The following is a 576,716-nucleotide window of genomic DNA, read 5'->3' as shown; positions in this document are numbered from 1 at the left end:
AAAGGAGGCAATTGCAGGGCTTTTTCTTGGTTTAAATAGTGACCCTGGCACCTCTTGTCCTTAACACATATAAATCTTGTATTTTCTATTTATTCAACCAATATTTACAGAGTGGTTGATATACATAAGGATTGTGCTAAACACTGCACAACACAAAGGTGAGTTAGACACAGATCTCTCCTCTGAAAAGAGGAGGTAACTTGCACAACTAATCAAACAAGGGAGAGTGCTCATTGAAAAATAATATTTCTGAGTAGATAAGAGAATTATTTCATTTTCTCTTCTTGCCTCATGAAACCTATGGGATCCCATGAGGCTATTTGTCAGTTACATCTAATTATACCTTTGGTTGAAGCTCTCATCATGTATCACCTGGATCCTTCATCTACACTCTCCCCTCAGGCCAGTTAGTCACCAAGCCAACTAGATGGACCACCTTGTGTGGCTTCTTACAGCCATCAGGATAAAATACAAAGTACTTATTTGGCTTAAAAAAAAATTCTGTTTTGCCTTGGCTCTGCCTACTTTTCCAGACTCATCTACAGGTTGCAAACACTGTGAGTTATGTGGGTGGTATCCCAAACTGCCACATTCTTTCACCTGGGTGTGTTCAGGGTGCCCATTTTCTAGAAATGCCCTTCCTCCTGCCTCTCCATAGCCTTCCCAGTTCAGCAAAGCATCACCTCCTCTATGACATGCTCCTGTCCACTGGGCTCTTCCCCATCCTCTGTGCTATTATAGCTCCTTGTCCGTGGCTCTGTCCCATTTATTATTTCCTGGAATGTGCACCCTTCCTTCATATATTCTTACTCAGTAGTCTTCCTCCCCTTAGTCAGAGTTAATCATCCCCTCCTCTGGTGAGTCATTAAGATTTTGTTTATCCCCCATCATAGTACCGAGTCCTCTCTGTCCTGTGTGTTAGTTGCTGGCATGTTTTGTCTGGATTTTTCACCTGCTTGCAAATCATTTCAAAAGAGGCAGCTTATCTTCATCATTTATTCGAGCACAATGTCTGGCAAAACACCTGTTGATTAAGACAATTACCCTTTCTGTGGTTCCTTGGGCCTCTAGGCAACCAAACATCTCAAGGCAGGTGAGAGGCTGCTCCATTTGGCCCCATTTCCGGACATTCTAACAGGCAGGTCAAGCCAGTCTGAATATGACTTAGGGAGCGTCACACAACCAGGAGTTGAACTTGAGAGCCTGTTTATTTCTTCTCTCTAGATACCTGTTCTGCATTCATAGCCAAGCATAAAGAATACATCTGGAACAGAATTCGAAATGTAAAAAGGCAACTTGTCAACCACATCATTGTTTTCTGCTGGAGCTAGCAGGGCAGCCTCGGCTGCACATTCCTGGGACGTGAATAATATCAGTTGTGATTACACTTCAGTATCTCATCCATCACCAGCCCTCTGCACACTGAATATAACCTAATTAGGAAATGTGAAGGGCCCTTTGCTGGGAATGAGTGCTGGGGGAGCACAGTTCTCTCTGATACCGGTGGGGCTTGCTAAGGGTCCTCACATAAGCACCTTGAAGGGCAGACCTCATCAGCCAAGTCCACATTCCTCTCATAAGCACCAGGAAGCCAGAGCACAGCACCTTGGATTCCACCCTATAGTACTCTGCTTTGGTGCATTGTGAAGGAGGTATGCCAGGATTGATGAGTCAGTCCATTTCAAATATGTATTTATGTATTAAAGTATTAATGAAGTCATTAACTCTCCTGCCTAAAACAGTTGTTGAATACTGATTTTGACAGGCCTGGAAGAGGAATCCTGGGTTTATGTTGATGACCGGTTTCTTGTCTTTCATTGAGTTCTTTTCAGCTTGTTTTTCTTTTTCGTACAGGGTATTTAACTGGCACTCAGAGAGTTGCCTTCTGGCTTTCAAAGTTCAGAGAGTGAGGACTAAGAGGATCTGCTGGCTAAATTGCAAAGGATGAGACACTGCCCTTTATGTTCCATGACTTCTCTTTGCACACAAAGGAACACTTGTTCAATCTCTCCATCCATTCATCCAACCCTTGTTGAGCACCTGCTATGTTGACAATTCATCCCATGACCCTGGTGCCCTGGCATCCAGGATTTACAGAGCAACTGGTAGGAGCAAAGAAGAGGCCCATGGCCACGAGGCAGTGAAACAATCACCTGTTGTAGGAGTTGAGCGCCCAGTCAAGCAAGAGTCCTAATCAACTGGGTTAACTGATGGGCCCACCTCAAGTACTTCAGAATTTTTTTCCCCCAAAACCATCCTCTGCTGACTCTACGTTCAGTCCTGTAATCGGTATCTTATTCTAACAATGTGTGAGTGTCAATGTCATGGCCCAAGTTTCTTTTACTACTAAGACACAGATCTCAGGAATGATTACTAGAATCCTTTGTCTTGAATTACAGTTTAACTAACCTATTGCATCCCTGACATTTGCCATCTAAGTTTCCAAGTGTCCTCTGTCCCCCTCATTTCACAGAACTGGTCTTCCTTTGACTTTCCATTCTGGGTATCTAGTCTATTTCCTTGCAATTTTTACTGCTCTTCCCAAGGTATAAAGCCTGGGTGGAGGTCCTGGCATGGACCTCCATGAAATACTGGGATTCCAGATAGCACTCACTCGATTTTGTTAACCATCCCTGACCACGAGTGAGGCCATCCTGCTACTTCTGTCCTCTAACCTTGCTCAGTGACCTTGGTGCCATGCCTGACTTCCTTGTCTGAACTTCTGTTGTCACTTTGGACTGTCCTATTTCAGCAGCTCCACCCTGACTCCCAGTGTGTCTTGTGCCTTACTGAAAAGTCTTAAAATCCGATAGGGTGGATAGTGCTGTTGCTGTTACTATATTGTCTTCCTGTTAGGAAAGCTAAGGCTCAGAGATATTGAGTGGCTGGGCCAAGTACATATCTAATAACAGCAGAGCCAGACCTCAAGCTTGGACTCCTGTCTCTAAGTGGTTTGATCTTTGCCCAAATGCTATATATGCTATTTTGCTCTAAAAATCTTAAGGATGGGTTTTAAGATTTAAATGTGATTAAAAAAACTGTAAATGTTCAGGACATAAATGTCTTGTTGTGATTATCAACAGTCAATGGGCTTCCTCCAGTTTGTAGTAATGTGTTTCTTCTGGATGTGTCCAGGGTCTTTGAAACAGAAAAGCTGCTACTCCCTGAAGCCTGCACATGGGTGGGAACTTATAGCAATGTCTACAGATGCCAGGTGTGAACAAGTCACATTCCAAAAGTTCATTTGTGGTCATGTAGAATGGAGGCCTCATTTTCCCAAACAGATAGTTCTATAAATGGTGGTTAGATTCTTGGGCTGGCCTACAACAGCTGTTTAACTGATGATGCAGCTGGAGCACATTTCTTATTCACCGAGTACTGAAGTAATGTATTTATTATGCTCTTGCAACATAATAATCAAGTTCCTGATCAAATAAGAATGTTTGTTTTCAGTCTTGGTCTCTGTGGAGATGTGTCCTGATAGCAATAGTGATTGGGTCATTAGTGTCTGGAACAGGGGTTGTTAAAAAATTTCCCTGAGTTTTCATAGTTAAAGGGGCTGGTTTGCCAAGTAAGAAGTGAGAAGCTAGTCTAGAAAGAGGTCAGGTGTCTGGAAAAAATAAAAAGTGCAGGTGTGAAATAAAGAAAGGACAGGAGAAGAGGACATTGGAAAATAAAATGCTGTGAAGTGGAGGAAGAAATGAGAGATTAAAAAACTCATTGGAATCAAAATGAGCTGAGGATGAGAAGCAATTGTGAACAATAAAGGGACAATCTGACAAGAATTGTGAACCAATAAAGGGACCTAGACAACGTGGAGTTAGACAGTGAGGGGTTTTGTCAACTTCTCATCGCTTTGATCAAAAGACACAACAGGAACAGCTTTAAAAGAGGAAAATTTTATTTTGACTCACAGTTTCAGAGGATCAGTCCATGGACTCCATTACTCTGGCCTATGGGGAGGCAGAACTTCATGGCTTAAGGTAATGGTAGAGGAAAGGAGTCCAGAACATGGCGACCAGGAAACAGAGAGAGGGAGAGAGCTTATCACCACAGACCAAATATAAACCTCAGTGGCCTACATCTTCCTGCCACACCCTACAGTCTAAGGTTACTGCCCACTTAATCCCTATCAGTGGATTAATCCATTAATTAGATAATAGTTCTCATAATCTAATCATTTCACCTCTGAAAATTATTGTATTGCCTCATACGTGAGATAGATGAGGGATCCCTCATCTCTATACTATAACAGGTTTACAATGTGAGAGACACAATTTTGCCAGATGAGTCTGAATGGCTTTGAACAGAGATGTTTTAAAGAAGAAGTTCTACTAGTAGTGTTCCTGTAACTTAATTCTAGGTGTAGCCAATGGGCTGTCAGATTAGCCACGAAAAAAGGCAACTTAACAGAGAAGAAACAGATAGCTCTGGTGAAGTACACATCTTTATTTTGGTGTTTGCCCTCTTACTAAGACATCTTAGAGAGACAGAGAGAGAGAGAGAGAGAGAGAGAGAGAGAGACAGACAGACAGACAGACAGACAGACAGACAGAAATATGGCTGAAGGTCCCAGATTGAAGAACTCAGTAGTCTCTGGGGGAGGTAGTATTGTGAGCTCTCATGCCTCAGGATTGGTTTATCAAGGAATGAGAGATTATATTTTAGGACATGACCAACACCCTTAAATAGGGAGATAATTGTCCTAAAGGAAGGTAGAGATTTACAACATGAAGGATTTAAGAATGTTCTTTATCTCTAAGGTGGGACCAGGGAGCAAGACTATGACCTGGGAGACCCAAGTGTGTCTATATGATGGATTTAACTTGCTCTTTAACTTTTTTTTTTCCATAGATTTTGGAAACAGGATGTTCAGTGTTATTTTTAATATTAAAAGTTTTAATTTCCAAATCCTTAGTCAAGTCCCACAACCTCGTTATAGATGGACTGGATGAATGAAGGAATGTGGCAGTAGAGGGAAATGTCACCTTCTGTCGAGGTCATAGACTGCAGCAGAGTTCTAGGGAGAGGAAAATACCCTGAAGATCTGAGCAGTGAACCAACAGTGAGGAGCCAGAGGCCCAAGGTGGAGCTGGGAGACTTCAAGAGCAGACAGGAATGGGAGTGACCTTCCATGGGGGAAGTGTCCCTTGGGATTACACAAATTAAAGAATGGAGACTTTTCTATCTGACCTTCCATTAAGATGTTGGGAAGGACAGATTTCTCAGAATCCCACATAACTGAGTACATATGTGGCTGGGCTGTCTCAGGAATGCAAAGCAGTTGGAAGACTGTTCCAGAAGGATTGAAGATACATGGAGGTGAGAGCCAGGAGGGACCCATCAGAAGACCCTTGACAGAAGCCAGAGGGGAAGCCAAGCCAGAAAGACTTTCTACCTCGTTAATCATTTTAGTGAGGCAGGGGGAAAAATGCATATATACCGATGTAGGAGTTAGGCAGGACTAGGAATTGTGTTTGCCTTTTTCTGATCCTATTTATTGTGTTGCTTCCCATTAATTAAACTTCTATTAAGATAATCTCATAATGAGAGTATGGCAAGAGAAATACCTGTTCTTTATGTCAGATACTCTTAGGCAAGTTGGGGCTGTTGGCAGAATATTCCAGCCAAAGCAATATTTTGTGAAACTAATTATCTAGTAAGCTTTTGGAAGAGTTTCCTATAGTAAATGTGAGATTTAGGAGAAGAAAATTTTCAGAAACTGTGGAGGTCTCAAAGGATTTATTTTTTAGTTGATATAGCCGGAGCAGTAGAAGTCAACGGTTTCTGATGGAAGCAGACCCTGAGATAGTATTGTTCGTGCAAAATTAAAACAAGCCTTTGGCATTACTTCCAACCACATCATATAATTAGGTAGGAGGCTTGGTGAGGAAAAAGGCTTGGAATTTGGCTTTAATTGTATTGCAATTTTGCTAATTCTTTTTTTGTATAACATCCTAAAGTTTTATCACATTCAGGTGTTTCTTACCCCTAATAAGACTTTAACAAAAGTCTAGATAATTTTTATGCTTCTGTCTCAGCGTTATGTGCTATATCCTATAGTTAGCAGCTAGCCAAATTGCCTTCAAATATGGTTTTCCAGTTTCATTCATATACCCCATTTCTGGCTTCAGTTCATGTATTCATTTCAGTTTTTTCCCAATATGATTGCTTACCTACACTATGCCTGTATAGCCACTTGGAAATTAAAAAATACAGTATTTCTTGTGTTGATAGAATGTTCATCAACACATTCTGTGATTCACATTAGTTTATATATGACTAGTAAGTAGAAAAATAATAAGAGTAGTATAAACTTATGTGTGTCCCTTATGATAACCCTAAATAATAGTGTTTAACATTTGGAACACAAAGGACACCACCACAACTCACAACAAGCCAGTGCAATTCACGATGCCCAATCCCTGCATGCTTTTGCTCTTTCCTCAGTTTGGCTACATGCTATGTCTTGGAAGGGTTTGTTATTGGAAGAGTTCCTAATTTTTGTGCATGTGCTTTTTTTTTTTTTTTTTGGAAAAAAGTGTTTTTAATTTTGAGTTAATTGTAGACTCACATGCAGCCCTATGAAACAGTACAAAGAGGACATGTACAAACATTTACCCAGTTTCCCCCAGTGATAACATCTGGCAAAATTATAATATAATACCCACGTTAAGATGTTGATGTTGATATAAAGAAGATGCAGAACTTTTTCTTCACCGTAGGATCCCTCCTGTTTGCTTTCCCCACCTACATCCCTGATTTGTTCTCTAATCCTATAGTGGTGTCATTGTAGAATCCAAACCTATTACGTGGAATCATATATACACGGAAGCATATATACACAACCTTGGGAATTGCTCTTTTTTTCCACTTAGCTTAATTCTGTGGAGATTCCAGTTGTGTGTGTGTGTGTGTGTGTGTGTGTGTGTGTGTGTGTCTAGTTCATTCCTTTTACTGCTGTATTCCATGGTATTTAACCTTTTACCCCCTGAAGACAGCTGTTTCCAGTTTGAGGTAATTATGAATAGAATTTTTATAAAAATTTGTGTTCAGGGCTGGGGATGTGGCTCAAGCGGTAGTGCGCTCGCCTGGCATGCATGCGGCCCGGGTTCGATCCTCAGCACCACATACCAACAAAGATGTTGTGTCTGCCGAGAACTAAAAAATAAATATTAAAAATTCTCTCTCTCTCCCTCTCTCTCCTCTCTCACTCTCTCTTTAAAAAAAAAATTGTGTTCAGGCTTTTGTGTGATCAAAAATCTTCATGTTTTTCTAGGATGAATGTCCAGGAGTACAATTGCCAGGTTACATGAGAGCAACACGTTGTTTTGTAAAAACGGCCAAATCGTTTTCCAGTGTGGTTCTGCTATTTTACATTTCAACCAGCAATGTGTGAGCTACCCAGCTTTCCTGCATGCCTCCTGATATTTGCTGTTGTCTCTATTTTTTTTTCATTTTAGTTATTCAGATGGGTGTGAAGTGATATTGTAGTTTTAGAGCACATTTCCCCTATGTTTGATGACGTTGAACAATTTTTCATGTGTTTAATTGCCAGTGGTATGTCTTCTACAGTGAAATGGCTTTTCGTGTCTTTTGTCCATTTTCTAATGATAACTGATTAATTTTGAAAGCCCTTTGTATATTCTAGATTCTAGTACTTTGTCATAGATGTGGTTTGCAAATATATATTTTTTTCCATTCTGTACTTTGCTTTTGGATCCTCTCCACTGAGCAAACATCTTTAATTCATTTAATCTTCTTTCTTATAGATAGTGCTTTTGGAATCAAGTCTAACTTTGTTCCCGGCCATGAATCCTATAGAATTTCTATTTTTAAAATAAAAGTTTTACATTTGACATTTAAGTTTGTGATTAATTTTGGGTTAATTGTTGTATTGCATGTGAGTTTATGTCAAGGTTTTTTTTCTTGTTTTGTCTGTGGATGTCCAATTGTTCTAGCATCATTATTTGAAAAAGCCATCATTTCCTCCATTGAATTGTTTTTGGACCTTTGTCAAAAAGCAATTGGATATAGTAGTGTGAGATTATTTCCAAGTTCTCTACTCCGTTCCACTGATGGATGTTTCTATCCCTTTGTTAATACCACACCATCTTGATTATATAGATTGCATTTGGGTAGATGGATTTCTCCCAATTTATTCTCCTTTGTCAAGGTAATTTTTAGCTATTTCAATTACTTTTCTATATAAATTTTCTTGTCTATCTGCAAAAAAATCATTAAGATATTGATAGAAATTGTGTTAAACTGTATTTCACTTTCACTCAACTATGTTGGGCCTTCCAATCCATGAACATGTTTTGTCTCTCCTTTTGTTTAGATCTTCTGTGATTCCTTTCATTTGAACTTTGTAGTTTTCAGTGTACAAGTGCTTTATATGTTTTGTTATATCTACACCAAAGTATTTCCTTTTTGAGCTGTTTTAAATGGTACTGTACTTTTAATATCTGTCTTTCTAGGCTTTCCCTTTTCTGATCCTTTGACTAAAAAAGCAAGATTTTGTTTGGGGCCTTTTTGTCTGTGCCTAGTGGTGTTTCTGGGATTGTTGGCTTCTTCAGCTCCAGGTCTAGCATATAGGAGGTAGAAAGAAAACCTGGGAAACTCACTACTGTGTTATTCCTTAAGTTACAAGGTCTCTAGCTAGTTTAGTAATCTCTTTTACGTTTTTTTAAATGATTTTTTAGATCTCAGGGTTTCACATATACATATATTGTATTTTAGTACAGATGCATAAATATTAAATTGGAATCCTTCCCTTCAAGAACTTATTGTTTAGAGTGCTCCAAATTTCTCTCCACATCTAACCTAACCCTACACAGTAAATTAACAGAAGCAAAGGCAAAATTTTTTAGTTGCTAAATAGGTCCTCTAGTTATCTGTAGTTATACTTAAAAATTCACTATTTGCACTGCATTCTAGTAGAATTTGTTCCTTTTACCAATAGAATATAATTACTACCATGTCTCAGGAGGGTTCAAACAACCTCTCCCTCTAGGAAAAGGGAGGAAAGAGTAGATTTGGCAATTCTTTACTACACTTGGCCCCAATGACTAATTCTAAATTCCTAGATTTGTTTTGTGCAGGTCCTACATGCTAGCCACTTCTTCTCTTTCCCTAGCTCAGATCCTGTAGTTCAGTCAAGAAAATGGCCTTGTTATTTTTCTCAATTGTGCTTTTATCTTTCTTTTGAACATTACTCTTTTAACCTGAAATGTATTTCCCTTCTTTAAACCATTCATGTTTACTGAGTGTTTGCATTGAAGACAACCCTGACCTTCTGCAGCTGGTTCTGATTAAATTCACCTAGTACTGACCATTTCATTTTTCCTTTCTGAGTTCTCCAGTCATTTAGAGACTATAGTGTGTGTCCCATTAATTTACATTTGCTGAAAAGTCTTTAAGAAACTAGGTATTGCCAAACACTGCATATGTATATAGTCAATTCAGCTTGTAAATCCCATTAGTATGGGGCTGTCCTAATCTTGTCTCTTCTCAGATCACCAATGTCAGTTATTTTACGTAAGCCAAATGCTACAGTTCACATGAGCCGGTGCTTCTGAGTGAAACTGACAACCATTTGAAGAAATCACAGCATATTGAAACAGCAGAGAGGTCAAGAACACCAGGTAAATAGGACCTAAATATTTAGTAGGTGTTCTATTGCTGAATGAGTAAGAAATGAAACGAATGCCTGCATGCATAAGGACCGCTCGGGCTCAGCAAATCCATTTCCAGTGGAAATTATTTTGGTGCATCAAATATTTATTAAGCACCTAATAAGTTCCTGTCATTTTGCGAGGTGCACAGATAGGAATGTAACAATTGTAAAAAATTCAGTTTACCACTTCAGGAAAAACAGACAGTGAAGAAAGACACGTATGCACATGGTTAATACAATCCAAGAAAAGCACGCTGATCGCCCAGGGAGAGCTGCAAAACTTGGCATGATTATTCAGGAAATGATTCTGAGATAAAATGAGACCCATCAAAGCTTAGCATGGAAGAGACCACCAGGCAAAGAAGGGGTGGAAGGGGAAGGGTACTTCAGGGAAAGGGAACTGCATGGGGCAAGGCCTGGGAGCATTTTAGCATGACTAGTCTAGTGAATGGTATTATTAGAGGTAAGAATAGAGAAGTATGTAGGCATGGACCATGAAGGACCTGTTCTTCCTGAGAGAGAAAGAGTTTATCCAGGTTTGGGGGTGTCCCTAGACCATGGCAGGCAAAAGAGTAACAGAGTTAACTCTATTAGAGCCATTCCTCTGGCTGGAGGATGAAGTTTTTGAGTGAATTAAAAGCAGGAAAATAGTGTGATAATCTAGGCAGGAAATGACAGAATCCTTGAACTGGGCTATCATCATAGAAATGAGGGAGAAGGAATGTATTAGAGAACTAGTTAGCATGAAAAACTGTCAGGAAGTGGTGATGATAGAATATGGAAGATGAAAGAGAAAGAAGACTCTAGGCAGATCTCAGAACCCTACTTTGGGTCATTGTGTCTCTTATTGTGTCACAGAAGAAAGGGAAGAGAATGGATAATGGAGATGAGAAAACAAGTTTGATTTTGAGTCTGAGATAACCCTGGGAATATTCAAATGAATATAGGATCATCTTCAACTGGAGAAGGCTTCCCAGGAGAGCCATGTCCTCAAGGGAGAGATGAGTTTCAGTTAAGGTCAGGAATTGAAGGAGCCTCTACCAAGAAGTTGAAGTGTAGGATGCTTGGATTGCCATAAAAATAAAATTCCAGAGGACAGCTTTGAGGCTGCGGTAGAGGTGGGCTTAGACACAGACAGGAGTTACAGTCTTATGAGATGACTGTGTGGGAAGGTCAGGGGATCATCCCTGGCATTCTTCTGGTGACCAAGGATAACATAGCTTACAGGCTTAATATGGTCAGCCAGCTTTGAGTATTCCATTTGGAATTTAGGATTTAGTCAAGGAAAGGTCTGAGTTTGGCCTTGAACAACTCCAGTCAAGGGTGAGTGAGTGATGGTTTTAGTTTCCTGTGACAATAGAGAATGTGATGATGATCTGCCATGAATCTATAAGCCCTGGAGTGAGTGGAAGTCAGACTGGCAAAAATTGGCCCCGACATACCTGTCTATGATTTTTTCCCAAAGTATACACCAAACAGAAAGTTAACCAGAAGATGCATATTTGGCTAATTGGATTATTTCAATTTTTTTTTCTGCATTGGTAGTGGAGACAAGGTAGGAAAAAAACAGATGGAGGAAACAAACAAATGCCAAGACACAAAAATTAAATGGTTCCCCAAATGATTTTGAAGTCATTTGTAGGAGTAAAATGAGTTTTTAGAAGAGGTGCTTTTTTCTCAGCCATCTAACTTTTTTAAAGACTTCTGACTTTTTTTTTTTTTTTTTTTCTGAGTGCTACTAGTATGGAGATTACAGCTGGACATCGGATCAATTATAAGGCTCAACACAGGTTCACACTCTAAAATGGAAAGCAATTTCAGCTGTGCCCAGAGCAGCAGGCATTCAGGAGGTGAACCTCAAATAGGAAAAGGAAATCATAGAAGTGAGAGTGATTTGAAAAATGTGAAAGCTATATGTGTTTAAAAGGTCGTTCTAATATGATTATGTTTTTGCTGTATCATCTCTCCTTTAGTGTCAGGAATTCCTGTTCCTAAAACTCAGGTTCCTTAATACCTGGTGTCAGATTTCTCGAACTCCCAATTGCCTTCTTCAGTACTGCTTATGACCAGTATCACCCCTTACTGAATATTTACCTTCCACCTCCAAGTGATGTTCCTTTATGTTCAGCACACCCTGAAATTCAGGACTCTATCTCCAACCTCCCCCTTCTTGTGTTTCTAGACTTAAAGAAGCAGTGATTTCCACTGGCATCTCCGGGCCTGGCTCATTCTGTCATCTTCTATGTATTGGAACCATTCTCTTCCATCCAATAGACTTCATTGTGAGGATACCGATGACCTTGGTCTGATAGAGAAACAGTCATCTCACCCAAATCTAGAATACTGTCATCAAGTCCTGTACAAAAGTAAATGTGCAGGAAGAAGTAGAGTTCATTTAGTAAGCCAGAAAAAGGTATTCAGGTGAGTGAAGAGAAACAAGACAGATACTGAGATATGGAGTTTAGAGATTGGATTCAGATGGCCTAGTGGGCCAGGATGAGGAATGAAAGAGTCCACCACCTGGAATAGGCATTGTTGGTTGGCTGGCTTCTGCGTGTTCTCCTACATGGTGCTTGGGTGTGTGCTGGCTGCATTTAAAGGCCAGGGAGTCAGCAGGTACCCTGGTTTGAGAGTTAACTCTTTTCTACTCAACAAACCTTCCATGAATTCCATAGAAGTCCACAGCAAAAGTCCACACTCCTCACCTGGTGTAACCACGGGGTTCAGTTCTTACTGGCTTGGGGATTAAGATGGTCACATTTCCTTTCATGACCAATTCTGATGATACACAAATGGCAAACAGTCCAGAATGCTTCCAGGTTCTCTGCCCTTTGAAGCCAAGGAGTTTCTGTCCCCAATCTCAGGCCCATTCTTTAAATCCTCACTTTCTTCCTGTTTCTCTTTTTAGGGTGTGACTGACAGGGGCAATGGTCCCAAGAGGGGATTATTGCAAGGATGTTTGCTTTTCCTCAAACAGAAATAATGGCATGGGCAATGAGCATAAGGGATGGTCAGGGACATGCTGAGTGGGCAGAGGTAGGAGAGTGCAGAAAGAGAATGCTTCATGTTTTAGTTATCTGCTGCTGTGTGATATGCTATCTCAAAACTCAGTAGCTTAAATCAACAATCATTTAATATTTTCCATTATCCCACAGATTTACTGGGCCCAGTCGGGTTTGGGGCTCATGGTATTCTCTACATATGACGCCAGTTGGAGTCACTCACGAGACTGCACTCAGTTGGGGGTTTCATCCATGATGGCCTCTCATCCTCCAGAGCCTCTGTGGTGTAGACCCAGATCACTCAGTGCTCTCCTCTGGGTTTCTCAAATAGTGCTAGGAAGCAAGAGGGTAGCGGCAGAACTCTCAGCTTTCCTGAGATATAGGACTGGGACTGGTAAGGTATCATTTCTGTCACATTGCACTCACCAAAACAAGCCATGTAGCCAGGCAAGCTCAAAGGGGTGGGGCGGAGACAGACTCCAACTCTTGGTGGAAACAGTAACAGGCCTGTACAGGAACAGGGGTTGCGGGGGTGGGGGCAGGCTTTGCCTCAGCCATATTTGCAGACAAACTACCATGAAGGAAGAGAAAGGTTGTACACAGTGCCTTGATTGACTGTGGTCCAATAGGTGTATTTAATGCAGACAGCGAGGCCAGTGTCTATTCTTAAGAGAAATGTAACTGTCCAAGACTATTAAGAGTAAATATGTTTTTATCACTTATATCTCTAAATCAAAAATTGCCTTATCCTGAACACTATTGTCTGCACCCAACAGGGCTTTCCAAGATAGCTCAGGGTAAATAAAATAAAGATATTCAGCTATGACAACTTTTCTTTAGAGAGTGCTAGGGCTTTAAATGAAAGCAGTAAATTTTCCTCCTCTGCAATAACGAGAAACCCTCAAACCATTTATGTAGCATAATTCAGAAATTACAGCATAGTTTACAATAAAGCAATTTTTTGAGCAGTTGAGTGTAGCAGTGAAAAGATTTTTTTCTTCGCAGCCACACTGAGCAAAAGACGACAAGGAAAGGAGTCGGTAGGGGAAAGAATTGAAGCCCTGGGTTCCTCTGTAACTCTGTTGTGCTCTAGCCCCCTGGACAGGGCTGGTCACCAGCTGCTCCTGGCTCTGTTTCTTCATGTTTCAAGGAGGGATAACAAAGTAGGAGCTGCCTTGCCTTGACCCTCCCCACTTCAGAGGGTTGTTGGGGGGCTGCTCTATGATAGGTGAAAGCATTGCCAACACCCCAAAATGCTCTGAATGTTGTTATGGTTATTACTATGTTATTTCAGTAAATATACACTCGCCAGTTAAATATCTGCCGATATCAAAGGTGAATGTGTTGATTTCTTTGTCAAGGCTTCTTTGTGGTATGTATGTATGTATTTGTTTGTTTATTTATTTATTTTATTTATTTATTTTGCAGTGCTGGGGAGAGAACCCAAGGCCTCACACATGCAAGGCAAGCATTCTACCCCTGAGCTACATCCCCAGCCCATGTAGTATTTATTTTTAGTTATGAAGTTCATACATGAGTGAAAGCTAATTGTAAAAAGATCAGGCATATTTATAGAAAAATAATAATAAAGCCTCCTCTAGGTCCTAATGCTCTCCCATCTCACTCTCTTCTTAGAGGTAACCAGCATTGAGCTTGTGTGTTCTTCCAGGTCAGTTCAATATTTTTAAAAATTCATACAAAGATAGATACATACAGTTTTTACATAAATTATATCTGTGAGTATGAATGTTCGCAAAATGTATAGATAGTTATTTCAGAAGTCAGTAAACATATTTTTTATACTTGCCAAATTCAAGTACAGACTGACAGTAGATACTTCTTGCAGATTGCATATATATAAATTGTCTTCCTCGTAGCCATTACTTATTGTGAATATATTCTATTTTACCATATTGAATATATTTTTGAAAAAGCTCTTTAAAACATTTCAGAACAAGTTTTGAAATATGTCAGAAAATTCATAATAAAATCATTGCCTTTTGAATCATGTGCAGTGGCGCATGCCTGTAATCCCAGCAGCTCAGGAGGCTGAGACAGGAGGATCATGAGTGCAAAGCCAGCCTCTGCAAAAGCGAGACACTAAGCAACTCAGTGAGACCTTTCTAAATTAAATACAAAATAGGGCTGGGGATGTGGCTCAGTGATCTAGTGCCCCTGAGTTCAATCCCCAGTTACTCAGCGCCTCCCCGGCAAATCTTTGCATTTTGGTCACTTCTGCCTCTCCTTCCTTTCCCTTGATTGTTTTGCCTTTTCCAAACCCTTAAGCTGACAATAGCAAGCAACTCCTCCCCTTCCCCTGCCTTCAATATTTTGGGGGGTCATTCACAGTTCATAGATTCATTCACATATCATCGAGTGACTTTTATCTCAGATAACCCATTTTTCATACCCAAATCCAGGACTGCCTTTGACTTCCTCTAACATTCTTGATACCACCTCAGGGAACTCTTTGCTCTTCAGCCCCTCTCCCATTCACTCACCTGCCTATGAAACACAGCCCCTCTTTGACTTATGCTTTTGATTAATCTGTATGAATGAAAAAGTCTGTTGGTTAATTTTTCATGCCACAGATACTTCTAGAGTGACTATTGAGTGAGTGTCACCATGGACAAGCATGCATCAGGAGGCCTGGTCCATGCTGGGTCATGGAAGGTTTATTGAAAGAAATGTGAATTTGAACTGGGATCTGAGAGAGAAGATAACTAAGTTAAGTGTGTGTGTGTGTGTGTGTGTGTGTGTGTGTGTTCACATAGGGAATACCTGTTCCAGGCAGAGACTGACCACTCCAGAGGTCCTGTGGTGGGGCAAAACCTAGCACTTTCATGGACTCAAAAGAACATTGTGATCAGACCATAGAAAAGAAGGGATAAAGATGAGAATTTAGGTTGGGTCATGCGTCTTAGATCATGTAATGTAGATCAGTTGAAGATATTGAGGACATTGAGGATATTAGCCTTCAACTCTAAGGGAATAAATAGGCACTGAAAGGTTCTGAACAGGAGTCCGTGTGTGTGTTTGTGTGTTTATGTGCAAGTGTGTATGCTTTGGTGTATGCTTGTATGCATACCAGAGACAGTGCTGATCAGGTTTGCATTTTGAAACAATACTTTCTGACTGTGGTATGGATAACAGTTTGGAGGGGAGCAAACATGGAGCAAGGAAATCAATTTTAAAAGGTTCCAATAAACCTAGAAGAAATATTAATTGGAATTAACAGCCTTTGATATTCCTTAAAATCTTCAAAAATGTCCATTTACCACCTCATACTCTGATAGTTCAATCCATTACAAATATTTAAATATAATTTACAATAAAACTCTGAAGAGACTATTGCTCAAGTATGATTATCTGTATTAAAACAAGAAAATTTTCTACTATTGACACTATAAAGCTATGGCAGTTCTGCTACCCGAGGCCCTTCCAGGGAAGGGAGAGAGCAAGAAGGTCCCACTGAGCCTGGGATGGAGGGCTTCAGGGAGAGGGGTCATTGTCTGACAGCCAGGAGGCACTCAAGGTGGTCTTCCATGAATTTATGGTGGTCTAGGTCATGGTCCCTGGAAACTTGATTTGTTACCTTCATGTACCTACAGTCCTAGTTTTTCCCCATTCAATTCATGTACTCATGATCCAGACTTTACTATGGCCATATTTATCAATAAATACTTATGAGCCATTTGTTATACAAAAAAAGCCATTTGTTGAGAAGGTAGTAATAAAAACATTCTATGCATTATGACCCAGAATTCCCAAAGCACATGATTTGGCAGTGACAGAGGCTTATAAAACTCAGGAACATATTTCATTGCTGTCTTCAGTGAGAGGCTTAAAAGGGCAATATTGACTAAAATGGAGATGAACAGACTCTCACAAACAAGAATCAACAGCAAATGCCATTTAAGGCTTTTCTCTGAAAGGGATATTCTGTCTTCTAAAATTTAATTATTCTGATTTAATCCACACATTAAAATATTTAAAAATAAAACCCGCTGAAGAAAACGGAGAAGGGTGCTATCCAGATAACATTGTTAAAGTGAATCTTCGCTTGCTTTTGTTTCATGGGATACTGATTTCCAAGTGTTTGTTTTAAAGCTATGATTTGATGTATTTATGTTTTTTAGTCCCCAGATTCTTTTCCTTTTCTGCAATATTTCTGGTCTGGGCTTCCCTTTCCAATGTTTAAATAATTTGCAATGGATCATATGAAGAAATGGATTTTTGAAATGAGGAACAGTTTTTAGGACGGTAAATGGTTCTGCCTGGGAACACCCCCCCCATGAGGTGGGGGAAGGTGAGGAAAAGTGAGAACATGGAGGAAAGCAAAGCAAAAAAAGAAGCAAGGTTTTACGGATAAGCAATAAACAAGTTTGTTTACTGGGGAAAGGGGATCATTCTGTGTGCCTTCTACAAGTGTGGCCAGCTGAGAATAACCCGTTCTTCCACTCCACATATGGGGCCTTCTCCAGACTTACCTTGGAGGAAAGAAATTAGGTTGGAGATGTTACATGCAAGCATTTATAGTCTGGATTTCTCACTAAAACATGGAACGGAAATGGGAGACAAAGATGTCAAGAGCATTTGCTTTGAAGTCATCCAAACCTGCTTTGACTAACATTTGTAAAAAATGTTTTATTTTTGTTTTTTGAATTCCATAGGCTTTTGTTTCCTCCTTTATAAAATGGAATTATTTTCAAGTCTGTGGTGAAAAAAATATATGGTGTGTGTGTGTGTGTGTGTGTGTGTGTGTGTGTAAGTAATCTATGGATTTAAATTTATAGATATATACCTATATAGATTACCTCTTCATATCTATATATTTATATTTATGTCGCTATTTCTATTTATAACCACATGGTAAGCACTCAGTACTAGATGATCTTGCTATTATAGTTTGGAGCTAAGATTGGCTTAGACTTCTTGTGGTAGGATGAAGGGCCCCGCCAAAGATATCTGGATCCTAAACCTTGGAACCTATGTTACTTTATGTAGCAAAATAGGCTTTGCAGATATGATCAAGGTAAGGCTCTTGAGACAGGAGATTATTCTAGATTATCTGACTGGGTTCAGTGCAAACCCAGGGGTCCTTATAAGAGAGAAGGAGTGAGAGTCAGACAGAAGGTGGTATGGTGACAGAGCAGAACAGAGAGGAAGAGATTTGAAGATGCTGGCTGCAGTGGTGGAGGGGGAGTCAAAAGATATGGACTGCTTTTGAAAGCTGGAAAGGGAAAGGAAATCGATTCTTTTCTGAAGCCTCCCAAAGGAACAACACCCTACAGATCCATTTTGGATATTTTTATCTCTAGAACTTAGGATAATATATTTGTGATGTTTTAAGCCACTAAATCTCTGGCAACTTGTTACAGCAGCCGTACGAAACTGATACAGTTGTGCCTAGAAAGGTCCTGTCAGAGCATCCCCTGCAGCTACCTCTCTCTCCATTTGCTGAGAGTCACAGGCAGTCCTCAGGAGCTGGAACTTGGAAGGGACACCCTGAAGACACTGGGAGAGAGGCTCCCAGGGCTGTCTTGGAGACTTGCAGTCCGGTGCCTCATCTTCTGCTTTGTCAGCAAGCAAACTGTACCTGGCCTTTCACTATCTTTTGAACAGATCTGGGATTTGGGGAAAGCTCAAGAGAACAAACAAACAAACAAACAACAAACAAAAATGGAAAAGCAGGAAAAGCAGGAACGCACCCACACACATTGCAAGCCGTGGCTAGCTGCACTGTGGTGGTGTTTTCCCCAGAAGGCTCTTAAATGGCTTTAAACAGAACAGTTTCTGTTGTTGTTGTTGTTGGGGCCCTACATTCTTTGCCAGGGTTGTCATGGACCCAAGGGGTGTGACCTGCAAGCCACATCCTCTGGGGTGTTCTGTGGGCAACTCTGCAGCATGGTGTAGGGACTTTGACTTGAGAGCCCTGCTTCCCTCTAACCCTATTGCTCATCAAGTATTTGACCTTTTAATGCTTATTCTTGAGATTAAAAGATCTCCCTAGTCTCCCTCTGTGAAAAAAATACTTTGTCCTAAAGTTATGGGGAACTATTACTTCAACCCCTCATACCTGCTAGAATGTCACCCTTTGTCCCAAACAGAAAAAAACAAAAAATTTCTACCCTCTCCCCAAGCAATGGTCACACAAGGGACCATTATCTCATTCTGGAACATTGTACTCACTCCCTGCTCTGTAGCTGGATTAAAGCACTTGTTCCAACATGTTGGAATCCTTTGTGCGCCCCCCACCCGCCCCGCCCAAGAATCAGTGTGTTCTTCAGTGCTAGAATCAGGTCTGGTGGAGCTTAGTATTCCCAGAGATTAGCAGGGTGCTTGGTACATAAAAAGTTATTGATAAGTGTTTGTTGAATAAATGAACTTTAGCTTACGTAGTTAGTTATATAGCTGTATTCACCATATGTATTTGTTTTTTTAAATTGATATATAATTTGCATAAGTCCACTAGAAAGCCTTTACATAGTTAAATTATTATACCTTCACTTATTTTTGGAAATATTGAAATTGCTGGGTTGAAAGATAGAGACATAATGATTAAAAGTCTGGCAAACTATTTTCTTAAGTGGCTATACCATTTCCATTTCTACCAGCAATGTTTAAGGTACAGTTTCTTCACATACCCTTCAACTTTTGGTATTGTCATTGTTATAGTTCAGATATTAGGTGTACCCCAAAAACTCATGTGTGAGACAATGAAAGAAGGTTTAGAGGTAAAATGATTGCATTATGAAAGTCTTAACCCAATCAGTGAATTAATCCCCTAATAGGGTTTAACCAAGTGGTAACTGTAGACTGGTAAGGTGTGGCTGGAGGAGGTGGATCATTGCGGGTGTGCCTTTGGGGTATACACTTGAAGAGTTGAGCTTAATCTCTTTCTCTGCTTCCTAGTGATGTCCTGAGCCACTTTTCTCCACCACACTCTTCCTCCATGATATTCTACCTCATCTTGGGCCTAGAGCTATGGAGTCAGCCAACTCATAGACTGCACCTCTGAAACCAAGAGTCAAAATAAACTTTTCTTTCTTTAAGTTGTTCTTGTTAGAACAGTGGTATTTTAAGTTTTCTAACTTGGTTCTTTTTCAAGATTTTTTTTTCCAAATCAGTTTTAGTATTAGTTTATAAATTTCTCTTTTAAAGAGCTGCTGGAATTTTGATAAAGATTTTATTAAATCTGCAAATCGGCCTGGGGAGAATGGACACTGACTCTTAATTCATGAGCATGGTATGTCTTCCCATTTTACCTACCTTAGTTTCTCACAGTAATGTTTTATAGTTTTTTTATTATATTTTATAGCTTTTTATTATATCTTTTAAAGACTTTTCCTAAGTATTTGACATTTTTGATACTATTGCAAATGGTGTTTTAAAATTTTGTTTTCTAATTGTCTGTTGCTGTGATATAGGAATAGAATTGATTTTTTTTTTTTGCATGTTGACCTTGGTAAATTTACTAATTAATTCTCATAGTTGTGCACCCACAGATTTTTCTATACATGCAATCTTGTCATCTTTCAAGAATCCCAATGCCTGACCCACCTCTGAAATGGGAGGAATGCATCTCACTCTGCTGGAGTAACCACCAGGTCACACTGTCCACGCGCTGCAGTCTTCCTCAGTAGCTTCCTAAGTTTTTCTAATGTTTCTGTCCCACTGTTGGTCCTCCACTGTGACGGATTTTTCTCAATCTACTGAAATGCTTTAGCTCCATGTTTTCTTCATATTTTTGCTCCAAGATCTTACAGCCCATAGTTCATAAGACAAAACAATTACCAGAAACCCCCTATGCATCTATGGCCAGGAGGAATTTCTGCTCATGTGACGGGGCAGTGTACTGCTGTTCTTGTTTCTGTCCTGTGGGGAAGCCTTCCTCAGTTTCGACATCATCAAAAAGACCTAACTCAGAGAAGCGTTTTGAAGGACACATGGGCAACAGTCCTCACCAGTGTGACTGAGCATACTCTGAACTTGACCAAGCTCAAACTTCCAGCTCACAAGGTGGGATTAGCATGTTTTACCAATTTTAACAAAAGCCTTGATGCACAGGGATAAATTTGGTATGAGAAAAGAAATCTGGGATTTGGAAAAGGAACAGTGGGACTTGGGTATCCAAAGAAGAGGCCAAAATAGAGCTATTTCTTTTTATCTCACTGATTCTTAGCAGTGGGAAATTGGGAGTCTATATGAGGAGTGCACTCATGATTTATAGTTTGCTTTAGAAAAATCATGCTTAGCTTTAACCAAATAAGACATATATTCTCTTCCACAGTTGAATGAAAACCAGGAAGAGGTTGAGACATTTCTATTATTCCTTTCTGTTGCAGGAGCCTTATAGGTATTTGGGCTTGGGGTGCTGGGATGTGACTCTTGCAGGAAATAGTGCTTTGTCTAGAAGACAAAGGAGCAGTTGGCAGCTTACAGGAGCAGTTGATGGCTTACAAGAAACCGCTGTACCAGGGCTTCTCCTGTCAGGGTGTGGTGCGCCTTGCAAGTTTACACCCCTCCTGCCTGAATGCTCCTTCATTTCCTGTTACAAAGAAGTGCGACTTCCTCTATGGTAGTAGATGCTTCAGTCATAGAGTTGCCTCCATCAGAGAGGATCGTGACCCATTCCACAACCACAGATGCCACAGAGAAGTCCTCAGCAGAGGAGTGTGTCACTTTAGAGCTGTGGATATGTCCCTCTCCCCTCAGGTTGAAGGACCTTCTCCCAGGTAAGAGTGGCTCACAGACGACACACTGACACCAAGCTGCCGAGGTGGCAATGTAATGGTGGGTATGGTCCTCTATACCCACTAACAGGGAAGGCACTGATCATTTTGCCTTTTGTCCTTCAAACCAAGAACCAAAGTCTGCAAAAAGTGACAGGTATTAAACCCCAGAGTTGGTGATCTCTTGTAGCAGGGTAATGGTTAAAAAGAAAAAGATAAACGGCAGTGTTGACCTTGATGTCTCTGGGTGCTCGTAACTGAGAAACAGAACTGTGAGCTACAGGAATTATAGATTACAGGTATTTTCCTTTCTGGTCTACTTATTTTTCTCTCTTTCTCTCTAGCTTTTCTGCCTCTTTTTTCTCCACTGCCCTCTTTGTCCACGAGTGATGATTAGTTCAGAGAGAGAGAGAGTAATGTGTAGGAACCCATATGTGATTTTTTCCCTACTTTCTTTCATGCTAATCCATTCCTTTCTCATACCTGACAGTGTGACCCATCAGCCAGGAAAGTAGAAGGCTCCCTTCCTGGGATGCTGCATGCGACCCTCATGTTTGCTAGAGGATCATCTGATGGATGTAACTTTATCGGCTACCCCAGAAAGGCTACAGCGCCTTGACCATTGTAGGCATTCAAGAAATATTCATTGAAATAGATTATAAATTAAACAGTTTTACAATGCTTTGAAGGAATAATGTAATGTTATTTGAGCAACTGTCAGTCCATTCTATTTTTCTAAGGCACCTCTAAAGAGATAGTTTCCAAAAGAAAAGAATGCTTATATCACCTACACTTTGTGTTTCCATGCTGGGAAGTTCCTAGTAGAGGAACAATCCGGCTCTTCCTGGTATCTGGGGCACAGAAGAATTGGGACACATGGGACACTGCTGTTTCTGCAGAGTATACATTCTGTTTGTCTCTTGGCCATAGAGGTAACAGAGCACGCCATCTCTGGCCCTGGTATGGAGTGGCAGTTGTCCAGAGTGGCCTGTGACCCAGTGAGCATGTCTTCCTAATTCAGGGGGCTTGATGCACTTCTCAAGTTCACATTTTGTTCCGAGATCACATTCTTGAAACAGAATTATCACTGGGAACACTGGTATTTTGGTATTTCTAATCTGAATCCCATATCTATTTCTGAATTGGTTCTGAGATCAGGAAGGGGTAACATGATGTTAAATATTGACTCACACTTTTAATAATAAAGTTCCTTTCAGCTGAAGTTGAGGAAGGTCATGGGAATAATGCTGATTGGATTTGGGCCTATTTCTTGACAAAAATCACACGGGGATGGAACTCTTGCCCCTCTGCTCCCAACAACTCTCTAGCACAACAGTGTTTCCTAAAGATGGCAAACCTGGGCCACTGCTGCACAGAGGGCAATCAGATTAACCTGTCTGGGTCTGTGTCCTTGGGATACTTGCTTAACTGGAATATTTTCGATTTAATGAGTTCTTTGGTATTAATTCTCCTACTTTGTTGTTGTTAGCATAAAGAAAACAGATCAGGACAGGTACTGGTTGGTGAGTGTCTTAGGCCATTTGTGCTGCTGTAACAAAACATCCTGGGCTAAAATTTATTGTTCAGAATAAATTTATTGCTCACAGGCTGGGAAGTCCAAGATCAAGGTGCCAGCAGCTTCTGTGTCTGGTAAGGCCTTGGTCTCTGCTTCCAAGATCAAACCTTGAATGCTGTGTTCTCTGGAGGAGATGAGTGCTGGGTCCTCACATGGCAGAAGAATAGAAGATAAAAAACAGTCTCGTTATTTTCTCAAGACTTTTTATAAGGGAATTAATGCCTGAAGACAGAGCCTTTATGATCTCTTAAAAACCTCAACTGTTAGTAATAGTGGGATGAAGTTTCAATATGAATTTGGGAGGGAACACAAAAACACTCAAACCAAGACAGTGAGTATTCTATCAGTGAATTGTGATACTTTTTATGATTTACGTCTTTACATCAGGTAAAAAACACAGAATTTCCGTAATATATTTTTCATTCAATAGATATTTATGCTATGTCAAGTAATTTTCTAGAACAAGGGCTACTCGAATAAGGAAAACCAGATGTAAACTCTGGCTTCTGCAACTTTTACCCAGCAAAAAGAGACTGGCCTGTAGTTTTCATCTGATAAGGGTAGGTTACCAACACACCGGTAGAGTTTCAGTGACTCCAAAAGCTTTTGGAAGAGCAGTCACCATCATTCCCATCTCAGTAAATCCTCCTAGCATATTGGTGAGATATATGGCCAGGATCTACTATCCACTGATCTTCTACTTCGGGAACTCCAGGAATCCTTAAGGTAGACATGCGTCCATGATGGATGAAATGATGTATCCACTGCAAACTGAGCATGCAGCTTTCTTGTCTAAAATAATATCACGTTTGAAAAGTTGTGAATTTTATGTTTTTTCTGATCATGGTGTCACTTCCAATGCACTAGGAACAACTCACTAAAGGCTTAGCACACCTCTTGATGTTTTTGAGCTATATGTGCTTTGCAAATACAATGATTACAACCTGAGGCTCTCATATTACTCACTGTTGTCTATTAAAATACAATGGATAGCAGAATGTAAGATTTCAACATGTTTGTACTCTTTTTACCTGGTGTGGCAGTAGAAACAAGGAAGGATTCACAATTTTAGTTTTGATATTCGGGGAAAGGTGAGGATTCAGCAAATAATGTCTCAGCCAAATTGACTTAATTGCTTTTTTTTTTCAGATGCAGTGATATTCACAGTGAAGAAATTAAATGTCTTATAAGGAAATCAATATTAACAAGATTTTTATTTTATTCAAAAGTGGGCTGGGGCCTTATATCCACTGCAATAGAAGAGTCTAATATGAATCTCAAAGATCCCAGATTGAGATCCTGGAGTTTGCAGTCAGATTAGCATGAGTTTGAATACCACCTCTCCTGTTTGCTTGGGACTAAGAAAAGTTGTTTCACCTCTTCTGCAAAATGGAGATGATAATGTCTAGCTTGTAGTGTTGTTTGAGTTGTTCCTGAGGTGCAAATATATTAGTTTGTGAGCATAGTACCTGGCCTGACATATGTTCTCATGGAATGGGACTAATTAAAGGTAGCTCAAACATACATCATGGGATCGATAATCCCCTAAGAATAGAGGCCCAGTTTTCCCCGTTAGCACAGAACAGACTCTGAAATCATCTGCCATGGGAAACTTAGGATAGAGAAACAAATGGGAGAGGTAGAGTAGAGAGGAAAAGAACAGGTAACATAGACATTCTCTGAGTTCCCTGGCTTAGCCTGAGAGGCCTTTTCCCATAACGTTGGTATAAGAAACCCTGGCCAATTAGACCTTCAGTACCCACAGAAGGGTCTGTGCTACATCACAGTTCTCATTTACAAGCTCACAGTCACCAATCCCTGCTTAAGATGTCAGTGTTGTTAAGTGGGTGTTCTGTGAAGAAACTCTCAAGCAAATGATGCTTTTAGGAGAAGCAAAAAGTTCCTTGAATAATCGGCCACTGTAATAAGGAGGTGAGGGGGTGATGCAAGTTGCTTGCAAAGTGACAATAAATACAAACTTTCCAAACCACTCATCTGTTTTGCATGTGTAAAATTGGCACTTGAGCATGCCATTTGGCACAAAATTGCATGACATTCAAGTTTTTATATGGATCATGAACATACATTTAAAAAAAAAACTAATTGCAACATGGGAAATCAGTGTTGGCTTTGGCCAGCAGACTGTAAATCATTCATTACAGGAGTAACGGCTGCTGAAAATGATGCTTCCTTTGCTTTTATTTTCCATTCACTAAGAAGGGATCCTCACCATGCATTTCTTTTCTCAGAGAAGCAGGATTCTGACCATATGAATTCTTTAAAGTTACAAAACTAGGCATGCCCTTGACTCACCTTGTTCTTGAGGACCACAACTGGGTCATTGAAATCTGTGATTCAGTGTACTTTTTTCAGGTGAGAGCCTAGAGCTGAGAATGCAATCAGACACACAAAAATAAGTCAACCATGTGCCTCCTCTGGGCATCTGATTTGGCCTGTGAGTACGGGCTCAAAAATAACTAGATGCTTAATTACATTTCTAAACTTAGTTCATGAATTTGCATGTGCAAGTAATCAGAGAAGTATTTGCTTAGAAATGTGTTCCATTTCCTGTTTTCTGTAAATCAAATTACTGAGCAGCAGATAGGATTCTGAAATATTTAAAAAAAAAAACTGTATTCTAGAGCCCCACCACTTTAGCCAGGGGCATTGCGGAATCTTGTGACCCAACCAGGTTAGACATAATACCTCTTTGGAGAGGCTGTCACTGGCAATCCAGGACATGGGCCAAAGTAGGTCAAGTGACTTACAAATGCAAGTCTTCCTCATTCTTCACCCTAGCAGAATCAGGTCTTCTCAATATTGGGTTTTTGTGCTCTCATTTTGGTAACCATTGTTAGACTATTCAGTGGACACATAGGAAAGGCATTATGAAAGACGAGGGACAGACCCTGTATGGTACTCCTGTCTTCAATTCATTCATTCATTCATTCATTCATTCAGTTACTCATTCCATTCAAATGTTTTCAAGTGCATATTATAAATTATATTAAAAAGCAAAGATGAAAAAACAAAACTCCAGATTTTAAGAAGGTATCAGTTATACATCAGTTAACAAATAAATTAGAATTTTAAAAAATTAAAAAGAAGGTAACTGTCTAGAGGGAAACTTTCTACAGACAATGACAATACATTATAATAGGTGCTGCTAATATAGGTGGGGAGCTGAATTATTGATCTCAACTCCTCACTTCTGCAATAATAGACAACTATTCTCCCCATGGCCTTGTAGTGATAGAATGTACTTCCGCTCTCTTGGTTCTAGAATTGGCCATGTAGTCTGCCTTGACCAATGAGATATAAGCAGAGGTTTGAAATGGGTTTGACAGATTGAGTATCAGTCCTTGAACTTAAGCATCACCATGAGTGGAGCAAGGGCAGTTCCAATCAACATGCGGATGGATAGGGTGAGAAGTTAATGCTTGTTGTTTTATTTCACTGGACTTTCATGGCTATATATTTGAATAGCTTGAGCTGCCTGATACCCTGGGACTAGTGCAAGCAAAACTAAGAGGGCTTCCACACCCAGACTTAAAGATTCTGAAGAGGCTTCTGAGCAACGGTAATGACTGAGCTGAGACTGGGAGGATAAGTGGTCCATGTGCACTTGTGTGTGCACGTGTGTGTATGGTGGGAGGTTTGGTGGTGAAGGCAAAAAGAAGGGCAGATAAAAGCAAGAGAGGTAAGAGAGCATCCCTTCTTCTCTTGAGGTGCAAGTAGCACAGGTTGGCTGAAGCAGGCGGAAGAGCCAACCCATTGCATAGTACCACCACCTTGAAGAGGGGGGAAGGCTGAATTCAGCAGCACATCTGGGGCTGCTCTCACTGGACAGTGGACACTGAGCCCTGCTATGGTGTCACTGAGGATTTCCTTGTCAGGAGTTTCTTACAGAGAAAAGCTACTCAAAGGAAAGCTTCAAGTCTTCTTGACTTGTGCTTATTTCCCATTATCCGTGTTGACAAGGATCCAGTGAAAGACGACAATGCAGAATGTATAATACATACAGTCCTGGTATATGGAGTACATGAGATGATTCTGCCACATATAGTATTCTAACTGTGTTTTGGAGATAATACCTTTCTGTTATTTTGTTTTCAGGATAAGTGTTCTAGAATCATATTATTTCTTTTCTTCTCTTCCACTATGCTGGCTGTTATTTGGAAATTCCATTCTTGCCACGGAATTGGAGCCATGATGGAGTCAGCTGATGTGCCCATCTCTTACAGAAGGGCACCATCCATGTAACATCCAGCTAAGCATGCACATATACCACACCACCACTAACAATCCCGTTTCTTTTCTATATTTCCCACTGACCGCTAGTACTCTAAATATCATTAATATGTTTCTCTTATTTTCTTTGGTAAAAGGGTCTTAAATAGAATAACTCATATTGATTTGAAAGCAATCAAATTGGGTCCAAATAACCTAATCTACTTCTTTAAAAGAAGAATAATGCATTTGGCTGTTCAGGATTTGTTATTTTCTTTGAATAATGCAATATTAGAGAACCACTATAGACTTAGCAGGATTAGATCACTCACCTCGAATGTGTGCTTCTGAACTATATCTGAATCTTATATCATATTAGATGGTAATAATAAGAACCATTTCCACCTATCCTTCATTCCAACATTAACTTGGTCCATGACTCGAGCATACCATTAAAACATAATAAGTATATATGTTCTTTCTTTCTTCCTTTTTAGTTAAGAATAATTTTAACTTCATGTGGCATTACTCTTCTGAAATTTGACCAGCATCTTGATTACCCACTCCTTTAATGAGATCTACAAACTCAAAATTCAGAAGAGTCCCTTTATTCTGACATGTACAACAATTATCAAGATTATCTTAACAACAATCTGATATACAGTGGAGTCAGTAATTAAACAGAAAAGCCATTTAATTATTTGCCAAGAGTTTACCTGTTAAAGTGTCCCAGAGTTAGAGACTGTCTAGATCATATAACCAGGAAGTTAAAATTAACGACCAGAAAAACAATTGGCTTTGCCTGTAACATTTCTCTAGGATGAAAATTGGCTTTGGGGTAGTTTGTAATCTGGGCTGTATTCCCTGATCTGCCACAATTAGACATGTGGCCCTGGGGGCAAATCACATAAGCCTCTGCGGTCTTCAGACTCCTCATTCATCAAATTAGAGGGCTGCACCAAGTAAGTTTGAAATTTCTGTTTCTTTCTATGTCTAGCACTTGAAATTATTCTTCAGAGTGGTTGGTGAGCATTTTTTTTTTCCAAATCCACTTAGATGAGAACCAGCATAGAAGAAGCTGAGACTGCAGCGAGTAGCACACAGGTTGAATTTAAAGAACTTTACCACAAAAAGAAATGTGAACCATGGGACTGGATTACGCCATCACTCTGCTCTTAGAGGCCCTTAGAAATAAATTGATAATGTAAAGCCTGCTTGGTTTACATATAGATCCCCCTGAGACTTGCATGAATTTAAAATGGGGACACACTTTAGAGAAACGGGGGCCAACTTTACCATAGGCAACTATTTTATTTATCTTCGTTAGGTCTCCAAAGTTGTTTGTTCACTGATTCAAGTGAGTTTCTTGATTTTCCTTCAAGTGGGGTACCAGGGATTAAATTCAAGGACATTCAACCACTGAGCCACATCCTCAGCCCTTTTGGTGTTTTATTTAGAGACAGGGTCTCACTGAGTTGCTTAGCAGCTCGCTTTTGCTGAAGCTGGCTTTGAACTCATGATCCTCTTGCCCCAGCCTCCAGAGCTGCTGGGATGACAAGCGTACACCACTGTGCCCCACTCAAGTGAATTTTTTTTAATTGGTTGATCGATCTTTATTTTATTTATTTATATGTGGTGCTGAGAATCGAACCCAGTGCCTCAAACATGCCAGACGAGTACACCACCGCTGAGCCACAGCCCCAGCACCCTCAAGTGAGTTTTGAATAGCATATTTTGTTTTACGAATAGGATGTCTCATGGAACCCAAGAACAGAAATGAGCTGGACCTCCAAAGAGGTCTGTATCCAGGAAGAGAAAAGTTGCCAGGAGCCTCATTAGGGACTCTATTTGTTTGCTGCTACTTTTTTCTGCTTATTGCTTATATTCTTTTCTTTCTGCAGAATATGCAGCCCCATATTCTCCAGAATATGTAGCGTATGCAGTCATATGTTCTAGACTGGGCCATTAGCAGGGATTCTGCAGTGCACAACTCCAGGGGCCACTATTCATATTTTGGTGTGTGTGCACGATGCCTAATGGAGATGTGCAATGGGAGATCCTACTGTAGCTTAGAGATGTTCTCAGATAAGGGGGACCATTGTCAGCCGTTGCCAAAAGGCATTTAGCATACCCAGCTAATTATACTTGCTACAAAACCAATCCCCTCCCCCCAATACAACTCTGTTTCACTAATCAGACCTTAGTAGACATATTTCTTCTACTGAGGCCAGAAATTCTACCAACCTATCAGATCTATAACACATGCTCATTCTTTGTGGTTCTGTATCTTTGTGCCTGAGATGAGATTCTAATGATAGAAAAGCTAGTGGATCTCCTGTGTTTCACTGCTTAAAAGTCACTCTGATTTCACGATGGCTCTCAGACCTATCTAATAAGAGACTACTTCCTTCCTCAACCTCATTTAGAGGCAAGAACTCCAAGTAGATCCTGTGGGAATGTCTTCTAGAATTCCAGAGTTTTCTTGGTTCACTTCCACAAGCAGCTCCAAACTCAACCTGCTTTGTAAGATGGTTTTCATAGCAACAATGATCCACATGTTTCTTCTCCAAAGCACACAGATCCACTGGACATGAACCAGTATTACACATTTCTAATTTATTTTCTTTGATTCAAAATGTCTCCATGCATTTTCATGAACACTAGATGTGCAGATCAATTTAGCCCTAATTTGCCTTATTTAACTTGGCCATGCAGGGAACTAAATCTTTACTCAAGTGGCTACAGTTAAGATATCAAATCTTGGAGAAGCTAAGCTGCTTTTGTTTGGTGCTTGGCATCTGATGCATGTAAAATGGCCTGGATCGGATATTTCCTTTCCCTCTAAGTAAGAACACATCTCTTGAAAGGTTTGGTACAGTCTTGCCAAAGAAGGAAGCAGGGAACTCAAGCCAGCCTGAAGTTTTGTGAGCTATGGAAAACTGGCTAAATTCACCATGAAAATAATTTGGAAACAAGAAGTGAGCACAGAGCGGCCTCTTCTTATTGCCAGTTCTTCATTCCAGTATCTGGAATACTATGCATTAACTTATATTTACTGAAATATGACAATTATGACTAAATTTTATTCATTTCTGTGACCATAGTTTACAATTGTGATCATCTGAACAAATAACATGAAGTTTACCTTTGGTCTACCTTTTAAAAATAATGCTTGCCATGGAATTAATAACAACAACAAGTTATAGATACTCAGTTTACCTGAGAGGCTAAATTCTTAGGTGATTAACAATTGAACGATTTAATTTGCACATGATAATGTGTGCATTTTAAATGACCCTGTATTTTTATAAACTAAGTCTAAAAAGTGTTAGTCTGAATTAGTGAGGCTCAATTGTACTTTAATTAAAGGGAAAAAGTGAGTCTCATTCTCCAAAACCAGTTTACTATGGTACTTACAAGTTCCTGAAGTTTCCCAAACGTGCACCAGACCTTGCAGAACTCAGAACCATTAGAGTAGATTCAGTTACTCAGCTAGGGCTGTTCCTTCCCTTTCACCATGACTACTTTTTTCCCTTTTCAAAAGTTCTCTTATTTTTCTAGTAATCATAGTGGGGTTTAAAATTTTATTTCATTGTATTTTTTTTAGCTTGTTTGATTATCTTTTTTTGTGTGAGTGTGTGTGGTGCTAAAGATGGAACCCAGGGCCTTACACATGCTAGGCAAGCTCTCTACCACTGAGTTGCACCCCAGCCTTGATGACCTTTTTTTAATGGTTGAATTTAGAAGGTCCCATACACAGGTATTAATAAAAGGGATGGAGAAAAGATTTGTCTATCACAATATGGGAATATTAAATTAACTTGAGAAGGACCACCACGTGTCAAGAAAGCCATGCCCAATACCAGTGATAGGAAGGTTAGTAAGACATGGCCCCAGGAGGAAAGACAACATTGCCATGCAGGGTAGAGATTACAATGAGAAAAAGCAGGAGTGTGAGACAGGGAGGCATGAGGATTGGAATAATTAGAGAAGTTGTAGAAGGTACACTGAAGAAGTGGGTGGGCTGTGTCTTCAGGGTTGGGTAGGGGTTACTCAGGACAGGAGGATCATAAAGGTAGTCCCAATGGTGCAAACCCTGATGGATCCGAGGCCTGTCAAGAAGCTCTGAGAGTTTGAAGCAGACATTAGAAGAAGAAATGGCAGGAGATGAAGCTCCTGGCTAGGATGGGGCTGTCCATGAAGGGCTCTGTATGCCATGATAAAGGAATTAAGGTTTTAGCTTGTAGTAGGTGGTTGTAGAGACATTTTTTTTTAAAAAACCAACATGCTTCCATTTCAATGAAATCTTTCACCCAAGCTCCAAAATGTAAAAGAGATGGATGAGGAAGTGCTCCTTTGAAGCAGATGCAGGGAGATCTGGGTTTACACAGGAAGCTGCCTGACAGCCCAGCTGGACAACCATGAGGAGACACTATAAGCACAGAAGTGAGCCAATGCTGCTGGCCTTTCTGAAGACCATGAATGAAGAGCCATCAGGAAGTAGGGAGACCCATTGGAGGCCTATAGTCACACAAGTGAGGGTAGGGCCTGGAGAAAGCCTCTCTCCCTGGCAATAGACAAGAGATATGTCTAAGGTTGGTTGACTGAATGTGGGGGAGGAGAAAGGCCATTGAGGGTGAAATAGAAATTTCCTTCTAGCTGCAGCAAGGCAGGCAGTGATGGGGGCGTTGAAATTTTTTTGACACGAATGTTCCTATTAGATTCTGAGTAGTTTCATTCTAATAGAAGACTCCGCAACCATGTTTGGAATGTGCCAAATTCTCATGGAGACAGGAAATGCTGTAATGAGAGGACAGACTTTTAAGATCTTTCCTGGTTTTGGATTTGGGAAGATTTCTCAGAGGCAAGTTTGAAACAGAATAGGACCTCTCCGTAGTTTTAACTGTCTCTTGGGTCTCCTCTGGCTTCTCTTGTCTGATCAGTAGTGAGCAGGAGACAAAATTCCTGACACTGTCAGCCAAATTCAAACCACTTCTTTCTGCTGCAAGTGTTTCTCGAAAAGCACAGAGAAAGTATAAATTACCATTAAAAAAAAAATTGAAAATCTTCACACTACAGCTTATTCTGTGGAAGATATGTTGGCAGTTTGAGTTTTGCAGCCTCCAAAATAAAGTTCTTTGATGGAACACATGTCCTTCATTTTTGCCAGTAAACTTCTCAAACTCAAATTCACAAGGAAGTGAGACCATTTCATTTCCAGAATCAAGGTTGTGCCTGGTCTCCTTGCCCATTTCCCCTGAAGCATGTCCTTAGAGTTAGACCAAAGAAAGGGTAGCATAAAGCACCTTTGTTTTTTTTTTTTTTCCCTTAGAGGAAGCAATTTTGAAACTATGAAGAGTATATTCTGGCACTAAGGAATTAACGACTTTCTGTTAGCTCTTTGCGAGTTGACCAGAATGAATGCCAACAGTGGGTCTCCTAGGGTGAAGAAGAAAGCATTTTGGTCGATTATGAAGAACTGTGGAATGCAGATTTTTGTACCATTTTATCACATCCACCAGCAACCGCAAAACAAATGTGATTTCAGAATGAGAACTACGGATGTAGAAATACAAAGCCAAATACAGAGACATTTTTATAGTTTAATGAGTATGCTCACTATCAAAACTATTTTTTTTAAAAAAATAAATGCTTATTCATATTTTCAGGTGTTTGCAAAGTTTGATGAAGGCCAGGTCTAGAGACAGGGCTGAAGAATTTCACTGCTTTTCTCTCCAAACCACCATGGGAGGGAGAGGACAGAACCTTCCATTATGCCAATACCAACATCTTTTCAAAGGCAAAATAAGGATCTTGTTTACCCAGTAGTCACCTAGAGAATTCCATGATTTCAGGGTAATTAGATTCCTTCCTAAGAGCTGAATGAAGGTTTCACTTTCCTCTGGAGAAATGGGGCCATTTTAAAGGAAACAATTAACATGCTTTTAACTGCAGCAACAGAATCTCCAGAGAGGGAGGGGCTTCACAAAGTGGCCCAAGGGCCAGGTGACACCTCTGACCCAGGACAGCCTGTGTGTGTACATATACTTAATCTTTGGTCTTTCTCCGGATTTGAAGTAGAAAATTTGAGTCAAGCATCTCTAGGGTACTCTCCATTCAGGAAATTAAATGCTTGTTAAGATTCTATGACTTACCCTGAACTTTACTTCTATTTCACAAAAACATTAGTTTTAATGAACGAACAACTTTGCTGTACTTACAGCAAACAGATGGAAATGCTTTAATGGCAGAGCCTATTGGACTAAATTCCCCCAGTCCTGCTATATATCTACCTTCTATTGACATACTGTCTGAAAAAATTTCATGATTAGAGATTCATTCCTTTTGGTTAAATATTGTCCTTCCTCTTTTCACTTTAGATCAATTTGGGAGCAAAAGCATATTAAATCCTAGTTTGAAAATAAAAACTCACCAAGAGTTGGTGAGGAGGTATCAAAGGAGTAACTTCTATACAGAGTGATCCGGAATGTAGATTGATATTATTACTTTTCAAAACTATTTACAAAATTCTATTTTTGGCCAAGAAGAAGTAATAAGGACTGCTTGAGATAACTTTAAAAATCTGACAAATTAGATGCAATCCTATTTTTCAAGTCATAGAACATCAGATAACTAACAGCAGTGACCCCTGAGAGATGGAACAATTCAGGTGAGATTTACTATGGTCCCAGGAAGTACTTTGAGAGCGTTTCCAAGTGACCTTTCCAGAGAAGATATTGTGATGTGTGTTGCTGTGGCAGGATTCTTGGGAATCTGTTGTATTTTAATTATGATTGTTATGACTCTGCTTTGACGGTTCTAACTCCAGCTTTCTCCTACAGCAAGGTGTGACTGAGCCAAGTGACTGGCTGACAGTCGCCCTTGACAACTTGTCTGACTGATAATCACACTGACAACTATGTGTCAATAAGCAAATGTGATTGTTGGTATCTAGGACTTTTTTTCCCCAAAATTGTCACCTAGGACTATAAATATCTGTTCCTTCAGACTGTCATTTGATTATACATAATAGAGGGGTTTATTCTGATACATTCATAAATACATGTGACATTATTTACTCTATTTCAACCCCCAGTACTTACTCTTTCCCTCCCCTCCTGCCTTCCCAGGTCCCCTTCCTCTACTCTGTTGATCTTTCTTCCATCTATTTGTTTTTTAATTGGTGCATTATAGCTATGTACAGAATTGGTAGACCGCCATTCGGGATACGCCTCCCTGTGACTCCACTTTGTTCACTAAGAAAAGTCATCAGCCACCATCAACTCTGTCCAAGTGAGCAGTCCTTTGACTTCATCGTTGGCATTGGTAGGTTGCTGGACCCATTCAAGTGCCACTTGAAGGTTCCTTTCTCCTGGACTATTTGACAATTCCTTCTGTGGATACACGGTGCTTGTTAGTAGCAACTGTGCTCAGGTAATTTTCTTTTACCTTTTTTGGGCCTATATTTTCAGATATTCCTTTTGTTCATTATACTTTCTTGTGCATTGCAATAAACTTGATTTATTCAGAAACTCTTTGCCTCACTTGGTTTATCATTTGCTGAAAGGATAGAAGGACTCCTTCTGTCCCTTCTTAGTGGAAACACAATACTTGAGTTAAATTGTCATCAGGTATTAAAGGACTGGATCACCTGATGATCCAGTGTGATACAGAGGGCCCAGGAAGAGCCCCGTGGAACTCCCCCTCCCAAGTTGAGAAGATAGAGCTGGAAGTCTGGAAAAGGCTCACGTTCAAAGGGCAGAATAATGAAGAGGAAAGAGCTACTGCGCGCGCGCGAGAGAGAGAGAGACAGAGAGAGAGAGAGAGAGAGAGAGAGAGATATTGAGATCTATAGAGTCCCTGTATTGGTCAGTACAGTGTCCAAGGAGGCTACTCAAAACTAGTTGGGTAAGAACTATTTGGATGGACTAGAAGGAACAGTACCCACACCCACACCCACACCAGATAGGACAGTGATTGTTTCTACCAGCCAGAATGGAAAACTTCATAATTCACAGGGTAACAGGTAGATTATTCAGATGGATCTTGGGAGTAATTCTTTCTAGACTACATGTGATTCTGATGCTGGTAGCAAACCTTTAAAGAAATACCTACCTGAAAGGATCAAACAGTTTTTAAACAGCGCAACTATAGACCCAGAACAGAGTCCAAGAATATTTATAGGAATACAAAAATATCCAGCACTGAACTAGATTAAATTCACAATATCTGGCATCCAATCAAAGTTTATCAGTCATGCAAAGAAGCCGGAGAACTTAAGGGGAGGTGATGTATACCCCATCTCTTGATGTGAGAAATGTCAAAGTATTTGAGTGCATGTTTTAAAACCACCACAATTCCATCAGGGACAATACTGTTAGGGAGAGGTGTGGTCCTAGGGAAAAGAGGGAAATGGCTGACACCACGCAGTGGCTGTAAGAACTTGTTCATTCAACAGAGACATTTTGGACACACAGAATTCTTTCCGAGGAACCTGAGATGGCACAAAGTTCCCCCAGAGCAGGTGGTGGTAAAACCCAAGCAGCCCTGTTCCATGACTGTCACCTTACACTTTCATCTAAGGTGGAACAGCCCTGGCAGACGAAGGACTCCCCTGATTCTCAAATGAGGGTCCATGGATGTATTCCTGAGGCTTTCTGTGTTGTGCTGACATATATATTTGGAGGGTTATTATTTTGATGATAGTCTTTAAAAAATCAAATCTCTACTTAATTATCTGGATGAGCACATCATATACTGCTACGTACTTTCAGTGCTTGCATTTATAATTTTATTTTCTGTTCATACTGACATCAACAGAAGATAATAACATGGTATATTGTTTGAATGAAATCTTTTTTTTTTTTTGCAGCGGGGAAAACTTTAAAGAAGAGATGGGGGAATTCAGCTAGCACATGCCCACCATGATGGAGGCATGCAGAACCTGCGCTGAGCTGAGTCATGCATCATGCGGGAGTGCGCTCTGATATTTCCCAGATTGCCTCTTTGTTCATACCAGCTTGCCGTAAGTGAGGAGGAAATGCATAACGGAAAATGTTCTGTTTCTGATTCACACCATTGTAAGTTGAATTACATTCCCATGAAACGCAGGTTTCAAAAATCCCACCAATGAGACTTCATCTTTACATACATAAGGCAGCTTTCTGTGGTTATCAACTGGGTATATCATCACAATCGTGATGTTGGCTCACTGGCAGGACTTTTTTTTTCTTTTCCATGAAATTTGAGGTCTGCTTATTTTAAACTAGGAAATAAAGCCTTGGAATTTTGCTATTGTTTATAGTAGGCTTGTCCTAAGAAATACTCACTACATTACTCTCTGGGGTCAAAATTCTGGAACAGAATTCAATGTGAAACTGGAACTATGCCCATTACTTTCTACTCTGAAATCCCATTTTGATCATTTAGTTGTACCAAACAGCATCATTGGTTATGTTAAGTTGCTATTGTTAATTAGAGTGCTTTTATAATTTTGTTTGCATTAACTTGGAAATGCTTTGGCTTATGGTATAAGAACTGTAAGGATAAGTAAGGACTTCTTCCCACGATCTATATTTTATATACTTCAGAAGTATTTTTACAACATATAACACTGAGAATCCATAGAATTTTCTTTCTCTAAAAAAAAAAAAGGTATGTTTGTTTCTTAAGTCTGAGAAGCGTTTGATTATAAAATGATCACACCTTCTACTACATATGGAGCTGGTTCTTCCGTTATTGTATTATTTCAGCACAACTGACATTCATCCCCAGACTTTTAAACCAATGATTTAATGCCAAAGCCCAAGCCTCTTTCTCAAATGCGATATACTTCCTCTTGCTGGGCACTCTCAAAGTCATATTGACACATCCTTTTCATTGTCCTTGGCCCTTCCTCCCAGCCACATGTTTTTCCAAAGCACTGGTGGCCAAATCTGGTGTCTATTGTGAGCATTAGCCTGTTTTTCAATGTCCCAGCGCAGTTAAGACCAGGTCCTAGACTTAAACTGAAAGTACAGGAATAACCCAATAACAAGGGAGAGTATCAGAGTTAATATCTCAAAAGTTGCTCTTTGGATTCACTGGTCAACTCCTGACCTTTAAATTCCCACTTAGCCAGCTCAGATCTTTGCCTTGTCCCTAGAAGTCTGACCCTCTTCTCCAAGCCTCTCTCCTCATTGTCCTGATCTGCTCCCTTCCTGGCACCAAATGACCCAGAGATGTCTATTTCCTTCTAGGGAAAATTCCCACTCCCTCTGGGGCAATGAGCTCAGTCCTTAAAATGCTGGGTCATCTGTTCTCAAATAGCATTTCATGTGACATTTCAACCAAGCATCTCCCATCCATATCAAGGGACATAAAAGTTTCCCTAATTCTGTAGGGATACCGTCATCCTAAACATACATTCCATTTATATTACAAAACAGAACTTAATAAGACAGGCTTTGGTATCTACATCCGAGTTTATGATAACTTTACTTCTCTCCAAGAAACACAAGAGCACGTGTTTTATATTTGTGTAATTCAAGAGCCTTCTCTGGTTCTTCTCCCCTGACATAGAAACTTTGTCAATAAGATTGATAAACGTTATATCTAAAACTGCTGAAATAATGGCAATAATAATATGGAAAAATAGAGTCTCAGCTGTATGGGTATTGTAGTAAGTAAGGAAACATTTTTTTTTAAAAAAAAAATGAAGCAGAAAAAAAAGATTCAGATACTCAAAATTTATTTGTATTTTATGAGAGACGATGTCATATAGCAGTGCAATCTATGAGCTCTAGAGTCAGAATATCTGAGATTTAGGATCATGACTCCACTATTTTCTATCTAGGCAAAAACCTGAACTCATTGTTTCACTTTCTTCATCTGTGTAATGGAGGTGACAGTACCTCCCTCGTGGACTTTTATGAGGATTCATATTTAAAAGTGCTTAAAATATTATCTGGCCTGTCATAAGTCCTCAGTAAGCATGGACAGTGTTGGTGAAGATGGTGATGATGTCGATGACGGAGGTGAGAGTGGTGGTGGTGTGGTAGGGGTTGGCATTTGGGTATTCTGCAGGAGGTAAATCAACAACAAAAAGTCAGAAGAGATCCCAATTCATGCTTTAGTCGTTTTCACTGGTAATGAACACTTAAGAGTGGACAGTTTCTCCTCTTCCTCTTTGAGTTTCCTCCATACTTTGTAAAGCACCACAAGAGACTCAGAAGAGGCTGTTGTTGAGCCATTTAACTTTTCCTGACCTTCTCTCTCCTTGGTGGTAAACAGGTGGTAATCTCAGTTCTCCAAATGGGTTTCCAGGAATGTGGCTCTTTGTGCTTCTTTGTGCAGGATTTAGCAGGGCAGAGCAGTGTCATCTTTGGAGCCCGGAGGAAAGTCACCAAACTGGGAAACTCCAAGAGGCAGTGTGCAAAAGGGACGGTGAGGTGAGGGTGTCAAGGAGGAATGGTCTTCAGTCCGTAAGGTGAGCAGCTAAGCATTTCCCCCTGCGCAGGCGCAGAAGCTCACACCTACAATTCCAGCTACTGGGCCTGCAGGGACCTGAGGATCGCAAATTCCAGGCCAGCTTGGGCAACTACACAAAACTCTGTCTCAAAAATAAAAAAGGACTGGGGATGTAGTGCAGTATGAAAAGCCCTGGGTTTAATCCCAGTACTGCAAACAAACAAACAACAACAACAACAAACACTTTCCTCCTGTGTATGGCTCCCCAAACTCTCTGTCTGGGGTGGGCTGACGGTCTAGCCTCTTAAGGTCTGACCTTGGCTTCTTCTTCAGTGGGCTGTGAAGCTGCCAACCCTCCTATCCATCTCTTTGGATATCCCTGTTGGGAGGTGGAAATGAGATTTTTGCCTCTTGATCTCAGTCCCCTCTGCTGCTATTTCTCACCATTAAATTTAAGGATCTTTGCTGTCAGGTCTCATAAACAGAAAGTGCACTTCCAAATCAGAACCTCTCCATGGGCTCCCAGCATGTCATGGTAGACAAAAAGATATTCATGACAAGGATATTTGTTAACATGGGTGTTTGTTCAATCAACAATATTTAATTAAAGAAGTAACAAGTGATAAAGATCATAGGAGTCCCCCAAAGAGCAATCCTAACTAATCCTAAACTATGTCACTATATTAATTTATAATTATGAAAATAAACTATTATGGCCAAGAAGGCTTTGGGGTTTTGAAATAGAATGTTACCTGAACATTTTTGACTGCTTGCAAATGTAGACTTTATTTATGTTAAAGAAATATGGATTAACTATAAATGGTAGTTTTATGACAGTAGAGCAGATGGATATAGTTTAGAACTAAATTTATTATATTATTCATTTAAAATTTGCATGCCAGTTGACATAGTTTTAAACCAACAAATTATTTAGAATAAATATATTAGGAAGTTTATATTTACTTTGTGCTTTATCAACAGGTGGACCCTCGTGGGTTTTTTGACTATCAAACCACTTCTAGGTAATTGCTGTCAAACATGACTTGACAAGATTAACTTCTCAGCTCACAACCTCTTGAAAGGGGATCACAAAATAGACAGCTGTCATTTCCCTATCATTTTCCTCCTCATGGTTCTCCCAGGATGCCTCTCTTACTTTCCAGATGTGCCCACGAAGTGGAAGCAGTTACCCACTCTGGCCAATAGTGAAGGTTTCCCCAGGACTCAGGTTCAAATTCATCTCACTAAAACCTTTATTCACATACAGTATTATGATTTATTGAAAAAAAGGAGAATATGGGATTGGCCTTCCCCTGGACTTTCCTTCTATTCTCCCTTTCCCACCTTTTGGTGATGCTACTTGAGTGATCTACCTGAGTGATGCTTTGTGTAATTCTGCAGCTATTTTTATGCAAGAATATTTTTCCCCCTTTGTGATGCGAGGGATTGAGTCCACAGCCTTGTACATGCTAGGCAAGCGCTCCACCACAGAGCTACAACCTGCCCCCCCCGAATCTATTTTTATAAGAAAAATATTGAAATCCTACAGAACATCAACTAACAACCCAAGAAAACCTGGAAGCAGCTATTCAATTTTTTTTTTTCTTTTTCTAGTTTCTGGAACCAGGGACTGACTCTTTTAAGATGCATGCTCTAGTTGTAGCCAACAGATGAAGGAGCCAATTCTTATTTCAGGAAGCTGCCTTCAAGCTCAATTAGAAATCTTGAGACAGAGCTTGAAATTCCCATTTTTCATATAACATAATATAAAAAATATTGTGTTTTTTAAAAAAATGGATTCATGCAAGATTATTCAATCAATTCAACTTACGGGCTTTCTTTCTTCTTCCTTTTTCTAATTTCAAATCAAAGGTGTTTTAATCCATAGAAAAGTACTAAACAGATAATGATAACTAACATCAGTGATGCGATCGCCCTTTTACAGATAAATGCCTCCTTGTGCTTTCCTCGTTTGTCCCATGATAGATAATGAAGGTATCTGGGACTTGGACTCCCATCCCCTTTTGTCATCTGAGGACACTGACCATGGTGCCCAGGATCACATGGCTAGGAAGTGATGTGTCTTGGCTAGAGCGCATCTCACCATCATTCTTACTGTGAAGTAATAGTGGCAGTCATTGAGGACCTGCTTCACAGACACACAAAGTTAGACACGTCCCAGACATATGAATGAAGCAGCAGGAACCTACTTTCTGACATGGGTGGAAATGGGTTCAGTCTCTGCAAAGAGGTGACCCTTGTCAACTTCCAGACCAACATGCTCCTGCCCTGAAGATGTTCCTCACCCTCTCCTATTGGAATGTCCTGTGGAATGGCTGACTCAGTCTTTCAGTTTTTAGCTCTTTTAGTTTTCTTGTCTTCACGTGACAACCTCAGGGAATAACAGATGCTGCAGGTCCGACTGGTTTAGGCTCTTTGCCACACAAACAATAGTGACAAACAACTTTGGGGAAAAAAAAAAAAGTGTCTGTTGAACTTTCTTTCTTTTTTTTTTTTTTTGAGCTGAACTCTGTTCTTTCTTTTTTATTTATTTTTTTATTTTTTTATTTTATTTTATTTTTTTTGTTGGTCGTTCAAAACATCACACAGTTCTTGTCAGTGATGTCATGGTAAGAATGCAGACCCTAGGGGCAGGCAGCATCGGCTTGCATCCTGTCCCTGTGGGTATCTGCAGTGTGATGTCAGGCAACTCAGTTTGTTTTTGACAGTCTTGGTTTCTTTACCTGTAAAATGGGGATGTAAATCTCTTCTCAGTTGAATTTAGGAAACTGTCAAATGAGATTCTATGAAAAGTAGTACTGATAAGGAGTGGTGCTTAATCAATGCAGGTTCCCCTCTTCTGCACTTCACAGATCTGGCTCTTGAATACCTTTAAATACCTAGGAAAGATAAGGACACAGCTGGCTTCCTGCAGGAGTGTTGGGGCGGCTTTGTTCTGAGGACACACTCACTCTTTCCTCATCCAGATTCCCAGCAGTGCTCACTGGCGCTAATGCCATCTGCACAGGGGCACTGGGAAGCCATCTCCTCCTCTCTCCACATGCACACAGCTGGGGTTTAGCAGACATCCAAAGACAGTTATGGAACAAGTGAACTGGCTCTGAGTATTAATTCATGACCCCAGACTCTCTCAAGAGAGCTCTGTAACATGACATGGCATCACTTATCATCTGGTTAACTGCTCTGAAGCAAACAAAACCCATGAATGTCATTTAAGCCTTTTTGGACTTAAAAGTTGCCATTTCCCAAACATTCTCAGCTGCAGGAGGAGAGGCCACAATCATGTGGCAGCAGAAGAGCAGTTTCTTCCTGAGCCTTGGAATAGTGCTAAAGAAGGAAATAGAGGCAGTAAGTTTAACTTCACAAAACTTCAGGAATTGCCTCTGTGAGGCGGGAAACAATGACCCTGTTCAGAGCAACGCTGGGCTACATTTTGAACTTTCCTTACTACTTACCTACTTATCGCAGTATTTCAAAGTGTGTTGGGTTCTGAGGCTGCCAACGCTGGGTCAATTTTTCATCCAATTGACTAGTCGCCGATTCAACAAATAATTATCGAGCACTTCTTGTGTACCAGCTCTGTGCTGATTATTGGTGTCCTAACTATTCAATCTGTTCTTGAGCAGCTTCATTAATTCACTTTTCAGTCTCCAAAACATGAATGATGAGCCATGACATATCTCTGGCAAAGACATCACTTTGGTGAAGAAGAGGCAATACACTCTCTCTCTCTCCCTGGTTGCTTGGCCCTAGTTTCACAGCCTGGGGGCCATAAGAACAAGTTTCATTTCTCTGCCATCCTTTCAAAACCAGAGAACAGCTTCTGCTCCACCCTGAGGCTTTGTTTCTTAAAGTCAGCGGGCCCACATCCTTCTGCAGGACCACATGGGACTCGGTCCCCACCCTCCTCACAGCCTTCCTTATCCCTGAAAACAGACAAGGAGGAAGGGAAGGGCACCTGCTCTGCAAAGCAATCATGGATGACATTCTGGAATTTCAGGCCACTCCATGAGGGGAATGGATACTTCCAGCATCTGACGATACCTCGCAAATATTGAATGAAGGATTCAGAGCAAATGCATTAGCCGGATATGAACTGCAAAGTGAGGGAATACAAATAAGAGCCTTTAGACAAACCTTCAGGAAAACTTCCCAACCACAAACCAGTCCCCAAGCATTTGGAAAATAGCTTGAGGTGTTCAGCAGATCGCAGACGGGAGCCTCTGGTGGTGGTTTGTATTGTCTCGATTGTTCTTCTTTTCACCAGGGTAAACTTCACAGGGCACTCAATGGCTGGAATTCTTCCAGAGGAACAGTGGTTTGTGATTCAACACACAAAACAGCCTCTCCCTTCCTTTTCTTTTCTCTTCTTCCCCTTTCAGTGTTGGCCCAAGATCTTCTCAGGAGACCACAGATTCCCCTCCAAGAAGACTGTTTTTATTATCAGGTATGATGAGTGTACCGGGGAAGTTGATTTACATTCAGTTCGAAGTTTTCTTTAGGACAAAAAAAAAATAATAATATAATAAAGTGAACATCCTTTCTCCTAAACAAAGTATTTAGCACTTAGGATGCACATTTATTAAATGTTTCCAGATTGATTCCACCAGAGCCTGGTCAATATGCTGACAAGGATACTGGGCTGGTGTTTCGATGGGCCTCTGCTTTATGCCAGGGAAGAGAAGGCTCAGGTATGAGGTGCCCTGTAATGCACAGAGGCTAATGCTTCAGCATTCCAAGGAGGTTGGCTGATGTTCCTGGGTCCCCTGGACGGCCCTGGAGTCTAAAACGAGGAGCCTGACCTAATGTAGCACTTGCCTTCCAAGAATCATAGGGCCGTATGTAAGATAAAAGGAGCAATATTCAATTCAGCCATGCTATCCCCTCGGGACATTTGGTGTGAGCACACTAATGGCTCATCACCAAGCCCAATGGCCATCCTTCCACATGACTCCATTGCTCTGGTGCTGAGGGATGCTCCTAGGAGAAAGCCAGGAGGTCAAAGATAGAAGACTAGTCTTTTTTATTTTTCTTTCTTTTTTTTTTTTTTTTTTTAGAAGACTGGTCTTTTTACAAAGCAAAGATTCTTATCTGATAGGGGACTCGTCCAGAATTGCCAGCACTCGTGCATTTTATTTACTTCTAAAGAATTGAGACTCAAGTGAATTAAAAACAATGTTGTTCTTCAGCCTCCTCAGATGCACAAGCTAACTCAAGCAGAAGGTGGGCTACCAGATGCTGCTTGTTATCCACCATTATCCATTCTTGCATCATCCTGATAATGGAACTCTGATTTTGTTAAGGGGTTAACTGACTCAATTGTATCAATTTCCATTCTACTCCTTATAACAAGGAGAAGACTTGGGGCACAGTTTTAACCAAGGTGGTATAAGAGGAAGTCTATAAGGATTTCTGGGAAAGTTTTCTTTTTTTCTATTTTCATCTTCCTGTTTTCAGCTTGGATGTAAGGCTGGAAGTGCAGCAGCCATTTTGTGACCATGAGATGATGACCATATGCTAAGACAGCAGATCAGACATCAAGTCTCAGGCTCCTTTCGTTTTTCTGCTCTGCTGTCTTAGCATATGGTCATCATTGCATCAAATTGACGCCTGGTATGTGGCTGGGTTCTCTAACGGGGTCTCTCCACAAATGCTTTCCTCCTTCAGTCGTCTCCACACAGCAGCAGAAATGCTTTCTCAAAATGGATCGTGTCACTTGTCACCCCCCCATGTAAACACCTCTATGGCTTTCCATTGCTTTCAGGAACTCACAATGGCCCCCACATGATCCAGGGCCCAGGCCACCCCTCATCTCTTCTCTTACTGCTCTTCCCTCTGAATCCAAGGGCTCAGAATCACTGATTCCTCACTCCAGGATCTTGCCTTCAGTTCAGCTCCATCTCCTCCTTCAAACTGTGGCTTAAGTGTAACAAAGCTTTCCCCATCTCCATATCTAGAGGAGTTCACCGGCCACAGTTGCTCATCCTGGCTCACTGGCTTCTCAGCAGCCTCACAACTTACCAGGATCCCATTGATTTGTTACTTTATTGATACTGATTTTAGTCTTGGACTATAAACTCTACACATACAGAACCCATGTATTTCTTGTCATCTTTTTTATCACTAGTGCCTAGTCTACTGCTTGGAACACAGTTAAAGCTTAGTAAATACTTGTGGAGTAAATGAATGAATGGGAAAGTGAATTTGATTTGGATATGATATGGTGCAATGCATGTAACTTTTTATTTGATATAAGTATAATGATATATGTATTTCTATGACGATCTTCATTTTAAGCTATTGTTTATATATGTATATACTTTATTTATTTTTTATTTTTTATTTATATATGATAGCAGAATGCATTACAATTCTTATTACACATATGAAGCGCAATTTTCCATATCTCTGGTTGTATACATGTATATTCACACCAATTCATGTCTTCATACCTGTACTTTGGATAATAATAATCATCACCTTCCACCATCATTAATAACCTATTTTTAGTTTCCCATTTTCATTTGGGTTTTTTTTTAATATAGGAAAACATGGCCTGAATCACAAATGCATATTAAATGTAAATTGATATTTAACATCTAATGATGTCAAAGTGTTTTCCTTGCCAGTTTAGAATATTTTTTCATATTATTACTATAAAATAATTCCTATGAATTTTTTTTTTTGTATTTTGGTTTTAAATGGAAAGATTAGAGAGACATTTTAAGACTGGGATTTGCAAATACTTCTTTACAAATGACACATGGATATTATTAATATCAATGTTACCAGCATGGACAGTTAGACAATTTGTATTCAAATCTGACTTTTGATAATTTACTGTGTGACACTGAGCAAACTGTGTGTGTCTCATTTATACCTTTTCTTTCTCAGTTTACTATCAGGAGACAGTAGTCACACATCTTAGAGAGTTGTTAGAAAGTTTCATTGAGAAAACTCATTGCAAACATGTGTCAAAATGTCCAGAATACAGTGAACACTGCCTAATTTTAGATATTGGCACAGGTTTGCTAGGGCTACCATAACGAAGTCTCATCAACTGGGTCCTTAAACAGCAGAGCTTTACTTTCCCAGTTCTGCAGGTTGGATCCCTGAGACCAAGGTGTCAGCAGATTGGTCTCTTCTGAGGCCTCTCTCCAGGGTTTGCACATCTCCACCTTCTCTTGTGCCTTCAGGTGGCCTTCCCTCTGTGCCTATGTCCTATCTTCTCTGCTCATAAGGATGCCAGTCGTGTTGGATGCCAGACCATCCTAGTATCTCATTTTCTCTTAATTACCTCTCTATGACGCTTTCTCCAAATACAGTCCCATTGCAAGGCTTAGGACTTGAACGCAGAAATTTGGGAGGGACACAATTCTTCCCATAATACTACTAATCTTATCCCCCGAGACAAGCCAAACTGAATATTGTGTAGTTTCTTTTTTCAGCACTGGGATTTGAAGTACTGCGGACTTCTTAATGAGAATTTTGAAAAGATGAAGACAATTACACTTGGTAATTCACATCAGGAGGCCAGTTTATAGAATGACTATGACTTTTATGCTCTTTATTAACTTGTGTGCAATGTGAGTGTCCTTTATGCTTCAGATCTTTAATCAATAATTAATTACAGAATACTTAAATCATGTGAGACTAAGAATAAGCACCACCATGAACTGCATGTGATGGTCAATGACACCCTGGAAGTGGCCTGAGTGCTGAGCTGGGCATGGCTGGAAGACTCAGTCATGAGTACCTTCCCTGACTCCCCCCAGCTGTTCAATAGGGCTGCTCAACACCTGCATGGACACTCGGACCAATCCAGTAAAAAGAGAAAATACTTTCAAAGTTATCTCTCTCTCTCTCTCTCTTTTTTTTTTTTTTAAGTAACAATGGAGAGAAAGGCACACCAAAGCATCAACACCAACTTCCAAAGTTTCACAATGTACTACTGAGAACTTCTGATTTAGGCTAAAACTTCTTCAAGCAACAGGGGAACTCTTTGAAACACAGCCTTGAAAGTGGAGCCTGGACAGGGGGTATCAGAATTCCTGGGTTTGGATGCTGTCATCTATTAGTCATTTGATGGTAAGCACATCCTTTGACTTCTCTGAGTTTCAATTTTCCATGCTGGAAAACAGAGGAAATAGTATTTCTCTCCCACCTCACAGAACTCAAGGGAGAAGAAGGATATCATGAATCACTTCGATAACTATAGTTGATCAACAAATCAATACTACAATATCAATACTGATAGTAAACACTAAATGACCCTTACTCTGCGGTGAGCTGTTCTAAGACTTCTCTGTGCACTGGTTCATTTAATCCTCACAACAATCCCACGAGGCTAGTGTTGTTATTAGCCATCCTGGTTTTAGGTGGCTTACCAGGTCCCAGAGCTAGTAAGTAGCAGAGATACGATCTTAACTCCAGAACTCTCTCCTGCCCCATACCTGCATGATATATAATAATTTAGCTGATTTTGAAAATGAAAAGAAGATACTGGTGGTCATCCTGGCTCAACAAACAAAACTGGGCCTTGAATTAGGCAAATAAGAGAACACCATTGCTCTCAGAGGAGTCGTTACTGTGTGAGGCTGGCAGGAAGGTTGCTAGTGTGGGGAGGATTTTTCTGGAGGCCCCAGGTGTTCCCAACACAGTGTACCAAGGGGTGGGAATTCCAGGATGTCAGGGCTTGTTCTTGCTCAGATGGACTGCCCGCACTTTGGATAACAGGTCATTTTGTGCCGTTCTATCTTATGAAGCAGAGGAGGTCTCCTGTGAGTCTGTGGGGAGAGAGGGACTTGGAAACTAAATAAAGACTATGTTCAAATCCTCACTGGGAAGTCTTTCTTACTCTACCTCTCCCAGTATCTTCTGATGGTTTCCACAGTTCATTTTATACGCTTTTAAAAAAACTTATCTTTTAGCACAGAGCACAGAATTTCACATTGACAAAGCACAAAGTACTTACCAATGATAAGAACTGGGGCAAATATTTTATCTTCATTTTTCTATCTGACAAAAATATATGCTCTCAGGGAATTAGCTGTCTGATTCCAAGCGGCTGTTGAACTAAATGCATAAATTTTACCTTGGCGTTGAAAGTCCTGTGTACTTGGGTTTCTTGAACTTCAAGTTGAAATGCAGTCTTTTTCAGTAGGTCTAGGATAGGAAGAATCTGCATTTCTTTTTTTTTTTTAAGAGAGAGAGAGAATTTTTTAATATTTATTTTTTAGTTTTCAGCAGACACAACATTTTTGTTTGTATGTGGTGCTGAGGATCGAACCCGGGGGCGCACGCATGCCAGGCGAGCGTGCTACCGCTTGAGCCACATCCCCAAGCCCCAAGAATCTGCATTTCTAACAAGTTCCCAAATTAACAGATTTAAAAGTAAGTTATTAAAAATGTTTTTCTTTTACACACACACACACACACACACACACACACACACATACACACACACACACACACAAAGCAAGTGTTTCAAATGTGCTAGTTCTGTGACAGAGCCTGGATCCTATCTAACTTCTCAAACACTCCCTCCCACCTGCTTTTTCCTTATTCCTATCATGTATCTCATGGCCCACCAAATGCCACATGCTTTCCCAGCTCATGCCTTTGTCTGGGCTGCTTTTCCTCACCAGAGCAACTGCTCCTCCATCACTGCCATAGACATCCTACTTTGAATCAGGAGTAGTTCAGATGCCTCCCTACATTAATCTTTATAGCTATCCCTAGAAAATGTCTTTCTTCTTAGAACAGCACAGATTATAAAGTCCAAAGTTACCTTTGCATTTTGTCCTGTATCTGCCAGGTGGATCTAGTGAGGTCAAGAGCAAATGGTCAAAGTCACTTGGGCCAGGAACTGAAAGATGGTAGGAGCAAGTTGTGGACATATTTTAAGTTATGTACATTCAGTTCGCCCACATTTCCCTTTCCTACTAAGATTCTAGATCACCCGAGGCAAGTCTCTACCATCTGCACATCTTTTATTCTACAGTACTTTGTTTGCAACTTGATCTTGGTGGCCATTTAAAATCAAGATCTGGAAGAGATATCAGCACTCCTGTAGTTGCTATCACAATATCCACAGTAGTCAAGATGTAGAAACAATAGAAATGTTCATCAACAGAAGAAATGTGGTACATGCCTACAAGGGAAAGCCATTCAGGGCCTTGTGCATGTGAGGCAAGCACTCTACCAACTGAGCTATATTCCCAGTCCCCCATTCAGCTTTGAAAAGAGGTAAATCTGTGATATGCAACCATATGAGTGAACCTTGAGGACATTGTGCTTAGTACAATAAGTCAGTTACAGGAAGACAAATACTGAAAGATGTTACTTATGCACACTATCTAAAATAGTCAAATTTATAGAATCAATGAGTGAGAAAGGGGAGTTCCAGAGGGAGGGAATGGGAAGTTGGTAGTTACTTACTAATCAACAAGCATAAAGTTTCTGTCAAGCGAGATGAACAAATCTCTAGATAGTGCATGCTTGTAATCCCAGTGGCTTAGGGGGCTGAGGCAGGAGGTTCACAAGTTCAAAACCAGCTTCAGAGACTTATCAAGGCCCTAAGTAAATCAGCGAGAACCTGTCTCACAATAAAATGTAAAAAAGAAATATAAAGAAAAAAGATGAGGGAAAAGGGAGGAAGGCAATATGGTGTTCTTAGAAAGACATCTTGGACTCACCCAAGGGTAGAAGGAGAAAGAAGTGACTTCTGTTGATAGGCCAGACTTTATACATCAATACCAAGAAATGCTACTCTCTCATTTTGAAAGCTATTGTCAGGCCCAGGGCATTGGTGGGCATCTGTAATTCCAGCTACTTACCAGGTTGGGGAAGGAGGATCCAAATTCAAGGCCAGCCTCAGAAATTGGTGAGATCTCAAAATTAAAAAATTGTAAAAAGGCTGGGATGTATCTTAGAGAACCCCTTGATTCAATCCCCAGGACTGAAGAAAAAAAAAAAAAACTGTTGTAAACGAATATGCATTGACATGGAAAGCTATCCAAAATAAACTGAGCTAAAAAGGAGTATGCCATAAGCCGTTACAGACTGCCTAATTCTAATGCTGCTAATAGAGAGAGAAAGGAGTGAATGAATGAATGAATATCTGTGGACATCTGTTTTCAGTTCTCTTGGACATACATCTAGGAATGGAATTGCTAGGTCTTATAACAAAGCTATGCTTAGCATTATGAGGAAGTGCCAAGCTGTTTCCCAAAGCAGACACACCATTGTTCATGCTTCCTGCCAGTGTCTAAGGGTTCCAATTCCTCCACATCCTTGCCAATACTTGCTATTTTCTGGTTTTGATTGTAGCCACTCTAATTGGGTTTGGAGTGGTTTTAACTTGCATTTCCTTGATGAGTAATGTTGAGCGCCTTTTCATGTGTTCATTCACCATATGTATATATTCCTTGGAGAAATATTTTGCCCGTTTTTATACAGGCTATTTGTCTTGACATTGTTGAGTTGTAAAAGTCTTTTACATATTCTGGATACATATCTTGCTTCTTGTCAGATACATTTTTTTTGAAGTATTTTCTCTCACTTTGTAGATGTTTTTAAAATTTCTTGATGGTATTCTTTGGAGCACAAAGTTTTTACTTTACAGAAGATTCTTTTGTTGCTTGTACTTTTGGTGTCATATCTAATCAACAGTTCCCTAATCCAAGGTCACAATTCACTCTCTAATTTTCTAAGAATGTTCTAGTTTTGGCTCATACACTTAGATCTATGTTTCATTTTGAATTAAATTTTTCATGCAGTGTGAGGTTGCATATTTTTATATATATATATATTTTTTTGCATATGACTATCTGGTTTCTCCAGCACCATTTGTTGAAAAAATATCCTTTCCCTATTGAATGGTCTTGGCATCCTTGTTACAGCTAAATTTTACATGGCCACTTGGCTTGGCTTTAGGGCCCAGTCATTTGATCAAACAAGTCAGATGTTGCTGTGAAGGTATTTTGTAGATGTGATTATCATCTACAGTGAGTCATTTGACTCTAAGTAAAAGAGTCTCCTCAATAACATGGATGCTCCTCATCCGGTCAGCTGAAGGCCTTATGTACTAAAATGGGAATGTCCAGGAGAAGAAGAAATTCTTCCTCAAGACGGTCATGCAGCCTTGAGGAAGGCCGTTTTACCTGCTGGCCTGCCCTGTTTCAGACTCAAGACTAAGATATCAACTCTTGCTTAAGCTGAATGTCTTTTGTTTCTTTTTCTTGACCAATTTCCCTGACCAGAATTTCCTGAAAAAATGTTATAGAAGGGGCAAGAGTGTGAAACCAGTATGCTTAAGAGACAGCTAGACTCCCGTGTTCATTGCAGCCTGATTCACAATTGCTAAGACATGGAATCAACCTAGGTGTTTATCAGTGGGTGAATGTATAAAATTAAAAAAAAAAAAGTCACTCCCCCCAAACAGATATCATTCAGCCATAAAAAGGGGAAAAAAATCCTCTCATTTGCAGCAATATGGATGAGTCTGGAGGACATATCAAGTGAAATAAGCCAGGCACATAAAACAAATACTCCATGTTCTCAGTCATGTGTGGAAGTTAAAAAAAGCTAATCTTGATCTCATAGAAGCAGAGAGTAGAATAAATGGTCACTAGAGACTGGGAAGGGGAGATGGAGAAGAGTTGGCAAATGGGTACAAGATACAGCTGGAGAGGAAGAATAAGATCTAGTGTTCCATAGCACAATAGGGTGACTATAGTTAACAATAATTGTTTGTGTATTTCAAAGTAGCTAGAAGGGAAGATCTCAAATGTTTCCAACACAAAAAATGATAACTCTTGGAGGTGATACATGTACTAATTACACTGATTCGATTGCTGTACATTGTATACATGTGTCAAAATATTTTACCATGAATATGTACAATTATTATGTGTCAATTAAAATAATAAAAAGTATTAGATATTGTCGTCTTGTTCCTTATCTTAGAAAGAAAGCTTTCAATTTTTCAACAATTACAAATAACTTAGCTGTGGGATTTTTTTTTAAATGTAGATTCCTTTATCAAGAATAGAATTTCCATTCTATTTATAATTTGTTGAGGGATTTTGTCAATTGTTCTTTCTGCCCCTATTGAGAGACCATGTGGGTTTTGATTTAGGGTCTAACATAGATTGATTTTTGTACGTTGAACTACCTTGAATTCTTGGATAAATAACTCCTAGTCATGGTTCATGATTTTTCTTCATATATTACTAGACACACACACACACACAATATATATATACCATTGTATGGAAAACATTCAGCACTAAAACACAATAAATAGAACATTCTACCAAATTAAAAATAAATAAATAAAATAAAAACTCTCAGATAACTTTGTTAGTTGAAGATGCTTATACAGTGTATTGGAATTAACCAAAACCCCCCCCAAATGACTAAATCATTCTTATTAATCAAACTTCATTAAACTTGCAGAATTCAATATGGTTTATAGAATGACTCTGAATTCCTGCCATTATTTAAAATATCACATCCTTTTCTTCCTTGTTGTTTGTACTTCCATTTGCTGCCTCCAGATTGCTGGAGGGTGGGGGCAGTTGGTGAAGGTGCAGGGCAGGTGGGCAAGGCATATGCTCTGGATTAGTCTCTCAAACACAGAGTTTTAGAGAAGGAAAGCCCAGCAGTTGAGACAGGATGACTAGTCATCATGTGTGTCTGGTTAATTCCGCTGTTAATCATGGGCTTGAAGACTACGGGGTCAGTGATCCCCTTAAATCACTCAATTCCCTGCTCTTAAGCCAAGCTACAGTCGCACAGGAATAGATGCTCATTTTCACTTTGGATTAACCATTGTTAATTAGTTTTCACAATTGTCACAGATGTGCATTTGTATATTTGTAGCTCTTAGGTGAGAAGCTCCCTTTATTTACAGTTGAGGAGCTATAACCTTGGTGAAGTTCAAAGGACTCCAAAGTGCATGTAAAATATTATCTTTTGCTCTTTAAACATGTATCAGAGGAGATGGCTTCTCAGCACTTCCTAATCATCCCTATGGGCACTGGTAGAAGAAGTCTTCCTTAGCATTGATCACCCTTTTCCTCTTGTTTTCTCAAGAGTGGAAATGAAAAACAGTTGCTCTATTTTATGGTCTCAGTTAAATTAATTTATATCTGCTGTAAATATGATTGCTCCAAACTTCTTCATAGAACTTTCAGTTGGGCATATAGAAAGGACCTTCCCTCTTGCCCCAGTCGTTTCCAGTAGATATATTTTATTGCTTTAATTTATGTTTTTATTTCTTTTGTTGCTTTTTTTTAAAAAAAAAAAGTGGTATTTTATTTTTATGATGAATTCTTCCTAGCAACTCTCTAGACATGTGGCATTCCAAAATCTGACTATTTTAATGGCCCTTTCCACAGGCAGATGATCTTGATAAGACAATGAAGAAGGTTTAAGGAGTACTGCACAGTCTCAAACTTGGCAAGGACTCAGACCGGCATTGTCAACGTGGCTCCTCAGAGGTGCTGTGGATGGACACAGATGAAGGATCTTTGGCTCACTGCATGTGTACATCGCTGTGGATATTTTACACTCATGAGAAATACTTAAGAGGGAGAGCCTAGCATGGAATGAAGTGACTACATCCAACTAAGAGACTTTCAACTTTCACCGAATGTCGGAAAGAGGTCTTTTGCAAGGGCTGACTAGTATCTTCTACCCACTGTTTGGCTCTGACCTATGGCCTGGAGGCCAAGCATGAAGAATTTACAAATTAGGCATATGATTCCTCCAGAGGAAGTTGCATAAGGTTGAAGCCACATGGCTAAACTTTCTCTTGCCCTGTGGATTTATGGCCTCACATGTGGATAGAAGAATGCAAAATCTGATCTTCACGGAGTGAACCAGCTTGCCTCTGCTCTAGAGCAGAGTTTCTCACCTTTGCAACTAATGCAAGTTAGCTTACTTCCTTACTCAGTTAAGTTTCCATTCTAGCCTATTGCCTAGTCCTTGTGGTGGAGAGACATTCCTTTGCTTCTCGAGACAAACCCAAAGCTAACTAGGATTGTCTTCAGGGGTTTTATAAATAGGGAGGAGAGCTTAGATGTCAAAGCAGGTGTTTCAGTTTCCATTGTTAATTCAACTTCCTTTCTCTCTGAAGTAGTGAATCAATTCCATTTTTTAAAAAAGCAATTGAGAAGGATTTCTGTTTTTCATTAGCACTGGAAAACATGAATTCTGCTATTTCACATATTTCACAAAGGATCTCTCCAAAACTGTCCTACCTCAGTAGCAGATCTGCACTATTGTCAATAGCTACCCCCTTTTATGAGTTTCACTGTCTGGGTTCCAATTTGGGCTCCATCACTCCTACCTATGTAACTTTGGGTAAGTTAAAGTACACATGACTCTCTTAGAACAGTGTCCAGCAGGTGGTAAATGCTCAGACTAACACTGGCCATCATGATGATGATGGAGATGAAGTGCCAGGTTCTTCTATAGGCTCTTTGGATATATTCAAATCCTCACAAGCCCCCCTTTTTTCATACAAGAGACAAAGCTTCAGAAAGAGTGAAATATTAGCCAATGCAACAAAGTTTCGATGTCTCAGGGAACAGACTCAACCAGTTCTTTCTTTTTCTTTTTGTAGTTGTAGATGGACAGAATGCCTTTATTTTATTGGTTTATTTTTATGTGGTGCTGAGGATCGAAACCACCAGTGTCTCACTCATGCTAGACAAGCGCTCTGCTGCTGAGCCCCAACTCCAGCCTCTCAACCATTTCTTTCTAATCCAACTCCAGAGTCCTTTCCTTTATTGCACCACCAGGTTCCTGGTACAGATATCAGCAATCTGCATGAGGAAACTTCTTTACAGTTGATAAACGTTTTCACAAATATTGCTTGTTACCACTTAACATTTACACAAACGTATATGTGTGGCTTAACTGCTGGGTGATTAACAGATGAGAAATGGGTTCTGACAGGATGAAACTGACCTGAATGTATACAGCTCATGTGTGTGGACAGAAACCAGTTTCTGGCTCAGCCCCTCTTTTTCACCTATGTCACTGCTATGGCTTGGTTGAGTGTCCCCAAAGGCCCAATTGTTGAAGGCTTGGTCCTCATAGTGGCTCTATTTATTGGAGGCAGTGGAACTTTTAAGAAGTGGAGCTTAGGAGGATGTCCCTAGGTCACTGGAGGCATGTCCTCAAAGGGGATCATGGGACCCCATCCCTTTCTTTTCTCTTTGCTTCCTGGTCATGAGGCAAGTGGTTTGACCCCACCACACATGCCCACTATGATATGCTCCCTTGCCACAGGTTCAAAGCAATGGAGCCAAGTGATCACGGACTGAGACCTCAAAACTAAAAGTCCAAATAAACCCTTTCTCTTTATAAGTTAGTTTTCTTAGGTTTTTTGTTAGAGTGAGAGAAAGCTGACCAAGCCAGTCACTCCAACTGAGAAACATCTCTTTTCTGAAGTCCACTATGGCTTTTTCAGTTATCAGTCTGAATTCCTTTCCATGGCCATATGCTCCCTCAATTCAAGCTTTGATTTTCCTTTAAAACTCTGGTGAAGAGTCCCTTCTTCCAGGGAGTGTTCTCTGATTTAAGTTTAGCAAGACTAAATTTAGTCTTTAATTTAGCAGGCCTAAAAAGCCCATCAGGTGGTCTATACAGACCCTTTGCTTTTGCTATACTGCTCTGCATATGGGATTGGCAGCTTCATAACTGCCCTATAAGGAAAGTACTTTGATTGCGAAGGTGGAAGATCCGAGACTCCGTGCAATGTGGAGCCAGAGACCCTTCTCTTAAGCACTTCCTTACACTGCTCTGTGCTCAGATTTGCTATCTCCTTAGCTCTGCATTGTGAACCCAGTTCTGATGCTCTGAGCTCACCTGTAGGGGAAAATGCCACTTCTGAGATGGACAGTATTTGGTTAAAGTAGTGGAAAGTATTAGCCAAATATCTCTGAAGTACTCTCCAAATTAAACTAAGAAGTAGATGCAGGTATTTGTGAGAACAGGTATACTGCACAATTGGCTCAGTTTTGAAGAAAAGAGGTGGTCTTCATGGCTGTCTTAGAAACGAATGGGCTGGGTTACAGTTGATCAGTTGGGAATTATAAATCCAAGAGTCTATGGCCTACATTACAGAAGGCAGCCAAGGAATATTGAGCATATTTATCAGATCTTTATTGAGCACCATCCAAATGCTAAACTCAGTACTGGGCACCATAGGTACAGTGGTGAATAAGAAAGTCCCTGTCCTCATGAAGCTGACATCCTTTTGGAGGAACTAGACTAACAGATAAGCATGTGATATACCTGATGGTGATAAATGCTGTTCTCCAGAAAAATAAAGCTTGGTGAGGTGATGGAGGTTGGATGTGAAGGGAGGTTTTTTGGTGACTGCTTTTGATAAGCAGAGAGGGAAAGCTAGACAGAGGATATGATTTGCATAGAGTTCTATAGGATAAGGAGCTGACAATGCACATAGCTAGGGGCAAAACATTCTGGATTCAGTAGATGGAAATACCCTGAGCAGAAAGGAACTCAGGCCATGTTTGCTAAATAGCATGGAGACATTTCATATGTTGAGGCCTAAAGCAAGTTGTTGGCTTTCTGAGTCTCCTTTTCCTTATCTACATAAAGCCCAGATGTCAACTGTGGCCTCTCTCTGAAGACAGAGGAAACAGTAACTTAATGCATCCCTCTGTCTCCTGCTCCCACCACAATGCCTTAGCCAATACAATTCCAAGGCCCTTGCCATCTGGAATTTTCCAGTTCCTCAGAGGTTCTAGCCTCATATCCTTTCTGTATCCCAAGCCCCTGACCCATATAGTTTGCCTTTTGAAACGAATTGAAATGGGAAAACTTGGTCCTTTTATAAAACCACAGTAAACTCTCTTCTGTGTGCATCAGCTGAATTGAAGAGATGGGGTTGGAGACAGACCCAACGAAGGACAACAGCGTGTACAGGAGTGACAGAGCTGATACTTTGAATGGAGCAGCCCTAGGACATTTGTTGGCTCTTTGTCAGGTCTGACCTCTGCGCTCTCTCTCTCTCTCTCTCTCTCTCTCTCTCTCTCTCTCTCTATATATATATATATATATATATATATATATATATATATATATAGTGGTGGCTCCCTCTCCTCTCCATTCATTACTCTCAACATTTCTTTTCAGTAGCAAAACCACAAAACTTCCTCCTTCTTCTCCTGCCCCCCATCTCCTCTTCTGATATCCCAAAAGCTCAACGGCCCCATGACTCTTTCGAACAGACACAGTGGTATCTCTAAACTTAATTCTAGAGCCAGTTTAAGAAAATATTTTTTCACATTTAAATTGAATCTTACATTTAAATTGCCTGTAATTCTATTGATTCTGTTGGGTTACTGGAGACCTAATGGACAGGCAAGCTTTGGCGGCATTACTGCCATAAAATAAATGTTCACTACACAGAGGTGATGATGAGTGTCATTCCTATGATGGTGACATTCAGCTCACTGCTCGTTTGAGGCCCTGCAAGTTGGGGGCTTAATGGAGAGGTGTTAAAGAGATGAAGGGGTAGGAAAGTTCTTGCCACAAGTAGGGAAAGAATATTGAGGCTGCAGGAGACAGCAACAAGAACAAACAACAAACTATCCTCCAGGCACTGGGGATAAGGCAAAGGGAATGGAGAAGAAAGTGGTGGATGAAAAGTTGTATGGCAAAAATTTAAAGAAACTATAAAAATTCAGATCTAAGTCCTAAACCTGGTGGGTGCATGACACTTCTCTACATTTCATAACACAATTGGCCTAATGCAATTGAAGGACCATGAAATGAATTCTGTTGAAGGATCATGGTGTATCAACATCAATTCCCCCATCCCTTTCTTCAAAAATCTAAAAATACCCAAACAAACAAAAATATTTTAGTTGCCAATGAAATAAGGATATGACTATAATCTTAAGCCACAAACCATGTAGCAAACCGGCCAAATTGTTGTGCAATCTGGTTCAAAACTGAGGAAGAACACAAAGAACTAACAACATATCCTCAGACCTTGGGTAAGATGAACATTTTCCCCAAAGCAAGTGAGACTACCCTGAAAGGTCATCCAATGATTCTTTATGTGACATAAGACCTAGGAGTACAGAGGGCCATAGCAGAAGAGAACCCTCCCCATAGGAACCCGGTGTGGCAACTCAGGGTATCATGGGTAGAAAAAAAGAGGAACCAGGGTTACATGTGATTTTTATGCACTATGAGTCCCCTAATGATAAAGATGTCCAAAAGTAAAGTAAAATGAAGAAGCGGAAGAAAACATTTTCCAAATTATCAACCTCTTTAATACCAAAAATTGAGTGGGGATATACATTTCCAGGCTAAGGAAAATCACAGATTTGGTGAGGGTCTGTAGCAGGAAATATATTCTGAATATATATATATTTTTTTGGGGGGGGTACTAGGGATTGAACCCAGGGGTGCTTAACCATGGAGCCACATTCTCAGCCTTTTTTGAGTCAAGGTCTCACTAAGTTGTTTAGAGCTTCACTTAGTGGCTGAGGCTGGCCTTGAACTTGGGATCCTCCTGCCTCCACCTCCTGATTAATCACTGGGTTTACAGGTGTGCACCATCACAACCAGCTCTTTTATATGTGTGTGTGTGTGTGTGTGTGTGTGTGTGTGTGTGTGTCCCCAGTACTCCCTTTCCTTCTTTGCTATGGTATGAATATGTCCTTCAAAGCCCATGTGTTAGAAATTCAATCCCTAATGCAACAGGGTTAGGATGTTAGGATGTGGGGCCTAATAAGAGGCAGAGCTCTCATTAATAGTCATTGCTGTTATTGTGGAGTGGGGGAGTTATATCCCAAGTGTGTATTTCATAAAGGTAAGCTCTGCCCCCTTTTGCTCTTCCCATCTCTTGCCCTTCACCTTTCTACCATGGCATGATGTAGCATGAAGACCTTCAGCAGATGCTGGTGTCTCACTCTTGAACTTTCCAGCCTCCAGAACCATCAGCCAAATACATTTCTGTACATTATAAATTATCTAGTCTCAGGTATTCTGTTATTGTTGCAGAAAATGGACTAAGACATCCATCTTTTTCAACAAGAATATGAGAGGAAAACCAGAAAGAACCATCCTATAAACCTACTTTGATGAGAGCAAAAATAACAACAACAACAAAAAAAATACAAAAGAAATCATCCAAAGAAGCAGGGTGAGTTCAACAAGTTCTCTATAATATTTTTTAAATGAAGATAAATGTAAATTTAAAATATTGCAGAGAAGAAAACCATATTATAAGCAACCAAAATAAAAATAACCCTAGCTTAGACAGAACTTTAATTCATTGATTCATTCAATGAGAAACAACCGAATATCCCCTGCATGCTTAGAGTGCTTTTAAATGCTGAGGACTTAGCAGCATCTAAGTTGGCCAACAACTCTTCCCTCAAGAAATTTACAATCTAGGGGAAGAAGGGTGGAGAAAATAGAATGCAGTACAGATTTTGGTAATCTTACAAGAAAATAAATGTCTGAAGAGATACTGAGTGACCAGTAAAGTTCTCTCTGACCACATTTTATCTAAAGTACATATAACATGAATGATTCAGGCCTGCAAATATCTGGGGAGACATTCTAAGCACACACAGAAATCTTATACTTAAGATTGTTTGAATTGTGATTTCTTTTTTTTTTTTTTTTGAATTGTGATTTCTTATTTTATGATGGTGCAAAGGCCATATAGATTCAGGGGGGACTCTACTTTGATCTTTTCCTGAGCTAGTGCTATGCTGTGTGATACTTTCTCATCTTATAAGAAGGGACAGTCAACTGCAGCTCCCATTAAGCCCCATGATCACAACCTGTACTCTATTCATAATTGGTGTTTGTGAAAAAGAAATGAACAAAAGAAAAAAATATATTTTTAAAATAGGAAAAAAATGCTTAATCTGTAGATCAAAAAAGTAATGCTCTCATGACAACTTGATATTTGAAAGATCATCACTAGAATATAAAAAAAATATATGTAACCAGTCCTGAATTGAAGCTGGTCTTGTGGGTTGCTTTGAGCAATCGCCTGTGGTGAAAGAGATGTTGTGTCAGCTCTGAGCTTAGGCTGAGGATGTCTTGCATAGTTCCACTGTCACTCTTGCAATCCCTGTGAACAACCCTCAGCAGTCCTGCAGGCCCAGGGGACGTTGCACAGCCAGGTCACTCCCACTGTCACTTCTAAGAGATAACCAACTACCAGACATGCAAGGGAGATGAGTGTAGGCCAGCCAGTTGACTCAGGTCCTGACTGGGTTCACCCACGATCAGCCAAGCCTGATCAGCAGAACCATCCCACAGATATGTGGACTTGTCAGCAGTGACAAGTGGTGTTTGTGTTTGGCCACTGTGTTTTGGAGGGTTAGTTTAGGCAACAAAAGCTAACTGATGAGTATATAAGTGTTTTTCAAAATCTCTGCTCACTTTTAAAGAGCTAACTTACAAAATAATATGTCCTTTGTAATAGCATGTTGATCTGAAATTCATCACATCAATTATCATTATCCCCAGTATCCACAGGGGTTAGGTTCCAGGACCACCAGTGGAGACCAACACCTACCTATGGTGTTCAAGTCCCTTAAAAAAAGTGGTACAGTATTTGCATATAACATGTGCAATACTCCTGTATACTTTAATCATCTCTAGATTACTTCTGATGCCTAATACTTTGTAAATTACATGTAGATCATTTTTGTACTATATTATCTAGGCAACAGCAACAAGGAAAAAATGTCTATTTATGTTCAGTACAAACACTTTTTAAAAAAATGTTTGATCCATGGATAGTTGAGTCCACAGAAGACACAGAAGGCTGATTGTATGTTTTAGTTTCTTTTTCTTCTGTTAAAGTGGAATTACATTTATACTTTTTTTTTTAAAAAAAGCACAGAATGCTTTTTATTAATACTTACATTGTAAAAACTGATACCATTTTACCCAAATTCTACCAATTTATCTATCTTCTTGACTGTATATATTTGTGAACAGATGTCAGGAACAATTTTCACCAAATGTTAGTAAATGTTCTTTCTCAGTGGCAACATTTAGTGTCATTTTTGAATTGTTCTTTCTCTATATTGCTTGGGTTTCTTGTGATGAGTATGTAACAGTGTTATAAAAACCAGTTGATCATTCTTTCAAAAAGAGCTGATATGCAATTAGGAAGAGCTCAAAAAAGAATGGGGGCATGTTCAAAGAACATGAAGCAATGTGGGAACCTGGACTGGCTCATCAACTCAAAAGTGAACGTTCATGGAAAAACTGCTGAAATTTGAATAAGGCTTTTGGAGTCATTTAGATTGGATCAATGTTAATTAACCAATTTGATCATTGTGATTATGTAAGATGCCAACAACAAGGGATGTTGGATGAAGGACAAAAGGGAACGTTAGGTACCATTTTGCAACTATGCCTAGAACTATTTCAAAATAGAAAAGATCATGAAGTTATATCAAATTGTGTAAATAAAAAGTTGGAATTTGCTCTATTATTTTTGAATAATAAACCTATTATTCTTTGTGAAACAGATTTGGGGAACAGATTAAAAGTGACCAATAACCAATGCATATAGCAAATAAAAATTGCAATTATGTATATGCTCAAGTACTTATTTATTTTTTGCAGTACTGGGGATCAAATCCAGCACCTCAAGCATGCTAGGTGAGCACTTTGCTGAAATACTTTCCAGTTCCTGATTTCAATTTATAATTTTAGAGTGCCAGAATATTCTGGGAAATAAGTTTGTTGATGTACAAGTTTAGTGTTGGCAGTATCCTCTCAAGTTTTTTATTAATATTTTGGTAATGTTTGCTTCTCAAGGAATAGATCAATTCCTTATTCTGTACAAGCAGAAGTTTATATACTCCTTACTATTTTAGGTAATCATTAGTATATTTATAGCTTGATTGTAGGATTTTGTTAGCTTTTATCAAAGGAATAATAAAGCAATTTGAATACTGTGTCACATCTCTAAGTTATTGAAAAGGTGACACATATATAATATAAATAAGAGAGTCTTGCAAGTCTGGGGTTTCTGATGCATTAGAGAAAGACTGGTCCAGGTTGAAGTGATGCTCTCCTTGGAGGAGCAGTACTCTGGTTTTTATCAATTATACTATTCTTTACATCCATTTTGGTGCCATGACTGAATGACACCCATAACACACACCACATGCCAAAATACCCTCTAAATGTATAAATAAACAACTACGATGCATTCCAATTGTTTCATAAAGGAGCTATTTTTGGAAAGAGCAGAATAACTTCATCCCAGCTTCATCACGGAGAAATTCCTAGATGGATTCTGACACAAATAGAAAGAAAACGAGAAAAACCTTAGAGACTTGGAACTACACAAAATAAACCACACTTTCCTTAGTTTGGAGAGAGTACTGATTTATTTCTTACAAGAGAGCAATAATTCACACCAAGAATATTAAATTTGTTTACAAAAGTTGGGGCTGAGACTTCTAAAATACTACTGTCCAGTCAGATGTCAAGAATGTTAATTAGCAGAAGGAAGGGGAGGAGTGGATGGGAGGCAGGCCCTCAGCACCAGCTCCCTCTGTAAACAGCTGTCTCAAATTCCACTGCAAATACATGCAGGCGTTCTTTGAAGCCAGGAGATAATAAATGATAAAGTACCTAGCAAAGAAAAATGTGAAAAATTGCTATTCTAAAGACTGTAATTGAACAAATACACTCTATTTATAAAGTGCCAAAATTTGGGCTTTGGTTGGTCCAGCTAACCAATGTGTATTTACTGTTTGAATGTTCTTTCTGATGATTTCTATCAAGTAGAGTACAAAATGCAGAGACAGTTTTAAAGTCCATTGATGCTCTACTGTTTAACCATCAATTTATTAGCCCAGGAACAAAACAGGGAAGAAAAATACACTCACATTAAAACCAACAGGCTTGCCAAATGAAGTGGTACATGACTGTAATCCCAGCTACTTGGGAGGCTGAGGCAGGAGGGTTGCAAATTTAAGGCGAGCCTCAGCAAGTTAGCAAGACCCTGTCTCAAAATAAAAAATTAAAAAGGACTGTATATGTAGCTCAGCAGTAGAGCTCCCCTGGGTTCAATCTCCAGTACTGAAAAACAATAAAAAACACCAACAGGCTTTTACATTCTCAATGCTCTTATATCTTAACCTTTTTAGATATAATTGTTTACACAAGTGAATATAGATAAGTTTGATAATTCATTTGTTGCTTTACTTTTTTTTTTTAGTTCTAGAGTTGAACCAAAATAATCTCTCTTCTTTTTGTGCAATGTTACCCCAAATTCAAGAGAGTAGGTATTGGCAGTCAATTCTCATGATATATCCTCCATCTCCTCCATCTGTCTCTTGTTCATCAATGTCACCGTGAGCTTAGAAATTGAAGAGTCATTTTTCACTATTCAATCCATTTAAAATCAACCTCAGCTAAAATTAAAATGCTATACGAATCAAGCAGAGCTGCACATACACAAATACACACACACATACACACACACATACATACACACATACACACACATTTTTAGTTATAGATGGACACAATATATTATTTATTTATTTTTATGTGGTACTGAGGATTGAACCCAGTGCCTCACAAGTGCTAGGCAAGCGCTCTACCACTGAGCTACAACCCCAACCCTAGGCAGAGTTTTTTTTAAATATTAATTTTTATATGTACACCATAAGAGTTCTAAGTCAGCTTTGCCTAAGGAGTAAAAGGAAACACAGCAAGATATTATATTTTCAGAAAATGTGCCTGGACATGAGCGCTTATGCTACTAAGAAGTTTTATTAAAGATAAACAAAACTCTAGAATAATAATAATAATAATAATAATTATTATTATTATTATTATTATTATTATTATTATTAAGAGTGGACAAAAAAATCTCCCCTACCAATGAAATTATTCACATATTCATTAGGCCCAAATTTAGTGAAAGCCTTGAGCCCAGAATCTAAGATATAGCCATGAATCAATCCCCTTGCTCCTCTCCCCCGTCTTCAAAATTTCTCCCATGACCATGTACTGACCAGAACTGTGCCTGGCTTAATGAATCGGGCAAGCAGTCAGGTCAAAGCCAACTCTGATAAATTTTTGACATTTGCTGATAGAGATGCATTGGGTGGTGGTGTTTTTCTTTCAACCTAGGAATGTTCCACCCATTCTGGTGAAGAAGGAACGCTGGGCTCAGAGAGGCCTGCCTCAGAGAGCAGGGTCACTGCTCAGGCGCAGATGTTGGTGGAGAGGAGGAATTGAGCAAAGTGGACTTCAGTCAGCTTTGCCTTCTATTCCAAAGCCAAACATTAGACTTTCACGGCCAAATTTTTGTTGTTGTTATTGTTTTTTGTTTTTTAAAATCTCATTTGCAGTCTGCAGCCAGGAGTACAAAGCTCAGGACCTGCCTCAAGGGATGATCAGCGCTTTGGCATCTGAGACAACTGTGCCACCGGGCCCTCTTCCGAGAGCCGAGCCCACCACCAGGCCAGCTGAAGAACCAGTTATTTGTGCACAGAGTTTAAAATGGGGATCTGAAGTGGTTCATTTGGTGAGAGGCAGGATGACTGTGTGATCTACCCTCCAAACTGAACACTTTCCAAAGAGGGCACCATGAATAATCGTGCCAGGTTTAGCAGACAGAAGTGGAGCTTACCCCTGGGCAAACTGGGACACGGGGCCATGCTAGTGGGAGGAGACCTGTTCAGGATGTCTGCATTTTCTCTTCAGTAAGTTTGCAATTACGGCACACTGGAAACATTTATAGCTTCCCTCAGGCTCCACCTCCAGGGTTACACTGCCTGGAAATGATTTTGAGGGTGTATTTTGGGGCCAAACAGACTTGTTCACGAAAATGTCCTTATAAATGTGTAGTGAGGACTGCAGAAGTCACACTCCCACTTGCCTTTCCCGTGTAGTTAGAGGAGATTCTAGAATTAGAAAAGAACCCCCCCCCCCCCAAATGAAAGACCAGCTTGGCTCTCAAGGCTTCATTTTGAAAACAAACACACAAAGTGGCTGGTGGGATCTTGAAAAGTGTTCCCCATCAACCTTCCACCTCGTGTTCAGTCTGGATGGGATGCTATCTCATTTCACTTTTTGAAAAGTTATTTTAATCTCCAGCTTAGAAACTGATAATAGTCAATATGAAGGAAGTCCAGCAAGTGGGAATCTCACATTATCTTTGCCAGAGCATGGTTCACTCTCCGGCAGCCATTATTTTATACTTCTTGTCTTTCTTTATTCGAAATACCTTTGATGTGTCCTCTCAAAAAATGTAGTCTTTGCAGAGCCCCGGGGAAGGATGCCTGAGCTGTGGCGGGAAGAGATGGGGCTGGAGCTGGGGAGCTGGGTAGGGGGCGGAGGGGTGTAAATAAAATAAAGGCCTGGGCAGAGCTACAAGAATATTTAGCATTCCTGGCTTCCCACAAAGGGTAGGTCAAGGAGAGGGAACGAGTGGTTGGGAAGCAGTGCACACCACAGCTATTCTTTTTCAGGCCTAACCCAGTCCACTGTATCACATAAATGTCCCCAGTGGGAAGACCTTGAGTCTATTCCACTGTGTGGCTAATGCTCAGTAATCACACACGATGCCTGTCCATCTGCAGGATGGGGTCAAACTGTGGCAAAGACACAGCTGCTGACTTTGGCTGTGTGTTAAATCCACTTTTGCTAGTAATTGTCAAAGCCATATTCAGAACACTCTGTTTAAGGGATGGAGCCCTAGAAATCCGGTTCCCCGGGGCCCCAGTCAAAACAAAGTCCACTTCTTTAGGGTGAGCCACAGGCAGTCTGTCTCGGGAACCCTGATGTCAGCTTTTTGGATGGGGATTTTGGAAGAGGAGCCATGCTCACTGTTACTTGCGTGGGTAGTGAATTGAAGATGGGCCTCTCTTCTCCAAAACTCAGCAAGAGAACGCACTTCATTGTTAGTAACAGAATCAACCACACACTCCTGGAGACTTAAAACAGTCATTCAGCCTTCAGTTTAAAAGACACTTGGTCTGACAGGCTTATTCTGGTCTTTGGGGGTTAAATCAGTCTCTGCTACAGCACCTATAAAATGCTATATTGAGACTATTTCACTAGGTTTCCAGCAGTGGGAATTTCCAGCTACTGGAAATACCCCACGCCTGTGTAAGCTCATTTGTTTTTCTTAATTTGAGTCTCTGGTTATAGAACAAATAGCACAATTTACTTGTTGCTGAATGCTAATTCCTTCAAGTGTTTGGCCAGAAGTATTCATGCAAAATGGAACACTATGATGGGCAGATGTCACACAAACATCCTTTGAGCCATGTGGATGAGCGAGTTTGGGGTGATAAAACTGAAAAAGTGCCTCGGTGACAGGATCCTAGTACCAAGAAGATCTATAGTTTCCCTTGATAGGTGTCTCCATAGCTCAAATGAAAGTTAGAGATTTGGTCACCGTGTTAGGTTCAATCCTTAGCAAAAACCACCTTAGTGTTTTTTTTTTTAATTTATTTTATTCAAATAAACAGACTCAATACAGTGACCATACCTCTTGGATTTCCTGAGGTAGCCCTAATTTCAAATATTTAATTGATTATCACTATAAGTACTCTAGAACCACGTTCCCTCCATTTTGGATTCAGAACACACAGTGGCAGAAATCTTGGAACATCCGTGTATTTTGAAGGAAGGACAGGGGAGTGGGAGAGAAGGGAGGAGTGGACGTTGAGCACCTACTTTGGGACAGGCAACGTGCCAGGAATGTGCAAGGTTAATATGCTTAGTTCACACCATGGTCGGCATTCTCGCCCTAATTTTATAAATGAGAAAACTGCCACTCAGAGAGCTTTGGCAACCTGCCCAAGGTGCCAGCCTTAGTTAGTGGGCTACAGAAACCAATAGGAGATGATAACTAGGTAGGTACCTAGATGGATTTACTATAAAGAATTGGCTCACAATGTTGTGGCGGCTGGGAAGCCCCAGATCCGTAGGCCAAGTTTGCAACCTGGAAAGACGATGGCAGAGTCATAGTCCAGAGGCCCGCAGGCTTGAGACCCAGGAAAAATGTAGGTGTTCCCGTTAAACATCAAAGATAGGGGAAAGCTGGTGTTTTTGTGGGAAGACCACTGGGAAGGAATAGTCTTTGTACTTGAGCAAAGGCCAGCCAGCTTGTTCTCTTGAGCCTTCATCTAATTGGATGGGGTCCCCCTGTATGATGGAAGGCAATCTGCTTTACTCAGTCACCCATTTCAATGTTAAGTCTCACCCCCAAAATATCCACAATAATGTTTGACCGATTACCTGTGACGCAGTCAAGTTGACACATAAAGTTAACCATTACAGTGCCTGGCCATGAAGTCATTTAATCAAGTTTCAAATCCAGGTCTGTCTCACCCCCAAGTCTGTGTTCCTTACACTGCTGTATAAGTTACTGATTCCACCCCACCCCCCATCCCAGGAAACAATCCTTCTTAAGAATATAAGATTTATAAACATAAAAACTTTATATAATGAAGATGAGAAGTAATGTGTAACATGACAAATGATCAGTCATATTAAACAGATAATTTCCCCATCTGTTGCAAAATGTGGACCACGTGTACACCCAAGTTTTGCTCCCAGTGGAATCAATTTCCTTTTTGTATTCTGTCTTGAAGGGGATTCCAAATGCAATGCAGACAGGAGTGTCTTTCAACCCCACATGGAGGCCATAATTCAAAGGAGTCAAGACCCTCCAGTCAAGACCCTGGCTCTGCTCAGGAGGCCTAGCCATCTGTCAATGCCTGGTGACAGCAGAGATGAAGAGGGTGCTGAGGATTGCCCATCGACAGCTAGCAAGGGCCATGAGGCTTTCCAATTACTGCCGGCCCCACGTTAACTTCCATTCCATAAACATTTATTGGGTACCTGCTATATGCAAAGCCCAATGTTGAAACAAGCTTGGGCTAACAGAAAACAAAGACACACTCACTCTGCTCCCCATGCTTATAACAGAAGGGAATAAGAAACACAACTATATAAGAAAAATGCCTGATGATGGATGCAAGCACCATACTCCAGCAGCTCCCAAGGGGAGCCATATCACTGGGCCTAACAGGGTGAACAGTGGAGGTGGTATTTGACATAGGCCTTGAAGTATGTGTAGGAGTCCATCAGACACGGGTAGGAAGGGTAAAACAGGAGCAAATGCACAGAGGAGGGAAGGATGTGTCTAAATAATAGTGAGTCATTAAATTTGTCTGGATTGCAGAATATGTGAGAGGGAGTAGTAGGAATAAGACTTATTTCCTTGGCTTGCACTTCACCCTGAACTTTAGTCACATGTTAGATTCATCACTTTTGGCTTGTCCTCCTGAGCAGGACCAGACTCCCCCAGTCAATGGACAGCACTTGCCTGAAGGTCAGGCAGACAGCCGAGCCGCCCTCCTGTGTGTGTTCTTACTCAGAAACTCGGCCTGGGTTGTGAGAACGAGCCTGCTGGCCTGGGGTGTCGGTCCAACCCTCTTCCTGACCTCTTGCTTTCTCTGCCCTCCTCTACGGTCTGGCCCATCTGGTCTGAGCCTGCAGACCTCCAGAGTCTGAGCCAGCTCTACATGCAGCTAGAGGACACAGAGGAAGCCACCTCTTATAGGCCCCTGGCCCTTTTAGGTCCCCAACACTCCTAAGGTGGACAGCTAGCATTTCTTTCCATCTGGTTCCAGGCAATGGCTAAGGCTGGTGGGGACCTGTCAATTACCTAAGCTGTAGGATGTTTGCCTTTGGAATGTGGTTTGAGTGTCAGTCTGAGGTTTAAATCCAGACAGAACAAAACAAGACAAAATCTGTTTTGTTGCCACTTGAATTTGTTGATTTCTAGTGAAACATCTCCTAAAAACACGTTAGGCACAGTTACCCATAGGCCAAAGCCTATGAATAGAAATGAGAATGTGAAAAACCTGCTTTGGATCATCCCTCACTTCACTCTCATGGAAGCACCTGGTTCTAAACTCTAAGGTGCTGCAGGACTTCTCAGGTGCTGCAGGACCCCTGGAGGGTTGTTAGAAATGCAGATGCTGGGCCTTGCCTCTGACCAGGTAAATCACAATCCCCAAGCTGTGGGGTTTTAATCTCCTTAGGCAATTATTATGCACAGCTAGAATGGAAAAGTACTTCCTGGGGTAAAAGCTTTATGGTATTTTTTTTTTCATCATGTTCTCTATCCATTGCATCCTGGAATTTCAAGAGGTAAGAGGGATCTTGGAAATCAACCAGTCTAGCACTTTCCAAACTCATGGTAGGGAAGCTGGGTTAGGAGCTGGGGGTAGAGCGGGAGGCTTTCCCCTAGAGTACATGAGGAGCCATCTGCTCTTGGAGTGTAAGTTAGCATCTTGTGGCCTGAGAAACACAATATGGAAAACACTGACTTAGTGCAACCTTGCCCAAGAACACATGGCCCTGGCCTTTGAGCCCCACTGTTCCTCCTGCCTGCCTGCTCAGCTTCTCAAGGACCCCTACCACCCCAGCCTGCGATAAAGATGACGTGTGCTAACAGATGAGACCCTCCTGGGAAATCATGCTCTAGAGGTGTGGGAGGTGATATATGCAGTGGGCCACGTGCTTGGCCTTTACTAGATCCTAGAGCATCTCAGAACAATTGAATATTCGCAAGCTTCTCCCCATTCCCTGTAAGAAATTCCAAATCATAGGAACTGGAAACAAAGAGTCCTCTCTTCCTACACTGGCTTGGAGCACCAGAATCCTGATGGATTCTGAGGAACCAATGCCAGGGACTGTCCAGGCTGAGTTCCTGCCAATGCTCAACCAAGAGCAGACACTCTTTGTAGAGTGGAGAATGTACAGCAGAGCATGGAGCAGAAGAGTGGGGAGCAAGAAGCTGGGCAGGTGAGTGGACAGCATGAGGTTGCTTGGCCCAGAGCTCTGACTGCACTTGACCTACCTGGCACCTGACACTCACGGCATCAATAAGTGGACACTTCTTCTAATAATGTGAAGACTGCAGTGGTCAGCTTTACATCCTCGGGGGCTCTAGCCTGGTGCCCTGTTTGTATGAATTGATCAATTATTATAAATAGTGGACTAAAAGTGAAACATAGAAGGTTCTCTACATCTTTAGAGAAAGCTACTCTCACCCTCACTCTCCTGGGTAAACCCCACTCTCTTCTAGAAGCAAAGCTCTCTGGCTATTTGGTGTGTGACCCCAGTGTACCCCAGCTCATCAGTGGGGGACAGAACTGTTCCATGAACACCCCTCCTCAACACACAATCCCTTTACTTTCAGATCCTTGCCCAGAAATGACCAGGCCCTGGGTCCCTAGGTCCTAAATTGTTGTGGCAAGAAAATCCCTGCTAACCTGAAATGTTAAATAGCAAATAAAGTGATCCAAGCTCCCAAGGAGCCAGGCAAGGCCACCCCACGTAGAGCTGTGACTATCACAATAGGTGATTGTTTAAAGTGTTTTAATGAGTCTCAAAACTTCCTACATAAGATCAGCCTCCACTTCAGTCCTCTTGACAGGCTCCAGTAAATAACACAAGTTGACAGGAATAAAACAGCTTGCTCAGGAGCAATTGAGTGGAATTAGAATGAACAGACAAGAAAGAAAAATTGGCGCTTGGGTCACAAGGAACTTTTTGTTAGGAACGCTCTGGGGGATTTGGTGGGATGTGGTCCCGCTGACTAATCACCAGTATAGAAAGTTTACAGTCTCTCCACCATGCCAACGTCTTTAATAACTTGAAAAGCACAAGAGGTGGCTGTTAATTTCAAAGACAGTTATATGAAGCTTTTATTGAGTGTGGTGCAGAGTATATAGTTAGCAGCCTGCAAGATAATGAACTCTTTAAATAGGGCTTTCAGAAAACAGTTTTATTTTTGCTTGAGCCAAAAGAACAGGATTTTTTTCCCACTCTCTGTTATTTCAAGGCATAAAACTGTGTATGAAGTAGGATCTTTTCATTTCACACAAGATGGGCCATTTCCTTCACTGAGGGCATCTGCTAGGCTATGGAGCCATAACTGCTTAGGGACTGGGCTTTGATATTATCTTGATGTGCCTTTCCCAGAAAGAGAGCAGATGGGCAAGGAAGGTGTTGACCTGTGGTGTGGGCCATACCAGCGCCTGCGGGGACACTGGCTCTGGGGCCTTCTCTGCCCAGCCTGGGCTGGTAACACTAAGAAGGGGTGGAGCTCCTCAGGCCCAGTCATGTGACAATGCACAAGAAACAGAGACCACACCAGTGGGTTCTTCAAGTTAGAGAGAGAAATGATCTACAGAGAGAGCAGAATTTCACTTGCTCCCTAGGAGAGGGTCTGGGGTCAGAGGCCACTTGGAAGGAACAAAATAGCTACAGCTTGCCTGCCTTGTCTAGAACTACACCATGGCCTGGGATGACACATACCTGCTCTTACCTCTGGATGCGACATGTTGGCAGTTGATAGGCCTGAAAGCTCAGAGCCACAGTGACAGGGAGGTGGACCTCCTCTCCCTTAGGCAGCCATCTGTGACTGTGACCACCAAGTACACACTACTGGGCTTCTGTCCTCCTCCTCCTTCTCCCTCCCGGATCTGCCCTGTCAATATGTGCCGAGGGACCGAAATATAGAAAATTGCCTGGCTCACCTTGTAGACCATGGGTCACTTATTCTATCATGGTTGTATTAGTATTCATTAAGCACTGTGCAAAGAGCTGGGGATGTAAATGTGAGCAAGTCAGACAACGCCCCCACCCAACCAAAACATACAGCAGGTGGGCAGGTGCATCCCTGCTGCGGGCCACTGGTCACCCTTCACTCCTGAGCAAGTTTGCTACGACTTGGCAACAGTGACTTCTGCCAGGGAACCCCAGGAGCTGAGCCTCAGTGGGACCTAATGCTATTGGCCAAGGTGTGAATGCACAAAACACCGTGTATCAGAAAATAGTCCTCCTCCAGCCAGCCCTTGGGAGGAGAAAGGGAGGAGAATAATGTAAACAAAGACTTTAGTTAAAGGAAAATGGATTATTTTCTGCCTCAGCTCTGGCAACAGTCTTGCTCCTTACTTTATTCAGTCTTGTTGGCAACATGTATTCACTCTCTGAGATTTTTTTTTTTTTGAAGACAGATTTCTGCCTTCACACACAATGGGGAGTTGAGCAGTTCCCTAGGATTAACCCTGCAATGTGGGTGGAGCATTTCCTTTCTCTAGGTGGAAGAGCTGGACTGCCCAAGAAAACTCCTTTCAGAAGGTTTTGAGATCTGAGTTCTGGGCAAAATCTGACAGCCTCACCCATCTCTAGCAGCTGGGAACTTGCTGGAAGCTGAGTCTGATCTGTAGGAGTCTGGAATGCCTACGAAGGCAATTTGCAGAAGACACCCTCAGCTTCATGCTGGCCTGGGGTACACAAAAAAACCCAGAGAGTAACAGTGTTCCAACAAAAGAGGGGATGGAATTCTTTTAAGGATATCAGAAAGCAAAATGATCTCTGGGTGTTTAATTTACTCTTTCAAGGTCTTAACAAAGAAAGAGATTTTTTAATGCATTTTGAAGTTTTTATACTTTAATTTGTAGTGATTCCCAGTCCTAGTGGTGCTTGAGAAATGCTGGGGGGAATGTGTTTAAATAGTTCCCCACTCCCCATTCTCCATCCCGGTGAGAGTCATTTCTCAGCAGTGTTAATAGAAATGAATGACGGTGGTGCTGTCATTTAGGGGCTGCCTAGAGGATAGTGACATCAGAAGGACCTAAGCCGGGGACGTTCTGGACAAACACTTGTCTTTCTTAGGAAAGGTAACCTTGGGGTTTGACATAGCAGGGAGCAGGCATGCAGATCTGGGAAGCTCCAAGTTAGAACCAAACACCCCTTTCTCAAGACACCAGCAAGCTGACACATCCTCAGCTTGGTCAGTGTGCTTCCAGGATCCCCCACACTAGGGACACAGTCAGTGGAGGGAGAAGTATAGGAAATACCATCTTTGGAGAATGGCTACTGAGTTCCCTGCAGATTCTCTACAGGTCAAGCTGAGCAGCTGGGGTGAAGGTCAGGTGTTTCTGAATTCACCTTGAGTCCCTCCAAATCTGCATCATTTTGCCTTCACTTCAGACCCACCTCACCTCTCCCTATGGCCCTTCTCAGCTGTCTTAGTCTATTTTCTGTGACTATAACAGAATACCCAATGCTGGGTAATTTATGAAGGAAAGAGGGTTATTTTGGCTCACCATTTTAGATGTCCAGGAGCACGGCTCCAGAATCTGCTTGGCTTATGATGGGGGCATTGCTTTGCTCATTGTGTGGTAGAAAACAGGAGTGTGCACGAATGTGCAGAATGGAGGGGGTAAGAGAAGAGACAAGAGGGTGAGCAGGCAAGTGTGGAGGAGAGAAACGTGCAAGAGAGGAAGTGAGAGAAAGCTGAAGAGGCCCGATATGCTGCATACCAATCTGCTCTGGAGGTAACTGACCCTGTCCCATGAGGGAAAAGCTCCCTCCCACAGAAAGGCATTAATCCTTCCTAATGAAATCACCTCTTAAAGGACCCATCACCTTTCAACATTATGACATTGGGGAACAAATTTCAACAGGAGTTTTGGAGGGAACAAGCACATTCAAACCATAGCCACCAGCTGTGTGCGTGCTTGCTGCCCAAGGCTCCTGGTGTCACTCCCACGCCCACACAAACGTGTGTGAGGAAGCCTGCACAGAGCCAGCCTCTGGGTTGGAATGAACCCCTCCCGCAAGGGAGGCAACCCTTCTCTGCCCATTTCTGGAGCTTCTGCAACATCATCTCCCTTAGAGCCTTTGACTGCAGAAACTTCGGGCAAAGAAAATTTGCTTCCCTGTGCAGAGCCCACGTGTGTCCAGGGAAAGAAAGAGCATCTGAGCTGGTGCCAGGGAGTTGCTATTTTTAATAACAAAACAAAGCCCAGTGACCACTCAGTGCTGCTCTCTTGGCCAGCACAGGCTACGGGTTTGTGGAATGGAAAGGCTGCCACCTACTCCTCACCACCTGGGTGGCTCAGGCTGAGGCGTGGAATCTACCTTGAACTTGGGGAGATGGCTTTGTGCAGTTAGGTATTCAGGCAGCTGGGACAATGTTGGGTGGGTTTACCAACAACTACTCACTGAGCCTCAGCCCTTGCCAGGCACCCTTCTAGACTTTTTTGTCTTGCAAATTAACCTTAAAAATAGCCAGGGATAGATGAGCTATACCTTGCCCTGGGACTAACGGAGAAAGCATTCTCTTACCATCTCTGGGGTTTATTGAATGTGACACAGTGAGTCTGGTTATAGAATTTTCTGGGGGATTCCACAGATGGGGGATTCCTGGTTTGACATACCTCCCTGTCACCCCCACTTTCTGTGAAGTTCTGTTTCTAAGGTGGGCCGCCCAGGATGGCTTATTAGGAAGGAGGCTGTAACACCTTTGGCCTTATTTTAAATGTTGTGGGTACAACAAGTTTTAATCCTGGCTGATGCAGTCTGGCTACGTGACAGCCCCTTTCCTTCTGAACCTAAGCAATCCTTGCAGGGAAGCTTGAGCCAGAGGGATCCTCTGACCCCTGATAATGCAGGAGCCAGAGAGTCAGGGCGTCTCATTGATCATGTTCTTTATGTTCTCAACATGTCCACGCAGAGGAAAGGCTTTGAATAGAGAAACCTGAGTTTGCTTGCACTTAGCCAAGACTGGGGAGGAAACATATTTTCTTCCCTCCTACTCACAAGGGGGCCTTGCCCATTCCCTGTGTGCAACGGTATCAGTCAGAGAAACATTCTGAGCAGGGGCCTCTCTTGCTCCTTTGCTTCTGATCTCTCCTCCCAAAGCTTCAGACTGGAGTTGGGGATAGGGGCAGGGCTCAAACCACCCTAGAACCTGCCTCCACCTCCCCGAGTCTGAGTCAGGGCTCCCAATCCTCCTCAGGGAAACACAGCTGGAATTTTACACTTCATTTCTTTCTTTTTTTGGTGGTGCTTGGGGTTAAACCCAGGGCCTGTGCCTGTAAGGCAAGCACTCTACCAACTGAGCTATATCCCCATCCTCATTTCTTTCTTTTCATTCATTCATCTACAAATATTTATTGAGCTGCTGCTGTGTACCAAGAACCCAGCTGGTGATATTCCAATAAGGATACTGAATGCTCACTATGGAGAAAGGACTGTCTAGATGAGGCCAAGCAGGTTCAGTCAGGCTCTGGAGCCATCAGATGGCAGGGCAAAGGCGAGGGAAGACTTCCTCTGTGTAGGAATCTAGCCACATCCGGGAAACCCATGGGGGGCAGTGGGGTATGGGGAGAAACAACGCAGGGCTCACAGGGTCTGTGGCCATAGCACCCCGAAGGCTGGTCTGCAGCCCTCTTGAGAGCTCCCCATGTGCCCAGCCTGCCCAAGGGTCCAATTCTTTAGCACTTGAAGAGCTGGTACCTGACTCAAAACAGACATTTTTTCCTGGCCAGGGCAACATAGGAGATCTGAATGCTTAGAATGTTGGAGTTTACTCTTTGAGGTTAGTAGGGAGATCACAGGAACCCTAACATTAGGACCTTGCCTTAGATGTTATTTTGTCTGTGGACATACTGTGGGTATTCTTCCCATAAATACAAGGGTGAGCCCAGGGACAAGAGGAGGGGTGCCCCACGGCAAGGTTATTGTGTTCCTAGATGCAGTAAGCATCTGCGTCCTCATCCAGAACAAGACCCTCCCACCCCTGAGATGGGACTTCCCATTATAGCGCGCTTGCCTCTTCCTAGGCTAAAGGAAAGCAACAGTAAAGGAGGCCTTTGGGTGTCCTAAATATCCCCCTTCCTGTTTCACAGACACTCAAAGAGAAGATTTTTCTCATAGAAAAGACTCAAAAAGAAAGAGTGTTTATTAGGTCGATTAGGCATAAACTCACACCGTTAAACCATCCAACACTCGACAGTCTGACACCAAAGAGCTGAAGCAGAAAAGGGCTTGACCCGATTATGACATTCAGGTGATAAATCACTCTGATCAGGAAAGGATGTAAGAGGAGCAGCTGAAAGTCTGTCTCCACAGCCACGTGGCTTGGATCTCTGGAAAAGTGGATATTGGTTCAGACAGCAATTTGTAGGCCCTGATTAGTCCACTCAATAGTGACTGAGATTTCCCAGTAGACACTGCACCATAAAGTCAATAAATATTGAACTGATTTAAAAAAAAAATAAAAAAGATCTTTTCAGAGAAAAGATGCATAAGGGAAGATTGGTATGCTGGCTTGAAGATAAATGTCTACAAAGACTACACTCTCAAGTCCAGGGAGGAACCTTGTTCACAGCATCACAGGAAGCAAATTACTCCAGTCTTAAATAAGATCCCTTTGACAGGCAGCAGCAAATCAGTACAAATTAAGGCAAATGCATTCGTGACTGAGAGGGTTTTCTTTTTCTGCCTGAAAAACACCACTAGCCAGGCTTCTGGTAGCTGTCTTCTAGATCGGGGCCTCTGGTTTACACGGTGGTTGAGTCAATTTGGTGGAAGTTCAAACCCTTCAGCCAATTCCTTCATTTAAGTCCCTGGGTGCTCTTGTCTTATGTTTCTAGGCAGGCAATTGAAATTTGGATACGGTTTTTCTTTTGCACTTTTTGCGCAGCAGATGTAAATGCAGTATCGTTGAAGCATTGTGACCGCAGAGCGTGTGGCGGGAGGGCTAGCGGAGCCTGATGTGATGGGGAGCAAGAGTGGCTGCAGATCCCAGTTGTCCTGGGACAGTCCTGGTTTATGCCTGGTGCTCTCAAGTCCCAACTAGCTTTCATCTGCACTTTCCAGAGTTTCTCAGTTTGGATGCTGAATGGCAGGCACTCTAAGAACATTTCCCAGCCTCTGGCATCATTTGAAGAAAAGGATGTACATAGGAACTTTTGTTTTGGATAAAGAGAGAATCTATGATTTGGCAGGTGGGGTTGAGCCTAGAGAAAGAGGAAAGGGGCCTGAGCTGGATTTTCCTTCTGCAGGGGGCCAAAGACTGAGCCCTAGAATGAGAGACTCTAAGGTTGCAGGGACTCCATTGACAAGGGCCACTGTGAGGTCTGGGGGAGAAGGGCACTTCTTGCTTCAGAGCTGAACATCAGATGGAGACCAAAGGGGCCCAGGGGCTCAGTAGCTGGGAGGAAGTTTCCTTCACAGGGCTTTAACTACTTTGCTTTTAGAGCTCAAGGAGAGGATGTGCCCATTTGTTCCTGAGCACACACAAGACAGTCCCAGAGAACTCCCAGAATACCTGGGTGGGGCTCTGACAGCACTGCCAGGTACCTACAGCTCTGCAGAGGCCAAGAACAATTAAAATGTGTGTGCTAGCAAGCCTCATCCACAGCACTAAATCCCTGAAATCTGAGAACGCTGAGCTTAGACATGAACTGGGAATGTTAGCAAGACCTGGCTCCAATACGGTGGTCATCTTCAGGACTAGAGTCTACCTACTTCCGCACATGCGCATCTTGCACTCTGTGATATGCCCTCTCTGCATAAAGCCTCCCTTGGGGCATTCTTTCCCCTACCAGATTGAAGCTCCTCTTGGGCAGGCACTTTTTGCTTCCCTCACATGATATAACCTTGTTTGGTTTAGGGGGTGCTCAGGCAAGTTTGGTTGGATGAATGAACGAATGATAATGAGATATGGTGCATCTAATTCGCCAGCTTGTCGGCAGCTAGCTAAACTTTGTCAGGAGGCTGCAGAACCACTGACTTTTCAAGGAAATGGGCTAATTCATAAAATACTCCAGCATTTTAGGTCCCTCTCTAGTCCAGGAAATGCTGTTGCTCTCAATAACATTTAGGCTGTGTTGCTAATAACTGGCGTCTAAAAGTCCCTTAAAAGCTTATTTTAATTGACGCATAATAATTGTGCATATTTATGGGGCACAGTGTGATATTTCAACACATATATACAATGAGATCAAAGATACAATGAGATCGAATATATAATGTGATCAAATCAGGACAATGAACCTGTCCACCACTTCAAATGTTTATCATTTCTTTGTGTTGAGAGTATTCAAAATTCTTTCCTTTACCCATTTTGAAATATACATTAAATCATTGCTAACTATAGTAACTCTACTATGCTATAGAACACTAGAACCAGCAGGCACTAAGGCATAAACCTGCAATCCCAGCTACTCAGGAGGCTAAGGGAGGCGGATCTCAAGTTGAGGTCAGCCTCAGCAACTTAGTGAAATCTGTATCAAAATAAAAAATAAAAAGGGCTAGGGATGTGGCTCAGTAGTAAAGCAACCCTGGGTTCAATCCTCAGTACAAAAAAGAAAAAAGAAAAAAAAAACCCACCAGAACTTTTTCTTCTATCCAACTGTATTTTTGAACCCCCAAACCAACTTCTCTCTACCCTCCTAGCCTTTCCCTTTCCCAGCCTCTGATAACCACCATTTACCATTTAGTATCTACATCTGTGGGATCAATTTATAGCTCCCACATATGAGGTATTTGTCTTTCTGTGCTAGCCTTATTTTACTTAACATAGTGTTAAGGTTCCTCAAATAATTAATCATAAAACTACTATATGATCCAACAATTCCATTACTGGGTAAGTATCCAAAGGAAAGGAAATCAGTAGATTGAAGAGATCTGTGTTCTCATGTTTATTGCAACAGTATCCACAATACCCAAAATATTGTTCATCAGTAGATAATTGGACAAGAAAATGTGACACATATACACAGGGATATTGACTGAATATTATTCAACCATTAAAAAGAATGAAACCTTGTCATTGTGGGAAGTCTCCTTTGAATTATAACTTTTTTCTCAGGTATAATCCCTTTATCATGCAGTGAAGGTGTGAGATGGTAAAATGCCCGAGAGAGTGTTTAACTTATTGGGAAAGCTTTAGACTTCTGCTGAATGGCTGGCTTGGAGACCTGTGTTTACATTATTCTATAGGGGATCCCTTGACCAGAAAGTAAGGGCTACTGGTCCTCAGTCACCAACCATGTTGGTCTACATGGTTTCCAAAGGAGCTGGACTTGTATCTCCCTAATTTAACGACATGTTCCCAGCATCGATGGTGTTTATCTGCAGGAAATAACCGATGCTTCTCATCAGCATACCTTTCTACATTAAATATCCATAATGATTTCAAACCCACCCGGCTTCAGTGTGGACTGAATGGTGTTAAAACGATCTCTGTCCCCTTCCTAGGAACTGTGAAGATTTGGGAATTTAATCACAAGGTCCACTTTTCTACAAACTCAGACTTTATAGAACTTCCCTGTTTAACTTCTGAGTTTAAAGCCTGACTCCTCCACTTAAGTAGCTATGTGGTCCTAAGATACTTATGGTCTTTGAACCTGAATTTTATTACTTATCAAATGAGAACAATATTATCAAACTGATGGAATTGCTGGAAAGACTAAATGAGGTAGAGGTATTGAAAAAATTTGAATTATTCTGTATTACATAAGTGACTAAAACAACATTTGAAATGTTAAAAATTATCAATCCAGTGGATATGATAAGGCTTAGTTTTTACTGACTGTCCCTGCATTTCAGGAACAGTGAAGTTCTTGAGCACATACCACCTTGTAGTTAAGTGAAGGAAATGAGGTACAAACCTAGGCCCTGGTACTCAAGATCATGCTCTTGATTTCTGCCTGCATTCCCATTTCTGTACCTGTAATAATTAACACTCAACTGTGTTGGAAAAAAAGGCCAACTTCTTTAACCACATCTCCCTTTACTCTAATGTAACCTAGGTTCCTAAAGTTTTGCAACCTACCCAGTTAAACAGGGAAAATATTTCTATGACAATAATTGAAACAAACTGGAATTTTGGTTTTTGCATCAATGTCATTGATTGGAATCACATACTCAGCATCTGTTATCTTTTATTCTGAGCAGAGAATCCAATAGGCTTATGCCTCAAGAATAACTTTGTTGAGAGCAACATTATTGTCCTGCCACTGTTTTTCTGGCTGGTAAAAATTGGAACACATGATAACTTAACTCTACCCATTGGACAAGCAGTGATACACCCTCTTTTGTTCCTGGAAAGGGCTTTACTTTTCTTGAGCAAAGAGATTCCCTGGATTCTGACTGCCACTGATGACTCTGGAATAATTTTCTGTCACTATAAAAGAGTACACACACATTTGGTCAAAGCTGTGATAGATTCTATGTGGTTGCTTCAAAAGACAGCAGTCCTCACCTTTGTCCTAAGAATCAAAGATAAGAAGTATTATTTATCATGAGGCTTCTATGGCCTAGGGACTATGCTAAAGGTTTCCCAGATTGTTATAGTCAGGGCAGGCTAGATTATGGTGTGGCAGCAAACAACCCTCAAATCTTAGTAACTAATGGTAAGTTCACTTCTTAATCTCATCAAAGATCATTGCAGGTTGGCTGGGTCTCCCCTCTACCTCTTCTCACACTGGGAGCTTCCACCATCAAATGTATTGCTGGCTGCTATGGCAAAAAGTAGGGATCATGTCTTCCACTAGTTAGAAAATGCTTCTGCTCAGAGTAACACTCTCAATGAAATGCTCTCACCTCACTGGACAAAGGAACCCACATGGCTAAGTCTAATATCAAGGGGCTAGGGAAACGCAACCTTTCCATGGGCCCCAAAGGAAGAGCGTGAGAGTTTTTGGTGAGATGCACAAATGACCACCACACTTGTACCATCTTAAACCTCACAACAGCTCCATGAGGTAGATCGGTTGTCTTCCCTATTTTATAAATGGGGAAACTAAGGAAGATTTAGTAACTTGCCCAAGGTCTTAAAACTCGTAATTTGAACACAGAGAATGTCTATGGCTCAGGAATGACCTTTTCCAGGGCATAGAGGAACATAGAGGGCAGTGACCTCGTGGGATTTGTTCTTCTCTACCACTCTAAGCTTTCCTGCTTCTTGGGTTCTTCTGTATTATCTTACTCCCAAGCCTCGTCGTTTATAATTCCCAGACATCTTTGTCCCATCTGAGTTTCTATGACCTGCTCTGGCTTCACAAGTCCTTGCTCTCAAATCAGCTGTGGTGAGACAGGCTTATGAATGGTGAACAAGATCAGCAGATCCCTGTGCAGGAAGAAAGGAGGTCATTTCGAGCTACCTTATTTTATAGATTAGAAAGGTCTTGCCAGCTTCCAAAATCCATGTCCCAATTTGTAATCCAGAATGCTGTGATTGGCGGAACCTTGCCAAGATTACTTCTAGGCAAGATGTCATATTTAAAAGAGAAGAAAAAGACAGTGGAGGATCTCCCTGGTGGGTAGGACATGATGCCCTTGAACTTGAATGCATCTGTAAAGAGGAATTAAGCCCGAGTAGAAGATTTAGTTCATATGCCCAGAATCTAAAATTTCACAGTTCCACCTCAGGAATTCTTGCATCCATTCTCGAAAAGTCTCCCTGAACTTTCTTAGCTTTGCCATCTTGAGCTCTTAAAGAAAACACTAATTGTATGTTTTGAAATCCACAAAAGGAAAGGGGTGAGGGACATGGAGACCAATCGCTTCAGCCTGGCTTAAGCCTTCCCTGGCATTAGCCCCAGGGGTGAGCTTGCCTCTGTGGATTCCCAGCCGGGAAGCACCACCCGGGTTTATTTTCAGAGGTGGAAACTCAAGCAACAATTATCTCCTGTCACAGCAAATTAAAAGCCCAGGCTCACCCATCCCAAGAGCAGGGCGAGTGCAGGACCATAATGACAGGCCCAGGCTGGTGCATTTCCTTTAAAGGCAGGGGCCACTCACAAAACGCACAAAATAAACAGAGACATAAAAGTCCATGGAAAAGGCCCACAAGTGAGAACAAGAGTCTGTGCCAAGATCACAGAGTGCATTTTGATTCCACAGGGGATTGAGGATTGTGGCAACAGAAAGTGCTCAGATAAGTTTTTTTTTTTTTCTCCTGTATTTAAGATAATTTGGAAGCTATTGTGCATGACACTTCAGAGGGTGAGGATGGGTGGCCTTATCTATTTCTCTCTCTCTCTCTCTCTCTCTCTCTCTCTCTCTCTCTCTCTCTCTCTCACACACACACACACACACACACACACACACAACAAACACACACATACTTCTATGACTTTAAGAGCATCGTCCACTTCTACTAACTCCTGTCAGAATCTCCATTCCTTCCTGGACACCTGCCTCCTTCTAGACAGGAACTGTGGCCTTACTGGCCAGGGCTTTGGCTTGAAGTGCCTCTCCCCTCTTATATTTGGTGCCAGGATCATTTGGCAAGAACTTAGGCAAAACTTGTCTCTTTCAGGAAGTCTTCCAGGACTGGCACTTCTGGACCCTAGCACCCACTGCTTACAGCTTCTCTTATTAGTTGTCTCTGCTACTTTGTGTCAGTAAAGAGGTGGGAAGTTTTATTTTTCCTTTTATTTATGCCATTGCATGTTTAACTTCCAAAAAGTGTTTCCACATCCACTATATGATTTAATCTTCATTGTCACCTGGTGGGGTAGGTGGGTGGGGAAAATCATTCCACCTAACAGTTGGGAACTTGCAAAATGGAGGTGGCAAAGGGCACAGGCTTTGGCTTGGGGGGGGGGTGTTTTCTAATCTCCCTAAGCCCCAGGTCTCTCATCTGTAAAACGGGGATGAAAATAGTTCCCGCGCCCATAGGTTATTTAAAGGATTAAATGAGATCACACAGGTAATGTTTTACCTCACACAGAATCGGAGCCCAGTGTCATTATTTTCATGATGATGAAATTCAGGCTCAGAGTGAGGAGTGTGGCAGGGAAAGCCAAGGGCTTAGAGGCAGCAGATTCTAGTTCTCTGTGCTCCGTAACTTTGGGAAAGTCACTTTACCTCTCTGGGCCTCAGTTTTTTCATCTAATAGAAATAATGACATCATATTTCACATACCCTGGGGGAGTTGAAAGGATTAATTCAAAAGTACCTTTGAAAGCAAATTCTAAATCATGACATGCCTCAAAAAATGTTAATTTAATTAACCTGTCTAAATTCCTACCACACAATGAGTGCCAGAACCAGGTTTCTCACTCCTGATGTTCATTTCAGCAGGTCATGTTTTCCGCCTGCCTCCCACTGAAGTCCCATAAATGCTGCCGACTGGCTGGTGGGGTGGTTAGGTGGGCTGGGTGCCACAGCTCCAAGCACCAGGATTGCACAACTGTGGCCCCAGCTGCTGGCCTCTCCCTGTTTCTTCCCCACACTCATGAGAGTAGAATTATGCAGAGAAAGCAGAGCTCAGAAACCAGAACCATTCTTGCCATCCCTAACTCTCCTGTTTCATCTCTGCTATTGGCCAATAGAACAAAGAACGGTCAGGGAGGGAGAAGACTTAATGAAAATGGATCCCAGTGCATTTGGGACTGTGGCACCAGGACTGGGTGTGAGAAGGTGGGAGCAATCCTAAGATCCACACAGCGACAAGGATATGTGTTTTCACCAGCATTTCCCCACTGGCTCGTGGGTCAGTCCTCTAGTTAGTCTTCTTTGGAGCTTGCAGGGAGAAAGTGCCTTGGTCTCCACTGCCTCTTTCTCTTCTGTCTCTGGGAAAGCCCAGAGCAGAAACTAGCAGGTCCCTTGAGAATAACATCATGAGCATCTCTGCTCAGAGAAGAGCAATCTGCCTTGGACATCTTGCCTTGGTTGCTGTGATAACCTCGCTTTTCATAGCTGCAACCGAAACACCTGTCAAGAACAACTTGGAGGAGGAAACACTTATTACTGCTTTAGTGATGCAGTCCATTTGTTGGCCAATTCCATTGCTCTAGGTCCAAGATGAGGCAGCACATCATGGCAGAAGGGTGTGACAGAGGGCAGCTGCCCTGGGTCATGGCAGGCGGGAAGCAGAGAGAAAGGAAGAGGAAGGAATCATAGGAAAGATGAACCCTGCCAGGGCATGCTTCCCAGTGACCTACCTCCTCCAGCCATGCCCACCTGCCTACAGTTACCACCCAGTCCCTTCAAACTAGGATGGACCGATTAGGTTATAGCTCTCACCATCCAATCATTTTACTTCTGAACATTCTTGCATGAACCCAGGAGCTTTGGAGGGACATCTCACGTCCAATCCATAACAGTTGTGAAGGACTTCAGGGAGTGTCTGAGTCTCTTCTGACCATTCCCTTGAGATGTTCCAGTTGGCCCAGGTAGGGTCAACTTTGATGTCCTCAGGTCAGCCTATCCTGAGCTATCTTGCTTCCGTCCTCCCTGCTTCCAAGTATCCTTTTCTAAGCACCAGTTGCTTCAGGATAGCTTGGGGTTCTGAGTTGCTGTTCAGATGATAATGAGCACATGGACAAAGGGATCAGTGGGGTCAAGGACTAAGAGGTTTGATCTCAAGCTTAACTGTGAACTCCCAGCATGACGTTGGTCAGATACACATGGTCTGACCCGATGTTGGTCACAGGGATGAGGTAGAAATTAATGAGACCCTGGACTTGGAGTTCATTGAATGTAAGATTTTACCCCATTTATTTATCCTAAGAGTTACGTGTACTAGAGGAGGAGACTACAAATTCAAGTTCATAGGTCTATATTGAGTCAAAATGACCACCAAATGGTGTGGAATCAACATAATTTAAAGGAGAGAGAAGGCACCATGAGTTCTCTTCATACCCCCTTTCAGTATCCATACAGTATTATCATCCAAACATATTCCTACTATCTCACCTTAGTCACATTTCAGTTTTCGGGTTCTATTCAAAAATGGACTCCAAATAACAGTGGCCAAAAATAACAATCATGTGCCTGATTCTAGTTCCATAATTTGGAACATATCCTCTGCTGTCCTCATCTGGGGTCTTATAGGCCACAATCAGTTGGCAGATGAACAGGTAGGGAATAGGATAGAGATTGGCAGGGCCCAGCTGGCCCACTGGGGCCTCGGTGGGGATGACTGGCATTACTGGGATGACCGGGACATTCTCTCCATGTGGTCACTGGTCCTCAGGAGATCAGCCTGGACAGGCTTCCTTACATGGGAGTCACAGGACATCAAGAAGTTGAGAGCAAAACCACAAGGCCCACCCTTACTTCTGCCATATTCTGTTGATCAAAGCAAGTCACAGAGCCAGCCAGGATTCCAGGAGAGGAAACACTCTACCTTGATTTTATATTGCAAGGAAGCGTGCATCCAGGCATGGAAGAAATTACTGGAGCCATCGTTATAACTGATTGCAGTCACTGATGCTGCATACTTACAAATTATTCCTTTCACACTTGGGAATGGCCTTTTCCTCAGTGACAAAGGCAAGTGGAGACTCCCACTGGACTGTTATTTAGGTGACGATATTCATGTATATGACATCATCAAGCACCACACACACAATCATATTTCAAAACAACTTCATTATTGTTATTCATTATTCCTATTTTGTTTACCAGGAAAGCTGATGTTCAGGGAGGGTTAATGACCTAATGTCACTCAATTATAAGGGGAGGAGCTAGGAGTTTCTGCATCTTTGAAATAGGAATCGTAAAACTTCACCACCTGCACAGGAGGATGGAATGAGGCACTCTATGTGCAAGTGGCTGGTAAACCCCAGAGCTCTGCACAAATATTAGCTGTTTTCACCAGGCCAAATAGACTCTGTGGGGAGAGGGGGCCGCGCTGGAAGGCGCCAGAGCCATCTGAGCCAGACGCCAACTGTTGTATGTCTCTCAGCTGCTATTTGCTTTGGCTTCAGACCAAATCCTTCACCCAGTGCCTTTGGTGATTATGGACAAGAAAGAGCCCCATGGGCCAGGTTGGCGGGCCAAGTTGGCAAGCCAGGGCATGCTACTGGTGAGGACAGGCCTGCCACAGGCTTGCGTCCACCGCAAGAAGGGAGAGGCTCCAGCCAGGCTCCACCTGCCTGGCCGTTGTCTCTAATAGCCACAGTGGTCAGTTAGCATAGGTGGAGCTACATTTTTTTTTAATTATTATTCAATATCACATACACATCCTTGAGTTGCTCCAAGTTTACTTTTCCCCAATTCTTCTCTAACTTTCAAACCAATCCTTTCTATTTTGCCTTGTTTAAAATCCCCTTCCTTTATAATTATTTCTCCCACATCTTTATTCTGTATACCCAAAGTTTCCTCCACCTCATTATCTTATCTGTTACCTGGCTTCTTTATGTTCCAGTTCTTCAGCAGACCTCATTCTCTCAGAAGCCAGAAGGCAGGATCAGTCTTCTCCAATCTTCTATTTGTACATATACCTTCTACCCACAGGTAAAATCTTGTTCTCCTTTGAGGTGCATTCTACCTTGTTGCTATCATCCGCCAACTTCCCATCTGTCACTACCATCCTTCTTTGAGAATTATGGTTTCTCACTCACAGCTTAGATCACCAAGGATGCCTTCAGTATTCATTCAATGTTTTGGACTCATATTTCCTTAAGTTTTAAAACCCTATTGCCCTTTGTCCACATCCCATGATAGCATAATACACATTGTTAAAGGCTTTACATTTATGTTAGGGTCTGTAAACAAGTCAGGATGGCGCCTGGCATTTTGCCAGAGGGAGTGGTTTGTGAAGTAACACCAGCGAGCCATTAAGTGTGGAGATTCCTTATTGGTTGACTGCTGTATCTAGTTTATGTTAATTAAGATAAGCTGTGTGGAATGTATATATACCCCTCCTGTCCTACAATAAACGGCTCCCACTCCTGCTGTATCAATGTACACAAGTTGCTCGTCACCCCCCGGTTATTTTGCTGCAGCCGGACTGCGGCAGATTTACACGATATAGCTGATGGTGACAGAAACAGAACCTGTGAAATGTTAAAGGGGACAGTTTTCAGCTATCAATCAGGAGTTATCTACTGGTGTGGAGGCTGCCTTGCAGTTAATTATGTCTAGCTACAGGAGTATTCACACACAAAAAGACGGATGCAGGTGGCAAAACAAGTCAGATTAGGAGTCAGGAAATCTGGTTTTTGAAGGTTATCTCAACTCCTTCTCAACTAATGGAAATTGGACAGTTTTCAACTTCTCTAAACTTCAGTTTTCTCATACTTAAAAATGAAGAATGATAATTCTTATCACACTCTATCACAGGAAACCAAATGCAATCAAGAATGAGAAAATAATTGTAGGATATGCAATAAATATAACTAAAATTTCTGGTAAGACAATATATAGACCTTATATAAATCTAATTTTATGTTAAGTTAAAAATGAAGAGAGAAGACAACTAAATACTGAATTCTGGTTCAGAGGGTGGATAGATGCTTGCATTTATTTCCAACCTCCCTCCACTTCCTCAAACTCCTGGATATTTTAAAGGTATAAACCAACAAGTGTGAGAGGACTGACAAAAGGGACAGTAACAGCAATATGTTGGAGGTATGAGGAAAATGACAACAAACCTAAGAAAATGGGATGCTCAGATAGTCAAGGGGAGTCTGGTTAATAGTACAAAACTTCTAGATCAATCAGCCTCCAAAACACTAGGACCCAGGATGCATCTTCTACGCAGAAGATTGATACATCTTGTCTGGAAACATGTTGATGCTGGGTTCCAGCCACATCACCCTGCAGAAACACACATATTCATCAAGGGTTACCCATAGTTTGAAGCTTTCAATCAGCTTTTCAGTATCTTAAATGTGAAGAAACCAAAGAGCATCAGCCAGATGATGAGCACCTCTACTAAGAAAGACAGGAATGCTACTGACTTTTGTATGGCCATTTTCTGTCTTATAACTTAACTGAATTCATTAATTCTTTCTAACAGTGTTTTGATGGGGTCTTTAGGGTTTTCCATAAACAAGATCATGTCACCTGTAAACTGAGACTATTTGACTTCTGATTTGGGTGACTTTTTCTTGCCTCACTGCTGGCTGGTACTACCATATTAAACGAAAATGGTGAGGGTGGGCTTCCTTGCCTGGTTCCTAATCTTAGAGGAAAAGCTTTCAACTTGTCACCAGGGAGTACGGTGTTAGCTGGGGCTTGTCCTGCGCAGCCTTTCTTGTGTTTTTGTACGTAGATTCTTTCTGTACCTAACTTGTTGGGAGTGTTGATCATGAAAGCTGTTTAATTTTTGTCAAAAGCTTTTTCTGTATTTATCCCACATGATCAGATGGTTTTTGTCTTTCATTCTGTTAACATGTATTGATTTGCATTTCTTTAGATGTTTGGTAGAATTCAGCCTTGAAGCCATTAGGTCTTGAGTTTTACTTTAATGGGGGATTTTTAATTACTGATTCAGTCTCTTTGGCTATTGATTTGTTCAAATTGTCTGTTCCTTCATGATTCAGACTTGGTAGACTGGTGGTAGCTTGTATTTCTGGGTTATCCAATTTTTTGCTGTCTAATTGTTTAGAGCAGTGTCGCGATTCTTTATATTTTTTAAAAAATTTTTATTAGTTATTGATGGACTTTTATTCATTTATTTGATTATATATGGTGCTGAGAATTGAACCCAGTGCCTCACACATGCTAGGCAGGCGCTCTACTACTAAGCCACAACCCCAGTCCTGTGATCCTTTTGTATCAGTTATATCTTCTCTTTTACTTCTGATTTTGTTTATGTGAGTCTTTCTTTTTTTCTTGGTTAGACTACTAAAGGTTTGTTGATTTTGTTTATACTTTTAAAGCTCAACTCAGCTTTGTTGATTTTTTTCCATCTTTGTTTATTCCTTTCACTTATTTTTGCTCTAATCTTTGTTATTTCTTCCTTTCTAATAACTTTGGGCTTACTCTGTACTCCTTTTTCTTGTGCCTTGTGGTATGATAGATTGTTTGAGATTTTTCTTCTTTTTAAATGTAGGCATTTATTACTATAAACTGTCTTAGAATTGTTTGTGATGTGTCCCCTTAAGTTTGGGTATATTGTATTTTCATCATTAGTCTCAAGGCATTTTAAAATTTCCTTTCAATTTCTTCTTTGATCTATTGATTGTTCAGAAGTAAGTTGTTTAATTTCCACATATTTGTGTATTTCCAAAATTCCTCCTGTTATTGATTTCTAGTTTCATAATATTGTGGTTAGAAAAAAACAATTGATGTGATTTCAACATTCTTATGTTTTTTAAAGTCACGTTTCGAGATTTGATTTCCGTTAGCTTTTTGTTGCTGTGACAAAAATACCTGCAAGAACAACGTAGAGGAAGAGGAGTTTACCTGGGGCTCATAGTTTCAGAGGTCTCAGTTCATACATAGCCAACTCCACTGCTCTGGGCCCAAGGTGAGGCAGCACATCATGAAAGAAGAAAACTGCTCAGCTCATGTCAGGGTCAGGAAGCAGAAAGAGACAAAGGAGGAAAGGGGCTACAGGGGAGATGAACATTTCCAGGGCACTTCCCCAGTAACCCACCTTTTCCCAAGGTTCTCACTGCCTATGATTGCCACCCAGTCCACTGGAACTAGGATGAACTGACTAGGTTACCACTGTCACAATCTGATCACTTCACCTCTGAACATTCCTGCATTAATACAAGAGTTTTAGAGGGACACCTCATATCCAAACCATCATAGTGACCCTAATGTGAACTATCCTGAAGATGTTCCATGTGCACTTGAGAAGAATATGTATTTTGAAAACAAACAAACAAAAAATAAATTAATTAAACAATTTAGAAGAAGTGAATATTTTTCAAGGAAGAAGAAAAAAAATATATGTATGATATGGCTATCTTAGGGAGCTAAGACATGCAACCATGTAACAAAATTGAGATGTTTTATTAAAAAGAAACATTCATAGTGGGGAAAAAGTGTCCATGGAAATAAAAAATATGATAGCAAAATTGAAAACTGAAGCAGAAGGGTTGAAACATAAAGTTGAAGAAATCTTCCAGCAAGAGCAAAAAAATTAAGAGATGGAAAATAGGAGAGAAAAGTTAAGGAAAGTAGATTACTCTGAAAAATCCAATATGGAAACAATAGATGAGCTCTCCCAAAATGGACAAAATGAAGAAGGGATAGACTGACAAAGAAATAATTCAAGATGACTTTTCAAAATTGATAAACAAGAGTTTTCCAATTGAAATAACGAATTAATGCCCATTCTGATCAATAAAAATAGATTAACAAAAATATTAGTGCAAATAATTATGAGATTTTTAGAATTAAGATCCTATGGACTTTCAGAGGAAAAATAATAGTTACAAAGAACAGGAATCAGGATGGCATCATTCTTTTCATTTGCAATGTTGAATGTTAGGATAATGGAATAACACTTTCAAAATTCTGAATGGAAATTATCTACATCCTAAAATTCTACACTCAAATCAAAATATGAGTGTAGAATAAAGACATTGTCAGACATGTAAAATTCAAAAAAATCTACTTCCTATCTGCCCTTTCTCAGGAAATTTTCACAAAATATACTCCACCCAAATGAGAGATTAAGCCAAAGAAGGAAAGACAGGACATGGGAAAGAGGAAATTCAACACGGAAGAAAGGTCAAAGATACTTCCAGAATGAAATGGAAATTTTCTTGTCAGCTTTTTGTCTCTATGACCAAAAGATCTGACAAGAACAACATATAAAAGAAAAAGTTAGTTTTGGTTCACAGTTTAAGAGGCTCAATCCACAGTTGGCCGACTCCAAAACTCTAGGCCTAAGGCAAGGTAGAACATTATGGTGGAAAGGCCTGGAAAAGGAAAGCTCAGGACAATCAGGAAGCAAAGAGAGCTCTGCTTACTAGAGACAAAATATAAACACAAAGTCATGCCCGCAGGGACCCACGTCCTCCAACTACCTTCCCAGTCACCCCCCTCAGTTAATCCATATCAGTGGATTAATCCATCAACTCAGTTATAATTCTCACAATCAACTATTTCACCTCTGAACATTCCTACATTGTTTTATACATGAGCTTTTGGGGCACCTCATATCTAAACCATAACAAGAAACATGAGCTAGGACTACAGTGGTAATATGGCTATAAGGGGCTATCAGATCATTTAGGAACAAATAAGAAGGCTCCAGGGGATTTATCCAACATGAAATTGATTGACCAAAAGTAGTTCTGAATATACTGGCAGGAGATTTAGGCAATTGGTAGATATTTTGATGTTGCCTTAATTTAAGTGCATAAAAAAGTGACCCAAAGTACATTATTTAACTCTAGGGAAAGTTAAAAGTTATTGGGGGAAAAATAAGTCTACTACATGGCTCAGCTGTGCACATTGCTTACATAGTCATGAAAAAACACCAAATATTGTCCTAACCAAAATTAAGATAGAGCTGCAATGATTGTGGGAAAACAGGAAGGTTTTGTGGTGGTGGAGGGTGGTGGTGGGTAGAGGGGAATGAAAGGCAATGAAATGCTCTATCTCCAATGGTAGAAAGTCAATAGATAATTTCTCAAAATGAAAAACCAGCAAGTAGTAGTATAAGTTTGTATGGAGGATCAGTCATTTATTCAAAAACATTGCCTCTGGGGAAGGGAAATTGAGTGGGGAAACTGATGTTTTTTGCGACACACCTAGTAATATAGCTTAACAAGACCTGTACATAAATTTTATTAAAATGCAAGTGAAAAATTGTCAAATAATGTGGATGATTATTCTTGCTGTTCTACTTAGAAGGCTGTTAAAACCCAGGAGGTTAATACCTAGTGAGACCAGGTTCATGAGTCTGCTCACCTTCCTTGCCCCATCACCTCACATCATGAAAGTATCCCACATGAAAATAGCTCACCTCGCCATTTTCAAAGGTAATGTTGACAACACTTGATTACTCCCTGCATACTAGCTTTGGAACTTGATGCCTGGTTAGGATATACCCACTCTATATATGAGAAGGGCCACCTTCAGTCAGAGGTTACTCCAACGACTTCTCCAATTTCCTCCCACTCCAAGACAGGGGATAAAACTATACAAAACTCAGTGGAGTCACACAGATACATGCCTAGGGGCCTTTGGGGTTGATGAATGGCAGGAGCCAAAATAGAGTCAGGGAAGACTCCTGGAAGAGGCTGTCATCTGCGCTTACATCTTAGGTTCTGCTCCTTAAAACTGTGCACTAGTCATCTTTTTGCTACATTGAATTAAAGCACGACTAAGTAGTGCATTTTAATGTTTTCCTTTCTTTTACATTGTTCGTTGAGCACACAAAGTCATAATTGAAGAAACTGATACTTCCAACACCTAGTATCATGGCATCATATAGCAGAAGCAGTGTGTGTCTGCTGTCTAGCTGATGTTCTGCGTAATAAGGAGAGGAGTTCCAACTGTCAGCAAGAATGCCAAATTGCAAGGAGCAAGTGGATAAGTATTAGAACTCAGGTTGTTTGTTTGATTGACTCTGTCTTTCACTCATCTTCCACCAGTCTCACCATCAGTTACCAGGGAGGGTACAAGGAACCACAGGAGAGCAGAATCCCTGGCAAGGCAGAAGCAAACAAGAGATAAGGGGAACATAAGATTTGCAGTGGTAGTTGGTTCTTTGGCAAAAAAAAACAGCTTGTGATAACCTCATTCCAAGCTTTAACGTATCTTGTGCCAAAAATGCAAAATGCCAAGTGGAAGAAAAGCACTAGACTTCTCAAGGGCCCCATCCAAAAGGCCTCATAAACCCCATTCAAACACAGTTGCTCTCATTATTGCCTCTGAACTTGTTCAGTGTCCCTCCCCACCCCTAGAAGAGTGCTCAGGTTTCCTTCAGGCTGTGATCCAACTTGCAAAGACGTGCCAAAGAGCTAGTGTGTGGGGTGCTGAATTTAAATGCCCCATTCTCTACTTTAGCCACCCCCATGAGATGGCATTTTTGCATGAACAACATGAAGAACCAAAACATGATTTGAGATAGACTTTATTGCCATGATAAATGGCTTTCTCTGAGGGGCATTTCCACAGGCTTCAGTTGTGGTAGGAGACACTATGCATTCAAGTTAAGTTCTCTTTCTTGTGTCTCAGGGAAGAAAAAATACTTGATGAGGTATTATGTAGATGTGTTAGTCTGGTTCCCCTGGGGAGCAGACTCTGAGATGGGAGATAGGCAGATGAGAGATTTATTGGGAGATAAAATCTATGAAACAAGAGGCAATAAGAAGCAGCATTGGGCAGACGAAGTCCTCAGACTGAGATGAATATCTGATACTTGAAATGAAAAAGGAGAGGAAGAAAAATGGGGCAAGGAAAAGCTCAACCCAACCCAATAGAAATTCCAGAACAAAACCAACGATTGCCCAGTAGAGAAGCCCCACATTACACAGAAATGGCCACACTGCAGGGTCTCCACCATGCTCAGTCATGCAGCAGAATATTAAATCAGCCCAATGCTGGGGCTGGAACTCCAGGGCACTGCAGATGGAGGCTGTCTACTAATTGCACTTTATATAGCTGAACATCAAATTCTTTTCTTGAAGGAAGTTGTGAAGAGCATGCCTGTCATAGTAGGGATGACAATAAGATAATAAAATACCAAGATGCCATGCCTTGAGCCAAGATTTAACAGATGTGGAAAGAGTATTGCAAAACACTGTCAATCAAGATAAGAATACGGCCAGGCACGATGACACATGCCTATAATCCCAGCAACTTGGGAGGCTGAGGCAGGATCACAAGTTCAAAGCCAACCTCAGCAACTTGAAGAGGCTGTAAGAACTTGTTGAGACCCTATCTCAAAATAAAAATTATTTTAAAATGGGCTGAGGGGTGTGACTCAGTGGTTAAGTACCCCTGGGGTCAATCCCTGGTACCAACAATAACAACCAAGAAGAGAACATACTGAACTGATAGAAATTTGAAACTTGAATGGTTTGGTTTTCTATCCAGTTTTGCAGTACAAACTGTTTCATTCATTATTTTAAATTTAATCATTGGCAACTGCTTGTTGATATTCTGTGTATCATACACTATTCTTGGCCTCCACTCACAAAGAGACCTTAATAAAAGAATTAAATAATTAAAACAATGCATAATAAGCCCTAATGGAAATGCCTGTGAGTTATTGCAGAAGCTCAGAGGAAGGAAGGACAAAAACATGAAATAATTTAGGCTTTTGTTTCACCCTTGGATAGGAGCCCTGACAATCTACTTCATAGAGCACCAAGTCTAGTATGTGTATTGTAAATGAGCTATCCAAATGGTTCGGAATAGCTAGGCAGCTGATTATTTCAGCAATAATCCCTGGAACAGACAGTTCTCTGTTGAAAAGAAAATCAGTCTCATAATGAAATTTAGACCACATTGGAATCCACACAATCCCCACCCTAACCAAACTGGATTTTGACTCCAGGTGTAGAAAGGTAGGCAGATTTTAGCTCACAGGTTCATGGGCAATTTTGCCACCTCCGAAGGTCAGGGCATCACTGTTCCCTATTTGGATTCATTTTGGTCACATAGACCTGATACCCAGGAATATGAATGTTGATCAGGAGTTCACATGATGTGTACCGCTCTGGGATGAGAATCTGTGGTAGGCATTGAGGAATATAATGATGTATACAACATAGCACCTACTCTTAAGGGGCAAACAGTACCAGGTCTTGAAAAGTTCACTAGTTCCCATAGAGCTCTTCTTGGGTCTATGACTGTCTTTGGGCCCCTCTGAGAACTCTGATAGACTACCTCAGACTCTCAGACTGTCTGAGCCTGCATCTTCCATTGACCTTGACTTCTACACTGAGACCTACACCTCCAGACCATGGAATTGCTTAAGTTTATGGTGTTGCTACTGCCGTTACTCCTACTGACCTTAAACTGTATGACCCTAACACAGTCGGAAGTCATTACACCCACCTGTGCTCAGGGCAGGAGCCACCATTATCCTGACAGGCATAGGCTAGGATCAAAACTAATCTTTGTAGCACACATTACTGTCCAACTATCTGCAGTGGCTCAGAAACTGGCGTTATTCTCTGTCATGCATGTCTTGAAATGTTTTTATAACAACAGGGGAAAATAGATCTACCCTACGTGAATTAACACAAAACCAGCTTCCAAGTACAAAATGACTTGCATCTTAATGCAGAAAAAATATACCAAAGTGTGCTATGTATTTTATCCCCAAAGCCCACCCTTTGTTTCTGTGTTCTAAAGTAGGGTAAGAGGAATTCTGTTATGTGATCTCTATTCTTTTTCTTTTTTTAGCCTGTGGTCTTTATATTTTAGCTACAAACCACCTCATTGGTAAGGGAGTCTTTATCAGGAATCACATGCTTCATCAAAAGTAAACCTCACATTCCTCTTCTAATTGTTGCCTTCTGACAGGTCGGGGAAAATAGTTTTGTTTTCACAGTGAAGTCACAGACATAAATCTCCTAGGATTAAAGCCCTCGCAGCAATCCAGCATGCTCACATCATCCACGAGGACTTCTTTCTGTGTGTGAGAGAGAGAAAGAGAGAGAGAGGGAATCCCTTTCAGTAAACTCAGATTCTGGAGGAGAACAGCAAATTCACCAGCCCCCTCCTCAAGTGTTGGCCAGTCCATTGGGGCTTATAAACTCCAGGTTCAAACCCAAGTTTATATATAAAACAGGAAAACCTCTTGGATTTTTAATTTCCCTTATAATCTCATCATAGTACTTCTTCCTCACTCTCCTTGGCTTCTCTGCTTCATTTGTCTGCTTGCTTGTTTGTTTCATTGTTTATTTTAACCTACAAGCCACAGCAATAGGAGAGAAAGAGCCCTGGATTTGGAATTAGAAAGAACCATGTTCAAATCCCTCTTCTTCTGCTTTCTAGCTATTTGACCTCCTGTGCTCTCCCTTAGTCTGTTTCCACAGCTGTTATAAAGGAATAATAATTTCACGAGGTTATTGAGGGAACCAAATGACCTAACATATATAAAAGTGTCTGGCACAGAAGCCTTTAATAAAATCCTCCAGTTTCACTCTCCTGATTAAATGCTCCTCTGAAACAGATCTCACAGTGAGCAGTCCACTCAGCAGGGATCACCTCCATGAAGCTGGGACACTGCTGCAGAGCCAGAAGTCAGCTGCTGTGACCAGCTGGGAAGGTCCAAGCTTAGGAGCAAACACGGTGATCGCAATCCTGGCTGCCATACTTCCCCAGGGAAACCAAGCCATGGTGTCTAGAGCAGTGAAATCAGTCCATTGCCCTCCCCTTTCTCCTCTCCCTATATTTGAAGGCCTATCTTTGTCCAAGGAAAATCAAATTAGAAAAACCAGTTTACAGGAGTGATTAAGTTTGTAAAAATATTTTCCTTTAATTTTGCAAATATTGTCTACTGAACAACGATGCTCTTTTAACTACCTTTCCCCCAATCCTCTCCCAACTATCTCTTCTCTCTCATGCCTCCTCAGTTTCAGCCAAAATCTTTGTTGCAAAAAAAAAAAAAAATCACTCTTAAAACGTCCAAAGGATTGTTAAATAGGATAACTGGTTACATCACTCAAACCAAGAATAGTATATCTAAGAACTCCCTCTCCCCTGATGAACCACATGGAAACTTCTCAGCCTGAGTGCCCATTTGGCCCCATCTCTCTTTCCAACTTCAGCTCTTGCTAGAGTTCAAGCATAAACCTTGGTTCCCAAGCAGGTTAGTGTCCCCAGCTTTCCATTTATGTCCATATTCCTCTGTTTCAACCCCGGTTTGAATCTCTCTCCTCCCTTCCCTATCAAGATCTCACTCATCCTTCAGTGGCTATCACAAGCCCTTGCCCATGCACTGACTTCCCACAGCAGGCAGCAATAGAAGTTTTGGACTCAGATGGGTTTAGGTTAATTCTCTCTCAGCTACCCATTAGTTATGAAACTTGGGGCAAGTCACACTCTTTGGTTTCGGATTCCACATCTGTGATACGGGGATAACAAACAACATCTTACCATGTTGGAAGAATTAAATAATTTGAACTGTAGAGGGCTGTGGGTGGTACGTAGTAACCAGTGAACAAACGATGGCCATTATTATCAGTATTATTATCCTCCTATAATTATCAGCACACCTCAGCAATAGCAGTGTTGCACAATTGGACCATTGTTCTATTTTGTTCCTTTCCAATGGTGGAGATTTTGGGAAAACGTCTATGGTGTAAGAATTTCCAGCTGAGGAATATGTGACCTTATGAGAAGAAAACAATTAGAGAAGCTAAGGTAACACGTCAATCTATAAAATTTGGGGCAAGTAGGGTTATATTTGTTAAAATAGTTCTCTAAAGGCAAAACATCAAACCAAGAGTCTCATGATATTTTATGCACATCATTTTAGAGAGAATTGGTTTCCGTTTACCATGTCTGGCACATGGGAAATTTTGCTGGGACACCTTGGTCATTTCAAGTTAAAACGATGTGTATGTAGTCAGTGTGCTCTGTAATAGTCAATGCCAAAGGCATCCTGCCTGCCTGCTCCTCCACCCAAACGTCTCGTGTATTTTTAATGTGGTGACTTGGAGCTACGCCTTGGCTTCCCTGGATCTTCACTGCAGCCTGTCTTGAATCATCCCAACACCCTCAAGAAACTGACCCTGGCCTACAGACCAGGGGGGGACTGGAGTTATTCTCCTCCCTTCCTTCTTTCTTCCCCTTGCTTCCAAATCAAAAGCACCCTGGATCTGTACGGAGAGTGGCCAGTTTCCACTCAAAGCCACACTCACCCAGGGAGAGGAGGAAATCAAGCATCGTGGATCAGGCCAAACTCCTCCTTCCTCACCTGGCACAGAAGGGGTTCTCTGTCCAGTGTTTCCAAGGGTGTCCTACGGGGACGTGCCCTCTCTTTTAACTCACCCTTCTTTCTCTTCCCCTCCTTTGGGATTTTTATTCTCTGCCCTTTTAGTGCTTCTCCTCCCCCCCCCATCTTCTCCAGGGAGCCTCTTCCTTCCTTTAAGAATACTTTGGCATCAGGCCCCCAGACTCTTCTAGTGATGGGCAGTTTGGCAATGTCAAGCATTCCCAGGATGCCGCTGGCATCCTCCTCAGTGACGGCCAACTCTCAGGGAGGAGGGAGGAGGGAGGAGGGAGGAGGGAGGAGGGAGGAGGGAGGAGGGAGGAGGGAGTTTTAGTTTTTTCAATGGGGGAAAGATGAAGGGGGTTCTGTGCTGTATTAAATCTGTTCTCCCAGATTTCTGAAATTCAAAACATCTCACTTTGGGTATCTGTTTCACTGCATAGACTCCTAACTAGGTTCCGATTTATAGTACTTCTGGTAATATAATATGGCTCTCTATTTCATAAAATCTAGAGCCCTAAACATACCATGCTATTATCAGTGCTTCTTATAATAGGTTAATATTCAAGGTGCCATGTTTAAATTGTTTTTTCTCTGAGCTCCAGGTTTTCCCCACAACTTGCAGAGGTAAGGAAGAGTAGAGAGGGAGAAAGAACCTCAGTTTACCCCGCTGTGCTCATAGACTAAGTAAATCTAACTACTACATCTACTGGGAGCTAAACCTCAGACCTGCCCATACCAGAATTTCTCAGTAGGAAGAGGAAAGGATATTGTTAGTATAATATTTGCTAATTTTGTTTGTCCAACAAAGAATGCTTTATTATACTGGGATACAAGGCTATCAAATATAAAGCTGTCCTATTGTTGATGGCTCCATATATTTTTTCTTTTGATTTTTTACATAATAAAATCCTTATGGGCAGGGACTGTGTATCTTCATGGGTCATTTTTCCTCAAGAAGCCTTTGTTGAGAGCTGGATACACACCAGTGGATTGAGTGGGGGAGGACTTTGAACTCTGTGTGACTGCCAATCCACAGCCATCTTGTGCTCAGCAACACACCTGTAGGTTGCCAATTTTAGTAACACACAACTTTGTTGCCCTGACCACAGCTGTATGAACCAGAGGATCAGCACTCAACCCAAAGACATCCATCTATAGGTTAGCAAGCATCACAGAATCTGGTTAAGTGAGACAACTTTGCCCCAAGGAGAATCCCACATTGGGTAGGATGCAAAAGACTAGCTTCTTTCTTTAAGGCAACTGAAATAACAGATACAGTATCTTTTGATGGCATCAGGGGAAAGAGAAGCTGAGTCACTAAAATGGACTTCCATGTCTGAGGGAATGCTCACTAATAATGCTATTGTTAGGGCATCATTGACCTTGATGTTCAATGACCAAAACTAACACTATTAGCTAAGGGATGTTCTAGTAACCACAAGACTTAGCAGGACATGTGCTGGGACAGTTTTGCCAACTCTTTTCTTTCCCTTGTGTCATTATGATGAATATCCTTTATTGGAGTTAATTGGAATGTGTCTCTATTACTTGCATCCTTAGAGAACTAATTAACAATGTGCCAGTGTGCCCAGTGTTGGGAACATCATGATGAGTTTGTGAGCTCTATTCAAAGAGGTGAACTTGTAAGTGGAAATGTCAGTAAGTGGAGTGTTTTCGTTTCCTAGGGCTGCTGTGGCAAAATGCCATAAACTTGGTAACTTAAACGAACACAATTTTATTCTCTGAAAATTCTGGAAGCCAGAAAACTCCCATCAGTTTTACTGGAATAAAGTCGAGATGTCAGGAGGGCTAGCTTGTTCTGGGAGCTCTAGGGGAGAATTCATTTTCTTGCGTTTTCTAGACTCAACTTACCGCATGGCAAAAGTCTTGAGAATAATATAAACATAGAGGTCTACAAAAGAGGCAGCCAGTCCAGGGTAGGGGAAGCCATCATGTAGGGAAATTACCTTTTCCCGATCCTCTCTGACTTGTCCATCATCTCAGGATTCCAGGAGAGAGATGAGCATAAAGACCCTGCCAATGTGTCACTCGGGGCATCATTGACCTTGATGATGCAACTGCACAACTGTCTGTCCCATCTCAATAAAAGTCATTGAACTTACTCCTTTCTCAAAATAGAACTTGGGAAATGCCCTCACTATCCCACTTCTCCCAAATAAGAGTGCAAAGATATAGGCCAAGAGTCATAAATGGGAATGAATGCCGCAGTCTGGCTGGGCACAAAATAACCAAGCCACCACACAACCTTCTAGGTTCAAACAGCAACTCTTTATTCCTGAACTCTCACCGGCACTCTACACACACTTCCCGGGAACACACTCCCTCCACCAGGCTCCAAGCGCCAATTCTCCCAGAACCCTGCGAGAACTCAATAGGAACTCTAAAGTAGGAGCAGGGTCACCTTTCAACCATTCCCTCTAGCAAAATGCCAGGCATCATTCCGACTAAACTGTGGCTCTCAACACAGGGGTTTGGAATGGGCAGAAACATAAGTGATGTTTCCTAAGAAAACACCCAGATATGAGGGGTTTTTTGTTTTGTTTTGTTTTACTGTGGATGAGGATTGTGATTTGAGTTAGAGATGTGATTTGAGTTGGAGGACAATTGTGTGGTATTTATCACTTAGATTTAGGGGAAGGATTTTGAGGGAAATAACTGGCTAGTCATTAGAAATTATTTCAGACACCAATAAAATTGATGTGGAGGTTGCATTAGGAAAGGAGGCTTCATTTACTAGAGGATAGGAAAGTTAATTAAGCAGCAAGTGTGTTTATAAGTAAGATGCTCAGACGAGTTGGTAATGTTGTCCTTGCCATTATAGGTTTTCCTGGTACAAAAATACTCTGTTGGCAGTTATGGGAAAAGTTAATTTTCATTAGGCATTCACTTATCCATTGCAAAATGAAAATGTGTGTGTTAGTCAACTTTGCATTATTGTCCCAAAATTCCTGAGATAAACAATCTCTAGGAAGAAAATTTTCATTTTTGTTCATGGTTTCAGAAAGATAGTTCATAGTTGCCTGATCCTGTTGCTTTGGGCCTGAGGCAGCACAGTAGGTAATGACAGCAGAAATATGTGATGGAAGAGGCTTGTTTACCTCATGTAGGCTGGGAAGCAAAGAGAGAGACAGGAGAGGGCCTGGGTTCTATATCCCCTTAATGAGTTAACTTTCTTCCACTAGGCGCCCCCCCACCTACCGTTCTACCACCTTCTAGTAGCACCACAGGTTGGCAACGAAACCTTAAGCACATTGCTTTTTAGAGAACATTTGAAATATAAACCATAACTCTCTGTGTTTGTGTGTGTGTGTATGAGTGTGTGTGTTCTCAACCAAAAGTCAGGTACAAAGACTATATTATGAGGTATACAAGGATTCAAAGCTTGGAGGATGGATGAATGGATGGATATGTGTATGGACTGATGAGTGGGTGGGTACATGGATGTAAGCAGGGATGTCTTGTCATGATTGGAAACTCTAGCTCTAAGATCTCTGACTCTGAATCCAGACAGAGAAAGTAGGGAAGTATCATTTAAAACTTGTGTAAGAAGCATTTGCAGCTTCTCCTGAAGTTCATTGGGGTTGGACCATCTGTGACTTATGTTTGGGGTGGCTGAAAGTGGCTTTTCCTTCCCTTTACACAGTGACTATCATGATGCCCTTTTGCTTTCTTCTCTATGTCAACTTTATCTGGATACTCATTGCAAATGCTCATGTGGGCCAATTCCATTACATTGTTCCACTCAAAACTTGCTGGATACCATTATCTAGAATAATTGAGCTGATTTCAATATAAATCAGAAAAGCCAGTCTCTAAATAAACGTTTGGTGATTTAAATTGATGGCCCTGTATACCTTAAGGGTCTGTGGTAATATAGCCTGGCCAATTTCTCTTTTGCCCCTGGCTCTGTTGGGTCTCATCCTACCTACCCAGGCTGACCTTTTGCCCTGCCCTGCACTGCAGCCAAATCAAACCACTCACAACTGCCCTTGTGCTCCTGGCTGTTTCAAGCATCCTGTGACTTGGTTCATAGCGTTCACTCAGCCTGAAGCATCTTTCCTCTCTCTCCATTTCTCTCCACTTTTCCTTCCTCGCTTTTACCAGTCCCCGAATACTCAAAATCCACAGTATTGTACTCAAAGTAGCTTTCATTGACCTTTCTCTCCCATTTCCACCCATTATCAAGTACTCTCTCCTGTACATACTTCTTTAGAGCAATGATAAGCCCTCAAATAAACTTATAGCAAGAAAAAAAAAACCATACAAAACACCACAAGCAAATTAGTCAATATAAAAGTGACCAGACTCTAAGGAAGGTCCACAGTGGAGTTGAGAAGCAAGAGGCCCAGGAATACAAATGGGCCAGATGGGGATTAAGGGATCCTACTGTAAAAAGGCCAAATAAACAACCAGAGCAGGCTCTGTTGTTTCTATGTTAAACATTTTTATTTCTCAGTTGAATCTATTTCTTAGAAATAAACACATCCCAGGACTGAGAAAGACTGTATCTCTGAGAAGACGATCCCCTTCTACCCTCGACAGATCTTCAGGTTGCACTCTGAGCTCTGGTCAAGGCAAGGGACACTCATGGAAGCCGCCACATTCATCCTGGACGTTAAAGGGATGACATCCGTCACAGCCAGTTCACCCTTGTTCCCCAAGATTCCAGAGGACATTGGAATTATGGCAAAAACAGCCCCACCAGTGCTCCCACTGGGCACGTCAAGGTGATTTAGGATAAGGCTGCGGGAGGAACACTTCAGCCTAATCCATAGAGACCGTGGGATGTCATTTCCTGGCTTGTTCTTTATTTCTCAGCTGAGGATGGTACTAATTTCCTGTAATAAACTTTAATCGTTTGGGCACTTCCTCGTTATTTTTTATTCTTTTGGCAACAGATTTATTAAGATGTAATTCATATACCCTACAATTCACCCATTTAAAGTGTACAATATCATGGCTTTCAGTATATTCGAATAATTTTGCAGCCATTACCGCAGGCAAGAGCAGGACGTTTTCATTACCCCAATAAGAAACCTCTGAACCATTAGCCATCATCTCCCCAAATCCCCATCATCCTCCCGCCCAGCCAACCATTAAGCTATTTATTTTCTCTCTATATATATATTGGCCTATTACTGACTGTTGAAGGCTGAAGTATGTCCCCCTGAAATTCATAGGTTGCAGTCCTACCTCCTAGTGCCTCAGAATGTGACTCTATTGGAAGACAGTCTTTAAGGAGTTAAGTGAACGTGAGATCAAAAGGATGGGCTGTAATCAAATGTGAGTAGTAACATTGAAGAAGAAATTTGGGCACAGTTATTGAAGGAAGCCCATGTGAAGACACAGAGCCGATGGCCATCTCAGAAGAAACTATCCCTGCTAACACCTTGATCTCACGTTTCCAGCCTCCACAACTGTGAGAAAATAAATTTATATTGCTTAAGCCACCTACTTACCCAGTCTGTGGTAGTATTATGGCAACCCTAGCAAACTCATACCTGGACATTTCCTATACATAAAATCATACAATATTTAGTTCCTTGTAACTGACTTCTTTCCCCTGACATAATATTTTCAAGGTTTATCCAGATCATAGCATGTATTAGGACTTCATTCCTTTTTATGACCAGATAATATTCCACCATACGGATGCACACATTTTGTTTATCCATTCATTAATTATTGATGAACTCTTGGGTTATTTCTACTTTTTGACTACTTTGAATAATGGTTTTCTAAACCTTCATATGAAAGATTTTGTGTGAAGTCATGGTTCAGTTTTCTTGGGTAAATATCTAAGAATGGAATTTCCTGGAGACAGGTAACTCTATGCTTAACCTTTTGCAGAACTGCCCATTGGTTTTTCCAAAGGGCCTGTACCATGTCACATTTCTAACAGCAACTTATAAGGGTTGCATTTTTTTTTCCACATCCTCACCAGCACTTGCTATTATTTTTGTTTTTGATTACAGCCATTTTAATGGGTACCTCATGGCATCTCAATGTGGTTTTGATTTCCATTTTTCTTATGGCTAATGATGCTCGTTGGCCATTTGTATTCTTACATAATGTCTATTCTGATCCTGTGTCCATTTTTAATTCACTTATCTGTCTTTTCATTGCTGAGTTGTAAGATTTCTTTACCCAGAAAAAAAATACAAGTCTCTTATCATCTTTATGATTTATGAAGTTTTTCTTCCATTTTATGGGTTGTCTTTTCACTTTCTTGTTGGTGTTTTTTGAAGCACAAATACTTTTAATTTTTATGATATCTCACCTTTAGACGATATTCCAAATTATAAGCTGCATCATTCCAGGGTAGGGCTACATAGAAATCTTGCATACCTGGAGTTCCTTTTAGATAGGGTAACCTCGATTCCACAAATTAAATTGACACATAAGACTCTTGGATTTGGAAATGAGCAGCCTGAGGAATTGGCTGCATGAGAAGGAACTGGTGTGATGGTAGAGGCATCTAGATCTTTGAGATCAGCACTTCCAGAGCTCCTTATTCCATCTTAAGTTTCCTCCCAGATGCAAAGCAATGGTGGCAAAGACAATTTTGCCCAAGAATCTCCAGTGGTATGGCCAGGCATTGCTCCCAGATGTCTCAGGGCTTACTCTCTGGCCCTCCTTGATTTCCCATGATCTACCTGATGTTCTTCAATAAACCCCTTTCCTGCTTAAACGAACCAGAATGGATTCTGTTCAAAACTCAGAACCCTGACCAATAAATAGCCATTTGAATTAGAATAAAGGAATTCTGGGATTTCAGAAACTACAGAACGTGTTACTTCCACAAAAGTAAATTTATTTCTGTCTTTTTTTTTTTTTCAAAGTGACCTCTTAGAGCTTATCAGTTTGGCCCTGTTTTCTTACAATTCTTTAAACAAAACCCACGCAATTCTTAATACAAATTCAAGATAGCCTGGTGAAGACTTTCAAGCAGCATAATTTTCCCTGTTTGGAAGTTTACAGAAAAGTGCAGTGAATGTGCTCAGTTTATCCACAGACTTAACTCATCTAATGATCAATGGACTGAAGCGCAGGGGGCAATTGTGAACCCAGGAGGTGGAACGGAACACAGATGTTGGCCTCATGGAAATTAGCCCGGAGCACTGGTCTTACTGGTTTGAGCTTAAGATGCTGCACAATAACCAGGAAATGAGACCTTCCTTCCTCTGAAGAAGAACGAATAGCAGTCTTGGAAAAAGGAAATATTACAATTGTTCCTTGTGAATTGTTAGACCAACACCAACTAGAATTAAGGAAGAGACTATCAGTCTTTCCTTGGTTCTGGTCCCCATTTGGATTCCTAAGCCAGTTCTACATGTAGAGCTTTGAGACTTCTCAAATATTTATTGAAGCCTCCTTGGACTGTTCCAAATTCACCAGACATTTTCCCAATACTCTTTTGACTTGATTAATAATTGGATCTTATATAAGGGGAACCACATTAATGAGAGAAGTCATGTTCAAAAAAAAAGCAAGACATGATGGAGATCAAGAATGCTTTTTTGTAAACTCAGGGCCACCAATGCCTATTCCAAACTTTAAATCTTCAGAGATCAAAAGTCCTGCTAGAGGATAAAGCATACCAAAGCCATAGAGAAACGTTAGTTTTGGCAAGATGAGCAAAGAGAAGTGGGAAGAAAGTAAGCAAACAAAATATAGAGAGGAAATTCTACCTTGACTCTCTTCACAGAAGTTTCATTGAAAAACAACAAACAATCAGCCAGCAGTCTTTTTATATCATTGAACAAATAATTTAAAGAAAAATATTCAAAATGAGCGACCTCTGCAGGCTCTGCCCTTTGCAACACGTGAAACTCTGAGGCTAGAAAATTTTATGGAATTTAATTTCTTTGGTAATTAAGAGAAGGCCAAACGTCATGCTAACAGCCTCAGGTGGAATGGCATTTCCCTTCTAGGTGAAAAATAGACTCACTCTGAAGCCCGTACTGGCAGGGACCATTTCTATGGTTTATTGTTAGAGATTTTTCTCTGAACATATAGGGCACCAGAAGCCACAGAAATGAGGTGTAGAGTTCTCTCCTGAGTGTGAAGTCCGTCTTCAGTGAGGGTTTCATTGCAATTGTCATTGCCAATGGTGACAGTTTTTCTTTTCCTTATTTTTTCAAGTGGAGAAAATTCAGTCTGAGTGCTTGTGTTTAAAAAATAAAGCAAAATAAGGAGAGAGAGAGAGAGAGAGAGAGAGAGAGAGAGAGAGAGAGAGAGAGAGAGATATAAAGGGGAAGGGGAAGAAATGAAAGAAAAGAAATATACTTACTCTTCTTCAGTGTGGATATTCCATTGGGTCAAAATCCATCCCTGAAACAACAATTCAATGGCCTTTAATAAATATATCAAGTCCGGTAATCCACCAAAGAGAGATAAGAAGTCATTCAGCCATTTTCCCAATGGAAACAGCAGAAATGCCATTCAAATCTCCCACCACAGTTGCCAATTTCCATTGATTTTTAAAAAATAAAACCTTATTGGTTTAGAGAACAATAATGCCATTTGCAAAGTTGACTATAGAATGATAACATTTCTTCTTTCCTTAGCACATATGCCTCCAAAAATGATAAACACAAGCAAAGAGCAGAAAAGATCTTTCATTTGAAATTTACTGAGCTCAGAATTAGGATTCCAGGTAGCTGAGTGATATACAGTCTATAGTGTTAGTTCTTTTGCAAGCAGAACTCATGTCAATAGAATAGGGTAAATAAGGTGAATTAGGTTTCATAGTGAAAGCTCTAGAAATCTGCCCTGTACAGTCTGGCAGTTTAAGCCCAACTGCAGCAGTTGGCCTCTGCCCAAAGAAAGAAGTCCAACTGCATCCTCTACCTGGTGCACCTGAATTTATGCCTCATTTCTTTGCTTGCTCCATGCTCTGTGAAACTGATCTGAGTATATTTCATTTTCATTGAGAGAAACCCAACTCCAGGTCACAAAAATCAATAAGAGCCCTGTATTCAGTTTGGCTGCAAAGTTAGAGAACAAGGTGAGAAATGGTCCCTACGTTAATAAAAGGAAATAGAACACACACATATATGCTTGCCCACATTCAGGTGTCTGAACTCACTTCCATATGGGCTGCCAGACAAAACTAATTGTAAACCAAGCTCGTGGACAGTAGAGAGAGTGATTAGTTGTCATGCACATAATAAGAATGTCTCCTCTCTCCTCCCAAAGGTAAGGAAAGATAAAAAAAAGTAATGTGAATTGAGATCTGAGGGTATTACCAAGGGCAATAATTCCTATCTTTTTTTAAACATCAGTATGGTTTCTTTTCTTCTTATTTATTTTTTTAACTTTATTTATATTTTATGTGGTGCTGAGGTTTGAACCCAGTGCCTTACACATATTAGGCAAGCCCTCTACCACTGAGTCACAGCCCTAGTCCCAGTAATGCCCATCTTTTGCTGAGATTTAAGTCACTTGATATATCATTTGAAAAATGTAGACATAAATATACCTATAGCACACGAAGGGAGGGTGAGGGAAATTTTTAAAAATTTTAACCTGTTATAAGGTGAAGAGAGCATTCCTGTCCTAAGGTCTCAGACCAAGGTCCTTTCTTTGGAAAATATCTCAAAATTTTTATAGCAATTTTAGGTAACACATGTAATCACCCATGCATGGTGCAGGGTAGGTGGATGTTTAATTGAAATATCCCAGGGAGTTAAGGCTGCAGTTGAGGAAATTGACTTTGGAGAGCAAGTGCAAAGAAACCCTCACTTGCTGTCAGATTTGCCTGTGAATTCTCAGATTTGCCTGGAGTAATCTCACAGGCTGGAAAGACTTTGCTCTGGATACAGTATCAACAATCTCCCAGATTCTGGGATAAAAGTCCCAGAAGCTCAGACTGTTCCCTCATATCTGTCTCCACAGATTCAAGAGAACAAGCCTTTATCCACATGTCAAAATCTCACTGAAACATTCCTGAGCAGAGATGTCTTCTGGTGCCCTTCTCCTCTGGGAAAAATAGGAAACTCATTTGGACCTTCTGGTCTCCTCTGAAAAATTCTGGGAGTGACTTTTTTGTCTGAGGTGTTAAGGCAAGAGAATGTCCCTACTAGAGCAAGAGCAGAGCTGACCCCATCACAATGCTAAATAATTTCTGTATTAACTACATGTAATCTTCACAGCAAACCTTGAAGAAGAGTCAATGATTTTCCTTATTGTGCATATGAGAAAACTAAGACACATGGAGGCCAGTGACTTGTCCAATGCTGTGTAGCTCAGGCATTTGCTGTTGAGCCTCTGAAGTGTGTGTGTGTGTGTGTGTGTGTGTGTGTTTTGTGTGTGTGTGTGTGTGTGTGTGTATGTGTGTGGTTTATGAACAGCCAGTTCTTTGCGGCTCTTGAACTAGGTAACTAAAGCCACTAGGAAAGCCTACTTCCATGCAAACATCCAAAGAGTATGGCCTAACTTGCTTGGGCCTGGCAAGGCCCTTCCTGATGCTCCTAACATGTCTGTCCCCAACACATGTTCCTGACACATATATTGTAGATTCATGGGGTGTTTGTTTGTTTGTTTGTTTGTTTGTTTGTTTGTTTTTTCACTTCTGACTATAGCAGAACTCTTTCTCCTTTCTAGCTGAACATCCGCCTCCCAAAGGTCATTTTAGGAACATTTCTTTCTACCCATGCTATATGGTAGTAAGAAAACAGACATTCAAGACAGTTTTGAGCATGAATCCTGGGCCACTGACATAGGACGTCAAGTTCAAAATGTAATCAGACATTACTAGCTAACCCAGCACAGAGATGTAGTGCAGAGAAGGTACAGTTCTGGGTCACAGTATTAACTCATCCTGAGGTAGGACTGTGATAAATTGAAAACCCAAGCTGATCACATGGGTCAGGCCATCGAGGGTACAAAGTCCTCTAAGAGGAACTAATGGAGGGCCACTGTCACTTGGGAATTGTCATCAGCATCTGTGAGAACTTCCAGAGAAGAGGCCTTTTCTACCATGCTCTGGGGCAATGGTTCCAAAATAGAGCTTGTGTCCCATGGCCGTCATCTTCTTTTGTCCTTGTCTCTCCATTTCTCTTGCCTGGGAGATGGCTGACTCCAGAACTTCTTCCTCCAGCTTTATGCCCTATGCAGGGAGCTGAGAAAGGGAATCAGAAGAGCTTTCATGATAAGAGCCCTGACCAGCCAGGCCGGGGACCAGTTTCGCTGCATGTTACATTGGCAGTGATCCACACTGGTCCTGAAGAATCCCAGCTGCTGAGTCAAGATGGTGCCCACACGTCTAGAGCTTCTAGGAAACAGGGAACTGGAATGTGGTCCTGCTTCAGTGTGCCAGACCAAGTTTGCAGTAAGCATTGTGTACTCAGCTCTCAGCATCTCTACCGAGAGAAGTGCTCTGAGATGGGACGGGGCTGGACAGTTGAAAGCTTTTGAATATAGGCACTGTGAATGGAAACAGGTTGATCTCTTGAAGAGGACTGAACTTAACATCTGCCTCTTTCCGAAAAGTAGGTTTTCTGGAATTCCACTCTAGGGACTGAAGGAAATAAACTCAGTTATAAAAACTATCTCGGTTATAAAAACTCCCTTACAATGTGCTCTAAAACTGGAAATGATTCAAATGACCATCAGTAGGTGGCTGGATAATGAAATCGTGGTGAATCTATACAATGGAATATTTACTCAGCAATAAAAAGGAATGCATTACATTATTATGTTTGAGAGCATGGATGAATCTCAAAATAATTGTGCAGAGTGAAGAAGTCAGATGAAAGAGAGGCCTTATGGTACAATTCCATTTATATAAAGTTTTAAAAAAATACAAATGAATCTCTACTGACAGAAAGTACGTGAGTGGTTGTCTGAGGATAAGGATGTGGGCCAGGGAGAAGCAGGAGGGAGGGGCAGCGGGGAACTTTCAGGGATGATGGATTATTCATAATGGATTATTCATGGTCATTTCATAGACATATACATATATCAAAACTTTTCAAAGTATACATATCCGTGCTGGTTGGCTTTTTATCACTTGACAAAGGACGTGAGATAAACAAAGGAGGAAAGATTGATTTTGGCTCACAGTTTCAGAGGTTTCAATGCCTGGTCACTCGTCTCCATTGTGACTGGGCCTGTGGTGAGGCAGGACATCATGGCAGGAGGGCAATCGAGAGGAAAGCTATTTTTACCTTGTGGTGAGCAGAAAGCAGAGAAAGAGAGATGAAGGATCCAGGGTCTCCATAGACCATTCAACATCACACCTTCAGTGACCTACTTCCTCCAACTAGGCCACCCCTAAAGTTTCCCCCACCTCCCAATGATTCCAACAACGAGGGACCAAGCCTTTGACACATGAGCCCTTGGGGGGCATTTTAGATCCAAACTATAACGGTATGGAATATGGGTAGTACATTGCACATCAACAGCACTTCAAGAAAGCTGTACAAAGAGAGGCAGAATATATACAAGGTGCTTCATACTGCGCCTGGCATCTGGTCTGTGCTTGATCAATTAGAGCTACATTATCATTTTCACCCAGCTGAGTTCAGCAGGAATGTTCTCCCATACAAGGAACATCTATTCTCCTCCAGAAACATTTGAAACCTCAGAACCTCACCTGGCCATCCTGCCCCTGCTCATTTGTAAAAATAAGAAAGGTTTCCTGGGGTGAGTTTGAGAGGTTCCAGAGAGACCACTTGGACATGACCAAATTCCCACTGTACCCCTAAACCTTGATCCATTAGTGATTCCTTTCTCAATTAAATGTTTTTTTAAAAAAATACACATCTAAATATGACTTGACCGGAATAAATAGTTTTCAATTTCTTTTTCTTCTAGAAAGAAAGAAAGGGAACGGCCAGACAGTATTGGATCAGAGGGTGAAATACCGACAAGGAGAAATTTTTTTTCTCAAAGATGGATCTCAGTAACTTTGCTATTTGGGGGTCATTATCTCGTAAAGGTATTGGTAGCCTCTGTATTTGTGTCAGTGAAATATGGGGAGAGTGTTTCAATCTGCTCTGAGGATCAGCATCTGGCACTTCTCAAATCCATACAGAAGGTTCTGGACAAAAAAGGGAAATTTGGGCTGCTATTTTAATTAAGTGAAAGTCAATCTGATACTTCACTAATTTTTAACTTCCTAATTTTCTAGGCCCCTAAATTCAGTCTCTTGGTTACAGCACAAGCAAGCTGTTTTTGCTCACTTATTTTACTATTTTTCTCTGAAGCTTTTTCTGTCTTCTCATAACCCAAGAGCTGGGATGCTCGATTTAGTTTCAAAGAGAAGAATTATAAAATAAATCAGAGAAGATCTACTATTAAACACTGAAACCCAAAGCATCCAGAGGCCTGTGCCTGGACTCGACCACCTCAGGCCAGCTCTGGCAGGTTCTCTGGCCCCTGATGGCATTGTTGATTGTTCCACCTGATCAGGTGCCTGACTCGGGAACTCCACCCACCTACACCTGCATGTGAGTCAGTGCCCATTCAGACCCCCGGACGTCTTAGATGATGAAGGACTGACCTGCCTGTAGGAGGGGCCACCCCCTCATACACACACATCCCTGGTGGACTTAGGAAGCTGTGGCAGGGCTGACATGGCCCACAGATGCAGAGGTTTGCACCCACCTCAGAAATATCACAAGGAAGAAGACAAAGGTCATGGAAGGAAGTGTACACAGAAGTGTCCCCAAATCCTGAGTTAGTCAGCTGATTCATAGCTGACCCTAAGTAAAAGGGCAAAGTCTGCAAAGCACAGTTTTTATTCTACAAATGTTCACTGAACAACTACTGGCACAACAAGCCCTTTGATAAATGTGGAGAAACACAGGTGAATAAGAAACAGGATCCCACAGTGTGACTGGAGCTACAGACTTAACCAACTCAAATAGCAGGCTCTGAGGAGGTGGTCCGCCCCCCAGGGGACCCCTTCTCCCCCCTGCCAGGTCCCAGCTGCACTTCCATTCTTGGATGATATTATTATCTGTATTCCTCTCAAATCCACTTCTCTCTCATTTGCCCATTCCTCTTGCACTTAATACCTACTTTCTGGGGAAATCTACTGACTGATAACTCATGGATTCTGTTACCTTTTTTCAAAGATGTTTTTTTAAGAAGGTGTCCAGGGTGGGAGGTTGTTCCAGCAGAACAAAACTTTATCCCAAAGAACTGTACCTCTGATAGCAAAATTTCTGTCATGGCAGAATGGCTCAAAAATAGACTTTTTAATAGTGACATGATTTTAATATTCTTCTCTCTGGCTATAACCTCCCTTAGCTTGAAAACAATAATATGAAGTAGTTAATGACATTGTAAGGATATAAGACTCAGAAAGTTCTCGTGTCTGATACGAGATCACATTGCCAACAATAAAACAAGACACGCATGAAGTTCTCTGATTGCAAGGCAGGATCTTTCCCGTGTAACACATGCACTTCCCTCACTCGACCCTTTGTAGAAGTCTTCAGGCCATCAGCTGGCTCGAGTTAGGATGGACATGGACTTCAATGGGATAGCCATTTTTATGAGTCTTTCCATAACTCAAACAAGCACCTGGGGTATTGCTTTTCGTTTTCCTAAGTGGTCTGCAAAAGTCACTCCTCTTACCTTTTCCTCTGAACCTTGCTAACCTAAGCTCCCATCTCAAACTTTGACATGTTGAAGAAGGATAGTGGCTTATGGCAACATGCCAATGTCCCCTGAGTCCTTGGGTACTGCTTATGGATTAGCCTGTCCTCCCACCTTCCATGAATAGAGGGCTCAGCCTCAGTTGCAGAGAACTTCTCTTAATGGTCCATCAGGGAAAAATACCTCCCCTCTGGTGGCCTTGGCCTAGCCCTGGTCATAAAAAGGGATTTCATACCATTAGTGACTTCCCCTTCACAGTTCGTTAGCATGAAATGTCTTGGCAGCTGAAATGACAAAGGGGACTCCCTCCTCACCAGTGATTTCATGGCGAGAGACAGAAAATACCCTATTCTAAAAGCAGCCATGGAGCAGCTGTATTTGCAGCTTTAATTTGTGGCTCTGACTCAACAGCAAGTCGAGATGCTGGAAAATGCTTGTAGCACCGGTCATCTGGCCACCAGATGGCAAGTTGGATTTAACTTTACACGGTAGGTCTTGTGCATAAACTGGCTGGGTCTGGACACCCGCTTTGTTCACTTTACTAGAAGACTGTGCTACCAAGGCTGAGCTGGAAGTGGTATAAGTTGAAGAGCCTCATATGGTTCCAATAAAAAGTGGTGTGTATGTGTGTGTTTATACACATATGTAGATACAGACGTACACATATACTCATATATATTCTTCATATGTATAAAATATGAATAAATACATGTGTTATTTTTACTCAATATTTTTTATCTATCTTCCAAAGAGGGTTGAAGTTAGGGATGTATTTGTATTTGAGGTCAGGATGTGAAGATAAAGTATCTTTTCTAGGAAACCTGAGTTTTTGTTCCACTGTTGGGGCCATCAAAGACAGGAATTGAAAACAATAAATCCCAAAGTCTTGTGAAACTCATTTAAAATACAAGAAGAGTAAATGATTCTGTTGACTAATTGTCTTCATTGATAACTAAAATGACTCCCATAGCTGCCTCTGTAAGTGTCACAACTCAGGCATTGACCTACCATTCAAATTTCTTCTGCTTTGGACCTATTGGTTTAACTACTGTAAATAGAGTAGTTAAACTACCAGCTCCACTTCCTCACCAAGCAGAAATGGTCAAATAGAAATGGATGTGGTTTGGTATGGAATATTATCTCTGCTGTTAACCTAGGGTACAGTACCCTCTAAGTACTCTCTAAGATAGCCCAAAAGTGAAGTTAGAAGTGATTTGACTCACTTCTAACAAATATGGAGAAGTGACTGAATATCAGTTCCAAGATGAGATCATATGAAGATTGTGGCTTCCATCTTGAAGGTACAGTCTTTTGCTCTCTTTCCCTTGTTCTCTCTTCCTTCCTCTTCCTCTTACTCCTTCATTCCTGTTCTCTCTGAATACTCCTTCTGTGAAAAGTCTGCTACCATGGTATGAGTTAGCTCAGTGGAGAAGGATACAGACCTCCAATAATGATAGAAGTGAGCCTGGAAATGGGTGCCCTCTTCCATTCTCCCCCTCTCTGGCCTTCTAGGAGACCACATCCCTAAACAACAGTTTACCTGCAACCTCAAGACAGACTTTGACCCAGCAGCATTTAGTTAAGCCTGTGCCCAGATTTTTGAGCCATAGAAACTAGGCTGGAGCCTTCTATGTGAAGCCACCAAGATCTAGTGAACCAGTCAGTAAGCAGCAACAAACAACCAATACAATCAGCAATGGGAGACAAGGTGGTCCCCCATTAACCATTGCAAGGTTAAACCATGGGGCTACAGGACTCAGTATCTAGAACACTCAAGTTATAAACAAATCCTGATTCTGGGGAAGAGTTATTTTAACCTCAAACACCGGACTCACCATGTATAACTCATTATGCTTGGAGGGACCTCATCGGACACACTTCTGTTACTAAGTCCCTTTGCTTGTTCAAAGATGGTCCTGCCCAGAGTACTTTTGAAAATACAGAGGCCAAGGGCTGGGGCTGTAGTTCAATGGCATAGTGCTTGCCTAGCACTTGTGAGGCACTGGGTTTGATCCTCAGCACCACAGAAAAATAAACTCATGTTGTCAATCTACAAAGAAAAAATAGAGGCCAGGGCCCTATTCTGGGCTTACTAAAATAGAACCTCTTGTATTGGAACTTGAATCTGAATTTCTAGAAGATCATCCTGGTGATTTTGCCATTTAGTTCAGTTTTAAAAACTGCTTGGTTGGGGGAACAACAACAACAAAAAAAATCTTTTCAAGTCATCTTCTATATTGGTTCTTTCTTCTTGATGGCTCTCTTTATGTTAAGGAGGGTTTTGCAGAGATTAGATATTTTGGAAACTGAGTCCCAGCAGTGAATTTAGCATACCTGAGTGTCCTAAATGTGGGCGTCAGCAATTTGCAGGGATGGGAAAACTGAGCAATACTCCAAAGCTTACTTGTAGCCTTGAATCTATCAAAATAGTCATGGGCTCTACCATAAATCCATGAATGGTTTGTTTTCTAAAAATTTAAACAAGCAATGATGTGTTGCTCAAACCAAATATTTTCAGAGACACCATGGTATGGGGAAGGAGACATTGGGATTAGTGTCAGAAGAACAGGGTTTAGGTGGTGGCTCCTCTACTGACAGCTGTGTGACCTTGAGAAAGTTAACTAAGTTTCGTTTTCTTCTGGTTTAATTTAAATGGTTTATATATACTTTTGTTATAAAACCGGGACCATAATATTATATAAGTCCCTTTGCTTGCTTTTTTTGCTCAACATTATATTCTTAAAATCTTTTCATGTCATTAAAAGTACTTCAAAAACATTTTCAAGGGCTCCATAATATTCCATTTTGTAGATCTATTAGAGCTATTTTCCTGTGGTTAACCCTTTAGGCCATTTCCTAGGTTGCACCATTAGAAAGAACATTGTGAGAAACATCTCTGGATATAACATTTGTCCACACTTCTTATTACTTCCTTAGAAGGAAATCTCAGAAATAAAATTACTGTTTCCAAAGGTCTGAATACTTTTAAAGGCCTAATACACATTGCAAATTGTTCTTTGGAAAGGTTCAATGTGTACTTCTACCAGAAGAAAGAGAATTTCTATCTCAGTGCAACCTTGCTAACATAAGATATGACCTATTTTTTAATATCTTACTAGCTAGGTGGCATACATATTTTCACTAATTTGATGGTTAAAACTTGCTTTCTTGGTACTTTTAAATATATATATTTTTTTTACCATGCCAGTAAGATCAAATACTTTTCCTACATTAATGAGATATTCTTCACTGGTAAAATGAGAAAATATTCCCTACTCATTGAGATATTGGAAACATTTAGGGAAGGATAATTGTGAATACTTTTAAGAAATGCGATTACATAATACCTTTAAAGACATAACTATTGTGATCTCAATTTAATTGAGAGTATGTCAATCTCCGAGGCCTCCTTCATCCCATACATTTTCATGTCACATAACCAGAGACAAAGCATTGAGGGCTGTAATGGAGGAATGCTCAAATGACAAACGCACTCACGCAGCCTGCATGGCTATTTCCACGTTGTCACTTTTGATTATGGTAGGTTTGGGGCTAGGGTGACTTGGTCGATGGTATTTTAGTTTGGGCCTCCAGTTACTTAACAGCCACTCTGCATAGCCACTTCCTTCCCCTTTGTGAGCCACATCCCTGAGTCATTGTTCAGCTGTGGGTAGCAGCAGCAGTAGGTTTCTCAGAGTGAGTACCAAGAATCACCCGCTTCAACATACCCTAGGAATGGGTCTACCTACATGTAGAAAGTGCTTGCTTTTAACACACAGAATATGAGCAGCTCTAAGGGAAAGCTATAATCTCCCAAATTTCTATATTAAGTGGATGATTATGATTACTCTTTCAACTTGACTCTCTCACTTATTGAAAAAGAAAAATTAAGAAATAAAAAACAAAAATGATGTTAAAAGTCCAAATATACAGGGAGAATTTTTCAACAAATTCACTATCAAGCATTAAAGATGTTCAATAACATGGTTTCTCGAGGGGAAAAAATAAGGTGGATTTAAACGTAATCCATGTTCAGTCAAACTATACCTTCACACTCAGAAGCCTGGAGTTAAGCTCTCCTCTTTTCTCTAGGCTGTCTTTTGTGCCTGGTGAGAGCAATGGGGGTGAAAGTTGTAAAGGTAGACTCTGTTCTTTCTTATTTATAACTAAAATATAAAAATGAGTACTTGGAGACCACTTGTACAAGTGCCTATAAACCCAGAGCAGAGAATTTTGCCTTAGTAGCTCTAAATAGAAGATTATTTTTTCTTCCAAATATATGGAAGAACTTAAAAGGCATATTGTGTACATAATTATACAGTTTGTGCTTCAATTCAATGGGAGTTTAGGCTGAGTATGGACTGCAAAGTTAGGCATTTTGGATTCAGTTTGCTTTGGTATATCTTTCTCAGATAGGACTTCATGTTATTTATACAATTTCATGGTGTCTCTACAGACTTGTTTTTTATTATTGTCCTATGAACATTTTTATGCAATAAATACTGAAAATAAATAAAGAAAAAGGAGCAAATCAGCTTCTTAGTCTTTTTCAATGAGATTGAGTCCTTTTGTCAAAAGTAGCTCAGTTACTAAATACTTTCTGATTACCAGGATTGTATGATGAGCACCTGCAGCTCCCTGGAGTGGGGGTCCCTGCAATGCGCAGGAAGCACTTGCTAGGAAAGCCTGACAATATTGCCCTCCTCCCATCCAGGTTTGTAGGACTGAAGAAGATTCAGCCATGGGTCACTGTGGTGCTGGGTTTACCATGGTGCATGTTCCCCTAGCTCATGGCTGGCTTAGGACAACCATGACCAATGGATACTGAAAGCATGACAGATGATTCACAATGAAGGAAAAATCATCAAGAAATTCACCCATTTGGAGTTGGCCATTATTGATCTTTTGTCCCTTAAATGACAAACATCCAATTCTTTGGAATGGGGCAAATTCAAGTTAGGACCTTTGTGCTTCATTCACATTTTCCTTGCTGCAAGTTCTCTGGTCAGTGCAGAGCATGTACCAGGATTTCTTCCACTTTCACATTAGAAATACTATTAATGTTAAATAATAATAACAACTACTAGTGTTTATGGGAACTCACTAAATGCTAGACACTGAGGCACAATGAGAAGTAAGTGATAATATGCAACGCCTCAGTAAGGTAGGTGCTGTCATTGTCCCATTTGATAGACGAAAACCTAGCTCTGCCAGGTCAGATAATTTGCCAAGCACTGACCTAGGAATGGGCCCAGTTGGAATTCAGGCAAAGTCAAATCCCAGAGTCCTTGCTTCTCATGATGACTGCAAGTGGTATAGACTACTTACTGTTCTGGACACAGACATTAAATGGTTCACTGGACTATACTGTTTTTCCTTTCTTTTTATCATAGACTGAAGCAAGAAGCATCCAACTTATAGGGAGATGTGCTTCAGATATAAGGTTGGCGTTTTGTGTTTAATCGTTCACAGCACAGATTTTCACTTTCCAGTGCTAACTGGGATGGGCAAACCAAATGGAAAGTAAGAAAAACATTTCTTTCCCTACGTACCCTAAAGGAAGGGTTCCATGGAAAGTTGAGAGAACTACAAAGTCCAGGACAAAAACATCAAGAGGTTTGATGTCCAGGATTCTCCCAAAGCCTCATGTCTCTATCCATGAAGTCAAGTAGACTTAGTCATCCACGACCTTCTGTGGCCAGATCCTCCCCCACCAAGACTGTTCCCTGAGAAAATATCTATTTAGGTTGCCAGGAACAGAAGATTTAATGTTGCATGGCTTTAGACAATTTAGTCAACTTAGTTGTCTGATCAAATGAGGCACCTGCAGGCACTGACTCCTCTCCCTCTGACTTTCATGACTTATAATTCAATTGGCTTCAGGCAATTTCTTCCTCAGGCCTTCATGTCTCGAGTTTAGGCTCAGTTCTTCTCAAAATCGCCTCTCATTTGCAAGTCCGCTTTCCTCCTTCACCTCTGCATACTCCATTTATGAACCTATGAGTGATCCTAGTAAGTCAAGGCTTCAAATTATTAAAGCGGTGCTAGAGACACATCTGCCTTAAGGAAGAGACAAAATAAATAGGGAAATATAATTTGAATCATATGAAAATGAGACTATGAGCCTATGGAGTTGGAAGCATCCATTGAACCTTTTTAGAGTCTCCCTTTACAAATAACTTAGTTTAGCATCAAAGAGTCTCCAGTTTGGAAAAGATCTCAGAGGTAACCTGACCTACCAACCAGCTGCTGTTTGCCTGCCCTTTATATCATTTACATATGCTTTTAAAAACAAGGGTACTCATTAAACTAAAAAGCTTCTGCACAGCTAAGGAAATGATTAAGAACGTGAAGAGAGAGTTACAGAAGGGACAAAATCTTGTCCAGCTACTCCAAAATATACAAAGAACTCGAAACACATAAAACCAAAAAAACCCCACAACTAACCCAATCAATATATGGGCAAAAGAACTAAACAGAAATTTCTCAGTACAGGAAACACAAAATGCCAATAAATATGCTAGAATTTACCATCCTAGGGGGTAAATAAAAGTAATAAAGTGGTGAACACTTAATTGGGCACATACTAGGAGCTGAGCACTGGGCTAAGGGCTTTGCATGTATTAATTCACTTAATCCTCACAGCAACTCCATATGGCACAGGCTACTGTTATCCTGAATTTGTAATAAGAGAAAATAAAATAACCTAGTTTTATGTGAATTTATAGATGAGAAAAGGGATTATATCCCTTATCCTACAAAATTAGGGTAAGAGAAATAAAATATAATATCTGATAATGTATCTAAGATCCCACATCTTGGACACTGAACCCAGTCAGTTTAGTTCCTGAGCTCATGCTCATACCTTCTGTTTGGTAGATCTTCTTACTATTTTTATTTTATAGTAACTAAGACAAAGCAGGAGTAAGTAGTCCTATTGATAGTATATATTACATATCTACAATGCATTAGACATTTTAATAAGTATAAATACTTGAATCTTCCCAACTATCCTGAAAAGAAATTTTTGTTGTAGTTGCTTTTATAACACATACAGTTAGATATAAGCCCAATGTCAGATTGTATAAATTCACCTATATGTGGTCTCTTCCTGGATGGCCCTAGGAAGTCAGAAAGATGCTGGACTAGCTAAAATTTGGCCCATTCTGTAAGAGAACAAAATTAAAGCTTAGGAGATGCTCAAATTAAGCCACGGGACTGGAAGTGATGAATATACAATTCCTAATGCTTGCTCTGCACCCTGATGTCTTTCATGCCCAGAAATCCTGGATGAGAAGCCCAAGGTACATCTAGCTGTGCACCAGCTCCTGAAGGACAATTGGGTCAGATTCTGTGCTAGGCAGAATCTCATTTTCCTCCTCCTCTAAATGGAAAATCAGTTGAAATGGTCTGTAGAGCCCTTCTATGCTCTAGAACTTTCTGAGTATTTACTAAGATGTGGAGTATTTATATCTATGATTTCTTCTTAAGAGATACTCCTGTTTCAAAACCACTTCTTCCTGTGATTTGTGGCAAAATATAACCAGTGATCCTGAGAGTAAGAAAGTGTATTTGAGGCCAGAAAGGACAACCTCCTAAGCACCAATCCCTTCCATGTTCCCTAACAAATCCCCTCCCTACAGACTCACCATATTTGCCATCTCCAGGCAAACGGGCAGCAGTTCCTGACCCAAGGCAGATGGATCAAGGCTCATAGAGACCATGAGGACTGAGGAAACAGACCTGTGGGTTTTTTTTTTTGTTGTTGTTGTTTATGATTTTTTTTTATTGTAGTTGGACACAATACCTTTATTTTTATTTATTTATTTTTATGTGGTACTTAGTATCGAACCCAGGGCCTCACATGTGCGAGGAGGGCGCTGTACTGTGGAGCCACAACCCCAGCCCCATACCTGTGGTTTTTAAAAAGCACACCATTCAGGTCATAGCACATAAGACTCAGGAGCTGCATTTCTCCAAAATCAGACAGACCTCAAGGATAATACTGTTTCTGAATATTCTTCAGCTGTCTAAGAAGTATCATTGAGACACTCAGATTAGCTGAAGCAGATTCTTCTAGAAGTGTCCTGGTTTCTAATTTGTGATTCTTTAAAGCAGCACTTACTGGGTTTTGAAACTGAACTCTGTTGAATGACCGTTGCCATGACATGAACCCCTGTGCAGTGCACACTAGATACCAGGCTCTGTTCTGGGCTAGTCACCTGTATTCATGAATTAAATCTTCACAGCCATCCTGGGAGGCTTTGAGGGTTCTGATTAGTGGAGGTTAGACTTGGTTACTCAGGTGGTAGGTGGTCTGAGTTTCTGTGTCTATGATAACAACAGAAAAACAACAGAAATTTCTTAAAACAACAGGAATTTCTCTCTCACAGTTCAGCAGTCCGGAAGCCCAACATCAAGTCGCCAGCAGGGCTGCACTCCCTCCAAAGACCCTCTCTTACCTCTGCCCACTCGAGCAGCACCAGACATTCCTTGGCCCATGGCTCTTCACTCTAATGCCGTCCCATCTTCATGAATCTTCTATTCTGTATCTGTCTCCTTTTCCATGTCTTATAAGGGCACTTGTCCTTGGAACTACAACCTATCCTATAACTCAAAATAAGTTCATCTTGGCCTTAATATAATTACATCTGAAAAGATGTTTTCCCACATGAGGTCACATTCACATCTTTGGAGGGGTGGGGTATTTCATCCACTACAGTCGAGCAGCTGGGATACATTGGACTCAAGCTGTCCAGTTCCAAAGTGTGGCCTCACGACCATGATGCTACTCTTTCTTACATGCTTGCTCCTCGCAGGTATCAGCAAAATGCCTGAACAATTATCTGAGCTTTTCACAAATCATCACAATGCTGAAGGGCTCTTTTTTCTGTGCTGACATTTTATGCCTGCTCCTGAAGAGCCACACACAGCCTACCCTACCTGACACATCCCCTGTTAGTGGTGACGGACAACAGCAAACTGACTTGCTTTTTGGAGGATTGAATTAAATTTTGCAAATATGAAGAGCCTGTATGGTTTCAAAATGGCAAGCATAAATATAAAACCTCACTGTCTCAAAACCACAGTTGACAAAAACCAACACCGGTGAAGACTTACGCTCCCTGCAGTATAAACCTGACATAAGGCAGCGATAGTCCAAAACACAGCCTTCAGATCATTCCCCAGATGCCAGCAGAGTTGGGATTTCTACCGGAGTTCTTTACTGATGAGAGAAAACAGATTTTCAAACGATGCCTGCTGTTTCAGTGTGGAAATTTTGAAGCTGTGGACAATCAATATTGTCACCGAAGGAGTGAACTTTATTTCCTCTGAGGTAAAGTGATGAGCCCAGGCACAGCACTGGCTCTATCGGATATGATTGGAAACAGCTGAAAAATAAGCCTCTGACAATAAGATTTTAGGACAGAAAGTCTGCCAGAGCTCTAAGTGCTGTTCAGAATAATAAAAAGAAAGTAAACAATGCCAGAGGCCAGAGGAACAAAAGGAAAATTCTTACTTGGTTTGTTCTCGTCAAATACCATAGAAAAATAATCTGTACTTAGGCAGCTCTTCTGGAGGCCAAGTTCCTGAGCAGGCTCAGCTCTTCTTTCTGTTGAAGCTTGGTGCTTTGCAAGCTGTCAGTAAATCACTTGCACTAGTGGATAGAGCCAAGATGGTTTTCCGTCTAAAGCTAGAGAGAGCCTCGAGGTGGATTCTGAAGGCCTCTTACCACCCGAGCCTGCTCCAAATGGGCTGTTCTTCCTTTCATTGTTGTGATGTTACCTTGGTGTCCGACCCCTCTGGGAGAGCAGAGTCCGTGAGTGGAATCCTTAGGCCATTAGCAACTTCAGTTAGCCCAGAGCAAAGGTGCTAGTGATACAAAACTACAAATCATGAGAAAATCCTTTGGATTAGGTATCTCCTTCCAAGTGGCAATCATTTTGCCCAACATCTAGAGTTGCCCAAAGAACAAGCTAGCAGCTCAACCAGGCAAGGAAGGGACAAGGGATGGATGAGTGATAAACTGAGCTGTTGATTCTTATGTAACTGAAGCTTGACTGTATGAACAGACACATGATGATCAAACTGACAAACACCAGCATTTTTACCAGCGACCCAGAGGCTTGCTGACAACACCATCCCCGGGGCCGTGTTCTAATGAGGTCCTTCTGATAACTTCCTCCTTTGGATGGAGTCCAAGAGGGACACGTGCCCTGTGGAATTCCACCCTGTAACCCGCCATGCTGCAGAGAGATTCCAGAACGGTGATGATATGACTTATGCAGGCTGAAGGTTACCTGCTCCTCCTCCTCCAGCTCCCCATCCAGCAAGGAAAGGACATGTTGTTAGTGTCAGATGACAAGGGTCTGGTTCCCTTCACTAAAATAAGCTTTTCATGTCATACAGACTCTGTAAGACTTGAAAAACCATTTCTCTTGGCCTCTATGTAGGAAAGAAAGTATCACAATCTGACATGGCAGTGGGGACTACTGAAGCCCAGGGTTACTGCTCATCCTTCCTGCTATTTATGGAAATTCTTGGGGAAATGTCCAAAAGCTTTTCTAACTCTTTCAATTAATCCTGAAATTCTGGTTGCCATTCATAGCTAGAAACATATGGGTCACAAATGGTTTGATGCTGATTATTTCAAGAAAAAGCCAATACATTATGAAGGGTTGTGGTATAATAGAGGGATAGTATGAGTAGGAAGAGAATTTGTCATATTTTCTTGCTTCTTTGCTAATGTGAAGAATCAACTAGGGAAAAATGACATTTTTAAAGGGAACATATGGGATTTATTTAAGAAGTCAATATATACCTCTCTTTCCCCCATCCAAGTTATGAACTAATTAAGAAATGGAGGTCAAAATATCACATTGGTTCATAAAAACAGGTAAGGTACCTGGCATCTCTAGCTGTGCTCCCTGGGGTTAGGAATTATCACTACCCTTTTTAACAGACTTAGAAAACCTAAGCCTACCTAGTGAGGGACCAGGCTGAACATGACAGAGTAGAGCAGAATATGATTTTTTTATTGGTTCCTATGGGAGGGCAGAGAGGAAAAGCCCATACTACATTCACAGATTCATGTCCCTTAGCCACCATCAGGTGACTCACGCCATCTCCATGGGATATTAGCACTGAGGCAGGAAGTGAGGGGCCGTTTAGGGGGAAAATCCCTGTTCCTGAAAACCAGAGGAGAAAATGTTCACTCAGAAGTAGGAAATTAAGTGGTTAAATTTATCTTTTTGCAGGAAACATCCATACAACTCTTAAGGCCAAAATGAATTCCTGTTGGTGCTCCTCTGGGAGACTTTTTTCCAATGGAGGCCCATGTTACACAAGGAATTTTCACAAAGACCAGGATTATCATGGGTCTAGAATCTAATCTACCTTTTAAAGATTCAAAGATTTGTATCTACTTCCACAAGCTACTAACCAATCAATCCAAATCTGTGATGAAGACATACCATGGAGGCAGCCCTAAACCTGAGCTTGGTCTCTTTGGAGTCTGCCATTTTTTTCATTATGGACATCAGTGATCCACCTCCTTACTGTACTGCCAGTCTCCTGAAGGGAGCTGTTAAAAAGTATTGATGACAGGATCCTCTACAAACCAAGAAAACTGGGTACTCTGGGGGTGAGCCTAAACATGGGCAGCTTTTACAGGGCTCCCAAACAGAGTCCCATATGCAGCCTGGATGGAGAAAGGTTCATGTTGATGATCCCTCTGTCACTGCTCCTCCAGATGGCAACATTCTGGAGCAGGCAACCGAATGGTGGAAAAAACTGCTCTGAAATCAGGTGGCCCGAGCTTCAATCCTGATTCCTCTTCTTACTGGATATTGATTAAGTTACTTAACTAGTGTTAATCTCCTCAAGGTAACAAAGGTCATTCATGAAAGGAAGTTCATTTAGTGAGTGTGCCCATGCAGGCTGGTCCTTCAGCATTTATAATGGTCAACCTCCGAAGGGTTCCTTCTGTTTGATCCATCATCCCTTTGTGTCTGTTGCAGATGGCAATGGGCCATAGCTCTGCCATGCAGATGCTTGGGTTATGCCCCATCTGGAGAGTCCCTGTTTGGCTTAGGGTCTTGAGAAATGGAAACAGAATTTACCATCCTGAAATCAGGAGCTGAGTTTCCTTTGTAGAAAACTGTAGCTCCAAGGACCCTCTCATTCACTGACTTGGTTTAAAAAATATATATATATATATATATATTATAGATGGACATAATACCTTTATTTTATTTATATCTATTTTTTATGTGGTGCTGAGGATTGAACCCAGAACCTCACACGTGCTAGGCAAGCGCTACCACTGAGCTAAAGCCGCAGCCCCTCTTCACTGACTAATGATATAAACTTTTATGGAATGGGGGGAAGTTCTTTAAATTCATAATATTTATATTATAAATTCATATTATGAATGAGTCCATTTTTTAAGCCTCATGTGCCTTATCATTGGTCCATGCCATGGCTATCTCACTTGTAAGAACCACATCTGCTTGCTCTTATCTTCAGAAAATCACACACTGATACTTTCTTCATAAATAGTTGTTGATTATGGGAATAATTATGGCCTTGGGAGAATTTTTTTATATAACTAGATCTCTTAGGTCTTAATCTTACAGTAGAAAAGGACCTTGGATACACAGGTCTTAGAGCTAAAAGACAACTTGCTTAGGGCCACATAGGCTTGCAGAGACAGGTAGAAATCTGAGTGGTCTTGTTCCAAGTCCATTTTCTTTCTACTTTATCCCATTACCTCTCTATACGAGTCTCTAATCTGCTTGTCTCTCTTATCCCATTGTCCATCTCTGTCACAAATGCCTCAAATTCATGGAGTAAGAAAATGGAGAAAAGGTTTGAATGTAGATTTCTGGCTTCCATATTTGGATTGCTTTGGAGGACTGGTTCTATTGATTCATAGCTTGCTTCTCTATTAGCTTAAAAGGCAAAAGAATCCCCAGGTTTTTGAACCAGAAATAGGTTGGTCCTCTGCCATCCTTCACCATTGTCAGACTGAGCAATGTACTGAAGCCTATGGGCAGGGATCACTCCACCTTCCTCCCTGGAATGGAGCCGGACGAGGCTAGCAGACTGCAGAGGGGCAACCCTTCAGCCCAGACAGCCAAGGCAATACCTGGTGTTGCTGGAGTTGGCCGGAAGCCCAATGCCCCTCACTGCCTGACTTGGTAGCTTTAGCTATGAAAACTCTCCTCACAAAGGAGGCTCTCACAAGCTCCAGCCATGGGAGCCCTTCTGTCAGGCTTTCAGGAAACTGGGGTAAAATGGGCAGAACAAGAGTTTGTCCAAAGACTGAACAGGACAGGAGGTTCCTACTGCTTGGAAATCTATCTGTGTGTTCCAGAAACAAGCAGAACAAAGACCTACACATGGTTATTTTGGCAAGAACAGGAAGGTTTAGATTATCCTTTTCCACCCCGTGAAAGTGGCCACCTAAGATGTGAGTGCTGAAGGCACATCTGTTTTAGCACTAACAGAGCCTTGGTGAGGGCCTCACCGTGGTCTTCCCTGCGCAGACACAGCGCTGGCCATGGGAGAGCTGCAGCTGTCACAGGCACATAACGCTAAGGGTTTCACCTCTCCCTTTCATCTCAGCATTTCCTAAGTGATAGTGGACACTGAATGTGCTCCGGTAGGCTCCACTCCCTTCAGCTCCTATTGGCAGCTCAGAAATATCCTGTAAGGCCACATCTTGCTTCCTTCAAATGTTGTTTTTGGAGAGGGCACTAGGGAAATGACAAAATCAAAATATCCAGCATGAATCTTTGCACATCATTCATGCATTGGATTCCTGAAGTGATGGGACTGGATCTGGAGGCATATACTACATAACAAGCAGCTTTTCCCATCTGGAGCCCAGGTGTGCAGGTACCCCTGAATTCCAAATCTAGATATGAATGAGTAGTGAGAGTCAGACCCATCCAGCTTGCCTACCCTTGTTCTGTAGAAATGACCTACAAGGCCAAGACAACTGGACAACCGATTGCACTAAGAAAGATGGGATTTTTGGAACTCATTTGCTCTATTATTGGTGCTCTGTGTGATCTTAGGAAAGTGAGAGATTTTGTTGACACTTCAGTTTCTTCTTCTATCAACTAATGATAATTACAATTCCTACTGTGATTATCGTGTCGTTGTGATGATTGAGAAGAACACTTGTGAGTGAGTAACATAAAATAACTCAAGACCAGTCACATCATAAAAGCATGATTCAGCTGGTTCCCAACATTAGAATAACTCTTAGAGGCATGGACTCCCCTCTACAAGAGCCCTTTCCAAATACCTACATCTAGACTTGTTCCTTCTATCTTCCCCTAATGTTAGAATGTCTGGATCTTAAGACAAAATTTTACTACCCTTGTTTTTGTCCTTTAGTTTTTGTCTACCTTTTGGAGACACATGCAAAAACTCAAATCCCTTTTACCAATGGCAATGACTGAGCCATGTACTGGGCAACTCTAAGGAACACCCTTCACATTATAATCTATATCAATAGCACCCCCTGCTGTCGGCCCCACTGGAGAGGTGAACAGGGAGGATGGAAGGAAGCAAGAATTATAGAGACTGGCATGTTCTTTTTCATGAAAATCCCTAGTGGAAAGAAGGATCACACAAATACTCTGCCTTCTCTCAACAAAGCAGCTGCAACTCTATGGACACTTCTTCACAGGACATGATTTAACATCAAGGACCATTATCCTTGGACCATACTCCTCTTAAAGCAAAGGGCCCAGAACTGAGTCAACATTCTAGCTGAAATGTGACCAGAAGCAGGGAGAGAAGAATTGGACTTCCTTCATGTTTCTGGATACCCAAATTAGGATGCCATTGTGTGACAAGACCATCTCACGATCCTTGTGGAAATTATTTCCTGGATAATGGGTTTGGCCTTAATCCCATGTTATTCTGCAATATCTCTTTGCTTTGCTTGAATTGTTAGACTTTTTATTGTTATTTCACATAATATATATTTTTATATATTTGTGTCTTTTCATACTGTCTATACTGGGAATTCCCCCAAGATACATCTATCTGTTTTCTGACATTTTAATGACTCTTGTTAAATCTAGCACAGTTTCTCAGTAAATAAAAATGTATCTAATTTAAATATTGAAGTAGAACCAAAGCAAAAGGACAGCATTTATTGGAATTTAATATGGCATCTGTGGTGATGCAATAAATTCACTCTGTGTGCATGGCATTCCTGGGATAAAGTACCCTTGTAGAAATGGTGGTAAGTTCTTATTTGGTTAATGAATCACAATTCTCCAAAGTACAAGCATGACACTTATGGGAGCCCCTGGTAATAATTCCTCAAGTGTGGTTTCTTGCTCACATTTTTTATAGAGACAGTGATTTCCAAATTGCACTTTGTGGAGCCCTTGGGATTCTGAAAGGATGTCCCAGGGATGTGTGGGACGGTCAGAAAGAACAAGAAAGAGGGCGGGGCTCCTCTCAGCCCTCTATTTCATCCAGAGCTGTCAGTGTTTAGCATATGTGGGAAGTGCCTTTCCCTGTAATATTTCCTTTTGGGGGGGAAGAAGCTTAAAAATCATCAGTTTAGTCACTTCCTGGTCACCTCAGACGGATAGGGAGTATGATCCTATCCATGTTTCTTTTCATATAATGAACTTCTAGATGGGATGAATTTGAGCGAAGGGTCAAAATTAGGTTTCTAATTGCTAAATTTGGTGCTAATGTATTTGGAATGCCCAATGGCTGTGGATTTAAAGGGCAAGTATCCACACTGTCACCGCCATCCCCTGTCAAGCCTCCCAACATCCACAACTGAGGGGAAGTTCAGATCTGGAGAAAACCCCAGGGTTTTGAAAAGACACCTTCCAAGTAGTGTTGCAAGTCTGTGAAGTCTGGAATAAAGTTGGAACAAGGCAGTAGCAAATATGCATTGTCAGTTGGCTGAGATGGTGACCCAAACCATGGAGCACCAGAACAGAGAATCATGAGGAGCACAAGTTGCACAAATGTCACCATCATAGAATAGAGGACATTTCTACCGTGTCTTCACTCCCCTCATACTGTGGAGCATCAGGCAAAGAATCTTAACTATGTTCAATATAAAAAAATAACTGGAAGATACTGGACTATTTCCATTTTTCTTTTTCTCAGTGTTATAAAATCAGCTTGTGACAAACAAATATGTGCACACTTTGTTTCTGATCTGCATTAGTAGTACTAACTCAGGACTAAGGAGCTTTTCAGGTGGAAGGATTCTATCCAATTTGGTATTTTGAACTACACTTAAAAGAACTCACATGAATTAATTTTCTCCTGTGATTCCATTAACCCATTAAGTCCCAATTTTACAATTCTGCAAATATTTCAATAAATTTGACACAGATGCATTAAAATATGTTGAAAATCATAGTATAGAGCTTACATATTCTTTATATATTTTCATATATATATATGGAAATACATATATATATTCAAATGCTCTAATTGCTTACCTACCAACTTTCTCAAAAGAATAGAATGCTAAAGACATATTTACTTCAAAGTGACCATAGTGATATATTTGTTGCTCAGGTTTTGTACAAGATGATGGGACATAATGGGTTCCAGTGGTCTGGTTTGGGGTATTGGTGGCATCTACCTACTGGCTGTACCACGCAACATGTTCATTGGTCTTTGGACAACCAGCCAGATACCCACTACAGAGTTTCCTAGTACTAGAGAGCCACAACCTTAACCCTCCCCCATACTCAGGTAAGGTCTGTGCTCTAACCATTGTGGGGTCAGCTTTATCCAGGGCTGGTACAATCTTGAAAGTTAACTTACTTCTTAGAATTCTTTCAGCAGTTTTAATTCTCCTTCCTGTCTACATAATATCCTTGCTCCTTCCTGAGGCCGCAGCCATTCTCTTCCTTCTCTAAGAGAACATGGGGGGCAAGAACTCTTTCAAAAAACTCAGCAGAAAGAATTTTAAAATTATTGTCTTCTTTTTTGCATATTTTAATTCTTGCAACAGCCCTGAGGGTTACTTTTTGCAGATGAGGACATTGAGTTTCACAGTGGTTAAATCACTTGTGGTTAAGCCAGGTTCAACAACAAATCCTGGGACATATCACCAGGAAATCCTTCCATCCCCATAGTAGGGGGACAACACTGCCAAGCTGCTTTCTATTAGCACAAAGATGCTCTTCCACCTGGGTAATCATAGACTTCAATCTGATTCATCCCACCCCACCTCCAAATGGATGCAGGATCTGACAGCTATGCAGCCTTTTAGAAGCTGCTTGACACAGAAGTAGCACACCATCACTGCAAACTGATTTCTCCATGAAAATAAATGATATACTCTCATTTAACACCACTCCCCCCTCTACCCACCCCTACCTGAAACTTAGGGACTATGGTAAAGTGGCCAGTTTACAATAAACAGAAGATGCGTACAGAGACTTTTTTAAAACAAGCCCAAATATTTGGCTGGAGCCCAGGAAGCATTCTTCTTACTCTATTAGGATTCACTCCTACACACTTATCCAGAGGAGGATGAAATTCCTTGGGCCATGTCATAAACATTCATCTTCCAAATCACACCCCTAATACAGAGAGCAGAAGACAAAGCATGTGCTGGAAGTCATTCACCCGTGAATGTGCTCTGCACACGGAGATATAATGTGGGGTCGGCCCTGAGTCAAAGATCAAATGCACAAGTGTAAGGAGCTGAGGGGAGAAAGACAGAGTCCACATGGCCCGGCTGGGGAGGGTGGGGCAGGGTCCCTCTGAGACAGGAGGCTTGGAAAAGGCTTTCTGGGGAGGAGCTGAGGGGAATGTGGACTCTGGGCTTCTCAGTGGCCTAGGACAGAGACAGGTCTCTGTGTGTTGATGTGGGCACTGCCTTCTAGAGCGGGGAGGAGAGCAGGACTGGGGCGTTAGGTGATTTCTTGACCAGTCTAGAAAACTGATAGTCTAGATGCAGTCCAAAGCTAAGAAAGTCACTTTTCCAGCCTTCCTGCCACTTCTGGATTCTCCAAATCCTCTCCTACCATCTCCTCCCTCACTTCGGACCCAAAGGAACAAAGGTTTTCTTTCCCTATGTGCAAAGCAGGCAGGACAAGGAAGTGGTTTCTGCCCCGACTCTCTTATCAATCTTTACCTCTTCAGCCAAATAAATCCTTCAAGTTTTCTATTTGTGTCAACGAGACAAGCAGTGTATACATTCAGTTGTAGTCTGGCATTTTCTGACATGCATGCAGGAACTGACCCTAGATGATCTTTCCTGAGTAACTGATAGGGAGGAATTTGTCTCACTTTTGTTAGCTTCACGCTGCCTACTCCCAAGTTCACAACCTCTCCTATCCATGCTGCTTAAACCACGCAGCACAGCCTGGCGAGGCAGCCCTCATCCAGCTCTTGGCAAGGAGTCTGAAGACCTAGGTTCATATCCTAGTTCTGCTTCTAATTAGCTGCATGGCCAAGAGTAATTATAATAATGATGAGGCTATCTACAACCAATTGAGCAGCTGGCAGGTCAAGCCCTTCATTAAGCACTTAAGAGATATGGTTGTAGGAAAATGATTGCCATCGTTCAAAAATTTCCTGGTAACTGGAAGCATTGGTACCTCATTATCTTATTTTCTCGCCATCATCATTAAATTTGTGAAAACAAAACAACAGCAACAAACATTATAAACCTGAAAGGATGTTCCTGATTCTCAGCGGGGGTGGGGGGGGGGAGAGAGAAAGAGGATGTCAGAATTTTGTGGAATCCCAGTGGGAAAACAAGTGGAAACAGGAGAAAATGGCCGGTGGACAAAATTTAGGGGCAGGAAGGAAGGAAGCAGGATGCTGTCCTGGATGACATGATCCAGGCCTTGGGCGATGGCTGCTCACCCTCACATTGCTAAATAATCAGTGGTTTGTGCTTGAATCTCAGCACTGGGACCCATTCCCTGGGTAGCTATGGAGAGCTACCTTACCTTGGCGAGTTTTACGTCTGTAAGATCTGCAATGGCCAGTTACCAAGTTCAGAGGACACAACTGTGATTCAGGCTTCTCCCTGATGGAGTAGCTCAATGGGTCCTTGGATGAATGAATCTCTGGACACCTTTTAAGTTCATTTTCTCATCTAAAGCGGAAGTCCTGGTGTCTACCCAACCTTATAGAGCATTGTGGTTTATCAGTGTGATAATTCTAGGGTCCGTCTTCCTAAACTTAAAAACACATTCATGAAGTAAAGGGGTTGGTAGGTGGTTGGTAGTCCCTTTGGGCTAAGATGTGTTTGGGTTTTAGGATGTGTTGTGGAGACCTTATTTAGAGGAGCATGGCTTCACAAAACCTCCCGCATCCCTGCTGCTCCAAGGGGCTACTCCTTGTTTCTTGCAGCTGTCGACTGGGGCGTTCACTCTACAGGCATCGTTATCTTGTTTCTCAGCCGCCTGAAGTCTGGCTAAAGAATAAAAGATTTCTCTTTCAATCTGGCAGTCATTTTCTTTTTCACTCCAAAGTCACCGACCAAGGTCAACTTCAGGGAAGTGAATTCCTCAGGAAAGGATTCCCTCCCTGATGGTCTGGGAGAAATTAGTTCATAGTTAGGATGGGTGTGTTGAGACCCCTGTGGCTTTCTCTCTCGTAGGATTTTTGTAAGTTAAACCAAAGGTGAATTGTGTTGACCCAGGCATTAACTATGACCATTTTTTATGGCTATTTTCAGGTGTCCTTTGTGAATTTTATGATCTCACTTTGCTTCTTTTCTTACGGGATGGGTGGAGGGGTGGTGGGCTTCATCTTCAGTTATTGATTTAAATTAATCATTGCTCATCCTGTCCAAACACTGGACTGTGTACACAGGTGGACAGACTATTCATCTTTGGGCATTTAAATCTGACTACTTTTGCATATTGGTATAGACAGACTATCAAGCTGCAAAAATACAAGCACATCTCCCAATGAGCCCTCTCACACAGCTTTTCAAGGGTTATCAAAATAGGAAAGAAGCACCCAGCTTTATAACCCATACTCAGTTTTTAAAGGGACTAATGTTAAGGAAATTAATTTAACTTTATCCTTGCAGATAAGTCGAAGGTAGTTGGTTTCTTTGAAAGGCCCCCAACTCAACCATTATTAAGTATGTATTCTTGTATAAATCGTTTCACTTTGCTGAACCTCAGCTCAGATTATTCATCTGAAGATGAGCATAATGCGGAAAACTATACTGTACCATCTCTTTAAAATGTACTTGTTTTCATTGTCTTTTTTTTTTCTTCATGCTTATTTTGTTTGGGGTACTGGGTTTGAACCTAAGAGTGGTTTACCAGCTATACCCCCAGCCCTTATTTTTATTTTTTTATTTTGAGACAGGTCCTTACTAAATTGCTAAGGCTGACCTCAAACTTGCAATCCTCCTGTCTCAGTCTTCTGAGTCACTGGGAAAACAGGTGTGAGCCATTGGCCCCAGTTACTTATTTTGATACTAATATGTATGTTATTCTCCCCTCTCCTATCTTTGAACTAAAGGCAGGGAGTACCTTTTATTTCGTATTGTCATTAATATAGTGCCTTGATCATGTAACTGTTTGACATATATTTATTGGAGGGAATGAAACAGAGTTCATTTTAAGTGGTGCCAATTCAGAAAAGTTCCTCACTGGGTTGATTTTTCAGAGATAGCCCTATTAAACATTGCAATTTTATGAGGAAGGAACTGAATGGCAAGGGGAGCTCACTCCAAGGAGGTGAGCAGGGTGAGGTGAGCCAAGACAGTGGCACAAAGAGTGAGTAGTAGACTTGAGACTAGAATTCAACTCATCTAAATCTCAATCTAGTTTCCTCTTCACCACACACAACAGTTCCTCACATCTTGTTTGCACTTATTTAATGGGGGAAAGTCATTGATGCAAGATTACTTAGATCATTTTTACACTCTGTTATGGTTTGAATATAAGGTGTCTCCCCAAAAGCTCATATGACAGACAATGCAAGAATGTTCAGAGATAACATGATTAGATTATAAGAACTGTAGCCTGACCAGTGGATTAAGCCATTTATGAATTAAAAATTTGAATGGATTTACTGGGTCCAGTAGGCAGCTGGAGAATGAAGGCAGCAAGTAGGCACTGGGGTGTGCCCTTGGGGATTGTATTTTTGCCTTGACTCCTTGCTTGCTCTCTCTGCTTCCTGCCATGAGTGGAGCAGCATTCCTCCTCCATGCCTTTCCACCAAGGCATCCTGTTTCACCTTAGGGCCAGAGCAATGGAGTCAACTGACCACAGACTAAACCTCTGAAGCTGAAAGCCCCAAATAAACTTTTCCTTATCTGAGTTTTTCTTGATAGTCATAATGATTAAAAGCTGACTAACACATACCCTGAATTATCAAAAATCTCAAGTCAATGAACCCTCAATTGTTTCAAATTTTCCATTAACCAAGAGTGAACTCTACTTTGAAATTCTGAGAAAACTCTGCATCCTCAGGACTTATGAATACAGGAAGGTGAAAGTGGGTGCCATCTTTTATAAGGTGGTCTACAAAGAGGTCTTGAACTGGGTGATGTTTGAGGAAAGACCCAGAGTGAAGGAAGGAGCCAGCAAACAGGTATCTGGGGAAGAGCAGTGAGGCAGAAAGAGCACATGAGGCAAAGGCAGAGGTGGGAGTATAATGAGGCCACTGTGACTAGAATAGAGGGAAAGGAAGGAAGAGGGGAAAAGATGAGGTCAGAGATACAACCTCCCCATTACATGTCGGGACATGCAGGACCTTTATAAAGACTTACTATTTTATCTAAATGAGATGAAAGTCATAGAAAATTTAAAGCAAAAAAGGGAAATGATCTGATTGACATTACAGAAGGATGGCTGAGTAAGTTAATATTCTCAGTCCCTTGCTTCATAAAGTTCCTTTTCTTGTTCTAGCTACTGAAATGCCCAAGGACTCAGTCCTAGAAACTTCTTCTATAGAAGAAAAGTTTCAAGAAGTTTCAAGTTGAAACTTTGCCCCAGACCAGCAGCAGCAAAATAACCGGGGAGTGACAAACAACTTGTGTACATTGATACAGCAGGAGTGGGAGCCATTTATTGTAGGACAGGAGGGGTATATATACATTCCACGCAGCTTATCTTAATTAACATAAACTATATACAGCAGTCAACCAATAACAATTAATAACAGTTCAATTAATAACAATTAATAACAATAACCAATAACAGTTCCCACCACCGTAAATACAGACAACTCTTTGTTAAAGCTTCATCATCATCATCATCATCATCACACTTAATGGCTCGCTGGCGTTACTTCACAAACCACTCCCTCTGGCAAAATGCCAGGCACCATCTTGACTTGTTTACAGACCCTAACAAAACTTGAAAAGTTTCAAGAAGAAACTTTCTCCTATGGAGAGTCAACTGCAGGGAGCACGTATACAGGGAAGACCTGTAAGTCCAGGCAAAGGATGATGGCAATTTTGACTAGATTAATGGTACCAGAAGTGCTAAGAAATTATAAGATTTAGGATGTACTTAGAAGGTAAAACCAAAAAGATTTGCTGACAAAACTGGAAATGGGTTTAGAAGTGGGAGGGAGTCAAAAATAACCAAGATTTTTGACCTAAGCAGCTAATAGAAAGGAGTCACAGCTAAGTGAGGTAAGGAGGACTAGAGGAGAAACAGATTGATTTTGAAGATGGGAATGATTCTTTGGTATTTGAAAACAAAAAGTTTTGCATTTATTTTGAATTCTCAGGGGGAGGAATCCAGTAGACAACTAGACAAAATTTGGCATGTGGGAGAAAATTTGGGCAGGATTTATAAACCAGAAACTTTTCCATGGAGAAATGGTACTTAAAGGCTTGGAATAGTTATGAGATAACGAAGGAAGGGTGTATAGACAGAGTAGAGTTTCTAGGACTGAGAACTTGGGCATTTTAGTAGCTAGAACATGAAGAGAAACCTTATGAAGCAAATTCACTGAGAAGATTTACTTACTGAGCTAGGAAGAGAGGCAAGAAAAGTGGTAACCAGAGGCTAAGTGAAGAAATTGTTTCAAAAGAAAAGAGAGACCAACTGTGCCAAATAATGAAAATTGAGATATGACCATTGAACTTAGCAGCATGAAGGCTGTAGGTGATATTGGCAAGAGTTGTTGCGGTAGAATTATGGGTATGAAAGCTTGAATAGGAGTTTCCAAAGGAAGAATGAGAAAAGAGGAAGTGGTAACTGTAAATACAGTTAACTCTTTGTTAAAGCTTCATCATCATCATCATCATCATCATCATCATCAAAGAACAGTAGAAAAATGGGACTAGAGGTATACGTGGAATTAAAGATAGCACTTGAGTAATGTTGGAAATGGTCCCAGTAGAGAGAAACAAACTGAAGCAAGAGAGAGAGGAATTCCAAGACCCATATATTGGATAAGTGGATGAAAGGAGAAGGGATACCGAGGAGGAGTTGTCTCCAAGTAGGAGTCCAGTTAATTCATAGTGACCAGAGATTGGGACAAGTAGGGATGTGAGATAAAGTCAGTAGAACCTGTGAAAGTTCCCCTGTTAACATCCTTTTTGTTCAGAAAGATGAAGTGGAGCTGAAAGAGAAGGGTAGGTGAAATATTAGAAGGTCAAGGAGAGAGAATAGTCATGAAATAATTGCCAAGGAGAATGATGACCTAGAACAATGAAGTAGGAATGCTGTTCATTGTGCATACTGCCTGGCACAGAATCCGGCTCAATAAATCTTCCCTGGATGAACAATGACCCAAGAGTCTAAGGAAGAAGCCAAATTGAGGATTGAAGACCCATTATACCACATAATTCACCTTTCAGATTTGGATTCATACTCAATTGTACATATTTGGCCATTTTCCTGAAGTTCCATTGAAGGAAACTATAAAAATTGTGATTTAAGCATCTTTCCTGGCAACACAAAAGAGGGCTCCAAACGTTGCCAAATGATTGAATTATAGACTTTCTTCTTGGAAAGCCCCTTTCCCAAATAGAGATTTTTATTGCCACACTTCATCTCTCAGTACAGTCCTGTTCTCTTTATTGGTACCCTTTCATTCCTTACAGGTTTTAAAACATTGATTTCTCGGCATCCATCATTTTAACAGCACCTCTTCCCATTTTCCACACAAAAATTCTGCTCTTACATTTCCCTTAGAAATGTCTCATTAATTTCATATGTTTACAAACTTTTACTATCCCAAAAAGGCCTTTTCCTCTACCCCTAGAGAAGTATCTAGTCAGAGAAATAAAATATGTGAACCAGAGGCTCAGCATTCTTTTAAACTCATTCGTCTATTTTAGAAAGGTCTCCTTAGTGTTTGGCTGCCTTCTAAATGGATGAATCACCTGCTCATAGAGAATTTCAATAATTTTTTGGTAATGGTCTTTGGATTTGAGCCAGGGGTAGTCTCTGGAAGCATATCTTTCTAAAGTTTTGAGACTTGCAAACTTTGACCAGAGAGTAATTGTCTAGGGAACTAATGCCAAGTTCTCCTTTCCTTCTTCATTTCCATTTTCTTAAAAGAACATATCTCAAGTCCTTTGAGACAAATTCTTCTGTGAAATAAGGAAACTATATTTAAAACTAATTCAAATCTAAGACTTAATTCTTTAGAGAAGATGTGTCATACAGCAAGCAACAAGAAGCTATCCTTCTTTAAAGATACATAAATGATTTTTGTTGTTTATTTTACTTTTGCATGAGAACAGAAATTTAAAAAAAGAATAAAATAGACATCACTGCATCTTTTACCCCACATCTTCTTTCTGGAGTATATAATTCAGTAGTTTTTCAGCAGTATTCTAAAACTTTTGCGGTTTTGTCTGAAAATATCAATATTTTGCTCACTCTTGAATAATTTACCTAGATGTATAATTCTAGTATGATTTTAATTTTTGCTCAGTGGGTTAATGTATTACCTCATTTTCATCTAGTCCTTATTTGTGGTTGTTGAGAAGTGTGTTATAAGTCTAAATATTCCTTATGAGATAAATGAGCTCTTATCTTAGATAGTTTTTAAGATTATCTTTTTCTTAGGAGGGTTCTAAATTTCCATTCTAGTGTATTTGGGTGATAATTTGAATTTGTTTTTCCTTCTGAGGCTCATTGTACTTATTGTCTCTGGACCTGTCATCAATTGTGGAAATTCTTAATCTTTTGTTTTCTAAAATATTAACTCCCCACCATCCATTTACTTTTCCTCTGGTGAAATTCCTATTAGGCATAGATTAGACATGCTATATGTGCCTCCTTGCTTTTAATGATTATTTGTTTCCATCCTTCCCCCACCCCATGTTAATAATCGATAACTCCTCACATATATTTTCTAATTTGCTGATTCTTTCTTTGTCTACATCTAATCTGCTATTTTATTTGGTCATAAATTTTAATATTAATTGGCTTTTTATTTTACTTATAGAAATTCCACTTTCATTGTATCGGTATTTTCTTATGCTTTTAATCCCTTATGTTTTAGCCTTGATTATTTAAATACTCATATTTCATAGTCTTTAGCTGACTGTTCTATTATCTGAAGTATGTAGACTTCCAATCCTTCTATTATCGGTCTGCTTATTTTTATTCACATTGAATTTTTAACCTTTTATGTTACATAACATTTTCCCATGAGTTCATCCTTATAGCCTTGATTTGCAGGAGCAGCCCTCCAGATAATTTTTTTCATTTTCTTTTATAGGGTGCTCCAATGGCATCACAGGCTCCAGGTTTGGAGGTCCTTGACCACAGGAGTAGCATATATTTGAACCACTTATTTTCCAGGAACTTAATCCTAGATATTCCATTTTTTTTCCAGGGGTCTTTTATTTACTCAGAGCCTGGGCAGAAATAGATGATATTTTTACCCAGGTTTATCCTGAGTCACCAGCAGAATGTTTTCTAGTCCAACTTTCCCATGGTGCCCTTTAAGAGCGCAGGCTTTATGTAAACAAATCAGTACCTTGGATAGGCCCATAATGTTATCTCTGACCCTGTGTAGCTGTTAAACTCCAAGACAGGAAGGAATGGCCAACTCCAGTGCTCCCTACACTGGCTGCAGCACCAACACAAAAACTTACTTTTCTAGTTTCAATTTTCTCTACTTTTGGCACCCAGTTTTCCCCATTCTTCCTTGAAAGTTGAAGTGACATAAGAGAACTTCCATGGACTTCCTACCATTCTGCACCTATTTTCCCACCATTAGCTACGCTCTGCCTATTACTATGAATACCTATTACTATGAATGAACCTTCTGGGTCTTAAGGTTAATCCCTCCATTGTGGACTATCTCTGATTCTTTTCAGCTATTCAAGGACATCTCCAGTAATTCTCCTTTCTCCTGTACTGACTTTCTTTTTTTTCTGGGCTACTTCATCAGTATAAATATGTTGGTATTTTTCCTATCTTAAAAAAAAAAAAACTCACTCAATTCTCTTCTCATATACCTACTGCATTATATCTGTTTTTCTTACAGAAAACTTATGTTTCTGCCTCCTGTTTCTCTCCCCTATTTCCTTATTATACTCATGCTAATAAAACCATCGTCCTCACAATTCCACCAAAAGCATGCCACTAGAAGTCACCAGTGACTTCCACATTACTAATTCAATTCAGTCATCACCTTACTTAACCTAGCAGGTAAAACAGATCATCCCCTTCTCCTGCAAGTCTTTATGTCTTTTGGTAACTAGGTCACCACATGTTCTTTGTTTTCCTTTTGCCTCATTAGCTGCCTCTCAGTCTCATTTGCTATCTTTTCCAAACTCTATAGTATCCTAGAGTTCTGTCTTTGGATGTCTTCTCTTTTGTAGTTACCGAGTCCATTGATGACTTCATCCAGTTTCAAGATTTTAAAAGTCATTAGTGTTCCCAAATGAACACCTCTAATCCCTAGCTCATTCCTGAATCTGGAATGTGTATGTCAAACTGCTCACTCAACCTATCCACATGTCTAATAGACATGTCAAACATTGAAGTCTAAAACTGATCTCCTCATCTTTCCTACCAATCATATTCTTCCCTCAATCTCCCCTCTCTTAGTCAAAGGCATCTCCATGCTTCCAGGTGTTCAGGCAAAAACCTTTGGCATCACTGTTGACTTCCTCCTCTTCTTCCTTTGAATCTGAGGATAAAGCTCTGAAATCAGGACATTTATTTCACTCAAATGAATAAAAGTGTATGAACACATAGCAGAAGAACCCTATTTGGGACAGTTAAGAGAATAAATAAGTGTAGGGTAAAAACTGAACATGCCAAATGAGAGATGGCAATGCTCTAAGGATTGAGTGGAGGGAGAGTTCATGCCTAGATACAGAAACTTGAGACTGATGGGCATGTGGGCTTTTAAGATGCTAATCAAGAATAGGGGTGGTTTATTTGATACTTAAGGTGGGAGTGAGTGGGAATTCCAGGGAGAATGAGCAGCTGAATGAGATCTAAATTTTCCTGGTTGCTTCTGTTTTCTCTTCCTGACTCAAGTGGGATTCTTCCTGCCTACTTTGGCAATATGTCTCCTGGGAACTTTTTAGAATGTTTTCACCCCACCTTCATCCTACCTTACCCCCTACACATATCAAATTATGGTTGCATTGTTTTATCAACATTAACTTTCAAATTGTTTCTCATGAGCTTCCTTCCCTCGGTTTATCTTACTCCCATTTCTGGCCATTCTTTTCCCACATTGTGCCTCATTGCTGGTCTCTGGGCCCTTGGTCTGCGTCACCCTCTCTGCATTCTATTCACTGCATCCAGATTTGTGCTAAAGGCAATGATGACTCCTTCAACCTACATATAAGAGCCTATTATGTTCCAGGTTCTATAATCAAGCAAAAGTGCACACTTGGAAGCATACACGGGCTACAGTGCTTCTACAAACTGTACAGAGTGAAGAAATTATAAATTCTATCAGGAACGGGAAGAGCCATTATAGAAATCACTTAAAATCCAACCATGGCTTCGCGTCATCTATAGAATAAAGATATCCTTTTTTTTTTTTTTTTTTTGGACTGAAGCTCTTCTAAAACATGCCCTTAGCTACCTTTATTTTTTCCTTTTTACCCTCCTATTCTTCATGAGTCCTACATTCTAGCCATACCTCTCTGTTCACACATACAGCACCTTCCCTTCTATGCTTTTGCTCTTATTGATCCATCTGCCTGAAAAAATGGTACCCTTGCATGTATAAATTCTGCTCATCTTGTAAACCACTTAGCACACCATTCCCTGCACATAATAAATGCTGAGAAGTCAATCATCTTTACCATTATCATCATCAGTGGCATCATCTTAGAAAGACTAACTCAATTCTCACAATAATTAATTTTTAAATTAATTTTTAAATAATTAATTTTTAAAGTCACTTATGGTCTCACATATAAGACCATAAGTGGCTTCAACAATTATTCATATATACATATATATATATATATATATATATATACATATATATATATGATTTTATTTCCCTGCTTCTTGAAGGCAGAGCATCACATAGAAGAGTCTTTCCTTTTAGCAATAGAAAAGTACCTAGTTATATAATTATCACCAAATGTTCATAACTAAAAAGTAAAAAATGAAAAGAAAGAAAGCAAAACAAAAATATTTGGAAAAAGACTTTTACAAGTAGTTGAGTTAGATGGCCATAAAAGTAAGATATAATCTCACTCAAATAGGGTGACATGGGCCTCTGAACTTCCTGGTAATGTGCAACCAGAATGCCTTAAAATCTGACTAACCAAGCAGATCCAAACTCAGACCACACCCCAACTCAAGATGCCCTTACTCCGATAACACAACTTGTTCTCATCAGCTGACTGGTTTAGTTACAAGCAGCTACTCAGGGTTTAAACAGCTTGTAAAAAAAATTTAAAAGGAATCTGTTCATTAATCAGATGTGGAAAATAGGAATCTGGATGTCCTAAAGAAAGATATATTTCATGACAAGGTAAGAACAATAAATAGATTCCTCACTTGAAAGAGGACAATGACCTCATTCCTGTTGGTGGCAACCCCTCCACCTGGTGTCTGTCTCATCTTTTCCCCATCTCCCTTCCCCAGTCCTGCTCTCAGGATCAGTCTCTAGTTTATGACTGCTGTGTTGGTTTGAGTTCTGCATGTCAGAAACAGTCTACTTTGACAGAGTTTCAAGTCCTGGCAGCTTCATTTCTGCTATAGGGTTGTACAGGTCTCTGCTTGCTCTCTGTAAGCCCTATGGGCATGTAAGAAGAGTATATATACTACCATTCAGTGAGGGCCACCTAAACAGAATGTGACCAGAGCTTGCACTCTCTCAAGGAAATGGTCAGTGAAGTACACTGTGGTTGTTTCAGAAATTTAGATATTTTAACTTCAGCTCCCTCAAATTTAATCCCATTTGGTTTCTTCTACCTGGATTTTGTGCAAGGATCTTAAAATATATCTACCCATCTCTCCTCTCCCATGCCACCACAACACACGAACACTTGTATTCTCTCTTAGCCTGGAATTCTTTTTTCCAAAGCATGTTAAAACTCTAAAATACAGTGCTTTTGTTTGTTCAGTCTGCTGTCTAAAATTCTGTAGACCAGGTGGCTTGTGAACAATAGAAATTTATTTCTCACAGTTCCAGAGACTAGAAAATCCAAGATCAAGGCACCAGCAGATTCAGTATCTGGTGAGAGCCTGTTTCCTTGTTCTTAAATGGCATCTTCTTGTGCTGTCCTCACATGGTGGAAGGCACAAGGCAACACTCTGGGACTTCTTTTAAAAGGGAACTTATATGAAGACTGAGCCTTCATAACCTACTCAATTCCTAAAATCCCTATCATCATCACAGTAGTGATTAGGTTTCAACATATGGATCTTGGTGGAATGCAAACATTCAAACAAGAGCATATGGCATATAGAGTGAAAGTAGCACCATGTGCAGAAAAGAAAATGTGCTTTTGAGCCACATAGGCTTGGTTTGAATCCTAGATTACGAAGTGGAATTGGCTACCCCCTCAACTCAACCCAGTGCAAGGCTGGACAGATAGCTCATAGCTAAAAGCAGGATTTCTAAGAGGGAGTAAACTAATAAAACCTTTTTAATAACTCCCCTTCCATCTTTATTAAGGAGGCTACAGTGGGGGGTGGCTTTTCCCTCCCATTCTATGCAATCAAGAGCTCCTGAACCCCTACTCCCACCCCCTCTCACCCTCACCCTCCTAAGCTAGTTAGTGACTAGTCATGCTCAGCACTGAGTCATTGGTAGGTATGTCCAATGATCCAGAGGTATGGAAGAAAAAGAGGCTGAAAGAAAGTGAGTGGGAGGTTGATTGGGATTAAAAGGAGACATCCTAAGTCCTTACTAGTCAACATGGGAAAAAGATAGTAACTTTCCCAGAATGAATCAATCAGTCAAGGAGATAAATAGCTGAGACCTAGACCCTGGAGAAAGTAGCTAAGACCCAGACCCTGGCTAGATACGGCCACTCCAAAGTCGATCCCTTGAGGTAAAAGAACCACAGTGGAACAGACTGAGAAATGGACTTCACACGTGCAGTGAAGATAATGAAGGTGCTTCAGGGAGATCCCCCCTCCTACCACCAACCCAAGAACCAATCCATGAACCCAGAAAATGACCCACCTCTGACCACAGGCGTCCTACTGCCATGGATCAACCAACAGGGGAGGGGACTGAGCCAAGACAAGTGGCTGCCATCAACACATAGAAAGACACTCAGGTAAGTCCTTCCCCTGCTTCCTGGCTCCAGGCGCAATATAAGCGCTGCAGAGCTTAGGAATAGAGAGGGGAAGAGAAATGAGACCAAAAATGTAACCCCAAGATCGGATTACAAACTGCCAAGGCAAACTAAATATATTTGGATGCTCTAAGAAATCTTTAAAACTCTGTCCCCTCAGGTAGTGCGTCTAAGGTAGACACTAGTAAAAAAAAAAATGATATGAGTCATTTGGAAAAGTAAAAGCAGCCAGTACTTGTATTTTCCTGACACAGCACCCTTCACTTGAAACTGATCTTCTCTCTGTGCCACCTTGACCATATTTCTTAACCTCCTGAACAGTTTTCCTGCTCTGAAGAGGTGATGACCTTATCTTACAGCATTTGGGCTTAAGAAGTCTCCCGTGCAAGCCCTTAAATGTTAGTTTCCTGGCACCGAGAAGCAGGTGGGACATGAGGTTGGCCAGGACAATAGTAAGTTATCTGTTCTACCCTTTTTGTGACCATGGACTTGGTTACAAGAGAAGGAGAACATGCCTTAATGTTCCTTCTCATCCTAGAGATCTCAGCTTAAATGTCACTTTCTCAGGGAGGTCCATGCTAACCACGTTTTACAAAGTAGGTGGTGCCCTGTATTATTCTTTGCACATTTCCTGTTATTTCCTTTACAGTCTTAATCAGGATGTGAACTTATTTAATGAACTTATTTGTCGAGTTATTCCTTATCTGTGCCCTGCCCCCTGCTCCACTCCCTGAGGTCAGACCCCTCTCTGCTTTATTTCTCTTGTGTGTGCCATGTAATTAAATTTGAGCTCTTTATATTTGTTAAATCTTGTTTCTTAAGGTTCTGGGCCATGAGTTTGAAAGCTCGTTTCCCCTATTTAAAGAATCTGAAATAAATTATCTTCTTAGTCTGGTCCTTCCTGTTGCTGTTTGCTTTCTTTGGCAGAGAAAAAGCGAAATATATTTTAATTTTTTAACTTACAGTAGTCATTAATAAAAACCGCAGAAATGGTAAGTTTCAATACCTGAAGTTCTGTGAATAATTACTGGGTGGAGTTATCCACAGGAGGCAATTTTCTACTTTTCCCACTAGATATAAAACCCCAAATATGTGTTACTATAGCAGCCTATTTTCTTACTGAGACAAAAGCAAATGCAACCCCTGAATTAACATCAACCATTCTCCTGCACTGTGTTCTCCCAGGGAAGAGCCCCAATTGTGCTGGACGACACACCAAATGTTAGGTTAGTGACATGTTTGACACCAACACGTGTGGAAAAAAATATGTGTGTACACAAACTATAATTTGGTAGCATCAGCAGTAATTGTCAAACTGAAAAAAAAAAGAACCTATATTTAAACACAGTGCTTGGTAGTTACATCAATAGCATTGGGAAGGAGCTATGCACTAATTTGGGGAATTTTTTCTCATTTTTCTATTGACCTTGGCCCAGCAGAATAAATGGATTCCATTGGGATGCGCACTCATCCCAATCCTGCCATCTTGAGCAAATTCAGTGGTCAGCTACTTGTTCAGTTCTTGTCATGAATCAGAGTTCACATGAACAAGTATGGTTTTCCAGAACTAAATACCTTTCACAGACAGAAAACCAAATAGCCACCTCTCCTGACAGCTTCAATGGAAGCAGTGACATAGAGCACCACTACAGAAACTACAGAAAGGGCCCAGAAAGCCCTACATGGGCTTCTAAGAAGCTACCTGGTTCCAGATGGTTTCTCAGAAGTACTGACAGCAGATGGTCACTCATTAAATGATGTCATTTCTGAAGGCATGGGTCTCCTTGGAAGCATTCACCAGACGTGTCCAAGGAGAGAGTATGTTGTGGGATTGACTTAAAGAGAACAGAGTAGGCCAGTAGACCTTTGTTGCTCCAAGTGGCCCAGGAGTCACAGCATCACATTACTAATGCAGACCCTCTGGCCACCCTTGAGCTGCTGTCTTAGCCTTATGAAAGGATGAGAAGTACTTGCTGATTTTCTAGATTCTCTCTATAAACTGTGGAGAACAATGAGTCTGGAAAACATGAGCTCCTGGAGGACAAAGATGGAGCCCAATCCATTGTTTTAACCACCAGTGCTTGTAGAGCGATAAGCCTATGATATATTTGTTGACTAAATGAGTGGATAAAATGAGGGACTAAGGCACTTTGCAGCAGACACAGTCTTGGGCCACAAAGACCCCTTCTACTCATTCATCCTGACTACTGTCTCCTCCTCGCCACATCACATGAAACAGGATACTGGAGACCTGGGTTTTGAATCTTGCCCTATGTTTTCTATGATGGACTGTTCACTTGAGCTCCATGCCTGCTTCTTCAGTTGGAGGTAAAATAGAACAAATATGTGATAAAACGATAAATCAGTGCAAGGTTATGAGGTCCTTGCCATTTAGGCATAATGTGGGATGCCTTGAAGAGCCATTCCTTCTCCAGAGCCCATGTGGTCCCCAAGGTCATCATGTCGTACATTGGAGCTCACCTTTTCCCTCTTGCTAATCTGCTTCCTTCTCTTTGCTTCAGCAAGGTTTGATGTATAAAAATTCCTCCAAAATTGACCTCAAAACATCCTGTGTATTAAACTATCTGCTACAGTGAGAGCCCAATTCATGGGACTTTCACTAAAGGAAAGCTAGTAATCATCGAAGCATCTATGGTGAATTTAGTGAGCAGCTTTAAAGAAAAATAGAAACTAATGTTCTCTCCAGTATTTATTATTTGACTGGGAACTCTATACTACAACTTGATTATCCTGTAGCGTTTATTATTAAGTTTATACCAGATTCTCTTATATTGTCATACTACTAGTGCTTAATATCTTGCCATTATGACACATAATTTTATGTTTACTCTTTTGGGGGTTTGTTGTTCTTATGTTTGATCTCTCATTGGGGGAAGCTGAGGCACACAGCAATAGTGACCTTTCCAAGATTGAAAGAGATAAGAGCCAAAACTTAAACCTAATTAGACCTGCTAATTATCCTGTGTCAATTGACATGGTGGTGGGTAGGTGGTGGCAACTTGGCCTTCTGTGGAAAAGATTTCAGAAGAAGCTTGCTGTCAACATATTACAAAAAGATTCACCCTTTGTCATCCAATTCTATCATAAGCCCTTGTTCTCTGTGAGCGGGTCGTTGGAACAATTTAGTGAAGTTAGCCTTAGTTATGAGATAAATTGCCTGGGCGTTTTACAAAGCTCAGCAAGAATCATTCATCCTAAGCCTCAAAGACTGGAGCCTCAAGGTGAGCTCCTTGGGGGACAGCACCATGCCATGCCCTTCATCCTTGCAGGGCATGGAATTAATGCCCTATGAATATCTGGTTGGTGACAAAGTGACTAGGCAGTGAATAATACTTGCCTGCACATCTACTCTGTGTTATTCAAAGGAGGCAAAAGAATTGTATTTTATTACAGATTGAAATTATCCATGCACAGACTCCAAGAGGCTCAGCCCTCTGGACTCTATGTGACCCATGACATTCAAACCCACGTCACCCTCCCTTTCTCAGTGATTTTCTGGGCCAATTCAGTCTGCATACAGTTTAGGATTAGATTACAGGGCATCTTACCCTACTCAAGTCAATGTGAAAGGTGCAAGTCAAAGATAAGGCAAAGCCCCAAGAATTCAATGAATGCCTTGGGTTCTCATGGGCCTGTTGGCTCTGTGGGTTCCAGTGCTCTACTCTGTGGCTCCTGCTGGAGATGGCAGCAGCTGGGTGTTGCCCTCCAGAATCTCAGCCAGCTTTCCTTGGCAGGATGGATGCCTATTCTTGAAGTCACTGAGTTGGCTGCTCAGAGAGGGTGCTCCCAAGGCTCCTGTCAGAAGCTGCACAAAGCTGGGTGCAGTGGCACATACCTGTAATCCCAGTAACTCAGGAATCTGAGGCAGGAGGATTCCAAGTCCAAAGCCAGTCTGGGCCATTTAGCAAGGGCCTGCTCAAAATAAAAAATAAAAAAAAGGCTGGGGTTATAGCTCAGTGGTAGAGCCCCCCTGGGTTCACTCCCCAGGACCCCCACCCCAAACACACAAAGCAGCTGCCCATAAGGTAGCAGGACGCTTGGAGTCAACACATCATCGGGATCCCAAGACTGGGCTCTCATCTCTATCACCTGAATCTTCATTATGTAAATGAATTCTCTTCTGGCCAAGTCCTGTGGGTGAACAGACTGTAAAAGGAAGGAAATGTTGGCTCAAAGCTGGTACAGCAGGGCTAAAGCCAGGAAAGCTGACTCCCTTCCACTGCCTCCCTACTGAGGCGTTTCAGTCCTGACCTGCTGCATCAGGGGCACACCATTGCTGCTGCACAGCCAGATGTCTGGGTGGGGTGGCTGGTAGCCTATCTGAGGGTGGAGCCAGAGAGGGAAAGCCGTAGGCTTGGGTCCAGTAGGATGGTTGACAGAGCCAGGGAGAGCCAAAGGGTTTCCGCCTTCAGAATCTGAAACAGGAAAACAAATCTGTTAGACAGAAAGCCTCCAAGCTCCATGACCTTCACTCAGTGCCACAGCCAGGGAGTGCCTGTGTCCATCAGGAGACCCGACAGTGACCTGGTCATCAGGATCAGAGAACAGCCCTCAGACACAGCCAGGCTGCCCTACCGTCCTGGGCATGGTGTGTCTGCAAAATTTCCAACTCATTTCCTGAGATAAGAATGGCATTTATTAAGGCATTCTGGAAATTAAGAACAAGTGGCAAGAGCCTCCCTAAGCCCTGGTCCATGGGCCTGTCTGCCAGCACCTTCCTGGTGGCCTACAAAGAGTAGGAAAAAGAATGCAGCCCTGGTGGAAACTGCTCTGTTCTCTCTGTTGCTATGCCCTGGTCTCTCTCTTCCTCTCCTCTGTTTGAAGCTCTCAGCCCTGACTGGACCCAGAGGGAGTTGGAGAACATTTGACCAAAAGCCTGGCAGTGGGAGTGGTGGCCTGGCAGGGAACACCTGAGAGGCCAACTGGATACAAGTAAGAGGGTCAGGGTGAGCATCAAGGGCCACTGCCTAGAGCCTATTTTCTTCCACCCTTGCTTTCTGGCTGGATTGCTGCAGGGCCCTCCTATTCCATCTGCCATCCTTCCCTCTGCCTTCCTCCAACCCAGTCTCCATTCTGCAGCCAGAAGGAGCATTTTCAGGCACAAATCTAATCATGTTGCTACCCCCATGTAAACCTGCAATAATCCTCTAATACCCCCAAACTCAGCCCTGAACTCCCTGTCATGGTTTTGAAGTTCCCATAATCAACCCCATAGCTCTCTCTGAGCATCTATTTCCACATCTGCCACATCACACCTAATGTGTGGCTTATCCTGACTCTTGTAGTTCTTAGAATCCCTCACACTCACTCCTGCCTGCAGAAGGTTGCTTCGAGCTTGCTGTTCCCTCAGCTTGGAACACTCTCACCAGCATGACCTGGCCCCCACTAACCAGCAGGCTTCCTGACCAACTCCTACCCATTCTTCCACATCTGTATGCGCCACAGTGCTTGGAGCACCCCCTATAAGAACACTCACCACAGTGGAGAGCCATCACCTCTGTTCCCAGCACACTGGACAATCAACACCATGGGACACTCTGTCAGCTTCTCCCTCACTGGGGTCTGGCACTTAGCAAATGTGCGACGAATATATCTTAGTGGAAAGAAATTATGAATTCATTAGTAAAAGGCCCAGAAAACAATTTGACCCTTGTCTCAGACCAGCCCCACCATTTTTTTTCACTCTAAGACTCCCTCCAAACTTTATTTGATGAGGGGGATAAGGGTAACGCTCTGGGACTCTGCCCCTTGTCCTCTGTGTTGTGGGAGAAGAAGTATCTCCAAAGAAGTGTCTCAGGAGTTCCAGGAGAGAAGGGGAAACTTGATTCAGGACCACAGGGGTGCAGCAAGTGCCAGTCAGAGGAATAGACAGAGTTTTGTTTTTGAAAGTAGATGCACATTCACAAGAGAATGAAGACAATCTCAACACACTTTGGGGGCACCTGGTCCTCTTTTATAGGAAACTTGGTGAGGGGTGGATATGGAAATGTATGTAGGAATGGTACCTACCCAGGGCTCTGGAGATGACCTGGTCAATTTCAGATCCTTGGACCAATGGGGTCTTTATTATCTGATCAACACAAAGTGTCAGAAAGTTCCCTAAATTATAGGTTTCTCAAGATATTAAACCTAATCTACTTATTGGGAGGTTAATTAATAGTGTTTAGATAGACTTACAGATTTACCAGGAATTGGGGAATAACAAGGCTAGAAGAGAAACTGACTTAGGCCTGGAAAAATATGTGGAACTTCTGAATTAAAATCTATTTCCCATGCTCTTCTGCCATGTCTCATTTCTACCCATTTCTTGTTTCTTCTATCCTGTCTTGCCCAACCTGTCATTTTCTGTCCTAGTCTAAATAGCTGTACTGTATGGAGTAGGGTCCTGGTGTGTGGGTGTGCAGCAGGTCGATCAATGCAGAAAATATGGGTTGGAAAAGAGTCTGGCTGGGGTCAACCAGTGTGATGGATCCCAGAAGCCAGGGAAGAGTCCCCAGATTCTTTAGACATGTTATACTTCTTACTTTAGGGGAGTAAGTAAACATTTCTCTGGAACCCTAGGATGTGGAGACTCTGCTTTCTACGAACATCCTCACAGGGCTTGGGGACTAAGATGGGTGGTTCACCCAGGACACAAAGCAAACCAGGAAGATGGCAGAAAGGGTGAGCTGAGAGTTGTGAGACACTTTACATGGGGGCCTGTGAGGCAACAAAATGCGACTTTTCCCATGTGGCTTTGGGTAGTCTGCATGGCGACCTGCTTTCCTGCTCCTCCCTTCCTAACCTACTAGTCACCATAAAGCTTAAGCCAAGAGACCAGCACATGTTTGTCTGAGCCTCCATGTAAAACTCAAGTGCATATTTTAAGACCAAAAAGCAAATCATGGATTTATGAATCAAGATTTCATTTAAAATTCTCCCATAAATGTTAATCATTGGCCAGAATGGCCTGAGCCTGGACCCCTGACACCCAGAGAAAGTCAAACACACAATTTGTTATTCGTGTTGGAAAGAAGTCAAAGAGCAGCGTCTTCTATCACAGACCAGGGGTGGTGTTAGAAGTCATAAAGCTGCAAATGTTCTTTCCTGATGCTTTTAATGAAGATAAATATACTCATTGTCAGAAATTACACTAAATGAGTTTTAGGGAACAAATGTCCACTTTGTTATTAAGGAGGGTTGAGCAGAATGCTGGGCTGAGAGAGTCTGCAACTCTTCATTTCCAGGCTGTGAGATTTCACTCCACTCCCTCTTCAGGACATTCCTTTTTCTCCTGTTGCATTCCCAGGTTTCCAAGCTAGCTGGGCTTCCTAATTTGGAAGTCACCACAGAGCAAACCCTGACAGTAAGCAAACAGTGTCCTGCTGTGAACTCCCTGAGAGGCAGCCTCCAGGCCCTCCGCAACAGCTGCCTCTGTCAACCCCCACCGTCCTCTCCAGAGGGTTCTAAGTGAAATGAGGGCTGAGGCTCTGGCTGGCTCTTCTCCCCATTCACTGAAGCTGTTGGGAACCCAGGCTGGGCTAATGGCTTTAACCAGCCTCCTAAGGGTATGCCCTGGACAAAAGGCAACACTGAGATTTGATGCCTATTCCCTGTTGTGATACCTCTTTTCATTGGTATTTTTATCAGAAATTGGTGGAATTTTCTTGCTGTCCATCTCCTGATCTTCCCAATTACATTGGGAGACAGGCTTCATACAGCATCAATGTTATCTCTCCTCTCGTCCTCTACCACCTCTTTCTACTGAGCAGCAGTGCCTGGAGTCTCACTTGGAGGTACGTCATTTCTTAAGCATCTGATACCCCATACACTGCTGGTCTCATCAAAGGTAGACAAGCAAAGATTGTGCTGACCAAGAGAGAGTGAGCAAAAGAAAGACTGGAAGGGAGAAGAGAGCAGAAGAATGAAAGTCTGTAACATCATTTGTTCGCTTTTGAGTTCTTTCTGTTGAGTTCATGCAGGCAAGTGTCCACAGCTCCTGTGTCTGGTTCTGAGATAATCCCTTGGTCTAGCCTCTTCTATCAGACATGGCAGGTAGATAGTGAGCTCACAAGTCACAGTGACACCATTTAGAAGTTATATTTGCATTTATTGCATAAATATCATTTATCACCAAAGGAAATTTCAAATAAGAATACAAATCATCCCTAGTCTTCAAATCTCAACTGATGTGACTCTTGCCTACTCCCTTTCATTAACTTTATTTTAAGAGTTTTAGTTTGAGATTGGACACACAATTCCAAGGGATTCTTGTAATTCTTGTGATTAGTGTGTATTTGTGTGTTGATTTTCTGCCACCTCCAGTCTGAGAGCTCTTTGAGGGAACATGTCTTTTTCTGCAATAAATCAGCAATTTAGGAGGTGTTCACTAAACATTTATTAAATCAATAAATTGTTCCCAATCTGAACCTTGATAGAACTGTATGCTTAAATCAAGGGAAGTTCACTATATTATTTTGATTTAGAATAAATTTAAATTCTCATGAAAATAGAATGCATGGCCAAAAAAGAGCATCACAATGTCATCCAGAAGATTGAAGACCCAAGTTGAAAGAGAACATTTTACATTGAGACCTGTAGTAGGAAGGAGAGGAATGGGAGCATGGAGCTGGTGACTGAACATTCTGAAGGGACAAGGAGAGGGGAAATGATAGGTTGAGGCCATGGTTGAAAAATGGCCTGTGAATTGAGAGGGTGTGCCAGGGTGTTCCACAGAGTTGAGGCTCAGCATCTATTATGGGAGATAATTGTGGTGGCTTAATGGAAACTCGGCATGCTCAATATGAACTGCTGTACATAGGTCTTAATGTAGAAATTCTGCTTTGCTTTTAAAGACATAGGCATCATACCTAATGGGGGATTGTATTCTGGGCAAAGGTAGCAGTGACCATGTGACTTTAGCTATTACCTTATATAGCTCAAAGCGGAAAATCAGTAGAATTTCTGCTCCTTTGTATGGATTGGATCCAAATGATAGTTCTCTTTCATCACCATTAATATTGTCTATTTCCCAATGCTCCCTTTCATTGACACATGGCGTGGTTTTTTTTCATTCACACTTGAAATCTAAACGCCTTGATTCCTTCTCAAAAGAAGGTTTTTAGGAAGGGCTCTATTTGCCAACAAATTAAGCTCAGAACAAACTATTTACTTAGTGACAGGATGCCTGCTTTTCCAATGGACATGGTCCTCCTCTATAATGGAAGCACAAGTTGGATTGTACTGGAATGACTACCAAATAAGGCACAGAACTTTGAGCTGTCATGTCACATTGCCCAAACTGGTCCACAGGAACAGTGCCATCTGTGCCCCAGTTAATACGCCATTACCAGTTCTGAGCTTCTCTCGTAATTCTTGTTCAAGCCTGAATCTGGGAGTACTGGGACTCTGTAAGCCTTGGATTTAAAAGATTAATCACATGTTATCATGATATAAAGATGTTTTTTAAAGGGTAAAGCTAATCTTTTTTGTGAAGACACATAGAGTAAGAGGATGATGGATCAAGTGGGTATGAGTTTCCAGATTGTAAATTAGTTAGATAATGACAACGGAGAAGTCATAAATATCTGGAAATAAGTAATAAAGTGCAGATTTTGGAAGTACTTCCAACAAATCACCCTTGCTGGAATCTCATCCATCTCCTGTAACACCCCCCCCATCCAATCATCCTAATCCTGTGGAAAAAAATCCTTCCTAGTTTCCTTGGTCCCCGGCCACAACTGTTGTCCAGGACCTCATCACATCACGCCTGGGTTATTGCAAGGACCTCCTCATCGGTCTTCCTGTCTCCAGTTCCCCCCTGCCTCCAATCCATTCTCTGCACTATCACCAGCTCAGGATCTCATTGTTCCTAACCTATCACTTTGGACACGCTCTAGTTCTGCTCACAACTCTCAGTTTCCCATTGCCTTCTGGGTGAAGTCCAAGAGCACAGTCTGGCAGTTTAGGTCCCTCAGGTCCAGCCTAACTGCCCAAATTTCTTTCCATGTGAACCAGGAGAGGTGTTCACTCTCTCAGTCTCTCCCTGCTACCCCCACAGGCCTTTCTCTGTTTTTTAACCTTCATTTATTCTCTTTTTTTTTTCCCCATCTCTGAGGTAGGAACACTCATCTTGCTACTTGTACTCTCGGTTCAATGCCATCTTGTCACTTGGCTCCAGTCATTGTCTTTTCTGTTTTCCAGCTTCACTGTCCCTTGGCTTTGTTCTCTTTGCCCTTGAGGAAGTCCAGATGTTCCACTGCTTACAAAACACAATTTTAAAAAATGCTTTGACCTGATTCCTTCAAGAAGTTATGTTTTTTTGAATTCATTGAAAAAGCAAGATTCGAATGAAGTCTTTGATTCCTCCCTCCCCACATCCAAGCCAAAGAGATCTGATGCCTCCTTTCTGTCTCCGTTGGCCTTATCATTGAACAAATTCTTATTACATTTAAATATAATATAATAACTGTGCATGTGGTGAAACACTTCATGCAAACATAAGTGATGTTGTATATTTATGGTTCCAAGGCTTGTGCTGATGAGGTACCTTGGACCTACAGTGAAATCACAGGGGCATAAAGGAATATTTTAATTTCCAAGGGAAAGCACACAATCTACTAATTTTAAGTTATTTGGATCTAACTAATAAACAAAGCTATTAGGTACTTGGTTTTGTGTCAAGACTGAAGAATTTGCTAAGACACTAAGGGAACCATGAATTGAGCAAGTTTGTGACATTCTGATATACAGATTTCAAAGAATATAGTGATCATCTCTTTGCCTCCAGTGTAGCTCAAGAAAAAAACATGAATATTGTTTAAGCCCCTGAGATTCTATTCCTAGTGAATCCCTCTTCCCATAATCCCACCCTTTCCAGAAATGACTATTAGTTTGAAATTTTGCATTTAAACTCCCTAGCTTTTCTTCATAATTTTTATTGTAGTTGGTTGTGTTTATTAAAACATATGTGCATATATTCATATTGTCTAGATTTGCAGGTCAACCTTATTACATTTTGCATTGACTGCCAGCCAGCGTGGCTAGCTTTTCTACCTCTTAGTTGATCTTCTCACCATTCCATAAACTTCTTTAGATTTGACCAGATCTCCTCACTGTACAACCTTCCGGGGCTCCCCATCCATTACCAGATTAATTCTCTTCGCAACCTTGACAGTCTCAGCTTCACCTTCATTTCTCTGAGCCCCACCTTCTTTATCTATAAAACAGGGATGACTGTACATACCTTGAAGGATTGTTTTGAGGATCCAATGTGACCATCATGTAAAACGGCACACCATGGGGCCTGGCAGGTAATAGAAAACACAATCTATCCGAGCACTTCTTATTTTTACTACTTCTCCCTGAGCTGTTCTTTTTAAAATTGTTTTTTATTACTCTTTTCTGAACTTTCCCCTAAGGATAGCACAGGGCCCTGCATATAGTGAACATTTGGGAAATAGTGGTTGAATGTAGAATAAACTAGTCTCATGCAACTCACACACAAGTTGGTAATGTCCAGGCTGGGTGCTCCTCTTGATTGGTCTTTGAAGAACTCCCAAGGGAAGATGATATTGCCTATTCTGAAAGGAGGAAGGAGGATGCTGATGCTTTCTCTTATTAAGGACCGTAAATAAGAGGTTATAGGGTCTTTAAAACATTTTCAGTAGCAGTGTGCGGGTATGGCTTGGCTGAGCTGCTCCCCCAGCTGGCTTTTGTCAAGTGTTAGCTGGCTGCCCTCAAAGCAGAGCTGCCTGCTAGGGAAGACCACAGGATTAGCTGGGGCCCCAACTGGAGGCCCATTCCTCTGATGTGCATAGTTGCCTCGGGGCCTGGAATCCATTCCTTGCTCAGTTGCCAAAGGACCATTTTAGATCCTGTAGAGTTGGCAGGAGTCCTGGTGTGCCCATGTCTCTGTGTGTGAACTGCTTGTCACTTGCCTCTTCCCCTTGGCTATTTCAAAGAGGACACAAGAAATTAATGGCTGTACATGACTAAGGCCCTTTAGTTACACTTTTATTTGTGCTTAATTTTGACAGGTTGTCTCCTTGTTGAGAAATGGCATGTTTCTTATCTTTTGAGAAAGATTGTTCTCACTAATTTGAGAAGTGGTGCTATGCATGTGCTGGAGAGACACAACATGTAATCAGTCTTCGCAAAAATACACCCCTAGAGGATTGTGGTCCCTACACAACCACTTCATTCCTGCCTCTCCCACACCACTGGCTGAGCTTCCGACTTGAAAAAGAAAGTCACCATTTATTCTCTAAGAGTGCCATGCACATATTCAAAAACCATACACGTACTAAAGAGCAGAGGAATGTGTATACATTTGTAATGTTGTCGACTTCACTGTATATGTGTAGAAATATATTCCTATACAAGTCAACAAAACAGGGTAGTATTCTTTTTTAAAAGATTTTTATTTTTATGTAGTGCTAAAGATTGAACACAGTGCCTCACCCATAGTAGGCAAGTACTCTACCACTGAGCAACAACCCCAGCCCCCAAACAGGGTAGTATTCCATGATGAAAAGTATATATTAACTTACTCAAATAGTAATAAAAGTTTATCTTCTGTCTCGAGCAGCACAGAGAGACTTATCAAATGTCAATGGTTATGCTAACATTTACTTTAGGAAGGAGATAATTACAAGGGTTGAAAAGCCTATTGAACCCATAAGATTGTCCACACATCAGCTGGTCTCCATCCAAACCAGTTTCTAATGGAAAGCAGGAAAGGATTTACTTTAGAGGCAATGGAGGTCATGACCTTTTGGGTTTTGTTCTTAAAAAGGTTCCATGGCCTTTGTGACCCCAGCCAAGTTTCATGTTGCTTCTGTACTTCTGCATGCAGTTGGGCTGCTAATGTCAGCAGGCCAGGGAGAGAATTAACTAGTAGTTAACTCACCAATGAGAGGCCATATGAGTTGTGAACTTTGTTTGTCAAGTCAGTTCATCAGGTTCTGAAGGAGTGACAGGTAGGTGATCTCCATTTTTGTATATTTACTTTGAAAGTCCAGGGAACTCACACAGTAACCTTTTTCTTAGCAATCTTAGTTATAAGTTGTGATTATGGTTTGACACTGAGAATATAGGAACTTTAGATAGTTTGAAACTTCTTGCTAGTCTTTGTGACAATCAGGTAGCACTCAGGTGTGCTTGACCATGTGCAAAAAAAGTACATAGTTGCATGCAGCTCCAACTGCCTTTTTTCCATTGACACTCATTTCTGAAGTGCTTTGTTTTAATTTCAGATAGGAATTCATTTGGTAGTCTCCTCTGTTACAAAGGATTTATCCTGCCCAGATCTGATATTCTAACTTAAGTAAATAATTGCTTATAACAACAGGTCAACTTACTCTTTAAAAAACATTGTTATGTGGTATATATACACAATAGAATATTTCTCAGCCATAAAGAAAAATGAAGTTATGACATTTGCCAGTAAATAGATGGAAATGGAGACTATTGTGCTAAATGAAATAAGCTAGTCCTCAAAAACTAAAGGCCAAATGTTCTCTCTGATATGTGGATGCTAACCCAATAAGGGAGGGAGGAGAGGGGAAGCATAGAAGTCCATTGGATTAGACAAAGAGGAACTAAGGGAAGGGAGGGTGAATGAGAATAGAAAGGACAATAGAATTAATCAAAAATAACTTTCCTATCCTTGTATTTGAGTACGTGACCAGGGTAACTCGATATCATGTACAACCCCCAAAATAGGATCCTAATTAGAACAAATTTTTGTACTCCATGTGTATGTAATATGCCAAAATACACTCTACTGTCATGTATATCTAAAAAGAACAAAGAAAAAAACATTTTTTTAAAACAACCATTTTTATGTGCCTAAGAATCCTTGTAATTAGTCTTCTCCCCTATTTTGTAATCTCCAACTTTTTAAAAATATTTTTCCTTCTTTGCCTTTCCCAGATTCTAGGGACTGGCTGCCTCCTTAGCTCAGGCCCCTTTCCCCATCTTCAAAACCAGCAGCATGCCATCGTCAAATCCCTCTCCCACTCTCTTGTCTCCTGCTTTCACCATCCCATCTCCTTCTCTCCCTCTTCTTCCATTATCATACCACCTCCTCTGTGCCTCCTGCCTCCCACTTGTGGTTACATCAGCCCCACCCAGATAATCGAGAATAATCTCTTCATTTCCAAATCCATAACGTGGCCACATCTGCAAAGCTCTCTTGCCATGTGAAGTCCATAGGTCTAATAATGGCCTGCCAACACCTTTGACAGGCCATTGTTAGACCTACCCCAGTACTATAGTGGATCCCTCAAATTCTGGTATCAGCACTCTCTCCTAAAGACCCTTGTCTCTGAAATGCTGGTTGTCACTGCATCCAGCCTTACCAGAGTGGCTGCAACACAGGCCTACTTCTTCATGTCCAAAACTTCCAAGTCACAGCCCGTGTGGTTGTCTGTGGTGAGAGCATCTGGATCACATGTGCAAACTTCAGTTGCAAGTCAGGCGAGTTCTGACTTCTTTCTCCGGGACAAACGGACCCAATGCTTTGACATATATTTTATTTTATTTTCTGATTCCTGATCCCTTACACGCTTCTTTTTTTTTTTTTTTTTAACAGTAAGTAACATTTTTCAACAGTATAGCTTGTTCCCACTCGGACTCCAAAGTCTGGTTTTTATCTCAGGCCTGCTGCCGTGTTGGAGGACTTGACGTGCCTTCTGTGTTCTGTAATGTCTTCATCTGAACAACAGGCTTGTAAAGATCGATCCTTCTTCATGCTGATGCCAAATGTTGGCTGGATAGGAGTTGGTGAATTTTTACAGGAACCAGTGACTCAAATCTGTTTTTCTTTTCTATATATGCAATTCCCTGTCTGCATTCCAACTGTTGGCAAAGAAGCCCTGGTCAACTGCCCCCATTCTCCGCCTTTGCACAGACATGGTGGCCGCAGTTGGAGCTAAGAGTTGGGGCCATGTTGACCTACTGCTTTTCAAACTGCCCAAAGGGGATAACATCCATACAGGCCCATAGAAGCATTCAGGAAACTTACTTTTCAGATTATGACTCTAATACAGGGAACGTACATGTTTTTAAGCTAAAACATCAAGATGGTTTTGCTTAGAGTTCGTGTAACCTTTTGTTCTAATCTAAACCCACATTGCTTGATATGACACAGATTTCCTGAGTGACCCAGACATCATTAGTAAGAGGCACTTAGGCCTTTTTAATTATTATTTCTTTGTCAAATAAGAAAAACAAAATTTTTGTTTATCCACCAAAAACTATGAATAGAGCAATGGATGGATTTGCAGATTTAATGCTGCCCTTTTAAAACCATCATGGATCTCATATTTAAAGAACTGTGTGTGTGTGTGTTTGTGTGTCTGTGTGTGTGTGTGTGTGTGTACCCACCATGAGTTTGCATGCCTTTGCATGAGTATGATGGTGGTGAGGACAGGGGGTGGAGTACGGGAAATTGCAAAAACAGACAAATATTCCAAGTATTTTACTGACCTCCTTCGACCAACCTTCATACCAAATGATAAAAAAGAATTATATGGCATAGAGCATTGGTCAGTATTTGTTTCAATTTCCTTTCTTCCTAGAAAGCAGTCCTTGTTTTGTTTTAGTCCTGAGTAGATAACTATGCTGCAAGAGGATAAAGAGAATCTTTTTTGAGCAGGTGCTGCAATCAAATAAAATTCACAACAAAAGACACTCTGGCAGATATTCACCATACAGGCAATTCAGCCTGCAGGATGATTAGCTAGATGTTTGAGGCAGCCGTTCCCATAAATGACTGTAATTAATCATCTTTTAACACAGCTAAACCAACTCACACTGCTTCTTATTAGAAGTTCCCTAGAATCTATAAATAGAATATGTTCAGCTTTCCCTGACAGGGAGTTCAGTCTCATTCTCCCTCCAAAGTGTCCCCTTCATTTTTTCTTCTGTCCTTATTCCCCACTCCCCTCTGGGCCTTTCTCCCTCCCTTCTCTGCAGACAATCTGACCCAGATGCTGCTTTTTACTCTCAATTTTTCTCTTTCTCAAAAAACGAGAAAAAAATATTGCATCTGATTGACCCCAATACACGCATGGGCACATACACACACAATGTGTGCATGTCCTTTTTCTTAAGATTCCCTAAAGGACATGCTCCCCAATCTTGCAGGAACCAGCTGGGCTCAGGAGCCCTGGTGGCTAAGAACTAAGGGCTGGCAGTAGGGGTGGGGTGCCAGAAACGATACCAGAACTTCTTTACCATGATATCTATGCTTTGGCAGGGGAAAGTGCAGTAGGAAGAAGGCTGGGTAAGGACATGGAGAATGAATGGCGGCACCAGCTGGCATCCCATCAGGGCATTGACCCTGTGGCCCCAAACTGTCCTAGGATAGTAAGGCTGTGGCTGGGACAAGTGGCCCTAAACTTTTATGCTCCATCCACAGCTCATTCAGAGCTGCAGAGGGTAGCAGAGCCAGCCACTCCAACCCACAATTGCATACATGTCCAAAGTGCTTAAAGTTCACTGTTAGAGCTAAGAGGGTGAACTGCTGGGCATTGGAAGAATTTAAGCATTTGAAAGAGAAGCAACAGAACAGTTGTGCACCCCACTGGCAGAGTGTCATCCCTGCTCTCCAGCCACCCTGACAGGCTTCCATACACTCCACATTCTCCCTATGTTGGAGTCTCACACTATATGTACAAGGTTTTCATGTTTGGACACACACTAATAATTGTCATTTTTCCCTCCTTAATCTATTATCTGTTCATTGCATAGACTAAAATCATTCAAACTTCAGAGGGAAAAGAGTAAATCTAAAACATCCCTACATCAAGGCTAGTGTGGTTAGAGCAGAGACAGAAGTCAAGGTCAAGGTTAGAGCAGAGACAGAAATCAAGGATAAGCAGGGGGAAGGCTGGTGAGGCTGGTTGGACCATTGTGTGGAGTTTGAATTTCATTCGATGTGCGAAGGAACCCTGCAGCTGGTCATGAGCAGGGGTGACGTAATTTGGTAGTTAAAAGGATCCGTCCTGGTTACTGTAGGGAAAATTGCTCATGGAAGGAAAGAAATGGAAGCAAAAAGACCAGAGATGTTTGCAACATCCAGGAATGATGGTGTGACTTGATCCCTGCCTGGACCTAGGGTATTTGAGATGGGGCAGGAGAAGTAGGGTGCTTTTAAAGGCAGAGCTGACAGGCTTTGTGTGGACTAAACATGGGGTATGAGAGAAAAAGGGTAGTTAAAGATGACTGCAAGGTTTGGGATTGAGGCGTTTACCAAGGTGGGGAGGATTATAAGAAAGACAAGTTAATGGGAAGAGAAGATGAGATCAAGGGGTAGACTTCAGATTTAGTAAGTGTGAATGAAAATAACAATAACCATAATAGAAAGGAGATCCTTTAAGTAGAACAAGGGGATGGGGGAGGGAGGAGAGGGGAAAGAGCAGGTACTGGGGAATAAAATTGATTGTTCCATGCACAGACCATATGGCATAATGAACCCCACTATTGAGTACTGTTATGATGCACATAATAAATTATTTTTAAAAAGATTTAATAAGTGTGAAACACTTACTAGGCATCCAAGTGGAGACACGGAATCAGCAGCTGGATGTGAAGCCAGAGCTGGAAGGCAGTGTATGAAGTTCCTCAGCTCATGCAGAAACTTCACAGCCATGAAACTCCGTGTACTCACCCAGCGACTGAGTGTGTTAGAGAAAAGGGGCTTGGAACATGCATTGGGGGGCCAGGAATAAAGAGATTACAATGAGGAAGAGGTTCTAGCAAGACATCTCCAGGTAAGAAGAAAATCCTGCTGGGTCCTGAAAGTCCAAAAAGAAGGCAATAAAGTGATCACATTGACCTGGGAGCTTCAGGAGTTCACTTGTATTGAGCAGGTAAAGGGAGGCTGGAGAAGAGGCCGGGCAGCCTCTACAGGCTCAGCCAGGAGCCTCCATCCAGGAAAGAAAGCCCCTGATTCTAGAAGCTGCTGGCTCCTCACAAGGCAGACAGCAACATGGCCACACACTCTTGCCACTCCTTCTCTCTCTGAAAGAGTCCTTTGTGACTTCTCTAAGAAGGAAACACCTCCACCAGGAGAGAAACATTTGCTTCCTGTTAGAACAGACTTTTACTTAGGATCAAGCCCTGTGCCAGCCCATCCCCGCAGAGGGCAAGGAGGGAGAGGGGAGGAGGGGCACCCAGATGCTGGCTTGTGCAGCTGATTTAGCAGGAAAGTCTCCAGAGACTGGTGGACTGCAGGCCTGAAGCCCCAGTCTCTCTCAGTTAGAAACCTTCCCCTCTCCTCTACAATCCTGCCCTCTTTAGCCTCCACCTAAAAGGCCTGAGAGATGGCAAATTGGGTGGTCAGGGGGTTAATTTAACCCTCTGATGCCTGCCAGCCCTCCCCCAGGAAGATTAAAGGCATCCATCTTTTCATCTATTCAGCAATTCTTTGCTCAACACCTACTCAGTGCAAGGCCATGTAACAGGTATAGGGACCCAGCAACAGACAAAGACATATTTATTCCACACCCCTCTGATTTACAATCAAGTGGGAAAAATCAAACAAATCACTCAAACACCTCATAATCACAAGTGTGATAAGGCCATGAGGGAATGTCCCCTGAGGTGCATGATGGTGGCCCTGAGGAAGGCCAGCCAGGGAGTTCTTCCTGAGGAAGTGCTGATAGAATCTGTCAAAGTAGGAGGCAGGGGCAGGGTTCAATCTGCCCATTGTGCTTTGAGAACCTGGCCAATCACGTGAGACCATGGCAGGGAGGCTGTAGGTCCCTCTGAGCAAGTAGTGGAGCAAGTGAGCTAAGCGTGGGAACGGGTCATTCCTGGTCGGAGTTGAAAAGTTGGATCTGACCCCAGGCCTGCTGGTGTGGAGGGTCATTCTGCTCTGGGGGCAGCAGCAACAGATGCTACAAGGGCCCAGGGCCCAGGACCCCTGAAGCAGAAATGGCAATACCCTACCACTGTCAGCAAATATTTGGGAATCTTTTGTTAAAAACAGCAAAGTCATTATCTATCCTCTCATGGAAACCCATAGTGAGATTCCAAGTAGCTTCTTCAAGGTCATGAGCATCTCTGTGACTTCAACATACTCAGCTAAGCCTGCTTAATATCTGTCCCCCACAGACATGTACTTCACCACTTACACACACAGGAGAGACAGTAGAGAAAGTGTAGGCATCTCAACTAATTTAAAGGCTAGACTTAATTTTCCTTTTATTTGATTTTTGGGTAGCTGGATATTAGATTGAACACACTCCTTTCACGGTTGTGAATATCTTAGTTCTTTTTTTCACATGAACCTGATACATTCAGCGTTATTAAATTGTTCTGGGGCAAACGAGGAAAGTGTTTTATGATGAATTAAGTTTTCTTATGTCATGATTTTACCTACAGGAGCTTGGATGGAAGGTATAATTTTTTTAAAAAAGGCTTAAACACCACATCACAAAATTTGACACTTGTAATTGTCCTCTGAACTAGGCAAGAAATATTTTAGTTTAACAGAAGAGGAAAACACATACCCTAAGACATTAAGTAAGTTGCTCAAAGGCCATGTGACTGATCTGTTTTCACTGTGACTACCACATTCTTTTGTTCTACCTGCAGGACTCTGGAAGTCTTACATTGGATTTTTTTTGTCAACTAAATTCATAGTTGTCTTAAAATTCATCTATTTCTGCAACTACAATTTTGGTGCAGACATAAAAATCTACACCACAGCTATATTGTTTTTCTGGATAATTTAATTTTATTATATTTTAATTCTGTTAACAGACTATTGCAAAAAATCCAGGGAATTTCCCCTAGCATCCCAAATAAAATGCATATAGATCATATATGTGTGCAGATCAACTGCAAGGCTGTTCCACATTCTTAATTTTTGTGCTTCATTGGAATGAAAATCTTTATTTTCTTTTTACCAGATTTTTGTTGGTGTTTTGTTGTGTTGGATTTTTTAATGGCTAAGAAGGTAGGTTGGTATATGGTGGAATTTTTATTACTTTTGACAATCAGCAGCGCCATCTACTGTCAAGTAATAAAATTACTGAGGCATTATAGCAACTTATCAATGAAAATTAGAGCTTAGTGAGGGAAAGACCATTTTATACCCCAGGACTTACTGTATAAACAATACAGATTTTATATGTAACTTCTTTATTTAGACTCACTATATAAGTAAATACAGATTTCTGTACATATTTTTATTTTATATCATGATATCTTTAAGCTACCTATAGTAATAAACAGAAGAACCTAAAACATAATTTATGATTATATAACACTTAAGAGTGCTAAGATTGGAACGTGATTATAAGGGGGGTGAGTCTCAGATAAATCTCTAGTAGCTATGTGACTGCTCTTACACTCAGCTTTTTCATCTGTAAGATGTGAGTAATTGTTTATGAAGTTGTTTTGTTGATTAAATGACATATAAAAAATTTACCCCAAAGGTGGCAGAACAGTAGCTATTGTCATACAACAGTTGATGGGTACATGCTAGGTAGCTGATGGGCCTAGGAGCCTTCTTTTCAGCACTCCTGTGAGACAGGGGATTCTGAGACAGCAGGTACCATGCCAAGATGACACAGCCAAGTGAGAATCAGGGTTAAACCCAACTTTCCACCTGTTCTGAAGTCATTATTCTGTTAGATCACAAACATAGCTCTGAAGTCACTTTTGATATGTCCCTGTGAATGTTTATTTCAGATTCACAATGAAGATCGGCTTTCCACATAAACAGAAGAAAGAGACTTTGTGGTCCAGTGCATGTTCCAAATGAACTCACTGTGCTGAGTTTGCCTAACCATGAGATATTTAAGAAGGTAATTTCTGGAAGACTCATTGAGAAGTCAACACACAACGTTGATCATAATCAAGGATGAAAAGGATGATGAGCCTGTGTGTGGTTCCCCAGGCCCTCACCATCTTTTGTGCAGACCTCGCTTACTGTTATCTCATTACATTATCCATAGTTTTTTACAATTTATATCTTTCTGGAATAGAATTCCTCAAGGATAGAAGTTATACTTGTTAAATGAGTGAATGGATGAATGAAAAAAGATTTCATGGTTTCCCAGTACAAGGAGATGATTCTGTGAGGTCCCCACTCTAGCACATTGTGATTATTCATTTGAGATTCATTGACTCAAATCAAGTCAGTTTGGCTAAAAATTATCATCTAGCTACCTCCTTAAGACAAACCACTTTCCCCCCTTGATTATTAAAATAACCAAACCCAAGGAGAATTGATATTACTTCACGTTTCTTCTCCAGGGAATGTGAGAGGACTTCATTAAGATATAAAAATATCAACAATTTGAAGTTGATAAAATGCATATACAAATCACAGAATTGTATTGTTATGATTGCTTTTAAAACTAAGGTGTTTTACCACTTGTCTGTTAAAATGAAGGAAGGAACCTGCCTCTAGGCAGTGCTTTGACTATTAAGTGAAATAGGGCATCTAAAATAGTGCACACTCCACTTAATTCTTTCACTCACAAATATATTTCCTCTTACTGTGGGGGCAGGAAGGTGTGAGTCCCTTTTTGCCCAATTTTAAAAGTCACTGCTGACACTCCTAACACAACAACAGATTAACAAGAGGAAAGCACCATAAGTTTAATCAAAGATTTACATGAAAATTCAAAGGTCCAAGGAAAACCGTCTTTGTGCTTCTGTTTAATGAAGAAATGGCAGACACGCAGTAGTCTGACTGGACAAAAGGATATGATCTAATGGTAATAGGCTGAGGGGGAGTGCAGGTTGTCTGTTTGGATTCCTCTAGGCATCTCTGTGTATCATTTCTTCCTTTTGGGTAGAGGGCAGGACCCTCTGAAATGAGGGTCTTCAAAGAAGGGCAGAGTGACCTTTGTAGGTTTTTTGGTTTGCTTTGGGGGAGAGGGGCTCTAGTCTCCATGACTTGCTTCCTGGAAGAAAGAGGAACGGGAGACAGGAGGGTAAGACAAAGCCAGAGCAGGGGCAGGGGGCATAACCCTCCACTCCTGAGGCCTTCCACTCTCTGAGTTCTCGGCATGCCAAAGTGCCATACTTTGGGGTGTTGCTTTCTGAGCTCCATCACTTCTATGTGCCAGAGAGACTGTTCTAGGCACTAATGGCACCACAAACAAACAAACAAACAAACAAAAAGCAAAATCCTTTCCTTATGAAATGTCCATGAAAATTCAGATGGGTGGGTGATTTCCAATGGTGGGCACAGAATCTGCCAAATAAGCCAATGAAAAAATGCTGTGGAGAAAAGCAAAACAGAAGAAAGAAACTGGAGAGCCAGGAAAGGCAGGTTTAGTTAGAGCAGTGCTTACAAGCCCTGCTGAGCCAAGAGCTGATAATGTGAGAGACTGCACCTGGGGATATCTCCAGACCAGCTTCTCAGAGAGAAAAAACAGGAAACAGGGCCCCCCAGGAAGGATGTACCCCAAGAGGCAATTCTTCCCTCCAACATTCCAACATCTGAGCCTTTGGTTTTCTAAATGATGGCTCCCATGATCATACTGAGTTAAGGTACCTAAGTGTTGGCCCTGTCTGTGCATGAAAATGTAGGGACATCACTGACAATGACCTGATCCTTGCAGTGTGCCCCAAAGAAATATAGAGAAGTAGCCAAGGTGAAGTTCTCTGTGGCAAGGCCATTCCTGTTTTGTGACTATTTGATTTATAATGTTTTAAAGGGTTCCTGGGTTTCCACAAGACCCTACATAGCGTCTAACATAGCTGGAAGGTAGAGCATTTGTAATAGAATACACTGGAAGCCAACTCAGTTACCAATGTATCCTGCGATGCTCTAAATTCCATTTTAGTTCTGACATTCTATAATTCAGTGACTTAGGAAAGGAGCAAAGGGAAAATGCATTACCTGTGCTAGGAGTTGAACGAGCCTTTGTGGGTTGACCTGGAGACCCAACACATACTTATAACACTCTCTATATAGAAAAATGAGTTCTGGGTTTCAAATGCTACACTTACAGACATTCAGAACACAGACCATTTATGAATTGGAGACTTCCTGTGGTGGTTAAGAGTGTCCCTGGTGGCAAAGGGCAGGAAGAGATTAAAGAGCAAATCCCAGAACTACTGTAGCTGGAGGATTAATGGGAAAACACTGATCATGACAGACAACCCAGACAAAGAGCCTTGAGAGAGTCTCAGCCTGTAGCCTGTGTGACTAGTGCTGTTAAAACATGTGGCAGGCCAAGGGAGACTTGCAGAGTGCATGGCAAAGCTTCTGTAGAAGTCAACTGATAGACCTCTGTAAAGAGTCTGAAAAAAATGCCAATGTGCTTTTCTCTTTACGTTTTGGGAGCTATGTACTCTTCTCCCTATGCACACATCACCTGTCTCTAGCGTAAAGATTGTTACAGCAGGAATAAAAAGTGGGGGAAAAAAATGATATTTTGAACAGACCTACTCAAAACAGGATACTGTAGCAAAACACAAAGCTTGAAAATCAACATTATTCAGAGAGAGAAAATTGGTCCAGATTCTTTGATCTCCTTCTCTAACATATGAAAATCCGGACAGGATCATGAAAGTCTATGCAGGAAACAAGAAAGAGGTAAGGTAAAGTCTTTCCCTTTAACCCCAGTATAGAGAAAAGAAGGGAAAAGAAGCTAATAGAGTAGATCAGAAAACAAACTTCTTCATTCTCCCCTTCAATTTCTGTATGTGTGTGTGTGGGGGGGAATGAGTCAGGGTATTTCACAAACAGCCAGCCAGATAGAAAGACATGGACTAATGGTATTCTTCTCTGAGAATGAGGGTGTGTGCCACCAAAGGCAGGTGCTACTTGTTACAGCCTGCAGAACTTTCTGCTGTGCACCGTCTGATGAATACAGAAGTCTGAGCAACCATCAAGTTATCTTTACGGCAACTTGACCTTGCTGCAGTAGCCAAGCCTTTGGTGTATGGAGCCACCTCATTCAACCTGCTCATGTATTGTCACCCTTCCTCACTGAATCACAAGAGACATGAGCTGCCTACTAGACTCCAGACACGGAAAGGATGGCCAACAAGAAATCAAACAGGTATGAAGCTTGAGGGGGTGGGGGGAAAGTCAGCATTTAAGTGTTCTTATTTGTTATTTTTATGACCATTGTAATTTTTAGCCAACTGATAATCAACTATTAAAATAGTTGCCTGAGGTTATCTGTGATGTTAATGTCTACCTCTACTCCTGGCCCTATGTTTTTAAATTGAGTATGTTTAAAAAATTTATAGTTAGGGACTAGGGTTATGGCTCAGCAGTAGAGCACTCTCCTAGCACGTGCAGGACCCTTGGTTTAATCCTCAGTACCACATAAAAATAAATAAATAAAAACAAAGGTATTGTGTCCAACTACAACTAAAAAATAAATATTTTAAAAATTTATAGTTAATGCTTTTAACTAAATCTTAAAGGCTAAGTCTTTATTACCTATTTTTGAGCCTAATTGATAAGTAGTAATATAGGAATTTGGAAAATGCAAATTTTTCAGAATCCAACACTTTAGCCAATTGTTTTTTTATACATTTAAGAAAAGTATGTTCCATGTCTTTTTTTGTCAAGACACACTTTACTGAATGTGGTACTAGACATAAACCAGATGATGAAGATGGAAATGATTGCAAAGAAACAAAAAACAGGTTCTCATATATTTTTACTAGTTTCACTCTAAAATATAAACTCTATAGATTTTGTAGTTACATTGAAGATTCAATGCTAAAACTATGGTGTGTAATTTTCAGAGAAGTATTGGTTATTGAAGCAATTAAACCATCCAAACACAAGTAGCTTTTACATACAAGAAATAAAAATAATAAGGCATCCAAAATTAAAAAAGAAGTATTTGAAAAAAAGAATATCGAGTCAAAATGCTTATAAAAGCAAATGCCATTTCTCAGTTAGACAATAGTGCTTTGCATGCTACATATAAAATAGTTTAGGATAGGGATGCTAAAGCTCTGAAATATGATCACTAAAAAAGCAGTAAAAAATTGTTTGCTTGGAAATTTTGAATGAATCTAAAGCAAAGAAGGTAACTCAAGTACCAATTTCTAATGATGCTATAACTTGACACGTCAGAAACTGGTTAATCATCTGGAAGATCAGATCTAAGGGCAAATGAGGCTAACCAACTGCTTCCTTTTTTTTCTAGTTGGAGAGGGGAAAAGTGCTATTACTAATTATCCAAGCCAAAAGGCATAATCAGCGTATTTCAAGCAAATCATGATAATCGACCTATACAGGCACCTCAAAGGAACTCATTAACTTTGTTTCAAGCTTATCTTCCTTTATGGTCTCTGTGTTATTTACTATTGCTGTAATCCACCTAGTCATTCAAACAAGACATGTGCAAACAATTTCTGACACCTTCTCCTCTTTCACTCCCATGTCCTCACTCCACTCCTCCAACTCTGCTGAATAATAATTGCTGGTATGTATCTGTTTCTCTATCTCCCTGCTCTCCCTACTTTGGTACAGTCTATCATTTTTATAGCTGGTGTAAGAATGCTAGCAAAATATTTTTAACTTGATGAATACAGATATTGCCAACATGGGAATTCCTTTTATATGTACACTGTTTGAACCTGATGTTGATATAAAAGAAAAATTGTGTTTAGCAACATCACTGAGAAATAGAACTAGCTCTCAACTGTATAGAATCAGTAGAAATTGTATTATAAACAAATATGATGAAGAGTTTCAGTTTCATGTAGGAATTTGTTCTGATGGGCAAATTCCAATGATAGGAAAACTTGCTGGAGCAATTACCCAGATAAAGAAGGCTGTGGCAGTTAATCAATTCAATTTTTTTTTTCACAGAGAAAACTTTGTTAAAAATTATTTGCAAGTCAGCTGAACTATACAGTGTGCTTAGTGAAGTAATAAAAACTGAAGGATATTGAGGCCAATATGTTCAATTCAAAGCATTCTCTTTATTATGTGTTAATATGAATGCTAGTCCATAACAATAGCAATTGTTCCTTTATGAGGTATGATGGCTATTGAGGGGAAAAAATCTATAAAATCAAGAATTCTTGAACTATGAATTGAAGTCACAGGGCTCTTGCAAGACAAGAAACAAATTCTGGTAGATGTGAAATGGATTGTCAGTCTTGTTTCTCTGTTTGATGTCTTATTAATGAGGATAATACTTTCATGCAAGGAAGGAAAGGAGTGTGTTCTTCAATGGTATTAAGATCAAAGAACAAACACAAAACTTAGAAGCATCAAACTCCAGAATTTCTACATTCTGTGATGACAATAGTTGTCAATGAGATAGATGATGATCCTAATATAGCACACCTGAGAAAAGTTATTGCCAATATCTTATGCATTTTATGAAATGTTTGAGATTTTCCCATAAAAAGAAGACTCATACATAGACAACTCATGAATACAGGATTCATTTTTAATTTAAATATGATTTAAATATTCATTGTAGTGAAGAAATGGGAGAGCTGGGTTAGACCACAGAGACAAAGATTTGCTTAGGCCTGAATTGTCCAGCATGGCTGTCCAGATTATATGGTCTATGTATGAACTGGAGCACCGCCCAGGCAAAACCTTTCACTATGAGTTGTCCCCCAAAAGCTCATGTGGGAGACAACGGAGGAAGATTTAGAGATGAACTCATTAGGTTATGAGAGCCTTGGCCCAATCATTGAATTAATCTCAAAAGGGATTCACTGAGTGGTAACTATTGACTGATAGGGTATGGCTGGAGGAGGTGAATCATTCAGGACATGTCTTTGATCTATATTTTGTGAGATGAGCTTAATCTCTCTGTCTTTCTTGGTGTGATGTCTTGAGCTGCTTTCCTTCACCATATATATCCTTTCACCATGATGTTCTGCCTGGCCTTGAACCCCAGCCATCTATGGACCAAGACCTCTGGAACCATGAGTCCCCAAGTAAATGTTTCCAAGTAAATTGTTCTTGTCTGGTCTTTTTGGTCTCAGCAGTGAAAAAGCTGACTGAAATACTCAAGAAAGAGGGAAGAGGAACAAGCAACAGGGATAGGCTTGGAGTTTGCAGTTCAGGAGAGCTGAACAGATAACTCCTGGGCAATACATAGTTCAATAAGACTTTACTCAAGACGGCTAAGTTTATGCTGCTTGCTCTGATTTATCCAACTGACCCAGGCTATGACCAATGCATCACAAACCCAAGGCCACTATTGAAGATAAATAAAATGTTTGCATGAAATATCGATCTGGAGGAAGAAATTGAAACTCAAATCATAGAAATGCATCTAAAGATTCAGAGGATTGACTAGATTCACTTTTCCTTCCTTTTGCATTATATATTCGTACTTGGTAAGTGTATTTATGGCTACACCCTGACTTGACATCTTAATTTTGTTAGAGGCTTTTCAGTCTCCATACAGATTTACTATGCATAATTATATTTGATTCTCACAATGGTCCCAGGCCAAGAAGTTATTATTGTATTCATTTTACAAACAAAGAAACTCAGAGAGAAGTTCAACAACCTCCCCACACCCCTTTTGAAGTCAGACCCTCAGACTTTCCAACATGACCTACTACATCATGTTGCTTTTTAATGTCCCTTAACTAAAGACAGTGCTCTCTTTTGTTTGTCTTAATAGGAAGCAGCCCAGTGAAACTTAGCCATTTATATTCATTTCTAAAACAAGGAGGTGGCCTCCTGCTAGGTGGAGGTTGAAAGGAAATATAAGGCAGGGTCCCAGGAGTTTGCTGCCCGGGGAATGAAACACATAACACGTGAAACATTTAAAGAACAGTATCAGATATGAACACCATCTTAAAGTGATTAACTATGGAACCTAAAAGTCAGCTGAGACCTCCCTGCCATTTGGGGATCAATTTTTTTTTTCTACTCTACAGTAGAAAGACTTTTTAAAAATATATACCCATGAGAAGAAAAAAAATGCTTAGGATGAGAGATTTAGTTAACGGGGAAGAAGGATTGAAAAAAAAAAGTACAAAAGAAAGCTCCCTATTCAGATGACAGCACAGAGACAGGCATAAAATTCAGGCTTAACTCTTTGCTCAATCTAGCAAGAGAAACCTTGTATCCTCTCCTGACTTGGTTTCCCCATCATGGATCTCCCCCTCTGTGGGAATAAATAACTTTCTTTTCTTTATTGGTTGTTCAAAACATTACAAAGCTCATGACATATCATCTTTCATACATTTGATTCAAGTGAGTTATGAACTCCCATTTTTACCCCAAATACAAATTGCAGAAGCACATCAGTTACACATTCACAATTTTTACATAATGCCATATTAGTGACTGTTGTATTCTGCTGCCTTTCCTATCCCCTACTATCCCCCCTCCCCTCCCCTCCCATCTTCCCTCTCTACCTCATCTGTTGTTGTTCAGTTCTCTCTCTTGTTCCCCCCTTGCCCCTCATAACGTCTTATATGTGATTTCGTATAACGTTGAGGGTTTCCCTCCATTTCCATGCAATTTTCCTTCTCTCTCCCTTTCCCTGGAATAAATAACTTTCCATGTGGTTTCATTATTTCATGATCTGTCTTCTAGATTTGTAAAAATATGACATTTTATTTTTTTAGCAACTGATAGGTAGATTCCTTTTCACAGGGGAAAATACTCATCAGGACCCCTAGAGCAGGTAAGTCTCTGGGTGGGTGATGTGGACTGATGTCAACAGCAAGCAATGCAGGAGTGGAATTGGGATTGGGATAATTTGCTCCTTAGTGGAGGGTAGGAGTTGAGCAGAATGCAGAGTGCTATGTCACATGATCCCCATCTGTGACATCCTTAACTTCCTGAGATGATTGAGGAAAAGGGACCAAAAATCTCCAAGTTTCCTGAGAACAGCATTTGTGAATGCAAAAGCAAGCCCAACCATGTTTCATCAGAAAGTTTGATCCCCAAATGGCAGGGAAGTCTCAGCTGACTTTTAGGTTCCATAGTTAATCACTTTAAGATGGTTTCATATCTGAGTGGCATGCAATTGTTTGATACTCTCATTTTTAAACTTTGGGGGAGGTTTACCAGGTGTCCTTTTGGTCTCCTCAGGACACCATGATCCCTGCATTGCTCTAAAGACAGTTTCTGAAATGCTGGCCTTTGAAGGCTCTCCATGTGGTCTGTGGGTTGCCCGCATGCACTGGGTCGGTTGTGTTTGAAGAATATTTTCTATTGGAGGTTCGAATTCTCCACAAAAAGGCACAGAAATAGATACTTGAAAATTACAACCACAGAGATGATCATGTGCTAGGCAAACACTTCAGATGGTTGTAGGGTGTGTGTGTTCTGTGGTTGCAAGCAAAAGCTTTGAGGTGGGTGGTCCAAGAGATTCCTTTAGTGTGGTTCACAGTCTGAAATCTCATTTGGAATGATGTTAGGCCGAGTACTTGTAGGGCAATAAGAAATCAGACCATGTCTCTTGAAAATCTTTAAAACAGGTATTTATAATCAATATTTCAACTGACCCTAAACTTTTGCAATTTCATTACTGACCATAATGGAGGGATATCTCAGCCACATCACCCTCATGACCAATTTTGTTTCTGGTAGTATAAATAACAGCTCAGTTTTGAAGTTTAATGCTGAATCATATTTTAGGAGATGGTTTGGGAAGAGATGGGGTAGGAAATCTATTCTCAGAATCTTTTGAAAATCTTCACTAATTTTTATCTTAGTACCTGTTTTCTAATTTAACATAAAAAGTGCTGCTCCATCTATTGGTTCAAAACCATGACAAGAACATATATTATTCAGGTTTCAAGAATTCAGTATTGGGATAATTTTATGTAATCCCCCCAAATCATTAAAAATAGGTGTAACAACTAGGATCATGAAAGATAAACATTGAGGACATCTTCAATAAAACTAGATGAGAAGGAATTCCCACAACCCTGGGAGTAGATGAGACTAAACATGAGATAGCAGAGGCCTGAGAAAGCAAATAGCCCAGAAATATTGTATGGGACTCATAATCTATAAATGATCAACAGAACTCACCCCAGAAGGAGAGAAACACACTGTGTAAGGACCTGGGTGAGCCCCGTGAAAAACATCCAGCCAGAAAGGTTCCAACTTATAGGGGAAGGTGGCTGGACTTGAGATTGTCCAGTTGGCCATGAGGATGTGGTAGGCTGAGTATAGTCCTCCAATCATGTCCACATCCTCACCCTGTAAACCTGGGTCAACGCTACCTTACATGGCAAAGGGATTCAGCAGATGCAATCAAATTCAGAATTTGGGAATGAAGCATTTATCCTGGGTTATCCAGGTGGGCCTAATTTAATCCCAATGGTCCTCATAATAGGGATCCAGGAGCATCAGACACCAAAAGGAGATGTGACAGAAGCAATGCTGGAGTGACCCATTTTGAAGATGGGGGAAGAAGTCTTGAGCCAAGAATTCAGGCAGTCTCTAGAAGCTAAAAAAAGGCAGGGAAATGGGTCTCCCCTTGAGTTTCCAGGAAGAAGTGTGACCCTGTGAGGACCTTGATTTTAGCCCAGGGAAGCCCATTTCAAACTCCGACCTCCAGAACTGTAAATGCTAATCTATTTGCATTTCTCAGTCACTATATTTATGTGATTTTTTATAGCAGTAAGAGGAAACTATATTCCCCGAGTTCCCTTTCCAGTATGTTCTGGTTAGAAAACACAGATAAATCTGCCGTGATGTGGGAAGTGAGGGTGAAGCAGGAGCCATTCCTTCTGAAGCTCTTTGGGATGGGAAAAGGTGCCCTTCAGGGTTGGCCTCACTCTCCCCTCTTGCATACTCACTCTTCTTCCAGACCACTGATCCTGGTGACCGTTAGTGGCCCATAGCAGATACTTGGCTGCGAATCCACAGATGAAACAGCTTTCCGTAGGCTCTTAGCCCTAGACCTGGGCTTCCTCATTTAGGAACCCCAGGAGGATTTGTTAGATTCCATCAGTGTTTCTCAAAACGATTTTATTAATCTGAATTAAATAATATTTATGTGTAGAGAGAAGAGCAGGGGTGTTCATCTTTCAGGGGAAAAAATGGTGATTCTCACAAACATGAAAACCTCCTCTGGGAAGAGATGGAAGACAGAGAGGCACCCAGGGGCTTTTCTAAGGTGCTGGAAGAAGTCCTTGCACAGCTATTTGCTTTTTTTTTTTAATTTAAAATGAATATATATTTTCAATATTAATTTTCACGATCTATTTTCTCAATAAAACATTTTTTGAGGTTTTATTCTCCTAACAATCATATGTGACATGCAGGTTTAAGGGATCTGAATTTAAGATTCCACATTCTATAGGGTAGCTGTTCCCACATCATGTATATTAAAAAATTAAGATTTCCAGACCCCACCAAGGCTACAAATCAGAAAGTCCAGTGTCAATCTGAAGGTCAGGGTCACTTTGCCCAGGTCATTTTCTATCTAGATGTATTTCCTGGAAGAAGCGCCCATCCTGCTGCAGGAATCATCCTGAGCATCCAGTGGCCCCCTGCTGCCCTCTTGTGGCCATTTTTTCTACCCACACTGGGCAGAATATGTCCCTAAAAGGAGTAAGAGTGGATTCTGGAATCAGTGGTCTGCCTAGGTTTGGTGATGGCTCTGAGGACTTGACTAGTTGGGCTGTATACCATGATACCTAGAACCCACTAGCCTGTCTATCATTTTTGTTGAAGTCCTAAGTTCCCTAGACTTGTTTACTTTCCTGAAAGCTATCTGTGTTTTTCTCCTGGCAGTGAAAATGTCTTAGACCCATAAACCTCTCTTCCCTGCTCTAACCCCCTGATTCTGGTCCTCTCTGCTCATGGAGATCCCCAGACTCTGCATTCTGCCTCCCCTTCTGGACCCTCCATCTATAGATTCTGTCCCTATATCATCAGGTCTCCGGTTCTGCTTGAACAAATATCTGTGGTCTAACCAGACTCAGGGTCTCTCCTGAAGGATTCTATCCAGTCCTATGACTCCATCAGACCAGGGCTGTTGTGAGAGTAAGAATCAAAAGCTGCAGAGAAATATAGCCCTGAGATAGAAGACTGCTCTGAGGCCAGGACCTTGTTGGACATGCGCAGCTCCTGCTACTCATCGCCATACCCACGTCCAACACCCTGACCTAATATCTCCTCCTTTTTCTTATTCCTCCTCCTCCATCTCTCAGAGTTTCTGATCCTGATAATATGCTCAGAATGGGCAGGTACACACACACACACAAAAAAAAAATTTGGAGTAACTTAAAGGCATCTAGGCCAGATCCCATGGGCAGATTCCATGTGTGTGGATTTCCTATTCATTCATCTTCCACTGTCCCCAACCCAGATGCTGTGTGAATTCTGAATTTAGACCCTGCTGTTATGCATGCTACTGACCTCTCTTGAGTAAACAAACACCTGTTTCTTCCTTAAGACGTTATAACCCACACAGTGGAGGGAAGTGTAGTGTGATGATTAAAAACATGATTTTGGAATAAAAATTGGTACCGCCCATGTCCCGTGCAGGTGGTGGAATTGGGATCCCTCTGCATGGTGTGGACTGGTGAAGAAAAGACCATGCGGACAGGGAAGTAAATTTTTTCACAAAGCAGGGGTGAGACAGCTCTGCGACCTTAAGGGTCCTGCTTTCACGCAGGAATTCGAGAGAGCAAGAGAAAGCACGTGCATCCGGAATCCCTTTATTTATAGGGAAATTAACAAGGATTTTTGATAGAATATTCTTCACCAAATAAGGTAGGGGATGGGCTTGTCAAACCCCAATAAGAAATACCTAGGTCCTCAGCTAGGACAAAGCAAACTTCTTTGCCGATTGAAGCTGAAGGTCACCTGCATCACGCAGCCCAGACAGCGTGCAAAGCCACACTAACACCTTCTTGGCTCAAGGTGGAGAGAGAATGTTTAGTATAGCTCATGGGTGGCCCCCCACAAATCAGGTTGACATCTTTGCTTGCTTATTGTATGCTGGTGGCCTTGGGCTGCTTATTGTTGTCTCTAAATTTCTATTTCCTCATCTATAAAGTAGGGATGATAACATTTCAATCAAAGTTTGTGGCAATTACCACCTGAGGCAGAGATAAAAACCATGCTTATCACATTTCATATAAATACAAGCAAATAATAAATACTACTATTATTCATTGTTAAGTTCAGACTTGGTGGGGCTCAAAGGACTACAGCTCAGGGGGCAGAGTCATTTAGAACCCTGGGCAGCTCCTATTGCCCAAAGGTTCGTTTCCTAACAGCCATCTCCCAGAATCCTCTAGGGGATGCTTCAGTTTGCTACTACTGGAACTTCCTTCTCCTTCAACTCCACCATGATTCTGGCCCACAGGATGGAATCTTTGACCTGTAGCCCAGAGATCTCACTGCCCATCCTGTTGACCTGCTCCCTGCTCTGTTGGGAGTATTCACACCCTTTTTCTTTATCTGCTGCCTTTCTTCCTTTCTCTTCTGTCATTTCCGCCCCATTTACAGTTTTTACCACAAGGAACAGGACACTGTCTCACCCATGTCCTTTGATGGTCTCTCAGACCTGAACACCAGAAAGCTCTTCATATTCTAATCAGAAGTCACATCATCACCTGATTTAAATACAAGAGTTGAATCCCTCAAAGAACCTGCAGAGTCAAGGGTAACAGAAGATGCCACCCCAAAATGTCCCCCTTGAAATAAGGACTATTTTGAGTTGAAGACAATTAAGAAGTGAACAGAAGAAAAACTCTATCCTCCTGCTTTCTAACAGAAAGGAAAGGACAATTCTCAATCTCTGAGACCCTTGAGACCCTCACGACCCTGACCTCTACACTCTAGACCAAAGGATTCTATAGAACCAACCTTACTAACTGGCTCTTATTCGCCACTAGTGTCCCACATATTAACCTTCTCACAATCTGCTGCCTCTGGAAGCCCTTTGCCTCATCACTTCTCTCAAAGCTCATTGTTTTCAGTATGATGCAGTATTGGCCTGAGTTCTAGACAGCACTTCCAGTTCCCTCAAATCAACCCTTTGGGTCACTCCTGTATCCGGTAAACTTCTGCTTTCTCTTATTAATCTCTATTTTGTTACTCTAATTTATAGGGCTCTAGATTGGGTAGAAGAAAATAATTTTTTTCTTCACCTACAAAAGCAACTTGGGAGCTAGGGGGAAAGAACAAAGAAACCTTTGGCATGGAGACCTCTGTGCACAAAAGCAGCACCCTTCCGGAGCCTCTGCTCCTGCCCTGAGCCTTATTTTCCTTGCTCTTGTCTTTCTTGCTCCTGTATTCAAGCCTTCATGGTGAGGAGCTCCCATTTCCTCTTGGGTTTTCTACTAAGCTTAGCATGTCAGTCTTGGGTAGAATTCAAACCCTAAACAACTTTTGTCTGATTCATTGGAAAAGTTTCCTTAAATCTTCTTTCTCTTCTCTAGGACATGGAGCCTGAAGTGTCAATGAGAGTACTGTGAGCACACTTCCCTCACATTTAACCATAAACTCTGTATTCACAGTAGACATTAGGGGAAATGAAACTCTATGATAACCATAAATCCTTAGTTATAGACCCAACTCTGCACTCTCTGGTTTTATGACTTTGGTAAGTTCTTGCCCGTCTCTGGATTCCTGGTTTACTAAAGGAGAGAGGTAAGTTGGATGGTCTAACAGGCCTCTTCCATCTCTGATGGGTCAACATCAGTTTCACCAGTGTATAGGAAAGTCAGGTTTGATCTTTTTGTGTTGCTGCCTTTATGGAGAAGTTCCAATCGTTCAGACAACACATCTGTCTGTTTTATCCCTCGATATAACTTCAAAGTAGGTCTTCGACTCACCTAAGAGTATTCCCATGAAGTGACTTGCTTCAGGTCACAAAGTAAATGAATTTCATAGACCAAAAGAGCAACATGGGTCTTCCTTCCAGAACTCTTCCATCAAGACAGCAGAATACTAAAACCAATGGTGCCAATCCCTACCACTAACATTATTATTAACATTATTAGTATTATTATTAGCATTAGTTAATATTAAAGTGATTGATGGCTCTATGCCAGTGGTTCCTGTGTGAGCAAACCAAAACTCAATTCAATGCAAATAATAAGATGAATCAGAAACCACCATGAACCTCTAACTAGGGACTTTCTGCTGTATCATAACTAAGTAAGTCAAAAACCAAGCAGCAGTCCATCAAGAAATTTCCTTATCTTGCTTCTGCATTCAGCATATGAAGGCCTGCTGCTCTCACTGCTTAATCAGAGCTCTTTGAACCTCTTCTGGTTTTGAGTGTTTCCCAATTCACAAACCCTTTCATACTCAAATTAACTCTGTTAAGTTTATTTTGCCTAAAGTTTTTCTTTTAACAACATGCTTTCAGCCAAGTAAAACTTCATTTTAACTTAAATTTTAAAAGAAGGCATGTTTAAACATAAACCATCACCATTTAAAACTTTCATGAAAAAAATATACTTGGAATTGGTGAAACCATATCTATCAGCTTCTTCTTCCCATGGTTTTTTTTTTTTTTTTTAAACTAGAGACTTTAGTTTAACGCATGACCCACGTTCCATGTGAGGTTTGGTGGTGGTGCTGAGTCAACATAGGGGTAGTTAATATTCAGCAGATTTTTATTTCAGAAGCTGTATGCTTTATATGCAAAGTTCACTGGCAAAAACTAAAGCTGGCTCAGCCTGAGTATTAAAACCTATCAAGTCCCAAGTTTTCAATTATATATAGAATGATGAGGCATAATTTAAATCCCTCAAGTCAGTAAGGCTCCCAGGAGGGACAGCCACTGAAAACAAACCTCTTTCTCAAGGCATCATTATCTTATCTCCTACTTTGCTCCCTTATCTAAGAAATGAGGATCAAATAGCATTTTTACTGTTGGAAGCACTATCATAATCACAACTTGCATGCAACTTTGGAAAAATCAATTGGGGATTTTGCAAGAGTTCATGGTTAGGAAATTTTTTGTTAGATGTTTATGCTTAATAGTATCACCATAATTTTTATGAATAGGGCCTACTTTTCTCAGAAAGTTCTTTATACCCCACCCAGGGAAGCAAGAGTTCCTCAAGCCCCTATGGATGGGTTTGGGGAGTGAAGGTGTCAAAAAGCCTTAACAACAGAGACCATGAAAAGATATGTGGTTGAGACCAGAAAAAAAAAAAGAGAAAAAATAAAATGCTAGACCTTGAAAGAGAAGGCCATAGAAATGACCACAGGTATTAGGGGAGCATAAACCTTGTAAGGGTCTGGCGAAGCGTTGGAGAAAGAGACCACACAAGAGACTGGCTTCATGCAATTGGCAGGAGGGAGTTTATTGAACCAGCATGCTGGGGCTCAAGGCTCACTCAGGAAGGGAGAGCAGCCCAGAGCCCAGAGCAGAGGTCAAGCAGAGCTTAAGTACACTTTTTGGGGAGGGCGGGGGGCTTTGCATACATCAGAACAAATCATCATGAGGCGCGGGAAAATTGAACAACAACTCTGAGACATGATTAGTACATTCATTGGCGGGAACAGTCTGGGCAGGGATGATTGGTCACTCCTAAGCGGGGTACACATTCAAACTGATTGGTTTTAGGGCCTCAAGGACTACGTGACATACTACACAGAGTCCCAGGTTATTAGACAACCAGTGGAAACAGTAGAAATATTTACTGGGCAGTTCCAGTATTGTCCTAACAGCTACAGGGATTACAGGTTCTGGGGGTAGCAGAGGAATTTTAACAATACCTAGTCTTTCACTTTTTAACTCAGGCCCTGCAGCTTGGAAACTTTACAATGCCTGGTCTTTTACACTTTAACTCAGGCTTTGCAGTTTAGAATCAGCTTAGAAATTTTACCTTTACAACCTAAAGACAGAACTGGAGGTGAGAGTTGGGAGTAAAAACATACTCCCATCTTGGGAAGCAAGTGGGGAAAAACACACAGCCACACCATCTATAACCTACCTGAGAGCTCAGCTCACTCCTAGGGATAAGGAAAGACAGTGAATGGGGAGGAGAGGAGTCCCAAATTCGACTGACTGGTTACCCAATACTGATAGACAGTCTCTCTCCATTCTCCATCACCTCTTCTTCCTTATTGCAGTGTCCTGAGCTTCTTTCCTCCTCCACACCCTTCCACCATGATGTTCTGCCTCACCTTGGGCCCAGAGAAATGGAGTTGGCCATTTATGAACTGAGATCTCTGAAACCATGAGCACCAAATAAACTTTTCCTACTCTAAAATTGGTTTTGTTAGGTCTTTTGGTCACAATAGCAAAAAAAAAAAAAAAAAAAAAAGCTGGCTAAAACATCCCTAAAAGCTAAGGTGGATGTCAACATTCTTTATATCAAATCTTATCCAGAAGCATAATAATTTTGATTTGACAAAAATCAGGGTTTTTTTCCTTAATATTATGGAGACCAAAATATGGCATCAAAATATACTTTTAGTGTGAGAATTGTTTGAGCTGAAAGCAATTAAGAAGCAGATGCAGGAGAGCTCTCTGCCCTTGTCTCTTCCCTCACAAGAATGTCATTGCCTCTGGGGATAGACTTGCACCAAAATCTTTTATGTAATGTAAACATAATCTTTTTCCTTTTACTCACTAAAGGCCCCAACAGTCATACCATGGAATATATTTATATTAAAATCTTCATTAAAAACATCAGGAAGGTATATTTCAATGACTGGTGTCCAATAGTATGTGATTTCAGGGATCATGATATCTTTCTTATTCCTAAAATTCCTCTTTAATGCATATTTTCCACAGTACAACTTTTGGGGCCTTCAATGATAAAAGGAAAAAGATTATGTTTATACATTATGCACTATAGACACATTGGGCCTGATAATTCTTTGTTGATGAGGGGCTTTCCTGGGTCTTGAAAAAAATGCCATTGCCCTGAGAGTAAGAACTTTGTATGCCTTGTTCTCCACTATAGTTCCAGACCCCAGAATAATGCCTGGCACATAGGAGGTGCTCAGTGGATACTTAGATATAACTTAGTTTAAAAAACATACAGCCTTTGGTCATAGACTTGCACCAAAATCTTTTACATAATGTAAACATTCATTCATTTATTCAACAATTAATTATTCCATAGATACCATGCACAAGAGTCAGTAATGAGTATCAATAACATAACTGTGGAGAATCAGACTCAGACCTCATAGTGTGGACCCAGAAGGAAAAATAGACACAAGTGCCACGTGGAAAATCAGCACAGTGATGTAGGAAGGACAGGGACAGAGGGAGGCAAAAGAATGGCTACAGAGGATTGGTCAACTTGTTTTAGAGGGTCAGCTTTCAGTGGGTCAGAGTACTGTAGGGGGCAAAGGATACAAAAAAGGAAGACTGGGGAACTGTAAACATGCACCTGGCAAGCTGGGAAAGTTTGGTGTGTTTTTATAAGATGGATATTTAATTCCAACATATCAAGTGTGTGAAATGTTTCCTTGGTATACAATCTTCACATTTAATTAAAAATCTTGTAGAGTTCAAAATTAAATATTGTCAAAAAAATGAAAGAAAAGCAATCACATACGTTGTGATTTCAGAGGATGCTCACTCCCCTCTAGAAGACCAAGAGGAAACCAAAGTAAGGGATTTGTGTGGTTTACCTTTTGGAGGAAAAGGAGTTCATGCTGAATATAGTTGGTTCCAGCTGTCAGACAGAAGCACACAGCTAAATGGGGGCCAAGGTCCATAGCAATTCAGATGTGATATGCCTTGGTTGTCTCTGGAGGTAACAGGGAGTGAGGTTGAGGATTTAAAGACAGCTACACTAACTATATTGTCACACTAACATTTACAAAAATGTTTTGAACTAAATTAATGACTTGATTTCAGCTCCATTTAAGGTGTTGTTTTTTTTTTTCCCCTCACCAAACTTGCCATAATTTCCTTTGCTCGTCTACAGTTCAGTGAGCTTAAAGAAAGCAAAGGGCAGAATTAATCCTCTGACAGCTGAAACAAGACAAAGTTATTAAGTACTACAATGTGTTAAGTAAAGGACAATTCCCCCCAAAGATAAGGGAAAATGTTTAAATTTTAGAGTTCAGAAAATTATGCAATGGATTAGATAAATCCTTGCTTCATTTTATGGTCTTTCCAAAATCTTTTTCTGGCCTTAAATCACATCTAGATTCAGAAAGAACAAATATTGACTAGAGTTTTTGTGGTTTTTTTTTCTTTTTGGGGTGTGTGTGTGTGTGTGTGTGTGTGTGTGTGTGTGTGTGTACTAGGGATTAAACCCTGAGGCACTCTACCACTGAGCTATATCCATGTCCCTTTTTGCTTTTTATCTTTGAGACACAATCTTACTAAGTTGCTTAGGCTAGCCTCTAATTCACAACCTCCTGCCTCAACCTTCCCAAGTAGTTGGTATTACAGATGTGCGACCAGCTGTTAGATTTCTTTCTTTTATTTTTTTTTTTTTGGATGGGAAAATTAATAATGTTTAATCTAAACTAAAATATCTCCTCAAGAAGGAAAATTGCATAGATAAAAACATTTGTTGTGAATTGTATTTTTTTCATTTTTTTAACTGACACATCTACTTGTAATGGAGTACAGTGTGGTATTTCAATACACGTGTACATTGTGTAATGATCAGATCAGGATAACTGACATGCATATCATTTTGAATATTTATTATGTATTTGGGTTAGAAACGTTCAAAATCTTCTCTACTGTTTTGAAATATTCAGTTAAATGTGTCAAGCATAGTTAGCCTACTGTGCTACACAGAACATAGAAGTTACCGCTCCTATCCAACTATACCCCTGTACCCTTTAGCTATGCTCTATTAATTACCTTTTCCCCATTCTTAGCTTCTGGCAGTCACTATTCTACTCTCTACTACTTCAATGAGATCAACATTTTAGCTTTCACAAGTAAGTGAAAACATGCAGTATTTGTCTTTTTCTGTCTGACTTATTTCACTTAACATAATGTTCTTCAAGTTAATCTACATTGATGCCACTGACAGAATTTCATTTTTTTTAATGGCTGAATATTACCTTGTATATAAGTACCACACTTGCTTTATGCATCCATCCATGCATGCAAGGTTGATTCCATATCTTGGCTGTTATTAATAGTGCTGCAATAAACACAGGAGTATAGATATCTCTTCCACATACTGATTTTCTTTCCTTAAAATGGCTGAATTTTATGGCATATAACTTATTCCTTAACAAAGTTGTTTTTTATTTAAAGGATGTTTAAAAATGAAAAACCCAAACAAAAAGTTATTCACCCACACAAAAATGAATATCCACAATAGCATTATTTATGAGAACCAAAAGGCAGAAATAACCCAAATATTCATTAACTGATGATAGATAAATGTGTTACACCCACACAATAGAATATTATTTGGCAATAAGTTGAAATAAAGTACAGATACATGACTGAATCTGTTGTAGTGAAATAGATAACCAACTATAATTTTTCCTTTAAGGCTAATCACATCACTATTTTATGAATAATTCCTCTATTTCTCATTAATTTCTAATGATATATGTCATTAGAAATATATATATATGTGTGTGTGTGTGTGTGTGTATAGATATAGATATAGATAGATAGACAGGTAGATAAAATTGGGTTCTAGTCTCTTCCATTATTTGCATGATCCCTGCACTGGTTCTGTGTAGTTATATCCTTTTATAATAATTTTAATAATTAGGAGAGCTAGTCAATTTCATGATTGTAATACCGATTTTCTGGTCACTCTTACATGTTTGTTTTTCCATTTGAATATTAAAATCATTTGGTCAAGTACTTGAAAGTGGCCTGCTTGGGGTTAAAAATTTGTGGATTAATATAAGAAAACATAGCATCTTAAAACAGTGAATCTTTGTGTGCAAGGACACAGTGTGCCTTTTCAGTTATTACAGTCTTCTTTCATGTTTCTCAATAGGGATCTGGAGCCAGATTGCTCAAATCTCCACCCAAGCACTTCCTTACCATGTGACTTTGCACAGATTACATAACCTTTAATCAGCTATTTTTTCAGCTCTAAGATGGAACTAATAGAATTTACAACAGTACTGACAACAAGTTGCTTATGGAAATCACTTTTTAAAAATACCCGACTAATTGTAATCAATGTTATTATAATAAAGGAAATGTACATAACCATAAGCAATGGCTAACAATCAACAAAAAGCTGTGGTTGAGCTTTAGATATTGTACAACATTTGGAGGGCACAATTTTGAACATCTATCCTAGTTTATAAAAACATTACTTACACATTTAAAGAATCTGTCAATATCCTCCAACACAGATCACTAAGAACACACCTGTACTTCACTTGGAGGTGTCTTGAGAGGAGGGTATTAGAATGCAGTATTTGAGATTTGGTTAGAATATTTTAGAGATTGTCTATAGAATTCTCTTAAATTGTGTGCTTTCAGAAAGAGGGAGCAATTCCACAACTGCATATCTCAATAAATTTTATGTGTAGGTAGGGCAGACAACAGTTAGGAAAAGTTACAACTGGTAAGGAATTAACACTCACCCAACAAGGGAGGTGGGCATTTGCTATTTTGTGTTGTAGTGTCCTTGTCTAAATTGGATATTCTGTGAGATGCTTATGGAAAATGTAAAGATTACCTGCCAGCATCTGGTCAGTTTATTAAGGTCTACTGCTTCAGATCTGTTCCTAGATGACAGAGAGTGATTTTATTTCTCTTTTTCATAATATTCTTACAATGAGCCATTTTTTTTCTCTGAAGATAACTTTGATTTCTATTAGTTCAGAAGCTACTTGAATATCCTCACAATAAAATACTGAGTCTATAAAAAAATGAGGCTGACATGAAATGACATCTCTAATATATAAAGTGAAAAAAGATGCAAAATATGTATATTTTAAGTGGTATGTTTAACACATCCCTCTGGGAAGATGCAAAAATATTTCATATCATAAATCTTATCAACAGTGTTGATTTTTAGAGTTTGAGATGGTGTAGAGAGGATGGAACACTTTAACTCAATATACTTTGAAATAACTCTAAATATTGAATTATTTTATTAATAAAATATTTTTGAATTGTGATGCAAATAGGCTTGTCTTTAATATTCAGTAATGTTTTTCTTCTTGATTCAAAATGCAAGCAATCCCAGAACTTGCTCATTAGCCTTATTATATTGTAAAACTAGATTAATTTAATTTATTAAATAAATAAATCATGCTCCTCCAGGGACCTGTTATGATTCAGGTAACAGTTCCCAGAAATGCCTGCTGAGAAATAATTTCTCTCATCTTTCCTTTGGGTATAATTAGCACAGGATTTTCCTGCACATATCATTCTCATTCTTTCAACTGAGAAGGTAGGTTTCTCAGCACTTCTTGTTTTTAGGAAAGGGCCCATCAATAATCTGAGTAAAAGCAGCAATGATCTGGTTTGGTATCTTTGCTCTTTCTGAGGACTCACAAGCCTTACTTTCTGTTATTCTGCCTACTCAATATCATCCTCTCAGTGCCTTGCTTCCAATTCTAGTTCTGCTTATGATACAGGTTTCTCTGGCATCCAGTTTGTCATGTTTCAGATGGCTTTTGCATAATACCATGACAAATCAAATAAAATATTTATTATCATGAGTACTTTGATGTAAACACACATGTAGACATGGTGGGAAGCCTCTGTATCATTTTTTGTAATCCCTTTTTCACCTAGATTTTCTTTCTCTACATTTTGCTTCTTTCTACCACAATTCTCAATAATTATTCCCCATGTGATTTACTTCAGTGATCTGATGATTTCAGAAAATCAGAATATCAGTCTTAAACCACTCATTTCCAACTGTTCTGGATGGATAAACACCACCTCCCCCACCAACACACACACACAAACCACAAAGAGACTTGTTCCTTTGAGCTGTAATCTTGAGAATGCTTTCTCAGTGATTCACATAATAAATGCAGACCTTTCTTATCTTAAGTGTAAGTTCAAAGGCTGTCAAACTTTATTATTCTTTTATTCTTGAAAAATACTTCAAGACTCTTACTTTTTGTGATAATAATTATTAGAAATTGAGGCAATACTTTGGAAAGCAAATTTGCAATTGCTCAAGTGTTTTGAACCTGCAAACTTAAAAGTTCCTTGTCAGGGGTCCCAAACTTTCATTTGAAAGTGTAAGTGCTCCCACACACATGCAACAGATTTTTTCCCAAGTCACAGTGGTAAAGGTTACAAACACGTCTACCCACTACAAGGCCTCTCACTTCGTGTACAGAACCCCAGGAATATAAGTGCCAAAATGTTTGAAAGTCTAGGGGACTTCCCTGAGCCCTTTCTAACTCCAAGTCTATGAATTTACATACACTATAGAATCTTAAAGCATAGATGGGAACAAACTGCATCTCCCATAAAAGCAGTGGACTGAACATAATTGGAGGTAAATTGAAATGCATGCTAAACAAAGATGGAAATGAAAATGCATAAGTTCAAAACTTTGAAGACATTTCACAAAAACTTGGCATCTCTACAAGCAACCAGTGTTTTTCTAATTATTTATTAATAAAGGATAACATTTTTATTCTTTAATATTTTAAAAGTTTTATTTTCCAAGTTAAATAAATAATGCACAATGAGGAAACTGAAACTGAACTTCTTATTTTGTGCATTAAAAATTAATTAGCAGTGTCTTACCTTTCTGGGCCCTCACTGTCTGAGCCTAAGCTTGCTACCTTGAACATCAGAAATGAGCATTCTGAATGGTTTAATCCATACTTTACAGCAGAGCCTTATGATTGAGAAGTAGATAGTCCACCTCTTAATACCTCACAATGAGGATTAAATTTCAATGTGAGTTTTTGTGGGGAAATTCAAACCATAACACTCTATTTGGGAGGGAAAAAATTGTTGGAAGAACTCTAATAAAGTTCCAAAATTAGAACTGCATTTGTCCCTTCAACGTGAACTTTTAACTATTTTTTTTATAAAAACGCTAAAAATGAATGAAGAACATATTCAACAGCGAACCCTCCTGATTTCCTTTTTACTTTAGAAATTCATCAGTAGATCACCAACTACACTGTTACATACAATGTTTCTCAAAGAGTGGCCCATGCAGCATCTGTTCGGGACACTCTTGAACTGAAAAATCTTGGGCCCCATCTCATTACTAAGAACCCAAGGCTTGGTGGTCAAAGGAGCTAACAATCAGCAATCAATCCAGTTGGTTTATATGCACAGAAATACCCCATCTTTTAGTTTGCCATCTTGATTACAAATACTCTCTAAAATATTTAGTAGACCTTGCAAAGCAGAACTTGTGACATGAAAACATTTTAAAGTACTGTATACATATTGAGAAATAATTCCAAATACTAGATAATAAATTCTGATGAGAAAAGTTAGCTTAATAAACAGTACTGGCTTTAGTAAAATTTAGATTGCAAATGTGAAGTCAAAAGTTTCTGTTTATTCTTGGAAACTTCATTTCTCCTTTCTCAGCTTCCTTACAATTCCATGTTCTCCAATGAATGGGTCTTCTTCCTCTGTAAGCTATCTTATGCAACATCAGCCAATTAAAAATAAATGTAATCATATAGGCTGGTCACATTTGGGAAACTTGCCAAACCTTCTAGTTGAAAAGTGATGAATGTCAAATACTGAGGTCAAAAAAGAGTAAGATATGGCCCATGCTTTTAAGAAAAATTAGACACTTAGAAATTAAGAACTGCAGCATATTCTTCCAAAACTAAAGCATCATTTAATTATTTAATTATCTGGCCTACCCAAGCATTATCTCATTTTCTAGAAGAATGTACCTGTGTTTATACTATTGACTGTTACTTATGGATTCAGCTTCTCTGAAGTTACATGTTGACTTATAGCTCTATCAGCAACTGGTGGGTAGAGGCCAGGAATGCTACTAAACATTTGACAGCACAGAATCTGCCTTTCAACAAATAATTTTCTGGTTGAAAAAGGTCAAGAGCACTGAGATTGAGAAATGCCGATTCAAAGAGATCAAAGCCTAGTTTGGGAAACCAGGAGACTTTGACCTTTAGTAGTTAGAGCAGCTTTAGTAGTTTCTGTTCAAGGGTAGAACGTCAGGGAGTGAATCCTGAGAGAGGAAACTCTTCAAGCTTTTGGTAGTGAAGGATGTTAGAAACACAAAAGGGGGGCTGGAGATGTGGCTCAAGCCAGGTGCGTGCGGCCCGGGTTGGATCCTCAGCACCACATACAAACGAAGATGTTGTGTCCACCGAAAAAACTAAAAAATAAATAAAATTAAAAAAAAAAAAACACAAAAGGGGAGGCAGCATTACTGGAAGTGTTTTTAGTAAGGATATTTGATGATACTAGAGGATTTTAATTACTAATTCCATTTTTTTCATTTAGATGTTTGATGCCTTGAAACTTTAACCCCAGCCATAGTTGAGAATGTATTCTAATACATTGTATTATTTTATAATTTCTACATCTTCAAAAGGGGAGAAAATATTGCTGCCTATTTGTGATCATATCTCATAATTGCAAACATTTAGAGCAAAGGAAAACGAAAGCATTTTGATGTCTAAAGCTGTATTCTCACAGATAACTATTTTATGAACATCACTGAAACTATTGTACTGTCACTCCATAAAGTCTTACTGCATTTCTGTACATAAATATCCAAATTATTCAAACTAGATTATTAACAGTTTCCCATTTCTTAAATAAGATACTCCTGAGGTTACACTGCTTGTGCTGCAAGAAAGATTTCTTCTTTTTTTTTTAATTTTATTTTTTTATTATTTTTTTTTTGAAAGATTTCTTCTTAACCTCTCTGTTTGAGAAATGGGAGGATTCTGATGCTAAGAGAAATAATGTAAAGTCATTACAAGAAAAGCCCTTGTTCTAAACAAAAATACTAGAACTATGTTGGATCTTTCTCTCTCTTTCTCTCTCTCTCCATATATATAATTAAAGAACATCATTTTATGAACATCATTTAAACTATTGTACTATCACTCCATAAAGTCTTACTGCAATTCTGTATATAAATATCCAAATTATTCAAACTAAATTATTACATATATCCATCTGAAATAGATTAATATATATCCATACATATATGTAGATAGATACATACATAGATAGACATAGATATATAGTTTTATGAGACAGGATTTCTTCTAAAATCATTATAGTGGTGAATTTCAGTTTCTATCTTTTTCTAGATTCATTTCTCCCAATGAGGATCTAAATACATGTCTTAATTATAATGATAGGAATGCAATTTTAGAAAATGCAAAAAGTTTTAACAATGGTTAGTTAATTAATGTGTTTCTATAGCAACATTGAAAGTGGATTTACAGTATAGATTTATTTATATACCAAGAGGCTCTATCTACAAATAATTTCTTAAATTTTAACTAATTTTTGCTTACATGTATTATAACAACAGTTTGTCTGATGAACATTCCATTTTACTTTTAATTTGCTATAAAATTGACCTAGGTTTGTGAAGTTAATGTGTATACTGTCAAGGATGTCCTTGAACATTTTCTCTCAAGATAAAGAAAGAATGAGGGAGGGGCAAAGTTACTCTTTACTCTGCATCTGTTGAATTTCATTTTAGAGTGTATCCAAGGCTGTTCTTTGAACAGACTACCAAAACTCAATGTAAGAATGTGACTTCTGCGATTTCTGAAGAAACTTTGTTCTTGTCTTGAAATGTCACAGAAAAACTGTTGATAACCATTGAGCAAGATTAGTATCAATCAGAGAAGGTACTATATATGCTTTTCTAAAAATGACTGCTTCTTCATCAAACAAAGCCAGAATTTTATAGAAAGTTCCTAACAATTCTATACCTTAATAAGATAGCTGTATTTGTAATAAATTGATTTAACTTTGGACTGCTAAGTAATATTGCATACATATTGTTACTAACTTATCTTTCATATATATCTTTCTAAATTACCATTTTTATTTATTCAGTTTAGGGCAAACCATTTTATCATATTTAAGTGATTACTAATTTCTTGCACTAATCGGTCTTACAGAAATATTCAACAATAAGCATACCCTCATATGTTTTTTATATAAAGCATTTTTCTCTTATAAGGTCCAATTTAGTCATGATAATCTTTTCAGAAAAAAAATCATTTGTAATTTTCTTGTATTTTAGAGATCTCCTAATTTTTTAAACAATTTTCCCCCAAACTCTTTGCCTAGCCTAACTGAATGTGGCGGGCACAGAGTGGCTTAGAAAGCATGGCCCTGAGGATTAAGCCCCATGAGGTAAGTACTCTGAGCTGAAGGTCTGGTTCCTCTTCCAACAGAAGCAGTGAAGGCTGAGTCCTTGGTAGCTGAAGTGGAAGACACAGATATGCGTGTCATGTGAGGGAAATAGTCCCTTTGGGTGCTCCATCAAAGATGGAAAGGGCTGGCTGTGTAGGCGGAGCTTGCTGGGAGTGGCGAAAGGTTTTCAGACTCAGTTGTTTACTAATTGCCTCTAAAACTGGTTCACTGCTTGGTGTGGGGCTCGTTTTTTTCAGCTCTCAAAGCCTCCATTTCCTTACCAGTCATGTTATTCTCCTCATTGGACTATTGAGAAGATGGAGTAGGATGATTCATATAGATGAAGTAGGAGAAGTGGGAATAAGACTCAGATGTTCTTGCTAAGGCTGTTGCTACTGTTGTTTGCAGGCCTGACTGTGGCTTCAGTTACACCTGATTGGCTCCTACTCTTCCCTGGTTCTTTGCCTGTACATTCAGCCTGTGGACACCTTACCACCACCACATCTCTTTGAAACTCTCTCAATAGAGAGGTTATGCTGTTCTAATTAATTTTAAAAATAATTTCCTCACCCGTTTAGCAATAAAGTAGTTCCTTAATCCCTGCTTTGAGATAAGTTAGGTTAATTTTGCTGTTTTGAGGTAGGAGTTTGTGGTTACATAGTGGTGCTAATTATATTCACGGTTCATCCCTCAGCTTACAAATTAAGAAATTTGGGCTATAAATTTAAAATCTGAAAGGCAAAACAAATAAATAAATCACCCTGGAATGTAAGTTGTATTATGCGACCATTACCAATCCTTAAGCTTTAAAGTAAAACTTATATCAAATTTCTAACAAAAAGAAAACTATCTTCTCAAGGAAATGGAGAAAAAAACTTTGGATTGCCTTCAAACTAAACAATTCATTTTCCCTTAATCTGTTCACTTGGTCATTTGATAGGTGATTAAAGGATTTAGAAATAAACAAGGACTTATAATACAGAAAGTTAACTATATGGTATATTGGGAGCTGTTGGAGGGCAAAACTAACTTAATTGCCTCCTGGAAATAGAACTATTCAGATACAACCCCAGAAACAAAAACATAACAAAGCAAAATGCAAATCGTTGACACATTACTACTACCTAAAGGACTATGAATTTTCTAAGTGTTTTTCCCTCAAGAGTATATATTACTTTCAAAGAAATGTTTTCAAATATTTACCTACTACAAAGAGAATACAGGTTGTGCCAAGCGCTGGGAAGATAAAGTTAAATATTACCTCCTTCCTTGCCTTGAAGATGGGCACAGTGTCATGGACATAGTAGTCACTGGTGAGCAGAAATTACACAGTGTACGTGAGGCAGGCTGAAGAACAGTATATGTGGGGGCGTTGCATTTGTTTAAATTCCATATCTTTGCACAAAAGTTTCAATGAGGCATGAATAAATACTTCTTAAGGGGCCAAGGGAAATGTGCACAGTACCTTCTCCAGGGAAGCAGATCAAAGTAGATGAATTAACAGGTGGCAAGGAGCAGAGTATTCCAAGCACAAAGGTGAAAAGGACACAGCTTGTGAAGGGAAGATCAGGTAGCTTGGTTGTAGGTATAGGCTGCCGGAAATGGAAGGGGGAAAATTAGACATGGAGGTGAGACAAACTCAGAAGGGCCAGTAGTCATTCCTGACAAATGATTGTAATGCTGTGTTGGTTGTGATGAGTAACAGCAACCTGAGATTCTTAGTGTTTTGTTTTTATTTTTCTTTAGATGTTCCTTTTAGATCAAATACTCCTGTTAGGGGTGGAGTCATATTTTGCCACTCCTACTACAGTGTCTGACCAAGACAATGACTCTTTGCTATTTAACTTTGCCATGTATAATGGCTATCAGTTTCTGAGTTTCTACCCCTCAGATAATTCTTACTGCTTAAGGAATAGATTCATAGGTATTTAGGAGGCAGAAACAGATGTTATATAGGAAAAGAGGAAAACTCCAATTATTTCTCCATACTTGAAGATCAAGTATCAGCTGGCATCACTATTTCCCTCTCAGAGAAGAGCTGACACAATCGCTCAGCCTGCACTCCACATTTTTGTAATAAGCCTCTTTTGTGCTGTGTGAGAGGCTGCAGCAGTGACCTGGAAATGCTTAAATTGTCTTTTAAGTCAAACAAACAAAACAACAACAACAACAACAAAAAAAAAAAAAACCTTCCTAGTATTACTGAAGAGAGAGTACAGTTTCTTTTGTATTCAAATCTCTAAAGAAGAAACTATCACTCCACACAGGTTTACATTATACTGTACTCTGGTTAAATAAAGAAAATACTGATATTAGATGGAAATTTTCTTTGCAAACCATCATAAAACAGGCATTAAAGTAGTTCCCTGTAAAGAAATGTTTTACTAGTTTCAAATCTGAGAGCATAAATATTAGTCTGCTCTTTAAATAAAATGTAGCTAGGCTTCAATGCAGTTTGCTTAAAGCTAAAAAATAAATTACATAAACATATAATCCCCAATTTCCATCTGTGAATACGGATTGTACAATCAGTCTTCTGAAGAATCCTTATGGGGAAGTTTGGTTTTTGTTTTTATAAACAGGAGTGTACCCAGTTTTTATTCTGTTCAGTATATTGGTGGGGGATTTAGTAATTAAGTTTTCAATACAAGTCTAAGCTTAAATCAATAATGCTCAAGGTTGAGGGCAATACAAAAGGGGCACGTGAGCAATATTTAACAGTTTGCCATATTATTCTCATTTTACAAACCACAGAAACTGAAGTTGGGAAGAACCTTGAACCATGGTCATTTGAGAAGATAAGTGATTTTTATCTAAAGGCAACTCGGACTGGTGCGAGGACGAAGAGATTGGGAATTTTGCTCATTAAAAAAGAATGTGAGTTACAGTGAAGTTAAGGAAAAGGGGCTGTGGACACCATTTGCAATAGATGCAAACTGTGACGTTTGTTTGCCATGCAGAATAGGGTTCAAGGTTATGCCTAAAAGGGGACAACACCGGGGAGAGGGGGGAAGGTTTGGGAGTTGGAAGGAAGCAGAGTCGGGGTGAGTTTGGAGGCAGTGATGGCAGAAGGGGACGCCGGGGAGCAGGCGCGGTGGCCCTGAGCTCGGGTGGCAAGTCAGGAGAGGGGACGAAGTGACTGGAGCCGCAAGGTACTGTGCGGGTGAGGGCGGGGCGGAGCGCCACTTTCCACTCTGCTGGAAAGCACGCGGGGCGCCCGTCCCGGGTGAGAAGTCCGGGCGGGCGGAGGCGGGAGCCGCGGGCCGAGCAGCCACGGACTCCTCCCCCGGCGCCTAGACTTTCTGGGTCAGGACACGGCGGCGCGGTGCTGAACCGTGGGACCTACGGGCGCCGCCGTCTGCCGGCTGCTCCCCACCCGCCCGCAGGCCCGGGTAGGCGGCCGGCGGACCGCAGACAGCTCCGCGTAGCGAACGCAGGTGCGTACGGAAGAGGGGAAGGGGCAACTGGGCGGACCGGGGCCGACGCGGTCGGGGACGTGAGGAGGCAGCGGCAGTACTTCCGGCAGCGGCTACTGCACTTCCGGGGTCGCTATTTGGGGCCTGGCTGCTGTCTGTTTCTGAAGCAGGAGAACCTTGGGCTCGGGTTTCCGCAGTTTTTGCGGAGCCCATGCCTCAGAAGCGGCGTCCGGGAAGTGGCCGGCCTTTCCACGCATTAACCCCAGGGTCGGGGTAGTGGGCACCATGTCCCCGCAGCCTGGCGGGTCCCTGCGAACCGCCAAGTTCCAGCAGAGACAAACCGGGCGCTCATCGCGGTGGCGGATCTTTCCTTGCCGCCTAGCGCCAGCCTTGCGTTTTGTTTGCGTTTCTCCCCCCCCCCCCCCCCCCGAAATGCGGATTCTTTGCCTGTTTGGCACAAAAACGAAGGCTAGGATATCAGTACTGACATTTGCAATAAACCAAACGCCAGGGATCCCTAAATTTAAAATAAATTCTAATTAAGTAAAACCATGAAAAGCTGATGACAAATGAGTAGTAGAATTCACTTTGAAAGTAAACCGAGTTTTCTGGGTCGCATCAGAATCTGATCACTTATTCAAGGTCTCAGGGCAGTTCCCTTGGGAAACTTAAACCTCAGGTTGCTCTATAAGACATTAATTTTTCTTTAACCTTATTGCAAAAGTCTTCATTGATTTTCCGAGTTTATCAGGGCATTTTATACTTTTTCCACTAAGGATCAGCTGATGAATTACAGGAATACACACACACACACACACACACACACACACACACACACACACTAGATATGTACTGTAAGCATTATTACAGTTATGTGGTAAAGCATAATTTTCATGTCTAAAAATTAAAAGTTGAAAATGAAATAATTTTATTCAGAAAGCATATTTTCATGTTCTAGTTCTCTTTAGCAACATTTTGATTTATCGTTTCACTAGAATTCTCATTTTACTAGATGATTCTGTAACCTTGGATTAAGTACTAATTTTAGATGCCAGTAATTTATATTAAAATAAGTCTAATTTTCTGGTATTACTGCCTTAAAATTTTAACATTGTAACATTAACAGTACTTTGCACTGAATATTAAAATATTAGAGCTCTGAAGTTTGCTCAGTGAAATTCTTAATTATTGTATTTTTATTCTATAATAGAAGTAATTACACTAACGAAAATGAAAAAGCTATGTAAATGACTTCATACAATCTCTGAAATTATACTTAAGGCAAGAAGTATTCTGGTTATTTTGTATCTCAATATTTTTAATTAGTGTCATTTTTCAAATTATTGGTGTAAAAGCACATTGATTTTATAGTGATATAAAATTCAAACATAGCCTAAACTATTTGTTTATGATTGTAGTTATTTAAAACAAATACCAGCTCCATTGATTCTAGTTTTTTCCGCAGCTAAATTTCATGATTCTGAAGTCATATTTCACCTATGGACATCTCTGCGCAGTCAGCATTCTCCTTCATGTCCTTGTTGATGCTTTCTGAATCTTCAGCATTCAGCTAGGTGCATCCAGGGAGTTTCCTCACAGGATATTAAGGGTGACATTTTCCACTTCCTAGTTGGATGACCCTCAGGGTAAATGACTTGGTAGTTGCTGGTGCCTCAGCTTGCTTATCAGCAAAATAATAATAGTACTATTATTATTTATATATTTTTGTAGTTACTGAAGATTGAGCCAAAGGTATTTTATATACTGAGCTACATCTTCAGACCTTTTTATTGTTTATTTAAGACAAAGTGTCACTGAATTACTCAGGCTGGACTTGAATTTGTGATCCTCCTGTTTAAACCTCCTGAAGTCATTGAGATTACAGGTGTGTACCACCACTCCTGGCAGGACTTGACTTTTGTTTTACTCTGCCTCCAGCAGATAATTTGAAAGTGGTGTAATTACTAAAGAAAGGTTAAGCAAAGTATATTCCTCATATGTTTAAAGGTGGTTCTGTCTCAGGGATAAGGTTTTTACCCTAGGGAGATTTTCACATCTAGTTACTTATGAAATGAAAAAAAAAAACTTTTAAAACCAAACTGTTTATTAATGTAAAGTTCAAAGAAACAATAGAGGAATGGACAAAAAAAATGCAGTAAGTATAGGAAAGATCTTTTTAGTAGTCATCTAGACCAGCATATGGATCCTGACTTTATCTTGTATGTAGTTTGGGGGTGGGGCTCTAACCCAGGATCTTGTACATGCTAAGCATGCACTGTACTAGTGAACTACATCACCACCATTGATCTTTTTATTGAAAAAAAAAAAGATGATCAACCTTGATACATTATTATTAACTGTGATGTAAATGTAAGTTGTAGGTATATAGTGGCTTTTCTTAGATCTATTGCTTTTTTGCAATAATCTTCCAAGTAAATTTCTGATATAGTATAATGTTTTGTGGAAATAACAACTAATAATTACCTATAATTTCAGCTGAAGTTACAGATTGATTGAAATATGCTGTTGGCATTTCTTCTTGATATTATGGGAATAGGCAGATAGTTAGATTTATAAATTCCCAATTATATTGTTAGGGGACAGATAGATGCAAATGACAGGAACATGAGGTTAAGGGGAAAAAGCTATAAAATGGGTCCAGTGTGCTAACCTCCACATGCTTTCTTTTCCAAGAAGCAATTTACCTGCAACTCTGCCTGGTCTGAGTGGACAGGCTATGTCACATTCCTCACCAAACTACCTGTTAACTACAGGAGAATTGCAGGCCCACGGTAATGTTGATAAGAGGAACTCAAATTACCTTGAATGGAGAGACTTTTGTGACTAGATACTGAAACTCAGGAGATGGTTAGGGTAATTCCTTCTAACCATAAGAATTTAAGGTTAAGAATCCAATTAGGACTGGTCAGCATGGGCCAAGGTGACCTACAGTTGTCCTGGCAGTAGAGATTTGAAAGTCTTGATGTCATCCTAATGTGTGACTCTGTAGAAACTTCATGGAAACCCCAATAAAACTGAAGTGCAAGAGAGACACATTGTTCCTCTCCTATCTGAGATGACCCACTCTCCTTTTACAGTGATCGCTTTCCCTTTGCCTATTCTTTAAATAAGTTCATTCCTGTTTCTCTGAGTGACATTTCTGAAATCTTTCTGAGTTGATCACAAGAATCAGGGTTTGAACAGGAGTCTTCACGTTGCCTTAGTTTCCAGGAAGTCCCCAGCTCTGTAACAATACCAAGTAGGTAAATGTATCTAATCCCAGGCAAAATGATCTGTCATTCAGGCCAGCTTAAAGTTGCAAGACTTTCTCTGGAATTCTTGATTTAGGAGATAAACCTAAAACCTCTTCAAGATAATATTCACTGGCATCTGAAGTAATTTCTAGAATACTATTTTACAGTTGGTCCTTCTCATTAACCTTTCAGCCAATAATGAGGTAGAACATCCAAATAGGGCAATTGCTGTAATCATGTATGTAGTGCAGTATAACAAATCTAAAAAGAGCCATTCTTTTAAGTAGTCTTCTCAGAATAGATTCTTGTTCCTTATTCTTTGAGAATCTCTTTAATAGGTCATATGACACTATATATTAAATTGGCCATTTAGTGTATAAGGAACAACGATTTGCTAGAATATGTGGAATCATAGAATATAAACTCTAGAAAGTCAAATTTTTGGTATACAACCTAATTTAGAATTTGCATATTTCCAATATTTCTGCCTGGATTCTTAATCCTAGCTGTTTTACTATTTCACTTAAGAAGCAATCAAAGAGAACCTCCATCAATTTTCACCACAACATCTACCCACATATCTGAATCTCTACTCACATAATCTGCCTTGTTTTTGTTACTGTGAATGAGTGGTTTGTGTTCCCATCAAAGGTCAACCCTTGAACTTTTGCACTAGAGCCTACCCCATTGGCTTTTTTAAGTTTATTGTTGTACAGTTCTCTAACATTTCTTCCGCTTTTCCTTTTTAATTGGGTTTTTTTGATTGGCAAATAAAAATACTGTTATTTCTTCATTTCTTAATAGAGTTATGGCATCATTTCTCTTTTCCTGGTTGTTTTCTGTTTGTCTGTTCTGTTTTCCCCCTTTCCTTGAACTAATAAATATCTTCAGTATTACATTTTTGTCTCCACTACTGGCTTATTTATATCTTTGCATTTTTCCCTTTATTCTTGTAGTAGCTATTCTAGAATTTATAACTATGCATCTTTAACTTGATAACACTATTATAATTTAAGATATTTACAAACACTTTTACTTATATGTACATTATAAACCCTATGGTACCTTATTGTCATCTTTGATTTAATAAGCAAACATTTTATAAAGAAATTTTAAAATGAGAAAAATGACTTTGGGGTGGCGTAGCAGAACTTGAACTCAGGGGCTTTGGACCACTAAGCCACATCTCCAGCCCTATTTTGTATTTTATTTAGAGACAGTGTCTTACTGAGTTGTTCAGTGCCTTGCTTTTTGCTGAGGCTGGCTTTTAACTGAGATCTTCCTGCCTCAGCCTCCTGAGCTGCTGGGATTACAGGCATGCACCACCTTGCCTACCTAAAAAATGACTTTTATATTTATCCATGTGTATTTTCCACAGCAGGATTTTTGTTTTGTTTTTTGTTTTTGAGAGAGGGGGGCGGGAGGGAGAGAGAGAATGAATGAGTGAATCTTTTTTGTAGATAGACACAACATAATGCCTTTATTTTTATGTGGTGCTGGGAATCGAACCCAGGTCCTGCCCATGCTAAGCGAGCGCTCTACCTCTAAGCCACAATCCCAGCCCTCAGCAGGTATTCTTCATCCTTCAAACTTTTCATTTTTCTTCTGCTTTAAGAACTTCTGCTAGCATTTCTTTCTCTCTCTCTCTCTCTTTTTTTTTTTTTTTTGGTAAAAGAGATTGAACCCAGGGGGATTCAACCACTACATCCTCAGCTCATTATTTTTATTTTTTATTTTGAGACAGGGTCTCACAAAATTGCTTAGATCCTTACTAAATTGCTGAGGGTGGCCTTGAATTTATGATCCTCCTGACTCAGACTCCTGAGGTGCTGGGAGTACAGGTATGTGTCACCACGCCTGGTTGTTAGTGTTTCTTATGTCTGAACTGGTGATGAATTCCCTCAGCTTTCCTTTGTCTAAAAAAAAAAAAATTAAATGTTTATTTTGCTTTCAATTTTGACAAGATATTTCACTGGGTATAGTAAGTTGACAGTTCTTTCACCATTTTAAATATGTCACTTCATTGTTTTCTTGCTTAAATAGTACCTGAGGTTTATATACAATGTGTCTTTTTCTCTGATGACTTTTTATTTATTTGTTTATTTATTTATTTATTTTGGTACCAGGACTTGAACTCAGGGGCATTGGACCACTGAGCCACATCCCTAGCCCTATTTTGTATTTTATTTAGAGACAGGGTCTCACTGAGTTGTCCAACACCTTGCTTTTGCTAAGGCTGGCTTTGAACTCCCGAGCCTCCTGCCTCAGCCTCCCAAGCCATTGGGATTACAGGCATGTGCCACCCTGGTTGGCCTCTGATGACTTTTAAGATATTCTTTTTGTCACTAATTTTTATCAATCTAATAATGTTATGCCTTATTTTTGTTTTCTTATTCTACTTGGATTATGTTGACCTTGGATATGAGTTTGTGTGTTTTCTCTAATTTGGGAATGTTTTTGGTCACCTTTTCCCCCCTCTAACTTCATGTATTTTTTCAGACTGCTTGATATTGCCCCCTGGCTACTATTTTTCTGCTTAGTTGCCTGTTTAGTAATTTTTATTGGTATTGAGCATTTTAATTTTACATGGTTTTAAATTTTGATGTTATATGTTTATCTAACTTGGGAATTTTAGGTCACTGTTCCCCCTCTAATTTGATATATTTTTTAGATTGCTTGATATTGTTCCATAAGTTTTGTTTGTTTTGTTTTGTTTGTGTACTTTATTTAGAATGGCTGTTTTTGCTATGTCTTCAGGATCACTGATTTTGTTTTTTGTTCCATGGTGATTTTTCTATTAATCCCACTTAGTACAATTGTTTTCAGACATTTTATTTTTCATGTCTAGAAATTCCTTTTGTTTTGGATTGATACCTTCTTTTTCTTTCCCCATGATGTTTATGTTTTCTGTTAATGTATTTGTATATGTAATAAATAGCAAACATATTTGTAATCATTCTAACACCTTTGTCTTCTAATTATCTCTGTCAGTGTCCTGTGTCTTTCCATGTCTAATATTTTTTATTGGATATTAGACATTTGATTTTATGCTGTTGAATTCTGGATTTTCTGATTTTTCAAGTATTGGACTTTCATCATCATGTCAGTTAAAGTATTGTTGAATCAGTTTAATCCTTTGGAGGCATATTTTTAAGTCTATTTTAGGGAAAGCTTAAATTGCCTTAACTCTAGAGTTACTTTAGTCCCACTACTCCCTATGTTACCCATCTGGGGTATCTGCTGAAAGCTTCATGTATTCTATAGGAATTCTTGCGAACTTGAATACTTCCCAGTTCTGTGTAATCTAAAGGAGTAGTTCAGTTTATAGCTTCCTGGTGATTGTTTTCTCCGTACAAATTGTTCTTTGCCAGTCCTGATGGGGTTTCAATGTGTATTTCTAGAGCTCTTTCTCTGAATATACCTCCCTCATCTCAGTACTCTGACACACAAATTCTGGGTGCTTCAGTTTGTATGAATTCAGATCTCTGTCCATTCTGTCCATTTAAACTCACTGAGAGGGGCTGGGGATGTGGCTCAAGCGGTAGCGCGCTCGCCTGGCATGCATGCGACCCGGGTTCAATCCTCAGCACCACATACCAACAAAGATGTTGTGTCCGCCGAGAACTAAAAAATAAATATTAAAAATTCTCTCTCTCTCTCTCCTCTCTCACTCTCTCTTTAAAAATAAATAAATAAATAAATAAATAAACTCACTGAGACTCTGTTGGTTTTCTCCTCTTTGTGCCATGGCCCAGAAATTGCCTCCAGGTGGAAACCAAGGGACAGTATAAGACTTTCTCCTGACCCCTTTTCTCAGGGCTCTAGGTGGCAATGCTGTAATTATCTGCTCCTTGATAAAGTTTCAGGAAAAATGAATCCAAAAAAATTACAAATTTCATTTACTATATTGAACAACTTATTACTATTTGTAACATTTCTCCAAAGTCATTAGTAAAAATTTTTTTTTCAAAGAGAGAGAGAGAGAGAATTTTTAATATTTATTTTTTAGTTTTCGGTGGACACAACATCTTTGTATGTGGTGCTGAGGATCGAACCCGGGCTGCACGCATGCCAGGCGAGCGCGCTGCCTCTTGAGCCACATCCCCAGCCCAGTAAAATTTAATATAGGTTTTACCTGTTATAAAATGGGGTTCACTAAAGGTAAAACAATTTGGGGATCTTTGAATTTATAGGATTTTTTAAAAAAACTTCAGTATACTTTACTGTAGTTTCAAAAGTTTAGTAGAGCACTAACATATTTATTGCCATTTTAAGTCTCAGATAAAAGCATATATCAATGGTTTCCTTTACTTGTCTTGTGATTTTAAGATCAGGGATAAGCCATAGAACTAGTGAAGTGAGATTTACTAGAGAATAATTTTATGTATTTAGTTCAAGTAGCTGAGTTTATGTGGAATGAGGTGGGGGATAGCTTGTGCCTTGAATGCAAAAAGGTAAAAGGTCAGAAAGAGAAAGGAATCAAATCAAAATATTTTTAAAAGTGAAAATATAAAATAAAACAAAAACATTAAGACTTCAGATATAAGCAGAAATATAAGGAGAGAGAAATTCTGGGTTAGAAGATGGACAATACTTACATATATGTTAGTGAGTCAGAAAGATAGACCACTATAGGCAGCCAGGAAAAGGGTCTCAGAGAAGAAAAAGAGGAAGACACCATGCTATCTTAGTCTGGAGAACATTCTATTGCTTCCCCTGACAACTTCAACCACAAGAGCTCTTCCTTAGTTACCCCTACCCCTACCCTTAGCAACAGCCAACCACAAAATCTGTATCTACCCCAAGCACTTCCTCTTGAGCCAACAAACCCGACCCCCCACCCCGTGCCAATAAAGGCCTAAAAAACACTTTTCTCCAGATTTGCTGAAGAAGACAAAATAAAGAGAGCTGATTGGCCCCTTTCTGAATCCTGTATTTACATATCATCCAACCAATCACCTATAGGGACATATGAAACCATAAAAACCCTAGACAACAGACATTGGCAGCCGTCTCTTGGGACCCCTCCCTCTTCAGGAGCTCTGCTTTCTCTCTATTATTCTAATAAATCCTGTTACTTTGCTCTCTCTCTTGTGTCTGGAGATTTCATTTTTCGAATTTGTGGGATAACCCACCCATCCATGCTGTATGTTATATTATCACTTCTGCTTTCCATGTTGAATAAACCAGAGATGAGGTGAGTTATAAACTTACCAAAACTCTCTAATATATTTTTTTTCTTTAAATCCTGGACTTTAAAAACTGTATTGTTAATCACTCTAAATTTAAGTCCTAATATGAATTAGGTGCCAGGGAAGAGCTTCTTGGCCTTCTTTAAAGACTAGATAAGACCAAGAAATCCATCAAATTCATTATGTATAAATAAAATTTCAGAGAAAATTAATAATAACTTGAATTCATAAATAATTTTCTCAGAAATTTATAATGTAACTTTTGCTTCTATTTATCAAATCCTTTACAAATATAAATAAAAGGTGAATTTCAAATAGGTCATGCAGAATACAAATTCTGGATTAGAGTCCATACTTTACACTAGATTTCAGTAATTTTTCTTAAAGTAAATATTTCCATTGGGTCATCTGTATTATTGAGGTACTTACTCATAATACACGTTAGATTATGATTTCTGAAGATTTTTTTTATAATGTAGACTTGTCTTTTATTGATTGCAAATGCACTAATATTTTTGTCTTGGACAAAGACAAACAACATTCATTTACGTTTATGCTTTTAATTTTAGAAACAAAACCCAAGAAATGCTTCATTCCACAAATAAGGAACTAATATTTGGCGTCATGGTGGGAACTGCTGGGATTAGTTTGCTGGTTTTGTGGTATCACAAGGTCCGTAAACCAACTACAACATTGAATTTACCTAAATTTCTTTCTCTGGGTAATATGTGTAATTCAATAACTCTGCAAGATGAAATGCATACTGGCCAAGGAACAGCAATAATTGTCCAACGAAGACAAATTCAGATACTGGAGAAGTTAAATGAATTACTGACAAATATGGAAGAACTTAAAGAGGAAATCAGATTTCTTAAGGAAACCATTCCAAAGCTGGAGGAATATATACAAGATGAATTTGGAGGGAAGATAACAGTTCATAAGATAAGTCCTCAGCACAGAGCTAGAAAAAGAAGGCTGACTACAGTTCAAAGTACAGCAACAAGTAACAGTTCTGAGGAAGCAGAAAGTGAAGGAGGGTAAGTTTCCATAAGATGTTTCCCATCTTGAATTATTTTTTGTATTATTGCTATTATTTAGGTATTTATATATTTCCAGTCATATATTATGATAGTAACAAGAAATGAAAAGGAATTATTATTTTGAATGAGATTATAATTAAAACCATATTCAGTATTGTCATTATTTTAGGCTGTTTAGATCACATTGACAAAAGGAATGTAAGTAATTAGTAGTAGGTGACATTATGTAAGTATTGAGAAAGATATAATTGTTTGCTGAAATGGATAACCTATTTTTTAATGTGGTCACTGTGTGATCTTGTATGTAAGAACTCTCTAGATAGTGCTATCTAATAGAGCATCTGTGTTGATGGAAATATACTATATCTATGCTGCTCAATATGGTAGCCACTAACCACATGTGGCTCTTAAGCACTTAAAATGTGGCTGGTGAAAGTGAAAAACTGAATTTTAAATTTTATTTCATTGTACTTATAATATTTTGTAATCAAATTTGAATACCTCTTGATGATAGTGGCTACTGAATTTTAGTGCAGTTCTAAAAAGATTTGAGAATGTGTGATTCAGTTTCATCCTTACACAGATTAATTTATTGAATTCTAACACCAAAAACATAATATTCTTTAAGGAAGACACAAATAATTTATAAATTAAAAAATTGTGCCTGACTAGTGTTTTTAAGAGTAAAGTAAATAGGTTAAAATTTTAAAAATCACTGGATATGGTACAGTTTGTAATTCTTTTTTTTTTAATTTCTTACATACATGACAATAGTGGAATGCATTACATTCATAATCACAGCACAATTTTTCGTAACTCTATGTCAGGGCCACTGGGTTTCATTGTTGTATTTCTAACACCTTACTTCTATACCTCACACAGAATAGATTCCAGTAAAGAGTTCTTGAATGAATGTTTCCAAAGTTGCCATGGAATTGGGAGGAGGGATATGAAGGGAAGAAACAAAGAGTAGGGTATGGATAAAAGGGTGATTTCATAGAAAGAAGTATAAATAGTTGAGAGATCAATGCTAGGACTGAATTTGTTTAGCACCTTTTATATGAACTTGGGGAAATGACTATGAAAAGTTTTTCAGATTGGGAAGAGCCACAAATGATGGATCTAGATAATAAGAAAGTCTGAAAAATTTGTGTCCCTGAACACAAAAAACAAACAGTTTTAAAACAGGCAAGTGAAATGTTTAGAAAGAATCTAAAATAGTTCTAAATCACTCAAAACTATAACTCATAAAAGAGACCTGTTAGTTACTATAGGAATAGGTCATATCGGTTTAGTACTCTGATAAAGACAAAAATTCCACCATAACATGGAACATCATTGAGAATTATTAAATACAAATCATCTGGTTATTCTGCCTGCATATAAAGCTGTGGTATTTCCTCATCAGGAGTCCTATGTTCATTTTTTGACAAACACGTCATAGGAAGAACATAACAGAACTAGGAACTAGCCAGAGAAGAACTTCTAGGCCAAGAGGAAGATTGACAGTCTAGGCCCAAAGCATGAGTGGACCTTATCTAAAAAGACCTTTGCTAAGTGAGCATAAGCTTATTCAAGAAATGATAACACTCTAGAATTTAGGAAAGATAGAAATAAGATAATTATAGGACTTATAACTTCAAATAATGTCATAGGCATACATTTTTAATGTGGGTTCAAGAAGGATTTGTGAAATTTATGAGTGACAGTCACATGCAGCTAGTGTGGAAAAGTAAGTATATGACAACTGATAAGAAGTAAGACATTCCCTCTCTTGTTTGATCCTGGTGTCTTTGTTAGTAATAAAATACTAGAGTAAATTAATGCAGCCCTAATGACAGAGCAAGCTACAGTAAATGGTACCAAATATAGTAGAGGGAAAGTCATTTTTCCTATTTTCTCCACATTTAAAAAATTTTTAAATAAATTAACCCATACTGAATTTGATATATTTGGGGGGAAAGGAATAAGATATAGAAAGATTTAACACATTTATGAATAAATACCAAGAAACTAACCTTATAAATAAAATAGAATAATTTTTAGAAACAAAGTCTTTATGAACTATGTTATAGATTGCCTGTTCTTTTATAAATTCTTATGTGTCTGAGATGATCATTGGTGGTGAGATGTAGTCAATATCCCTTTAGCACTTTAAGATGAAATGCATCCTACATACACTATGTCCTTGATGACAGAATTAAAACATCAAATGACAATTACATATTCCATATGGAAAACTGATCTTTTATGAGAGGTGCCTAGAAATTTTTACTACTTTTAGCAAAATAGATACCAGCTACAATTTTCTAATGCTTTTAGTTTTACAAAAAAAGGGAAAAATATAATCTTAAGATTAGTTGCTGATTAAAACTCAGTGTTAGTACTCGTAAAATCTGTATTCAGAACAGCTCTGTAGTTTAAAGATCTTACAGTCTAGGTGCCACAGGGTGAGGGTAGGGTTTTAGCTTCTATGTGAGTGGGCTCTTACAGGAGAAGGGGTCAATTCCACACAGTGTCTCTTCTATATGAGTGGGCTCTTATAGGAAAAGGGTCAACTCTATAAGGGTCTAAGCAAAATGGAGACAACTTGACTTAATTTTTCAAATCAGCACATAACATTACATGGGCCTTCTATTAGGACAAAATTTTCATTTGCCAAAGTGTCCTAGAGTGAGCTAGATTGCAACTCCCTTGAAGGTGTGGTATCCATACCCTTTGTGTTAGTTCTGTTTTTGCTGTAGCAGTGGATGTCTGAAGGTAGGACCTGGAGGCCTATCCATAGCTGTTTCTACTTGGGGCCTGGTCATTAGTTTGGGGTTTTGTTTCTCCTGTATTCTTTGCATACAGTATAGCTGAAGATTGCATGGGGAGCAAGATGTGCTGTCTTTTGATTGAATTTAGTTGAGCAGCAGAGTCTCTACCCTATAAACTTATAATATGTCCCTGTAGGTTCCCAGTATACCTCAAAGAATAGGGGGAAACAAACAATAGCAAAAACTTATGTAAACAGTGTATAGTCTTAAAATAAATACCTGGTACTTAACATGATGTATACAATGTTAATTGCCACACAAAACAAATGGTGGGGTCAGCAATTACCAACAGCTAAAACAGTAAGTAACCATAAACTAGACATGGCATTAAAGCAAATAACAGCTGTCAACCATGTCATCCATAGCAATAATAACTGCAACATTACTGTGGGGGCAGGAATTATATAAACCAATTATTTCTAAGAGATGGCAAGAATACAGTTAATTTAAAGAAAAGAAAATGTGATAGGAAAGTAGAAAAGAGTTTACAATTTCAAAAAATGAGCAGAGGAAATATAGAAGATATGGACCAGTGATGATTATAAGGAAAGAAAAGGAAAAAATGGGAGAAAAAAGTGAAGGGAGAGAGAAAGAACAATATAATTTGGGTGTTAGCAGAAGAGAGAAAGAGGAAGAAACAAATGAAACCATACAAAACAAAACCAATATATACAAATCAAAAATCCTAACCCTCAAAAGACAAGGTAAAGAAAAATAACTACATTTTTTAAATGTTAAAAATGAGAAACAAATATGTACCAATTTAAAAATGTTCATATCAGCATAGCAAGAACACACAACAAAGGGGGGAGAAAAGAAAGAAAGAAAAAAGGAAAATAAAAAGTATTCTTATTGGAAAATGAAGGAATTTTTTCCATGAGTGAGGTGGTCAAAATTTTTGATGAGAATGAATGATCAATTTCTATATCTGACTATTTCCTTTGTTTCTTGATCTATGTACTGAGAGCAAGAGTAAGGGCTGGAGGTTGTTAACCCTTTCCACTTTTTGAGTTGCCATCCAAGCTGTCAGTTGGAGTGACCTAAGACTAGAGCTGGTTGAAATAAGTCCCTTTTCACCAGTATGAGATAGGATGGAATGGGAAGTTGGAGTTTTGTCTCTACAGACCAGACCTATGTACTCCCAGGGTAGGGCTGCTGCAGAATTCTATGAGGGAAGTTATAGAGGATGGGTTTAGGGGCTTTGCTGGGTAGTATCTGCTCTGAGATTAGAGCGACATACTGGTAGGGCCTGGCAGTTGCTGAGCTCTATTGGTAGTCTGGATTTCAGGAGCCTCCCAAGAATTCTACTCATGAAGTAGGAGAGCCAATTCTCCATATGCTCTGCTGCCCATGAACACAGCCTTCCCAAGCTTAGTCCCTGAGTGTATTCATCCTACATGTTCACACTTCTGACTCACTTCAGCTGGTCTCATAAGCCACCAAACTCAAAAGGAGAAGTCATTTGGGCTCCCTTTCACTTTTCTGACTTGAATCCTCCAAAATAAAATCTTCTCTGTGCCTGTTTCACTCTTGTTCTGCTAGGTAAAACCTAGGCCCTCTGATAGGGGCTTGGCAGAACAGAGTGGCAGTGTTTTCTCTGATCTCTGGCTCCTGCAGCAGCAGCTACACTGTGGCTACCTCAAGATGGCTCCTGTCTCAGCTCTCCATGGCCAGCTAAGAGAGAGCACTTTTCAAGTATCAGTGCACAGTGCAGCCTCTGGGTCACCTAAGTTCAGGGTACTTTTCTGATTTCAGGTTTTTATCTGAAACAAACCTATCTGTTGTGTTTCTCTATGTGTTCTCCTTCCCTCTCTGGTGAACCAGTGCCACTACCACTGCAGCTGCTGCTACTGCAACTGGCATGGCTCCAAAGTAGTCTGTCCAATATTAAATTTTAGTGAAATCTCTCTTTCACCCACCATGCTGAGAAGCAGTACTCCCACTACTTGAATTCTTAGCCATGGAGCCTTCCTCAAATCTGCCATCTTGAGTCTCCCATGTATGAGAATTCTTATAGCCCTATTCAAAATCTGATGCTATCAGACTTTTTTCATTTTATGACTCACATGAACTGTTAAATAATCATTTTTTTCATTTGCATTTACTTAAACACAAATTAAGCCTGGTCTTCTCTTCCAATACAGAAGAAGAAGGACATCATTGACAAATGAACCTGCCTTATTGATTGAATGTGTGTCTACTCTGTGCCAGGTATTGTTTGGGTCCTGGAGAAACAGCCAGGAACAAAATAAAGTTTGACAAATTGAAAAATTTTTAAAGAAATGTGACAGGATATTAAAGAGGGATGCTCTCAGCATGTTTTTAAGCCAGATCCTCAAAGGCCAGGAACAAAGTAAAAAAGTGCCAAATACATTAGCATCCTTCAGTCAGGTGCTCTAGCACCTTCTTGGCAAGAACCTGCTAAGAGACCACCATTACCATCTTGGGCACTCACCCATCTGTAGCCTACATATGAAAGGAGGTTGCTGAGAGACACATTCCTTCAGGGAAAGTTATTCATGTTTTGGGCATCCCACCAGTATGTGTACAAAGCTGGATGCTGTGGGAATTAATGTCATTGTTCAAGCAGAATGTGTAATGTGGGAAGTGAAAACATAGCCTTCTAGAACTAGTGCTGACAGAGTGGGTGGAGATTGGATGAGCCTGCAAAAGAAGAATGATGACTGGTTAAAGTGAGAAAAGAACCAGAGGCGAAAGGTATCATAGAAACTAAGAAAGGACGAGGTTTTGAGAACAGTAATTAAGTCCACAGGTTTATGGATTTAACTAGCTGTGTAATATCAGTTCTCTTAACCTGAATTGTTTATATTAAAATGTGATGCATGTCTCATGTTGTTTTACGTCTTAAATGGCATAGGAAGCTACTTTGTACTGTGTCTAATTTGTAGTGAATTCTTTAAAAAACCAAGTTATTTTACCAATAAGAATGAAATGATCAAATGTATCAAATGCATTAGAACATGAATAGATAAACTTTTTCTACAAAAGTTTTAGGCAGCCCAGCACCGTGGTACATACCTGTAATCCCAGTGGCTTTGGAGGCTGAAGCAGGAGGATCGCAAGTTCAAAGCCAGCCTCAGCAAAAAAGCAAGGTGATAAGCAACTCAGTGAGACCCTATCTGTAAATAAAATACAAAATAGGACTGGGGATGCGGCTCAGTAGCCGAGTGCCCCTGAGTTCAATCTCCCATAACATCCCTGCAAAAAAAAAAAAAAAAGAGAGTTTTAGGAATTGAGGACCATACAGTATATGTCTCAACTTTTTAGCTCTGCCACTGTAGCATGAAAGCAGCCATTAACAATATGCATATGGCTGTGTTCCAATAAGACTTTATTTATGAAAACAGGTGGCAATTGGATTAGGCTCCCAGTGTATAGTTTGTCAAACCCCAAACCAGAAAAATACATTTAACAGTAGCCTTTCAGTTATAATGCTTTTTAGTCAAACTCAACAAGTTCTGGCCTTTATTTCCTGGATTTGGGATGTAGAAAGTCATTTTTTTTAATAAACTTTTTGCAAGAGCAATTGTTGGATAGTGATGAGTACAGAAACCTCAATCTAGGCCTACATAGATGGATGAGCAGTAGAGATGTAGACACTAGGAAGGTCTACCCTTATTTCAAGAAAATTAACTTTGAATGAGAAAATACATAAACAAGAAGGGGCTATTGGGTTCAGGGAGCATATATTATATTTTGCTTTTTGACTTGCTTATTTTTTAACCTGAGGGGTACTTGAGCTTATTTATATGTGTCAAGGAAGAAGCCAATACAGATATGTTATAATAAAAGAAAATAGAGGTAACCTGGAACTAATTGAAAAATGAACATTACTATTATTGTAAATGATTAGATACACTTGATAAGCCATTTATAGAAACTAATAATGTAATGAATTGAATATATGATTATTATTGGCTAATAACACACACTTAGATCAGCTAAAGATAAAACTGTACATTTCTTTATTACTAAATTCAGAGTAGCTCACAATCCCTGTTTTGCAAAATTTGGGAAAACTTGACTTTATCAATTCAAGTTGATTGAGCCACTTCTAGTTTAGAGTTAGTTCTTTATGTTAAAGATTCAGTCCCCATTAGGGTTTTCCCCTCTTTATGTCTCCTGCTTCTCTCTAGCTGTAATGTAGATGCCCTGAAGGGACTTAACCTAGGCACCAGGAAGAGGGAAATTTGTCCTGGTGTACTCACTGTCCTCCTGTGACTCCAGCTGAGTTATGGAGGTTCCTCAGAAAACTGTTCTGCATTAACTCTGGAGGTCATCTGTGCCCTAGATAATCTGGAACAGAGTTGGTCAGAATGTGGTCTGTGGGCCAGCAACATGAGTATCCTACCTAACTGCTGAGATTATTGGAAATGCATATTATCAGGATCCACCCAGACCTGGCAAATCAGAATATCTGTAAGCCATGCCTAGGAATCAGCATTTTAATCAGCTCTCTTGATGACTCTGATGTACCCTGAAGTTTGAGAAACATTATTCAAGAAAATTTTGTATTATTCAGCTGAGCTATCACTATGAAATTTTAGTTTTAAAGAGTAACCATTATGGCTACAGATAAACAAGATTTTCATTGGGTATAGTGAGGTACAATGATGGAATATGGTCCTAGTAGAACAGAGTGAAGAAGAAAGTTTAGGTTGCTATAATGCATGATGAAAATAGAAGATACATGGGGGACTGGAATTGACAGAGTGAAGAGAGTTAGATGGATTGAAAGAGGAGTAGATGATAGGTATTTGACACTAAGGAGTTATCACATTCATTTGGGCAAAGTCTAACTTTTTATTTAAGTCTAAATAAGCAAAGGGGGCAATTTTAGGACATCTAGAGATTTTTGATAAGTTATCTACACAGAACAATATTAAGTAACTTCTAGGTCTTATCCATACTCTTGTGAGTTCCTTTTTTTTTGGGTGGGGGGTGGATAATCATAGATTCACTTTAATTGGGTAGGGAGTAGGGATCTTTCATTACCTCTCAAGCAGAAATGATTGACAGTGTTGAGATTTAGTCACAAACTTTTCATTTCCTTTGTGGTAACTCAGTAGCCACATGCTTTTTTTAGAGGCTTTTCATGGGAGTATTAAACAACAAGATGGCCCAAAGTTGCCAAGAAAAGTTCCTTGTAGAAACTTCATAAGCTTTACATATTCTATTCTTGGGAGTGTGCAAAATGAGTCCTTTTTAAAATTAAATTATTCATTCCAATGTGTTATATATGACAGCTGAGTGCATTTCAATTCATAGTACACATAAAGAGCACAATTTTTCATGTCTCTGGTTGTACACAAAGTAGAGTCACACCATTCATGTCTTCATATATGTACTTGGGGTAATGGTGTCCATCTAATTCTACCATCTTTCCTGTCCCCATGCTTCTTCCCTTCCCCTTTGCTTTATCTAAAGTTCTTCCATTCCTCTCATGCACCCCCTCCATCCCCATTATGAATCAGCATCCTCATATCAGAGAAAACATTCGGTATTTGTTTTTTGGGGGATTTGTGTACTTCATGTAGCATTATATTCTCCAATTCCATCCATTTACCTGCAAATGCCATGACTTATTCTCTTTAATGCTGAGTAATATTCCATTGTGTATATATAACACATTTTCTTTATCCATTTATCTATTGAAGGGCACCTAGGTTGGGTCCATAATTTAGCTATTGTGAGTTGTGCGGCTATAAATGTTGATGTGGTTGCATTACTATAGTATGATGTTTTAAGTCCTTTGGGTATAAACTGAGGAGTGGGATAGCTGGGTCAAATGGTGGTTCTGTTCCAAGTTTTCCAAAGAATCTCCATACTGCTTTCCAGATTGGTTGCACCAATTTGCAGTCCCACCAGCAATGTATGAGTGTGCTTTTCTTCCCACATCTTCGCCAACACTTATTGTTTGTTTTCTTAATAGCTGCCATTCTGACTGGAGTGAGATGAAATCTTAGAGTAGTTTTAATTTGCATTTCTCTAATTGCTAGAGATATTGAACATTTTTTCATATATTTGTTGATTGATTGTATATATCTTCTGAGAGGTGTCTGTTCAGTTTTTTGGCCCATTTGTAGATTGAGTGATTTGTTTTTTTGGTGTTAAGATTTTTGAGTTCTTTATATATGCTAGAGATTAGTGCTCTATCTGATGTGTGTGGTAAAAATTTGCTCCCATTCTGTAGGCTCTTTATTTACCTCACTGATTGTTTCTTTTGCAAGAAGAAGGTTTTAATTTGAATCCATACCATTTATTGATTCTTGATTTTAATTCTTGCACTATAGGATTCTTATTAAGGAATTTGAGGCCTAATCTGACATTATGAAGATTTGGGCTACTTTTGTTCTATTAGGTTCAGGGTCTCTGGTTTAATTCCTAGGTCCTTGATCCACTTTGAGTTTTGTGCATAGTGAGAGATAGGGGCTTAATTTCATTTTGTTGGATATGGATTTCCAGTTTTTCCAGTAACATTTGTTGAAGAGGCTATCCTTTCTCCAATATATATCTGGGCACCTTTGTCTAATATAAGATATCTGTAATTGTACGGGTCTGTCTCTGTGTCCTCTATTCTGTACCACTGGTCATCAAGTCTATTTTGATGCCAATACCATGCCATTTTTGTTACTATTGCTCTGTAGTATAGTTTAAGTTCTGGTAAAGTGATTCTACCTGCTTCACACTTCTTGCTAAGGATTGCTTTGACAATTATGGTTCTTTTATTTTTCCAGATAGATTTTATGACTGCTTTTTTTGTTTCTATGAGGAATATCATTGGGATTTTGGTTGGGATTGCATTAAATCTGTACACTGCTTTTGATAGTGTGGTCATTTTGACAATATTAATTCTGCCTATCCAAGAACAAGGAAGATCTTTCCATCTTCTAAAGTCTTCTTCAATTTCTTTCTTTAGCATTCTGTAATTTTCACTGTATAGGTCTTTCACTTCTTTGGTTGAGTTGATTCCCAAGTATTTTATTTTATTTTTTTGAGGCTATTGTAAATGGGATAGTTTTCCTCATTTCTCTTTCAGAGTATTTGTCACTGATATACAGAAATGCCTTTGATTTATGGGTGTTGATTTTATATCCTGCTACTTTGCCGAATTCACTCACTAGTTCTAGAAAGATTTCTGGTGGATTTTTTTTTTGGATCTTCTAGGTTTAAAATCATATTATTGGCATATAGTGATAGTTTGAGTTCTTCTTTTCTATCCATATCCCTTTAATTTCTTTCATCTGTCTAATTGTTATGTTAAAGAGAAGTGATGAATCAGGGCATCTCTGTCTTGTTCCAGTTTTTAGGGGGAATGTTTTCAATTTTTCTTCATTTAGAATGATGTTGGCCTGGCGCTTAGCATAGATAGGTTTTACAATGTTGAGATATCTTCCTATTATCCCTGGTGTTTTGAACATGAAGGGGTGCTGTATTTTGTCGAATGCTTTTTCTGCATCTATTGAGAGGATCATATGATTCTTATCTTTAAGTGTATTGATGTGATGAATTACATTTATTGATTTCTGTATGTTGAAACAACCTTGCATTCCTGGATGAACCCCACTTGATTGTGGTGCACTATCTTTTTGATATGTTTTTGTATCCACTTTGCCAGAATTTTATTGAGAGTTTTTACATCTATGTTCATTAGAGATATTGGTCTGAAGTTTTCTTTCTTTGATGTGTCTTTGTCTGGTTTTGGAATCAGGGTGACATTGGCCTCATATAATGAGTTTGGAAGTGTCCTTCTTTTTCTATTTCATGAAATAATTTGAGGAGTATTAGTATTGGTTCTTCTTTAAAGGTCTTGTAGAACTCAGCTATCTATCCATCTGGTCCTGGGCTTTTCTTGATTGGTAGGCTTTTGATGGTGTCTTCTATTTCATTGCTTGAAATTGATTTGTTTAAATCTTGATTTATATATCATCCTGATTCAGTTTGGGCAAATCATATGAATCAAGACATTTGTCAATGCCTTTGGTATTTTCTGTTTTATTGGAGTACAAATTTTCAAAATAATTTCTAATTATTTTCTGTATTTCTATAGTATTTGTCATATTTCCTTTTTTTCATCACAGATGTCAGTAATTTGAGTTTTCTCTCTCCTTCTTTTCATTTAGCATGGCTAAAGGTTTATCAATTTTATTTATTTATTCGAAAGAACTAACTTTTTGTTTTGTCAATTTTTTTCGATTGTTCCTTTTGTTTCAATTTATTTGATTTCAGTTCTGATTTTAATTATTTCCTGTCTTCTACTGCTTTTGGTATTGATTTGTTTTTCCTTTTCTAGGGCTTTGAGATGTAATGTTAGGTCATTTATTTGTTGATTTTTTTCTTCTCCATGCAATGAACTTTCCTCTTAGTCCTGCCTTCATAGTGTCCCGGAGATTTTGTTATGTTGTTATCAGTGTTCTCATTTACCTCTAAGAATTTTTTAATCTCTTCTTTGATGTCTTTTGCAACCTGTTGTTCATTCAATAACATATAATTTAGTCTCCAGGTGTTTGAGTAGCTTCTATTTTTTATTTTATCATTGATTTCTAATTTCATTCCATTATGATCTGATAGAATGCAGCATAGTATCTCTACTTTTTGTATTTGCTAAGAGTTGCTTTGTGGCAAAACATATGGTCAATTTTAGAGAAGTATCCATGTGCTGCTGAAAAGAAAGTGTATTCAATCATTTATGGATGAAATATTCTATATATGTCTGTTAAGTCTAAGTTATTGATTGTATTGTTGAGTTCTATAGTTTCTTTGTTTAGCTTTTGTTTAGAAGATCTATTCAGTGATGAAAGAGGTATGTTAAAGTCACCCAGAATTATTGTATTGTGGTCTATTTGACTCTTGAACTTGAGAAGAGTTTGTTTGATGAATGTAGATTCTCCATTGTTTGGACATATATATTTATAATTGTTATATTTTGTTGATGTATGGTTCCCTTAAGCAGTATCTCTTTTGATTAACTTTGTCTTGAGGTCTACTTTATTTGATATGAGGATGAAAAAGAAACACCTGCTTGATTTTACAGTCCATGTGAGTGATATGTTTTCTTCCAACCTTACATCTTCAGTATGTGAATGTCTTTTCCCTTGAGATGAGTCTCTTGAAGGCAGCATATTGTTGATACTTCTTAAAATCCAATCTCCTAGTCTATGCCTTTTGATTGGTGAGTTTAGGCCATTAATATTCAGGGTTATTATTATTGAGACATAATTTGTATTCCCAGTCATATTTGTTTACTTTTGGTATTTAACTTGACTTGGTTTCTTCTTTGATTAGTATTTCCTTTAGTGTAATACCTCCCTTTGCTGATTTTCATTGTTGTTTTCGTTTCTTCCTCATGGAATATTTTGCTGAGGATGTTCTGCAGGGCAGGGTTTCTAGTTGTAAATTCTTTTAACTTTTGTTTATCATGAAAGGTTTTAATTTAATCAGCAAATCTAAAGCTTAATTTTGCTGGATATAGATTTTTTGTTGGCATGCATTTTCTTTCAGAGCTTGATATATGTTGTTCCATGATCTCCTGGCTTTGAGGGTCTGGGTTGAAAAATCTGCTGAGATACGTATTGGTCTCCCTCTATAAGTGATCTGATTCCTCTCTCTTGCAGCTTTTAAGATTCTCTCCTTATTCTGTATGCTAGGCATTTTCATTATAATGTGCCTTGTTTTGGATCTGTTGTGATTTTTACATTTGGTGTCCTGTAAGCCTCTTGTATTTGATTTTCCAATTCATTCTTCATGTTTGAAAAATTTTCTGATATTATTTCATCGAATAGATTGTTCATTCCTTTAGTTTGGAACTCTATGCCTTCCTCTATCTCAATAATTCTTAAATTTGGTCTTTTTTATGTTATCCCATAATTCTTGAATATTCTGCTCATGGTTTCTTACCATCTTCACTGTGTGGTTAACATTCTTTTCAAGATTATATATTTTGTCTTCATTGTTTGAGGTCCTGTCTTCCAAGTGATTTAATTTGTTGGTGATGCTTTCTATTGAACTTTTAATTTGGTTTATTGTTTCTTTCATTTAAAGGATTTCTGTTTGTTTTTTTTTTAGAACCTCTATCTCCTTATTGAAGTAATCTCTTGCTTCCTGTATTTGCTTATTTAGCTCTCTATCGAAATGATCTTTTGCAGCCTGTATTTGCTCTCTTATATAATCCTTTAATTTACAGAACATTTTAATTATGTACATCCTGAAATCTTTCTCTGTCATTTCTTCTATTTTGCTGGTCATGGATTCTAATAATGTATTATCTTGGTTTGTTGGGGCACTTTTTTTTCCCCCTGTGGTGCTAAGGATTGAAACCAGGGCCTTGTGTATTCGAGGCAAGCACTCTACCAACTGAGCTGTATCCCCAGCCCTGTTCCCTTGTTTTTTCTTTGTTGTTGTTGTTGTTTTTCATGTTGTTTGTGTGTGTCTTCCCTTCTAACACTGCAGATCCGAGGCATTACAGTTTTTACCCCATAGGCTAAAAGTGTCAGTACAGGTTTCTAATACCTCTCCTTTAAGGGGGAGAACAATGTGAACAAATCCCAATACAAACAATATACAACATTAAACCAAATAGCTGCTATTAAGATGTTTATGGTTTTGTCACAATATACAGAAATAGTACATTCAATTATTATCTACAATATAAACAGTAGGTTTGCAAAAGAGTCTTCAGTTTCTGATTATGGACAAAGAATTAGGTGAGGTGTAGGATGAGATGTTGAGGGTGTAGGAGGTGAGGATATAGAGTTTTTCAATTTTAGAAAGCATGGAAGAGGAATATAAATAAGTTGCTCAGTAGCAGGAGAAGAGAGGAAAAAGTGATTTTGGGGAGACAAGTAAGTGGCAAGACAGTAGAGTACAAAAACCAAACAAACATATATATTAAGAAAAGTAAAATATGTAAAAATAGGAGATAAAAGAATATACAACACCACTGTAATATACTGTTCAGACATCCCAGTCCTCAGTAGCCTAATTCATGTAAAGCACTTGGTTTCACAAATGTTGGGGAATGTGATGGCAGGAGGAGAGAGAGAAAAAAAATCTCAAAGGAAGACACAAGTATTGTTTTGGTTGGAGATCAGTATCTTTCCAGCTTTCCTTCTCATTCAATAGGTGGGGTTGTCTGTTGTTTGCTGCTATCTCTAACCTCAGGATGGTGACAGTTATTAGGGTGGGAGTGTTGGTCCAAGGATTTCTTTTGGGGCCTGTTCCTGTGATGTGGGCACCTGCTCTTATCTCCTTATATCGCCTGTAGACCTCACAATTCCTGGTCTCTATTTTAGTCTCCAAACTGTATCTCACTTACCCTCTCCCTCTCTACTTCCCAATAAGGAACCTTTCTCTAGAGGTTTTAAGGGGTGTGCTCTGGGAGCTGTACACCTATTGTGCATAGCTGTTTTATATTGGGCAGCTCAGGACTCAATTTTGCTACCCAGGTTTGTGACGTGGTTTTGTGAGCTACAGACAGGCCCTGTAGCCAAAGGCACTGTGCCAGGTTAGTGGCTGCCAGGGAGAGGTGGGAGTTGGGGACTTTCCGTACTTTGATAATAACACCCTGCTGGTGTTCCAAGCTGGGAGTTGTCCAACTAATGATGGTGAGGAAGGTGTCCCAAGATGGAGGTGGCTGCTTTAAGCAATGGGGTATAGGGGGTCACGTAGGGCTAGGCGGGCGGTGACGTTGAGCAGCGTGTACAGAGAAGCAGCTCTGTGGCGTTCAGTATTGTGGCTGGCAGCTGTCTCTGTACCCAGTGCAGTGACCCCAGTTGCAGGTAGCCACAAGTAGGAGACTGTGCAGTAATTGCAGTGTCCCAAGTTGGAGGGGACCAGAAGAGTCCCACATGGGGATCACGTGGGAATGGCGGCCGGGTGTCCTGCGTGGGATCAGTGACTGGGATTCCTGTGGGGGTGGGCATCCAGGAGTCCTGTGTGGGTGCTAATGCCGGGTGGTCCTACTTGGGCACCTGGAGGACCTGTGTAGACGTGTGGCCTGGAGTCTTGTGCTGATGCTGAGGCCTAGAGACCTGTGCAGCATGGTGGTGGCAGTGTTTCCTGCACAGGAGCAGCTGTCGGGGTCCTCTAATCACTCAAAGAGAAACATTATTCCCACTGCTTGAATTCCAAGTCCATGAGTGACACAGAATGCAGCCTCCCTCTAGCCTGCCATTTTACATCCTTCAAAAGGAGTCCTTTAGCAAAAGGTAACCACAGATCTTAATATGACTGAGGAACAATCTTTAGCCATACCATTCTGAATGTACCTGATCTCATCTGACTGAAGAAAAACAGGTAACAATCTTACAAGAAAGAAAAAATAGTGTCAAGCTGGTGGTGCAGGCCTGTAATCCCAGCGGCTCAGGAGGCTGAGGCAGGAGGTTCGTGAGTTCAAAGCCACCCTTGGCAACTTAGTGAGGCATTAAGCAACTCAGTGAGACCCTAAATACAACACAAAATAAGGGTTGGGGATGTGGCTCAGTGGTTAAGTGCCCCTGAGTTTAATTCTCATGCCCCCCACCCCCAAAAAAAGTTGGGGAAAAATAATAGATTGCTGCACTAAGAGACAGAATTTCTTGGGCTTCCTGTACTCCTATATATCTTTGTAGGTCTGCCAAGAATAGTCTTTATTTGGGCCACTTTTCAGAGAAAAGAAACCTTTAGGAAGGAGGGAATGTTTTCCTCTAGGACTTAAAGAAGATTAAGCCAATTTTCTTACTAGCCATAAAAGTGTTGGATCACCTAAACTCACTGTTTTTTCTCTCAGGACCCTCTATATTGCCCCTGTGGGCAATATGGAGCTAAGGAAGACCAACACACTACACAAATAATCTAGTGGTCAGGCTTCTTGCTGTGCCATGAGTGGTATAAACCTTCTGTTTTTGACCTAGGAATTTTATGTCTTCTGTAAGAAATTGACCTATTAAGTCCCAAGTTTTCAGTTCTGTGAATATTTCAATGAAATTGACATAGGTGCATTAAAATAGGTTAGAAATCCTAATCTAGAACTTATGTATCCTTGATTATTGTTAAGATAAAAAATGTGGATTGTCCTATAAATAGGACACTGGAACAATATATATAAACTATCCTATAATAGGACATTGGGCAAATATGATATCCTTTCATACATTGCATAATATACAAAGAAGTGACTTTAATGATTATTCAATAATTAATTTTGGTGGAAATGAGCAAAAAACTTCAAACAAAAGGTTACATTTTTGATAAGTTGTTGCCAGTTTTACATGACATGACTTGTTTTGACATCATTCTTGCTCTTGCTATTTCAGAATATCATAGCTTCTCATGTCAAATCAGATGTCATCTTAGCAGTAGTACGTCTAGGAGTATTAACTTTTCTTTCTACTGATGATTTTCATTGCATCATTCCAGGTATGCCAAGCAGGTATCATTTTTGAAATCCAACAAATTTATGAGATATTTCTTATCTTTGTTCAAAAATTTGTGAATAATCCATGCATTTATGACACACATGTTAATTATTCAAGTGAAAATATGCCAGTACCATCTCTTACTTTTATAGAGATGGAATATTTGGAACCCAGCCATCATGTTGATCCACACCACTATTGATATACATTGTGGTTGAAACACATTGACTCTGCTCTTTAATTTTTTCCATTGTTGAACTTTGCCAAGTGGTTCCTTAGTATGGTAGTTTGTTCTAACAATGATATATTTATTATTCAGCCACTTTACAGGAAAATGTCATTATTTTTGCTGAATCTGTTATTAGATGACCCTCTTGCTTGTATTTTCATTACTGTTGTCAGTTTCAGAGGACATTTGTTTAGTCTGTTTTCCCTCATGGTGCCTGTGGCCTGGGATTCAATTCCTAAAGTTTTATCAACAAATTATAGCCAGTGAATAGACTGTTGAAGATCACAGTTTGATTGTAGATTATTTATTACTTAAAGCATTTATAAAACTACCTTATTCCCAATGCAAAAGGTCATCATGGCACAGTCCTTCTTAAGTACTTTTTCCACAATACAAATCAAAGTTATAGCAATATCCCAATACTCTGCACAGTGCCTGGAATTGATAACCAAATCTTATGGGCTTACCTCATAAACTGTTTTAGCAAATTATGTCTATAATATCTAATAATCATTGCTTCTTCTGTCAAATGTTCTTCAAAGATATCAAGTTTCATGAATGACTTTTGAATCATATTTATTAGAGGATCAATTTTAAAATATTTTCTTGTCCTTCATACTGCAAAAAATATATGTTAGCAAATTATTTCTTGACATTTCATTTTTAATGATAGATATATCCAAATCTTCAACATCGACCAATAGTTTTATGTGGAGGGTAATTTATACTATCCTGAAAACATAACAATTCCTAAAAATGTTTTAACTTATTACATTAAGTACTTCAAATTAATTCTTATACTTTACAGAAGCGCATACAGTTTCTTTAACAATATAATTGTATATTTGGGACTTCAATATTTCTTCAGAAATCTCCACCAAGCTTAATACTCCAAGAATTTTTCTCACTGAGAATTCATAATAAGTGTTTTCTCTAAATATTATTTAAAGTTTTTGGATGCTATTGATTGCCAAACAGGTACTGACTTGTATAATTTTCACTTTTTACCTAGTGATATCTGCCAATTTTCTTTTTTCCCTGAGGACAGATAGAAGAATCAATAGCAGTAACATGAACATCTTCACTATCATCATACCTTCTATTTTGGCAGCTAGGTCAGATATTTCAATATATAACTCAAGAGGACATGGAATATCTTTCACTGTTGGTTCACCAGTTTCACTATCCCATCAGCTTCATTGTTGTCAGTTAAATTATTTACATCTGATAGAATTATTACTGTATCAGATGCTTCAATATTCTCATCTTCAGAATATTTATTCAGCAGTTCCTCAGTTTCTTCTAGTGTTAGCACTTGAACACATTCTCACTTGTCAACACATTGTAGACAAGTCACAAGTAACAAGTTAGAGTTTTCCAGGCATCAGTACACTACACTACAAATGACTATGCCCTATACATGGTCCCAGTGTCCTAATTATAGGACAAGTCTTTTCAAACATTGATAATTTGAAATACAGTGCATTTCTTAAAATAAAATGACAGCCTAGTTCTAGAAAATATTTTCATGATGAATTATTGTATTACATATCAGTTACATACATGATACTTTGTTCAGTTGAATATTTAGCAAAAGGAATTTGTGCAGTAAAGTTTGTGCCATTATAAGTATAAAATATTTTCAAACACTCTAATCATCACTTATTTACTTTTCTCAAAAGAATAGAACTCAGAGATACCATAAATGGCATATTTATATATAGACAATGGGACTGAATGTGTTAATTTATTAGTATATATGTAGGATAAAATCAAATCACAAATCTGAAAATTGTGCAAGACAATTAAGCAATTAAGAACTTTAGGCCTCTTAAAAGGAATTTGTTCAAGGGGTTTCTGAAGTAGGCTATTAGGGAACAAAGGTAGGAGGAAACAGAGGGTACAGTATCAGGATATTGAACAGTGATTAAGTGTTTGAGAGGTGTTTAATGTCACAAGTGGGTATGCACATAAATACATCATGGAGACAGTATTCCAAATTGGGTTGGAAAAAAAATTAACAATGTTCCTTTCCTACTACCTCTGTTAACTTCACCATTAGATGAATATTAAATTGTTTCAAGCATAATAAAAGTGACACATCACCTCTCCATAATCTTTGCATGTGGCTCAGACAATCACATGACATGTTTTACTGTCAGTGTGGATGAAGCTTGTTGCGTTTGGGAGACAGAAGTGACATTCGGTACTTTTTAAATCTTTCCTCCCCGTTTCAATATATCTTCAGACCAAAGTTTGTTAATAGTAATTTTTCATTTCACTGAAGTATGTAAAATTCTGTTGTAAAGTATGTTTAAGTGAAAGAAAAATTAGTTAAACCAGGGTGTGGACAGCTGCTGGTGAGAGAGACACTTCCAAGGAAAGAATTGCAGCGATACCATGTTTGTTATTGCCCCTATCCTGCTGCTTTTTCATCCCTTGATTTGTTGGCAGACTCTGAACATAATGAACTCAGAATACGAATGCTACAGCCACACAAATTGGAGCTTTTCAAAAAGGTGAGCCACAAAATAATTCTATTCTACATTGATGTCATTAAATTCTAGAGTCTGCTGTCATCACATTCTGTGTTGTTGCCATGTTAGTTTCACATGCAGCTTAAGGATTCATCTTCTGACTTTTTCCACCTACACAAGGCATTTTATGGCTTAAGGATGATGATCTAGAAAGGAAGGGAAGACAGTTTGGATTAAAGTTAACATGGGAAAATGCTTAAGGTAAGCCCTTAAAAACAAAACAAAATAAAACCAAACATAACACTTCATGTGTTTCATGCTTCGTGTGCTAAAGAACATTGAAAATATTCATAAGACAAGCGTTAGTGCTTGCTTTAGTTTCCCACAATAACAGGAGTGTCTCTATATTTAGTTGGAACATCCTCTACAGAGAGGTTCTGCTTCTCCCACAGTTAATATTTTTAATACAAATCAGTAAACAGGATATAAGAATATATTACTTCTTTAAATATGCTAGTTTAATAGTCTTGAACAGATGTTGTAATTTATTATTTTTAAAAACATAAGTTCTATTTTTCTTCCTGGGGATCCTTTAGTCCTGGGGGCCTTTCATGGATCTCCTTTATCTTTCTTTCCACCTTCTCTGAGTCTTTCAATTTCCTTCCCCAAGCTTTAGGAGAAGTGGGCAGGTACTTACAGAGGTGGTCTTCTATCTACACATGCCTTCTTTGGGGTACATCTGTATGACCACCAACTTCAGCTACCTTATTTTTCTTATTCCCTATTGTTTCCCTATTGGGTAAGGTGGATATTATTCCTCAGGAGGCTTGGCAGGTCTCCACTTTGCTCCCTATTTTTTTTCCTCATTTGACCCTTTTTTCACTCTAGCTGCTGCAAAGAGGACCAGAACTTCCAACCAAATTGTACTGAAGATCAAGTTACTTCACACCCCCAGCATCATGAAGCCTCTTCTATTTTACGACAACATAAATTTCTTAATCTTAAAACATATCGTCCTTCTGCAACATATGAAGTCAGTTCAGCCACAGGAAGTAGAAAATTATCTCATCCATCAGATACATCTACTCATTCAATTCTCTATGCAAGAAGACAATCTTTATCTGATAGACTTAGAAAAAGCAATCTTTCCCTTTATCAGAGACAAAGTAGAGCTAACTTTGATTCTCAAGAAGATGAAGATGATTCAAAATCTTCAGGCCATTTTGGTGCCTTTAGATACCGAAGACGTCTTTCTTCCCCTAAACTCAGTATAGTTTCCTATTATAATTCTAACATGTTTTTTGATCCTCAACCAAGAAGTCGGGAGAAGTTTAACTCAAATGAAATTAAAATATTTTCTAGAAGACAAAGTCATCCTGGTACAGAAAAACATATAAGCTTCTCTAAGCCTGAATATAGCTTTTTCAATTTAGAAGCAAAAACTATTTCTTCACCCCATGGTAACACTGCTGACAGAGCCTCCCTTCAACAAGACATGGCATCTTTCTTTTCTCTTCCAACTATTAATTCCTCTGCCTCTATAGCAAATAAATTTGCCATTGCTATTGAAGAAAGTGACCATTTAAGTAAAGAGTCAAAAGACTCCCCTCATTTCAAGTCTCACAGTCACAGTACCAGTCATTCTCCAAGTATGACTCAACAGAGTCTTTCTCAAACTTCCCCTATCTTCCATAAAGTTGGATATTCTTCATCTTATAAAAATTCCAATAGCTTTGCCCTATCTCAAAGTGAAGTTACTTCAGGCCCCTTTGAAGAGGAAAACATTTCTGTCTCCTCCCAAGATGAAGACAAACCTTCGCCTATTGAAATTCCTAAGATAAGGTCATCTCAGATTTTATTCTGTCTTAGAAGGGCAGCTTAAATCAGATTTCACACCAGTTACACACCAGAGTCTGTAGAAATCAGTGGTTGCTTTTTTTAGAAGTTTCCTCTCCCCACTAAGCTTCACTGCATTTTCCGAAAAAGATTCCTACAGTGTAGTCTAATACAGTAATTTTGAAAGTTAGTTTATTGACATTATTGGAATATAGAAGTAAAAAATGACTGTCTCAGAATTTTTTAAGATTATTCCTTAAAGGTTGACTAGTCCCAAATTTCTAAGGGATACATTTGTGGTGTGAAAATAACAACAAACTTATAGGTTGTATAAATGAGTACATTTCAGTGCCTTCTTTTTTCCTACTCTAATCATTAAACATAATATTCTTACATAACTTTTAGAGCTATGTTGATCAATTCACACAATTAAATTTTTATCAGGCTTGCTAGCTATACATCTCATGTCATACTGATAATGTTTTTATTAACTCAAGAATTAAATTATAGACAATCATGGTAGCACATGCCTGTAATCCCATTAGCTTGGGAGGCTGGGGCAAGAGGATGGCAACTTTGAGACCAGCTTTAGCAAGTTAGAGAGGCAATAAGCAATTTAGGGAGATCCTGTCTTAAATTTTTTTAAAAAATAAAAAGGGCTTGGGAATAGCTCAGTATTAAAGTGCCTCTGGGTTCAATTCTCAGGACAGCCACCCCCACTGTTAAATAATCAAGTTATAAGTAAACAATATTTAATGCAAATATGTAGAATATTTAGAAACAAGATATTTTAAGTAAATTTTAAATATACATTTTAATATGCCTTCATATACACACAAATCTGAAGGTTCAAAGAACTCTGAAATCAGAGATAAGAAGTATGTATGTCAGTATCCCAAAATGGTATTTTTAAAAGTATTTTACAGATTTCTTTCATTAAACAAAAATTATATTATCAAAATAACTAAGTGAAAAATGAATATAAGCAATTAAAGATATTGAAGTTAGAATATAGTTAAGGCTTTTTAAGAGGAAAGGAATTTGCATGATTCTCAATGATTTATCATAATAAATGCTTTCCAAATCTATATCCTTAGGCTAAGATGTTGTTTTTATATTTATGGTTTTCTCTTCCCCTTAGTATATATTCTTTTAAAATATTTTTTTTCAATTTTAAATTTTTTTAGTTGTGATGACATACATATCACAAAATTTATCATTGTTACCATGTTTAAATGTACAGGTCAGTGTCATAAATACATTTACTTTGTAGTACAACCTGCACCATCATTAATCTCTACAATTCTTTTCATTCTGCAAAAATGAAACTGCACTCAGTAAACAATAACTCTCTCCATTCTTCTCTCCCCCAGTTCTTGTCAATAGTCATTCTACTTTCTAAGATTCTGATTAGTTCATAGTGTCTCATATAAGTAGAATTGTATAGTATTATAGAGACTGCTTTGCTTCACTTAGCATAGTATCCTCAAGGTTTATCCATGTTGTAGCATATGTCAATGTTCTTTTTCAAGGTTGAATAATTTTCTATTGGGTGTGTGTACCACATTTTGCTTATTCATTCATCTATCAATGGACAATCTGAGTTGCTTTTATGTTTGAACAGTTGTGAATAATACTGCTGTGAATATAATTGTGGTAATACCTCTTTGAGACCTTACTTTTAATTCTTTTGAGTCTATACCCAGAAGTGAAATTGCTGGATCATCAAGTAATTCTATTTTTAATTTTGGGGGAACACATTGTTTTTCATTGTTGCTGCACTATTTTATATTCCCACCCAGAGTGCACAAGACTCCAATTTCTCCTCTACTTTGCAAAAAATTGTTTTGTTTTATTATAGTGGCCATCCTAATGGGTTTAATATGGTATCTAATTTTGGTTTTGATTTATATATCCCTAGCAATTAGTGGTGCTGAGCCTCTTTTGATCTGATCACTGGACTTTGTAGGTCTTCTTTGGAGAAATATCTGTTCAAGTCCTTTGCCCATTTTTTAAATCAGGTTCTTTGCTCAGTTTTTGTTGTTGAATTTTTTGAGTTCTTTGTATATTCTGGATTTTTGGCCCCTAACTACAGATATATATGACTTTCACATATTTTCTACCAATGTGTGGATTGCCCTTTTACTTTGTTGATCGTGTTCCTTGATGCACACAAGTTTTATATTTTGATGTAGTTCAGTTTATCCATTTTTTTCTTATATTGTCTGTTCATTTGTTCTTGTATCCAAGAAATCATTGCCAAATCCAATGCCATGAAGTTTTTTTTCTGTTTTCTTCTAAGAGTTGTATAGTTTTGGCCTTTGAAACTAGGTCTTTGATATATTTTGAGTTGATTTGAGGGACTGATGTTAAGTAAAAATCCAGCTTCATTTTTTTTTGGCATGTAGATATAATTTTCCCAACACTCTTTATTAAATGTACTGTCTTTTCTCCATTAATAGATCTTGGCATCCTTGTCAAAAATCAGTTGGACAAATATGTGTGGGTTTACTTCTGGGATCTATATTATAATCCATTGGTCTACATTTTTGTTTTTATGGCCGTACCAAATTGCTTTAATTTTGCTGTAGCTTTGTTGTAAGTTTTGAAAAGAAGAAATGTGAGATCTTCAACGTTGTTCTTCTTTTTCAAAGATTGTTTTGACTACTGAGGATCCCTTGAGATGCCAAATGAATTTCAGAATAGATTTTTCTATCTCTATCAAAAAATTATTGGTATTCTGAGAGGGATTGCATTGAATATGTAGATCACTTTGGGTAGTATTGACATGTAAATAATATTAAATCTTCAAGTCATAACATGGTGTATCTTTCCATTTCTGTCTTCTTTAGCATTCTTCCAGCAATGTTTTATTGTTTTCAGCATACAAGTCTTTCCTTAATTAAATTTATTTTATGCTTTATAAATTAGATTATTTTTAGAATTCTTTTTATATAACTTATTGTTAGTGTATAGAAATACAACTGAATATTTTATATTGATTTTATATCCTGAAACTTTGCTGAATTTATTATTTTTAAAAAGTTTTATTGTGTATGTGGAATTTTTAGGGTTATTTTTTCCCCTACATGCAAAATCATGTTGTCTGCGAAAGGAAGATTATTTTGCTTCTTTTCTTCATCTTACCTAATTGCTCTGACTCAGACTTCAAGAACTATGTTGAATGAAAATGCAGGTACCCTTGCCTTGCACCTGTTTCTAAAGGAAATGTTCTCAGTATTTCTCCATTAATTATGATATTATCTGTGGGCTTTTCATATGTAGTCTTTACTATGATAAAGTTGCTTTTATTTTTAACTTGTTTAAAATTTTTATCATGAAAGGGTGATGAGTTTTGTTAAATGCTTTTTCTGATTTAAGGGAGATGATAATGTGGCTTTTCCCCCATCATTTTGTTAATATGATATATTATTTTGGTTTGATTTTAGTATTTTGAACTATCCTGGCATCCCACGAATAAATCCTACTTGGTCATGGTGTTTACTCATTCTAATGTATGTTCTGTTTGCTAGCATTTGAGGACTTTTTGCATCAATATTCATCAGGGATAATTCATCAGGGATAATCATCAGGGATATCTCTGATATATATCTCTAGCTCTTTCTATCCTTTTACCTTCAACCTACATGTGTCCTTAAAGTGAAATTCTCTTATAGACAGCATATAGTTGGATCCTTATTTTTTTTAATCCATTCTGTCAATATATGACTTTGGTTGAGAAAGTTAATCCATTAATATTTGAAGTAGTTAATGATAGGAAAGGACTTACTATTGCCATTTTGTTATTTGATTTCTGTATGTCTTATGCATATTTTTGTCCCTTACTTCCTCTACTACAGCCTTCCTTTGTGTTGATTTTTTGTAATGATGTGTTTTGATTTCCTTTTGCATATGTTCTTTATGTATTTTGTTTGTGGTTGTCATGGAGACTACATACAACGAAAGTTATAACAATGAACTTTAAACTGGTATCAATTTCAATTGCATACTAATATTCTACTCCTTCACAGTTCTACCCTTTCCCATTTGTGTTGCTGATGTCACAAATTACATCTTTTTTGTTTTGTAACCATTAATATAGATTCACAATTATTTTAACACTTTTATCTTTAAGTCCTAAAAAATAACAAAAAGTGGAGTTTCAACCCAAAATTATAATAATTCTGGTTTTTGTATTTGTTCAATTACTTACCTTTACAGGAAAACGTTACATTTTTATATGGCTTTAAATTACTAAGATCAACTCAAAGAACTCCCTTTAATACTGCTTATAGAGTAGGTGCAGTGGTAAATAACTTACTTATCTTTGTTTTTCTGAGAGTAGGTTGATTTCTACCTCATTTTTGAAAGACAATTTGGAGTTGTTATAGGATCTCAGTTAACTTTTTTTTTTCCTTTCAGTACTAAAAATATATTATTCCATTACCTTCTGGCCTGCAAATTTTCTTTTTTTTTTATTGGTTGTTCACAACATTACAAAGCTCTTGACATATTTCATACATTAGATTGAAGTGGGTTATGAACTCCCAATTTTACCCAAATGCAGCTTGCAGAATCACATCAGTTACATATCCACAATTTTACATAATGCCCTATTAGTAATTGTTGTATTCTGCTACCTTTCCTATCCCCTACTATCCCCCCTCCCCTTCCCTCACATCTTTTCTCTCTACCCCATCTACTGTAATTCATTTCTCTCCTTGTTTATTTTCCCAAATTTTCTGCTGAGCAATTCACTAATAATCTTATTGAGGATCCCTTACATGTGATAAGTTTCTTTGGCTACTTTTGAAATTCTCTTATGTTTTTTTCTTTCAATAGTCTGAGTATGGTATGTCTTGGTGTGGATATCTTTGAGTTTATACTACTTGGAGTTTCCATCAAGTGTCTCGTATTTGTATTTCCTTGTCTACCCTCAAATTTGTTTGTTTTTGTTGTTGTTGTTGTTGCTTATTTTGTTTTGTTTTGCTTTTATTTTTTCAAATAAGCTCACTGCCCCTGTACCTCTCTTCTCTCCTTCTAAAACCCCATAATGGGTATTTGGTCTGCTTCGTGGCATTCCATAAACCGCTTAGGCTCTGTCCACACTTCTCCATTTTTTAATTCTTTTTGCTCCTCCTAATCAATATTTTCAAATGACCTGTCTTCAAGTTTGTCTATGCTTTTTGCAGTTGTATTTTTCAACCTTGTGGGGAAGCAGAAGATTTTCTCAGGTCTTTTTTTCAGTATGTACTTCTATTGGACCTGAATGTGTATGTGCTTATACATTTTTACCACTTCTCCCCATATACATGACTGTTTAAAAAAATCTTAATTTACCTGAGTCTCATCCCTGTATCTCCTCAGAGACTCAGATATTCAATTGTATTCCTCTGCCCAAAATCTCTTGGACCTATGCACCCACAAGCCTGTGGTCCCTCTATAACTCACATGTACTACAGTGCCCATTCACTGCTTTCAGTAGCCTCTAACATGAATCCAAACTATGCCTTGCAAGACAGAAACCCATTTCTCAGGAAGCTGCCATACAGGCCATAACACTGCAGACAAGTTCCATTATTTTTCTTCTGTCCTGAGTGAGAATCCAGGAATAGGACAGCTTCTTTTCAGCCATGCCACATGAGAGAAGGGGTGTGACAAAAATTAGCAAAAATGTGAAATTTCCATCCATTTCAGCCTTTTCTTGTTTGGACATTTACTTGGTTGTTGCAAATCCTGTATCTAGATCTCCTGCAAAGTGATTTCACTGTGTTTTTCCCTTTGGTGTTTCCAAGGGGGAGTTAAGGACCTGTTCCAATGCATATAATTACTGATATACTTCTATAAATCTACTATTTTATTTTCACAGAAAGTAATTTCCTTTTCTTTTTTAATAATGCAACTATACCTTCAAAGATGCTGTTGTTGCTAGGGAAATAAGTAGTTGATCATGCATAATTGAAATAAGAAACAAGATACAATCCTTCTTAAAATTCACAGCAGAAAATAGGACAAGAAAAGTAATAAATTTGACATTTTAAAGTGATCTTCTTCAGACCTGATAAGAGGCTATTGAAAAAAATAGATTTGACATTAGATAATCTATGAAATGCCTTTGGGGGGTGGTTGAAGAGTTAGTAAAAATCCAATCCCTAACCAAAAGTTAATAGATATAAATAAATTTTCCTGGTCATGTTTGTGTGTGTCCTATTGTTTAAAAATTGGCTTTCAGAACTCTCTCATAGTTTTCTGAGAAATGCCCATTTTTAAATAAAAGATCTCTGTCCAAAGTAGGAAAGCAGTTTTCTCTCACTTTGTCTTTAATGTGGAGAAGAGACTTTCCCAGATGTTTCCTTTGTTTTTTGATCCAGTATGCATATTGCTATGCCAATACCATATTGACCTAATTTCCATAGCTTCATCCTTTTTACTGTGACCCTGCTATCTGTTATTCAAGATTGTCTTGGCTCTTCTTGCAATTACCCTTTCATATTAATTTTAAGGTCAGGTTAAGTTTCATAGCCAAATTTCATGTGTTTCTGCTTAAATTGCTTTAAAAGTATAGCTGAATTTGGGGTCATATGAAATTGTTTAATATTAAATTTTTCTGTCCATGGATATATTTTTTCACTTAGGTATTTTATAACATCCTCAGATGATAATTTTGTCATTTTATCCTGAAAGATTATTAAAAAACTGGAATTTTATATGAAAAATTTTGCTGTATATGTATATGTGCCCTATAGTATAGTATATAGTCTGCTGTAATATATAACAGATTTTTAAAAACTGGAATTTTTTCATAGATACCTTTTATTTTATTTTTTGCTGTCATAAATGCTATATTTTATAAAACTGTATTTCTAACTTGCTTTATAGAGTTTAGGAATACAGTTGTATTTCAAGAATTGATTAGAAACCTTTACTTTACTAGTTAATTACATATCTGTAAAGTATTTTAGATTTTCTATTCTATTGAAAAATCTCCAAATAGTGACAATACTGTTTCTACTTTCCCAATTAGTATAATTCTTATTTCTTTTTCTTTTGATTTCATATGACCAGGCCCTCCAGTATAATGTCGAAAAGAAACAGGAATATTGGAATTGTTGTCTCCCTGATTTTAAGGCTAATGCTTCACACCTTTATCATTAAGCATGAAATGTATTACAGTTTTTACAACCTTTATCAGGTTTTGAAGTCCCTTCTTGTTTAAGGGGTTGTTATTGTTATTGATGATGATGATGCTTTGTTGATGGTTGTTGTTCTTCTTTTGTTTTGTCCTGAGATTGTATAGGAGTTTGTTGGGGTGGGGAGATGTGGCAGAAAACTATGGAAATGATCATAGTTATTCTTATCTGTTACACTAGAGAAATTTCCTAATTTAAAGTGTGCTTGCAATTCCTAGAATAAACCCAGTGTGGTTATGATGCATTCTTTCATGTTGGATTCTATTTTATTGAAGATTTTAAAATCTATTTTATATGACATTGACCCATAATTTTAATGTCTTATAACATATATATTTGATTTTTAATTATTTTTATTTTTATTTATTCTAATTTGTTATATATGACAGCAGAGTGCAGTTCAATTTATGTTACACAAATAGAGCACAATTTTTCAATTCTCAGGTGGAACACAAAGTAGAGTTTCACCATTTGTGTTCTCATATATGTACTTAGAGTAATGATATCCATCTCAATCCACCATCTTTCCTATACCAGGCCTCTCCCTCCCCTTTGCCTTATCTAAAGTTTGTCTATTCCTCCCATGCTGTCCTCCCATCCCCATTATGAATCAGAATCCTTATATCAGAGAAGATATTTGGCATTTGGATTTTTGGGATTGGCTTACTTCACTTGGCATTATATTCTCCAACTCCATCCATTTACCTGAAAATGCCATGATTTTATTCTCTTTTAATGATGAGTAATATTCCATTGTGTATATATACCACATTTTCTTTATCCATTCATCTTCTGAAGGGTATCTAGGGTGGATCCACAATTTACCTATGGTGAATTGTGCTGCTGTAAACATTGATGTGACTGTGTCCCTGTAGTATGCTGTTTTTAAGTCCTTTGAGTATAGACTGAGGAGAGGGACAGCTGGGTCAAATGGTGGTTCCATTCCCAGTTTTTCAAGGCATCTCCATACTGCTTTCCAGATTGGTTGCATCAATTTGCAGTCCCAACAGCAATGTAAAAGTGTGCCCTTTTTCCCCACATCTTCACCAACACTTATTGTTGTTTGTATTCTTAATAGCTGCCATTCTGACTGGAGTGAGATGAAATCTTAGAGTAGTTTTTATTTGCATTTCTCTAATTTCTAGAGATGTTGAACATTTTTTCATATGTTTGTTGATTGATTCTATATCATCTCCTGAGAAGAGTCTGTTCGGTTCCTTGGCCCATTTATTGATTGGGTGATTTGTTGTTTTTGTGTTAAGATTTTTGAGTTCTTTATATATTCTAGAGATTAGTGCTCTAATTGATGTGCATGTGGTAAAAATTTGTTCCCATTCTGTAGGCTCTCCATTCACTTCACTGATTGTTTCTTTTGCTGAGAAGAAGCTTTTGATTTGAATCCATCCCATTTATTGATTCTTGATTTTAATTCTTGTGCTATAGGAGTCTTATTAAGAAAACCAGGGCCTAATCTGACATGATGGAGATTTGGACATACTTTTTGTTCTATTAAGTGCAGGGTCTCTGGTTTAATCCCTAGGTCCTTGATCTACTTTGAGTTGAGTTTTGTGCATGGTGAGAGATAAGATCTTAATTTCATTTTGTTGCTTATGGATTTCCAGCTTTCCCAGCACCATTTGTTGAAGAGGCTATCTTTTCTACAATATATATTTTTGGTGCCTTTGTCTAATATATCTGTATTAATGTTGGTTTATCTCTTGTGTCCTCTATTCTTTACCATTGGTCTACAAGTCTATTTTGATGTCAATACCATGTTACTATAGCTCTGTAGCATAGTTTAAGGTCTGGTATAGTAATGCCACCTGCTTCACTCTTCTTGCTAAAGATTGCTTTGACTATTCTGGGTCTCTTATTTTTTCAGATGAATTTCATGACTGCTTTTTCTGATTTATTGGAATTGTGTTAAATCTGTATAGTGCTTTTGTAGTATGGTCATTTTGACAATATGAATTCTGCCTATCCAAGAACAAGGGAGATCTTTCCATCTTCTAAGGTCTTCTTTAATTTCTCTCTTCAATGTTCTGTAATTTTCACTGTACAGGTCTTTCACTTCTTTGGTTAAATTGATTCTCAGGTGTTTTGTTTTTTGTTTTGGTTTTTTAGGTTATTGTAAATGGTATAGTTTTCCTCATTACTCTTTCAGAGGATTTGTCACTGACATATAGAAATGCCTTTGATTTATGGGTATTGATTTTATATCCTGCTACCTTGCCATATTCACTCACTAGTTCCAGAAGTTTTATGGTGGAATTTTTTGGGTCTTCTATGTATAGAATCATCATCAGTAAATAGTGCTAATTTGAGTTCTTCTTTTCCTATCTGTGTTCCTTTAATTTTTTTTTTTTTTTTTTTTTTTTTTTTTTTTTTTGTCTAATTGCTCAGGCTAGAGTTCAAGAACTGTGTTACAGAGAAGTGGTGAAAGAGGGCATCCCTGTCTTGTTCCAGTTTTTAGAGGAAATACTTTCATTTTTTCTCCATTTAGAATGATGTTGGCCTGGTGCTTAGCATAGATAACTTTTACAATATTGAGGTAAGTACCTGTTATCCCTAGTTTTTCTAGTGTTTTGAACATAAAGGGGAGATGTATTTTGTCGAATATTTTTCTGCATCTATTGAGAGGATCATATGATTCTTATCTTTAAGTGTATTGATGTGATGAATTACATTTATTGATTTCTGTATGTTGAAACAACCTTGCATTCCTGGGATGAACCCCACTTGATTGTGGTGCACTATCTTTTTGATATGCTTTTGTATTTACTTTGCATTTTATTGAGAGTTTTTGCATCTGTGTTCATTAGAGATATTGGTCTGAAGTTTTCTTTCTTTGATATGTTTTTGTCTGGTTTTGGAATCAGGGTGATATTGGCCTCATAGAATGAGTTTGGAAATGTTCCCTCTTTTTCTATTTCATGAAATAATTTAAGGAGTATTGGTATTAGTTCTCCTTTAAGGTTTTTGTAGAACTCAGCTGTCTATCCATCTGGTCCTAGGTTTTTTGTGGTTGGTAGGCTTCTGATGGTGTCTTCTATTTCATTGCTTGAAATTGATCTGTTTAACTTGTGTATATCATCCTGATTCAGTTTGGACAAATCATGTGACTCTAGAAATTTGCTGATGCCTTTGTAATTTTCTATTTTATTGGAGTACAAATTTTCAAAATAAGAAATTTTTAAAATTATTTCTATATTTATGTAGTATCTGTCATGAAATTTCCTTTTTCATCACAGATGTCAGTAATTTCAGTTTTCTCCCTCCTTCTCTTTATTAGCATGGCTAAAGGTTTATCAATTTTATTTATTTTTTCAAAGAACCAGCTTTTTGTTTTGACAATTTTTTCAATTGTGTCTTTTGTTTCAATTTCATTGATCTCAGCTATAATTTTAATTATTTCCTGTCTTCTACTGCTTTAGATGTTGATTTGTTCTTCTTTTTCTAGGGCTTTGAGATGTAATGTAAGTTCATTTATTTGTTGACTTTTTCTTCTTTTGAGGAATGAACTCCATGCAATGAACTTTCCTCTGAGTACTGCCTTCATAGTGTCCCAGAGATTTTGATTATTAGTATCAGTGTTCTCATTTACCTCTAAGAATTTTTTAATCTTTGCAACCTGTTGTTCTTTCAATAACATATTATTTAGTCTCCAGGTGTTGGAGCAGCTTCTATTTTTTTTATTTTATCATTGATTTCTAATTTCATTCTATTATAATCTGATGGAATGCAGGCTAGTATCTCTACTTTTTTGTATTTGCTAAGAGTTGCTTTGTGGCATAATATATGGCCAATTTTAGAGAAGGATCCATGTGCTGCTGAGGAGAAAGTGTAATCGCTTGTTGATGGATAAGGTATTCTATATATGTCAGTTAAGTCTAAGTTTATTGATTGTTTTATTGTGTTCTGTAGTTTCTTTGTTTAGCTTTTGTTGGAAGATATATCGGTGGTGAAAGAGGTGTGTTAAAGTCACCCAGAGTTATTCTATATCTGATTTTGTTTACAGAATATACTAACTTTATAAAATGAGATGAATGATATCACTTCTTTTTTCCATAGAAGAGTCTGACTAAGTGTGGAAAGCCACCTGTGAAGTGAAATGTGTAAGGACCTTTTCAACATTGAAGCCTGTGAAGGGGGTAGATCCAGTATTTGGGAACTTATAGTGGCACTCGCACTATTAAGACCACCCAATACAAGTGAACTCCCCCTCAGCTCTTCCCTTAAAGGTCCTGCGCAGCAAGGGAGATGGGTGTGACCTGTTAGAAACTGAGCACCCTACCTGCCCCCCATCTGTATCCTCTTTTGGTGGAGAACTTTCTATCAAATCTCTTTGATCTGTTCTGATATAAATAAACTGGGTGTGGGCCCTGTTCTTTGTCAGAAGTTGTATCCATCTGGTCAGATTGGCCCGTGGTTGTCCCCATTCTGAAACTATATTTCTGTTTTCTGTGGTTATTCCATAGTACTACTTTTCTTAGCTTTTATTTCTTAGCCAACCCATCCCTCTGGAGGAGAACCCTTTCCCTCACCATGCAAGATGTGAACGAGAACTAAGTCTAATTCTTTGGATATTTGGTAGAATTTGTTATACAACTGTTTTGTGTGTGTGTGTATGTGTGTGTGTGTGTGTGTGTGTGTGTGTAAGGGGGGAAAAAGAGAGTAGATTTATAATTCTGAGTTAGTTATTTAATGTCTAAAGGAATATTCAAGTTTCTATTCTTATAAAGAATAATAGATTTACTGAGATATTATATACGTACCATAAAATTTCCTGTTAAGCATACAATTAATTGGGCAGTTTTTATTTGGTCATGGAGTTGCCCATTTTTAAGTTGGTTATTTCTTTATTGTTGAGTTGTAACAGTTCTTTTTTAATATATAGTCCTTTCTCAAATATAAGATTTATAAGTATTCTCTCCTATTCTGTGGAGTATCAGATTATTAATTCATATGGTTTTTTTTTTCCTAAGAGTTTTTTAGTTTAGATCTTATATTTAGTTTTTTGATACATTTTGAGTGAATTTTTATATATAATATAAAAGTTCAATTTCATCCTCTTGCATGTCCCATTTGTCCTCATTTGTCCCAGCCCAATTTATTGAAGAGTATTGCCTCCTCTGCTAAATTGTCTCCAAAATCTTGTCAAAATAATTGACCAAAAATGTAAAGACTTATTTCCAGACTCTTAATTCTTAATAGATTCTTAATGTCTAGTCCATATGTCTATCCTTACGCAGGTACCACACTCTCTTGATTACTATAGCTTTGTAGTATATTTCCAAATCAGAAAGTATGAGGCGTCCACTTTTTTTCTTCTTTAACAAGAATTTTGACTATTCTGGATCCTTTGCATTTCCATAAGGGACACAAACAAACACACACACACCACATACACATAACATATATATTTGATATATATGTTAGATACACTTTGAGATCATTGTAATGGAATATTTTCTTTAATTATGCTTTTTAGGTATATTTGGTACTTTTTAGATATATTTGCCCTTTTTAAAATATTTTATTTAGAAATGGAGTCTCACTAAGTTGCTCAGTACCTCACTAAATTCTTGAAGCTGGCTTTGAACTCATGACCCTCCTGCCTCTTGAGCCATTGGAATTACAGGCATGCACCACACATGCCAGACTTCCATAGGAATTTTAAGATCAGTTTTCCAACTTCTGGGGGGGAAATTCCAGATGAAATTTAATAGGAATTGCTTTGAATCTGCAGTTAAATTCAGGAGCATTTCTGTCTTAATAGTACTATCTTAATAATCTTAGAATGCTACTTAATAGTAGTGTCTTTCAATTCACAAACATGAAATTTCATTTTAGACTTATTAGATCTTATTTAATTTCAACGATGTTTGTAGTTTTAATAAAGTCTTGGAATTCTTTATTAAATGTATTTCTAAGAATTACTTTCTTTTTTAAAAAAAATGTTTTTGTAGTTATAGATGGACAGCATGCCTTTATTTTATTTGTTTATTTTTATGTGGTGCTGAGGATTGAACCCAGTGCCTCACATGTGCAAGGAAGGCCACTGAGCTACAGCCCCAGCCCCAAGAATTGTTTTCTTATAAATCATATCACAGATCAAATTGTTTTCTTCATTTCGTCTTTGGAATGTTCATTGCTTTATAAAAATTCAGTTCATTTTTGTTCATTGATCTCATATCCTATAACCCTTCTCAACTTTTTATTTGTTCTAATAGGGGGTAGAGGTGATGTGTGTGTGTGTGTGTGTGTGTGTGTGTGTGTGTGTGTGTGTGTTCCATAGAATTTTTTGTATACAAGGTGATGTTACCTATGAATAGAGATAATTTTACTTCTTTCTCTTCTAATCTGGGCACTGTACCAATACCACTTCTTTCTCTTCTAATCTGGGCACTGTACCAATACCACACTCTTTCCTTGTTATTGCTTCATAATAGGTCCTATTATCTGGTTAAATAAGTTTTCTACTCTTGTTCCTTTTCTTTAATAATGATTTGGCTGTTCTAGACTTTTCACTTTTACATATAAGTTTTAGATCATCTTATGAAATTCTATTAAAATTCTTATTAGACTTATAAAACTGGCCTTCGATTGAATCTGTATATTGCTCTGAGAGAATTCAAATATTTATGATGTTTGGTCTTCTTAGCCATGAATATGGTGTTATTTGTCTCTGAGCTTAGGTCATTTTATAAACATCTTTTAATGCAACTTTTATAAATTTTCTCCATAGTATTTCACATTGTTTTTTATTACCTTTATTCCAACATGTTAGATACACTCTGAGATCATTGTAAATGGAATATTTTCTTTAATTATGCTTTTTGGGTATTTTTATGTTACTGATATATATGAATAAAATTGATTTTCATATGTTAATTTTATATCTAGCCAATTTATATCCAGCTGAACTCATATATTTTACAATTTGCAACTTATTTGGGGTTATTATGTAATTAATCATATTGCCTACAATAATAAGGTTACATTTAGGTAAACAAGGATGTGAAATAGTCAAAGAAGTAAACTATGTGGATATTCAGGGAAGAACAGCAGGCAGAAGTAAAAGCAAGTACAAAAATCTTAAAGCAGGAAAGTGACTATGTGTTCAAGGAAGTCAAAGTTCCTGGAATGCTAAGCAAACAGAAAAGTGGTAGATGAGGTCAGAAGTACTGGACCAGATTATGTAGGGCCTTGTAGACTACTGTACAGACTACTACTCTGCGTTGGGCATTTGTGAGAGGAATTTAAGCAAAGGGTGACATGATTCAGGTTTTTGAAAATCCTTCTGTCTACTCTATTCAAAATAGACTAATAAAAGTCAAGAATTAAATCAGGGAGACATGATAGAAGGCCATTGCAGTAATTCAGGTGAGATGTTGGAGGTTTAGATCAGGGTGACACTGGGAGAGGTGGTTAGAAATGGCTAGATTCTGGGTACATTCTGAAGATAGAATCAACAGAATTTGCTAGATGTTGCTTAGGAAAAAAAAAAAAATCAAGGATGAGTCCAGGTGTTTTGTTTTGAATCATTGGGAAAACATGGTTTCCATTAGTAAAGAATGTTTTTTTAAGAAGTTAGATATCAGTTCATAAAATGTCTTCTTTATAAGGCCTTTGAAAGAAATTTGAGTCAGCATTTGGTAATAGTTGCAATTTTCCAAAGAACTCACTTTTATCTTTGTTTTTATCTAATGAGAACTGCAAATTATATGACTGATTGCATTAGCTGCTCAAAAATGAAGAACCACATTTGTGTTCCTTATAAAAAGGAAAAAATATATGTATCTTTTATTGACGTCATTAATCTTTGACTTTTTTTTTTTGCTTTCCTCACTATTTCTAATTTGTTTTCTTATATATTATAAAATATAAGTGCCCCATTTGGGCACTCGACACATGAGTTGATGAACCCAACTATCAGGAAGCATTCATTCTTATGGAATGAATACTGACAAATTACAGCATATGTAGTAGATTTGTAAGCTATACAGTATATTAGAAGATAATATGTGCTATGTGAGTGGGGAGTCAAACATGATGAGGGAGATTGAAGGTGAGGAATGTGTGAGTTTCTGAATTAAATAGAGTGACCTGGATGGGCTACACTGAGGAAACGACATTGGTGCAAAGATTTGAAGGAGGTGAGGGTTTAGTGTAGCTGTCTAAGGTAAGAGCATGGCATCAGAGCAGTATCAGAGCAAAGGTCCTGAGGTAGGACATGCTTGGCAGGCTTAAGGAACAGCGAAGAGGCCACAGTGGAGATGAATGAGTGAGAAGAGTGGTGACAAATGAAGTTAGAGGGGAATTGGGGTTGGGAGGCAAATTGCACAGGAACTGTTATTAGATCTTCAGCATTGTCTCTATTGTCTACTGGACACCAATTATAGTTCTATGTATGATTCGATTTGCATTTTAAAAGTATCACTCTGGCAATTATGCATAACTTTCATAGGAGTTAATGGTCATTTCTGCCATTTTAGGTATATTACAGCTAATACTGACACAGAAGAACCAAGTTTTCCAGGCACTAAGGCATTTAACACACATGTAGAAGAATTAAAGTTAGATGCCCTTCTTCAGAAGGCAGATCATTTACGTATGAATGAGTCTGGCAAGATGGAGAGTTTTGAACTACTTTGTGACTACAAAGAAAAGGTAAGAACTTCTGGGGTTATGGCTCAGTGGTAGAGTGCTTGCCTAACATGAGGCACTGGGTTCAATCCCTGGCACCACATGAAAAAACTAAATAAACAAAGAAAAGGTAAGAACTTTTTGACAATATGTTGTTTTCATTTTTTTACTTTATCTATCATCTTATTTATGATATGTCACAGTTCATATAATGTAAATGATTGATGTGAAGTTTTTTAATAAAATGACTAAAATTTTTAAAAACTTAAGTATAAGAGTTAATTAATAGGATATATCAAGATGGCAGAATAGAGAAGGTCACTTTCCTGGCTGTTCTGTGGTATGAAACCAAGAAAGTAGATAGGCAGTGTCTCAGCAAGGTCAGTGAATAAAAAAAAAAAAAAAGGCAGTACTTTACTGGAATTTAATACTGGATAGTCAAAGCAGATCAGAGACTCAGGAGGTTGGTTATAGTAAAGTTAGAAAGAAATCCCCATGCCACAGCCACTGCCACAGCCAGAGAGGTTCCTGTGTGAGCAAAGTGGAGGGATAAAGGAATTAAAGGAACCAGCATTTTTAGGAACCCTGAGACATGTCTAGGTATGGAAAGTTTATAGATCAAAAACACTGCCTGATTAAACTGAAAGGCATACTGCACAATATCCTCATGTGGGAAAGAAGCTGATTCTCTCCCTGTGGCATGTGGAAGACAAAGGAAGGAATAATTTTGCAGCCATTTCATGGGGGCCAGCAGCTGGGGTAGAAAATTCCTGGTAAACCTGAGTTTGGCCTGAAATACAAGTCTTGCAAACCCACATTGCACGACATAGAGAGTGCCTGTGTGACCAGGTAAAAATCAAATGTGGAGAAAGGTTTACACAGAGGAATATTGGTTGTGGAAACCTACCCAGCTCTCCCTTTCCCTGTCCCAATCAAGCTGCTTGCAGGATCAGCTGGGAGAGTCATGCCTGGCCAGGAATTTGAAAGGGCCAGAGCAGGAGAGATTGAGTTTGGAGACTGAGCCCAAGACCAGGAAATGTTGGGTCTGCAGGTGACACAGTGGGCTAAGAATTGGCTCCTCCACCCACAGTGGAACCCAGGGGAGATGGCTGGGGGGAAATCTTCCAGTGAAGACTCGAAATTGCTGAGCCCAGAGGTGTGCTGGCTTAAAATCTCCAGACCAATTTGCATTCTATAAAGAGCCTCCAGCATATCTAACCAAATATTTGGTTGATTCCCAAATATTTTATTTTCTTTGAAGCTACTGTGAATGGGATAGTTTTCCTTATTTCTCTTTCAGTTGATTCATCACTGATGTTTAGGGAATGCAATTGATTAATGTGCGTTATTATATCCTGCTACTTTGCTGAGTTCATTCACTAGTTCCAGAAATTGGTGGTTTTGGAGGGTCTTCTAAATATAGAATCATGTAAGCAAAGTAAGATAGTTTGAGTTCTTCTTTTCCTATTTGTATCCCTTTAATGTCTTTCTTCTAATTGTTTTGGCTAGAATTTCAAGGACTATGTTGAATAGAAATGGTGAAAGAGTGTATCCCTGTCTTATTCCAAGTTTTAGAAGGAATGCTTTCAATGTTTCTACATTTGGAATGATGTTGGCCTTGGGTTGAACATATATAGCTTCTACAATGTTGAAAGATGTTCTTTCCCTAGTTTTTCTAGTATTTTGAGCATGAATGGATTTTGTATTTTGTCAAATTCTTTTTCTGCATCTATTGAGATGATCACATGATTCTTGTCAAGTCTGTTGATGTGATGAATTATGTTATTAAATTCTGTATGTTGACCCAACCTCGCATCTCTGGGATGAACCCCACTTGATCATGCTGCACTATCTTTGTAATATGTGTTTGTATGTGATTTGCCTGTATTTTAGTAATAATTTTTGCATCTGTGTCCATCAGGGATATTGGTCTGAAGTTTTCTTTCCTTGATATGTCTTTGTCTGGCTTTGGTATCACATGCTTCAAAGAATGAGTTTGGAAGGATTCCCTTATTTTCAATTTCATAGAATGATTTGAGGAGGATTGGGGTTAGTTTTTCTTTGAAGGTCTGGTAAAACTAGGTTGAGAACCCATCTGGTCCTGGACTTTTCTTTCTTGGTAGGCTTTTGATGACATCTTCACTTTTATTTCTTAAAATTGATCTGTTTAAATTTTGTATGTCCTGTTGATTCATTTTGTATAGGCCATGTCTCTCTAGAAATTTGTTGATGTCATCACAATTTTCTATTTTATTAAAGAATAAATTTTCAATATAGTTTCTGATTATTGCCTGTATTTTAGAGGTATCCATTATGATATTTCCTTTCTCATTATGAATTTCAGTAATTTGTTTTTTCTCTGTCTCTTCATTAACATGAATAAGGGTCTATCAATTTTATTTACTTTTTCAAAGAACCAACTTTTTGTTTCATTGATTTTTTGGATTGTTTTGGTTTCAATTTCATTGATTTCAATTCTGATTTTAATTATTTCCTGTCTTACACTGCTTTTGGTGTTGATTTGTTCTTTTTCTAGGGCTTTGAGATATAATGTTAGGTTATTTATTCAGTGACTTTCTATCCTTTTAATGAATGAGCTCAATGATTTCCTCTTGGCATCTCCTTCATAGTGTCCTAGCGATCTTGATGTGTTGTATCACTATTCTCATTTACCTCTAAGTAATTTTTTAATTTCATCCTGATTTCTTTTTCTATCCATTGGTCACTGAAGAGCATATTATTTATTCCCCAGGTATTAGAGTAGATTCTATTTTTAATTTTATCATTGATTTTTAATTTCATTCTATATGAACTGACAGAATGCAGGGTATTATCTCTCTTTTTTGTATTTGTTAAGAGTTGCTTTGTGCCATAAGATATGGTCTATTGTACAGAAGGATCTATGGGTTGCTGAGAAGAAAGTGTATTCAGTGATTGATGGATGAAATATTATATATATATATATATATAAAAGTCTCTCTCTCTATATATATATATATATTATTAATTGTATTTTTTAGTTCTATAGCTTCTTTTTGTTTGGAGAATCTATTCAGTTGTGAGAGAGGTATGTTAAAGTCACCAAGTATTATTGTGCTGTGGTCTATTTGATTCTTGAAATTGAGAAAGATTTGTTTGATGTATGCAGATGCTCCATTGTTTGAGCATCTGCATACATTTATGATTGTTAGTCCACTATGTGAAAGACTTCCACAATGAAAACTAAGAGAACACTAAAGAAAGAAATTGAAGAAGACCTTAAAAGATGGAAAGATCTCTCACATTCTTGGATAGACAGAACTAATAATGTCAAAATGTCCATACTACCAAAAGTGCTAAACAGATTTAAAGCAATTCTTACTAAAATTCCAATGACATTCTTCTTATAAATAGAAAAGGCAGTTATAAAATTCACTTGGAAAAACAAGAGGCCCAGAATAGTCAAAGCAATCTTTAGTGAAAAAACGGAAGCAGGAGGCATCACAATATAAGACCTTAATTTATATGATAGAGCTATAGTAACAAAATAGCATGGTGTTGGCACCAAAACAGACATGAAGACCAGTGGTACAGAATGGAAGACACAGAGACTAACTCACATAAATATAGTTATATCATATTAGACAAAGGTGCTATAAACATACATTGGAGAAAAGGTAGCCTCTTCAACAAATGATGCTAGAAAAACTGGAAATCCATATATAGCAAAATGAAATTAGTCCCCTATCTCTCACGCTACACAAAACTCAAAGTGGATTAAGGATCTAGGCATTATCCAAGAGTCCCTGTGCCTACTAGAAGAAAAAGTACACCCAAATCTCCATCACATTGTCTTAGGAACCAAATTCCTCAACAATACTCCTAAAGTGCAAGAAGTAAAATCAAGAACCAATAAATGGGATAGTATCAAATGAAAAACTTCTTTACTGCAAAGAAAACAATAATGTGAAGCGAGAGCCTACAGAATGGGAGAAAATCTTTGCCACATGCACCTCAGATAGAGCATTAATCTCCATATAAAGAACTCAAAAAACTTAACACCAAAAAACAAATAACCCAATCAATAAATGGAAAAAGGAACTTAACACACACATCACAGAAAAAGAAATACAATCAGTTAACAAATATATGAAAAAATGTTCAACAGCTCTAGCAAGAGGAATGCAAATTAAAACTACACTGAGATTTCATCTCACTTCAGTCAGAATGGCAAATATCAAGAATACAAGTAACAATAAATGTTGGTGAAGATGTGGGGAAAAAGGAACACTCATACATTGCTGGTGGCACTGCAAATTAGTGCAGCCACTCTGGAAATCAGTATGGAGATCCCTCAGAAAACTTGGAATGGAACACCATTTGATCCAGTTATCCCACTCTTCAGTCTATACCCAAAGTACTTAAAATCAGCATACTATAGTGACATGGCCACATCAATGTTTATAGCAGCTCAATTCATAATAACTAAACTGTGGAACCAACCTAGAGGTTCTTAAACAGGTAAATGGATAAAGAAAATCTGGTACATACACAATGGAAAATTACTCCACCATAAACAAAAATGAAATTTCGGCATTTGCCAATAAATGGATGAAACTGGAGACTGTCATGCTAAGTGAAATAAGCCAATCCCTGAAAAACCAAAGACCAAAAATTCTGTCTAATATGCAGATGCTAACTCACATTAAGCAGGGCAGAGGAAAGAATAGAAGTTCATAGACAAAGGGGAATAAAGGGAAGGGGGGATAGGAATAGGAAAGACAACAGAACGAATGGGACATAAATTTCTTATGTTCTAATATGAATACATGACCAGCATAACTCCACATCACATACAATCACACAAATGGGAAGTTGTACTCCATGTATGTATGATATGTATGATATATCAAAACACATTTTACTGCCAGGCATGGTGGCACACACCTATAATCCCAGTGGCTCAGGAGGCTAAGGCAGGAGGATCATGAGTTCAAAGCCAGCCTCAGCAAAAAAAGTGAAGAGCTAAGCAACTCAGTGAGAACCTGTCTCTAAATAAAATACAAAAAAGGGCGTGGCTCAGAGGTTGAGTGCCCTGGGTTCAATCCCTGGTACTAAAAAAAAAAAAAAAAGGTTGCTATCATGTATAACTAGAGAACAAATAAAAAATTTTAAAAATGAAAAAAAGAGTTAATGAAACTTATCTAAGGTCGTAAAAATAGGTACCAGACCTATAATTATAAGGATTTCCTTTTTTATTAATTTATATACATAAATGATTAAGAATAAGACATTATGCCAAGGCATATAGTACCTGTTCTCTGGGGAGAGGAAAAACAATATTTTAATTTTTCTATTTTGTTATGCGTTTGATGGGACTATCAATATTTAAAGGTATTTCAACCGGTGGTCATTTTGCAATCTTTAATGTTGGACCTGAATGGAAAAACTCATCCCTTTTTCCACTACCAGTAAAGAAAAAGGTGTCAGGGGAGGATATTGCAGTATCCTCAAAAGAAAAAAAATCTTTCCCATGAGCAATTTAAGCCTAACCTCTAAACACATTGTCTAAAAACCTAAGTATTCTGAGTAGAAATATACCAAAACATCACACTGTACCCCATAAAAAATACAATTACTATCTGTCAATAAAATTTTAAAACCTTAAAAAATCTTCAAGATTATATTTGGAAAGTTTAGGTTAAAAGTATGATTACCCTTTTGAGTATATATACTTAAGTATACAGATATTATTCATAATGTTCACTGAGCTATCTATATTGATAAAATAAATAACTTAGAAAAATAAGAGGGTACCATAACCCACAGAGAATTTATGGATTCTGATACCTGTCAATTCTCTCTTCTACATACTAAGACCAAGTGCCTAGGTAATATTAATTAGGTTTAAGATTCAATAATACATTAGGTCACATTTCTTAGTCATAGATATTTGGATTTAAAATGTTAAATACTTAAATTTGTGTATGCATAGATTCAGTTACTTAAAATACCAATTGTTAAAAATTGCAGTTGGAAAACAGTTTTAGTCTGAACAAATATTGAGTACATCTAATGGGCAATTTTATCTTTTCAGTTTAAAGATGAAGCAGAGTATATGTGGCGACTTGTTCGTTCTTATGGAGACATGAGTGAGTTGTCTACAAACACACAAGAAAAGAAACATTATGCTAATATTGGTAAGTATTTTTTCAAGACTGGTTATTCTCAAGTGGCAATTAGGATCTAAAATAAACTGCTAGTGAATTATAATTAAATCTAAATAATCTTAATTAAAATCAATATGTTTAATTTACTTTAGTATATCCTAGTAGCAAAAAATATACACAATCTCAGGACAGTTTTCTTAGAGCTAAAATATACATTGTTTAAAAATATTTGAGCATATTAGAATAGGCAACTGAAAAAAACCCTCAAATATCACCTTCTAAAGTTTATATAATCACAGAAAGACATTAAGTGGTAGTATTGGAGGAACAGTAATAGGCAAAGGACTATTGTCACCAGCAGTAATCTACCACAATTAAAATAACACACCTTACATATTCAGGGGAGTACTCTGGAGACCATAAGGAAAGAAACTCTCATGTTTTTTTTTCAAAATATATCTTGATAAATCAAGATTAATCTTGAGTTAATAATGTTAAAGCTAACTGATAAATACATCATGATCTTTAATACTGTCATCTATAATTTTTTGTATATTTTTTTAATTCCCTAATAACAACAAACAATAGCCAGAATGTCAAGTTGTTGTTCTTAGTGGTATCATTTTTATATTTCACCTTGACTCTCAATGAATGCCCAAACACTTTCTTATAAAAGCTCCTAACTGCCATCTCTCTGAGCTTCAGCATTATAATTTGGCATCACGGCCCCTAAAATTCTTCTTTTATTCCAAAGCCAACTCTTTTCCAGGCCTGTCTTCTCTAAGATAGCATGAGGAAGAAATGGCAAGAGAGATCTCCCGTCTAGTTCTCTGTTGTGTTTATTTCTACAAAGGAAATATTACCAAACTCTTTGTGATACTTCAGCTTGGAGATATGTTTACGGAATGACCTCTGCACTTTAGTCTTCCTGCAGAGGGAGGAAAATAAGAGGACCTCCCTTCTTGTTTGTCATATTCATTATCAGCTTTGTGGATCAGTTTGTCTGGAGCAATCCAATTTGCAGGCTAAATACAAATGGAATTCTAGAGAAGAGATTTATTAACTTCAAGGAAAATAGAAACTTAATCAAATAGAACAAAGTATTTAATTTTCATATCTACTGAGAAAATGTAAATATATTTATGTAAAATGTTTGATACTTTCAGAAATTAGATACAAGTTTTTCTTAAGCACTTGCCCTAACCTGGGCTTTCTATTAGCAGGTAGCAGGTGAAGATCACAAAGATGGAATAACAGAATACATAGAGTCTCAAAATAGACTATGGGGAAGCTTACAACTGATGGGAAGGCACTTTTATTCAAATAACCATATGTATAAGGAACCAAACTGGAATAAGCTGTTATCAAAGAAGAGTGCAGGGTATTAACCCATCTAGTCCCAAGTTTTTAGTTCTACAAATATTTAAATGAAATTGACACAGGTGTATCACAATATGTTGTAAATTATAATCTAGAGCTCAGTACATAATTTTTTATCTTTAATAATAGTAATGAATGTTATCGCTATTCATTCCTGTTACTTTCCTCAAAAGAACAGAACTCTAAAAGCATCAATATTTATTTCAAAGTTACAGAAGTGGTGTATTTGTTTTTCTACGTAAGTTTTTTAGGTGTTTCATAGATGGGATGATGGTACATAACGGATTGTGAGATTGTATACCGTGGAGTATGTGATTGCAAGGATTGGAGTTTGATACGGGGAAGTCTTTCTTATGGAAGTTAACAGTTCCCCATAGAGTAAAATTACTTTGAATCTCTATTTTTAAATGGTTCAGGAGTTTAACTGAATTAATGAAATGGATATATGCTTGAGGAAATCCCGGGGAAGATGCAGCATAGAATTGAAGTAGAATATATAGGAAGAAAGGAAGGAGGGAGGAAGGAAGATATGGAGGGAAAAGGAAAAAAGGGAGGAAAGAAACGAAGGAAAATTTATCATGTCAAAGAAAAAGGAGAAATACCTCAGATATTGAAATAATTAAGAAGACTTTATTGAAATAAGTTAAAAAAGACTTCATTCCTTTTATTCATCCATATAAGAAATATTTATTCAGGCTGGGGATGTGGCTCAAGCGGTAGTGCGCTTTTCAAGCAAAAAAATAAAAATTAAAAAAAAGAAGTGGGGGAGTGGAGAAAGAAGGTATAAAACAAAATGGCCTCTTTGAGAAACATTCTGAGAATGTGATTTTCTTTAAAACATTTTGATTTTTTCAAAGTATTAGACACACCTCTGCCCAAAGTAATTACTACATGATCAGAGTTATTCTAAAATTAAGTGAAATAACTTAGGGAAATAATCTCTGTCACTGAGCCTCTTCATTATTGCAAGTGACTCAGTAAGAACATCATCTTCCTTACTCCTTTAGACACTCACTCTACTGTGTTCTGTTTTCTTTCTCCTTGCTCTTTTTTTTTTTTTTTTTTTGCAATTTACTTGTTTATATACTTGCTACCTTCTGACCTGTGAGCCCTGAAAGGTCAAGGACTGTGTCTTATTTGACATTTTATTCCCAGATATAGCACTTAGTAGTTATTCAGTAAATGTTGTTTGAATTGATTACAAAAAAAAAAAATTCTACTAGGCTTAAGTGTAGTGACTGAATGATTTTCTTGTGCTTGGTTAAGTCTGTTAATCGAGTGGGTCTTGAACCTTAGCACACATCAGAATCATTGGAGGAGAGTTAAAACGCAGAGTTTATGATTGAGTAGTCTCCCACATGTGCTTTTCTAACACATTTCCAGGTGATGATAATGCTTTTGGTCTTGGGATCATACTTTAGGAACCACTGATATAATTACAGAATCCACCTCCTAACAACTCACATGAAAGTTCTAAAAGCACATTTATCTTTCAGGAAAAACTTTAGGTGAACGAGCTGTTGCTAGAGCACCCATGAATGGATACTGTCACCTGTGGTAAGTATACAGGATTTGTGCAGTATTTTGTGTTCTAATATACTGTTTATATTTTGCAATGGATTTTTAAAGCTACAACTGACCCAATGAACTTGTCAGCCATATTCACTAGAAAAACAAAAATGTGTTTAGGAGATAGTACAGCAACTGTGCTATTTTTTATTCTCATGTGTTTCTTTTTAAGCATATTTTAAATACATTTAATTTAAACTTTCATTGAAGACTTCATCAATGAATCTACTAAGTCTAATGCCTTTGCAGATGATAAATTATAATTAAATCTAACAACATAGCATTTTGTTTGAAAACATACTGAAATAATGTCATGTTCTAAACAAATATAGAAAGAATGCTTCAAATAATAAAAAAATATGTTAGCCATTTTCTTCTGAGTTGCTGAGTCATCAGATACAATTTCCATAGGTCAAAGAAAGGCCAAATACAGGAAAATTTTTATTTGTTTTCCTTAGTTGTAAATGACAGTAGAATGCACTTTGATACATCATACATAGATGGAGTATAATTTCTCATTCTAAACATAGGGAATTTAATTATTTGGGTGGCATGCGTGAATATCCTTAACGCAAGAAAAAAACTATTCAGGATTTGTTTCAGACCCTTTGTATATTTAAAATTATAAAACACAAATAAGAAGAAATACATTGCTTTTAGTTATTGTTCTTCCTTTTAGTTGCGTTTAATTCCTTAGTTTTCCCCCACTCCCCAACAATACAGATAGGTATTTTAGATGCTAAGAAGATGAAATAACCATTTATGACACTTTCTTCAGTCTTAGATTTCCATAAATCCATCCCCTCTCTGGGTGTATTTGATTCCCTCCTTACACTGTTATGTAAAAAACTCTCTCCAAATAGCTGCTTTTCCACAGGTCCCCATTTGACCTTTGGCAAATCATTTTTGCCCACCTAACTGAAGTACAAACCAACTTCCCAGATCATACTGTTTCTCTGGCTTGCTGTCAGCAGGGGGCGCCCCATCACAAAAATCTCATTTAAAACTCCGAGTGCAGGAATCTCATAACGTTTCCTAAATCCCCCAAATTTTAAAAACAAAGGCTGAAATATGAAAAGGTTTTTAGAAGCTGCCTTTACTTGGCCTAAGATGAGCTGCAATCCTGGTTCCTGACTTCTTTCATGACAAGGTGGTCCAAATCTCGCCCACCTCACCATCTCTTCCTTCCTCCTGTGAAGACTTTGCCTTCCCGCACACATCCTAGAGATGGCTAAGGCACAAAGCCTGCAGAATTTGTGAATGATTTCCCTAGCATGGCTTGCATGGATAGAACATCTTGACTTAGGAACTGAAGCACCTAGTAGAGAAAGTATTATTCTTACCCATGGTGCTTCTGCAAAAACTCTAGGAAAGGGACAGTTTTGCAGTTACATCCTATCCTGGTAGAGATTTTTAAGATCACTTCCCTAGTATATAGGAGTGTTGGTTATTATTTCCATAGCCACATTTTCCTAGATAGTTTAATTCATATAGTATTAAAATATACTAATAAACTAACATGTGTATTTGTTAAGTACTTCCTGTCTTCCATTTTTATGAATTACGGTAGTCAATTTGTACTGATCAAACATCTCTCCCCCCATCCCCGCCTTCCCTCCATCTCTCTCCCCTCCACCTCACTTTCCCATTCCTTTATAATTGGAGGTGTTTGGCATTTGGTTAGCCAGATTAGGACGCAGAAAGAATACACATTTTGCTCCTAACTCTGTCTGAGCTTTTTCCTTTCCCCACTATTTCCCTTTTCCTCCTTCTGCCCCTCCCTAATCCTGTCTTCTTCCTCTGAAGCTCTTCCTCTTCTGTTCTCATCCTTTTCCCATTCATTGATCTGTATTTATGAAGAATCACATTTAAAATGTACATTTAATGTAAATCCTCAACCTGAGGACATTTACCAATGTGAGTTTCCAATTTTCATAGAGGAACAATATTGAATCTTGTCTGAGGGTTTCCTAAGTATCTTGAGATCCATTTTGTAAGCACAGATTATGCTGAACTCACCCTTAGTAGTTGCTGTAGTCTATCTTCCACCAATCTGGTTACTTCTCCATTAATCTATCTTTTTTAAACTTTTTGTTGTGAAATAAATGCCTTGTCTGTAACAATGAGGTTTAACTCCAAGATTAAATCTCATCGATACATATGCAAAGCAATGATCCAAATGTGTTTCCCATGATTTTTTGGTATCAGTTTTTAATTTAAAAATACTCAAATGTAATTGATTGATAAATATTAATAAATTTGAATGCAAAAATTATTCAGTTAAACAGTTGAGGTAAAAGGTGATATAAGAGCAACTTAAACTTTGACTTGAGAAATAATGGGTGAAATTTAGGTAAACCTATTCCATAATTAATTATAATAGAACGTTGAGAAAATATCTTCTTTTAATGAAATAGTTTTCAGTATGTTAAGATGTTAAACCTTTTCTCGTTCATTCAGTATGAGTAACAAAGTATGGCCTGCAGGCCAAATTTCTGACTGCCTGATTTTATAAATAAAGATTTACTGGAGCACAACCACACCCATGCATTGCTCATAGCAACAGAGTAGTTGTAAAAGAGATTATCTGGCTCCAAGCCTAAAATATTTACCGTCTAGTTCTGCATCAAGTTTGCAATGTTATATGATGTTCTATAAGTCTTTACTTTAAAATAAAAGATGTAATCATTAAGAATAATTTTCATTAAGGGTTAATAATAGGTAACAACTAATAAATCAGGAATCACTTTAAAGATATAATTTTCATCTTTATATTTTCCAAAATGAATTGCTTTGTGACTTTAAGGCTGCTTAAACTTTCTATGTTATTCTGTTGTTTTTGTCAGACCAGGCTAAAATACTTCTGAAATCAAGAGAATAAATGACCAATGTATTTGCAGCTTGTAGGTCAAACAGGGATGGCCTTAATCATAAATAATGTCTTACATATTTATTGTACTCTACCATTTGCAAATTATGTCCACATGCTCTATAGCATGTGATTCACAGAACAGCCTGTTTTCATTTCTAAGTAGGGTAAACAAAGCACAGTGTGTATGAGTGTGCGTGCGTGCATCTGTGTGTGTGTGTGTGTTTGTGTCACACAGTAAGTGGAAAAATAGGAACTAGAACTCAGATCTGGTATTACATGATCACTCTTTCTTCTGTGAAGTATACTGTCTTTGCTTTCTCAAACTATATAAATTGCATTTGCATTGAATCAGAAAACACTGCAGGGAAACTAATGGAGTTGTACTTGATAAAACAGTATGGTTGTCAACTATTAAGAATATCTTTAATATTAATGCAAAGAAAATACAGAATTCTTGTCAAAGCTTTTACAGTTAAAATACCTCTAGATGGAGATAATATACCACATTGTTAACTTTCTTCAGAGTTCCCAACAACCTGAGAGTTTGGGAAATAAAACATTAAATTATGTTTTTAAAAAATTAACAATATTATAACTTAGCGAGGCCCTAAGCAACTTAGCAAGATCCTGTCTCTAAATAAAATATATAAAACGTCTAGTTCTGCAGCAAGTTTGCAATGCTATATGATGTTCTATAAGTCTTTACTTTAAAGTAAAAGATGTAATCTTTAAGGATAATTTTCATTAAGGGTTAATAATAGGTAACAACTAATAAATCAGGTATCACTTTAAAGATAAAATTTTCATCTTTATATTTTCCAAAATGAATTGCTTTGTGACTTTAAGGCTGCTTAAACTTTCTATGTTATTCTGTTGTTTTTGTCAGACCAGGCTAAAATACTTCAGTGGTCAAGTGCCCCTGGGTTCAATCTCTGGTACAAAAATAATAATAATAATATATATATATATATATATATATATATATATATATATTATAAAAGACACTTAGGTAGAAAAGAATTGATGACCTTTTTGGTAGAAGGTAGCCAGGTGACCCTGAATGCATAATATGTAAGAAGATAAATAATGTTTTAGATTTGAAAGAAACAAATTTCCAAAAAAAACAAGACTCAGTGACAAATTATTTAAAAGGGAAAATAATATATAATATATAATAATATTTATTTACAATATATAATATTTATGCAAACCATGGGTTTTTTGTTTTCTTTTTTCTTTACTTGAGTAACTTGGAGAGAATGTGTTGAGAAAGCAAAATAAAAGCTTAGAGATGTGCAGAAGTAGTTCTGGTTTCCAGAAAATACAAAATCAAATCCATTTCTGTAAATTATTCCTTTAATTTTAGCACAATGAGGTAGTTGAGTTGTTTTATAACTCTCTAGATGAGAAAGCAAAATTAAGTAGACTCAACGCAGATATTCCTAAAATGCAACATTATACACACACACACACACACACACACACACACATTTATTTATTTATTGCTGTGCTAGTAGTTGAAGTAGGGAAATCAGCCTAGTATACGTGGATTTAAGCAAGGCATTCTATCCCTATAGACAAGAAATAGATGTGTAGGCAAGTTGATGAGGTTACTCATGCTACCTGAAGGGTTTGAGCTCTGTTTTTTAAAGATCATTGTGAATGTGGAGGTTATTCTAGGTGAAGTCTATATATCTTAGACCCTAAGGTGTTTAGAAATTTTGTCAGTGGATTAAGATATAGAAGGTATGCTTACAAAAGGTTATCTGCAACCTAAAATAAAGGAACAGAGTATATGATGGATGGCAATAGTAATTCAAAAGATTTTGACATGATTAAAAATTATAACCTAATCTTTTCACCTAGAGATATCCCACATTCTTCTTTGAATGTGTATTCCTCCTTTTGATCCAAGAGATATCTCTTGGCAATGTCCTTATTCTCCTTTGAAAATATATATCTACTTACCTAAATAAACCTCCATCTATATCTCTGAAAAAAAATAAACATCAAAAATTTTAAAAATTATACCTAATAGAATGTGAATTAATAGAAATGTGGGTGGAGAGATGGAGAGAATAGTGTCAGAAATGCCTAATAACATTAGAGAAAAATCTAAATTTTAATAAAGTATGCAGTTTAATCGATAATAGCATATTAATAAAGGTATATTGTGACAATTTCCTATCAATGTTGCATAAAAATATTGGTGCAATTATGACAAATTTACTATAGTAATGTAAGGTATTAACAACAGGGACAACTATGTGTGGGTTATATGGGAACTATCTGTACTATCTGAAAATTTTCTATAAATCTAAAGCTATTTCTATTGAGAAATGTATATTTAATAGGAAGTGACCAAATGTTTTAAGTGCAAATAAGTTGGAAAATCATAATTCTTATAACAACAAGAGGGAGCTTGTACAGGTAGTTATGGGAATTTTGGAAGGATTGGGATTACTCCACAATCTAGAACTCTTTGTGGTGGTATGATAACAGAACTTCAGGGGACATTTCAAAAGAACATGATAGATAGACAATCTGAGTAAGCCTATATCCATATTTAAAAATGGAATAAATAATTAATAACTTTCCAAAAGAGAGATCATTAGGCCTGGATGAGTTCACTGGTAAATTCTACCACACATTTAAGGAAGAAATTACTACAATTTTCTACAATCCCTTTCAGAATAAAGAAGCAGATTATACATTTTCCAATTTATTCTATGAGGCCAGCACAACTCAAATGTCAAAATCAGACAAAAACATTATAAGAAAACCACTCATTGGTATCTCATTAATGTAGATCCAAAATTCTCAACACAATATTAGCAAATTGGATTATATACTAGAACCAAGTGGAATTTATCCTCAGAGATATGCAAGGTGGTGATTCAGAATTTTGAAATCAATTAATATATCACATTAACAGATCAAAGAATAAAAATCACATGATCATATAAATAGATTCAGAGCATTTAACAACATCCAACATTTATTCGTGTAAAAACCTGAAAACAGGGCTACGGTTGTGACTCAGTGGTAGAGCACTCACATGACGCATGTGATGCACTGGGTTCGATCCTCAGCTCCACATAAATAAATAAAGTAAAAGTATTGTGTTAATCTACAACTAAAACAGAAAGAATGAGGAAAGAAGAGAGAGAGAGAGAGAGAGAGAGAGAGAGAGAGAGAGAGAGAGAGAGAGAAGAAAGAATTATAAAAACCTGAAAAACAAACAAAATAAAGTCTCAGCAAATTACAAATAGAGGGTAATTCCCTCAAGTTGATAAATGTTTTAGGCAGCTATTTCACCACTGGGACTAAAAGACCTAACCAGAACAATTTTAGAGGAGAAAAAGTTTATTTGGGGGCTCATAGTTTCAGAGTCTCAATCCACATACAGCAGGGTCCATTCCTTGGGGCTCTGGGTGAGGCAGAGCATCATGGTGGAAGAGTGTAGTAGAGGGAAGCAGCCCACCTGATAATCAGAAAGGAGAGAAAGATATCTCCACTTGCCAGATACAAATATATACTCTAAATCCATGGCCCCAATGACCCACCTGTTCTGGCCACACCTCACTTGCCTCTAGTTACAACTCAGTTAATCCCATCAAGGGATGATTCACTGATTGGGTTAAGGCTCTCACAACCTGATCATTTTCCCTCTGAATGCTCTTGCATTGTCTCACACATGAGCTTTGGAGGACACCTCACATCCAAACCATAACAATAATGAACATCAAAAATCCTACAGTTAACCTCATACATAAATGGTGAGAAATTTGCTTTCCTGGATTAAAATAAACTACTATTAGTAACAAGGAAAGGATGCCCCTTCTCACCAGTTTTTCAACATTCTATTAAAAGTTATAGCTAATGCAATAAGACATGAAAAGTATATAGATTGGGAGTGAAGAAATAAAAATGTCTTTATTTCCTAATGACATAATTGTCTTTGTAGAAAATCCAAAAGAATTCACAAAATAGCTCATGAAATTAAATAGTTATGACAAGGTTGCAGGATATAAGGTTAAATACAAAAGTAAATAGCTTTCCTGTATACTAGGAATGAGCAAGTGAAATTTGAAATTAAAATATATTAACATTTGTACTATCACACCTAAAACCGAAATATTTGTAAAACTCTAACAAAACATGTACAATATCTATATGAGAAAGACTATAAAACTCCAATGGAAGATATCAAAGAATGAAAAAAATGGAGAGAGATTCCATCTTCATGAATAGAGACTCAATGTTGTCAAGATGTCAGTGTTTCCCAAGTTGATTTATAGATTCAACACAATCCCAATCAAAATCCCACAAGTTATTTTATGGATATCAACAAATTTAGTTTATATGGAGAGGAAAAAAGACTTAATTCAATACTGAAGGAAAACAAAGCCAATGGACTAACACTGCTCAACTTCAAGACTTACTGTAAAGCTATAGTAATCAAGACAGCATGACATTGCAGGGAAAAAAAGATCAGCGGAACAGAACAGGGAACTAAGTATAGATTCATATAAATATGTTCAAATAGTTTTTTACAGAGAAATAAATATAATCTTCCAAAAATAGTGCTGGAACAACTAGATATCCATACGAAAAAATAATGAGAGTGTAGACTTTATATCCTTCACAAAAACTCAAAATGATTATAGACCTAAATGTAAAATGCAAAACTTATAAAACTCATAAAAGATAACATAGGCAAAAACCTAGATAACCTTGGGTATAGCAGTGGCTTTTTATATACAACACCAAAGATTCACTCCATGAAAGAAATAATTTATAAACCAAGTTTCACTGGAGTTTAAAATGAAAAACAACGTAAAGAATATTAGAAAACAGGCCACAGACTGGGAGAAAATCTTTTTTTTTAATCTGACAAAGAACTGTTATACAAAATGTACAGAGATTACTTTAAATTTCACATTAGGGCAACAAACAACACAAGTAAGAAATAGAAAAAAAATCTGAATGGACACTTCACCGAAGAAGTTTTATAGATGGTAAGTAAGTAAAAGAGGTTCAACATGATATGTCATCAGTGAACTTTAAATCAACAGTGAGATACCACCATATACTTATTAGAACAGCCAAAATCCAAAACCCTGACTACACCAAATGCTGACAGGGATGTGAAGCAATAGGAATTCTTATTTACTGCTGGTGGAAATGTATAATGGTACAGCCATTTTAGAAGACAACTTGGAAGTTTCTTATAAACTAAATTGTTGCCATAATATCCACAATTATACTCCTTGATATTTATCAAAGAATTGAAAATGTATTTCTATACAAAAGTCTGCATATGAATGCTTATAACAGCCTTATTCATAATTGCCCAAACGTGGAAGTAGCCAAGATATCTGTCATTAGGTGAATGGGTAATTATATTGAAGTACATCCAGGTAATGAAATATTATTCATCACCAAAAAGAAATGGTCTGTCAAGCCATGAAAAGACCTGGAGGAAGCTTAAGTACATTAATAAGTAAAAGAAGTCAATTTGAAAAGACTGCACACTGCATGATTCCAGCTATATGACATTCTGGAAAAGGTCAAACTTTCTGGAAAAGACAGAAAAATGTAGAACACCAAGTGTGAACCCTAATGTAAATTATTGACCTTGGGTAATAATGATGTGCAAATGTATCATGAAATCAACGATCATTGATTTTAACAAATGTACCTCATGCAGGATATTGCTAATGGAAGAGTTTTTTGGGTTTTGTGTTTTACATGGGGAAGTATTTGGGAACTCTCTGTATTTCTGCTCAAGTTTGCTATAAACCTAAAAGTGTTCCATAAAATGTGTATTAAAACTTTTTATGTTTTAAAAAGATGATGACAAAAGAAAACACATTGAGGCCTAAAGTTACCATGGCTATTTCATAAAGGAGTTTGAGAGACTTTTTCTGGGAATCTACTTTTCATTTTTTTCCCCAAGAGTAAATAGACAAATTGCTGAACAAATATTATGTTCAGTTTGTTGTCACATAATTATTTATGTATTTTTTTATTTTCAGAAGAATAAAGTACATCATTCATGGGATACACAATTCTAATAACACTATTTCCAGGAAAGGTTAAGGAAAATGGCCTTATCTTAATGTCAAGTATTTATTGTTTTCATGTTAAATATTAATGAATGCTTTAACAATGCTTTTTAAATGTTATGTTTTGGTAGTATTTGATTTTAAATTTTACTTGATAACCACTGTTTTGATCCTTTTCAGGTATGCAGTTTTGTGTGGCCAGGTATCTGAGTTTGAGGGCTTACAAAACAAAGTCAACTATGGATATTGCTTCAAGGTATTTATCAACATTAAAAATGCTGTAATGTAGTTATATGTTTAATTAACAGGTATAAATCAGATTATTCAACAAATTAAGCTCTGGGAATATTTATGTTGTTTAAATTGTGAGCAGGAAATGAAATGGCACTCTTTAAGCTGTACTGTGACAAAAAAGAATCAAACTATTTGGGCAATTAAATATTATTATTATTATTCCAAATCCTGGAAATAAGTCACATAGGAAATGAGTGCTATTTTTTTCAAAGATATAGGGTTAACCTCTTAGTTGTTAGCTAAGTTATCAACATCATAAGTAGACTGGGCGTAATTACAATCTACATATGAACTTGGCAGGAGCAGATAGGGTCCAATATAAAGTTTAAACTTGCAGCAATAGATGAACAAAATAAGTAATTCACATACACATCACTTATTATTTGCCTTTAGTTATTATAGCCCAATAAATAATCCCTCAGGGTCATCATTTAATTATATTAATTGTTGGGGTAAGGAAGCCTCTGAGACAACACTCTAAGTCACTTTAGAGTTTACTTTTACTAGGAGTTAGTGCAGCTGCATTCAGTAATATCTGAAACTTAGAAGATGACTTTTCCTTTGGATATTTCTTTCAGGAACATCTAGATATAGCAATCACACTTTTACCTGAAGAACCCTTTGTGTATTACCTCAAGGGAAGATATTGTTACACTGTAAGTTGAATGCCTATATTTATAAATCTTATTTAAATGCACTATGAGTATATGATAGAGAGATAACTTATTCATTATGTTTACTGGGTGCCAATTGTAGGGAGACTATAAAATCAGCATAAATTTTGTATGAGTGCTTATGTTTTTATAATTGTGCATAAATGTATAATTTGTATACTATTTTAAAATTGTAATGCATATGTTATAACTTTAAAACTTGAAATTTGTTTATATATGTATAAACATCCATGATTTTTGCAGTTGTCTCACTTTGTGATCTCTTGGGTTGGCATCAACCACCCATATGCGTTCACTTTGTATATAGGAACACTACTTGTGGTTCTGTGGGAAGACTTCTTTTCATTCAGCAGTGTTTATTGAACATAAATTATGTTCTGGCTAACTGACCAAAAGATGAATAGAACACTGTTTGTTTTCAAGGAACTTAATTTAGAAGAGATATGAGACAGTGCTCAAAGAAAGCAGCTGGTCAGCCTTAGACCCAGTGTCTAAAATGGCATCATTAGTTTACAGAAGTAACTGAATGTGGAACTATATCTTAACAGGTACATGGAAAAGTTACCATGAAAGGGAAATGCTATTTGTAAGTGTGAACATTAGGGTGGACAAAAGAGGTGACTTTCTTTTTTAAGACTGAAAGAGGAATAAAGGTAAAGAAATTTGCTTTTATTGCCCACCCGCTGAAGATTAAATGTATATTTTATAGTTTATTTCTTGTTGCCTTAATCCTTAAAATAGTCCTGTAAAGCAATTATTCTTCCAGTTCTAAACAGTTCAAAATTTGAGTCTGTGATGTTAAAAACCTCCCCACAGTCCTAATTAATTAGTCTATGAAAAAGCCAACATTGAAATTAAAATTTGCTTAATTCCCAAAATCACTTTCTTTATATTATGTAACATAGGAAGGAAACTTACATTTTAATAAAGAAAAAGGAAAAAAAGTAAATAACCCATCTTTCCCATTTTAGCCTAGTTGTGAGACTGCAGAGTCAAATAGAATGATTTTTAGCACTCATGTTTTTATAATCAATATAATGTTCTAAAACACAGGATAATGTCTCCATTCCCTGTAGTACTGCACTATTAAATATACCATTCTTTTGCTAGGCTGTACTGGCTTTCAACAACTCACATTTTTATTTACTATTTACTTTCAATTGATCCTAAGTTATCTGAACTCTCCTTGAGTAGAAAACCTACATTTTACACTTCTTGATATCCTTTTCATCATCAAGCTCAGTTCTTCACACTTAAGCTTCTGTACAAGTATTTGTTTTTGAATAATTGATTGATTCACTTTGTATATAGGAACACTACTTGTGGTTCTGTGGGAAGACTTCTTTTCATTTAGGAGTGTTAATTAAAAGTAGAGAAAAAATACTGAAGACCAAGAATATTTAAAAGCAATAGTAATAAGGCTAATATTTGCATGGTTCTTATAAGCATTTTATACATTTAAAAATAATTTACTTATTTTAGCTTATTTATTTCTTCCAACACCCTGTAAGGTAATTGATTTGCCCAGGGCCACTTAGCTAATAAGTGATACAGAATAGGATTTGAACAGAGACAGTTTGTTCCCAAAGTCTTTGCTTTTTAGTAGTATGTTCTCCTACAAATTTTAAGTACAGGTGATAAATATGAGTTGCACAAGAAATAAGTTGGAATTCATTCCAGCAGGGGAAATAGAAGTGTGAATAAATGTATAAAGATCATTTCTAGCATATATAGACTAGAGAACTTAAAACTTTCTGGCCACAAAATATCTTAAAGTATGTATATGTGCCGTGTGTGTGTGTGTGTGTGTGTGTGTGTGTGTGTGTGTGTGTGTGTGTGTGTGTATGTTTTTAATCAGATCAGTAAAAGAAAAAGAAAGAAAGAGAGAAAGGTAAGGGGAAAGGGAAAGGAAGATCCAGAGGCCAAGAACACCAGCTCTGAGGACAGGTAAAGCAGCCATGAAACTACCTGATACCCAAAAGTATTTTTTAAGCCTGGTGAGCAGATCTTTGTTGGGGATTGAGGGACTGTGGGCCTAAACAGAGCAGAAAGTATAGGAAGAGTACCGCAGTTTATCTAACACTCAAAAAATACTTTTCCTAGGGAAAATAAAAAGGTGAACATGAATAAAATTCAGCAGAAGCAGAAGCTTATTGCAATGACTATTCATTCTCAGTCTTGACAATGGGGAAGAGGGAAGGGAAGGAAGGAACTCCTGAGACTTACAAGCCATTGACCCAACCTCACATGAGTCTGGGGCTTGAATGTACAAAATTTGTTTAGGCTTAAAAACCCAAGAAAGAAACTTTAATTCAAAACAAGCCCTGATCCATATGCCAATGACAGAAGCAAATTCTGTTCCTTCCTGAAAATTGTACTTTCACAGAGACTTTGTAAAACATTCACACAAAGTGTCCCAACAATGATGAGCTCACAGTCAAAAATTATAGACTATAAAAGGAAATAAGCCAAGAGGAATAACAATCAATGGAAACAAAACAAAACAAAAACCAAGTAAACAAACAAACCAGAACAGAAGTAGATCTAAAAGGACTTCAGATTTGGAAACATAGAATACAGGATATTAATCAGCAATATACAGCGTATTCTTTTTAAATACAGTGTATTCTTTTTAAATAAGAAGAATTAAAGGGAAAATGGATGTGCAGCTTTAGTAAAATTCAAAGCTATTTTCTGAGTATAAGCTGGGTTTATGGCTTTGCAATAAGACAAGCTAGAACTCACTAAAGAACTTGATAAATCTTTTCTCCTACTCTAGGATAGGAAGTTTGTATAACATTACCTCTTCTAATTATAGCATTTCATCCAACACTGGATGTTTAATTTTATCCATAAAATTAAATGAAAAATGAGTAAATTAAAAGTATTTCCTAATGCACTAAAAATGCATATGTTTGTTTTCTAGATCAAATTTCAATTTAATCACTTTATAAATAAATGTTATGGAGTAGCAGGTAAACACATTAAAAGATAATTATTATTATTAGTTCTTGGAAAACAGAGAACCTCTATATACTCACTTAAAGGACTCAAATTAAAAATTCAGGCAATAGCAAGTGTTGGCAAGGATATAGAGCAACTAGAACTCTCACATTGTGGTGGGAATATATGAATAATAAATAAATTCATGAATGAATGGTAGAGCAATTTTTAGGTATTTAATAAGACAAATGAAAATATATATTCATAAAAGACTAACACATGAATGTTCACAGCAGCTTTAGCAGCATAACAACATGGATGAATCTTCAAAGAATTATGCCAGAAAGACTCATTAAAGAGTATATAATGTATATTCCATTGGTGTGAAATTCTTGAAAAGACAAACTGTAGTCATAGATCAGTAGTTGCCTTGCGGCAGGAATTGAATAAGGAGATTGACTGCAAAGGGGCATGAAAGAGCTTTTGGGGATGATGGAAGTGTCCTATATATTGATTGTTTTGGTGATTTAGGATTATATACATTTAGCAGAATTCATTGAGTGATAGACCTATAATAGATGAAATTTTAGTTTATTTAGATTATACTATAATAAAGCTGATTTCATTTTTCATTTTTTTAAATTTATAATTCTTATTGTTTGTATTTTGTTTTGTTTGGGTACTGAGAATTGAACTCAAGGGTGCTTTACCACTGAGTTACATTCCCAGTAATTTTTGTTTTATATTTTGATTCAAGGTCTCGTTAAATTGCCAAGACTGTCCTCAAATTTGCAATCTTCCTTCCTCAGCATCCCAAGTCACAGGGGAGGCTGTGAGCCACCACTTTTAAAGCTAATTTTAGAAACACAGATGATCATAAATTGTAGAAATTAAACCATGCAAAAATATATCAAATAGCAATCAAAATAAAACTGCTAAACAGGCATGTGCATACACACACCATATAAATTTTAAGGCAAAATTATATCTAGAGATAAAAAGGGTAACTATACAATAATAAAAAGTTCAATTCACCAAGAATTTCTAAACTAGTATGTTCATAATAACAGCCTCAAAATTATAAAATGAAAGCTGACCAAATTATAAAGATAAATATACAAACCTACCATCTATTGATAGACTTCATCTACCTCTTTTTTTAATAGAACAAGAAAACACTCATAAACATTAGAATTTATGCATATTAAATCTCACATTTTAAAAGTTATTTAATGGACTGGATTTCTGTTACTCTAATTAACTTGGATGAAATTTTAAAACCATAATATTAAGTGAGAAAAACCACATCATAAAAGGAAATAAACAGTATAATATCATTTTTTACAAACTTCAAATCAAGTGAAATAAGCATATCAATAAGTAAAATTATATTGAAATGCAAATAATTTTTAAGTAGAGGGTAATGATTACCTAGAAATCTAGAAGATGGGAATAAGAAAGAAGTTGTTCAATGGAGTTTAGGAATTATCAGCTACATCAATACCCTTCAAGTATTCATTTCTGAACAAGCTTAATCTTTAATTGCAAACATCTAATATCCATATTTGAAAAAATGAAACACTTTTAAGAGAAAGCAAAAACTATATGGAGTATGAAATTAGTTTGTTTGGTTATTGGTTTAAATAAGTATACTGGATCCTCCCTCTGCACCATTTCTGAGTTGAGGTTCCTTATTCTATTTCCATTTTGAGATGCTGCTTCTGATTCAGGAGGTAGGTTGGCAGCTAAGAGTAGGCAGAAAAAAAGTAAAGCTGAGCTTCATAAGTAGTAAGTGCTAGGCAAAGAAGTACTCTGCACTTATATCAAATCAGATGAACAAAGAGGATTGGATATTATTCTCCAATCTATATGAGTATTCCAATCTGGTTTCAAAACCAGTGCTTCTGGAGCTCATGGCTTGTTAGGATTATGAGAAGAGGCTTGGGATGTTGCTCTGGGGTAGAGCACTTGCCTATTATGCATCAGGCCCTGGGTTTAATCCCCAGTGCCTGACCAAAAATAATTATTGGAAAGGGAAGCAAAATTAATATTAATATCAGAAGTGTGATATCTCTCATGTGTTATTTATGGGTATTTTTATTTATAAGTACATACATATACATACATACATATAACTGGGGAGAGATTAACCATTCAAAAGGTGAACAACTTTTGAGAGTAATGTTCTGTATTTGCAGATCTCAAAACTCAGCTGGATTGAGAAAAAGATGGCTGCTACTTTGTTTGGAAAAATACCATCTTCAAATGTACAAGAAGCTTTGCACAACTTCCTTAAGGTATATTTTATCTATCTGTTATTTTGGTATCAAATTGGCTACCATCTGTACCAGTCCCTGTGATCCTTGTTGTCAAGGAAGTCTTCCTCTTTTCCACGTGTAGATCTCCAAATGAAGCTTCAGTTTGAATCCTAGACTTGGCATGTTCTATTTTTAAGCCTTTCATGGTACAAGTTACATTTCTACTCAAACTTCTAAAGCAGCTGCATATACCCTAGATCCTGGTAATGACAAGCTGCTTTATAAAAATAATTTAGCAGCTTAAATGAAGGTTTAAGTAGAGCAGCCTTTACTACCAAATCCAGAAGCAGCTCCCCAAATCATGTGAGCATGTGCAGAAGCAGTCATACCTGATTATCAGACTTGTTCCTGGTACTCCCGGTGAGCCTAATATAGAACCAGTTTCATCTCAAAGCACTAAAAGATATCAAAAGGAAGTTATTTTTAATAACCACCTTCTAAGCTGCAGACACACTTCTATGGAGGATTCTCGGGGCATCAGATCCAACCAGTATTTTTATTCCAGTATTATAATACATTATTGCTATGCTAATACAAATTTAAATAGTATGTAAATATGAACATATGTTAATAAATGTGTAATATATCCATCCATATAATCAACTTTCTATAGGGCTAATCCTTTGCCTTTCTTTGGAGCAAATTATAAAATCTTATAGTTACAGGTTGAGCATCCCTAATTTAAAACTCAAGAGTTCCAAAATGATGCAAAATCCAAAATTTTTGAGCACCATCATATCATTTCTCAAAAAGTTTTAGATTTTGGAGCATTAGGGATTTGGAGTTTCTGGATTATGGATACTCTACTAGAAGGTAAAGTCTATACACGTTTTTCAAAATTTAATAAAGAAATCAAAGCTAAAACACTCCTGGTCCCATGCACTTTAAATATGGGATACTCAGCCTGTACTAAATGTTGTTTCTTTCTCCACCAACCTAACTCAGGATTTATAAAAATATAAGTAAAACCAGGCTCTCAATTGTATTGTCCAGTGCCAGTATTTGCATTATATTTTAGAGATATATTTTGTAAAATAGAAAGGGAATTTAGACATCAGGAGTCTGAGGTGGCAAATAGGCTTTCTTTCTTTTGCCATCTCTGACCAATCGCCAGTGGCTACCTGGAGGGCTTTGTGAAAAAGTAAGTGTTCTGAGATCAAACACAAGCCCAACAAAGAGAGTATAGTAAATAAAAGCACACTGACTACTCTTTTATTTTTTATTTAAGTGATCTTTTTGTTTTATGAAAAGGGAATCAAGGAACAACTAATTTGTCCAGTTTCACACAATGACGATTGAAGACTCGATTTAATATATGAATGAAGCCAAAGAGTACAACATCTTCATTTCTTTCATATTTTTATATCACTGAGAATTAGTTCTTTCATTTTAAATTCTGTAAGAATATGTATCATGGTAGATTTAAGATAGATGATTTATACAAAAGATGCCAAGTTAATTAGAAAAAGATGTATTTGAAATTAAAACTCATTTCCTCATAATATCACAGTTATGATTGGAAATTAGATTTTCATAACACTGTAAAAAAGTTCTTAGAAGATGCTAATATGCTTGAAATAATACACAGATAAAATCAAACATGGTTATCAGCACAATAACATAGAGATAAGTAGTACAGATTCTGGAACTAGAGTACCTGGTTCAATCAGCTCTACCACTTATGGGCTGATTAACATTGGGCAAATTATTAAACCTCTGTCTCTTTCAATTTAATCAACAGCATGGAGATAATAGTACCTACCTGATAGTGGTGTTGTGAGGATTAAATACATTCATAAGAGTAAATTGCTTAGAGTATGTCTAGCACCTAGTATGTGCTTAATTTACTAAAGAAAAAACTCTCAGAATTTTAACCTTATTAAAAATTTAAACGTCTGGGAAAACTATCTTGGGAACCCTACCATTTGATCATTATTTAGATTCTATATGAAAATGTGTTCTATCGTGTTTGTCAAAAAGAAGGGAGAAAGCACAAGGAATGCTTCTCTCCATATTTACTTCAACAGCTGAGGGTACTGAAGAACAAGTGCTGAGGGGTAAGGCTATGAAGGAAAGAAGAAACTCGTCCTGGGAGTGGTCGGGAGGACAAAGAAATAGCACAGGCCTTGGATTCTACACCTAAGGAGAGTCTGCAACCCCTGGTTTCCCCAGGAGCTCATGTTGTTGGAATTCCTGTTCCCAATCCATTCCTCCACAGAAAGTTCACAGGTTCCAGGAATGGGTCTCCAGAGCCACCCAATAGGGTGCGTGGAGGTCAAGAACACTGACTTAGAGTCAGACAAATGAAGCTAGGACTCAAGCATTTTCCTGTCTGTATGATCTGAAACACATTTTTAAAATTTCTCCTACTCTCAAATTCTTCATCTATTAAGTGGGCATGGTAATACCTACTTTTTATGGTTTGTGTAAGGACATAAAATAATACATCTAATGATCTTGGCCCAGGGTCTAGCATGTTAAAGGTTCTAACCAAATAGAAATATCAGCTACAGTTATTTTACTCTCATAATGGGAAATCTGATCCTCCTCAGCTTCCAAGAATCTTAGACTGATCATCATCTGTGAATCCGTTATGGGAATTCTTTTAAGCTGTAGAATGTTTCCCACCTCATCCAAAATTCTGGCATGATTCTCTGGGGGCAGTGATTCATACCCTGGGCAATGCATTAAAATCACCTGAGAGCTTTGAAATATGAATCCAATGCCATTACTCAGACTATTAGTTTCAGAATCACTGGCTAGGTCAAGATATGGTTTATAGACAATAAATCACATTCATTTTAAGTATACAGTTCAGAGAAGTTTGACAAATTTTTATCCCCATATAGCCATCACCATTTTAAAAAATAGTATTTCCATCACCCTAGTGAGTTATCTTTTACACTTCGCTGTCAGTTTTCTTATTCCCCACCAAGGTAACCACTAATCTGCTCATACAACTTGTACTTTTGTGTATATCTGGCTTCTTTCACTCAACATATTTTTAGATTCATTCATTTTATTGAGTTTATCAGTAAATCTTTTCATTGCAGAGTAATATTCCATTATGTAGATATACCACAACCTTTTATTGGTCAATATTTGCCCTGTTTCCAGTTTGGGCCTATTAGGAATATTCTATAAATTTTCATTTATAAGCTTTTGTATAGACATGTTTTTATTTTTCTGGGGTATGTACCTGGGGGTAGAATTGTTGAATCATATGGTTTTACAACTTGACCAGTTTTTTTAAAGCTTTCAAGGTGATATCAGTAGCAACCTATAGGAGGGTTGGGAATTACTAAACTAGAGGGTGAATACATATAGGGAGATATGGCAGTATTGGTGAACAGTATGTGAAACATGATTTCACATACTTTTTGCAATCATATAATAATCCATGAGTCTTTATTAGTTGTTTTACCAGCTATAGAGCTTTCTTCTATGTCCTGATATGGTATAAGGCAACTTCCTGAAATTATGAGACGTTTTAAAGCAACATTTATTTACTCAACAGTGTTTATTAAGCACATAGTGCTTAACACATTAGACAAACACACTAATGTCAAACACAGTTAGATGCAAGAAATACAGAAATGACCAACACAGTTCCTGCCCTCAAGGAACTTGGACAGCCAGGTAAACATGTACAGAAGTCTTTGCCAAGTGTTGTAATAAAGAGTGTTATCAGAGCCTCTTTAGAAACTGCCCCTTAATTAGAACATAATACTAAATGTAATTCATCTAAGGGCTTTAGTAAATGGTTAGAATCTGTTCCAGTTTAGGAATTCAGTGTTGCCAATAGTCTGTATTCCTTTGGGTTTCATTTGTTTTTAGCTATGAGAACAAAAAGAAGTATTTCAATTTCTAATCACTTTGGCTAATTAAACACAGGTGTTAAAGTAAAGTATGCAGAATTAAAACGCCAGCATTGAAGAAATAAACTGCCTACGTGCATACTATTAGGACTAGTGTTTCAATCCCAGATGGGATTGGACAGAGCTGACACAACTACTGAACATACAAGCAGGTACAGTTGGACAAAGTTCATTCTATCCTTGTTAGGATGGCTCAAGAAATGTATTTACTAAACTAGAAATGTTGAAGTGAAAATAATTAGACAAGAGAAGAAGCAGGAGAACCAGAATCCATCAGCACCACAGATGGCTCTACATTCAAAGTTCAGGCTAGAACTGAATTGACAGCTTCCTTTAATCTGTTGGTCTCCCTTCTACACAGGTCCACACATTGGTCAACTACTTGATCTTTAAAAATTGTACCCAGGCTGAGTTCCCAGCCCGGGAGATACGGTCCTCCTCTTCCTTTTGGAATAAAGTGTCTTTTACAAGGAATATGCTCTGTTAAGATATTGCAGCACCCTTCAGCACCCTAACTTGGACACACACACACACACACACACACACACACACACACAACTTCTTCAACTCAGCAATTCAATTTCTAGAAGTCTCTTCTATAGACATAATCACACATGTACATAAGCACATGGGTACAAGTATCTCACTGATTGTTATTGGGGATAATAGAGAATAAATCTAAATGTTTACTGGGGAATCCTTCATTTAATTAAGGCGTATCCACAGTATGAACAATAGAGTAAGTCTGTATATACTAACATTAAAATGTGTCTGATTCTTGTAGGTAAAATAAAGTTTTGAACTCATGTGCAGAAAATGATCCCATTTTAAATTTTCTTTCAAAAACCGTTTTTTTTTTCCCTCTACTTAACAGAAGGTCTGGTAGGCTGCATGTCCTATTTATGTAGGTAGTCTACTATTAGGACTAGTGTTTCAAGAATCTGTTTTTCCTTCAAAAGGACTTGCTGTGATGGACTTCAAGTATTATCCAACTCATATAGAATGTGTTGAAATCATAAAAAGTTAAATATTAATCTCATGGAAGATGCTTGCCATTGTTACCAATCATGCTCTTCTCATTACCTCAAGTGTGTGAAATGTATAGGACCTGCCTTGCAGTGAATATATCACCAGTTGTTTTTGTTGTTGAAAGGAAAAAAGAAAGCATAGACAAAAAAGAGTGAAGGTAATGATTATGTTAAGGAATTTCAAAACTTAAAGTGTCTCAATGCTTTGTCAGCTTTATGACCATACTAATCAATTTCATTTTAATGGTTAAATGCAAAAGCCATGTTTATGCCCAAAAGACACTTAGATTGATAAGATGATTCAAATGTGAACAACCAGCCTAAGTTCTTAGAGCAATTATGTTCATAATCTTACTTATTGAAATATATCCTCATCACTTGTGGCTGTTGTTTTAATACTGTCCTGTTATCCTCTTATCTGTTTTCTCTTAAATTAGGCTGAAGACCTACACCCTGGTTACTCTGTGCCCAATTATATGTATTTGGCCAAGGTAATGAAGAACACTATTTAAAGATCACTTTGAATCCATTACATAAAAATGCAATTACCTTTAAAATGACTTTTTTCATTTCCAGTGTTATATAGATCTTCATGAAAATCAGAATGCTTGGAAGGTCTGTCATTTGGCATTATTACTTCCTGTTGTTACCAAAGAGGTAAGTCTAGTGACAATGAGTGATGGTGTCTTATCAGTACTATTCAAGCTTAAAATAAGAACAACTGACTAAGTATATTTAGAGTTTTCTTTATTTATTAAATTTGAAAAAAATGAAAAAATAAAAAATAAAAATAAATTTGACATTTTTAGCCTTATTGAGGTATAATTGGAGTATACAAGTATTTGTATGTAAGGTGTATAACTTGATGTTTTGATATATGTGTACACTATGAAGTTCTTGCCACATTGAAGCTGATATTTCCATCGCCATACAGTTATCTTTTTTATTATTGTTTAAAATACTTAAGATGTGCTCTCTTAGCAAATTTCAAGCATACCCAACAATATTATTAACTACAGTCACCAGGCTGTGCCTAAGATCTCCAGAACTTATTCACTTTCCAACTGAAAGTTTGTACCTTTTGACCATCCCAGAGGAAATAGGGAGATGCTGACAATCACTCTTACATTTTCTGCTTCTGTGATGGCATTTTCTTTAACACTAAGACATTTTGACCTGGATTTTACATGTACTGTGAAGTTTTAACATTTGCAATGGTTCTGAAAAATAACTATCACTAGAAGACCACTTGAATCTTTTAAGGGATATGAAAGTCATGGGCTAGCAGATAAAACATCCTGATGCTTGCTAGGTGTAAAACTACAGAGAATGGATCAAGCCCCACTGGGAAGGAGGGCAGACAGCACATGAGCTAGCGATTAAACTGTGTAGGCAGCAAACAAACTTAGAGCGCAGTGAGATTATCCAAGGCCATCGAAAGGATTAAAAGTGTGTATTAACATTTTCTTTGTTTTTTGACACCTTCCATTAATGGAAAAGTAACTACTGCATTGCCTCTTGATCTTTTATCCTAAAATTCAGACTTCTAGGTATGCTATGTGGTTTAGGCATGCTTCAGGATTCACAGTTCAGTCTCTGCTTCTCTGAGTCATTGCCTGGTATTGTGGGAACAGATGGAAATAGGTAAAGGTATTCTTGCTCCCTTCTCATACCACCAAACATCATCATCCTCTGATTCATATAAAAAAAAAAAAAAGTTCTCTGGAAAAACTTTGCTCTTCTGTGTTGAAGGAGTGCAGGTTCCACTGTTGGTCGTGATCTGGAATGTAAACAAGTAAGACTCCTGTTGCCCTCTAGGAGCTTGTGGCCTGAGAGAACATATGGTATACATCCAAGTGACTGAGATTTAAAGTAGAAGGCATGAAGTGCTAAGAGAGGTACAAATAATTGGTTATGGAAAGTTTGAAAATGGGAAAATTATTTCTCCTAGAAGAGGTTAGGTGACATTAGAGATGGTTTTTAAAAGGTTTGTGTAATGGGGAAGTGTTAGTAAAGCATGTTGCATGTCATGAAAGAGGCACAGAAGTGAGAAAGCAAAGATTTGTTTGCCTGGGGTGGAAGGAGTGCTCAGGGCACTTGTAGGAAATGAGGCTGAAAATGGGAAGTGACACAAGATCTGCCAAGGAACCTTAGGGTTGGGGGATGTCTATGTCTCTAAAGAGGATCACTGAGTCCCTTCCACAGACACATGAGCAAGGTCCTGGGCTGCAGATATATATTTTCTGGATATTAGGAATTCCCAACAGGGTTGATTGCCCTTCTAACTCAAATCCCTTATTAGGTTCTGTAAGTTAATAGGGGGTACAAAATGGTACAATCTCAGTAGCAGTTTTCCAGAAGACAAAGTTTTAGGTAATTTTTTTCAGCAGAAATCAGATTTTTGTCCCTCTAGTTGCTTGCTATGTGTTGGTGATGGGAACCCTACTGTCTTTCACATTTTTCCTGAATGATGTCAGTTAAATACAATCATTCATTCATATTATAATGTAATATGAGAATACAGTATGATAATGCTATATAATACCTGGTTTGACTTACAGATTTTATGCATGAAATTTAGAGCTCTCACAAGAGGCTAAATATTGACATTGCTCAGAGTTTGGTCCTTGATCTGTAAGTCTCTTATCTTCTCTCCTATTTCTTCCTCTCCCCATCCCCAAGCCTGTCCTCCTTGGCTTCAAATGCCATACGTATGCCAGGGGTCCTAAAATTTCTATCTCTAGACCTCTCTTCTGAGATCTAGCACAACTTCCTACTTGACATCTCCACTCGGATGGCCTCAGACCTCTCACACTCAACTCACCATCAGTCCTTCGCATCTTCTGTTCCTCCACCTTCCTCCTTAGTAAGTAGTACTTCCATCCACCCAACAGGGAAACCTGAAAATCATTCTTAATGCCTCCTTCTCCTACTCCCGCCCCAAGCGCAGACATACCCCCGGGCACCAAGTTCTCAGAATCCCTCTTTTAAACCACCCCACTTTTCACTCTCTCCACTGCTGCTGCTCAGAGCACCACCTGCCTTCACCTGGCCTTCAAGGCATGAGAGCCTCCTAGCTGTCCTCTCACAGCTTCCTTGCCTCATGCCTTTTTGAGAGAGTGAAGTTCCACATTTTTGGCATGTCCTTCAAGACTCTGATTTAACCCCTACCAGTCTCAAGTCTCCCTTCCCCTTTGCCCCATGTTCATCCCTGCCTTTCACCCTTAGAGCTTGCCCTTCACTCTTCCTGAAACACGCACTTCCCACACAGCCCCTCACCCCTTTCACTCGCTTTACTCCTACTCATCCTTCAAGTCTCACCATAAATACCATGGCTTCAGGAAAGACATCCATGATACCCCCTGGCAAAAAAGGTCCTCATGCTTTCCTTCATATCATTTAGTGCCATTGTGATTATACGTTATTTGTTATTTGTGTGATTGTTCCATTAAAATAGCAAATAAGTCTGCTTCATTCACCACTTTATCCCTAGTGTTAGTATGTTGCCTAGCTTATTACCATTCAGTAAGCACCATTCAGTAAGTATTGGTAGAAAGAATTAAGACACTAATTCTACACAAATAAAAATAATAGTGTGAACACTAATAATAAGTAGGACTGTTAGTAAATATAACTAAGAAATTTGGATGCTGTATGAGTATTTCTTTAGTAAGCAAGATAGCATGAGCAGATATTTCTCACATTACCTTCTTCTTTTTCTTCCAGTGATGTCTCCACTTATAATCTTAGTAATTTTTTTTAAATTTCTTTTCCAAAGAGATCAAAATGAAGTGAATTACATATCATTCTACCTGTCTCTAAAAAGATTGTTCATGTTGAAATATAGCTCATTAATGATTTTGCTAATCATCAAAATGATTTATCAGTGCCACAAGTTAGAATTAAGATCACCTGGAATTGGCTGGGCATGGTGAAACATGCCTATAATCACAGTGGCTCTGGAGGCAGAGGATGCAAGTTCAAAGCCAGCCTCACAAATTTAGCGAGGCAATAAGCAACTCAGTGAGACCCAGTGGTCAAGAGCCCCTGAGTTCAATCCCTGGTACCAAAAAAAGATAACTTGGGCCTTAGTTTCCATTCCCTCATGAACTTGCTTAACATACTTGCCTCTTTCTTGTGGCATTTGTAACCTCTTCCTTGTCATTTATAGACATGTCTTTTGTCCCCTACCAGGGAGCTCTAAGCCCATCACACTCCTATTTGATATTGGGAATGTCAGCCAAGGTCTCTGGAGCACAGTTTGGCATGTGTAAGCAGCTTTACATTCCCAAAATTTGAAATTGCAGTATTTTTATTATTCATGTGGACTTTTCTTAACCCTAGGGAGGTAATCTCAGATCCTGAGAAACGTTCCTTTTTTAAAAAAATAAAATAAAAGGGATTTCTATGTCTAAGGCAGTGTGAAAATATTGCTGAATGAAATAATGACTTCACCAGTAGCTTGAAAGTTGTTTGCCTAGAGGCAGTATTCATGTTCATTGGCCTGAAGTGTACTGAGAAAGCTAAAATACAAAAGTATTGTGTAATTTGTTTTTAACAATGATGGATGTGCTAATCTGGGGAGGGACTATAGTTTTAATTGCTGTAATATTTTAAGTGACATTAATCACCCTTCTAAAACAAACTCATAAGATAGTTGTCTCTAATATAAGTAAGCTACTTCATAGGTCAATAATGTGTGTGTATGTGTGTGAGTGTGTGTGTGCACACATGCACACATGTGATTTTTCTGGCTCTTAGTTTTCTTCACATTTTTCTGGTAGGGCTAGGGCTTCTTCACATCTCATAGTTGAAGAAGAAAACAGTAATACTGTTAACATGCTGGTGGTTCCATTGTGTCAGCTTGCATGGAAGGCTTTCCCCTTCCTGAATCCTACCACTCCAAATCTGATGCAAGAAGATCATGGGAATAATTGCCCACATTACCCATATCTTCATATATCTGGATCATACTTGGCCATCAGAAATCCACAGTTTCTTTGTTATGACCTTCCAAAAAAAATATGCCTGCACTGAACAATAATCTATTTCAAAGTACCAAAAATTATTGGAGTAAGTGTGTGAAATTTCATTGTACACTTGTATTTTCTTTATAGGACAGAGAGGCAAACAAAGAGGTGAAAAAAGTAATGACTTCTTTGAAGAGGTAAATAAAAGAGCTTATTCTTCAACAAATCCAATGTGGTCTACTAAAATTTAAGTTTCTCAGAGTTATATTTTTATCATTTTTTTCTTTTTTGCTATAAGTGTAATGTGTTCAGATTTGAAGGTACAACCATGTTTCTGCAGAATTCATTCCACTAGTAGCACTACAAAACAAATCAAGTTATTTTGAAAATCTATTTACATAACTATCTATAAACATGTGCTTTTTATTTTTCTGATCAAACTATAACTTTCAGAACATTTCTTTAAATAAAATGTTTAAATCAATCCAATAAAATTAATTTTAGTGTATATTTTATTGCTGTATCAATGGAGACTTTATAAAACAAAATAATTTAAGTAAGGTCCATGGAAAAATAAAACAATATAATATATATTACAATATATTGTATGTTACAATATATTGTTATAATATATTATAATAAATTCTATATATTATAATATTATAATAAAATTCTGTTTTGCTATTGAATTTACAAGAACTTTTCTTCTTTAAGGAAACACTCAATATTGGCAATATTGCCATGAGATGTAATATTCTTATACTGCTAGTAGGAAGGTACAAACTTTTGGTAAAATGTCTAGAGCCTTAAAAATATATTAACACTAATATTGTAATTCCATTTCATAAACATATCTTAAAGAGAAAAGTATGAATTATTTACATGAAATGTTCATATCAATATGAGACTATGTCCAACAATAAGAAAACAGCTAATCACATTACAATTTAACTACAATAGCATATCATTTTGACATTAAAAACAATTGTTAAAACAATACAAAGAAATGCACAGAATATTTTAAGTACATGATAAAATAGAACATACATATAAGCTCAACTTTATAAAAATGTGCACAGAAAAGTTATCTAGTAGGAAATATAATATAGTAGTAGTTTATGTTTCTGTGAGGCTGTGCTTTATTTCTCATATTTTCCAATTTTAAATAATAAATTGCTATAATTTTTTAAAAACTGAATTAGCTAACAGTAAGTTTAAAGATTCCCTGGTGTCCTTTAACTAACCTTTATCCTGGAAATCAGACCAAAACTTGAATACATGGATACACACATACACTCAAAATTTCCAAGCCCTGACTTAGAAATGCCATTCAATCAAATTGATCTTGTTCTCCCTTCTCATCTTTTATAATGGCCAATAGAGAAACTGAATCAGTTCAACCTCCTTTACAAGTGGCCTAACACTAGAACTGTTGACAAGATGGGGTAGGAGTGTTGCAGGTCCTCTCATGGATTTTCGGAGTCTGTATTGCTATGGATACCTCTGATAGCTGTAAGCCACTAAAGGAATATGCAAGTTAAAACAGACTATTCCAGTTATCAGCAAATGACATAAAACCCATCATGTTGTAGGCTTCATGGGAGCAACTCACTCAAACCGAAGACAATTAGACGTTTTCCAGGAATTATGAGAAATATAGAGGAACACTGGTAGATATCAGTGAGACTTGGGACTCATAACTAGAACATGACAATGTTCAATTATTTTAATGAAATTCCTCTTTGGTCCCTGCAATCAACATGTCTTCAATTGACAAGTGGATAGGACTTTGCCTAATAGAAGAAGTGTAACGCTTCTACATCAATCTTCAACGTATTAAGAATTTCCTAACCATTGGGCAATAGCATATCATTTTGACATTTCCCCAACAGTGTGGTAAAAGGAACAGTCCCCTTCCCCATTATGGTCATAAACCTTCAAAATAGCACCAAATTGTATAATCATAAGAGTATGTGTGACGAGGCCATCTAAAAACAGTTTCTCCATTAAATATCCCATCTTGTCAAAGCTGACAATTTTTCTTGTATGACAGTGTTAAATGTAGAATATTGCACTTACTTCAGGAAATTTCACACAAAGTGAGCCATGGAGACTCTAATTTTTTTTTTTTTTGATTACTTCACTCATCACTCAGGTTGCTTGACTTTGAAGAAGCCAGAAAAACTACTGAGTGTCCTGATTGAGGATTTCTGCTACTGGGTCACTAAGGCCAAGCTATAATGATATTCACCCTTCACTCACAGAGACAGTACACAAACTGCTAACCTCTCAAGCGACTCCATGGACAACTTGGGAAAGGGGGGTTTGGATCCAAAACTTTAAACATGTTCAGCTTCAGGAGATAGGAATCAACCTGTATGCTACAATTCCTCATGAAACATTTAAAGAGTAACTTAGTGTTTCACAAAAATTTTAACGATTATAACGTCCATATAACTGCATTGATAGCTCTTACTTAACAAATAGCTTTCATTATAACATAAAAATCCCATCTGTTGCCCCTAAAAAGTTGTCAAAAGGCTTTTCATGTCATACTATTTTTATACTCTTGAATTACATAGAACAGTGGTAAAAACTGGAAGAGACCTTAAATATAAGCTCTTATACCAAACTTCTTATTTGCATTGATGCATAAGTAGCACAGTGAGGGTCAGAGAATTGTACTGGCCAAGCCAGGGCTGTGTCCAGGCCTTGCAATCTTACATCTTCTGCATCCCTCTTTGAGCCAAGGACTCTTTACATGCAACTGATTGGAATCCAATGTGCCTGGCATGGAGCGGGGGCTCTCAGAATGATAACTTACATGGTGACTACCTATTCTAAATGCTTTTTCTATCTCAGCCCATTTCATCCTCATAGCAGTCCTATGAGGAAAGAACATTCAATTTTACTCCATTACTCCCCTATGCAGGGGAGCTAAAGTGAGCTTTTAGATAACATGCCTAAGACAGTGAGCAAAGGATTTGAAATTGAGCAGACAGCTCCAGAGTGCATGTTGTAATCTGGGCCACAATGCAATTCTGCCAGCCAGTGGGGGAAACTATGGATAGGGGAGGAAATGATAGAAAGTGGAAGGAGAGCATAAGAAGAGGAAGGAAGAGAAAGGTAGGAAAGAGGATTTTTTTTTAAGTGGAGGGGATCATAAGGAAAGAAGGAAGATAAAGATAGGGAAAAAATGAAAAGAAAAATCTTATATTTATTTTTTGGATACTAGCATGCATTTTCTAGTTTCACATCATAAATTTCCAATACACATAATACTCTTACTTATTTTCCTTATATTAAATCTTTCTTATATGCCCCAGTGGCCCTACCCAGATAAGGAAAGAGAGGCAAAAAAAAAAAAGAGGGTGCAGAAGACTAATTTTAATAACATGATCTTACTTCGTCTGTTTATGTTAGGAGAATCTCATTGTAGGCTCTATAGTCAATTGATTGGTCAATTAATAAAACTAGTTTATTTCACAGTGATAAAATATATTTTAGAGGCAAGTAAAGTTAGTATCTTGAAGTTCTGTGATTTTGGAGCTCCCGAACCTGTATTTTTCTATAGGAACCTGAAGCTAAATCATTAAGGTTGAGTTTTTCAAGTTTTATTGAGATGTAATTGATGTATAAATAATTGCACATATTTAAAGTGTATAATTTTGATAAATTCTGATACATATATACACCCACAAAAGCATCACTATGATTAAGATAAACATTTCTATCACTTCCTAAGCTTGTTCATGCCCTTCTACAATCTTTCCCTCCTGACCTTCTCTGTACCCCATCCTCAAGCAACCACTGATCCGCTGTCACTATAGATTGTATTTTTTAAAATTTCATATTAAAAGAATTATGTATCCTTTTCTGTATAGTTTCTTTCATTAAACGTAATTATTTTGAGATTCATCCAGGTTGCAGCTGTGCCAATAATTAATTCCTTTCTTTAATTCCAAGTTGTACTTTTCATTATATGGCTATGCCACAGTTTGTTTCTAAATCCCCTGTTGATAGATATTGGAACTGTTTCCAGTACTTAATTATTACAAATAAATTTTCTGTGAACATTCATAGAAAGTCTTCAAATGGTTATATACTTTCATTTCTGTTGAATAAATACCCAGAAGTAGGAAGTATGGTTGATGTATGTCTGTCATTTGATAACTGTCAAACTTTTACAAAGTGGTTTTGTCATTTTACATTTTCACCAATAGCACATGAAAGTTTCACTTGCTTAATCTAAATTTAAAATCACTTGTTTTTAATTAATGTTTTTAATTTTAGCTACTGTACTAAGCATGTAGTAATATCTGGTTGGGGTTTTAACTTGTATTTCCCTAGGGACAAATTATGCTAGGCCTTTTTTCATATACTTATTTGTCATTCATTGATCTTCTTTGTGAGATGTCTATTCAATTTTTTTGCCCACTATTTAAATTGGGATGTTTGCTTTTTGCATATAGCTTGATGTATGGCTTGAAGTTCATTTGTTATGTTGTTTGGAGACTTAGTTATTCTAACACCATTTGTTGAAAAGACTGTCATTTCTTCACTGGATTACCTTTGTACCTTGTCAAATATCAGATAGATATGGATTTTATTTGATGGTTTCTGGAGTTTCTATTATGTTGCAATGATTTATTTGTGGACCTTGATGCCAATACTATATTGTGTTGATAATGTAGTATAAATCCTTCAACTTTTTAAAAAGGCTATTCTAAGGTCTTTTGCATTTCCTTATGAGTTTGAGAATCAGTTTTTTACATTTCTACCCACAAAATCATGGCTGAGATTTTGATTGGTGTTGTATTGATCAGATTGAAAAGAATTCACATCTTATTATTGAGTATTTCAATACATAAATATACCTCTTTATTTATTTAGGTCTTTAATTTGTTTTGTAGTTTTTAATGTACAGGTCTTTCACATTTTTGTCAAACTTACCCCAAATATTTCATATTTTAATGCTATTATAAATTACAATGTTTTAAATTCAATTTTCGATTTTCCATTATATATAGAAATACAATTGATTTTTGTACAAAGGTGTATCCTGCAACCTTTTTAAACTCACTTATTATTTCTAGTAGGTTTTATCTAGATTTCATTAAATTTTTCTTTACAAATGATCATGATGTTTGTAAATAAAGACATTTTACTCTTTATTCTGGATGATTTTGTTTTGTTTTTGCCTTGTTTTACTGTCTAGAACTTTGAATACACTGTTGGACAGAAGTAGTAAGAGTGAACATTCTTATTTCGTTCCTGATCTTAAAAGAACTCATTCAGGATTTTGCCATACATTATAATGTTACCTATAGATTGCTTGTAGCTTCCCTTTCTTAGGTTGAGAAAGTTCCCTTTTTATTCTTAATTTGCTGATTTTTTTATGGAATGAATATTGATTTTTGTCAAGTTTGTGTTCATTGAGGTGATCATATGGTCTTTCTGTTTTAGTTTGTTTATATGATAAATAAATTGATTTTTTAATATTTAGAAAATCTTGCATTCCTGGGATAAACCTTAGTCTTAATTTATAATTATATTAATATACTGGTGGATTGCTAACATTTGTTTAGAATTTTTACATAAATATTTACAGTGGATATTGGCCTGGGTTTTCTTGTAATTTTTTTTTTCCTTTGGGCATTGGAGTAATCTAAGCCTCATAGAATGGGTTGAGAACTTTTACCTCCTCATCATTTTTCTTAAAAAACTTTGTGTAGAATCAGTATTATTTCTTTCTTAAACATTTTGTAGGATTCACTAGTGAACTCCTCTACGCCTGGAATTTCTTATTGAGGTGTTTGTAGCTATAGTTTCAATTATTTTAGTAGATACAATTAACAGGATATTTAGTTTATCTTTCTTGAGTGAGCTTTGGTAGTTTACATTTTTTTGAAGAATTTGTCTTATTTCACCTAAGTGTTCAAATTTATTAACACAAATTTAGTAATATTCCCTTATTATCCTTTAATTATCTATAAATCTATAGCAATACTACCTACCTCATTTCTGATAATGGTGATTTCTGTTCTGTTTTTTTCCTGACCAGAAACTTAGTGTTATTGAGCTTCTCAAAGAAACGGCCTTTGTTTTCATTTATTTTTCTATTTTCTGCTTCATTCCTGCTATAGTCTACTTCCCTTCCTCTATTAACTTTAGGTCTTATATTGTCTTCTTCTAATTTCTTACGGTGAAAGCCAAGGTCATTGATTTGAAACTTTGCATCTTTTCTAATGTAGGCTTTTATTGCTATTAAGTTCTCCCCAAATACCACGTTAGCAGTATACCACAATTTTTGGTGTCATGTTCTCATTTTCATTCAATGAAAAATAAACTCTAATTTCCACTTTTATTTCTTTGTTGACACATAGATCATTTAGAAATCTGTTTGGTTTGCAACTATTTGGGGATTTTGCTGATATCTTTCTATAGTTATAGTTTACTTAAATTTTCTTGTGATCAGAAAACATTTTGTATGAATGGAATCTTTTTAAACTTACTGAGGCATGTTCTATGGCTCAGAATATTCTCTGTCTTGGTTAATGTTCATTATGTACCTGTGCCCAGCAGGTTCAAAAACCTAGAAAGACATGGTGTTCTTTGACTAGGAAGACAGCATATTAAAATTCTCAAGTATCCTTCAGTTAATCTACAAACAGGATGTAATTCCAACACAAATGTTAACAGGATTTTTTTGTGTTCTAAGACTCAAATGGAAAAGAAAACCAGTAAAAGTGATTGTAAAAATGCTGAAAAAAGTCAAGGAAGTTAAGTAATAATACAGGCAACCACATCTACTAGATAGGAAAAAATATGTAAAACTAATATTCTAAGAAATACTGTGGATCTGGGGTGCTGCATGCTGGTATCAAGGAGTGGTTTTTTGAAATTGCAATGTGTGATTATAGATGGACTATTGATGTAAGAGAGAAGGGATGACTGGGATGAAATGAAGCTGTTGGAGGCTATGAAGGACATAGTAAAAAGAGAATTTAAAGTACCATAAGCTGAGAGAGGCTATTGAACATGTGTTTGATACTGGGTCTCCCAGTAGTGCATTTTTCTGTTTTCTTTAGGGCCATGTGGAACCTCTTTAGCCCCTGTAAGCAGTGGGTCCAAAGGGCCCATCAAAACAGAAGTAAACTCCCCCAAACAGCAGCACCTGCAGGCACTGAAAAGTCCTATTCCCTCTGATTTGACAGGAAAGACAGTCTTGTAATCGTAAATTACATTCTGCCTCTGAAGAGTTCAGCTAAGACATTTCTTTTCATTGAGAGTAACTGGATTATTGCAGAATGACTACAGAAGTAATATTACATTATCCACCATACCAAAGTGATCCCATACAATTGCCAAAAATTAATTCAAAACTTCTAGTCATCATCATCAAGATCTGTTCTTTGGTTTCCACATGATAGGTCCAAACCTCCACTCCAACCTAAGAGATTGCCACCTGTAATTTCTGGAAAGGCTGCTGAAGATGAAAAACAGTACTTAACTATTTCAGAACATTACATTAAATCACAGAGTTATGATTACACAATAATCTTTTGGACTTCCAACCTAGTTTGAAAAAGCAGCACTTAATCTAGTCAGACACACTGAATGAATAGACTAATTTGGAAATTTGGATTTTAAAGTCCATAAAAGGGGCTGGGGATGTGGCTCAAGCAGTAGCGCGCTCACCTGGCATGCGTGCAGCCCGGGTTCAATCGTCAGCACCACATACCAACAAAGATGTTGTGTCTGCCGAGAACTAAAAAATAACTATTAAAAAAATTTTAAAAAATAAAATAAAGTTCATAAAAAAGGAAAGCAAGACAAGAAGAAATCTTGGAGTGTTTTACTTGTCAACAATAATTATACTGAAAATATTTTCCTTTGTCTAAAAAATTTCAATATAGTTTAAAGGCACTAAATTTGTATTCACTCTATAGAGTAAGAGGGACAACAGAACACAATGTTTGTAACAACCAAACCTGGAAGACATTTGGGCAAAACTTGACTGAATTATTAGGCATGAGGAAATTCCATCTTGTGGTGCTATAATTCAGACATTTAGGTCAAATGTAAGAGTTTTGTGATGTTAGGTACTGTGAATATGTGGGAAATGTTTTTAAAGGAAGATGAGTTCTTAATGGAAAAATGAAAAATTGTGCATAAATATAGTGTTCTTTTTATTAAGTAATGAATTCTACTGATTGTCAAAAAGAATTTTTTGAATGAACTGAGCATGGACTGAAAGAGTGAAATGAACTTTTTTACTGGTTTTACATCTTAAAGACTTTTATTTAGAAGTCTGATGCTTCCATTATATAGCCTATTTATTCTTTAGATTGTGGATAAGTTACATTGTGGGTAATATATGTACAATTTATGTCCCAGAAATGAATAAGTATTCAGGGAATATCTAAGCATGTTAATTATGTCAAGAACTTTCTGGATTCTACTTATTAACAGTATTATTTTAAATTAATTGTAATAAGTGGTGTTTATACTGGAAAAAAGAAATATTGTGAATGAATAGGCAGATACATTAATGACATAGTAGAAAAGAAGTCTATAAATATATTCAAATACACAGGCAAACAATATATGTTAAAAGTGGCAGGAGTAAGGTTGTGGCTCAGAGGTAGAGCGCTCACCTAACATACGGGAGGCACTGGGTTAGATCCTCAGCACCACATAAATATAAAATAAAGATATTATGTCCGCCTATAACTAAAAATTAAGTATTAAAAAAGTGGCATGTAGAATGAATTATTCAATGAATAAGCCCCTAGAGGGGCTGGGGATGTGGCTCAAGCGGTAGCGCGCTTGCCTGGCATGCGTGCGGCCCGGGTTCGATCCTCAGCACCACATACCAACAAAGATGTTGTGTCCGCTGAGAACTAAAAAATAAATATTAAAAATTCTCTCTCTCTCTCTCTCCTCTGTCACTCTCTCTTTAAAAAAAAAAAAAGCCCCTAGAGAGTAAGGAGGGTGGGAGAAAGATGGAATGCACCACAAAGTTGTTAACAGTTTAGATCTAGATTCATCAGCAAGAGCCAGGAGCATCTTCACTTCAGACTTCCCAAAGCACTGATGTGTCTCACCCATCATTATATTCCAAGCACTCACAACTGTATCCAGACATGGTAACTGTACTAAGTAACAACACAGTAACTACTCAGCAGAGTAATAGGTGCATATCCTATTTAGTTCTGAATATCATAGCAAGGCAGGATATGCCAAGTAGGAAGAAAATCAAGAAGAAACAAGGACAAGTAGGAAAAATAATGAGAGGAAGAAAGTAGCCTAGTGGGCAGATACTCAAGGGATATGCCCTGACTGTTCTTGATTTTACTGAGATGCCTCCTTCTTCTAACAATTTACTTAACATTCTTTCAGTTTGTTTTTTACTAATTTCTGATCCCATATTTCTACTATAATACAACCCAACAAGATAATGCCTAACAAAACTGAAACAGAGTGAAACAAAATTGGAACAACACAAAATCATTATAATAGCCTCCTGAAATGTCCATCTGTCCTTTCTCCCTATCTGTTCCTCAGATGTGAGCAGTTTTTCTTCCACCTTACACATCTCCAGGGACAGGCAACTTAAAGCAAAAGTGAAGCAAAACAAAAGAATAATCTTAAAATGGCTACCCATCCTCTCGCCCTGCCCTCAGGGGAGAGCAGTTTACCTTATCACTTACCCTCAGTCGTTCCGTGGGGCCCATCAAATGCGGCAGTCTGGCTGGGCACAATCAGGAGCCACTTGTCAAAAGAAGCGAACTTTATTTTTAGAACCACACAAGCCAAACAAAACTGCTCCTTAGGAAAAACCTTCAGAGACCAACTGCCACCACTGGCTTCCCACAAGCCTCTCAACCGCCCCCACTCCTCCTGCTCTTGAGGCCAATTGGCTGGGTCGTGTGGGCGGAGCCAAAAAAAGTCCCCCAATGAGCAGCTCCATGGTCTGAAAGGGCAGGGAAACAGCCCAATGAGCATCACCGCAGAGGAGCCAATCAGTTGGCAGCTAGAAGTTGCTGGGGCCAATGTGAGCCAATCATCAGCTGGCAGCTGAAAGTTTGCTGACAGCTGGAAGTTTGCTGGGGCCCCTTCGGCTGTGGCTCTCAACAAAGGGAAACTTGTTGATGTGGGTCAACTTGAAGATAAAGAAGTACCTATGATCAAGAATCACAGAGATAGCATCAGAGAGATGTCTGATGTGTGATCTGGGAGGGGCATCCCTGATGCAGAAGCACCACACCAGGAGCCAAGAGGCATGGTTCTGCATGATCTTGAGCCCAGCTCACAGGGCTCACACAGGAATGACTCGAAATGACAAATGTGAGTATAATTTTCAAACTCTATTTGGTGGTACTCAAAAAATAACTGTGCACTTTGAGTTGAGCCTTGTTCGTGACATGCACAAACTTCACTGTTGTCACCTTTATTTCCATAAGAGCCCTGGATAACATGGACTATGTAGCCCCAGCCAGAGTCCTCATATGTCCTATCAAAGGCAGTTAAGGCTGGCCACCATGGAGTTAATCAGCATCTTCTTGCTCTTTATCCATATGCAGGTCATGGGTAGCAGAGTTTTGCCTGTGAACCTCCTGCTTCATTTGCATTCATCTTTGCAGGCATCTTGGGAATCCTGATGAAAGACACAGAGCTAAGCCAGACTGCAGCAGCAACAAGGCTTTCCTGGATCCTGGGCTCACATCAAAGTTCTGTTGTTCTGTACTCACATATGCATCTCTTTAGCTGATTTGATACAGACAACAAGGCAAATCCTTAGGTGCCTGCTGGGGAGAAACAGGGTCAAAGGTGTGCTATAATGAGCTGGCAAATACAGCATCCTCTTTGCTGAGGTCTCATGGGATAGCAAAGAGACCAAAATCCACTATACTCATTCTGATGCAAGGTGACCAAGACTACCTCAGGTACCTTGGTGGCTTCAAGATATATTTCCAGGGAAAGATTAGACAGGGATCAAGAGCAAAGAACATGGGCAGTTGTGCTGCTTTGTCACCAAGGTCCACTTATTTCCTAGAAATCTATGCATATAAACAATGGCAGCATGATATAAAAGAGAAATAGGTACTGGATTTGTGACCTGATTCAAATCCAGACCTGGTACTTGCTACCTGTATGAAATGAGGTAAGTGACTTAAGCTTTCTGAACCTCAGTTTCTTCATCTGAAAAAAAAATGGGGATAAAGATTCCTACCATGAGCCAGGCACAGTGGCTATAATCCCAGTAACTCAGGGGACTGAGGTAGGAGAATGGTCAGTTCAAAGCCAGCCTAAGAAATTTAGTGAGATCCTGTCTCAAAATAAGAAATAAAAAAGAACTGAGGAAATACCTCAGTGGTAAAGCACTCCTGGGTTCAATCCTCAGTACCAAAAATTAAAAATGGTGAAATATTTTGTCAGATTAAGTGAATGCACATTTAAAAAATTGGCTCCTTGAAATGGATAATATTTTCTCAGCTTCCCTTACTGAGGGACAGTGGTTACTTTCTACCCAGACTTTTCTGCATCATCTTATATTTCTAATACCCTTGCTGCACTACTAAAGTTGCCCACATACAAGAACTAAGCAAATGTGTCTTATTCTCCTAGATTCTGCTTTATTCTGTTTTTTTCTTTTTTGAATATAAATATTATTTACACTCTTATAACAGTAGATAACAAAATTATAAGATACTCATTATAAGGCAAAAAAATTTACACCACACTAAGAGTCCATGCTTAGATCCATAGTTAGAAATGCTTGACAAGAATTTTTTTGCTTTTTCAAAAATTTTAATTTGTTTTGTATGACAACAGAATGCATTTCAATTCATATTACACATACAGAGCACAATTTTTCATATCTCTGGTTTTACACAAAGTAGAGTCACATCCTTCGTGTCTTCATACATGCCCTTAGGGTAATGATGACCATGGCATTCCACCATCTTTCCTATCCCTATGACCTCTCCCTTCGACTGCCTCCCCTTTTCCCCTTTGCCCTATCTAGAATTCATTTAATCCTCCCATACCCCCCTCCTCCCTGGCATATTATGAATCCGCATCCTTAAATCAGAGAGATCATTTGGCATTTGGTTTTTTGGAATTGGCTAATTTCACTTAGCATTATATTCTCCACCTCCATCCATTTACCTGCAAATGCCATGATTTTATTATTTTTAATGCTAAATAATATCCCATTGTGTATATATACCACATTTTTTTATCCATCTACTGAAGGGCATCTAGGTTGGTTCCACGGTTTAGCTATTTGTGAATTATGCTGCCATAAATATTGATGTGGCTCTGTCCCTGTAGTATGCTATAATAAATATATGCAGAAACACATTCAGCAATAGGCTCATTATCCAGAATCCCAGAAGTGCATAACCACAGAAAAGGAGACTCCGGTGCCAATCCTCAGAGAGGAGCTGTCAATTCTCATACATTGCCTTGTCCTAGCAATGTGCTGCCCCACACACTATATGATGAATGGTGCTGGTTTTCTTGACTCAATTGAATCTCAAGACAGAGTTCAGAACCCTGGAGATACATTCTTGAATTTACATTTTTAGTGTGGTTAAAAGTTCTCAGCTTCCCATTTGCTATTGAGAGATTGAAAGAAATTCAAGGATGAAAACACCCAAACTGCCTGTAGAAGATACTGTGTGAAATGCTTTACACATTTGGGCTTTTATAATCCTCTCATAGGTCATGATGCCCATTTTATAGTTGATAAACACAAGCTTCCTGAAGTTAAATAATTCATATAGCTTGCCAGAACTAGAGTTTGCCCCAGCAATTCGCATGCAGATAGACAGTTGAGAATGAATAAGAGAATGAGACTTTAAAAAAAAAAAAAAAAAAAAGCAGTGGTCTCAGACTAGCATTAGTTCGCTCACCACCTCCTTTCCCTCTTCTTATCTCCATTTTCCCTTCCTTTCTTCCATTTCTTCCCCGTCTGGACCATCGAAAGGCTCTTGCAGGTTTCATTTTAGCCAACAGAAATCTCAAGCCCAGGAACTGGGGACTTTCCACTCTGGTAGCCCTTGGGGAAGGTTAGCCCAGCACTCTTAGGCCCAAGGGGAATCCAGCCCTGTGGACCGCTGAGGCGACTCTTCACATAGCATCTTTGTCTTTCTTTCCTTTGAGGTGTTTCGGATTTTTCCCACAATCAAGCTAAGTTCTGTTTTACTGACTCGGTTATCTTGCTGCTTGGGGGAAAGGGCCAAGTGGAAACCTGATCCCCCGCGTTGAGTAAGCTGTTTTCTGGGAAATTCTGAAATGATTCCTGCATGGTTCAAGGTTAGTTACTGCTGTCTGCAGCCAGAGCCGTGAAACTGGCGTTGCCTTTAGCAAACACATCCGCGTGGGTTACATTCTTATGCTATAGCCAAACGGAAACTGCACATCTTCAATCTGTGCATCCATAGCATCTAGAATGACACCTGCCACAAGGCAGGCACCTAGTACATCTTTTGGAATCAGAATGGAAGGTGAGTTGAGGAATTAACGGGTGTATGGTGGATAGGTAGGGCCAGACCTGATTGTGGAGTCTATACCTCAGGACTTCAGGGTCATTTCTGGGCATCTGTCTCTCATGCCAACATTTCCCTCAGAGGTTCTGCCCCTTTTGCCCTACTAAGAGGTCCAAGTCATGGGTTCCCTTTGAGGTGTATCCCCAGCAGTCTCAACAAGGTGCAGAATTCCCTTGTGGTCAACTCTGATTGGAGTTTTACAAGTGACACTGAAAATGCCCTTATCTTTGAGCAATATCTAAAAGCCAAATAATACTAAGCACTTCATATACATCTTCATGATTCGTAGAACTGTCCTGCAGAGACAATCTTTATTCTTAGGATTGTCCTTTAATATTTCAGTCATTTTCAACTGTCTTTATTCTACAAATGAGAAAAATTGTATCTTGGAGAACTTAAGTAATGCGTAGGGTCACACAACTAGTAACAGAAACTGGATTTTAACTCAGACCTGTCTGGTTCCAAAGTCCATAGACTGGCGGCAAAGGGAAGCTGCTATGCAGTTGGTAAAGGTTTTTGTGGCCCCTTCTCCAAAGAGCACATTTTATTACTTCTCCCAGAAATCCCCCACTCTTCCTTTACTCAAGCAGCACAGCTCCTGCTATCTGAATCACAGGCTCCTCTGGAAACGCATGAGTACTTCTAATACATGCTTTGATGGGAGCATTTGCCTGCAACTGGATTTTGTCATGTTTCTGTCTTTTTGCGCCTATCGTTAATTTAATTAAATTTTGAGGATAGATCCCTCTCACTCCCCTGACAGAAATCAGCCAATGTCAAAGGCTGAAACACAGTTTTCCCTAAATGAGTACAAGACTAGCACAAGGTCAAGAAGAACAACAAGAAGAGTCCTGGACCAGGCTTGCCATTCCGTGGACATGACTTCTCAAGTTTAACCAGGTGCCCCAGATGCCAAGGATTGGACCACACTGTGAAGATGAAATGAAAGCAAATGTAAAGGTGCCCAGTACAACATCACAAGCACCCACAGCACCCCCTACCTGTCCCCTCCTACCACTTCTTAGCATCTCCTCCTCCTCGATTTTCTTTCTTCTAAACGCTTTATACTTTTGTGTTTCACTGAAGTCCACCACAATGCATTTTGAATTAATGTTTATGACTGGTGTAAGCTCTGTGTCTACATTCAATTTTTGCATATAGTTGTCCAGTTGTTCCAATACCATTTGTTGAAAGACCAATCTTTCTCCATGGAACTGCTTTTATTCAGTTGACTATATTTATAGGATTTATTTCCAGACCCTCCACTGAAATATGCATCTGCTATTTTATCAATATTATGTATTGTGATAACTTTACAGCTTTATGATGGTTAGTTCTTGCTATGGTCTGAATGTTAGTGTCCTGTCAAAACTCATATATTGGAACGTAATACTCAAGGTAATAGTATTAAGAGGTGGGGAATTGGGTAAATGATCAAGTTGTGAGGGCTCCATCCTCATGGATAGGATTAGTGCACTTATAAAAGAGGTTCCAGCAATTTTCCTTGCTCCCTTTGCCATGCGCAGACAGCTAGAAGTCACCATTTGTGCACAGAGCAAGCCCTCACTAGACACCAAATCTAATATCACCTTTGTCTTGGACTTCCTAATCTCCAGAACGAATTAATCAACACATTTCTGTGGTTTACAAATTATTCAGTCTAAAATATTTTTTAATAGCAGTTTAATGAACAAAGACAATCCTGAAGTCAGGTAATGTATTAATCTTTAACTTTGTTTTTTTTCCCAATATTATATTATCTGTTCAAGATTTTTTTTCTTTTTCATATAAATTTTAGAATGACAATGTCAACATCCAGTGATAACTTGCCCAGATTTTGATTTGAATTCTTACAGATCAAGTTAGGAAGCATTGATATCTTGGCCAGGAGCAGTGGCATACACCTGTAATCCCAGCAGTTTGGGAGGTTGAGACAGGAGGATCACAAGTTCAAAGCCAGTCTCAGCAATTTAGTGAGGCCCTAACAATTTAGTGAGACCCTGTCTCTAAACAAAAAAAAGGGTTGGGGATATGGCTCAGTAGTTGAGAGAACTGGGTTCAATCCCCAGTACCAAAAAAAAAAAAAAAAAGAAAAGTGGGAGGGTTTGATATCTTAACAATAGTGAATCAACTCATGAATATAGGATAGCTTTTCATTTATTTAGATCTTCTTTGTTTTCTTTCACTGGAGTTTTGTACTTTGGGACATATAGATCATGTATCTTGTTAGATTTATATCTAGATATATCACTTTGTGATAGTGAACTGATATTTTTTTATGCTGTTTTATTTTTGGTTCCAAATTCCAATTGTTGTTCATAGGTAACAATTGACTGCTGTATTTAATCTTGTATCCTGGTAACTTGCTTATTAGGCTCAGGAGTTTTTCTGGCTAAGTTTTTGATTTTGTACATAGACTATGATGTCATCTGCAGAAAAAGATGGTTTTCTTTCTTTCCTAATTTGTATGTTTTTTTAAAAAAAATATTTATTTTTTAGTTGTAGCTAGACACAATATCTTTATTATAATTTATTTTTATGTGGTGTTGGGGATCGAACCCAGGGCTTCACCTGTGCTAGGTGAGCGCTCTACCGCTGAGCCACAACCCCAGCCCAATTTGTATGTTTTTTATTTATTTTTCTTATCTTATGCTAACTAGGACTTTTGGTATATTGAATAGGGAGTAGTAAAAAGAGATACCAATGCCTTATTCCCAATCTTAGAGAGAAAGTGTTTCAGTCAGTTTTATGCTGCAATAACCAAAAAATCTGACAAGAACAATTAAGGGAGGAAAGGTTTATTTGAGGCTCACAGTTTTAGAGGTCTCAGTCCATAGAAGGTCAGCTCTATTCCTGGAGCTCAAGGAAAGGCAGAATATCATGGCAGAAGAGTATAGGAAAGGAAAGTAGCTCAGAACATTATCAAGAAGCAGAGAGAGTTCTGCTCAACAAAGACAAAACATATACCCCAAAGGTACTGTTGTAGGGACAAACAAGGCAAGGCACCGAAGATAGCAGGAAACAGTTTTATTTGGCTGCAGCCAGGTTCAGAGGACACAACTTTTGCTGTAATCAATTAATCCCCTGAACCCCGAGTTCAGGGAGTTTCAGAATTTTATACCCAGCATGTAAGGGGAGGGGCTCAGAAGTTCACAGTCTGCAGAAGCTCACATAAAGCAACTTTTTCTTTCACTGTTCTGAGCAAGTTAACCCTTCAAGAACAACATCCGAGAAGGGGAGCGCTTCATCTCCCCTTTCTTTCCTCCCCCCTGCCAGCTATTACCATGGAGCCCAATTGTAAGTTATCTTAAAAATGTAGACATCTCTGTGAAGCCCAGCTCAAGGCCCGGGGCCTTGTTTGCACATTTCTTTAAAGTACTATACTGGATTCATTTGTGAAAAACTAGTAAGGGGGTGTCCAGCACCTGGAGTGCTGGTATCTTCTTGACCAGTGGCCAGGTAAACAGGGCGACATGAAAATAGGAAGTTTATCTACATTCAGTTCTTTCGCAGAGACTCTTTTGCTGACAGTTCTAAAATCAGCCATGGTGAAGAGGGCTTTTCTGTGGAGAAAGGGGGTGCCACTTCAGTACAACCTCAGGGACCCACCTTCTTTAGCCACAATCTATCTGCCTTCAGTTACCACTCAGTTAATCTCTATCAAAGATTAATTCACTAATTGGGTTAAGGCTCTCATAACCCATCATTTCACTTCTAAATCTTCTTGCATTGTCTTACACATGAGCTTTTGGGGGGCACATATCTAAACCATAACGAAAAGTATTCCATTTCTTACCACAAACTATGGTCTTTTGTATATCTTCTTTATCAAGTTAAAAAAAATGTCCCTCTATTCCTAATTTACTGAGAATTATCATGAGTTATTGCTGGATTTTGCATTCAATAGAATTCATTTTGACATAGTTATAAAAGCGTGGAATACAATTTGTTCTAATTCAATCCCCTTCCCCTTCCATCCTCCCTCTTCCCTTGCCTCTGATATTTTGCTATTTACTTAGTTTCTTTTTAGTGTCTTGTGGATGTACATGATGGTGAGATTCACTGTGATATATACATAGATTCACATAAGAAAGTGAGGTCGATTCATTCCACTGCTTTCCCTATCCCATCTCGTCTCTCTCCCTTTCATTCCCCTTTATCTCCTCCACTGAGCTTTCTTCTATTCTTTTTAAAAAATAAATAAATAATAAAAAAGTTTTTTACTTCATTGATATTCTCTATTATTTTCCTTATTTACAACTTTATAGATTTCTGTTCACGTTTGTATTGTTTCCTTTGTTCTGCTTTCTTTGGGCTTTTCTTTCTGTTGTAATGTGGAAGCTTAGATTACTGACTTTGGATCTTTATTATTTTCTAATGTATGCATCAATGTTATAAATTTCCCTCTAACAAATGTTTTCACTGCATCTCACAAATATTGAGAAGATGGATTTTCATTTTAATTTAGTTCAAAATATTTTTAAAATTTCTCTGGAGATGTCTTCTTTAATTCCTGTAGGTGTTTTGCTTTATCCCCAAATATTTGGGGGAATTTTCAGCTATCTTTCTCTTCTGGATATTTAGTTTGATTCCATTGTGGTCTGAGAATGTACTTGTGTATTATTTCTAATTTTAAAAATTTAAGGTACATTTTATTGTTTATAGTGTGAACTCTCCTGGTGAATGTTCCATGTGACTACAGACGAATGTGCATTTGGTTGTGTTGGATGGAGTTTTCTATAAATAAATATCCTTTAGATGTGGATGATTGCTAGTGTTGTGCCAATCGACTATATCCTCACTGATTTTCTGATTGCTTCTCCATCCATAAGGTGAACAATTCAGCTATAAAAGTCCTATCAGATTTTACCTAAAGTATTTGCTATTCCATTGTTGGATGTACACATTAAAAATTGTTATATCTTCTTGAATAACTGATTCCTTTAAAATTATGTTTATCTTTATCTGATAATTTCCTTTTTCTTGTATTTGCTTTGTTTGGAGTTAATATAGTGACAGCAATTTTTTTAATCAGTGTTAGCATGGTACATATTTCTTTATCCTGTTATTTTCAACCTTTCTGCATCTTAATATTTAACACAAGTTTCTTGTAGACAACATATATTTGAGTCTTTTTTTTAATCTACTCTGACAGTGTCTGTTTTCTAACTCGTGTACATTGAACATTCACTCTTAAAATGATTATTGATATAATCGGATAGATATCAGCTGAATTCATAACCTTTTTTTATTCATTGTATTTGCTCTTTGTTCCTCCTCTTTTTCTGTCTTCTCTAATTCTAACTGAGAATTTTATATCATTCCATTTCCTCTCTTCTTTTAACATGTCAATTATACTTCTTTTCAGAAAAATTTTTGTGGTTGCCCTAGAATTTGCAACAGGTATTTACAATTAATCTATGTATACTTTCGAATAACACTATACTATTTCATGGGTATGGCAAATATCTTGTATTGGTGTATCTCAAATTCCTCTGCCATCTCTTATAATATTGACGTCATTCATTTCCCTTATCTATATGCTATAATCACCCAATACATTGTTGTTATGATTACTTTGAGTAGTTATCTGTTAGATAATTCAGAATAATTCAGTTATTCTTTTTCTGATGCCCTTCCTTTCTTCATATAGACCCAAGTATCTTTATACTATTTTCCTTTTCTTTGAGGAACTCAAAAAATATTTCTTACAAAGCAGGCCTACTGACTATAAATAATTATAGCTTTTGTTTGTCTGAGATCATCTTTCTCCTTCACTTTGGAGGAAGAATTTCACTGAATATAGAATTCTAGATTGTAATATTTTTTTCCTTTCAATATTTATTTGTTTGTTTACTGTGGTACTGGGGATTGAACCCAAGGACTTTACCACTGAGCTACATGTCCAGCCCATTTTATTTTGTATTTTGAGACAGGGTCTTGCTAATTGCCCAAGCTGACCTCAAACCTGTGATCCTCCTGCCTCAGACTCCTGAGTAGCTGGGATTAAAGGCGTGTACCACTATGCTCAATTTCTTTCAACACTTTATGTATTTCACTCCACTCTCTTTTTATTTGGTAAGAAACAGGATATAGTTCTTATCTTTGTGTCTCTATAGGTAAGATATTTTATTTCTTTTCTCTGACTTCTTCCAAAATTTTCTTTTAATTTCCTACAGTTTGAATATGATATTCTATTTGCAGATGCTTTGGTATTTTTCCTTCTTGGTATTCTTCAGCTTCCTAGATCTGTTATTCTGTGTCTATTGTTAATTTGGGGAAAGTTTCAGCCATTTTATTTCAAACGTTTCTTCTGCACCCTTTGTTTCTTTTCCTTTCAGTATTTCCATTATGAACATTTACAGTGTTTATCATTGTTCCACAATTCTTACATGTTCTGTTTGATTTCCTTTTTCCATTCTATTTCTCTTTGTATTTAAGTTTTGGAGGTTTCTGTTGACATAACTTCAAGATCACTTATTGTTCGCTCAGTTGTGACAAGTCTACTGATGATAAGCTCACAGAAGGCATTCTACATTTATGCTAGTGTTTTTTTTTTATTTCTAACACTTATTTTCTATTCTTCTTAAAGTTTCTTTCTATTTATATTACTTATCTGTTCTTACATGTTGTCTACTTTCTTGGTAAAAACCATTGTATAAATATTGTGGAATTCCTTGATAATGTTGGTGTAATGTAGGAGTAACACTCAGGTAATACCTTAATCCTATTATAGTAGGTGTTGTTGAATAAAGTTGTGTTTTGGTTGCTTGACTTGGTAGATAACATATCTAAATTGTATAGAAAAAAAGTTGTAGGATAATATACTCCCAGTATACAACTCTGACTCATTTGAGATATTTTTAAAGGTAAAATTGTTCTCTTTTATTTGTTAAATGGTAATTGACGTGATTATGTAACCTTATGTCTTCCTTTTGGTCAAAAGTAAGCTTCCAAAACTCCGTATGTCAACTCTTTTTGGGGAAGGGGGTTACTGGGGATTGAACTCAGGGGCACTCAACCACTGAGCCACATTCCCAGCCCTATTTTGTATTTTATTTAGAGACAGGGTCTCACTGAGTTGCTTGGCACCCCTCGGTTGCTGAGGCTGGCTTTAAACTCATGATCCTCCTGCCTCAGCCTCCAGAGCCCCTGGATTACAGGCGTGCACCACCTTGCCTGACTGTCAACTTCTCGAAAGAGAAAGGTCCTGGTGTACATCTAAATCTAATTTTGAAAACAAAGCAAGAAAAAAATGAATAATCTAAGTAGGTAGTGGCTTAAGAGTTTCCTGCTGAAATTTTCTGATTTTTCTCTTTATTTGTTTTTCTCTAGAAGAAAATTAGTAAGGGCTCTGCAAGAATTGAATCAGGTTTTTTATTTTATGAGGATCAAAGGAAGCCATGCCTGGAACACTCTAAACATAACATTTCAGCATAATGGTAGAGCAAGAGCCTTGAAAATTCTCTCCCTACAAAATAATAATTAAAACAAGACACAATTGTAAAAAGAGCCATCTCAGAATGAAATTATCAAGGAAGTCAATCAAAGGCAAACAACAAATTAAAAAACATTAATTGAGGAAAATTCTGCTGAATCTTAGCTAAGAATAGTGGTAGTCAGGAACTACTGCCTAGGGTTGTGCCCATTTACCCTCCCAACCCACCCCACCCAGCTTAGTTAGTTTGGTAGTTCTACTAGGGTGTGGCAAGTAATGAAAACTAATAGTTTCATTTGTGAGGCTGCTGACTTGATTTGGAACAAAGCATGGAAAAACCCAATGCCACTGGTGTATTGCCATAAACAATAGCAATCTCCGGAGGAAAGAAACAGGGAAGGTCAACATTGAAGCTAGCTTGAGGTCTTAAGCCTGGTTGAGACAAGAAACAGAGACAGACTGCTTAGCAAGACGATTGATCAAGGGAATGAGGCAGCCATAGTTGGTTACTACATATCCTTGCCAAGGTGGCCTTGTAGAATTTGTCGGAACTTTGAGTGCTTTTCCCAGTCCCACAAAAATTCATTTGCAAAAGAGGTAAAAGTATTTGAGTGCAACTTCTGACCTTGCACTGGCTAATCTATCACAGGGGAAACTCCAAGAAAACCAAACTTAAATTTTAAAAATAATAGCAATAATAATAATTTTTAAAACTAAGCAGAGATAACAAAGGGCAGAAAAGTATTTGATTAAATAATGACTAGAAATTTCCAAAACTGATGAAAAACATCGAATATTAAAACATTAAAAACCTCAAGAAACCCCAAATAGGATAAATACAAAGAAAACCACACCTAAGTGCGTCATTGTCAAATCATTAAAAACTAAAAAACGAAGAGAAAACTCTTAAAAACAAAGAAGCAGAAGAAAACAAATTATTATATTCAGAGGGAAAAATTGTAACAGCTGTTTTCTCACTAGGAAAAAATAATAGAGGGAGAGAGAAACCAGATGGAAGTGAAATTGACCATCATCCAAGGATTTTATATCCAGAATAACTGACCTTTAAAAATGAAGGTAAAATACTATATTGTGCGCATGTACAGATATGTAACAACAAATCCCATCATTATGTACAACTATAATGCACCAACTGAAATGTAGAAAAAATGAAAGTAAAATAAAGACACAAAAGTATTTGATGAAATAATGACTAGAAATTAACTAAATAAGACTGAATTCATTGCTCACTAAGTTTCCTTACAAGAAGTTCTGAAAGAAGTTCTTCAGATTGAAAGAAAATAATGCCAGAAAGTAACTGAAACCCATCCACACAAAGAAATAAAGAGCTCCAAAATTAATGCTAAAATAAAAGTGATTCTGAATAAATATGTTCCACAAAGACCTGTATGTGAATACTCATAGCAGCAATATCTATAATGGCCAAACAATTCAAATGTCTATGAACTTGGTGATATTAAGAAAATGTTGGGCTGGGGATGTGGCTCAAGCAGTAGCGCACTCGCCTGGCATGCGTGTGGCCCGGGTTCTATCCTCAGCACCACATACAAACAAAAATGTTGTGTCCGCTGAGAACTAAAAAATAAATAAAAAATATTAAAAATTCTTTCTCTCTCTCTTAAAAAAAAAGAAAAAGAAAAAGAAAACGTTATCTATCCATACATTGGAGTACCATTCAACAACAAGAAGAAATGAGCTACTGATACGTACTGCAACACAGAAGAAACTTCAAACCATTATGCTAAGGGAAAGAAGCTAAATACAAACCAACCAACCACATGTGTATAAGTCTTTTTGATTCTTCCCACTTATTTAGATTTTCTTTGATTTCTTTATGTATTTATACATGTTTGTACCTCTTTTGTTAAATGTGTTCCTAAATATTTTATTTTTCTTTATTTTTCCCCTTCTCTCTATTACACTGAGACTGAGCCCAGGGGCGCTCACTCACTGAACTACATCCTCAGTCCTTTTTACTTTTTACAACTCACTGAGTTGTTCAGGCTCTCAAAGTTTCAATCCTCCTGGGTTTGTAGGCAAGGAGCACCCTGCCCGATTTAAATATTTCATTCTTTTTGATGCTATTGTAAATCAAAACAAAAGTTGACTTTTCATGCTTTAAACTTCATTCAGGAAACTCTCCTGTGACTATTGGCTCCTACTTGTGAATCCTTGAGCTACTGATGCTAAGTCTTTATAGCAGATACTTATGGCTCTTCTTTCTCTTTTCGCTTCTTATTCTCATTTCTTCCATTTTCCCATATGTCTCCACTTCACTCCTTCCTTATATGTTCCTTGTTCTTGTTAGGGACAGGAATTATGTCAACTATTTCTTATAAAAAACATACTTTGCTCACTCTGAGTTTAATCAGAAAATTCATGGAGATGGAGGACTGTGCTAACCAACTGTAATAGTTGACTGACTACAACATAACCCCCTTTTGCTGGAAAAAAAAGATTCAAATGGATCATCCTGAACTATAGCTTGTCTTCATTTGGCAGATCTCTCTGAGTGTATAATCCATTTCTAGGACATACGGTGTGTAGTAAAGGTAGCTTTCCTATAATCCTCCCTGCCTGGGACCCATGTATGTATTATTTTCCTACCTGTTCCCCATTCTTCCTAATGTTAGAGTGAAAAATTTGGATTCTTTATGGTTTTAGTCTATATAGCAGTGGCTAAAACATGAGCCAATGCCAGACCTGGGATCTGAGCCCCCGTAGAGCACCAAGCTCTGCTAAAGTGGCTACTCTTTGGGCAGGATCTTAAAATTCCACTTAGGTTCTCTCCTGTCTCCTCTATGACTCCAAAAGGAGAAGGGTTAATTAAAGTCAGCATGCAGGGAGTCCAAGAAGCAGACAGGCTTACACGTGGCCTCATTTTCCAGAGGGAGGTGTAAGAGGACCAATGTGTCCCAGAAAGTAGGCAGTATGTGACCAGCCCCTGCCTGTGGTACAGAAGGCCAACAGCCGAGCTGTTCAACCTGGAACTTGGCCCCAGTTGAAAACAGAAATCTGAGAATTCAGAATTAGAGTCAACATCTGGAAGAGGGTCTCTAACAATGACAGAATTACCAGATGCCAGAAATCCTGACTGAAAGCTGCTACCTCTGAGGCTAATCTGCAAAGGAAGCAAGCCATAGAAACAACAACAACAGCAAAAACATCTGTAGCAGGTGCTGGCCACCCACATGGATGATGGGCTGGGGGGGCTTTATTAGTATCATTGCAACTTAAGATACAGGGAAAAGTACAGAGCTATGAGTTTTCAGGCCTGAATTCCATTTGTAGCGCCACAAGAGATTTTATGTATGTCTTTAATAGATTAACTCATTCCCATCACTCAACAAAAAGTTATTGAATATCTACTTACTGTCAGGCTGTGTTGAGTGATAGTGTAAAATGAATAAAATTTAGTCAATGCTTTTGAGGCGCTTGCTTTTGGCGTAAAATATCTTGTGGTTATATTATCTATTTCTATAAAATCTGAGAACATGGTCCCAGCCTGTTTCCCAGGAAATTGCTTATCAAAGGGGATGAGTTCCTTCATAGCGGGAAGGATTACTTATAACACTGTCATCAGGGCTGGCCCAAGTTAGGGCTGGAAAGTCTATCTGGTTAGCAGGCTTCTCCCTCCATGGGGAAGAAAGAAGTGGGAGTAGGGAGGAAGGAAATGGAGACGGAAGGGAAATACAGGGTTTTCAATCAGCTAGAGGACCAGCAAGAACCATCACAATGGAATGGAGCATCCTGCTGTGAAGTGGGGGGAGGCAGGAAGGCCAAGTTGACACCTGGGAACCCAGGCCCAATCTCACTATTGGAAATTAAGTTTTTTTTCTTTGGTAAAAGTGTTCCTCATATGCCTTGTTACTTTGACTTGAGTTTATTTTCCAGTGGGGATGTTGGTTCTTGCTCTTCTGCCTGTGGATGAAGGCCAGGTCAATGTGGGTCATTTTATGGGCTAGGAGAAGGGATGAAGGAGCCCAGGGTGGAGAATCTCAAGAAAAAAAATCACTTTCAACCATTCATCATCCCTCAATCTAGCTCTTTAGATCAAAGCCTCACACTTTGCCCTGTAAGAAGCTATGTTAGGAGAAGCCCCTCTTTGGACTGCAATTCCAGCCCTGGTGGAGAAGGACTAGAGAAGCAATTATCCAGATTATGTTAGTCCCATGTGTTTTCCAAAGTTCAGTTCCTGCAGGGTCATCAGGACAAGAAGTCTTCATTGCTGCAGATGTGGGGGCTGCTTCTCCCAAGGAAAAGGTGAGGGAGAAGCAAGAACAGAACCTCAGACACACAGAAACCCTAACTTTCAGTCTCCTCTTTGGGAGTTATCTTTTTCACCAGACTATTACTTTTTACAGGTTCTCATTGTTATTATTTCTAGGCATTGAGTGTTCAGTGCTTCAAAACTGGGGTAATGGGCAGTTTTCTGTTTCAGATTCAATTCCTCCAGGAAGTTTTCCTTGATTGCCTCCCCTAAAGTGGAAAACACAAATCTTCCCTTCCTTGATTTCCTGGAAAGCTTTATCTGTACCTACTTAAGGCTCCTGAATATGTATTTTTCTGTTATATTGATCCTCAGACCCATATGCTCAAAAAGGCTGCCAAGTCTCTGAATACTTCTTCAGAAGCTTGTATTTCTTATCGTGGTTTCTTATGCAAAATGGATTCTAAATAAGTAGTTACCAATCAAATAAAAGTTAAATACTCAATAAATTGATAAACTGATCCATTTATAGCAGAGCTGTCCAATGGAACATTCATTATAATGGAAGCATCTGTGTAGTCCACAATGGTAGACTGCTAGCTACTGAGTACCTGAAATATGGCTGGTATAACTTAGGAACTGAATTTTAGATTTTCTTTAATTTTAATTCATTTAAACTTAAAGAGTCCCATGTGACTAGTGGCTACCATATTTGACAGCACATGTCTGTAGGACAATAAACAGCTAATTCAACAATTGGTTTTCTAAGAGTGGATTGTTCATTTCTTGTGGAATTCACATTCTGGGGAGCAGGCTAAGAATGGAGACAGATGATAAACAAATCTATAAGGTTAATGTTATATTGTATTAACAGGAGATAAATGGTGGGAGGATGGGGCACAAAGAAAAATTCAAGCAAGGTTGAGGTGTCAAGAGAGACTGAAAGAACAAGCTAAATATTAAGCAGGGTGGTCAGGGTAAGCTTGTTAAAAAGGCAGGATCTGGGCTCAAGCCAGACAGCGGTGCGTGTTGAGCAAAGAACATGAGAATAATTCTGAGCTGTGCAGAGGCAAGGGCAGGTCTCTATGATGACCTGACCTCTCTGACACATTGTCACAAAGAAAATGAGCCCTGGAGGGTCACTGAGGAAGGAGTGCCTTAACAAAGGAATGCCTTAACAAAGCCTTGGTGGATATTTCCAGGGCCAAATCTTGAAGTTAGAAATTAAGACAAGGGGGCATAATAGCTCGCCCTGTTTTTACAGCAATAGGTCCCTGGAAAACACACCGTGAAAAATCAGCCTTATTCTTCCAACTGCTTCGTCCATTTTTCCTCAGTGTCAATGCCAAGCTCTTGCATAGATGCATGCCAGCTGGATTTGCTTGGGGCCCGTGGCAGTTGCAGAAAGGGAGTCATAAAATGTCCATGGCTGGGAAGGGCAGTTAGAGAACAGAGGTGGACCTTTGTCCTGACTGGACTGGAGCAGCAGTGAAATGTGAGCCTAGAGGAAAACAGCAGGGCTTAGGAAAGGGCGAGCACAATAACAGCCTGCATTTCCTGAGCACCCACCAGGTTCAGCAGAACCGCTCTCACCATGTGGGCTGGGGAGCCAGCTAACCACGTGACTCCTCAAAGCTGGGTAACCTGACTCCAAGGCCCAGACAAAGCAAGGAATGGTTGCTGGACCTGCAGGGTCCCTGAAACAGTAACTCCAGCTGCCCTACTTCCCAGCAGCCCCACTGAGGAAATCCTTTTCAACTGGATTAATGGAAGCTTTATTCAGGTGCTGGAGGTACAGTCTTGGAGATATTTCAGAAGCTCCACTAGGCGCTTCAAAGAATCAACTTGGAGCCCCTTGGTACATGTAAAATAAAGAATCAGCAGGACACTGTAATGCATTTTAAAAGACACTTTTGAAAAGTACCTTAGCTCCAAGAGCCTGCTCTCTGGTTCTTCCTCGGGAACAGTTTCTATGCTCCAAGAGGAAACCATCGGGAATGAGGTCAGGAAGCAATGTCAGGGAGTGGGCTGGGCCATCTGAATGCCATTTAGCAAAACCAGAAGCCAAGGCAGATGGAGGATGTGCCCGCAACATCTGCCATGGGGTAGAGATTGTTTTACTTGAAACTACCCAGACTTTAAGTGATCATGAAATCAATTTAATGGACTGCAACCAAACCAGATGTTTTTTGCTAATTGTTGTTGATGATTTATTTATGGTCTGATAACTCAGTGACTGTACTTCCTTCACATAGGATGTAAGAGGATGCCTATCCTTAATATCTAGTCCTTGGTGTTGCTTCCTTCAGAAAAGGTTCCCTGACTACTCATGCTAATCATTCCCCCAAAACACACACACACACACACACACACACACACACATACCTACATCTGTTTTATTGTTTTTACAGCACTTAAAATTAACTGAAATCTTGTATATTTTCTTTCTTCTTACCCATCCTCTAGAATATCAGTTCCATGAGCTTAGGGCCTGAACATTCATTGTTATCCCCTGCCCAGTACCCAGAATAGTGTCTGCACCTAGTAGGTGTTCAAATAAAACTGCTCTGCATGGGAGGTTCCAGCCCATGGCTTTAGCTATTATTGCTCATCCCATAAGCTGATGGTCTGTTTCCTGTTGTGCCCTGAGAATCTGGCACCACCTTTTCCTCCCCAGCCTACAATGATATCAACACAGGCCATGACCTTTATTCACACATCTAGGCTGAACTTTCAGTGTTTCTGTCTTGTTTCCTTGTTGGCCAATAGCCACCATGCTACCTGCTAACCTCAGATAAACCTCATTGAAGCTTAATTGCACCAATTTCCTTTAAATGCATTTTCAAGTTTTAATCACATCTTGGTGTAGGTTTATGAATTTTTCACACAAGTATACATTCATGTAAACCCGACCACAATCTGGAACACCCCACCCCCCCAAAAAAATTCATTGATCCATTCTCTCTCTGCTCTAATCCTTGGCAACCACTAGTCTGTTCTCCACCACCAAAATTTTTGTCTCTTTGAGACTGGTATATAAATGAAATCAGACAGCACATAACCCATTGAGGCTGACTTCTTGTATCAATTGTCCATTCCTTTCTACCACTAAGTAGTATTCCATTGTGTGGAACTACCACATTGTTTTTAGCCAATAACCCTTGAAATTTAGATTGTTTGCACTTTTTGGTGATTCTGAATAGAGTTGCTACAAACATTCCTGAATAACTGTTATGTGATGGTGTTTTAATTTCTTTAGAATAAATATCTAGGGCTTGATGATATGGTACTATTTTGCACTCTCCTTAGCAATGTAAGAAAGTTCCAGTAGTTTTACATCCTCCCCAAAAGTTGTTGTCATCAGTTTGTTTGCTTTTAAAAAAATATATTTCTCTATAGTAGGTTTGCAGAATTATCTCACTGCAGTGTAGTGCAGTGAGATACTTCTGCAAACCTACCATAGTGAAAATTGTGCTCTAAATTTATTGTATTTTTAAATCTTCAAAGATTTAAAATAAAATAGAGCACAGTTTTTTATATCTCTGGTTGTATACATAGTACATTCACATCCATTTGTGTCTTCATACCTGTACTTTGGATATTAATGATCACCACATTTCACCATCATTAATTACCCCATGCCCCCTCCCTTCCCCTCCAACCCCTCTGCCCTATCTAAAATTGTAATGCATTCTGCTGTCATATATAAATTTTAAAAATTTTTACATAAAAAATAAAATAACAAAAAAATTAAGTGAAATAATAACAAAAAAAACCACAAAACTTATTTTAAAATAAATTGGATCCTAAAAATACAATGGCAAAAACCATTGCCATATATGTATGGCATACATGTATGCTATGTGCATGTAATTTTACACAATCACATACATAGATAGGGATTAAGTCATAAAATAAAATACACTTTATTTTATGGGTTGTGGCAAAAAAGGAAAAAAAGTTAAGCCATTGTTCAAGGGATGGAAATACAAGGATTGGTATTTCTCCTTGCTTCATAGTGAGTTAGCAGAAATCCACCTGAATACACTCAATACTATGGCAGGGAGAAGAAACTGAGACTAGACCTAAAGGCACTACTATAGTTTAGGTCTAAAGTGTCCTCTAAAGGCCCATGTGTTAAAGTCTTGGTGCCCAATCTGAGGTGCTCTGGTGGGGGGTGGAAGTTTTGGGGGTCATAATGGATGAAAGTTAAGTCACTGGGCATGTGCCCATGAAGGGGATATTGAGACCCCAGTCCCTCATCTCTTTTTCTTTGTTTCTCAGTCACTGTTACTGGAGTCCTTGAATAGAGGCCCTGGTTCTCAGGGTCCCAACAGACCAGGCTCTGTGGAGCATGCTAATATGCCCATCAAGGAGATGAGCTGTGGTGAAGGGCAGGAGAGGAACTTCATTCAGTGTGGCTGCTGAAACGAGGATTCAGGCATCAAGGATCTGTCCTCAAGGGGTTGAAAGAAACTTTGAAGTTTTATAGAAAAGGGGCACCAAGTTGAGGGTTTATGGGGGCTTTCATGGTTGGGGATTTGTGTGGCTGGAAAGGTAAGACATCTTGATCAGGCTATGGTCTGACTGCTCTTTATCTCAGGATTGTTTCTGCAGAGTTCTGGGAAGTTTACCATCACTTGAAAGGGTGCTTTGTTTCCTACTGTGAGACGATTGTTCCTGCTTAAGGGGCAGCCTCAGTTCTATCATGGAGTAATTGCTCACACTTAGGAGGGCCACTCTCATCATGGAGTGACCTATGAGACTTGCTATTGCTTCTTGTTTTGATCCCATGTCGTAAAGATGCTTATCAATCAGATCTGTTTTCCTGGAATCCAAGGTAACTGTAGAAGAAAGTGGTTTCAAAAAAATAATTAAAGAGGTAAATAGAATCAGAGAGGGATTAAATTGGCTAGGTCAAAATCAATAAATGGGCCAGGAACTAAACAGACACTTCTCAGAAGATACTATGCAATCAACAAATATATGAAAAAATATTCAAATCAAAACTAAGATTTCATCTCACTCCTGTCAGAATGGCAATCATCAAGAATACAGGCAACAATAAATGTTGGCAAGGATGTGGAGGAAAAGGTACACTCGGACACTGCTGATAGGACTGCAAATTGGTGCAACCACTATGGAAAGCAGTATGGAGATTCCTCAGAAAACTGGGAATGAAACCACCATTTGACCCAGCTCTCCCACTCCTTGGTTTATACCCAAAAGACTTAAAATCAGCATAGTATAGTGACACAGCCACATCAATGTTTATAGCAGCTCAATTCACAATAACTAGACTATGGAACCAACCTAGATGTCCCTTAACAGATGAATGAATAAAGAAAATGTGGTAAATATTACTCAACTTTAAAGAAGAGTGAAATTGTGACATTTGCTAGTAAATGGATGGAGTTGGAGAATATCATGCTAAGCGAAACAAGTCAATCCCCAAAACCAAAGGCCAAATGTTTTCTCTAATATGCAGATGCTAATTCACAATAAGGTGGAGGCACTAGGGAAGAAGAACGTTACCTAAGATTAGGTAGAGGGAAGTGATGAGAGGGGAGGGAAACAAATATTATTACTGTATGTATATATGACTACGTGACCAATATGATTCTGCAACATGTACACTCAGAAAAATGAGAAATTATATTCCATGTATGCATGATATATCAAACTGCATAAATACATTCTACTGTCATGTATAACTAATTAAAACAAATAAAAAATTTTTAAGGGCTAGGGATGTGGCTCAAGCGGTAGCGTACTTATCTGGCATGCGTGTGGCCCGGGTTCGATCCTCAGCACCACATACAAACAAGGATGTTGTGTCTGCCGAAAACTAAAAAATAAATATTAAAAAATTCTCTTTCTCTCTTAAAAAAAAGAAATGCATTTCTGTATATCAGTGATAAATCCTCTGAAAGAGAAATGAGGAAAATGATCCAATTTACAATAGCCTCAAAAACAAACAAAAAAACAAACACCTGGGAATCAATTTAACCAAAGAAGTAAAAGACCTGTACAGTGAAAACTACAGAACACTAAAGAAAGAAATTAAAGAAGACCTTAGAAGATGGAAAGATCTACCTTGTTCTTGGATAGGCAGAATTAATATTGTCAAAATGACCACATTACCAAAAGCACTATACAGATTTAATGCAATTCCAATCAGTAATAAAAAGCAGTTATGAAATTCATCTGGAAAAATAAGAGACCCAGAATAGCTAAAGCAATCTTTAGCAAGAAGAGTGAAGCAGGTGACATCACTATACCAGACCTTAAACTATACTACAGAGCTATAGTAACAAAAATGGCACGGTATTGGTACCAAAATAGACTTGCAGACCAATGGTACACAATAGAGGACATAGAGACAAACCCACAAAAATACTTATCTCATATAGACAAAGGTGCCAAAAACATATATTGTAGAAAAGATAGCCTCTTCAACAAATGGTGCTGGGAAAACTGGAAATCCATATGCAACAAAATGAAATTAAACCCCTATCTCTCCCCATTTACAACTCAACTCAAAGTGGATCAAGGACCTAGGAATTAAACCAGAGAACCCTGCACCTAGTAGAATAAAAAGTAGGCCCAAATCTTCATCATGTTGGATTAGGCCCCAAATTCCTTAAAGAGACTCCTAAAGCGAAAGAATTTTAAAATCAAGAATCAATAAATGGGATGGATTCAAACTCAAAAGCTTATTCTCAGCAAAAGAAATAATCAATAAAGTGAATAAAAAGCCTACAGTGAATAGAGAACAAATTTTTACCACATGTACATCAGATAGAGCACTAATCTCTAGGATATATAAGTCAAAAATCTTAACACCAAAAAAAAAAAAAATCAAATCACCCAGTTAATAAATGGGCCAAGGAACTGAACAGACACTTCTCAGAAGATGATACACAATCAATCAACAAATATATGAAAAAATGTTTAATATTTCTAGCAATTTGAGAAATGCAAATCAAAACTACTCTAAGATTTCATCTCACTCCAGTCAGAATGGCACCCATTAAGAAAACAAACAATAATAAGTGTTGGCGAGGATGTGGGGAAAAGGGCACACTCTTACATTGCTGTTGGGAATGCAAATTGGTGCAACCAATCTGGAAAGCAGTATGGAAATTCCTTGAAAAGTGGGAATGGAACCACCATTTGACCCTGGTGTCCCACTCCTCAGTTAATACCCAAAGGACTTAAAAACAGTATACTATAGTAATGCAGCCACATCAATGTTTATAGCAGCAGAATTCACAATAGCTAAATTGTGGAACCAACCTAGATGCCCTTCAGTAGATGAATGGATAAAGAAAATGTGGGATATATACACAATGGAACTCAGCAATAAAAGAGAGTAAAATCATGGCATTTGCAGGTAAATAGATGGAGCGGGAGAATATAATGCTAAGTGAAGTTAGCCAATCCCAAAAAACCAAATGCCAAATGTCTTCTCTGATATAAGGATGCAGATTCATAATGGGGATGGGGGGAGCATGGGTGGAATAGAGAAACTTTGGGTAGGACAAAGAGAGGGAGGGGAAGCAGGGGAATGGGGGTAGGAAAGAGGGCAGAATGAGACAGTCATCATCATCCTAAGTACATGTATGAAACACGAATGGTGTGAAGCTACTTTGTGTTCAACCAGAGACATGAAAATTTGTGCTCTATTTGTGTAATATGAATTGAATTGCATTCTGCTGTCATATGTAACTAATTAGAATAATTAAAATTTTTAAATTACAAAAACAACAACAACAACAAACTGATTGTATAACCAAACACAGGCAGGTTGAGAAGTGAACTCTGGTACAAAGACAAGGGGCTTTGAAGTCAATGCATCTTTAGGGAAAATCTAGACGATTCTGAAGGCATAATTTTGGCATATCATCACCTCCCTCATAAGACCATTGTATAATAATGTGTTAAAGCGTTTATTATGGCTGGGTACAGTGACCCATGCCTGAAGGTAAGGCAGGAGGATCACAAGTTCAAGGCCAACCTCAGCAACTTATAAAGGCCCTAAGCAACTTATTGAGACCCTGTCTCAAAATAAAAAATAAAAATGGGAATGTGGCTCAGTGGTTAAGTACCCCTGGGTTCAATTCCCAGTACCAAAATAATAATAGTAATTAAATTAAAAAAGAGTTTAGCACAGTGAGTGATCCAAAAATCATAAGTGTTTAACATTTTTTAATGCCTCTCATACCTGACACATATTGGGAAGTATTAAAGAAGATCTGGGGGCTGGGGATGTGGCTCAAGCGGTAGCGCGCTCGCCTGGCATGCGTGCGGCCCGGGTTCGATCCTCAGCACCACATACAAACAAAGATGTTGTGTCTGCCAAGAACTAAAAAATAAATATTAAAAATTCTCTCTCTCTCCTCTCTCACTCTCTTTAAAAAAAAAAAAAGAAGATCTGTGCAGTCTTCCTCAAAGCATATAACTAACAGCAAATAAAGGAACTGCAAGCATTTTAGCTATGATTTGCCCATATCTAGTTAAACTAGATTCTTTTCTCTTTTTTCCCCATCTTTTCTTTCTTTGAGGGGGAGTTATTAATTTTTTTCTCTTTCCACATAAGCACATAGATTATTTTCCTCCAGAATTTCATCCTTAAAAACGAATAGCTCTCCAATGTATTTGAATATTTATTTTCCTTCTTTTCCCAAAGGGAAGAGCAGGAAGTAAGAGTCACTGAACCAAAGCGAGAGAAATCTGACAGCCAATTAATTTCTGCAGCACTAGTACAGAACACAGGACTGGCTTTGAGGTCACAGAAATGACCTTTGTGAACTTCCAGTGACCACACCTATCTTAGGTGCAAAGTTGCATTCACACCTCAGCTACATCCCGCCATACATTATATTGGCTTGACAGGGTTGAATGCAACCCTGTCTGATAGTTTTGCAAAAACCTGACCCCATGTAGATTTTTTAAAGGAATTCCCCTCCCCATTAAAATATTGTTTTCACTTGTGTTGAATCCATATGGCCATTTCCAAGATCCTTTTGAAGTACATCTGAAAAACGAGCATTCTCTAAAACCAATTCATAGCCATTCCTCTTGGCTGCTAAAGTGATGTTCCCAAGCCAAAGTAGCAATGACGTTGAGTACAATTTTTACTCCACTGCTCCTTTTCCTGTTTTCATAATAATAGGAGCTATAGTCTGGAAGAAATAAGGGCCTTTGGCTGTACATAGCCTACCACCTGTGAGCATGGGGCAGAAAAGGCCGGAACCCCACTGTGCAGGGCCTGTAATATCAAGTCATTTACCAAGTACAAAAGCCAGCAGAAAAATATTCCATGTAGTATATTACAGAACTCTTTTATCCATTCTATTGTACTGGGCATGAATTGCACTTATTAATTAAGGCACATATACCTTGAAAGTGAATGAATGGAACAACACTCAGAGGAAGGATTAGTATGTTGCTGAGGGGAAGAATGTGTCCTACATTTTTCAGAGGAAGTAGAAATATTAGGTCAGTATCTTAAAGTCTCAATCCATTCAATCTTTCAAAATTGCAAATTAATTCTTATTTTGCTTGGTTGTTTGCCATTGAAATTTAACTCCTTATTTGGTTTTTACGAATTAAAAAATAGAGCCAGGCGCAGTGGCGCATGCCTGTAATCCCAGCAGCTTGGGAGGCTGAGACAGGAGAATCGCAAGTTCAAAGCCAGCTTCAGCAACTGTGAGGCGCTAAGCAACTCAGTGAGACCCTGTCTCTAAATAAAATACAAAATAGGGCTGGGGATGTGGCAGAATTCACAGTGGTCAAGTACTCTGAGTTTAATCCCTGGTACCAAAAAAAAAAAAAAAAAGATGAGGGGGCGGGAGGAGAGAGAGATATCAGGAATTTGGTAGAAACCTTGTTATTTAAAAACTATTTAAAAGAAGAAGAAAATGTAGAATGACCAAATAAAATGCTTTAGTGCAATTTTTCTTCTCTCTCTCATCATGTCAATTGATAATATGCTGATGCCATTACAAGATTTGAGGAAGGCACATCTCACACAATGGCATAAAAACCCAATTCACACTTAGGAACCACAAGAGGATCTTATGATGAAATATTTTATTCAAGGATATATAGTAATAGTAGAAATAAATGGATACATTTAACTATCTTCATTACAACATGAAATGAAATTTCATAAGATTATGAAAGTGATTTTTATTATTTTGGTAATACTGTCCCATTATAGATAATCCCAGATACATTTTTTTTAATTTGGTATATCAAACTGTAAAAGCTATATATTAATGTTATGTCTCCAGAATCTATTTTGGTTACACCTAGGTTCCTTAGCTGCTATATGTATACACTAAAAGCATACATGATAAAGTATAAAAATATGAAAAGGTTAAATAAGGAGTTATTCTTGAGTTATAATCACATCTACTAAAGTATACTTTTCTATCACAGTTGTGTCACAGCTAAAAACATACAAATTAATATATATTGCTATGCCACTATTTGATCTAATATAGATCTACTATGAAAATATTAAGGGTGTGGTAACATTTCACAGGTAAAGGCTAAGTTCTGGGACATGAAAGCTTTTAGATAATACACAAAACAAACCTGAGACATCTTTTTTATTTTGGAAAAAAAACATTTCTTACACAGTCAAAGCTTTAACATATAAGTGAGGCATTTAATAAACAATATACTTTAACTACTATGATAACCTGAAGTAGATGTTCTGACTTTAATGGTGATCAGCAAATAACTAACTCTGGCAGAAATAAAATGAGGTTTTCTGATTAAGCCAGTAATCTGATTACCATAGTCACCAAATTTGGTTATTTTTATTCATTTTTGGTTTTATTTTCCTTCCTTTAACTAGGTTATAAACATACTAAATAAGACAGGAAACCTCCAAGCACCTAGGTTTTCTCATATAAGCCCGGCTTTCCCTTTCCCTCAAGCATCCAGGGACAACTGAGCTCAATATAAAAAAAAAAAAAACAACAGGTGATCACACTCTGGACCTGGTTGGTAATGAGGCATCCAGATCAGTGCCTTAATATTTTTGCTATTACACATCTCTCAGAATAAATTGGCTACAGGAGGCCAGAATTATTGTCTGCTGGGGCATAACTTTTTGAAATAGTGCCTAAAAACTGAAGTGTATTGGGTAAGCCTAATTTGTTTAATTAGCTTTAATGCCTTTAAAAATACTGGCACAACTTTTCATCTTCAAAAGATATAATTATGAAATTTTAAAATAAAAAATTGTATTAATATGATATTCCAAACTACAAAATAGATCTGCTATATTACAGATTTTTTTAAAAAATCTAGAGATTTAATGCTGGCACACCAAACATCTTTTTTTCCTAAATGTTCATGCTTCAAATTTTGTGCTTTAGTTAAATTAATCTGGAACGGTGGGAAGATGCTTAGCCATCTTTCTGATTCTCTTCCGACCACCCACATATTAAACCATTGTACACTCCTTCCTTTGAATTTTGATTTTAAAATTCAAAAAAAAAAAAGCTTAATTAAAGAGAGCAAACAGTAAGCTCTCAGGATTCTGTAGAACTTGTTTTGGAAGTTCCATTGCAATGAAAATAAAAATGTGAAACCTCCTTTGTATACTTTTGTATTCTTTCCATCTCTTTTTAAAAAAATGTTTTCAGGTTATTTCATAATCCATACATTTTATTCAAGTTTCATTTTTTTTCAGCTCCCAAAGCAATTTATCCCAAATAACACAACCGATGTGATCAGCTCCTGTGTCTTAGAGTGCCCCTCTCAAAACAGCCTCCAAAGAGGCTGATCCTGATTCTGACATTTAAAAAAACAAACATCAATGCTAAACTGCTTAATCACTTAAAAGAGAAACTAATCAGTTATAATGGGAATTCCGCCCTTGTTACCTATGAAAGAGAACATCCAGATAATTCATGGTATTTTCATTCTCCTCCCAGCAAATGTTAGCTTGTCTCGCTTTCCAAATGATTGTCAGATTCCTAATAGTTTCAATTGGAACTCAGTAATCAAAAAGGACTTAAAATTAACTTAAAATTTAACATGCTAAGAGTTTGAAATTTCAACGTATTAACTGCATCAATTTCAAAAGGAGAAACTATATTGTGAATACAATTTTAATAAAACATTATAAAATAAGAATACATCTTACTAACCTAATTTTGGGATCTGTTCATTGTTTAAAACTTGGATGAGAAAAGAAATCTTGCTTTGACTTGGTTTTTCATGTCAAAAAAATATGTGGTTGATTTAATCATGCTTATTTAAGTTATTGGAACCATACCTTGTTGAACTGATTGTACTTTTTGATTTTCAATATAATATGAGACATACTATTCCACCTTTTCATGATCAAAATAATTAATATTAACATACTGTTTATGAACGATTTTGTAATGTGTATATATCTGTGCATAGATATGTATATATACATATATGTTAAATACTATTCGGTGACATGGGTGGTTTTTTTTTAGCTTATAATACTTGCTGACATCAGAACATTACAATCATATAACTGAAAGTTTAGCTGAAATGGCAAATATTTTTTTTTTCTCAAAATTGAAACACTGTACCTTGGCAACCAAGAGAGAGGTACAAGTTCAGCTTGGAATTTTGTAGTCAAATAATTTACACTTTAAATTTCATGATAAATCTCTGAAACGCACTCCAATAATTAATTCAACTATTAATTTCTTTTTAAGCAACTGACTTTATGTTTCATCCTGAAGTAGGGAAGCAAAAAGTTAAATCTACCCAGCGGTACTACAGTCTTTCTAAGCCGTTTTGCTAAAAAGGTAAGAAGGGAATTTCTGGTCTTTACATTTTCCCTTATCACCCTCAGTCATATACCTTACACTGAAATCACTTGCCTTTGCATCTTCAATATATCCTGAAATTTTGCTTAGTACAATGTTCTATGAAAATGATTTCTGCACATAGAGGCTCAACCTCGGATCCACTAAAAAGGCATAATTACTGAAATACTTCATTAGATAACTGTGTGCATATGTATATGTATCTGTTAACTCCAAAGAATACTCCCTTCCTTAAGAAATTATTATTACCATGATCCAATATAAACTCCTTGGGCCCTGTGACTCTGTGATTCAAAAACTTTTCCCAGAGCTCCTGCACCTCACAAGGAGCTACTCAGTGGGGAACAAGCCTCTCCTACAGGCTTCTTGATTTACATACATCTTAGAGGCTAATTGAGAAGTGGCATCAAAGAGGAATTAGTAGGGGGAAACAAAACAAACCACTAAATTTTCCTCCTCATCCCCCTCCTCATCCCGGCTTGCTTTCTGGCTTCTCATTGGCCAGCTTCCTCAGTTTGCAACTTTTGGACAGCACTATCAAGGAGCTCCATGGACTCTCTGAGAGCGACGTGAATTTTAAAGAACTTGGGTTTAATGGTCAGGCCATAACTGAAGCTCATTTTCGAGGGCTCGTTTTGGTTGGCCTTGAAATTGCACTGGTGAGCCAGGATGGAGATGAAGAGAAACAGCAGCATCTTAGACAGCTCTTCGCCGATACACCGCCGCTTGCCCACGGAAAAAATCATGACGCTGCTGGCCAGCTCCTTGTTAATGAAGCCGTCTTTGTCCAGGAATCGGGCTGGATCAAAGTCCTCCGGGTTAGGCCACTTCACCGGGTCATGATTCACAGACCACTGGTTTACAAAAATCACCGTGTCCTTAGGGATGTAGTAACCCAAAACGAAGGTGTTGGCGGTGGTGGCGTGGGGGATGGTGACAGGCATAAAGCTGGAGAATCGCATGGTTTCGTAGAGAAAAGCCATAACATAGGGCAGGTTAGGCTGGTCACCCATACAGGGCAGGCGGTTCCTCCCCACCACCTGATCCAATTCGGCCTGCACGCGAGCCTGCACGTCAGGATACCTATTTGGGGTTTTAATGTAAAGGAGGAAAAAAAAATTGAGTAAGCAAAATTAATTCTTCCTTCATTTAGAAGTACATTACAATTTAGTTTAATTCCACTGTCTTTAAACAGGCTTAGTTAATGACTGAATGGATACTTCTGGGGCAAAAAACAAAAAAAATCTAAAACAGATTGCTAATTTTTCTATAAATTTCAAGATGGACTTTAACAATTATATTTTCCATAGTAAAACTTACATAACTAAAGCTCTCCCCCATTATAAGTCAAAAAATTCTTAAGTTTCTTTATTTTGAAAATGCACAATAAGGGCCAACCTGACTTCTCCATTAAACACTAAAAGCACAGGGCCTAGGGCTCATAATACTTTGGAGGGGCCTAAAAAATGTTTTCCTGACTTTAAAAATCTTCAGACCTAAAAAAATAAACTTTTAGGTAGAAAAAAGTCTTAATATATAATTTTTAATGTGTCCAGTTTTATATATAGTTTTAAAGCGTTTTATAGAATAAGGAGTCCACAAAGACAAAAGTTCCCAGGACTCACAAAAGTTATGATGCAGACCTAAAAGCAGATCCATTTTCTTGCTCTCATTTCCCTGGATAATTTCTTGTTCTTAATTTATAAAATATTTTGGGTATCCTGGTAGAAAAAGTTGTGCATTTTCTAAACTTAGAAGCAAATTCCCCATGTTTGTAAGATTGTGGTACAAATAGTAATAATTATGCACTGCTATTAATACAAAGTGGTACAAATCTTTTAAAAGACAAAAATCTTAATTCAAAACAAGCTTCACAAGGTAACCACCCCCCTCATTTAAAACCCAATAATTTATACCTAATAATGTATTTTCATTAAATAATCTGACAGGTACAATAACATATAACCACAACAATAGCTAAAATTGAAAATGCAATCAAAGTCAGTGACTCATGTTAAAGCTCAAGAAATGTTCATACACACACATATACTATTATGGCAATTTATTATGTAGCTATAAAAATTACTAAAATTAACATTAAAAATGTGAAATGCCCACTAAAACAAGTAGAAGTCAAAAAACACATACTCGTTTTGTTGTGATCCTGAAAAAAATAATTAAGCATGTATGGGATGAAATTATGGAAGATTTTTAAAAATCTCTTCAACATCTCGATGCAGAGGTCTGTCAACTTTTTTCATAAAGGGCCAGATGAAAATGTTTTAGATGTTGTGAATCAAATCTCCCCTGTTGCAACTATTCAGTTTTGCCTGGATACAACTATTTCAAAAAAGTATACAAAAACTTTAGTACTTTGCAAAAGTGACTGCTGAGCTTTATCCTGACTTTTGCTCGCATTCCTAGCGCGGCATTTATGAACCCAGCACGGCCGGTTGGTTTCTGGCCGCCTCTGGAAAGCTTCTGCATGGGTTGGCCCACGCAGGCTGACCTCCACAGTCTTCCTTTGTCTGGGAACAAAGCCCTGACCAGCAGCTCACTTTTAGTGCCAGGACTGGGCAGCCTCTGATCCGTACCGATTACGCGGCTGTGTTTATTTAACTTATTTGCTGCATTTCCCTTCCTTCTGGAGCCGTTCCAATATTGCTTCTATTGCACCAGGAAGAGACCTATCAGGGCTGATCTGTGGACATTTTAGACATCTCCTGTTTGAGGGATTTAACAAATTTGTCGCCACTCGCCAGCGCGGGAAGGGAGAGGAAAGACAAGATCCGAGATACTGAGAGACCACTGCAGCTCTACGTGGAGTGATCGCGTGCGAATCAAAGCCTACGCTACGCATTTCTGGGCGTCGTTTTAGGGAGGCGATCTCGGTTTTGAGGAAAGCAGACCTGGAGCGAAACTTCAAACCCTATGAGATGCTTATGACCTCAACATATTCTAGCCCACACCGTCTTCAGAGGAGGAAAGAAAAGCCCAACCCAGGCCTCCTGGAGGATTTACCTGGTGAAGAAGATAAGCGGCCACAGTAGCGCAGTGGAGAGGGTGTCCTGGCTGGCTCCAAAGATGTCGGTGACAGTGGCCGGCACGTTCTCCAAGTCCAGCCGCGCGAGACCGTCTCCCGAGTCCTCAGATACCTTCTTTTCTGCGGAGAGGATGAAGGCATCCATCATGTCGCGGGGGGTGGACTCAGGACGAAGACGTTCGCGGTGCTTCCGGAACTTATCCAGGACAAAGTTGCTGAAGTTGCGGTTAAGCTGCTCGAACTCGCGGAAAGTGGTGCGCAGTGGGTTGGGAAAATGCTGCAGCCAGGGCAGCACGTCCACTAAGCTGCCGGCACCCACTGTGCGCCCGAACTCCTCGTTGTGGCTAAGCAACTCGAGGAATTCGGCGTCGTCGTGATTGTAGCGACAGCCGAAGCACACGGCGCTCATGACGTTAGCCACCGCCACGATGATGGGCTGCGTGGGATCGAGGAAGTTGCCTCCAGCGCTGCCGCGCACCAGTAGTGCCACCAACTCGCGCGCCTCACCCAGCACGTGGCCCTCGAGGATATGCCTGCTGCGCGGCTGGCGCGTGGAAAAGGCGCGCATTATGCTACACGCCGAGCGCCGCTGCGCCTTCCACTGCTCGGTGTAATGGCCGAAAGCCAGGCTGCGGCCACCCGACACTACGCGGAAGGAGGCAAAGGACGGTCGGTCAGCAAAGGTGGCACCCTGCTGCACCAGGGCCTGGTGGATGGCGCTTTCGCCATTCAGCACCACCACCGGACAGCTGCCCAGGCGGATCTGGAAGACGTCGCCATAGCGCTGCGCCAGGCGTGCGAAAGACAGGTGCGACGCCCGGCCCACTGCCGCGGCGTTTCCGATCAGTGGCCATGGGAAGGGGCCCGGGGGCGAGGACCAGGGCTGCCGCCGCCGCTGCCTCAAAAGCCACTGACCCACGTGCACCGCGGCCAGCACGGAGAGGAGCAGCAGGAGCGTAGACTGCTGGACAGACAGCGCGCTCAGCTGCCATGGATCATCTGGGCTGAGGCCCGTGGCCATGCTGGGGACAGAAAGGCAAAGGCGTGACACTCAGTGTGAAGAGAAAGGAGAGGGCTCCCCACGCTCCTTTCCCAACTGTCGAACCTTTGGGTGAAGTGGAGGCCATCCATAGGTCTGGACGGGGCTGGCTCTCTGGAGAAGTGGCGGAAGACACCTCTTCCCACACCTACACCAAGCTCTGACAGGGAAGGAAAGGAGCGTGTTTCTCTCTCTGGGATCCAGCACTAGCCTCTGCACCCCCAATCACGTAACGGTTCCTATAATTTCGGGACAACACTACAGGCATCTTGGGATGACTCTTGGTTTCCTTTAAACTGCCTACCACCCCATCCCGGACCTGCAAGAACCCATGTGAGGAGGCCACTGGGAGGCGGCTCAGCGGACAGACTGACCTGCGGGGAGGTGCGGTTTCCAGCGGCGCGGGACGACCGGCTCCAAAAAGGGGCTGAGGGTAGAACGTCAACCCGAGAGTCGACAGGAACCTGGAAGTCCTTCCTGGACACCTCTTGCCCTCTCTGGGAGCTTTAGCACTCACTTTGGAGTCGCTTGGTGTCCACAGAACCAAGAGCCCTTGGACTGGGATGGGGACGGAAAAAGGTACCTCCTTTGCGGAGCCCTGCTGCACCTGGGGCTCTGAGAAAGTCAGGATTTTCTCAGAGCGTTGGAATGGAGCAGGAGATTGATGAGTGGAGTCAGTTCCCAGCCCTCATGTCCCCCGGGCGGCTCTCACAGCTGGCGTCGCCGAGGTGTTTGCACACACTCCAAAAACTACACGCGCCATCTGATTCTCCGGGTTTTAAGGGCTGTAGAGCGAGGAGGAAGCGGGACCTGGAGGGGCGGGGCTTGTGGGGGCGGGGCTCGCGGTTAGGGTCTCCACTGCTGGGCTTGGAATCCGATTCCAGTCTGCGCGCCTGGGTGGTCCAGCAAGGCGTCTGCGCGGCGCGCTCCGACAGCGGTGCAGCAGTAGAGTAGCTAGAGGCCTTGGGAGCGACAGTGTGAACTTTTCATTTGTCTCCTAACGGCTCTTCATCACAGTTAACTCCCAGTCTAAGCCTCAAGGTTTCCTCCAGACCCTCACTGGGGACAGAATGCTCTTGGCACAAGCATTAGCCCAAGGACACCCCACACCCCGAAAGCTAGACCTCTTTTTCCTCTCGGTGACTTAGGATTGGTTCTCCGAGACACAATTGCTCCCGATCCTTGAGCATCCCTAGCAGGGAAAGGAAACCTGTCTGTTTGGGAAAGAGGAAAGCTCGAGTTGTTGCGGTGGTTAGCCTTATTTTATTTAGTCTACCTTTTTCGCAACCTAATTGACCTCTCCGTTGTGGTACTTTGACACACAACGTTCTCTTTTCGTCTTTTGCAAGATCAGAAACCCTCAGCGCTCCTTTCCAGGACCTAGATCATCTTGGGCACACAAAAAGCCAGCGCTCAATCCGGGCGCGGATGGCTCTGAGATTCTCTTTCGGAAAAGACTCCAGGTGGCGCCGCCCGCTGGAGCGCACGGGTTGGAGCTGGCAGCAACCAGGTCGTTGTGCAGGGCAAGGAGCCAAGCTGCGGCGAACAAGGGGGCGGGGAGGAGAGGACCGGCTAGGCGCTCCGGAGATTCTTGGAGCTAGGGACCCGAACTGGGGAGACGAGGAGGAGGAGGAGGAGGAGGGGGCGACTTTGTTGGGTTGAAAAGTTTCTTCTGCTGTCGCCTCCCCCTTGCGTGCGGAGCTGTGCCTTGCGTGCGCAGCTTCTGGGAAGTCATATCCCTGGGCGCTCCTCGCGGCCGCCCCTCCCGCGCTTCTCACGGCACCTGACACGCCGAGGCGGCGGCCAAGGGCGGGGTGCCTGCCGCCACCACCCTCGGCGGCGCACGCACTACCGCGCCCGCGGTGACAGCCAGGACGCTTGGGCCACCACCCGCAGGCCGGGTTGCAGCGCGACCCAGGGGCACCCGCGGCTCAGTCCCTTTCCCCGGGTGCATATACTCTCAATGGGGATGCTTCTTTCTAAAGGGAAACCAGAAGCAATTTGAACCCTGAGGCAACGGCCCCCTTTCCTTCACGCTATTACTAGTGCCTAGTACCATGTTTACAACCACATTGAAAGAACAAGGTCTCCCCGAGTCTGAGGAAAGGGCCAGCCCAGGGCAGGAGGTGAGATGTATCCAGTTAATAAGATGGGAATTGTTTTTCCTAGCCTAGGAGATCACCAAGGGTAAATACAAAAGTTGCACTTTTGCCACGGGACAACCATAAGCTTTGAGCTCTTCCCGCGCTCCAAATCTTGTGCTATTATTGCCTCATTTACAGATAAGGAAACTGGGGTTCAGAGAGTTTATCTAAGTCACACAGCTGTCAAGATACTGAGACAGGATTTGAGCCTACAAAATCCCACTCTGGATTCCTCATACAGATTTACACGGAAGAAAATCACAGATATGGCCTTTCTTGCCTGCATTAAAAAAAAATCATGTGGAAGAACTTAATTGTTCTGGTAACAGGATTTGGGGTGTCACAAAGAAGAAACAGAGTGCTCACTCTTTGCAATAAAAATTGGTTATGAGGGAGGACTGAGACAATGCCTCATAGCAGCCCTCAGAATAACTGTTTGCATTGTTAAAAAAAAAAAAACTTAAAGGAGTGCCTGTAAAAGAGTCTAACTCCTGAAAGATTGAAACCAAAAATAAAATATCTGACCTACTTTAAAAAGGCATTTTTGTAAAAGTCTTCATTTGGTAAGTTTTGAAAGATCCTCTAGGAGTTTTTCACACACAATAATGGGGTACTCAGATCAAAGCTGAAGTTGGTTTGGGGCAACTGCATTGGTTTGATAATAAGCATTGGTTAGCCAGAGCTGTTGGTCTACATATTTGTCTTTGCCCATTTTATGTTACCATAACAAAATACCTGAGACACATAATTTATAGAGGAAAGAGGGTTATTTTGGCTCACAGTTCTGGAGTCCAAAACGTTCAAGAGAATAATGCCAGCATCTGCTCAGCTTCTGGTGAGGAGTCAATCCCACCCCAAGCTCCTGAGGGAGGCAGAAAGGAAATGGTCACCTGAGGGAGAGGGAGAACATAAGGGTCAGCAACTTTTCCAGTCCCCAAGAGAGTAGCACTCACTTACTGGAGGAAGACATTAATATATTCAAGAGGACTCTGCTTCTGTGATCCAAATACCTCCCACTAGATACTACCTCCAACATTGTGCATTGAAGAACTTTGCGAAGACACTCTCAAAGCAAGCAATTCCTTTGAAAAGAGTTTCATAACAGCCTTACAGTGCTCAGCTTTAGCAAGACCCTTGTCAATTATTCAGAATTATACTAAGAACATCAGTCTCTTATCCAGGCTTTAATTTAATAGATGGGGATTATTAATGAGTTAATGCCAATTCTGAGTTTTCAGAATTCCCAAAACTTTAATCACAGCATCTTTATCAGAATTAGAGCAAATGGAAGTGGCCTTTGAAACAAGTAAATTCCTGTTTTTAAAAGTATGAAATGAGTCTGTCCCTATGAACTTTTGCTTAACTCCTCAATAATGCCCTATAGATTTTAGATCAACTAGATGCACGCCTTCCTGCTACAGCAAATAGTTAAGGAATGTCCTCCTTGGGCTCAGCTCTTGTTCTGGGACATGCCTCAAAAGCAGAAAAACCTGTTGTGCAAATACTATCAGAAAGATAGGCCCTTATCAGTTATGGCCAACCAACGTGGCTGGCCGTGGTGCATCTTCAGGTTCTTCCTGGCTTTATGGTGTGCACCTCATTGTAGCACCTACTTGGTAAGTGATGAAGACTTTTCGTGAATCCAGTGCAGCCTCTGTGTACCCCAGTCCAGCCAAGATGAGGTGCTCCCTGAAGAGTCCACATCAGGCTTTTTAATTAATCATCACAACTTCTAGACCACAGCAAGGATCCCAGGCCCAGGGGGTCTTCTTTCAGTCCACAACACAAAATAGGGGGATTTCTCCCTCCCAGATCTCAAACTTGATTGTTTGTCATTAAATAGCTTTCAAAAAGTACAGTTAAGCTAGAGGATACTTTAAAGTAGAGGTTTTAAATGCCTTATGTTGTGTTGATTCCAGGAAACAGTTTAAGCTTGTTTAAGCGGGACAGGAATGTACCGACTCATGTGGCAGAGGATAACTGTGGTACTCACAGGATGGGAGGATCCAGGCAGGCTGCTTTCCGGCCTTCTGCTCCTGTCGGTCTTCACTCAGACTTCGTTCCTCTGTGTGCTGGGGAAGCTGGTCATAGGAAGCCTTTGATCAGCAACCCAAGAGAAGGAGAGTGTTTGTCCCCCAAGGTCCTAGAAGGACTCTGGGGGTCAGGCTTGCATAGGTTCCACCCTATAATGAACAGTTCACTCTGATATCAGGAAAGAGAGATGGGTGAGACTGGTAAGAAACCAGAGAGCCACCACAGTCCTCTCCATGTGTGCACTGATGTCCATGGCTCTCTTTGTCATTGTTATTACTATTATTATTTTAAATCAGAAGATGGATGCATTGCCTCTGTAGACAACAGTCAAGAAAGTTCTGGCCTCAGCTATCAGGATGGAAGCCAGCTTTCTTTGGGTCCTTTCTGTCCATCACGACCCCTATGTTGATATAGATAAGTACCCTGCTTTTCCAGCCCCCTCCAGACACGCAAACACTTGAGAGGACAGTGGGGTGGAAGCAGCCATCTCTGGCAAGCCCTGGACTTTGGGGTGGGCAGGAGTCAGTAATCAGGCAGTTGTCAGTAGTCAGGAGTAAGAAGAATAAGAAGACTGGGGGTATGGCAGAGGGGAGGGGGCCATAGGACATTGTACAGGAAATTGAGAGGATTGTAAAAGCTGATACAAACCCTGTGCACACCGGTATTGTTTCTGCTTTCTCCCTTCTGGAAGACACAGGCTTGAGAACCACAGAACTTAAAAAATAAATTGATCTTATCTCAGAAGTTTTCATTTGTAAGATTCATCATCATTTTATGTACTAGGGTAAAGGCTGAGTGGGGAAGCTTCCAATTGTAATTTGCTGTCAATTTTTAAAATACATCCAGATTTCAGAGATGCTAAAATGTAAAGTTTTAAAGTGTGCTTTAGAGTTTATGAATCATTATGCATGCTAACGAGGGTCTTCCTAATTCACCATCTTTGTAGTAAGCAATTATTCTAGTTTCCCATCAAAATGCTTCCCTAAGAATTCAGATGTAAAGGGGCATCAACGTCTATGAGTTACTCTTAAATGACTCAAGAAAAAAGAGAGAGAGAGAGAGAAAGGAAGGAAGGAAGGAAGGAAGGAAGGAAGGAAGGAAGGAACAAATGAAGGAAGAAGGGAAGGAAGGAAGGTGGAAGATGAATGTGGGAAGAAGAGGGAGATAGCATAATAACATAACCATGGCAAAATGTTAAGTGGATAATCTGAGTAAATGAGGGTTCTTTGGAATAATTTTGTAACTCTCCTGTAACTTTGATATCAAAATTGTTCTTGTGTCCTGAGATGGCTATGCAGTCCAGTGTCCTCCACTGGCACCTTGCTCTTTCGCTGACTCAGTACAGCAATGATCCCATAGGAAGAGAAAAACTGTCACAGTCTGTGGTCACCTTTGCATATTTGTTCTCTGGGTTTCCACCACCATCTTTGTAGTTCCAACATTTGCTCTTCTCACAGTGGAATGGGAAGCCTGCTGTCCGTGACTTTGGTTAGCAGAGAAAACCTGTTAACCAAAGCGTGCAAGTGTGCGCGCGCACACACACACACACACACACACACACACACACATAAACACACATACACACACACATATCTTTAGGCAGATAGAGAATATTGTTGTTCATTTTTATTTTTATTTTCTGAAATTAAATATTTATCAGGTTATGGAGAAAATACATAATGCAACAAGTAAAGTTCTCCCCCCACTGAGAGAGAGACAGAGACAGACAGACAGAAACACTTGGGTTAAGGTAAATCATAACATCTCACCCTGGGCTGTTGACTGGTACAGTTTCAAGGTTTTTATATGGTTTCTTAGTAGAAAATCCAGATTCCAGTCTCTCCCACCCCACTCTATTTCCCATAGTTTTTAGTATTAGATCTATATTTTTCTCACAAGATTTTCTTCTTTTTCCACAAAGTGACAAAAATTCAGGTAAAAAAAAACTGTTGTCATATGCAATTTTGAGAACATAATTGGTAGTTAAATAATGTAAGTGGTTATTTTTCCCTCACATAATCCCAAAAGAGAACAGAAGGGCAGGATAATTACATATTAGCATTTTTGACGGTTGGCTCCCGTAGGATTTTTCCCTTCTGCTGTTGAAATGGTTGGTCATTTCTCAGCTGTGGCCTGTTCTATTGCTGGACTGCTTTGTTTAGAAAGTTCTAGATGTTAGGAGATTGTTCTTGATATCAAGAAAAATACAGAAGGAACTTTCATGTCTTCTTTGGAGGAGATCAAGACTGATTCTCCTTTCCTATAATGTGTTTGAAGACGACTGTTGTGCTGCCTCTAAGCCATTTTTCCACAAATTAAAAGTGCTCAGTTTCTTTAAAAACAACAACAAAAAAAGTACCCAGTTTCTTTCTCATTGTTTGAATTTGAACCTGATTTCCAGCATTTTACCCAGCTTTTCTATGCCTTCTGCACAAGGTAGTTTTTCAATATGTTTTTCTAAGTATGTGCCTGAAACTGAACACCACATCCCAAAGGTGACATCTTCTCCAGCCCAAAGGAATGTGGTTAGTTTCTATCACACATAGTGCTTCTTTTAATGCAGACCAAGTTTTTGGCCAATTTCAAAATATTTGCCCCCTACTAATAAAATATAGACACTGTACTAAGATTACCATCAACTAAAATCCTCATCTTTTAATATAGGACCTAATGGCTGAGTTTTTAATTGTCCTTGTGCAATTGATAAAAAAATAAACTAAATATGAGACTTTACATTTATTCCTACTAAGTGCATCTCGCATCCTTAGGACAGTGTTCCAACCCAGAGAACTATCTATACTGTTGATACTCTTACTTCCTAAGGAACAGTGATCAGAACAGGACAGGAAAACCATACAGGGACAACATATCTGGCTCTCTCAGGTTGACTTCTAGGCAAAGACATTTGTGTTATACTGTACACTTGCATTATTACATATCCATATTTTTATGTGCATTTTATTATTTTTCTGTTTGGGCTGGATATGAATTCTTAAGACACACATACATAATACATTAAAAAACTCCTGTTCAAAGGAATCAATCAATATATAATACACAGAAAAAATGGAACAACTCAGATCTAACCACAGGAACCTTCTGCCTCTTACTTATGTACACTGTGTGGTTTTACCTATATACATATTTTTAATACAAATGAGATTATACTATAATTATTACTTGGTGACTTTTTTCCCAACTTAATGATTATCTTGATGAACTCAATAGAGAGTGTGATCTCCTCCTGCTTTTAAACTATTTGATAGTCTGGCTGTGACATAATTTATTTAACCATAAATAATGATTACACGATTGTCTGTGTTGTTCTCAGCTCTATTATTATAGATTCCACTGCAGTGACTTCACTCCTCTGTGTAACTTTGCATCCACTTGTGAGTGTTCAAGTAGAAATGCTTGAATCAAGGGGACATGTTTGTATATGATGATGTCACCTCATTGTTGTCTGACAAGGTGTACCACTTTGTATTCCCACATACCTTGTTTTTTTCACCAGTAGCATGTGCCAAAATACTTTTCCTTCTGTAGAGGACTGGTATTTTAATTTAGTTTTGTAAATATGGGGCAAAAACAAAACAAAAATGCTCCTTGTCTTTCACATCTATTCCTTATTTTAAAGAATATGCGTGCTTGTGTTTGGATCATCTCGTCTCCTTTGACAAATGAGGGAATTCTCCAGATTAAAGCTGGTAAAGTGCGGGGGAGGGGGGTAGGGGGGTGGCTGGATTCCCAGGCCAGGGAGGGGGAACAACCTCAGCACATATCCACATCCCCTCTGAGATGATGACAGGCCCCTGGGCACAGGTCCAAATGCTTTCCGGGCTTGTCTAATCCTCCAGAGGAGATTAAAAGCAAGGCAGACAGCCAGCATGCCCAATCACCAGGAGTTTGGCTCCTTGGGCCAGGCACTCTGTGTGTGAGGCTCAGCTCTCTTATTTATTAGCAGTAACCTTGGTCTTCTTATTTAACTAGCATAGCACACCTGAGTTTTCTCACTTGTACACAACAGATGACATCCTAACTGTTGTGAGTATTCATGGGGATTAAATAAGATATCGATTATAAGAAAATAAATTTGCATAACTGATGGAAAAATGAGTTCTCCATAAAAGTTAGCCACTCTTTATCATTATTGCTGTTGTTGTTTCTACTCCTACTAAGTTCTTATTCTTGTCCAGTAAAATCAGAGTCATGGCGAGGGCTTGGACCTGCCTTGCAGAAATGAAGGAATGGCCTGTGAGGTTCAGGGTGACAGCTCCCAGGGCAGTGCACCCTTATCCACCTACAAGTTCCCGATAGCCCAAGGTGACACCATCACCTCCTCATTGTGTTTCTAAGGCAGTGCATGAGCGGTGCCTCATCCTCCAGAACCTGAGTTCGGGGTCTGAATCTGGCTCTTAGGTAGAGCTGAGTGGCTTCCATTGTTAAAAGCCATTTCTCTGGATCCAGTTCACACTCTGGTAGTGCGGTGATGACACTAGTGCCTGTTTCATGGAATTAGAGTGAGGACAGAATGAGCTAATACATGTAAAGCTGTCAAAATGCTGCTGGCACGTGGTTGGGCCAGGACAGTATTAGCCATTACTACTCTTCTGTGGGAGGCCATTTGCTGCTGCCTTTCAAAGGCTGATCTCACAAAATCATCTGCTCCTTGGCAGAAAAGCTCAGCACCGATAGCCAATTCGTGATTTCCTCCGAATCCCAGATGGCAGCTCTGCAGAAGTTTCTCCTTACCTCATTTCACCTCACCCAGATGTACCCACATCAGGACCCTTGGTCCAGCAGCAGTTCTTCAGGCAGGAGGATGGCCTGTTCCTAAAAGATCCTGGAGAAGCCACAGGCTAAGCTCCTTCTGCTAAACTGGGCTCCTGGCCTGTCCCCCTGCTGGCTTTATGAATGCTTCCCAGCTCTACAATGATACTAAGGAGGCTCCAGGACAGTACTCACGCAACCCTCTGCCAAGCAGAGCTAAGAGAACATCACTCTGTGCAGTTCAAGGGGAGGAAACTCAAGGGACAGCTTTGGGGACCTCCTGGGACATGCACAAGTGAGGCCATGCTACCGACTTTTCCAGAACACGCCACCTTCTTTCTAACTTTATAGCTCTGGGTGCAAGTATCCATGGCCTCAGACTTGGAGCACAGGGCCCACCCCATTACACTGAGGGAAGCCGAGCCTGTCACAGGAGCCTGTAGCAGAAGACAGGGCAGGGGAGTCATTCAGTTGTCCCTTGTTAATGCCAGGAAGGAAATTGTCCAGAATGTACCCCAATCCAAAATGGAAAGCGAGAGCCAATAGTCTGTACTTTGGCACAGACTGAACTCTGGTTTTCCATCTCCTCTTGGACTGAATCCTTCCCTAGTGGGTTGTGAATCTTAAGGGTTTGAAGGCAGAAGGAGGAAGGGCCTGTCAGTTTCTGAGCCTTGAGAATATAGCAGAGCAGGCTGTTTCACGACAGCTGGGGCCTGTGACCAGCAGCCAGGCCTTCAAGAACCCCGATGTCCCAAGGTGTTTCAGGTACTTCTAGTGAAGGAAGGATGTGTCTGAGCCTTGAGTCCCAAGGATGCCAATCATCTCTCAGTGGAATATCTGTGGCTATGGGCTAAAATGGAAACCCCTTCCAGAGTTAGGGCCCATTGAGGGACTGTGGACCCGAGAGAGTTCCATTTCTATTCTCTTTTACTGCTGAGCTCTGAGAACATACTTGTGGTTCCCTGTCACAGATCAGAGAAGTGGAAATAAAATTCTACATATCATATAACAGAGAAAAAACACACTGGCAATTTTGAGTGCCACAGGCAGAGCACTGTGCCTGGCTAAATGGGAGGACCATCCTCTCCTTTGATGTTATTATCATAGGCCAGGGCTTGTGGCTTATGTTCCTCGGTTCTTAGATTCCCCAACACCAAAGCCATGTAGAGATAGAGAAAGCAAAGCAGCTAATATCCCCCAAAGGCCAGGCACTGTGCTTTATCTATTCTATTTATTTCTCCTAGTTATCCTAAAAACATTGATAATTTTAGTCTACTTTATATATATGGGGATTAAAGCTCAGAGACAATGAGCTGTTTATTAGAAGTCACACAAGTTGCAATGTTGGAAGCCATCAAAATACTCTGTGCTATTATAACAAAATGCCTGAGGTTGGATAACTTATAAAGTAAAGAAGTTTATTTGGTTCACAATTCTGGTGGTGGGAGTATCCAAACAGCATGGTGCTGACCTCCTAGCAAGTTCCCTTGGTTTTGTCACAACATGACAGGGAAACAGAAAGGGAACTGACTGTAGGCAGAAGGACCGAAGAGGGTGCCCTTGATTTATAACAACCTGCTCTTGTGAAAATTAATCCAATCACGGGAGACTTGACCTCCTTTGAGATAATGTTAATCAATTCCTGAGGGTGCAGCCCCCATGTTCCAGTCCCTAATCTCGACACCACTGCACTGAGACCATGCTTTCAGAGCATGGATTTTGTGGGGACAAACCACACCCTAACCATAGCCAGGGTCAATATTTGAACTCAGATCTGCAGGCTCCCAAGACCACCCATCCACAGCAGTATTAATTATTGACTCAGTGCCCACCATCATGAATCTTCCAGAAGCCTTTCCTTTCTGACCCTCCAGTCAGTACTATTATGCCTGTTAAGGGCCTGGGTCATCCCACTGCCCTCCCCAGCCCAGGACCCCAGTAAGCAAAGCTCTCTTGGTTTCAGTGCTGAAAGTGCTTCAAGCTCTCTCCCTCCTCTCCCAGTGAGGAGCTTCCTTGGTATGTGCCCAGTATAACTTGATCTCCATAATTTACAACCAAATCTTGGGAAGCTTAGAACAGCCTCCTGCACAACAGTGGCTAGAACATGCGGAGGGTTGGTATGAAGCCTCCACACGCGCTTCACGACTCGCTGCGCTGCACTCAAACCCATTATAATTGAAATTACCATAAAATTCACATGATTCCAGCCTCCAGAAATGACAGTTTTATTTAGAAGTGAGCGAATCGATGACTTCATAGGCCCCAGTGCCAAGATCTGAGCTCAGTATTTCTCAAACATTTTGTTTTCAGGGACTTCTTCATACTCTTAAAAATGACTGAGAGCCCAAAGAACTATTGTTTATTGAAGTTATAGCTATCAATATTTACAGTTTTAGAAATTAAAGCTGAAAATTCTTAAATATTTACTCCTTCAGTTCATAAAAAAAATTATAAACCTAATGCATTTTAATATAAATAACATTATTTTAGGGTAAATGTATTTTCTAAAACCATTCAGCCAGAATACTATCTCCAAAAGTATTCAGAGGGACATGTTTCATGTTTTTACAAATTTCTTGACTTCTGACTTCCCAGAGGGCAGCTGACCACTCCTGTCTGTTTCTACAGTTCATCTGCTATGATGTCAAGCACCAGGTAGCCCCTGGACGACCCCTGGTAGGTAGGAGATGCCGAGAAGGAGAAAGGTGGAGAATATCTTATGACCATAGTTTTAACCTGTGGATCCCCTGAAAGGGTCTAAAAGAGAATAGGTAAACCACCCTTTGGTTTACTTTAGAGAATAGGTAAACCACCCTTTGGTTTACTTCATGGTTTCCTAGACCATACTTTGAGAACCTCTATTTCAACTTAAGGGTAAAACTCTTTCCCTTGGATATAAGAAGTTGGCAGGAGTAGGGGTGATTTCAGAAGAAGTGATGGTCCAACTATTAATTTTAAGAGGAAAGCCCCCAAGATGAGCGAAGGCACATTCAGACATCTCTACAAACTGTCTGGCTAGTTTGAGGTACCCCCATCAAGTATGCGACCAGAAGAAGAGACAGAAAGAAGAGATACAGGAAGTAATATTCAAATTCCAGATTCCCAGAGCCCTCAGGGTACCTCTATAGGGAGCTGGGAGAACCCAGCTCAGGGGAAGAAGTGAATGGGTCCCCACTTGGGTGTGGGGGCTAGAGACATCAGAGCCATAGCCTGACACCACAGCAGTTCTTTAGATGACAAATCCATCAATAATACCAATAGTAACAAGAACATTATATTACTAATAACGTAAAAATTATCTCACATTGAGCACTTTGAGCCAGGCAGTGTACAAAGCACAAAATGTAAACCTTTTCATTAATATTAATCCCTCACCATCAACTCTTGGAGGTGACTGTTAATCCTAATCCCCTTTTTATAGGCAAAGAAGGCACAGCAGGAAGAGCTGGAGTGACCCATCAAAGTCACACAGTTCCTGGGTGGTTGAGCTGGAATTTGACCTCAGGTCTACTGGGATCCAAAAACTTTACTGCTTCCCAGTCACTGCAAGTGGGCAGACAGCTGCCAGAGGAAATCTCATGGTTCCAGGGCAGGAGGCACCGATGTCTATTGCAGGGGAAAGGCTGCGTCCCAGCTCAAGGGACGGTTCTGCTTCTGATGGGAAGAGACATGTGGACAGGGCGGATGCTCTGTGCCTACTCTAGTCAGCCCTCCAGAGGGTTCAAGGCTGAACTGTACTGGGAGCATCACAAGACTTAGGAAGGTGAGAAGCAGAAGGGACAACCCACAGGGCGTCACCCCTAAGTCTTCATGTGCCCTACCGCCTTCCCCACTCTGAGGTCAGTGAGGATCAAGCAGTCTGGTCAACATTGCCACCAGCAGGGGAGTTTGGGATTCGGCACCCCTACCTCCTCCACATAAAAACCCCACCCTTTAGATACTCTGACTTGGGGAGCCCTGTTCCCCAGCTGACCACTGGCACCAGGCCATTTCCACTTCCTGGCCCTGCTGACCTCAGCTTCCCAGAGGTGTGAACCTCTCATAAACAGGCTCTCTATCTCCTGATTCCCTGAAGAAACAAACAGGGCGAGGGTGTGAGAATGCCATTCCGAGTCATCCTCCTGAACCAGAGGCTCGGTTCAGCTCTGCACGAGCTTTTAATTTGCGTGCAGATGCACACAAAAGGCCCAACCGGATATACCTGTTATTTCCCAATGACCTGAGAGCCCGAAGTTTATGTTAAGCCTTGGGTTATGGCAGAGCTTGCACGCAAGCCTCGGAGGCTCCCTCCCACAGGCAACTGGGAGGTGATGGTGGAGAGGACAGAGGAGCAGCTCTGAAGTGACAGAGCATAATTTAATTCCCCCTAAGCTTTCCAAGTATGCAGACTGTTCCCTTTTTGTCAGCATATAACCCAAGTGATTTGTTCGACTCAGGCAAGAAACGTCTAATTTGAACCACATTGCAGCTAAGCCCTTCACCCAAGAAGGAGAACGCCTGCAGCTCAGCTAGTGGCTGGTGGCAGCTGAGTAGCTGCAGACCCCATGGGACCCTATATTTCTTACCCAGGTCATGACTGGGAAACATGTGGATTGGGGACTTTAATCACCGTACTTGCTCTTCTGTCTCATGCTTCATCCATCCCTCGTGAATGGGTTTAATTTTAGCAAGGATGTTTACAGGGCAGTGTTGGCCCTGAGTCCCTAACATCCTGGGTTTCCATCCCAGAAGGGCCACCAGTAGGTAGGTAGCTAGGGGACTTGAGGCATACCTCCTGAATTTCAACCACTGTCTTTTCTCCTCTGACAAACAGGACAAACAGTGAGGGTGTACAATTGGACAGATTTTTGTGGCAAGTGATCTGGTTCAAGAAGAAAGAGATCAGTGTTCTAACTCTTGCTTTCACCCAACCAGCTGTGGATTTGGGACAAAGAACTCCTCTCTGGGCCTCAATGTCCTCGTTTGTAAAATAGTGGTCTGGATGTCAGCCTTAAATCATTTATGTTTGACAAAAAAAAAAAAAAAAAAAACTGACCAGGCGTGCTGGCACACGCCTGTAATCCCAGCAGCTTGGGAAGCTGAGGAAGAAGGATCCCAAGTTCAAAGCCAGCCTCAGCAACTTAGTGAGGCCCTAAGCAACCCAGCGAGACTGTGTCCTTAAATAAACTATAAAAAAGGGCTGGGGATGTGAATCAGTGATAAAGCTCCTCCAGGTTCAATCCCTAGTACCCCCCCCCAAAAAAAAAAGTATTATTATGACTATTTTTATTATCAATGATTCCCTCCTATATTTCTGAAAATTTCAATAGCCATGAAAATCTTTTAAGACTCTTGCTTAAGGGGTCAGAGGTATGGTTCAGTGGTAGACAGCTTGCCTGGCATTTGTGAGGCCCTGGGTTCAATCCCCAGCACAAAACAAAAAAAATTCTTCTCTCAACCACCAGTCTTCAAGGAATTATCCCTTGTCAAGCTTTGTTGTGATATCAAAGAAGAATATCTGTAAGTATTAAAAGCTATTAAAATATCTCCACTTTTCCAGCTACTCAATATTTCAACGGATTGAATACAGAATAGACACTGTGTAAGAACCTCTCTTCTCTTCAGATAAACATTAAGACTGGCAAAAATGTAAAACTAATGCTACTTTACTCACCAACGTTTTCAGTTTGGAAAATATAGTTATTTTTCATAAAGCACACGACTTCACATATAACCTACTGTTATTTTCAAAAGAAACAAGATTTTGTAAGAAAAGGATTTGGTGTGAAGTTTCTGTGTCTGCCTCACTCCCCACTGAATTCTCGGATTTCCCCCACAGCCACGCCAGACTGCGAATGGGCTCCTCAGCACAGCCTATGTTGCAAGGCTGTTGCCTGAGACAAAACCTCTGCTGCAAAGAAAATTCCCTTCCCTCTATCCTCCCCATTTCCCCATGGAACTGTGCTCTCCTCTGGGCTCCCCTGAGTACTTTGCTCTGTTATTCCATTGACTTCATACTGTCTCATGTTATTTTTGGTTTCATATTCAGTAAGTCTGCGCTCAACCAGACCCTCAGGGACTTGGTTATCTGTACAGCCCAGCACCTGGTATGCATTCGAATGTGCTGAACCCTGTGGATTTCATCACAATGGGCTGAGAATGTTCCATAGGGTAGAAGTTCACAGCTGGGGTGGGCAACGCTAACTGCACCCTCTAAGGAAGCCCAGTTAGGCTGGTGATCCCTCCGTGTGTCAGAAAATTTAGAAAATTTCTTCAGGAAACGATCAAGTTAATTGAAAAGCTGATCATCTAAGCAAAAAAAAAAAAATATTGAAAGAAGAAGAAGTAGGAGCTGAATTAACTATAGTATATCCTTGGAAGAGCCTTTTTCCTTAAAGAATGTGAATTATCTCACCAAGGACACTTGAAGAAGAGTAACCTGTGTGGCTGTCCATGCAGTGGCCAACAGTAAAGAAACCTGTGCGTTTCTGTTCTTCCAGGCTCCTGAAGTGCAGACGGGGGTCTGAGGTTAACTCACAGGCGGAGGATGCTCCGACTAAACTGGGTTGCAAGGCTGCAATCCCTGGTAGCTCAGTGTCCTTTCTCTTTGAGATCAGCAACCACACATTCAACTTTTACAGAATGTCCTCAGAGTGAGAAGAGAGGCCGGGGTTGGGTCGAGCTAACTGAACACCTAAGAGACGGAGCAGATAAAACCCGCCTGCTACCTCCACTGAGGACCCAGGGACTGCATTCTGCAATGGAGGAGAAATGAATGAAAGTCCAGGTCCCCGCCCCCCCCAGGGAGAAGCGGCTCCCCGCTGACCTTCCCCCCCCCCCAGCCGGCTGGAATGCCACGCGAGCTTAAAGGAAAAGGAAGGGTCCTGTGTTTTTGTTTGGTTTTGCTTTTCCTAATAAGGCATTTCAGAAATGTTAATGAACTTGGCAAAGCTGGCTTTGGAAGATAAGGAGGCGGGGGGCGAGAAAGGTGGTGGCGACTGGAAGCTGGTGGTTGGAAGCGAAAGAACTTCTGGCCCTGCGGGGAGTGGCGTGACCTGTGTGGGTGGGCGGATTCACGTAGGATGGATGGATCGCAGCAGAGCAATGAAAGCGCAGCGAGAAGGAGAACCCGAGCGAGGCAGGGACAGGGGGTGGGCGGGGAGGGGGCGCAGTTTTCCTTTCTGATCCGAGAGCAGAAACTCTTGTTCTGAGAAGAGTTTGGGGGAAGAGAGGGGGGAAGGAAAGTCGCCCTGAGCCAAATGCCTGGAAGCTTGTGACATCTGACTTGGGGAATCTCCCACAGTTTCTTTGATTGTGACAGCCTGTGTGTAGGTGTCCCTTCACCCCCATGAGATAAGAGTCTGTTTTATGAACACTGTGAAATTAGCCGTGTGGGCTGATTCTGCAAAACCCTTGCAGTGCTGGAAGGTTACAGAGTGTAGGAGACCCAGGGAGAAGCGTACCTTGTCCGAGTCCCCCAGGGCCTGGGGTCCAAAACCTTTCCGATCCTAGTGAAACAGGAGAAGAGAACGTTTATTTCAGAGGAATAACAGTACAAACCACAGCCTGAATAAAGCCGGAGCCCTCCGGCGGCTGGAATAATTAGCTTAGGAAATTCGTGGTTCAAGATGTTCCCACAAAATCTGGAGAGAAGCAAAAGAGAAAGCCAGAGCCTGTAGAAGAAGAAAATGAAGTCTGTCTCACATGCAAGAGCCACCTTGCTTGTAGCTGCCTAAGAGAAATGGTGGTTTGGGAATGCAATGATGCATGTGTATAACTTCGTCATATTTTTCTAGATACTTAGTGGAAGCCTATGTTATCTGAAAATAACTCCAGACCAGTCCCCGCCCCACCTCATCTTGTTTTTATCCTAAAGGCAGTGTAACATGGACCTCCTGATGTTCTGGGAGAACAGTCTTAAGCACACAAAAAGGACTCCCTGAGTTGTCACCACATGCATGATGTAAACATCCAGCCAGGGACAATGCAGAGTTGGATAGAGTCCTCCCCACTCTGACTGAACTCTAGGGTAATTCATGGTGGGGATCTTAGATTTCAGATATTGGCAGCAATTTAGGAAGGAGAAGCAGGATGGTGGGATTTATGGCCTTATAAGAGCAACAACAGTTTCTCATTTCCACTCATCCTCTGCGTCATGTGATATGTTTCAGAAACTCACTTAAAATTGAGAAAATAAGCCATTTCTAATTGTACTTAAGTAAGGAAATAGCTCATTTATGAATCTAAGAAGATTAAAGAATATGGCTTTGGTGTGTTTGTTTAGAATCTATGCCAACTTTTTTTCAGAGGAGCAAATCTGGTTTTTCTTTATTCTTAAAAAAAAAAAGAACTTTAATAAAGCCCCAAAAAAATTTTTAAAAGAGGGCTTTACAGAAGAGGGCTTTGCAATTGCAACACTCAGAGATCTTGACAAGTAACTCAAGTCTTCTTTGAGTGTAGGATTTTTGTACTCTATTGCATGCACTTTTGGAATGAATCTTTTCTTTTTAAGGAGTACATGATTGTCTTATTGGAGTTCCATACAATTTAATATTAAAAATAAGACTTCTCCAACTTGTGGTTTAGATTTCTATAAAATTCAATTTCCACAGTTAGCTCAAGAGATCTTTTTAAAATGAAATTCCAAGCATGTTGTTTGAACTGATTTTAATGTTTTCCCCAGTGGATTTGAGAGAAAGTGCAACACCCTTACTTCATTCAGCCCCACGACTGAACCCTAACCACCCTTCTCCATGAACTGCTTGCGAGCCAACCTGGTTTCCTTACAGTGCCTCTATCACAAGTTTGCTTTCTTGCTTCAGTTTCTGGGCTTGCTGTTCTCTTAAGCCTGAAAAGTTCTTCTCTGGTCTTTGTGTGGCTGTCTTCATCATGCATTTTCTTTCAAAGTCTCATTCTTTGTCCTTCCTTTGTAAAGCAGTGTCCAATCCCCACTCCATTGGTCTTTTATCCTGTCCCTCTCTTTCTGTCTGGCATCCATCCTCCTCATCTTGTTCTTGGTTAGTTTACATCTCTGCTACGGCTTGGCTTGGACATGGTTTGAGTTCCCTGAACCTCCTGTGTTGTAGCCTTTGACCTCGGTCCAGCAGTATTAAGAGGCCTAGAGTCTTTAAGAGGTGGAGTCAAGTGGGAAGTGATTGGATTAGTAGGGCATTGTCCTGCAAAGGGATTAATGTTCTTGAGAGACCCCTATTTGTTTTGTTGAGAATGGGTTATCATAAAAAAGGAAATAGTGGCCCTTCCCACTCTTTGGCTCCCTATCTCACCATGAGATCTCTTCTGCATGTGATCCTGCCTATTGTAGTGCCATCCACCATGAGGCCTTCATCAGAGCAGAGCAGAAGCTAGAACCATGTACTTAGCCCTCCAGAGCAGTGAGATAAATAAACCTCTTTACAAATTATCCAGCTTCGGATATTTTGTTATAGCAATGATAAATGGACTAATTTGTTTCTGCCATGAGATTCTCAGTTCTTCCAGGAGACAGACCTTGTCTATTTCGTTCACCATTCTTTCTCCTCAGTGTCTGGCACAAAATAGGTGTTCAATAAATATATAAATTAAGAGTGTTTAAATTATATGTCATTGATCTGAATCTATTTTTTCTTTCTGGGCCATCTTTGTCGAGTTTGGCATTAATTATGTCAATTAATAGTAATGAGTAGGACAGAGTCCCTGTATATATGGGTAAATGTGATTCAAGTATGGTTTAGAAGAATTATCTTAAGGAGTAGGACAAAAAATTATGCAGATACGTATGGTAAGAATATATTGTTCAGTTTCCATTTGAGCTTTGTCGTCATGAATCTGAGGTGTGACATTGGTATTTGGGGATTTCCCCAACATTTGAGGTGGAAATGTAAATTATTACTGCTTTTCTGGAGGGCTGTGTCCTCCAACCCAATAATCCCATCCTAGAAATTTACCCTAGATACAGATAGTTAGACAAGTTTGAGGAGATGTATGTTCAAAGATGTTCGACAAAATATAACTGATAGTAAATAGTTGTAAAGTACCTAAATATTCAGCAATAAGTGATTGAAAAATAAATTTGGAGATATCCATGCAATGGCATATTTTGCAGCTATTAAAGACTATATGTCTACATTTATTGATATGATTAGACAACAATGATGAATTATCAAGTAAAAGAAAAAGCAATTTCAAAGCATCACATAGAGTAAACCCATTTGTTTTAAGACATTATTTGTATATTTATGTATCTTAATATCAAGAAAGGCGTGAAAAGATGTTCCCCTACACTGGCAAACATCTGTGCTATAAACTCATCTTGGGTGTCTCACTGTGTGAGATTCTCAATGGTATCTTATGCAAGTCCTTTAATTTCACTGTGCTTCATTTTTGTCTTCTCTATAAAATGAGGATGACAATTTTTACTTTGCAGAGTTATGGAGATTAATTTTTTTTTTAATGTAAAGCTGCAAAGTCCTGGTCCAGCAGGAAGTCCACAAGAATTCATTTCAGGCTCAGAGGGAAGAAACCACCCCTACCAATCAATACACTGCTATCATTACCCTAAAAAAGGAAGGAAGACCTTCAATGCCACCCATAACCCACCCCCTTCTGCACAAGGGAGATGGTCTCTCTCTTTCAGTTCTAGGATTCCTAGAAAAGGCCTCAGCATCAGTAGCCATGGTCCTGCAATAAACCTGAGAGTTGATCTTTCAGGGTATTCAGGACACTGGTAACTCCAAAATGCTAATGGATTCAATGGATAAGGAAGAAAAGTGGGAAAGAACCACAAAGATGGGCTTTTCCCCTTTGTAATTCTCTTTTCAAACACTTCTTGTGGTATATTCCAACCAGAAAAACACTGAGGATGAGACCAACCACTTTGACATTTTGGTAAACATCTTTTCACGCCTTTCTTGATATTAAGATACATAAATATACGAATAATGACTTAAACAAATGGGTTGCCAGCAGCAGCCAGGGCTGCTCCAACTGGGGGAGGAGTGGCTTTGCCCTGGGGAGTGTCCTGGGTGTCATAGCACAGCATCAGCTGCAGACCTGGGGTCTGTTGTGTGTTTTTCCTGAGGTGGTTGTGAGGAGCTAATGAGATAAGGGATCAGAAAATGCTATGAAAACCATGCAAGGACTATCACTGTGCTTTTATTCATGACAGCCTCTTATCTGTCCCTCTCCTGTCCTCTCCTCACCTTCCCTGGCCTGTACAGATCCCATTCTCTTTCTCTCTAGATTTATTCCTGGGTCATTAACTCAGGGGTGGGGGAGGGGGGGAGGATGGGAGGGAATAAGAAGAAAAGGAAGAATAGAATTCTAGCAGGAAATGTCCTGTGCTTTCCTGTCCTCTCAGGAATGGGGACCTCCCCTCACCTGAGGCCACAGTCCCTTCCTGAGGCCAGCCTCCCAGCTGCATGACAGTCTGGTCAGGAGCCTGAGGAGCCTGGGAAGGATTCTTCTCCCCTGAGACACGGATTGAGGTGAGGGTCCTTGCATTATTTCCGGGAATGTGAATAGGGAGGAAAAAAAAAAAAAAAAAGGAAAAAGAAAAAGCCAACTCAGCAATTCACAGCAGCAACCGGAAGTTGTAAGGGAAAAGGAAAAAGCCAAAGGCCAGGAGAAATCTGAGGCATGGGTTAGACCAAAAATACCTTTCTCAGGGAGGGTCAGAATGCAGGAAAAAAAAAAAAAAAAAAACCAAAAGAGAATAGTTCCTGAACTTTTGTAAGAAGAATATTTTTCCCCCTCTGAAGCTAGTAAACACCTCTTTAAAGAATAAGTGTGGTTCAACAAATTGAAGAGCTAAGCAAATTACCGCCCTGCCCCAGATGGCTTTAATGGAAGACAGAAGGAGAAAGTTAGAGCTTTCTTCCCAGGGCACAGGGAGCAGCTTTTCTCTGGAGGAGTGAGGCCTGCTCTCAGACCCTGAGGGTTCCCACATCAGGCACTCCAGGAGAGGTTTGTCTCCCTAAGTACTGAGGCTAACCTGGCCTCCTCTTTACGAAGCCACTCTGAGCCACTCAGATAACAGGAGAATGAGAGAGTGTAGGCAAGCAATAGACGACAGGGGAGCAGAGAGAGATGGAAAATAGTCCAGCCATGGGAGAGAAGAAAATGGCCTTTCTTTCCAGAAATACCCAGGAGACCGGAGAGCACAGCAGCCAGTTCTGCACCGCCCCAGCCCCTAGTAAAATACTGGAGTCGTGGGACTTTGTGGGTTACACGGCCATCTGTCCAATCATTTCCACTTCTGCCTTGAGCCAAGGTTACAAGTAAATATGTTCACCTGAATTGTAGTGTGTTGAAAGTGTCTAGGAAAATAGGTGAACAGTACATCCTTAACCTAAATAAACAGGCTATCGAGTAAGATTCCAATATGGAAAAACAAAATAAAGATCTTTCAATCTGTCAAGTATAAAGGCAAAGAGTGTCACACACAAAATGTTAAATGCTTCCCTTGGCGGGGATGGGATTACTTTCTTCTTTTCATTTTTCTGTATTTTTTTTCCCCTACCATAATCATATATTCCGACTGTAATCTGAGAAATTTAGACATGAGAAAGTTTTGGTTAGATAAGTGTTTCCATGGCTCTGATTATCTCTCCATAAACGCACATTCATATCCATACGTGGGATGTCTATGGGGGGATTCTGTGCACACACGTGTGCCCACCTGTGAACGAACGTGTGTGCCAAACTCTGGGGTATTCTCTCCATCCGGCTAGGCTCTTGCTTTCCTCTGGTGAGCTCTCCAATCCCTGTAAATTCAGACCACATTTCTAGAGAGACTCTCCTGGTACTGCACCTCCAGCCTTCTCCGGGGGTTTCTGGGAGGTAGTGCCTCCCAGCTCAGCTTGGATAGGACTGCCAGGGTCCTTGCCTTTGGTCTCCACTGTTGCTTGCTGAGCATAGATGGAGGGAGCGGGGAGGGGACCTGAGACTTGGCTCATAGGCCCTTTAACAGAAGGGACCATTAGTGGTACCCATAGAATGTATAGAGAACACCCCCAGAGAGCCAAACGCAAAAACTGTCCAACTCTAGGGGTATGAAAAAGGACCCACAATTGCCAGGCAATCACCCGCAGGCAGTTGGCACCAACTGAGGGGAATGGGACTCTGTGCCTGAGACTGCAGCTTCCTATTTCCCTCTTTGCTATCAGAGGTTCAAATTTCTTCTGGCACGAACAACATCCTTTTCTCAAAGGACGTGTCATTCTTTTTCTCTACGTTTTTTAAAACACAGTCTAAACAGAATAGTGTATTGGGCTTCTGAGTTAAGGTCTGCATTCTCCCAGGCCCTTTTAGAACTTCTCCCATTCTTCAGTTATTCTCTTTGTAAAAAGTTTGTGCCTTCGTCACCGCCAGAGCATTGTCTTCAGGAAGAGTGTAGCTCTAACCATCACTGCATACCTGCAAGTAATTAGTAAGCGGTGTTTGGTTAATAAGCAACATTCAGCTCTGACATTAATAACAGATGCTTAAAGCTAGATACAGCTGGTGACGATTTCGTGACACCAGGTCATCTCAGTGTTTCGAAGCATTTAGTGTGGGAGAGTGATTGGAATGCTGCCAGATGTCACCAAGCTTAAAAAAAAAAACAAAAAAAAAAAACTAAGCAGGTCTTAGAAAAGGACCCTGGAGGTGCATGCATACAGTGAGAGAGGCCCTTGCTGTCTTCAAAATACCACCTCCCAATACCCTTTCAATGCTCCTCATGGTTATGTCTCTCCTCAGCTCTTCACATCTGTAGAACAAACATATTTTTTTTTTTAAGCAAGACTCAGGGTTCATTGATTGGCCATGGATCAGATATTAAGAATGCCCTGGAAAAGTTGGGGAAATTTGGTTCCTTAGTGTGAGGCACCAGCTGCATTCCCCAAAGCCCACAGTTGTTCAGCCACATTGAGTAACTTAAATCTAGGTTCCGAGTGGAGGTTCAGCCTTGCTCGGCTAGGCCTGCGGGTGCCATGTTTGAGAACTTCCTGGAACCGCATACCTCCTCTGATTGCTCATTCCTGGCTCTTCCCCCCCAGGAGAGACTGAGGTTCTTGCTCTGAGTTTCTCTAGTTAAAAAAGGGATATCTTTTTGCTTGCTTTCTCCAGACCCTATTCTTGAATTTGGTGCAACAGAAAGCTTCTCCTGGTCTCCCTGCTCACACAGGACCTTCTTTAGGTCAGGCTAAACTTTCTTCTTCCATTTCTCAAACTGGTTTTTCCCTCCCTCATAGGCCAGCTACTTCACACAAACCAGGTCCCCACCTTCAGTTGTTCTGGTATGACAATGGCTTTGCAATCATCTTTTAAGTTTCTTCTCACCATGGCCTCCTATCACGTATAAAGATCCAGAAATGACTTCAGGTATGTTAAATATGTAATATGTAGAGAAAAACTCCCCTTCTAATAGAAAGAAATTGGTACAGGGAAAATGCAGCTAAGCCTTTTCTCCTACAAAAGCTAACCTTACAAAAGACCACTGGGTAGGGATAGGTGGGCAAAGGTCCTGGCTGAGGGACACTATCTCCTGGGAAATCTGGGCTTTTTGTATTTGCAATTCAGTGCTCTTATAGAGAGGCATGGTGGGGGGGGGGGGGCGCACAGGCGCAGATAGCTCAGTGGCAGAGCATTTGACCAGTGTGCACAAGACCCTGGTTCCCTGTGACCAGTGTGATTCTGCAATCTGTACAATTAGAAAAATGAGAAATTATACCCCAATGATTCAAATGTATGAATTGCCAAGATCATTGTAATGTCATGTGTAGCTAATAAAAAAAAATTTAAAAAAAAAAAGAGATCCTGGTTTCATTCATCCCAGCACTGGGGGGTGGGGGGAAGAGAAATAAAACAATGCCCCTGCAGAATGATGTAGTTAATCCCTTTCTCTTTTGAAGACAAAAAGAGAATCCTTTTTGGGAAGATCAGAGTTAACAAATTACTGACCCAAATTTCCTTCCTTAGGTAGCTAGCTCCACATACCTAAGGAAGGGCTGCTAATCTGCAACCAGAGAGGCAGATATTGCTGATAGAAATGTGTTCATGCCTTCCCCATGCTGACCCTACCGTCTCCTTCATAGATCAGCACCCCTTTCTTCCTTTATTACATGCTTCCTCTTCTTCTCTTAGGAAAGAATGTAATCTTTGATGGGCATGTCTGTGAGGCACCCGAGTTTCTAATTATAGTTCCATTGCTATCTATCTTGTGACTTGGGAAACCCTGCTTGCTCTCTTTGAGACCCAGTTTCTTCCTTTATAAGATAAAGAGCTTGAAACATGATCTGTGGTTTCTTTAAAGTTTTGAGATTCCACATTCTCAGATTTTATACCTTAGTGTGTGACTATGTCCGTCTTACTATATTTGCATCCTAAGTCTTATGTCTTTGTGGAGTGAACAGATTTACCATTGAAAAATCTAAAATTTCAGCAGAAGGTACAGGGAGAGTCAAATAGGTGAATGGTAGTGGACAGGGCTCCCCCAAACTACATCTTACACCTTTTTCTTGTGCAACCACTCCTCTGGCAGTCAACTCTCCTCCTCTTGGAGTCTGGATTTGGTTTTCCCTGTTCTATCTTTACCTATCTTTAGTATTTCTACAGAAATCACTTGCAAGAGAAACTCTCCTTCTGTGGTATTCAGATCCACCTCCAAAGTATAATTTGTCCTTTATAAAGTTTTCAAATGGAAATGTATTCTCAGAAGTAGCCAGGCATTGTGCAAAGTCACTCCATTATGAAAACCAAAGCCATTGTCACAAGCGATGACAAATTCATTGCGTAATTTAGTTCTTCATATCAGTTTGCTGATATGTGTCCTTTCTATTTAACCAGATGCTTTTACAGAAATTGTAATGTAGCCATTTGAAGGGCTGTGAATGAGAGATCAGCCTAACCCTTTCCACTTTTGCATGAGCATTTGACATTAGCCAACTTCCTGGCTCGGTTATTTTAGAAACCTGTTAAAGAAAAGTAAAAACGGACCCTGATCACTAGATCCCATCTGGGTTGGGGTAACCATAGCTTCCCGGTAGGAAGCCCTATCTTTGTGCTTCCCTAAATGCAGTGACCTTATAGCTGCCATGACCCTGTGAGGAGTGTAAAAGCTATGCCCATGGAATTTCTCCAAAAGATATCAGGTGCTGTAGAGTATGGGACTTCCCATGTGGAGTGGTATGTTAGTCAACTTTCTGTTGCTGTGTCAGAATATCCAAAATAATCAACTTATAAGAAGGAAAGTTTCATTTTGAGACCCAGAGGCTCAGTCCATAGTCGGTTGCTATTTTGGGGCCTGTAGCAAGGCAGAACTTCATGGCAGGGAGCACGTGATAAAAAAAAAGGCCTCTTCACCTCATGGTAGCCAGGAAGCAAAAAAAGAGAGGAAGAGACCAGTGTCCCAATATCCCCCTCAAGGTCACGTGTCCCAGTGGCCTAATATCCCCCCACTAAGCCCCACCTTCTAAAGGCTCCACCACCTCCCAGGTGCGTAGGTTGAGAACCAAGCCTTTATGGCCTTTTGAGAGGACATTCCAGATCTAAACTGGTGGTTTGGATCCAGATCCAAGCAGGTGGTTTCCACACCTTCCAATGTGAGACTCATTGCTTCACACCTGAATCACTGCCGGAGGCCAAGAGAAGAGCTTCTTCTGCCCACTGTGTGCGTGGCTTTGTGGGCTGTGGCAAGAACCCACAAAAGAGAAGGGCCCAATGTGTCCCGCTGGCCTAGGCATGCTTCTGAGTCAACGGGAGCCCGTGTGGGTCTTGGCAGCCTTGAGAATTGGCAGCATGTTTAATAGAGCCTCATGAGAAGACCTCTTGGCGCGGGCCCTGTGAGTGGAGGTTTTGACTTTAAGTGTTTTGAATAAGAACATTGGTCCGTGACACTATGAACAAGAGGTAGACATTTGTTTTTGTTAGTTGCTAGTTTATATTTACAAATTAAAAAACAATCTTGAGATTAAAAATTGATAGGCACATCTTGAGGATATTTTGTCACAAAAAAGACAAACACTTTTTTTTTCCCCTATGTATACGAAGTACCTAGAGTAGTCAAATTCACAGAGATAGAAAGGATAAAGTGGTTTCCAGGGACTGGAGAAGGCGGGAATGCAGAGTTATTGTTTAATGGATAAAGAGCTTCCATTTTGCAAGATGAAGAGAGTTCTGGAGATTGGTTGCATTCAATGAAAATTCTAGAAACCAAAAGATCTCTGAAATTAAAGGATTTATTCAGCCATACACACATGTAGCCAGAAAGAAAGGTTGGATCCCATGGAAAGTTCCCCCATGCCACAAGCAACATAGGTGGCAGTTAGAAAAATGTCTGCCAGATTTTTTTAAAGCATTTTATAAGGAAAATCTGTGAAAAAGAAAGCATAAATTGCTTTCACTGAATCTGCATTGACTGTAGATAACACGGACAGGTCAACATGCATTAGGCAGAGTTTGGTGGATGGTAATGGTCTAGGAGAAGTCTTTTTTGCTTCCTGGATGGTTGGGGCTATAAGCAGAATGCCATGGCACCTAGATGTCATCCTCCTGGGGCTTCAAATCAGAGAATTCTACATGTGCTCACGAATATGGAACAGCTTTTGTCTTTGGTGTTGTGTGTTGGTTTGGTTTGGGGCTTGGTTCACAGTTGTTAAGTGAATAGTTTCTCTCTTTTCTCCTCCATCCTCTGGTCTGGAGTGAAATTTAAAACATCTCAGAATTTTTCCCTCTTTCAGTTACATAATAATGAGAATGCACTTATCAGTTCTGAACTGTACAGGTGTTTTTAAATGTGCACTTTACATTTGTAAAATGGTTATGAAGGCGAATTTTATGCAGTATTTTACTACAATTAAAATGTTCTGCTACAACTGACAAGTCCCTCTAAATATCACTCTTAAATCATGTTTTTAATACTAGACTAATGCTACCACAAGTTTCATCATAAGTGATATAGGACGATTTTGTGTTACTTTTCCAATTCTGTCTTCCAACTGTGGTTTAAAATTTCCCATATTTCACTTCTTACCACTTGACCACTTGACAGTTTTAATCATTAATCACCACTGACTCCCATGCGATTTGGTTCCCACGCTCCTTGCTAACACTAGAACGACTTCTAGGGGCCGACTGTGGAACAACAGTCTTCACAGAGGAGAAGTGAGCCTTGCCAGGTTCCCCAGGCCTCTCACTGCTTGTACAGAAAGAGCATCTGGAGAAGGAGGTAGGAATTCCAAGCACCATTCCCTTTCACCATTCCTCCACTCAATATGGCTTCCCAAATCTTGCTCCTATCAACAAAAGATCTCTCAACATTTGTAAGTACTTGAAGTTAAAATAAATAGTCCTGTTATGGGGTAGAATATGAGTTACACTGCTGATAAAAAAAAATCATTGCTTAATCCTTTGTTATTCTCTTAAAAGAACATATTCATGTCCGTGTAATAAGGCTAAAACTCTACTCTTTCAAACACCTTTGTACTCAGGAATGTAATAGAGTGGTTTGGGAGAGTGAGTGAAGGTTTTGCTTTTGGTAAATTTGCTACAGGACAATATTACTGAATCTCACTCAGGGTCACAGAACATTGGAACTTAAAAAGAGTTTTAGAGACTGAATAGTTCAGAGACCATCTAGAAAATAGTGGTTCTTAACAATTAGAGGCTCACAGACCCCTTTGACCCTCTGATACAATTTAGAGACTTTTATCTCATAAAAAAATGTTATTTTATAGAAAACTTTGAATACAATTTTAAAAGGTTCGTGGATGCCATATCCTCACCCTGAAGTTCATCATCGATGAAGAACTCCTGCTCTAGTTCTTCCTGATAACTTGGAAGTAAGATTTCTAAGAAACACCCCCATGTAAAGAAAGAGCTAGGCAGAGCAGATGGAAAGCCAGGACAAATGTTGGGAAGAGATGGGTTCCTACATACCACGTAATGCTGTGTAAGAGCCAGCCGTGGCCAAAGGATCTCCAGAGAGGAGCCGGCTGGCTAAGGAAGCAAAGAATTGTCCACTGGGGGTCCTGGTCTCCTTGGAACCATCTCAGAATCAGCAGCCATGAAAATGAGAGTTGTCTTGCTGGGTGGTGTCAGGGCTGAAAGGAGTGTTACCTTTTTTCATCCATCATAAGGGTGGGAACTTACCTTCCTATAACCAAAGACAGGTTAACATAGCTAATTTATTTAATCCAAGTTTTATATGACACAGGAGTCATCAGAAATGAAGATCCAAAGACCCAGAGAAAACTATTTGTTTGCATGCTTAGATTTGATGAAGAGTGGCAGCCATGTGGGAATGTGATTGAAAAGGGTTATGATCTCATGGTAATAGAGTGAGGGAGGGAAACCCAGCAGGGCCTGTCTGTTCAGATTTTTCGTGGCCTCTCCATGTGGTATTCATTTCTTCCTTCCTACAGGACAGGATCCTTTCTGGAGGGAGGAGCTTATGATCTACTATCAAACAATGTCAGGGGATTTCTTTATGTCCACCTCTTTCACAGAAAGGCAGGGGAAGGTTAGAGCAATATTTCTAGGTTTTGTGGCTGGGTTTGAGGAAGAGAGATTGACATTTCTGTGGTCTGCCTTGGGGATAAAGAAGAGTAGGAGAAAGAAGGGCAGAAGGAGACTCTGCTTCTAAGGCCCTGCCAATATCCTCCAGTTCAGAATTCCTCAGCATACCACAGTGCCATGCTTTGGGGTGTTGTTCTCTGGCCTCCAGTACTAGACAGAGAGAAGAATGGAAATAGTTGGCAACACAGAGATGGCCAGAAGGAACATGGGCAATGACCCAGAAGTCAAACGGAGATGGATTCAGGGAGAGTTTGGCTGCAGCATGAACTGTGACCCAGGACTGCAAGGAAATAATAATCAAAGTAGCGGAAGGGCAGCAAGAGGTGTCAACCCAGAACAGAGACCCTCCAGGAAGAGGTCTGAGTTATTTGTGAAACATCTTCCCAGGGACTTCCAGAAAGAATCAGTAGGGAGAACTAAAAGAAGCCTGGATTCCAGTGTGGTGGACAAGAACATTGCTCTTTGCATTCTTGCTGCAGTTTGGAGAGCTTTGACTTACAAGGAAACCAAGAGTTCACAGAATCAGTTATGATCGATCTTGTCTGACATCTCCCCACTGTCAGGAGTCAGAGTGGAGTGCCTGGTTACAGTCCTGCAGCTGCTGCCCGGGGAACGCCCAGCTGACATGGGCATGTAGTAAGTCATCATGTCTTTCGGAACCTCAGTTTCCTCATTTACAAAATGGGATCAGGACTGTTGAGTTGGTATGTTCCTTCCAACTTGGAACATCATCTTATCTAAGACCAAATTGGTAGGTCTGGTTTGGGCTCTTTTAGTTCACTAGATTTAAATGAGTCATTTCTGGATTGTTGACATAAATAAGCACTATCCTTTTCACTTAAATGTTCCCGTGAGTCTTTTTTTTTTTTTTTTTGAAAATTGGGAAAGGAATGCATACAAACTGTTAACAGGGGAAGTCTTTAAGAGACTAAAAATGCATTCCTTGTAATTAAGAAAGAAAATGAGGGCTAGGGATATAGCTCAGTTGGTAGAGTGCTTGCCTAGCATGCACAAGGCCCTGGGTTCAATCCCCAGCACCACAAAAAAAAAAAAAAAAAAAAAAAAAAAGAAAGAAAGAAAGAAAGAAAATGAAAAAAATCATGATCAAAACCAGAGTTATAAGATAATGCTGGTTCTGAGAATATATGACATCAGAATTGGGTCTCACAGCTGGGTGTTTAGAGACAAGGCAAACTTCAGGTTTGGTAACCCAGTGGTTCATCCCAGTCACATTCCTTCCTTCGTGATTCCTGGCTTTGTCTTGTCTGTGTTTGGTTTAATCTCAGGCTGGGGGTAATATGGCTATTGCAATGATATGGCCAAGCTTGACCTTTATAAATGACAATGTCCCAGGAGAGGGACCTTCTTCTTCTCTAAGAGTGGGGGATTTTCCAGATGCCCCAGAAAACTTCTTGAATTTCATTAAACTATACTGATTTATATGTTTACTTCTGAACCTATCACTCGTAGGGTGATGAAATTATGCATAGATGATTTATGTCTACCCTGGAGTTATAGGGACTGAAATGGAGAAAAGGTGAATACCAAAAAAAAAAAAAAGGTTTATTGCAATGATGAAGACTGCTGGGCAAACAATCATCTGTGGTATCACATGCTGTATTTCAAAAGTCTTGCAACATTCTTTTCAGAATGATATTTTAAAAGAAATGGGGTATATGACTTTGTTCCCCCAATTAACAGATGAAGTCATTAACTAGCTCAAGGTCACACAGTTGGGTTAGAACTTGGGACACAGACCTTACTACTTGGAATCTAGAACTTACCTATATACATTTCAAATGGCTTAAATTTTAGGCTTATCTTAAAAACCACTTCAAGAGATTTTGATAAGGAAATAATAATGAATGGGTAAAAAGAATTATAGACAAAAATACTAGAGACATATGTACATGCATATGTGTATGAGGATAAACATTTTTGTCTCTGTATACCTATATGGATGTCTAAATATATTAGTGTTTGTGAAAAATGAGAACATCCTGAAAGTCCAATAAAGATTTTACCAGTAGTTAAAAATAATTGCCATTTTACCATTCAGGGGAATGGCAGAATTGCAGATAATTTTAATTTCCTAAATTGTGTTTATCTTTATTTTCTTAATTTCTCTGGTGAGAATGTGTAATGGAGAATTTCTTTGGTGAGTACGTAGGCAGAAGAAAATGTCTGCTTAAAAAATAATTTTAAGCTGGGTGTGGTGGCCCATGCTTATAATCCCAGTGGCTTGAGAGGCTGAGGCTGGAAAATAGTGAGTTCAAAGCCAGCCTCAGCAAAGATAGAGGCACTAGGTAACTCAGAGAGACCCTATCTCTAAATAAAATATAAAATAGGGCTCAGTGGTCGAGTGCTCCTGAGTTCAGTCCCTGGTACCAAAAAAAAAAAAAATTAAGATTAGATAATTCCTTTTCATTAGGAACACTGATTTTCAGCCATTCCCATAGAAACCATGGAGTTCCAGAAGAGACTTTTGCAAAGTGGGAGGTCACAAGAGCAGCCTGCTAATCCTGTCCTCCACCCTGAGGGAATCCTAGAACAAGAAGCTCCCCTTGGGAGGCTTCCAAACTTCCTGCTCTCAACTGCCCTCCACAAGTGGTCATGGTATCCATGGGGAGACCCAGCATGTGCTTGGGGACATGTGGAGAACGGAAAGCTACAGATTCTTCTTAAGATAATACCTTTTTGAAAATAGTTTGTTTCTGAGGGTTAAAGTTCTTGTTTGGTACCTAATACATATTGGTTAAATAAAGAGATGGTAGGCCAAGAAAAATTATTTGAAAATATTGAACAGTGAAATTACCAATTTGTGAATCCTCAGCACAATGCCTTCTCCAAGTTACGTTCAGTGTAAAAAAACAGAATGACTCTCACACAGTCTGCTTTTTCTGGAATCATTCCTGGGTGTCTTGACCACCCAAGTCTGGCATCACTCTCCCACATTACTCTAGCTGTCACTAATGAGAAGTACTTTCTCTTCTGTCGACCTCTGGACCCTGATTATTCTGTCTTCTGCACATATGGAAAGTACCCAGGAAACAGCAGGACCAAAAAAATTCACATTTCCAGCTTCAAAGCAAAACCCAAAAGTAAAAACCCAAAGCCTGAATGAATGTAAGGACCAAACTTATTTGGGTCAGAGTGAAGACAAGGGAAAGCACACCCCAAGTGTTTCAGATAGGTGAAGGTTGGGGGCGGCCAGGTTCTGAGCAATACCATTAAAGAACACATCCAAGGATATCCCAGTGTCCACTCTGCTTTGAAGACAAACAGCCCCCCATAATTAGAAACAGCTTTATTCACATGCCAGATGTCCACGCTTCCCTTCCAATTATTTTCAGAAACATCATAAAGAACCATTAGTGACAGTGTGAAATGTTCTGGCTTGTTATTTTTTTTTTAAATCCACCCATCCTTATGATTTCAGTCTGATACAAAGATTACAGTCTGCTTCCTTTCAAGGGTTTTTTTTTTTTTATGTACTAGGAAAAGGGGAGGCTCAGGATAAGGATCATTTGACTAGAACTTTTATCACCAGAAATACTACCACACATTTAGTTTAATCACAAAGAACAGACAAAATTTTAACAAAACATCTTCTTATATCTGAGAGAGCAGGAGAGAGAGAGAGAGAGAGAGAGAGAGAGAGAGAGAGAGAGAGAGAGAGAGAGAGAGAGAGAGAGAAAGTACCTGAACATTTCTTAAGGATAATATGAATGATCAAAAAATCTTGGAAGCACAAGGTCCATACCATGAGTCATAGTTCTTGTGAACTCTGTGCTGGTCAGACCACTTGTGATCAAATATTAAGTTCTATAAACCACATTTGGAAAGGGACATTGGCCAATTAGAGACAGCCCAGAGAAGAGGGATAGCACAACTAGAATAGACCGTACACACCTTCAGGGCAGAGTCTGTGTCCTGTCCTTTCTGTCCAGGGGCACCTGGCCCAGTGCCTTACATACAGAACATGCTTAAAAATATTTGTTGAATGAATGAATGATTATGGAATTCATATTTTATGTGTAACTACTAAAGAAAGTAAGACTGGTTTAACCCAGAGGGAAAAAAGATACAGAGGACACAACAGCTCATTTCAAATACTTGAAAGTATTATGGAGAAGAAGGCAGAGACTTACTTCTCTCTTGATCTCTGGAGCAAAATTTGGGGTATTCGGTGAATGCTATCAGAAAGTAGTTTTGACCCAGAATCATTATGATTTTGTGAAGAACTATGGGATGCTTGGGTACAGTCTCAGCAGTCAATTTTAGTTTGAGTATTTAAGGGATATATAAAGAGAATTCTGAGCATGTAGACAAATTTTAATTTGCTCAAGAAATCTTTATTGAGCACGATGCCAGATGATGCCAAGGGAAGGATGGGTGGGCCACCAAACAAGACAGGGCTGCTTCCCTTTAAGCTTGCTATCTACTGAGAACTCAAAGAAGCTTGGGGGTAATCACGGCCTGCAAGGGTGAACTTGGTGCAAGATAGAGGAAATTGAGGCATCTACTCTAGTGGAGTAGATCTCAGGAATCCCAGGAGGCTTACACAGATCAAGTGAAAATGGGGTTTGGTGAGGTTGGAGGATTATTCCACAGGCACAAAGTCCCTGAGCCAGGAGGGAGTGATGCTTTGGAAAACCCATCAGCATTAAATCAGCAGTTCTTCCCACTTCCAGTTCTACTCACCACTGGCCTGAGAAAATGTCTCCCATTTTCTCCCTGCAGATCAGTCCTGATGGCTGTGTTTTACTTTCCAGGTTCCAATTCTTGTTGCTAAGGCTAATGTTGAGGCTTAGTGCCTGTCCCATCCTGACACCTGGCTCATTCCCAAAGGAGTCCAATGTTTAATAGATCCTGAACTCTCCAAGTGTAGAGGGAACTTGGAATATCTGATCTCAGCCAAGATGTATTCTACCCAAGAGACCAGACAAAATATGCTTGAACTAAGAGCCAAACTCCACTCAACCCGATAAGATGAACATTCAAAAAGCAACAGGACGATGAGCATGTTTAAAATTAGGAAGTGGGAAGGCTCATACAATCTCGGGAATACACTAAAATCCTCTGAATTGTGTGCATAATGCAGTCAATTCTATGATATATGAGTTATAAAGCACAATAATTTAAAAAAAAGCAACAAGAGATGACTGCTAAAGGAGGCTAAGTTTAAATATGTCCAGTTCCTATTTTCCTTGTATTTGTCGGAAAAGGAAGAATTTGTCTTCCAACAAAATTTTGCCATCTGCAGACATTTCTGACAGCCTACAGTCATGATAAGGCATGAGAAAATTTTGGTTAGTGCTGACTGCATGCACAATCTATTAACTAACACCTAAATAATTACAGGTTGCCTCTGTGTTGTGATTTGTACTTTTAAGCATGCTCTAGTATCTGTTATCACAGGCAGCACTGAGTAGTGAAAGATCTAAAGTTTAGTCCTAAATCTGTCACTGGTCAGGATCTGGATGACCTCAAGGACCTCAATGAACTTGTGGAATCACAGAAACACTGGGTCTCCATTTTCTCCACCCTAATATGTAGTGTTCACAAGGCCCAGATTGTCAACAAGATTCTGTCTCCAAGATTCTAACTTTTAAACTCTTCAGAATAACCCTGAAAGATAAAGCAGGTAGGGATTGTTGTCCACATTTTACCTATGAGGAATTAAGGTATTTAAAGGGCTGATTAAGACTTACACAGCACCAGAAATGAATTTGCTTGGGTTCTAGGCCAAAACTACGTCTAGTGTGAGAGAAGTAAGAATGCTTCATCTCAGAAGTTCCTCATATATGGGTCATTCAGAGGCTGAGAGTTCCAGGGGAGTTGTAGGTTCAAAAGAGAGATAAGCAATAAAAGCAAGAACGAACGGGTCAGTGGGACTTGGGTCATGGCCGATGATGGAGGAGATTAAGTCAGGAGATGTGGTGTGCTAAGAAGTTTGCATTCCCCGGAACACGAGAAAGTGGGAGTTGCTGGGAAATTGCGAATTTCTCAACTTGGCAATCAGTACTCAACTGAGTTTTTACAGGAAATTGCCTAGCTCTTTGGAAATTTGATGTGGTATAAATATGACCCTGGATTTCTATATATTAGCTTAGTAACAGGCAGAAACATTGGAACCCACAGATTTGGAAAAACTCTTGGATTATTATTATAATTACTCTGAGCAGAACTATATAATATGAAATTGTACTGCTAAAAGCAATTTAATTTTCCAATCTTTGAGACCTTTTGAAAACAAGCAAACCCCAAGCAAAATGAAGGTGGACTGAGAAAAGCAGTTTAGTTTAAATCCAAAATATTCGGCCTTGGCTCTGCCTCTAACTAACTGGCTGTGTGTCCTCAGACAATTCACGTAATTCCCCAGATCCTTGGCTTCCTCAACTGCAAAGAAAGGGGTTTGAGGAGCTCATTGCTAAAGCCTAGCTCAACTCTAAAATTCAGTTGGATTCCACATAATTGGTCACATTCTTCTCTCTAAATCATGGATATTTCTGCTCCTTCAGTTTATATAAATGGAATCTTTATTCCTCTTTGTCCCAGGAACAGAGAGCCCAGCCACAATCTTGCTCCACTTCTGACAGCTATAGCAGGTGACATCCCGTGTTCTTACTATGACTGTCTACACTCCCAGGAAAAAATTATCATGAAATAATATAGAGAAACCATCCTTTGCTAGAAAGACAGGATAGCAGAGTGGTTATAAGCACAGGCTCTGCAGTCAGAGAGACCTGACAAATCTTTCATATCCTTACTTGGGCAAGCAAGTTTACTGTACTTAGGACCTAGGACCTAGTGATCATTCAACAAGCATTAGCTGTGTAGACCTCTCTTATTAAGGAACAAGGCCTTGTAAAACCTGTATGAGGTGGTGAATGTTCTACAGGCTGAATTTCTAAGAGGAAACAGCACCCTTCTTTTCTCCATCATTATTATGACAAAATTATTATCCAAAGGGAACAGGCCCAGCCAGTTATGGAGGAGAATAAAGTAAAATCTATCCATGGAAAGAACACATTTGAATGAGTTGCTCTCATTCTTATGAAGGAGTAGAGTGAGAGAAGAAGCAAAGACAGGGAATGGATGAGAATTTAAGGAACAAGAGAAGAAACAAATAAGGTATATGAGAAGCTTAATGCTGATGATTTCTATTTTCTGACAAAAGTCATTTCTGAGCAAATTCTAGCCATTTTATTGGGCAGGAATGAATTAATTACCGTTATGTTCCCACTTAAATAAACTATGGATATTTCTCTGCACATGGAATTTGTTAAAATTTAGGCTTTGAACATTTTTAAATATCCAGATATATTCTGCACATGCACATTCCAACCAACAGAATCGTTCTTCATCTCTTCCACGTGTCGTTGATTTTCTTACCAGCTACAGACTCAGAGCAGATACCACACCTGGTGACTTGGCACCAGTTGATATTGGCCTCACGTGAACCTGTCAGCTGCTGTGGGATGGCAAAACTACTCACCAGAGTTCAAGGCTAGTCCGTGCAGGCCTGCAGCTGCCACATTTTGATGCATAAATCATGGCAAGTTGCTAAAGCATGGGCTCTCGGGCCAGATGACTTTGGTTCAAATTTTGATTCCATCATTGCCTAGATATGTGACATACAGCAATTACTTCTCTAAGCTTCCATTTCTGTATCTGTAAAGTGGGACTAAAGATCTTACTTACTTCTTAAGGTTGAGGACTGAAAGAGAGAATGCATGGAAAGTAATTGCCTCAATAGACAATATGCAGTACATACTGAATTTTTGTGTTATTTTCTGGAGAACATTGGGAGGTAGGATTTTATGGCTGGCCTTAAGTTCAAGGACATAGGCTCATGTAATTATAAGAGTGTAGAAATGGATATTAGAGGATATATGGTATGACCCTCAACCCATTATCAACTTAATAACTATTTTCCAATGCAATGCCCTGAAATCCCAGTCGATGAAAAGGATTTTTTATTACAATCAGAAACTTGATAAAACCATCAAAGTTGTATTCATTCAGCCATTTAAATTATAATAACATGAGTAATGATTTTATTTGGTCATAATTTTACAAAGAATTTTCTGCAAGAAAAGTAAATAACTAAAAGCAAAGTAAAACATTGAACTCCCTGGAAGAATCACTGATCCAATTATTCTACCCGGCCCATCCACCATGCTTTTCACAATATGTCAATAAAAATTGGAATCACCATTTGTTATACCAGGCAGGATATCCTGCTAAGTGCTCTATGGACTCTGCCTCTTTTAATTGTCCTAAAAGCCCTATGAGTAGGTATGTATCATCATGTCCATTTTACAGATGTGGAAAGATTTCAGACCAGAGAGCAGAGCTGAGAACCACAACCAGGTCTCCAAGGCCTCCATTCTCAACACTGTATAGTGCGCCTCTAATCTGGGTTGTCAGATCTCAAGGATGGGGCACCCCTGGCTTAGATAGAAGAGCAAGGGCCCAGAAGTGTGCTGAGAATAGATCTAATGATCATGTGGGGCTAAAGTTGGAACAGAGGCCATGTAGAACCAGGGCTGCTAAGGAAGCTAGAAAAGGATTCCTAACTCAAATAGTTTTGTTTTAAAAACTTACAGGAGGAATAAGGCATAGTTGCAGATCTCATTTCCCTTAACATCCCACCTTTTTATATGCTTCCAGTGGTTACTCTAGAATAATCAAAGATATATACAAAATTGTGATACTCCATTTGTGTTCCCCTTAATCAACTTGATTCATACTGCATGGAGTCCTGTGTTCTCCAGGCCAAATCAGTACCCCATAAACATCATTATATGCCTAACTATACTCAGTATATTACGTTTCTATATGATAATAAATGGGATGATTTCATCATTTGAGTATTCTGAGATTCAAAATGCTTTTGTATATAAACCCTCATGATCTAACCAAATCACTGGAGAAGTAGGAAAGGGGCAGCTGTTATTATTTCCAAATTATGGGCTGAGAAATTGAGATATACAGAAAGAAATAAATCTGCTCTGCAATTTGGAAGCCTATCTGCAATGCTATAAAAATGTCTCACTGTACTCTTGACTACATAAATCACTATTTTTATTGCCCTCTCCTAGATAAGAGGTGGCTTAGTTTGAGAGAGCTGTTTATTGTTTGGCAAGCTATTAAGTAAAAGAAACTTAATTTCAATTCTCCACTCAAGTGGGTGGTAAAAATAAAGGGAAATTTGTTTAGGGGAAAAGGAAAGGTTAAATATTGGAAGAAAATGTTACACTTCAAAAATCCATTCAGAAGCCTTAGGTTGATGCATGGATTGTTGAATTTGCCCCAACATGGCTTGGAGTCAGAGGGAATGGGTTGGAATTCTGAACCACCACTATGGCTACTCACTTAATGTTGGTCCCACAACCCTTTTTTACAAGTCCCTGAGTAAAACAATAACAGCTTAAATGAATTAGCGCAACACTAGGGTGGCACAAAGGAGAGCTCAGAAACTGAGACGAACAGCTCATTTATTTCATCTTTCTCAATATCTCTTGTTCCCTCTTTGGTTCTCATTCATTTTTCATTCCAGCCTATTTCCTCTTTCTTCCCTTTCATTTCCTCATTTGGGGACAGCAAGAGGTCATGCTCTTATTGCCAACAGTTGTGACACTCTCAGTAGACATGGCAGCCAGGAAGCCAGGGCTGGGCCTGGCTAATGGCCTTGAAGGAGTACCTGGTCTGTAGTAGGAGGGAGTTTATATTATGCAAGGAATCCCTAGCTGTCACTTATATCCAAAAGGTCCCTTCACTTTTAATTTTGTTCACAGTGTCTTTCACTAAAGGCAATTTAAAATTTAGGAGTGACTAGTCTCATCTGTCCATCTATTCTTTTCCTGATGGATTCCAGGCTCATGTCTTATTAAGGAAGGCCTTTCCCAATGCTAAGATTATGCATTTAAATAACATGCTTGTCTAAATAGTAATTTGAGAAAGCTGACATACTTGAAGCCAGGATTGCTGTCTCACAAAACTTGGAATGTGTGAACATTGTACCTGTACTTGGACTCTTAAGATTTACTTACTTCAGAAAAGTCCTTCTGCCTCCCTTATTGCTCTCCACTTTGCGTCTCTATTCCAGCCACTTCATCTTGGAGTGGAGGTGCATTCAGTTCTAGGACCAGAAACCCACTCAAACTAACTTAAGTGAAGATTTCTTGCACATGTAAGGAATGCTATGAACCAGCTTGGGGAATTACACATGGAACTAGCTGGAGAGCTAGAGTTCATAGAAGCAGCTTTTCTTTCTCCCTATTTCTCAGCTGTCTTTGTCTTTGAGCATCTGCTCCATATCTTCCTTCATTCAGCTCTTCTCCACATGACTTCAGATGGCTGCCAGGATGAGCTCACAGGATCTCCTGGGTCCAGCACCCAGACAACATCTGATCTAAAAGTGGGAGTCAGGGAGTGAAGAAAAGGCTGAGCTACAGATAGAGAAGGATGAGTAATATTCCAACAACCATGGCCAAGAGGACCTTTGGAGACATGCTGTTTAGTCTGGCCCACTCGTCACCATGCAGGCCACCATTAGAGAGGATAGGAAAGATGTAGAAAGGCTGTTCTGATCCGTTTCTGTTTTTCCTTCCTACTACAAATTATTCTTATCACGTGGCTAAGGGAGTGCAGGGATAGCAATAAGCAGGAAAAATTGGATCTAAGAGCTGTTTCCTGAATTCTCTTTATAGAATCAATAAAGAGAACGTAGTCTAAAGAAGTTGACTTCTGAGAAAAGAAATCTGTTTTCTGTAACCAGCTACTCAACTGTGCTACTTGCTAGCAGCCATTAAACAAAATGTGATTGCATGGGTATGGCCCGTCTTGGGCTTTGATGTACAGGCCTGTTTGTTTGACTCCTATGAGAACCAAGTCCATTAGAAACTAGAGTTCCATAATTGAACACTGGTCCAGAAAATAAGGGAAGGAAAACTTCACTCATCTACTCTTCTATGCCTCTTAAATGCCTTGTGTCAGTGTTGATTCCCAGTTCCCAGGAAGGTCTTGGGCATGAGCTCCATGTGGGCTCTGGGGAGATAAAGACTATTGCAATGTTAGCGGGTGGATACTAGATGTTGTCCAGAGCCTTCAACCTCAGATGGTCACAAGAACAGAACATAGTATCTAAAGTTCTCTTGCTTGAAACATGGGACCCACAGTTACCTACCAGGATGGGGCCTCTGGCTCTGGGATGGGACTTGTTGAAAGCTTAGTATCAGCTAGTACAAGAGAAAGAGCATGAGATGGCTCTGGTCAACAACTTTGAAATACCATGCTTCTTAACTGTCACCAGATGTATATTATTGTTCTCTAAAAGAGAAAACACATGAGCTCCTCCCTCATATGTTCAGAAGCAGAAACATAATCTTGGCATCATGGCAAACAGAGAACTTTCCTTTCTCCATGCCTTTCCTTCAATCAGCCTGACCTTGGCTCTACTCACTTGTCTCCAGGAGACCTGCCACTTGTTCACCTCACTCCATTGGGACTGTGCCCAGTTGCCAGCCTCTTTCCCACCTGGGCTGGTGGTACATCCTCCAGTTTAGGACCTCTCTTCCAGAGGCTCACACAAGTTTAGAAGAGTAATAATCATAGCCAACATGCAGGTCAGCTTATCTTTTACAGGATGCCCTTGAAGCTATCATGTTCTAAAATTTCTGCTTAGCAAATTTCTGCTTAGTCTTTTTATTATTCCGGTTGGCCCAATTCCACATTCACAGAGAGATTCAATCAGCCAGGACTAAACATATTTGAAAAATATTGTACCTGTACTAAATATGTACAGACTTTTATTTCTTGGCAATACTCTCTAAACAACAAAGTATATCAACTACCTAGAATTTACATTGTATTAGGAATTATAAACAATCTAGAGATGATTTAATATGATACGATGGACATGGGTTACATATCAAAATTACACCATTTTATGTAAGGGACTTGAGTATCTGCAGATATTGGTATCCATAGGGGGTCCTTGAATACTAAAGGATGGCTATATTACAGGGAAGATCCTGAAACTGAGGTTAAGGTTATAAAGAACTGAGAGTGCTCTCCCATTATGTTTCCATTTCCAAACAAGTTGAAGAAATAGAATCCAGGCAAGTAGTCCTGGGTTCCCAAAGACACAATGTGATATCAGTATATGAACGATGCCAAAAGACGCAATAAATACAATGAGTCTTTGTAGTGTTAGAGGAGAGATGAAAGAGGTTGGAAATTACCCTCTAAGTTCACTTTTAAAGCTCATCATTTATATTTAAAGCACTGTTTGTGCTGAACCCAAGGACAGCAATGTATTGTCCCATCCTTCCACTGGCTGCTTACCCTCCGGATGACAGAATATGTAAACGGCTGCAGCAGGAGACTCCTAAACCATCCAGTGGGAACATTGGAAAACACATCAAATATGTTTTCTCAGTCCATGAATTCAGCCTGACTATGAATATGTAAGAAACAGTAGTTCATCTGCTCCAAGACATTGCAGATGCTGGGTGTGGGGGGCGTAGGCAGGCACGAATGACGCAAAAGTTACTGTGTCGGGGACACTTTGCCAAACTCTTGGGACCTGTCTGGTTTGTGGCACACATATTGAGGCCTCCGTGGGGGCTGGGTAGAAGCCAGGAAGGTGCAGTGGCCTGGGGTGGGGGGAACAACACTATAGTCCAGAGAGGCCTCAGAGTTCAGCATGTGCACACTGTGAGTTGAAGAGATGCCCTTCAGTTCTGAGGCCTCTCTAGCTGAGGATCTGGGGTTCATCAGGGCAATATCAGCATGCAAGAGACAAAAGTGGCAATCTGCCTTTAGGACTGAGCAGTTTCTCACAGACTAAGGATCTCAAGATTTCAGGCAGACGGGCTCAAAGAAAATGCAGTTCACCATAACAGAGATTTGGCTGTTGAGAGCCAATATAGCATTTAGATTTCCCCAAAGTCCTTCCAATGATATAACAGTCAAAAAGCCTCTTTTGAAGATCGGCCTTCTAATACCTTCTGTTCCGTTCTCTTTTGATTTTCCAGGCAACCTGGGATTTTAGGTGAAAAAAAAAATTTAAGTATGCCATATACTCTCAGAGATGTTTAAATTCTCTTTGTATAATAACATCTAGAAATCAAAGGAAATCAGAGATCTATGGTAGGGAAATGTCTTCAGGGTATACCCTTAAGTATCCTTAAGGATTCCCTGGATATGACACCCCTAAAATATTTGAATGTCAGAATGAAGCTGGATTCTGTAACTTGGGCTGGCTGGTCTTCCTGCGGGGGTCCTACAACCTTCCCAATCTCTACTGTGCAAGGTGTGGGAGAAGAGCCCCTTCCAAACTGCCTCAGCTCTTATTCACCCCACTTGTCAAGGTGGCAGGGAACTGTCAGAGCCAAGGATGATCTTTGCCACTTCTCATTGTACTGCAGCTATAAAACCTGCAATTACTGATGGGGACTTCAGGTAACTCAGCTGCTGTCCTTTCCAACTCTCCACTTGCAGTCTCATTTGATGGGTAGTTGGGAAAAAGGAGGGCGAAAGGACTTTAGCTCTCCTGGAAATTTTATTTTTCAGAGCAGATTAACTAATTTCTTTCATGGACTTGACTACAGGCAAATTCACAATTTCACTCACTGCTTTTGAATTCCATATTTGAAAGGAATAGCTCAAAAATGGCCACTATTCTAGGCTACGAAGCAATGGGATGAAGACGGAAACAAGGTGGCAAAGATGCACTGCCTTGGGATCAAACACACTTACACTTAAATCTTGTTCTGCCACTTGTAGTAAAGTGACCGACTGCTAATTGTTAGCATCAATGAGTCTGAATTTGCTCATCTATAAAAGTAATGCCTGCTTCTCACAGTTGCTGTGCAGCCTCACTATAAAGTGACTAATGGGCAGCTGGACAGAGTAGATGGTCAGAATAAAATAGCTGCTATCAGTATTCCTAGGTTTCATTCCACATAAGCCCTCATCTAGAACTGGTGTGTTATTACATCTATTCATCTGTTGTGTAAGCAAAAAAGAAGTTGTTTCCCAGGAAGGTTTTAATTTTCTAAGTTAAACTCTTGCTGTGTGGGAGCCTATCATTCGCATGTAATTTTCCTGATTTGTATAAAATTGACTAAAAAAATCAACTCTTTTGTTTGGGGCAGAATTTCATCTTGAAACCTCTTTTTCTATATGTTCTTTATAATGGCATGGCCAAATAAGTTTTCCTTCCTTTTTAAAAAAAAAAATTCAACCACTTTGGTTTAAGACCAATTACATTGGAGATATGGGGGTTGTGGTTATTTTTTCAGAAATCTGGAAGGAAGGTGAAGGAGAGGCACAGGTGAAAATCCTCCTATCCTACGAGGTTCCCTGGGGATGAGCCTCAGCATGCTCTTGGTGGTACTCTAACTTTTTTTCTTTCCTTAGCCCTTAGGATTCACAGTTATGTAGAGTTACCCTAAATTTTTCTTAAGGAGGTCTCTGGATTTTTTGAAAAACAAATACCTGGCTATGATGCCACTTTCTTTTGGCACACAAACACACATTATGAGAGAATGGGTTCAAAGGAGGTGAAAGACCTCTATAATGAAAGCTATAGAATATTGAAGAAAGAAATTGAAGAAAACCTCAGAAGATGGAAAGACCTCTATGTTCATGGAGAGGCAGAATTAATATTGCTAAACTGGCCATACTACCAAAAGCAATATACAGATTCAATGCAACCCCCACTCTTCACAGAACTAGAAAAACAGTCCTAAAATTCATTTGGAAGAATAAAAGGCCTAGAATAGCCAAAACAATTCTAAGCCAAAAGAAGCAATGTTGGAATCATTACAATACCTGATTTCAAATTATACTACAGAGCTACAGTAACAAAAACTTTATGGTATGAAAATAAAAACAGACACATAGACCAGTGGTACAGAAGAGAAGACACAGAGACAAACGCACACATCTACAGTCATCTGATCCTTGACAAAGGTGCCAAAAACATACAAAGGGAAAAAAACAACCTTTTAAACAAACGATGTTAAGAAAATTGGTCATTTTTATGTAGAAGAATAAAACTTGACCCTTATCTCTCACCCTGCACAAAAATCAACTCAAAATGGATCAGAGACCTAGGTATTAGACTAGAAACTATGCAACTCCTACAAGAATACATAGGTCAACACTCCAGCTTTTAGGCACAAGCAACAACATTGTCAATGGGAACCCTAGCGCTCAGGAAATAATGTCAGGAGTTAATAAATGGAATGACATCAAATTAAAAAGCTTCTGTACAGCAAAGGAAGCAAATAGGAATGTGAAGAGAAAACCTCATAATGGGAGAAAATCTTTTCTAGCTACTCTTTTGACAGAGGATTAATATCCAGAAGATATAAAATACTCAAAAAACTTTATGCCAAAAAATCAAATAACCCAATTAATAAATAGGCTGACAAATTAAACAGAACACTTCTCAAGAGAATAAATACAAATGGCCAAGATATGTACATATATGTTTATATTTTTTTAGTTGTAGATGGACACAATGCCTTTATTTTATTTATTTTTATATGGTGCTGAGGATCAAACCCAGTGCCTCACACATTCTAGGCAAACACGGTACCACTTTGCTGCAACCCCAGCCCCAAGAAATTATGTTCAACATCATTAGCAATTAGGGAAATGCAAGTCAAAACTACACTGAGATTTCATCTCATACCAATCAGAATGGCAGTCATCAAGAATACAAATAATAAAGGCTCCTCCTTCCGTCCTGGGAACTGTCAGCTGCCTGCAGGAAGGGAAGAGGGGAACCACAGGGCCTTGTCTTCCCCATGCTGCCTGTGGTGCAAGGTCAAAACCCAGGATTTTGTATATTTCAGACAATATTCTGATAACTAAAAGTAGGTCAGTCTGGCCCCTGTGACTCCATCGTGGTTGGAAGTGAAAGTTATTTTCTACTAATTAATCTTTTTCATATTTGCTGATATGACTGCTCTTTTGGAGCCCAATTTTGCCATATATTATCTCTGATGTCATTGCTGCATGCCTTATGTCACACTTTCTGAGCTCATTTTTTTTATAATTGTATATCTTCTTTTCTTTTTAGAAAATTCTCTTGGCATATAGGAAAAAATTTAATGTTGACCTAATGTTACCTTTGTAGTGTTCCTAATTGCTTTTTTTTTAAAAAAAAAAAATCAGTCTTTACTCTCTGTTCTGTCCACCTGACATGGTATCTTTGACAACTACATATAGATATGAATGATGACATTATTCCATGTTTTCCTTTCTGGTCCCTTCCTTCCATTTTAACAATTGTATTATTTCTAGCCTGTTAGAACACACATGCTATGTTCCATGCCTGTACCCATGTTTTCAACCTTGTATTAGCCTTAAATCCACAGTTAAATATATAAAATGCCCACCCTCAGGGCTTTGGCTGCTGTCTCCTCAGACTCCTTTTAGTTGAATGAAGCTTGTTCTCTAGTGGATTCCGCAGGAAGGGCAGAAGTGCACAGTGTTCCTGAGTTCTTGTATATTTAAAACTGCTTTTAAATATTTTAATATTGTCCTAATGGTTACCTTTGTAGTAACCATTAAGGAAGAGCTTGACTGGATATAAAGTTCTTGGTCTGCATGTTCTCTTCTAAGTTTCTTGAAAATGTGAAAATGCTGCTCTACTCATTTTTTCTTTTTCTTTTTTTTTTTTTTTTTGCCTGGGGATTGAACTCAGAGACCCTTTACCACTTTTGGTCTTTCTTTTGAGAGAGGGTCTTGCTAAGTTGCTGAGGCTGGCCTGGAACTTGCACTCTGGGATCACAGGCATGTCCCTCTGGGCCCAGCTGCTGCTCCATTCTTGTCATGGTTTACATACTGTTTCTGAGAAATCTGATGCCAACCTCATCCTCTTCTTTCAAGCTTTTCACCTTTTTTTTTTTTTTTTTTTAACCAGGAGGCTTGTTCTGGTTTAGATGTGAGGTGTCCCCCAAAAGCTCCCACGTGAGACTATGCAAGAAGAGGAGAAATGACTGGGTTGTGAGAATCTTAACCTAATCAATAAATTAATTCCCTTTTAGGGATTAACTGAGTGGTAACTGAAGCTGTAGGGTGTGGCTGGAGGAGGTGGGACTTGGGGGGTGAGGCTTTGGAGTATATATTTTGAATAAGGAGAGTAGAAACTCCCTCTCTGCTTCCTGATGTTGTGAGCTGCTTCCCTCCGCCACACTCTTCCACCGTGATGTTCAGCCTCACCTGGAGCCCTGAGGAATGGAGCAGGCCTTCTGTGCACTAAGATCTCTAAAACCCTGAGCCCTCAAATAAACTTTTCCTCCTCTGTAGTTGTTCTGATTGGGTCATTTAGTCACAGCAGTGAAATCGCTGACTAAAGCAAGGCCCTGTGGATTTTTCTTTTCTTTCTCTTTTGAAGTCTAGTGGTTTTGCTAGGATATCTCTGAGATGATCAGTCCAGGTCAGTTCTCCAGGTAAATCCTTCCATTTGTGGAGTCAATTCTTACTTGATTCCTTATAACCCTTACTCAAGGACTCCAGTTGGACGTCCTTAACCTGTCTTTCAATCTTTCCTCTAACCCTTTTAACTTCTTTATCTCATTTCTTGCTCTATTGGATTATCTTCCTGCTTTTCATCAGTGCCATTCATTAAATTTTCATTTAAATGTATTCTTTCTTAAGTCTTGCAATTTAATTTACATTTCTGATATGACTTTGTCTTTTTATATTATAACCTAAGTTCAACATCTGTCATTTTATTTCTTCCTTCGCTATTGGTTCATTTATATTGGGGCTTTGTATTTCTGATTCAATGTTTTCTTTTTATGTATCTCCACATTCTTCTTTGAGTCAAATTAATTTTTGTTGGAGTATTATACCACAGTTTTCAAGTTCATGTTTTTTGGTTTTTGATTTTTGTTTTGCAAGTCAGAAGGAATGTTTTATTTGGCTGAATTAGCTTGATTCATTTTTAAATCACAATTCTGTTTGAATATGATAACGTTATTCTATACATTTTGTAGAGAGGATTCCTCCTATAGGCTTCCTTATCTCCTATGAGTTCTGCCCTTTTCTGTGCATATTCTCTTATGGAAAACATCGATGGCCATGATAGGAAGAAGGAAAAGGGGCTACTATGTCTTTTGTCTTCTCCTTTTCTCTGCTATGTCTCCAAGAAATACCAGCACTTCCCTGTTTCTCATTCTCCCTAGGAAGCAACGCTTCTCCTCTGTGGCTGTATCTGGTCTCACTCATTTCCAGTTCCTTTCCCTGTAACTGGTGTTGTGAACTACCAAGTCCAGATCATGTCCTATCTCTATTAAATTGGACTTTCTATTGAGGCTCTCCATGCTTCCCGTAAGTCCTTAACGCCCCGTGCTATTTTTCTTACAGTCCTTTATTTTTCCCTGCTCCCCTTTCCACAATCCTTAGTCTGGAAGCAATAGGCTAAAGGGAGAGCTGTTGGAATTGGGTTCATCGTTCTACTTACTGATAACTTGAAGCTTGTAGGATTCTCTGATTCTTAGTAATGCTGAAGGCACGGTGCTATTTTCCATCATTATTCTATTTATATTAGGGGTTTCTAAAAAAAATATGCAGAGAGATTTCAAGTCAGGCAGCCACTGCTATTTTTCATTTCTATTTGATGTTCATTAAACTTCTTGGATCTTTGTTGGTATTTTTCATAAAATATGAAAAAATATAATTTTCATTTCTTTAAGTTTATTTTAATCTTAATCTCTCTGTCTTCATTTTTGGGCAACTCCAATTACTTCTCTGTCCTCAAGTTCGCTGATCTTTCTTCCCCCACCCTCAGCATCCATTTTGTTTTTAAGTTCATCTAGTGAGCTTTTCATTTTAGATTTTTTTTTTCAGTTATAGAATTTCCATTTAGATTTTGTTTTTGTTTTTTAACGTGGTGCTGAAGATCAAATCCAGGGCACCACACATGCCAGGCAAGTGCTCTAAGATAATTTTTCTTTCTCTACTAAGGTTGTTTATCTGTCTACTCATTATATCTAGCTTTTCCTTTAAGCTTATATGTATAAAGGCTGTGTTAAAATCTTTGTCTATTAATCGCAACATCCCTGGGTTTATTTCTATTTCCGGTTTTCTCTCCCTAGGTCACATTTTGTTATTAATTCATATGTCTAGTAATTTCTTATTGTATGATTGTCATTGTGGATATTTGAAACTTTTTTTCTCTAGGCCTGGGTTACAAAATAATTGCTACTTTTTCTGCTACTTTGCTGGGGCCTTGTTTTTAACACTCATTATCATCTACCTGATCCTTAAATGTTAGAGATCCTCAGGGGGCAAGCCTTTGCCTTGTCTTTTCTCATGCTGCATTTTCTCTCTGCAATCTCATCTACACCTCTGTTTCAATTACTGCCTATGTAATGATGACTCAAAACCATGTAAATTTAGGTGGGACTGCTCTTCAACTGATTCCAATCTAATTTCTGCTTGTTTCAAATTCACTGTATTCATTACCATTCTTATGCAGTCTCTGGTCTGCTTACACACACCCAAACACACAGATACACACACACACACACAATCTGAGATAGGGGAGCTTTTTCTGGTGATATAATTCTCAGTGAACAATACCACCATTACTTCAATTATGCATATTTGAAATATAGGCACCTTGCTACTTCTCTCCTCCTAATCCCTCAAATATATTTATCTTGAAATTTTGTCCATTTTTATGACTTCCTTTCTTTCCATTTTCATCTCTGCCACTGTCCAGTTTTTAGCTTTCACTACCTCTCACCTGCATTACTGAAATAGTCCCATATTCATTGAGCACATCTGTATGTGCCCTATTCGAATTGATTTTCCACATCACAGCCAGGATATTTTTGAAATGCAAATCTGAAAATCTAATAATAAGAATCAATCCACCCACTCTCATTTCACATACACACATGAGAAGAGAGAGAGAGAGAGAGAGAGAGAGAGAGAGAGAGAGAGAGAGAGAGAGAGAGAGAGTGTTTAAAAGAGGGCTTCAATTTGTTTCCATTGCTTTTAAAGTAAAAAAAAAAAAAAAAAGTGAAAGTGTTACCATGGACAGGACCATACCCAACTCATCTTCCAGTGCTTTCCTTGATTTGTGGCTCTCTGTTGTCATGATTCTTTCTCAGACCTTCAGATTCTATTCTTAATTTCATGGAGCATATCTGCCTCTGGTCCTCACCTGTTTTGTGGCAAAGTCAGGCAGAGAGGAGATGGAGAGAGATAAAGTCAGAGGCCATGAAAAGGGCTATATCTCATGGTAATTGCTGGCTATATCTAACTAAACTTAGGAATTTGTCTTCCCAGGGTCAGTATTTGAAGATAGTAAGACTGAGTAAGTGAAGGTGCCCATTAAGGCCAAATCTAAAATGAGTTGATATCCACAGTTACTGCAGGGATGGTGGTATTTTATGAAGGTGGAAATCCAGTAAATAATCTAGGATTAAGAAACTAAATGTGAAGGAAGATACAAGGATGATCCATAAACAGAGTACACAGGATAGATATTAGGGTCAAGAAAGATATGGGACAATGATATGCCCATCTGGAACAAAAGTCAGAATATTCTTAAGGGAGTTGGTTCTGTTGATTATGAAATTAGACGGGTTTAAGGCATTTTTATCTATGCCTTCTCTTCGTGATATTTTCTTTCTCTGCTCTTGGTTGAGTTTTGGCATCTTAAACACATTTAAATAGAAAGAACAGTAGTTGTTAGCTTATTAGTAGAAAAGTAAAGTAAGAGAGCTCATGCCTTTCACAGAGGCCTTCATTCTTTACTAAAATAGAACTTTTAAATATTTAATTCTTCAAAAAAGAAAAAAAAAATTGGGCTGTGGATGTAACCCAGTAGTAGGGTACTTACCTGGTATGGGTAAGGACCTGGGTTCAATCCTCAGGACTGAAAAAAAAGAAAAAAGAAAAAAAGCATGAACATTATCTCTTTTGACTAAATATTGCCTACTGTTGTTTTTGTCTGACACCAGAGGCTTCCTCTCATTTTCTGCATTTTAAATTCATATTTCAAAAAATTCCCCTTAGCCCTGTGCCTCCCCAGTTCTCATTAAAAATAAATAAATAAATAAAGTGGTCAATAATTCATTTCAACATCCAAACTCAGTTCAAAAGGTTTTTTTTTTTTTTTTTTTTTTGGTGATTCAGCCCCACAGATGTAAGGTGAAAGAGTTCCAGGGAGCAAGCAAGAGCCATGAGTTTACCACACACAACTGCAAAGCACATTCTTTTCACAGTTCACTGAATCCCACAGCTTACCCTTGCTTCTGGAAAAGTAACCCTCCAATCCCTGGGGAATTTGGAGCCACTACAAGATGAACCCCAGCATGGGGAGGGCAGGGGCAGCTCTGCAAGGCCACGTTTGGCATGGCACCCACCTCCCGCCTCCCTTGCCATCCTCCCTGGAGATGTCTGCCGGGTGGGAGGAAACCCATTAACAGAAAACAGTCTGGTGTTTTCAGTTCCTGCTGCAGGAAGTCCCTTGTCCCCTGCCACCCCCACATCCTCAGCCTGGAAACATTTAGAGAGAAGAAAGGAAGCCAAGCTGTGAGGTGCAGGTCTCATGGTGGGGTCTGAAGAGAAGGGCCTCTTGTTCAAGCAATTTTCTCAAAGACTTGAAAGGACACTTGACACTCATTCACTGTAGTTTTAATGCTTCTTCAGTGCTAGAGAACTTACAAGGAAAATGACTCGGGAAGACAAATTCCTAAGCTGAATCCGATACAGCCAGCGACTGCCACAAGACCTGGCCCGTTCATGGCCTCCGACTTCATCTTTCCCTCTGTCTCCTCTCTGTCTGACGTGGCCACAGCCATGCTGGCTTTCTTGCTGATTCTCAAACAGCTCCCACCTTGGGGACCCTGGCCCAGGCTGTTCTTGCCCCCACATAGCTATAAAGTTTGCTGCCTCATTTCTTCATTTCACTTATCCCCTTGAGATATATATATATATATATATATATATATATATATATATATATATATATATATATATATATATTTTTTTTTTTTTTAACGTAGCACATTTTACTATTAGTGATTATGTTTGTGATGTGGCTCTCATGACTGGAATATAAGATCCCTGAGAAAAGAGCTTTCTGCTACCCTCTCAGCATTTAGTATGTATTCAACAAATATTTAATGAGGGAGGAAAAAGAGGGTGAAAGAATGAGAGGGAGGGAAAAAAGACTAAAGAACGGATCAAGCCTCCAAGAGAACGGGGCACAGGCTAGATAGGTGAGATCAGGAGCTAAATGGGGTCTCTGAAAGTCAACACCAAAAGAAACACTCCCACTATATCTCTTCCCTGTGCCTGAGGTAATTTACTCCTGGATAGTTAAATCAACCTTAGTGAACTTACAAGCCAGCATTGCTTCATAAGTATGATCTTGACTGATCTTTTCAAATATAAGCATGTTTATTTCTCCATGACCAAGTCACAAATATACATAAAGATATTGGTACACAGCCAGTGAGAAGAAAAAGTTGTTCACGTGGCATAAACTTACTCTAATCAGATGTACACATTACATTTTTATCTAGCGGTGCTTTCAGAGACATTTTTGCCATGAGAATTAAGTCATTCCTCCAGTCCCAGAAGCAAAGACAATTGTAAAGTTTTCCTACTTTGTGTTCTTGATTCCAATCAGCTCCCATCCTGGGTTCCTAAGAAAGAGTCTCAGTATACAAGTTGCAGATCTCTCTTCCCTTTATTCCTTTGTACCTTCCCCCAAAATTCATGTCAACCTCTGCCTTGATGCCTATTCTTTGGACCTGCTCTGATCTGTTAACTTATTTCCCAGCTTCTTGAGGAAGGTGGCCTGTCTGAGCCTCTGTGTGCTGGCTAGAGACCCTTCTGCTTTGCTTTGTAAGCATCTGCCTTCCTCCCTTTGTCCCCTAGCCCAAGCCAGCAGCAGCCCATGCTACCTCGAAGTGGACCATCTTGCATTGCACCTAAGTCATCATTTATATTTTCAGATAATTTTTTAAAAACTAAAAAGAAAGAAAAAACTTGCAATTGCAAATCCCAGAAAGCCTTTGGCCTAATAATAATGTATCACATTGAAGCAAATAGCCCAAAAATCATAATAATAAAATTTCCTTATTTACCTCCAGAAGTGAGCTCAGTCATTAAGATATGGGCCTTGCCAGGAGCCTGATCAATTCCTGCTCCAAGTGACCACTCCTTGCACCTGTCCCAGACCCAGATTTTACTGGTATAAAGGCCTGAGCTGAGCCAGCAAGAGATGCTCCCTTCAAGAAGGACCTTGGGCTCTCTGGGCTCATGCCTCTGGTTAAACCATGACATATCGTGGCCTTCTGGGGGTCCCTGAGTTTGAGTCTCAATACTGACCCTAAAGCCACTGCTGGGTGGATTTGGCCTGGAGTTTATCTCTACTAGAATCACTGCTCCGGGAATTTCCCAGAAAGTGTTTCTCTGAGAAACTCTTTGTCCTTCCACAACCTTCCCCTCGAACAGTGAGACTGTTTATGCAAAAAAAAAAAAAAAAAGAAGAAGTTGATCGATGAAGGGTGGTGTCATAGTGCTACAGTCAGGCTGTTTTTCTTGAAGGCTAATCACACAGTTCTATAATCATTGAGATTGAAATTCAGGGAAATAAAACAAAGCAGATAGCTTGTCATCCTTATTGGTAATGGAGGAGAACAATGGAATGTGCAGTCATGCAAAAGTCCCTGAACCAGGTCTTCTTGTTAAAAAAAACAACAGCAAAAGAGTTGTCTTTCAAGGTACAGAGTGGACAAACTGAACAAGTAGTTGTTGAGTGATTTTGTTTTGTCTCCCATTCTTGCTCCTGACTTGTGGATTTTCTAACAAAGTGTGGAAAACGAGTGGAAACAAACTACATAACTCACTAAAAACCAGATTCAAAGTAGTGTGAATAACTAAGCGGTGACCATATTTCAGTAGATTCCTAGATCTTTATTAATTATTATAAAACATCATCTACTGTGTTATAGACCAGACAGCTGCTACAACTTCCAAGAAAGCCTCAAAGTGAGAAAACAGGTTGCCTTTGGTTGGTCACCCTCCTTTTTGACAGCCCAGGTAGCAGAGGCCCAGGAGTTGAAGAACTTGTCAGTAGGTACAGCAGCTCTTAGGAGATAGTGCACAAAAACAACTGTGGTTAAAAAAAAAAAAAATACTCTGAGGACAAATGTGTGTCCTGGTACGAAAGGTGGCGTCTTAACAGCTGAGTTCCAAAGCATCAAGTAACACTGGAAGTAATACACAGGCAGGAAATTCTAAACACATAGTGTTATGGTTTGGATGTAAGGTGTCCCCAAAAGCTTCTGTGAGACAATGCAAGAAGGTTCAGAGGAGAAATAATTGGGTTGTGAATTAATCCCCCCCCCCCCGCCAGAGGGATTAACTGAGTGGTAACTGAAGTGGTCCGATGTGGCTGGGGGAGGTGGGAATTGGGGGGCATGGCTTTGGGGTATATATTTGTATCTGACAAGCAGGAGTCTTTCCCTCTCTCTCCCTCTCTCTCCCTCCACCCTCCTTTCTCTTTCTCTCAGCTTCCTGATCATGATGTGAGCTGCTTCCCTCTGCCACACTCTTCTGCCATGATGTTCTGCCTCACCTTGAGCCCCAAGGAATGGAGCCAACTCCTATGGGCTAACACCTCTGAAATTGAACCCTCTAATAAACCTTTCCTCCTTTACAGTTGTTCTGTGGGGGGTCCTTTAGTCACAGCAGCAAAAAAAGCTGACTAAAACACAGAGTCTCAGGTCAATGTCAGAAGAATAGGACAAACCAGGCGAGAACCCGTGAGTAGTGACTTTCAGAGCAGGAGCATGAATGATATCCTAGCACAGATGTCACTCATGAACTAGTGCTACAGTGGAATTGTAGTCCAAAGGACAAAGCATGGCTCCCTCCATGCTGCCTTTGTCTCCTCTGCTGGGGAAGCAAGTTTTGGCAATGTCCTCTTTTGAAGTGCCCTTGGCAGACTCCTCCTCATAAATGTCCAAGATTTTGGGTTTGGCTTCACTTCCCACCTCCTGTCTTTATATTCTTTCTTATTCCATTATTTCTACGGATTTAAATAGTATCTCACATTTCAGATTTTCAGGTCTAAGTTCCAGAATCATTTGTCCCACTGTCCATTGTCCATCCCTCTTGAACATCTCATGGACATTGTAATTGTAAAAAGCACAAATTATTCTCTTCATTCTGTCTCTGGCTTCCCCCTAAAATACCTTATCCCCTCCCTATCAATAAATGGCATGACTGTTCACCTATTTCTCAAGCCAGAAATGAGCTCATATTCAACACAAGTTCTGCTAATTCTACTTCCCAAACAGGTCTCAAAACTATCCATTTCTTTCCATCCTCTCAGCCAAGTTCCTAGTCCAAGTGACCATCATTTTCGCCTCGACTAATAAACCATCTTCTTATATTCACTTTTGCTCCATACAATTCATTCAGAGTTACTTCATTAAAAGGTGAATGATCATGACAGTCTTTTAATGGATTTCCACTGAATTTAGAAGGGCTCAATCTTCTTTCTATGACCTAAAGCTTTGCTTTTGTCCATCTTTTCAGCCTCACCTTGTCCCCACATTCTATGGCTTTAAACAAGCCAATGTGTATTAGTCCATTTTTCAGTATTATAAGAAAATACCTAAGACAAAGTATCTATAAAGGAAAGAGGCTTATTTACTTCACAATTTTGAAGGCTGAAAATCCAAAAAACATGGTCCTGATTCTAGTGAGGGCCCCCTTGGCTACATCACTTTATGGCGAATGGTACCATAATAATGGGAACTTGTGCAGGAGGAAGAAATCACATGGCACAACAGGAAGCAAGAGCAAAGCGGGGGATCCAGGTTTGCTCTTTATGTAAAAAGCCTCTTCAAAGAATTAGCTTAGGGTCCCATGAGAACTAGCTTAGTCCCTTCCAAGGTCAGAGCCCCCAGCGACTTACTTCCCACTATGCTCCTCCACCTCTTAAAGGTCCCACTGCCTCTACACCAATCCAAGGACCAAACCTCCAACCCATGGAACTTTGGAGGACACACTCAAACCATAGCACAAGGTTTGTGTGCTTTTAGCTTAGGGATTTAGCCTTGATCTTGGCTTGTTTATCATCTTTCTCCCTCCAATGGACTTCTTTGGTCACTACTTCTAAGGTCTGTTCTTTGAAAGACCTTATTGTTAAGTATTTGATAGAAATTAATGTTGATGAATGCTGTCTGTCAGGGAGAAAAAGATTTGATTAAAAAATAATTATTCTGGGTACATATGTAACCCTTCTTAAAATTTGGGTTCCCAAGAATCAAGTTAAACCAAATACAAAAGTGAGAGATTGTAGTATTTGGTTGACTTTGGAAGAAGGGAGTATGCCAAACTATTACCTTAATTAAAATATATATATATATATATATGTCCTGGGTTCCTTTCTCTCAAGGTTCAGCCTGTAAATACCAGTGAATTTTATTTTGTTATGGTCACTGACCGTGGAACAAACTGCCCCCAAAATATATAGTAACTTTAAAAAACCCATTTGGGCTGGGGATGTAGCTCAATGGCACAGCACTTGCCCAGGATACATGAGGTCCTGAGTTCAATCCCCAGTAGCCCTCCACCCAGACACACACACACACACACACACACACACACACACACACACACACACACACCTTTAAAAACCCACCGTTGTATCAAAGTCAGAGATTCTGTGAGTCAGATATTTAATAAGAATATAATAGAAGTGGCTCATCTTTCATCTTCATTTCAAAATGTCTGGAACTTCAGCTGAAAAGATTCAGAGGTTAGGGGTTATGCTATTTCCATATAGAATATTCTACAATGTAACCCATATTCTAAATAATTAATAAGCACCAACCAAAAAAGTTAGAAAACAAAGGCTAGGGAACTAAAACTCATCTTGAGGCTTCCTCCCTCTCGTGTGTCTGGTTCCTGGGCTAGTATCATTATGAAAGATGAAGTTGCCATTATCTAAAATGGAAAAACCCGAAGGTGGGGCAGGCTTTAGAGGGCCTAGGACTTTCTCAGAGGGCAGCTTTAGTGGCTCGGTGGGATGGTAAAGGGGACCCAGAGAAGAATGTCATGGTCCCTGAAGCCCAGACTCATGCTAACCTTTAGAGAGAGTGTGTCTCAACCATGAAAAGCCCGAGGTACGCCCCTCTGCCAGCAAAGAGTGCAGAGCCCCCCGCAGGCTTCCCACATCAGCCTAAGCACGTGGCTTGCGGGACTGAATCAGGGAGCAGAGGACCTGGCAGAGAGAGTTAAGCCTTGGAATGATCAGATAAGCACACTGAAGGAATCTTATTATCAAGGAAAGGCATGGACTCTCCTCCAAAGAGTTACTAAAGCAAAATACGATGGGAAACTCTCCAGGCTTCAGGTAGCCCCAAATCTTTCTGCTCCCCTCCCACACACATCCTGAGAACTCTGATGATCCCTCAGATTCCAGAACTCACTTTATGCTTTCCCCGCTACCCAGACCTCCCCTGGACAGGCCGGATTCTTGATACCCTTAAATTAATTACCCTGCCTTTATATTTACACACAGGAACAATTTCTCCTTCTCTAGAATTCTTTAAATGAGAGATTTTCACTTCTATAAAATACTTAATTAGGGCTGGGGTTATGGCTCAGTGGTAGAGTGCTCGGCTAGCACATGTGAGGCCCTGGGTTCGATCCTCAGCACCACATGAAAATAAATAAATAAAGGAATTGTGTCCAACTACAACTAAAGCAATTTTTAAATACTTAATTAACAAATGTACATCAATTGCTTGCAAACTACAAAACATCATAAGATGTTTAAACGTGCAAAGAAAAATGACCTATGTGCTTACCATAAGGTTGGGGGAAATATGTCATTTTCTTAAGGGGGAAATAAAAAAAAAACATTACAATGGGCATTTGTGTCCAGCAAGTGTCTCAGACGTCATATCCCAGAGGACAACAAGAAGCAGGAAGTCCACGAAGCTTCAATCCACTGGATGGAGAAGATCAAAGGAAAGGAAAAGAAATCTTTTATTTGTTTGTCACTTCTCTGTACTAGAACAGTCTGGATACTACAAGTGATTAATTATATTTTAATACTTTCTATTAATGTGGAAAGGAGTATCATACTTCTATGAAAATGGGTTTTCATTCCTCTTTTAAAACGAGCCACAGAGTGGTAAAGCATTTACCCAAAATCCACAGGATCTATCAGAAGCAGAAGTGGAACCACCCAGATAGATATCTCCAGAGTCATCTGTCTGACTCTAGAATTCTGCCTCCCTAAGACAGAAGCACATCACACTGCCTCCCAAAGACTGAAGCAGGTTGAATCGTGCCCCCCAGGCAAAGTGACATGCCCATGTCCTCAGTCGTTTTACTATGCCTGCTAACGTGGTCTGATTTGGCAATAGGGTCTTTGCAGAAGTAATAAAGTTAAGAATCTTGAGAAGAAATCACCCTAGAGTGAGGAAGTGTGAGTGGGGGTGGGGGGAGGAATTAAATCCACTGAATAGTGTCCTTCTAAGAGAAGGGAAAATAGACCCATAGGCCCAGGAAAGGCCAGAAGAAGATAGAGGCACAGACTGGAGTTAGGCAGTCCCATGCCCAAAACGGGGAGGATTGCCAACACCCATCAGAAACTAGGAGATGGAAATGGATTGAATTCTCCCTCAGGGCCTCCGTCAACACCTTGATTTTAGATTTCTGGCCGTCATAAGCCAAGAGAATAAAATTCTGTGAAGTCATCTTGTTGTGCTGATGGACTAGCTGCTCCAGGGAACCAGCACAGACTGGCAGGATGACAGCATTCTTCACAGGGACATGGGGAAGAGAGAGAGAGAAAAAGAAGATCTCAAAGTGTGATCCCTAAAGCTGAGTCAAGACAGAGTTCCCCAGAAGAAGGAGTGATCCCCTTTCTGCTACCTGTGACAAATTCTGGGCTCCTGTGTCTTGGTTTGGTCCTGACTGGCTGTCACATCAACAATATGCCATTTTCCTCAGAACTGCTAACAAGAGGTCCATTTCCTCAACTGACTGGTGTGATGGTGTTCACAGATGGGAGCGACTGTCTTAGCAAGTTGGGTCACTCTAGTCACAGCTCCTGGAATACTGTTCTCCAACATCAGAGAAGATTGAATCATTCAGTTGTACCTTTGTGGGCACATTGAAAAGATAAGCCTCCAACAAGTAAAACTGAAATCATTGGTGATGACAAACATTGGTCAACAGTAACTTGTTGACCAATAACAGTCACAGCTCTTGATGGTGACTAAACCCTCCCCCTTAATTCTGTTTTCACATGCAGGAATCAGGTGAAATGCACTGTCCCATAGTATTCAGCTATCGTTGGCCACTAATACATCAGCTCTATGGGGAGTAGCTCTCTGGTGATTTATTGTGAAAAGAGAGAGAACTTTGTAGCCTAGGCAAATGCAAAAGGGGACTATTTGAGTCCTGGTATTCAGGAGTGTTAGAAAAGATGTAAGGAGTGGACTAGAACAAAGTGGACGAGGAACAAGAATAAATGATGCATATGTCTATTCCTTTTAGTGTTGGTTCTTCAAGAAATTGGCCATGTATTAATACCATGTAAAGTTTACAAAGTACCTACTAAGGACCATATACCCTACTAGGTTGGTACCAGAGCTACTGGGATGAATAAGTCCATCTGCTCAGAAGAAGCAGATTCAGAGACTGGGGGTACATATGTAGTTTTAAGTGGGAGTAAAGGGAAGAAAAGTGACAGCATACCACTCAACTGATGACAGAATTTGTCACAGTCCTAGAGGAATTTTGGTGTTGAGAGCTCCATGGAGTTCTGCTGAGAGAAAGCCGTGGACACCAACAACAGACTGGAGACTTTCCGGGAAATGTGGCTTCTCGCAGAACCACACATGGGTCAGGTATTTGCCAAAGGAGGAAAAAATGTGGCACCTTTCCACAGACCAGGGCCCACCAGCATCAGCTTTTGCCTTTCTTGGGGAAGGAATAACCTGGTTCTGAGAAAAATGGCAGAAGTTTGGTGGGCAAAAGTAACTTCCTCAGTGGCTCTTGTTGGTGCCTAAACTCTCCCCCTTAGTTCTCCCACCAGGGGATTGGTGGAATGTTTTGGTTTATGTGGCAAGATGTCACAGGGTCCTTATCAGGAAGAAAAGCACATGTGTCTTCTTCATGTAACCTTTTTGGATTTGGGGAGCACAGAACACCATAGAGAGCGGGTCCATTATAAAATCCAGAGTTGAGGCCGAGGGCAGGATGCCAGGGATTTAAGAGGAGTCTGAACTTCCTTGTTATTTGTGCATCGAACCAACTAAACATTTCCACGGAGAGCTTCTGTCCTCCCCCACTCCAGCTTCCCCACCTCCCCACATGCTGGACAGAGGGTCAGCTTGAGTCAGTCCAGCTGCAGAAATGATTGGACTAGTCTTTCTTTGTCATTCCAGGCAAGAATATGGCAAATGGAGACAATTACTTGCTTAATTCAGTCCCCTTAGAATCGTATGTGTTTTGGTCTGTTTTCATTATTTGAGGGTAAAAATTGCTCTTAGGCTGAAGGAACACAGTTAATTGGTACACTTTCAAGTTCATGTTTTCAGGAGTGGGCAGAACTATGGGAGAGCAGTTTTTGCCCTCTCAGCTGTCTCATTTCATCTCCGATAAAAATGTATTAAGAAAAATGAAGCCAAGTGAAGCAAAGTTCAGAAGTGGCAGAGGCCAGGGGTTGACATAAAAGCTCCAGCGACTGAAGACAGAAGAACCTGAGAGGAGTGGGATATTAGTGAGCAGAGCACAGCCAGCCACATAGCAGGAGGAAAGAAGGAGGAATGGGGAATTAACTATAATTGCTGGAAACAATGCCTAGGTTACTCAGAGGGCAGCATCTAATTCTGTAAGGTCTTCGAGCGCGTCTTACTCACAAGAGAAGCCATGGAAACCTCTGCCAAGCATATGGAATTGCCAACTTAAAGTCAGGAGAACTTACATCTGAGCCGGAGATGGGAGATGGGTTTGTGGACACAGATGATGGGTTTGCTCTGCGGTTTAGTAAGGAGTAAACCCGTGTTTGTTGACTTCTCCTGCTGGTCTCTATTCCCTACTGATATTTCCCTTGGCACAGAAAGATCGCTCTGAAAAAAGCCAAATGCAGGCAGTAAATCCAGCTGTGCTCTCTGCAGTTAACTCTAGCGAGGAGTTAGAAGGATATAAAACACACATGCCCGTCCTGATATTGGAGGGCAGACCAACCCCTGGAGGGATCTAGGGAGGTGCCACAGAAACTGACAGAGGGAAATGGGGCTGGGAGTGACCCCAACTTTGTTATTGGTCTCCCTTCTCAGAGGATGGGGAGCAGAGCCTAAAAGATCATTCTGGAGGGGAAGCCAAGAAAATGAAGTTTCAGCGAGGCAGAAAATAAAGAAGGCCTCTTCTAAGAAAGCTGACAGGACCAAGAGACTGCCAACTGCTTCTCACTGCAACCCCATTTTATTGGCAGCGAAGCAAGTCAAACATTGGCTATGGAGACTGGGCTTTTCTTAGAAGGGACTCTGGAAAGATTGTTATACTTGCCAACCTGTCAAAGAGAATCTTGACGACTTCTAGAACAGCCCTTTGTGCTTTCTTCCCAGGTGCTTTTGGAGCAGGTGCTTCATGTGCTGAAGTTTTCCAACTTTTCTGAGATTTAGGAGGAGGTGTTGCCTTCTGGCCTGTGACTCTCTGGGCAATAACATTCTGGGATGGAGCCTTCTTGTCCACAGTGGTCACCTTAGCAAAGGGTCCTGTTTGGGGAGAAGATTTTGGGATCCCTGCCCTTTGAAGATTCTTAATTTTTATTATTTTTTAGCATAATTTTAAATTTCTTTTTTAGTTAAACATAACATTAGGATTCTTTTTGACATAATTTAAAAAGCATGGAATATGGGCTGGGGATGTGGCTCAAGCAGTAGCGCACTCGCCTGGCATGCGTGCGGCCTGGGTTCAATCCTCAGCACCACATACAAACAAAGATGTTGTGACTGCCGATAACTAAAAAATAAATATTAAAATTCTCTCTCTGTCTCTGTCTCTCTCTTTAAAAAAAAAAACAAATAAAGATGCTGTGTCTGCCGAAAATTTCTAATAAATAAATAAATATTAAAATTTTCTCTCTCTCTCTCTCTCTCTCTCTCTTTAAAAAAAAAGCATGGAATATGATTTTCTGTAATTCGGTTTCCATTATTTCCCTTTCCCCTCCCCTCCTCCCTCCCTTTTCTCAGCTATACTGATCTTTCTGCTATTTACTTTTAGTTTTTTCCCTTTTTTTTTCAGTTATTGTATTGTGGATATACATGATGGTGAGATTCCCTGTAATCTATTTATATACACACATAGGAAATAGGTCAGATTCATTCTTCTGTTCTTCCCTTATCCTGTCTCTTCTCCGTTCCTCTCCCTCAGTCCTCTCTATCTAGTCCACCAATCTTTCTTCAATTTTGATGAAATCCCCCCCTTTCCCCCTTCTCTCTTTCTCTCTCATTTCCCTCCCCTGTTTTGGACTAGTTTTCACATATCAGAGAGAACATTCAACCTTTAGTTTTCTGAGTCTGGCTTATTTCACTTAGCATGATAGTCTCCATTTCCATTCATTTACCAGCAAACGCCGTAATTTCATTTTTCTGTATAATTGAGCAATACTCCATCGTGTATATAAACCACATTTTCTTTATTCATTTATCTCTTGAAAGGCACCTTGATTGGTTCCATACCTTAGCTAGTATGAATTGTGCTGCTATAAACATTGATGTAGTTGTATCAGTATAACATGCTCATTTTAGGTCATTTGGATACATACTGAGGAGTGGGATAGCTGGGTCATATGGTGGTTCCATTTCTAGTTTTTAGAGAAATCTTCATACTGCTTTCCAGAGTGGTCTCACCAACAATGTACAAATGTACCTTTATCCCCATATCTTTTCCAGCATATATTATTGCTTGTATTCTTGAACATTGCCATTCTGATTGGTGTAAAATGAAATCTCAACATAGTTTGTAGGTACATTGCTGTGATTGCTAAAGATGTTGAACATTTTTTCACATATTTGTATTTCATATATTTCTTCTTTTTTAAAATATTTTTTTAGTTGTGGATGAACACAATGCCTTTATTTTATTTATTTATTTATATGGGTTGCTGAAGATCAAACCCAATGCCTCACACATGCTAAACAAGCACTCTACCACTGAGCCACAATATCAGCCCCATATTTCTCTTGAGAGGTGTCTGTTTAGTTCCTTTGCCTATTTATTAATTGGGTTACTTGGAGGAGTTGGTGTCAAGTTTTTTGAGTTTTTAATATATTCTGAATATTAATGCCCCATTTGATGAGCAGGTGGCAATTTTCTCATTCTGTAAGCTTTCTCTACATGTTTATAATTATTTCCTTTGCTATGCAGAAACTTTTAAATTTTATGCCATCATCCTTATTGATTTTTAATTTATTTTTCTTGCTCTGTAGTAGTCTTGTCAAAGAAGTCAGTTCTTATGCCAACATACTGGAGTGTGTTAGCCTACGTTTTCTTCTATCAGTTGCACAGTTTTTTAGTCTAATTCCTAGGTCTTTGATCCACTTTCAGTTGACCATTGTGCAGGGTGAGAGATAGAGGTCAAATTTAATTCTACATTTAGATTGTCAGTTTTTCCAACACCATTTGCTGAAAAGACTCTTTGATCTAACAAATATTTTTGGCATCTTTGTATGGTATCGGATAATTGTTTAGCTTTGCATCTTCTATTCTATTCATTGGTCTTCATGCCTATTTTGATGCCAGTACTATGCTGTTTTTGTTACTGTTTGAGGTCTGAGGTCTGTGTTCATCAAGGATATCAGCCTGGAATATTCTTTCTTTGATGTGTCTTTGTCTGGTTTTGATATCAGGGTGATATATGCAAGAATATATAGTTTTGATGGTTTCACCAGGTGATTCCTGTGCACACTGAAAGTTTGAGATCCAGGGCCTTACCAATGGCTCTTACTTTTGGCTCATGGGAAAATCAATGTTTAAAAACACCTCTCTGCTTATACTCTACTTTCAGAGGTCCTGAGTTAATTTGACTTCAGTAGGGGTTATGGCATTCATGTTTTAAAAATTACCTAAGGTAATTCCAATATTTATTTAAAGTGAAGAAACACTGCCATCAAAGAATTTTGCCAAATAAGAAGTGATCACAAATTAATTACCCTCCCCTTCATCTAGATGAGGTGCAAACAACTTAAAAGAATGATTCTTAACCTTGGCTGCATTCCCCAGTGAGCTTGATCAAATCCTGATGCCCAAGCCATACCCCATGTCTTTGAAATCAGAATCTTTGAAGGTAAAACTCAGGCATGCTTAATTTTTAAGGCTCCTAGTATACTCTTAAGGTGCAGCCATGTTTAAGAACTATGATTTCAGAATGTTTTCCTGACTCCTCCCATAATCCTGAACTCTTGGTTTATACCTTCCTTCCGATCACCTATTTCTAAAGGTTTGAGCTTGCAGGGTGACGTTTGGGGTGAGATTGGTGAGAGGCAAAAGGGCAAGATTTAATATGGTTCTCTTTGCCAGTTAATTCCTCTGCTTATTCAGCACTGTGGAAGCAAGGAGCGATGAAGAAAACTCTAGACCTATTGTTAAATATCTCCAGGAGGGACACTCTTGGACCAGCATCATGTTTGTTTTTATCTTGATTCTTCCCTGAGGTTTCTAAATGTTGTTCAGGCTTAGGAATGTCAGTGTTTATTTTCCAACTTTTTCATTTTTGTGGCATGCATGGGTCAAAGAAGCAATGGAAAGTTGGAAACCATTCTCTCCTAATTAGCAGACGTCTCTGTGGCTGAAATTATTTGTTAATGACAGTGTCAGTAGAACTGGGAATGTTAATTACTGTCAACAGTCTTCAAGCTTGTTTCCATAACTAAACTAATAATGATTGTTAATATGTCACCACTGCAGCTAGAGACCCATAAAAATAACTTTATCCCCTGACTATTAAATGTAATTTGGTAATGACTCTCAAATTTGCCTTTGGTGGATTAGAAGACCAAATGTGCCCCCTTTCAACCTTCAAGAGGTAATGATTAGCCTATGAGGGGTCTGCCTTCATGAATCATTTAAGGTCATTATCTCAGAAATAGGTGCATTATAAAAAGTCAAGTTCAATCTCTGTCTACTTTCCATCATTAGATGACACAGCATAAAGGCACTTGTCAGATACAGCCCCCTTAATCTTGGACTTCCCAGCCTCCTCCAGAACTATAAGAAATAAAACAAATTACTTATGCAATTTTAAAGAAATGTTAAATCTTGTCTCAGTTGCTAAAGACAGAAGAGTAACATGAAATTTGAGACAGAGCTGGTTCCTCTTCAACTGTTTGACACCATTTATAGTCATGTCAAAGCAGGGAATGCCTATGTCCCTATCTCTGTCTGCTGCAGCCTTATCTTGTGCTGCTTCCTTAAGATTAAGGTCATTCTTCCTTCTGTGCTAAGTGAGGTGCCAGGTGCTCAGAGAAAATCTGTCTGAATCTGGAGTGTATGAATCCTAGCTTTAGGTTCTTTTAGTACACACACACACACACACACACACACAACACAACACAACACATACTCACTTTCTTTAAAGTGCACAATTTGCATTGAGCTGGTGGACCCTGATGTCAAGTTAGAAGTCATCGGTCCTTATTCCCCTTCCCTGTTACTCAGTGGTCCTTTCCTGTCCCAAGGCTTCAGTTAGGGCCAGCTCTGATTATCAGATTGTTTAATAAATCTGAATTGAAATTGTCTTTCCCTCCAGGATGATCCCTTCTCATTACATAATCTTGTGTCAGCAGATAGATGTGGAAAGGGCGTCAGGAAGAACACATCCTGATAGCATCAATGTTATGATTTCTATATGACATATAGTAAAGCTCCTGTGTTAATGCAGAAATGTTCAAGGGTGAAATAATTCAATTGTGAGAGTTGGAATCTAATCAGTGGATTAATCCACTTGATGGATTAATAATAATTTGAATGCACTAACTAGGTGGCCACTGTAGGCAGGTGGGGTGTGGCTAGAGGAAGTAGGTCACTGGTGGTATGCATTTTGAGGTTTGTATTTTGTGTCTGTCGTCTCACACTTCTCTCTCTGCTTCCTTCTGTTATGAGCTGAGCAGCTTTCCTCCACCATGATATTCCACCTTACTTCAGGCCCAGAGCAATGGAGTTGGCCTACCATGGACTGAGACCTCTGAAATTGTGAGCCCCAAATAAACTTTTGCACCTCTGAAATTGTTTTTGTCAGGTATTTTGGTCACAGTGACGAAAAGCCAACTCACTCAACATCCAACAACAGCATCCATAACCAAAATTTAAAATACCTTCTAGTGGGTGGCTCCTTGTCTTAAAACAAAGTCCAAAAGGACCACTTAAGTAGTTCTTTCCAGAATTCCAGATATTTTCCACCTGAAACATCCTCTTAGAACTTCCAATGGCAGTTTCAAACAACATTAGCTACCACTTGTTAACTTTGATGCTAACTAAGGCCTTCACATATGAGATCTTACTTGGTCCTCTCACAACCCAAAGCAGAGGCACAATATTCTACTTAACAGAGGATGAAATGTGCTCAAATTGGCACAACTAGTGTGAAGACAGGAGTCAAGTGTCTGAGTTCAGAGCACACAGAACTGCTATCTCTATGCACATTAGCAGTAGCCGCTGCTGCTGTGACTAGAACTGACATTGTCTCGAGTCTGGAGAAAGGCTCTGCTAGGTTTCTCTGTTTCACCACATTTTCCATCACCACTTTGTTGACCTGATCCTTCTTCTAGCCTTGGTCCTTTTCTCGGAGATAGGAGAGGCCTTTGCCAACCAGCTTCATGGTTTTTTTTTTTTATTAACTCCCAAACACAGTATCTTTGGGCTCCAGTCTTTACAATGCTCTGGTATTACAAACATTTAAGCTTCTAGATCCCTCATAGTTACCTCTTTTATCTTCCCCCTCCTCTTCTGAACTTGTATTCCTAACCAAAAACTTAGAAGACATTGTCAAAGGTTGGGTCAGAAGAATTTTTGCGGTACCAAGGACAACGAACCTAGGTCTGTTAAATGCCTTCTATCAGATTCCTCCAGAGAAGCCGAATGAACTTATGGGATATACAGAGGTTTATATAAGTGAATATTAATTATGGGAATTGGCTCACATGATTATGCATGTCAAGAAGTTCCACACTATGCCGTTTACAATCTGAAGACCCAAGGAAGTTGTGATTCAGTCTGAGTCTGAAGGCCTGAGAACTAGAAAGTTTGATGTCTGAGGATGAACAAAGGTGAATGTCCCAACTGAAGAACAGAAAGCAAATTTACCTTTCCTCTACCGTTTTGCCCTGTCTGGTCCCTCAATGAATCGGATCACTCCCACCCAATCTTTCTCAGTCTTCTGTCAATCAAATGTTAATCTCTTCTGAAAATACCCTCATAGACACACACAGAAATCACATTTCCCTAGCTGGTTATCTCTGCATCCTTTTAACCTAGTCAAATTGACACATAAAATTAACCATCTCACACCTTTGTTCTTGCCCACCTCAAGGTGAGTGACTTGTCTGAATATATTCTTCATAGACTGGCCATTTGTGTCAATAAGTTGCCACTGGTATAAAAAGTACCAGAGACCATCAACTTATGAAGAGAAAAGGTTTATTTTGGCTCACATTTTTGGAGGTTCCAGTTCATGATCGATTGACCCTATTGTTTGGGGGTCGATAGTAAGGCAGCATACCAGGGAAAGAGCCCATAGCAGAACAAAAGCACTCACCTCATGGCTGAGAAACAAGAGAGAGAAGGGAGCAGGATTCCACAATCCCCTTCAGGGACATACCCTCAATGACCCAAAAATCTCCCATTAGACCTGACCTCTTAAAATTTCCATAACCTTCCAATAGTACCTCTCTGGGGATCTAACCTCCAAAACACAGTCCTTTGGGGGGATATTTAAGACCCAAACCACTAATGGAAACTGTTGATGTTTAGTAATTGTTTTGTGCCATCCCAGCACCTTGCAGTGCTCTGGGGAATGGTTCTTACCCTAATTTTCATCCATATGTAATAAATCTGTGACTCATAACTTGTGACCTAGACCTGGCAATCAGAATATTATCTTTCCTTGGTCAAAGAATTGACTCAAAGATGTGGACAGAAGCAAAATAAAACCAAACTAGAATTAATTCGAGATTCTTCCTTGAACAAAGGGATAAGATTCAGACTGTCTTCTTGTGGACTTACAACCATGAGGGTATAAGTCTTGAGTTGCTGGCAGCCACCTGGCCCCAAGGAAAGAAGAGTCTATGTGGAAAGAGAGCCCCCAGGAAAGAAAGCAGAGCCAAGAGCTGAGAGACCCTGGGTGCTTCTGACATGATGTGAGACTTTGGATCCAGCTGTGATTCAAGTATACCCGTGGACTTGTCAGTTCCATGAGAAAAGATATTATCTTTTTGCTTAAGTCAGTTAGGTTAATTTTCTGTTACGCCATAGGAAAGTTTCCTAACTAATACAAAATACTTTCCATGGTCATTGGACAATTCTTTACGCAAAAGGATCACTCAGGTGTTGTGTTATGGAGTAACACAAACACTGTTCTCTCCTGATATATAACTACACAAAGAATGTCTTGTCTGCACATGAGAAATGGCTTTGTAAATAGTAAACCGAGTGCCAATGTTAAGTAGTATTAATATACCTCCGTGTGCGCTGACCTTTTCATATGAGAACTAATGAGTGAAGATGGACAATGGATGAGTTCGGGTGCAGATTCCTGCGATGTGTTAGAATGGGGTGTTAAGAGAAGAGGCTAGACAAGGGGAAGATAAAAGGATCAATCAGTATTAAAGATGAGCATCTTAATTTTGCCTGAGCTCATATTTCCATTAATTGGCCTTTGGACCTGAGTCAAGTATAGTAGAATTGAAAACCTAATATATATATATATAAAAAAAACACTCAGAGAAGAAAATTTTTTCCATAATTGGCCAAGTAAGAATCATGATGTGAACTAATCAAATCTGAAGTATAAACAAAGAAATTACTCCATGTAATGGAACTCACTCATTTTATTTCAGAATTTAAACACCATGAAGTAAAGCATAGGTCAGAGCATCTGGCCTATGGATACCAGGGGGTGAGGGAGATGGAGATTAATTATTCCAACAGAGGACAGAGGTTAAAGGAACAAGAAGCTCCTCCACCACCACTGGCCATAAAGTTTTTAACAAGAGGTATTCAAGTCACACTTTGACCCACAAATGTGTGCAAGAGGCTCATGGGGGAAAGTCACTGACTGATGGCAAATTAAGGTCTATTTTCTACTTACGACTGACAGACCTGACATCGACAATATTCATAGGGCCAGGCATATTAATTGGCTTTCAGGTATTAAGTTCAGCAGAAAGAACACTTTTAAATTTTCCTTTATAATAGCAGTTTACATCAATTTTCATGTCATTAAGCACACACAAAATGACAACCTTATAGGACTGGGATAAAATCATTAGATCAGTTGAGTCTAAGGTTACTAACTCGGGTCACACCAGGGCCACATAGGTGCCCCAAATAATGAAGAACACCTCTTTTGCTAACAAGAAAGCTGGGCCTACCAGTTAAGAAAGACTTAACTGGTAGATGAAGACTTAACTGGAAGATTTAACTGGTGAGACGAAGCCTATACAGAGGCCACATAGAGAAGAAAACAAAGCCCCAAACCGAAGGCAAAGACCAATGCTTTAATTCTAGCTCTGCCAAGTCTAAGATATAAGACAAGGCCCTTAACCTCGAGAAGCCTTGATCTGCTGATGTCTAAAATTGTGAAAGGTGTCCTACATTCTCTACCTCACAGGGTCACTATGAGGATGAAGAGCATCATGTTCATGGACATAATTTGCAACCATAGAGTGCTAAAGAAATTTGCAGCCTGATGAATATAAAGGGCATGATAATTTTTTTTTCAAATTTTTCCAACTGTTTGACTTTTTATTAAAATACAATTCACCCTGTAATGCCAGCAGCTCGGAAGTCTGAAACAGGAGAATTGCAAGTCCAAAGCCAGCTTCAGCAATGGTGAGGTGCTAAGCAACTCAATGAGACCCTGTCTCTAAATAAAATACAAAAGAGAGCTGGGGATGTGGCTCAGTGATGGCGTGTCCCTGGGTTCAATCCCTAGTACCAAAAAAAAAAAAAGATATAAAAATATATAAAAAATTTGTGCTATGTGAATATAGTGCAAAGTAGATACTTTAACATGTTCAATTCTGTGGCTTCTAGTACTTTGATGAAGTTGTGCACCAATCACCACTAATTCCTACTTATCTCAATTTTTATTATTAAAAAATGGAAAAATGAAAGTGCAATTTCCAATCAATAAACAGCATTTGATCCTATTACAGTTCTTTTGCAGAAGATGAAGTCTATTATTTTAAGATGAATATAGTTACTTATCAACCAAATAATCAGTTTTCACAAATGTGAAACTGTGGAATTGTCCTTTTAAAGGACTTTTCTTTAGTCAGAATGATCTGCCACTTTGGGTATCCTGCAGCATAAGGATATTTAAGAGATGTGCAAATGTCCAAGTTCACAGCCATACCCAGCTTCCACTGAATCTAGAAACTTTGGATCCAGCCTACTATCCACCATCGGCTGATGAGGCCTAGACCCTCCATGGTGAAGGCCCAGGGCTCCTGCCATGGACTCAGGCATGATAGCATTTTCCCTACCCCATCCACACCTAGACCACCCCCACTTTCAAGAGTTCCTTGCAACGGGCAGGAGTTGACACCAAGGAGAACAATGCAGCTGCCAGACCTTGAGCAGTAAGGAGCAGAGTGTGGGAGGCTATTCTGCAGCTGGGCTTTTGAGTTGGGCCAAAGACCTAGCGGGGTTTTGGCTTCCTGAGCATCTCTGTTGAAACTCCCTGGGGAATTTTGCTTTATGAAATTCCCAGCAATTGGGGATCCCACTGGGTTGGTGATTAGGAGCCTGGAGGGCTCACGGTAGATGAAAAATGTGTTTGAAGTCTGCTGGGAAGAGCTGTAGGAAGGAGTTGAAGGTTCTTCCATGATTCCCACTGTGCATTGACAGAAGCTGCCCCTCCATGTTTATTGCCAATTACTTTTGTCTCCAAAGCCAAAACAAATATATTTGAAGTGAACCTTTTGAATCAGGCCCATCTTTCAATAGGATCCACAGATGATGAAATATTATGATCACATGGGTTGCACAATATTTCAAAACTGCATTAGAACTAATTTTCATAGAGTCAGCAGAAGTCTTGTGGCCTCAACGTGGCCATTCAGAACAGACCAGTTAAAAGCAGCAGGCAGGAAGGCCCCTTGCTAGCTAAGGATAGCACTGGCAATGTCGGGACTGGATTATGGAAACATGAAACTACTGTGTAGCATTTCTGGGCTTTTCGGAAGAAACCCATATAAACTGTGATATTCACATTCCTTTAAAGCAATGAACATTTGAAACAAACTATTTACAGCCACCTTACGGATTCAAAACAATTCTGAATAAACTTCTAAGTTTTTAATTTTACTTACTTTGTATCCCCAAATTCTTTTTTTTTTTTTAGAAATTAAAAAAAAATCCTCTAATGCATTGTTTTTCATTGTCAAAGTACCAGCAGAACATTTTGGGAATCTAAAATGTCATACCTTTGAAACTATATACTTAATTAACACATTTCAGGATTGTATTTAATAAAATAAATAGGTAGGGCTGGGGCTATAGCTTAGTGGCAGAGCGCCTGCTTTGCACGTGTGAAGCACTGGGTTCGATCCTCAGCACCATATAAAAATAAATAAATAAGATATTATGACCCATTTGTTGAAAGGGTTATTTGTTATCTTACTGTTTAATTTTTTGAGTTCTTTGTATATTCTGGATATTAGGGCTCTATCTGAAGTGTGAGGAGTAAAGATTTGTTCCCAGGATGTAGGTTCCCTATTTACCTCTCTTATTGTTTCTCTTGCTGAGAAAAAACTTTTTAGTTTAAGTAAGTCCCATTTGTTTATCTTGTATTTAACTCTTGGGCTATGGGTGTCCTATTAAGGAATTTGGAGCCCGAACCCACAATATGTAGATCGGAGCCAATTTTTTCTTCTATCAGGCGTAGAGTCTCTGATTTGATATCAAGCTCTTTGATCCATTTTGAATTAACCTTTGTGCATGGCGAGAGGAAGGGGTTCAGCTTCATTTTGTTGCATATGGATTTTCAGTTTTCCCAGCACCATTTGTTGAAGATGCTATCCTTTCTCCATTGCATGCTTTTAGCCCCTTTATCAAATATAAGAAAGTTGTAATTTTGTGGATTGGTCTCTGTGTCCTCTAAGGATCTGAACAGACACTTCTCAGAGGAGTACATACAATCAATCAATAAGTACATGAAAAAATACTCACCATCGCTAGCAGTCAGAGAAATGCAAATCAAAACCACCCTAAGATACCATCTCACTCCAGTAAGATTGGCAGCCACTATGAAGTCAAACAACAAGTGCTGGTGAGGATGTGGGGAAAAGGGTACACTTGTACATTGCTGGTGGGACTGCAAATTGGTGCAGCCAATATGGAAAGCAGTATGGAGATTCCTGGGAAAGCTGAGAATGGAACCACCATTTGACCCAGCTATTGTCCATCTCCGTCTATTCCCTGAGGACCTTAAAAGAGCATAGAACAGGGACACTGCCACATCAATGATCATAGCAGCACAATTCACAATAGCTAGACTCTGGAATCAACCTAGATGCCCTTCAATAGATGAATGGATAAAAAAAAAATGTGGCATTTATACACAATGGAGTATTACATAGCACTAAAAAAAACGACAAAATCATGGAATTTGCAGGGAAATGGATAGCATTAGAGCAGATTATGCTAAGTGAAGCTAGCCAATCCTTAAAAAACAAATGCCAAATGTCTTCTCTGATATAAAGAGAGAAACTAAGAACAAAACAGGGAGGAAGAGCATGAGGAAAAGATTAACATTAAACAGACACGAGTGGGGGGAGAGAAAGGGAGAGAGAAGGGAAACTGTATGGAAATGGAAGGAGACCCTCAATGTTACACAAAATTACATATAAGAGTTTGTGAGGGAAAAGGGGAAAAAAAACAAAAACAAAAACAAGGGAGAGAATTGAATAACAGCAGATGGGGTAGAGAGGGAAGATGAGAGGGAAGGGGAGGGGGGATAGTAGGGGATAGGAAAGGTAGCAGAATACAACAGTCACTAATATGGCATTATGTAAAAATGTGGATGTGTAACTGATGTGATTCTGCAACTTGTATTTGGGGTAAAAATGGGAGTTCATAACCCACTTGAATCAAATGTATGAAAGATGATATGTCATGAGCTTTGTAATGTTTTGAACAACCAATAATAAAAATATATATATATATATACACACACACACACACACACACAGTGGAATTTTACTCAGCATTAAAAAAAGAACAAAATCATGGCATTTGCAAGTAAATGGATGGCGTTGGAGAAGATAATGCTAAGTGAAGTTAGCCAATCCAAAAAAAAAAAAAAAAAGCGGGATGTTTTTTCTGATATAAGGAGGTTGACTCATAGTGGGATAGGGAGGGAGAGCCTGGGAGGATTAGATGAGTTCTAGATAGGGAAGAGGGGTGGGAGGGGAAGAAGGGGGCAAGGGATTTGCAAGGATGGTGGAATGTGATGGATATCATTATCCAAAGTACATGTATGAAGACTTGAATTGGGTGTCAATATACTTTATATACAAACACAGATAGGAAAAATTGTGGTATATATATGTATTAAGAATTGTAATGCAAAAAAAAGAAACAAAGTACATGTATAAAGGCATGAATTGCATGAACATACTTTATATAGAGATATGAAAAATTGTGCTCTATATGTGTAATAAGAATTATAATGCATCCCACTTCTGTCGTGTATTTAAAAAACATTAAATCAATAAAAGATTATATATAATTTTTAAAAAAGATATTATGACTATCTACAACTAAAAAAAATTTTAAAAAATAAAATAAAATAAATAGGTGTTTGTCATTAAAAAAAAAAAGAATTGATTTTCATAGACTGAGTTGTTAATACCAAAGGTGCTTGCATATATTCTTGTACAACTGTCAAATCCAGAAGCCATTAACATCAACACAAAATAAACGCAGAACTATCAAACATAATATTTACATTGCCAAGAATAAAGTAGTAGGTGAAAGGACAGCAATTACACATAACATGTCTCTGAAAATAGGGAGGGCTAATTGTAACGGTTTTCCAGCAAAACTCAAAATGCCAACTCTTGCCATATCTAAATTTTCTTTTTGGCTTGGGAGAGAGTTCTATGATATTTACTAGAATTAGAAGGAATGGAGAAGGCTGGATATTTCTTGGAAGTCACATCCATAAACAAATCAAGCCTAGGATCCCCAAAGTTTCGGTCTCTGCGTGGAATTATATTTAAAGAAGCACTACCTAGCAACTAAGCAGGAACTAAAATTGTGCTAATCATGACAGGTGCTTCTCAAAGATCATTATTTAGGTAATGCTTCTCAAAGCCTTCCCTTCAGCCCACACTGGTCTCCTGCTCTTCACCTGCTTCTGAGGGTCTGACTTACCAAACCCTAAGCCTCTTCTCCATCCCAGAACTGTTCAGTAAAAATGCCCAGACCTTGCTTGCATTCTTATTTCAACAAACCAACTCTACTGCAACATTTAGAAGATAAGGAGAACAATTTGAATGCGGGTTGTGTATGATGATACCAGTAACATTGTTAATTTCAGTAAGTGTGGTCATGATATTGTGGTTATGTAAGAAAACACCCATAGTTTTAACAATATACACTCACATGCAGAGGGGTAAAAAGACAATGATTCTGGTATTTGCTTTAATATGCTTCAGCCAAAAAAAAAAAAAAAAAGTAGGAAGTAAGGGGGAAAGTATAGATGAAGCAAAAATGGGAAAATGTTAATAATTCTAGAATTTGACAGATTGATATTTGAGATTCATTATCCTATTTTCCCTATTTTTATGTGTGCTTGAAATTTCCAATCAAATATAAATATACTTAAGACATCATAAGAGAAAGTGAAAAATAAATTCTCTGATTTATTTTTTAAGAAATGCATTTTAAAGCAATAATAAAAGAGGTATTTTGTTGAAAGATGAGTCCATCAAACATGTATTTGAGTACCACATGTGGAACAGTGGGTCAGCAGTGCAAGGTAGATTTCAATGCAAAATACTAAAATGATAAAAACAGATCATACACAGAAATATTTAAACTGTTCTTATTCTTTTATGCCTGAATAGCCTAGCTCTATTCATAAAATACTTCCTGAATTTATGTCACTCATAATTATCAACATCCTCATTTATTTGTTTAAAAATTTTAAGGAGACAATTTTTAAAAAACAAAATTCAAGTTGAGTAAAAATAGTATGAAGTGAGGTAGGGCCCTAAAGAGAGGGAAAGTTGTGTGAAAACTTTTGAAAATGGAATTAAATTTCATATTTTGAAAGCACTGCTTTCTGGCAGGACTCGGCTTTCCTCCCACATCCTCTGGTCTGTGGCCAGTGTCTGGAGGAAAATATTGCAAGTCATAGGTGGAATTTTAAGAAACTAGCATGGATTCCAAAAGAAGTAACCGTTGGAAAACAAAACTTTCTCAGAGTCCTCAAAGAGTGTTAAAAGAACTGATAATGGAAGAAGAAAATCCTTCCACTTGTGACAGTATGAAGGAATCTGGAGAACATCAAACAAGTGAAAGAAGCTAGGCAGAAAACAAATGTGTGCAAACTCACTTATAAAATAGTGAAACTCATAGAGAGGAGAATGATGGTTACCAGGGCCCAGGATGTGGAGGAAATGAGATGTTGGCCAAAAGATACAAACTTTCAGTTATGTAATATGAATAAGTTTTGGGATTTAATATATAGCATGGCGATTATAGTTAACAATACTGTATTATACAGTTGAAATTCACTAAGACAGTAGATCTTAAGTGTCCTTAGGTTGCGTAAACACACACACACACAATGTGAGGTGGTGAGTAAGTTAACTATCTTGATTATGGTAATCACTTCATTGTGTAGATATACATACATCAAAACATTAATATGCATAACTTAAACAGATTCAATTTCTATTTGTCAAGTAGCCCCCAATAAAGCAGGAAAAAATGAAAATAATGAGAACGTTCATTTTATCCAATTTCTGCTAAAGCACAAATTTCATTTGAAAAATGAAATTCAAGAAATTAGATTAACCCACTCTATCCTGCATGAGAAGAGGCCAATGAAGTAGCTTAATGAGAAGACAGATGGGAATATCACTGGGTACTTTGCAGGTACTGCTCTACGTACATAATCTGACTGCACTTCATGGCTAGAGATATTACTATCCCACTCTCTTCGAAGAGGAAACCGAGGCTTAGGGTGATTAAACCACTTACCCAAATTCATACAGCTAAAGCAGTTTTCTCATCTAGACCTACATGCTTGCTCTTAACCATTAGCCTCTGCTTCTTAAGGAAGCTGGAATGGGATGGGAGGTGGTGATGGTCTGAATTAAAAAGAAGTGGTGAGAGTAAAGAAAAGAGGAATCAGACTCTTGAGAAGTAGAATTGGCAAACTTAGAAAACAGTTGCTTACCAACATCTTCGGCAATGGAAGCCCAGGTGAATGGAAGACTGCTGCTGTCACGTAAATAAAGGAGTCAGAAGAAAGACCAGGTGTTTGTGATAAAAGATTATTAATTCATTCTTATTTCTGTGGAACTTGAGACGGCATTGGCAAATTGCAATGAAAATGTCCATTCAGCAACTGGAAATGTAGTTTGGTTGCTAAAGGTGAAGATGGAGCTAGAAAGAGAAACTGATAAGTCATGTGTGAGCAGACAAAGGAGGGTGGCAGAAGAAAATCATCCCACGTTTTTCTTTCCTTCTCCCAAGTCCTAATAAAGATGCTTTTTTGAGTTTTGTCAGTCATGCCCTCCAAAGTCATCTACCCCTGTTCAAGAGTGGAATGAAGAAATATAACAAAATTTTATAAAATGGTCATGTAGAATAATCCTTTGACATCCCACCTCAGGAAAGAAAGGCAGCTTTGGCATGAGGGTTTGTCAATGGAAGCCCAGGGCACTTCTGAGAGGCAATGCAGTTTGTCTCCCCCCTCCCCAATGTGAGTGTAGAGGCCTGGTCAGTCTCCCAGGCAGCAGCCACCATTGCGGGCCAGGGCAGGCTTTAAGAGGCTAACATGATTCAGGAAGCACATGTGCCTTGTTTGGGGGTAAAGGTAAGGCTCAAAGCTGGTAAGATTTGCATCCCTGGGATTCTCCATTTGAGGAGTCAGTTCTTTCTTTCCTAAAACATCCTAAACAACAGAAAATACAGTAGAGGGTAAAATTCCACTACAGAATTCTGCAGCAGGTCCCACCAAGGACTGATGTCAGTGGCGTGAAAGAGAAATAAACTCAGATCTCTTATAGGTCAAGGAAGTCACCTCCTCGTTCTTCTTTAAGGAGCAGAGTCCCATCTCTCCATTCATTCATCGTCTTCCTCACAACTTGCTTAGCTCCACTTGACATGCACTTCTGTGTCAAGTTGCACGTTCATGAACGTACTCGAAGCTTCTGTTGTGAGTGTGTGCAGGAGTTACACTGGGAAGACTCCCTTCATTCTACACATGTGGAGTTACAGGAAATGAGATTGCCTTATGAGAATCAAACTTGAAAGTCAATGCTGATGAATCAGAAAAGAAATACAGGAAATCACTTTCAAGATCAAATGTTCCTGGGACAGCCTGCCGGGACCCTGACTGATGAGATTAACACATCTGAAGAAAGAATATACCCCTGAGGAGAGGAGCCGTGCCAGCTATGAAAAAGAAGCTGCATTCAGTAAATATTTGTGAGTACCTACTGTGTGCCAGCAGTCAGCTCACATTCCAGTTGGGGAAACAGAAAATATACATACCCGACTGGGATGTGGGTTGTGGTACATGCAAGGATAGGGTCCACAGAGCAAATGACACTATCCAGTTCTGCAACAGAAACGTGCTCCTTCTTGGCCAGATTTGGGAAGAGTGCTTGGACCCAGAGCCTCAAGCTTGTATCTCCAGCACTTACCTAACAGCTCTGTGTTGATTTCTCTTTCATGAGAACATCCAGAGAAAAAAAAGCACATACTAAAAGTGTGCAGTTCAAGGAATTTTCCAAAGTGAGCATACCTGTGCAATCAGAGCCCTGAATCCCTCCTCGTGTGCTATTTCAGCACCTCTGTCACCAAGTGTTAACCACTATCCTGACACTAATGCCATAGATTTGTTTTGCCTGTTTCTGAACTTTATATAAATGGAAATATACAACACCAATTCATAATGTCTGGCTTCTTTTATGCTCATGAGATACATTCATATTGTTGTCATATCAATTCATACTTTTTTCATTATCATGCATTTTATTGTATGATCAGATAATAATTTGTTTACACATTCTATTTAAACAAACATCAGGATCATTTCCACTATTATTTTAAGAAATTACTTTTCTATACAAATTGATTGAAGCTGGTTTCTGGTGTTTGCCACTAAGAATCTTGCCTATGCACTTTTGTTGAATTCTAAATTCTTATTCTTACTAAGCTTTTTGTTGACTGAAACAGTGATGGAAGGTATTTTTTTCTATAGAAATTCTTCCTTTTTAGTGACACTTTTGAGGACATAGATGTTTTCTTTACCAGCTATATGGCTGCTCTTCCAACAGCAAGGTACAAAGATCATAAGCTTTATTTCATGGAAATAAAGCTCAGAGTTCCCAGCCTAAATATGATACTTTCTGGAACAAGATCTCCAAACTGAGTTCTCTTGAGTTGCTCCTTGGATTGGTCAGGAAAACTCTCCACAGGAGTCTGTGAGATGAGGCTTCTGGATGTGGCTCTTTGCAGTGAAAGCGGGTCTCATCTTGATTGTTCAACAGCAGAGATTTGGGTTGTGGTTTTCTCCACATTCCCCTTTGTCAGAGATGCCACTCTCAGGAACTCTAAATAGAGTATCGTTAACACCTAAACACAGTTCAGTGAAAAAGGAAAGGACAAACTCAATTTAAACAACATTCCTATCGGTTATTCATCCATTACCAGGGTCTTTCCATTTTTCAGGTGTATCACATCGATGCCCTTGTGTAGGACTTTACCTGTCTGATTCATTTCTTCCATTTCCTCTTTGACCAGGCCATGTGAATTGCCAAGGCAATCATTTCAGACCTGAGTTTTGAGCCATAATGTGGACCAGCCAACAGTTTATCCTATTGGGTATTCAAGGAGATGGACACTTGCAATGATAATTGCAACTACTTTCTGAGCCTTCATACATGTGCAGGAGTCTTAGCATGTGCACCAAGACAGGCAGTGCAGGTAGGTCCACTTCCTAGAAGGCCATTCTCCCCACCTGTGCTCTGGATACCTTCCCCTTGTCCTTCCCAAGAACTTTCTTCCTGTAATTAACCCTTCTCTCCCCTGCAATATCAATTTCTCCCTGCCTCCTGGATCATTTCCTTGAGCAGCTGGACATGTTCTAGCACCTTCTTTCAAATAAAGGAGAGTCCTTTGACGTCATATCCCCTCCAGATACAACCCCATTTCTCAAGTCTGTCACAGCACCACTTCCTGCTCAGGCTGTCTGCGGTCACTGCTACACCTCCTCACCACCTGGTCTTTGCTCAGCCAACTCTGGCAGGCCTTCCTTCTCTCCAAACCATGAAAGCCTTCTCACTTCAACCCGGTAGACAACCTCCTTTGCCCAATCCAATGGTTGTGTCCATGTCTTCATCTCACTCAGCTTTTCAAAAGCATTTGCCATCTTCAACCACTCCATCCTTCTTAAAGCCCTCTCTTTTTCCAGTTTCCAACATGCCTCTTTCTCCTCTTCTCCTCCTATCTGCATTGTCTTGGGCTTTATTCCTTTCCTCTTGTGGGTCTCTAAATGTTGGAGTGACTCCAGGATCTCTCCCACTACATAGATAGTGACTATCTATATTCTCTTCCTAAATGAACTCACCCAGCTCCATGTCTATACACTAAGGACTCTCAAATTTAAATTTTCTACTCTCGACCTCATTAATCTTCCTCTTGGGCTCAAGTTCCTATAGCCCACTGCCTGCTTGATATCACTACATGAATGACTAAGAAGTTTCTCAAAAGTAGTCCAGCAAAGGTCTTAGTTTCCCAATGTCTATCTTGGCCTCTTCCAGTCCTTCCTTATCTCAGAAACAGCATCAATATTCATCTCATGGCTCAATTCTAATCATCTTTAAGTCTTTTCTCCCTTATTTCCCCAAATGAATCATCAGCAAGTCCTGTTGGCAATAGCTGTATGACAGCAGTTAAGATTAAGAATCTTTCATCTACTCTTACTTGATATATTAAAAGAAATTTTGATCCCCAGTATGCGCACGCACACACACACACACACACACACACACACACACACACAAAGAAATTTTGGAAAATAAGAGGGGAAAATACCCATGCTTCCTCATACTCTTCATAATTGTCGTTCTTATAGCTGCACATTGTCTCATTGAGGAGACACACCTTAATTTACAACCCAATTCTGGTGAACCTTGAATTCTTCTCATATTTGAATTTTAAAAACAATTTGCAATGACATCTGCATGCACACATAGATACTTCATTTTTGTTTTGAAAGTCGAGAAGCTTATTTTTAACGGTTGTATAAAAGATCACTGAGTAGCTGTTTTAGTTATGCAACAAGGGGGAAATAGGTATCCGCCACTCTGGTATTCAGGTACAACAGGATTCTATCAAAACTGTCACTCTCTGAGAGTCATAAGAGTACAAAGCTGATCATTGAAGAGGAAGTGGTTAGTTGGTCTAAGGAGCAGGGCCCATAGCAGAGAAGAAACCAATATCCAAAATCTACTTCCTACAGTTTAAAGAGAAGTCAAGAGGGGTAAACTGATCTGACCTAACAAGGTCCTATGGCCAGGAAAGGTAATGACTTAAAGACAAAGGCTAAAGAGGATGAGAGAATCAACCTATGGTCCTGATATAACACAATGGGTTGGACTCATTGTGCATCTGAGGCTGGAATCCTCTCTGGATCTAGTCTCCCTGCACAGGGCTCTTGTCCTGGGACATGTGAGTGAGCCTGGCAACAGGGGCCTCAGAGCTGGAAACCTGGGAGACACACTGTTAATAACCTCAGCTCTGAGGCTTCAAAGGACTCCTGTGGCCTTTGGTGGGTCTACAGTGACTTCAGCATGACAATGGACACAGATGCTCTGGACCATTTTCAATAGTGAAGCTGGTGTTAGTGGCAAGGAAAATACAATAACAGAATCTGGAGGATCTGCTGTAGGCTGACCTGATTCTCTTCTCTCTCTGCCTCTGGATTGGATAAGCTTCCAGTACTCTTGACCAATAGTGGTGGAGTTGGAGAGGAGCCTCAAAAGTCATCACTAGACTTCCTAATAGGGCACAAGAAGTTCAAGTGACTAAGAAGTGTGTATTCGTACTTCTACACCTTGGAACAGGCATGCAGGTTATACACCATGTGCCACATGCAGGATCCTTCCTCAGGCTAGATTCCAGGAAGGTGGAATCACGATTCGAAGACACAAACATTTTTATGATTCTTGACCTACATCACATTTTTTTCAAAGGCATGCACTAATTTTCTCTATACCCTTTCAGTGAAGAATAATGGATGTGTGTTTTTTGGTTTTGTTTTGCCCAAACCAAGAATTCTTGGGAAGAATGATCAGTGTGAGAAGTGGTAGCCCAGGGTGGGAGTCTACCCTCAGTGCAATTATAAGGTCAACACATTTTTAAACCCATTCAATGCCAATGTCCTGAGCATTCCCAGGCTCCTCCTTACAGGTGCTGCCTCACTCTCTCAGGGGCGTATCTTGTGTACCAATCTCTCAGATACAGCTGTCCTCACCCTTCCTTCCTCACACTCATTAAAACCTGCCGAGGAGCAGATATGGCAATCAGCCACTTACCTCTTCATGTGGCTCTAAATTAAAGTGTCACCTCTCCCAAGTACATTCTTGCATCTTGGTTCTGATTGAGGAAGTTAAAAGAACTTTAAGCTTAGATGCCCCTGAGAAATCCACACTGAGAAATCCACCCAAAGCTAAATCTTTGACTTGAGTGGCAAAGGACCCTCAGAGGGTATGATTTGAGGAGCATCAAGAGGCCAGCACTTCAAAATCAGGACCTAGAAGGTAAGATTGACAGGGGAGCATAAGAGCAGCCAGAGACTCTACCCTTTCCAGGAGAATGCAGCCCTGGGAGCTGGAAGAAATGAAGTAGAAGCCCCAACCTTGATAACGTGTGTCAGCATTGTACCCAGAGCCACTCCAAAGAGACCATAACTCAAAATAAAAACCTGAAAGTTGTTTTTATGCCAACAAATAAAGTGCAGTTTAACAACAACAAAAAAGAGTCGATCATTTTTTATATAAAATGCATTTGAGACATGAATGGTTTTGATCTTTTATTGTCATGACACAAAAGCTTTTAGTCCTGCTCATGGTTATTTCATTGCATGAGCCTGGGCAAGTCTCACAACCTCCCTGGCCTTCAATTTCTTATTTATGAGCTATAGATAATTATGCCCTGACTATTGGCCTGAGGGGACTGGTGTGGTTGGTGAATTGGGTATTTAAGTTGAAAATCAGATGTGGTCTCCAGGGGTCAATTCCAAGCATCACCTATGACCAAGATTTAAATCTCTCTGGATCCAAGATTAGAAAATATATAGAATTGGGTGTCTTTAGCTTGTTGTCTAGTGACATGGATGTGTAACTAGCAGCCTGCTAGTTTTGTAAGACATTAATTGGAATGTAATGCAAACCCCATGGAGAGTAAAAGAAAAAAAAACACCTTTCAAATGAGAGGCAGGAAAGGATAAAATGATATTTAATTTGGACATGTGCCTCCAATGCATCTGGAGAAAAATCAACAAAGAATGGGAAAACCTAAAGAGATGAGCCATAATTACTCTAAAAGACACAGGGCCAGGAAATTGGATAGGAGCTTACAGTGTTGTTCTGGGCTACAGGAATGGCCCTTTTTCCTTGGAAAGGGAAATGAGAGTTTATCTCTGAATAACCAAATGGACTTGTACATAAAATCAGGCTAAATTTTTGCATAAGTCATCTCACAATCATAAGGTTTTCTACATTCTGTAGGTCAGTCCACCAACCTTGAATTACAAAGGATAGGGATCAGGTGTATGGTCAGACATCTTTGTGAGATCTTTGCCACTTACTAGCTATGTGACACGAACTGTTTTAACTTTTCTGGCCTTTGGAATTAACTGCACAAAAGAGAGAGAGAGAGAGAGAGAGAGAGAGAGAGAGAGAGAGAGAGAGAAATCTCTCTTTCCAGGTTATTGAGAAATCTACAGATAATGTAAAGTTCCTAGCATAAGGGAAATATCAAATAAATGTCAGCTGGTAGCAGAAGGAGTAGAGATGAAAGTGAAAACTCCATCCATTACAGAGCCTTTTGCTCCTCTGAGTTCCAGTCCTACCATCCTGATCCATGCACCTGAGTTCCTCACCCACATCCAGTGCAAGCTCTAAAATTGTCCAATAAGAAGGGATTAAGAAGGAAGTGGGGCAGGGTGTGTCCAGCTGAAGCTGTTTCCCTGGTGGGTAGTCTGTGCTTGCTGGCTCACCCAGCCCTTGCCACCAAATGCAAATTCATGTAGAAATTTTCTGAAATGGACTTGGTAGAATCAACCTAGAATATTTTCCCCTTTTAAACAATCCATTGTTCCAGTGTCAAAGTGGAGTAGTTTCTTGGAGTCTTCCTTCCACAAGTTATGGCATGATGTGTTTTAAACACATGCTTTGCCAATTCCTTATCAAATGAAGTTTTATGTGATAATTCTAATCATACAGTCACACACTTTGCCAATTACTTTGTGCATGCCTTTATTAGCCATGTGCTTTCTTATGTGCTTGCTGTGATTGGCATTAAGAGGAACGGTTAGAGATTGAGGCCCTGGCACCCCATTTGCTTACTCACTGCCATCACCGTAGCCTCCCAGCTCAGGAGCAGGTGGTTCCTAGGAAATCAAGAAACCATTGGGGAAATAGCCTTGACGTTAATACCAAAATTAATAAGGACGCTGCTGCCTGACTTGCATTCTCAACAACAAAAATGCGCCCGTGTGCCCATCAGGATGCTCAGAGACCCTGCAGAGTGGGGAAGGGTGGCAATCAAAAGGGGAAGATTTTACCTCCTTGACTTTCCCCTACCCGTGAGCCTTTATGCCTAAAGCTGCTATTGCCAGCCAGAGACTCTGAATTTGGGTTAACTTTCTGTGGTTGAGTCAGAATCTCTGATGCTCTCTCAAAAGTGCCACCATGTTGAATAGTGTTTTGTCTTCCTCCCTCCCTCACACATCATTGGTTTTAGGTGGACGTAGAGCCACCTCTGGGTCAGAATTCATTTCAGAGACAGATAATCAAAAATAAAGCTTCTGCAATCCCATTTACCTGTTTTTGCCTCTGTTGCCCATGGTTTTGAGGTTGTAGTCAATCATGTGCTAGATTAATATCAAGAAGCTTTCCCTCCATTTACTTCCAAACTTTTGTAGTTTCGGGGTCTTGCATCTAAGTCATTAGTCCAATTTGGGTTGGTTTTTGTATATGGTGTGAGATTAAGGGCTTGATTTTGTTCTGCATACAGATGTCTAATTTTCTCAACATCATTTGTTGAAAAGATTGTTCTTTCCCTATTGTGTATTCTCAGAAAACAGTATTATGTGTCCTCAGAGAAATTTAAAATAACCTTACAATCCATCAATCTCACTTCTAGGTAAATTTCCAAGGAAACTGAAACCAGAATATCAAGAGGTATCTGTACTTCACATTCATTTCAGCATTGTTTGTTAAGATAGGAAACAACATCCAGTAAGTCCATGTCCATTGAAATTACATACACACACATTCAATCTTACTCAGCCTTAAGAAAAGAAGAAAATCCTGCCATTTGCAACAACATGAAAGATATTTTTAAGAAAAGTCTCATGGTATCTGAGAAGAAGTGGGGTTCCAATAAAGATTAACACAGAGAGAGATTAAAAAATTAATAGTTTCATTTTCCTGTGTTCTCTTTAGAATTCACCCCAAAGCCAACTGTTTTTGCGGTTCTTTAGATTTTGTTTCTCTTCTTACTACCTCCTTACTACCTCCCCATCCCAGTGTTTGGGAAGACTAAGAGAGGAAGTGAAAGTCCTGTTGGCTAGGAGACCTGAGAGGTGAAGATGTGCTTATTGGTAAAGTACACTTTGTAGAATGTGTGGGTGTATTTTGTTTGGTAAGTTTTTTTTTTTTTTTTTTTTTTTGTCACTGCATTCATATTATCTCTATTTACCAGATCAAGTTTTGTTTGGGCACAAAAGAGAAAGAGTCAACAAACATTTGCTGAATGATTTGACTCTGCTTTGCTCCTTTTAAATATACCTCCATGGAATCTTAGTAACTTTCCAATACAAAATCCATTCTGAAGTCGGATTCATCCAGACCTCAGTAATATGTTAATCATGAATTGTATACAAACTGATTTAAAGTTTGTGCCAGCAAAAGTTTTATAATATGCTTATACGATGTCAATAAAACATAAATAAGAGGAATTCCAACCTACTCAAGAGGATAAGCTCTTTTCAAAGATTTAATAGTAAATATTTATATACCGACAAGAAGCACACTAAATACAAATGGTGTTTCTCAACTCATTAAAGTACCAGGAAACCTGCGATCCCTTAGGGCTCTTTCTTAGCTACTAGTTCATACCATGACAGATACATGTTAGTTCTAATAACTATTCCTTTTTTATAATTTTCAATATTTCAGATTATTCCTAACTGGGTCTGCCTTCCAATGATTTAAGTCTGAATAAGTGAGGTTTTACGATGATTGACAAAACTAGATACCAAGACAGAAAGAAAAGTACACTCATCAAATATTCTCTTTGTCTGATCTGGAAAAGAGAGAGAAAAAGCAAAAAAGCACAAGTGTCCGAGGTCAGTGAGAATTACAAATGTGATTTGGAAGAAGAAGAGATCCAAGAAATTGAAATGTCCAGCTCAGTGTGGAAAGTCTCTTCATTAGGGCTTGAGTTCTAATGCATCAATCTAGATGGGCATGGCCCTCAGAGAGTCTTAAGTCCCTTCCACGCCACCATGCCCTGCAACCTGGGAAGGACTCAACTCATCAGCATACAACTTGATAGCCCTAGGTGTGGAGGGCTCCCAAAGAGTTTGTTGGGACCTCTCCAGGTTATCTAGGAAAGAGTCTGCCTTGTGTCTGACTGTGGTGGTAAGCACTGCTAAGAGTTATTAAAAGAAGATAAACTTTTTTCTTCCCCTTTAAAGACTAGAAAACTGAAAGAGTTGGGCTGGGGTTGTGGCTCAGAGGAAGAGCACTCTCGTAGCATGCGTGAGGCACTGGGTTTGATTCTCAGCCCCACAAAAAAAAAAATAAAACAAAGATATTGTGTCCACCTACAACTAAAAAATAAATGTTTAAAAATTGAAAGAGTAAGAAAAGGGGAAAAGAAAGACATATAGTATAATCCAGAGGTACCACATTTTCATAGACTTTCCACCTGTAACTACCGTCTACTGAGCTCAGGTCTGTCTTCTGAAGATGACTCTATCCCAATTTTAACTCAAGAACTTGTTCAACTTTGACTGAAAGATATTTTTAAGAAAAGTCTCATAAAAGCATAAAATTTTAGGTGTGGCAAAGACAATCAATATCTATACAAAACTAATAAACATGTCTGACTCAGAGGAAGAAAATTTCCTCTATAGATTATCTACAATTAACTTAGTATGGTTTATAAATCCTTGGTCCTTGAATCCTTTTCTCTGATCTTTATACATCCTCTTCTTTGCCTGCTTACTCTTCTTGGAATTATGGGTCACCTCCAGAAATACTTTTCCACAATATTATCATCACTATCTGAGGGGTTTAGGTTACAGTAGAACAAAAAATCAAATTCAGTTATTCAGGCACCAAACACATCATGACCTTCTGACAGAGTATTCTCCAGATTCTGGGTTAAACATTTCCCCGAGAGAATTCATGAATGCCACAGATATTCAAACTGACTTAATTTCTTTTTATTTGTTTATTTATATATGGCAGCGAAATGCATTACAATTCTTATTACATATACAGGGCACAATTTTTCATATCTCTGGCTGGATACATAGTGTACCAATTCATGTCTTCATACCTGTACTTTGAATAATAATGATCATCACATTCCACCATCATTTCTAACCCCCTGACTCAGCTTCCTCTCCAACTCCTCTGCGCTATCTAGAGTTCCTCTATTCCTCCCATGCTCCCCCTCCCTTTCCCACTATGAATCAGCCTCCTTACATCAAAGAAAACATTCGGCATTTGGTTTTTTGGGATTGGCTAACTTCACTTGGCATTATCTTCTCTAACTCCATCCATTTACCTGAAAATGCCATGATTTTATTCTCTTATATTGCTGAGTAATATTCCATTGTGTATATATGCCACATTTTTTTAATCCATTCATCTATTGAAGGGCATCTAGGTTTCAAACTGGCTTAATTTCTAACTGAAATCCAGATTGGCCAGCTAAGGTGGTTTGAATGAACATTAATTCTTACTTAGACCACTGACTCAGCACGGTGGGCCATTGTATATATAAGTACATGCACAAGTCTGTCAGGCAGACAGACAATGTCTGAAGTAGTCGACACACTATCGACAAGGCATGCATCCTTGTTCATTTGTTTAGTCTACATTAGGAAGCCACTGTCTCCCTTCAGTTCAGAAGGGTGATGCCGAGATATTGTACAAATACATGCAACTTTTCAAGCTTCAGGAAATTTGAACTGAAACATTGACAGGAAAGAGCCACTTGCATGTGGAGTTCTTGTTTAAAAACTTTTTCACGCGTGATGAGCTCACATCCAAAACGTTTGACTTAACATGCACGAGGATTTGGCAAGAGCCTTCAGGAAGGAGTGCCTGTCATGGGAAATGGGAGAAAAACAAGGCTGGCTAGTGCCTTCTCTGAGAGCACACAGGCCTTCGTGGGCCAGGGTTGCTGTTAGTAAAAAAGCAAATAGAGAATGTCTTTCCTCAATCCAGCATGAAATCCAAGGTTACAATAAGTTAATGGCCACTTTTTCTATGGCTTCCCACTTTTAAGTACTCCAACAAGATACAAAAAAATGCATTAATATGTCAAGAATATGAATATATGATTAAAATACATTAATGTATAAAGAGTATTAATATATAATTAATACAATTAATATATAAAAGTAGAGCAGCTAGACATTAATCATATCTGTTTAGATTATGTTAAAGTCACAAATGTTTAAAATGCCCACTGTCTTAGAGTTGACCCCATCTAAGTTAGATCTTGTGTTAGTAAGTATATTTAACACCTTTTAGTGCTATGCATTTTCCTAGAACATGGTCCTTTTGGATTTCCCCGGGTAGTTAGCTTTAAGATATTCACCAGCATGTGTTCCCCTGCATGTTAGGTCCAGCAGACTTTCCCTCAGCCTTCAATAATTCCTGAAAAAGTCCTTGGAAGGGGCTATAAGCATAGCTTATGCATGAAGTTCTCACTAGCAAAACCACAGCCATTCTGTTGCTATGTTTCAGTTAAACCTAAGCATAATTCAAGTTCCAGGGCTAGAATGGCTGCAAGGAATGGAGCACAGGATACCTTGTTGAGCAGCATAGATTTTATTTTACTATTAGTGGGAATTCAGCAAGATTTTCAAAGTCTGTTTGAGGATACTAATCTAGTAGGAGTTAGATGAATTGGAGGGAGTAGACACTGTAGAGAGATGTAGGGACCATATAAAGACAGGGGTAATGTGAATGAGAAAGTAGGAAAGACAAAAAGAAACCTTTAGAAAGAACAACGGACAAGCCTTAAATATTAATCAGTTTTTTATTAATAACAAAATACCTGAGGTTGAGTGCTTCCTCATTTATTCTAGCAGGAGAGAGAAGTTATTGTTTTACAATTCTAAGCAAAAGCCCTGAGATCCACTCTACTTGGATTTGCTTAGTCACATAACTACACCAAGCCAATCACAATGACTGGGGAGACAAATATGCTGACCTGAAACATATATATTCCACCTTATAGCCCCAGGTGGAATCAGATTCCATAGAGCTATGGATCCCTAAATTGAAATGTGGGCTATAGGAAGAAAACAATAAAAGTTATAGGGTCAACCAACAAATGTCTATTACACATAGTTTTGCTAAACTCCTTCCTCTTTCCCATACAAAGTTTATGTTAGATGCAGTGATTACATGGTTTGTCCAACAAAAGTTTCAAAACCACAGCATACAGAAATCAGAATTGCCACACACCCCATAGAGTTAAGGAAAAGGAGCAATATTCATTTAAAAGGGAAAGAAATTTTGAGTATGTTCAAAGTCTAGGCAAAACCAACCAAGTCTTTGCCCCTGGGATGTATTCTAAGCTATATTCTTTCAAGTCAGGTGACGTCTGAGGCTGCTTCCTCCTTACATCAGTTGTGGGCTGGCTTGGCATTTACAGACCCTGCAAGATGAGGCCTCTTAGTGCTCTGACATCAATAATGAGGGGTGTGACAAGGCTTGAAAGATCTTCGATAATTACTTTAAAATTACACCAAAATGCCCAGTTTTGATGTGTGTGTGTTTTTTAATGCCATTACATGAAGAAGTTTTTAACAACCACTGGTACATGATTCTGAGATATACTTGACCACAGAATGCCTTAGATTCAAAACGCATTACTTTGTGGGAAGAAAGGCACCACCCAGCACCCACACCCATCCCAAAGTTGAGTGAACTTAATTTCTGAATTCTAGACACTGTCTCACAATGCTATAAAAACATTCCTAGTCCTGTTAAAACCCTAGAGACTGAGACCTCAAGGAGGGACTCTCAGAGTCTCCATGACAAAGCTATCTGGGCAACGTTGCTAGATTTTTGAGCTCTCCAGCTACTTGAGGCAGATGATGGTATGGCCAGAATGATGGGCAAAGCACTCAGCCCTGACCAGTCAGAGTACACAGTCAACCAGCATCAGAGTGGACCCTGATTCTCAAAGGCCACCTTTCCAGTTAACTACCAGCCCAGTTGTCCAAGGAGATCCAAGGAGAGAGATCTATAGAAGACTAGGATCAGGGAGGAGGGAGACAAAGACAAGTTGCTGAGAAGAGTGAGAAGGGGAGTCAGCACTCACTCCACTTCAAAGGAGTTCAGTTCCATGGAGGAATCACAGGTGAAAGGGAGGGAAAAGAGAAGTGTAAGAAGAAATGAGGCAGGAAGTAGAGGAGACGGTCAAGTATCAGAGACTAGAAGCAGGTGAAGAAAGGGAAGACAGAGGAAGAGAAAGGAGTGGTGACACAGAATAACAGACCAGGAATAAGCAAGAGGAGCAAAGGAGACCATGGAGAGAAGGGACTTTGGAAATTCAGACAAGCAGAGGAGGAAAAAGAATAGTAATGACAGTTAAGAAAGGTAAGGCAGAAAAAGGTATAAGAGGTGATAAATAAAGCCACAATAAAAAATGATGGTGTTTATGAATGATCATCATCTCCTACCACAATGCCAAGCAGGGGTCAGCAAAAATTTTCTATAAAGTGCCAAATGATAAACATTTTGAGCTTTGTGGGTGGTACTGTCTTTGTTCACTCCTCAGCTCTGTGTTGTAATTTGAAAAGGCATAGACTATGAGTAAACAAATGAGTGTGGCCGTGCTCCAATAAAGCAACAAAAACAGATGTGGCCCATGGGTCACAGTGGTTGACCCCTGTCATAATGCAAACCCCTGCCGACAAGGGTGTTTCTCACATTTCTGTCATTCCCAGAGCATCCCTCCTAGGCTTGGGCGTGCAAAAGAGATTGAGGGAGACCACTCACCCTCAATCTCAATGTTAGAACGACTTGGAAGAGCCATTTTATAGGCCAAAAAATGGCAGCAATTTTTCGATGGTTTTCATAGCTTTTCACCTACAAAATGGCAGTTTCCTATGATTTCACTTCCTTGATTCAAGGATGACCATCTGATCCCCAATGTAGAGGCTATAGACAGAGGGAAGAAGAGCATGTTCAGGAGAGGTTGGTCTTTTGTTGTGGAAGCCCAAGCTAGGACACTAGGTATCCTTCTTTTGCCCAGGCTGGCCCAGGCCTGGGATACCTAGTGTCCTAGTTTGGGCTTCCACAACAAAAGACCACAGACTGGATGGCTTCAACAACAGAAATTTATATTCTCACTTTTTTTTTTTTGTCTTGATCCATTAAATAGCCATACCCAAATACCTTAGACTGGATAGTTTATAAACAACAGAAATCTGTTACCCAGAGTTCTGGAGAGGAATAAGACCAAGGTAGCAGATTTGGTGGCCTGGTGAGGACCCATTTCTCACAGATGATACTGCCTACCTGTCCTTACATGGTAGAAGGGCGAGTGGTCTCCCTCAATCTCTTTTACAAGGGTACCAGTCCCATTCACAAGGGCGGGGTCATCATGACCTAATCACCTCTCAGGGACCCACCTTCTAATACCGTCCCTCGGTGATTAGGTGTCAACATGGGAGTCTGTGGGGACACAGCACTCAAAGCTCAGCTGCGCTGGAGACAGCAGTCCAAGGTCAGAGTGAAGCAGAGTCAGCTTCTGGCGAGGGCTCTCTTCCTGGTGGAGGAAACTCTGCCTTCTCACTAAGTCCTCACTTGACCTCCTTCTCTCCCTCTCCTTCATTTATAAGGTCACTAATCCTAGCACAAGGGCACCCCCTTCATGACCTCGTCTAATCCCAAAGGCCCCATCTCCAAATGCCATCACACCCGGTGAAAGGGCATCACCATAAAAATCTGGAGAAGGGAAACACAAACATTCAGTCCTCGACACTTGGGAAGGGCTTTCATTTACGTTCCTCTTAAACCACATTGTTGTTACCTGTTCTGTCTATACAGGAAGAACCAGGCTGTATGACTCCCTTGGGCTCCCTCTCCCAGGTAGATATTGTATCAAGGTACATGGAGAGAATCACCAAAGAACTGATCCAGAATTTCTCACTCAGTACTCATTATTGGAACTTTTAGATTGAGAGCGAGTTTTCCAACCAGTACAGCCAATCACTCCACAGAGTTTGGATCTGAAGCTGAGTACTGACCCAGAGACCAGAACCCAGACAAAGCCTCTATCTGTCGCAGTCCGTCTGCAGCAAAATAACCGGGGGGTGACGAATAACTTGCCTACGTTGATACAGCAGGAGTAGGAGCCGTTTATTGTAGGACAACAGAGCTATTTATACATTTTGCACAGCTTGTCTTAATTAGCATAAACTAGATACATCAGTCAACCAATAAGGAATCTCCACACTTAATGGCTCACTTTTGTTATTTCTCAAACCACTCCCTCTGGCATTTTGCCAGGCACCATCCAGACTTGTTTACGAATTCTAACATTCCCCTGGCAAAATAGCAGGTGTTATTTTGACTTGTTTACAGACCTTAACATCTATCTCTGTAATTCATGCCCACATTAGCTTTGAAAAAAGGGGAGCTGACTGCAGAGCTGACTCTCTTTCCAACCACCATTAGTTTCTTCTACCGTTTGAATGTGTAATGTCCCCCAATGTATTAGAAGTTTGGTCCCTGGGGTTGGGGTGGGGGGTTCCTTGACAATTACGGTGGGACCTAAGCCCTTTCCTTTTGTTCCCTGGCTCATGATGTAAACAAGTTCCACCACATTTGCTTTGGCACAGACTCCAGGTTGTGCTACCTCATCACAGACCCAAGCAGCAGGGCCAATTGGTCATGGACTAGAACACCCAACACTGTGAGCCAAAACAAGCCTTTCTCTTTATAAGTTGATTATCTCAGGTATTTTGCTCTAGTAACATGAACCCAGGAAACAGTTTCCCAAAGAGGTCTGTGCTGACATGGGAATAATTTCGGTGATAGATGGTGACAAGGACTAGTCAAGCTGTGTATGCTCCAGGGCTTGGAGGTCCCAAGCCCAGTATCATAGACATAGGGGCTTTTTCTGACCCTAGACTCAGACCCTTGACCGTGGCCTCACAACCCCTTGTTCTTTGGTGGTTAGGAAGAACATTTTGTAGCTTCTGAGATGGGCAGTGTTTGTTTGGTGAAGGGTTTATTTGGAGAAGCCAGAGCCACTCTTCCGTGGCCTCTGAGGCACCATGCAGGACATCTGGAGTTGATTTTGTGGTTGATTTGCTTTGGTTTGTTTTCATTTGGTACCTGGCACCACAGCTGTCTTTCCAAGTTTGTGTTGGCCCCTGACTTTGACTCTTGTGTGGGCACCAGTGGTTTGGGGACTCTTTCTCAAGTCATTTACCAGGGTAGCATAAGCTGACTTGTCAGAGTGAAGAATGGCCCCCAGGGATCCCTTTGGTGGTCACAGGAGAGACACAGCCACACAATGCCCTGAGGGCAAAGCTTGAATGGTGGCAAATGTCCAGTGAAGGAAGCTAAGTGGGTCTAGTGTGGCCAGCAGCTTCACATCCTGAGGTGAGCATGCGACTCTCAAAAGAAGAGGATTCGACTGTGCCACTCCCCAAGTAAAAATGAAGCTCTGAAACTTTTCTGTAGGCATTTGACCTCTCTGTAAGGGAAAAAGGTTAATTTGTATTGGGAATGAATGTGTGTGCATGGGTGTGTGGACATGTGCCTATCCACTTTAAAACTTTTTCCAGAACTGCTGACAACACAGTCCTGAGCCACCAAACACCCGGTCTCTGCCGTCTTGAAATGACCTTTCTGCTCCCTAGAGCGGCAGCCAGCGTGTTTCCTAGGATCATCTCTGTGCTCATTGGCCTGGCCTCTGCATTTCCTGACCCTCCCTCTCTGGCCTCATCCTCCCAGACTCTGGGCTCCTGTCACGCAAAGTTACTCAACATTGAGGAAGAGCTCACCAGGGCCACAGCAGCAGATCCCAAGGGCTCAGCACTGCCACCATGGGGCAAAGAAGGAGAAAAGGAAGGCTCTGTGCCTACAACCCCAGGCTTGGGTGCCTTTTACCTGCTCCTGACCCAACACCCATCGCTGCTCTCCCTGGATGAATGCCCCCCCCCCATTCTCTGTGCCCACCACATACTGTTTGTCTTCATGGCCATTTTTCAAGAGTGGGTGGAGGGAATTCCATGACACGACAGCATGTGGTTGAAGACTAGCCCAGTGCTTCATCTTCTCTGTGCCGAGAGCTCGGGTTGAATGAATTCCCCGGAACTAGCTCTTTCATCTTTTGTCTACTTTTAATATTCTTTTCCCTTTGGGCCTCAGCTCACAGTGTTTGGTATGGTGTGAAGAAACAAGCTTTATTTAACACACACCGAACTTACCAGATCTATCTAGTTTCCAGCCATGTAAAATAACGGTAATAGGAGGGGATGTGGCTCAGTGGTTAAGCAGTGGTCCAGGATGCTGAGGCCCTGGGTTTGATCCGCAGCACCCAAACAAGAACAGTGGTAGTACTGTCTTACGATCTACTTCCCCAGGGCTGTTGTGAGGAGTAGATGAAGAAATACACATGGAATCTCTACCACAGGACCTGATCCATAACTGTTGCTCAGTAAGTATTAATAACACCCCTCCCATCCCTACTACCTATTTTTACTAGAACTAAAGTCAATTTTTTTTCACTCTTTTTGAATTATCTTGCTTTATTTTTTATTTTTCTCTGGTGTTGGGGATTGAACTGAGGGTCTCACACATCCTGGGCAAGTGCTCTACCACTGAGCTACATCCTAGCTCTAATTAGATTGTCAGGTCACACCTGGAATACAGCTTCTCAACCCTAGGGTGCAGCACCAACACCTGAGGAGCTTTACCTGGGTGCTTGTACCCTGGGTGCCCTTATCTTCTCTTCCCCTTAAATACCCTGAGCATTCAACCTCCTTACTTCAACCTCCTACTTAGCCTTCTTAGCCATTAGCCCCTGCTGCCAGACCAGACAATACTCTTATGTCCCTGATTTTTATGTAAATTTTTGTTTTTGCATGACTTTTCTTTCCCAGAAATAAGGTGGTCATTAAATTTGCGTGTGTTGGTGTGTGAGAGGATGGCACTCTCTCTTTAGCATGTCAGCATGAACTCATCGCCTTTCATAAGTCCAACTTGTACGCATTAATGAGCCATGATTTTTTTATTTGATGTTCACCATTTCACTGTAAAGCTGGGGAGAAGCCCCTTCAAATGCTGCATCTCATATTCTCCAAGGTTCCTTGTTTTTAGGCCACAGCAAGAAGAAGATGCTCAAGCCCTCTGAACTTTGCTCCAAGACCTGAATCAAATAACTTTGAACCCATTTTGCTTGCTTTGAGAAAGAAATTGTAGCAGAAATCCCAGTCGCGCGGCTGCTCTGTTCTAAGTCGCCACCAAGTCGCCACCATCGACCTAACAGAAATCCCAGTCCAAGCTTCACTCCCAGGTAGCAGCAGTGAGGAGAAGGGCTGGTCCTTTGGCCCTGCTGCTGGGGATCTATAATATGAGAAGCCAAGAGGATGTGTTTAGGGTAGGAAGTGCCATGGTTTTCCTGATGTCATTACATCTCATCTTAACCAGCCAGTCTCCAGGGAAAGTCTCAATGTCGGTGGCATTCCAGCCACACGGTGAGGTAGGGCCCCCTCCTCTGTGCAGGGTGACACGGCCTTTGGCCTTCACTGGGCCCTTGGGAGGAAGGACAGCAGCAGGCTCAGAGTCTACAGAGCAGCATGTCCTGCTCTCATCACTAATGCTTTGTTTTCAATTTACTTTTTCATTTCTCCAAGTTCATTCTTTGACCCTGAGCAGCCTCACTGCACCCCCATAGAGTGCCAGCTGCCCAATTTGTCTAGGACTGGAGGGATTTTCAGGATGAAGGCTTTTCAGTTGTCAAACCCAGACAGTTCATCTGGGCTGATGGAGATGTGATGGTCACCCTATCACCCACAAGCAAACAGCAGAACACCCTGAGAAGCTCATCACTTCTGCCCCAACAGGAAAGAGGAGCCCAGTATCTGCTCAGCAGAATACCAGAGGACAGAAGAAAAATGTGTTTGGGATTTACATGCAAGGCGACCATTAACATGAATTTAAGAGTCACATTGTAGTACAAACAGATTCTGCAGCACACACAGCCCAGCTAAGGTAATTACATGCTGAACTGTTTAACTCAGTAAACACACAGCAGTGAACAATTTGCTCTTAAAAAAAAAAAAAAAAAAAAAAAAAAACAAGGTTGCCAAGTCTGGTTTTCTTCCCTATCTCAGACAGTCCTGTGGAGGGTAGATGGGAGATCTGAAATTTCATTGGCAGATGCTCCAGGACAAAGGAGAGGCAGAGAGTCCTTTCAAGGACTTGCAAGTCCACAAGTCCACATGCAGGAATTGGGCCTCACATCTGTGGCCACCAGTTTAAGTGAAGGTATGTTCACAAATACCCTGACGAATATTGGTTTTACAACTCTCTGATGCTCAGATCCTTGACTACCCAAGAACTGTGTCCATCAATTCTGCACAGGTCCCAAGAGGGCCAGAGGACAGCTCACAAGTCCTTGCTGGAAGCCAAGATGGTAGAGTTGGAGGAAGTTAGAGTTGAATGAGTCCAACCCCCCCCCACACACATATCCCAGATAATCTGGTCCAACATCCCCTTAAAGTTAAGGCCTGGAGAGCTAGAGGTATCCAAAACCCATAACTAACACAGTTAGAGTTGGGGATTAGAAGCAAATTATCTGGCTCTTTTCACTAAATAAATCCCTTTGTTTCTGTGTGATGCTGCTCATAGGTCTCATCTTTCACAGAATTCCAAAGAAAACCAGGCAAAGACAGTTTGAAGATTGAGTGTGATTTATTCCCCCTGGGCTTCTAGTCTCTCCTAGCAAATTTTATCAGAGGAAGAGCATTGGAAGGTAATTTGGTCTATTTCATGGACCACCAACAATACTCACAGTTTCCACAGAGTGCTGTACAGATGCAATTAAGTTAAAAATGGGGATGAAATCATCTCAGAAGGGGGAGATGGCAAATCTAATGAGTGTTCTTAACACCCTCCATAATATGACCCCACCCTCTCCCTTGCCAATCTCACTGATCATCTACTCCTGGAAAAGCAATCTTCCTACCATCCAAACACAGCTTTCCTCATCCCTACCACATGTTCTTTCTTACTCTGGGAAGCTCCTCCTTCTCCCCCCTGAACTTGTTCAAATGCTGCTTATTCTTCAAAGTATGGCTCAAATTTCAAAAGTTTACCTCTTCCTCAGAGTCTGCCCTGATGCAGCCCTGCAGCGGGTGATAAATGTCAGAAAGACTCCAACCCCACTGTTTACATGGACCCTTGAGTTACCCTGGGGTGAGAGTGTATGTGCATGTGTGTAAGGGGATCTCCAGCTAGACCATGTGCTCCTGGAGCACAGAGCTAGGTTTCCAAGTCATTTTTTGTCTGCTTGATTGGATTCTGTTGTTAGTGTTATTTTTTGATTTATTTTCCCAGGACCTTGAATGATATGGGGAATAAGTAACAGATTGCCTGTGTTACATGAAGAGATAAACGACGTTTCTCCTTTGTGTTCCCATCCTAACACCAGTCTTCTCAGCCAAAACCCACAGTGTGTTCTCCATGTGACCACGGGGCAGTGCAGTCTCCATGTGACCCCTAAACCAACATCTGCCAAATGGATTCAGAGGCAAAAATGTTTGGGAAATGGCAGGTTCATGTTCATGGGGTGTTGAGATCACGTTTGAGAGGACATAGGAGATGCCTCTTCTAGATTTCCAGAAATAACTATAGAAACATTTGGAGATCCCACACAGCCAGGTGAGGATAATCAGAGAAACGAATCACCTTCCTTTTGGGTCACCATTGCTGCCATCCTCCACCCCAGGAATTGCTTCTTAATGTTGGTTGCCTAGACTCACACTGAGCCCAAACCCTGTGACACTAAAATCACTCTGGAACGGGAAGCACCCATCTTTTGCACACACCCCCAAACACATATTCATCTTTGTGTCACTGCTGAACCAATACTTCCAAAAGAGCCACCTGCCCTTCGGAAGTCTCAGAGATTTTATTGCAGAAATGTAATTTCCTTCTATGACTAGCACTATGATCCTGAGGACTCAGGCTCAGCCACTGAGTATTGGCTCCCCTTGAGTGACCTTCATTCCTCTTTCTGTCCCTCTAAAGTTATCTCTTTACCCCCAAACACTCTCCCTCCTTGCCCAATACATCTGACCTCCTCTCTCACCTGTGCAGTCTCATGCCTTTTGGATTCCACAATGAGTCACTACAAAGTTTGTTTTTCACTGTGAAACTTGAAACACGGGGAACAAACTTCATCCACTGACAAACCAAATCTGTCCTTTGTAAGATGCTGCACCACTGAATTTTGCTGTGCAACCATCCAGCTGGGATACAAATGAATGTGAACCTGTTCTCTAAAACACCTCTGCAAGGAAATTCTCCATGCATCAAATTATTGAAAGCCCATAGCCCATCAGTTTATAAACCCATAAAGTCCTCACAATTGTCAGAAATCCTTTGCAATTAAATTAAAATATGTCTTATGGTCTCTTAGGAATAGACACCAACTGCAGTTTGTAACCCAGTGTGGAAATAGCTATGGGCAAACAATGACCTCCACTAAGGTGCATGGGTTCTTCCTTGGAGTCCTTCCTTCCGGGGGCAGAGGGCCAATCGCCTCACCTCTGCCCTACAGTGTCACCTCATAGCCAATATATGTTCCTTTACCATCAAATTTACTTCCAAATGGTAGTTTACCATAACGTACCTAATTTACTTTCTGAAGGAAATACTCCAACCTTGTACATAGGTACAACATGACAAAGAAAAAGGTCCCATGTAATCTGGCCATTTAGGAACATGGTACTTGGTATAAGGGAAATTTCAAATTCTGTCTTACAAAGTAAGAGGAGTCTCTAAAGTTCTCACTAAATTACAGTGGACACCAGTGTGCCCAATACAGCAGTACCACTGATTTCTCCAGCTCCAGCTCCATAACTTGTCCCTTCCTACATGTCCTCTATGATTGAGCTTTAGATAAATTTTCTTAATAATAATAACTTGAGGGTGTAAGAAGAAGCAAGTTTAATAACTACTCCAAGACTCACAACTCCAAGTGTAGGAACAAATTTTGGACTTAAAGACTACAGATTGGAGACTGAGTATAGCTTCCACCAGACACCAGGCACTCTGGTAGAGCCATCTGAATTTTTAGCTTCAGTTTTCTCATCTGTCAATGATGGAATGGGTTTGGTCATGTGTAGTCATTTTTATAGTGTTCTAAAGTCCTCATTAGGTGTTGGGATGATAGATGATAGATAGAAAAAAGAAAGGATAGATGGGTGAATGAATGGATAGTGATATGGGTTGAATTGTGTCCTCCTCACCCAGATTCATATAGTAAAGCCTTTCCCCAATACCTCAGAATGTAACTGTGTTTGGAAATAATGTCTTTAAAGAGGTAATTAAGGTAAAATGAAGTCAAATGGGTGGGTCTTAATCCAATATAGCTAGTGTTCCGATAAGAGGAAATTAGGACACAGACAGACAAGAGATGAGAGGGCCATTAACAAAGAGAGAGAGAGTACTTAAAAGAAATCAACCCCACCAACACCTTAATCTTGGTCTTCTCAGCTCCAGACCGTGAGAAAATAAATTTCTGTTTAAGCACCAGTCTGTGATACTTTGTTATGGCAGTCTTTGCAAACTCAGAGGGATATAGATAGATGATAGGTTGGTAGGCAGGTAGGTAGATAGATAATATGGACTAATAGATCTTTTGTATCGAGATTCTGGTGCTCAGAGGGCCGAGAGTGTAGCTTACCTAGCATGTGTGAGGAAGCCCTGGGTTTGATGCCCGGCACAGAAAAAAAAAAAAAAAAACAAAACAGATTTTGGCGCTGAAAGTAAAACAAACCAGTAAGCAGCACCCTTTTTGGCAGAGTTAGTAGTTACTATACGTGAGCTCTGTGCTGTGTGCATTATAAAGATTTTGGTTTTATCTTAAAATGTAAACAACTTGGCCAAGAACCCTAAGTCCCCACTTTCTCATGCCACATGTTATTTCACATTTTTATAAGGAAACTATTAGGAGAGAGGGCTCCAGAGGGAGGTTAAACTCCTCATGGCCAACTGCTCTCGGCCTTGGCTCTCAGCCCTGGCCCTGCTGACCTGGGTTGTACACATGAACAGGAAGGACTTCTATTCCACAGAAGACCTGAGGTCAAAAGTAGCAGAGTAGCCAACTTGACTCCTTCGCTAAGGCCCACACTTTCATCTAGAGACCTTAACAAGTCAAAAAAGTAAGGGAATAAGATCCCAATGAGCAAACGAATCGGAGCTCTTCTCCCTGGGGCCAGGACTGCTGGCACGGGCCATTCTTCCCTGAGTCCTGTGCTCTATCTCCTTGGACTGGGAGATCCATCTGTTACAGTCAGCTGTTCATCACTATGACCAAGAATCCTGTCTAGAACAACTTAGAAGAGGAAAAATATGTTTTGGCTCACAGTTTCCAAAGTTTCATCCCTGGTTAGCGGACTCCATACTCTGGTCCAGAGGTGAGGCAGAACATCATGGTGTGAGGGTGAGACAGAGAGGTGCTCGGCTCATGACAGCCAGGAAGCTGAGATGGAACTCCTCTTGCCAGGGACAAAATGTGAACTCCAGAATCACAGCCCTTGCCAGAACAGAACCCTCCCACGGTGATGCAGACCAGGCCTTCTATACTGCTCTAGAGGCCTGGGGGTCAGTATTTCTAATGGAAGGGAAAGGATCTAAGAAAGAAAAACCCAAGAGTCAATTCCACAAATATGCAAACTATGCCAAAGTCTCCCCTGAGCCTCAGTAGTTCCCTCTCCCTGGATGTGGGCCACCCTCCATTACTTTAGTCATGCAATGGGGAGAGGTGTGCGGTGGGGGCAGGGGGAGTGACCTAGAAAAGGCACTTATTTATGAATGCAAATAAGAGATTCCACTATCAAGTGTGTAGTGTCAACAACACCCAGCCCAATGCTCTTCTTGATAGAAGGTGAGTAGTTGAGGGAGGGATGGAGGGAGGGAAGGAGGAAGGGGGCTTTTATTATTTTCTTCTGGAGATTTCTTCCCCAGTCAAGGGAGAATTACATTGGAATATTTATTGCCTATATATTTTGAACTCTCCGTCTTAGAACTACCACCTATTTATACTGTGACCTACCCAACAGAAATGAGCTTACATTTTCAGTGAGGCATTTTGCAAAGCAAAGAATAAATCAGTTCTCAGAAATAAGGGGCTCTCAGAAATGGCCGAACTGTTATGCCACCAGGAAGGGGTTATTTCTCAGTAGCATGCTAGGGTCTCTGACACTGCAAGCACTTCATTTACCAGGCAGACAATGGAGGGGCTTTCCCAAGTGTTATTTTCATAAATGGTCAGATTAATATAGGGGCTTTTTCTTGCATTTCTTTGGAAAAATCTTATCCCAGTGTAGAACATCTGACCTCTAATACCTACAAGTAGGCTGAAGCTCTTCCTCTGAGCTGTTGATCCTTAGCCTTCAATTCCACCTGGTCTGGAGCAAAAAGCATACGAAAGTGTGTTTTTCTTTCCTCCCATTGGAAGCACTTTACAAAAGACCCGGAGAGGATATGAGAGTTGACCCTAACATTCCAGGTACTTGTGTCTTCCTTAAGCTTTTACCCCAGTATACACTTTCTCCTCTTCATTCCTGTCTCTCTAGGCTGTTTTGATTCTACCAAACGATTGTTGTAGCCTTAGAGGATCAACTGTCTAACTCATCCACAGCCACAGGTGGTCCACCAGGTTTCAACACGGGTACATTTCCATCAGCAGTCAAGATTTTTCCAATCACAGGTCCTAGGCACCTTCATGGATCCTCCAGGTTCAAGGCTTAGAGGACCCATGAGCCACCCCAGATGGCTAACTGTCAATATCATCCTTTTGCCTGTCCAACCAACTATCTTTGAAATAAAAAGAAGAGGTCTCTTTGAACGTACCCATTTATTTCCCAAATAATTCCGTTTAATGAATTCCTTATTAGGCCAAATCCAATGCCCCAAAATATCTGCCAAGCATGTCATTCTGCACAAAGGGGTTTGAAAATAGCCAGTAGCTAGTGTGAGGAAAGGACATGTGAAAGAGCTGGGTGTGGAGTTTCCCATCCTCGCCGGAGGTCCACCACTGCCTCACGGTTTGCAGATTTGGGCTGAGCTATGCATCACATTGTTCATGTAAAGAAAAAGCGACTGTTCTCCCTGAGTGCCCCTTCCCCGCTCCAAATGTCTGTGATCAACAGCCCCAAGACTCTAATTGCCACAGCCTATTAGAAATAATGAGACTTTACATGGCAGAAGCCAAGGGTAAAAGCGACATCTCACAACACGAAAGGTTAATATCAACATATACTGCTAGTGAGTGCAAAGGGCACATCAACTGGTGGCTCATTACGGCGGCGGGCTGACCCACGGGGACAGTGTCATTCTGCAGAGCGGCTTTCTCAGGATGTGGCAGCAAAAGTTACAAAAGATAAGGACCGGCCTGCGGAACGCGCTCAACTAATGAGAGCTGGAAATTGTTTGAAATATCCCGATGACCTCACAGACGGGGGATGCTGATTAAGATGGCTACATGAGGCTCCTTTCTTGTCTGACAGCCCACTGAGAAGCTTTGGTGAGATGTGACTAACAGGCCGGGAAGGTGTCTCCATGTTCTCTGACATGGACGTGCTTTGGGCAAAACAAACGGGAAAAGGAAGTCCAAACAGACGCATAGATTTGAATTCAGATTTTTAGACACATGTCTTGGGGCGAGAGCCCTGGGGGGCCCGTCAGCTATGATTCCTCCATGGCAAAGGGTGTTTGTGAGTACTTGCGTGACTAATCGCATGACTGCGCTGGGGATGAGCCAACGGCAAATTGAGGTCTTGAACACTTGACAAAACAACCCAACTGTTCTGTGGGCGAAATTCTATAGAGCTTCATGTGTAATTAAAGGAAAGTTTCACTAGAGTCTACACCTCAGCCATTCAGTGCTGATATGTAGCACAAAGAAAAGACTTTTGCCGCATTCAGAATACATCCATGAAACAATGGAGGAATTTCCTAAGTTCTCTGAGATAGAGATGTTCACAGAAGAAGCCCTAGGGTTCTCTTAACCTTCGTTCAGTGTCTGGGACTCTGAAAAGATATCACCATTCTGGACAACCTGTCTGTAGTTCAAAGTAAAGAATGAGTGGAAACATATCTCATTCTGCTTAATTCCTTTCTCCAGCAAAACCAGAAGTTAACACTTGTCCATTTGCCACCCCACTTAAAATATTAAAGATCACTCACATCTTGCAAAAATAGTCAGATCTCTCAAGATAAAGAGCTGATCAAGGGCTGGGGATGTGGCTCAAGCGGTAGCGCGCTTGCCTGGCATGCGTGTGGCCCAGGTTCGATCCTCAGCACCACATATAAACAAAGATGTTGTGTCTGCCGAAAACTAAAAAATAAATATTAAAAAAAGAGCTGATCAATATAGCAAACAAGGCTATATAATGGTTTTTGTAGAGATTCATAGAACTTTCTAGTCTTCCTAATTAGCTAAATTGATTATCAATTGCAACAAAACTGATTACCTCAAAAATTAGAGACTCATCACTGTATAAAACAAGATTACATAAAGGTTTATTAAGGAGATTTATGAAACCCTTTTTTCCAACTTTTCTAAATAGTTGTACCTGAGAACAAATCACCACAAAATATAGCAGCTTTAAAAACAATAAACATTTATCATCACACACAGTTTTCTATAACAATTGCACAAGATTACATTCAAGAAGTTGACCATAGCTGTGATATCATGAAAAGTCTTATCTAAGGCAGAAGTTTACTTCCAAGGTAGCTCACTCACATGCCTGGAAAATTAGTGCTAATTGTATCAGAGGCCTCAATCCATAGAGCTACTTGAGTGTCCTCACAACATGGCAGCTAGCTTCCCCAGAACAATAATTCAAGTGACAAACAGAAGGTACAACTTTTTTTACAAGCTAGCCTTAGAATCATACATCATCATAACCAGAACATTCTAATGGTTACACAGATCAGCCCTATTTGAAGTGGGAGGAACCAGTAGGGGTATAAATACCAGGAGACAAGAGAATCTTTGTGAACTATCTTGGAGCCTGGCTAATGCACAATTTTAAAAACCGAAAAGTATACAGATATAATTAAGAAACACACACACAAAAATTACAATTGGTCTGGTCAACCAGAAGTCTGCAAGTGGAAAAAATAAGTATTCCATGATAAAATCTGTGGGGAAAAAATATGTATATATATTCTATTGAAAATTTTTCTTGATATTTGCTCCTACAATGTGCCTATAAAGTCAAATTGAAGAGATGAATTAAGAGATTATTCAAGAGAAATCAGATTTGGTAAATAAACCAAGGTTTTTAAAATAACTCACTCGCTTTTCACCTGAAGATCTAAACCATCTAATAAACTGCTGATTCTCCCTTTACATTGGAGTGGTATACAATAAATAATTCACCAATATGCCAGGTATAGGGAATTCAAGAATAACAAAGTGGAGAAAACTCTAATCCACTGATTTGAAAACCCATTTTATGGAGAAACTCAACTCTTCAGGAAAATGGACTTGCAAAGACCATTTGGGAAAAGTAAATCTCCGAGGTATAGTTGTGGTCAAGGCTGATATATAGTCTACATATTCAATTCAACTGGTTTTAAAAAGTTGTCAACATTTTATTTTATAAAATCAATTCTTATTTAGGCACTTAATAATATAGTTTTGTGAATCAGTTTTTCTTATTTCTCTAGAGAATGTGTGGTAGACTGTTCACTCTTAGTTTGGTGTTGCCACAAAATGAGATATTTAATTTATATTTAATAACTATTATCTGGATAAGGACTACAACTTTCTTAGACCTCTTTTCTTTTTTTAAATTTCTATCAAAGACACTAGAAATTAGTTTTCATTTATAGACCATTTTTCATTAAAAAAATATAGTTCTTATTATTACATAAAGGGTTACTGAATGAACACTAATGAGTACAGAATCCTAAGATAGACTTAAGATGTGAATTTAGGGCAGTCAACTGGGCTCATCCACAACTTCACAGGACTCAAGACTTAAGTTCCTGACAAACAGACAAATTACTCTATGGGATGTCTTGAGAATAACATATAAAGACTCAAGGTCACAAATATTAAATCCACATATGCCAAAAACTACCTAAATACAAGTAAAAGCTATTTATATATAAGTAACAATTTAACTACCATCAAGATTGTTTATTAATAGATCTGTATATATATATATATATATATATATATATTTTAATTTTTTGTAGTTGTAAATGAACAGAGTATTTTTATTTGTTTATTTTTATGTGGTGCTGAGAATCAAACCCAGTATCTCACGCATGCTAGGCAAGTGCTCTGCCACTGAGCTACAGCCCCAACCCTAGATCTGTGTATATTTTAAGAAGCTAATAACTATGTCCAAATGGCCACCAACATATATTAATCTGTCATTTCATCAAAATATTTGAAGTCAAGGTTATCTAGTTAATGATACAGTTGTAATAGTAATAGCAATGTTCTCAGCACAATTAATTGAAATAGGAAAGCCAAGAAAAAGGTACATTTGGAAGGCACTATGTTTGGTGTGGACATCCCTGGTAAAGAAACTCTTCTCTTCCCCAGGTGGTGACTTGAGGATCCCAGCTCATTCCATTCTTGAGGTGTTACTATCTTCAACTCTCAAGTTCAGTATGAAGGGTAAAAAAGCACAGGGGAGGCATATGGGACACTCATTCACTACAGCCTGCAAGTGATGCTCACATGCTCACATACCACTGACCAGAATGAGCCATACAGCTCCAACCCAGAAGTATGGGAAATGTCATTTCTGCTCAGACAGGGGAAATCTTCCTAATGAATTCTTTTTATAATTAAATTAAATGTCTAACGTACTGTTTTCAAAATTTAAAACTTTTGCTCTTTAAAAGGCACAATCAGAAAATTAAAAATAGGTTAAAAAGGCAACACATTTATCTCATAAAGGAATTGTACCTAAAATACAGAACTCCTAGAATTCAATATATATCAGGCACTGTGGCACATGCCTGTAATCCCAGAGACTTGGGAGGCTAAGGCAGGAGGATTGCAAGTTCAAAGCCAACCTCAGTAACTTAGCAAGACCCTATGTAACTTAGAAAGGCCCTAAGCAGCTTAGTAAGACCCTGTCTCAAAACAAAAAATAAAAGGGACTATGGATGTGACTCAATGGTTAAGCATCCCTGGGCTCAATCCCTGGTACCAAAAGAAAAGAACTCAATATGATACAAATTTCATCAAAAGACATGAATGACCAAAAAATATACAAAAATGTTCAACTTGATCAGTCGTGAGTTACCATGTATGAGTACAATACAAACTAAAACCACAATGAGACATCATTACACACCCACTAGATTGGCTAAAAAAAAAAAAAAATTTTTTTTTTTTGTAATGGGGATTGAACTCAGGGGCACTTGACCACTGAGTCACATCCCCAGCCCTATTTTGTATTTTATTTAGAGACAGGATCTCATTGATTTGCTTAGTGCCTCACTTTTGCTAAAGCTGCCTTTGAACTCATGATTCTCCTGCCTCCACCTCCCAAGCTACTGGGATTACAGGCATGGGCCATGGCACCTGGCTAGATTGGCTAAAATTTAAAAGACTATATATACCAAATGTTTGCAAGTATGTGGAAAAACTGGAACTCTTATATATTGATGTGCAGAATATAAAACAATTCAATCACTACCAAAACAAGTTAACAACGTCTTAAAAAGTTAAGTACACCACTACCATGCAGCCCAGTCATTTTGCTCCTTGTTATTTAATCAAAAACCAAAAACAAACAATGACAACAAAGATAGATAGATAGATAGATAGATAGATAGATAGATAGATAGATAGATAGATAGATATCCACACAAAGATTATACCTGAATGTTCTCAGCAGCTTTATTTGCAACAGCCAAAAATTGAAACAATCTGAAAGTCCATCAGCAGATGAATGGATAAATAGTTTTATATCCACACAATAAGACATTAGTCTTCCATTAAAGTGATGAACTACTGAATACCTAATGTGGCTGAATCTCAAAATCCTTATGCTGACTGAAAGAAATCAGGCAAAAACAGGTAACCGAGTTCAGTGATTCCTTTCCTCGGCATATCCAAGAGGATGGGATATATTCACCAAAAACACACAAGAGGGTTCAAAGTAGGATTTTTCATAACTACCACAAACTAGAAACCATTCAATATGTTCTTCAGTAACAGAATGGATTTTATAACTTGTGCAGTTTCCCCTCATAAAACATTATACAGTGATGAGAATGAATAAAATATCTCTATATGCAATAACCTGGAATATTGTAAACATGATGTCAAATGGAAATGAGACAGGTGCAAAAGGTGAATAAATAGGATTCCATTTATTGGAATTCAAAAACAGGAAAACATTTTCTGTGGTGTTAAGAATCATCGTGACAGTGGGCTGTCCTTGGGGTGAGGTGGGCGTGAGCAGTGGAGGGGTATGGCTGGGGTGCTGAGGATATTCTGCTTTTTGGTCTCAGTGCTGGTTACAAAAGTGTGTTCCCTGTATGAAAAATCCTCAAACTATACAGTTAGGATGTGATGCATTTTTCTGCATATCCTTTTTAGTTTTAATTTTAATTGACATAGTATTTTTACATATTTATAGTAAGACAATTCAACACATGTATACAAGTTGTAATAATCAAATCAGGTTAATTAGTATTTTCACCCCCTCAAATATTTATCATTTCTATACATGTGGAAAATTCAGACTTTTCTAGTTACTTTGAAATTATAAATTATTGTACATTTGAATTACCTTATACTGTAGAACACAAGAACTAATTCTTCCTATGTAAGTTTATTTTGGTAGCCATTATTTAACCTCTTTCTATCCCCCCACTTGTCCTGTCCTAGACCATTATTCTACTATCTTATTCCATTAGATAAACTTATTTAACTTCCACAAATGAGTGAGTGCATGCAGTCTTTGTCTTTCTGTGACTGTTTATTTCACTTAAAATGATGTCCTCCCATCCCAGCCATGCTGCTGTACATTCTTTTTATGGCTTATTATTTTCTATTTTGTATACATGCCACATTTTCTTCATCCATTCATCCATCAATGGACACTTTGGTTGATTTCCATATCTTAGCTATTGAAACTAGTACTGCAATAAACACAGAATGGCAGGTTATCTCTTTGATGGAACAACATTTTTTTTCTGTTATACATTCATAAAAGTGTGTTCCCGTAAGCTGTGGGGTAGGGTAACGCAGTCATAACTGGAAATGGTGATAGTGGAAGAAAAGTGGGTATATGTTAGTAGTTGTCAGAATATCAACTAGAGATAAATATGTGTGTGTCATTTGTGACAACAGTTATAGATAATGATAAAAGAAAAGAGAAGGTTAAGAATCTTGGGTAAATATTACCCATAGGTGTTGGAAGCCAAAAACAAGGAGATAGAAAAAGACCAAGGGATGTGTGCACATAGAAGCCAGGGCAGAGGCTGGGATGTGGCTCAAGAGGTAGCGCGCTCGCCTGGCATGCGTGAGGCCCGGGTTCGATCCTCAGCACCACATACCAACAAAGATGTTGTGTCTGCCGAAAACTAAAAAATAAATATTGAAATTCTCTCTCTCTCTCTCTCTCTCTCTCTCTCTCTCTCTCTCTCTCTCTCTCTCTCTCTCTCTTAAAAAAAAAAATTTAAAAAAATAGAAGCCAGGGCAGAAGAACATTTTAAAGAGGAGAGGGGTAGGTAATTAGCAAGAGCAAACGCTGCACAGTGGTAAAAGGGTGGGAGCCAGAATTTCTAGATTCAAATCCTCCATTCTCTCAACTGTAAAATTAGGCTGTAAAATGGACATCACCTCCTAAGTTAATTCATTTAGACCGTGGCTAGTCCGTGATCTAGAGAGCCCCAAGAGGGTAGAAAGTGTGAGGTCAGACTGCGGGCTTAGATGCAAAAAAGAGCAAACCAGTGAGGATCCCCCAGTCCAGTGAGCAAAGCGGGTCCTCCAGCTTTTTGGTATGACACCAAGAGCGTGTGCAAACTTTCTAGTTCCCCAGTATTCCCTTGCCAAGGCAACAAGTCGGGGAGGGTCACCCTGAGGCAGGGCCCCCGGGGCATGTGATCCAGAAAGAACTACTAGTGTTCTCAGCTGTCTGAGAAGTTTGAACACAGACATAACCATCTCATGGAAATAATTTGTGGGGTGAGTTCATGTTTCTCAGATTAAGAAGTTTCTCCAATAAAATACATCCCAGGAAAGAGAGAGAAGGAGTCCTCCCACACAATTGTCCCCAGAAGTCAACTCAACAGTCTTATCTAAAGTGTCCTACCCAGTGGTTCATGAGTGGGCAGTCCAATGAGTGAAATGCTATGATGTAACTAAGCACTACCTTGCCCTAAACTTCCTGAGGTCCCAAAAGGCATCTCAGCCACTTGGAATCTCTTCCTTCAAAAATGCATCTTCTGAACTAAATGCACAGATCATCTTTGGTGCTTCTGTTTCCTGTGAGCAATCATGTGTTTTTCTTTCAGCATGAATATAGATAGGTTCATTAGAATTTATCAGATTCCTTGAAACTTCCACACCACCCTGGAGATTTTTGTTTTAATTCCAAGAAAAAAAAGGGGAGTGGCAGATTATAAAAACTACATTGAGCCTCTTCATCCTTTATGGATTCAAAGAAGCCAAAACCACAAGTTGGTTCCCATATGCTATGCCCTTTGCGACAGGCATCACTTTCATCTTTGGAAATTGTGCGGTGGCAGGAGTTGGGGTGGGTGCAGTAACCCCACGATTTTGTGCAAATTGAGTCCTTGGGGTTTCAAGTGAGGACAAGACTGAACCTCAGATAACCAAAGCAAAATTGAAAAGAGATATCATAAAGAAATAACTGCAGGTGGAGTTCATCTGCAGAGATGGACTCTCCACCCCAGCAGAAATGAGGAGCCACATCCCACCATAATTTCAGCTTTTCCTGGTGTTTTACCGCACCCTTAATGTTCCTTTTCCACAATGCCTTACTGTACACAAGGCAAATCAAGAGCCAAGGTGCTCAATTCCATGCCTCAGTAAAATGCCAAATTACTGCAAGGACTGAGTTGCTAGGGAGGCTTCTGATTAATGAGAATCGTGGTACTAAGTCTAGAGCTGCCAAGGGCATGCTGCATCGCTTTTGGATAATTGTTATTCATAAAAGAAATTCCAGTATCTGGTGCTTTGCCCCTATCAGGACCTTATCATAGCAACAGGAGGAGTGAGCGGGTGCTGGTGGCCACAGAGGGGGAAATACATCCTCCACTGGACTCAGACTGATGCAGGGTGGGTGTCCTCGACAGGAACAGACTCCGGAGGATTGCCTAGCAGGCGCCCGTCCGGTGCAGTTGAGCATGGTGCCCGGGTGGCTGTCATGAAGGCCTTCTGAGCGCCTCCCCAGATGGAGTCCCAGCTGGAGGCCAGAGCTGTTTTTTTAACCCTAACAAGATCTGTCATTAAACGTTTACTGGAGCCTAATTCTGCCTCTTTCCCTCCAGGCCTCGCTAGTGGCGGTCAAAGGTCATGTCAGCCTTCAACACAGGCTCCAGGGGCCCTGGCTTTTGTTCTCTAGACCTCATAGTGGTCAGGGGGAAACAGCCTGGTGGCCTTTGGAAAGCACACAAGAAACCAACAAACCATGGTTCTTAACAAATGGGCCCTTCCACGGCCAGCCGGCCACAACCACTTACGATATTTATAGCTTTCTGTCCGCACAGATTAAACACAGGGAACAAAAAAAAATGGAGTCCTTTGTCTGGTAAACTTATGTCATTCCTTGTTAAGACAAATTGAGAACAAACTTAGGTTTTGTTGGGAAACAATTTTTGCTTCTAAAGACAGTCTTGGATGAGGCTGTGAGCATTTCTAGGGACAAGGACATCTTGTACGATATTAGTTTAAGTAACATTGTGCTCTGATAATTTCATAAACTTCAGCTGCATTGTTTTCTAGCAACAGAATACATTTGGCCATTGGCAGCATTTCTTGCTCCTTCATGGACAATTAGCGCTATAAATACATACCTTGTGGATGCACTCCTCTGTGAAGACTCAACACCAAAGCCACGAGATCTTGGCAGCCCAATTTAGCACTTTTCTGTTGGAAATGTGGACATTTTTCTAAAAGATACATCAGTGCTTTGGATACTGATGTCAAGGGGAGGGTTATGTTCATTGTCTTTGCAATCTGAGAACCGTGGGTCTGAGGGGAGTGAATTTTGGCTGGAAAACCCTTTTACAAAGACAGCATTATGCACGAACTCAGTATATCGATTTAACCCCAGAAGTGCTTTGATTCAAACCATTTGGGAGACCAGAGCTCAGCCTAATGGGCAACTCATTGTGCATGGCTACTGTTCCCACCCAGCACTGTTTCCTGGAGACACTCTATAGAACATAGCTCAGAAACTACAGACCTATCAAGCCTGTCCAGAATCGGTTGCCTGAAAACGTGGGTGCCTAATGAACCTCTGCAATTTGGGAAAGCTCCATGATCTCACTGTCTGGCCTTGACATCTAGTAAATATGACTCCATTTTTCCCACCTGCCCAAAGAAGCTATGAGAATCAATACAGAATCGAGAGTAAAGTGTCCATGATACCCTTTATGTGGGGGTTATAATGATCATAACAGCAGTTTTGTGCAAAATATCTTTATTAATATAACTCACATGTCATACAATTCACCTGTCAAAAGTGTACATTTCAATGGTTTAGTATATTCAGAGTTTTACAGATACCACCACAATCAATACTAAAATATTTTTGTCATCTTAAAAAAAGAAAGTCCATAGTTATTAGCAGTCATTTCCCATTCCTTCCCACCTCACACCTAGCCCCAAGCATCCACCATTTATGGTATATCTATATGGATTTCCTAATTCTAGACATTTTGCTTAAATGGAATCAACTCTATATGGCCATTTGTGACTAGTAATTTCTATTTAGCAAAAGTCCGTCACTACTTCATTTCTTTTTAGGCATAATAATATTCCATTATGTGGTTATATCATATTTTGTTTATGCGTTATCACTTGAGGGATATTTGGGTTGTCTCCATCTTTTGGTGATAAATAGTGCTGCTATGAACATTGATGTATGATTTGGGGCATTCTTTGTTTTTTTTTTTTATGGACACATTTTAATTTCTCTTGGATGTATACCTGGGAGTGAAACTGCTAAGTCATATGGTCATTGAGTGAAAACTTTTGAGCACCTGTTTAACAGTGTTTTCCAAAGCAGCTGCCCCAGCTCATACTCGTACCAGCAGTGTCTGGGGGTTCCCATCTCCACATTCTGACCAACTCTCATTACTTTTCTCTCTGATTACAGCCATCCTACTGAGTGCAAAATCATGATTTTTGATTTGCATTTCCCTGACAGCAAGTGATGTTGAACATCTTTTCATGTGCTCATAATGAGTATTTACTTTTTAAAATAATGGTAGGAAATTTAACAGTAAAAAATATCAGGATATATGGAACTTATAAGCACCAATTATTCTCTATGTATGTCAAGTGAATTTTTCCTTGGAAGGCTTGAAATATGTTCCACCTAAATCCTGACAACCTAAATCCACCAAATTCTCCTAACTCCATTACTATGCCCCAATTGGGCCAAACTCTCTTGCAAAAAAAGACATTTTCTACAAAACTCTCTGCAAAACCAATGAACTCCAAGACCCAGCCAGTGACACTTTCTCCGCATTCAAGGTCATCTAAATTTCACCAGGCTGTGACTCTGTGCAGAGTCTTGCAGGGCACCTTTTGCAAGGCAGTCTCTGTGCCTGGCACCAGGCACCTCCTCCCATAAACATAAACCTCTAGCGAGAAATGTCCTTATGGGTTGTTGTTTAGTCGGTCACCAGAGTGATTTCCACCAACCTCAGGGGCATCTGCCATACTCACAAGGAGTGGGAAGGGAAAAATACAGTGGCCGTGTGGACCTGTTCTGTTCTCTTAAATGTTGATTTAACAGGCTTGCCCAGAGCCATGGCCACCCCAACATCTACAGAAAGCTCCTCCTCAGTCACAGCCAATTCCCTAAGACGGCTCTGTAGACTGGCTCGTAGTGATCATTGGCTCTGGTACCCAACAAGTCTCCATCAAAGACCCATCCTCACCATCTGCAAAATCCAGGACTTACTTTTTGATCATTCTGAGCTTTGATTTCCTCATCTGTAAAACAAGCTGACCAATAATATGCTGCTCAAAGAGTTGTTGTGAGAATTAATGATATTCTATGAAGCATTGAGCAGAGTACTTAGTACAGAGTAGGACCACAGTTAATGCTATTATCATGGATATTTGTATTACCATTAATGCACTAAGATTTCCTGTTTCCAAGTCTTTACATTTACTGCTCCCCTGTCCAGAATCTTGTCCTGTGCACTTTTCCCAGGCAGTTCCTATTAATCCTCTGAGTAGGCTTATAGAGACCCCTCCAGGAGCCTTTCCTTCCCTGTACCCCCAACAGTTGGTGCCCTCCCATGAGCTCTCAGACACCTGATCTTCCTCTTACTCTGGTCCTTTTACCCTGTCTCTGCTACACGTAGGCTGACTGCATCCTTCCCAGATCCTATGCTCCTGCCATTAGTGGGAACTCTGTCCTCATGTCTGCCCACCCCTGAATCTGATGGCCCCTTTGCCATTCTCAAGACTTCCTTAAAAGGAAAAGAAACTCATATTTTCTGAGGGTTACCATGTGCCAGGAATATCCATGTGTCAATTCATATAACAAGCAAGTTATTTGCCTGTTCTGAAGATAAGGAACGAGTGGTTAAAAAGGTTTATGAACTTAATTAAGGCACCAGGTCAAGACTGGCACTCAGAGTTGATGCCTTTGGCATCATCTCACAGAGATCCCTTCTGCTTTCCTTATGATCCAGTTCCAAACCATCCACCACCAGTTCCCCAAGGCTCAGCTTGGCTACTTCCAGCATGGTGGTGTGGAGAGTAGAAGCATGTTCTCAGATGGCTGAAAGAACGTGTTTCTTCCCTTACCCTTTGTTACCTTATTAAAGTCTGTTCCATTTGCTTCACTGGTTTGGGATGTTTAGAAAGAATTGGGCAAATCCTCCTGGGTCCTTTCTCAGAGAGGAGCATTTGGGTGGGTTAGAATGAGCCTCCAGGGGCTGAGGTCTGGCTGTCAGGGATGGGTCCCCTGAGAAATCACCATTCACAGGGGTGACTAGCAGAGAGAGGTCTGCAGAGAGGCGGAAGACAAAAGTTGTGGTTGTGCCTCTGGCTGACTTTGCAAACTCCACATGTGTTACCCAGGAGGCTTCTTTGTGGTACTGATTCCCAGTGGGTGTGTGCCTGAGTGCCACAGCATCCCCCAACATTCTCCCAGCTGTCCCAGCCTGGCCCAGTAAGCAAGACTATTTCCAAATAATCATGCAAGAGGAGCAAAGCAAGGAATTCAACTGCTACTGATACATGGATCCCATCTGCCTTGACCACTTCTTTTCAGGGAGACTAGCCTCACCCACCAGTGCAAGACCCAGAGCCCATTTTTGTGGTTTAACCAAAGGAGCAAAGAGCCCTGTTTACATTCACTGTCAGATCTCAGGAGCTATCAAACCATGAAAAGATATGAAGGAAATTTAAAATGCATGTTGTGACACGAAAGAAGCCATACTAAAAAGGTTACAGCCTGTAGGATTCCAACTATATGGCATTTTGCAAAGGAAGAACTATGGAGACAGTAAGAAGACCAGTAGTTCCCAGGGGCTGGAAGGGAGAAAGGAGGAGAGATGAAGAGATGGAGCAAAGGAAGATTTAGCGCAGTGAAACTCTTCTTTTTGACACTGCAGTGATGGGTATGTGGCATTATATATTTGTTAAAACCCACAGAACTGCATACCACAGCTTGAACCTTAATGTAAACAATGGACTTTAGTAACATCCTATCAATATTTCACTCATTGTAGCCAGAGTTCCACGCTTATTCAAGATGTTAACAATAGGGGAAACCGTGTTTGGAGATAGACTCTAACTATCTGATCAATTTCTTTATAATCTAAAACTGTTGTTTAAAAAAAAATACTCTAACATTACTTTTCAAAAATCAATACAAAATAAATTGAAGCCATATATATAAGATTCACAGAGAAAAATAACAATAAAGATCAAGTAGGTTTAGAGCCAGAAAGGGGCCTAGAATTGGTCACCCTTTCACCAAATATTTATGAGCAATTACAGAGTATGGGGGCAGTAAAAGCACAATGCCATCAGGACACGATGACACAAAGTAGTAATGAGTGGAAAAGGTCGAATAATCCCCTTTGGGATGTGACAGGGGCAGGGGAGGGGACAGACCAGTAATTATTACTGGGTGGGTTTTTATTTTCTTTTACTGGTTGATATCATTTTATACTGCTTCTATGATAAGCTCATGTTGCTGTTGTAATAAGAAAATAGAATTAATTTTCTTTTACTCTAATGATGCCACTTCAGAAAATGCTTCCAGACAAAGGTAAGTTTGGAGGCAGGACTATGAGAGTATATGAACTGAAACAGATGGGCAGGTGGCTGGCATGGTCACTGTGCAGAGGGCAGGAACGCAGCCGAGAGACTTGTGCACTGCAGGATGTGTCTCTGGTGGCCCCTGAGGACAGGCCCAGTGGCTTCCGTGGTGGGCTTCACTTGGTGGCAGCAGCACCGGACCCCACTAAGCACAGCCAGCCTTGTCATCCCAACGGTTTCTAACATTTGTTCTTTGTGCTGAGTTGCCTCAATAGGTGTTTCACAGAAAATTAATCCCCAAGTATTCGTAGGCACATTTCTATAGTTCAGTGTTTAGATAAATGTTGAATTAAACAAAGAATAATAGAATTTATATAGAACATACTAAAGCCTTTATTATTTTATGTTGCAATTTAAAAAATCATAGAATATAGTGTTTTCCAAAAGTGTTTAAAAAATCTCTCCCCTCCCCTCTTTCTCTCCCTCCCTCCCCCACCTCTTTCTCTCCCTCCCTCCCCCCACTTTCTCTGCCTCCCTCCCCCCCCCTCTCGGGGGCAAGAGAATTTTATGGAATTAGTGTCTTCATTTGGAGGATTTTAACCTTCCCAAATGTCATATCCCTGGTTCATGGCAATGATTAATTTTGTTTGTCAATATATTTCTCATATCCCCAGCACCATGCCTGGGAGCCAGCACATAGAAGGTCTCAGAAAACATTTGTTATAAAAGTGAATGAATGAATCATTAAGAAAAATTGACTTACCACGAACCTCTTCATATTCTGCACCATTCACTCCCAGTTTTCACTTCCCTATGGAAAAAAGAAATCACCCAGGATCACAATGAAGACCGACTTAGTTCATCAAAGAGCAAAGGCAAAGAAGAATTCAAAATCTAGATCTTCTTACCAAGACTCTCCCCTGGAAGTTCTGTTGTTTGCAGATGAAATTCTCTTCCCAGCCTAGAGTTAGGGACAAACTGAGGAAGATGGGTCTGTTATTCACCTTACAACTCCCCTTTTGACAAATTCAGCTGGCCTTACCCATGTCAGGTAGGAATGACCTCCAGAGAAAGCAGTCACTTGGTGAGTGTGAAGTGACTTGCAAGTCAGTCAATGCAGTTAAAGCCTTGCTCTCTCCAATTCTCCATCAGAAGTTTTCTCAGGACATGCTTGTCCCAAAGGGAAAAAGGAACAGCCTGGTGACAGCTATTCCCATAAGATGAATTGCAGGTGGATTACAAGTAACTTGGGTTAAGAAGGGATTGCTTGCAGTCTTGTAAGAGGGGGGTGGGATGTTTTGGACTGAGAAAGTCTATGTTCCTTCAAATATTTCCCTGCCCTCAAATGGTTTGCCCCTGTAGTACTCGGTGTCCCTACCTTCTGTGGGCTTCTGCCACCTGGCAACGAAGGAGCTATCAATCTATTCCTTCTAGGGACTAAGGAAGCTTTCTGGCCTCTCAAAATATAACAGAGGAAAATTCTGTTCAGCCAACATTCAAACCTCAATTTGAAACACAACTGGCCATTATATCCACATGCTACAAAAATACAACCTTCTTTTGAAAAGGAAAACCCTACTGATGGTACAAAAGGTAGTGCATGCAGAATGCTTTTAAATATGGAGCCATTTTAAACTCTCAAAATGTCATTCTTCCAAGGAATGCAAACTGAAAGTGAAAGTTGCTAAGTTTACTCTTGTTTCTAAGATTAACTGCGACGCTAGACTCCCAGGTTTCAACACCCATGCCATTGTCCAGACAACTGGATCCTGCTACAGTGAGGGAAGCTGGATTAAATTATTTCAGAGGAATGTGTGTCATTTCTAAGTCTGCGGTCAGCTTCTCGATGTTTAAAGCAAAGGTTGTTAGACACGAATGCTGTACAGATTTTGTAAATGTTCTGCATTTGCCAGTGGTAGAGACAGATGTTGACCACATCAGGAGAGACATGCGTGACAGCGTTTTCCAAAATGTTTGTGATGAAATAAAATTTGCAAAGGGGAAAATTGGCAGCTGTCTGGTGCCAGGACAATTTCCTCCAAATTCCACCCCTGTCAGGTCATGTTCTCCTCAGGGACATGAAGAAATCCAAAGTCTGGAATTAAAGGGCTCAAGACTATCCCAAAGGATCCCCAGATGCCAGGACCACCTCTTGGCTCTCTGCCTACATATTTTGCTTGGGTGGCTCCCTCTACCTGGAAAATGTCACTCTAGCGCCCTTCAAAACTGGGATGGAAACTTATCGTTTCCAAGGAGACTTGCCTTTCCAGCTGCTCCCCACATTGATCATGCCGCTGTGTTTGGTACTCCTGGCAGTCTCTCTAATCATCATTAAAACCATGATGGACCCACTGGAAATCTTGGCTTCAAATCTGTGTCCCCACATAAAGCCAGCATGTGGAACAGACTCCCTGGTGGCACCTGCTGCCCTTCCTCCCTCCCACATCCACTGTTCATCCCCACCCTGGATTGTGCTTTGCTCTTCATCCACTTCTAATGGGTCACCTTGCTCTAAGGGATCCCGGGTACGTGATAGCGTAAGCGCTTTCTGTATCAGAGCGTAAGTGGGATTCTTTGCACTATGTTGTTATTTGTTTTCCTCCCAGCACATGTCTTCTGTGGTGGCTTAACTCTCTCTACTTCATATTCTCCTCCCAGGATAAAAGGATCTCATGAAACAAGTTTATCTTCCTCTGTTCTAGTTTCTGAAACTAGCATTTTGTTGTTGTTGTTGTTCCTTCTTTGACTAAAAGAGCATATGTGTAAGATCCTTTATATATATTATCTTCAATCCAAACTTATCAACTCATATTATGCATGGAGAACCACATCATCAGAAAGGTTAAAGGGCTGACCCAATGTCATCCGGCAAAGGCAGAGCCCTGACTTGAACCCAAATAGGTCTAGCTCTAAACCCCTTGACTGTGGGTCAGTGTCATAGTGCCCATGTCTAACGCCATGACAGGCACTTGTTGGTGATGTTGTTCTAACTGATGCTTAAAGTATGACCAGGTGATAGTTGCTCCAGGATTGAATGAAATCCTGGAGACAAAGCTATCAAGAGTTGAGCTTACAAAAATTAAAATTAAAAAAAAAAAGTCAAGCTTACAAAATTGGCACAAATTGGTTTCATGAAAGACTAAAGGGACCCAAATTAGGTCTGTCTGAGAAAGGTGAGACTGACCTCCTAAGGTAACCAAAACATTCAGAGCATGGGATAGCACAGTATCAGAACCATTGAGGTGAACTGATGCCAAAGTTTGGATACAGAGGAAATAATGGATGAGCACACTGGTCAGTTTTTTATGACATCTGAAAATGGGATTTAAAATCTGTGTTTCTGAGGAACTTCACACAGGCTATCTCTCTATAATGCATCACCCCCAACTCTCCGAGTGTTCCATGTTTATATATAATATTTGTCATTTGATATTATAACAGCATGTTGTCCCTCTTCCCCAGCCCTCTGTTCCCCAGACTATCAGCTATTCAAGGACTGTAACATAATCTTGTCACTTTTCCCCAAACTGATCTAAAGACTGGACACAATTTTAATAAAAAGCCACACCAAATTCTTGAGGAGCTTCACCGATAACTCTCAAATTTATAAGAAGGAGCAAAAACCCAAGAATAACCAAGGCACTTCTGAAGAGGAAAACCAGGTTGTGCTACAAAGTTGGAATAACGAAGTCTCTGTGTTGTATGGACACAGACAGACAATTAGTCCAGTGGGACAGACTACAGGATGAGGGAGGCAGAGAAGTGTGGGTATTTGAGAATGGCATAGAAGCCCCCAGGCCATGAAGGAAAACCTTAAGTCTTGAACAAATGTGATAGGGCCACTGGTTACCCACGTGGAAAAAAAAAAAAAATAACTGTGACTGCACCTTGCTTCACACCATGCAAAAAAATCAAATCCTTTAGATGTCATTCTGAAGACTTAGATATAAAAGGCAATACTCTAAAACAAAGACAATATAGGAGAACATTTGTAGAACCTCAGGGTGCTGAAGCCCTTAAACAAGATACAAAAGTGCTGACTACAAAAGAAAACCTAATGAATTTGGCTACATTCAAATTAAGAACTTCTGTTTAACACAGACCCAATGAAGAAATCAATCAGAAAGCCACAAGCCAGGAGAACGTATTTGCAATATACAACCAGTAAAATTTGCATAAAGAGGATTGAGTTTTAAAAATCTCTTCAAAGTCTAATAAATAAGTTAATCAGTACAAAGCCAAACAACCTAGCAGAAAAATGAGCAAAAGACAGGAACAGGCAGTCCACAGTGCAGGAAACATAAATGGCCTGACACACAAAAGAAGACTCAACCTCATTAGTAAACAGAGAGACACTAATGAAGATACCAGGGAGCTTCCAGCTTACACCCACTGGATTGGCAAAAAATAAGAAATCTGATACTATCAAAGACTTGGCAAAGTTGTGAGTCAACTGGAATTTTCATATGCTGTTGATAGGAGTCTAAAATGGTACAACTGTTTGGGAAGAAATAAGTTGAATGTTCACAACTTTACGTAGCCTAGCAAGTCTACCCTAGAGAAACTCTTGCGCACGTGCACAAGATTTATGTGATTCTATTTTTAAGTATAAATTCTTGCATGGAATTTATGTATAGGAATGTTCATAGCAACATGGTAATAGCAACCAAAAAACATTCAAAGAAAAAGAATAAACAACTATTTATATCTCCTCGGACAACAAAATGTTATATACCATAGTTAAAATAATCAATGACTACATGAGCATGGATAGCTCTAAGAAACAAAATATTGAGTTAAAAAAACAAATAATAAGAATACTGCATATGATAACCATTTGATAAAGCAAGCAAAGTTAAACAATGCATTATTTGATATCATAAGCATGCATGCTAGATTATTTTTTAAAACCAACGAGCTGTAAAAATAAAATTCAGAATGCTGGTAACTTCTAGAGGTATTATGCGGAAGAACCAGGAGAGGAGCACACCAGCTAAAGCAATGGTACTGATCATGTGCATGGAAGGAAATCTCACAGGGTCTCTACTGGGCTTTGTCACTTACCTGTGTGCTTCTCACGTTCTTTCTCGTGTATCAACTATGACATAATAAAAGGAAAAATCAGTTGCCCAAATTTTTCTAAGAATGCAAAAAAAAAAAAAGATTCATCCAGGTGCTCATAATTCTGCTCATGCTCACAGACTCACCCACATAGAATGTCAGAGGTGGGCCCCCCCAACTGCACCCTCCACTAATGAAGTGGGTAAGGAAACCTGAGGCTCAGAGATGACTGTCCCATAGTTACCTGACAGAGCCAGGAACAAAACTCAGGTATTTCAACACCTTTCCCTTAGACCAGGTCCCCAGGCCATGCCCTTTGGTCTGATAGATAATAAAAAGAAAACTCCAATCTCCAACCCCTGGCACAGAGCCTATTCATTGGTTCTCAAAATATGTTTGCTGACTTACTGAAGAGTACAGAATTTTTGCTGGCTTGATCACAAGGTGTCTCCAAAGTATTTCTGTCTCCTGGCTCAGTGGCTTCAAACCAAACAAAGCTTCCTGGAGGGAAGACAGAAGATACTACCAGCTGTATCATTAGCGGGCACTGCCAGGACTCATATGTCTGGGCACATGGGAGGAGATATCATGGGAAGAAAGAGGATACAGCCCTGTGGCATCCAGGCTGCACTCTCCCAGCTGGTCCCAGCAGGCCAGCCTCGCGTGACTGGCTCCTTCATCTGAAGGGGGGGGGGGAAAGGAGCCAAACCCTGTGAATGTGTCTTTGTTGCCTCCGAGGTGAGGAGTGGCCAGATTGTGTGGTTTAGCTGTGGAATGAGCAGTGGAAGCACTTTCTCTTCCATTATATCTGCATAATAGGCCGACAGGTCGTACATTGTGTAAGTTCCTGGCAAGAAAGTGGTTTCCATCTCGCTGAATTGGCAGCTTCCCTAAACCTCAGGTTTCCCATGTCCCTCAGATATCATTATACTTCCGCCCATGGCTTTTCTAGACTTTCCCTATCATCAGAAGGGGGGTTGGGGGGCTCTGCTGTGAGGAAATTGAGCCGTCTCCTTCTGCAGCTCCTGTCTGGAAGAATGGACAGCTATGATGCAGAATGCAGAGCCTGAAACTGGCCTTCCCTGAGTGCTGCAGGGGCCCAACTGTTGCAATGTGGCTTGACTTTTCTGCCTGCAGCTAACATCCAAGATCTCTGATTCCATCTCAGCATGCTCTTGATGCATTAAGTTAACATATTAAGAATTCCAAGCCAGTCATGGTGGTGCACGCCTGTAATCCCAGCAGCTCGGGAGGCAGAGGCAGGAGGACAGTGGGTTCAAGGCCAGCCTCAGGAAAAGCAAGGCACTAAGTAACTCAGTGAGACCCTGTCTCTAAATAAAATACCAAATAGTGCTGGGGATGTGGCTCAGTGGTCAAGTGACCCTGATTTTAATCCCCAGCACCAAAAAAAAAGAAATGAAAAAGAATTCCAAGTCTTCCTATCTAAGGATATATTTCTCCTTTTATTCAGATCTTCTATTATATCCCCCAATGACATTTCTGGTTTTCTTTATTATATCCTACACATTTTTCAATAGCTTATTCCTAGGTGTGTTCTCTTTGGGGTAGCTCAAGCCAACAATCTCATGAGGCATGATAATGGGCTGCTTCTTCACTGAGATGCCTGCTGGCTGGGAGCTCCAGTATGGCGTATACCAACATGGAGCCCTTCGTGTACTGAAACCAAGACTGAAAGTCAAATCTCACAAAAAAAAACAGTCCCCCCTTATAGGACATACCTGTAATCCCAGGGGCTTAGGAGGCTGAGACAGGAACATTTTGAGTTCAAAGCCAGCCTCAGAAGTTTAACAAGGCTAAAGATCTGGCTCCTTTTTAACTGCATTGATATATTACATTTATAGTGCTGCAGAATTATATATATATATATATATATATATATATAACACAGCCTTTGTGGGATTTTATTTTTCAAAAGTGCCAGACATGAGGTGGGAAATGGAAAGAACACTGGACATGAGTATGCTCTCATAATACCTGCTGAAACCACCTTGGGCAAGTCACCTGCCCTACCTGTCCCTAATCCCACCTGGAAATGGGAACAGCAATGCTCACCAAATAAGTTGTGATGGGGCACCAAGGGCCGCAAGAGCTGCGCCAAGCTTAGGAATTCTACTTTCACACGGAGAAATTCTATTTCACACAAATATCTTCTTTCAGGATAACACATATCTATTTAGTACTCACCAGCAGGCAGAAAAGGAGAGATTCTATGAGACTGGAAAATGAAAGCAGCAAAAACAGCGATAATGATAATAGTTCATATTTCTTGAGAACCTCCTACATGCCAGGCACCATGCTAAGGCGTCCATATAAAGTATCTCATTTAATCTTCAGGAAGGTAAAAGTACTCTATTTTTTTTTCTTTTTGGCCAAAGAAAAAGGCCAAGTTTAGCCCATTGTAGTAACTTGGCCAAGTTCACTTGGCTTCCAAATGGCAGAATTGGGGTTTAAATTCAAAATAAATAAAGCCTCGCTTTAAGAGATTTCCACACTACCATGAAAAATAAAACAGATATAAATGATACATATTTACAGAAAAGTAATAAAACTCATATATTTATAAATAAACAACATCATATAAGGTTTTCAATGGATAATGCCATTGACTTGTCCAATGTGAACAAAGAAGGAGAGAGAGAAAGGGAAGATGAATAAGCTGGGAAGATGTTATGGAGAGAGTAGCATGTTACCTGGGCCTTGAAGGATGAGGCATATTTTGACAAATGGAGGAGGAAAAAGGTATCCCAGACAAAGAAGTGGTCACAAAGGCCCAGAGGAGGGAAACAAAGCACATAGTGGGTAACATTTTGTGTGACTGGAATGTAGGAAAAGGAAGGAGAGATATGGGCTAAAATTAGAGATTGCTAATTGTTCCCTAATATTCATTTTTCTCTTCTTTTTATTATATGGCACACAGCTGCCCAGCAAGAGACAAGAGTCCCCAGCTTGTCTCATCTGGTGGCAAGGTGCTATCATGTGAGAGATCTGAGTCCAGGTACCTGAGCTGAAGGGATCTACTACTAACTCACTGATCTGAAGTCAGAAGACTGAGCTCCTGCCCAGGACTCCCCTTCCCCCACTCCTTTATCACGAATGGAAGTAGTGAGACCTAAAGCAGCTGCCTTGGGTCCAAGGAGGGAATCCACAGGTAGAGGCTGACCAAGCTGCCCAGCACACTTGGCCGCCCAGGTGTAGGTGCACAAGAAAGAAATAAGCATCCATCTTAGGTAAGTAATGGCACTTCTGGTTCTTATATAAACTTCAGAAATACAATTATTGCTACATGGACCCAATTAGTGCAGGGTCCACTCTTACAGGACCTGGAATTCCATGATCAATATTTGGAAAACAGCATGCAGACAACCGGGATTCTTGTTTTAGTTTGAAGCATCTGTGTTCACACAGTGAGCTGGTGTCAGTTTTCCTTTCCTAAAGAACTTACATATTAAAGGAGAGCCTTTCTATCAGTCGAGTTCCAAATTATGTTAACTAGAGCTGGAAGTCAGGAAAGCACATTTCCCAATGTCTCAAAGAAGAAGCTGGTGCTGGTTTTATCAAGAAAGCTTTAAAACCATAAAAGGGAAAAGGGAAATATAGGAAGAGGTAATGGAAGTACACATCTGAGAACAATTCCACCAAGGAACGATTTGCCATTGATCTTTAAGAAAGTGCTGTTCCCAATTATCCTGAGATACTTATTCTCAGATGAGTAAAGTATAAGTCAACGGCATCCAAGGAACATCTACCACGTTTCTTTCTCCATCCATCTCAGAAGAAAAGAAGCAATCATACAGAAAGGTCTATCTCATCCATAAGTTATTTAAATAATAGGTTATTCCAAATAAATTAATTTTCCAGTACCTGGAAATCAAGTTCCCTTCTGTTGTTTTTTCATTAGCCAATAACAATAAAATCAGTGCTCTTGCTCCCCAGATGATCATAAACAAACTTCAAACATGAATGCTATATTTGTATCAGAAGATGGTTTTCTGATTAAGCAGAACAAACTTATTTAACTTTTTAGAGATGCTGTCATAACAAACACAAAAACATCAGAATCAATCTGTAGCTCTTCCATTTGATAAATTCATGTGCAAGAGGCCAACATTTTGGGACATGGGTTCTATTAACTAATCATCAGTCTTTCATAAGAAATCTTTCCTGATAAACATATACTCAACATACATTTAACACAGGTTACATAGTACACACTTCTACTACAAAGTTGTTCCTCATGGATTGTATGGTGCAGGAGGAAAATTATAAACAAAAAGCAAAAATCTGTAGTTCTCAAATTGCACTTAAATCAAATAAAAACAAAGTCAGGACACTATTACTTGATAGATAAAAACAGTCCACTGATTTACAAGGTACTTGCAATTCTTGGAAAACTCAGTGTATTTTGCCACCCTGTAAAATATAATTGTGTTTATGTGTAAAATAGATTCAAGTTTAGGTTTGGGCAATTACGATGGGTATTTTACCCACATATCTTATGGTGGGACATTAGAAAGCTGTGTGGGATGTGGAATAGCATTTCAATTGCGGGGACAGCTGCTGTGGCCAGGGGAGGTTGACCAGCATCTCCCCAACCCCACTAAATGCCAGCAGCACTTGCTATCATTGTGAAAGAAAACCACCCCAAAATTCCCTAGGGGGCAGTCACACCCCCATTCTCATGCTCCTGTGCTAGAGTGCCTCGCCCCAGGCTCCAAATTCGCTTCCTAGGGCATATCCCAATGTACCTGAAGCACCTTCCTTGGTGTGGGCATTGGCAAGCTGCAACAGGGGGTACCTTCAGGATTATTGAGCTTGCTTCTGACTTCAGATCAGACAAGGTGCTGAGCCTGTGCATCTCGTCCTTGCAATGAAAGGGTTTTTATGCCACTGAACTGACACAGAAAAGAGGTGGAACAGGGGAGCATTCTCACAGTTGGGGCCTCCCAAGTAAACTTACCTGCTCAGGCCCTCCACTGCACGGCGTGGAGGAGACGACTACTAAGTAGATTTTAGCAACATTGATTGTGAACATGGGTGACAAAGGCCCTCATCCCTAAGGGACAGCAAGGAGGGAATTCTGACAGGCAGATGGGGCTGGAAAGGTAGATTGCTAACTCCTGGTAAGAGAGGAGAGGTCAGAAACAGAGAGGCAATGTGGACAGGGTGGCCAAATTTAAAAGAGCTTTACTGGGTTTGGGGTGAAGGCAGGGGCTGTTTGCTTTGCCCCCTGTTTTGAGAGGCACATATGGGGGTGCTTAAGTACAGGGAGTATTTGTGAAAAGGAAATCAAAGGAAGGCAGAAAAATCCTGCAATCTGAGATCCTCACAAAGAACTCTCTCTCCAATGAACTGGTAACCCTAAAACATAGCCCGGTTCAGCTGAAACCATAGCATGCCAAAGATTTAAGTGGATCTTCTAAGCTGAACCTACAATTCTCTGTGTTCTCAGGAAGAAGGAAGATAGGGCTGGAATCTTGACTGGGGGAGTAGTTGAGAGGTGCCTCTGTCTTCAACGTTTTGCTTCTGGAGTGAGCCTACCAAGGCCCTTTTACCCCTTTAACCTCAGCAAGTAGAGAATACCAATGATGCATTTCCCGGCCCAAGGACAGCTTCTCCTTGATTGACTTTCCAAAGTCCTCTCCACGCGGCGCTGGCACTCTCTCTTTCCCCCTCCCCTCTCCCTGCCTCTCTCTCCCGCTCCCTGCCCCCCCCCTCTTTCTCAGCTTTTTTCAATTCTTGAAACCAATCAGTCAAGATTGTTTATTATGCTTTGGTGCCCCTAGAGGAATAGAAATAGTATCATTTGCCAAGAGTTGTCTCCCCCCCCCCAAAGATCTGTGCACAAATTGGAAATTCCACAAATTAACAACTTTGAACTCTGGTCTGTACCAGAGAGTGTTGTTCTGAGAGCCATAATTTGCCAGTCCCTGCTTTAACCCAGCAATTAGTAAATAATAAACACTCATTTAACTTTTCACCTTCTTTCTCCGTTTACTTTCCAATTTTTTGTTGCATGTGGTTTGTATCATCAGGAGAGAGAATTCTTATATGCTGTTATGTCACTCTAATTTCCATATTTGCTGAGGTCTAGGTTCTACTGTTCAATAAATGTACTCAATGTTCTCCCCTAGTATAGAGTAGCATAATACCTTACTTTATGTATTTCATTGGCTTAACATGATACTATAAATGAAACTTTTTAAAAAAAAATCTAGACATCCATCTACAGGAAGACAAAACTCATTTTATAGAAGGAAAGAATCTGCTCTAAGGCTAACAGCCTTGTGCTGTCTCCTAACCTTTGAAATCCTTTATTTCCTTTTCATTTTGTTCAGATTTTTCATTTATATCCTCTAAATTTGGCAGAATCTGTTTTTCTTTGTGTTCCTTGCAAAATAGCTCTCATGTCAATGATGGAGTTTGGGTTTGGTAAAATTCTGAGCTGTGTGTTTGTAAAGGATTACAGATGTTTGACATCTATTTCTTCTTATGTAATTGGTCGATATAAATACTCTATCATCCCTTGAATCTTATTTGGTAATTTGAATTACCCTGTTTATATATCAGCGACTTTTGTTATTTCTACACATCTTTATTTATCTCTGCTCTGGCCTTTGATTTAATTATTTTTAAATTAATTCTTGAATGTTTCTTTTTAATTTTTAAACAGACTATATTTTTAGGAGACATTTTAGGTCCACAGCAAAATTGAGCAGGAAGTGTGGAGGGCCCCCCTGTACATGCACAGCACCCGGCCTCAACATTCCACACCAGGGTTGCACTTGTTAGTTGATGCACCTGCGGTAATGCATCCTTAGTGCTCCAAGTCCACAGTTCATATTAGGCCTCACATCTGGTGTTGCACATTTTACACGTTTGGATAGGTATTTATTGGCATGAATTCACCATTACAGTGTCATATAACTTTGCAGCTCCGAAATTCCTCTGTGCTCTACCAATTCATCCTTTTCTCTCCTAACCCCACTGATAATCACTGATTTTTTTTTTACTGTCTCCATAGTTTTGCCTTCTCCAGAATGTCACATAGTTGAAATTCTACTTTATATAGCCTTTTCAGACTGGCTTCTTTCACTTAGTAATATGCATTTAAAAGTTTTTTTGTGTCTTTCCATGACTTACTTCAGAGTTCATCTCTTCTTCGTGCTGAGTGATATCCCACTGTCTGGGTGTACCACAATTAATTTATCCACCTCATTTGCCTTATCCAGGTTTGGGCAATTATAAATAAAGGTGCTATAAACATCTGTGTGCAGGGTTTTGTTTGCACATCATATTTTGAGTAAATACCAAGGAACATAACAGCTGGATCCTATGGTAAGAGTATGTTTAGTTTTGTAAGAAGCTACCAAACTGTCTTGCAAAGTGGCTATACCAATTCTCATTCCCACCAGCAACGAATGGGCACGCCTGTTGCTCCACATCCTCATTAACATGTGTTGTTGTTGTTGTTTAGGATTTGGGCTATTCTGACAGGTATCGAGTAGTGTCCCGTTGTTCTTGTAATGTTACAGGTTTTATTCCAGACTGGAACATTTTTCATTTGATTTTTTTTTCCTGTCTCTTCTCTCTTCATGTAACGTCTTTGTATATTATAAGATCCTGTGATGTTTCCCTTTTTTTTAATAGGAGTGGGAAATATTTTCCTTTATGATGACTTTCTCTTTTCTTACTTATGTGACTTCCCTGCCTTAACCAACCATGTATGCCCACAACGCTGATGAAGAAGGAAAGGGGGAAATAGGGCAACCCATGTTCCTCATTGGTGAACCAAAGCTAGAGAATTTGGGTGGAGTGTGCACGTGCCAAGAAGTGAAGTGGAAGCAGCTAAGTTCGTTTTGTGCCATGTGTTCATCGTTCTGATAGAAACCAAATACCGTGTATTCACGTGTACAGTCTAAACATCTGTATGATGTCAGTGATTCTGCCTATAACTTAAGTACCTTATATTTAATTTAAGACAAATGGCCGCATTTGTGCTAATACTGTTAAGTGTTAATTTTCTTTACTTAAAACAACATTGAATAACAAATTTAAAAAATGGCAAGTTGAAAGAGAAAGAGGCTGTGGAAGAAAGGAAAGGGCTTCATCTGTTAGTACCTTTTAATAGCACTTTGAAAGGGAGTCTTTTGAAAAAGGACCCTGCATTTTCATTTTGCCCTGGACTCTGCAAATTATGTAGCCAGCCTCGCAGAGGAGGTTCATGCTGAAAAGATCTTAGGGATTAACTGGCTCTATTCCTTAATCAGACAAGGAAGACGATGCCAAGAGATGAGGTGCCATCCTTCTTAGGAAACTGAAAGGAAAGAGTTAGATAGGAGAAACTTCCTCCATCTTTAGACTTCAAGGGGTGAGCCAGGATTTCACTGAGGCACACCAAGTCCCTAAGGAGTCATATCCACCTCTACCCAGGCTCTCTAGCATCTCCCCTCCCCATCCTGTGGTGATCTGGGCTGCCCAGAGCCAGCCTCATCTCCTGCATTAGAGGACAGTGGACCTAAGCACCCAGCAAACTGCAGCTGCTGCATATTTGGGGCTCTTGACCCCCATTCTTGGTTTCTCTTAGTGAGCATCCCCCCTACTTATGCAACAGCCACACAGAACCCTGTAGCACAGCCTGAGCCCACCAGCCCTGGGTGACTACAGGGTGACTACAGACACATGTTCTCATCTTGAGAAAAAGCCATTTCTAAGACACCCACAAAGACTTCAAAAGTTTGGAAAAGGAATTTTAGAGGTGGATTTGTAGGAGAACAGAGAGTTCTGGTGCAGTGTCCTGAATCTTCCTCCCTGAGAGAATTATCTTGCTTTATGAAGATATGAAGACATTACAGGTGAGGAGTACAAGAGTGCTAGAACTATTCTGGCAATTTTGAAATATAAAGTACATTATTATTAACTGTGGTCACTATGTGGAGGAGTTAAACTGTTTTTTCCTTTCATTTCTTTATTTCTTTTAATTGATTTTATTTTTTAAATATATGACAGCATAATGCATTACAATTCTTTTTTAAAATTTTTTTAATTGGTTTTAATTAGTTACACATGACAGTACAATGACCTTGACATATCATACATTTAAATCAGATGGGATATAATTTCTCATTTTTCTGAGTGTACTATTACAATCCTTTACACATATAAAGCACAAGTTTTCATATCTCTGGTTGTATACAAAGTACATTCACACCATTTGTGTCTTCATACATGTACTTTGGATAATGATGCCCATCACATTCCACCATCATTGCTAACCCCCTGCCCCTCCCTTGCCCTCCCAACCCTCTGCCCTATCTAAAGCTCTTCTATTCCTCCCATGCTCCCCCTCCCTACCCCACTATGAGTCAGTCACCTTATATCAGAGAAAACATTCGGCATTTGATTTTTTTGGGATTGGCTAACTTCACTTAGCATTATCTTCTCCAATGCTATCCATTTACCTGCAAATGTCATGATTTTATTCTCTTTTATTGCTGATTAAAATTCCAGTGTGTATATATGCCACATTTTTAAATCCATTCATCTACTGAAGGGCATCTAGGTTGGTTCCACAGTTTAGTTATTGTGAATTGTGCTGCAATAAACATTGATGTGGCTGTGTCCCTGTAGTATGCTGTTTTTAATTCCTTTGGGTATAGACTGAGAAGAGGGATAGCTGGGTTAAATGGTGGTTCCATCCCAGTTTCACAAGGAATCTCCATACTACTTTCCATATTGATTACACCAATTTGCAGTCTCACCAGCAATGTATGAGTGTGCCTTTTTCCCCACACGGGCCAACACTTATTGTTGTTTGTCTTCAAAGTCATAAATTGGTGAGGTGATGATATTAACATCTTTGACTCTTTCTATAATGTGTATGTAGATCAAAACATCACCATGTATTCCACAGATACACAAAATTATTCTGTCAGTTAAAAGTAAATAAACAATATTTTAAAAGGGCAAATTAACAAAGAAACTACATACATACACAAATATTTGGGGGGAATTATAAATTAATGTCCTGCTCAGGAGGCATTTTGTGACATCTACTAAATTTGTAAAAACACGAACCCTTTGAAAAAAATAACTCTGCTTGTAGGAATTCAGCCTACTGATGTATATGCAAGATATACACATCGGTCAAGCTTGTCCAGCCATGTTCACATCTTTGTTTATATTGTTAATGTTATTAGAGCTATATTACATAGACTATTAAAATTTACTTTATTTTTATACTTTTCTAATTTAAAAAAAAAACTTTAATAAAGGCTTTTTTGTTTAAAAAAAAAAAAAGACTGCTAGAACGGCATTGAGAAAGATGTCTTTTCCTATGACTCTTGGTAAAATCTTTGCTGGGAGCTTGGAAACACTAATTTTGAAATATGTTAAGAATTTCTTTCCAAGGCAACTGATTGAATAGCACAAATGAGAGTCCTTTGTTACACAACCTATCATCTGATAGTCCAGCTAGCACCCCCAAAACACACACAACACAACATGCATTAACACAGTTTGTCTTCACTTCTGAGGAAACTGAGAAGAAAATAAGACTCTTTTCCTCAAATTACAGTGAGATCACTTTATCTTCCCCTCCAGTCTAGGGCATTCCCAAAACAACAAAGCAATGTGTGCATCTTTGAAAGGACATCATGTTCCTGAACAGGACTTCGAACTCTCCCCTGTCTGCCCTCTACCTGTATCAAAACTTTTGAAAGACATTTTCTTTGAATAACATGTTTTCTGAGATTTCTTGATGTTGCCTGGAAAGTATTTCTTTTCAAATCAAAGCATTTTCAGCACAGGCTGTAGCTAACTGTGGAATGTGGGAGGCAGGTTTGGACTGTGATTGGGCAACAGGGGAAGAAGTGCCTCCCACCCCAGGGATCACCCTCTCCAGCCATCAGGCTGCTTCCAGATCATCACTCGCAGCAGGTTTTGCAAAAGATCCACCCTCCCGTCTCCTGCTAGGGGCAGCTACAGCACCTTGGGTCCTGTACAGACTTTCTCACACAGCCCTCCAATAGACCCTTTGCTTTGAGGGAGGGGATTCTTTCTTTCCTCTGGCTCCTACGTGCTGGCCTTTGATTCTCATTTGCTTCCTGGGCTCTCTTGCAGGGACTCAGAATTAGTTCTAGCTCTCTTATTGCTCTTGAAAGAACCAATACAAAGGATCCCCTGGAGGCCTTCCTCATTACTCTGTGGCCCATTCTAGAACATCTGAACAAGGTCTAGAGTCTATCATCTCAACAGACTCTTGTATTTGCCTCCCCAGCTCAACTGTAACTCAAGAATGATGACATTTATCATCCATGCCTCCCCTTCCACCTGACTGCCTAGTGCAGGACTGGTAAGTATACAGGCACACACTAGGTATTCAATAAATATTTGCTATATACATTGAAAGTTTCTTACAGTAAGCATAGAGTCCTTGTTAACATACCTGCACAGAAACCCGGGAAGTAAATATAGTTATCACTTTGATTTCAGTTGGTGAATGTGTTTCAGTTGTGTTTCTAGAATGTCTTCTCCTACACTGTTCAAGGCTGGGAGTTGGGAGGTTGTCACACGAGTAAGATCTAAAAAGTCACGTGGGCTGCTCTGCCCAGCTGCAGGGCACTAGGGGCTACTGCTGAGCTCTGAACAAATCCTGGGATTATTTATAATTGAAAAGTAGGCTCCAAGAGCCTTTAGAGTCATAAAGGAGTTTATTATTCTCCACCCCCACGTGCTTCTCCTCCGACCTGACACCCTGCCTCACTCGCAGCAGGCCCTCCAGGTTCCCTGGCCTCAGAACACCTGTTGCCTGGCAGACGGCCGCCTCCCTGCTGGACCAGAGACCACCTGCACACCGGCATGCGCCCTTCTAACTGCAGTGGTGCATCAAAGAGTGACCGGGTGGCCAGCTGAGGCGGAAACTCTGACATGGCTGACTTATTCCCAGGCTTATCTCAGCAGGGGCCTGCAGAAGTGGGGGACAAGGAATTGAGGCCACTGTGAGTCCTTGGTGAGAGCTTAGTCCTGTTTCAGCCCACATGACCCTCCCTCCCCCTCCATCTCTTGCTGAGCCAGCTCTGGACTGTGAACACAGCCAGTTCCAAGCCAGGTGACCAGGCAAGTGGAATAATAAAGAAGGTGAGACCTGGAAAGTCAGGCAGAGATCTTCTAAACCTGTAAATATGCAACTCTTCTCGCGGCAGAGCCCTTTCTTCAAAAGACTCTTATGAAAAAGCCAAATAGGTAAAACCTGTAAAAACGCAGGAGGAATCCACACTTCAGCTCTCTGGTTTCCCTTCTACCAGGCCAAGGTGTTTTCTTTTTCTCTCTTTTTTTTTTTCCCCCCTTCCTTTTTTACTTTTCATTCCTGACAAGCATAGATTCCTGGCATCCCAGAACCCAAATATGGTGGCCAGGGCCTCTAAAACCAGAAAATGCAGGCCCACAGGCAGGACTCCTCTTGCCCATCTAGGAATGGCGTTTATGAAAAACTGTAGCAGAAAGGCACGTTGACGAATGTGTTAACCAGTGAGTTCCTGCAAGTGGTAGAAGCCCAGGAGAAGGGGCTTAATTAAAGTGGGACTTACTGAAAGGAGATTTTACTGGAAGAAACACAACACACACACACACACACACACACACACACACACACTCACTCACACACACACACACTCACACACACATCTGGGCTCTCAGTACCTAGCATTGAGCCTCAATGCTTTCTTTCTTTCCTTTCTCCTTCTCTACTCTCATTTTTTTCAGTAAAGATGGGCTTTCTCTGTGTGGCTGAAAACAGCCCTCCAGCCCCCCTGAGTTGGATGTCTTCACCCCCAGATCTTCTTAGCACCATCCTAGGAACGACTCTGAGTGGTCCAGATTCTGTCATTTGTCCATTCTTGAACCAGTCACTGTAGCCACAAGGATTACTCGAAGCCACAAAGAAGGGGACAGGGAAGAAGTAACTGTTAAATTAATGATGGTGAATGGTACAGGTTCTTAACATTTTGACAGTCTCTCATGGATCCAGTGCCTTGACCAAAAGGAATGTTCCCAGTGAGTCCAACTTCAAGCATTAAACACCAGGGCCAGGAGAGCCATGCACAGCCCCTCAGTCCACCCTCCCTATACAACCAGAGCTAAAAAATAAATGAACATCAGCTGAGAACATGTGTGTTGCTTTTCCTTTTAGAATTAATTCAAATCGAGAGCATTCTATCTTATCTTGCACAAACGTGCAAGAGAGAGTCTGTTGGCTCAGTGGGTAATAAATAACCTCTCATTATGAGAAATGTGATGCCTCACTCCACTGAGCCTCTTGTAACCGTAATCAGACATTACAGAAGCTTTTCTTGTGAGACCAGAGATATCTGAGCCACTTCTCTTTGCAAATGACTTCAACTAATGCCTTTCCATGCTATTAGTGGAACGAGTCCAAGCTATCTTTGATTTGTGGTCGCTTGATTGGGTCCTGAAAGGAGAGACTCTGCCTTGCGAGGAGGAATAATTGCCTGGGAATCCTACAGAGCGATATAATCCCTGTGGAGTTGGAGGGAACACAAGTTCGGAGAAACTTAACTCCTCCAGAGAGATGAAGCTAGATGGAAGGGGCTCTTTGCTGCTCCATGCTGGTCCCTTCTTTTCCCCTCATGGCTCACTTCAGCCCTTTCTGCCTCATCAATTTTCCTGACACTGGGAATGTTTTCTTAGAAAGGAGGGGGCCTCCTTGGATCTCACCACACAAAGCCCAAAGCCGCTTGGAAAATCATTTAGCCCACAATCTGACAGGTTAACCCACCATACCCTTACGCAAAATGTCAGCCCTCAGATTGCACCTAAACTCTATGGATTTCAAATTAACTCCAGCCACTACAGGACAGCCCTGGTGGGGGTGGGGTGGGAGGAGGGAGGACATTAAACAGAACAGCCTTCACTAACAGCAAGGGAGATGTCATCTTGCCTAGGACAGTTACATGACCACCTACGTGCTTCTGGGTTAATCCAAGGCCCTCGCTCGGAGTCTTTGGTACCATTAGATTCCAGGGAAATGACCTCTGAGCTCAACACAGGTTGGGAGAAACATGCCAATGACACAGCATTTGTTTTGACCCTAGAAACTTGACTTCATTTTCAGACCATAACAACCAAAGTTTATCTCAGGATTGAAAGGGACTTTTCCTTCTTCATAAACTTTTTATTTTGGAGTAATTTGTTATAAAAAAAAAAAAAGGAAAAAATACAATAGAGAGTTCCCACATACTCCTCATCCATTTCCCACTAATGTTAACATCTTTCATTTCCATGCTACAGTGTCCAAATGAAGAAATAGACGCCATTAACCAAACTCCAGACGGTTATTCAGACTTCATCAGGTTTTCCATTAATGTTCAGGAGCCCGTCCAGGATCCCACGCTGCATTTAGTCCTCATGTTTCCTTAGTCTCCTTGGATCTGCAACGTTTTTCCAGCCTTTCCTCCTTTGTTGTGACCTTCATCATTGCGAAGGGTACTGTTCTGATATTTTGTAGGATGTCTCTCCATTTGGGTTTGTATAATAATGTCTCATGGTTCCATGAAGATTATGGGTTTTCAGGAAGAATATCCAGGAGGGAAGTGCCTGGGAAGGATTTCTTTTTGGAAAAGAAGCAGCTCCCAAGTTACAAACCAACTTGCCTTTAAGCCAAATCCTCTTCTGTTTTGTTCCATTTTATATTTTTAAGAAAGTGTGCGCCAATTTTATACTGATTTTGTTTTTCAATTCAGATTTCTAGCATCTCTTTAAAAAAATAGAGCCAGTGACCCCAGGTTCTCCCTGGCACTGAGAACCAGTTTGCTTTTTGGTGGAAGGGAACACATCTTCTTTAGGCCCCACCTGTGGCCTCCTTAGCACAAAGGTTCAGCATCCATTGCAATGGATCATGCCCATGGCATTGATTTATTTCCAGTAAAGAGGCATTTTCTATATTTCTATCCTATTTCTTTCTTAACAAAAACAGGCCCAGATGATCTCATGCTTCAAGAAAAAAGAGCAAAGAAAAAAAGAACAAGAAATGGGATGAGTTGAGTCTCAAGGAAATTGCATGTTTCCTAATGGCAGGAAATAGGGCGAATGCACATTCTCACAACTGCATGTGATTCTGTGACTGTGGTCCACATGACACGGTCCTCACCTCTTACTTGGCAACAGAAAAAAGGATGTGGCTCAAGAGGCAAGCCAATTGCGAGGGAAGTGGCTAAAGAGAAAGGACAGGAAACCTCCTCTTGCCCTGACTTCCACCAAAACACTTCCTCAGCCAAATTCATGTCACTACCAGGGATAGCTCTGTCACCTACTGGGACACAGCCAGCCAGTGAGGTCTATGTAGCTGGGCCTGCCCTGGGCAAATTCCAATATTGCAAATTCCATCTCAGAACCTGTGAGAGGCACGGGAGATCTGATTTCTTCTCCTCCCCACCCACCCCCACTGTGTGTGTTTCAGTTTTTTGTTTTGTTTTTGCTCTGTTGCCCAGGCTAACCTCAAATTCCTGTGCTCAAGTGATCCTCCTGCCTCAGCTCCCCAAGTAGCTGGAATTATAGGCATGTGCCACCATACCAGGCTAACCATATGGCCATAGGAATCAGACAACCCCTGTCACAATTCTGAGGCAGAATTCTGACCTCCAATCTCCTCCTCCCAAGAAAAGTGATGACAACCTCCCCAACTCCTTTTCCCCTTCCCCACCCTCTCCTGATACTCTACCCTTAAAAATTCTAGGTTCTGCATAGACTATAACCAGCACGTGTTGAGAAGATGACCAAAGCAAGTCTCCAAGCACCTCACTGAGGGGTCCTACCAATGCATCCAAAATGCAGACTTAAGTTGGGAGGGGCTCTTCCTCAGGTGAGGACCAGATGTCAGGCAGGACATCTGGACCCTGGTCCTGGTTTCAGTGCTGTATAATACCAGGCAAATCATTCAACCCCTTTGAGCCTGTAATCTCATCAATCAAGTCAGGTGATGTTTTTACTTGTCTTGCCAAGTTCCTGATTACTATGCTGTGTAAATATCACTAAGTCATACGGTAAGCTGCCTGCCTTACCACTAGCCCCATTTATATTCTTCTCCATCTGTCCATAGCAAACTAACTTTCTCTGCCACTGCACTTATATCACATTCCTGCATTTTTGTTAAACCTGAACCCCTCCTGATACAACTGTCTTTAGTAGGACACACTCCTATCTGACCATGGAGCCAAGTAAGGGATACCTTCTTCAGTACTTGGTATAGGGCATGCTCAATAAATGCTCAATGAACAAGTGAATTCAAGAAGTAAGCAAATTAAATAGTGTGTTTACTTTTCAGAAGAAGATATACAATCAATCAACAAATATATGAAAAAATGTTCAACAACTCTAGCAATTAGAGAAATGCAAATAAAAACTAACTCTAAGATTTCATCTCACTCCAGTGAGAATGGCAGCTATTAAGAATACAAACAATAATAAGTTGTTTGTGGGGGAAAAGGCACACTCATGTATTACTGATGGGACTGCAAATTGGTGCAGCCAATATGGAAAGCAATATAGAGATTCCTTGGAAAACTGGGAGTGAAACCACCTTTTGACCCAGCTATCCCACTCTTTAGCGGATACCCTAAGGACTTAAAAATAGCATACTACAGGGACACAGCCACATCAATGTTTATTGTAGCACAATTCACAATAGCTAAACTGTGGAACCAACCTAGATGCCCTTCAGTAGATGAATGGATGAAGAAAATGTGATATATATATACACACACACACACACACACACACACACACACATACATACATACACACACAATGGAATATTACTCAGCAATAAAAGAGAATAAAATCATGGCATTTGCAGGTAAATGGATGGCGTTGGAGAAGATAATGCTAAGTGAAGTTAGCCAATCCCAGAAAATGAAATGCCAAATGTTTTCTCTGATATAAGGAGGCTGATTCATAGTACGGTTTAGAGGGGGAGCAAGGGAGAATCCTCTAGATAGGGAGATCCTCTAGATGAACTCTAGATAGGGCAAAGGAGTGGTAATGGAAGGGAGGGGACATGGGGTTAGAAATGATGGTGGAATGTAATGGTCATTATTATCCAAAGTACATGTATGAAGACATGAATGGTGTGAATATACTTTGTATACAGAGTCATGAAAAATTGTGCTCTGTGTGTGTAATATGAATTGCATTCTGCTATCATATAAAAAATTAGAATTTTAAAAAAGAAAAAAAGAATAGTGTATTTAAAAATACTTTGTGAACTATTGGGCTTTATGTACACATGAAGGCCTAGGAATGTGATCTAGATAGTTCCTGGGTAACTGACCTTAGCCAATGCCTATCACATGGACCTACTCTCTGGCCAAAGTTGATTACAACAGAGGTTGACTTCTGATTCAATTTATCAATCAGCACCAAAACAGACCTGAAGACCCATGGAACAAAATAAAACATACAGAAACAAACCCACAAAAATAGTTTATCTCATACTAGACAAAGGTGGCATAAATATATATTGTAGAAAAGACAGCTTCTTCAACAAATGGTGCTGGGATAACTGGAAATCCATATGTAGCAAAATGAAATTGAACCTCTATCTCTCACCCTGTACAAAACTCAACTCAAAGTGGATCAAGGACCTAGCATCAGAGCAGAGACCCTGCACCTACTAGAGAAAATATAGGCCCAACTTTCCATCATATCAGTTTAGGAAGTGAATTCCTCAGCAAGACTCCTAAAATCCAAGAAGTAAAATCAAGAACCAATAAATGGAATGATATCAAACTAAAAACTCTTTATTGCAAAGGAAACAATCAAGAACATGAAGAGACAGCATACAATGGGAGAAAATCTTTGCCACCTGTACTTCACATGGAGGCATTAATTTCCAGAATATATAAAGAACTCAAAAATCTTAAGACTAAAAAAATAAATAACCAAATCAATAAACGGGCAAAAGAACTGAACAGATACTTCACAGAAGAAGAAATATGATCAGTCAACAAATATATGAAAAATGTTCAACAACTCTAGAAATTAAAACTGCACTGAGATTCCATCTTACTTTAGTCAGAATGGCAATTATCAAGAATACAAACAACAATAAATGTTGGTGAGGATGTGGGAGAAAATTTACACTCATACATTGCTGGTGGGACTTCAAATTGATGCAATCACTGTGGAAAGTGTGAAGATTCCTCAAAAACTTGGAATAGAACCATTTGACCCAGCTATCCCACTCCTTGGTATATTCCCAAATGACTTAAAATCATATTACAAGAATGCAGTCACATCAATGTTTATTTTATAGCAGCTCAATTTACAACAATTAAGCTATAGAACCAACCTAGATGCCCTTCAATAGATGAAAGGAAAAAGAAAATGTGGTATATATACATAATGGAATATTACTCAACCATAAAAAATAATGGACTTCATGACTTCTGCCAGTAAATGGATAGAGCTGAAGACTATCATGCTAAATGAAATAAGTCATTCCCCAAAACCAAAGGCCCAGCGTTCTCTCTGATATGCAGATGCTAACACACAATAAAGGGGGAGGGAGGGAAGAATAGAAGTCCATTGGATTAGACAAAGGGGAATGAAGAAAGGGAGGGGGAAGGGAATAGGAAGGATAGTTGACATAACTTTCCTATGTTCATATATGAATATAAAACCATTGTAACTGTACATCATGTACAATCACAATGGGATCCTAATTAAAATAAGTTATACTCCATGAATGTATAATATATCAAAATACACTGTCATGTATATCTAAAAAGAATAATAAATTTTTAAAAAATATCTGTCAATCAATTGGCTGACAAAGCACCATACTCTTTCAGTATTTGAACTGTCACAGAGATAATAAATCATGAGATGAAAGTGACTGAACTGAAATATTATGTGGAATAAAGCTGGGACAGCCATATTGTTGCATTTCAAGCACCAGAAGCCACCAAAGAAAGAGGAGATAGAGAGAAAGACATGAGAGAGAGAGAGATGTGGGTCTTGGAACTAAATAGAACGACTTAGTTCCCAACATTCCAGTGGCATTTCCAAGTGGCTGAACTCAGTCTTGTCCTTGGCTCTCTGAATTTCCCTTGACTTTGTACAAAATTGGGCGGGCGTCAGAACATCTTTCCCTTACAACCAAATAACCTTCATAAAGACGCTGAGAAACAAGTCACAGACTCTTGGTAACAGGTACAAATTAACCTACAGGAGAAAGGAAAGCCACCTATAAGGGTGGAGGCACAGACACTCTTCTGAGGCAGTAGACACAGGGGCACTTCTCTAGCTCAGGGCAAATTGAATTCCAGAGCTGATGATGGCAGTGGTACTCCCGAGGACACACAAGGACACTTCTCAGCTGGGGTGAGCAGAACAGGTGGAGCCAAAACGAGGAAAATTTTCCAACGAAATAAGCCTTCAACCTAGCACATTATTGCTAGAGCTGAGGGCCAACAGTTAGTGGCCAGTCCAAGAAGCTTCCCAGGACCCTCCGTGGAAATTGGCTGGTGCTGGAGGACTGGGAAATTCACCAAACCACGAGATGAGGATCACAACAGGCCAGAATGCAAACAAGTCATTTGAGCAAAGTGACAAAACTAGGAGAGGAGACATAGCCAGCTTTGGGTATGGTCAATGGGATCCTAGTAAGAAAAGGTTCCCACCCAAGAACTGTAAGTAACTCAGATGGTGTTTGTCATGAGATTACGAAACAGAGTGGAACTTGTGGTTCCTGTAATTTGTCTACCTCAGAGAGCGATTATTGATTTTCTTCTGGAGACAGAATCATCAATTTGATTTGCCAGTGTTGAAAGTTCTCTGGCTTCTGGAAGAAGCTTGAATCAAAGAATTGAAATGATCATCTCTAGATTGGTTTTCTTCCTATTTACAAAAAGGGGATGTTGCTATTACGATGGCTTTCACAAACATCCGAAATGTAACTATCCCCCCAAAAATATTTACTCTGAAAGAAGAAATGTACATGTAGGGTTTTTTTTTTTTTCCAGATCTTGACAACAGGGACACCGAAAGTCAGGTAAGCAATAAACATAAATGCAAAATCAGATGCTAGTTTCCTTCAAAAGCTGAACTGAGTTAACAATCTGCATTGGAAATACTGGACTACCAGGAACACTTTTGTAAAATGGACTTCATCTGCCCCCTGCTGTACTCTAGGTGAATGACAGGACTTCCTAATTTAGCATCCAGAGATAGATTACTTGACAGGTAGTAACTTTCCTGGCAGTTATGTAGAGACTATGGTAGTAGCAGAAATATGACATGTGGTTCACCACTGTGTCCCCAGCATGTCGCATACAATATACACTTAATAAATGTGCTAGGTAAATGAATATACAGGTAAGGAAGGTATGCTTACAGACTCCTGAGTAGGTGTAATACCAAAATTTACCAGTCCAAGAAAAAAAATGCAAATGTTTTGCAATGCAGTGTTCATAAGCATTTGAAAATAATGTGGTGCCCACTGGGCATGCGTTCCCAACAATCCCAAACCTGGAACCCTTGAAGAATTCCACTAGACTACAAACTAGCTAAATTAAATATTAACACTTAAAAATACAGGCAGATTTTATTTATTTATTTTTTTTTTTAGAGTGAGAGAGGGGGGAGAGAGAGAGAGAGAGAGAGAGAGAGAGAGAGAGAGAGAGAGAGAGAGAGAGAGAGAGAATTTTTAATATTTTATTTTTTAGTTCTCGGCGGACACAACATCTTTGTTGGTATGTGGTGCTGAGGATCGAACCCGGGCCGCACGCATGCCAGGCGAGCACGCTACCGCTTGAGCCACATCCCCAGCCCACAGGCAGATTTTAAAAATATGACTGCCAAGAAATAATTCTTTGAAAGCTTAGGATCTAAAATACACAAGGGAAGAAAACCATAGACTTGTCTCCAATAAGGCAGAACTTGTTGAGAGATCATATAAAGTTCCCCGTCATCTTCCATCCCTTGCTCCAGGGGACTTTTGCAGCTGCCAGACCTCCAGTGATTATCCACGGGTCTTGCAAGAATGGGGAAAATATAGACACCATCTTGTTAGTGTACACTTATTAAATGTGAAATGAGTTATGGTAGGGGCCTGATTTCTCCAAGAAGCTGAGCTTTAGGGAACACATGCATGAATCAAATAAACCTAAAAAAGTGGAAATGGCATTTCAGACTGGAGCAAGTGGCCGAGTAAAGACACAGACTGAGGATGTCCCTGAGCCACTCTTGAGAAGCAAGGCTTTTTTTTTCTTTCATGAAACGGATCCAATCTAGCATACTCTGACAGTTAATGTCAATAAAACGCCAGTTTTCCTCCTGTTATTTTTACAGCGACATCCACTTACTGCATGGGACCAACTACAAAAATCAAACCCCAGAAAGAATACCTATCAAAACAAACGAAAATTTCAAGTTTTGTTTATTTATCCATATAATGTTATATGGATATATGAGAATAGATTCGGAGACACTAGGTCAATGTAGACAGAGCTAAACTTTTGACAAGGATTTCTTTGGCAGAGATTCTAAATGTAAATAAGCAAACTGAGAAAAGGTTCTAATTGTTTGCTTATCTGTGTCCTGAAATCTGGACTCTGCGGTGGCCTCCATTAAATACAGTAGGGATGCCAGAAATTCTGTAGTATAATGTGAAAGACTACTTCTAAGCCACTTCAGTGTTTGCTCAATAATTTAATGAACTCAGTAGCCATGAATAAAAGAACAGAGATTATGTCTGGGCTTAAGAACAGACTTCCCACCAAGACTGATATGCATGGCTGAGGGCCTCACCTGTCAACTGGAGCAACCAACTCTGAGCCTCCAGTTGGGTCAGGGGATGAAGGGAGGCCAGTTTACCATCTGGATAGGTGATTACATAGGACCCCTTTCATCACACACTACGTTTGTCTTTGCTGGGACACACACTCACTCTGGCTCTGGATTTGTCTTCTCTGCATGCTGTTCTTTGTTGGGCATACTAAATACCTGAATTGTGGTCATATTCCCCCAAAAAGGTGTTTTTTATGAAGGAACTCACTTGACAACGAAAGTAATAATGCAGTGGTGCACATCTGTAATCCCAGTGGCTCCAGAGGCTGAGGCAAGAGGATCACGAGTTCAAAGCCAGCCTCAGCAACAGCAAGGCCCTAAGGAACTCAGTGAGACCCTGTCTCTAAATAAAATACAAAATAGGATTGGGGATATGGCTCAGTGTCCAAGTGCCCCTAAGTTCAACCCCCAGTACCAGTATCCTCCCCCTCCACAAAGAAAAGTAATAATGCAATAAGCTGATGCTCCAGGATATGTGGGAAGACTAGTGAAAGCTTTCACTGTGAAGCAGGTGACCTTATGGGATGGAGAAATGGTCTTCTGAACTCTCCAGTACCAGCCAAGAGTCAACACTATATAGAACTGGGTGTTGTCCTACCAAGTGTAGGATATGCTTTAACAGTAATATGATAGTATTTCTCTGGGAATTGATAAATAAAAGCAGGTGTGATAACTTCCCCCTTTAACATTTTGATCCACTTGCCATTCTGATGATTTTAGACTGCTGGTTTAGAAATATTGATGTACAAGAGATAAAATGTTCCCACCGGGTGTTTATGGCCACTTGAGGTTCCTTACACCACATTACTAAATAAGCAAGTGAAAGGCCAGGTGGGAGGGGATGTTTGCTATTTTAACAGAGGCCATTGATACTGGTTATCAAGGGAAGGATTGATGCTACATGAGATGGGGGACATTTGGAAACTAGGAGACCCTTTGAGGGACTATCCTTCTATTGTTTTGTTTAATAATGAAAGTTAACAGACTAGAGCAACCCTAGAGAATAAAGGACCACCAGAGACTCAAATCCCTCAGGAATTAACGATTTGGTCACCGAGTTTGGTCACTCTGCCAGATAAAGGCTAAATTCTAAATACAAAGGGAACATAAAATGGGAAAATATCAACTGCAGACTTATTTTTCTCTTTCCTTAAGTACATGAATTAATTATTTTTAATACCCTCTACCTTCCTGATTATTTTAGATTGGCTGTTGATTCATTTTGTAATTCATCCACAGTTCACAGAATTAAGCTATTGTGCTTAGGAGAATGAACATCAAACCAAATCCTAATTGGGATTTGGGGATTCCCCTTGTGAGGAAGAAAGCAAGTTTCGTACAAGGGACAGTTCCGTTGTATTGCACAGGTAAGAGATTTGAAGATGGAAAAAAAATGTGCATCGATGCTGAACGCCCAGAGGGTGAGCTACAGGGAAATGTCACTTAGAGCTACCACAAGTCTTCCAAAATACTCTCCTCAATTTGGTAATTCTCCAAGTATGAATCCTACCTTCCTCAGACAGAATTTTTTATAGAGCACATTAAAATTTAGAAATTAGTATACCAACAGGTGTGTTAGTTTCTATCAACAAGATCTCCAGGTGCACGACTTGTTTTGGAAGTGAGTTTTTCTGGAAAAAGCAGTAAGACCCAGGCAGCCAAGGCAGCATGGTAATGGTCAGTGGTGATGACGGCTATCTTCACCATCCACACAGCAGAGACCATGTCATGCCACAATTCCCCTCCACTCGGAGCTATTCCAAAAAGGCATGCCCAACTTCTCTAAAAATTCCGCCAGTTTCTAGCCTTTGTGGTTCTCTTCCTACTTAAATTATCTCAATTCTGTTGCTGGGACTAAGAAGGCTGGCCTGAGGCATTAGAGTGCACACTCAAGAAATCCCAGCAACTAGGGAGGCTGATGCAGGATAGTCACAAGTTCGAAGCCAGCCTGAGTAACTGGAAACCCTTAAAAAAGAAAAGGACTGAGAGCCAGGCATGGTGGTGCATGCCTGTAATCCCAGTGGCTCAGGAGGTTAAAACAAGAGTATCGGGCTGGGGATGTGGCTCAAGCGGTAGCGCGCTCACCTAGCGTGCATGTGGCCCGGGTTCGATCCTCAGCACCACATACAAACAAAGATGTTGTGTCCGCCGAGAACTAAGAAAAAATAAATAAATATTAAAATAAAAAAAAAAAAGACAAGAGTATCATGAATTCAAAGCCAGCCTCAGCAAAAGCAAGGCTCTAGGAAACTCAGTGAGACCCTGCCTCTAAATAAAATACAAAATAGGGCTGGGGATGTGGTTCAGTGGTTGAGTAACCCTAAATTCAATCCCTGGTACCCAAGAAAAAAAAGGACTGGGGATGTAGCTCAAATAGTAGAGCACCCCTAGGTTCAATCCCCAGCACCAAAGAAAACAGAAAACAAACTAAAAATCCTGCTAGAAAAGTTTAATAGCCAAGAGTCAATTGGTCTTGCCTGTTTCCTCATCTTTGAAAATTTACAAGCACTGTTGTAAAGATTTGAAATAATTGTGATCTATTACCTAGGAAATAGTCAAATCATGACTTATTTCATTAAGATATACCAAATCTACTTCTCTCCATCTAATCCAGGTCATCATTTTGTTTCACCTGGATTATTTCAGTCACCTCCTAAATGAACTTTCAAGACCCTGTCCCCTCCTCTCCCAAATGTATTTTCATCACAATAGAGAAAACAATCCAGTCAAGATATCTTCTGCTCAAAATGCCCTAATGGTACCTAGTTTTCCTCCTATTAAAATTTCCTTTAAACAGCTGACAGGACCTACATGACCTGGCCTCCTTTCTACCTGGCTGACCTCATCTCTTACTGTTCTACCCCTTGTCCTGGAATTCCCCATCATACCTGCCTACTTTCTACCCCTTTTGAATAATACCTACAATCATTCCCCAGACCTTGGAACCACCTTCTTTTATACTTTAAAAATTTTCTGGTATAACACACATTTTATACTGAAGAAAAAAAGGGGAAATTTAAAGAACAGGGTTTATAATACAGTCCTGATCCCTAGTGTTTACAAGTGGAACTTGGTCTGAACCAATCTGTCTTTGGCAACAGAACCATGACACGATTTTTGAAGTATCAAGAAAAATTACCCAAAACTTGGAAATAAATCATAAGACACTACATCCTTTCAAAGTCATTTAGAGTCCTTGTTTAGCATTGCCTGCCAAAGATACTTCTTAATATAGGGCAGTGGTTGTTAAAGTATAGTTCAGGGACCTCTGGGAGCCCCTAAGACACTTTTTGGGATTCCATAATTTCCTCATTTCTAACTATATTACCTGTGAGGTCAGATTTTCTTCATATACTTCAACCAAACCAATATATTACAACATGAATATAGAAGCTGATACGAGAACCCAGCTGTTTTCTGATAAGCCTATCATTTGTTCATTTGCAAAAGTATAAAACAATGTCATTTCTATCAAAATATTTATTTAAAAATTATCATAAAAATGTTAACATGTAATAATAGGACATCTTACATATTGGAGAAAATAATGCAAAAACCATGAATCTGAAAAGAGGTTAATATCCAAAATATATAAGAAACTCACAACTGAATAGTAAAAAGCAAATAACCCAATTAAAAATTGGGTATAGAACCTCCATAGACATTTCTCCAAAGACAACATAAAAATGGTGAACAGATATATGAAGGTGCTCAATATCATTAGGAAGGAAGGAGGGAGGAAAGGAGGGAGAGAGAATGGATGGATCTGTGATCTATTTTAATGCACAAGAGTAAATGTTTTTAATTTTTTTTATTTTTAGTATTTTAAACATACAGACATAATAACTTATTATTTATGCAAAGGATCGAATCCAGTGCCTCATATGTTCTAGGCAAGCTGTCTACACAGAGCTACAACTCCAGCCCAAGAAGTATCTGTTTTTCCCAGCAGAGGCCCCACCTCTTTCTCTCAGGAAAAGAGAATACAACAATTAAACCTTCCCTAATCAGAAAAGCAGAAAACAGCAGGAAAAATCCATAAGCCTACTTCCCATTATGAAACTTCTCAAATACTGCATCTTATACTGCAATATGTATCAGAATGATCTGAAGACTAATAGAAACATTTAAATTCATACAGTGTGGATGAAACCCAGGAATATGCACCTGTAACAGGTACTTCTGGTGATTCTGATTAAAAATAAAAGCAAACCCATACTTTAAGAAACTATCCTAGAGTATTAGAATTACTGCTTAACTCCTCTGCTTTCCTAAGAACCATCAATGTATCTTTAACCTAAACATCAATTCCCTTATATATATATATATATATATATATTTTTTTTTTTTTAAAGAGAGAGTAAGAGAGGGGGACAGAGAGAGAGAGAGAATTTTAACCTTTATTTATTTTTTCTTAGTTCTCGGCGGACACAACATCTTTGTTGGTATGTGGTGCTGCTGAGGATCGAACCCGGGCCGCACGCATGCCAGGCGAGTGCGCCACCGCTTGAGCCACATCCCCAGCCCCAATTCCCTTATATTGTCCATAAGACCCTTCACCATCTGGTCCACGTCATTTCCACTGCTACATCCATCTCTGCCCTCCAGTCACCCTACACCATTGTAGGCCTGGCTTCCCACTCCAAGTGACCAAACTCTGAGCCTCAGATAATTTTTCTATAAGAAACAGAGATGAAAATACTCACTGTTAGCTATTGCACTGGAACGGGTAGCATTTGGATAGTAAATGTGTTTGATTTCTTCCCCCTATAAAACATTCACTCTTCACCCAAAAAGAGTAGCCTGTCCAAAATAATATGAACTTCTTACAGATACACAATAACCCACAATAAGGATTTTATCTTCTCAACAGATAAGCTGTAAGCCCGACTGGGGGAGAATTTAGGAGTAGATGCTTAAGAAGCTACATTAAAACAAAATGCTGTACTGAAATTCTAAAGTTATATTACCACAAATTTTAGTTAATGATCATGTTGCTTAGTATTTTGATGCCAAAAGGAGAAAACCCAACCACTGATATTTAGAAAACGGGTTGCCAGACAACCAGCTAACTCATCCACAGATGTTATGTGTGTGAGGGAGACAGGCAGGTGGGTAGAGAGGATGAAGTTTACTATTCTAGCACATTTTTAAACACTTCATGCATTTACTATGTATAAAGACGCTTCATAAAACTACATATACAGTATAATTCTTCTTTCCAAGAAGCTTAATCCAGTTGAGAAAAATACTGATAAATGCTTTCCTCCATAGACAAAACAGCAATGGCCGCTATCATCCAAACTTCATCTTATTCTCTTTAGAAAGCAGGAGGTACAAAGTTAAAAATAGGTATAATTTGGAAGACAGATCCATTTTTTAACAAATATCATCCCACACAAAGGATTTAAAGAAACATCAGTTTTTAAAAAAATATTTTTCAGTTTTTAGGTGGACACAAGCTTTTGGTTTTTTTGCCCATAGTTATTAACATATTTGGACCAGAATCAGCATTTTTTTAAAAAAAACAAAGTAACCAGTGACTAGCTCATATTTATAGTTGAGTTTTATTACACTTTCTTATTTTCCCTGGGCCTTGGAAGTGTCAAACGTGCAGCACACAAAAGGCCTGGTTGTTAAAGGAAAGGAAGTGACATGAATTTCTGTTTAATATTTTAATATTTAAAAGTGAATAATCTATTTTTCTGGAAAAGTTATAATGTCTCACTCTATCTTATGGGCACAGATAGAAATTTGAATGCATTTAGCAGCAAAGGACTACCTCATAAAGAATGTAATCAGAGCCGTCTAGGACAAAACCCTCAAACTTTCAAAGCAAGTTGGGGAAGAACATCAATGCTGCGTTATCCTCTCCACAAACCCATAGGTGGCTAGATGTGAAAAGCAAGCAACCAGTCAGGGACTGGGCAATTCCTAACTTTTGATGAACTTTCGTAGATCTGGTTTCTCCTCCAGGCGGGTCTGCAGGTTCAAGAATTCCCGGTATCGGCGGTTCACAGTGTGGTAGGCCAGCTGCTGCAGGGCACTGCTGTTCTCACTGTTAAAAGCTGTCTCATACTTTACAGTGTACAGTGTATACTGGTGAAATCCAGTGCCACTGTGCTCTCGGGCAGTAATGGTACCAGTGATGCGAAGGTTCTGGATGACAACTGGGCCATCTGGACTGCTCAGGGGCTCAAAGAAACCCGCCCCGGTGCTGCGGCCGGCCTGGGCGGGTCACACGTCGCCAGGGGCCCTGCATCCAGTCTGAGACCCCGCCTGGAGTGGACTCATTGGGGTTCCCGCCGACAGCCTCAGCCCGCAGCCACTGCAGGCTAGGACGGTTAGGGCGACTAGGGCGACCGTGTTCCGAAGCGCCGACTGTGCTAGGGCTCTGGACACTAATCTTTATTTTTATGTGGTGCTGAGAATCGAACCCAGTTCCTCACACATGCTAGGCAAGCACGCTACCACTTGAGCCACATCCCCAGCCCAGTAACATCAGTTTTGATACATTTTCATTACATTCTCCTGAGACAGGTATTATTCCCAATTTTATAGACAAAGCAGCTGAGGCTCACCTGTTACATTTGCCTCTATTCAAGTTCCCAAAGCTTAGAAGTGGTTGTGCTAGGAACTAAACCTGAGGTTTAACTCTAAGGTCCATTTTCCTTTCCTAGAATTGCAATTTAAGTATTCCTCTACTCTAGGTTACACATTTTTATGATCGTCTCTGTCATAAAATAAAAATCTTTTAACAGCCTAAATGACAAAGTGGGGGGAAAGTAAGTTATGAACAAGCGTCAGGAAGTACAGAGGGCCAAATGAAGTCAACAGATGGAACCCTAACACAAGCAAAATTGAGAGTGCAGTTTTCTGTTCCTGAACCTGCTTGCCAAGCACCCTTCACATATTACTATTTGATTCTCTCTCAAGCCTGTGGCAGTGGGAAAACTATCATTTAAAAAAAAAAAAAAAAAAAAAACCTCTTAGCAGTAATACAAGACCTGATGTTCTCTCCTCAAAACCCCAATTATCAGGAGGCTGCGGCGATTCGTTTGAAGTTTGAGGCTGGCCTGGGCAACATGTGTGAGACAGCAACTCAAAAAAAACAAACAAACAAAAAAAACAATTTTTAAAAAATTTTATCTACCCTCTCAGAATAATCAAAGCAACCATTTGAATATTAAATAATTAAAAATTTAGGAAAATGTCCATGTTATATAAAAATATATAGGATAATCCCATTGTGTAAAATAACACCAAGAGTATGTTTTATGCACATTCAGACATGTCAATAAGCACAGATTTCAATAGTACATATAGCAAACTAAATAATGGTTAGCTCTGAGGTATCCATTCCAATCAAATGGACAGGGAGATTTTTGACTTCTTTATTTTTTTACATGGTAATATTATGGGTTATTTTCACCTTGTTTCAGTAAAATCATATTCTACTTTTTAGTGCTTTTTAGAATGCAGCCAAGAAAGAGTTTGCATCTTGCATCTTGAGTTAGGGATATTACTCACCTGTGTCTGAAGCTTCATACTGATTCAAACATCTAGAGGTATGTATGGATCTAGGTTTGCAAGCCATAAGACTTTGTTTTTGATGATGTGATTTCCTATAAACCTCACAGGTCTGTCATGAATGTGAAAAGTACAAATATATATGTGGAACTATTTTACTAAACTATGCAACAGGTGAGATCCCCTTCCTTAAGTCTTTAGGTATTTTTGGTCAGGCAAGGAGTTATAAAAAGTCACAAATTTAAAGAACATAAAAGTTGTATTTTACTGCAGAATGTTAGGAACAGCTCAATTCCACAGCCTAAATTCCAAAAAAATGCAAATCTGAGAAGAGAAGTTCCTGGAATATAATATAAGACTTGGGTAGAGAGGGTGGTGATTCCACGCTATTTGGGGAATTCCCAAATTGGCTTTATTTGACCAGGAAATCAACAACTTAAGAACTGCTTTCCAAAAGGCCATTTTGGATATTTACAATGCAAACCTTTAACAGTGATATCTGTGTTTTCGGAAATTTGATGGAATATTTTAATGGTTCTTAACCAAATTAATACCCAAACTTTTTTTAAAAAATCCATAATAATGAAACAATCCCAACTAAAACTAATAGCACTCATGCCTACTTCAGGAGTAAGGTTTCTAGACCACCCAATTCTAGACCAGCTCAATTCTGAAAGTAAAATAAACTTCATCTTGAAGTTTGCGGAAAATAACCCTCAAAAGTGAAATACTGGTATTCAATTCTAAAAACAGGATATTTTCACTGAGGCAAAAATAACTAGCCATACTCAACAGCAGGGTCACAAATGATTGCCCCTCTCATAAAAGTAAACTGTGTCTTAATTAGGAAGAGAAATATTTATCATTCAGAAAAATCTTCATCTTTTCAAAAAACATAAGTTGCAATATTGATTACTAAAAATTATACCACAGAAATACTAACACCAAAAGGGTTATTTCAGTCAATAATTTTGAGTCTGTCTTTAATCCCTTTTATTGCTTATTGGTTAACAATCAGAGTCCTTCAGCTGAAACTGAAGGATTTTCTTGGAATTCTGTATAGAATTATACCATCTTTGGAGAAAACACTCTAACAAGAAATACTAAGAAATCAAATGGTCTAGATTTCATAAGTTTTTTAAAAGGTAAGCTAAGTCTTATATTTCAGAACAATTGCTATTATAACAAATTTTTATTTTTTTCATTCATAAAAACAGTCCACGGCATTCATAAAACAGGGTGGTAGAAGAAATTAAGAGATACACTTTTTAGGTGGATTCTTTACCTTTAAGAACAGGTGAGTAGGCAGTAATTTAATACAGATGGAAAACAAATACAATCCATATAAAAACAAGATTTGAATGGAGGTGGGAGAGAAGATATACCAACCAAAGTAAATTTAGAACTTTCATGCATGCAACTCAACATCTGAATTTCCTTTACTTAAAAACCAAACTAAGTGCTTTAGTAGGTGTTTTACTGTAAAGAAAGCTACAGAGTATTTTTAAAAGGTCAGCCTTGCATATAATACACTAACACGTACCCAAAAAAAAAAAAAAAGAGAGAGAGAGAGAGAGAAAGAGGAGAAATTAATAAGCCTCAGCTACACCTAAGCTACTCACAAGTTTTCTCTTACATAGACAGACATAGAAAAACAACTTTACAAGCTTTGCTTCAAGGTACAATACCTTAGATTTCTCACTTGAGTGTTTCCTGCTCATGCTCTTTTCAGTATAAACAAATATGGTTTATGTGGTGGAACATATACTTGAAGAATTCCTTAAAAAAGAATCACAAGTTTCATTTTATATATACAACAAATTTTTAATTATGTACTGAAAATAAATTACAGGAAATAACTTTAAAATGCAACAGAGGACAAGTCACAATAAACATTCCCATTGAATTCCCTGGGGTGGGGGGTGGGGTGAGAATTGCAGTGCTCAAGGAAGATAAATATCACAAATATATCAAAAACTTCAAATTGTCTATGCATTCACACACTGACGTGAGCCACAAACATTCCTTTCACAGAAACTGTACTTATTAGCCTACCACAGAACCAGATTTTGCCATAAACTACAAAACTTTTAATACAAAATCGTATTTATATATTTATAATTCATATACATGCCCTATCTGTGATTTTAGAAAATAAAAGCTACACACTGTACAGACACTCTTAACTCATAGCTGTAGGCAACATTTTTGGATGGAATTTCTCCCCCAATAAAATTAATGGCATATTTTATGTACATGAAGGCTAAACTGCAAAAAGACAGTTCAGTTTCCCAGATATGCATCTCCTTTTAGGGCAGGTTTATAAATTTAAAAAGGCAAGACAAATGTACACCTCAGAATAACTTTCTTAGCTACAAGAGTTGCCATGTAATTTTTGTGAAATTTCCGATACATGCATTTATGTAATACTGGTATTGAAGGCAGTAAAGCAATATATACTTTTAATGTAGTGGCTCAATAAAGGCTTCATTGTCATTCCGATCTGATTCTTGATACAGTGATTCATAAATTCTTTAAAAATTAAAATTTCAATGGGACACTGTGTTAAAGAGACTCTAAATAGATTTCTTAAAATATTTCCCTGAAATATCCTTTTACATAAGACAAATTTCACTAACATTAGATTAAGTAAAAAGAAGAAAAAAAAAGAATTAAACATGGCACAAATGTGCATGATATAATAATGCTCCTCACCCAATCTCCAGGTCTTAGGAGCCTTTAAATGAATGCTTAAAACCAACAAACAATTTTCACACTCTGTGGCAGCCATCTGTGAAGCCAGTTATACTAAACTACTTCTACAGTTGATTGTAAACTTTGGTTTATTTTTATTTGAGTTCTCATTGTACAGCAAGCATGAAAAAAGGGAGTGGAGTCCATGAGGAGATGAACTGTCAGTCTGTCTTTAATCTGGCATGATGAGACACCTGGTCAGTCAGGCCTGCTTTGATAGAGTTTGTTACAGACTGCCTTATGTTTTCCTCCATCAAATTATCACCCAGGGGCTTCAATACCTGTGGTATGAGAAATGTGCAAAACAAACAAAACATGAGGTAAAAAAAGAGTTACATATAAAAATAGATATAAAAATTCAATTCAAAGCAATGACAAAAATAACCAGGAATGTGAGAAATAAAAAGATGTTTCTCCCAAAAAAAAGTTATGATGATACAAGTAAAGCATTTAGACATTTTATAATGCAACAAAAATTACTTTCCTCTTATTCAAACCATTTACAAATCCTATGAGATGGATGTGCAATTCCATACCCTATATGCAGCATCAAATCTGGTATGTATACAGCATTTATGCAGACCGGCCCAGACGGTCCTGCTTATTGTCCTATATGTGTGAGTGTGAACACTTCAGATAGAGAAAAGAGTTAAAAATACTGTCTAATTTTTCTTCTTGTTATTGTTGGATGACAGTCTCTGTCGCTGTGCTGATGAAAGAGCACGATGAACCATTCGACGTCTAGTAACTTCAAACAGTTTGGAAAACACCTAAAACATGGAGTGATTTGTTAGGAGAATGACTCAAGAGTGCCTTGATGCTAAAGAGCTTTAAGACTACAAGAATTTGAGACTGTAGGTTTCTCACCTTCCTGGGACTCCTCTGAAGCAAAAGAAAAGAGAAATGCAATACATTTTAGACAAGGATTGTTGACATAACACAGATCTTCTCTGACTAGTGAGCACCTTACCTCAACAATACTATACTGAAAATAATTTTTGCACATCATTTAATTGTTTTGTAATATAGTACCTGTAAAATCCTATAATCAATGCTAGACAGGTGTTTTTTTAAAAGACAACGTGAAATTACTGAAATTCATGTTGCAGAAAATCAGTAATGATTCAAAATGATAAGTAGATCACACTCTTATAAAAAGTGAGGTAGTGATAGCTTTTAATCCATCTTCTATTAGCAATTATCAAAGGACCATAAAGTAGTAAGATTTATAAAGAAATAAAATTCTAAAATTTAACAAACATCCAAACACAAATAGAATACTTTCCTAAAGAGAAAAGGCAAAACCCAAATTAACACACTATTACAAGAAAAGTCAACATCTAATCAACTTTCTTCAAAAAATGGTCTGCTTCTTCAGTCTTTAAAGCCAAAAACAAACATACACCTGCAAATCCTAAATCTTTAAATAGGTTCAACACCTTACTGGCTCAGAAGGAGCATGAAAATGCTCCTTCACATCATGATAATAACCTCAGCTTTTATTCTGGTCCTTGAGATAATGTTCAGGTATCTCATGATGATCATTTTAATGACATCCTTAAGGAGAATTATCTTTACACAGGCAAATCCAACATACAGGTGGCAGATATATAAAACCGCACTCCTTAGTAGATACTTGCTGGACAAGAGTTCACAGCCTGACTTTGAATTGTAATTTGAGGTAAAAGATTATGACTGAAGTTGGTTTCTCAGCTCATGGTTGCTTTACTTTGTCCTTTAGTATTTCCATGGTACAGAAGTCAAAGTTTCTTTGGAAAAAACTCTCTGTGGGATTGCTTCTTGTAGTACATCAATAAATCACCACTTTCTTCATGGAAGGCAATGACAGGAGTCTGTCATCCAATGTTTTTCCTGCACTGCTTCTTGCTGGTGTAAGAAACTTCTTTTTCTTTCCAAAAGCATGACTATACTTCCAAACTTCTTTTCCTCACCTTTAAAACTATTCATTGATTATATTTTATTTTCTCAAACAAAAAAAAAATATTATTAGAGATCCTGGTCCTACCCACTGATGGCAAAGTCAGGCCTATAACTAAGAATCTATCCTGAGAATATTACAGATTTAAGCTAAACAAAATACATTATGATTTTAAAGAAAAAGAAATTTTTAATTAGTACATTCTGTATCTAAACAAAACATAAAATATAGTTTTATCATTCTTCATGTAACGGAAAATAGTTGTGTTGATATGTAAACACTGCAGGGGAGGGGTGGGGAATAAAGGGAGTCATGGGGAAAATGAGATTAGTCACTGAAAAACCAAAAGATAGATACCAACCTGTTCCCATAGTGTTTCAGCAATCTGATCAATCATTGTTCCAATTTCTCTGAACTCCCCAGAGTATTTAACATATGCCCAAGTACAAAGGGATGTCAGTGCTAACCCCATGACAAGGTTACACAAGACAGCTATAGAGTTCAGGCCAATGAAGCCAGTCAGTCCTGAGATTATATACATAGCAAACATGACCGCAAACAGTGTGGCAGGAGTACGAGCAGCATAGAAGATATTTTTGCCATCATTGTGCTTTATAAAATTTGCATAGGTTTCTTCAATTTCAGCTTCAAGCTGGTCCTGATAACGACGGCAGAACTCATCTCCACCCATTTTTTTCACAGAACGAAATTGTTTAAGTGCTACTTCCTTGAGATCCAAGTGTTTTCGCTCCAGATCTGAAGGTGCAATGTAAGGCTTGTCACCACCACATACCTGTACAGACAGAATTACAGTAGGAGAGATTACATGCCAGAAATAATTACCACTTGAAAGAAGTTCCCTGCTCATAGTTTTAACCAAGCCACTTACATGATTTACTTTTAAATTTGTATGTAATACTTTGCAGATTAATATAACCTATTGTTTCTTACAGGTTTAACTGACTCAAGTAATCTTCCAAATATGAATAATACTACTAAAACTGAAGTAAAAAAACTTTACACTACACTTGATACCTGACTTCACCTGACCCACTAATACATCAGGTGGCTGACAAGAGTGGATAAAAGATTACATACTGACATAGAACAAGCTTAGGGTAGAAGTTGCTACTAGCCTTAAGCCAATGTTAACTTCTACCACAGGCTATTAAGAACAGTGCTCTGAATCACAAGTCAGAAAACATTTTAGTAGAGGTTATGCAACACCTTACCACCTGAATTCTAACCATGTGAATTATTCTTAGTTTATTTCCAACAGAGATTATAAAGGGGGATTGTGAAACAATATAACAATATGTAAGAAACACTAATTGGCTCCATTATTTTAAATATAAAAGTCTCCTATCCTGCTAGTATCAAATTTAAATTTTAGTTACAAACCTGTTCCATGCTTTTGCAATAGAGATCTCTTGCTCCTGCTACAGCAGCAAGATTATTAGCTTCAGCTGTTGCCTAAAAAATAAAATTAAATGCACAATTATTGTTCAAAAAAATACCCTATGACTCTACAAAATCTGATGAACATAATAAATTATATACAGTGAACAAGTCTAAATTGAACCATAAAAAATATCAACGTAAAGTTTTCCTTTCCTTTAGGAGAGTATATCAGTAGCTTATGATATAGATTTTTAAAAGGATAGTTGCCTAAGTTTATTTTGCTTAGATTCATGCTTAAAGAGGTTTTCAGAAAGTACCATGTGTTATGAAATGGACAGATACAGATATAATCTTAAAATGCGCTAGATTTCCTTCCTTACATATAGTTCTTTCATAATCAGATTCACACAAGACATATTTTCAAACCTATAAAACTGCTTACTACATTAATTTTACTAGAAAATACTATTTAATCCACTATAAAACTGAGAAGCTGCCCAAAGTAGTGAGTCTTTAAAAAACAGAATCTGAATTAAACAATACTAATTCATAATAAAAGAACATAATTTAAAGTGGGGGGGGGAGCCTATTCACTAGAAGCAGCTCTAAATCAATAGCAAATGAAAATAAGCTTTTTTTCAAACAACAATCTTTGTCAAAGACTCAAAGAACAGAAGTAGCTTAGTTCAGAAAGGCCCACATTAAACCATCTACAATAGAAATGTTCCTACACTAAGTATCTGAAGAGAAGGTATAAAGGGCTTTATTTCTATTGGCCTACACATGGCTCAAGGTCTGCAATCTGCAGTTACAAAAAAAATCATATAAAGACTTTAGAATTCCTGACACATACTGCCTTAAATATATAAAATGTATTTCCATGCAAAAAAGAACATTCCTCACATTGCCATTCCCAGAATTTCTTTTTAAAGCAAAGACTTTTGTTCTCATAAATAAGGATATATACAACCTCCTGCCTCTTCCCCCAATGCCTTATACATACACACACAGTGTCTTAATCTCTCTCTACCTGAAGCATGGACTTTGGATGTGGAAGTTCCTCTCCTTGATAAATTTTAATGTAAGCCTAAAAAGACATAAGATTCATATTGTAGGTTATACAATTTGATTTGACATCTCCAAAGAAAAATCATTAAATACAAAAATAATTTGCATCATTAAAAGGAAAAATATACTCTCATTTCAACAAAATTAATCACACTCTCAAAACTATTTATATACATGCAACTAAATAACACCTAGAAGAAATGTTGCTACCTGTACTTTGAACTTGTATAAGTTGTATCTCATATTTAAAAGTTTTATACATAAAATGCCATCGCTTAATGAAAAAAAAAAATCCATAATTCTCCCTGTCAATCTTTTTTTTTTTTTTTTGGTAGTGCTAGGGATTGGACCCATGGCCTTGTGCATGGAAGGCAAGCACTCTACCAACTGAGCTATATCCCCAGTCCTACTGTCAATTTTTCAAATAAACATGTTAGAAAATATTTTAACCCAGTATTTGACTAATTTAAATTTTATCTCAGCTTAAGAAGAAAAAAAAACCTAATTTAATAAGAAAAAATGTTCTGATGTCCATACAGGTGTCTTTCATCTCAACTTTCTACTGACTCAATATTAATCTATAACTAAACAAATACAGTATGAAAATGATCAGGCATTCAATAAGTGAACAAGAATACATTCTTAGTTCTAACTATTCCTTCCCACCTACCTATAATGACCAATAATAATACGACCCTCTACAATGGTCTTGTCCTGGCAGGCAAACTATAAGAGCTAAAGAATAACTGAGGCAGAAGGAAAACCAATTAAAATTCATTTGAACTCAAAAATCAGTAATAGATACTTTCAGCTGCTCTTCTTGAGTCCTCAGAATTCTGAGAGAATGCTTTTTTGAAGAATTCAGAATACAGAATTATGTTTCCAATCCCTATTATCACTCCCAAATGACAAAGCAGTATTTCAGTATAATAAATGGCTCTTCTCTCCATGTCAGACGGAGGAAAAGTAGAATAATTCTGTGAACAAACAAAATCATTTTCTAGAAGATACAAGTAGTCTGTTACAATCTCTTACTTAAATGTCGATACACCCAGAGGCCCAAATATGGGTTGTTTTTGTTGTTGTTTTAAAGTAAAGGTTAAGAAACTTCTTATATATACAGATGAGTTCTAAGTTGGCTACATTTCTATCCTAGATAGTCATTCAATTTAAGAATTTGCCTACCTTAAAATACTCTACAAGATCTCTACAAGTGACTTTAGATCCACTTATCTCTTTTTCCACCAAATTTTCAGGGGCAAGCAGCAATGGAACCAGATTTTGAAGCTCTCGTTTAAAGTCTTCATCAATATCTGGTGAACATAAAATTAGTCAACATTTAGTCCAACAAAATAAAAAAAAAAATAAGTCCTCATTGATAAGAATTCTTAAAGTTCTATTTTATAACTTATAAGGTCTATTTTATAACTTTGTAAGAGGACAAATAATCACTTAAATACAATCATTTTTTTTAAAGTTCATCCAAAAATGCCATATCTCTTAGGAAAAAAACAAAAATCCCCACTACCCTAGTACACCGTTTTCCCACACCCCCATAATTCTTTAAGTATTAAAACTAAAGCAACCTTTTCAAGAGGCAAACAATTTAAGAGATCAAATTAAATTTTAATACTATATTTTGTTTTTCTAACCATACTGTAACTTTTGTTAATTCTCAAGCCTTTTGCTATCACACTTAGATTAATTCTAAAACCACAAAAAATTATGCTATCAACTATGAAACAGAGAAATTTAACTCTAATTGCATCAATACAATAAAATGGTTAGAGCTTTTTAGCAGATAAAATATTAAAATGTTTTCAGCCTTCCAAATTCTCAAGACTTCAGTCCAGAGCAAAGGAACACATTATAAAATAGGTTAATCAATATGCTAGATGGTTGCAAACTAACCAATAAATGCTAGAAAGAACACTGAGAGCATTCTAAGCACATTAGTATTAATACATCATGATATCCTTTATCAATAAGACAGGAAATTTAAGGAATCATGTATTTGAAAAAACTTTCAGTCTCTAAAAATGTTTCATTTTAGCAAGAATGGGAATTCCCACCTTTCAATCTCCCATCAAAACTAGGATTAGTTGCAACTTTAAGACCAGGATGTGGCAAAAGGAAGCAACCCAGATTTGAGAAACAATTGTGAATGTGCTTCCTTACATTCTGTAACTCTTCATGTTGATTTTGTTTTACCTGAGGGCAGAAAGAGACAGGATAATGGTGCAAAGAGAAAAAAAAATTAATGTTAAAAAAGGAAATTTACATGTATACTTGCATGTATATACATTCAACTCAGATGGTTCTAAAGGCCCATTTCTGAACACTTTGATAAGACCTCACATTTTCTTAAAACCAGAAAAGATGTTTCTTCCTAAGTAAGCTGCCTGGGATACCAAAAAAAATAAATAAATGAAATAATAATCAATTATAGTATCTAATGTCTGAATAACAAGTTGTGGCTGTGACTTATAAATAAGATTTACCTTTAAAGTATTTATAATGTCATAATAAAACAAAACAGAATGAAACAAACAAACAAAATACTCATATGCCTTCAAATAAAAGGATTAGCACCTGATAAGAATAAGAACCAGGTCAAAAAGCTCCAGTGTAGTCCCAACTACCTTAGAAATGGTATTTTAGGACTCTCTTTATGTGATTATCTTTAATTTATGCTAGTTATCAGAGCTTAGAAAAGAGATACTGAGATACTGATATTTATTTTCTGGAAGAAAATCTTAGAAATATTTTGAATAATTATTAACTCATTTAGAGATAGATAATTTACACTCTTCAAAAGGTTCTTCTCAATGGCCATTGTAACAAAACATGTGCTATTCATAATTAAAACCTGGAAACCACCTAAATCTTCAGCAACAGAATGGAAAAACAGTTGTCTATTCGATTAGTGAAATTCTAAATAGCAATGAAAATAAGTGAACTAAACTACATGCAACAACATGTTTTAGTCTCAGAAATAAAATATTAGGCAAAAAAGCTAAATATAAAAGAACATATGTGTAAGTGCTTGTATTCATAAAAAGTTCAAAAACAAAGCCTGTTAAAGGGATAATGGTAAGGATTGGGTGGGGGTAAGTAAGTACCTGGAGGTGGTGATTCTGGGTGTAGGTTATGGCTATATTTGTTTTATTTTCTACAAAGTTACCAAGCTACACATTATGACCTGAGCAATCTTATGAACACATGCATGACATCGATAAGGAGTTTAAAATCCTTCTTGCTTTGAGGTACCTAGTTCAGATATAGTCTGTTAATTTCTTATAAACAAACCAGAAAAAAAGCTGTGATAATTGCAGTTATCTGAAGGAGCTGAAAATTCAAGGGTAAAGAATGTCTTAATCTCATTTTAGGAATAAGAAAATCATACTATTCCACCACAAGTCTTAGAATGTGACTGAGAAACCAATTGCATCATTCCACAGACAATAAAATCTTATTAACCTACTGTATTAATAAAGGGATCTCTACACATAGAGATGTTATATATATTGGATATGTTAGTAGATGGTAATCTGTAATTATCTGACCTGCAGATTTCCTAAGTATTTTCACAGGAAGGTACTTTAAGGATAAAAGATGATGATCTTGTTGGTGAGGTTATTTTCCAGGAATGGCTTCATGTGGCGTATCATAAAGGAGTGAGAGTACTTGGATCCTATACCCAGTTATCAATAATTAGTTAAGTGACCATAAGCAAGTAACTTTTCCAGGCTCCAGTTTCACTGTGTATGTTATGGTTTAGATGTGGTATCCCCTGGAAGTTCACATGCAAGACAATGCAGAAAGGTTTGGAAGAGAAATGATTGGGTTATATCCTAACCATATCAGTGAATTAATCCCTAATGGGATTAACTGAAGTGGTAGGGTGTGTCTGGAGAGTAAAAGAATTGGGGCATGGCTATGGAGTATATATTTTATATTTGGAGAATAGAGTCTCTCTGTGCTTTTGATCACCATGATGTGAGCAGCTTCCCTCCACCACACTCTCCGGCCATGATGTTCAGTATCACCTCAAGCTAAGGAATAAGAGAACCAGCCTTCTCTGGACTAAGACCTCTGAAACCAGGAGCCCACAAATAAACTCTTCCTTCTCTACAATTGTTCTGATCAGGTCCTTTAGTCACATGAAGCAAAAAAGCTGACTAAAACAATGTACAAGAAAAAAAGGCTGACAAACTATGAAACTAGCCTAGGAATCCATCAATGGATGAATGGATAAAGAAAATGTGGTATATATACACAATGACATTTTATTCAGCCATAAAGAATGGAATGATGTCATTTGCACTGAAAAAAATGGATCAAACTTGAGAATATTACATTAAGCAAAATAAGCCAAACTTAGAAGGGTTGTTTGTTTTCTCTCATCTGTGGAAGCTAGAAAGGAAAAAGAAAAAAGAAGGTATAGAACATGTGTCTCATGAAAACTGAAGGGAAATCAGTAGAGCAAAGAAAAGGGACCAAAGAGAGAAAGGAGAAGAGGAAAAGAAGAAGTACTAGAGAATTTGTATGCATGCACAAATATGTAACAGCAAATCCTACCATTGTGAATAATTATAACGCTCCAATAAAAAATATGAAGGAGGGGCTGGGGTTGTGGCTCAGTGGTAGCGCACTCACCTAGCACATGTAAGGCCCTGGGTTCGATCCTCGGCACCACATAAAAACAAATAAATAAAATAAAGGTATTGTGTCCAACTATAACTAAAAAATATGAAGAAAAAAAAGGATGAACTAGATATGTTCAGGGTTAGGGTTAAGGTTAGGGATATGTTTAAAATCCCTTTTCTAGCTCTATATGTTGTCACTCTATCAGAGATATGAGAGGTTCTCATATCATCTGTGTTCAATACGTAAACATTAACCAGCCTGTCCTAAATGTTGAGAAGCTGAGCTGACCAAAAAGAGACTTGTGAATATTCTAAGTGGACCAAAATCTCCTTAAAAAATACTGATCCTCAGGAGGCTAAGGTAGGAGGATACCAAAATTCTTGAGGCCAGCCTGGGCAATTTAGTGAGATCCTGTCTCAAAAAAAATCAAAATAAGGCTCAAAAAATACCTTAGTAATAGAGCACTTGCCTGGCATGCTAGGGGTGGAATCCCCAGAATGAATGAAAGGAAGGAAGGGATGGAAGAAATGGGGTAAGGGGTAGGAGGAAGGAGGAGAAGAGAGAGGGAGGGGAAGGAAGGAGAGGAAGGAGGAAGGAAAGGCAAAGGAAGAGAAAGGAAGGCGGGGAAGGAGGGAAGGTAGGAAGGTTGATCCTTTGAATATTTACTGAGGGACAGTTTGTTCAGGAGAGAAAACACATGTAACCACTTATGTAGAGTTAGTAACTGACAGTGTAAGCACAGTCCAGGCAGCCCAGCCTTTTGCCTGGTGTGGTGCTTATGCTCTCCTCTCCAGGACACAGGGCTTACCTGCAATCTCTTTTCAAGGAATTGTATTCCACCTTCCAAACCATATGAATGTTCATAAGGATAACTCCAATCTCGAATCAAAAACATTAATGTCTACACACAGAAAAAATACAAAACACTTCTTATAAAATCTTAAGAAAAAACCATAACTTTAATAGTTAACACCTCCTTTCTCCCCTAAACAATTCTTACTAAAAGTGAGTACATGGTTATTATTAAAGGCCCACCTAAACCAACAACATACTCAACCCCCATACCAAGTAATCATCTCCACTTGAATTTCACTACATATAAGGAAAAAAAATCACCCAAGCAATAATATGATTTTAAAAAGGAACAAAAGGCAGAGCAGGGCATTTAGATCATAATTTTAAATCAAGGTTGTATAATTACAAGACCAACCAAATCAAGATGGCTAATTCTACACAAATTATAGATTTGGTGTCAATAGCACTAATTTCACAGAATGATTTTTAATTCATACACTTAAGTTTCTCCACCTCAGCACTACTGACATTTTGGGCCAAATGATCTTTAGTTGTGCATGGCTGTCCTGTGCATTACAGGATATTAATATCTCTGGCTTCTATGCACTACACACCAGTAGCATTAACCTCCCCAAAACTGTGACAACAAAAAATGTCTCCAGACATGGGCAAATGTCTACTGGGTGGCAAAATTACCCTAGTTCAGAAAAACTCATAGATAATATATTTATATTTATTCATATACATAAAAGGAAGCCATAAACCTGCCCAATCATTTCATAAAAGTGATTGCTTTAACCAGAACAGCAGAAAAGAATGAGACACAATTGATGTAAACCCACTAATAATCACTAGCAATGCTATCAGAGGAAGGACTTCACACACTGATGGGCAATCAATCTAGATTTCTTTGTTCTATTTCCTATTCTCCCACACCCTAACTGCAACTAACCAAACAGTACTAATGGCAACCTGCAAATTGTACGTGCTTCAAAAAATAAAGTAGCTGGGTGTGGTGGCACACGCTTATATTCCTAGCAGCTTGGGAGGCTGAGGCAGGAGGATCACAAGTTCAAAGCCAGCCTCAACAAAAGCAAGGTGCTAAACAACTGAGACCCTGTCTCTAAATAAAATACAAGATAGGGTGGAGAATCTGGCTCAGTAGCTAAGTACCCCTGAGTTCAATCCTCAGTACCACAAAAAAAAAAAAAAAACTACCTGGAACTTTTTCATATTACACCAAAATAAAGAGTAACAGGACTAACTTCGACTTGTAACATACCACAAAAAAAAAAACTGACCCTTATTTGTGGAAAGAAAAGTTACATTACTCATGGTTATACTAAGGGAGACCCTGTCTCTAAATAAAATACAAGATAGGGTGGAGAATCTGGCTCAGTAGCTAAGTATCAAAGTTTAATGTCATGATAATTTTAGAGAGAAAAATAAAAAATAAAGGTTGTTTATATACCATTTTTCCAAGCTGGTTAATGTGAGGGAGTCATTTTAAGAGAATTTCACTTTTTACTCTACATAATACCATATTGTTTGAATTGCTAAAATAAATGTGTATATCTTTACAAAGTTAAAAAAAGACCTACAACATTTTCTAGTAGTGTATCACATATAAAAGAAATGTGATATGACTGTCTTATTCAATTTCTCACTGTCTTAAGTTTTGGAATTAAGTAACATCTAAAAGAACCATTACCCCCTTAATCAAACTAGATTTGTTTGTTCTATTTCCTATTCTGTTGGCCTCAAACTGGTATTAAGTTGGTGACGACATCACCAATTCAACTCAACTGAATTGATTGCTACAAATGAGTTTGTCATAATACCTTGTATCTCCAAAGTTAAAAGCTGAGGTGAGCTTCTCATAAGTCTATCTTATAAAATGATAAAACACTTACTTACCTGAAATGGTTTCTGATAGATTTCTTCCATTGCAAGTCTTCCATACTCTGTAAATAACTATAAAATCAAGTTATTTAAACTAATGTCCCCAGGGAAACTGACAGAGACTTTTATAAAATTGTTCTATATCAGAGGACAAGCTATCAGAACTTTTAATATCATCTGAAAGCTAAGTATTTAATTTTCTAACACACAGGGTATATATTGAAATCACAGGCCTGGTATAATGGTGCACACCTATAATCCCAGTGACTCAAGAAGCTGAGGCAGGAGGATCACAAGTTCAAAGCCAGCCTCAGCAAAATCAAGGCACTAAGCATCTCAGTGAAACACTATTTCTAAATAAAATGCAAAACAGGACTGGGGTGTGGCTTAGTGGTTGAGTGACCCTTAGTTCAAATCTCAGTACTAAAAGAAAAAAAATGAAATCACAGGTCAGTTTTAAACCATATAATATTCAACTTTGTTATTACATCATAGGCTTCTAAGTATAAATTCACAATAATATGACAATTCAATTTTAAAACTTTAGCATATATTCTGAGACATACATACTTGTAAGTGTTGAAGATCATCTTCTTGAATATTCTGAGATAAATTATATACCTATTAAAACAAAATTCATTTTATTTTTATTAGTGTCTTACTTTGAATACACAGCTTGTGTATAATTTTCCTTGTGAAAATTAAGACTATTTTATGCCTTATCACAAATTAATCACTCAGCCACTATCTTAATCAGTGGCATACAAAAAGGACTTTCTCTTTTTTCATAATAGTCAAGTGATAAAATATTAAGGAGGAAGGAGTGGTGGTAAAATATGTGAAAATCACGAATAAATGCATTTTCACTGCCTAAATTTGGCAGATACTTGGAAAAAAAAAAAAGTGTACTGCAATAGCCAAACTATGGAACCAATCCAGATGCCCTTCAAAAGATGAAGGGATAAAGAAAATGAGGTATGCAAACACAATGGAATATTACTCAGCCTTAAAGAAGAATGAAATTATGGCATTTGTCAGTAAATGGTTGAAGCTAGAGAATATCATGCTAAGTGAAATAAGCAAGTCCCCAAAAACCAAAGGCCAAATGTTTTCTCTGATATGTAGATGCTAATTCACAATAAGGGGGGTGGCTAGGGAAAAACAGAGGTACTTTACATTAGGCAAAGGAGAGTAAAGGGAGGGGAGGGGGTACTGGAGGAGGAGGGACAGTAGAATGAATCAGACATTATTACCCTATGTACATATATGATTGCATGACTGGTGTGATCTTACATCATGTACAACGAGAAGAATGAGAAGTTATACTCTATTTATGTATGATGTGTCAAAATGCATTCTACTATCACATGTAATTAGAACAAAATTTTAAAAAGTAAAAGAAAAATTAAAAATTATATTGTATAATAGGTTCTTTTTCTCCTCAAAGTTTCATGTCACGATAACTTAAGAAAGAAAACTAAAAAGTAAAGGTTGTTTATATACCACTTTTTCAAGCTGGTTAATGTGAGGGGCAAAAGTATATAACTGATCAGTGGAAATCTCATCTAACATTGACTCTACTATAGTTCTCTTTTTACTTAAAACTCATCAGTCTAAACAATTTTAACAGAAAAATTTTAGCAGCCTCTGGAAACTAATAAAAGTAACAGTAGGTGGCACTCTTATCCTGTCCAGAATTTTCTGAAGACTTCCAAAGACAAAACAGACCAGAGCTATAACAGAGGCTCTAAAGTACACACTCAGGAAAAGAGAAATTGGACAAAAGATTAGTTAGGTCCAGTCCTTCCAAGACCTTCAGAAGAGAACTCGGGCTATAATTGGAGAAGAATGGGCACCTACTGCTAAGAAATAACTTGCATCTAAGAAAATAAGGGTACTCCAAAGGGAGAAATACAGATAACTTGGAGGTCAAGAATATACTTGATGTTCAGCAAACCTAAAATGATAGTCTCAAGTCATAATTAATTCTAAAGAGTGTTTTTAAAAGTAATTAATGACTGAGATAATTAAACTTCAGATTTAAAGTAAAACCTGACAGTATGACTAATCTATTCTTATCCATCCAGTGGACCTTAGCTTTTAGAAAACAGGTCCAGATCTTTTCATTGTCAGGGCCAGGCAAATAGTAAAGAGAGAAAGAGACTTACTTGTTTATCTTAGATCATTAGTACTTAGAATACTACCCTGGATATAATAGGTGCTAATAACCCTGGATATAATAGGTGCTAACAATTTGTTGAAAGAATAAATGACAAGGTCAATTTGTTATTGATTTATCAGCTAAACTTATTTAAGGAAAGAAAACTAACCTCCAAGGTCAGGAAGAAAGCAATGATAGATATCTAATCTTCTTGGTTTTTTTTAGAGTCTACAAAGCACTTTATGCATTATCTTATTTAGATCTTTTCTTTAACAACAGCCACCCATGAGGTAGGCAAAATGGGTAAAACCCTCATTTTGCAGATAAGAAAGTGCCTATATAGTTTTTAAGTTACTGTCCAAAGACAGTTCTTTAAAAAGTTGAATAGGGCTGAGGATGTGGCTCAAGCATTAGCACGCTCTCGCCTGGCATGCGTGCGGCCCAGGTTCGATCCTCAGCACCACATACAAAGATGTTATGTCCGCCGAGAACTGGAAAATAAATATTTAAAAAAAAAAAATTTCTCTCTCTCTCTCTCTCTTTAAAAACAAAAAAGTTGAATAAACAAGAGAACCCCAAGTTTGAACCCCAATAATAAATATTAAGACACAGAACTCCCTCATTATAATTTAAGGCAAGGTCTACTGCCAGCTTACTTGAGGGGCTACACTATGATAAGGTAAATATGAAGAGATGGCTTCTATACTATTGCAATTGTGCCATTTTGCAAAAGCAGAGAAAAAAAAAATAAGAAGGGAAAAAGAGATTTCTGAGGGTCCCGGATAGTATCACTTAGTGAGTAGTAGCCATTATCCTCAGCCCTCTAAGGCTGAAAGCCTAGATTCTACAAAAAATTCAAAGGAACTGGTTTCTGGTATATTGCTTCCTTTGTAACTATCCAAAATACAAAATTTCACATTATAAGCCAGAACAGTAGGCATGGAAATAAGAAATGTCATTAAGAAATGTCAATGTGCTCTTTAATTTTAATCATATTAAAATTTTTCTTCAATCAAAAGGCATTTTTGAGGTGCAGCTGAAGGTACCAGGATCATATGAACTGATGTCATCACTTAATCCCTATCTCACCTGCACAGAGCTGGTCATAGTGCTCAGAGCAAATACGGTTGCACAGTCTTTAATAGTTGACTGGCTATCAAAGGCACCCTGGGTATCCATTAGCAGCACAGCCACCTAGGAATTCAAAAGTTTATCATACTTAGTAAACAGTCACAAAAAACAAATATAAAAATCATATATTAAATGGTAAATTTCAAAAGCAATAATTAAATCAAGAACATTCATCTCTACACATTTTAACATAATAATCTTTATACATTAAACTTGCCACACATTAAGTTCTGTGTTGCTTTGAATTTTTTTTTTTTTTGGAGCGGGGAGGGTTGCTGGGGATTGAAATGAGAGCTTTGTGCATGCAAGGCAAGCACTCTACCAAATGAGTTATATCCCCAGCCTGTTCCTTTGATTTTTAACACAGAAAGTAGCTCAAGAAAAAATATAGAAGATTAAAAATAGAAAAGTATAAGTGAAATTTTACTTTTGTTCCATTAGGTCTGTCAATCACAAATACTTCATTCCAAACTTGTATGCCTGTTGTTTCTCTTTCACAACCACCTCGCCATGTAAAGCCGGTCAATGGTTCATTGTTTCCACCAATCCAACTTTGAGAATCCTGTTAAAGTCAAAGATAAATGTAAAATAAAACACACAAAAATCAAAAGAAAAAAAAAAACTTTAAAAATCACCCATTCCATATTTTACAGATGAGGAAGGTACGTTCAAAGATAAAATACACTATGTAACATCATCCAAGTAATTACAAAAGCAGTCCTAAATTCTATGTGGTTTTCTATAGGGATGCAGTTTCCTTCAAACCTGAACCTTCTCAAGTCAGTTCAAATTTCCACTCTGTGGGCTTTTAGGTGAGTGGGGTCACACCCATTTTTCCCTCTTCAGCAAAGATTTCCTATAATGTTTAAAACAAAAATCAGACACCAGCTATATCTTCTTATACAGAAAAGTAAAACTAAGTTTCAGAAAGAATGACTGTCAAAAAAGAGTATCACTCTCTTAAAAGAGCTTATATTAAATGTTTTTTATGATGCCTGGTTACCTTTAAAACATACTCAACTTTAAAATGACCAAATCTTAGGCTGGGGATATAGCTCAGTTGGTAGAGTACCTGCCTTGCATGCGTAAGGCCCTGGATTCAATCCCCAGCACCACCACCAACAAACAAACAAACCAAGTCTTGTTTGCAACCTGATTCAAATGATCCAAGTATAAAAAAGCCTTACTTGAATGAACAGAATCTGAACCCAGACTGCATTATCAGTTGGGATAAATATGATTGTCTGATATGAATGACATCATGATTGCATTAAGAAATAGCTAAAAGAATGCTTCTATGTTAGATACTCAAGTATTTGTGGTAAAAGGATATGCCTGGCATTTAATATTTCAAAAGGCACATATACACATACAGAAAACAGATGAAAGAAGACCAACAAAATGTTGATGTATATAATGCTGGGGTTCATAATGCTATCCTCTTTATTTTGGGGTATATTTTTAAATTTTCTATAATATAATGTTTTAATTAAAACTATAGGCTGTACTACTATAATTAAATCTGATGGGGCTGGAGGTACAGCTCACTAGTAGAGTGTTCACCTAATATGTACAGGCACTGGATTCAATCCCCAGCACCATAAATAAATAAGAAATAATATAACAGTTAATAAATCATAAGGTAGTTTATCTAGAAAATTAAATGTGGGACATAAATGAATACCTTTGACAGATGTCAAGATAACTATTTTAGTATACTTAAAAGTCCTTTACTCAACATATCTCCAAGGAAAAATTTGGTTCCAGAAATACTTCTGGTAAGCTTGAATATCTAATCCAAAATAGATTATAAAGTTCAAATTACTGGTAGGAAGATGATGTTTTAAAGCAGGATCAATGAAGGATGAAACAATTTAGGAAGAGCATGTATAAAGTGGCAAAAATAAGTCATCCAGACTATAATGTAATATGACGATACAGCCTTAAATTTTAAACAATCTATAATCATCATTTCACAAAACTCTCATCTCGAGTAGGTTACCAGTCTTATAAGTCATAAAATTCTCTATTTGTTTTCTTCAGATTTCAATAACTTCAACTAAAGGCCCTCACCTCTGCTGGTTACAGACTGCCACATGGTACAACTCCATTCATAGTACATACAATAGACCCATATTTCAAAGTACCCTTCCTGAGGATAGACGACCACAACTGGTAGTCCTGCCCCTGGCCTATATTTTAGATGCTCCAAATTGTTCTTGTACCTCCTTGCTGTACTCTACCCCAATTCTTGTCACAGCTAATTTTCACAAGAAATGTAATCATGTCGTTGTCTTTCTAAAACTCCACCTATGGCTTCCCCATTACCTATAAGACCATCCATCCAGAGACCTGTTTCATAACAATGCCCCTTTAATCTATTTTTTCTCTCTGTTTCTGATATTCCCAACCAGTACTTACATATCCAGTTTCTACCATATCCCTCCACCAAAAAAAAAGAAGAAAAAAATATCACCATTTCCCAAATGCATACACTGTTCAGCCATCAACACCTTTCTCTGCCTAGACTCAGATTTTTTGACATGGTGGGGTAATCAGATGCCACATGTAAGAACCTACTCATTCTCTCACAATGTCAAAGAAATCTGGTATTGAATGAACCATTTTTAAAAGGTGTAACCTACACAAATAAGTTAAAAGACACTATCCTCTTACAGAAGTCTACTTTTAGTCATATTTTATTTATCTTGCTTCTCTATCTTCTCTAACAAAACTACTTCTCTAAACAAAATTACTTTCCATGACAGCAGTTTTATTTCATTCTCATGAATTCCCAGCATGTCAAATAGTGCCTGGTTTGTAGTTAGGTATTCAAAACATTAAAGTTTTGTGCTCCCTTTTGAGCATGGGTAATAGATGCAGAAGAAATATGAGCTTCTTTATTATTCTAGAAACAATATAATTATGTAGACAAAGCAGTAAAAATAAAATTTTTGAACTATGGATGACTACAGTCATTGGCTAATGTGCTTATTAACCCCCCTTCAAAAAAATTTTTTAAAAGAATTAGTATCTCACAAAAATCTACTATGTATCATTGCTTCTTAGTAAATGGGAATATTGTAAAATATTCAATGAATTAGTTAATAAAAAGATAAAAGAAAAGGTAAATCAGAAAACCAAGTTAATCACATTTTCAAAATTTTGAAATCTGTTATTTCTCTAACACATTGAACATTAAAGCTTTCATAAAATACATTCATTCATCCATTCATTCACTCATTCAACAAATCTACTGAACCTCTACCAATTGCCAGTCACTGTTCTAGATTCTAGAGATAGAGCAATGAACAAAAACAAAATTTTTCCTCTCCAAGAACATTTTAGTAGGTTCTAGAGACAGTCTCAATGATTATGTCTCAAAAGTTACAGACCCCATGTGCTCTCAAAATTTATTAAATTTATTAAAAGCAAACCTTGGAACTTGAAAAACACTAATCTGACCCCATTCAATACTACAGAGAAAAAAAAACTCAAAACTCACAGATTTCCAAAAGCTACCTTATTCTTCCAATTCAAAATAGTAGGAAAAGAGGAGATCTTATAGAATAACTCTCAATTGCAAAAGGCAATCTGAAGTCATCTGAACTTCAAATGTAGTCAAATAGTGGAATAAACACAGCACATGCCAAAAAACACTTGTCTTTGTAACTTACTAGCAATAAATAAACTATAAATAGTAAAAAACAAATTCATATTTCACCAAAGGGAAATATTGTCTGTAGTAACAAAATGAAACAACAGCTATATAAGCTTTAGACCCAGAATTTGGTAGCCCAGACAAGCCCACAAGCATCAGAACACACCAGCTTCCCAGTTGCTGACTCCTTCCACAACAGCCAGGCTAAAAAAATAAAAGTCCATCCAGAAGCCATAATAACTCAGCTTGGATTGGCGTAAAAGACAAAAAAGTATAAAACTAAGGCCCAATTAGCATTATAATAAAGAAGGAAATCATCCCTAGTTAAAAGCCCCACAAATGAAAATCCTAACCTGTATAAAATAAGTACTTATTCAGGAGACAGGTTATTAACACTCAATACCCAAACTGGTGGAGAGAACTAGTATATACATTCTAACCATTGATTGTAGCTTAGTATTTTCAGTTGAATGTGAGAAAACTCAAGTCCCAGAAAAAAAAAAAAAATATATATATATATATATATTTAACATTAATTCTGAAATAATTAAAATGTGTCTAATCTTACTGATCTCCCATCCCTGCCTCATGTCCAACTCCTCTTTCTGGGGCCGGACAAATAGTTGGCATTACAAGTGACCTGGGTCACAAAGTCAAGCACAGAACATTTCTAAGAACTTACAGATTTGCTAAGGAGAAATTTAATAATTTAAGTTCTGCTTAAATGCATCTTTGACCATGAAGACATTATGCTAAGTGAAATAAATCAAACACAAAAAGAGAAATGTATGTTTTCAGTCATATGAGTTGCTTACAGTAGTCAAGCATGCAGACAGAAAGTAGAAGGGTGATTGCCAGGGACTGAGAGGAGAGGAAAATGGATTTAGCATTTAAATAGTAACACAGCTTTAGTTTGTGAAAATAAAGTCCTCAAGATGAAAGGTGATTGGTGATAGCTGCACCAATTAATAAATAAATTTAACGCCTTTGAACTGTATACTTATAAATGGCTAGTGTGGTGAATTTTTGTTTTGCCTATCTTACCACAACTTAAAAACAAAAAGGTGGCCTTGAGGGGTACCAAAACAGAAAGGGGAGGCACCACCAGTTATTAAACTGCTATCTAGCCAACTCCAACACCCTCCAACAAGCCTACAATTTTTATTTTCCTTATAGACTTAAAATTCTGATCAAATTGTTTGTAGAAAATTCAAAATTTCAGATTATCACATAAGAGTTACAATGCTTCACTTAAAACAAGTGAAATATTCCAAAGTAAATTCAATTAAAATGGTTAAATGAATAAGCTAAACCTCTAGATTAAATCTGGAAGATAGTTCAATGAACTAATGAACCAGTATAAAGTACAATGATGCTTTAAAATAAACAAAATCCACACCTATCAGAATGGCTAAAATGTAAAAGATGACATTTACAAGGAATACAACAACTATTAAGTCTCCTATATTGCCTAGTGTAATTGGTGAAACCTCTTTGCAAAAATATTTGGCAGCCACTAGTAGAGCTAAAAAGGTATTTTGTCATATGACCCAAATTTCTACTCCTAGATATAAATCTAACAGAATTGTGTATATTCCCAAGGCTTGTATAAGAATATTCACAACAATTTTATTTAGAAGAAACAAAAACTGGAAACAACTTACATGTATATCAATAGAGGATGAGGTAATTAAATTGTTATATATTCCTCCAATGAAATATCACTTAGCAACAAAAAGACATTTCTGATGCATTTAACAACACAGATAAATCTCTTAGACTTAATGTTAAATAAAAGAAATCAGACACAAAATATACATACTTTTACAACTCATGTCACTTCCAAAATAGACAAAAATAATCTAAGGTAATAAAAGTCAGCACAGTGGCCTTTGAGAGCCGGAATAGTAATAACTGGGAGGAGAAATAAGTGAGTCTTTTAAAATGCAGAAAGTGTTCTGTCTTGATTTGAAGTGGTGGTTAAAAAACATACTTATTTAAAAATTAACTGGCTATACTAAGGTTTATGCATTTATTGCATTTAAGTTATAACACAATAAAAAAATAAAATGACCAAGAAGAGGCTTTTTAAGATATTTTCTTCCTCCAAGTACATTTCTTTCTTGGAAAAAGAACATGAAACAAAACAAGTTTTTCATCATGTATTCACACATTTCCCATAAGTCTTACAACTCAGACACTGTTAGCCTTGGAGAGGAAAGTGAAATTAAATTCAACATCCATAGGGCTGATTCAAACATGTTTCAGGTGAGTTATATGTATTGCATATGATGCTTAAATATAGTTTTTATTCCTGCTCTCTGGCAGCATTCTAGAAGCAAGTCCTTAAATAGTAAAGAATAAAAACTACATAAAGGACAGTTTCTTTAAAATACCTTCTGTAAATATGCTATGGATAAGTCAAAACAAAGCAAAGCAAAGATCCTTCATTCATTTTGCTTGGAAACTAGTGGAAGGCAAGAAACGTTACTACATTTGCACTAGCACATGTTCTTCTGTCAAGTCTATTTCACCTTCTGAAGTAAACAGTGAAAAGCAAACATTTATAAAAGAGCAAGGAATATAGTGTAGGAACATCCTATATGGAACCTCTACATACTGGAAATATGTGGGGAAATAATCAAATTGGCCTTGCCACTTAGTTTGAACCTCATTTCTTAAACTAAGCAAGTTAAAATTTTACTAATACTAATATTAGTATTAGTAAAATACTAATATTACTATGTAGAATTATTATGAATATTCAGTAAAATAATATCTGTTAAGTGCTTAATAATCACAGTACCTAGAATTCAATGAATACTCAAATACTGTTATATGAAAAGATACTGAGGAAGAATATATCTTCATCTACTGAAGTCTTCTTGCCGAAAATGAATAAAACCTGATTCTGATCAAGTCTATAGAATCAACACCAACGGGATAAAATTAGCAAATCCAGAAATGTGCAGCTCTATAACACAATTGATCTTTTCAACAAATAACTTGCCAAGAAAAATAGAAACAGGGCTTAAAACAATTTAAAAACATCAAGTCATAATGTAGATCTCATCTGGTTAGATTCAAACTGTTAAAACATAAAAAGCATCTGTAGCAAGTAAAAGGTTGTAAACATTTCACAATATTCAAAAATTATTACTACTTTTCTGTATGATGACATTATTATAATGTCCTTTTCTTTAAGAGATACTGAAATACCTACAAATGAAATTATATGCTTGGGATTTACTTCAAAACAACACATTCAGGTGTGGAGTCAGCTGGACTACAGATGAAATGAGATTGATAAAAGTTCATGATTTCTAAAAATAAGAACGTGGGCATTCATTATATGATTGTCTAATCTGACATGTGTTTAAAATTCTTTTCTCTTTTAAGGAAACTTTTTTTTTGAGAGAGAGAGAGAATTTTTAATATTTATATTTTAATTTTTGGCGGATACAACATCTATGTTTGTATGTGGTACTGAGGATCGAACCCAGGCGAGCACGCTACCACTTGAGCCACATCTCCAGCCCTAAAATTCCTTATAATAGTTTTTAAAAGAAAAAATAAAAAATGATATAAAGTAGAAGCAACTCTGCATAGAATTAAGATCACTAGATAAGTTCAACAACAGCTATCATTTACAGTGTCAATATATTAAGCACAGTGTTAAGTATCACATATATTACATAATTTAATTCAATACATGAATTTTTGATTTCTATAAACTGATTCCAGGAATTGAAAGTACTTTTATGGTAGCCATGTGACAAGTTGATCAGCTTTTTTCTAACAATTCCTATTGATACTATTAATCTATTTAGTAATCTATTTCACTTTGAAAACGTGTCACAAAAATCAGCTAACTAAAAATAATTAGATCGTCAACAGATTAATGGTTAAATAAAGCACAACATAATCAAACAGAATATTAAAGCAACAAAAATAATGAACTGTGAGATGTGTACATCTTACAGTAAGAACTGTAACAAAATAAGCCATATATAGAATATCTACAGTATGATTTTATTCATGAGAAGTTCAAAAATGGGAAAAAAGAATTTATGATAAGAGGTTCAGAATAATAGTTACTTGAGGGGATAAAAATTAACTGAGTGAGAGAACAAAGAGGGATGCTCTATATCTTCATCTGGGTGGTGGGAATATGAATATCAAGTAGTAGCTCAAAAAGAAACCATAAAAAAAGCTATTAACTTCACAAGAAAATGAGACCTAAAAATCAAAATTTCCCCTATATTTAGAGATTTAAGATAGAAATCTCAAAATAATCTTAGATTTTAAAAGCTTGCTACTGAAGTTTTTGCGTTTTTCTAACAAAAAGCTCACATTCAGCCTTATGTTAGTATTCCTCTACTAATTACTCAAAATAAAAATACTCATCTATTTCTAAACTATAAAGTAAAAGGTTTACACATTTAGCTCCTTTAGTGAACCACACTTAAATAAACTAACTCATGTCAGTAGAGAAGACACTAAAAGATGATAAAAACTGCTGTTCTTCTACTTCTCTCATCTAGCATATCATCTTTGCAGGTGTATAGGTTGAGGAAAAGTATTCAAATCTATCCCATTATTAGTTTTCCTTCTGTACTTACATCTCATGGGAAAAGAATGATTAACCACCAAATCAGTATGTGATCCCCCAAATCAGACACTATGTAATATAATTTCTGATTAACAGAATAAGGTGACTTATATCAGGAATTCTATATGAAGTTGGGGCTGGGGATGTGGCTCAAGCGGTAGCGCACTCGCCTAGCGTGCATGCGGCCCGGGTTCGATCCTCAGCACAACATACAAACGAAGATGTTGTGTCCGCCGAGAACTAAGAAAAAATAAATAAATATTAAAAAAAAGAAAACTACAAGTTAAAATGCATAAAGATAATTTCACCACAGAAGCCAGTAACAAGGTATATAACCTTACTGAGGTCATCAGAACCTTTACACCGCTTCAGTGCCTCCTCCAGAAAGGGGGAGTTCTGTTAGTTCCACGACTGTGAATATGACAAATGTAGGCTGCTACTCCTCCTCTAACAGTCACTAATTTGACCAGAGATGGAATCAGAAATGCTACCTGAGGTGAAACTTATCTGTCATTCCTAGACAAGCAATCTAAGCTTCTTTCCCCTTCTAACATTCTACTTACTATCTGTGACCTACTTGGAATCAAATACATTTACAGTGAACAGCTCAGAAACAGATAAATATGAAATACACAAGAAGTTAAGGAGTTAAAAACATCAAAATTCTTTTATATCTTCCAAATTATAGATTTTTTTAAAAAATATGTCACTATTTATACATTTTCTATTTCAGATATTAAGCTCTAGAAAATATGTCTAAATGAAAAATGATTAACATTCCATTCCTAATTTCCTAAACACATAAAATGTCATTCATTAATATGAACTACCTTCTTAATACTCAGGCATACCTGAAAAGGTCTAAAGAGATACCTATAAAAAGAACTTAGTAAAAAGCTTCTTGGGAAACCAACTGGGAAAGTTTACCTTATTTCAAGGCAAACTTAGATTTACACAGAACTTAAAAAGATGAACACTCAGATAATTACATAATTCTGTTAAGAGTTTTATTTCTAGTGGCTTATGTCAAAAATTCCTGTAAAGCCATCTGTCCTAAGTGCTCTGCTCCAAAATTTTCAAATCCTTCTTCTTGGTCCCTATCAAACTTAATCGGGCTGGGGATATGGGTCAAGCGGTAGCGCGCTCGCCTGGCATGTGTGCAACCCGGGTTCGATCCTCAGCACCACATACCAACAAAGATGTTGTGTCCGCCGAGAACTAAAAAATAAATATTAAAAATTCTCTGTCTCTCTCTCCTCTCTCTCTCCTAAAAAAAAAAAAAAAAAAAATTAAAAAAAATAAAACTTAACCCCTCCCACTTGACTCCAGCTTTTAGAAAAACACTAAGTCAAGTGGTTTTTATTTTTTGTTTTGTGTTTGACTTTTAAAGTCAAAGTCAGGAAGAACACAGTAAATATCTAAAAGCAAAAGTGTGTAGAGGGAGGGAGATTCATCCGTTAAACAGACATCAACAACACACAGTAGCACTAAGTACTGGAGACAGGATAATCAATGTAAGTCCCACCACTAACAAAAAGGTAAACCAGCCAGAAAACTAAAGTAATATTAATAAAACGTGCCATGAGAGCTGGGAAGAGAATTAACAAACTCAGACATCAAGAAAGGCCTACTATGAAAAGATTAGCAAAGAATAGGATATTTGAGAATAATATGACATACTAGGAGAAGAGCAAACACTACAGCATACTTGATGTAAGGATGCAAGCAGTAAGGCTCAGATACCATGGAAGGCCATAGAAGCTACTCTAAGGAATTGGACTTTATTCACTAAAAGTGACTTATTTGAGAAACACAAGTATACTTTTGCAAAGGTCTCTATCAGAAAACTTCACTAACAGTAAAAGTATCTAGGAAGATGAAAAAGTGAAGAAATAATAAAAAGGAAGACAAGATAAGTAGTACTTCCAATATTTTCAGGATACACTCAAACATGTTGGACTAGTACTACACTGCCTAGAATATAGAGGTTCAAGCATATGCATCAATATGTATTATGTCCCAAAAGGAACAACAGAGATAAAGAAGAATCAAGAGCTCAAACTTATATTACTATCTTAATAGAGAAGTCTAATTAAAGAACTATATTTCTGTAAAATTAAAGAAACAATACTTGTTTTATATGTATATATATATTTTTTTTTTCAATAACTGGTTGGCAGTTATTTGTTTTGATAAGGTTCAACTTAAAAGACACTATTCACCTTGTTATACATATATCTAAGCATGAAGTCCAGCAGAAATGATTTCCCTTTACGAAAAGCTCCTGCCACAGATACCACAACTATGTTAAGATCTCGTATGTGCTCCTGTAGCAGTATCTGCTCCAAAGCTTCTTCATCAAGCTCAAAGTTATGGTCATCTTCATGAGCAAGGACAATCTGTACTGGACATGGTTTCTTCATAACCTCATCAGAGTTTACTAGGTCATCATCTTCATAATCCTCCCCTAGAATTTTAAAAAGAAAGAAACAAATTACTTTAATCCCTGTGTTACAAAACTTTTCATTAAGAACCACATCTACAGCCAAAGTTCAAATGCACCCCCCACCACCCATTCTCATCTGAGAATAATTTAATAAAGAGACAGTCAAGTACTTTTGGACTTCCCACTCCTTCTGTAATAGGACAAAGAATGCTGGTCACATTTACCCCTTGAGCACTGCATCCTTCTGTAAAGGCTTTTTGCTACTGTATGTACCAAGAAAATACAAACTGACAGGGAATAGAATCAACTTCAGATTCCAATTTTCCCTGGAAAATTATTCCACATTACAAGACTAAAATATATATATGAATTTTGAATATTGGAATTTTGAATATATGAATTCATTCTGGAATTTAAAGGGCAAAGTTAAGGTTCTCAGAAGCTTCCAAAAATGCCACCATAAAGCTAAGTCCCTAATTTTGTAAGAGTAATCTAATATGGCTCAGGATATAGCTCAATGATAAAACACTTGCCTAGCATTCATGAGGCTCTGGGCTCAACCCCCAATACAAAAAAAAAAAAGTAACCTAGTAGTATAGCCATTATTAAATTCTTTATAAAGGAAGTCAACAACACTATTTCAAAATGTGCCACAAACAGCGACAATGCATTCTAGAGAGAAAGAAACTTGAGAAGCAAAATTTTGAAAGAAATCAATATTTAATTAAAGAAGATATTATCACTGTTTCACTGTCATACCACTATAGCCAGATATGTTATTTAAATGCACAAAAGGTTGGGGCTGGGGAGGTGGCTCAGTGGTAGAGTGCTTTCTTAGCATGCGTGAGGTGCTGGGTTTATTACCCTAACCACATTAAAATAAATAAATAAACTAATAAAATAAAGGTATTGTATTCATCTACAACTTAAAAAAAATCAAATAAATAAATGCATAAAAAGTTGACTTTCCAGGAAAGACACAATACAGTTAAATTCCAAGTTAATATATCATTAGGAAAGTCCAGATAAACAATAAAACAGTATGCAAATTGTGATTAAAAACTTCCAATCTTAGTCAATGGTTAAGACCACAAGCCAGAGGGCAAAACTGCCTCAGGGAATGTCACCGCTTCTCTGTTTTCTCATCTGTAAAATGGGGATCATAACAGCATCTCCCTCACAAAGTTGTCATCAGGATTACATGAGTTGAAACATATATGGTACATAATAAGTTTATATAACAGTAGTTTTTTTAAAAAGAGAGAGAGAGAAGAAAGAGAGAGAGAGAGAGAGAGGGAATTTTAATATTTATTTTTTAGTTATCGGCGGACACAACATCTTTGTTTGTATGTGGTGCTAAGGATCGACCTTGAAATGCCAAAACACTACAATAATTTTCATCTGCCACGTAGCTATGTACTACACCACCATATACCCATTTGCTCAGGCACAAATCTGAGAGCTGTCCTTGAAACATCTCTCCTTTCCATTACTCCTAAATTTAATCAATAGCCACATTCTTAACTTCACCTTCATGTCACAATTTCTGTTGATAGCATCTCTATTCCCATCACCACTACTTTGACCCACTTAGACTGTAGTACCCAACTGCTCTCTGTCATTAAGTCACTTACTCCCTTCCCCTAAACCAATTCAACCTCCAGAGTAGGAAATAAATAATGTAGTCAAATGTAAATTTGATTGTTACTCTCTTTCTTAAAATCACTGTTACAGAAGACTAATGATTAAAATCCTATACACACCTTACAAGATCCTGTACATGCTACCAACCTCTGGCTGCATTGGTGCTACTTTCCCCTCTTTAAACGAAACCTGTCTTTTTTTTTTAATGCCATTAAGTTCTCTCTAGACTCAGACTTTACTTGTGGCATTTCTCTGCCTGGAATACTCTTTCCCTTGGTGTTCCCCTAATCAATTCATATTTATTCATTAATTCTCAGTTTAAATGTCATTTTCCAAGAACAATAATCTTCCCTGAGACTCCTAACCAAATTTAGTCCTTCTATATTAATACAATATTTTAATATTTATGTAAGTACATATTTATTATGTCTCCCCTTCTATTGTGCCAAACCACTGCTTGAAGCTCAATTATTATCGTCCCACTATAACCAGAGTATTAAGAAAAAACAAGCCCCCCCCCCAAAAAAAACCCACCCTCTAAGTTCCTTACCACAACCTCCACAGTACCATGTGATCTGACTCCTGCCTCCCCTCTTATTTCTTATTACACACCCCTGTTCATTCCCAAAGCCCTGGGCCATTGGACTTCTTCTTGTTCTTTTAACAGGATAAACCCATTTCCCACCTTAGAATCTTTGCCCAAAACTTTTACCTCTGAATGGAATGCTCTGTCCCTGAAAATTCATGTGGTATCTTAACCCCCCCCCCCCAGACCTCAGTTCAAATGTTATCTCCTCTGTGTGGTCTTCCCTGACCATACAATCTAATTAGTGACCCCATCCCTAACACTTTAAAGGGTTTTTTTCATAGTCCTTTTCAATATCTAAAATAACCCTTTTACATTTATTTACATTTGTATCTTCTAGTTCCCCTACCATACAATGTGTTCAACACTAATCATCTTGTTGATCACTCATTCTATCTTCCAGTACCTTAACCAATGCTTAACCCTTAGCCTAGAAGATGCTTAATACTTTTTGAAAGAATATATTTAAGCATTTCACTCAGAAGTCTTACATCTACCATTATCTATTTTAGAAGCAAATGTAATAATTAATTAGTTTGGGGAAATCAAAGCAAGTCAAGAGTAGTTAAGGGTATTGACCACAAAATTACAATGAAAACTGATGGTTCCACAAAGTAAAACACTTTGATTTAAAAGGAACTTAAAATTAGTAAGTACTAAAATATCACAAAAAGCAAATGTGGAGATTGGTGATTTTGTAAAAAAACAACAATTTTGTTCTTGTTGTAAAGAAAGCATTAGTTTTCTTTTTTCCTTAATTGAAAAAGAGAGGGGGGAAAACCCTAGGAAGAAAGCCTTTATTAACATAAAATTTTACCTGGATTAGTTAGCTATAGTTACCTTGTGGCTAAGTTTTTTTCATAGGCATGAATAAAGACATGCACCTCAGATAAACAGAGGCTAAAGACTTTTTAAAATGCAAGTGTGGCAAAAATGTTTCAAAGGTATAATGAAAAACACAATGATGTGATTCACCTACCTTAACTCCATGATGATATCTCCACCATATTTGGCATAAATAAACATAAAATATCTCATCAAACACTGATAAAGGCAACTGAATAAAAGAGAACTATGGGTAAATTTCATTAGAATACCTGTAAATATCAGCATCTGGTGATTACCTACAATTACAAGTCTCTGAATTTAGTATTAACCTAATACTTTAAATGTCAATTAAGTCTTGTGTATAGAATACTTATTATATTTCCATTCTTATATGCCAAAGTACCGGAACGAGTAGATTTCAGTCCTACAGTATTTTTCCTGATTCAGTTCCAAGTCATTTCTCCCTACTCAGCGCCAAAGTGGGTCTTTCAAGGTTAAAGCTAAAAGACAACTAGATGATTGCCAGTTTCTCAAATCTCTCTCCTTACCTTAGCACTAAGTATATCTAATAATCTATTCATCACAAGTCCTACAAAAAGGCACCTATCTTTAAAAAGACCCATGGTTGCCAGGATTAAGGGAGAGGGAAAGATGAATTACAATTTTTTTAGGGCACAGAAATGAATTCTCTATGATACTATAATGGTGGATACCTGATGTTATACATTTTCCAAAAACCTACTGAATATGCAACCTCAAGAGTGAACCCTAGGGGGCTGGGGATGTGGCTTAATCGGTAGCGCACTCGCTTGGCATGCGTGTGGCCCGGGTTCGATCCTCAGCACCACATACAAAGATGTTGTGTCCGCCAAAAACTAAAAAATAAATGTTAAAAATTCTCTCTCTCTCTTAAAAAAAAAAAAGAGCGAACCCTAATGTGAACTATGGACTTTGATAATAATAATGTGTCAGGGAAGATTAATCAATTTTAACAAATGAACTACTCTCATGCAGGATGCTGGTAGTAGAGGAAGGAGGAGGAATGTGGGAACAGTACTTTCTGCTCAATTTTGCTATGAATCTAAAATTGCTCTAATAAAATAAAATCTACTTAAAAAAGACACCTGTCTTTTTACTGTTTAATCATACTTCATCTTAAATCTGTCAAATTCATACATTCAACATGGATTCCAACAGCACAATTTACACTTTAGAGCTGACCTAGATCTGTCAGCAAACCTCAAGCATAATTTTTAGATAAGACAATAAAATGGTGCTACAAATCTGCATTACAATAAACTGTTACTAATATTAGATTACATCAACTCAAAACTAAACTTACAAGAAGAGAACAAAGTAAAAATTAATTTGCTTTCAGAAGCAATTAAAGTGTATTTTAGGTTATTATTCATATTTCAAACAGAAATCTCAAATTTTTATGGAAAGTAACCTTAATTCTGTCTACTTTGTCCATTTATAAAACCAGTTATCTGAAAGAAAGCAATGTTTTAGAGTCCAGTACTAAGACCTAAACTTTTATAACATATATTCAAATGAAAATAGTAGCTAAGCATTCAATAGTTCATTCTAGCGCATATTTTTAAAAACCTTAAAGAGGTTACATCAAGGTACACTTTTTTTTAATATTTATATTTTAGTTGTAGTATTTCATTTTTATGTGGTGCTGAAGATCGAACCCAGTGCCTCACACGTTCTAGGCAAGCACTCTACTACTGAGCCACAACCCCAGCCCTAGGTACACCTATTTCTAAGAATTTATTTTAAAGGAATAACAAAGATGTACAAGTTTACCAGTGTTATTTCTGGTAGTTAAGATTAATACTGAGTGTCTCAAAAATGGAAAGTGGCTGAACTTTGAGCCATATTACACAGCTTTAAAAACACTCTTAAGAAATAGGGAGAGTTTGTTTTTTTTTTTTAATTAGTAGGAAAAAGGCAGATTACAAATATAGATTATCCAGAGTTTTGCTTTGCTTTGAACCTATAAAAATATAGGTAAATGGGGCATGAGAAGATTGGAGACTTCAAGTCATTATAGCAACTGGTACCAGAATTCTCTACCACAAGCAGCAATAAAATTAGACATAACAAATTAAGGCATTATTTTCAAACCCTTACTCAAGCAATATAAAACAGTAATCCCTAAGGCAACACAAGGTGAATTGTTCCCCCAGTTCTTTGGACAGGAACAATTCCCTCCACAGCATGATGTACTAGAACACAAGCAAATAAAGATCCCAGGATTACTAACATAATAGGAATCTGTAAGGCAGGGTGCAGGAGGAAAAGGAGTTGTGCAGATGTGTGCCCAGAGTCTTCAGCATGGGAAATAACACCAAGGGGACAGCTACTACAGGATAAGGAGAGAAAAAGCCACAGGAAGTCAAACAATTCTGAGAAACTGTGGAGTTCTGACCCAGTCAGAGTAGAGTTATCTTACAATTCAGGTGGCATCAAGCTGGGACACTAGAAAGGCCACATCTTAGAACTAAGGACCATGTTCTAGAATAAAGCCTTTTGAAAGACCATCCAAAGCAAAGCCTAAAATCAAGACTTGGAATGATCAGTTTGAAGATTTAGTACAGACAACTTGGGAGGATGGGGAAAGGTCTTCTAAACTTTCCACAGATCCTCAGTAATGAAATATAGAGCCAAGCCTACACAAGGTCAAGATCTACCAGTAACTGAACTGCTTGCAACAACAAAATCTCCATAACAGAATCTCACAATGCACAACATGTAATATACATGATCAGAAATTACTAGACATACAAAGAAGAAAATGTAGTCCATAGTCAAGAAGGAAAAACAGCAAATAAAAACTAATCCTGAAATGACCTAGACTGGGAACTTAGCAGAGAAAAGCTTTTAAGTAGATACTGTAAATATATTCAATAAGTAGATACTGTAAATATATTCAAGGACTTAACAAACAAACAAATAAGGTCTTAATAATAAATGAATAAACGGAACATCTCATCTAAGAAACAGACTATTAAATTAAATGAAGCCAGGCGCAATTATGTATGCCTATAATCCCAGGGACTCAGAAAGCTGAGGCAGGAAGATCCCTCTTCAAAGTTCAAAGCCAGCCTCAGCAACTTAGCTTCTCTCAAAAATAAATAAATAAATAAAAGGGCTGAGGATGTGGTTCAGTGGTTAACTGAGAGGGGGGGAGGGAGGGGGAGGGGGGGAGGGAGGGGGAGGGGGGGAAGGAGAGGGGGAGGGGGGAAGGAGAGGGGGAGGGAGGGAAGGAGAGGGGGAGGGAGGGAGGGAGGGAGAGAGGGAGAGAGAGAAAATTCCAGAACTGGGAATTCTCTAATCTGAAGAACAAGGAGAAACAAGAATGAAGAAAAACAGACTCAAAAGAACTATGCAGCAGCATCTAACATGTAGCTAGTAAATCAGAAGTAGGACAAAGAACAGAGATGAAAAAATACTTGAATATGGGGCTGGAGATGTGGCTCAAGCGGTAGCGCGCTCGCCTGGCATGCGTGCGACCCGGGTTCGATCCTCAGCACCACATACCAACAAAGATGTTGTGTCCGCCGAGAACTGAAAAATAAATATTAAAAACTCTCTCTCTCTCTCTCTCCCCTCTCTCACTCTCTCTTTAAAAAAAAAAAAAAATACTTGAATAGTTAAAATGTTACCGAATTTGATTACAGACCCAAAAAGCTCAGCAAATCTCAAGTTGGATACACATAAAGAAAACCAGGTAAGTCAGATTGCTAAAAACTAACTATAAAGGGAAAAATCTTTCAAGAAACTAGAGGGTGGATTGAAAGAATGATACATATTACACAAAGAGAAATAATTCAAATAACTGCCTCTTATCAGAAGAAACAGAGGGGCAGAAGACAATGGAATGATATCTTCAGAGTGCTTAAAGAAAAAAGTATCAAACCCAGAAATTAACATTCAAAAATAAAAGCAAGGGGTTGAGAGTGTAAGTCAGTGCAAGAGGTCCCGGATTTGAACCCCAGCATGGAGAGTTGGGCAGCAAAATAAACACAATAACCAAAAGCTAATTATATCTGTTGCCAGCAGATGTATACTAAATAACAGGCAAAATGATGTTAATTCAGGCTAAAACATAATATTACTTATTGGAAAGTCTCTTAATTACTTCATATAGATCTGAATCAGAAGTAGTCAATAGTTACAAATATAAAAAATTGATTCCTTCCAGTAATTTCTTAAAAGATAACTGGTCATTTAGAGCAAAAATAATTAATTGTAACGTGGGGTTTATAATATACAGAGAAGTAAAAAAAAAATAAGACAAATGTTATAAAAATATGAGTAAATGAAATTACACTTTAGAAGTGCCCTAGAACAATGACTTTAAAAAAATATAAATGGTATAGCTACAAAAGCAGTAAGGAATCAAACTGGAATACTATAAAATACGCAACTCACCCAAAAGGAAAGATAAGAACAAAAACAAAGGGACAGAATAGGGGGGAAAACAAGTAAGATGACAAACTTAAACTCAACTAAATCCATAATAACATCAAGTGTAAATACACTAAATGAGAATAGACAGCCCAATGCATATGAAATATCAGATACATAAATTTTCAGTTTTCTGGTAATCACATTATAAAGCAAAAAGAATCAAAAATAAATAATTCTTTATATTTACTAACATACTACAAATATTATCATTTCAACACAGAAATTCTTTTAAAATTGAAACTTTCCTTCATACTGTCTTCAAATCTGTGAATTTAACATGTACAATATACTCAACTCAGACATGAAATGTTGTTTTTTTTTTAAGTGAGAGAGAATTTTAATATTTATTTTTTAGTTTTTTTCGGCCGACACAACATCTTTGTTTGTATGTGGTGCTGAGGATCGAACCCGGGCCGCCAGATGAGTGCGCTACCGCTTGAGCCACATCCCCAGCCCCCAGACACGAAATGTGTATCAGAAATATCACTTATGTTTCATAGCATTTACAATGAAAGAGTACATTCACATATACAAGTTGCTCCAAACATAGTTTTCTACTAAATAACTGAATTAAATATCAAAAAAAAATTATACTCTTATTTGCATCCATATAGTAACAAAACTTTTTAAATGTAAATTAACTAAAATCAAATTCTGTTCTTCATGCTCTCCATATTGCTTTAATATGCACTGCTCTAATTGACTATTTCTCTATACATATTGGTATCCTATATGATGATTCTTCATAATCTAGATAGCTTTATGAAAGTAAAGCAGTTTATCACCCAAGTCTCTTGAATTCTATAGTAACAAATGCTTTAATAGCATTTTACAGATAGTTATTATTAATTCAAAAGAATTTACATACTGCATGAAAATTTAAGAGTTTACTGAGGTATTTTTTTTAAAGAGAGAGAGAGAGAGAATTTTTTAATATTTATTTTTTAGTTTTCAGCGGACACAACATCTTTCTTTGTATGTGGTGCTGAGGATCGAACCCGGGCCGCACGCATGCCAAATGCGCTACTGCTTGAGCCACATCCCCAGCCCTACTGAGGTATTTTGTACAAGTAAATAATTTAATGCTGAAAACTAATTTTAAAAGTTTATAGTTACTATTTATTTGCTTCTATAATCTATGACTCTTACAGAACCCTCCATCAGAAATGCAACTTTCAACTTAACTTTGTAACACAAACTGTTTTTCTCATAGTTAAATGTGGTTCTCTTGGGCTGGGGATGTGGCTCAAGCGGTAGTGAGCTCGCCTGGCATGTGTGGGGCCCGGGTTCGATCCTCAACACCACATACAAACAAAAGATGTTGTGTCCGCCAAAAACTAAAAAAATAAATAAATATTAAAATTCTCTCACTCTCTCTTTTAAAAAATAAAAATAAATGTGGTTCTCTTAACTGAATGAGGGATAAAAATCTAGAACTAGCTATAAACACAGACCACAGACAGCAAGATCTAAAAGGCCCCATCACAGCCTCAATTTAAATAAGCAAAGCCTCAAACATAGATTTGTCTGCAATAAGCCCTACCCTGATTTCATGACCTTTGCCATAATTAAAATGCCCACAAACAAAGCTCAAATTTATAAATTTACAATTTTATAAGTCAATATTCACGGTGTTTATAATCTAAACACTATTAGCAACTATAAGCTAAGGATCACTGTGTAATCTGCCAGGGCTAACAATCCATCTTAAAATTCTGGAATTGTGCAGATATGCAGAATTGTAGAGGTATGCATTCTGCTCTGTTTTTCGTAATTTTTTTTCAATTTTTGAAATTTCTTGGCTTAGCTATGATCTTGGGGGAAAAAATAAATTACCAAAAGTCAAACTGCTTAAAGAAATTTCTTTTAATTGCCACTCTAAAAAGATGGCATGGCATTTTAAATCTAAAAAAAAAAATGAGAAGAGTATGAATTGTCATCCTGATTTAGTTACATTCAACAAAGCACAGCTGTGAAGGACAAGGAAACATAACTGAAGGAAGCACATATCTCTAGGCCAGTGCAATTACCAGTAAATTTGTTAAATGTGAAAAAAAAAAAAAAAACTTTGTAAATTAAACATATCAGTAAATGAAAAAAAATCTATAAAACTCTGAACCAAAGCAACAATTTTCTTAGAACACTATCAAATGCTTAAAATTGGATCAAAGAAATACATTCTTAGCACATAAAATGGTATGAGAGGTTTAGGAAGAGAACAGGCAGACACTGAAATTCAGTGGGAAGTGTCATCACAGAAGTACAGAGGAATTTTGCAATAATGTTTCCTAGAAGTTAAGAAGGTAACTATGATTTGAGATCACCATCAATAAAAAAGGAATTTTTTGGAACACGAATGCTCTCAGAAAAATGTTACAAGCTACAATACCAAGAAAGGCAATGCAGGTTTCAAAACAAACTTAGCTGAATGTTAGAATCTCACCCAAGAGATCTCATCAACAAAGCACTTCACAAGTGGAAAAACAAGAATCATTGAAGAAAAATGTCTTTCCCCTAGTATTCAAAATTATAGAACACCAACAAGAAAAATAATAACCAGATGATAACAACTTTGGAAATAATTGTAAAATCTTTGGAATAATATAGTCCTCCTATGGTTGCTAAAGCAAAATCTATCAGGAAAACAAACCCTGAATTTTAACTGTCCGTAGAAAAGGAGCTTTAAAAGAGGATCTAAAAAGCTTCAATCTAGTTAACTAAGAAAATTCTTTTAAGTTACATTAGTGTACACACAATCATTATTAAATAAGGATTTGCTTATATTAAATATCTGATATTTGTTCTTAATTTGTATGTAAAATATTTTTCTGATTTTTCCATTTATCTTTAAGATAAAGTACAACACAGAATAAGATAGATTTCCTAAAAGAATCCCAAAGAGAAATAATAATCTGACTTAACACTATTAACCAGGAACCAATTAAATGGTAAGGTATAAGGTCTCCTATTACAAAAAAAAAAAAATTCACTCTTCACTCCCTAGAAATGAAACTTCAAAAAAGCAGCAATGAACAACTAGGACTACAAGGTAAAAGGCTGTACATTATAATGGATAAGATCAACACCTGGGGCTGGGGCTGGGGCTGGGGCTGGGGCTGGGGCTCAAGCCGAGCGCCTGGCATGCTTGAGGCCCTGGGTTCAAAAAAATAAAGATGTTGTGTCCACGAAAAACTAAAAAATAAATATTAAAAAATTCTCTCTCTTAAAGAAATTAATTAAAAAAAAAAAAAAAAAAAGATCAACACCTAACTCCCCTGAATCAATCCTAACATAACAAACAGAAAATCAGACACTGCATATTCCTGATATGATGCATCAAGAAGCATAGCAAGATGTATTGGTGGAAAAAATTTTCAAGAAATCTAAATCTGATCAAAGTTCTAACTCTAACCAGAAGGAAGGAAATACAGGAGGCAGAAAAACATGTTAAATATCCCTACAGAAATATCCAAAATATAGGTAATTCCACTGAACAAACCTGAACAAATAAATTACAAAAGCAAAGGGGTTGGGGAAAGAGTACCAACAAAAGGCCAAATATGTTTTCAAAATATACAAAATTCTGTATTTACTCCACCATACCCCTTAACATATTACTCGAAAATATAGTTCTAAACACAAGGTAATTACTTTCTCCTATATTCTGGAAGGAGGAACTCTACCCTAAGAGATTCATTATTAGGTGACTGATTAAAAGAAGGTACTCATTTATTAGTATGGAAGACTAAAAAGAATCAGCTTCAAAATCAAATCCACTTGAAACCCTACAATGAAAACTCTACGCTCATATGACTTTCATTAGTGTATTCTATCAAACACTTAAGTTAGAATGATACCAATTCTACAAAGCCTTATAGAAAAAAAGGAGAGAGAGGAGAATATTTCACAATTCACTTTATAAGTCACTATTATTACTAACACCAAAACCACAGGTAGACATTGCAAGAAAACAAAACTATAAATCAATACCCCTCGTGAACACATAATGAAACCCTTAATCAAAATCTAGTATTCAGGGGGTTAGGGTTATAGCTCAGTGGTACAGGGCTTGCCTAGCACATATGAGGCACTGGGTTCAATCCTCAGCACCACCTATAAATAAATAAAATAAAGGTATTGTGTCCATCTACAAATAATTTTTTTTCAAAAATTTAGTATTCAGGATATATAAAGAACTATTAGAATTAAATAAGAACCATTCCATTTTTAAATAGGCAAGGGATTTTTAACAGACATTTCAAAGAAAATATATCAATAGCAAACATGCACAAGAAAATATACTCAACACCATTAGATGCTAGGGAAATATAAATTATTACCACAGTAAGATATTACTACACACCCTCTAAAATGGCTAAAATACACAAGACCAACAAAAGAATGGAGTAAGAGACATTGCAAGAAAACATGGATTATATATATTTATTTATCATATATATTTCTGGCAGAAGTGTAAAATGATACAGTTAACTTCAAAAAAACTTTTTGGCAAAACCTTCTAAAAATTAAACATTTGAAAAACAACCAGTATGGGGCTGGAGATGTGGCTCAAGCGGTAGCGTGCTCGCCTGAAAAGCAACTAGTAATCACACTTGGAACATATGACAACAAAAGACTTGAACACAAATGCTTATAGCTGATTTGTCAGAGTCCAAAACTGGCAACAACCCAAACATTTGTTCATTTACTAGAAAATGAATAAATGTGTTAAATCTATAATAGAAATGAAAAAAATTTTATACGTGTGTATATGCCCACAAAAACAGGTAAATCTAAAAGTAATGAAAAGAATTTTCATTACCAACAAAAACAGGTAAATCTAAAAATCACATGCTAAGTGAAAGAAGCCTCACAGACACACACTCGCGCACGCACACACACAGTATTGTACTGTATGATTCCATTTATGTCGATTCTAGAGAAAAGTATAGACTATACTGACAGAAAACAGATCAGTAGTTATCAGGAGCAAAGGGTAAAGAAAAAATTGACTATGAAAGGACATTACAGAGTGTTTTGAGGTACTGGAAATATTCTGTATCACAACTGTAGAAAAGGTCAAACTACAAATATGTCAAAATTCAAATTGTGCTCCCAAATCAGTGAGTTTTATATAAATTACATCTCAACAGACAGATTTTTTAAAAATCAGATGTGATCTATTCTTCCTACCTCTTTCATTTATCAAACACAAGAATTAAAGCAATACAACCAATTTATCAATCACCTTCAAGAACAAAAACATTCTAAGGGTCACAATATTTTACAGGTGTATTGTCTGCTTCTAGGATAATTGCCCATGAAAGTTATACCAATGTAATTAAAAACTGAAGCTGTTTTCCAATTCTTTCACTAAATTAAATTTAAAATATTTTTTCATAACCTGAATATAGGGACTTGAAAACAATTTCAATGTCTCCAATGCTGACAAATCCTTTTTTTCTGGATGAATTATTGTGAATACAGTACCTGATCATACCTAGATATTTTGGTTAAAAAACAAAAAGTGATTATGAATTACTAATAACTTAATTTCTTAAAAAACTCGAGATATTTTTTCATAATGGGGACAAAGGGCATTTTCTAAGTTCTACAAGTGTTTTATGCATCAACAGAATGTAAGAATGTTCCCTAGAATATACACCATATCAAGATGCACAAAGCATACATTCAAGTTCTAGTACACATGCTCAAAAATTAGCCTCGATAGTTAAAATTAAATATATCACTCACAGATAATTTAGAGATCATGCAGCCCTATTCACTCATTCTAAAGTAAACACAACTCGACCACTACAGTGGGTAGGGAGGAGGACCTGGGCCAGGATTTAGATGCTATTCCTGTTACAGCAGTGCTTATCAAAATTTTTAATATAAATATGAACCAACTGAAGATCTTCTGAAAACTGTATATTTGGACTCCATAGTAATCTGGGGTACAGCTTGAAACTGCATTTCTAGCTAACTGCAAAATGATGCCAACACTACATTCCTGGTCCTCAGAACATGTATACAATAACAAGGGTCACAATATTTTACAGGTTATTTAGTGTGTAAATGCCATACATTTAGTTTTATTTCATGTAGCCTAATGATGCTAAAGCAAAGTGTTCAGGAAGGAAAAAAAAAACAGGCTAAATTATAACATTCTATCCATCCTAAGATGTGCGTACACACACACACACACACACACTTGATACAACTAACATTTCATACTACCTATTGGGGATTCTTGTGCAAGAGACAGGGTACATAAAACTATCACTACTTAAAAAAAATAGATGGGGCTGGGATTGTGGCTCAGCAGTACAGCACTTGCCTAGCATGTGTGAGGCCCTGGGATCGATTCTCAGCACCACATAAAAATGAATAAATAAAGGTATTGTACCCAACTACAACTAAAAATAAATAAATATTTTTAAAAAAATAGATGGAGAAAATGTTATAAAATGTTAACATGATACACAACTAGGGTTGAAAACTAAAGGTCGGGCTGGGGATGTGGCTCAAGCGGTAGGGCGCTCGCCTGGCATGCGTGCGGCCCGGGTCCGATCCTCAGCACCACATACAAACAAAGATGTTGTGTCCACCAAAAACTAAAAATAAATATTAAAAATTCTATCTCTCTCTCTCCTTCTCTCTCTCTCACATGGGTGAGTTTTTATGGCAATACTGGGCCTTGCCTCCCAGGACAATGCAGCTTGAAACAGAAATACTGACAAAACATAACATGTACTTCAGTAAGACAGAAGCAGCTATTAGCCAATCAGGAACTATAAGAAAGTTTTAATTCATAATTTTCTCTTATAAAATAATGTCAGTAGGAATTTATCAAGTTAAATTTCTCTCATACAAAACTGGGCCTATAAAATAACAACCTGCAAAAACAAAAACTCTGAAGACTCCTGAGATGAACCTATTAACAATGTCAGTTATCATACTTTTCCCCACTAGTCTTGCCTCTTTGGCCAACAAAAGGTTGTCCTAAAACACCCATGCTTTTAAAAATGCTCAAGAGGCTATAATATAGTTCATCTCTTTTCTCCATTACTATCAAATCAGGAAAAAAAAAGAGTTGTTTTTCCTGTAAGATTCATATATTATTTTATACTTGAAATCTAACGTTTCCATAGTAACCAGCACTGATGTCTCACAATTTTTGCTGTTCCAACTTAAAGAACACTACGCATAAAAAAAAGCTTTTTATGTATTTATCTAAATAGATGAAGAAAAATGTAAAAGAGATTATAAATATGTAAGCTCAAAAGCGATTTTCCCAAAGCTTGCCATCAAATATTAACCAGTTCTTTAAAGCACACACTTGAATATAAGTGTACTTCAAAGAAAATACAAAAGTTAATTTAAAAGATATATGAAATAAGGTTGAAGTTCATGAAGTCAACTCTGTTGACTATTTAAGAGATGCTAGAATAAGTGATGGATCAGAGGACTCTAGGCAACAGCACAAAAATTCAACAACATTCTATTTAGGTTCTCTAAATCTCTCACTAAAGTAGTTCTCTATTTTCTTCCAAAGAGAAGTCTTACAGAAAATCTCAAGAAATAAAAAGGGTCCTATATCTGCTCTTAGGTATTTTGGGGGAAGTGGGAAAGTAATATAATTTTATTCTGTTGCCCAAAGTCAGAGTAAAACAATGGAACTTTTTAGTTTAATATTTTTAAGGAAGTTATTTTTTATATATCCTAGAGGAATTCCTGCACAAATATGTAAGAGAAACATGATTTCTTGTTCACTGAAGTATTAAAAAAAAAAAAAAAAAAAGGAAGAGGGCTGGGGCTCAACAGTAGAGAACTTGCCTGGCATGTGTGAGGTACTGGGTTCAATTCTCAGCACTACATACATATAAATAAATAAAATAAAAGTCTATCAACAACCAAAAAAAAAAAATACTAAAAAAAAAAAAAAGGGCTAGATTAAAACCTTTAAAAAGGAAGAAATAAAACAGCACAACCTAAATACCCATGGATAAACCGTAAGTCAGAAAATTGAAATTAATAAATAAAATCTAAATATTGATATAAATCAATATTTAATGAAAAAACAAATCAAGCCACAAAAGAATACATGATTTCAGCCACTTACTATGATTTTTTAAACACAAAAATTTTTATATCTATTATTTATGAAACACATACACATCATAAAACTATTTAAAAACCAGAAATATATGCCATGTTCAGGATAGGTATATATATAAAAAGGTATTGCGTGAATTCCTTAACTGTCCTATTTCTCTCTTAAAAGGGATTCAAGTCACGCACAGTGGCACATGCCTGTAATACCAGCAGTTCTGGAGGCTGAGACAGGAGGATGGCACGTTCAAAGCCAGCCTCAGCACAAGTGAGGCACTAAGCAACTCAGGGAGACTCTGTCTCTAAATAAAATACAAAATAGAGCTGGGGATGAGACTCAATGGTTGAATGCCCCTGTGTTCAATCTCTGGTTCCCACTCCCCTCAAAAAAGGATTCAAAACTGATATGGCAAATATGTAATAAGTTGTATGCAATAGGAACCTGAGCTCTACTGTATCTTTATCTGTCACGTTTGTAAATTTGAAGCATATTACAATTGTTTTTAATGAAACATACTGTCTCAGAATTTACTTCCCCAAAGAGGGAACTTACAATCACAGACTCAATGACTTTCACCCTGTGAGTGTAATCCTCTCAACAACCCTGTGACCTCCCAACTTCAGATGGAGGAAATGTATAGATTCAATAAAGTTTTTTTAAAAAATTCTTCAAAATTCTACAGCTAAAATGTAGTACATACATCAAGATTTCTACTTTATATTAAACCCACAATGCTATTTTCAAACTGCCTTTTCATGTTATTCAATATTAAAGGATAGGGGCTGGGGATGTGGCTCAAGAGGTAGTGCGCTCGCCTGGCATGCTTTAGGCCGGGAGATTGATCCTCAGCACCACATACAAACAAAGATGTTGTGTCCACTGAAAACTAAAATAAAATAATTCATATTCGCTCTCTCTCTTTCTCTCTCTCTCTCTAAAAATAAATAAAAATAAAACACTTATTTGATTCATTTAAAAAAATATTAAAGGATAATTTATATAAATATCACTCATTGTTCCCAGTAGCATAAACAGATAAAGTAAGGAGGCTCAAAACAGTCAAATGAGTCCCTACAAGTCCCCACTTTTTTTTTATTCTCTTGGTTGGGAGCTGCTTTTCCCCCCTCCAAATTTTTTTTATTGGTGCCTTATAGTTATACAAAATAGTAAGATTCATTGTGACATATTTGTACATGCACATAATAACAATATACTTTGGTTAATTTTGTTCCCTAATACTTCCACTTTCAGACCACATTTTTTAATGACACAATATTTAAAATGAATCCTAATACTAGATCATCTACTATGAGTAAAAATTGACAAGTACCGAAAATAAATAGGATTAAAGGGTTTGTTTTTGTTTGGAAAAAGTGAGTTAACTAACTTCTAGTATTTGAGATTTCTAGATCCCTAACATTCCAGATAAAACTGGACTATTGGACAATAACTAGAGTAATCAAAATAATCAGAACTACAAATACACATAAACCTTCATTAATAGTGGAGGTCTTCTTGCTCCAGAATTGTCAACCTATTGTAATTTAGTTATAAATGGTCTATAACTGAGTTATAGTATCAGTATTTAATTAGCCATAACCACAGGGTAAAACAATGAGTGCCATGCATACTAAAGTTTAACAACCATCCAAGGGCTTGCTCAGAATATAGACTCTTGTACCTCACCTTCAGAATTTGGTTCTGCTCATCAGACATGGGGCCCAATCTACATTTTTAACAAGCATCCAGTAACAACTGCCAAAGTAATTCTGATGTGCAGGATGAAAGAATTAGTTTTGGAGGAACATAAGCCTTTATTCCTTCTATAAGCAGTCACTGAACACCTACAACATGGTTCTAGGAACTGAAGATTCACTAGCAAAAAATAAAAATAAAAATCTTGCTCTTAGGTACTTACATTCTAAAGATGGAGAAACAGAACACACACACAATGCCTGCTAGTGTTAAGTAGCACAGAGAAATACAAATGGGTTAAGGGAAACAGAACAAGATATTGCTATTTTCTAAGAGTAATCAGCAATACCTTCTCCAATAAGGAAACATTTGAGCGGAAAAAGTGAATGAGGTACACATCTGGGAAAAGAAAGGAAAACATTATTAATTTCTTTCTCATCACTCAAAATAATTTACCATGTGAATTATTATTTTTTTGTGGGGGGGGGGGTACTAGGGATTGAACTCAGGGGCACTGAACCACATCCCAACCCTACTTTGTATTTTATTTAAAGACAGAGACTCACTGAGTTGCTTAGCACCTCACTTTTGCTGAGGCTCGCTTTGAACTCACACACGATCTTCCTGTCTCAGCCACTGGGATTACAGGCTATGCCACTGTGCCCAGCCGGAAATAATTTTAGGTGGTATATTTTTTTACTACAGAAGAGAGGAAAACACCTAAGAGTGTCTACTTTGTGCTTATACCATGTATTATCTTTTTAATCTTCAAAATCACTTTGTGGGGTAGTTACAAGTTTCCTTGTTTTCATAAAGGAGGATACTGAGTGAGGCTCAAATTAAACAATCTGCAAGAATACAAATTTTGTATGTAGTCAAGTAAGGACGCTCAGCCAGGTCTTTGTGATTATCAAATCTATCATCTTCCAACTATGCCAAACTCCACCTTTATTACTAAAAGAGAATATCAGTTGAATAAACTCGGTCAATGTCTACCTGCATTATTAAAGGAGCATATCTGATGATTACAATCAGATCTGATTTCTTATGTGGTTAGGATTTCTAGAAACCTGGAAAAATAAAAAGATTACCAAAAATTAAATATGTTTACATAAAAAGGATGCTCTCATTTTTTATAACAAATTTTTGGCACACAGCTATTTTTTCCAAAACTTCCATGTCTAAACTCAATCATTTATATAGCCAACAAATCATTTATACAAGTTCCAACGTTTGGGGAACACAAGTTTTTTCTTCATTAATTTTCTAGAAGGGCAAGTTTTAAACTGCAGATCTTTAAGATGCAATAAAAGTATATTTGCCCTTGGCAATATCTGCATATATTTTACAACTCATTGTTTCATATTCAGTACAACTATTACTGCAGAAGGCCCCCCACCCTACCTACTTCAGACTAATAATTAGAAAACACAGAATCATACTAGATACCTGAAGCACAATTCACCAATAATACCCTTACTCTAGAGGTTCTAACTCAAAGATGTATAAAAGGATAGTAGAAAGAAAACCTAATTGAATAAAACAAAAGCCATACATACTATATAGGATTATGTAAACTAGAGCCATAAATGAAGACATCCTAGAGATGGCTGCATTTCTCTGGCCCTGGACATCAAGTTAAGGCTAACCTTAAAATACAGGCTAAGAATGCTAAACATTATCCCTGAGGAGAGCTACTGAAAATTTTGGAGCAAAGACAGGACTAAACCTATGTTGCAGAGATAAACTAAAAGTAATGAGTAAGATGTGTAACGAACTAAGAACAGGGAGATCAGCTAAAAGGCAATTTGAAGAGCCTAGACATGAGAAGCCCAAAGTCAAGCTGACAATAAAAATGGAAAAAGATGTATGCAAAAGCTAGTTCTTAAACATCCATCTTTTGGCCTAGACAACAGATAATAATAAACTATTCCATATTTTTCATAAGGGACATTTTCTTTTCTTTATTGACAATGTACTCCATTTTTTTTTAAATTAAGTCTCTCTTCTAGATACTTTTTTTTAAGAGAGAGTAAGAGAAAGAGAGAATTTTTTAAATATTTATTTATTTTTTTAGTTTTCGGCAGACACAACATCTCTGTTTGCATGTGGTGCTGAGGATCGAACCCGGGCCGTACGCATGCCAGGCAAGCACGCTATCGCTTGAGCCACATCCCCAGCCCCAATGTACTCCATTTCCATTTCCAAAAGTATTTTTCACACAGTGAATCCAAGGTTTTGTCACATACAGGTCAGGAATCCATCAAAACCAGAGTAGGTTTCCTCAATGCAGGCAAATAGTTTAATCATTCCCATTTTAGCTCTAAAATTAGCTTTGTAGAAGTTAAAGCAGACAGGTAAGAGGAAAATTGTGACAACCAAGAGAATCTCCCCCTGCTTGCCCCCCCACCCCTCCCCCCCACCCCCCCACCCCTCTCTCTCTCTCTCTCTCTCTCTCTCTCTCTCTCTCTCTCTCTCTCACACACACACACACACACACACACACACACAAATTTAGAACAGGGTTATCATGACAAATTTCATAAAGACATTTGCCAAGACCATGGAAATAAGACACTAAATTCCATTTCAATACATCTCTCTACCTCAGAAAACTGTTATAGCAGCAGTTTAAAAAAAGAAAGTATTCAAATTCCAGACTTGTCTCAAAATAGGCAAAATTCCTACTACAAGAGCAGCTGTAAAAAGAAGGGAATGGTGCCAAAAACAAATAAACATCCCTCCAACCAGATAAAATGTGACTAATTTGAAAAAACAAAGGAATAGGAAAGTGAGAGTTTCCCACTACACTCTCCTTTTGTCCCTTCTCTAGCTAGACAATTTTAGGGTACATGTGTTAGAATTCTTTGTGGTAAATAAACACATAAGCTCAAAAACAGAGGGAAAGGGGAACACAACTCTGCTGTTTTAAGTCACATTTTGGGCTACTCAGACAGCTTTTCCAGGAACTATCCAGTCATTTAAATCAATTCTTTGCTCTATTTGGCTACAGAAAAACAGCCCCATATTCCTTTTTTTTAATTAAACATGTTCTAACACTATTTGTTCTTCCAGTTACCTTTAATTATGTTTTTAAATACTTGTTAAGCATCCTTTTTAGACTGAAAATTCTTTAAAATCAGGAACAAGTGCTTAAATTAATTTGTAAGGTTACCAACATACTTTTTATCAAATAATTCTTCTCCATGAATTTCCTTCACCAACACTCGCAGTAATTCTACTTCTGAAATTATAAACTTAACCCACAATTATGCTAAGATCTCCCTAATCTCCCATTTACATGAAAGCTTGGAGCAGGGCTCTCTATACTTTTCTTTTTTTTTTTTTTTTTTTAAAGAAAGAGTGAGAGAGAGTGAGAAAGAGGGAGAGAGAGAGAGAACTTTTTTAATATTTATTTTTCAGTATTTGGCAGACACAGCATCTTTGTATGTATGTGGTGCTGAGGATCGAACCCGGGCCACACGCATGCCAGGCGAGCACGCTACCACTTGAGCCATATCCCCAGCCCTCTCTATACTTTTCTATACTGGTATTCACAAGCAACCTATAAGCCTTGCTTATAAGGTAGATATGAAACCTCAAATAACAGCATAAAAGGAAAAAAAAAAGTTCTGCCCAAGTATGGTCTTCAGTTTGCCTGCCCCAACCCACCCCTTCTCTATCCCAAAAGAAAACTAATCCCATTCCCTTCATGTTCCCCCTTATCCACAAAAAGCATAACTTTGAACACTCAGTACACAGTACACGCCAAATGTTTTTAAGACATTATATTTTAATCTTAAACTTCTAAAGTAAGTTTTTTTAAGTTACAAAATTGAAGCTTACACTATTGGTATGACTCTGCACCATGTACAGCCAGAGGAATGAGAAATTGTGCTTCATTTATGTACTATGTGTCAAAATGCATTCTTCTATCATGTATAACTAATAACAAATTTTAAAAAAATAAATGTTTAAAATGACATTGGGGAGAAAAAAAAAAACTGAAGCTTGATGGTTAAAGAGAGCTGAACCTATCTGCTATTTTCTTCTACCACAATTCTGGGCACTAAAGCAGATGCCCATAGTCTAGCAATTAAGAGACAGGCACAAGTAATCAATATTTCACAAAGAATTTAGAACAGTAAAAAAACAAAGCACTCCAACAGGATACCTAAAGAGGAGGTTGGCACTAAAGTCAGTATGTTCAAAAGTTGCCAATTTAAGAAATATATTCATGTGAAAGAAATTATTTTACTTTTTTAAAAATATACTATCCTTACCAAAAAAATATAAAATTAAAAGGCAATTATAAAAAATAATTTATTACATACAAAAGGGATTTTAAAATAAAAGAAACTGAGAGATGGTCAAAGAAGCAATTATTAAAAGAATTCACATTTCAATTGTGATATCAATATTTCAACATCAATTGCAAAAAGAAATACAAATTAGTCAGGCACTGTGGCACACAGCTGTAATTCAAGCAACTCCAGAAGCTGAAGCAGAAGTCTCACAAGTATAAGGACAGCCTGAGCAACTTAGGGAGACTCTATTCAAAATAAAAAATAAAAAGGGCTGAGTATGTAACTCAGTGCTAGAATGTTTACCAAGCATGCATAAGGCCCTGGGTTCAATTCCCAGTACCACCAAAAATATATATGTACATATTACAAATTAAAACAGTAAAATGCTCATTTTTACTTATGTGTTGGCCTATTTTCCCCCCTTTCTTGGTACTGGAGATTGAACTGGAGTCGCTTTACCACTGAGCTACATACCCAGCCCTTTTTATTTTTAGACAAGGTTAGTTAATTAAATTGCAGAAGTTCCCACTAAGTCATTGAGGCTGGCCTGGAACTTGAGACCCTCCTGCCTCAGCCTCAGAGTACCTAGAATTACAGGCATTTATTTTTAACTAACACCCAGTGTGAACAAAGACATTTGTAAACAAACACAAACCTTACCCTACTGGAAAAAAGGTATAACCTTTGTGAATGGATTTGGCCAGGGATAGCTTCAATCTTAAAAGTGCACATGCCATTTGACCCAGTCATCTACTTTTAAGAATCTAACCTAGGGCTGGGGATGTGGCTCAAGCTGCGTGCTCGCCTGGCACGCGTGCGGCCCGGGTTCGATCCTCAGCACCTCATACAAACAAAGATGTTGTGTCAGCCGAAAACTAAAAAATAAATATTAAAAATTCTCATTCTCTCCCCCTCTCTCTCTCTCTCTCTCTCTTAAAAAAAAAAAAAAAAAAAAAAAGAATCTAACCTAAAGGCTGTGATTTATCTGCAAAGACATTTAGCCAACATTATTCACAAGAAATAACCCCATCTCCAAAAAGAGAATTAGCTAAGTAGTACTGCATCACCATTTAAAAAAAATCATATTGTAGGGATTACTTAATCATAAGGGAAAATATGAAACAAAAAAGCAGATTACAACAATTACAATGAGGTCTCAATTTAGGAAAAATTACATTATTCCTTTTAAAAGAACAGAAACTAAAACATATTCACTAAAATACTAGCAGTGGTTAGTTACTGTTAACAGGTATGTTTATTTTCTTCTTTTTCTTTATTTGTATTTTTAAAAATGTTTTCCAAGATTTATTCATTTATTTTTTAATACCAAGGATTGAATCCAGGGGCACTTTACCCTATCATGAGCCACATGCTCACCTCTTTTTTTATTTTTTATTTTGAGACAGAGTCTCACTAGGTTGCTTAGGGTTTCACTAAGTTGCTGAGGCTGGCTTTGAACTTGTAATCAATCCTCTTACCTCTGCCTCCCAATTGAGTCACTGGGATTACAAGTGTGCACCATCACACCAGCAAGATTTACTGTTTTTAAAATTTTAAAAAGTTAAAAGCTAGGACCATGAGCTACCATTTTACACACAGTAAGCTTAAAAATCTATGATCATCTTGTTCAGTAACATGTTTTGCTACAACTTAAACATGACAAATTTCTATCATAATATCCACTTGTAAAAAACATTTATTTAGCACCAGCCATATCATTCAACCTTCTCAATTTCTAGCATACTTCAAAGTTTAGCTACTTTTTGAGAAACAACAGCCAAGTACCCTGCCATTTTTCTTCAGTAAAAGCCTCTCAATTCTATACAAAAAGTTCCACATAGCCAGTCCACACTGTCATATCTATTAAGAAATAAAAAGGCTGATGAAAATACAACAGCAATTTCTGAAATTTTTATCAATAACTGTCTTCAAAAAAAATCTAAGAACAAGGGTGATTTTCTGCAAAAAAAAACTTCTCTCCAACTTGTCATTCAAAATAAAGCCCTCCCATTTTTATAAAAGTGAATTTAATCCAACTTTTTTTCTCATTGATCTGTGTATTAGAATGGTGAAAATTTGCACAGCTTATGTGCAAATTTTTCCTCTTTCAAGAATTTCTATATAGAATGCTTTAGAGTTTCTAAAGTGCCTAAATAGATATTACCTCCTTGATGAAGAAAAAAGAGGAGGGAAGAGACAAGAAAGGGAAAAGAGGACAGGAGGGAGTTGGGGGAGGAGAAGCAGTCTGTAGGGTGGTACAGACCTGTAATCCCAGCAACTCTGGAGGCTGAGGCAGGAGGATCACAAGTTCAAAGTCAGCATAGGCAACTTAGTGAGACCCTTTCTCAAAAAAATAAAGAGTTGAGGATGTAGCCCAATGGTAAAGCACCCGTGGGCTCAATCTCCAGAGCCTCCCCCCAACATCCCCAAAAAAGGAAGGAAAAGGAAAGACCTATAAATTTAATAGGGTAGATATTAACCATCAGGAAGGCACAAATGTTACAGATACACACTATAGTCCTAAAATTAAAATTCAAGTCTTGCTGGGTATGGTGATGTGTACACATCCCTAAACCTAATGAATCTGGAGGCTAAGGCAGAAGGATCACAAAATCAAGGTCAGTCTAGGAAATAAAGCAAGACCCTGTCTCAAATAAAAGGAAAAGGGCTAGGATATAACTCAGTGGTAAAGTATCCATGGATTCAATCCCCAATACCAAAAAAAAAAAAAAAAAAGTTTTTTTAAATGTTAAGGATACAGTTCTAATTGCTGTCCATGACTCTACCAAAAAGGATTAAATGAATTGGATGTCACTGTTTAATGTAGTTTTAAATCAATCATTTTTTAGGCATTCCTTGTATATGACAGGCTGAAGTAGATTTTGCAGATCACTGTTTGTAAAGCCAATATTTGGAAACTACCATGACCTTAAGCTAAGAAATGAACTCATACTGAATTCTGTAATTGAAATAATTCCAGAAGGTGACCTTGTCACATGATTGAGTCTCTAAAACGCATGCTTACTGAAATGAAGAGTTAAAAAATATGTATACTTATATTTTATTTTTAAAACTGAAAAGGCCTTCCAAGTCACAAATCGTCTATTTTAAAAATTAATTTAAGTTCAAAGTCTCAAATAATCAAACATTATAACTACTTCCAACAGAATATTTGGCACAGGGTTAAGCAGTTTTGCCACATTTAATACTCAAAATAACCCTATAATGAACATATTATCCACATTTCACAGATAAAGTTAAAAACTTTCCCCCATTCTTGTCCAAACTAAACCTCCTTACACATTAAAGAAGAAAATTATAACTTTTGATTGCAAATGTACTTTACACATACTAGAACAAGTAGTCAAACTGGCACATTCTTACATGTTACTATGTCTTATACACAGCTTTACAAACTGTAAAGTATTACAAACACTTGTACCCTATCATCTGCTTCCCACAATAGCCTTGTTATGAAATTATCATCACTACTATATATGAGAGCTTCAAAGCTTAGAGAGCTTAAGTCACTCAGCTCATGACTCCTTGTTCTTCTTCCACCACATTTTCTTCTCTATGATTAAAGAAACATTGCTGCCATATCAGCATTTTGCAGGGAAAGATGAAATGTACTAGAGACCCGAGCTATGCATCTTTCATCAATTACATATTTCTCCAACTAGTTATTAGAATTACTAGCTAACAGGATATCCAGCTAATCACTAACTGATGTCAATCATAGAGACACAAGTTGTATGAATAAGTTTTATTAAGCTAGTAGTTTAGCAAGGGAATTACCTAGATTGTATCTATACTGTCCAGAAGATCAAATCCAAGTAAGTCGAAAGAGCACAGTTTCTCTTTGGGAAAACAGAGGATGTTTAAATGAGTCTTTCATGACTTCAGTATTGTTTCTAGTAGCTATCATCTGCCCATATAGTTACTGTATAGCCATTTTTTCCCAAAGTAGTGAAGATGGCTGCAGACGTGCAGTGTTACAATTCTGTCCACAATATGTGTGTACACCAAAACATATAAAGATATATTTACCAATAACTTAAGAAATCATTTGCAAAATGGTTACTTTGGCTTTGCACTTCCAGGCATTTCATGCTACTCAATAATGAGCAGAACTGTTATACTTTCTTCACCAATTGTTCTACTCTCTTTCATATCTACCTTTTTCCTTTCTACCTTAAAATTTCCTAGTCCACTTGGTAACTTGCCTTCTCATTCCTTTTTAAATGGCCCGATCTTCTCTCTCCTTCATTAGTTTATGCTTTCAAATTTTGTTTATTCAACAAAGCCTGGTCATTCCTAGTTATATGTGATAATGTCCAATGTACGTGGGACCCCTAGCCTCTTCCAAGTCTGTTAAGAGTGCCTCAGTAGTTTGAGACTGTGGAGAAATCACATTCACTCTCTTCAATGAGAATAACAGAATTCCTTCACAGAAAGGTTTTAAGAAATAAAATCAAGACAAGATTTTAAAGTGTTTTATAAAGTCCCAAAAATTACCCTATTGCCACTGTATTTTCTGGTTGGCATTTCCTTCTAGCTAAACACTTTTAAAACTATAGAGAGGGCTGGCTGGAGATATGGCTCAAGCGGTAGCGCGTTCGCCTGGCATGCGTGCAGCCCAGGTTTGATCCTCAGCACCACATACCAACAAAGATGTTGTGTCCGCCAAAAAAACTAAAAAATAAATAAATAAAATTCCCTCTCTCCCCCCCCCTCTCTCTCTTTTAAAAAAAGTTTAAAAAAAAAAAAAAGAACACCTACTAAAACCTCCCTCTTTTTTGGGCTGGGGATGTGGCTCAAGCGGTAGCACGATCACCTGGCATGCGTACGGCCCGGGTTCGATCCTCAGCACCACATACAAACAAAGATGTTGTGTCCGCCGATAACTAAAAAATAAATATTAAAAAAAAAAATTCTTCTCTCTCTCTCTCTCTCTCTCTTAAAAAAAAAAAAAAACCTATAGAGAAAGCCCTCAAGTATGGTGAATGGCAAAGGATAGTTAGGGTGGAAGAAACTTAGTTGAGTAATGGATTTATTGGAGGATCAAGTTCAGTTATTCTATGTTCACATCTATCAATGACAAATTTTCTAGAAAGTAAGTAACACACTTGGCTTTTAAAATCTCAAAATGGCTACAAAATCAAAATACCACCACACTTAAAAAAGGAGGGGGGGGAGAAGTCGTTCTTTGTCTTCACCCCAGAGATAGCCCTCTTTCTTACAGAGCTATAAATCACCATTAAAGGAAAAAAGAAAAAAAAAATATTAACTTCTACTCCCTTTCCATTTTTGGCATTGAGAGACTGCCAAACAGCTGCATGTCAAGCAAGCCTTCTAACTGAGCAAAAACAATTTTTTAAACACATCTTGCCATATTTTGCAATAAAGGTAAAAGGTATTAGAGAGATTCTACTATGCATCTTTTATCAGTTACATATTTCTCCAATAGTTATTAGAGTTACTAACTGGCAGTGTATTCAACTAATCACTGATTGTTCTTATGTCAACCATAGAAACACAAGTTATGACTAAGTTTTACTAAGCAGGTAGGTTGGCAAGAGAATCCCCTGGATTCTACATGAACTAGTCAGAAGACCAAATCCAAGTCAGTCAAAAGTGCACATTATCTCTTTGGGGAAAAAAAAAAAAAAAAGAGGATGTTTAAATTGCTACTAAGTCCCACAATTTAAAAAATATATCTTGTAGTTCAGCATCATCATACCAGTTGACAGTGTTCCAAGTACAAGTAGTTGCCTAATTTTGGAAAAGGTCTAACAATTTCAAGAAAGTTTTTATTTGTGAATATTAAACTTTAATATTAGCCATAATTAAATTTCACTGTGGCTAGGCATATAGCCCAGTAGTAGAGCATTTGCCTAACCATGTACAAGACCCTGGGTTTGATACCCTGCTGTGGGGAGGTGGGGGAGGGGGGTTGTTACAGCAAAAAACAAAAACTTTATCACAAAGTTACAATACAGTCAGAGTCTCAGTCTCTCTCTCTCTCTCTCTCTCTCTCTCTCTCTCTCTCTCTCACACACACACACACACACACACACACACACACACACACAATATTCTGAAATACTGCATGACTATGTGCACTAAACTTAAGGCCAGAATCTTAATTTTTGACCATAGTTTATTTTCCCTGTAACAAATGTCTCTTTACTGTAAGGTAGCTCTTCTCCCCACAAAAGAAAAATTTCACAGAATTTCAAAACACTTTACTAAGTAGATTTAATCACATCTACAGAATCCTATCAACCTGTAAAGTCAATAATGCTTATGTACTGAGGTGCTTATTTGCTTTCTAAAGATCCTACATTCCTAAAAGAGTAAATATTTCTCTTAAGAGAGACAGAGCATCTTCCTAACTACTAAAGTGACACCTGACTCACCCCAACTCAACTCTTCAACTTTACTTCTCCAGAAAGCAGAGGGGAAAAAAAGAGTTTATACAACATGATCAAAAAAAGATGAGTCCCTAATAATTCACAACTTGTTTGTTCTTATCTTCAACTCAAATCCTAACAAGTTTATTTGGTTTTTAATGCAGTAATGGGTGACTCTGAACAAATTAGAAGGTGCAGGGGTTCTTTTAGGCAGTCATTTGATAGGAATGGCTATCAATTTAATTTCTTCCACTCTCTCACCACCATCACCACCACCAGAAGAAAGACAAAATCTCTAAGTAGCAGTCAAGAGCTTTTAGTAAGTGGTAGGCCCCATTTATCAACAGTCTCCTGAGTCTTCTCCCTTTTCAATAAGCAACACAAAAACAATGTTCATAACCATAACTGAGTCAAAATGTATGCTTCTCCTAAAAAGGCAAGTAGATAAAATACTTTGAAACTATATCTAAAAGAGTTTGGGGCAGTGCGGAGCACATACACCCCCCTCTCCTAGGGCCCAAAAGAACTAAATTAATCCATTCGTATTTCAGGCAGCTAATTACTTGAGATATACAGCCCGCAGATCCAAGGCAAAGCCTCTCCGGAAGTATTTCTTTCTATAAACTATAAACAGTTCAGTCAAGTGCTGTAGTTGGTAAACAATAACTCAATAAGCTTCATTTCCTTTTCTTTTTCACTTAGGAAAATTCTAGTTTGTCATCACCTTATATATGTCCAAGGACTACCATGAATGATCAAGTATATTTATTCTAAATAAACTTTTTTATTAAAGTGAATCCTTACCAGACCGGTAGCACAGAAAGCTGGGGCAGGAAGATCGCAAGTTCCAAGCCAAGTTGGGCAAATTGATGGGACCCTGTCTCAAAACTTAAAAATCAAGACAGAGAGGTGTGGAGGGGTCGGGGATAGCCCTCAAAGGTAGAGTGCCCCAGGGAACAACTCTCAATACCACAAAAATAACAAAATAAAGTGAATACCTGTGTTTAATATTTAATTCAAATGTTTTAAATTTCATCCAGTAAAACTTTTATCAGATTGTGAAAAAAATCAGAAAACACGTGCTCACATTCAGTATATTTAATATACTCTTACCTTAGCTCGACGTACTTAACTCTAGGCTTTTACTATTTATAAGCCTTTGAGAAACTTTATGCCTTTAAGTAACATCAAAATTCTCAATCAGGATTCCAAACGTTTAATTCACACCACAGTGAAAGATCAAATGCTAAACTCCTAAAAATAGGGGTGTTATGAGTGAGAGAAACACACAACACCATGCTGCCAACGCAACTGCGCCTTCGAGGGGGCAGGGGCGCCTTTACACGTACAGTAGGAGCTCACATTCAGCAAAACCGGGGAACGAAGGATCAGGTGACTTAACACCACACTTTCAGTCTGATCCGAGTGACTAGGAACCCTAGGCTCAAAACACCAGTTTGACAACTAAATCTAGACTTGGGACCCTTGCCACGCGCAACTCGCTCAAATGGGTCGGGGACTGAGGGCCCCCCTCCCTCCCGGAACGCGAGCCCGAAGCACAACCCCGGCCTGCAGACTGCGGTTCACTTCAGAAGAGTGTCGGGAGAGCCTTCCGACCTGGCAGCGAGGTGTCCGCTCTCCCCACGTCCTTCTCCCCGAAGGGGCCCATCACGCCCCGGCCGCCCCTCGTTCTCGGTCCGCGCGAAGCACAGAGGGCAGAGAGTGCCCTCCAGGTGACGGGTCGCCTCGCCGCGCCCGAGATCGAAGGACTACGCGGCGGCGCCGCCGACCTCCCCGAGTCCCAGCCCGCAACCCTGACTCAAGGCCGCCCCCTCGGGCCGGGGCGGACACGGCCGCAGCCACGCGGCGGGCGAGCGGGCAGGGGGCCGGGCCCGGTTCAGACGCGCGCGCCGCCCGTTCACCCGACAGCTGCAAGAGCTGCGAGAACCGCGCGCCGCTTTCTCAGGCCGCGCGCGGCAGAGCACGGGGCGCGGCTGGGGCTAGGCCCGGCGGGCAGACGCGGCGGCGGGAGGAGAGCGGAGCCTGCCCAGGACTCCGACCCCGCCGCCTGCGGCCGGTGCCCGCGAGCCCGAGCAGCCGGCCGCCTCCCTCTACACGAGCCCTGCGGGCTCTGTCCTGCCGGGCCATACCTAGGGAGGTCGTGGACGAGACGTGGTTAACCCCGGCGCTAGGGTCGCTGGTTCGCCGCCGGCGCCTCAGCCCCTGGTGCGGCTGCTGCCTTCGCGCTGCCTCGTCCCTCTCCGCCATCTTGTACCGATTTAAAATTAACTCCCCACTGACGTCAAACGCCGCCGCCGCTTTATCAACCTCCCGGGAGCCGGCGGGGCGGCCAGCGGGTCCTAGCGCCGCCCTCAGCCCGCGCCTCCCTGTGCTGCCCCCGCCCCCGTCCCGCCCATCCGCTCCCTCACTCCGCCTCCGCCCCGCAGACGTGCGACGGGGATTTCTCCGCCCAGCGTTTCTGGCAGGAATGGGGGCGCGCCACCTCCCTCGCCGCGGTCTAACACGCCCACCTTTCTGAGCTACCTACCACACCCCCTTAGCTCTCGGCTGGATTGTGTAAACCGATAAGGCATCTCTGAGGACCATGTTCTTCCTTCCCAATTCAGTTCCCCAATTCTATTTACATCTCTAGTGTTGGTTCGTGCCCTGCACGTGAGGTTGCATTCACACCCCTTTCCTTCTCGCCTTTCCATTCCCACGACCGCCTCCGCAGCTGTTCCCCTTGTCGCCCTCTCCACCCAGCAAATTGTTGCTTGTGCTCTTCTTTTTATCTTTTCGTCACCCGTGCAAGTCCGTACTGTTGTTTTCTCTCCCACCACCATCATACAGTTTGTTTGCACTAGCTTCCCATCTCCCCATTACCTAGGAGATTCTCCTCTGATTTCTTAACTGCGCGTACCATAACCTTACCCTCCTGTTCTTGGCACTCTGCAGGGGCAAACCAGAAAGCACTCTGATCAGATAATGAATTGTAGTAGGTTCTTTCTGAACTGTGATGAACCTTCTTGTGGGGATCCAGTGACATCCTATAGAAAGTTCAGGTGACTTTTTGAAATAATTGTCAACCTGTGGTAGCATCTGCGAAACATGGTCTCTATTCTCTTGGATTTTTACCACATCCTCAGCTTCATTAGAAACTCCTTTTCTCTGGATAAAAACAGGTGTCCACGTATTCAAATAAATGCCTTGTTCAGGTCTTCTCATAATCTGAAGCTCACTGCTGAGGGCCATTACCAAGTAGGAATGACGCATCGAAATTTTCTTGCCAAGCGTACCCCATGCTGCTTAGAGGACATTTGATGGGACATTGCATGCATGCTTTAATGAGGTGACCTTGCTCAAGGACCTAGGCAGATCCGGGTTTAGAGCTGATCAGGTTTGAGGAAGTAACCGACTCCTTAAGTTTAAGGCGTTGCCAGTTTAAGATAATGGGTTTTAGGGAAGTTGGAAGTTGAAGATTATTGTTGGGATTAGGGTGTTCCTGCTCGTTGTTCCCGTTGAGTTCTCGTGAGATTAAAATGGGATTTAGAGAGAGCCTGGTGGAGTAGGTGGTTGGTGTGGGAGACAGCAGAACGCGTTTGCCCCTGGACCTGCATGGAGGCTGTGTGAGAGCTGGAATAAAGAATTGCTGTTTGAACCTACAAAGCTGTGAGTGCCTCGTGATTCTGGTGCCAAGCCGAGACATTGGCCTTGGCATTTTGGTGGCCCGTACGCGGAACGTCTGAAATTTGGAGGTGAGTAAAATCGCTCCCCGCTGAGGGAAGGCGAGAGAATGGGTGACCATTTCAAAAAACAATGTGTTCTTGTTTTGATTTATTTCATTTTTGTTTCAAGCTGCCTATCCCTAGAAATTTCTCAGGCAAACTGGGAAAAATGGTTGGCTCAAGGTTTGAAGTTTGTTAGCCCCGAGAAAGAGAAAATTGATACAGTGAATTTTTATTCAGTTTTTGTTTCATTCAGTTGTGGTTTTGTTTTGTGTTATCTTATTGGATTGCGTTATCTTTATAGAAGATTAGAAATTATTAAAAAAGAAGCCGAAAAAGTGTTAAGTAAATTGTTAGAGATTCAGACCATGGAGGAAGACATTTTAGGTCAAGCAAAAGAGAAGGTCTCTCAAGCTAGTCAGAGAAAGGGAGAAAATTTAAAGGAAAAGGGGTTATTAGAAAAAAGGCCACAACAAGAGGCTGTCACTAACTCCGTTTTACCAGAGGGTGTAATTCAACCAACAGCCCCACCGATGGAGACAGCTGAGTGGCCCTCAAACCCCGTAGTTGATAGATGGGATCCTGAGACAGGACCTCAAAGATTAGCATGCCCTGTATTTGAACAGGCAGGAGGGCGGCGAATTCACCGTATTTTAGAATTTAACACAGTGAAGCAGTTAAAGGAGGCTGTAACAACCTATGGTCCTCAAGCCCCCTTCACGGTAAGCATGGTGGAGTCCATTACTAACTTGGACATGACGCCAGCAGATTGGGCTAGCATGTGTAAATCTGTGCTAAATGGAGGACAATATTTGTTATGGAAGGTTGCCAATGAGGAATTTTGCATGGAGACAGCTAGGCGAAATGCAGCAGCCGGTTACCCTCAAAGAAGTCTTGAAATGTTATTAGGAAAGGGACCTTATGAGGGTCAGCGGCAACAAATGGAATATGATCCTGCTGTATATGTACAGATTGCTGCAGACGCAGTTAGGGCATGGAAGACTTTACAAGGACATGGAGATTTACAAGGTCAGCTATCTAAGGTAATACAGAGACCTAATGAACCTTACGCTGACTTTGTAGATAGGCTTATTCAAACGGCTGCCAAAATTTTTGGTGACACAGAACAAGCAATGCCATTAATAAAACAACTGGCTTATGACCAAGCAAATCGTTGCTGTAGAGAGGTTATTAGACCATGGAGACATGAAGATTTAAACACATATATTAAATTATGTAGAGATGTTAATGAACAAGGGCAAGTCTTGGCAGCTGCAGTACAACAGGCTTTAGATGCCAGGCTAGAAACATGCTATAATTGTGAACAAACAGGACATTTTAAAAGGAGTTGCCCCATAAGAGGAGGGTTTAACAAAACTAGAAATCAAAGGAATAGAATACCGGGTATTTGCCCACGATGCCGTAGAGGGAGACATTGGGCTAATGAATGCCGTTCTCAAACCACCATAGAAGGTACTCCCTTATCAAAAAACGGACAAGGATCAGGTATTTACCCACGATATCGTGGAGAAAGGCACCAGGCTTCATTGCCAAAAAACGGACCGGGGGGCCCAATGCTCCGGGGCCCACAACCACAAATATACGGGGCAGTGGAGGAACCCAGAAACCCCATCAGGGTGGTGCCCAGGACACATTGTCCATTAAATCCCTCATCAGACAAACCCGAGGGAGCGCAGGGTTGGACATCTGCGCCTCTGCCAGAGCAGTATTAACTCCAGAGATGGGAGTTCAAATCATTCCCACAGGAGTAAAAGGACCTCTTCCCCAAGGAACAGTAGGCTTATTGTTGGGACGTAGTTCATCTACATTAAAAGGACTTATGATAAGTCCTGGGGTAATTGATCCCGATTATGTAGGTGAAATAAAAATTATAGCTAGTTCTCCAGGAGGTATATCAGTAATTTCACCTGGAGATAGAATAGCACAGTTGTTAATACTACCCAGCCTACATAATAAGTTCTCTAGTCTTAATGTAGAAAGAGGTTCCAAGGGATTAGGCTCCACAGGTGTAGATTGGGCTATGTTGTCTTTAAATTTAGATTCTCGCCCAATGTTAAAACTAAATATTCAGGGTCGTGACTTTAATGGACTGCTGGACACAGGTGCTGACCTTAGCATCATATCTCTTCAAGAATGGCCAAAACATTGGCCATTACAACAAGCCACTCAAACGCTTCGAGGCCTAGGAGTGGCGACTAATCCCCATAGAAGTGCTATGGTATTAGATTGGAAGGATCCTGAAGGATGTGAAGGAACTATACAGCCATATGTTTTGGATCACCTTCCTATTAATTTATGGGGACGAGATGTCCTAGATCAACTAGGTTTGATGTTAACAAATAACATCAATCCTAATGTGCCCACTACTAGGGCTAGACAAGGTATCAGGAAAGAAAAAAGATTAGGAAAACAAGAACAAGGTATAGCAGCGCCAATTCAAATAGATCAAGGAACAGACAGACATGGGTTGGATTTTCAGAAAGGGCCACTGAGACAATCAAAATTACTTGGAAATCAGAAAGACCAGTGTGGGTTCCTCAGTGGCCCCTGACTAAAGAAAAGATACAAGTAGCCCATGATCTGGTCAAACAACAATTAGCGGAAGGACATTTACAACCTTCCGTATCTCCCCATAATACTCCCATTTTTGTTATCAAAAAGAAATCGGGTAAATGGAGATTATTACAAGATTTAAGAGCAATTAATAATGAAATGGTCATTATGGGACCTGCTCAATCAGGGATTCCTCAATTGTCTGCTTTACCAAAAACGTGGCATGTTTTAGCTATAGACATTAAAGATTGCTTTTTTTCGATTCCAATTCATTCCGAGGATAGTCCACGTTTTGCATTTACTATCCCTGCATTAAATCATGAAGGTCCTGATGAGAGATATGAATGGAAAGTACTCCCTCAAGGAATGGCTAACAGTCCAACTATGTGTCAAATATATGTTAATAAAGCAATCCAGCCACTTAGAAATCAAAATCCTGAACTAAAAATATTTCACTATATGGATGATGTATTATTGGCACATAAAGATAAAAACACATTGCTGGAATGTTATGCCACACTTACAAACTTGTTAAAAAATTATAATCTAGAGATAGGAATAGACAAAGTACAATTAAATTTTCCAATTAATTATTTAGGAGTTCTATTATCCTCAACCATGGTCCGTCCACCTAAAATTCAAATACGAGTAGATCAACTCAAATCACTTAATGACTTTCAAAAGTTGTTGGGAGATATAAATTGGATAAGGCCTTATCTAGGCATACCAACAGGAGAGTTGGGACCTTTATTTGATATTCTAAAAGGTCCATCAGATCCAAATTCACCCCGAATGTTAACTCCTAAAGCTAGAAAGGCATTAAAAATTATTGAGACATATATGGAAAATATGCATTTAGATAGAATTGATATAAGTTTGCCTTTATTATTTATTGTACTACCAACAAGAAATATTCCTACAGGAGTATTTTGGCAGGAAGGTCCATTATTGTGGATACATTTATCTTATTCTCCTAACACTATTCTTACTAGGTATCCTGAGGCTGTAGGACAATTAATACTCAAAGGTATAAGAGCAGCAAAGACAGTGTTTGGAATTTCTCCCAATAAAATTATTACTCCATATACTATGGAGCAAATTGATGAGTTAGCTAATGAATTAAATACTTGGGCAATAATCATGTGTAAATCGAATGTTTCATTTGATAATCATTTACCATCTAATCCTTTGTTGTCTTTTTGGTCTAAGCATCCTGTAGTTTTTCCTAAAATGACAAGAAAAACACCTATCATGAATGCTCCAAATATATTCACTGATGGGTCTAATAATGGTACAGCTGCAGTAGTTACCCCTGATCAAACTTTTACATTTTTAGTTCCCAAACAGTCAGCTCAAAAGGTAGAGCTTAATGCAGTTCTACAAGCTTTTGTGATGTTCAAAGATTCTGTATTTAATTTATTCTCTGATAGCCAGTATGTAGTTAATGCTATAACATCCCTTGAAGATGCTGGTAGGATTTCCCCTTCCTCTACTGTTTTCTCTTTGTTTTCCACTATACAAAGTCTAATCTGGGATAGAAAAGATCCATTCTTCATAGGACATATCAGGGCACATACAGGATTGCCTGGAGCCCTTAGTTTGGGCAATGATTTAGCAGATAAAACTACACATGATATACATATTTTTTCTACTGTAGAAGAAGCTACAAATTTTCATAAAAGGTTTCATGTTAATGCTAATACTTTACAAAAGCGTTTTAAAATAACTAAGGAACAAGCCAGGCATATAATAAAACAATGTCAAAATTGTGTGACCTTTTTACCACAAGTTAATCTTGGAGTCAATCCTAGAGGATTGATACCTAACCATATTTGGCAGATGGATGTCACACACTTGCCAGAATTTGGAAAATTAAAATATTTACATGTTACAGTTGATACTTCTTCCGGATTTTTGATGGGCTCCCTTCATGCCGGAGAAAAAACTAAAGATGTTATAGCTCATTGCTTACAAAATTTTGCCACTGTGGGTGTTCCTAAACAGTTAAAAACTGATAACGGTCCTGGTTATACGTCTAAATCTTTTAAACAATTTTGCTCATCATTTGGTATTACTCATATAACAGGAATCCCATACAATCCACAGGGACAAGGCATAGTTGAAAGAGCTCATCAAACTATTAAAACGTACCTATTAAAGCAAAAAGAGGGAATTGGAAAGGGGTATATATCCCCCAAAGATAAACTTAAAATAACTCTTTTTACTCTAAACTTTCTAAATTTGGATTCATCAGGACTTAGTGCTGCGGAAAGACATATGTATCCGAAAAATGTACATAAGCCTAAGGTACTTTGGAAAGATATTCTAACAGGACAATGGAAAGGTCCCGATCCAGTTATTGTCTGGAGTCGGGGTTCCGTTTGTGTGTTCCCACAGGGAGAACAGCAGCCGATTTGGATTCCAGAGAGGTTAACCAAAACAATTTCTACAGAAAAAGAAGATGATTTGACTGAAATCCATAACAGCTGATATCCAGAGCGCCAGCTTGGCTATTCTTACATCTGCGACAGTGATTAACCACGGTGCCTTTTTTCAATATCTATTTTATTATTGCATTTTTCCCACATCGTAAAGTTCTATTTTATTTTTTGAGCTCATACAAACCTAGGTTAATGTTTTTCTGATCAGTTTTGTTTTTTGACTGTGTTTTATTTTTTGACTGTGGAGTTTTTAAACATTGCAATGGAGATTTTACCTAGGTAAAGCTACAAGGCCGTTATTATTGTCTTGTATGTTGTATGTTATGTGTGCCCTGTTTTGTGTTGCATGTCAGTATGTGTGTATGTCCATATTTTTATATGAGGAGCGCTCATGAAAAAATGGATCCGAATTTTTTTTTTTTATTCACGTGATTTAAGTGGTTTAATCTAATTAGGTAAACAGCTGTTAATGATTGTTTTCAAAGGTGGTTAATAGATCTGTTTGCTTACTATTGTTTTTAAAGGTGATTAACAGATCTGTTTGTTTACTTTCACTTTTCCTTTTCATCATATTTAATAATTCTGTTCAGGATAATGTCTCTTTAACATCATTGCCAGAATTCCCATCTCCATCCCAGTGCCGGTGAAGACTAAGAAAACCAAACTACAGCTTCTATGATAGCTACCACAGTAAACTGTATAAACTGATGCATCAATGAATATAACTCAACAAGTAATATCAACATATTGATAGACTCCTCCGATTTGAACTGCCTGCAGAACTTGCCTGGACTATATATCAGTTGCATGCATTGTGAACTATCGTCTGGTGCAGCGAATTGTGGTACTGCTGGCATATTTTTGCTGATGGTGTCACCAGTGATGCAATTTCCTTGCCAGCGCACCCCATGTTAATTGTGGTAATGCTGACATCTTTGCTGATGGTGTCACCAGTGATGCAATTTTTCCAAAGGAGCCGTCAATTGGCTTGGTGTCGTGGCATTTCTGTATCTTCCTCCCTTCTACTAGTGATGGTCTTAAATTTGGGGGCCAACAGAGGTGAGGCAAGAACCTCACCCCCCCACTGGCACCAAGGTTAAATTTGGGGGCCAACAGAGGTGAGGCAAGAACCTCACCCCCCCACTGGTGCTTAGGCCTATCCACAAGCATGGCTGAATGCTGGACCGGTAGTCAGCGACGGGTTGATCTGATTGCAGTGGATTCAACCTAAGACAGGGGTCTGACGCCTAGAGGTCAGTTCATCCAATGACGGGTAAGAACCATATGTTGAATTGGACAACCTACCAGGCACGGTCCTAAGCCACATTGCTTGTTGTTTAATTAATCAGAAGGGGGGAGATGCTGAGGGCCATTACCAAGTAGGAATGACGCATCGAAATTTCCTTGCCAAGCGTACCCCATGCTGCTTAGAGGACATTTGATGGGACATTGCATGCATGCTTTAATGAGGTGACCTTGCTCAAGGACCTAGGCAGATCCGGGTTTAGAGCTGATCAGGTTTGAGGAAGTAACCGACTCCTTAAGTTTAAGGCGTTGCCAGTTTAAGATAATGGGTTTTAGGGAAGTTGGAAGTTGAAGATTATTGTTGGGATTAGGGTGTTCCTGCTCGTTGTTCCCGTTGAGTTCTCGTGAGATTAAAATGGGATTTAGAGAGAGCCTGGTGGAGTAGGTGGTTGGTGCGGGAGACAGCAGAACGCGTTTGCCCCTGGACCTGCATGGAGGCTGTGTGAGAGCTGGAATAAAGAATTGCTGTTTGAACCTACAAAGCTGTGAGTGCCTCGTGATTCTGGTGCCAAGCCGAGACATTGGCCTTGGCAGCTCACAGCCTTTCATCCTGCATGATCTTTAGAAAAACATTGGTGTCATAGAAGCTTGCAGGGGACCATTCTAGAGGGACTTTTCTTGGGCTGTTGGGGATTGTTTAGTCATCTGTTTTCTGTCTTTACCACTAAGGGAAGAGATTGGGAGCTCCTTCTGATTCCTGGAGAAGTCTAAGCAGCTACTTGTCTGATGAAGTGTTTTCTTTCATCCATCTCCTATGTGATATCTATTTAATATTGTCCAGTCTGCTTTGTGCAAGGCATCATCTTGGGCATAAGAGAAGATGCAAAGATAATATTTTTACCTTCCATTCACTATTAGCAGTTAACGTAGCACTGAGCATACCCCATCAATGATCCTGGGAAAGTTAGGGTGATTGCCAAGGTTGCACTGCTGACCAGTTGGTCACCTAACTAGTGTCCTCTCTGCTATTAGACACTGTTAGTCTCATAGGTTGCTACTAAGTGCCCCCAACAAATTCACAGCTCCTAACTCCAAAAAGCCAAATGCAAGCAGGCAAGAGAATGATCATTGGTCCCACCAACACCTCAAGTTCATGTTTTAAGAGTTTTCTTCCATTTCTCCCACATTAGTTATCTCTCCTCGATTTCTTATCACAGTGAAACCTCAACATTATTCCAGACTTCTCTCCTTTTCTTTTTAAGAGAGAGAGAGAGAGAAAGAGAGAGAACTTTTTTTAATATTTATTTTTTAGTTTTTCAGCGGACACAACATCTTCCTTTGTATGTGGTGCTGAGGATCGAACCCGGGCCACACAATATTGCATGCCAGGCCAGCGCAATACCGCTTGAGCCACATCCCCAGCCCTTTTCTCCTTTCTTCTACACCCAAAAGTCCCATGTGAAGTCAATTCTGACTTCTGAATTTCTCCTTTGCTCACCTCCTCTATCCCTGAATCTCCTTCTTGATTCATCAGCTCCCACTAGACATACCGTAAAAACTGGTTGTCCTCCTTTGGGTCCTCCACACAGCCTCCAGTTTGAGTTTTCTTACATGCAGATTTGATCATGTGGTCTATCTTCTGCAAATTAAATCAAGTTCTTCAGAATAGTTGGCAGCCAATCCCTAAAAAACAAATGCCGAATGTCTTCTCTGATATACGGGGAGTGACTCAAAATGGGATAGGGAGGAAGAGCATGAGAAGACTACCACTAAATAGGGAAGAGAGGTGGGAGGGAAAAAGAGGGAAAGGGGAGTTGCACAGAAGATGGAAGGAGAACCTCATCATTATACAGAATATATGTATGATGTTGTGATGAGAAAAAGAAAAAAAAGTGTGTCACATTAGATTGGATAGAGAGAAATGATGGGAGGGGAGGGGAGGGGAGGAGTAGGGGGGATAGGAAGGGCAGCAGAATAGAATAGACATTATGATTGCTGTATGTATATAGGTGACTCTATGACCAATGTGATTCTGCAATCTGTACAATTTAGAAAAATGAGAAATTATACCCCAATGATTCAAATGTATGAATTGCCAAGATCATTGCAATATCATGTGTAGCTAAAAAAAATAAAAATGAAAAAAAAAGAATAGTTGGCAAAGTCTTTTGATTCAGCCACTACCATATATTGAGCCTCCTTCTTCACCATTTTTTCATGTGTTAATTTAACAGATAAATCTTGACTCTGTTGTAGGTTCTGAAGAGACAAATAATGAACAAGACAAAATGGGTTTCCTTGGGTTTTGTCTCTTTCCAAACCCCACACAGAGCCCTCCATGATAAGAGAGTAACTCAGAAGCTCAAAGGTCGGTCTTGCTCAGAGTTATCTCTGATGTCTAGACAATGCCTGGTATATAGTAGAGTCTCAATCACAACCTGTGGAATGAACAAATGAGTAAATAAATGAATGATTCTACCACTAATTGACCTGATGCTTCTAAACTTCTAAAATCCTCACCTTTTTTTTTTACAATTAATAGCATTTTTTAAAAAATTTTTAGTTGTCAGTGTACCTTTATTTTAATTTTATGTGGTGCTAAAAATTGAATCCAGTGCCTCACACATGCTAGACAAGTGCTGTACCACTAAGCTACAACCCCATCCCAATTAACAGCATTTTTATGGGATCAAATCAAACAATGGATGGAGAGCATTTTCTTGATTGAGAACATTTCTTGGGGCTGGGGATGTGGTTCAAGCGGTAGTGCGCTCACCTGGCATGCTTGTGGCCCGGGTTCCATCCTCAGCACCACATACAAACAAAGATGTTGTGTACGCCAAAAACTGAAAAATAAATATTGAAATTCTCTCTTTCTCCCTCTCTCTCTCTCTCAAAAAAAAAATTTCTTGACTATAAACAGCTAACATTTATGGAATGTTCACTCTTCCAGGCACCATTCAAAATACTTTATATATGTTACCATTTAACCTTTATAACAATCCTAAGGGGTAAATTCTATTACTAGTCTCATAGATAGAGAAACAGAGGCATTGGAGATCAAATAACCTACTTAAGTGGCAGGTGTGGCATTCAAAGACAGGCAATCTGATTACAGAACTTGTGCTCATTCCCACTGTGATAGTGTTTACAAACTATGAGTGTCTGGAGAGCAGAATCCATAGCTTAACCACACCAGGGACTCTGGTATATATATATATATATATATATATATATATATATATATATATATATATATTTTCCCATGAGGGAGAAAATCAGCAGAAGACATCCACAGAATGAAAAGTTTTTAAAATGGTCCTTAAACAAATAAAAAATGTTTACTTCCTCTCATAAAAAGAGTAGCGCAGACAAAAACAACACTAAGAATCCACTCATCCATTTGGCAAAAACTCAAAAGCTTATGATTACAGTGTGTTGGACAAGGTGTGGGAAAAAGTTACTCTCATACACTGAGAATGCTAAATGATATGTCTCCTATAGAAAGGAATTTGCAATAACCAACAAAGCTATTTTGCTTTTACTTCAACCCACTAATCTCACTTCTGAGCATTTACCCTGTAGATACAATCCAACAGTACCAAAAAATACATTTACACAAGGTTATTCATTGCCACATTATTTGCTGTTGCAAAACATTGCAAACTGTAAATGTTCAAGCATAAGTGGTTGTTTAAAATACTCTATGATAAATACTCATGATGGACCATTTTGCAGCTGTTATAAAGGGGAAAAAGGAAGATCTTTATGAATTGATATCAAGTAATTTCCATGAAATTTTCTTAAGTGGAAAAAGCAAAAGGGCATATTGGTATGCTACCATTTTTGTGAAGAGAAGAAATAACAAAGTATACATATATCTACTTATCTATGCAAAAAGACATAACATACTATTCCAAAGAGGGGGAAAAAAGAAAGACAACCAATCCAAGTAATTTGAAAATATACTATTAAATCATAAATATGTCTCACTCTTGTGCAGAATCAGGAGAGAACAGAAAAAAAAATCAGGCCCCTTTTTAGTAGGCTTGTTTTCATAGAGATAACAGGCGAAGTAGTTCTGAACTTATTTTAGATGTACTATGGTATTGAGCAAATTAGTGACTATCTTGATACTTTTGAGAGCCAGTGTTCTCAATGGAGAAGATGGGACATACGGATAATCAAAGAAAAAAGCAAGATGAACACAATGGGATGAATTAAGTTGCAGGTATTGACATGGACTCAAGATTTCTAAAGTAAATAATAGGTATATGAAAGTTTAAATATGTAAATATGTGCACACATACAGTTGTATATTTGTGTACGCACATGTGTGTATATACATGTGTACATATATATGAGAAATATATATTTCTCAACTCACCTAGGCCTATTAGCAAAGACTTCAAAAGTAGCAATGAGCTGGGTATACACTCCTGAAATCCCAATGGCTTGAGAAGCTGAGACAGGAGGATTATGAGTTCAAAGCTAGCCTCAGCAAAAGTGGGGTTCTAAGCAACTCAGTGAGACCCTGTCTCTAAATAAAATACTAAATGGGGTTGGGGATGTGGCTCAGTGATCGAGTGACCCTGAGTTCTGTCCCCAGCACACCCCCTCCAAAAAAGTAGCAATTATCACCCAGTGCCCAGTCTTGGTCCTTAGTGCCATTTTCTAAAGGAGCCAAGAGTCCTTGGAGAAAGGGCTGATCCCAGAACTGTCTCAGGTTTGGTGTTTCTGTGTCAGAATTTAAGCAGTTGCTCAACAATTTAGTGAGATATGCCACCAAAACACAAGCTAACTTGAAGGGGCTCCCACTGGCCAAATCTGGGACAATTTGGAGTAAAGGTTATGATGTATGCCACTTCTTCTCAAATCACTCAGAAAATATAAATGTATATAGAGAAAGAAAGAGAAGGGGAAACAGAGAAAACAAATGATAAAGCAAATTAAGCAAAATATTAATAATACATGAATCTAGATAATAAATAATTGTTCAAATGTTCTAAGTATTATGCTTGAATTTTTTGTAAATTTGAAATTATTTCCAAGAAAGATTTGGGTTTATCCATCAAAAAAAATGTAAAAATAAAATAATTATTTCTTTTACAAACAAAATGCCTTTGATCAAAGATCAATAAAAACTTATATTTCACATATTAATACAGTTATTAAAAATCACTTTCATTAACAATTTGTCAATAGAGGAAATACTCATAATGTCAAAGAGGAAAAAGCTTCAATCCCATAAAAATGTGTAGATGTGTATAATCTCAGCTAAGGCAGGAGGTTTGCAAGTTTGAAGCCAACTGGGCAACTTAGTGAGACCCTGTCTCAAAATAAAACAAAAAGTGTTGGGGATTTAACTCAGTGGTAGAGCACTCCTGGATTCACTCTCCACTGCCAAAAAAAAAAAAAAAAAAGAGGAAGAAGAAGGAGAAGGAGGAGATGACAACCACATGGGCCTTCTAACATATGCATGTTCTTAACAATATTCTGATAACTCATGTTCTAAATCTGGGACCTAAATCATCACCATCATCCCAAGAACAATTACACTTCCCTCTCCTTCATAGAATTGGTAGGCTCTTTGTTAACTTGTGAAGTAGCATTCTTCTTGTGTGTTTGTGATTGTACAATTTGGAGAGCTTACTTTGTGTGGACATTTTCTGTGTTGTTATTGGCCCCAAGAACATAGTGTTTTCTTTTTAAATGAGAAGACCAAAGAAAGAAAAAAACTTTAAAAAGATGATTTTTCAAAGATGTATACTCTGTCATTTACTCACCAAAAATGCAGAGATACATAGAAAAAATAAATGGTTCACAAATGAGATGTTTAGAAATTAAAATATTTAAGAAATCATTTCTAATGTAAAAAAGCATAGACCAAGCTGGGCATGGTGGCACACTCCTGTAAATCCAGCAGCTTGGGAGGCTGAGACAGGAGGATCCCAAGTTCAAAGCCAGCCTCAGCAAAAGCAAGGCGATAAACAACTCAATGAGACCCTCACCAGTTGGCTATAAATAAAATCTTCAATAACTGCTATAGTTTGGATCTGATCTTAAGTATTCTCCTAAGGTCTATGTGTTATAGGCTTGACACCCAAGGTAACAAACTTGCTGGCTTGTAACATTCATCCAAGCCTCTGCAGTTTAGCATAAGCATTCTTGAGGAAGATGCAGTCATCTGGTGTGAAATAGCACCCTTTATGGTTTTCTTCCCTCTGCCTTGAAGGAATCCAAATCTATTTATCTAGTCTACTATCCCAGCGTAGATATCAATCAAATCTTTTTTCTCTTTTGTGCTTTTCTCTTTAGGTGTTCTACCCCTCCTAGAGCCCAAACCCACTCTCTCCCCAGTCTGTGGTTACTACACCTGAGTCAAGATAAGGTCAAACTCTTATTTAAAAAAAAAAAAAAAAAAAATTCGCTGTCCAAAAAAAGAAACGGGTGCAGTGAATGCTAAAGAAAACATTTCACTGCCATTTGTCAGACACATATTTTCTTAACAAGCCTTCTATGGGGAAGGAAAGCACAGGGCATAGAGAGTCTGAGAACTGACTGGAACTCACCCTGTCATCTTGTGTAAAAAAGAAGGAATGGTCTTCCCTATAACATGCAGAAAACTGGATCTCCATTCATGGAAACCATTCCCTTGATTTGGAGTATATCACCTAGATGAGGCAGGGTTAAGCTGGGGAAACAGGTAGACAAAGAAATATGAAGTGGTGACCACAATAGAAAAAGTGTGAGAAATTACTGTGGCACAAATGAAATAAACTGCTTGCTCTTGAAAACCCAGCCTCTACCTCAAACAAAGCCTGTCCAAGGAAGGGGGCATGTCTCTTGTCCTTGGAAAGACCCACAGAGCACTCCTAGGCACATACCCACCCTGCTGAGTTGTTTATCTACAAATAACAGGAGAGATCTGCTGTCCTTGACTCAATTAGGCTAGGTGGGGACCCATAGCAACACCCTAGCAGCCACCAATCAGCATGGGACAGGGAAAATACCTGGGATGCCAGATGACCCTCCCAGTAATTTATGGTGGTTGATAACGTGTTGGAAAACCTTGTAGTTCAGCACAAACACCCCTCTTGGCTTAAAACCAATCAGTTTAAAGGAATCCCCCTGACCAATCACCCTTACCTAACTTGTTCCCGCCAGTGAATGTGCTAATCATGTTTTAGAGTTGTTTGATTTTTCCCCGAGGTGTGTGATGATTTGCTGAGAGATGCTATGATGTATGTGAAGTCCCTGCCTTCCCCAAAGAGTGTATAAAACTGCTGCAAACCCTGGGCTCGGGGCCTCTCAGCGTCACCAGTTGCTGGGTGCGTGCAGAGGCAGAGGACCGAGCTAGCTCGCAATAAACACCTCTTTGCTGCTTACATCGATCTTGGTCTCTGGTGGTCTTTTGGGGGGGGTCCTGAATTCGAGCATAACACTCTGGCAATGAAAAGATGCCTATGTTGAGGGTAAACTGCCTTCCATGTAGAGCTGTATTATCATTTCAGTGATGTGTTTTCTGAAAGTACTGTTTCAGCTACACTGTTCTTGCAAATTGTTGTTCCTGAAAATGTGTGCAAGAATGTGCAAAAGTGACTAATTAAGATGAGCAAGTGTTTGCCTGGACTGTGGGGTGGGGGATGGAATCTGGACACTGTTGCTCCAAGGTCCAGGAAACAAATGCAGGGACTGCTGGGGAATTGGCCTTGAGGACTGGCAACACTGAAAGCACACAAAGCAGTGAATTTGGCCCAGTCACTGTCATACTCAGGACAGACTCTTCAGGCAACTTCCCCTGACCTCAGGGGCCAGTGGCTGTTGATTAAACCCAGAAGTTGCACAAAGGCTACAGTAAATAAACTGATTTGCTATGTAGAGACTTCTTTGGAATTAAACATCTTGGAGAAGCCAGGCAGGAAATTTTTGCAGGGACAGAGGGAAATCAGAGTTCCTGCTGGAGTAAATGTGAATTAAAAAAAGGTCTCTGGGTTATTGTGTGAGTCACCTTTCTGTTATTATAACAAATACCTAAAAAAATCAATCTATAAAGAGAAAAAGTTTATTTTGGCTCACAGTTTTGGAGATTCCAGTCTGTGATCCAGTGGACCCATTGCTTTTAGGCCTCTAGTCGTGGTACATGGTGGCAACGGTAGGGAGCATATGGTGGAGCAAAACCACAGACCTTATAACAAGCCAAGGAAAAAAGAAGGGAGAGAAGGGCATGCTCTTGAACTCCCTCTTCAAGAGCATGCCCCCAGGGACCTAAGCACCTACCAAAAGCACTACCCTGGGAATCAAGCTTATAACACATAGACCTTTGGGAGATACTTAAGATCCAAACTATAGCAGTTATTGATGTGCAGGAAGATTGTATTTATAGGAAACTGGTGAGCCAGGGTTATTGGCTTATACTAAGATAAATAAAATCAAGAACATTTAGGTTTTCTTGAGTCTGAAACTTATTGTAGGAGCCTGAGCACAGGTGCATGCCTCCCTGGCATAACCCTGTTTGTCTCTGGTTGAGAATTACGGCCATCTTGAAAGCAGTTTTTCCATAGATTTCCATTTGGCCTTGCTGGTAAATATTAGGGGTCCATTTTTCTCTATAGCAAGGGCCCACTGTCTCTCATGAATGTAAGAGGAAACTCATGATTCCCCCATCTACATTCAAACTCAGACACAATGACTTTACACATGAGCATCATCAGTTCAAGCTGGTAAAAAGAACACCAGCTTTGGAATTCACACACCAGCTCTTTCACTTGGTTTTATGACATTGAGAAAGATGATTACCCTCCCTGACCCTTGATCTCTTCTGCTTTGAAGTAAAATTCTCTTCTCTTAGGATCACAGTGAATGTAAATATTTTGCCCAGTGACAGGCACATGTCAATAAATAATAGACATCATGATTATTGCTCCAATGAAGCAGATCTATCAAGTCTAAGATCTTCCCTTTGAAGAGCAGGAGCATAATTAATAAAGATACCTATTCATAATTTCATCTAACCTACACAATAACTCTGTGAGTGTAGTGGCACCCCCTCCTCCAAAAAAAAAAAAATCTTAACTAAGCTTCTCCAGAAATCTTCACCATAATTGATTTTAGAGCTATAAGCAAAACAATCTATAAAAAAAGTTCAATGTAGGGCTGGGATTGTAGCTCAGTGGCAGAGCACTTGCCTCACACATGTAAGGCACTGGGTTGGATCCTCAGCACCACATAAAAAAATAAATAAAAAAACAGAATAAAGATTTTTTTAAAAAAGTTCAATGTAGTTAAACTTCCTATTTTTTCCTGTTGCTCTATTTTACTTGGCCACTGGCTGGGAAGAAATCAGCACTCCAGGTGCTGAACACCCCTTTACTTGTTTTTCACAAACATGTATCCCGTATAGTAGTTTGTAGAAATGTGTTTCCAAATGCAAAATATGATTTTTAAAAATCCTTTAACAAGGCCTCTGGCCTTGAGCTGGAGCTTCACAGAGAAGTCTACATTTTTAAGATAAGAGAAGTTACCAATTGGGCTCCATGGTAACTGCTGGCAGGGGGAGAAAAGAAAGGGAAAAAGAAGCTCTCCCCTTCTCAGGTGTTGTCCTTGGAGGGTTAACTTGCCCAGAAGAGTGAAAGAAAAAGCTGCTTTTATGTGAACTTCTGAGCCCCTCCCCTGGCATGCTTGGTATAAAATTCTAAAACTACCTGAGCTTGGGGTTTAGGGGATTAATTGATTACAGCAAAAGCTGTGCCCTCTGAACCTGGCTACAGCCAAATAACTATTTCCTGCTATCTTTGGTGCCTTGCTTCATCTATCCCTACATCAATAGCCTTTTACAAATGAAGAAACTGAGGCTTAAAAGACTACATATTTGTTCAAGGCCACATGGCTAGTAAGTTGAGGAGCCAAAATTTCAACCCAGTTCTGTCTGCCTGAATTGCCCATGTTCTTAAGCATGTATTTCCAGATAGCACACTGTCCTTATGGTTAGGCCCTGAAAATTCTATGCCAGAACCATTTATCCTGGCCACTAAGTAGCTAGAAACATCACTCCAGATGTCTAGACTGTTTCGGATGACTGGTATTAACAAGGTTAAGGATAAGAGCACCCCTAGGGGAGCTGGAGATACAGCTCAGTTGGTAGGGTGCTTACCTTGCATGCACAAGGCCCTGGGTTCAATTCCCAGCCCCACATCCTGGATACGTGGGGGATCACCTACTTATCAAACAACTCCTGTATAGGTCATTGGTGTCATGTAGTTTCTAAAATAATTTAGTTATAGGATCAATAAGAATCCAAAGTTATTAACTAGACCAGCTCAAGTACCTTTGGAAGAATAGGTAGAGGCTGTTTTTGAAGGGATAGAGTGCTTGGGTTCAATCCCTGGTTCAAAACCCTGGGTTCAATCCGAAGCACTGAAAAAAAAAAAAAGTACAACCATCATACAAAAAAAGAAAAAAAATGCTTGTAGGATCTCTCTAGGAACTATATCATATTCTATCGAATTTTTTCAAAAATAATTCTGGAGGTGGGGCAAATAATTCTGGAGGTGGGGCAAATAATTCTGGAGGTGGGTCAAATAATTCTGGAGGTGTGCCACCATGACACAGAAAATGTGGTTGTAACTTGAAGCAACCCTTGCCATGTGCTTTAGACTCCTCTGGGAACAGAGTAGTGAATGGTATCCACCTCAGGCCGCTATCCAGACAACACCTAACATGTTTCCCATGGCTTGCCTGCCCCCAGGAATGCCTTTGAAGTCAGTGGGAAATCCAGACTTCACAGAAGAAACTGCATATCTTGGCCTCTGTTAAGATTAAGACAACATCTACACTGGCCTTATTACAATCAACATACTTTTTTGTAACTGAAGAACAGCCAAATCTTTCTTTCCATCTCACAACCCAACCCTGATTCCAAACTCCTAAAAACACTGGCGGGTTGACAGACAGAAACACTCCACCTGGACAATATACTTTGAATCCAATGTCCTTGTTATAACCTATTTTTCATACTTGGATTCATTGCCACTAGAATAGTTTCATCATTATATTTTGGTAGTTGAATCTCAGTTCTCTCTGACACTTCATCTCAGTATCATGCCATTTCTTCCTTTCCCCAAGATTCTTGAGTCTGTCTTCAATTATAATTACTCAGACTATCAGTTCCTTCTTTCCATTTCCCATAATAGTTCTTTGTTCCAGCTAAAATATAGGTATGTAATGACACTGCCACCTAATCTGCTTGGCAAATATTTATCTTTCAAGCTCTTCCCAATTACCCTCCAAGTGAGATAGAGTAAAGTATAATGAAGTGGTTATTGTTTTAACATCGTACTTTTTGGTATAATTTTTTTCATACAAAAATAGATAATCAGAACACATATATATGGTGAAATATCCATACATAAATATATATGTAATAAACATATAAGTAAATACATAACAATAATAAACACTTGGTGATTGCTCTTTGGTAAAGTTACCTATTGTTTTTGCTGTCAATAAGTGATTCTTCATTTGTTTTGTTTGACTAATACAAATTATATGTAGCTCTCACCTACAGAACATGTTCCCATAGGCATACCCAAATATCCATTGATGGTCATTGTAAATTAGATTATGGACCATGTAGATCCTGTCAAGAAAAGATCCAGATTTTTACAACACTAAACTAGCTACAAATTTGAGGGAGCTTCTATATGAAAATAAATTATGAAATGAAATGTTTATTAGGATAAAAGAAAAAAGGAATCCCCTTAAAATCAAGTTTGTAAAGCTAATATACCACAAACTCACAGGCAAAAAATTTCTTTATTGATTACATCTTCTTAAAACACGTTTTTCTGACTTTCTAACTGTTGAATTTTTGGTTGACTTTTTACACTATACCAATTTGGGGAGATCATTTTCTGAAAAGAGGTTTAAAAGACAATTTATTTCATTCTGTGGCATAGTCAGTAAAGTACTTATTGTTGATCTCATAGAAAACTCTCTCTGTCTCTCTCAACTTCATAACATTTTACTGTTATTGTCATATAAATTTTTGAAAATGTTGTCAACTGTTGGGAAAACCTCAATCTAGTGTTTTTCATGTAGGCGCTTCAGGTTCCAGGGCATATCAGATTTTCTTTTCATGACAACCTCAAATAATCTTTGATTTGAAAATGTATGGAGCCTTTATAATTGTATTTGTAACATGAGAGAAATTTCATTTTTAATTATCATTAATGAAGACAAAATCCTCTTTTTACAATTAAACCCAACCAGTTTTGGAAAAATTGTTTTCATAGACTAGTTTCTGGCTCCAGACATTTTTTAATATTGTCTTTTTTCCCCCCACATACATATACTGGTTCTGGGAACTGTTGAATACTTTTTTTTTTTTTTTTTTTTAGAGAGAGAGAGTTTTAATATTTTTATTTTTTAGTTTTCGGAGGATATAGCATCTTTGTTTGTATGTGGTGCTGAGGATCGAACCCGGGCCACACGCATGCCAGGCGAGCGCGCTACTGCTTGAGCCACATTCCCAGCCCTGTTGAATACTTTTAGACTCTGAACTTACAAGTCTTCCTATCATCTTTGAACCCAAGAACATAGAAATAGACAAGGACACGTGTGTCCTGGTTTTCCTTTGTAGAAGTTACATCCTGGAAGTTAATACTAAAGGGATTGACCGAAAACAGAAAGTAGAGGGATTTCATGTTCCTCTTCTCCATGTAGAACTCTTAATGAAACCCATGCTCCACAGGATAGTCTTACTCCATTAAGAAATAGTGCAGCATATTAAAAATGATGGTGCATAATGGTTAGATAGAAATGAAAATGGGCCTCAGTTTTCCCTTCTGAGCCTCCTTTAGCTGGGGCCCGCCCAGAGGTCACCACACATACCATAGAGGACTAGAAAGCTAGTTGAATAAAGAACCAGGCTTAAGGGCAGTGATATAGGTCATCCAATCTAACCCAGGAATCAGTTGGAGGTCGTAGGTGAGATTCAGATGGGTATGCTACATCAATATGACCTTAGCAGAAAGGAGCACCAGGTCTTGAAGTCAAAGAACAAAGCACAGGACAGCCAATTCCAACTAACTCCACAGACTTGAGTGCAAGATGCAAGGTAAGAATCTCATAGGAGAGCCCAATGAGGCCCCACATAAGAGCACTGGGATCTAGACATGCATCCAAGGCCTGCTTCACTGCAACTGTCTGCAACCCTGTTCCTTTAGGTACTGTTCTAGGAGCTAAGATACTGGAATCAGATTCTCGAGTCATAAAGGAAACTCCCTGAAATCCTCCAGGAATACTTATAATAGCATCTAATATTTATTAGATACTTACAAATGCCAGGCAATTTGTATTGCCATAATAATACAGTACTTTTTTTCAATTAAGCCTCACAGTAGCTCTAAAACAAAGGTACTCTTACATTTTACACTGAGAAAACTGAAGCAAATATACATTTAATAATTTTCCCAAGGTCACTTATAAAATAGTGGACCAGGACTTTGACCCCACAGATAGAACTTTGGAGTTTGCACTCAAACTACTAAGTTCTGTTGCCTGTAGCAACCTGAAGAACTCTGGAATATGATACCAACAGCGCCGTGGGTTGGCAGGATCATTCCCCAATAAAAGACTCTTCCTTCAGTAGGGTTTTGTGCCTTTCCGGGATGAACAAAAGATCCAAAGTTAGGGGCTGTATTCTCTCCACTCTTGAGTCCAAGGCCATGGTTGAATACCATAGTGTTTCCACTGTTTGTTCTAATTAACCTTTGGGCTTTTTTGTGACATCAGTGGTAGATCTCAGAGATACAGTGCTGCTCCAATGTTTTCAGTGTAGTCTGCTTCTCAAACCCAGAGCCCAAAATGCTTAAGAGAAGGACATTGTTACTGGAGAAGTATTTACATCTACTGTCACTCTTCTGTGGATCCCACATTGGTACTGTGTTGAAAACAGCCAAATTATTCCTTCCACCTTGTACCCATCCCCTGCTCCAATTGAGAAGCCTCTCAAAGACATGCTCACTCTGAGCACAACTCTGTGTTGCATATTGTAATCCATGGAAAGTCATCCTTAGAAATAACCACACTTGGTATGAAGAATCCAGAAACTGGAGCAGTAAGATCTTCAGATTCCACTTCCAGATTCGTGCATAAACTCTTTGAACTATATCTAACATTTCTATTCTTTTATTTTTGCAAAACTAACAGGAGTGCAATATACTGCAATCATTTATAGGCTGGTTGGTGCATAACATTTTATTGTGAATGTCATATAAATTTTTGAGATTATTGCCAAAGTTGGGAAAACCTCTATCAGGTCTCTTTTATGTAGGAGCGTCAGATCTATCTGTATTTCTTTTCTTTCTTTTCTTAAACAAGTGTTGATGTTAAATGTCCTTCTCTACCCAGTCTTGCTATTCCCTCCAATACCTTTCTCCCATTAGCATCTATTTTTTTCAGAGCTTTTGAGGACAGTTATATCCTTGCTCATGTTGACAGTTCCCCAGGAAAAAGCCTGGGTCTGGGCCAACTGGGTAGAATGCTGATGATCTGAGTGTCTCAGGTCCTCTGGGTACCACCACTGAGAAGAATTGCAGGGCCACACTTTTTTCATAGGCAGTTCTGTTTGTGCCAAAGGATTCCCATACTCATGAATATTTTTGGGGCTGGGGATGTGGCTCAAGCGGCAGCGCGCTCGCCTAGCGTGCGTGCGGCCTGGGTTCGATCCTCAGCACCGCATACAAACGAAGATGTGTCCGCCAAGAACTAAGAAAAAATAAATAAATGTTAAAATTAAAATGAATATTTTTGCAGTTTATTACTCTCATTCCCTGGCTGAGAATGCCTCAAAGTCTCAAGAAGCCAATTCCTCTGTTGATGTCCTCTCTCCTCTAACTAGGAGTTTCCAACCCCTTCCAAGAGGATATACAAGGAACAGAGGCTGTGCCTCTTTCCCCATTTTCCTTTGGGTCTTGCTCTCAACAAATGCTACCTCTCCTCCCAAGGGCATTGGAAATTGTATCAACCAGCACAAAACCATGTACATTAGTGACAGAATGGGTACAAATAGATACCGGGAGGAGGGAGCAGGGGCCAAAACTGATAAATATTGTCCCATCTAGATATATTTTGGTCCCAACTCAGTAGTTCCAAGTCTCCCCATAATAAATGTCTAAGATAATCAGACTTAGGAATTTCAATATGGATTTAATATTTCCCTCCTATTCTTATATTAAGTATGTAGAATCAAACATGTGCATGTCCACATATGAAATCAGCATTTTTAGCTTCTCATTCTGGACAAATTTAAATCCAAAGGTCAAGATTAAAACTCTCTATCTCATCTTGGGGCCTCTTTCCTCATATACATTTGTGTTTTCTTTTATTCCATCCTTAGTTGATGGTGACTGAGACTCGGTCAATGAAGAAAAGCTATGGGAAACCCACTGTGAGTGTAGGTAGGGTAGTTGTTCCTCATCAGAGAAGCAGGTTACTTCTCACCATAAAATTTGCTGTAGTTTTAAAAACCCACATTCTTTCAGTCTAATACTTTGACAAGGAAACCTATTCCCACATGACTTTTTTATTTGTTCTAATTAGTTATATATGATAGCAGAATGCATTTCGATTCATTATGTACAAATGGAGCACAACTTTTCATTTCTCTGGTTGTACACAATGTAGAGTCGTACCACATGTGCAGTCATACGTGTACCTAGGGTAATGATATCCATCTCATTCCACCATCTTTCCTGCCCCTATGCCCCCTCCCCTTTTCTCCCTCCCCTTTGCCCAAAGTTCCTAGGTTCCCTCGTGATTTTAATATATTGTGGTACTGGGAATTAAACCAGAGGCACTCTACTACTGAGCTATATCCCCAGCCTTTTTTTAAAAAATATTATTATTATTTGTTTTGTGACAGGGCCATGCTTAATCATCCAGGCTGGCCTTGAACTTGTGATCCTCTTGCCTCAGCCTCCAAAGTCACTGAGATTATAGGCATGCACCACCATGCCCAGCTCCAAGTGACTTTAATATCTTTCATCATGTTTATATGAGAACCTTGGAGCTGGTAACCATCCCGTGGGGAGTTGGAAATGGAGGAGATTTAGCATTATATGCCAAAAACTGATACATGGCTATTTCCTAAAATTAATATGGGAGAGCTTCAGGAAACCACTGCAGATCCAGTTGCTCTGAGGAGGACTCTGGTGGAAAGACAGGAAAAGGGATATTATACTATGAGATAAAGGAGATAACTGTGAGTAATTGAGTATGGAAAAGAGGGACTAAGAAGATATTTGAATTGGGAAGGTGACAAAAGATCAATGGAAGAAAAAAACAGTGCCCATTGTGAGTCAAGAGGAAAGACAGAGAAATTAGGCAATAATAATTCAGGAATCAACAAAAGAGAAGAAATTGGATGTATTATAATCAGTCTCCAATGTGAATCCACTCACCACTAGAAAAGCATGTAAGTTGCCTGATACCTGAACATAACTGAGATATTGTCAGTAAGAAAGAGGAGAGGAATGTTGATGGAGAGGTAGTCCATAGGGTCTATCATTGATAAGAACAATGGGCACAATTTCCAAACACCCCTTGACTTATTAGCTCCTCTTTTTCCACTCCAATAATCCACTTGCCATGACAAAAAACACACCCCCACCCCGTGTGAAGTAATGAAGATCCTTTAACAACAAGAAGCTCTGAGACCCAACCAAAAACTCTGCAATTGTCAGAGAAATGAATATGAGTCATAGGTAGCTTATATCAAAACATGCCACCTGTGTTTGTCAGCTTTCTGTTACTATAACAACTGAGATAATCAACTTAAAAAGAGAAAAGGTTTATTTCATCTCATAATTTTAGAAGCTCACCTGGCACCTAATCAAAAATACCCGTAGAATTTCCTAATGGACCTGAGTTTAATAAACTCAATAATCATAGCCAGTTCAATCTGATATTGAAAAGCAAATACATAGATGAAGAAAGAAAACTATCAGAAGATCTGAGACTTGAGGCCCATTCCCAAAGGAAAAACATTGTGGATCTCACAGCCATCCTCCCTCTCACAAATCTTGGGAAGCTGGCCAATCCTAATAGGAAAGAATAAATCATCCCATTGTTTCTTGGTCTAGTCTACAACAATCACTGTGTCATGAGAGACCCAGGACACTAGATCTGATTACCTGATGATCATGATTTCTACTTGCAAAACAAGCCTGTTCCCATTAGTGACAGTGTACAATTACTATCTGATATGCTTTCAGGATCTTACCACAATTTTTCTTTTTAGGAATTTTTTTTTTTTTTGATTCTACCATCCCCTTCTTGCAAACGCACTCATCCTATGTTGATATGCTTGATGGCAAGTGGCCCACTTGGAGTTTGAAAACTCCCTCAGATAGACTTGGTTTTATCAACTTTCTACATGTTTCTCAAGGTTAATATTTTCTTCCTTTTTAAATTCCCTGTTTAGGATTCTGCCCATTAAAAGCCACCTTTCTTACTGAGAGTCATAGAAAAACAGGAAAAGGCCAGGAGAGAGATTTCTACCAATTAGATTCATCTAGTGTCTAATTCCAAAGAAAATCAAAACTTCTAAAATGTACTTACTTAACATCTCAGGATCTCAATTCATATATAGCCAATATTCAAAATGAGCAAAATATGCTTAATGTGACACAATGCTGCTGTTATGCTCAAATTCGGGACCCCCTAAAAGACCACCAGAGACCAAGATCGATGTAAGCAGCAAAGAGGTGTTTATTTCGAGCTAGCTCGGTCCTCCACAAGCCCGAAGTAACTGGTGACACTGAGAGGCCCTGAGCCCAGGGTTTGCACCAATTTTATACACTCTTTGGGGAAGGCAGGGACTTCACATACATCATAGCATCTCTCAGCAAATCATCACACACCACGGGAAAATCACAAAACAAGTCTAAAACATGATTAGCACATTCACTGGCGGGAACAAGTTGGGTAAGGGTGATTGGTTAGTACAAGAGGGGGATTCGTTTGAACTGATTGGTTTAAGCCACGAGGGGAGTACGCCCCCTTCCTTGGACAGGCTTTGCTCTGAGGTAGAGGCTGGTTTCTCACTGCACGTTGAAATGGGCAATTGAGTACAGATCCTTTAGCTTATGAGATAACAGAAATAGTGTTTAAAAATTAGGTCAGATTTGCTTCAAATCAGCAAAATGGAGAACTTAGTATCCTAGAGACTCTTGTGGCCTTTAGAGAAATGTCTATCAAACTGGACTCAGCAATAGGGAAATCAGGTTAGTGTAATAAGATCAGACATTTTGAGTCCAAAGCACCCCCCCACACACACACACCATGGAGGGACACAAACAATGCTCTCTTGCCACCTAAAGCAAGATACTCTGCTGGTTGTTTCACTTTCTGGTGGCGTAAGGAACATGCTTCAGGAAAATCCAGGTGAAAATAGAAGAGCTCGTTCTACCTAATGAGCTTGTGACGTGGGCTCTGGAGGAACACAGAGGAACTGAACATTTTGTAGAAAACCTCATTCCTGATCCTTTTATCACCATAAGAAGAACCTAAAAGGGAAGTGATTAGGCAGGGAACTGTGAACATTGAGATATTCCATTGACTTTGGCCGATTCACCTCCATCATTTAGTTCAGCCCAATTAAATCAGAAATTACTGGACACTCACTATGTGCCCAGCACTGCACTAAGGGTATATCAACTATAAAAGATGCATAGAACAAAACTCTTGACCTTAAGAACTTTGCCATCTTGTTGAATGGGTTGAAACTATCTGTGTTATTTTTTCATTGCAGTGATCAAAATAATTGACAAGAACAACTAAGAGGAGGGAAAAGTTTATTTGGAGCTCATGGCTTTCAAAGCATCAGTCTATGATGAGCAGACTCTATTGCTTTGGGACTGTGGTAATGTAGAACATCATGGCAGGAGAGTGTGGTAGAGGGAAGCTACTCAGGTCATGGTAGCCAGGAAGCAGAGAGATAGGGAAAAAGAGTTACCATGGACAAAATACAGTCCAAGGCCATACCCCCCAGAGTCCTACTGAGAAACCAGCCTCTACCTCAGAGCAAAGCCTGTCCAAGGAAAGGGGCGTGACCCTTGTCCTTGGAAAGACCCACAGAGCACTCCTAGGCACATACCCACCCTGCTGAGTTGTTTATCTACAAATAACAGGAGAGATCTTCAGAGCCAGGTGTCCCTGACTCAGTCAGGCTAGGTGAGGACCCATAGCAACTCCCTAGCAACTACCAATCAGCATGAGACAGGGAAAATACCAGATGCCAGATGACCCTCCCAGTAGTTTATGGTGGTTGATAACATGTTGGGAAAACATGTAGTTCAGCACATACTCCCCTCGTGGCCTAAACCAATCAGTTCAAACGAATCCCCCTCTTGTACTAACCAATCACCCCTACCCAACTTGTTCCCGCCAGTGAATGTGCTAATCATGTTTTAGACTTGTTTTATGATTTCCCCACGGTGTGTGATGATTTGCTGAGAGATGCTATGATGTATGTGAAGTCCCTGCCTTCCCCAAAGAGTGTATAAAACTGGTGCAAACCCTGGGCTCAGGGCCTCTCAGTGTCACCAGTTGCTATGTGCACTCAGAGGACCAAGCTAGCTCGAAATAAACACCTCTTTGGGGCTTACATCGATCTTGGTCTCTTGTGGTCTTTTGGGGGTCCCAAATTCAAGCATAACACTACTTCCTCCAGGAGCCACACCCAACCTGGCTACAGTTACCACCCAGTAGTCAATTCAAATTATTAAATTATTAAATCATCAGAAGGATTAATCAACTGATGGGGTTACAACTCTCATAATCATTTTACCTCTGAGCATCCAAGCTGATTACACGAATGAGTTTGAAAGGGTAAAGTTTCTAAGCTGCAAGGCCTGAGTTAAAAAGTGAAGGGCCAGGTATTCTTAAGTTCCTCTGCTACACCCAGAACCTGAAATTCCTGAGGCAGTTAAGACAATGCCCTACCGGCCATTTAGTCTAGGGCCCTGTGCAGCTTGTCACTAGGCATGCAGGGCCCAAACCAATCAGTTTGAATGTGTACCCCGCTTAGGAGTGACCAATCACCCCGCCCGACCTGTTCCTGCCAATGAATGTGCTAATCATGTATGAGAGTTGTTGTTCAATTTTCCCGCGCCTCATGCTGATTTGTTCTGATGTATGCAGAGCACCCGCCCTCCCCAAAAAGTGTACTTAAGCACTGCTCGACCCCTCCCCGGGGCTCTGGGCTGCTCTCCCTTCTTGAGTGAGCACGGAGCCCCAGCGCGCTGGAATGGATCCCCAATAAATCCTCTTTTGCAATTGCATGAGTCAGTCTCTTGGTGGTCTCTTCCTCCGATGCTTCGCCGGATCCTTACAAGTTCACTTTGTGAAAATTCATTGGATCCCATAAGATTTGCATGCTTTTTTTAATGTATGCTATCTGTCAATAAGAAATTGATACAAGTCACATTTGAATCCTATAAATTTCCTAAAAATTTTAGTGGAGATTTGAAGCTCAGAAGGTTGTAGAAGCTGATTTTTGACTGTCTTTGAATAGAACCAGAAATTTCAGGCTTCTAAATTCTCTGATCTATTTTGTTACTGACTCTTTAGGCAAGTTTAGAAAAACATTAGTCTATTAACCTCTTTAAAATAGCAAGGTTGACTCTCACGCTCCTTTCCCAGTCAAACTGATTTGCCTTTAAGTAAGTGAAATATGTGAACTTGCAAAGTGGCAGGTACCATAGACATTAAATCAAAATAAAAGTTCAAGACCTTCACTATTGTCGTGATAAGTTACAAAACTCTTCTGCCCTGAGGGAATGAATGTGTTGTTGTTGTCCTGAACTTAATTATCATTATGTAAAAATTAGCTCAAGGTTCTGGGAACCCACAGGTGAAGTTTGGGCTAACTGAAATAAATCTTCATGTAGAAGCCAAGTTCTCGGATTCCACCTCTTGGGTCCCCTTCTTCCTCCGGGAGAAGACTTTTCTGCTGTCCTTTAATAAACTTCTAATTTTCCACTCTGACCTTGCAAAAAAAAAAAAAGCCAAGTTCTTTTTTTCTTTCCTCTTAGAGGAATGAGACACAGTGATTTCTTATTCCTCACATGGGTGGATTCTTTCTGGGTTGCTAGGGGAAATCACAAGACTGAAGATTATGAGATAGAATTGGGAAAGGCTTGGTCTGGATGGCAAACCTGATGCTGTCATTTATTGGTTGGAAAAATTTAGAAGAGTCGTTCCATCTCTCCATCACAATATACTCATCTTTAAAATGGGCATAACAGCCCCTCTCTTGATTGCTTCCTTGGGTTGTTTTGAAGTGGAAGTGAGATTATGTCTGTAAAATTGTCTTGGAAACTAGAAGGGGAAAAAGTAGAAATGCAAAATTTTATAATTATGCAAGAATGCTGTCAGTAGGCCCTGATAGGTTCCTTTACAAATGAATGCCCTTGTGAACCATTCCAGGTGGGGAGGATCTAGCAAAGGGAACAGGACAAAGTTCCTCTGTCAAACAGCTGTCTGATAGGAGCGGACAGAGTAAGAAGGCAAACACACACAAAGATGACTTTGGATAGAGGAAAGTACTACGGAGAAAATTGAACAGAGCAAAGAGACTACTAGAAAGTGACTAGTAGATGTCCTTGGGTTGAGTGACTACAGAAGGTCTCTGAGAACCTCTGAGGAGGTGGCATTTGAGCTGCTTCCTGAAGGTGAGGATGAAATTTTGGGTCAGAGAGAGATCCAGGTAAAGGAACCACCAAGGCAAAGGTGCTGAGATACGAGGGAGTTCAAGCTCCCCAGCACCAGGCAGAAGCTGGTGTGGAGGGAGCAGAAAAAGAGTGGTGAGAAGGATGGTCAGAAAGACAGGCAGAGGCAGGACTGCAAAGGATGTCATAATCCATCTAGGCAGCTGGGTCACCTGGAAAGAGGTATAGACAGAAAAAGAGGGCACAAAACTCAGACTGTTTATAGTAAAGGAAGAATTGGCAAGAAAAAGACTTTTCTCCCAGGGAAATAATTGTGAGTTCATAAAATCAGATCTTATATCAGACTTGGAATATTTTTAACAAAGGCCATACCCTGCCTCCAGAGGTGGCTTCACTGCAAAGCTAATGAAGTACTAACTTCATAAAGCCTCCCTGTATGAGACCCTAGAAGGCACCCCAGCACTCTTGAATCAAATTTTGTAGTATTTCTTTAAGAGAACTCCCCTCAAGCCTGACCCTACCTCTCAGTACCCAAATGACATCGCAGATTTCAGATGTTTGAGCAAGTCAGGAGCCAGAGTCCTCCCATCCAGCCAGGAAGTCTGACATCAGCATTTCATGGGCCGCCCTTCTCACTTTCCTTTTCCTCATCAAGACACACTTTCCACAGTCCCCCTTAGCTGACCTCCCCAGCCCCATTCCCCACCGTGTCCCTCTTCCACCTCCAGGGCCCTCCCTGCACCCGTGCACAGCTTGCCCTTATTCTGGCAACGCACAAATTCTCTCATATTTGCACACACTGTTCCTGGTGCCTTCAGTGCTCTTCCTGTTTTCCCCTGTCAAACTCTTCCTGAACCCTTGGGCTCTGAAAAGTGAAGTCTCTCGTTCTGTCCCCTTGGTCACTGCTCCTTAATGTTGGTTCCATCCCCTTCAAGGCTCTAATCCCATCACCTCACAGTTACTCACTTACATGTCCGCCTTCCTCCTGCAGCTCATTCCACTCCAGATCTGTGAATTCCTCAAAAGCCCGACCCATTGATGCCCTGCCTTTTCTCACCCTTCCCCCAGCACCTTGCACAACACCAAGTGGGAATCAGTGGGTGGGGACCTCCCGTTATTCAGCAGGAGAAAGTATGAGGGTTTGAGGAAATTCTGATTTGGCAATACAACTCCAAACATATAACACATTTTGGTTTTATCGATTCATTTGTCCCAGCAAGCCCAATGCCTAGGTCAGTACTGTACATGTCATCCTCGGCTACTTGATCATGTACCAACCCTATGTAAGACATGGGTATGGCCATTGTTAGCTCCCTGCTCTTGGAGACAGGGGCAGGGGGAGCTCATGCTCTAGTGGCAAGTAGAGCACAATGGTCATTATAGACAAAAGTAAGTAAATGAGCTGGTTCCAAATAATAGTACGTGTTATGAAGAGAAGTTGAAAAGGACAACAGGTAGGGGAAGAGAACGACTTTGGATAGGACATCAGAGACAACCAACCACTCTGAAGAATGGATGATTTACTCTTGTCCCTAGGGTTCAAAAAAAAAAAAAAAAAAAAGGAGTTGTCTGGCTCTCCAAGGAGAATAGGTTTGTAAAGGAGGCAGATCTGGGTTGGTTGGGGGCTTGTTCCTTTGAAAATGTTTCCTGGATCAGGAGCAAAGCTTTCCCAGAGCAGTCACAGGCCATTTGTCAGGCCCTGGATGGAGAAGCTGGTCTCAGTGTTTACTAAACAAACCAATGCGATTATCCTGTCAAGATCTGAAAAAGACAAAAAATTAGCATAAATACAAGGCCACCTATTTAATTAAAGCCGCAAACCAGGGCAGCTAAGAAGCTGAATATAAAGCAGTCAGGGAGAGTTTTAATAAAAGTGAGTTACATAACTCACATGCTTGAGACCCAAACAAAAGGGTTCTTATCTCAAGGGCAAAGAAAGGAATCAAGAAAAGCAGCAGTTTCCAAGCGCTTTTCCTATAAACTTTGTACCAACAAGGAGACACAGCCCTGGAAATCAGGGGGAACAGGCCTCCAGAGTGAACTGCTCCCTTGGGTTAATTAGGAATGTCCTCTGGGTAAGGTGTGGCTCCCTTCCACGAGCTCTTCAAAATCCACACCATTTCACAATGCCAGAACGGTACTAGTTGGAAGCAACCTTTGAGACCACAGAGCCAACCCCCTCTGTGATAGATAAGAAGAAACTCCAGAGGCCAAACAGCCAGTTGCTACAGGACAAGGACTTAAACCTCTGTAGTCCAGGCCAGTGCCGCTTCCACCTCACCACTCTGCCTGTGCCAACACACATCCATGGACCAGTGGTCAGCAGCTCTTTGCTGGGGCAAGTGGACATGGCCCCTCCAACCAACTTGCTGAGGCTAAACCCACCCTCCCGGTGCTTGAAGTCTTTTTATGTCCCCCTTTCTTCTCCTCTCTTCTTTCTTTTTCCTTCCCAGAACCGCCTGTGTCCTCAGCACCCTGGTGGCACAGTTATGGTTTTTGTCTTGCTAGAGCCCTTAGGGGCAGGACCATCTGGAGACAAAAGATTTCCTTCTCTTTCAAGCCTCTCTTCCCCTCACCCAACCTAAGCCTTGACCCTCACAGTGGTCCTCCTCAGAGCTTTTCCTTCCTTGCTAGTCATTGTCCCTACTAGAAAACTGGTCACACTTCAGGCAAAACTCCCCACAAGGTAAATACATTGTAACAATATACTCTTTAAGACCCAACAGCTTTCAATAACAAACAAAATAGAAACTGTGGAAATATATAAAAGATAAAGACTTGGGGACAGTTTCTGGCTGATCCCCTTGAGATCCTAACTTTGAGGGAGTTCAGTCTACTGGACATGGCCTAAAGGGGAAATCGGAGCTTCCCCACTCCCTTATACCAGTCTCAGGGAGCAGGGTTCATTTCTAGTGTCTGCCACTTGCCCAGGCGAGGGACTCTTCCTAATTTAATGTCGCCTACATCTCTCATGATTCTATACCCTTTATGTCTTCTCTTTTGTTATCAATGAAGGGGATGGAAAACATAAAACCCAAACACCACTCAGAAATCCTGACTTAGATGAGTCAAAGGCTACTTCTCAGTCACCTGTGCCAGGTAGGTGAGTAGATTAGAGCTTTAAATCCAGCCTAGGGAGGTCCAAGCTGGTTCTATGGACAAGAAGTGGTTCTTTGTTTTCAGGTCTTGCCGGGCCAGGCTGAAGGAGGAGGCAGGCTCCTTCAGGGTTGTTAGTCTCCCGGGGCGTCGGGATTACACAATCTCTTGTTGGCCTTGGACAGCAGGCAGAACTGGCAGGCTCCCTGCAACAGAACAAAGCCTTGGGAGAGAGGGCTTTTTCCTGCAACTCTGCCAGCATTCCTAATCATTCTGGCCCTAGATTTGGTGACTTTCAGTGACAAAATGATATGTCTGAAATTTATTTTGTGGCTCTGAAGAAAATTATAAGACTCCCTGTAGGCTCAAAAGTTTTAGAAGTGCTCGTTTTGGGTAACTGGCTTTTTCAATGCTCTGCCACACCAGTGGTACATGGCAGAGAGAATGAAATTTTTGCATGGGGATGGGGGGATCAGGTCCTGTGTGGACCCTTTCTCTTTGTTAGGCTGTGGATGTCTTAAATTTGCATTGAAATAAAGGGCACCAGCATCAAACTGGGTGGCTGTTGCTGGGTTGTTTTGCATTTTTTCCATCATCTTATTTAGAAAATAACAAGACCTTTTTCATGCCTTTGAGTTTTCTCCAAGTGAAATGGTCTTTTAAATCTAGTGTCTTTTGGGATGAGTAATGGGCCACAGAGAAAGCGCAGAGTGAATAAGCAGAGGATGTGTTTAAATTCCTAGTGCTGCTTCTGGAACAATCCAAGAATGAAGTGTCTCCAGGGTGCCCACCTGCTCCAGAAGTGCATCCCATACAATGAGTCATGGAAGAGAAGGAATGGTTAAAACAGAGAGGAGCTCTCTCTTCAGTGACATCCCAGGGTGGGCCTGATAATGTCATTGCAGTCCAGAAACTGCCATCCACCTTTACTGAGAGCAGCCACAGAAAAGCATAAAATCTCTCTTACAGATGTATTCAAGATACAGTGTATTCATTATGCAAGAGTGTGTATGAGAAGCCTCAGGAAAAGTTTTATTCTGGTCCTAATATCCAGGGTACACATACTTCTCTTGAACGATTATGCTATCTTGGAGATTTCATGCATTCTTGCTAGTCTTCAGAACCCAGCCACCTATTCTAGATGGATACTGCATCTGTAGTCCATTAGGTCTGAGCTGGGGGCAACTGCCTGTCCATTCCACCAAGTTCCAAAGGACACTTCCCATGGACAGCCCACTCAGACTTTAGAGCTTCAGGAGGCCTGATCCCAGCCCCAAAAGCATATCCCTAGATTTGAGTTTCTCTGGACCTATCACATATTCAATAATAAATCTTTCATATGACATATACATATAAAATTCCTATTATAATGGAAGATATAGCTGTAAGCAAGACAAGTAAAAATCCTCATTCTTTTTTTTTCTTCTGGTGTATGTGTAAGCTAATTTTTTTTTTTAAAATCCTCATTCTTAACAGAGTTTGCAACATAATAGGATTTATCCCACTGAATGCACTTGAATTTGTACATATGCTAGTGAAATTAGCAGCTAGCTAAAGTTGAAATTTCATTAGTAGGATAACTATGTTTGACAACGATTGTATATTTCAAAATAGCTAGTAGAGAGGATTTTGAATGTCTCTACTTTCAAGAAACGATAAGTGTTTGAGGTAATGGATATGCCAATTATACTGATCGGATCATTACATGCTATATGCAAGTATTGAATTTGCATGGTACTCCATAAATACATATAATTATGTGCAATTTGAAAATTAAAGATAAAGCTCTGGGGATGTAGCTCAGTGGTAGAGTATGTGCCTAGCATGTGTGAGGCCCTGGATTCAATTCTTAGCACTGCAAAAAATGTGTGTGTGTGTGTGTGTGTGTTTCATATAAATAAATTTATAAGATATATTTGTAGAATTCTATGTAAAATAATATATTGTATATTATATGTTATATATGTATATATTTATGTTTGCATATATATACACATACACATAAATATTGCAGATATGAATCAGAGGAAATAAGACTTTAGAGAAAATGAAAAAATTACGTTTCTATTAGCTCTGTGAGAACCCAAATCTCATTTTCCTTGTCTAAAAAATTATGATAACCCAGATGCTTAAAGTGAGAAGCAAGCAATAATACTGAGAAAGCTCTTACCATGGTGTCTGCTCACAGCACATGCTCAATAAACACTGATTCTTGCTACTTCTATTATTATTCAAGGAGAAGGGCTCTTGGTTTGGGAATTTTGCCCTACTCACCCTGTTTCCATAGGATCAGTGTTCAAAATGTTGATATGGGGAGAAGAAATGTTCCAAATCCATAGAGGCCATGCCTAAGTGCATCACCTCAAATCCTAATGTTTCCAATAGGGAAAAAAAAAAAATCTAAGTAGCCTTGTTTTTTCTTTTTCATCTCAGTAAATTCTAATCACAATCCTCACATTCGCCCCGGATTTAAGTGAAAAGGTAACTCTCGTTATTCTTTCAATTTTACTGATACGAGTGGTTTGTATTTTGGCCAAAGTTAGAGAGTTGGCACAGACAGAAACTCCAAGCCTTTTAATTCTTATCCTTTATTGTTCTATTGTTTCAAAAGAATAATAAAGTCTATTTGCTTTTCTTTATTATTTTTTTGGCTATAGTAAGCAGTGTCCCCTGCCATGGACAAAGGTCTGAACAACACTATTCTATTCTTGGAATTTCTTGCAAACAGTTTGTGGTTATTCTCTAAAATTCTTAGTGTGGTGCCTCATTAAATATAACATCTAAGTGGTTGTCAACTGCAGGCCTTGACCTAGAATCCTGGAATGTACAAAAAAGAAGGAAAGTTGGGAAGGCTCCAAAGAAGTGGGTTCCCTCTTTGGTTCATGTCTCAGCCTCAGTGCCTGACCCACTTTTGTTTCAAGGGATCAAATATGGCAATGAAAGCCATATTTTAAGCCAACAAGATTCTAAAATCCCAGGATCATGAAAATGCATTCTTCTCTCCTTCTGTGCTTCATCATACCATGAACTCACATTCATAGCCATTTCTCCATCCTTCCCAACCCCTCCTGGCCCTAAATAGCCTTCTCCAAGGCCAGGCAGTATGAAAACCAAGAAGGGGTAAGAGATGATGAATAGATAGTATGCCAGTTGTAATTTCCATTCATGCAAAATGGTAATGCTTGTGACATAAATAGAAGAGGACTGATTTCCAAATCCTTGTGCCCTTTTTCTCTACTGATCTTACAGGACAAATGAGGTGAAGATAGAATGTTCTCTGTTATCAAACAGACCAACCAAGAGCTAGCCTCTCTCAGCTGGCTGAGTTTAGGTACTTTGGAGCAGAGGATCTGAGTAGTTAAAAACATCCACTGTCTTGCTGAAACTTGGAGCAATTCTTTCTGTTCCATGTGCTCCAAAAGCAAAGGTCAGGGTGCCAAGGCTAGGTATCCTCTGCAAGTACTCAGCAGAGCTCTCTGAGCATGAATTTGGGTCTATGTTCAATTGTAAAGGAAAAGGAAAAGATCAGTTTTAGGAAACACACTTCTGCATTCTCCACAGGTTCATAATGTCTGTTCTTTCAATGACTCTGATATTAGTGCTGCATCCTGAGCTTCCCGTCAACTCGAAACTACATTAGACAGTATTATAATCTCATCCGTAGCTCATAGGAGTAGAAAAACCTAGTAGGTATACATTACCTTATATATTATCCTGCCCATATGTCCCTTTGGATGAATCCATGCTTACCTTGACTTCATAAATTATATAAAAATTTCTGGGAAATTTCAGGTTACTGTCATATTGCCTTTAAGTGATCTTATAATTGCTATACACATTGCTTTTTGAATGAGAAATATGTTATTGCTTATTTTTTGTACCCAAAGTTCTGAGAGTCTCTGCTTATTATCATACTTTAACTACCATGTAGTCTAATTAAATATAAATCTGGCCTATATCTGACTCCCATGATATTATCCTAATCAGAGATTATGAAAAATAATTATAGCTCTCATGTCTTGTCTACTGTGTATGGATCAGAAAATGAGTCAGGAACTTTACATACATAATTTCATTTTATCTCCACAACTTATACAATTATCTCCAGTGTTCAACACAGTATAATGTTGAACCTGAAGTATAGAAAAGTAATTTACCCCAGGGGAATATTTACTTGCAAATGGTAGAATTCCAGCACAAACTTACGTATGTCTTACTCCAATCCTGTAAATGAAATATACTCCTTTGCTTAAGTAGGAGTTAGGGGACAGAATCTCCTCCTATCTCATTATCTCTGAAAAGAACTCATGGAGTCTTCTTTCAGATAAAGTATCATCGTGCCCACAAGATGATCCCACTTTACTGCACGCTACTAAGGCTTTTTCTGTGGTGTTCCAAATACCTGTAAAAGCCACAATTTAATAGAAATATTAAAGGAAAGGGAAGGAGACAGGCCAGGTGGTTCTGAAATTGCAAGAATACTATTGAAGAATAATTAGCCTGTTAGAAAAAAAAAAGGACAAGATAGGAAACAAGAGGAACAGCCTAATAACCATCTTTTAATATTTTAAAATCTATAATGTAGAAGAAATGGATTTCATTCATTCACTCTTTAATTTATCCAACAAATATATCCCACACACCCACCATGTGCCAGACACTGAGATAGGTGTTAGAAAAGTCAAATGTGTCTGCACAGTGTAGCAAGAAAGACAGATCTGAAACAAATCCTTGCAAGGTACAGAAAGGAGGCAAGACAAAGTCAGGGGTCTTATTTCCTGAGGTTACAGAATGAGGGGTAAAATATCAGCGGCTTGAAGTAAAAGGAAGTCAGATTACTGGGTGGAGTAAGAAGAGCCATCTTGAACTCCCAGTTTGAGGCAAGAGTCATCAGAAAGTGAGTCCCCATTGTTAGAAGGGTTTGATTGGAGGCTGGCTGACCACCTGCCAGAAACATTCCACAGGAGCTTCCCACATAGCACTCTCTGCCAGTTCCAATTCTGTACTCCTGCATTCTTAAATCCTATCTTCAAGAGAAAGAATAAGAGCTTTCTAAAGGAAAGTTTTTATTTATTTATTTATTTTCAACAGAGCTGTTCAGTTCTTTCAGTGGGCTCCTGTCCCACAATTCAACAGAGCTGCTCAGTCTACAGAAAAGAAGGTGAACTAAATGACTCCCACTTACCTTCAGGGGATGAGAGACCCCTCCAACCTATCGATGATGAAAATTTGGATGAGGGAAAGCTCATTGGGCACAAATTGTAATATCCAGGACTTAGAGTCAGCTGTGCCAATTAGCCACAGTTTTTGAATCAAGAATTGTTTTCAGGAATTTATTGCTCTGTCAGAATTCAAGAGACCTCCATTTCTTCTCTCAGCTCCTCAACCTTGCCTCTTAAGAACTGTTGAATGTTCATCAACTATATATTCCAGTAGGATGATGAGGCAGTGTGTTCTTGTTTTCTATGATAAAGCCTCCATTCTCTGTTTCCATGCTCAGGCAAATAACCTTGAGCCTGGAAGATTTATCAGTTTATAACTTATGCCAACTTCGGAAACTTGCAACTTTGAATCAAGCCAGGGATGCTGGGGGAAAAAAAAAAAGCATTGCACAAATCTAGGAAGAACTGCATCAAACTCAGGAGGGGTGGGGGGAATACACACACACACACACACACACACACACACACACACACACACACACACACATAACCCCTTTGACCAAATTATTCAAGTTGGCAACATTTCACCTCACAGATCAATTGTCCATTTAATACTAATGCCTTACAGCTACATGGCATTTCAGGGAGGGCTTACAAAGCATGTTTGTTATCTCCTGGTTTTCCCAGAAGTCTGCTGCAGTGGGTATGGCTACTGTTATCACAAAGCAGATGCTGGACTATGAGCCAGAAACAGAGCCACTTCCTTGATTGATGTCCTTGGTCAATTTCACTTAAACTCTGAACCCAGTTTTCTGTTCTGTGTTGGAAACTAAAATACCTACAGATGGATGAAGCTGACAAGCTTCAGCTTCAGGACGTCATGTGCACAGGCTGTGTTCTTCTCCTTAGAAAGAGTTTCTCAATTTTTAACAAGCTTTAGGACCCTGAAAACCTGGATTTATCTCCTAGTAATACCTGCTCTGCTTAATTCCAGGAAGCCATTTTCTTCCCGGAATTTCACAGGCGTCTCTATTGTCTTGGCTTTGCCAATGGCCTGTGTTGATATTTAGCCCATATTGTAGATGGACCCTGTCTGTGTCCCTCCTGAGTGGCTGTGAAGGGCTCACAGCTGGCTCCTTCTTTAGAGAGTTGCCTTTACTGCACAGAAGCCCTTGGTCCTGAAGTTTACAACACCACCCTCTTCCAAGACAGTCCGCATTGCCTGATTGATGGGGAGTGGTCCCCTATACAAAAAGCTACACCCCTTCCAAAAGGTGGGACCAGCTCAGTGGTACAATTCCTTCTTCTTTGGGATCATACCAAAGTTAGATTCCACCTGAGATCACATCCTTGCTTAATTCCTTTTCCTGTCATATCCTGCTTCACTCTCTGAAGTGCATCTGAGTCCATCTAGGACTCAGATTTTAGGGTGCCCAAGCTAAGGCACAGAGTTATCAGAAAAGTGCCATTTATTTCCTATACCAAAGCCTGTCTGGTCCACTTTGACACTCAGAAAGTTATGAGTCTCCAAGACCCACTGAAGCCAACACTTAGGCTATTACAGAGATGTGTATATTTATCCTATGACTAGCAATCTGGTCTGAGACTCATCCTGAGCCCCAGACAAAGTCTACAGATCAAGGATTATACATGGAGTTGGTGGGGGGTGTAGTGCAATGGTAGAGAGCATGCTTAGCACATGCAAGGCCCTGCATTTGAACCCCAGCACTACAAAAATACACACTACATAAGAATCATATGTACCTTTGGAATAAGTGTAAGGCACTTGGAAGGTTTAAAGAGGAGATTGTTGGCTATTTTATAAAAACCCACACAGTAACCAATCACCTTTATGTTGTCTCAAAATATTTTGCTTTGGATGTTAAGAAAGATGCCAAAGGATGAGGAAAGAATGAAGAATACCATCATGTCTCTTTTGATCATTTTCTTGTCACTTTCTACCTACAGGAGATTTATAACTAGTTCTTTGTGCAGGTTGAATAGAAGAGGAATCCATGCTTTGCAGTGTTGCCTGTCATTTAGAGAGATCCAGAGCAAAGAGATTGAGAGCCCTGTCCTATCTCGCCTCTAACTAGGTTCATGGCTTTAAATAAATTAATCATCGCCTTTTAGCACCTCCATGCATAGGTGTGGAGATTTACTTCCCCATTTTACAAACAGCAACGACTTTCTGACAAGGATCATTGTAAGGGCAAGACCACCATCCACACAAGAGACATAATTCTTACATCATCTAAAGGACACACAAGAAATTCCTCATGAAAGGGAATAAAAGGTAGTGCAGGAAGGAAATACTTATTATTTATGAATAAGAAAATACTTGTTAATAAATACTTATTACTTATTTAATAATAATACTCATTATTAAATATGTATTATGTATTTCCAGGAAGGAAATACATATTTCCTTCCTGAACTACATTTTATTCCCTTTCATGAGGAATTTCATAAGTATCTGCTCTCCAAGACCTTCACCCTAAGGGATCTTGAGATAACTAATTAACCATTTCCTTCCATAAAGAGTGAGGTAAGGATTTTGCAGGTAAACTGTGAGGATCTAAGTCCAATCTAGACATCTAGACGTGTCATTCAAGGAAAGGGAGGAGAGCAGGTAGGTCTGATGAGCGGAGACAGACACATCACAATATCTGGAGCAAGCCTAGTTAGGTGACTGGGAGCCAAAGCAGAGGCCCATGGATCCTGTCTGCATAAGACTCCCAGGGCCCAGTGCAAACCTGAGCAGAACTACAGGTGTGTCTTTATCCAGAACCATCGATTTTTTTTTTTAATCCAGAAGCTTCCTGTAGATGTCTTGGACCTGATCTCCAAATATGGAAAGATGGCACTTGAGTGGGGAGCAAAATACCAGTATTAACTGTAGGTAACCTTGGTCCAAGTTACTTGACCCTCATTTCCTCATCTCTAATAGTTCCCCATCTATTCATGTTTCTTGGCATAGAATCAGATTCAGTTTGAGGCAGTATGTATGAAACTTCCCTTACATAAACTGTAAAGTAAATATAAGACAATAATATCTGTGGGTAGTTTCGGCTTATGGAGAGGAACTCCAAGCTCATACTCATTCTTCCTGGTTCTTGAGCAGATGTGAAGCTAAGCTTGTGGTGTATATGGAGCCTTCTCTCCTGCTGAAGGCAACCCGGAAAAGCCCCATGCCCAGTGTCAGGTGTTCTTGGTAAAAATTAACCTGGGTGATAGGACCATGGAACTATAGCCCCCTATCACAAGCCACAGAATATGGCCTCTGTCTTACTGTTCTCCATGGCTTCTGATTTTGTTCCCTTTCCGTCTGCCTGTTGAATCTAGGGCCTATCCATAAACTCTGAGACATTGACTAGAGCCCCATTTGTTCTAGTCTTATCCCTAAGATAGATAGGTTCTTGAATAAATATGTTGAACACAAATATGGCATCTGAACTCTTCTTAGAAATTTCATCTTGTGCCCTGCCTGTTCAGTTTGGATAGAATTCCCCACAGCCCAGGCCAGCCTGGATGAGACTCTGCTCTAGTCCAGCTTAGTGGTTTGGACCATGGTCTCCCTCCTTCCCAGGGGAGGAATGGTCTGTAGCCATTCCTCTCTAGCTATCTCTCTTCCACCTCTAATTCAGTATCAGTTGCAACTAGCTCCCTCCTTTCCATTAGGAGCCACTAGAACTGAGAATGACAGTTTTTAATATATTTCTCTAAAAATATCTACAAAGTCAAGAAAGGTATAAGATAAAAGGCTCAAAAGAAATATGAAGCATGTACTTTTAAAATTTTCATCCTTCAAAGAAAGAATCAAAGATAATTAAAATATTAGTGAAGGTACTGGTAGATAAAAGTTGTATTTGCATATTAGTTAAATTATAAATAAACATGCTGTCTCAAAAAAAAACCTGTCTACTTGACAAACTTAACTTATAGAAATGATAAAGTTTACATAATCCTGAGTGCATGTAAAATAAATCTACTTTCTATGTACTGCACAAATCATGGATGACTTCACAGTATATAAACTTTATTGATATTTTGGGTGTATAGTTAATTTTATGTGTCAATTTGACTAGACCATAGAGTCCAGTCCTTAAATAATAAAGTATTTGATCTACCATTACTTTGGTTATTGCTATAAGAGTATTTGGTATTAGATTAACTTTTAAATTGGTAGACTGAATAAAGCAGATGTCCCTACCTACAGTGGGTGGGAATCGACCAATTAGTTAAAGGACTAAAGAGAATAAAAGACTGGCCCTTCTTCAAGCAAGAGAGAATTCTTCCTACCTGGCTGCCTTCAAATGGAAACAGGGAACTTGGGTTCTTCTTGGGTCTCAAGCCTACCACCCTTTTAACTTGAACCACCCGGTCAGTTCTCCTGGCTCTCAGTCCTTTAGACCTGAACTGGATCTATACCATCCACTCTTCTGGGTCATCAGCTTGCTGAATCACCCTTCAGATCTTGGCACTTGTCAGGCTCCATAATCATTTGAGCCAATTCCTTTAATCAATCTCTCTCTCTCTCTCTCTCTCTTTCTTTCTCTGTTAGACACACACACACAAATACACGCACCCTATTGGTTCTGTTTATTAGAAGAATCCTGACTAATATACTGAGTTATCCTCAAATAAGCACAAAGCAAATATGAAGCAACTGAGCCAGAGTGCGAATGCTTTTGTTACTTCTCTCACAGTTTGCAAATTATGCCATGATTGTTTTCCTGTGGTGCCAGGCAGGAGCTGACTGTGAGAGTCTGAGGGAAGGTGGGGTGTCCCTTGTCTGAATGCATTGTGCTCAGGGTGGAGGGGACACACATGCCAAACCAGGATAATTGTAAATGGAGGAGCAGGTGGTGGGCAGCAGTTTCAGGGGCTTGGATTGGACACTTGGGAAACTAAGCAGGAAGAACAGAGATGGGAAATTGTCCTGGAGTTGCTTTTAATAAAGGCTCTATGGCCTTGCATGACCAGGAAGGAAGCCATTTAGGCATTAAGTGGAACTGCATGTTTCTTCCCCCCTAGGAGCTTATTCAAAAAGACCAGAACCCCACGGGCAGAGGAAACTGAAGACATTTCTGTTTTTAATGCTAGTCTACCTGCTGATCAGAAAGCAAGTAAGGATTTTCTTTTGGAATCTTAATTCCATCTACGAACCTCTAAAATTCACTCTTCTTAGAGCACCTAGAAGAGCACAGCCCGAAACTTAGGCTATCTAACCACCTGGAGCAGAGATTCACACTTTGTTCTGATTCATGGGAAGTCCTCACTTTCTTTATCTTGACTATTAAGTAATGTGAGTGACCATTTATGTAAATAAAGTAGGTCATCAGCATAATATGATTTAGGACTCCAAACCATGCCATCTATGAGGTGGGAGCATGTGAGGCCCCTGACTGGGATGGGTCTTGGAGTCTTTGCTGAAGCTGTCTGGTTATTAACTTGAAAAAGCAGAAAGTACATCTCATCAGAGGGCAAGGGTAACTAGCAAGAGAAGAGAAAGAAGGACCTTGTGTGGGTCAAAAACTGCAGTTGCTACGTATACCCACAGTTACTCTCCTACATAAAATTCTTCTTTGGTTTCCACTTATTAATGGGTAAACTCCAATTAGTATTGTTCATTATTGTGAAAAACCATGTTTGACTCAACCCTGTCTCTTGACATGACCTCCAATTCTCACCTTCAGGCGTCCAGATTGCTGGCCTACTTGACTACTCCTCAGCATTCCTGACTCTGGAATAATACCTGCCTGCCATAGGCCTGGGAATTGCATTCTCATCCTTAAGAATCAACTGTTGCCCCACAACCCCTCCTCTTCAACTTGCTTCCTCCAGCTGACCATTTTCTTCTTGGGCTGCTCCAATAGTCTCAGTAACCATTTAACAAGTCTGTGAACCTCTCCAAGGATAAATGACTGTGTCCTGTCAGCCTTTCTATTTCCAGTGCCCAGCAGTATGCAAGCACATAAAGATACTTAACCAGTGTTTGTTGAATCAAATAGAATTGAAATTGGCTATGATTCTAAGGTAGCAAGCCATTTTTTTTTCTTGGTTGACTCATCAAAATATCTGAAAAGAAAAATGGAGTTATAATGCTTAGTATCCCCAGATAAATTAAAGAAGAACTTCCATGTGAATTTTGGACATGCAAACTCTATCAGTGCCTACCTCTATGTGCTGTACCAAGCTTATCTCTTTAGTTTACAAGTCATACTTTAGACCCAGGATAACATCGGGTCAACCTTGTTCTTCACTGGTTGTTAGAGAAGTAATATAATTGTTTTAATTATCAAATAACAAACCATCATAAAACAGCCATAGTGAGCCAAATAGGAGACTTGGATTCTTTTTTTTTTTAATATTTAATTTTTTAATTTAGATGGACACAATACTTTTGTTATTTATTTATTTACTTTGTTTATGTGTGCTGAGGATCAAACCTAGGGCCGCACACGTGCTAGGCAAGCACTCTACCACTGAGCCACAACCCCAGCCCAAGACTTGGATTCTTGTCCTGGCTTTTCTACTCACTACCTCCTGTGGACTTCCGGTGAATCATTTAGCCTTAATTACTTCAGCTTTAAGATGTGGATTATAACGTTTTCTTGTTGAAAATGCTGGATAATCCAGAAAGCAGTCTGCCAATATAAATTATTATAAGGCACAGAAGATCAATTTCCCAAGAATGGACTTCAAATAGATCTAACACCAAAAAGCATTAAACGAAAGTCACAGCTGTCTTTAATGATTTAGAAGGTACTAGAATGGTGCTTCAGGCTCATTGTGACTGATCATCTTTCACGGTCACAGCATACATCTGTGCAGATGCCAGTTAATAGAAAGTTTCATTCAACAGAATGGCACGTAAATAGTTTCTTAAAGATACATCGCTTGTGAATTTCTTCCTGTGTGTGTGGTGCTAGAGATGGAATCCAGGGCCTGGTACATGCTGGGCAAACAGTCTACCACTTTGTGTCATTTTTGAATTGTGCACTACAGAATAACCTAATGAGACTGTCACCAAAATAGCTTAAAGTTTGCATGAGTTAAATGGATACTTAGTTTATAAGCTAGAAAGGTTTGTTGCAGCTCTGTTGGCTTAATCACTGTTTACTGACCTGAGTGGGTTTGGAGGGATGATGTCAGGCATTACAATTTGTGGTCAGTGATTCACACCCAAATCATTGCTTTTAGATCAGAGAACCAACCATTTGGGCTACAGATCCTTAGTTATACATCAGTTGGGCAGCCATGGGGATTAGTCTCATCCAAACAGAATTTTAAAGACATTCATTGACTGCAAGTCTGAAAATTCCTGTTTACCACAGTGTCATAGAAATTGCATTCTAGGAAAAACATCAGTGCTCCTTCCAGTCTGTCTGGAAACCATATATTGTGGTGAACCATTTTCATGAGAAAGTAATCTTGGAGCTGATTATAAGTATTAAGTTGAGTCTAGTTGAAACTCATCCACTGTTGGGAGATCCCATTTGTAATTTTATTCTTGGGTGGAACCAGAAAGAAAAGGTGGAAGGCTGTTTTGGTGCAAGGATTGTGCATTGCCATCTCTAGAAAAATAAAACCAGTTTGTGTAAAGAAAGGACAGAAAAATTGATTGAATGAGTCATCTAAGACAAGAAAAACCTGGAAGTGAGCTCAAGAAATCAAAAAACATGGTAGAGGGAAGGAGAAGCTACTGGAGGGAACTTGGGAGAGAAGATGAGTCCTGTGCAATATTGAGAGACGCTTTGTAAAAGCATCCTCATTGTTTACATGAACACACACACAAAAAGCATCACCAGTGAACCAGGCATTAACAGGTGTCAGAGAATCAGAACAAATAAATAAATAATGGCAGCAATGAGGGGGTGTGCCTTTGCACTGTTGCTAAAATGGTTCGACCCATGCTAGGCCCTTGCTTCTCAAGTGAGGTCTGTGGAGCAGCAGCATTGCCAACAAGCAGACTTTTCAGAAAAGCAGAATCTCGGGTCCTTCCTGCAGACCCACTGAATTTGAATCTGAATGTGGACAGGGTCTGCTGGAAATTAAATGAGCATCAGATAGAGCTCTAGTTTTTTTCAGGGCCCTTGTTACCTCATCTTGTATTTGTTCTTTTCCCTTTCATCTTTCTTCAGTTTCTTCCTCAAATTCCCTGAAAGGGTTATGTGTGAAAATCAATATGTCATGTGTTTACATCTCTACTTGGTCCTATTTCATAGCACAAACCAGCCTCCATTCATAAACATATGAACAACACTGTTGCTTATTGGGCCTCAGAAAAGCAATAGACAGGCTCCCTGCCCCAACAAGATCTTTATTTGTGTCATTTATTTATATAGAGACTTAAGGTGCTTTGTGGGAGGGGACATGCCAAGAAAAGAATACAATTCCTGGCCTATGAAAAATATTTTTCTTATTCTCTCATAACCCTAGGGAATAACAGGGGTGGAGATGGAATTATGAAATCTTTGGAACAAAAAAATACATGAAATGAATAGAAGGAAGCCATAGGTATTTGTTAGGGCCTCCAGACCTCCTTAAGAAAATAAACAAGACTTTCCCGAACAATATGCATGAGCAGATTTTTACTTCATATGAAAACAAGCCCTCGGTTATCTGAAGGACAGGTATACTTGTGGGCACGCACACACCACAAAAAACATTTGAGTCAAAAATATCCATTAGTTAAAGTGAATTGAAAAAGGAAAAACATTTAATGATCCAAAAAAATCAAAGTATGAAATAACCATGTGACAAAATGGTATGTAGCTATTAAAATCAGGGTTTCAACAATATTTAGTGTAAAACTAATAATAAGTGGTAAAGCAGGATAAAAAACTTTATATTCACCATTGCTATGGTTTGACATTAGAGTATCCTCCACAGGCTCATGGGTTGAACACTTGTTCCCCAATACAGCAATATTCACAGGTGGGGCTTTGAGAAGTGATTGGATCAGGTAGGCTCTGGCCTTTTAGGTGGATTAATCCATTGAACACTGAATGGACTATTGGGAGGTGGTGGAGGCTGTGGGAGGTGGGATCAGAGAGTGAATCTTTGGGAGTGTGCCCTTGGGGAATATATTTTGTCCCAAGCACCTTCCCCCTGCTCTCTTTCGCTCTCTACCTCCCTCCCTCTGCCTCTTGATGGTTACAAGCATCTCCTCTTTACCATGTTCTTCTCCACGATGTTCTGCCCTAACCCAGGCCCAAAGCAATGGAGCCAGCCACTGTGGACTGAAACCTCTGACATCATAATCCAAAATAAAACTTTCCTACTTGAAGTTGTTCTTGTCAGTTATTTTCTCCACAATGATAAAAAGCTGACTGAAACCACCATCAACCCACTTTTATGAAAATAAGAGAAGGGAACTAAATGTACTGAAATGTTAATAATCTCTGTCTCTGAAAGTCATATAATGAGTGGTTTTATTCTTTGCTTTTTTTTTTCTATATTTACCAAATGCTTACAACTAGCAGGTGTACTTTTCTAATCACATTTGTTTTGGCAAATTTTTCTTGACCCTACTAATTCTTTTCTCTTTATTGCCTTAAATTACTCGGAGTCTACTTAATTACTTCCCTAATCTGGGAACAAGATGGTTCTGTACCTTGGTGATTCTCTTCATTTGAAAATTCATGCTAACTTCACACACTGAGAAGAGACAGATAGGGCTGGAAGGGGATCACAAAGAGGAAATATAACTTCCCAATCCTCCTAAATCAGTCCTTCAGAATGTGCCTTCTGACTTTGCTCAGTGTTTTGAATTCCCAAATCCACACATTGCTAATTGACACAGAAACCCATTCCCAAGGCCAAAACATGGATTTCGCAATATCCGGAAGCTTGAGAGTGGAAGGAATTTTAAAGACCATCTAATCCACTAGTTCTCAGTCTACTATACAATGGAGTCACCTGGGGAACTTGGGAAAAGAAAAATCTATACCAGGGTCCTACCTTCATAAATACTAATTGATTAGTACCAGGGTGTGGTCTACATTTTCTTAAAGCTCTGCAGCCAATTTAATATGAAGTAAAACGGATTAAAGAACCACTGCTGTAATCCAAGCTCTATCACACCTGGACAGATGTGAGTTCTCCAGTCTAGAGTGATATATATATAGTATTTGTCAGCTCCATCCCAGCTTCCATAGAGTCACCAGACCAAAATAGTCATAATAGCCCAGATGGGCAACCATGTTCTATGACTGATAGGTGGGGAGGACCAATATTAGTGAACAAGTCCTGACCACATAGGCATTATCGCCCCTTCATAGCCAAATAAACTTGACTTGTGTTCACTTATTTTCCCAACAGCTCTCAACTAGTAAGTGGTTGGGCCAAGATTCTTGCTCTAAAGCTCAGTCTTTCAACTTCACTACAGAACAAAACATGAAAGCATTTAAAAAAATGTTTGTTGGAATAATTTTAGACTTAAAGAAAAGATAAATAGCAGAGCATGGAGTTCCTGTATAATCCCCCGACCCCCCACCAGCTTTTCCTAATGTTAACATCTTACTCAACCAGGGTACATTTGTCCAAACCAAGAAAAATTAACATTGGTAGAATACTAATAACTCAACTTCAGACTCCATTCAGACTTCTGACCAATTTTTTCAGTAATGTTCTTTATGCCAGGAGCCCACCTTCCAAGCCACATTCATAGATTTTCATGTCAACAGAGAAGATGTCAAGGACAGTGAATTATCAGATTCAGACAGTGAAAAGAGCATCCTCTTGGGTCAGAGGCCGAGGTGCACAGCATCTCAGAAGGAATGGGACCTGAGCTGGCCCTGGAGGGATGCCTTGCTAGCTCCTGGCAGGCTGGGGTGTGGGTGGGGTGCAACTTCCAGCTCTCAGGAATGACTGATACGTGTGCTAACTCTAGGAATTTGCAGTTTACATTAAATAAAGGTGTAACGCTCTAACTTTGGACTCTTGGGTATGAGAAGACCCATAGGTTTAGTTTCCATGCTTAAGAAGACAGCCTCTCCCTTTCCCTGGAGTCACACTACTAGGTCTGCATTGTGGGAACAATCATAAAGCCTCAGGACTCTGGCTTATTTCAGAAACAAATTTTCAAGCAAGAGGAATGAAATAAATTAACTATTTAAACTCATCTTATGAGGATGCCTATTCTTTGCTTCTCTAGGGGCCTCCTTCACCTGCAGTCTCCATGAGACTGGTAAAGCAGATAGGTCCCAGCAAGGAAGAAGAAAAACTGAAGTTTCCTCAGGACTTCCTTGGCACCCTGGGGCAGGGGGCGGCTCCCAGTTGTGGCTTTCTCTGCTTTGTAAGGCCTCTGGTCTCCATAGGACTTGGTGCCCAAGGAAGGTTAAAGCTAGTGTACTTGCATTCCAACTCTATTTAACTTGGAATAAATTCTAGATTTAACTTTTCAGCTAAAGTAGAATTTTTCCACTTTCTCTCCCCCGCTTCTTCCTGCCTCAGAGAGAGGTTTAGGGTGAGGCTTGTGAAAGCCAAGGACGCAGTGTGGAAGGAGGCTCTTGCACAACCTTGAGAGTGAGCACCTGCCTCCTCAATGTTGGCACCTCCATCTATTGCTTGCCTCACTCAAGTCCTGGCCTGATTACCTGTTCCTCCTTCACCACTCCACCCTCATGTTATCATAATAATTTAACACCTGCAAATTGTTTAGGAGCCAAGATAATCCCAAAATGTCTGCCTTCCCCCCAGTTACACTTGGTACATTTTTATGAGCCAACATCCGTCTTTGAAAAAGAATTGAATATGAACAATCCTTCTGGAAGCCTCTTGGTGAGAGCCCAATGTGCCACTATGGACCAAAAATGGAACGCAGTTACTTGCTGAGTAACCCAGGGCAAAGTGTCCTGTACTTTAGCTTATCTACCGAATCAATGAAATTTAAATCAGGGGTTTAGAAAGAAAAGAAGATTCTAGAACCTCTGAGATTTTACCTAGAAATGGAAAATTAGGGAGTGGGAGGAAGGTAAGAGGACATGCAAGTAGTCCAGAGAGATATGACGAGCAGAAAAGAGCAGAACGTTATTGTCACTATTTACTGTTCTGGTTCCTCAGATAACCTGGACATCCAACCAAGCTTGGCTAATGGCTCAGATTTCATCCCAAACACTCCAGTCCTAATTTTCTCACATAAAAATAAAGGGATTTTAACTAGCAAATGGTTCACAACCCTGACCACTATTAGCCTCACAAGGGGGATTTTTTTTTTTTTTTTAAAGAGAGAGTGAGAGAGAGGGACAGAGAGAGAGAGAGAATTTTAATATTTATTTATTTTTTCTTAGTTCTCGGCGGACACAACATCTTTGTTGGTATGTGGTGCTGAGGATCGAACCCAGGCCGCACGCATGCCAGGCGAGCGCGCTACCGCTTGAGCCACATCCTCAGCCCCACAAGGGGGATTTTAAAATGCCAGTATCTGAGGCCCACCTCTGAGATGGGCCTCAATAAGTCCACCTGGCCATCAGCTCTTTTTAAATTTCTGCATGTGTTTCTAATAGATTGCCAGGCATGAGACTCTCTATGATAGCTGAAATCTGACTCCCTCTTTCACACTCTGTGATCCTGAGAAATAATAAGTTCCTGCTTTTTTGACACGGTTTCTCCTGGAAGAACCCAATTCAAGTGTTCCCATTAAAATGACCAAAAGTTTAAAGGAAGGTTAAGGGGTCTTTAATGAAGTCTCTTGCCTTCTAGCAGAGGGGAAGTTGGAGAAAAGACAGCCAATGAAGACAGGGCTAATGGGTAAATTTTCAAATAGAAACTGCTCCAGATCCTCACAGCCGCAGAAAAGTCAAAATTGGGTTGTTCAGTGTGCTCAGAAGCCAGAGGCCCAGCCTCAGGGCATGATGGATTGGTCCCAGCAATTATGCAGTTATCCGGCTGACCTCTGGAGTGGGTACAGGCCCTTGGGTAATCAGCCCACAACCTCAGCTTGACCTCCTGGGAGAAGGCCAATGCCAATTAAACTAGAGGTCGCCAGGGTTTGACAAGGATGGTAGCCAGCTCGAGCTTCATTGAACTGTAAGTCAATAGTAGATTGTAGCGCACGAGCCGGTAGAGCCTAGGCAGGCTGGTCACATGCTGAGTGCTGTGACAGTGATGTGGGTGAAATGTCCATGGGAGATTGGGCAACAGTTGATTTTAAGACCAAAGTCCCAGGGCAGAAGCACATCTAGTACCTCACAGTAGATATTCCCAATACAATTGCCCAGTGTATTACAACAGGGCAGCGCTTATCCTGGATGTGAAGATAGGTTTCACTCCCTCCCTGCTTTTTATTACTCTCCTCTGGACTTTTCCATGTATAGGGAAGATTCGGAGAGCTGTACACATGGAGTGATGCTTTTGAAAACCCTGTTGCCTCAGAGTATGTGATGTGGAGCTTTCTGTGGCCTGGGGGTGGAGGCTCACAACCCTAGCTGCACACACAGGGTCGAGTTGGTCTGGAGTGGGGTCTAGGCCTTAGTATGTTTTAACACTCCCCAGGGGTTCTCATGGGCAGCCAAAGGTGCAGAACACTGGGCTAAGCCCTTCCTGGCCCATGGAAGGAGGTGGTGAGCTGGGTTAGGAGGGAGCCAGGGCAAGAAGTCTCAGAGCCGACAGGGAAAGGGGACCAAGACACAGAGGTCTGGCATGTCTTCAGAAATCACTTGCTGGTGTCTTTCAAAGCTAATGTCATTGTTGAGTGGAACTCATCCATTTCGTCCACTTACCTACCAATTCCTGATACTGCTCTTTCAGGGATTTAAAAAAATGAATTGAAAGCCAGTTCCTGCCCTTATGGAGCACACATTCTAGTAGGAAAGACAAACCCACAGATATATAATGGTGTATCAGAAAATGAGATCATGAGAATGGGATCCCCATGATTGCATTAGTAGCTTCATAAGAAGAAAAAGAAAGACCCACATGTTGTCCTATGCCACTTCAGAACTCTACAGAGTCCCAGCAAAAAAGATTCTCAGTAGATGTTGTTGTTGGACCTTAGACATTCTCAGTCTCCAAAACCGTGAGCTGTATAAAACTTTATTCTTTATATCACTGAGTTATAGCCACAGAAACAGACTGACAAGGATGAATGGATCTCCATCAAGTGGATCAAGAAGCAACCCAGCTGTGGGAGACAGCTTGCACTCAAGTATGTGGGGGAAGAGCCTTCTGTGATCTGGGAATTGTCTACCACTGGACCTGGAATCCAAAGTTGGAAGGGCAGATGGCTCCTTTTGTATTTTCCTGGGGAGAGCAGCAAGTATCATCTAGAAGTATAGACCTTGTCTTATAGCAAATGAGGAGCTCCAGAGAAGATGTGATCTAACGGATGAAGGATCTGTGCAGTAGTCATGTGGCCTTGTTGCCAGGTAAGTAGTGACCTTCAAAAGATCAAAAATCTTTCCTCACCACCTCTACCACATCCTGCTTTGGGAAGAAAGTATTAGGCTTCTGTTGAATCCCCAGATACCCACTTTTTCCCCATAGCTGACAGGGATGGAGTTGTTCACAGACTCTATTGCACTTTGCACTATTCACACCCATAAAACAAAGGGATGCTTCTCAATTTACAGACAGTACAAAAATCTTGTCTTCCAAATAGGATCTAACCTTCTCCTAATTCAACTTATAAAATAGCTATGTCTACAGCAAAGGGAAACACAAAAGGAGCTAAGCTTTGAACTGCAGGGGTCTGCTTCCCTAATAGGAAGTGAGGGCTCACTGGGTGAGTTCTTCCTCCACCTCCAGCCAGCTCGCTTTGACCTTCCTTTGATGGCCATTTCTCCCAAAGCCCAGCATGGTTCCCACCACTGTTTGGGTCACTTTCTGCTTCCTTCTCTATTCAGTTCTCTATAGGAAAGCACCGCAGAGCCCCTGGGCTTGTTGATTCAACTACCATTTCTAGAGGGTTAGGGGTGTACCTCTATGGGAGAGCATCTGTTTAGCGTGTGTGAGGACGAGGATTCAATTCCATAGTGCCAAGAAACAGGGGGAAAATTCTGCACTAGGAAAAAAAAAAGAAAAAGCTCTTTGTGGGAAGAGACAGACATGCAGACACTATGCCTGACAGTATCAGAGAGAAGCACTTTGTTCAACTGCTTTGACTGATGAGTTCCAGACAGCTATTAGAACAGAAATCATGCTTTTGGGCAACTATGTCTATTTATGTTATGGTGAGCCTCCACAGAGAGCCCAGATAATGCTTGTTATCTTTACCCACACTCACCAAATGTTTGGATAAATAAAGATGTTGTATGAAATTCCCTGTCTGTTGCTTTAACACAAATTGACATGAAGTGGAAAGCTTGTGGGTTGTATTCTACTTCATGGCTATGTGACTCCCACGGCCGAGAAAAAAAGGGAAGGAAAGGACATCCTGGGACTGGGGATTTGTGGAAAGATCTATTTGCTTAATCTGCTGCCTTCCTCTGTGCCTTCATGGACCAGGTCCAGCACCAAGGCCATGGTTCATTGAATATTCAGTAACCAAATTTTTGAGTGGTGGCTGGAATTGTCCACCTGTAACCCATGTTTTCATCTAAATAGACTCATCTATGCTCACCTGTCACAGACAAGTACGAGAGAGTCTTGGGCTTGCCAGTCCCATAAGCAGCCATGTTTTTAGGTAGCATACCTTTGTTTTCTACCTGGCTCTGATCCCTCGCTCCTTTTTGTTGTCTGCTTGAGACTCTTGGGGCTTTGCATCTTGTTCCTGGGCCCTTGTCACATATGGCTGTCATTACTGAGCTTGTACTATCTCTGGAGCTGCCTTGTGATCACACTCCAATATCAGGGCACCAGCAAGACTCAACCCCCAACCTCTAATGAACAAGTGCTAATTTCCCACATGGAGGGTTGGATGAAAATAGAAGATAAATCAATGTTATGACAAGA

The 576,716-nt window shown here is 39.2% G+C and overlaps 4 protein-coding genes, 2 long non-coding RNA genes, 2 other non-coding genes and 1 pseudogene across 54 annotated transcripts; 4 read left to right on the top strand and 5 right to left on the bottom strand.

The window, feature by feature from the left end:
• Positions 1–92,358: 92,358 nt before the first annotated feature.
• LOC144369406 (uncharacterized) lies at positions 92,359–194,775 on the bottom strand. Of its 12 annotated transcripts, XM_078029370.1 has the most exons (10): positions 191,166–191,899; positions 154,042–154,123; positions 148,572–152,799; positions 148,039–148,155; positions 146,814–146,977; positions 146,652–146,708; positions 146,398–146,474; positions 142,427–142,575; positions 105,510–105,550; positions 101,641–101,824 (listed from the first exon to the last, which is right to left on the bottom strand). In XM_078029370.1, exons 4-9 carry the CDS (start codon positions 148,052–148,054, stop codon positions 105,516–105,518), a joined length of 498 nt encoding a protein of 165 aa, XP_077885496.1. In that variant the 5' UTR covers positions 148,055–148,155; positions 148,572–152,799; positions 154,042–154,123; positions 191,166–191,899; the 3' UTR covers positions 101,641–101,824; positions 105,510–105,515. The 12 variants fall into 12 exon arrangements, with proteins under 12 accessions (XP_077885492.1, XP_077885502.1, XP_077885496.1 ...); XM_078029369.1 differs by lacking the exons at positions 148,572–152,799; positions 154,042–154,123 and adding an exon at positions 194,614–194,775 and having other exon boundaries at positions 191,166–191,292; XM_078029371.1 differs by lacking the exons at positions 148,572–152,799; positions 154,042–154,123 and adding an exon at positions 190,962–191,010.
• Positions 105,172–105,385, top strand: LOC120885121 (small nucleolar RNA U3). Its single transcript, XR_005727636.2, has one exon. It is a non-coding gene; the product is annotated as a small nucleolar RNA U3 (small nucleolar RNA).
• On the top strand, positions 192,455–448,016 carry Rmdn2 (regulator of microtubule dynamics 2). Of its 32 annotated transcripts, none has more exons than XR_013429052.1 (16): positions 192,584–192,744; positions 202,132–202,599; positions 239,064–239,238; positions 245,291–245,393; positions 248,240–248,300; positions 257,436–257,511; positions 258,128–258,205; positions 263,365–263,463; positions 268,828–268,881; positions 268,967–269,047; positions 408,651–410,280; positions 410,403–410,556; positions 410,920–411,043; positions 411,628–438,081; positions 446,130–446,204; positions 446,625–448,016. XR_013429052.1 is itself a non-coding variant. In XM_078029359.1 (12 exons), the coding sequence occupies exons 1-11, from the start codon at positions 192,677–192,679 to the stop codon at positions 446,184–446,186; spliced, it is 1,320 nt and encodes a 439-aa protein (XP_077885485.1). In that variant the 5' UTR covers positions 192,584–192,676; the 3' UTR covers positions 446,187–446,204; positions 446,625–448,016. The 32 variants fall into 32 exon arrangements, 21 of the variants coding, with proteins under 21 accessions (XP_077885483.1, XP_077885485.1, XP_077885484.1 ...); XR_013429051.1 differs by having other exon boundaries at positions 446,622–448,016; XR_013429058.1 differs by lacking the exon at positions 411,628–438,081 and having other exon boundaries at positions 446,622–448,016.
• On the top strand, positions 281,171–281,563 carry LOC120884854 (shieldin complex subunit 3-like; annotated as a pseudogene).
• On the bottom strand, positions 308,573–308,673 carry LOC120885114 (small nucleolar RNA U13). The gene has a single exon (XR_005727632.1). It is a non-coding gene; the product is annotated as a small nucleolar RNA U13 (small nucleolar RNA).
• Cyp1b1 (cytochrome P450 family 1 subfamily B member 1) lies at positions 308,675–317,111 on the bottom strand. Its single transcript, XM_005336538.5, has 3 exons — positions 315,887–317,111; positions 314,452–315,495; positions 308,675–312,513 (listed from the first exon to the last, which is right to left on the bottom strand). Exons 2-3 carry the CDS (start codon positions 315,492–315,494, stop codon positions 311,925–311,927), a joined length of 1,632 nt encoding a protein of 543 aa, XP_005336595.1. The 5' UTR covers position 315,495; positions 315,887–317,111; the 3' UTR covers positions 308,675–311,924.
• LOC144369405 (uncharacterized) lies at positions 331,615–346,471 on the top strand. The gene is made up of 2 exons (XR_013429049.1): positions 331,615–335,922; positions 338,671–346,471. It is a non-coding gene; the product is annotated as an uncharacterized LOC144369405 (long non-coding RNA).
• Positions 448,017–467,070: 19,054 nt separating the features above from the next.
• Atl2 (atlastin GTPase 2) lies at positions 467,071–523,152 on the bottom strand. Of its 5 annotated transcripts, XM_078029340.1 has the most exons (15): positions 522,990–523,152; positions 492,542–492,786; positions 482,474–482,608; positions 482,005–482,109; positions 479,325–479,375; positions 478,770–478,826; positions 476,866–476,958; positions 473,480–473,618; positions 472,593–472,720; positions 471,370–471,426; positions 470,340–470,411; positions 469,300–469,731; positions 467,867–467,881; positions 467,536–467,769; positions 467,071–467,280 (listed from the first exon to the last, which is right to left on the bottom strand). In XM_078029340.1, the coding sequence occupies exons 1-14, from the start codon at positions 523,105–523,107 to the stop codon at positions 467,662–467,664; spliced, it is 1,755 nt and encodes a 584-aa protein (XP_077885466.1). In that variant the 5' UTR covers positions 523,108–523,152; the 3' UTR covers positions 467,071–467,280; positions 467,536–467,661. The 5 variants fall into 5 exon arrangements, with proteins under 5 accessions (XP_077885466.1, XP_077885465.1, XP_077885468.1 ...); XM_078029339.1 differs by lacking the exon at positions 467,536–467,769 and having other exon boundaries at positions 522,990–523,151; XM_078029342.1 differs by lacking the exons at positions 467,536–467,769; positions 522,990–523,152 and adding an exon at positions 522,457–522,655.
• Positions 523,153–551,254: 28,102 nt separating this feature from the next.
• Positions 551,255–561,224, bottom strand: LOC144369404 (uncharacterized). Its single transcript, XR_013429048.1, has 3 exons — positions 560,840–561,224; positions 555,649–555,860; positions 551,255–554,319 (listed from the first exon to the last, which is right to left on the bottom strand). It is a non-coding gene; the product is annotated as an uncharacterized LOC144369404 (long non-coding RNA).
• Positions 561,225–576,716: the final 15,492 nt, after the last annotated feature.

This window comes from Ictidomys tridecemlineatus, chromosome 12 (assembly GCF_052094955.1).
Source record: "Ictidomys tridecemlineatus isolate mIctTri1 chromosome 12, mIctTri1.hap1, whole genome shotgun sequence".
Lineage (NCBI taxonomy): Eukaryota > Metazoa > Chordata > Mammalia > Rodentia > Sciuridae > Ictidomys > Ictidomys tridecemlineatus.
This window is presented reverse-complemented; position numbering and strand designations above follow the sequence as displayed.

What these genes read in the sequence shown, in the direction of transcription:
- Cyp1b1 (XM_005336538.5), bottom strand. Translation starts at nt 315,494, where the DNA reads ATGGCCACGGGCCTCAGCCCAGATGATCCATGGCAGCTGAGCGCGCTG. An exon ending in CCGCTTATCTTCTTCACCAG is followed by an intron (nt 312,514 to 314,451) that starts GTAAATCCTCCA and finishes AACCCCAAATAG; the next exon opens with GTATCCTGACGTGCAGGCTC.
- Atl2 (XM_078029339.1), bottom strand. Translation starts at nt 523,107, where the DNA reads ATGGCGGAGAGGGACGAGGCAGCGCGAAGGCAGCAGCCGCACCAGGGG. An exon ending in ATCTTGTAGAGTATTTTAAG is followed by an intron (nt 471,427 to 472,592) that starts GTAGGCAAATTC and finishes ATGTCTTTTTAG; the next exon opens with GCTTACATTAAAATTTATCA. An exon ending in ATCCAAAGTCCATGCTTCAG is followed by an intron (nt 470,412 to 471,369) that starts GTAGAGAGAGAT and finishes TTTATTTTTTAG; the next exon opens with GCAACAGCTGAAGCTAATAA.
- Rmdn2 (XM_078029344.1), top strand. Translation starts at nt 192,677, where the DNA reads ATGCCTAAAAGGGGACAACACCGGGGAGAGGGGGGAAGGTTTGGGAGT. An exon ending in GAAGCAGAAAGTGAAGGAGG is followed by an intron (nt 202,600 to 239,063) that starts GTAAGTTTCCAT and finishes CTGCCATTTTAG; the next exon opens with GTATATTACAGCTAATACTG. An exon ending in GAAACATTATGCTAATATTG is followed by an intron (nt 245,394 to 248,239) that starts GTAAGTATTTTT and finishes TTTATCTTTCAG; the next exon opens with GAAAAACTTTAGGTGAACGA.
- LOC144369406 (XM_078029369.1), bottom strand. An exon ending in TTTACATAATGAAGATTCAG is followed by an intron (nt 146,475 to 146,651) that starts GTGATAGAGATG and finishes TATTTTGAGCAG; the next exon opens with GCCCTTGCTAAATGGCCCAG. An exon ending in CTGAGTTACTGGGATTACAG is followed by an intron (nt 142,576 to 146,397) that starts GTATGTGCCACT and finishes TCTATTCCTAAG; the next exon opens with CTCTGCAGCGCTTATATTGC.